This window comes from Halichoeres trimaculatus, unplaced genomic scaffold (assembly GCF_033239565.1).
Source record: "Halichoeres trimaculatus isolate MK-OKI-2021-1 unplaced genomic scaffold, fHalTri1.1 fHalTri1_scaffold_6, whole genome shotgun sequence".
NCBI lineage: Eukaryota > Metazoa > Chordata > Actinopteri > Labriformes > Labridae > Halichoeres > Halichoeres trimaculatus.
In genome coordinates, this window is record NW_027437184.1 from 6165399 (window position 1) to 6742114 (window position 576716).

At 39.4% G+C, this 576716-nt stretch overlaps 1 protein-coding gene across 2 annotated transcripts; it reads right to left on the minus strand.

The window, feature by feature from the left end:
* Positions 1–3226: 3226 nt before the first annotated feature.
* fstl4 (follistatin-like 4) lies at positions 3227–317325 on the minus strand. 2 transcript variants are annotated; one of them, XM_074672211.1, is made up of 16 exons: positions 317010–317325; positions 292251–292410; positions 275845–275878; positions 188242–188484; positions 105656–105846; positions 99840–99960; positions 54294–54460; positions 45421–45541; positions 37730–37891; positions 30183–30317; positions 28944–28970; positions 27664–27782; positions 23992–24141; positions 16429–16536; positions 8038–8147; positions 3227–7848 (listed from the first exon to the last, which is right to left on the minus strand). In XM_074672211.1, the coding sequence occupies exons 2-16, from the start codon at positions 292398–292400 to the stop codon at positions 7146–7148; spliced, it is 2541 nt and encodes an 846-aa protein (XP_074528312.1). In that variant the 5' UTR covers positions 292401–292410; positions 317010–317325; the 3' UTR covers positions 3227–7145. The 2 variants fall into 2 exon arrangements, with proteins under 2 accessions (XP_074528312.1, XP_074528313.1); XM_074672212.1 differs by lacking the exons at positions 292251–292410; positions 317010–317325 and adding an exon at positions 288610–288688.
* Between the last annotated feature and the right edge of the window lie 259391 nt (positions 317326–576716).

A 576716-nucleotide genomic window follows, 5' to 3' on the forward strand; every position in this document is an offset into this window, starting at 1 on the left:
AAAACACCTTGGTGCCATGGCATGCACAGACTTTTCAAAGGGCAGTGGCGACAAGAAGAAAAAACAGACACATATAGCGTGTGTTTTTGCCTCCCAATAGGGCAGTTTATAATATTTTAACCACACAAGCAGGCAGTTAAGTATGTTTTGCCAACCAGGAGGGCACTTTTGCACACGTTTCGACTCCCGAGAGGTCACTTCAGTACTTTTCAACCTTTGGGCCAGCGGGGTGACTGCCCCACCACTGCCTCAGAATTAACATCTTCTCAAAGTTTGCAAAATGAATTACTTGAAAAGTATAAATGTAGCCTAATTCTATCATTACAAAATACTACTTATCACATTGTAACAAAGTGTTAATATTAAGCTGTTAGGATGATGAGGGGATCCTTGGAAAAATGTCTCGTCTGAAATGGGTCCAAGGTTTTAAAAAGTTTGACAACCCCTGCTCTCGATCATCAAATGTAGAAAGAAAACTGTTTAAAAATGCATCAGTTTCTTCTAAATACTGGAATCTTCACTCCACCCAGATGCAACCCCAACAAGGCCTACTCTTATAAAGGTGAATTGTTTTAATGATCAATGAAAAAGTTTGAGGTCTACAGCCTGATGTTCATACAGGAAACTGAAGCAGATGTGAACACCATGTAAACTGTCTGATCAGATTCTCCATCCACGCTGATGTCAGGTTGTCGAGAACTCTTTTCTCTACTCCAGACTTCTTGACTCTCTGTCACTGATAGAGACGGTATCGACATGGCCTCTCAGTGGAGTGGTGTAGTAAGTAATGGTCATGGATTGTCAGGAACACAAAGACAATAGATTAGATGAGCTCGGTTCGATGCCGCTCATCAGCGGCAGAGTTGAGAGTGTGGATGATGGAGGCTGAGACATGGGCAGGGTGAGAAATGGCACTTGACATTTACTTGTGGTAAATATTCAGGAACTTTCCAGACACTGAAATGCTTACTCTGTTTAACCTCCTGTAACACATTCAAAGTGCAGTGATGAGGGAAAGGGAGGTATTTTTTGGAGATCTAGTCAAAGAGCTATAACTGAGACCATGGACATATTGAATCATTAAACCAGGGCTTCAGACGACAGATATATTTGCTCCCAATGTGTGGTACATGTTGTTTGCAGTTGCTGCTGGCTTCTTTGTAGATTGAAGATTTTTATTGTTGATCATTTTAGACCAAGCAAGAGCTGAGTTAGCTTTGGCAGCAATTTTTGATCCAGTCTTTTCTTAGTCTTTAGATGAAAATAGAATCACATTTTAGGCTGTTTTGACTTATTCAGTTTAAGTGGACAAAAACGGAAAACGTTGACGTCTAGTTTTAGCCAATGTACATTTCGTCTTTACTTATTGTCAAAACCTTTCTCTTTAAATTCATACAGGTAGCATCTCACAGATTAGTATAAAGGCTGTTACAAACATTTAAATCTGCGACATTTCTCTCTGTGAACACTTAAGCTTGTGTTATATCAAAGTCAAATAATTTAGCCTGAACTCTTTTCCCAATGTAAAGCTGCTGTGCTGTCCCTGCTGATGTTGTAGAACAACAAAAGATTATTACACACACAAAGTTGTAAACAAATGTTCATTAATCCAAGAAAACTCTTTCTGTGGCCACTTTGGATTTAGTTTAAGTCTCTAGCTTTAAATAAAAGTGATAAGGACTCAAAGTAAGGCATTTATGATGGTCCTTAAATGCAGTGACAGGCACACTTGACAGTCTTACTGAACAATAACAGACAAGAAAACGGGAAGAAACCTTGGTGGAGAATCAGAGCAATGATTGGTAACAGGAGCGAAAAACAGAAAATGTTAAATGATAAACAGAAGTCGCCCAGTAGCTGGTTGTGTGTTGTAAGTAACTAGGGATGGGAATTGATACAATTTTATCAATACCAATGCCTTTATCGATTCTGCTTATTGATCCATTTCTTTATCATTTCTCTTATCAATTCTTCTTGTGAACTTGTAGCTCTACAGGTTTTCTGTGTCAACAAAATTGAATTGAGTTTATAAGTTATTAAATGTCATTGGTCATTGATTTTGGATATCTCTGGGAGTAAATATACAGAAATAAGTAATAATTGCACATCATGTGGCATTGATGTACTGTTTTTTTTAAACATTTTATAGACTCAAGTAGGCCATCTTGTGTCTCAAAGTGGTTAAAGCATTATTCTAAGTTGTTTGGAACCTTGCCGTTGTTATGATGCCAGCCATGAGCCTGCACCTAACTTTTTTTCATTTTCCTGTGAGTATTTTGACATTTGGAGTTTTCAGTATTTTTACAAAGATTATTTGTGATGTGTCCCTGAGATGAAAGGTTGAATTCTGAAGCTGAAGTTTTACCGATGTATGCTAACTGCTAGCATATCAGTGGAATTTCCCTGATATGTTAGCATCAACCTAGAGTTATGTTATTTATATTGTTTTTGGTAAATAAGGAGATGTATACTGTGTTGAATGTGTTGAATAGGAATCTCCTGTGAGAGAGTAATGTATATTTCTTTGTGAGTTCAGCTCTTTGCTGACATTTCTAACTGAAAATCCTGAATCAGAGCTTCTTAGGAACTGCTAAGTTAAAATAGCTGCGTCAGACTAGTCGACGTAAGGTCCTGTAGCACCGGCATGGTATAGAGAGTTGATAATGGGATTTTTAAGCACAAAGGCTGATAGTATTGATGGATTAAAACATGTCTTATCAATTTTACATCAATTTCACATTAATTTTACTTTATATTCTATGTTATTCTTTTTTATTCTTAATTAAATTCTATTATGTTTTTTGGGTGCAGATTTGGTTTAAATGTGATTCTCCAATTTTTACGATTTTTAGTTCGCGTTTTCAACACCAGACCATGCACATCACGTAAGTCAGAGAGAAACATTTCACCCTCTGCTGGAGAAAAGTGGTGAGGTTTTTCTAATCACGTTTATAAACAATGACTAAAATGAAGAATTTGATTTAAAAAAAAAAAAAAAAAAAAATTTTTTTGGACAAAGTTTCATGATTCTGTTAATGTCAAATAAAAATCTTGATATATTGTATTTTGAGTTTTTCACCCACCCCTAGTCATTAACATACCAAAATAATTTTTGTAATCAACAGAGACCAAAACAATTAAGTATCATATAATCAAATACATAAAATGCTATTTCTAGTCAATGACTTACCACAACAGCTGATTTTTACAATATATTTAATTCGATTTTTTCTTACAAAACAATTCCCTCATAAACCAGAACACACAAAATGCATAAAGAAAACTGTACAGTCAGTAGTCATGTCTGAACATGTTCTAAACATGAACAATGTTATCTACAACAGTGGTTCTATCAATGTCTATCACACCAACCGGATCAGCTCTGCAGCCCCTTACTGTCAGGATTAAAGGAGAGGTATGGAGAGAAGGAGTGAGAGTCATGTGACACTGAAGTAAATCCAAACAAACATGAGTTAGCCAGTGATGTAGCTGTACCACCAGGTGCAGGTGCAGTCCCTTTTTCCTTTCCTCTCCTTGGCTCTAGTAGCAAAGTGATTCTGCTGAATCGACAAACGTGACAACGACAGGGCAGAAAAGTGACTTTTGTGAACCGTGTGTGAGCGTGAGAGATCACTGAGAGGTGGAGGGTAATCGTGTTGGGGATCTTTTCTCATCACATGCTTGTCTTGGATGGATCGATCACTTTTGGGGAGTGACTTAAGATGAGAGATCGACTTTAGGAAACATCAGAGCCTGATATCTGGCATTGATACAATGAGAAAACTGGGCTACCAAATTGCAAAAATCCATCCAATGAACATAAATACATTTATATTAGTATTATCTTTCTCTCCTCAGTGCAACAGTGGTCTAAGAAACATCATCTTCTCTGCCTGAAGAGATCTTCACAGCAAGTTAGCAGCAAATATCTAAATCACAAACAAGAACAACACTTCTGATTCACCTTTTCACTTTTTTCTTTTCTGACACAGCTTAATTCCTACCCTACACATCGCTTTGCATTGAGGAGTTACAGGCACAACCACATTTTAGAGGATGATTAATATTTCAATTTGGTTGTTTTTTTTGTTTCTTGGGGGGAAAACAATCACATGAGCAGATTTATCTCATTCACTAGGCTGCAGCTGGGTTCAGAGTGGTTCACTTTTCTCATGGGCTTCTTTACACGTTGACGCTGGATGTTGACATCGCACTCCTGGTTTGGTCCAGAAATAAACTCGAGCATAATTTGACATCAGCAGCTTTGGCACGGGGACAAAGGGTCAACAACTGCAACATCTTAAAAGCTGTGAGTATTTGTGCAGAAACCTTACATCACATGTCCAAAGATCTTTTCATGAGTCGGCCATTGCTGCTTGTGTGTCTGTTGTCCAGTTTTGGGGGGTAAAGGCTTTATTGCGCCATTTTTTGTCTGGGATTTTCCTCTGAATGTGTTTTCCTCCAAGATTTTTTGTGTGCTACAGAGAAAAGACAGTTTGAAATATTTATAATGTCCTTTATTGGAACTTTAAGGTCAAATTATCGTATACAACCCTGCTACAAAAATAGAGGCCAAACTTTGAAGATCGTTCTTATTCTGGTATTTATGCGAGTACTGACTAACAGGCCTATGATTTTCGACTGATGGACCCTCTAATTTTCTGATAAACAGGCCCTCTTATTTCCTAACTAACTCGCCCACTGATTTTCTAACAAACGGGCCCTCTGATTTTCTGACTAATAGGCCTTCTAATTTTCTGACAAACGGGCCTTTTTTGACTCACGGGCCCTCTGATTTTCTGACTAACTGGTTCTCTGATTTTTTGAGTAATGGGCTGTCTGATTTTCCAACCAACGTGCCCTCTGATTTCCTGACAAACTGGCCCTCTAATTTTCCAACTAATGTGCTCTCTGATTTTCTGACAAACTTGCCCTCTAATTTCCTGACTAATGTGCCCTCTAATTTCCTGACTAATGGGCCCTCTGACTTTCTGACTTATGGGCTCTCTAATTTCCTGACCAACGGGCCTCCTGATTTTCTGACTTATGGGCCCTCTGATTTTCCAACCAACGTACCCTCTGATTTCCTGACGAACTGGCCCTCTGATTTTCTGACTAACGTGCCCTCTGATTATCTGACTAATGGGCATTTTGTGTTTCTGACTAATGGGCGTTTTTACCAATGGTCCCTCTGATTTTCTCATTAATGGGCTATCTGATTTTTGACAAGTTGACCCTCTGATAAATTGGCCATCTGACTCAGTATATCATCACACTGCATCAGATTGTAAGCCAACAGAAATCTAACCAGGACATCAAAAGAAGTTGGTAAAATTATTGGTAAACTTCTTTAACTAACAATAGTTTGTTTACATATTCTAGGAGGATGCTAATTGTGTAGCTTCTAGAGCAGAAAGATAATGTTGATAATGAAAAGCTGAATGTCAGAGAATGTTCATTGTTAATGTGTTGTTTGGGACCTTGGGAACACGGCAGCTACTCGGCATTAAAAAGACAAAGAAAGGAAAGAAAGAAGGAGCCATTGACCCAAGACTGGCACTCATTCCAGCCCAATAACAAGGAGTCATTCAGGATGTTGTCCACGCTAAGTATCCATCTGCGGACATCTGGGTTATTATGTTTACAGGCTGAAATGTTTAAGATAGATTTTTGAAGCTTATTATTCTATCTGCAGAGAAGCAGCGGCATTGTTTCAGTGCTAATGGAACCGTTACGATGATGATTTGTACAAATGGTGAAAGAAAATTACTCAGACGACGATTTAACCTGAGTGAGAACACATCTGATAGTTTGATCGGGTAAGAGTTGCTGGTGTTTATCGGTAAATGTCTTCAGGAAGATTATACCTGGTGATTTTAAATGTAAGTACACTATTCCTCCTCTTGTTTAAGCTTGTTTTGGGGCTTTTATGCTTTTATTTATAGGATACAACAGGATATGAAGCAGGAAACTGCGACAGCGGGTTGTGTTGTGGACATGTGGCACGACAAACCTGTACATTTATGCTTGAATGATGAATTGTAATTCACATATTGCTACTAAATTATGAAACATGTTTCCTGTGGACATAAACCAAACAGGAGTTGTTAAAATAACTTTAGCTGATGAACAAAACTACAGTCTACCTGCCCCTGCCTTTGAGCTTGCAGCACGGCTCTCTGAGAGGAAGAACAAATGCTCACAGCCAGTCAGATTGCACAGTTGATGCCACTTTGGCGCGGCCTCAGCATGTGGGTCAGGCTGATTCAGAGTCATCACCCTGAGGGAATCTGCTAAGTGGTATTTTCAAGCTCCACAGCACAGAGTTGTGCTGCAGGTACCAAATAAATGTGAGAGACAGCGGGGGACTGATTTTACCTTTGCAAGAGGCCGAGAGATGTACTGCTCATTTCTGCTCAGGCCTGCTCCGCGAGCGCAACATCCATTGTCAGCGGCTAATGGACCAATCTGGCTCTTTGGATAGACAATGTAAATAGAGGGTATTACACATGTGCATAAAGCCAACCTCTGCTGGCATGAGGTGAACGAAAGCTTTCAGAGGGAGGATACAGTACAATACGGTGAAAGAGGCGAGGAGACAGATGGGTCTGTAGCTGTTAAAAGGACTCTGAACACACGTACACTAAAGGCAGACAGGACAGACAGACAGACAGTTTGTGGTGATTATATGCAGCACTGGTGAAAACGACAAACATCGTTGAGATAAACAAAAATCGGAAAGCTTTTTACTCTAAAAAAGTGAGCATTGTGCATAGTTCATAGTTCAGTAATTACCCTCTTCAGGTACCTATTTGCTGTGATAACATGGAAGGAAGTGCAATAATGTACAACTCTGTATAGTTAAGTGCACATAGATCACTGTTGCACTGAACGGCATTGACACTTTCTCCCAGTAGAAATATCACAACAGGGTTTCTTTTGTTTTTCTCAATTACTCTATTTTTAAGTGTACTTTTGTTACAGTAAAGCCAGACATTTATCCTGCTTGCTCAGTCCCAGGGTTGAGTCCACAACTTAGGTTCACATAAACTTTTATTATTGGTAATGTGGCCGGATCTTTCCTTTTCCTTTCTCATCATTTTCTTCCCTATTCCTACGTTTGTTTGTTTCTTTCTTTTTTTAACTCATACCTCGCCAACCCAGACAATTGTGTTTCCTCTCTTGATGTCTGACACCTCACAGTGCGGCGTTCTCTGTTTGCCGTTGAGGACAAAGAGGGACTCGGCTGACGGCGTCACTAGGTACTGTCCAAACAACCCGCTGGAGACCACCAATCTGTTGGGGCCTCCCCAAGGCCAAGCTTGAGGGCCCAGGGGCTCTTTGAGACTCTGAAGAACCTCAGTGCGGCCTGAGGACAGATCAGCAAAAAGCAGGTCTGTGCCGGAGCCTGATGTAGCCACAACCACGTGCTGGTTTGACTCCGTGAAGGAAGGCTGGAAAGCCAGATCTGAGACTGCTACAGGCTGCTCCAGTTCCTGGTTCAGACCCAGCTCCCCCTGGAAGGACACTGTCTGTACTACCAGCTTTGAGCTCTGGGGGTCAGGGGTCACGATGTAGCGGCCGTCCGGTGACACAAAAGGCTGCCCTGTGATGTTGAGGTTTGGACCGATCACTGCGTCTGTGACGCTGTCGATGAGGAGCTGGGGAGGTGCTTGCAGGTGACTCCTGCTCTGACACTGGACAAAGTAGAAGCCGCTCAGGTGTGTGTAGGCCATGCTGAGCGGGATGCAGCTGTAGTTCTTCAGGCTGATGGTTTTGACCCGGTGGAAGGTCTCCAGGTCGATCTTGTGCACCGCAGGTTCATTTTTGAGGAAGACGAAGGCGAACCTAAACGGACAAAGTTCAGAGGAGAGGTTAATGGCTTTCCTGGATTCTGAGGGGTGGCAGTGATTAACGCACTTTTCATTAACATTCTCATTTGCTCTTTTTGTGATTGCTTCATGAGGGCAGCTGTGATGAGCAGGTGATGAGGTCAGCCGGTTTTATGGTCAGAGGTTTTTGTGTGTGCTGCTTTACCTCACATGAGTGATGATGAGATTGGTCGGAGGAATAAAGAAGTCGTTGACCCTCTGAAAAGTCGTCCTGATGGCGTGATGAACTTCACCTACGCTGGCTTGAGGAATAACCTGTGGACACAGAAAAGCAGGATGAGCAATATTGAAAGCGTCTTCAAGACAGTGACAAGTAAAGCTGAGGGATATATTGAATATACTCGCTACATCGCAGGTTGTTGCACATGAGATGTATAAAATGACAATATCGCAACAATCAAGTACAAATAGTCATGTTAATCTTTTCAGACGTTGGGCTGTAAATCTCTTCAGTGATTTGCTCGTTTCACTCTCTGCTGCTCTGCTGGTGCTCCACTCACAGCGAGCAATGTATTCCCCTGCCCACCCAGAAAAATTTCTCCTGGGAATGCATGATTTTGTACAAGGAGAGGAGAAAAAAAGGTAATTGCGCATCCCATCAGTCACGGGTTGTGGGTTCTTGGGGCTTGTTTTCTTAAGTTATAGTAGCTTATTTGGACTTGCTTTGCTGCCTGTATGATCCCTGATTCTCTCCCAGCTCTCCACAACAACAAATGAATGCGACATGTTCTTAAGTTTCACTTTCGTTTCTCTGCTGTGCACTGCTAGATGCATGATGGTGGAGAAGAGTTTTGTGTTATTCTACAGCTGTGCAAGGTGTGATATTATCAGAAAACAAATAAGGTTCCATTGCAACACTACAAGTTTATACAAACGTGTAATAATAGTCCAAAAAAAGAACTCGGAGCTGCAAAGTCAACACAGGGAGGAGGTGAATCCAGTACAATACAACTAAAAAAAGTCCTTTTAGCAAGACCTCCCAGCATGATATCCAGGTAACTTATTTATGGAAATGAAAGTAATGTTAAATTATTTCCAACTTTAGTTCATGATGTTTTCAAAGTGTAATATAATATAATAATAGAAAAGCACCCAGAGAGCGCAGACCTCCGTCAAGCATATTGTGATTGTCACCAACACTTTAGTCCGACTTTAATGTTATACTCCCTTTCAGCAGACTGTCTGCTACAATTTGGTGTTAGTTGCAGGTTTGTATAATAATTTGTTTCCTGACAGTGTTGAAAATTATGAAGACCCAGTACATATTTCGTATTCCAGATCATAGTGTCCATAATTTTGCCAGTATCTGGGTCGAACTTTTACATCTGTCAGAAATGATGGTGACCTTGTCTTGTATTGTTTTGCAAAGCAATCCAGCCATTTATCATGGAGTTATATACACATATGGTGAAAACGGCCCTATCTCACAATGAGAAAGAATGGTTTGAAGAAGTCCTAGACCCAGACAGTAATCAGGATCACCTCCAAAATTAAATTACTTCTTCTTTATCTCATTTTTAACATCTCCTGAAAATTTCATCCAGATCTGTTGGCTAGTTTTTGAGTTATGTTGTTCATTGACGAATAGACAGACAAACTCATTGGCGGAGGTAAAAATATCATATAATATAATCAAAGGGTTAAATTTAACATTCATACAGTGATTCAGAGGAAAATCACCATATCAGGATGTATATCATATATTGTGATATAGCCTAAAAACATTGAGATATAGTTTTTTGGCCATATCGTGTAGCCCTGTTGACAAGTCAGGAAAATTTTGACTCTTATTTGCGCTGACTGAATACAGCAAGAACCTGCACTCAGTGAATTCCCTCATCCTTTTATTTGTTACCCATGTGCTGCAGCAACCTATTCTTTACTCTGTCAGTTGAAGCTAATCTAGAACAACAACAGTAATTTCACCATGAAAACCAGTAAATAAGTCGCCTTCAGAACGACTGTTAAAGGTTTGAAGATTACAGGGACCAGAGCAATTAGTCGGCCAGTCTGACATTTACCTGAGATGAATCAGTATTGGTGAATATGCCAATAAGTTGGAGGAAAATACAGCACAGAAATGTCAATTAAATGTTAACTTATTTCAGAGTACACAACAAAGCAACAAGAAGTTATCGATTAAAGAATAACAACTGTAAAACTGCATTGAGAGTTCTGCTCAAAGACACATTAAATGTTGTGAAAGTTAAACTTGCAACCTTTCAAACGAGGCGGCTTCGCATAAATGAAACAAAGGTTCATATCTCAGCCGGAGCTTGTCCTGGAGACATGTTCATATATCTTCAAAGGATAAACATCTACTGTGTATGACTTGAGCGGAGGAAGCGTTGCCCTCTCCTCGCTCCTCCTCTGATAAAGCATCTTATTCAGTGATGGTTGTCGTACCCGCCACGATAAAAGCCTCATTTCTCATGTCAAGCGGCGGCCACTGAATCAGCAGCTTTGCAAAGTGCAGCGCAGGGAGAGCACGCTCTCTGACGCCGCTTAGATGCAAAGTCTTGTCCGTGACACACGCTTCATCATACATGCTGCATGATCAGGTCACAGTCAAGGACGAGTGAGGGGGTTTATGGGATGTACAGTCTCAGACTGCGGGTCGTCAGCTCTGCTCCTATCGTATATCAGACTCTGCATGTTTGATTTTCTCTGGGAAACTTTCCTTACTGAAGAGCGTCTCGGTTTAGACAACTCTGCAAATGTTGCTCAAGAACGAATGGAATATTGTTTTAAAAAAAGGAAAGAGTCAAATAGATTTTGATGTCGACTGCTACGCCTCCAAAACTGAACCTCCTCTTTATGCCCAGTGGGGGGCCAGACTCCAAACTCCCCTCTCCGAGCTTTTCAAATGTAAAAAAATAAAAATAGCAGTTTAAGTTGCAGAGTTGTTACTTTCCTCAGCTGCTGCAGCGCTCCACAAAAGATCCTCCTCACTATCTCATCCATTTTTAAATAAGTAGATCCACTTTTCACACGGCGCACAAGACATGAAAAGAAGCCTCTTTAAAAAAAAGTCATTACAGCAGCAGCAGAATACAATGACAGCAGTTAATGAGGTTCAGTGTAGTATTGCTCATGTATTATTAGGCAGCCTCTGTGGTCTCCAGGGCTGCAGGTGCACTCAACTTAATGCCACTGGCTTTCTTTTGTCATCGCTCATCCCAGGATTTCATATCCACACACTCAGCAACAAGACCCAATTGAGTTTCATTCAGCCCCAGCCTCGCTGGCTGCCCTGGTACCTGAGGGGGATTTCTGACCAAGTAGCTTTGCTTTTCAACAACACTCACTCAACAGAAACCAGGAGCGGCTTTTTCTTTCCTCACTCTTTTCATTTTACACTCACATTTCTTTGTACAGTACATTTAAATGAGATGAAGTCCAACAAAAGCTGTGTGTATCGACACCAAGGAGGGAATTCAGTAAGTCTTTAGAGCATTTAAATATACCCTGAATGTCATGTTATTGAAGAAATAAGAGAAATAGAAATGATGCCTATATATGTGTGTTCACATTATGGATCCAGGAAAACGCAGCTCACATAAATACTTAATTTGCACTGTGTGTGTTTTATTCCCTGAGACATTTAATATGGATTTATGAATTTGTGCAAAAGAGAAGGTGGAGAGAAAGAGGAAAGAAATGTGTGCTGATGTTGTGCAGGGGGGGTGAAGTGAAGTTGCACAAATTTGCACACAGTGTCATCACTTTTCTGATTAAATAGACAAAAAAAGTTTCTGCTCATCATAGTAAGGTACTAAAAAACGTATACAGACATCTACAGTTACCTGTAGAGCAAAATCTTTTGGATTCATCTAGGGATGCACAATATGGCCAAAACCAATATCTCAATATTTTTAAGCTGTATCAGGATACACAATATACATCTTGATATTTGATTTCTACTATATAAATTTCAAATTCAACCCTTTGATACATAAAATGACACCAGTATAACAATTAGAGCTGAATAATTTTGGAAAATAATCTAATTCCGATTTTTTTTTTTTTTACCAATATTAGGATTGTGCTTTTTTCTGGAGGGGACTTTTGTCTTCTGCATTATTCTTTAAACGCAACTAATTAATCACTCTTTTGTATGACCAACACAACCATTAACATACAAACAATTCAGTCCTGTGGGTCTACGTGTAATGATTAAATGACATGAACTGATGCATTAATTGATACCAATAACATACCTTTATTTAACTAGTATAATCACAGTAGAAAATTAACATTACTTTAACATCAAGCCTAGAAGACGTGTCCTGCCAGAAAAAAAACAGCATTTTGACCTTTGCTGGTTTTAAGGAAGAACAAGTACAAGTTGTCATATTCTTTTCAGGTCTACGTACACAATCTATTTTTTTTCAGCTGCAGCCTTTATGATTTGAAAATTGCAGCCCTAATTGTTGAGCTCTAATAACAATTCAAGCAGACCTTTCAGTATTGTAATGTTGCAGTTGCAAACCCAAAACTTGCAACATTACAAAACATGCAAGCAACTTGCAACTTGCAACTTGCATGCAAAAGAAAAAAAACAAAACAAAACCTTTTTTGTCTTTAAAAAGAACACTAGAAGAGTTAAGATTCTCAGAAGACAAGATTAATCTAATCAGTAAAGTATGCAAACAACTTTTTTTCCCTCCTCTCCAAATACAAAAACACACATGCACAGGAGAGTTTTCTGAGTCCTTAAAGGAGTGTGAGGGAAGTGAAGGACGTGAAACTTGAAAGACGATTTCATACTGATGTCTTAAAACATTTCCATGACTATTTGCACTTGATGGTCGCAATACAAGAGACAAACAACCTTTTACGCACACACTCACACCTACAGACAATTTGTAGTGAGCACTTAACCTGATGAGCATGTTTTTGGACTCTGGAGGACCCACACAGGGGAGAACATGCAAACTCCACCAGGAACTGAACTGGTGACCTTCCTGATGTGAGACAGCAGAGCTAACTGTTGTGCCACAGTGCAGCCCGTTTTTAGGTTAAGGAATTAATAATAAAAAAAAAAAAAAAAAAAGTTTTCATTTGACCCCATCTAAAAAAAAAGAAAAAGATAAGACTAAAAATGAGAGGAAAGACAGACAGGACAGTAAAGGATAAAGAAAATTCTGCCTGGACTGAATGTGTTGACGTTGCAAATTGTTGTGGTAATGATGATTTAATTTTATAAAAATAATAATCAGTCTTAAACATCTATTTGGCAAACCTCAGAGAGAGATAAATGAGGAGAAAACAGATGGGGAGATCTGTGTATGTGCGTGTGTGTGTGTAGAAAAACAAAAGGCCTACAAGTTAAATGTCTTCTTGGCACGTAGACGCAGAGCGGACTGACAGCCTGAAAGGCCACATCTCTCTCTGCCCGCCAGAGATTCCTCCATTTGTCTTCTCTAATGAATTGACAATCACACTCCCTCTGATGTTTACACAGAGATATTGAACCATCCCAAAACTTGGCTGCTTTAAACCACACACACTCAGACACACACACACTCCTACACTCATCCCCCAAACGCACATTTACACGTCATGAGTGCACAAATTAGCATGCAAATACACCCCGACGCTCACTCATACACATGTATGATCTGCTGAAGCGAAGCGTTGCCTCCGGTGGTGACAGGCTGCTGCTGAACAGGTCAATTACTTTCAGTCCAAACGATAATGACATTATCAGACCATTTATTTGTGGTGTGATCCATGTGGGCTATAATCCATTATGCAGTTTCCCTGCAATTGCATTTTTGAGTGATTCATGCCCTGTTCTCTAATTATTCATTACTCTTCAACGGCTGCTGAAAGAGGAGGAAATGAATAAAATGAAAACCACAAAAATGTGTTTTCCGCGGTTCAGGCAGCAGGCACAAAGAGAGACATGTAACGCAAAGCTGCTCTCTGTACTCAGTTTAAAATTACATGAGCAGAGAGCTGTTTTGTCTGTGATGAAAAAACATCTTTTTTACTGAATTTTCTGCCTTTTTAAAAATGTTTAACATCTCATGGAGGTCTGAGAAGTAAGCCAGCGTTAACACAATGAGCGTGCACTTTTACTGACAAGTACACAAACACATATCCAACACTAGTACACCTACACTCTGCAAAGAAAAGCTGCAAAACAGAAGTAAAACAGGGGATTGTATGCATAAACACAGACAGGCCAACTTCTTCACTCTGCAGATTATAAAGTTATAAAAAGCTGTTAAAACCCACACAGAGAGGAAGTTCTACTTTCTATAGTTTTGTTTCCAGATCATAGCCACACATTTACTTTTCAAAGTCTTTATCATCCTGGTTGAATATGCTTGCTTTTGATTCCGATGTCGTGGAAAATTATGCTCCTTATTTTAACAAAACCCAACCTATTTCAGGCTCAAAATAAGAAAGTTTTTTAGAAAGCAATGACAGCATTTTACATTTGGATATCACTTATCTTATACCTGTGCTTACCGTACAGAGATACTAAAGTGGCTATCCATACGGTGCCCAAGCTTCAACCCTAAAGTTCAGCTCGTTTGGCCAGTGTGACTGCAAGTTTGCCGTGTCCAGGCACGGTACACTTTTTTGGCTTTGGCACGCTCTGGAGAGGTGTGCTACGATACGGTTCACTTCATGCACAAGCATGCATGTGTAACAAGGACATGATGTTTAGTCCATGACATATAATGACTGCAACTGCTCCTCTAAGCAACATTTTAAACAAGGGTAGGAGTGTTAGAGAGCCGTTTCTACGGATGGGTACCTTTCACTTGAAACGATGCGGTACAGATACCCAGTACCTGCAAACCGATATTTGTGTTCAACGATTCCAATTTTTGGATACTTTTCTGTGTTTATGTGGTAATGTTTTATAATAAAATATTTAAGTTTTTAAATTTAACCTCTTAAGACCCAAGCTTTTGTCTGGTGTGAAATTTTTAATTCACTATTAGTAAAAACCAAACTTGGTCTTTGTAAGAGAAGTTTGATTATTTATGAGTTCTCTATTAGTTGTTTGTTAGTAGTGTTATTGTACTTGAATATTTTGTTTTTTTCCCTAAACTGGGGGTAATTTTGTGATTTCACCAAAAGATGATGTGGGCAGTGTCCCTTAATGTGGCTAAAAGGGCAAAGTTTTAAAAAGTGAAGTATCATGGGTCTGACAAGTAGAAATATGTGGACGCTGGGTCTTTAAAGGTTAATGCTGGTGCAATGCTGTGTTCAAGTCCAGCATGGAAAATTGACCTACTCTTCCACTCCTTCACAGCCACAAGGATGTGTTTAAGTACCTAAACATGGTACCTTTTGATTTTACGTGAATCAGTACTCGGTACTACAGATGGAATTTTCAGTCTGTATCAATGAAAGTATCTAATTCAGCACTTATCCCTGGCTGTGTTGGACCAAAACGACTTATTATAAGCCAAAAAGTAACTAAGTCACAGTCATATTCTCTGTGTTCATCATTAAGTGGCCTTGTTAAACAAGGCTTCATGATGACGCAGACGGGCCATCTGTGTACCTTAAGTCTGGTTCATGTGGCGCCGTGGGGAACCAATGATGCTTGACTATGGCACAGAATGAATGGCCAGTGTGACCGCTCCCTGAATTACACTGTAGGATGACTACTAACTTTGGTTTCTGGTAAAAGTGTTTGAGTACTTGCTCTCCAAAGATCCTCTGAAGAAACAGACGTTTGAGAGCGTGCCGTCATCCAATCAGAGCAAAGAAAAAGCTCCACACGTCCCATCAGCGAGGAGTGAACACAACAGCTCACATGATTGTAAAGGGAGCCTCCCCTCCAATGGGGCGAGGCCGAACAATAAACATGTTTGTGTCTATTACAGAGATAACAGCTGGATCCCATGGTGGTGTTACTTATAGCTGCACACACACACACACACACACACACACACATGAATGCTGGCCCTTTAAAAACAGCATCGTACCCTCTCATGGGCACCAGCTCTGTTCCTCCTCTCCTCCCCTTCACCTCCTCAACCCTGCACCCTCCTCTCCCTTCCCTCTCCTCACCCAGTCCCCCGAGGTGGATTAAACACAACCACACCTGTGATCATTTCTCATTTGTGAAGCCTCCAACACCAGTGGTCCAAAGGGACGCCGGGCACAGGCTGACTGCGGCACAGCTGCGAATTGCTGTTTTGCTGGCTCGGTAAATGCTCCAAAGCATACATAGATTAGATGTTGTCACGCTAATACTTATCATGTAAAAAGGGAAGCAGGTACACTAAGGAGCTCAATTAGTTATGAGGCGTTTGTTCTGCTTTCTGCAGCTTATTTAAATCACTTTCTCCTAAGAAGATGGTCAGGAGTGTACATCTGTGTTGGGCAGTAAAAAAAAAAGGGAATAGTCAAAAAGCTTTCTATTTGGTCCTTTCATACCTACACCAGGGTTTAATTTAGATCATAAACAGGTTCAACCATTACTTTTTGGCTCGTCTCTGCAGAAAAAAAACACTGCACAAACTGCCATCACATCATTTAATGCTAGAAACACTCTTACCTGAAGTGTTGGATGTGTTCTTTCCATATCCCCCCACGTCAGGACCCACACCTGGTCATGGGACTTGTCATAAAGCATCTTCACTGGGAAAGGATCTGTTGCTACAGCCTGGAGAGGACAGGGATGGAGAGAGGAGAGCAGAGGATGAAAGTCTTCATATTAAAGCTCTGTCCATGGTGCTGAAATGTTTAGATAGCCTGCTTGTTATCTGTGGAAAGAGGAGAAAGCCCATGTTTCCTTAAAGGTACATGTCACATTTCACTCTATTCAAATAATGACCAGAGTCATTTCTTAAAAAAAAATACGTTTTTGGCTCTTTAACTCCCCTATGGGACAACAGCCCATGTCAAGAGGGTGACTTTGGCCATTTTACGTCATGAAACCCAGGAAAAACATAAAGGAGAAAGACCTGAATGCAGATGTAACTCAAATGCTTTATTTAACTAAACTAAAAAAAAAAAAAAGGGCAACGACAGCAACAACAAACCAACAGAAAACAAAGGAAACACAGAGACTTTGTACACAGGGGAGTGATCAACACAGGTGTGAAACAAGACACAGGTGAAACACATGAGAAGAAATCAACCAGAAGGGAAACACAAGGAGAACTAAACCAAACACAGGGAGCAACAAAGTGACTAGCAAACACGCAAACAAGAAATAACTAAGATTAACACGGGTGAAAGAGACACACGACAAGAACAGAACAATTAAAAAGAAACACAAGAAGACTAAAACACGAGGAAACCCAAACCATGACATTTTATTTCTAGCCTAAGTGAAAATTTTGGATTATTTAGGATAAAATGTGACTTGGGCATTTTAACAAGCTTTCATGATGGCGGCTGCTTCAAGAAGAAACCGAAACTTAAGTTCAGAAGAAGCTGTAAACATGATTCTCGAATCAGTTTCCATTGGTGAGTGATTAGGTTCACTACCACAAAGGCTTGGGTGTAATATTGTGTAGTACTTTAATCTAAATTTCACAAGTTAGAGTTTGACTGCAAATTTAGCTACATCTAGCTAGCTACCTATTCCTGGCTAACCCACTTATTTCTGTAACCAAATAGAAATTAGAACAAGTCAATAATACTCTGCAAAGTTTAAAAATTAAAGACATGTTTTTGCTTTTTGGTTTGAGATGCATGAGTATGCCCACTCAGCGTAGGACTGACCTGACATTTGTTCACTTCAGGTTGGAGTTATTTACGTTTTGAGTTTGCTTTGTGGGATTAAAGGACAGTTAATGGTCAGATTTCAAAAAGTTGTTCAAACTAGATGTTGGAAATGGGTGAAGTTCATTAAAAAACTCAGCAAAGAAGACCTGGAGAAGTGACACCTGACATTTGTTTAATTTAACTCTGGGTAATTTCAGTTTTGAGTTTGCGGTAAGGAATGAAAGGGCAGTTTAAGACAGGTTTAAAGTTGCCAAAGTCACTTTATTTTTTAATGTCACATGATTGACACACAATGTTCTCTGCATGTCAATAGTCATCCACTGTAAAGGCCTTTTTGATTGAATTATTTAACATCATATGCCCTGTATTTGGTAAAGTTTTTTGTGTTTTATCAAAAACTTGAAAAACTGATTTAGGGCATTATTTTAAGAGGCTGATGATATGAAAGCCATAGCGACATAGCCAGTTAGCCTATCCTGCCAGAGCTTTCATCCTTAATTTGACAACAAAAGAGTAAAGAGGCGTTTACATTAGATGTTTACAACCAGAATGATCAGGAGAAAACAAAACACCTGACGACAACACGACACTAGAAATAGCTGAATGCAAATAACAGCATACTCGCACCTTGTTAGCACCTGGCTTGTTTTAATTTGTAAAATGTGTCAAAATGAAGCCTGAGATACCATCCAACAACCCTTCACCAAACAATGAACTGTTTTCAAGAGGAACTTGTTATCACATGTCTCACAGAGCAGGTGTAAATCCCCCAAATAATAGAGGGATGGTGTACTGCTCCTGCTGCTGCTGCTGGAGATGTTTCACCAGGAGTATCTGACACCCGTCATGTGAGAGCGCATAAAGAACAGAGAATAACATGCTCATAACCTGACAGTGAAAGACAAAGGAGAAGAAAAGATCAGACCCAAAGTGAAAAGACAGAAACTAGGGTTGGGGTGTGCTCAGCCTCGGGCTTGCTGCAATGTCAACAACAAAGAATAACACAATCCATTACCCTGCTTCTGGCTGGGTGGACAGGGAGCTGCTGACACCCTCACCAGTGGAGCGAGACCACAGGCTCTGTGTTCAGTAATGGGAGGTCCAGCCCTCCGCTCTGCACCGGTCAGCTGAGTGCCAACTCAGCACGTGTGTGTGTACAGTGTGTGTGTACAGTGTGTGTGAGTTGGTCTCAGAGCGCGTTTAGCTTTCTATATGACGGGAGCAGAGGTGAGGCTGAGGTCGCGTCTCAGTGCAGCTGACGAAGACCCAACTGATTGGATTTCATGTCTAACTTTAAACCCTGAAGAGATAAAAATTACGATTTTTATGTTGTTTTTGTTTAAGGAGTGAGTGCCCTATCTAAATATTTTGCTAAGAGATGAACTATTCAGGGCTGTATATATATTTTTTTGTTACTTTAAAATCATTCACAAAGCTTTTCTTAAAGCAGTTCTCAAAAATACTGTTTTCCTGACTTTACACTCTTATTTTTATTTAAAAAGTAAATATTTTGGTTATATCTTTTTATTTAACGCTGGTGCTGACATACATTTGTTATCATGTAATATGACAAACATCTCTGGTGACAAACATAGGGCTAACTGATGCAGCAAAGCATTGACTAGAGCTTCTGATTAAAGTGCCTGTTGCAAGTTAGTACATGTCTGTATCAAAATGAAGTTACAACACTGACTAATTAAAGTTAAAAATCATTTGTTTACTCCGTATGCTTTAGACACAGTGTTAAAAAAATTAAGAATCAAAGTTGCAAAATTGCAAAAACAACAGCAACAAACTGACATAATGAAATGAAGCTAGACCAGGAGTCAACAGGTTGGAAGATTTACAGCCAAAACAATGAAAGTGACGATCATCCATTGATCTTTGAATAGATGCGAGTGAATATCGAATAGCTCTTTTGCTTGAAATGCCCGTCCATTATACTGTGGGTCATTATATTGTAGCATAATTTTGGCTAATGTTATGCCCCAACCACAAGTAGCCAAAACAACCAGATTTAATGCAAGTTTACTTGAATATCTTTGCTGTTCCTCGATCACAAAGCAGCAGTTTGCTGACTGCAGAGCTGTTTAGGATGAAATTAGGTCAAGTAAGTTTTGAAGAATATTTCCAAATTTTACCAATCTTAACTTCCTATGGTAAGAGTGTCTTTCCCTTTGGAACCCTGATCAATATCATCAATAAAAGATTTGTGAAAAACTCAAAGAAAAAGAGTCCAAATGTTGCTTAGGTGAAAATTATAGTTTGTTGTAATAAAAAAGAGGAAGTTACAAACACTTTTCCAGCCTCAGTAAACTGAAGGACTTGTTATGACTTCACAGATGAGCACCTCAAACCAGATCATGTCACAAAGATTGACATTCAGCAGTCGACCAGTCTATTGAGACTTAGCTTGGTTCAAGTCCCAGTATGATTGGACTATGATTGGACTTCTAAAATGCCTCAAGCAAGGCATGATATCCCTGACTGCTCAGGCGCAGCTGTATTTGTTGCAAGAAACTAAGGTAACGTGGATTGTTAGACTTTCAAACATTAGCCCCTGAAACAGATAAAACAAGCTTCAGCCTCAAAACAAGAAGTGAAAATTAAAAAATGATATGTTGCAGTTTTAAAAGCAGTGTTGTTTTTACAAGAGCAGAAACTTCTTCACAGTGAGAGTTATTACTAAAACTGTACTTTCAACAGAATCGAGTGAATTCCTCCCCAGAGGGAATGTAATATTTTTTGACTTCAAACAACAGTTTTAAAAGCACTGAGAAGCCAACTTGGCAAAAGAAACCAAAAATAAAAGCCAATCAGAAATCAGGATGACACCAGCACAACCTCAGCTTCACTGCAACCCAAAAGAGACCACCCTGGTTTTTCAAAGTGATGACACAATCTGAGGTTTTTTACCATCTGGTCTAGTTTTTAATTAGCTGATGTGCTGTTTGTCTTCTTACCCAGTGGGAGGCTGGGCTGGCACAGGTCTGACACAGCTGAGTCAAGGTTAGATCCCTTTGTAGAAGAGATTACAAAGGTGCAACTTCTCTGCTTGCAGCAGCATGAAAACCCACAAAGCTTTTATTTGTGCAGGGTTTTATTTTTTTTACTACACCTTTTTTTTTTTTTTTGCACCTTTTATCTTATTGTCCGCTGGGAATCATGGCTGATAGTGGAAACTGGAGGTGTCAGAAGTACGCCTTTAAAAAGTTGGACATGAAAACTCCAGCACTGTGAGGTAAAGCTTATAATGATTTGAAATCAGTAATTTATTTTTTTAGAAATAGAATTTTAGAAATATTTGATGATTCCTTTCATTGAGCATCACAGGGATTGTGTTGCAGGAAAATAAGTTGCAGTGTCTTAAAGACGTGTTAGCTCACAGCTGTCTGGAAATAGTAAATCTACTGTTTTGACTCCATTGTACTCAGTGCTCAGCCACCTCTGTAAGGACATCTAATTCAGCTTTCTGATTTCACCAGTAGAAAATTAAAGCTCTTTCTTTTTTTTCTCTATTTGTTCATTCCTTCTGCCAGGTGTAGAAGTGTATTCGCTGCAGCCTGCCAGCTTCTCTCTCTTCTCCTAAAGGCCATTGTTGAAAGGAAGCAACAAATGGGCTTTGAAAAACCGAGCTTTGAGCTAACAAAGGAGGAGAAGAAAAAGAGGAGAAAGGCAGGATGCATTAACCTCCTGCACCCAGAGGCATGTGAGGGTCTTCAAGAAGGAGAGACAGGAAAAGAAATGCAGGTTCATTGTGCTTCATGAGGAGACAGAGAGAACGCAGGAGTTGGTGGGCTGCATCACATTACCGGGACTTTAAAGGTTGGGAAAAAACACGAGTGGAGGAACACACCTCTGTTTCCTTCATTTTTTTTTACATCACATTTTTACCTGACTAGATATTTACTTTCTTACTTTCCAAAAAAACTTCATTTGTTAAAATCAAGATGTGTTGTTTATAAAATCTTCTGATCTGTCTCAGACTACATGTGTAAACTTATCTTTTATCTCTGAAACGACATGACCCTGGAGTTTAGTGTTTGACATTTCCTGCTGGCTCAGTCTCATTCCCATTCTATAGACTTTCACATACACCTTCCTCCTCCTCCTCTTCTTCACACCAGGCCTATTTCCTCTCATCCTGAGCCTCAGTATAAATGATGCTGACCCTGGGAAGAACCCCTGAGGGACTCAGTCCCTAAACAGCCGTTACAGCCAAGATGAATGGCGCGGCAGCCAGCACCCACCTGGGCACCATATTGTTTCCAGCGCTTGAGGTGTATTTGATTTATTTTACCTAGCATGTGGTCTTCTTACATAGCTGGTTCTTTTGATACAACTCACCATGCTGGTATAGAACAGCTAATTGTACCCAGCTCTTCTTATGTTGGTGATTCTCTTTGACCTGAAGCCAAATGTTGACTGTATACATTTCAGCTCATCTAAAGTTTTACTTCAAATGTCTCTAGCATTATTCTAAGTAAGGTAGGAGTACTTAAGTGAAGCTTCAGTAGCAAGATAGGTGCAACTAGGTGAGATTTTGCATAAAATTTATGTTTCAACCACTGCTGTCTGATGATTAAAAAAATTAATCTAATTAATTACAGGATTTGTAATTAATTAATCTAATTAATCACATTTTAATCTCATCTCTGCTTAAGGTCCCCAAATTAAGAATCTGAATTTCTTAATTTACAAAATTGTAGTGCATGACTAATCAAATTTATACACTAAGAAGAAGAAGAAATTTGCAAATCCACCTTTTTTTTTAACTGGCCAATATTAAAATGTCCGTGTCCGCTGCCATTGGCTTCTGTAGCTGCTTACTACGTCTAGACGTATGTTTTTTTTTTCAGCAGGGGGAGGTGGGGTGTAGCGGAGCTTGTCAATCAAAATCATGCTCGTACACTGCTGAGGGTGAGAGTGGTGCACTCTTTGGATGAGAGATCAGCATGGATATGAGGAGAAGATCACAGAGAGGATCGAGGGATGGAGCGCCCGAAACGAATGCGATAAAAAAAAAATGTTTTTTCTGTTTTTGGATCAAAAACAAGAAGAGAGTCCACTCATCTTAGGTAGTTTTGTGTTTTTATACTCATAGAAAACAAGATTATTTGGGTCTTAGTAGATCGTTCAAGCTGCTCTGAAAATGGCGCGCAGCTGATTAGTCAATATCGCGTTAATTTTCATGATGCATTATTTTGTGGTGTAATTAATTAATCTAATATGTTAAAGTGACAGCCCTAGCTTCAACATTATCAATAATTACTTGTCATCACTGTAAAACCATAAAATCTCACATAAAGTGCCATCTCAACATTAACTTTGCACAAAAAGTTAAGGAAATGTATGTTTGGTAGATTATTTCTTATATCTTTGGAAACAGCCAGCTTAGTCTGTGCTTGTTGTGGACTCTGTCGTTTTGTTTGTGCCTGATTCACACCTGATTAGCAGCAATCGTGAGCAGGTATCGTGAGCATGGGCCCTGCTATTGCCAAACAAGAGAGAGTGGTAGAATAAGCTGTTTGGCTTTGGCAGAGAAGATTTGGCAACTTTTTCCGAGGCAAAACCCACATACTCAACTCTGCTCCTCATCCCACAAATGTTGCTCCATTTATAAGAGAAATTAACAGGCTTTCCAATGGTCTACAACTTAATGCTGAGGAGCATTGTTACAGCAAAATATGAATCTACCAAACCCGACTTGGCTAACTTTTCTGTGCTGAGTTGACCAAAAGTTGGTATTGTAAATGTTAGAGGAGCGTTTAAAACATGTGATCTAATAAAATAACAGTTAGCTGATGAACCACTCAGGCTTTCTTTGATCCAGGTCCCAATCACAGAACTTAAATGTCAGGGGTCTGCTGACACACAGGTGTTACAATGCTGATATTTGGTTAGAGGTAATTTAAGAAGTTACCCTCCTAGAAAATAAAAAAGTTAATGAAAAGTGCAAATAATTCATTTTATAAATGTCAAATCTGTGAGAAAAAGTTTCCCAAAACCCAACTGGATCTGGAGTTTCGCCAATCAGGGCAATTCGCTGACCTGCTTCTAAACTCAGCAACATTTACCAAAATATTCCTCACTTACACTCTGATGAAAGTGAACTGCTGTTGCTGAGAAGAGGTTAAAGAGGAGAAGTTTAACAGCAGTGAACTCTGAAGAAAAAAAAAATGGCAGATCTCACCTCAAAACTTCTTAAACTCAACTTTTCTCCTTTGACTCTGTGAGTGATGAACTTCTGATAACATTCAAGCAAACTGCAAAGTTTCCAACAGAAGTCTTCTGCCAGTCACTAGCTGGCAGATGAAACCCGTCTGTGATATCCTGAAACTATTCTTTGATGTTTTCCAACAGGCCTGAGACCCTCTCCACCCACCTGCACCACCTTCTGCGCCTGGATATCCACAACCAGCAGTCGGCTCAGGAGGGGCTGCGTCACGTAGATGTACTTATCTCTGATGTTGACTGCTGAGGACCACACGCAGTGCTGAGGCGACACCCCCTCACCTTTAGGGCACATCTCTTCCTGCAAAAAGCAACAGAGAACAGAGAGGATGATGATGGGAGGAGGAGGAGGAGGAGGAGAGCTGCAGAGGTATGACTCCCTCGGTGTATCATAGACAAGCAGTTGGATGCTTTTACTCCATCACCTGGTGCTGAAAATGAGGTTTAACGCTTCAGTTTAAATTAGTATGATTCTTAATCAGTTGATTTAAGTCACAGGTAAATGTAAAGTTTGAGCCTTTATTTTGAAAGGATTAAGTAAATATATTATCAATACACAGTAGGTAGAGGTGTATTGAGCTTAAATGCTTTCCTTGACAAACACTCCTCCACAGCAGCCCGCTGTCTTTGCTGACAGGACATTTATGCACACATGAACATAAAGCTTGTGTTTCTAGACTTCCCACCTCCTCTGCACCTCAAAAAGTGCTGTTTACAGCAGGAACTGGCTAACACACGGCTTATTGAGTTTGTATTGATCTCTAATACGATTACAGGGTCCTGTAAAACCCCAATCCCTCAGTAGAACAAGCAACTTTTACCATCTAAAGCCCATTGCTCTGAGAGAGGGATGTTCTGCAGTGGATTAAAAGCCTCAGGGTCTCTCGTTGAAACCACAGACAGTCGACTGGTGGGAGAGCTGTTGACTAATGGACACGAATAATCCCATTATGTTTGGTGAGGTGAGAAGCCCACTGTGACGACAGGGTGGGAGGGATGGACACTATTTAGACGCCAGTTTGCTTTTAGAGTCAAACTCTGTAGAGAAACTAGTGTTTACATCCTGTCAGTGAGCTGAGCAGGGGTTTTCAACTTTAATCGTGCACACTTGCGTATACTATAAACACTATATTTGCTTTAAGAGCTAGTTTGACACAGAAACATTAATATGAAAAAGTGACTGTGAGAACGATGCTCTCAGCAGAGTCCCTGATGTGTCCTGGTCATGAAAGCTTTTCTTTTCTGCCATGAACATAATTTGGTTTTGTACGATATCAGCTCAGCAGTGACACACCCTCTATCTTACAAGCTACTAAACCAAAAATATGTGCTTTTTTGCTTCAAATTCTACATGATTGCAAATTATATACTTGGAATGTACTAAATTCATTAGTTGGCAAGCTTAAGCTCTAATGAATTCTAAAATATTTTGTCAACCGAGTCATAGACAAAAGTTGTGACTATTTTTAAACATATTTCCATATTATAATGAATTTAGTTATTCAAGATTTCTATGTAAAACCATGCTTCCTGGAAATGTCCCTCATCATTTATATCACAGTTGAGCCTAAATGTAAAAGAATTATGGCAAATTATGGCACAAAAATTACATTAAATGCAGTTGACAGGACAAACCTGTCTCTACGACAGTGGTTTTCAAAGTGGGAGCCACCAGGAGGCACCACAGGGGCAGAAAATCAGAGGCTGCAATTGGCAGATTCTCAAGTTTCCAATTGAACCTAGTCACACCTTGTGTGATGATGATGTCATCATAATGTCAAACTAAACTCTGAGGCTCTTCCCCTGTCTAACTACTGTCTACATGTAAGAAAGGAGCATCCCACCTTGGCTGACAGAGCTCTGAAATGCCTCCTCCCTTTTGCAACAACCTACTCGTGTGACTCTGGCTTTTGTTTGTTAAATAATTTCCTGCTTTAAACAAATGAAATAATTTTTGAAAAGTGAATTAAAGTTAGAAACAACATTTTTGAAGTTGACATGTCTTTACATATTTTGTCTGTTGGATTCCAAAGGTGGTCTCCAGCCAGAAACAAATGCTGTTTTGGAAGGCCTTAGCATAGTTAAGATTGGTAACCCCTGCTCTACAACGTTAAATTTTGTGATGGTAACACAGTTGACATTTCCTCCATTTTTTGGCCCTTGTGCTAACTGCAGACCTTGAACATGCCACCACCTGACCTCCATCCACTTGCGGCACTACTATTGGGCCCGGGTGGGCCTGGGGCCACTCATTTTGACCATGCAGTGACAGCCTCTCAGCCAGTCAGTGGATTGTACCCCCACATGTGGTCTCTTTGTCTCTGATCTAGTCACTAGCAAGTCATCCAATCAAATGCATGACATTCGCGCACCGGCTTTTCAAGCGTCAAGCTCCAAAACAGATGGGGGTGAAAACTTGGCTTTATCTTAAACACGTCAAAGCAGAGGAGCTTGTTGTCATTTAAATTTACAAAAAAATGCCCCGAAAAGCAGGACAATCCTGCCATTTTAAGTTAAATGACCTCCGATGACTGTGGAGAGACCCTTTTCAGCTGTAAATCGGATAAAAACCAGGGCAACGACGTAGACTGACAATGTCACCTCATTTTCCCTGCTTATATTTAAAAAGGATTTGACTGATTCACTGGAATTTCAAGAAATTTTTGCAGTATTCAGCATGAAACCCCACTTTCCCTGGCTGTAACAAGCCCCAATCCCATAAGAAATATTGAATTAGCCCAAATGTGTGATTAGTAAATCAAATATCTCAAATTTTTATGCTGTTGTTTCTATGGTAAGCCTATATTTTAAAAAGACTAATTTTTCATCGTTTTGATTGTGTTGCGGCTGTGTCGGATTCTGCTGTTATGTAATATAGTTTTCTGTCGTTCTGAATGTTAAAGAGAAAGTTAAATTAATGTATACAGTTCACTGCCTGCCGGGCTGGATAAATAAATGGAGAAACAAACCCTCCAAAGATCTAAATCAGTTTCGGTCTTTTAATGTAGGCTACTGAACATTTAAGAGAGATAAATTAAGTTAGGCTTACTGCCAAGGTGAGTGTTATTTCACTTCAGCACTCAGCTGAGAACAGCGACACAAGAGTCATGCAGGTTGACTACTGAGTCACTGTCCTCAAACCCGCGACAAAGAAAAGGGAACCTTTTTTCACATTTGAGCTTTTTTTAACTGGCCCACCCACAATCAAAATCCTGGCGCTGCTAGTGCCTCCATCACCTCATATTTCTGAACATTTTCTTCACAGTTTGGTCTTTGTTGTTGTTGGTAACACAGTTGATGAACACTTAAAGCGCCCCATGTACAGACAATCATTCTGATGAAATATTGATGGTTCCTACCAAAAAGGGTGTTACTTTAATTGATTTAAGTCATGTGACTTTGGAGCAAACCATTGCTGATTTGCAGAGTTTTTTTCAATGGGTAACACAGTTGATGCAGATTTCTTGGACTCACACAAAGTGAATTTTTTTATCAATATAAATTATTAAAATAGTTTTAAAATGTCTTTGTCATATTTTAATGATTATTTTAAACAAAACACACTAAAAATACAAAAAAATAATATTTACAAACATGTATTCCAACACACGATTTGCATATTTTGCTAAATTAATTATGGAAACTGTAAAATTTCTGTATTAAATGAAAGTGAAATATCAGCCATATGACCCAGTGTGAATTTGGTCATTGCTCGGAATTAGTATTTAGTAAAATTGATAAGAATATCCCATGGATGTGAAATGTACCATTAATTAGAGAATCACACACACAGAGAAAGACTGTTTTTCTTTTATTCACTCACATATGTCGCTACGATCCTCTCCGTCCGCTTCATGTGTCTGCGTATCTCACATTCACTGGGCTGCAGAACAGTGATGCCCTCATCAGAAAACACGTAGAACATGTTTCCCACACTCAACCCTGGAAGAGAAGACAGGAGCAGAGACACGTGTGACAGACGTGCTATGAAACAAGCAACAAACACAAATAAAAAATGTCAGAAATGCACCGCCCCCATCTAATCTGACACCTGTGATTGGCATTTCAATTTCCCCCGCCGGAGGAGACAGGGCAGCTGTTAGCATGCTATCCTGTTAGCAGGAATGGACAGCATGTAACTGCCAGGCGTTTCTGACAATGCGTACAAAGGGGCTCTGTCAGCAACATGTTCTCAGCGTACTGTAGGAAGAGACGTCAAATTAAGGCTTTGTCTCCGCGAGGAAACATTTCACATCCTGTCTGCTCGGTGTAAACAGCTGCTGATGAGTTAGCACCGATCACAGGCTGAGTTTTAAACATGAGCAACGAGCTGCAACTGCTGTTGGAAACACATCCCATGAGCAGAGGTGAGAGCCATCAGCTCGTGTAGATGCTCAAAGCATGAAAACACATCGAAAGATGCATCCATAGGCAAAAAACTCTGATGATGATTGAACTGTCAGGCTGACAAGACATTAGTTTACACTTAAACATGGTTAGATGAGACATGCTGCATGCAAACCAGCGAGTTGACAGATGTTTAAATACAGACGAGCAGTTGCTTACACACGTAACAGCACAATGTGTTAACGAGCGAATCAGCTCTTCAGTGGTGATGAACTTGAAAAATGTCTATTCCTTACGCTGCTCTCGTGTCTCTGTGGTTTCACTCGACAGTACGATGCAGATAAATCTGACTACATTTATACCAGCATCGTATGTCAGTGTGAATACAGGATTGATCGTCTCCTGCTGGAAACCACAGAGCTGTTTCCTCTCACCACCACAGCGGATGTCCTCTTATTTACAACATCCAAACAATCCCTGCTTGTGTGTAAATGTTTCCTCCCCAGGTGATCAGAAAAAAAACAGATAAAACCCACACCAGCTACCAGCTGAAACACCCGAGGCCTGCAGGAGAAAGTAGGTTTTGAAGTCAACTTTTTTTTTTCTGTGAGAGAAGAAAAACTCTCATTCTTCTGGGCAGCGCAGGAAAAGTCTTTGAGAATGAGAATGAGAATATCCTGCTGTGGGATCTGAAGAGCTGTAAAACATGCTCCACATATATTTACAAAAGCGTTTCAAAGAAGAGAAATACATTACCTTCTTCTCTCCACAGAATATTTGCAACTGCAGCCAGAGAGGGAGGAAAAAAAGAGAGAAAGGATTAAATCCCCTTCAAATATAAAAAAAAAGAAAAAGAAAGACAGATCAGGTGATTTCTCACATGCCGTAACAAAACAAAACACGTCTGACAGCTACAAAATGCTCCCCACTGTCTCTGACAGGATCATATTTCCTCTAAAATCAAGAGATCACCCCGGTCCTGAGAGGGAGGACAAGTCATCGATTATTCTTTTTCATATCCGCTGGCCTCATATTCTCTTTCTAGGTACAGATGGTTAACTCATCAAAATGACGCAATTTGGGGAAAGAGCGAATATCAAAGAGAGACTAAATATGTGATCAGATTGTTCAAACTTTGAAGTTTAATGAGATTACTGAGGAAAGTTGAGTGGGGTCTTTTTTCAAAGCGGGAGAATTAAAGGACTCATTCACTGATCTTTTACAGTATTAAGGTTTAGAAATGGATCCCTCCTCAGCCCTCTCTGAGTTAAATAATGTGTTTTTATTTATTTAACATTGTTATTCTCCCATTAGTGTGCATCAGTAACAGTTTGATCTAAGTCCTGGCTTGATTTGTAAGTGAAACAATCTTCACTGATGAGTTAAGGCTTGTGCTTCTGGGATCAGTTTGTCTGATACCCAAATGGAAGGGCGCCAAAAAGTGGGACAACTCATCTTGGTGTTTTGGGAATCTGTCCTGGGATTAGTCGGTGAAAACGCAACAAAATGTGAGTCGAACCAAGATGATCTGAAATGAACCGCTTGGTTGAAAAGGGGCTAAAATCACAGAAATTGCAGAATTACTTCAACTTGTAAAAACTTGAAAACAAAGCTGTTTGTATTGGCCGGTGTTAACCTGTTTGTTCAGCTCAGCTAGAAAGTGTTGTAGCATTCCCCTCCCATACCAAATCAAGTTTTCACAGAAACAGTAGTCCACTTTTAAAAGTAGTCCAGTAAAAGTACAACAGATGCAAGGCTGATGGTGAAAGTCCAGCTCCAAATAGCTCCAAACATCTGCTCCACTGTTGCTCTAACCCCAAAGTTCCTGAGATGTTCATTTTCTTTCATTTGTTTTGTTTTAGTCTTTCTGCTCCTAACTTGAGTTACCTTACAGTCAAAGTTTTTACCTTACCAAAGAAGAGAGGCCAGTGTTTTTGAGTATTATCACTGCAGACATGAAGTCAGAACTTTGAAAAGTGACGCTGTGTGACTTACGTGTCTTCTTGGCTGAATCTTCGACGAACAAAGAAGAGATATCCTCGTCCACTCCCACCTCGTTCTTGGCGATGCAGGTGTAAGCTCCGGTGTCCTCGTACCGCACGCTGCCGATAAACAGCTCACTGCCGTTTGCTACAAGAAGAAAGGACAAACCAGTGTTTCACCACCAACAATTTAATTGAATTTTATGGTGTAAAGCTTAAAGCAACCTTGACACTTTCCAACTTTCTCTAACTTCACACAATGCCTGAAAACTTTGTTGTTTGGCAAAATAGCGAAATATTTCTGCTTCCTTCAACATAAAACTGTCTTTTAGTAAGCGCATTGTCTGACAGAGAATCGTCTTCCTCACTCTCGTCTTCCTCACATGCTCTGTGAAGCTGTGTTGTTCCCCTCAGGTGTCAGTGTTGATGTTAGCGGCAGGTGACAGGTGACGTTTAGACACGGGAGTCATCTTCAGAAGCAGACTCTCTGATGTTTGCTGTAGCAGGGAGCTCTGTGATGTACAGCTGCTCTCTGATCCTTCATGTACTGTATGTAGCATGACTTTGAACACGCCACACACTTAGCAGCATGTGAGGAGCGCAGTGACGTGTAGTGCACTTACAGAGCGTGGTCTATAGGAACATGAAAGTATCCCTGTCCTCTTTGAACTTCACTTAACATCTACATCCTCCCTCTCGAGCCACGTCTTCACACTTCTTTCCAGATTTTCTTCCAGCTGATTCAAATGTTTACCAAATAGTAATAAATCACTAAACTGCAGAAAGCCCTTCTCATTTTCTCCTCTGGAAATTACCCCCACTGTCTGATTCACGCCCACTGGGTTGTGAAATAACACGACATTACAGAAGTTGATGCAAAGCTTTTCACATTAGTGAAATGTCTTCTTGGGTTCTGATAATAATTCCCTTTTATCAGGGAGAAGTGTGTAATGCTTTGAAGTGAAATCTGCCTTGAAGCAGGCCTTCATAGAATAATACACCACTTTAATTACGTCTAATTCATAATTATGTTCTGATCAATTCTTATTGAAAACCACTGAATCAACCACTCATTAAATTAGCTTTATATCTGTATTTTTCAGCCTTGTAGCGGCTTTGAATGGAGGAGGTTTTCTGTAGGAGTGGTTTTGTTTTAAATTATGACTTTCAGTCTTTGCAATAACTTTTGGGCGAACTGCGAGGTTAAATACTGTATCTAAGGAGGCTCAGAGGTCAGAGAAACCCTTTTTGTCAAGGAGCTACCACCAGTATTTTATGCTAATAAGGGCTACATCAAATAGCCCAAGTATAAAGTTATGTCATAACATTTAAAGCACTGTATACTATTGCATTGAGGTGTCTGCATTAATCTGTGGCCAATAGGAGTCAGACGATTTGCTAATTCAAGGATCCTAAAGCTTAAGGCAAGTTAAATCAAGGCTTTTTAAGGCCTTTTAAAATTAGATTTAAGACCAACCTCACAATAAACACAAATGGAAAAACATCACATAGATTTCATAGGATTAGGGTCAATTAAAAGAGTTCCAGCTGCGACCACATCAATGTTTGTTGGTTTCACTATCAGGATTGCGCGATGTTACTACGAGAGTCACTCAGTAAATTACATCAAAAATAAAAATAAATTAATGTTATCCTTTATTTTTAGATTTGAGACTATTTACAATCATGCAAACATGTGTAAAAATATATATATATATATTTTTAAAGATTAATTTACGACATTTTAAGGCAATCCGAGGCCTTGTTTTCAGTGTCATGAATTCAATGCCTTTTAAGACTTTTAAAGGATCTGTCGGGACTCTGTAATTAACCAACAAAAACACAAATGTCAACGCCACAACACAACACAATGGAAGTACAGTCACAGTGGAAGTTAAAAGAGGTCAACTTTAGCACTTTTTTCATGGACAGTTATTCCAACAGACGAAAAAAGATGTGAAAGTAAGTAAAACATTATTTTCTATTTTATTATCTATTATTATCTATTTTTAAATTGCAAATCATCTGACACCTGTCAGCCACTGTAGATCCGCAATACTTCAGCAAAATGCATGAGGGCGCTGTGTTCAGTACGGGTGTCAGACCCCCTGTTTCTGGTTCCCCTACATTTTGATTTTGAGTGTATGTCAAATTGTTGCAAACAAATGCAAAGCAAACATGGCCGCGTATAAATGTCCATGATCACATTCACATTCACCTGCCAGTGCCACAGCAGTATGCACAAGAAATTAAAAAAAATATAACAGAGGGCTTTTGGGTAGGCCTCTGTGTAGGTAGAGGATCTACACACTCATATGACACAGCAATATATCACTTTTTTGATTATGACCTAGGTTTAATTGTTCCCCGAGTCTTCAGTTCTCCTGAAGCGTCTCTCAAATTAATGGCCTAATTTTCTAACCAGCTTTCTAATGAAATGATTCAGTCTAGCTGCTGTAACAGCCTGCTGTCAGCAACAAAACAGCCCTAAAAACACACCGTAAACTACCTGCTTGAGATCCAAACTAGTGTTAAAAAACTTAAACATTAGCTGGTGACTTCTGTAGAGGATTTTGTCGTGAAAGTAGAGGAGAGAATATTCTCTAAATGACTCAGTGGATAGATATATCAAGCTATAAGGAGAGTAAACATAGAACATTCATCAGGTGGGTAAAACACAAATCCAATTACAGGATAGATCATTTTACAGCCTTGGAAATCTTAAAAATCTTGCACCTTAGTCCAATATTAAAGGTCTTTGCATACACAGTCTGTTTTTTTGATCTGCAATCAAAAATAAAAAAAAGTCAAGGAAAGACACCTTGCACACTGAATTTGATGCTTTTATTTTTCTTTTAATTGCAAAAATTGATTGAAATAACAAAAAATGTTTCCAAAAATGTTGAAAGTAGCATGTCTCTTGATGTTGGGTTTCTGCTAATAAAATGTTATTAACATAAATGGGTCTAGACCTGTTTATGTTTTTGGAAAGTGTCTTGAGGTGATGTTTGTTATGATTTGGCACTATATAAACAAAGACGGATTGATTGTTTGATTAATGATTGAATAGTCAAACTACCCAGAAAATGCTAGGATGCAAAAAATGCAAAAAAAACAAACAAAAAAAACCCCTAACCTGTTCTAAAAAAAAAATTATGAAAGACAAAAGTTTTGGCACGAGTGTGCAAACATGATGGACATAAGATGAAATCACATTTCTAATTCATCATGGGTCAATCTTGGAACGAAAAAAAACAGACTCATAGTGCAAAGACCTCAACTCTCCTTGAAGCCATGTTTTGGTCTCCACCACCTCCTCAAGAAAATAAATTACAAATAAGAAGTCAAATGACACACTGTGATGTATTCCGCTTTGAAAAGTATTTAACAAATTGCTAATGCAAGCTTTAAACTACTTTGATAAGCTTTTATCCTGTCAACATTTCTTGACCACTAGTCTATACCACAAAACAAAACAAAAACAGTGAGTGTGTTGTGTTGTCGTAATTTTTGTCCTCTGTGTCTCCTGAATTTGTAAAGTCCTCGTAAGTTGGCTGAGTGGTGAAAGTAAAAGCAGCCAAATTTATAACCTAGAGACCAGTTTTGATATTGTTGTGACTCTTTGGCTTCCTCTTACTACTAGGGAGTGTGTGACCCACCTCCATGATTTTCTAATACCGTGTGTGACGACTGCTGCTGAACACCTAGTTTTGACTGCCTCACTCCCACTGCGCTCATAGTCATAATAATCTGTCTGAGCTCGAACTAAAACACTGTCAGCAGCCTCCAGATGATTTTCTCTGCTGTCTCATAATTTCTGCTTAACAAGTCAACGGCATTTAGCACACTGTTTTAATTTATCAGACACAAACATAGCTGGCAGTCATCCATCTCTATGGGTTGGATCTGAATGGGACTGAACTGAAAAGTGCCAAACATCTGAGTCACAATAACACGCATGATGAGGCGAACCAGAAGCTGTCAAAAAATAGATAATAAAAAACAGAGTTGGATTGAGAAGAAAAGTTTTCATCCAGTCAGCAACTCAAAGCAGTTTCCCTCCTTACCGTCCGGCTGCGGCTCACGATCAATACTCCTCACCACAAACTGTCAGCGTGTGGTTCAAGTTTTACAAAAGCCAAATATGAGAATACAGAAGCTACACTTTCACTCTTTACTACGCGGCTGACATTAATGGGATGTGGATGGGAAAAAGTCAAATAGACCTCCTCTCTGCTTTGGAGCAGAAATAAAAAGCTACGTCAGTACAGTGCATCCTGTCTCCACAGCGCTTTACTTTTTCCTTATTTTTTTATTCCAAAATGAGATAAATTCATTTTTTCCTCAAAATTCTACACAAAACACCCCATAATGACAATTTGGAAAAAGGCCTGTTATTTATTTATAATTTTTGCCAATGTATTATAAATAAAAAAATTAAGACATCCCATGTACATAAGTATTCACAACCTTTGCCATGAAGCTCAACATTGATCTCAGGTTCATCCTGTTTCCACTGATTATCTTTGAGACGTTCCTACAGCTTTTCAGGAGTCCACCTGTGGTAAATTCATCTGATTGGACATGATTTGACTATATAAGGTCCCACAGGTGACAGTGCATCTCAGAGCACAAAGCAATAATGAAGGAAAGGTAGGACAGGAACTGTCTGTAGACCTCTGAGACAGGTTTGTCTCTGGGCACAAATCTGAGGAAGGGTCCAGAAAAGTTTCTGCTGCTTTGAAGGTCCCAATGAGCCCAGAGGCCTCCATCATCTGTAGATTAAAGAAGTTCAGAACCTTCTAGAGCTGGACGCCCATCTAAACTGAATGACCGTGGGAGAAGGGCCTCAGTCAGGGAGGTGACCAAGAAGCCTTTGGTCACTATGTCAGAGCGGTCCTGTATGGTAGAGTTGGAAGACGGAAGCCACTCCTTAGTAAAAGGCTCATGGCAGTCCGCCTGGAGTTTACCAAAAGTCACCTGAAGGACTCTCAGACCATGAGAAATAAAATCTTCTGCTCTGATGAGACAGAGATTGAACTCTTTGGTGTGAATGCCAGGCGTCATGTTTGGAGGAAAACCAGGCACTGCTCATCCCCTGGAAAACACCATCCTTACAGTGAAGCATGGCAGACGCAGCATCATGCTGTGGGGATGACTCTCAGCAGCAGGAACTGGGAGACCAGTCAGAATCGAGGGAAAGATGAATTTAACAATGTACAGAGACATCCTGGATGAAAACCTGCTCCACAGGACTTTAACCTCAGGCCCCGTTTACATCATGTTTCATTCAAAACTGCCAAAACGCAGCGAAAAAAAATCTATACAAGGTACTGAAAACACTGTACGAAGCATGCCAGGCCTGTAGATGGTGCTTTAACTGTCTTGTCCAGAAGTGGCTTTTAGTAGCTCTCCACCAAAGTAGAGTTGGGCCGATCATCTGGTGCATTGGTGAATACTAAGAGCAGAAGTGGAGCAATACATGCTTATTTTGTTGAAAGACAGTCTGCAGACACAACATGGTAGTCCGCGACAATTTTAACAACATTCCTGTTGTACTGTTGTATGCGCTTGCATGAAGCAGAGCATGGCATCAGCGTTTCCACTGAAAATGCCAGTTTTGCTGTTTACACGGCAACAGTGTCAGCAACGTTTCTGAAAAAATCCACTCTGGACGCTGTTTTCAAAAGTTAGCGTTTTAGTTCGACTGAAACGCTGTTTTCATGTAAATGCAAGGCTGAAACGCAACAAAACTTTTGCATTGCACCCCAAAGCCACTGTTAGGTAAACTGCCCCTCAGACTGGGGCGACGGTTCATCTTTCAGCAGGACAACGACCCTAAAGGGCTAGTTATACTTTCGCCTGGCTCCGTTCGCGGGTGGCGTGCGCACCTCAATAGAGCGCAGTGGCATTTATGCTTGCCGCATTCTCCGTTGTAATATTCACCCCAAAGACAGAGAGCAGTAGAGAGAATTTTTTTTCCGGAAAGCAGTAAAAGCAACCAAAAGACGAAGAAGTGAAGTCACGTGGACCAAACATAGGGACCAAAACAATGGCGGCACGAAAGTTATGAATGGAGGAGGAGGAGTTATTGTGTTTACTGTTGTTGAGCAGACAAAAGCAGCACCAAAGGTGGTCTGTCCGCCTCCTTGCATGCAGCGAGGCATCTGAATGGGGAACACACCCAGCTCGTAAAACCCATGCAGGCTGTAGATGAGGAGTTCAGTACCATTTGATGGTCTTTATGACGGCTTAATGATGGATTATATAAATGCTCATATGAGCGTACCAGCTCAGCAAGTCAACCCTCTATTTCGTCCATTTTGAAAATCTAGAAGCACCACTCAAGGCTCTTGCAACACGTTTGAAAATTTTGGAAGTACACGACCACGCAAAGCGCCAGCGCGCCCGACTGTCCCGAGATGTGCCTTGACGTCATTCGTGGTGCGCGAACCATGCGACCACGCAACTGCGTCAAGCATAAACTAGGCTGAAGACGACAGCCAAGATATCCAGGAAGTGGCTTCAGGACGACTCCATGAATGTCCTCGAGTGGCCCAGCCAGAGCCCAGACCAGAATCTGATCAAACATCTCTGGAGAGATCTAAAAGTAGCCTATCCCCATCCTGATCCAACCTGATGAAGCTTGAGAGATGCTGCAAAGAGGAGTAGATGAAACTGCCCAAAAACAGGTGTGCTATCACAAAAAGTACCATGCAAAGGCTGTGGAAACTCATATACATGTGATGTTTTAGTTATTTTCCTTTTAAGTATTCAGCAAAATAATAATAAATAACCTTAAAAGGTCATTATGGGTGTTGTGAGTAAAATTTTGAGGAAAAATCTATCTATCGTATTTCAGAATGAGGCTGTAACAGAATGTGGAAAAAGTGAAGACTTTCTGGATGCACTGTGTCTCTCCTGCTCCTTGCTATCACTCGCATTTGCTGCCGAATCTGTAACTGACGCCACTGCAGTGTTTATGTGCTGGTGAACCTTGCAGAACCTCCCATGTTTGAGTGTCTGAGGGTTGATAACAGGCTATTACCACAGGTAATGACCCACACACAGCCAATAAACTCTCCCTTAATGAGAACTGGGCCATAAAAAGGAAAGTAGTGCTCCATCCTGCTCCGTCTCTCAGATATTGAGAGTGTGTCTTTAAAAGCAGCCTTCCTGGCTGGATAAGTAGCTGCCAACTCTTGACACACACTTTATTTTCTCTTCCTTAATCTACCGTTTTATGCTCTGCTGAGGAATAAGGATGTATATTTGGGAGACAGTTGAAGAGGTTCAGCACAGGCTTGGTTTCATCACCTTGGTTTGGAGTGAAAATAATGATACGCACAACAAAAATATGACTGCTGACAAGTGACAGAGGAGCAGAGTTTTTGGATAAAGAGTTAGTTTGACAGAGTGTAGCCGGAGAGTATCACTGTTTTTCAGTGTCAGTGAGCATTCTCATCACTTATTAAGGTTTGTACAGTGTTAGCATACCGCAGCGCTGTTTGTTTGTGCACCAACTAGATGTGACACAGACTGCTCTGTCAGAGCCCTCACCTATCAGAGACAGCTGTTTGGAGGAGCGGGGCTGCAGGTCCATGCCGTTCTTCAGCCAGAGCAGTTTGGGGTTTGGGATGCCGTCGGCGTGGCAGTGCAGGCTGGCAGAAACGCCGGGCTCCTGGGCCTGCGTCTCTGGATAGACCAGGATCACCGGAGGGACTGGACGCACAAACACAAACAAAAGACACAAGCAGAGAGAGAAGAGAGGCGAGTTAAGAAAAAAAAAAAATACATAATTACACAGTGTTTCATGGTAGACAGTATCTCCTGGGGGAATATAGCACAAACACCCACACACGCAGTGGGCAGAGAGGAATTTGTCTCACCCCAGCATGGAATATATTCACACATAACAAGAATCCAAGAGCTCTGGGGCTGCTTTATTACAGCTCGAGTCCTGCATGAAATAGATGTAGGGATGTATCTACCACTTACCACCACCTCTGGGGAGAAGACAGCAAATGAATGTGGAGGAATCAAGAGGGAAAGTGAAACATGAGGTAATAGTTTACATGAACAGGTAAGATGTCCTGTTCTGCTTATGATTCTGGGCACTCGCTCAACCTTGAGGCTGCCGCTGATCCTCACTCGCTACCGTTCAACCTGCAACCTTTCCCTTTAACCTTTATGCAATATTCATGCTGCAGCTAGCTACTTCCTTATTTATGTTGTGTTCTACCTCTTACAGGATTTACCTTTAAAATATTCACGTCAGTTTAAGTTTTAGTTTATTCAAAGTGGTATTTTAATTAACATTCAGTCAGGAACTCTTGTTATACATTTGAACCATTTATGCAGCCTGCTAAAGCTTTCCAGGGAGTGCATCACAAATCCCCCAGCATGAGTAAATCCATACATACAGACGTGATAGGATACAAACATGGAGGTAAGGCCAATTAACAACCCCACTCTTGGTGAAAATCACATCTGAAGCCTTTAGTTGTATCATGTAAAACATCATAGGCCTTATCTTAAAGGTAAATCATTTTGCATGTGATCTCAGTTTTGCTAATCAACAAACTCGGCACTAAAGAACTTGGTGAAATTAGATAAAAAATAGCTAACTATCAACTGCTTGTTGGGAAATTGAATTATTTACTTAACATTTCAAAGGTAATTAGAGGAAAGAATGTACCTAACTTCTGTTTTCAAGAACTAAGCAGCTATTTATCACCTGCTTCTCTGGAAATAGCAGAAACGTTGAAATACTCCTAAAAACATTTTAGGGTGATTTAATTTCAAATAAATTATTTGCTAATCGTCACCTTCTTACCTTGCAATTTGGAGTAAAGTTCAAAGAAACCGGTAAAAAACAGTAACCTACCAATTGTGACTTGCGACAATAAATTTGGACATTACTTTAATGAAGTCATGTGCTAATTTCATAGAAATAAGAAAAAACTTTGTCAAATTATTACCTAAGTGTGATGAAATTTGCAGATCTCTAAAGTAAAGTGTTTTAGAAAGGTGTATTTGAAAATAATCCACTGAAAAGCAATTATGTTTTTCTCCAAATTTCCTGTTCACTCATTTAAATCAGCTAAAGCTAAATGGTATCGACCGCACGTCCTGCACACGGTGAATGTTGGGGGATTCACACCTGCTAATGAAAGGACTACTCCAAGAAACACCTGAACTATTTACCATCAGACATGACCATTTACCATTTAAAGAATGGCAATATTAATTTTAAGTAATAATTTATTTAAATTATTCATGAATTTCCCTTCGGGGATTAATAGAGTATTTTATCTATCTATCTATCTATCTATCTATCTATCTATCTATCTATCTATCTATCTATCTATCTATCTATCTATCTATCTATCTATCTATCTATCTATCTATCTATCTATCTAATTATAATATCTTTTTTATACATTAAAACATTTTTTTTTCAATGGGAAAGTACAAATAAAGTGTAATATGGCATGTTGGCCTGCAGCTCTTTTTAATTTCTTTACTTGTTGATTTGTAAATAATATTTTGTGACTTTATATAAGTGCTATTTTGTTGCACTATTTTTTTTTTTTTGTCAGAACAAAAATAAATCAGATCATATCAAATCAAAACACCTGATGCTTTATATCTATGTATGTAAGTTGAAACTTCAACAACAATAAAAGTAAATATATGTTAAAAAAAATAAAAACACAAAGTTAAAGCAACAACATAAGCACAGTAAAAAGTGAAAGTGTATGCTGACAGGAAGGTCTCAAACAGTCACTGCAGAATTTAGTTTCAAACCTCCATGACTTGTTTACAACTTGTGTAAAAAAATAACAAAGATAGTTTCATGTTAAAACTGTCAGAAAACCTTGGAGTTGTTTTGGATCTGGACTTTTGCTTTGAGCTGCAACTGAAGAAGTTTGTCCAGTCTTGTTTTATCAGCTCAGAAGTATTTCAAAGGTCAGGTCCATCATTTAAGAAAAGATTTGGGAAAAACTCTTTAATTTTTTTGTTCTCTTGCCTTGACTAATGTAATTCTCTTTACATCTGACTTAATCAAATCCACTGACCTATGAAGCAGTTTGACTTTAACTGGTACAAGAACATGTTCCTTCACCCTTATTTCAGAATTCTTACGTTTGTTACCTGTTTTGTTTTTTAGAGTTGATTTTAAGATATATATATATATATATTTATATATATATATATATATATATATATATATATATATATATATATATATATATATATATATATATATATATATATATATATATATATATATATATTTTTTTTTTTTTTTTTAACCACGTTATAGGTATCACATGGACTTGCCTCTGTCTCTGTTTTCAAGCTTTTATCTTCCAGTGATCCAGGACACAGTCTGAGACAAAGTGCTTTTCAGGAAATCTGACTTCCAAAGTCAGCTCTTTATTAAAACTTTCAACTCAAGTCACAAATTTATACCAATGTTCAGTTCTCTGTATTTTTTAAGTTTTTGCTTTTAGTGCCTTTCTGCTGTTATAATCTTGTTTAGATTGTTTTGTGGAGCACATTGTTACCTGTGTAGATAACTACAAAAGCAATTGAGTTATTAATAATATCTTTAGCAGGTTTTTTCAGAGCTGAATGGATAAAAGATTATATTTTTTGATTCACTTGCAACAATTGAAACAATTCTACAAGCTCAAAGTACAACTTCTGAATTAACAGGGTAACTAATCTGTTAATTGTGACTGTAACTTATTCAAAACCTAAAAAAAAAATTACAGCACAGAAATAGGTGCACAGCAAGAACAACTCTGATGCATTGATGTTGTTAACACTCATTTGCAATAAGTGCATAATAAAGAAGTCATATTAACTTACAGTTTCCATGGTGCATTTCAAAACCACTTGATTCTTATACAGTCTTCTGAGCCTGATCAATTTACTGCATGTTTTCATTTCTTCAAGAGAAGAATTAAACAAATTTACCCCGCAATGTGACAGACAATAAGATTCTACATTTGTTTGGTTTTTGTAAAATGAATGTTCTGCTTAGATGGTGTTGACTCTCATTATTAACAACTTCTGGATACTTTGAGGTAATTGTCCATTTCTAGCTTTATACACTGTTCGTTCAACAAAGTCTATAAATTAAAGTATACTAAGTTACAAAACTTGAGCATCAGTTGATTCATGATGTGTTTTATACTTTTTATTCCTATGGTTTTTACAGAAACAAGAGTTGAAGGAATTTCAGCATGTCATAAAAAAAAAGTGTAATACATGTTTATTTTATAATTGTTTCTCAAGACCTCTACACAGTACACAGCTGCCAAGGGCGTAATTAGTTTAAATACGAAAGTGACAGGAAAAAAAATACATTTCACAAGTGAAATGAAATAGAAAGTTAATTGCAAACATGTATCATGACCCCTGGTTTAGACACACATCCACACACTCTTACACACACACTCACACAATGTCAACTTGTTAAGATTAGCTCTGCTAATTCAATCAATCAGCCTCCAGCTGGGAAAATGCTACAACCACATCAATTAATCTGAATTAACAAGATGACATTGTTGCATGTTCTCATAGTAATTTACTGCCCCCTAACTTCACTTTTGGTCCCTCTAATATCTAACTTTGTTATGTTTGTAGCCTTGAAAGCTCATTTTAATGAAGCAGTGATGCTGAGGTTTTTAGTGTTGGTGCAGGAACTTCACGTGTGGTTTTTAGTACAAATGATTAAAAATCCTCAAAAACAAACTTCTCCTAAAAAGTTTTGTTTCCACCTTTGCCTTTCTAAAGTCCTCATGATGTACTCTAAGTTCTTGTTTTTCTCTTTTGCAGACTTTGAAAAAACGCCCCCTCTTTTCTTCCTGTTTTAGGTTATCACACACAAACCTGACTTTGCCAGCGTTTTTGACAACAGAATACTAATAAAAAGAGTAAAAGCTCAGTAGTGTGACTGCTTTGACACTGCTGTTTTTTCTTTCATCACACTAAGAAAAGGCAGTGTGTGTGATATTGCATTAACACAACACCATCCAGTCTTTCCACTTAGAGTAATGTGGCACTTGGCTTTTTTCCACACCACCTCATTTCACCTCGTCTCTTGAAATACCTTGAATCTCCGGCACAAACATTTGATAATTGTTCTCCGCTGTGAGCTCATCCCTCAGGGAGGTAGTCGGTCTCCATGACATCGCTCCTATCCCCGCTTTGGGTCAAGGTTTCGGATGCAGGTGCCTTTGTTAAATTTGCATTTCAGAGGAGAAACTCCAGATTAGAATACATCCCCCCTCCCTGTGTCACGCTGTGAAAGACGCAGAGGAATTAGGGCTGTATCTTTGATTTGTTATGTTACAGGTAGAGGAGCTTTTAAAGTTTTCCACCCTGGATTTCTTTGGAGAGACGCCAAGTAATAACTCTGGAGTCTAAAGGCTGGGGAGAGAGAAGACTGTTATGCAGATGATTAATATGAGCAAGACAGCGCTTTGATAAGTTCAGCCTGCCAAAATCAGCATGAGTGGAGACTGTCTGCGGGTTTTCAGATAGCTTAAGTAGCTTTTATCCACTGCATTGAATCAAGTGAATAAGCTGCAAGAACCCATTAGTTTTCCAACCTCTATGTGATGTCATTCTTAATGGAAAGAAATTCACTTTGAGGCAGTGCTCAGACTGGTGTTATCCTCACAGCTGCCTATATGAACAAAACATTTTTAGGGAAACTTTTACTCTGAAGATGTTTTGACACGAGAACTTCTTCACTCAGAGGAATAATTACCATAATAATGTTTTAAGGTCGTATGAGGTGTTCCTGAGCAGTGCAGGCCATTTGTACCATGAAATGTAGAAAGTTTAAGAAAGTCTGACCCAAACACTGAAGTCTGTGCAACAGTTTGCTTTATACAAAGTTGTTTGTAGACTTTGCACAATTTTATTTTCAACTTTTGAACACTTTATACATCTAAGGTGCTAGTTTTATGGTTAAATGGTTAAGTTGTGGGCCCCATGAGTTTATAGTCCAATGGCAGAGATTGCTGGTTTGACTTCTAGCTTTGATCCTTTGCCGAACATCTTCCCCATTTCTATTCCCAATGTTTCCTTTGGGGAATATCTATGATATGTTTTGTTTGTTATTTAATGTCAAAACCAATTATTTTTTTATGCACACTGTGGACATAAATAAATGTTTGATTTTTCTACTTCTTTACAAGTAACTAGTGATGGGAAGTTCAGCTCTTCCAAGAGAGCTGGTTCTTTTGGCTCTCGAATGGCTCCTAATTCAGGTTTACTTGTAGCCCTTATATTTTAGACAAAGATCCCCCCCTCATTTGTTTTTTAAAATAATTTCGCCCACACCTAACAGGCAAATCTGTCGATAAGTGCGTCCCAAGGCATGCCAAACCCATATTTACATTTACCACCAAGGAGGTTGTGTTTCTGGGAGAGTTTGTTTGTTTGTTTGTCTGTGAACAACATAACTCAAAAAGTAACTAACAGTTCTTAATGAAATTTTCAGGAAATCTTCAAAATGGGATAAGGAAGAAGTGATTAAATTTAGGAGGTGATCTGGATCAGCGTCTGGAACCAGGATTCTTTTAAAGTATTCTTTATCATTGTGAGATAGGGCCGTTTTCAGCATATGTGTCTATAACTCCACCATAAATGGTCAGATTGCTTTACAAAATAACACAAGACAAGGTCACCATAATTTTTGACAGATGCAAAAGTACGATCCAGATCCTGGCAATAATCTGGATACTAAGATCCAGAATATCAAGTATGTGCTGGGTCATCATAATGTTAAACACAAATTATCATACAAACCTGCAACTAACACCAAATTGTATCAGACAGTCTGATGAAAGGGAGTATAACAAAGTAGGACGAAAGTGTTGCATGACAATCACAGTATGTTTGGTGGAGGTCTGTGCTCTCTGAGTGCCTTTGTAGTTGGCAGTGTTTTCCAAACGTAAAACCTGTGCCATCCAATCAAAATGACCCCCCGTCATTCAGCTGTGACACTTTAGAACCGAAATCTCTGTTTAGCCGTATCCACAGGAAACCATGAAACCGGAGTTTTCTAAACTCTTCGCTTTGGCCGGAGTTTTCCGAAAATATTGTTTTTAACATCCTAAAAGTGTGGTTTTGTGTGGATGACAGGCATTAACATATAAAAAAATATGTGGTTTCCCAGATTCCCGGCTATGGGTGGACATGGCCTGTGTGAGAGCTGAGCAAAGAAAGGAAAGAAAGGAAAAAAGTCAGGAGCCAGCTCTTCTGATTCACTTCAAAGCACCAGCTCTTTTGCACATGGCACTTTAATAGCGTTAACTGTTAAAAAACTGGGCTTTTATTTTGAAGGCAGGGTTTGCTGCTTACATGCAGGAACAAGTATATTAACAATGCAACGTAACGAAACGTCCTTGATTAACTGTATGCTTAGGTGTTTATTTGATAACACTTTTTTCCACATTTTTTTTTACAGTTACTTTAATAAACCACTGGTTTACCATATAATTTATTTATTTATTTTAACTTGTCTCATGTTTAAACTGTAAATATCATAGCTTTGGTTTGCTTTGGTTTTTGGCAAGGGTTGTTTTTTTTTTGTCCCATTTTTTACAGCTTAAACATGAGACAAGTCAACTTTTCAAATACTGTTTCAGTAAATTATGCTCTTTTGCTGATTTGATCTGATTTTACTGAGAACTTTAGTAGTTTTCAGTTTTTTGATGGTTTAAAAAGTTGGTTACTTGCGTCTTATCGATGGCTCTGTAAACAAGTGTGTCTCCTGTGGTGCTATGTGCACTAGAGATCCCCCCCTGCTGTGGGAATACACCAGTAAGCCAGTCCAAAGATAGACAAAAACCAACAACAACAACACCAGAAAAAGACTTAAGAAACTTAATTTAACTGAGTTAGACTACTTATGTGCACATACTGCTGTGTTTTCTGCATTAATCTGCTGCAGCTGACACCATCATTATCCTGGTTCAGTCACCTCAGAGGTCTCCAACAAAGAAAAGTGGAAAACAGATCAAACGTGTTTAGATCCAATTCAACAACTATTTTTGTTTGTGTTTTTTTTTTAAATGAATGGATACATTTTTTTTTGTTGATTTTTGGCTTCACTTTACGACAATGGGAGTAAACATACAGCAGAGGCATCCACCATCTTTACACACAGCCAATGTTTCACACTTTCCACCACTGTAAATAAGAAATGAGCCACTACTGACCATTCACCTGCAGCACATGTGTCTGATAGAGGTCTTCATAGCCGTAGGCATGGCAACTGTAGTTCCCCATGTGGATGGTCGTCACCTTGGTGATGTAGAGGGAGCCATCGTCCCCAAAGTCCTGTAACACGGGAAGAGATAGAAGAGGAAAATTAAGTAAAGAAGGAAGAGGTGAAGGTGGTGGTGAAAAGCAGGAGACGGGAAGAACAGAGGGAATAGCGGTGAAGGATGGAGGGCAGGAAAGAGCCACAGGGAGCAAGGGAGAGGAGCAGGAAGCTTGATAGAATACATAAGGATGCTCCGAGAGGAGGCGCACAACAGCAGGGAGTGATGGGAAAAGACAAGGGGGAGAAGAGGAGTGATGTGAAAAGGAAGAGGGACCATGAATCAACAGTATCCCTGTTGAGCTGAAGCAGGCGTTGGGGAATTTGAGCCTCCTCTCTCCTCTCATCACGCTGCCTCAGCCTGATAAATGGCAAGGGTTAAAAATATAAAGCCCATTAGGTTGATGAATGGAGCGGGTTGTTGTTGGTGCAGCATGCCACAGTCACCAGGGGGTTCCAGCCACAGCTTAGGGCGGATTAAGGCATTAAATAGTTTGCTGTCCCACCAAGTGGCAGAGCAGATGTCCTGATGCGGCTCAGTCGTGACATGGAAACCACAAACGGCTGCTTTCTTCCTGACGGCTTAAGAAATGTTTGTGACCTGATACAGAGTGTCTTTGAGGCACGAGTGTGAGACTAACTTTCTGTTTAGTCCGTCCAAATTCAGAAAGCTCCAGACTTTAAAACTTCAGCTAATAGCTCAGCTTCCAGTTTGTCTCACAGCTTATAGGGAAAACATTTATGATAATTCACTTCTCAAATCATTTTGTCAATCAGTTCATCAAGCTCTTTAGGTTTGTAATGAATCTTCCTCCAAACAAAGTCTGACTAAAAAAAGAAAGATGTTAGGGTTTCATTTCTCCGACTGTGAGCTAAATCTGATCAGAGATGATAATCACAGGTAACTGATTAAACTTCAACGCATGGTATAAAGAGATTTTCAGGGTTCTCCCCCACGAAAGATTGAGTGCCGTACTGAAAGGTAATGAGAGGCGCTTTGCAGAACTGTGGTCTCCTCTGTTTAATTATTTGCCGAAGGATCTGTCAGAGTTGGTGTAGAGGGGTCAAAAAACTATAGATTGGCCAAACACTCTGAGGACAACTTAAAAGCTAATTTTAATAGTTTTACTCTTCTTTTATATGCATGGACATGTGTGTATGTAGGCAAAAGTATCCATATGTGCGTATATACATGTATTTATATGTAAGTCAATATGTTTATATGTTTGTACATGCAGGTGCATGTGTATTAGTCTGTACTTTGCTGAGAGATATTGCCAATTGCATAGATTGATGGCAGGGTTTTTTTTTTTTTTTTTTTTTTAATTCTATTTACCTAAATATTATTATTATTTTTATTATTATTATTTTTATTTTTATTATTATTATCATTATTTTTATTTTTCTCTATTCATTGTCACTATCATTATCATTATAATCATTTTTTTTTCTTCCATACAGGGCTCACTCTTTTTGATGGCATTCTTTGTGATTTGTTTGTAATGATTTAAAAATGTTCAATAAACTCTCTTACAAAAACAAAACAAAAACTTCACCGCAGCGCTTCACTGTAGCACGGCAGATGGCATGGCTTCATATAGAATGAATATATGCAGTGAATACATGAATGTTATAACATATCTCATGTCTATTAATGAGATAAACACAAAGAGCCTCCAGTCAAACCTTTTAGAAAATGTGAGATATGCTTCTACTGATATTGAAATGAATAGCGTTTGCTGTTACTTTCACATCTTTAGCATATTTTAGCTTTCAGTATTTGCCTCTGATGTAGTGGCACAAACTTTATGTTCAAAGAAACGATGAGGTGACTCTGCATTGTGTTCACTTGGTTGGTGTCGAAGTACACATGGTTCAAGAAGTGAACTCATGGTACAGAAACACACAGACACACCGACAGGTGGAAACACTGTCAGTGAAGAATTGTAGGCTTTTATTTTTATCCTAGTCAAATCATTTGATGGTTATATGCGACACTAGAAAACTAAATCTTAACTGAAGCTTTTCTGTGAATGAAATGACGTAAAAAGTAAAGTTTTAACCATTCATTTTAAATTTAAGTTGAGGTTGGTTTGACATTTTAAACGAGCCAGGGAGCCACCATAGACTGTATTAAATCTGGACGTCTTAACGTCACCCATCTGTTTCTGAAGTCAGTGTTTCCGAACAGGTGGGGTATTGGAAACAGGGACTTTGTTTAAAGTGGTGTGAGGAAATGAGGTGAGAATGAGGGAGGCTTTGAGCCTCTTTGCTAACAGCTGCACTGTTCACCTGATTTTTAATCTACGTAAAAATTCAAGTGGCCTGTTGTTGCAAATGTGTCTTGTCTTGATACAGCTGAAATGACCTTTGTATCTCATTATTACCTATTGATTCATACTGTACAAATAACAAAGATCATATCAGATCCACTAGTTCACCATATAGGGATAAACAGGGGAGGAACTTCTCATGTCTATATTTATAATATGACTTAGATATAACTGTACTAACACTCATTTACAATCTCTGCTTAATTTAACATCTGTAAGAATGCAAAAACACAGAAAAACAGTATATTTCTTAATTGTTTATTGATTCAGGCAGTAAAAAAAGGAAAGAAATAAAAAGGCTTTACTTTCAGAATCCCTTTTTTAACTTTAAGTTCTTTCAGTAGTTTGTGTTAAACTCTAAAATAACTTGGAGTACCAAGTAGACTGAGCGGTGTAACTAATTAAAGTTTTAGTACTTGTTCTAAATTGTTCTTAGCTCTGTTGTCTCACAGCAAGAAATTTCCTGGTTCGATTCCCTGTGAGTGTGAGAATAAATCATTTTCCATCTTTATGTAGTAGCCCAGTGGGGTCTTGATTAGGGCGGACCCTGCCCTAATCAAGACCCAGAGACAGCTGGGTTAGACTCCAGACCCCTGTGAGTCAGAGTGAGGAATGACTGGTTGTTTATTAAATAGTTTACTAGAAAGTCTCCTTTTAGTAGAATCATTTGTGAAATTAAGTCAGCACAAGATTCCATATTTCATGACTTCCTTTTTTTTTTATTTTATTTTTTATTTTTAGGAAGGATTTGTTTGTGGATTGCTTGAAGATTTGTTTTTAGATTCAACTTCTCTGGTAGCGTTAAGGGACTTGCCTGTGTTCAGATCAGCCTCTGACTGTGTGGTCGTCTTTTGTACCAGACAGTAAACATGTTTATTTTTCCTGCTTTTCTGTAATTTTCATTTCTTCCATAGGCAGCCTCAAGTGGGCACTCTTCAAACTGAAATTATTTAAACACTACTGCTGCTTTAGCTTCATCAGAGCTTACTGTACGTACCTGTCACTAAGATTGTTAACCCTTTATCACCTAATCATACAGACCACCTGGATTTTTGCTGTTGTTGTTGTTGTCCTTAAAAAGTCAGAAATCATGCCTGGATAGCTTGAGTTCTCTTCTTTCAGGAACTGTTTGAAATTTTTCTCTTGCCCAAACTTTTGAAGAGTTAAGGTAATGAGAACAGCTTGCATTGGTTTTTGCATGTGATTGGAACAGTGTTGCAACTTCCTAGACAGTAATGTACTACCCTGGATGTCACTGTAAAGCTTTTTTTGTCCTTCAAGGGGCCATTTGAATTTTCCCTCTGCCCCAAATGTCAAAAGAGTTACAATAATTTCAAGAGTCTTTAAAATGGGAGCATCCGCACTCCAATTGTTTCTTCAAGACAGGAGACCAATTCAGATCTGAGGATGTTAACACCCTATTTTTTTTTATTTTTATTTTTTAAGTTTGAGTGGCATTGTGGGCAGAGCAATACAGCTGGATATGACCGTCGGAAACAAAGTGGGGTTCAGCGTCTTGTCAAGGACATTTCAACATGTGGACTGCTGCAGCTGCAATCAGAGCACCAATCACAGAGAGGAAGCAAAGGCAGAATAATTTTTTTATCAAAAGAAAATATATGGATGACTCGTCTTCAGTGATAAGTCACGAGTCTCACTCAGGTAACAACAGGAGTAGTTTTGCCCGTTTCTTTCTTTTCACTCTGCTGCAATCAAACAAGTCTGAAGCCACCAGTACACAAAGTGCAGGTCCTTCTGGAGCAAACTAGTCCACTCAAAATGTAAAACACCCGGTCTGATTGAGAGTTAAAGACAGAGGGTGAAGGGAAGAGAAGGATAAAAGCAGTGCACGGGAGTAGGTGGTCAGAAAGAGGAGAAAAGGAGGAGACAGAGCAGACAAATGAGACTGATTGTAATGGAGGCTCAGCTGTCAGATTGAGAGGAGAAAAAGATGTTTCAGAGCGTTGAAAGATTTCAATTACCATGGAACAAAACTTCTGAAACAAGCCAGTTTTCAATCAACACAGTTCAACAGAGGAAAACTGTGTCTTGAAAGAGCTGTGACAGACTGATTGACTGACAACCTGTCCAAAGAATAAAGCCTGTCTCCAACTCAAGACCCCCACATCCCCCTGAAGGACAGAGGGTGGACTGATGGTCCCCTTCCTCCTCTTACCTCGTCTAATATTTGACCTTTACTGTTTGAAAGCAGTTTGTATAAGACGCCAAAGAGTAAAATCTCCAAAAGAGCAACAACACTAAACTTTTATTCTTCACTTTTCAGTCACTTTTCACTTTGTTGGTTGCAGTTTTGCTCTCTTTGAACTGTTTCTTTTTGATGCAAGAAGTATGAAGTCAGATCAGTGTCAGAATCCACAAATGCAAAATATGTGCGTGTAAATGCATCCACAAATGTGTAAACTGATCCACAAATGTTTGTGCAAATCCACAACTGCACACAGAAGGATTCACAAATGTAAAAAAAAAAAAAAAGTTTATTTGTAAACTTTGCTGCATTTGTGTGTGGATTTTTGAGACTCCCCTGACGTGCTTGAAACCACAAATGTTTTTTTTTCATCAAGAAAGTCTGTAGCCAATCAGATGTCTTTGTCCTTTTTTTAGCCAATCACAGTCGCCCAGATTCCATCCCTGATGGGAAAAATGCATTTGTGGATGTAAGCATGTCTGAGGAGTCTCAAAAAGTCCACATGCAAATGCAGCGGGGTTTACAAATGACCAACGATTTTCTATCTTTTTCTACTTTTGTGAATGTTTCTGTGTGCATTTGTGGATTTGCACACACATTTGTAGATATTTTACACATCTGCACATCTGTTTACACATTTGATACATCAGCACAAACACACAAATTTTTCATTTGTGAATTTTGACACTGATCTGGCGCCATAAAGTAGATCTTCTTTTTTAATCACGAGTTGTTACTTACGCATAAAAACTGGCAAAGTATTAACGTGACTGAATTTACACATTTCTAAAAGGAAAAACAACAAATCCAAGCCCGCTTTCATGTTTATTTTCTACCTTTGAAGACTTTATCTGATATTTCTATATCCAAGTTTGCATTATGAGGGGGACATTTGCAGCAAATCTCTAAATTCATGTAAGTCTGTGGCTGATAAAACAGTTTTGAACTGTACAATATTTGTACCAGCTGTTCAAACTGCCCAGGATGATGATAAGGCAACAACAAAAAGTTTAATTTTCTTTGGGATCCGATTTTCTTTTTTGTCCTTCTTCTTCAAATCCTGTTAAAGAGAAGCTCCAAACGTAACAAAGCACTGATGTAATTTCTTGTTTTCATCTTCAGCTCAGAACAAACTCTCACACAGATGGGGCTCCTCTTCCTCTCCTTTCTCGTCTCCTCTCTGTAGAAATCCATTATGCGCGGTCATGAGCCTGGGGGACCTGTGCTGCCACCGCCTCTCCTCCAGTCTCCCCCTCAACACTTGACATTGTTTATCGGCTTATCATCACAGCAGACCAACAAGGCCGCTCATTAACATGCAATTAGTGGATAGTGATCCGGCGGTGGGCAAAGCAAGGCCAGCGCTGCGCTGTCACCTGAGCAGATGTGAGCGAACAGGAGCAGGGCCACAGAGTTCATTAAGCGTGGAGCAAACTCTCACTCAGCTGTGAGCACATTTAGAGGAGGAAAACTTTTCCTTAAGCCCCATCTTTGATTTTTTTTTCTTTTCTAACTGCTGTCAGCTTTACTTTTTCTCTCCTGTCTCGCCTCGGGCAAATCATGGTTCCAGGTGTCTGTGTGGCCTTGAAGGGGAGATTTCCGCTAACTCGTCAGCTGCTGAGTTCCTCTAATGTCTGCATGGACCCTGGAGCATGGACGCACGCGAAAAGTTTGTTTTCTTTTTGTTTGAATCAGTAGGATTCCCCCACTCCTCTGAAATTCCCACATCTTAATGACATTTTATTAAAAAAATATATTTATCTTACAGCCTGTAACACTTTAGAAAAACAAAACTATTTCTGAATATTTATTTTTTAATCACTTGGATTCGTTTTGAATCAAAAGGAAGAGAAAAACACTGCGGCCCCTTGTTGCTGAAGTTATAAATAATGTCAGTGTGAATAAATCAGAAGGTCTGAATTTCTAAAAGGAGCACAATGAAAACAAACACACCCCGTGCACACCTCCAGCTGTGAGGTCTCTAATGTGCTCAACATGTTTTAAAAAGCAGTTTCACTCCCGATCATGGAATAAATCTGGAAATTTACATCCAGTTTTTTCTCTCCCAGTTCGAGTTGAAGAGGAAGTTTACCCAGTGACATAACTTTTATCATCTTCCAGCTGCAGCACCAACAATCAGCTGCTGCTGCAAACAACAAAATAAAATTTCATCACCTGTCCACCAGAAAACAATCCTGATAGAGAGATGGAAAGCTGGGGATGAGTTTTCTCAGGAAATACTTGAAAACTAGGGTGACGACGTGAAGAAAGTTTTTCAAAACTTTTATCAATTTATTGAAAATAAAAGACATCACATGTAGATAAGTATTCACAGCCTTTGCTCAATATTATTGATGAACCTTTGGCAGCAGCCAAAGCCTCGAGTCTTTTTGGATTTGACGCCAAAATCTTGGTACACTGATCCTTGGGAAGTTTGGCCCATCCATCCTTGCAGCATCCCTCAAGCTCCTTCAGGTTGGATGGGGAGATTGGTGCCCAGCTGTTTTCAGATCTCTCCAGAGATGTTCAATTGGATTCAGGCCCAAGCTCTGGCTGGGCCACTGAAGGACATTCACAGAGTCATCCTGAAGCCGCTCCTTTGATACCTTTGCTGGGGCCTGCTGAAAGATGAACCATTGCTCCAGTCTGAGGTCAAATTGCTCTGGAGCAGGTTTCATCCAGGATGTCTCATAAACTGTATATAGAGTTGACAGTGTGGCACCGCCTTTTATCATTGTACGTTTTTGAAGCCAAAATACCCCCATCACTGGCGCAGACACTGTGCAGCCAGAGTCTGCGCAGTAGAGACAATGGGGGATTCTGGGAGAATCTGAGTGGAGGCGGGTGACAGAAATAATAATAATTATTTTTTTCTTTCGAGAGTCTAATCACTTCTTGACTCTACCTCCCGCCATATTTTACAATCCCCGAAAAAAAACCCACAAGAACGGAAGCTGTCCATCATAGTTAAATGTTACGTAAAGCCTCATTTTTTAACCTCGTATAACTAATGGAAACGAAACTTTTCAGAAAAAAGAGGACTTGAATACAAGAGAGCCAAATGATATCTTCAAATCACCACAACAGTCGGACGTGAGAAACATTTCAACGAGGTGTATTAATTTTTTAAAGTTTGACCACAGCCCATCTGGAATGACTGGGGAGATGGATTTTTTGACCTATACTGCAGCCAGCCACCAGGGGGAGCAGTTTTTTGTGGGGACCTCACTTTGAGCCAAGCAAGAAGACATCCATTTTTTTACAGTGTATGGAATGTCTCTGTACATTACTGCATTCATCTTTCCCTCAATCCTGACTGGTCTCTGAGCTCCTACAGTTGAAAAACATTCCCACAGCATGATGCTGCGTCTGCCAAGCTTCACTGTAAGGATGGCATTTTCCAGGTGATGAGCTTTGCCTGGTTTCTGGCATTCACACCAAAGAGTTCAATCCATGTCTTATCAGAGCAGAGCGTTTTCTTCCTCATGGTCTGAGAGTCCTTCAGGTGACTTTTGGCGAACCCCAGGCAGGCTGTTGTGAGCCTTTTACTAAGAAGTGGAGTCTGACCACTCTACCATACAGACCTGATTGGTGGATTGTCTCCCTGACTAAGGCCCTTCTCCTCTGATCGCTCAGTTTAGACGGGCGTCCAGCTCTAGGAAGAGTCCTGATGGTTCTGGACTTCTTCAATCTACAGATGATGGAGGCCACTGGGCTCATTGGGACCTTCAAAGCAGCAGAAACTTTTCTGGACCTTTCCTCAGATTTGTGCCGATAGACAATCCTATCTCCAACGTCTACAATTTCTTTGACTTCATTCTTGGTTTGTGCTCTGACATGCTCTGTCACCTGTGAACTCCAATGAAGCTGTAGGAACATGAGCTCAATTTAGAGCTTTGTGGCAAAACCTATGTGAATACCTATCGACAAATGACGTCTTGTTTTTTTCCTTGATAAATTTGCAAAAATGTTAAAAAACATTTATTTTTTTTTACCCTGTGATTAAAGAGTGTTGTGTGTAGAAGTTTGAGGAAAGAGATAAACTTATTCCACATTGGAATGAGGTAACATATAAGAAAATGTGGAAAAAGTGAAACGCTATAAATATAAAGTTTGTGCAATGATATCACCTGGCTGTAGATAAGCTTAAACATCCAAGAAAATCAATAGAAGCTAAAAATTAATTCATTTCGTTTCACAAATTAAAAAGAAAACGCAGGAAGCACTCACATTTATATCCTCCAGATCCAGGAAGTTGAGTATGATGCCGTTCCTCTTCCAGATGATTGGTGGACGTAGCGTCCCCTGGATGGCACAGGTCAGCACAGCGCTGAGACCCACTGTTACTGTGGAGACGCTGATCTGCTGGTCCTCAGCCAGGCTCAGCTGCACAACCTCTGTTAGGATAAGAGGACGAAGGAAATGATTGGTTTGGGGGTTGAGACTGAACAGATTCCACAGAAGCAAATATCAGATATGAACAGAAGGAAAAAAAGAGGAGATGGAGCGAGAAGGAAAAGAGAAATCATGAATCAGAATGAGAGTGCTGATGTAGTGGAACTGTAGCCGGGCTTAATACATTTCTAAGCATCCATCTCATTACTAGTGGACCGTGGAGGATAAACAGCTGTCAACCAATGAGGGATACGCCGGATGAAAAAAGACCACGAGTCAGAGGACACACAGCTAGCCAAATATCATTTTTCTCATTAAGGCAAATTTATGATCATTGAAACGGCCATCCGATTCAATTCACCTTTACGGCAAATTAAGAATTATTCTTCACCGGCTCCCCTCTGCGCCATAAATACTTTCTGTAGTCAAGCCGTGTGGTCACGCCAAGAATCTACAGCCACAGAGAGGAAACTTTGTCATCAGCTGGATTTTTTTCTCATTGTCACTTTAAATCCAGCCCAGTGTTTTATCCAGCCATGAAACAAAGTTTATACTGCAAAGTGGACGTAATGTGGTGTTTCTGCCTTGTTTCCTCACTATTTAGTGCTTGTGTGAGCTTGCATTACATTTTAAACCACTTGTCTTTCTCTGCCTTGCTGTATTCCCTGTGCACTGTGTAGAAAAATGGATACAGGGCTGCGAGAGGAGCATTCGTTATCCTGATGCTCTGTGAATGTGGAGGTCACAACCTGTGCGCCGGTGTGATAAATGTCAGAGTGCGACCCTGGGTCAGAATCAGCTATATGTGGCGACTGGTTTTAAAAAGCTTTTATCTTCCACCAACACGTCTGTGCTGAGCTTCCAGATTTGCTTCCCGTCCTTTATCACCCACTCAGAGCCACTCCACTACCTATAAGGGCACAGACGCATTAAAGGACCTAAACAACAAACAGGCTCTCACCTGTAGACGAAGACTGAGCAGCAGCGATAAGGCCGGTATCACGACAAACTTTACCTCCAAACCCACAGAGAAGCAATATTGAAATGTCAGAACGGACTTGGAGTAGACGGCTAACGTACTTTGAAATGTTTGTGGGAGCCTTCTGTCCAGTCCCAGACTTTGACAAACACTGTTGTAAAGGACCCCTGGATATTAGCTGTCTGTTTGGCATAGCTCGCCAGGTGATAGATGTATCCGGGCTGACAGCTCAGTCTGTCAGTGATATTTCAGACTGCCTTGGGTACAGTACACTGCCAGATCCAACAAAGTTATAATTCAGCAGAGCGGTAATTTGGGTGGCAGAACGGCTTTGAGTGCCATGTGGACAGATGAGGGATGAAGGGCATTGATCTGACATGGCTTGGAGGGCTGGTTTCAGGGCGGTGCAGCGAATTTCAACCTCATGACTGCTCACACAAACTTTCCAGCAGTGCATGGGGAGAAGGGCTAACTGTGTGGGCTGCTTTTTCTCCACTTTTCAGATGAACATGTCGTGCAACTTAATACAGAGTTTTTTGGGGTGGAGATGTACAGATAAAGCTTTAATTAACTGCCATAAAGGATGTTTTTTTTTTTCAAGTTTTACAGGTAAACTCCAAAAATTTTCTGGATAATTTAAGAACAATCAGGAGCTGAAAGTTTAAGGAAGTGTCTTTAAGCAAATTTTGCACTCAGTCTCGGGCTGTTGTTTATATCAATGCAAAAGTTCCTCCAAGAACTCTTTGGTGCTGCAAGGTTGCCCACACCCCACTAAAGAAGGTGGTCCTATGGGACTAAAGACTGTATTAAAAATGGATGTCTTCTTGCTTGGCTCAAAGTGGGGTCCCCACAAAAACTGCTCCCCCTGGTGGCTGGCTGCAGTATAAGTCAAAAAAATCCATCTCCCCAGTCATTCCAGATGGGCTGTGGTCAAACTTTAAAAAATAAATACATCTCATAGAAATGTTTCTCGCGTCCAATTGTTGTAGTGATTTGAAGATATTATTTGGCTTCCTTGTATTTATGTCCTTTTTTTTCTGAAAAGTTTTGTTTTCATTAGTTAAAAGAGGTTAAAAATTAGGATTTATGTTCCGTTTATCGATGATTGACAGCTGCCGTTCCTGTGTATTTTTTGGGGGGGATTGTAAAATATGTCTGGAGGTAGAGTCAAGAAGAGATTAGACTCTCAAAAAAAAAATATATATATAAATTTTTGTCAATGGGACTATGAGGGAATCAAATTCTCTCTGAGTCCCTCATAGCCTCTACTGCACAGACTCTGGCTGCACGACAGTTGCCCATGGCTGCGCCTGTGACGGAGGAATTCAAAAGTACTTAAAAACACCTCAAAAAGTTACAAAAAGGGGTTTATTAATAAAACACAAGGAATTAAAGTATGCGAACAAATCTACAAAACAAAATCCCCAAGGAGAGCCAGCAGGGCAGCAGTCCCCGGCTCAAATGCCTCACTTCTGCCGCACGCAGCAGGGAGCTTTTAAGAGACTGAGGGGTTGTTCACACGACAACAGCTTCAGGATGAAATATACATGCACCAATTGATCAATGCCGATACACTTAATTTTGGGGGATCAGTGATTGGCCCATTTTTACATATGAAACTGATCTTATATTCCTCTGGAAAAGTCTGACAGCCAGCCATTGATGCTTTTTGCTCTAAGACCTAAAACTCAGGACACCTAACTGGTTGTCTAAGTATAGACATAAAGATTTTATTGTTACACAGGTATTGTTCAATGATTTTCAATAAAATAAGATTGGAACATTGAAGGTATATGCTGTCAGTTATAAAAAATAAAAAATAAAAAATAAAAATCATTATTGGCAGGTCAGGCTTTTTAAAAAACAGTGATTGGCCAGAAAATTGTGATCTGTGCACCTCTAGGATGAAACGCAAAAGTATGGTTGCGTTTTGACCCCTTGTCTACACAGGAACCGCATGGTAGAAGACCTAAAACGTACACTTTTAAAAATGGCCTCCACGGTGTAATTTTTCTTAAACGCCACAGCCACTGTTTTCGTGTAAACAGCAATCCAGAGTTTTCAGTGGAAACACTGACATCACGCTCTTCTATGCGCATACAGCAGTAAACCGTAAGGTTGCTACGATCGTTGTGGTCTGCAGTGTCGTGCTTGTGCTGCCCAATCTGCTGTATCTGCTGACTGTCTTTTAACAAAATGTGCATCTGTTGCTCCACTTCTGCTCTTAGCTTTCACCAATACACCAGATGATCAGCTCAACTCTACTTCAGTGGAGATCTACCAAAAGCCACTTCTGGACAAGACAGTTATAGCACCAACTACAGGCCTGGCATGCTTACTACAGCGTTTTCAGTCCCTCAGCGTTTCCGTGTTAACGCAGATTTTCCTTTTGTCGAAACGCGGCCTGACACCAGGTGAGCCTCATTGATCAGTAGCCTCACCTGGAAAATGAGCAGGGAAGAGACAGGAAACACCGAAGAACATACACAGCTGTAACAACTGGCATCAAGCACTGATGCTTTCTTATCATATTTTGCATGTTTTTTGTAATTACGGAAGTTTTGTCACTTAAAGGCAAAAAGATAACAGCTTTTAGATGCCCAAATCCAACTAAATTCAATATTCCAAAATCAGGACTCAAACTTATTTTAAAATATTGGTGATATTCAGCCACTGGTCCATGGTTCAGGAAGTTGTCTGAAAAAAGTTTGCACAGAGTCCTGATGAGCATGATGCCAGAAAGTTTCCAAAGAGGCAAAAGCAGAAGTAGGAGCTGTAGCCTGTCTTACAGTTTTGCTGATAAAAAAATGTTCACTGAGAGGGACTAGTGTACTTTTAACAGCTGCAGCAAGGCCACAAAAAAGACAGAAGTTTTGGTGCAAGACTGAGATATAATCCAGAGTAATTGGTTTAACACAAGCAGAAAAAGAAACCAGAGGTTTTTAATCAGAATTCTAAAGTTCAACATCTTTAAAAATGTGAATTAAAGGTTACTCTCAAAGTTATGAGTCATCTTAACACTTTGTGTTTCTGAATAAGTCACGTATGGTTCAGGATATAATGACCGCTGAGTTTAAGATGTTTTGTTTTTATCTGCTCTTAGAATGAATTTCTTCATTTCCCTGGGTTATAAAGCAGCGCTGACAGCAGTGTAAAGATAACCTTCAGCTTCAGCTCCCCCCAGTGCAGCTCTGTAACACCGCTTTCCACATACTAAATCAAACAGGAAATGCACAATCAATTTAAAACTGTTTAGATTTTTTTTTGCAGGAGCTCTGTGCCAACTTTTCATGAGAGGTCAGTCTAAACTTTGAGCTGATGTATTAGCCCTCACTTTTAATGTCTGGCAGGAAAGGCCAGGGTACAAAAAAAAAATCACCTCGCTTTGTGAAAGACAGAGCAGTAGTGAAATGAATCCTGACACCATGAAATTAATCCTGATGCCATCCAAACTCGACCCCCTGAGATTACAGTTAGGAGACCGAGCCAAAAGTAAAACACCCTCACTCTTTATGAGAGCGAAAACAGCTGTGAGAAATTAGAGGCTGTGTTTCCTGTTGCTGATTAACCTCATTTTAGAAAAACAGAAGACAAAAGTGTCATTAAGTATGGAAGCCCATTTCTGCCAATAAAAAACAAAACAAAACAAAACAAAACAAAAACAAAACAAAACAAAACAAAAAACGCTGAAATCAAGGGATAATAAAGTCATAATTCTAAGATAAAAGATTATGATAATGAGATTAAAAAAAGTCAACATTATGAAATAAAAAAAGAAATTGTGAGATAATAAGTCAACATGAGATAAAAGTTGAAATAATGAAAATAAAAAGTCAAAATAATGATAAAAAGTTAAAATTACTAGATGATAAAGTCATATTTATGAGACTAAGAAGTTGACATTAAGAAATAAAAAGTCATAATTGTGAGATAAGAAGTCAAAGTTTTAAGAAAAAAGTCAAAATTATGAGAAAAAAGTCATATTTATGAGATAAAGAGGAGTAAATCATAAGAAAAAAGTCATATTTATGAGATAAAGAGGAGTAAATCATAAGAAAAAAGTCATATTTATGAGATAAAGAGGAGTAAATTATAAGAAAAAAGTCATATTTATGAGATAAAGAGGAGTAAATTATTAAAAAAAAGTCATTAGTATGAGATAAAAAGTCAAAAATATGAGATAAAAAGTCATTATGGGTAAAAAATGAAAAAAATATGAGATAAAAAGTTATTATCATGAGATAAAGGGTCAAAAATATGAGATAATGATGAAAATATGAGATAAAAAGTCCAAATTAAGAGTTTAAAGCTTTAATTACTAGATGATAGTCTTAATAACAAGATAAAAAGTTAAATTAAGAGATGGTTAGTTAAAATGTTGAGATGATCAAGTCATAATTCTGAGAATAAAAAGTTGAAATTATGAGATAAAAAAGTCCTTATTATGAAATAAACAGTCAAAAAATATGAGATAAAAGTCAAAAATATGAGATAAAAAGTCAGAATTGTTAGCTTAAGATAAATTATGAAATAAAGTCAACATTCTGAGATGATAAAGTCATGAAAATAGTTGAATATTTGAGATGTTAAGTTAAGTTAATGATTAAGTCATAATTATGAGATTAAAAAGTTGAAATTATGAGATAAAAAGTCAAAACTATGGGTGAGTAGTGTGTTATACACTACGGGACAAGAACATGACCCCAACACGAGCATATGAATTTCATAATTTTGACTTTTCCTCCCGTTATTTTGACTTTCTCATCTCATTACAGTGATTTTTTTTTCTCTTCTTCCTTTTTTTGATTCACTGGCAGAATGGGCTTCCATAATTCAGGGAGGAAGAAGTGTTAAGATTCTAATATTTAAAACAGCCCTCACCGACAGCACTATGTTCCCTGGATTTTGAGCACAAACATTTATGAGCAACACATGAACGTAAACGATAACCACACACATAGATTTATGTCCACCTCCCAGAACTCCTCCTCTCGTCCTGAGCCAGTGTCAGCTGATCCAGACAAACCACATACCCATGAGCAGCTCCTGTTTGCCCCGGCTTGCTGGGACTGGTTGTCAGGACATTATCTAGCCAATGATTCCTGCAGCTTTCCCTGCGCTCTAAAAATAGCTCCATCGTGTAAGTTAGTAATTGACTTTCAGGGGAATTCAGGAGCTCGACTGATCGATCAACGCTGCTAACCGAGCTATGGGCGGGCTGTCAGGGCCAACAGGGAAGTTTCTGTAACCAACTCTGGAGGGAAACACACTGCAGACTGAGCAGAGAGAGGAGGAAAAGAGAGGGATCAGGGAGAAATATAAAAAAAAGAGACGAGAAGGGGAGTCAAAAATATAAATTATAATGGAAAAAAAGGCGATAGGACAGAAAAAACATCAGAAATATGAAAAACTGCTCTCACAAGTGGAAAAGGAGAATTGGATGGGCAAACAAAAGGAGAGAAGACATACCGAAAGATGGATGGAGAAGACACCGGGGAATAAGAACAGGGGTAAAAATGTGTGTGCGTGTTCGACAGGCAGGGAGACAAATTTGATGCAGAGCACGTAGCAGATCTCCCAGGGAATAACTAATGTGGCGAGCTGAAGACTGCGGCTCAGAGAGATGTCCCCTTCCACTTTTATAAGACCAGCCTCTCGTGAGCCCGAGTGAGACATCAAGCTACGAAGCCGAGGAGCAGAACCCCATGACTTTTTCAGAGGGTGAGACAGATAACATCCTGACTGTAGAGTACAACAGAAGAGGAGAAGAGAAAGGCTGTGAGGGTCTGCGAGGGTGAGGAGATAAAAACAGGAAAGGAAGGAGGAGTTACAGGTGGAGGATTCGGGCCTGGTAGAAGAAAACAAACTGAAAGCTAACTTGTAAAAATATCAGCTGAAGAAGATGCTGTTTAGCTGGCGAAATAAAGAGAAGCTGTCAAATGAAACCAGGCAGAGATGTATCGACTGAAAGAACGTCTCTTGCAGGACCTGTCCAAAGAGGGGCATCAAAACCGACATGACCCGCAACTACAGCTCTGATATTCAGGATTAAAGTAGGGCTGACAGGCTGAGCTCAGAGAAACTTTACCAGACTTCACTGATGAATGTCTTCAGACAAGAAGCTGTTACATGTGAGCGAAAAGACTGAAATATTTAACACATTTTGTCTTTCCATTCTCTGACTCGCTGGTTGCATAATTCCCAAAATATTGTGATAGAAGTTCGCTGTGTTCGGCTGAATATTTCATAGCTCCTCTTAGATCCATGTCTGTCTAAAGCTAATGTGTGTGTGTGATATATTTTCAGTCTGTCACATTACTAAAGAGGTAAAAGTGCCCTCAGCAGCAGGATTCTCTTTATAGACCAGTCCCAAAGGGCAAACAGCACTTTGCATGTCATGAAACATCCCGTCCTTGTCTCTCCTCGGATAACCCTGTGTCTCAGACCGACTCTTCAGCTGTTTTATGAGCAGTGCCCTTTAAAGACTCCGCCCTTTGGAGAAGTACGTCACAGTGATGTTAATCGACACTTGGACTGATAATAATTCTCTAACATGCCTACAGCCTGTGTAAAATAAAGTTATTATTTCTTTGGCCTGAAACAGATTGGAACAGAAACACAATAACCAAACAGGCAGCTTAAGATTAGACTTATAAAGTACATATTGAGGCCTCGTTAACTGACTGAAAACAAAACACAAAATCAAAATGACCACAAGCAGAGTTGCCAAATCCTTAGAAAAGAGTGGGGGGAGACAGAAAGCATGTAAAAAAATAAATAAATAAAAATGTTGCATTAATAGGCTGTGGTAAGCATGCCAAGCCTGTAGTTGGCGCTATAACCGTCTTTCCAGAAGCAGCTTAACGTAGATCTCCACCAAAGCAGAGCTGGGCCGATCATCTTTATCATCAGGGAATAAAACTGGAAGCCATTTAAAGCAAAACATATGCACACATCTATGTCTGAACTTTAAAGATCGTAGAGGAAGATGAAGGAGCACAGTAAATCTACACATTGATGTCAACTGTTGAAACGTGTTTATATCAGTGGCGATTGCTCTAAGACTGCAAGGGAAGCTCAGCTTCCCCTAAAATGTCCCCCAAAAAGTTGTGATATGTTCTGCTGTGTGTACATTTCATTGACTAAATCTGCGCTAGAATTCCTTCATCTTTTGTTCAGAATCAGCTCCTATCACAGGTAACTGGCTCAACCTCCTTCTCATTCATCCCCACAGCGTCTCAGCGCTTTAACACAGTCGGACACTGAGCGTCTTCTGTCTTCAGTGGGGAAGTGTAAAGTGGGTTGTTCCACTGTGGAAACAGGACGGTCATTGGATAAACGCTGGGCTTTGTCCCGCCCATCGGACGCTCAGCATCTCTCGGGGTCTATGAGGCAGTGGGCTGACCTGGACGCTGAGCTTCTGCATGATGATTGGATGATCTGTCTGAGGCTGAATCCCTTTTTGATTGACAGTGAAATGAGCCAGTCAGCGATCTTGAAGTATAACCCTCCACCGGAGCATCTTCTCAGTTTTACAGTCAGTTGTTCTGGACTGATCCGGAGGCTTTGTCGATCCCCAGTGAGTTTACCTTTCTTAAAAACAATGAGCGTTGTGTTTAAAAGATTCTCTCTCTTTTCACCAATAAGCAGCTACAGCTACAGCTGTGGAGCTTCTCCCCCTGTCACTCACACTTACAGCCTGTTGTAGTCTCACTTAGCAGCTCCAGCTGCTAACAACCTGACACGGAGGGTAGAATTTACTTTTAAATAAATAAACAAATTTATGATGTAGGCCGGAAAAAAAGTGAGCTTCCCCTCCTTGACTGACCAGCAGCCTCCACTGCTTTATATCCATGCAGAGAAAATTGTAATAATCTCCTATCAGCTTCAATGCATGTGTGTCAGTGCCTGTGTCTGCCTCGACCCCTTCTTCTGCCTGTGTGTTGATGTTTTGGTTGTATCAGGATGTTTCTGGGCAGAGGGTGAGTGTGGTTACATCAGCCAGTCATAGTGTGCTTAGAGCACAAGTGACTTTGCGTGGTGATGAACGCGAGTGGAAGCTAATCAGAGCAGCTACAATAGTAGAAGAAACGTCAAACATGAAGCTTTTAACTAACTGAAGGTGAAGCCTGGCTTGGCTTTCACTCGCTTTCAGGAACTTGGAGAGCAGCACGAGACAAAGAATGATACAAGTTAGCTTTCTGCTAACCAGGTTTCTATCAAATACCCATGATTAGCTTGTGCTAACATGCTAAGTCAGGAGCACAGCTTTTAAGTCTCTCCCATGTAGAAACACTATGCTACATGTGGTTGCTGGGCTAGTGAGTGTGTTCAAATAGTCACTGGCACTGATCCAAGGGGGAGGAGCCCAGTTTGAAAGTTGTGTTTACAAACAAGTAACAAAAATTCCTGCAGGCCCTAACTTTAACCCTTTATCACCGGATGTGTCGTCACAGACAACATCACACTTTGAATGACCGTTATTCCTAAACAGTACACACGATTGGAAAAATTCCAACGGTTTGTAAAAGCTGAGACTGTGTTCTTTTGGTCAATATGTAGATTTTACTGTAATTTCACCCAGGCATTTAAGGATGCCTGCGAATACACACAAGAGTACAGAGCAATTCAAGAAAACAAGACAAGAAAACTCAAGACCAACCTTTTTAATCTGGCTTTTAGCCGATTGTATTCATTATCATTTTATATTTTAATTTATTTTAACCCTTTTATTTTGTTTTATTTCTACATTTCAGTTCCAAATGTTTTAATTGGAATTTTAGTCTTTGTTTCATGCTTTTCCTTTTATTATCCTGTTATCACTGATTTTATTATGCACCTGATCTTACACTTTCTCATTTTACCAAATTATTTATCCACCTTTTCATTATATTGTTATTTTATTTTATTTATTCATGTATTTACACATTTACTAATCTTACCCTCTAGTATCTTTTTTTAAATTTTTTAATTAATTATTTATTATTTTAGTTGTAGTGCCTGTGTTTCCTCATTTTAATTCAAATAGTGTTTCCTCAGTCTTCTAATTCTATTTTCTGTCAGAATTTTCCTTTTATGTCTTTGAGTGTTTGAGTAAGTCAGTGTGTATATTGAATGGAGGAGGGTTGCAGGGGTCATATGTTTTCAATTTCTGCAATTATGCAATTCTCTGTTATTTCATTTTATTTATTATTACATTTTTTTCCATGTAAGCACTTTTTTTTATGACAAAGTCCTGTATGAACAGTGCTATAAAAATACAATTTGATTGATTGATTGAATTTTGTATGTGTTTTTCTTCCTTTTAAACTGTTTTAGTCTCATATCACCTGCAATAAACTTGAAATAACTCCAAATATTGAAAGTTTAAAGCACTCCAAAAAAATGGGCATAGCATTAACTCACAGGACATTTTTTGACTGTTTTATAGTCCAAATAAGCAAAATGGTCCAGGCAGGCATTTTGAGGCTGAAAGCTGAAATTAGACTACTAGGTATTAACTGAATAAACAGAGCTTTGCTGTTTACCTCTCATTTACTCAAACATGCTCACTGTTTTCCTCAAAGACATCAATACTGCTGGTAACCAGCTCCAACTTCTAGCATCTTAGCTGTTGTTAAAGCGTGCAGAGTGGGACTGTGTAGAGTGATGTCAATACAGAGAAAATACTGGAAATTCAATCGCAAACTGTATTGATGAAATGAGCACAAGGTTTTTGGCTGATCCAAGGAATTAAATACCTGAAAAATCAGGAAGTTTATCACATTGACAAAAGAAAATTCAATATACGGGTGAAGCAGACCTGCTCACTGATTTGCAACACTGCTCAAATCGACCCCAAACAGATACAGACACTTCCTCTCTGACAGATGTTTGAAATCCTACACTGATGCAGAAAATGATGCTCAGCTCAATTAGCATGAAGTTTCTCTTTCAAGTGGTCGACTCTAACTACCACTCATGCTGATGTCACAGTGAACGCAGTGACCCTGGTGGGTTTGTGCGGTACATGACGGCAGACAGGCCCCCCTGCTGGGAGCTCACAGTGTGTACAAACGATCCCGGAGTGTCACCATGCATTCAGTATGAGGGCTGCTCTCTGCAGGTGGGCTGCAGCCATTAGCAGATATATCACCCATGTTTCCGACACTCTGACACTGAATGAATGGCGTGTTGTGTATCATACTCTACATGAACCCTTTTTCAGTCAATCAATAACCGAGCACTCTGTGGCGATTCATGCACACAGTATATCAGCTCACTTCCACGTATTGTACACTCAGACTGTGCATTCACCCTCCCTCACACACACACACTTATCTCCTCTGTATACACAACTACTTATCCCCCCTTCCTCTCCTGTGCACACACTCTCACTCATCCAAAGCTCTGTCTTTGAGAGCTGGGCTGGTGATTATTCATGGGAGGGAGATGGGGATGAGCAATCAGCGGCCGGCTCATTAATCACCCTGGATGCAGACCCTTAATCTCTTCCACAGGTACAGAAAAATCCTCCGCTGCCGCTCATCATTGCCTCCTGCTCTCCTCCACCCACTGCCTCATTTTCTCTCATGCTTTGTTTGCATCCTTGGCTCTTTCGCTTCGTCATTGTCCTTCGCAGAGTCGCTCACACTCCTGATATCTCCCTGCCTCTCTCAGTCTAACTTTCTGGTGGTCCCTGGTCTTAATCTACATTTACTCCTCATTGTCTTTCTTCTCATAGCGTCTCCCGCCTTGGCTCTCTACCAACATGCAAGCAGAGGCATGATGGTGCTTCTTCTCCAGCAGGGACCCTTAACTAGGCAGTGAACAAGGCTTGTTAGGATCACAAAGAGACGACTGAGAGGAAGCCAGTGGAGGATGAGGGAAAAAAAAAGGAGAGTGAGTGTGGGATGGAGGTTTTCAAACAATCTGTTCCAGGCTGAATAACAAGCCAGGGGCAGCAATTTGGCAGGAGATCTTTCTCTGCTTCTGCACCTTCATAAGCATTTGAAAATAAAGCAACAGCAGCTGGACGCTGACTTTGTGATGCTTTTATTTCTACTGTTCTGCAACTAAACTGAATAATAAAACTCATAGGTGACTTTTTACTAAGATAATGGTGAAACCTTATATCAACTACACACTTTTTAGCATTAGTTAAGAATAAATTAATACTTAACTCATCATCTGTAAAGCACTGTTCATACAGTTATACTTATTTGTGCATCATGTACAAACACAGTTATAAATGTTTCATCACTAACTGATATGACCGTCTATAATCAGTTAACTCTTTGTTTTTACTTAATAAATGATGGATTTACCAGTTACAAATAAGCTACTATGTTATTATGAAGCAATTACTAACCTAAACATGTCTTAAATTTACAGTGTTTTACATATTGTGTCATTAACAAATGATTTTATACGATCAGTATTTAAATGTTAATGTGTCTTTTTATAGAATTGATATCTAAGATTTCATTGAGTCTTGCCACAATATTTCATTTCATTCCATTTATTTGTTTATTCAAACAGGTTAAAGACAAAACAAAACAAAACAGAGATAAATAAGATATACGATGTGTTAAAACTAGTGCTGGGCAAGTTAACCCGTCAATCTATTAACGCCGTTGAAAATTTTATCGCACATTAGTGCAAATTGCTCACATGCTTTTATTTTGTAAATGTCTGTTCCTGACCGAACCAGAAGTGAAATTGGCGGAAAAACACGACGAGTAACCAAAACAAGCATGGAGAAGACGCCACGGAACTTAAAGGCGCTCGCCACTTAGTGTATCAGTCCGTGCGCGGCGTGCCAGATATAAACAAACGCAGGTAGTCTGCCAGGACGAAGAGACACGATGAGAACTAGAGCCTTATTTAGCGGTGTTTTTGTGTGAAAGTAACACGCTGAAAATTCTCTAAATAAATCGTGAATGCAGACCGATATCAGATTTTTTCAGTGGGAGTCCGTTTATTTGTGTTTTTGGTCAAGTAAAATATGCCCCGTCTGAGTGCAGAGGAAACCAGCAGAGGAGCAGGGAGGGGGTGTTTGGTGCGAGCGCTCTGGGCTTCTGCTGCACAAAAACACTGCTGTAGGGGTAATTTCTGCCCTAAACCTTGTGATAGGACCCAACTTGTTCTATCCCGGAGTATCACTTTAAAGCCCTGACAGTGGCAATAAGCTTTAATTTTGTATTTACATTTTGTAAATTTGATTTGCACTAAATATGTGATTTAACTGTTACTGTATAACAAGTACTGATTTAGTGTTTGCATGACAGATGTTATGGCAATTTTACAATGCGATTAATTATGATTAATCAGGGAAATCATGCGATTAATTACAATTAAAAGTTTTAATCGTTGCCCAGCCCTAGTTAAAACAAAAAACCCAATGCAACTAATGAGACAGCTCTAAAAACATAGATCATTAAAACTTGTTCGAAAGGGAGTAGGATGAATCTGAAAACTTTTCCAGTCCTACCCCTTTGTTTTTGCACATTTATAGTTTAATCCGTCAGAGCATGTGTAGGGAAACAAAACAGACGAGAATAAGGTCCATCACAATAAAACTAACAAAAAGAAACCCAGAAACAACACATTTTTTATTGGTTTAAGTTTGCTTCTATCTCATTCTTGTGTCTACTTAGAGTAAGATTTTAAAAAATCTGTTTGAACTGTTTAAGTGATGTGCATTTTTACATTTTTTCACTGCATTTGTTCCACAAATTAACTCCTTTAACTGATACAATTTGTGTTTTGGTGGTAGTAAGAACTGGCTGTTTTTTGAAAAAGCATAATCCTCTCAGATTGTGTTTATCTCTTTTTCGAAACAACTTTTGGATACCGAGTGGTAGTTAATTCTGGTTTGCTTTGTGCATTATTAAAAGTGTTTTGAGGTTGACCAAGTCCATAAATTTTAGTGCTTTCAGTTTGATGAAGAGGGGGTTTGATGGTTTAATGGTTCCTATTGCTTTCATTCGGAGTTTGAATATTGTTTCTGTGTTTGTTTGATGAGTTTCCCTTCACTTCCATGCAGTCGGTGATGCACCTGGAGTTTGACTTTTTTTTTCTTAATTCAGTTGCAGTCTTTAAGTTCATTGAAAGTTTATTAAAGCACATGTGTATGTTTTTTTTTCTTTTCGCTTTTTCTGTTGAATTGAAGTCTTTGACTTCTATATTTGACGGTGCTGCTGGTCTTAAACCTCATCAATAAATACTTTTTAAAGTAAAATAGTCTTTACTTTAGACCAGCTCACAAAACAATGAAAAAACAGAGTCCTTGTGACTACCTTAATTAATCACTTTGTAATTAGGTGTTCACTAATTTTTAATACACATAAGAAATAAGAAGTGGTTAATAACTAATAAACATGTAATTGGTTAAAAGCTGGTCCATAATGACCATAATAGCTTGTTTGTAATTGGTAAATCCATCGTTTATCAATTGTAAACAAAGAGTTAGAGAACACATCATAGAAGGTCATTTCTATCAGTAATAAAACATTCATAACTGTGTCTGTACAGTATAAACCAATGAGAATTAATGTATGAACAATGCTTTGCAGATAAGGAGTTAAGTGTTGAGTGATGTTTAACTTAAAATAAGAAGTGTGTAGTCAATACAAAGTGTTACCAAAATAAATTCCTAAATTGCTACCTCTTGCTTTAAAAAATACTTCTCCTTGGGAAAGAACAAACATCGATGAACAGTTAAATTGCACTCTTGTCTTCTACTAAACCACAGGTTTGAAATGCCAAAGGGAATTAGAAAGCCTTTCCCCGTGTTTAATAAGATATTTCTGAAGTAGACTGTCGGAGTGGAGTGGAGTTGCTTACGAAAGAAAAAAAAAAACACTAAGAAACACTAAAAGTTACCCTGCCATTTTCAAGATATGTATCACCCAGAGATATCCTCCAGTCCTCCAGGAACAGCACATCTCCAGGGCCATTTAAAGGGAGCGACTGTCACCCCCGCATCACTTAATGACCAATTCTGCAGAGCAGCCCTGCTAACAACACAGCCCCTTTCCGGGGTGGGTGTTGCTGCTAAGCGTCTGCCTGCATTGCAAGGCGACAACAGATTTGCAGAGGCTCAGGCTCCGTAATGAAGCGCCATCAGTCGGGTAACGACAGGGCAGAGCTTCTTTTACTGTGTCATCCAGTCCCTGAGGGTGGGAGTCACCTGTTGGGGGGAAATGAACAGATTAATTGCCTGTCTGGAGGGTTCACGGAGTGTTTACTTTATTCATCGACCTCCAAACTCCACTTATACGGATTCTTATCTTATTACTGTACATCCAGAGTGATTTCACAGCTTATGGCTGTTTGAGAAGTCCTTCCAGTGCCGAGTCTGTGACCCGCTGGATGATAATACTGCTAAAAAGAAACCAGCACCTCATCGGCTTATGAGCCTGTCACAATGAAAGTCATTTCTTCAACGGCTTTCTCAACATTTCATGTGATCTGACTCCTGAAGGTCAAAGATAGGGTGACCCTCTGCCATTATCAAACTGCATTGACTGAGATAAAAGAGAGCTTGTAGCTCTCATGTTTTTTTTATAACCTTTTCCCTTATTACAGTGCAGCAACAAGCCCTGCTGTTAAGGCTTTTATTTTGAAAGAGCAAAGGTCGCAGTAAATCTTTAAAGTAATACTAATACTACGTCAGTGATCCAAAATTATAAATCAGAATCCAAAATCAGAATCATACAAGGAATTTGACCCTGGCTAATCACACTCTCTCTGTACATTTATTGTATATACACACTAAAGCCCTTTGGAAACCAGACGTATATTTTTCGCGTAGATATTTCGCACGTTATTTATTTTTTTCGAACCTACTGTTTTTCAATGCAAGCTTTCACACCAGCAATGTTCTTTCGCCGAGCAAAATTGTGGCTTTTATTTTTCTCATACCAAGGTCGATTTTTCCAAGATTTCACTTGCAACGAGTACACATTCGACCAATCAAATGCTCATTGGTGACAAGTCACATACCAAAACATTCAACACTGACTGTGTTTGTGTCCCAGCACCCGGTTTTTAGCGACAAGAGACATAAAAACTACAAAGACAATGATTACAAAGACATCATTTGGTGGAGGATAGCTGTAAAGATTGAATTTGACGCCTCCAAAATTTTTGCAATGACCTGGTGTTTATTCATGTCACCATCAGTGTGCAAAGACCTTGAGTATAACAAAAAGAAAAAAATAGATCTTGGGTAGTAGTAAGAAAAAAAAAAGATTGTAAGAGAAGATTGTAGAATTAGCATAATAATAATAATAATAATAATAATAATAATAATAATAATAATAATAATAATAATAGAGGATTTTGTATGGAAAAGAATAAAAAAATATATACACATTAAATTTAAAATTAAAATTAAAAATTAAATAGTGCACTGAAAGGATGTCAAAGAACTGTATAATTTGCAAAAGAAAAAAAAGACGATACATAAATATCATTAGTCCACTGTACTTTTTTTTCTTTTCACTTGCAAAATCGTGAAGTTGCATCTCTAACTTCCATGCACGCTATTGAGAGAAGATTCCTGGAAAGTTGGGAGGCACTTTAGGAAAATTCAACTTCAAGACCCAGATTAAAAAATATTATCTTCTCTCTCTTTGATTTTGTTAAAACCAACATTTTAAGTCTCGAAAGGCCAAAAAAAGTCTCCTGCTCCGAGAGGCTTAATGGAAACAAGCTGACAGTCTGGAGCTAATCTCCCATTCTTCATTTGGCCAGATGAGACCCAATTCATTACAGCCGCTCTCTCATCTGATAGCAGCATCAGATCTCTGACAATCTGGATAATCTTTCATCTTTATGGAAACAAAGGCAGACCCCCCTCACCCTCTCGGCTCTCCAGCCACAGCCCGAGCTTCCCATACTGTAAAGTGTGGAGGCTTCCCCTGACGGGCTCGGCTAAGTGGTCTGCCTCGTTTTAAAGCCCTCTCAGCCTTTAGGGAGGAGGAAAGTCGGAGAGATTAGAGGCCTGCAGCAGACCTCTGCACTGCAGGAGCAGCGTCTTGACCTGACCTCAGGGTGGGCCAAGAGACGGACTGAATGCACAATGAGGCTCACAGATCTGGATGTGTGCAGGGGGTGAATACATCTGTACAAAGCTGAATGCATCAGGAATGCTAGAGCATTGTAAAATCTGTGATTATCTGCTAATGCAAGAACAAAAGTCCCTCAAACTTCATTTTATGACCGCATGAAATGATACGGCCACCAGGAAAATATAATTATTTGTTTCAGCTTCATCGTCTGGGTGTGCTGATTATCCTAAAAAATGAAACCAGTTTGGAAACCACAGTTGTTATATCTGCTTTTAATTTGAAAATTTTGACAAATCTTAGTTTTAATCTGGAGAAATGATGACAAACAAACAAAAAATTACCCTAAAAAAATCCAGCCAGGCCAAAAGACTCTAAAAGAAGCTTTTTCAGCCTCATTACCTCCCACAATATCTACGCTGATGATGTGTTATCAAACAAAGGCATGCCGCACAGAGAAACAGAGGGACCAATATTACATTTTTACGAGGGTTTTCTTTCACTCCAGGATTAGAAGGTCAAAGCTGGACACGTTTTGAGAGGTCTAAATTTGATTCATTATTAAACCACTTAGAGAGGGTGTATTTCTTTCCTCTGGAGGCCAGAGGAAGGTCAGTGTTTGACGTGAGTAAATGTGGAGAGAAACACAAACTGATGAGACTATGTTCACAAAGACTAGAAAACAAACTGTTTCTCTGTTACTGAGGCTAAGATGAAGAGCTTAAATGAAGATAAATGCTCTGATTCTGTGAATACAACAGACTCACAGTCGTCTGTCAGAACTAATGAGAGCTGTTTTGAGTGAGACAAATGAAAAACAATGAGCACTCCTGTATTTGGAGTTTGATTTTTTCCTTTTTTTAAGATAAGACAAAGCAGCTGTTTCATATTCTGCTGTCCTTGTTTAAACAATTTATTTTATCAATGAGATTTCAAGTAGTTTCTGAAGTCTCTGCCCTCAAAAAATCCTCTCAGTTTAGTATCACTTCAAACTGGGATGATGACATGTCTTCTTTTGCCTGGACATGTCCTCCTTTTTGGTGGTAAAATAATATTACAGGAGATTTTATAAAATTCCCTAAAATGTTCAGGTTTTGCTCAGCTTGTTCTTTAGACCAGTGATATTTATAATGAAGCGCTGGGCTGCTGTTTTTACTCTGGTAAACCTTCTTGTCAAGATGTTGAGCATGCACACTCCATGTATGGCGCCACCAAAGATCCAGTCCACTTCTTCTCCCTCTCTTTAATTTTAAGTTTTTTTATTTATTTATTCGTCAATTTTTTTTTTTTAACATCAACCTGATTTAAAGAAGAAATTAATTTCCTTTATTTTTATTTATTTATTTCATTTATTTATTTATTTTTAAACATTAACCTGATTTAAAAAGAATTAATTGCCTTTATTTTTATTGATTGATTGATTGATTTATTTTTAAACATTAACCTGATTAAAAAAGAATTAATTGCCTTTATTTTGATTTATTTATTGATTGATTGATTTTTAAACATTAACCTATTTAAAAAAGAATTAATTGCCTTTATTTATTTATTTATTTTTATTTATTTTTAAACATTAACCTGTTTGAAAGATAGATTAATTGCCTTTATTTATATGTATTTATTTATTTATTTTTATACATTAACCTGATTGAAAAAAGAATTAGTCACCTTTATTTATATGTATTTTTTTATTTATTTATTTCTAAACATTAACCTGATTAAAAAAACAATAATGATTTCCTTTATATGTATTTATTTATTCTTTTATAATACATTTTTAATTTATATTTTTTTGCAAAAATAAACAAACAAACAATAAAGCTTGAGTAATATCTCTTTTTTTCTTTTTGTGTAACTCAACTCATTGAAGTATTATTTTTATTTTTTGCACCAGAGAAAAACATTTCTGAGAAATGGGCTACCTCTTTTTTTTATCCTGTTGAGAAACAGTATTTATGTTTACTTAAATTTTCACTTCAACAGATAAGGAATGTTTTAGATAAGTATATGGTTTATAAAGCTACTCAGTTGTCTGTTATTTGGGGTATTTTTGCAGTATCTACAAGACCAGAGGTCCTTTTTGGGGGTTTTCAGGAGACCAAGTAGAGTGAAATGTATAAATATTACTGACTATACCATCATTAAATATAAACTTAAAAAAGTCAGATAGGGCACCTCTGAGTGACAACTTAAACACCTTTGGGGCTTCCAATGATCTCAAAATCCAGCAGCACAGCTGCAACAAATTACAGCATGCAAAAGAAATAGAAGTGTTTTAATACAAACAGAGAAAAATTCAGGCCTAAAAATTATTTTGCAAAAGTTTTGGGTTGCACTAATGGAGGTGAAGCCTAATATTTTTTACGTGGATATATTAACTTAAACTACAGATAGTCTTAAATGTCTTATCATTAGTATCAGTCTGTTCAGTCTGATTCAGACTGGACCCAAACTACACTTGGACCAAATGTTGAGGAGAAGGTATGTGAAGAGTTGGCTTTAATAAACTGTATCATAGTAAATGACATCAGACAAGATTTCATCAGAGTAAAAAGGGTTTGGTTTTCAAAGCCCACTCATAACAAGCCTGAAGCACTTCATGAACTGTTTTGAATATAAATATACTCACTCTTAAAGTGGTTTATACTTTGTGTTTCTTCAAAGTTCCTGTAAAAGTCGTAGCTGGATCATACCCCTTTCATAACTTTTGACAGCAGATAAACTTTGGGAGTAAATGATGCATCGACACCTGTGCTGAGAATGCAGACAGAGGAGCAGATGATGCAATGTTTTATATTTTCTCTTTGAAGTTATTGATCCAAAGAAGGTTTGCTGAGCATACATGCTCTTTATCAGCAGCAGCAGCAAAGGCGGAGTTTATAGAGTTCAGCATTTTAACACCTGGGACGTGTCGGAGAGGAAACCAACACTTGGCTGAAAATATCAGCTGTGTTACTCTAAAGGCCAATTTATACTCCCTTTATGTGAGGAAATGTGTACGTCCTTTTCAAATGATGTTACTGCACTGATGGCATCATTTGTTAACCAATAGGGATAGATATTTAAAAGATTTTATTGATACCAATGCCCTTATTGATTCTTCTTATCGATCTGATTCCTTATCGATTCCTTTATCAATTCCTGTGAATTTTCTCTGTATAAAAAGTAGCTTTACAGGTTTTCTGTGTCAACAACATTCATTTGAGTTTATACATGAATTAATATATAAAAATGCCATGCCACGTGGCATTAATTTACTGTTTTATTATGTTTTATTGACTGAAGTAGGGCATCTAGTGTCTCGAAGAGGTTACAGCAATACTTTAAGCTGTTTGGAACCTTGCTGTTGTTACGCTGAAGTCATCAATGAGCCTGCACGCAACTTTTCGAGGGTAATTGCATACGTTTGTTGGATTAAAGTGGACATACTATAGTAAAACTGAAGTAATACTGATGTATGCTAACCACTAGCATATCAATGCAGTTCCCATTTACATTAGCATCAAGTTAGTGCTATTTTTCTTTATCACTTTTGGTCCATTAAGAAATGTATAACATGTTGAATGTGTTGAACAGGAATCTCATGTGAGAGAGCAATGAACATTTCTCGTTGAGTTCAGTTCTTCAGTAAAACATCAAGCAGAAAATCCTGAACCAGGGTTTTCTTGGGAAACTGTTTTCCATGTGCTAAGCTAAACTAGCTGGGGCAGAAAGTTGGTGTAATGTAAAGAATTAATAAGTGAACTGTTTGGAAAATAAGCCAACAATGTCTACGGATTGAACCATTTCTTATTGATTCTTAACAGGAACCATTTTTTGATACCCGTTACTGTTGACCATTACATCCACCAGGGGGAGAAGCCCAGAGTCAAAAGTTAATGACAACAACAAACGGAAAAACCAATATGGGGACTGTGGAGGAGGTATTGCTAATGTACCTCTAGCGTGACAGACAAAAACAGAGGCAGGGTTGTAAGAGGCGGTGATTGGGGAGGCTGTCAAACGCATCGCAAAAGTTCCGCCATTGTTATTTCTTCTTCTTGTCTCACTGAAGCTTTGGGTAGTAACAGCAGCAGTGCCCCCACGGTTTTCACTCCGTTTGGCCCGTATCTGTAGGTTTTATGGAAACGTGCAGAAATGTAGATTATATGAAAGCAGAGCATAGACAGAAGACTCTGTCTGTATCTGAATCGGTATTTATCGTAGTGTGTGTGATGTAACAAAGAGCCATACATCCCATGTGTCCTGCTGCATCTCAAATGTTTTCAGAGTTGAAGAACTGACAAATACGAAACAGTTATGGTGTGATAACACTTTGATAACGTTTTGGGCTGATGAATTAGCAAACAGGCATGGTAACATGACGCTATTAAAACCTCTAACAGGCTTTTTAAGAAGCTGCTGATGAGTTGATGAAGTTGATTAATTGCTCCATATTTTCCCCTGGAGTACTCTCTTCCTCTCACACACACTTCTCTGCAATGAATTATGGGAGAACAAAGTTTGTCTACACCATGCACGCACTGCACTGCTGAATTATTATGGATCCTCCAAGCATGACAGGAGTTTTGAAAATAATTATGAAAGTTGAGGCTAAATTCCTGCATGCTCCATGATTATAAACAAAACGTGGGCAGCACAGGACCTGGGGGGCGGAAGTGTTGGCTCACAGAGGGAAGAACGTGGGTTTGATTCTCAAACTGGACCTTTTCCACATGGATCTGACCTCTGGTAATAACTGACCTGTGTGTTTGCAGGAGATATTATGCTAATGTTGTCACATTAACATACAGAGTAGAGCGGTCTGAACAAAGGCAGGTTTACTGCCCGACAGCTCTACATGCTGAGAAAAGGTGTCAACATAAAAGTTCAGTGTGGATCATTCAGACCTTTTGTGATAGTGTGACACAGCTCAACCTGTCCAGTCGGTGATGTTCTTCTTTTCTGGCTTCTCTCCATGTTTTCAGGCATCTGTTGTTGTTTTTTTTTAACGCCTGAATGTGGTGGATTCACAAACTGTCAGGCAAAACTTTACCAAAGTCACAGTTCAGTTCAGTTCTGTCACAGGTTTCTTTTAAATAAACAATCAGGATCCTTTAAAGCCCCGTTTCCACCAAGCAGTTCAGTTCAGTTCACATGGCTCGCATTTTACAGCGTTTCCACTGACTAATCCTGGGACAGATCCTCGAATAACCGAGCTGAGACGTCCCAGTTTTTGGGACCCTTCCACAGGGGTGCCAGACTAAACTGATCAGATCCCAAAAGGTGGAGCTACAACACAGCAGACTGTTGATTGGTTGAAAATTTTGTCACTTCCTGTGTGACAGCAGCTGCATTTCTCCTTGGGGCACACGGACTTCTCTGAAACAAAGCTTGATCGCACTTTGTATCAAAGAGCCACATGGAAATCACAAAGAAGACGAATTGCTGGATGTCTCCCAAAGTTGCTCTTTGTTAACAGTGTTGCATTTTTTTTCTTCATTGGGTTTATTAGTGGGGTACACTGTGTCCACTGCTTTGCCATCACACTATTATTTAACTGATGTGGCAATCAGCATCTGGCTTACACGCCACCTACCACAAGGGGGCACGGTTGGCTGTGGGAACGCCAACAAGACCAGGCTTAAAACTGCTTTATTGCTAGGCGCCGCCCTGTTGGCTATGGCTGCCTTTTGCAGCAGCTCTCTCTTTTTGTCCATTTCTTGTAATTTTTTGTCTCTTTTTTATAATCTTTGTATTTGGAGTGGATCATTACTTTGTATGGCTCATTTGTTGGTCATGGACACCAAACTGGTTTTGTCTTCAATGATATTGTTACTATTTTTGCTCCGGTGTTTGTCTGGAGAGCCTACATGTAACCATGGCTGCATTGTTGACATGTGAACTCAGCTGTTAGCAGCCTGTAGCATATCAATGCTAACTGGTGTAAGGCCAGATGTTTCCCCACAAGGTGAGGAGAAGGAGGTGAGGACGACGTGCTGGTTCTCAGGTGTGAGCTAAGAAGTGACGACATGGACCTGTCCTTCCATCCATCGTTATTGGGAACGTAAGATCTATCTTCATTAAGATGGACGAGCTAGCCGTGCTAACCAAGCAACAGAGGGAATACCAGAAGGCAGAGTAGCATCATGCTATTCACAGACATGGCTAACAGAGCTAACACCAGACACCAATGCCACATTAGAGGAACTTCACCTGTGACTTCAGTTTCGTTTTACTTGTTACAATGACAATAAAGTTCTATTCTATTTATTTTATTCTAACCAAGCCAACCTGTACCAAACTGTACTGATCTAAACCGGACTGCTTGGTGGAAACTGGCTAAAAACGCTATCATTGTTTGGCCAGTGAGAAATAGATGCATCTCCATGAAGTCGTCAAGGAAATTTCCTCTGTTGAACTCACGAGCTGCTGAGTTTGCAAGAATTGCAAATTAAAGTGTCATGAAGAAGATCTTCTCAGAGTTAAGTCCATAAAAATGCCGAATCCACCTGCAACTTATACAACCAAATCAATGAGTGTTGTCTTAGGTTGTCTCAGCTAAAATAGGCTTCTAAATGTCTCAACTGTCCCTCACAGTAAAAAGTAGTTAGGCGAGACTTCAACAGCTGTTCAAACCCCCACACTTCTGTTGTTGGTGTAACATTTATACATTTTTTATTTCAGTTTTCTAAATTAATTTACTGCCAAACTGTGCCCTGCCTTGAGATACCTGGATAGTGCATACTAGCAGTTGCTACTAACCTGAGCATTAGCTGAAGCTAGTATGGAGTGGCTACTACAGAGCTGAGACACAACATGTGAGCAACAATCAAGACTTACAATAACTACAAAATGCAACATTAGTAATTTATATCTGAGTTAATAGGATGCTAATAACAAAGCCCTTCACAGGATTAACACCACATCACAAGAGTTCTGACGACCCAACCAGAGCCCCTTTCTCCTCGACTCTCACTGCACACTGATTGTCATAGCTGTTTTCACAACATCAAGCAGCAGCTGACTAAAAAAAACTGCTGAGTTCTCTGTGGACTTTATATGCATGGCACAACACCACATCAAGGTGCTCCACTTGTGTGCAGCTTGTAGCTGAGATTTAGCCTGGCAAGGCCAAAAAAAGAAGAGAAACACAGCATCATCTCAGCACAAAAAAATCCTTTGAGCTTTAACCCTGAAGCCGGCTCAGTGCATGTTGTTTCAGAAAACTGAACAGGAGCCTGTTGCCAAAGGAGATGTTGAGTACTAACAATCCACTACAAGCCTGAAATGTTGAGCTGAGCCGAGGAGTCAGACCACACTTCTGAGACTACGGAGATTTGGGATTCTTCTTCCTCAATCATCACCTCCTCTCACTTTTGCACAGTTGAACTTCAAAATGTTTGACTTTTCCAGCGTTCAAAAGCTGGCAAAGCTGCTCTCACAAGGTCTGCTGAAGAAAAAAATAAAAATAAAAAAAAGTTTGGCTGTGGAAACTCTTTGGAAGCCTCTAAATGGTTTTGGCTCCCAGCGAGTGCTCATGTAATTCTTTAAAAAAAACTCAGGAGAGCTCAAGGTGTTGTGAAAAAGCTTTAACGAACTAATTAAAACTTCTCTTAAAAACTATAAACTGATCATTCTGGTTTTATTTAGTTTTTCTTCCTTGAATAACCTTCAGTGAAGCTTTCAGGGATCTTACTCACAAATCTTTCACAACTGATTGGTCTCACTGAAATGAAATGATGTGTAAACTCAAACAGTTCAATACCCAAAGGAAAAAAGTTTCAAGTCCCATAGTTAACACTGTCTTCACTTCATTTACCCAAGCGGGTGTTTTTTAGCCTCATATTGCTCAACCTTTGCACCAACTAAACCTCCCCAAACGAGCCAAAAAGTTAAAATTCTCATTGTCTGATTTGCATATCCACCAAAAAAGAGCTGCAGAGCAAATAACATCACTGAGCGCTGGTGTTGGTACATATGTTAAAATGAGTCATGCATTCACCTGGGGTGGAGTGGGCTTCTTTCTTTGCCAATGAACCTCATTTAAACCAAAAAAATCCACAATGCAAACATTGAAATTAAGTTTTTACCATCTGCTGAGAGTTGGTGGGAACTGTGTTACAGTTTTCATGAAGAATATAACACCCAAACCTCGCAGTGATCAGGAGAATTCCACATCTGGCTCACCTGAAATGAATATGTCTGATAAAGCACTGAGACTGCGCCATGCTTGAGGACATTTTTTTTAATTGGCATTTCAGCATCAAGAGTGCAATATCCAGGGTGTCGATGAAGTGTCTTTACAATTCAAAAAATGTATAATCAAAATCATATGTACAGACAAATATTTGGAAATTGTTACGAAAGAGGAGTTAATTTTGAAGTTCTTTGATTTAATACACCTCTTTATGGGCTCCAGTAGTTGCATGAAGCATGTTAAGACCCTAGACTGTATAAAACATGGACGTAGCCTCCGCGACGTCACCCGTCTGTTCCTGAAACCGTGAAATGAAGACTGTACAGCCTGTGCTGATAGTGAAATCAGCATTTTAGACCCAAGCTGTTTTTTTAAACCAGGCTGTAAATATGCTTTTTAATGCTGTTAAAGTCTGTTTTATGGCTGGGTTTGTACGTGACTTCCTGTCTTTCTTCAGCCAGCCTCAAGCTCAAAGTGCAGCGACTTTTAGCACTTCCTCATAGACCGGATGTTGCCCCTTGGTTAAGACTGTACTCGATTTCTTGCCATGTTGGTTTTAGTGTAGCCCCATCAATGGCATCAGTCATCTTTAATTTGGATCAGTGATGTCCTTTATTTCTGTTATGTACAAGACATTTTAACATAACCCTGTAGTTTTTCTGAGTCTGTGTGTCTGATTTTGTCTCAATAATCCATGACACACATTTTTTATGTTTACATCCAATCATTAACTCTTTTATATTTAACCCTTAAAAAAAAAAAAAAATGGAATATGCTCAAATTCGATCTTTCAAGACCTAAAAAACTCCCATCAACAGGAACATTAATTTGTGTCTGTGCATGTTCTGTTCGCAAGAAATCTTGGTCTTTTGAGTTCAGGAAGTCCACTGTGCTGCTGTTACTACAAATACAGGAAGAGGAAATGGAAATGACAGGCATTGCATCATGACTTTTTCCGTGCATTGAGATGTTCTTCGCGCATCACTGTTTTGATTGGGAGACTATGTAAACAGCAATAACCCAATAACCTAATCTGATGAAGATATCCCATCAATTGCCTTTGTAATTTTTTTTTTTTTAATTGTAAAGAGACTTTATGGTCACCCTGCACTTTTGCTAGGCGCCACCCTGTTGGTTTTGGCTGCCTGGTGCAGTGGCCCTGTCTTTATTGCTTTGTACGGCTCATTTGTTGGTCATGGACACCAAACTGGTTTTGTTTTCTGTGATATGTTTGCTGTTTTTGCTCCTGTGTTTGTCTGGACATCCTACATGTAACATGGCTGTATTGTTTACATGTGAAATCAGCTGTTAGCATGTCAGTGCTAACTGGTGAAAGGCCTGATGTTTCCCCACAAGGTGAGGAGAAGGAGGTGAGGACGACGTGGTGGTTCTCAGGTGTGAACTAAGAAATGACAACATCGACCTGTCCTTCCATCCATCGTTATTGGGAACGTACGATCTATCTCCAATAAGATGGACAAGCTAGCTGTGCTAACTCATTATAACTCCAGTCTCTTGTGTCTAATTAGAATTATCAATGATTTCTGACCAATTATCAATGATTTTTTTGTGTTAGTAGACACTGAAGAAAGACTGGATAGAGAAAATGCTTGAGTTTTAAGCTTTAAATCTAGGCTAATGTTCGAGCATTGATCCCTCTAGCTACAAATGCTTTGTCAGATACCTGTAGTGTCCCACTGCAACCTTAGTCATCACAATAAACTGGTCCAAAGAGGCACCCTGGCGTTCTGTAATCACTAACTTCAACAATTTTACAAAAGCAAACAGCCCAAAGCTGCAGAAGTCTTGAACTGTGTCAGTGAGCGTTGGTGAATTACAAACTGACACTTCTCATTCAGGAGCCCCAGAGGGAGTGTGACTCATTCACCGTCTTCACTGCTGTGTTAAACCTGGAAGAAGGTGTTCATAAAGCTCTCTGTGCTCCTTTCTTCCTGTCTCACCTCTCCCCACTCCTCTCCCCATCCCTCCTTCAGCCTCCCCCTGTTGTCCTCCCACTTCCCTGAACTTGTCATGTCTAATCTCTCACACCCTCCACGTCCTCCCTCCTCAGTTTCACTGCTGCCCCAGACTCTAGTAAACACGTTATAGTGGTTTTTATTCTTGTATTTTTTAAGCCCTGTTTCCTTCTTTGGCTTTCTTGACCTTGACAAACACAGAAACTTTTCAGCATGAATCACCTGCTCCTCTTATTTCTTTTCCTCTCTTTGTCCTCCTGCTTCTGGCTTCTCCCCAAATCATTTTCTCTTCTCCTCGTCTAACTTTGTTATGTAAACAGCTCTTTTTGCAGCTGCTTTTATTTTGATGAAAACACAGAGATGCAAACCCTGTAAGATGTTTGTTTGGCTTTCAGCTGGGAGCTGTCACATCTGCAATTTAGTCCTACCTTTCCCTTTTCTTAACGTATTTGAGTCTTTCATTGCACTGTTACGAGAGTGTTTGTTGTTTTTTCTTTGAATGAGCTCAACGACGACAAGGCTGACCTCTCAGTTTCATCGTACCTTATCTCTGAAGCCATCTGGACGAAGGTACGTGGAACAGATGTTCGTCTAACGGAAACAGCGCTCTCCTTTAGTGTACATAGGAAATATGTCTTACTTTCCCACAACAACACGGTGTAACAGCAAAGCAGCAAAAAGCTGCATCCACCCAGCCGTGACGGATTACGTTGTTGTACTCTAACCTTGTTGGGATGTTTGTTGTTCCATGAATCGACTACTATTCATTTTTTTAACTCTGCAAGAAACCCCTCTCCCTTTCTCCTTCCTCTATCTGCTGTTTATCTTCTTTGTTCTGATTTCAAAGCTGATGAAGGAGGATGCTGGAGGGGATTTCGTTGAGGAGATAAGAGGAGGAAAAAGAGCAGCATTCCCATGCAGGCACACCATGCACCAATGTGGAGCCAAACACACAGCCACGGACTCACACACTTGTTTGAAATTGCAGAAGGCTTTAAAACAAGGAAAAGTGCGGAGGAAAAAAGGGGGGATTGTTCCTCCAAAGAGGCAAGAGAAAGAGCAAATCAATGGAGGCATGATAATGAATTATTTCCTCGCCAGAGCGGGAGTTAGAGGAGAGAGATAAAAGCAGACCACATGCTGCGCCACTAACTGCCCGGGGGCTGCTGCTTGTGAATTATAGCGCGTTGGAACACACTCGCCGCCCTCGGGACCCATCGGTTGCAAAGGAAAGTGAAACAGGGAAAAAATAGAAATAAGAAAGCCGCAAAGAGACGGGGAGGGACGGGGAGAGAAATGTCGGAGAGGGTAACAGGTCAACGCAAAGCCCCTGGAGTCCCTGCGAAGCATGGACTTACATCTCTATGGCTAATTAGAGTCTTAAAGACGGAATTAAAGTGGTGGTAATGGAAGGAGGATGGTGAGACGCGGGGAAACGAGACGCAGGGACAGAGGGAAAGTGCTGGATGGGATTATTCAGCATGTATAATTATCAAAGATATTAGATGTCTGGTAGAACAGCGAGTGTGTCACAAATGAGGAGTCATGTCCTAATGATCTTTATATGATGTTCCAGATGTACTGTGAGATAGTCCCACAGTGGTTTCATCCCATTACCACATGATCTGCTCTTCCAGGCCTCTTTGCTCAGCTTCAGAGAGTCGTAAAGTCAGATGAATTACAAGAACAATTTATACTTGACACACAAACCTAAGGCACACATTTCTCCCACTCCTTTATTTGTTCTTCTAAAGTTTCCTCCTGGGATGATCCTGATTTAGTGATCTGTTTTAGATTAAGCCTCCATGCTTCAAATAATCCAGGATGATCAGAATCTGGATTCATTTAGGAAGCGTGCCTCGTTCCTGTGGTGCTGCAGCGTGTGTGTCGCTGATTAACCGAATCTGACAAGCAGAATAATGTGATCCTTAACTGAACTTCTTATTTAATTTATAAACTTTTTTTAAAAATGTGTCTGCAACTCTTGCAGTTTTGTACATCATCTGACTGTGACGTTTCACTTTTTGCTTCATGCGCTGTTGTAGATTTGATTTTAGTGGTACTGACTTTCCTTCAACTTGCCTCATCCTCTTCTTTTATTAAATTACTGTGTCTCCTAAAATTAGTTTCAGTGTTCCTCAATATGATTCTGTACAAGATACACACAGATGTTGTTTTAAAGCATTGTATCTGGTTGGAGTGAGTTTATTATTTGTCGAAGAAACTCAAATTAGTCAAACAAATGAGAACCACAGAGAAGGAAGTTTTAATTAAGAAAGAAAGGAGTGTTGCCGAAAGCTGTTTATTTTGAACAAAGCTGAAGTGTGAGGATGTATTTTTAGTTTCAGCAGCACCTTCACTTTCTGTGTAATTAGTGAGTGGGTAAGAGAGCTGCTCTCCTTTTTTTCAAGGACACTTTACAAATTCATATTAGCCAAGTACAAACAAGTGTGTTTATGTTGACTGTGAGGTGATGGTTGGCGTCCAACCCCGTCCTCCAACTGGCATGGCTGATGTGTGGCTTTAAATCACTGCCAGGTTATATAAAGAATTATAATTAGAAGGTAAAGTGTAATGTGGTGGGTTTTGTTAATGTAGTGATTCTTGAGGTCTCCCAGTGTTTCTGGTTTCTTTTTGTGGTTGCGGTTTGTCCCTGTGCTGAGTGGCCCTCATGTGATTCACACTTGTGTCTTGAGTTTCCTGTGTCTTTATAGTCTCTGGGTTTCTCAGTTCTTTGTCTGGTCGGCTTGCCTCCAAAATGGTCTTGTCTTCCAGTATTTTCCCCCTCCTTTTTGGATTTTTGAGACTTGTGTTTCTGGACTTTTGAGTTTTGTTTAATTAATATCTTTTGAGTTCAAAATCTGCACTTAGGTCCTTTGCTCCCATTTCCTGCAACTGAGACAGGAAATGAGCTTAGTTTGAAATAAAATGTGTGCCCTATGGATGGTGACGACATTGATGATCAGAGAGAACTTCAGAGACTTTTACCCCTCGCTTTCTTTGATATCAGAAATTATCCTTGTTTCATCAGAAATGTTGTTATTGTTTAAGTTCAACGGGTAAGTTGCCTTTCGAGGTGTCATCAGCATATTTAGCCAGTGGTTCCCAAACTGGGGGGCGTGCCCCTTGGGGGGGCGCGGAGGTATTGCAGGGAGGGGCACAACAAGGCCTAGGCTAAATGTAGGCCTGGGGCGATAAATCGAGTTTTGCTTTGTAGAATATTTTAAAAAAGAAAAGTTCAAATTTTTCTTTGTGTTTGAAGTACCCACATTTCAACGATATGCAATGCCAAAACAATTACTACTTCTGGCAGATTTATTTTTATTTCAAATAATTTAATGCACATAACCTTTGGTGGTATTTAAAATGTAAAAATAAAATAAAATAAAATAAAAAACAACCATCTGGAAATAAAAATAAATAATAATAATAATAATAATATATATATATATATATATATATATATATATATATATATATATATATATATATATATATATATATATATATATATATATATAAATATATATATATATATATATATATATATATATATATATATATATATATATATATATATATATATATATAGTCTTATAATATAAATAAATCTCTATCTTAAAACAAAACATTAATGTATTTAGGGATGAAAAAAATATAAGATTAAATAAAAATGACAAAATAAAACACAAAAATAATGATTGACAAGTATTAAAAAAATTATATAAATAAAACAGGTGTCTGGGTGTTTAAAAAGGTTGTGCTGCTCAAAATCACAAAAAGTACACTCCCACAATGCTTCTTTTTTTCTCAGCCATGCTCCCTTTTCAGACACATGCAGCCACAGACTTCATTGTTGCTTACAGGCTAACAACAGCTTAAAGGAGTTGCCAGACATGGGTGGACTAGTTCAATAATTTGGGGGTTATTTACACTTATTTGTTAATATTGGTACTTAGACAAAGACAAGAATGAAAAAAAAAACATCCCAACTGAGTAAAAAAAATTGTTGCAACAAAGTCATTTTTTGCAAAGAAGTGGATGTAATATGTGATTCTTAACTCTAATCCAACAAGTGCTCTCCAAACATCCACAACTCACAGATGTTAACAAAACAAAGATGTCTGGACTCAGGGTTTACTGAAGAGTGCTCCATTGTGCCCTGATGCATTTCACACTAAGTGAGGTTGTAGAATCATGAAATAATTCGATGATTCTCTGCCTCCAGACATCCTCTGAGGGCAGCAATCATTGGGTTCATTTAGAAGCAGAAAATAATTTCTTCCTTCCTCTATTAAAGTCCTTAACCTACTGTCTGGAAGTCCTTATCCTATGTGTCTCTTCTGTTTCTGCTGTGACTCTGCCCTCCATCAGACCTTAAACCTGACTGCAGTGTAAAAACCAGGGAGATCATCAGCCCCATGTCACTGCACAAGTCACACCCTTAATTGTTCATTGTGTACAGGGTTTGCTCTGTATCATCCCCTCCTGACGGGGATTAGCTGCAGCAGCTAAGTGTTGTACTAAATAAATGATTTGGACATAAAACCACAGTTGCCATGGCGACTCAGTGGGCATCTCTTACAGTCGCCGCACAGACCGCTGGATGACCACCGGCTGTGGGCTGCAATGTGTGTTCATGTGATGCATATGCATGTGAACATTAATATCCACTTGAATGTGGTAAGTGCGCTCAAAAAGACTTTTGTATCATGAGGATTTGACCAGTTGGATGTCAGGTAATAAAAGCAATCACCTGACTTCCAGGAGGTTAAAATGTAGTGATTACATTACATTTTTAAGGCATTAAGTACATTTGCAGGATTATTATTATCTTTTTTATTTTTATTTTATTTTCTTTTCTTTTCTTTTCTTTTCTTTTCTTTTCTTTTCTTTTCTTTTCTTTTCTTTTCTTTCCTTGCTGATGGTTTAATGCTGCCCTGCATCAATGGATTCAAACAAATATTCAGATCTACAGGTCACTGAGTCCTGGATATTCCTGACGTGTCTTGATGGAAGTCATTACGAAGGGAAAAACTGGATGATAATGGGTTAGGTGTATCAATCAAACTCTTACTGGAAAGAGGAAGTCAAAGCAATGTGTGACCAAAAGTTAAAGTTAATTTAAAATATCAAACCAAACCAAAACCTTTTCTTTTTAATCTCTTGGCACTGCAATTAATTTGTGTGTCATGGTTCAGGTATTCAGTTGTACGTGTTTTTTGGGTTTTTGTGTATGTCTCGAGTTTCTTAGTTATTCTTTGTGTTTCTTGTGTTTATCTCAGTAATCCTTGTTGTGTGTGTGTCTTTTTGTGATTATCAGTATTTTTATGTTTTGGATTTATATAGTCTCTATTTGGGAATATATATTTTCATATATATTTTTTATACATATATTTTTACATGTTTATGCCTGTCATATGAAACAGCAGCTTTACATCGCCTAAAATGATTGTTTGTGAAAACTCCGGCCAGGGTGAAGATTTTGGAAAACTCTGGTTTCATGGTTGTAGAGTCTTCCAATAAAACTACATTTTTTCGGTGTGAAGGGAAGAACTTCACAGACACATGTTTAAGTAGTAACAGAAATAAAAAACAAGAAAAAACAATACCATTGTCCTTAGAGCTTTGGATGTGGTGACCCGTTTTTTATTCACCCCAAAGAATCAAATAATCAACGATAAAACAAATAACCAAAACGTTCCCGTTACAAAAAACCATGGTTGAAAACTGTATGCCCCCCATTCCACACACACCTGACTCATTAACTCAGGCTTCTTAAATCCATTTAAAACACCACCTACTGGCAGAACAAAAAATTGCATACAAAAGTGTTCTTGAACATACAAACAAACAAAAGAAACCAAGAAGAAAAAAAAACTAAATTATGGCTCCAACAATGGTTTTGTGTGGACGCCGGTAAACAGAGTATTCGGTTCTCAAACATCACAGCTGAACAACAGGGGCTCGTTCTGATTGGCTGGCAGAGGATTTACGCCTGAAATCACTGCCAAGTGCGGGTTTGACGTGCCTTGAGCTGCACTTATCGGCGGATCTGTCTGCTGAGTGTGGAAGAAAGTATTTCTAAAAACGAACAAGGGGGGATATTTGTTTTTGAAAATACGTGGCTACATGTGGACATGGCCTTAGTTTTCCTGTGTTGGGTTAGTTCTCTTTGTGTTTCCCTCTAGGTTGATTGTCTGTGCCGTGTTTCTCACCTGTGTTTGATTGTTCACCTCCCTATATAGTCTCTTTGGTGGTTCATTCTGTCAGGAACCACAGAGCAGGAAACAAAAAGAGGTGGACACAATGGCAGTTTAACACTTAAGTGAACTAAATTAAACTTAACTAAAACTCAACTTAAAATCAAAAACTTGTACACAACCACAAACACTAGAAAAACTCATTAGGGAATGGAGAAGACATAGCGGCACAGCAGGACAGCAAACGTAGACAATGGACCACCAAAGAATTCAAGACACACAAAAAGACAAACACCTGACAAGAACCACAAGGAACACCAACTAAAGACAAAAACCGGAAACACAGAACACACAAGAAGAAGAACTGAGACAAACACAAGAAACACAAGACAAAAACCCCGAACAACACAAACACAACTGAAAACCCAAACCATCACATAACGCCTGTGTCATAACACATCTCTCAATTTTTCAGCTAACTTCCTTCTTGTTTCTGCAAACATGTTCAGTTAATAATCAGTTAAGCTTCCTCTGGCTAACTGGTGGTTGCAGTTGGCTTGTGGTGAGCATTTCCGGTCAGTCACTGATAATGGTAACTGACTGTTAAATGGTATCTAAAATTCAAGCATTGCTGCACATTTGACCCCATGGGTCAGAAATGTCATCCCCTCCCTCATAGGTAAACCATTACAGCTCAATCAAGAGAATTAGGAAACTCGTAATGATCCAATCATAATAATTCTGAAACGACCTAACTAATTATTCACAACAAGCAATAATTCACCAGAAAAACAGCCCAGATAATGAAACAACCACACCGTGTGAGACGGGCACCATTTGGTTAAGAAAAAATTCAATCAGTGCAGCATGGAAGGAGTGTGACTAAGGTCTCAATAATCCCTTACCTGTAACTGCAGCTACCTGACTCTGGGTAATTACCCAGGACCAGAGCATACACTGGTGCCAGAAAGCCCCTAACACACACCGGCGATTAGGTGTAAAGGTCCATTGAGCTGTAATGAGGCATTAGACTCTAGCTAGGGAAGAGCGGAGGCGGAGGAAAGAAAGGAAGAGAAAAAGTAAAAGTTACAGAGAAAGAGATGCAGAACGGAAAGCACAAAAAAAGAAAGGTGGATCATAAAGGACGGTGGGTGAGACAGAGGATACACAAGTAGATTATAGTGATAACATGGATGGGAAACAACAGATAGCAGAAGAGAGGAGTCAGAGTTATTGTGTGGGTGCTGAGGGAACCTCTAAGACCTCCAGTTCAAAGTCACTTTGTTGTTAAGAGCTTAGCTGGAGGTCTCTCACCCACTTGGCTGTCAGAGAACAACAGGCTTCTGTTGTAAAACTGATATCTGATCTCGGCAAGATCATTTGTGCAGATTAAGGGGAAACTTGAGAAACGTGGAAGATCAAACCCTGACAGGAGCTGCCAGGCAGCAACAAAAGATATCATCTAGCTGCTGAGGCATCATGGCTCTCTGAGAGCTTCAATGGGTACGTACAGCGAGGAGGTGAAACACACGGTCCTATTACACCAGCAGTATGTCTGCGTGGACAACGACTGAACTCACACAGAATTTAAAGGAACTATTGAAATAATAAATCATATTTTTTGTGAATTAAAAAGTGAAACTAAACATCGTCATACACCCATGGAGGAAAACACCAGTAAGGATTACCCTTCATACCCACTCATATGCTGCTGAAATCAAACCAACATCATCACCCTGATTCCCAAAATGACACAGGACCCCGTCATCCCCTCAGCCGTTCACGCTCTGAGTTTTAACACGTGGTAAAATGAAAGCTTTGCCTTCAGGCTCAGCTTCCTCTACAACACAATGGTCTGCTACAACGCCGGCATTACTGCTGATGCTGCACCAACGCGTCTGTCAACATCACGATCTATTTTACCTCACTCATAAAACAAGACCCCGAGTTACTTCAAGCCCTCTACTCAGGGGAAGGACCGACTCCTTGCCTGGAGGGATTGCTGTTGTCCTGGGAGTAAACCATGGCTGCTTTTGAATAACTTGTGAATAAATTGAAAAAAAGTTTAAGCGCTCAAATGCATATTTAATGGTAACTGAGTTAAATCAATCACAAGATCAGAGTCAAAGATCCTGCACGTATTCTCATTTAGGGGTTAAAAATGGGGTTATAAAGGATTTATGACTTTAAAGCTTATTTATCAAAGGCACTGTGAAAACGTAATAAATGGTCAGGAAATAATGAGTAATCTATCAATCAAATCAATCAAATTAAACAAATCCATGAGTCTATGTATGGCATGTAACCTGGGAGTCTCTTAGATGTCAGGATGCTGGCCGGCAAAGTTGAGCAGTAAGAAGAGAGGAAAGTGAGAAGCAAGACCTGTCCTTTTTCAGGAAGATGTTGATTTCTTGGATTCATTTCTCAGTGATGAACACTGGCAGGCAGCCCACCCAGAGAGAGCTACTTACTCCTGGAATACTCCTCCAGCTCAGCTCAGGGAGCATGACACTTCCCTTTCTTTTAAAACAAACTTAAAATCATGGTGAAGAGATGGTCGAGTGTATGCCCATCTGGTCTGAAAGTTTCATTAAACTGAATTTTATTGAATGCTTGTAATATACACAATGTTTATCAGTGTGCATTGTCTCTGTATATTAACCTCTTCAGACTCAGCATCCACATATGTAGACATTACATTTCAGTCTCTCAGACCCATGATTCCTAATTTTTTAAAACTCTGACTGATTCACCACATTTAGGGACACTGCCTACATCACCTTTTGGTGAAATTAAAAAATTACACCCATTTTAGTGCAAAAAACAACATATTTAAGTACAACAAAACTACTAAAAAGCAACTAATAGAGAACTCATAACACAAGTAATCAAACTTCCTGTACAAAGACCAACTTTAGTTATAATACTGATTACGTCTTACTTATCCCAAGTAGCAAGGTGAATCAAAAAATGCACACCAGTAAAAAGCTTCCGTCTTAAAGGTCCCATATTCTGCTCCTTTTCTGCAGTTTAATATGGATCATTGATGTCTTCATGAAATGGTAGTAACATGTTTTGGTCCAAAAAGCCAATAAATCAAGAACAGCAGCATTGTTTCCAGGCTCTCATAGCCCCTCTGTTCAGAACGCTCTGATTTAGTGGGCGTGGCCTTCATATGTAAATGAGCCACCGCTGATACCGCCCCACTCTTCAGCGTCACTGAGAGCGGCGGCAGAAAACAGTGAAGCTCGTTTACCGTAACATTACAGGCTAAAACAACAGGCTAACAGCAGCTAAAGTTAGCATCCTGAAGCTAACACAGAGACAGGGGGGACACTGAGGAAAAGCTCTTACATCTGCTCCACAGCACACAACATTTAAAATACTCACATTTTCAGGGTCCGAGGTTTGTTGGCGGATGGTTGGTAATGCGCCTGGATTCAGGACCAGTCTATTGGCTAGCTCTCTGTTGGACTGTCCAAAGTTGGAAAAGCAGTCGGCCGTGAAGTGACTAGCACACACATGCACAGTTTTACTGAGTGTAGCTGGAACATTTCCTTGATACATGAACTCTAGACACTTAGTCTGTCTTCTTCCGAGATGGGAAGCTTGTGTATGGAACTATGTGGCTGTATACAGCCAAAAACAGAGCAGTGATGGCTCTTCAACTTTTCTCTCCAGCAGCGGGGAGCGGGTTCGGGTTCGGGGGTATCTGCTCCGGTGGTCTAATCAGGTCAGACTTACTCCTGATTGGTCAAAAAAGGGAATTGCTGATATCAGCAAATCCCCAAAATCCAAACAGCACTACTAAGTACAGGTTTGGTCATTAAATATCACATTTTGTGGGCTGGGAGGAAAGCCAAAGACCCACAAATTTCACCAAAAGACTTAATAAAGTGATTTTTGCATAATATGGGACCTTTAAGAGGTCTAACCAATAAACTAAACTCAACTCAACTGGCACTGGACTGGTAAAAAGAAAAAGGACGGAAAAACAGAGCTGAACACTAGAGCAAATGAGTAAACCTTGTCTTCAAACCCCAAAAAAACAATTCTTACCAAAAATGTCACTGCAATTAACAGATACTGGCCGGCAAAGATAGTTCGCTTTGTTCCTTTAAGCAAACACACACTGTCTGGAAGGCAAGTTACTCAGGGCTCCAAATGTGTTTTTGTACTGCCAAACCATTCACAAATCTCTATCAATACTGTTTTTTGTTTACTTTCAAAATTTTGTTAATTTTGCCAACTACAGAAATGGAAATAAAATGATTTGATTCTTCAAAAAGCAACTATTTTATTTGGAGTTAAAAAGAAAGAAAGAAACAATGAGCACAAAGGCAGAACATTTTGAATGCTGAGTTCAAACCACTAAGGTGAACGTTTGTATTCCCTCAGCTCTTCATTGGGACATAACACTGTTGTATTATTCTATTCAACACAAAATTAATTGATTCAGTAAGAATAGAACAATTCAGAGACAGAATAACTCACAGCCTTGGACGGCTGAAAAGACTTTTCTAATTCACTGAGAGAGATCACATGAATATTCTGTTGCAGTTTTATAAAAACATGTGTATTTCACATGCATACACAGGAAAAACACTTCATATATTCAACCTTGTGACCTTTTCCTGACACCAGCGGCTCATTCTCTCCTCCAGCTGGTCATTTCCTCCCCTCTATGTTTATGTTCCATCATTATTTTCCCATTTCTCAAGCCGGCCATTTCCCATCAGAGAGGATGCTCTTCACTTTTATCCTGCAACACACTTCTTCGTATTTCCACGACACTCTCTTTTTTCTTTCTCATTTTTCCCGCTTGTGCCTCCGCTCTTCATCTCTGCTACTTCACTCTTGATTAATTAGCCTGTCCTGCCGAGAGACCCTGCCAGGGCGGCCCGCATCTCCGTGTTATTACACTATTAACAAGAGCCATGGAAAACAAATAGACTCACGAAGGATAGAGGATGTTGATAAAAATAAAGAGTAGAGGCTTGAAGGGTGGGAGCTGCATGTGGAGGAAATATGGAGAAACAATGAGAACAAGAAGAAACATGCCTGGTGCTAATGAGGCGCTCACCAGCTGTTTATTTTAGGAAATGAAAACAGGACCACTGGCACTCTGCTGCTCCTTCACATCCAATGGGTTTTAGCTGTGCACACACTAAAAAGGTCTACAACCCTGGAGTTACGTGCTCAGGTAAATATAAGCCTTACAAACCAATGTGATAACAAAATTAGCTGCACTGACAGCAACTTTGCAGTATTTTAGAAGTAGTTTAAAACTGTAGAGGAAATAATCTACAATGCAAAGTATCAATCTGTGGTAGAGTGCCTACTTAAACAGGTCTATTTAAAGACTTCTCTCTACCAACTAACACACATACAAAAGGAAATTATCCTGGAAACCAGGGTTTGTCAGATAAATCTGAACCTAACATCTCTTAACCTCCTTTTGTTTTCTTCAAGTGCCAAGATCTGACCGGGCATCAACATTCAATGTCTTTAGTGTTGGTACATTGATGACAAACACCAAACTTCCCTTAGAGATGTACAGATAATGATAAAAACTTACTGTGGATCTTTTCCTTGGTCCCTCACATCTTACTCTAAACTTTTTTTGCAAATTTATATTCACAAGTTTTCTATTCTTTTTTTTTTTTATTCTAACTTAAATTATATTTTTTCCTATTGTGTTACTTTGTGCTATCTTGTTATTTGTGTTATTATCCTATATTTTGACATTTTGCACCTTCTGCTTTCTTTTTTTGCACTGTCTGCCAGAGCTGCTATTTTTTTTTTTTGTGCCTTTTGATATAATGAAAATAAAATAATTCTGATTCTCATTCTCATCATGTCCATTTGTTGTTGTAGTCAGGGTAAATATCTGGTTTTGACACAGTTTGTATTATTTTGAAAGCCAATGGCTGTATAAGCCATTTAACTTAGTTTAAGTTAAATGGCTTAGTCTTAGTTTTTATTTATTTTTTGGTCATGTATGGGATCACCACAGGGGGCACTTTAGGTAAACTGGCAGGTGAATACTATAAGTAGGGCACAGGTGAAGTAGTAAGTTGTCTATTTTTTTTTCCTGTAGATTAATAAATTGAAGAAACAAGGTAACTTTGGATTGTACATTGGTCTCTTCAAGAAGCGCACCCGTACCGAGACAGTGACTAAAATCCAACCAGAATAGTCTCTACACTGAGTGTTTTTAGGTAGTTTCCATCCACAACGTCCTGTCTCATTTGATTTCCCCTAAGGTGGATTGACACAGCTCTGGGATCCAATGAAATTAGATTGTTGTGCATATGTGGCCACCCCCAGAGTAGGGATGCAGTCAGACCATAATGAAGCAGATCAAGTGTGAGTTGACCATAGACTGTATAATTAATGGACACAGTCTCCCTGACATCACCTGTCTGTTTCCGAAACAGACTTTTGAAGCATATTGGCTATTGCTGCCATATTGGAAGTGACAGGGGCTTCGAGTACAGCTAAATGGCACTTGCCAGCCACGTGAGCTGAGCTGTGCCTCTGATTGGGCGAGCTCACGATCTTAATATCCTCTGAATTGCTGAGTTAGAAAAACATTTACCCAATGCACAGTGTGTGTTGATGGTAAAATTAGCGATTTAGACAGGAGATGTTTTTTGAACCAGGCTGTAAATAGGTTAATTTCTGCTTTGAAAACAGCTTTTTTGGCTTGTTGTGTATGTGACTTCCAGTACTTCTAGAAACGGCCTCAAGTGGACACTTGAGAAACAGCAGACTGCAGCACTTTCGCATTGTCTTATATTTTTACACTGGAGGAAGCCGCTTGGAGTTGACACATGACTTGAAACTGATTCAATACCATGAGGGAGCAGACATGGATTAGAGATCAATCTGGTGTATGTGGGTTTTTTTGATCAACACCAAGACACAACTCTGCTAAATAGCTAAAAAAAGACTGACGTGAAGTATTTCACCAACTTTTCTGGGTTTTTACCAGATAAAAGTATCTTGGGGCATTTGTTTGGTTAAGTTGTGCACCCCATGATCCGTGGCTGTAATCCTCAAGGTCACTTTTTTTTCCTGCATCTCACTCCCTGTTATCTCCCTGTTTCCTATTTCCTATTAACTATTATAAAAAAAGCCCAGAAACACAACTCTATAAATGATTGAATAACAGCATCTCTTCATCCTTTTTTCATCAGTGTCTCGCAGAAATAACTGTTTACAGTCTTTGAGTCATGTTTTCTGAAAGGTTGCGTTAACAGTTGGTGAACAGTATTGATTTCAAACTTTTACTTTTCTGCACAGTCTTCCCTTTTAAACTTTGCATTGCTTTCCATCGCTGTACAGCCATGAGGACACATGCTGTAGCATCACTTGTGTCCAGACTGAGCAGACCGGCGTGAACTGCAGAGGTTGTGAGAAAGCCAATATCATGAAGCGTTGCCCTGATGTCTCGCCCTGTACGTTTATGAAAGGTTAATCGTCATTCATAATGCACATGCAGTCCATGTATCACCACAGGGCAGCTTTATATACTACACATGTATCCACAAAGGAGGTGTGACCTTGTGTGACCGTATATATTACATCTGCAGGCTTCAGATGTCTCTCAATAAGCCTGCTCACGCAGCAGCCTCCGTGCTAATGCCCTGATGTCTCTCGCTGAACGGGAAATGTGAATCGTCTCAGCCCCAGCATTGGAGCAAACGTCCACAAGGCAAACTCCTGCACATTTATTATTGTTTAATTACACTGGTTCTAATTCGGATTCAAAGGGCATGTGTACCAGCCATCCACACCCACTCCATGTTGACACTGTAACAAATGGAAGGACAGAGGACCCTGTGAAACCAAACACCATTAGGAAAGCACAGGGCTGATTTAAAGCCATTATGCTGTTATCTCCATCCTGCAATATGCTCTACAGCAAAGAGAGGCTTAATTTTTCACTGCTGCAGCAGCACAGACCAAGAAGTCATCTTTTTCAGGCTTTAATTATCTAAAAGTTCTGCAGCATTAAGGGCGGGAACTCTAAAATACATCCGAATGTGGGAGCAAATAATTGCAGACGAATTACAGACAACAGTGGCTGGTAAACAGTATTCAACCATCACAAAAACTGCATCATAGGAAATGTTACAACCTTTGAAAGCAGAAAAGTATTTTTTTGCAAGTCCAAGTCAAGTCCCAAGTCTCTGAAAAATAAGTCTACTGAGCTTTTGTCATCTGCTGCTATCTGGTCTACTATGAATACTGCACAGCTGTATCTATGGAAAGCATTCAAAACATTTACTGTATTATTATCTCTCCTATCTGTTAGCATACAACATCAGTACTGATTAGTAGTTTGTTATATGATCACTTTAAACAGCTCACTGCTATGCAATATGAAGAAAACACACAATGAATGCTTTTCTTTATAAAGGAAACGGTATTCTTCCATGAGCATAGCTACAGTACAGGCTCAGTGGGACCATAATGAGAGTAAATATAGAAAATGTTACACCTCACTGATGGACTTTAAGTGGTCATCGATTAATTTTTTTCAGAGTTGTAAGCCATATAATTTTATCAGTTGAATCCCTCTGAATCATATTTATTTTTTCCATTTTGTTCTTTGTTTTGAGGAAAATAGCGTTTTTATGACTGGCAACAGTTGTTGCTGGTAGTCACACAGCTTGTCACTAGGTCACCTAATAGTTGAATAGAAACAATAATAGTTATAATAAAAATAAAGTTTTAACAAAATAATACTTTAGTCATAATACATTTCACAAAGGTGGTGTGTGTGTGAGTGGGTGTAAGGGGATGGTAGGTGTGGGCATTGGCTATGGTAAGTACTTGTGTGTCAAGAAAATTGCACTTAAAGGGACAGTTCAGATTTTTTGAAGTGGGGTTGTATGAGCTCTATGTGACCACTAAGGACATTAGATACAGTAGAAAGGTGTCTCCTCTCCCTCAGTAAGACACAAACTTTAATCGATGGTGACGAGGAAATAGGCGCTAACAGGGAGAGACCGTACCAGATTCAACGGCTATTTTCTCTGCCTACAAGAACTAAAATCAAAAAGTAATACCACAGTTTAAGAGCACGCTACATAAAATATTTTTAAGTGCATTAAGGCTTCGGAAATATAAACATTTATCCGGACCTAACTAACTGGTCATGTATCCTTCCACGCAGCGCTAGTACGCTCCGTCCCCCCTCCTCCTTTCAGCTGTAGGGAATGTAAACAAGCTATGCTTCGGGCGCCAGTTGTAGCCTCGTGTAAGTTTGATCAAGTATCGTAATTCTTTTGTTTGTACTCTAAGGATTGTGAGGCAGCGTAGGAAATTCAAAATGAGTGACTATGACAGCGACAATGAAGTTTCATTCACTTTGGAACCAAAAGGATACCTGTATGAACCGGAGCAAACAGAAGAGGAGCTGCTACAGATGGAGACTGAAAGGAATACAGAGGAAACATCCACGGACACTGGACATCAAGATGCTGAGTGTTACTGCTGCCACGACTGTTGTTGTTGTTGTTGCTGTCACAGGACACTCCAATCAGTATCTGTACTCAATGGTACCAATTTTCAATAACATATTTATTCTTCAATATATAACCTTGCAATGCTGCGTTCATGTTCAGCATGGAAAATCTCCTACTCTTCCACTCGTCACAGTCACAAGGATGCGTTTAGGTACCAAAACATGGTACCTTTTGGTTTCACATGAATCCGAACCTGGTACTTTTGACTGAATTTGGGGTACCTACAAAAATACCTAATTCGGTGCCTATCCCTAGTCCTGTTTGAAGTGGCACAGCAATCAATCCGATGTCTAAGTGAAATGCCCCCAATGCTTAAAGTGGTCACCATGAAAAAAGGAAGGAATCACAATAAGATAAAAAAAGAAAACGTGATGATTGTTCACGAGTCCCAAAACATGAATCAGAGTCAAGTCTGAAGTCTTCTCAACATGAGTTAGAGTCGCAAACTCGAGTCCCTATCTCTGTTTTAAAGTAAACATAAGTGCCTTTTCAAAAAAAAAAAAAAAAACTTCCAAGTAATTTTTAAAACTGCATCAGTAATTTAATCAAAGTTATTTTTAAAGTGTTGTAATAAATCTATAGACTTGGGAGACAAAAAAGTAGGCAGCATTGACACAACACAGGTGCCAAGGAGACAGCACAGACAAGTAAAATAATACAAGAAACAACCTGCTGGAATTGTAAAAGGCAGAATAAGTGAAGAAAAAAATCAATAAGAATGCAATCATCTCAGGAGTTCTCTCCTAGCATATTCCCTTCGATTCAATTTGCGGTAAAAATAGAATATAGATTTGGGAGGCAACAAAACGCAGCTTTGTGGGGTGGTGTACCTGTCAAGGTTTACTCTGTTTATTAAATAAAGCAAAGACAACAAAGGAGCCAAAACAACACAATTAGCGTTCCTCAACAGCTCAAGTGCAGCAACTGTGGGATAAACTATGAAAGTGGAGTGGTAGTCTCAGGAAACCGTCTCAGGGATTTTGGTATTTACCTCAAAGTTGCAGACAGAAAGTAGCACCAGAGGAGGGACATGAAGCACAGCAGTGGAAACTATAACAAAGAAACTTTCTACAGCTTTACTTTGATTTATAGAGTCTGCAGAGTTTGACTACAAATTATGTTTTCTGGAGATCAGACGATTGATGTGACAGAGAAATATCCATCATTGCTAAATACCCCCTCGTGTCATTTAGGTCTAATGTTCACAATCAATTTCCCAATCCTTTGACCGTTTTCTAAATTTCCACCCAACTAAACACACCTGTGAATCCTGGCTGCTCTGCATCCCAGGCAGCACATTAGGGAGAGGAAAATACACACACTCTCACCTACACATGTGACAACTTACACAATTCCACACCATCAACATTATCCAGGACACCAGATGCACCACTCAGATATAATCGCCCCCCCTTGGTGTTGCCTTCCTTCAGTCCAACAGTTAACCTTGAGCTTCATCTAATCAATAGCTTGTTTTATCGCTCCCAACTCATTCCTTCAACTGCTTGTCAAACATAAAAATGCAGCGACAATCACGGCCTGGAAACCTGCAGGCAGGCATGTAGGCAGGTAAACACCATGCAATGTGAGCTAACTGCCCATCTGGAGCGTTAGGAGACTGTCACCAAACAATAGGAGGATGCTTCCCACTAAAACCAGTCATTAAGACGCTGAATTAGTGGTGAGGTCTAATGCACCTGCTCAACCTGAGGGTCTAGGAAAGGCCACCTGCTACCGCTAACAGCTGGATGTTATCCGTTTTTATCCCCAATTTGGATTAAGATGAAGGTTTTTTCCCCAAGTTGAAAGAAAGAAAGAAATGCTGTAAGAGAGAAAAGATGGGAGAAAACTGCAGCAGGTTATCATGGCATCCTGCCATTTTGATGTTACAGCAGCATTAGCGGTGTAATTGTTATTATTGGTTCTGAAAAGGTGGAACCTGCCTCTCAGCTGCTGCTCAGCCTAAAGCCCAGAAGCTATTATGTCTGTACCAGATGCTATAATCATGGCGGGGTCCGGGCACATGGGCGAGTGTGCAATTATCAATTTATCTGTGGATGAAGCACTTTCAGCCTGATGGCTGCTGTGGAGAGGCCTCCGCTCGGAGGGTCACAGGGTCGTAAATAGTGATGACAGTAAGCTGTGAGTTTTTACTTTTTAATAGCAGGGGTTATAAATGTATTCCACTGTTTGCCATCTAAAGCAAACTGAGTTAAGCTAAAGGCATTAAGTGTAATAGCAGTATGGATTCAGCAGGGAGTGTATGTGATATAATAGTCTCTTCATGTGAAAAATAAAAGAGTGGTTTGAAAAGTGTTTATGCATTTCAGTGGAAGACAGCCTTTAAAATTAATGTTGTTTAATGTGAAGTAAACAAAAGAAAAAGAAAAGAGGAGAGATGAAAAACAGAAAGAAGAAAGGAGAGCTGCAGAAGCTGAATCTAAACTCACGGAAAGCCGTGTAGAACTCGTGCAGGCTGAGGTGTCCGTCGTTGTTGTAGTCGTCGTATCGCAGCAGGTCTTGCATGGTGCACTCCATCAGACTGTCCTCCAGGTGCTCCTTCATGGAGATCTGACACAAGACGTAAAAGTCATCTGTCATTCACGGCTTCTACATTTTTTAATCTCAAACAGCATTTTCATTTGTTGATGCATTACCATTTTAAACTAAGGTATGCAGCACCGGGTATTGAACCCTTTTATGCAAATTTGGTCGATATAAAACAGAGACTTTTAAATGTTAGATACCACATGCATTAATTTACCTTTCCAGAAAGTTTTTTTTTCTATTTTTATTTATAATTTTTTATTTTTTATTTAATTTTTTTTTCTTTTTATTATTATAATTATTTTTTAAACATATTTATTAAGTTTTCAACATTTTCTGAAACACGGGTCTACAATTAAATAAATTATGAGGACAATTAAATACCCCCCCCCCAAATAAATAAATAAATAAATAAATAAATAAATAAATGATTAAAATTAGAATAAAATAAATATAAAGATAAATAAATATAAAAATAAATAAATAAAAAATAAAGGTAATAAATAAATAAATAATAAAAAACAATAAATTAATAAATAAATTAATTAATCAATCAAAAAAATCCTTTAACTTTTTTTTTTCATTTTTTAAATACACTCAAACTTCACAAATAAAATCAAATGTCTGATTAACAAATTTAAATCAGACATTTAAATGGTAGATACCGTACATACATTAAACTTCACTATTCCCTTAAGTTTCCTTTTTCATTTTTAATAAAACAATATGTTTTCAATATTTTCTGAGACACACAATTACAATCAAGGAAATCTAATGTAAAATAAATTACAAACAAAACAACACAAACAACAAAAAACAAACACAATAACAATAATAATAATGACAATAAATCCTTTGAGCTTTTTTTCAATAAATACACTCAGGCTTCAAAGGTGTAAGGGGAAAAAACAATCACTGTTGATCCCTTATGTGAACAAAATAACACGTTTGTCTGCTTTCTAGGTTTGAAACTGTATTATTATCATTTTTCCAATTGGACTGTCTGTTTTTATCAAACGACTCAACAAATAATGGTTGAAGCTTCCTCACAGAGCCCTTTTAAAAGCTCACAGCTTCAAGTGTTAAACAAAGAGAGCATTTGTTTGCCAGCAGAAGCAATACAGACACGACATAAATTACCAGGCTGGAAACAGTTGCTGCAGTAAGTGTGTTTGAAAAGAGATTTTCCCTTCAACCAATAATTAGAATTTGATTTCCATCTGAAAGAAAGTGCCTCATGTACATAAACACCCGAATCACAGGAACAGAGTCACTCTGAGAGTAATTTCATTCTGCTTGAAATGGGTGACAGAAACATGTAATCTAACATGTGAGGCAGATGCTGATTCCTTGTTTACACCTGAGTTTCTACTCTCTCCATTATTTGTCATTTATGAGTCTTCACTTCTTTACAAAAGATGTGTCTTTCTCAGGAGAAGAGTCTTTAGAAATGTGTTGTTCAGCTGGCTGGAAGAGATAAACAGAGAGCTTGGCTTCTGTTCAATCACTACAGATGCACCATATTGTTGTGAGAGTAGTTTCTTCTTCTATGAATATCTATTTATAGCCACAGTGCAGGTATATCTCTGCACAGGGTTTTCTCATGTTGGAATTCTATCCTTATGGAGTAATTATCCAGGAATTTTCATCTAAATATATCATGAAGTAATTGATCTTATTACAGAAACACATACTTAAAATCATACATTCAGATTCGAGTCTGCAGAAACACAACAGTGTGAAGCTTGCAGTGAAGGAATTTCTGAAGATAAACCAGAAAACAACCATTTAGGGATTCATAGGTGGGCAAAAACAATGGAAGACAAAAAAGTGAGTTATATTATTAAATGATCACATTTTTCTTTCACTGTGTTAGAAAAAATCTTAAAAGTAGTGTACCGTTAATAGTGCTATTCATAGCCTGAATTAAAGTCCAACATATACACGCCTGACAATTAGTTTGACTAATTAGACCTTTAGTCAGGTTGGAGCAGGTTGGAGCTGTGAAGGGAATTACATGGCGAGTTGTAAGAAAAATGTAAATGATTGGATGTAAATTGCCATCACAAAACCAATTAAAAGAAGAGAGACCCGTCTGCTTCCCCCTCAATGAGGAAATCATTACACTGCACTGACTATTTGCTCTTCCTGTTAATATCACACATACTTCTGCTGTTATCATCGGTGTTGTAGCTGTAAATCTGTTGTTGTTGGTTGATTTGATTTGAATTGTGATTACTATAACTCGTGTTGCTGCTACAGTCATCTCCTTGATGTTTTGCACACTGCAAATAGAAAAGTGATGTTTAACAGAGGATCTTATCTCCATTTATTTGCTTTAACCCCATAACAAATTCACGTTTTAAAAACAATGGGTAACGTTTCTAAAGGGAGCTGAGGATGTCACACAGTAGATTAATGGTTGTGACAATCATGAGCTGTGTCCAGATTCAGGGTCTGCAGCCCACGAAGGCTGCAGCCTTTTGAGGACCCGGACTTCGTAGCCTGCGTAGACCACAAAGGCCACACTGAATTGAGACGGTCTGGTTTACGGAGCATTTCCTGTTTGTCACTCTCAGCCTTACCTTTACCTCTCAAAGGCAAAATCAAAACCTTACATTTAGACAGGATGTTTTTACTACTATTTTATTATTGTTTTTTAATTTTTTTACTATATTTTTAGTATTTTTAATTTTTTTTTAAGATAAAGTACAGAACCACGTTGTACGTGTAAGAGTTTAGCAACAATGTTCATTTTCAACATCTGAACAAGCGCTAGGGGGATGTTAGATCATATAAAAAAAAAAAAAGAAAAGGAAACTGTAATAGTTTTGATTGCTTTTTTCCTAGAGTACTGAATTGGTTGAATGTATTTTTTGAATTTCCTGTAAAAAAAAAAAAAAAAAAAAAAAAAAAAAAAAAAACAAGCCAAAAGAGAAAAGTAAAAAACAAAAAAAAAAAAAAAAAAACAAACAACCAAAAAAAAAACTGAAACAAAACATTTTTTTTTTTTCTGAATCCATCCTTCCTAGCACCCCAAAAAGAGGCCAGATTTGTCATCCGCATGAGCCGCATTTTGGAGGAGCCTCTGAAATGGGACAGCCTTTGATGCACCGCGGTTCAAATTCACCCTTAATTAGGACACAGCTATAGTCTTCACTGCTCATAGTGGTCGCCACAAAAAATGCTCCCCCTGGTGGCTGGCTGCAGCATAGGTCAGAAATTCCATCTCCCCAGTCCTTCCAGATGGGCTGTGGTCAAACTTTGAAAAATTAATACACTTCGTAGAAATGTTTCTCACATCCATATGCTGTGGTGATATGAAGATGGGCTGCATTGTGTTCAAGTCCTCTTATTTTCTGAAAAGTTTTGTTTTCATTAGTTATAAGAGGTTAAAAACAGGGTTTGATGTCCCGTTTGATGATGATTGATAGCTGCTGTTCTTGTGACGTTTTTTTCTGGGTTAGTAAAATATGTTAGAAGGGAGAGCCAAGAAGTGATTAGACTCTCCAAAGGAAAAAAATATACATATATATATATATATATATATATATATATAAATATATATATATATATATATATATATATATATATATATATATATATATTTTTTTTTTTTTTTTTGGCACAGCAGATGACGACCATGTGTTCAGCGACACTGATCTGAATTTAGGCGTTGGGGTAATGCATTCCAAACCCAGTGTACAGGACCTCTAAGAAACGTGACAAAAGATTTATCCTCAACTGGATAAAGTTTGGATGGATGACTGGAATTCATCTTTCATCCTTAAAACCATCCTTTCTGTGCAGCTGAGTTTATAAATTCCTGTTATCTACAGATTTCCGAGGAACATGTCTGCATCAGTAATTACCAGCTGTGATTGATCAAAATCTTTTTGTTGGATCTTTTCGTACAGCTCTGCCAGAAAAGGGAATTCATTCTGCTAGAAGTAGGCCAAACCTTACTCTATCTTTTTACATCATTAGAGGGGACAAAGCATGTTGCCACTTTAGAAAAAGATTAACCAGCGTTACATTTTGTGCTATATTTAGTTTCACTAATTTTCAGCTTCTCATTACGTTGTTTTTCTTTGCTTTTATATTTGAACTCTCCTCCACATCCAAAGAAAGAAAGAGAAGCAGCAGATTAGACATGTTAGGCTTTAAACTGTGAAGAAGCATCTGATTGTTTTTCTCCCCGCTGCAGCTCAACTTGGACATGGTCACTGCTTTCTGGCAAAAGTCCCTGACATCACAGCATTGCTTGGGAGGAGTCTAATTAACACTCATCTCTGATGCCCATTTCCTGATACCAGATGATGCCTGCAATAATTTCATTTCCTCACCCTGCAAATGCCAATGCCAATCTTTTATAAAGTCCCCCCCACTGTTTCCCATCAGACTCTCAAGGGGAGATAACCTTGGTAAACATTTTTCATTGTTAAACCAGATGATTAAATGTTCCAGCCACATGTCACTCACCCTGTAATAACTCCAGTGGAGAGACACACAAAGAAGACACAATCTAATGAACTGATGCCAAATATGAGCAGGGACAGACTCACATTGAAATTCAAGAGCAGGGGTCTGCAACCTTTACTTTCATAGGAGCAATTTTTGCCTCAGCTCACCTGGATTAAAGTCATTCTGGAGCCACAAAATCTATTCTATCTTCTCAATAAAGATTTTAACATGTTTAAAATTCTATGCATAGTCAAATTCTAATAAAAAGTTATGCAAACAAGAAGTTCTTTTGATTCATGAAATTGTACATATGATGTCTTGTTTTTTTGTTTTTCAAAAAAAATTCAAAATTGTCAGAAAAAACAACAAAAAACACATTTTCTTTTTTAATTATTGCACATTTTCTTAAATTTCAGAAATGTGCAATGAAAAATTAAAAATATTTAGGAAAATTTTAGAAAAGTTTTTCAATTTTAAAAAATTGCAAAAGTTCATGAAAGACACAAATTTTTAAGAATTTGCAAAAATTTAGGAAATATTCTAAAACTTCATAAATTTTGCCAAAATTCCAAGAACTTTTATTAGAAAATTGATTAAAAAAACAACAACATTTTTTTGTAAATTCAATATTAAAAAAAAAAAAAAAAAAAAAAAACAAGCAAACATAAAAAACAGGTTTTTGAAAAAAAATCTTATTTTTTCCCTTAATTTTGAAATTTAGGAATCTTCCAGAGTTGAAAGAAGTTTTTGGAAATTAAAAAGTAAAAACAAACAAATAAAAAAAAATAAAAAAAAATAAAAATAAATTGTAAAAAATCCCAAAATGTTGAGCAATTTCAAAAATCTTTTAAAATTGATTTAAATTTTGGGGATTTTAAATAATTGCGAAAGTTTCTAGTAAATTCAAAATTCCGAAAATTTTGCAAAAATTTCAAAGGCTTCATTGCAAGAGTTTATGAATATTGAGTCCAACAAAATGATAATGCATGTTTTTTTGGGTGTTTATGTCTTTAATCAGCTTTCTCTGTGGGAAAAATAAAAATTCTCTATTCTAAACATTTTTTTTTAAAGCTCCAGGGTGCCACTGCAAAGGAGTCAAAGAGCCGCATGAGGCTCCAGAACTGCAGGTTGAGGACCCGTGGTCTTGAGAAGGCTACGCCAACACTACAGATGCCTCTTTCATTGGATCTGTTGCGAGAGTGGATAGTTTACAGCCCTCAGTGTCTCCATAAAGCTCCCGTAGCTTGATACCAACCTTCTCCAGCTCATCACTGACCAGCCGGCCATCCTGATCCACATCCAGGTATTTGAACATTGTGTCCACAAGTGCCCTCTTCTCCTCCATGTCCCTCTGCTGGCTCTGCTCTCCTGTCTCCAGCACTTTGGGCTGCATATCCAGCAGCATGCTCTTCAGCTTGTTGTACTCTGACATGGTGCATGCGTTCCCTACAAGAGCAACAAAGAGAAGAGAAAGGACAGACATTTGATTAACCTCCATTACACAAACCGGAGCCTTTGAATTGTGGCTGTAAATTGGATTTGATGCACATTTGTGTTTCATAGAAGGAGGAGGAGGAGGTGATGTGTGTGTGTGAATGTGTGTCCTTAAGTATTTACTCATTCAAAAAGAACATTATTTTTCTGTTTGTTTAATTTGTCAGGCAGCTTTTTAACAGCAGGGGGTCTGATTAATTAAAAGTAATCCTTGAATCCGGATGAAACAAAAGGTAAACATCCTCATTTAGATGCTCTGAGCTTCTTGTCCTCCTTTGCTTTGGGATTAGAGCGGCTTCAAAACAGACTGGTCCTCTAGTCCCTGATTTTCCGCACCCCTCCGCCTGATGAGGATGTGCAGGGAAAATGAGAGACCACAAATTAATCACGGGCAGCACTCACGCTGCGTTATTTTTTTCTTCACACTTGAAATTAATAATTATGCGAAACACGTCCGTCTCACGCTGTGACAGACTGGAAACAAATGGAGAGCTGGTGAATGAGCGGCAGACGCAAAGAGAGACAGACAGGTTTTAATGTTCTCCTCTTCTGTCCCTGCTTTTGCTTTTCCCCCCAAAACCTCATGACAGCATGGAGCGCCAACTGGAGGGCGGGAGAAACATGGCGATGGCAGAACAACACATAAAAACCTCCTGATGAATAATCATTAGGTGACGTCCCTTTGGATCTTAACAGAGCTGAGCCCCCCCTCTGAGAGTACACAGGAATGATCTTATCCCCTCATCTCATCATAACTCCACGCTCATCAAACCAATGAAAGCAAAACGAAAAGACACAATGATCCTGAGAGAAACACTCTCGATGTTTAGTGCCAGCGCGTCTTTTTGGTTTCAGAGTTGTAGCAGTGGGGAGTCCTGTCGGAGAGTATCTACAGTTGTTAGCAAAACTGTCACTGCAGAGAAGTCAACAAGGGATCGGCCAAGTAAGAGCCGACAGTGAAAACCTCCCGCTGAGGCACTCTATGCTGAAGTGCTGATTAAAGATGCACATTTTAAGATCCTTTTGCATATGTTTGAATGCAAACAAAGGGTTTCCTGGTGTGCAAAATGTCCGCTCAGGTCAGGAAAGTTGAGGGTGACCCATGATGAAGTTCTTGACAACCCTTAAAACTTCCTGCTCATGTCATCCAAAGAGCTGAAGACGAGGATGGACGAAAAAAGAGAAGATCTATAAATATGCGTCATCGCTAAATGCAATCCTCTTGATGGTTTTGTGTTCGTCTTTGGTTTGGTTCTCTGTAAATTTATATTTTTAACACCTTTATTTTACCATATATCCTAATAATCCACCATTAACAGGTTATTTTTTAACCAATTCTGTCATGTATAGTCATGAGAAACCTGAAAGTTTCAACTATAGACTGAATAAAACATGGACGTAGTCTCCATGACATCACATGTCTGTTCCTGAAACCGTGAAATGAAGCCAATCCGCGGATGAAGCCACATTTGCAATGGCGCCGGCTGTGTGTTTTTCTTCGAGCAGCTACAGGGCACCTGCCGGTCACGTGACGTGAGCTGTGCCTCTGATTGGACAATCAAACGATCCCAACAACTAAACCGCAGAGATAGAAAAAAATTCACCCACCATACAGTGTGTGCTGGTAGAGAAATCAGCGTTTTAGACCCAAGCTGTTTTTTGAAACAGGCTGTAAATATGTTTTTTAAAGGTCCCATATTATGCAAAAATCACTTTATTAAGTCTTCTGGTTAAATTTGTGGGTCTTTGGCTTTCCTCCCAGCCCACAGAATGTGATATTTAAAGACAAAATCTGTACTTAGTAGTGCTTGTGAATGTAAAATCCTGAGCTTAAATGAGCTGTTTGGAATTTACGGGGTTTGCCAACGTCAGCGATTTCCTTTTTTGACCAATCAGGAGCAAGTCTGACCTGATTGGTCCACCGGAGCAGATACCCCCGAACCCTCTCCCCGCCCACTCCCCTGAAGAGCCATCACTGCTTTGTTTTTGGCTGTAAACAGCCACATAGTTCCATACACAAGCTTCCCATCTCAGAAGAAGACAAGTCTAGAGTTCATTTATGAGGGAAATGTGCCAGCTACACTCAGTAAAACTGTGCATGTGTGTGCTAGTCCCTTCACGGCCGACTGCTTTTCCAACTTTGGAAACAACAGAGGGCTAGCGAATAGACTGGTCCTGAATCCAGGCGCATTACCAACCATCCACCAACAAACCTGGGACCCTGGAAATGTGAGTATTTTAAATGCTGTGTGCTGTGGAGCAGATGTAAGAGCTTTTCCTCAGTGTCCCCCCTGTCTCTGTGTTAGCTTCAGGATGTTAACTTTAGCTGCGGTTAGCCTGTTGTTTTAGCCTGTAATGTTACGGTAAACAAGCTTCACTGTTTTCTGCCGCCGCTCTCAGTGGCGTGGAAGAGCGGGGCGGTATCAGTGGTGGCTCATTTACATATGAAGGCCACGCCCACTAAATCAGAGCGTTCTGAACAGAGGGGCTATGAGAGCCTGGAAACAATGCTGCTGTGCTTGATTTATTGGCTTTTTGGACCAAAACATGTTACTACCATTTCATGAAGACATCAATGATCCATATTAAACTGCAGAAAAGGAGCAGAATATGGGACCTTTAATGCCTTAAAAGTCCATTTTTATGGTTGGGTGTGTGCGTGACTGTCGGTCTTTCTGGAGCCAGCCTCAAGCGGATTCTCAATGATGATGCCCCTTGGTATCAAAATGCCAACTCTTCAGTTTGGAAAGTCACTGTTGGCTGTCTCAGAAGTCACTAAAGGCCACTAAATGAAGCTGCTGTTTAATTTTCATAAAAATCCCTTTGAATGTAATTGTCATGGACTCTGTGGGAGAGAGAAAGAACGTTTGAGAGACAGTAAGTAGGTAAAACACAACCTTATACATATGTTTACAACTACAAATGAACTTTCTTCTGTCCATTCTTGTTTTTTATGTCTAAATATCAACCCTCCTCCTTTATCTGGGCTGGGGACTGGCAGAAGTGACCATAATGAGACACACACTTGTGTGATTTCATCTGCTGTGAGTGAGGAGGACTGTCTGTGTTTTGGAAAGGGGAGGGGCTCACACACGCTGACCATTGAGGAGATCAAAACACTTTAACCTCAGATTCTCCAAACTCCAGAAAAGCCGCAAGAGTTGTGGTCTTTAAAAAAATCACCAGTGGAGTCTGAAAAGTCAGTTAATGTAGGGACTAAGTCTCTAAGTTGGCAACACTCAGTCGTGGTTTTATCCTCCACTTTCTTATCGCCGTCACCAGAGCTCACACTGAATCTAAAGTGCTTCCCCACAAAGTGTCCTGCTGAACTCCTTTGCCTCGATTTGCACATACTGGGGCTACATGCTGGCTTCAAACTGAGTAGTAAAATAAAGAAAAAGAAAAACATGGACCAAACGAAGCACACAGGCCCTGAACCAAGTGAGGGAAACCGAACAGTTTGGATTTTTCTCATAACCCGTTCCATGAGCAAAACCGAAGCCAAAGAAACATCCAATGACACCCAAACCCTCCACACCCACACACCCACACAGCAGAGACGGAGCACACACTTCTGAAGCCGACAGTTAAGTCAAGGTCTTGGCAGAATCCCTGTTCAATGTTATTCCTGCGAGGGGGAATGAGGCGTGAGCAGGATCCGACATGAGGGATCATCACCTAACTGTCATCTCTGCTCCTGCTCAGGAAGGACAGAAACAAATTAACCCCATGCTGATTTACATCTTGTCATATGCAGAGAACAACTCTCTTTGCTCGGACTCGCTGCTGCTCCCACAAGAATCCATCGATAGGGGAAACTATTATGAGAAGATATGCAGTAAGAGGAAGGAGAGGACAGCACATTTTAAGTTCTTTAAAAACTTGTTGAACAGGAAACACTTCCTGCCAGAGTTACAGATTTTGATTAAGGCCATAAATTACTCTGATGCCCTCCCGACCTCCTTATCTCTCCAGGTGCATCTTCCATCCTCAGACCGTGGTGGGAGTTAGAGCTTCAGCCTGACGCACAGTGAATCATGCTGCCTTTCTTTGTGGAGTGAATGTCCTTTGATTCCAGTTCTGCTGAGCGCAGCAGCTGCAGGGGTGGCAGAGAAATATCTGTCCTTATTACAGTGCATCCACCCCTGACTCTAACACTGTTTTATTGTTCTAGAGGGACTGGGACTCCCTTTATTGCCCGTTTGAAATGTTAGCTGCTTAAGTGAGTGATCCGAAGCTGCTCGCGCCACGGACGCTCAATGTCCCGGAGACGCAGCTTCTCTGCACTCGCTCAGAGCATCCTCGGAGCTCGCGCTCTATAAATGTCAGGCAGGGGAAAACAAACAGAAGGAGCAGAAAGCTGAGAAAAACTCTCCTGTCCTGTTGAAGGGAAATGAGTTGAATGAGGGAACAAAATGTCATGAGAGGACAAAGTACGGAAAATCTCTCAAAATTGAAAAAAGGGTGAGGTAAGGACGCGTGTGAGTGTGCAGCCAAGTATGTCAAAGTCACCTCTGTGTTGTATTCATCAACATAGATCAAAAATGTTGCAATCCTTCCAAAAAGCAAAGGCAGACTTTGATTAAATACTATGTTTTTTTTTTATTTTACATTTCATGTGAAAGCATGTTTTATATTTGTTTGTTTGTTTATTTAGTTTTTTTTTTTTTTTGTAATGATATTGCGCATAATTCATATTCTGTACTGGAGTTTGTAATAACAACAACAACAACAACAACAACAACAACAACAACGACAATAAAAAAATAAAATAATAATAACAATAATAATAATATTAATAATAATAATAATAATAATAAAAATAAAAATAATAAGAAAACTGCTACTAATAATAATCAAACTAATAATAATAAAAATAAACTTTATTCATATAGCACTTTTCTAAAGAAATGTTATAGTGTAAGTGTAACTGTATCTAAGAAATAAAAAAAGAAAAGAAAAAAAGAGAAGAAATAGAAGAAGAAATAAAAGAGAAGTAAAAAAAGAACTGTGAGAAACTAAAGAAAATGTATCATATAAAAGGCTAAAAACCACCACTAAATAAAGGAAAAGAAAACATCAGAAAAAATAAAAACAATTAAAAAAAAATTAAAACAGATTGAAAAAAACAAAAGATAAGACTTTAAGATCCTGTCCATTTACTGTGAAGCGGGGAAAAAAAAGTAAAAATAGGTAAAATAAAATAAATGCAGCATTTCAATTATTAAAACACACTAAGCTAGAATCTCCAATAAAAGAGCATCAATAATGTGTCTTGAAAAGAGATTTAAAAGACAAAAAGAGTCTCATCAGGCAGGTTGTTCCACAGGATGGGAGCTCTGACAGAAAGGGTCAAAGGTCACCTTTGGTCCTCAGCCCTGACTTTGGGGACAACAAGCAGAGCCTTGGATGAGGACCTCAGGTTAAGACCGGGCACATATGGACTGAGGAGATCAGAAATGTACTTAGGGGCAAGTCCAAAGCTAGCTAAAAAAATCAACAATTAAATCTTAAAATCAATTCTAAGAATTATGATGAGCCAGTGAAGAGAAGCTAAAATTAGAGTTATATTCTCTCTCTTCTTGGTTCCTGTGAGGAGTCGTGCTGCTGCATTTTGGACCAGCTGTAACCTCTGCACACTGTGTTGGTTTAAACACATGTACAGAGAGTTTACATAGTCCAAACAAGTAGAAATAAAAGCATAAATGATGACCTCAAGATTTTTTCTTGATAAAATGGTCTTGTTTTTTTATGATTTTCTTAGCTGCAAATTTGGGATAAATAAGACCTAATAAGTATAGTAACTAAACTTGGTCTTTGAATGGGAAGTTTGATTATTTGTGTTATGAGTTCTCTATTAGCTGTTTGTTATTGGTGTTATGGTACTTAAATACATAATTTTCTTTCCACAAAAATGGGTGTAACGTGATTTCACCAAAAGATGAAGTGGGCAGTGCCCTTATATGTTGTTAATTGGTCAAAGTTTTAAAAAAATGATTTATCATGGGTCTGAGAGGCAGAAATGTAATGTCAATGAAAGCCTTTTTAATAAAGATGTACCCGATGCTTCCCAGACACAATACAAACCCTTAAAGTTTGCTAACAATTACCATTAGAGATGCAAAAACACAAAACAGTTTGCATTTTCTCCATATCTCTTCCTTTTTCAGGTTCTTTTTTCTTTTGTTGTACAAAATCTGAACAGGAAATAAACTTTTTTGGACAGCCAGCTATTAGAGAGGATACATCCTGAGGTATGGAAGGAAAATAATCTGCATTTGGTACAAGTATACAGGTGAACTATGAAAAAAATCTGCAGCAAAGGCACTAAAACCATCTAATTCAACCAAAACATGAAGAATAACCCAGCCAGTTAATCTGGAGCGAGCACTGCCAAAAAAACAAAAAATTCTTCTTTTACTTCACACTTTGGTACAAACGTGGTAGACTGTAGGATTTTATCATCATCAGCAGAATATTGAAAACAACACTGATTAAATGTGATTTTTGGAATAAAACAACACAAGCTGTTATGAAAAAAAAAGAAGCTTGGGTTGTATTTTTTAAAACTCTAGAAAAATAGAGTAAATTCTGTGTGCAGTGGTGCAACCATCCTGGAAATGTGCCCTGGTCTGACCCAACCAAAAGTCCTCCCTTGATAACAAAGCATGACTGTGTGCTTGTGAGGCACCAAAACCTGATTGTTGCTGGTCTGCTGTCAAGTGTTGCTGCTGGAACAATTTGTTCAGAAATCCAGCGCAGAGCTTCAAAAGGTACAAAGCAGCCGTACATCGACAGCAATTCAGATGTGTATGAATCAAAGAAAGTAAAACTTGGTCCTGTGCTTCTTGGATGAAATCTCAGTGGAAAAAAAAAAGCAGCAGCAGAGAGAGGGAGAGGGAAATCCAAGACATCAATCCTTCAGAGGATAAAACCTCCCCACAATGCCCTCCAGGATGTAAAAGTGCTCTGTGTTAAATTTATGTCTGCCTGACCTCCTCTGGCTGGAATGATGGGATTATTTACTGCCATGGCGTCTCTGTGCTGCTAATATGCAGCAGTGATGGACCTACCTTCCAGATAATTATGAATATGATGGACACTCTTTGCTCCTGAGGGCAGAAAGGTCTGAGAGAGCCGAGCAAATCTTGGAAGGGCGACACAAGTTACAGGAGAGCCCCGTGTTGCATAATCGCTGTTGGCAGCTCTTTAAATCGGCTTACTGTGAGCTCCGGAGCTGCTGCAGCACTTTTTCTGTGACTGCTGTGACTCCAAACACTAAGTACCCTGACTTTCTCTACTTTAATAATCATCACTTTACATCGGTGATGATTTTATAAAACCAGGAGTCATTTTACAGAACTGTATAAACAGATTTTCATGGCTTGTGGTTACACAGCTCTTGTAACTTGAGCAGTGTGATTTCTTTTTTAGATTTACAAGATTTTCTCCAGTACAAAAACTCAGCTAACTGTGTCCCTGGTTCCACATTTTTTTGCACTTTCATCTATTTTTGGCTGGATTAAACAAACAGCCTTCGGTGATATATGATCGCCTTGCACAGAGAGTAGCCTTTGGGATGTTTTGTCACTCTGTTGTTAGCATGGCTACATAGCTAAGTGACAAACATCACTTATTTTGTTATTTTGTTGCATTTCACAGCAGCAGAGGGATTGTCTAACCAGTTCTCATCTTAACTCTCCATTTTCACAGAGTAGCTTGTTTATGTGTTGCCGAGGACACTACGACCTCATGTTTTGGTAAGTGTGGCAAGGCACCAAAGCAACTAGCTGAGCAAAAAAAAAAAAAAACAGGTGTGAGAGTTGCACCAGCATGTGATGCTGCTTACATTTAAAAATGTTTGTTCACTCATTGAAGATGTAAGATGTTCAAGCTGTCAGCCATCAGTGCACCCAAAGTCTTATGTGCATCTGCTAGCTTTCTTAGTTTTTTTGTCTTTGAAAACCAATATAATTCTGAATCTGATAACCTTTGGTTTTATAGATTCCTGGTCTCTTTGGTGGAACTTCAGAAAAAGATTGAGTATATGCATATAAATTACAAAAAAAAGATCATAGGTCAGTGCCCTTTTCACGTTACGTCTTGGTGCAAAATCATATTGTATATGTATATTTCTATTCCAGTCAATTTTTAACTCACACCGGATCTGATCTGTTGCAATCTTGCTGCATCTCTGCTCCAACAGGTCGCAGCAGATACCCAAGCCACATAAATTTGCCAGATGCCTGAACTGTGGCGCATCGATATACAAAAAACAGATTGGGTGGGACAGGAAGTCTTAAAAATGCCCAGGGACTTTCAAATTAAAACAAACCTTAAGGTTTTACAGCCCAGCATGAACAAAGAGAGACTCACCAATGGAGTGGGGAGTATGGGAACTCCTTAGTCTATGACTCCAGCTATCTGCCGGTGGAACAAGCAGCCTGTGTGAGTTGACAAACCCAGAAAACAAGCAACAGAGTGGAGCCAGACTGGAGACACGTCTGGTGTATTATGACTTGTTTGAGGATTGTCCGTCATTACAACATAGAAATTATCAACCTCTTGATATTTTATGTGAATTTAAAGTAGGTGTGTAATACAGTTGACTAAAATTTGGGGTTTGCAGCAATAACAATCAAATCAATTATAGACATTATTGGAGATACATTTAAAGTGATACTCCAGGATGGAACAAGTTGGGTCCTATCACAAGGTTTAGGGCAGAAATTACCCCTACAGCAGTGATTTTGTGCAGCAGAAGCCCAGGGCGCTCGCACCAAACACCCTCTCCCTGCTCCTCTGCTGGTTTCCTCTGCACTCAGACGGGGCCATATTTTACTTGACCAAAAACACAAATAAACGGACTCCCACCGAAAAAATCTGATATCGGTCTGCATTCACGCTTTATTCAGAGAATTTTCAGCGCGTTACTTTCACACAAAAACACAGCTATATAAGGCTCTAGGTCTCATCGTGTCTCTTCGTCCTGGCAGACTACCTGCGTTTGTTTATATCTGGCACGCCGCGCGCGTGGACTGATACACTAAGCGGCAAGCGCCTCGTAGCCAGCTGTGGCTCTGCAGCGGAGGTATTGCCGTTTTACGACACGATGCCCTAAACCTTGTGATAGGACCCAACTTGTTCCATCCCAGGGTATCACTTTAAAGGGTTAGTAAGAAAAATTGTTGCTAGTCCATAAAACGCATCATAAAGATAATTGAACAATAAATCAAAGATGACAACTGTGTATTTAAAATATCAAATTACATTGTATTTCTTTTTAACTTGGAAGTACTTCCAGGCTTGATATATGAAGTTATTTCTTTGCAACAATCTCACATTTATACATTGGTTATGCATGTGATGTGTAGATTACAGCTGTCGAAGAAGACGGGATAATAATGCGCTAACTCAAATTTCTCGCATGCATTTGGAATGCGTCTGCTGCAACTTTCAGGACTTTTTGACTGATGTTACGTTATTTTGGTTCGACACAGCCCTCTGACATCCCGCTATTACTTAAAATGGTTATCAAGAGGTGCGCTTGTGGCAATCATACATCATGGATTATACCCACTCTCCCTGTGCTTGTGCATGAAGTGATCTTTTTTTTTTTACCAACCAAAAGTACTTGTTGGACAATGCTGTTGTTGTGATGCATGAGATCTATCACTTTGTGTTAAGCTGCCTAAAAAACAAGCTGTTAAGTTTAAAATCTTGACAATTATCCCCTCAAAGTAGATTTGGAAAAGATAAAAAAATTTGCGATCAATATGAGATTAATCGCCAAGTGACTATGATGAATCTTACAATTAAAAGCGGTAAATATTTTAATCGATTAACAGCCCTAGCATAGATATTATCATATTCAATTGTTGGAAAGATTAATCTGGCTTTATTAGTTTCCTTGAGATCAATTTCATTCTGTCTTTTATCATTTTTTCTTTAATTGTACCCACAATCCAGTCTGAGATCTTGAAGAGAACGTATAGAAACTCATTTGTATTTGACAAAAAGCAACAAAAAGACAGTCCCTGGATGTATCCAAGGTAGGCGTAGCAATAAAACAGCCCTGCAGACATATATTTCCATAAATATGATAGCCCGGCACTAACAAACCATTATTTAGAAACAGCTTGCACAGCATCCATCTACAAAGAACAGCAAGAGGAGGCTGGTGGGGGATGGAAGGCATTCACAGCATCTTTGGTCAACAGTCGCTGCAGCGCACGAGCCGTCACTTTAAAGACACCTTACTGAGTATGATCGAGTATGGAGAGGCCAGCTGATAGGAAACAGCCCTTTCAGGATGATGGATTCAACATGATCATCAATGCTTTCTGAGTTATTAACCCATCCTGCACCATTCTTGGGATCCTGTGTTGGAAATAATTTCAGATTGTTAAATTGTTTTTAAGTGACTCAGCTTATAAACTGATTTAAAATGACACCTCCAGATCTCCTGAGCACGGGGGAGCTGTGTGCTAGTTTTCCTCCCCATACATTCAGCAGCTATGAGCTCAGGAGGAAGCCTTATCAGAGTCTGTGCAGCTTGGCACTGACTAAATGAGAAACCCGATGCAACACCGAAGTTATTGGCAGAGCAGTGAAGGAGAAATCGTCCAGTAGCATTCACTCAGCGCTCGCCTGTCTGTCTGCTCGCCTTTCTCAAACTGCACATCAGCAGTATACGCATCAGCCCTATATCTGCTCCTCTCGCTTACTGAATCAGACCCTCTTTTCCTGGAACATACTCACTCTCACACTGACTCCCATCAGTCAGCGGAGGAGTATAACTTACAGGAACATGCAGGGTTTAGTAACTGCACAGGCTGCAGAGACCGCTCTGTTAGCCAGTTAGCGCTATGAATAAATGCTGATTATAAACGAGGCTGCTGCTGGTGTTTGTGGGTTTGTGTTGTGGAAAATCCCACATTTTGTGTTTACACCCTTGTTATTCCTCTTACGATCAAGATGTTGGTGGCTCTTCATCACACTGCAGGTGAATTTCACAGCAGGTACAGCTCCTTTTTTTCTTTAATGATGCCTGAAAGTAAGTCGTTTTTCCAAATCACTTGTAATTAATTGTTGCGTCTCAAGTACACTGAGACTGTGTTGAATGAGCTGTTCAGTTTAAAGTATTTCATCGATTATTTCAGCTGAGGTGTTTTCATACATGCGGCAGATTTTCTTTCTCGCTGGTCTCATCTTTTTCGACTGGATGTGCTGCAGCTCATAAGTGAGGCTTCACACCAAGTGTTGTTTATTGCTCACAATGATAGTGGCCTCTTTAAGAGGTGACAGAGGCAGAGACAGAAGGAGCTGAGAGAGCTTGTTTTAAAGCAGCAGGCAGCAAAGAGCTGAATCATTAGGATTGAAACATTGGCGCTTCAGTTTATATACAACGTATTCAGTGTCCAAGTATTAGCATCTGTGCTTGTAACTACAAAAACACAACTCATGCCTGCACCTGCATAGTTCTAACTTAACAGTAGTGTTCAACTTTATATCTGTCTTTGTTTAACATTTATCACACAGGCACACACAACAACTATATTCATCAAGGGGCCAGAATTTTAGCAGACAGTCACTTTAGGAGCTGGACCCTCAAATGAATTTAAATAAAAATCAAATTTTGGCATAAAATCATTATTATTTGATTTTTATTGATACAATTTTTTGTATTTCATTTAGTGCTGTCAGGCGATTAAAAACAATAATCTAATTAATTACAGGATTTGTAATTAATTAATCTAATTAATCACATTTTTATATTAACTGCTCAAGGTCCCCAAATGAAGAACCAATTACAACCGTTACTGTGTCTATAGAATTAAATTATGTTTTTCAAAAAATCATGCCCTTCATGTGGGTGAGAGTGGTGTGCTCTTTGGATGAGAGCTCAGCATGGATATGAGGAGAAGATGTGAGATGACAGAGACATAGCGAGGCACTGCAAGTCAGAAAAGTTCAGGCAGCTCACACTCCAACTGAGGATGTGTCGCAGTAGTTCAGAGAGAAAGAGCGGCACCATCGTGAGAAAAGACAATGATGGAGATCATGGAGAGGATCAAAGGAAGGAGCACCGAAACGAACTGGAAAAAAAAAAAATCTGTTTTGTCTGTTTTTTGGATCAAAAATAGGAAGAGACATAAAAGAAGAGAGTCCACTCTTCTGAGATAGTTTTGGTGTTTACATAGTCAGAGAAAACAATATTATTTGGGTCCTGAAAGATCGTTCAAGATCCTCTAAAAATGGCCGGCAGCTAATGAGTAAATAGTGTTTATTTCTACAACGCATTAACTTGCTGTTTAATTAATTACTTTAATTAACACGGTAAAGTGACAGCCCTAATTTCATTACAAAACTGAATGCATTTTTTAGCCTTCATGAGTCAGGCTTCTAACACCTATACCACTGGAGTGACAGAGATATTTTGCCTCAACTCAATTCAAGACAACTTTATTAATAAAGCGCTCTGGGAAATAAAAAAGAAAACACAGCTCACCATGTTTGGTTTAACCTTCACCTGCGAGGCTGTGTTTTCCAAGATGAACTTGATAAAAACACACAAGAAGAACTGACTGTAAAAGTAGTCTCTGGAGGACTGTATGACAGCGACCAAGCCTAAAGGTTGGTGTCAGGGGGGAAATGTAACTTCAGTCTTTAAGCAGTGTGAGTAGACCATATCAGCGTTGTGATCTTAAAAGTAATAAACTATCACATCACATATAGAAATGCATAATTTAAAAAACTTCTTGTTTGTGGACTTTTTTAAAGGATTCTTTATCATTGTGAGATAGGGCTGTTTTCACCATATGTGTACATAACTCCACCATAAATAGTCGGATTGCAAAACAATACAAGACAAGGTCACCATAATTTCTGACAGATGTTAAAGTACAATCTAGATACTAAGATCAGGAATATGAAATATGTACTGGGTCATTATAATTTTCAACACTGTCAGGAACAAATTATCGTACAAACCTGCAACTAACACCAAATTGTAGCAGACAGTCTGCAGAAGGGGGGTATAACATTAAAGTCGGACTAAAATGTTGGTGACAATCACAATATGTTTGGCGGAGGTCTGCGCTCTCTGAGTGCTTTTCCAGTTGATTCTAGTAGATTGCAGACACCTGGTCTAAAGCATGTAAGCTCTGAGAGAATGCATGCATGTACAAAAAATGGAAAAATGAAAGGAGATCGGATTTTGTTTTTAAAGACTAATTTTCTTTTCTCATGACAATTTTTACCAGATACAAGGTGACGAGCTAAGGTATTTATCAACAGTTATGTAGCGCTGTTGTTTAACACATCACAACAAAGAAACGTTGTACGTTTGTACTGTAGTCTAGTAGGTGGCTACATTTAGCTCAACTCACTATTATTATGATAATAAAGCAACCAAACTTGACATAACAAAACGAGATATTAAAGCAGATAAATCCTCAGCTGTTGGTGTTTCTTCAGAGAGGATCTTCATTTACAGACTTTGGCATCTATAAGCTTAAATACTGACAGTAAAACACAGAAGATTCTTTGTGAACGATCTAAAGCACGTGATGCAGCAGTCTGTTCCTTTCTTTTTAATCAAGAGAGAAGTGCAATTTTATGCACAGGCTACATTAATAGTTATCAAAATCTTAAGACACGTCCACAGCGTCAGGCTGAATCTTGTGTTGTGCATAATTTCCAAGAAAAGAACGCCGTTAACTTTGTTGGTGCGTCTGTTTCTGCAGTGATCAGAGAGAGTGGAGCATATGGAGAGCTCAGTGTCAGTCTCAGAGCTGTAAAATGCTGAGTCTTTGGCCTCCGTAGGGCTGAGGGGAAGCTAACAGTGAGAAAGAAGAGGACAGAGTGTTTTCTCATTTTTTGACATCCTCAGAGTGACCTCAGACTGAAAGCAGTGACACAATGTGAGGAGACGGGCACCTCCTGTATCCTCAAGATAGCAAAAAACCCAAACCACATGTCATAATTTCAATTTCATTTTTCAAGTGCATGGTTTCTCTGAAATTGCGGTCTAGACCAATCAGCCTTTAATGTGAGTAATTTGTGCTGTATTGGCAACAAATGCTTGATTAATGTAGACTCAAGTGGCTTACATGATGAATTGTTGGTCCTAAAGAGTAAATAAAAACTAGCAGTTGGTCAACAAAGGGTCAACAATATCAGCACAGAGAATAACAAGGCTCTGAATGCTGCTGACAGAATATAAACACAGTTGCTCCTGTACCCCGGTGACCCAGATTTAGCAAAGGAAAATAATTACCAATCCCCAGCTCACACTAATAGATTGAGACCATGAACAAGCTCAGCTTTTGATTACATTTTTTAGCATCCACGGTCCTCTGTCCCCCACACCTGCAGTGTGAGTTACAGTAATCTCAGAGCCCCTGCTGAGGCCTGCAAGCTGCTGCCCCATTATCCCTTGAGTATACAGCTTTTAAATTGCCTGGATGTGGAGGCTGGAGGAGACGGCTGCCCGGGGCTGTATGTGGCCAAACTGAAACTCTCTGACGACGGAGAACCCTGGGCTAACATCAACATTAGCTCAGCCAAATACAGCAGTGACCTTGTGAGGGAAAGTTTCAGAGACAGGGAACGAATTGATGATCTGTCACCGAGGTAAAGCTTTGAATATTCTGTGAGAGTATTTCTTTAATATTTGTGCTTCTGTTTTAAAGAAGGAGTTAAAACTTTTGGCATTTTATTTATGTGCTTTTAATGAAAGCTTCACAGAAGTTTAATAGTCTGACCCTAGCAGTGTGACTGAGGGCTTTTAGATGTGTGTGATTGCAGCTCTAATCACACTTATCTAATCGAACGCTGTAATTGCAGATTGGAGAGACAAATTCACTAAGTTATCTCCTTTTTTTGGAACAACGTTCATCAAGATAACAGCAGTCAGGATTTGATTGGACAGAGGCAAACTTAGGATTACTGGGGTTTAATTACACCTGTACGTCTGTGGTACAAAGAAGTCATCAGGAATCTAAGAGGACAGTAGCTGTATGAAAAGACAAGAGTGTCACATAGTGCACCAGAAGTAAAAAAAAATAAATAAATAAATAAAGCACAACCAGGACAAAACAGAAGTACTTATCATTGATTCGAAGGCTCAGAGAGAAAAACTGGCCTTCACACTACTACTTGGACTTGACCCAAACCATGAGGCAAGAAACCTTGGTGCTTCATAGATTCAGATTTTAACTGCAAACCACAAAAACGCACAAAAAAGCATTTTATCATCTAAAGAACATTTCCAAGGTGAGGCCGTTTCTCTTTGAGCAGAACAGAGAGGCTAAATCATGCTTTAATAGACTACTGTAATGCTCTTCTTTATGTCTTCTTAGGAATACTGTTTATCAGCTGTAAGTAGTTCAAAATACGGCGACAAGAGTCTGTACAAAGACCAGGAGGAGAGCACAGCATCAGGCCTATTTTAAAACGTGGCTGTCTGTCAGCTTTGTAATTGATTTGAAAATTATTTTACTGGGTTTTAAAGCACCACATGGCCCGGTACCAGACTACATCTCTGAGATGCTTTGGTTAATGAACCAGGAAGGGCTCACAGATCTTTCCGCTCTTCTCTTTAGGCTGATCCACTGGGAAGAACTAAAAACTTTTGTTCATGCTGCTTTCAGCCACTATGCTTCAAGACCATGGAAGAGCTTGCTGGTGGATCTGACGGGAGCTACAAACCAGAGGTTTTTTGCAAGTCCAAGCAAAGTTCCAAGTCTTTGGTCACGAGTCTAGAGCTTTGTTTCCACCAAGCAGTCCAGTTCAGACTAGTACGGTTTAGAACAGGTTGGCAAGGTTAAGCTTGGTCTTGTTTGACAGCCAACCATTCCCCCTCGTGGTAGGCGATGTATAAGCCGGATGCCAACAGCCGCATATAGTGTGGCACCGAAGCAGTGCGACATAGTGTACCCCACTAATAAATCCAATGAAGAAGAAAAACGCAACATAGTAATCAAAGAGCAACGATGGGAGACATGCAGCATTTCATTCTCTGTGATTTCCATGTGGTGCTTTGATACAAAGTGCAATCAAGCATCGTTTCAGAGAAGTCTGTGTGCTGCTAGAAGAAATACAGCTGCTGTCGGGGTAAGTGACGATTCTTTCGAGCAATCAATGGTCTGCACTGTTGTAGGTCCACCTTCCGAGAGCGGATTGGTTTAGTCTGGCACCCATACGAAAGGGTCCCAAAAAGTGGGACGGCTCGTCTCAGTTATATGGGGATCTGTCTCAGGATATGTCAGTGGAAACGCTGTAAAATGCGCGCAGTACCAGGACGAACCGAACCGGACTGCTTGGTAGAAACGCGGCCTAAGTCAGGTTTCAAGTCTTCGTGGGATAAGAGCTGGCCAAGTCTTTAGTCTCAAAAAAATAATTCTTATGAGCTTTTGTCATCTGCTGTTGTCCAGCCTACTACAAATACTGCACAGCTTTATCTATGAAAACTATTCACAGCACTTACTGTATTATTATCACTCATATCTATGACCATACAGCATCAGTACAGATTAGTTGTTTGTTATATGATCACTTTAAACAGACACTTTCCACACACAATGAATGCATTCCTTTAAAGGAACCTGTATTCTTCTAACCTGAACATAGTTACACTACATCTTGCCCGCTATTGTGCAGGCTCAGCAGTTAGATGATGTGGATCCAGTATCTTTGATCCAGATCCTGGATCAAAGATACTGGATACTTTACAGCCAGTACTCCTTTTGTTGGAGTTTTTAACCAAATGTAATGATGAATAGTAAAGCAGCAGCTGCAGGTCCGCCGCCAGTCGCCATTGTCATAACCCGATGATAACAAGTAATAACCTGTGATGCTACAAGGCACACACCATATGCATCAAGTGGTTACCATGGTTACCATAAAAAAGGGAAAGACTCACATTAAGCTCGTCAGAGTTTCCTTAATCTTGATACACCAAAAAAGAAAACATAATTATTGTTTACAAGTCAGAGTCCAGTCTGAAGAGTCCGTATGCGCAACTTGAGTAAGAGTTGCAAACTCGAGTCCCTGTCTCTGTTACAAACATTGACAGACAGAAACTAAAAACTTATTTTTTCAGTCTGGATTTTATGTAGGGTTGTTATTACTTTATGATTTTAATGTTCTTTACTTTTTAATCTTTTAATATCAATTTATTTTATTCATTTCAGTATCTTGGCAACCTAGGATCGTTAGTGCTTTTAATCAATGTGAACACTTTGAATTGCAATTCCTTTATAAGAGATCTAAATGTGTTATACATATAAAAGTTGAAGTATTGATTTATGTGGGATTAATGACCAACTTGTGAAAGTTTTGCATGAATTCTTGATTCTAAAGATTTTAATGAGGAATAAAAATAAAACTGAAATAAACTCCCTCAAACACAAAAAGCCACGGTAAGATATAACCACACATTGCATGGAGGTGAGCAAGTGACGCATTGAGATAAAACTGAATAAAATGCACCACCTCCATAGAAACCTGAGAATAAATGAGGACCAAAAAGTTGCAGCACTCTTCAAAAGAAGATTACGAAGGGAGCAGTAATGAAAAGGTACGCTGTCCTTTTACTTTCATATAGTTCAAGTTTTTTCCTCGCATATGCTTCAGAGTACAGACACTTAAAAAACAAGAGAAGAAGAACAAGAGGAAGACAAGGATGTACACTCAGAACAAGGCTTTCATTCTCTCCTCTTGTCAGAGAGGGATCTCTTTTATCAAAGAGTTTTATCTTTCATCTGTATTCTGTCTCTGAACGTACATCCTTCAGAAGACTCTTCAGTTTTTCTTCGTTTTTTTTTTTTCTCATTTTTTCATCACGGGTCACATCTTTGCTTCAGTGGCAAAGGCTGAAGTGTTTTGTGTGGGAGTGTCTTTGACAGACTGTGCTATTTTTTTCCTTCCTCCCCTTTCTTTTGCATAAATGTTACAAGTTCAACACCTACGTTACGACACAAAAACTCATACTTCTGGTTCAGCAGAGTTCAACTTCTCAGAGAGGCTTTGTCAAAGTCGGGAAACTCATACTTTGCTGCTGCTTTGAAGTGCTTTCAGTGTATGAGCGTGTATGTGATGGCGGAGAATTCAGACCTGGTGTCATATAAAAAAGACTGCATGATTAATTGATTTTGGAAAGAGATGTATTTTATTTACACTTTGAGCTTTTAGAATAACAATGAAAAACACGATTAAACCAAATTAGGCTGATTTACTTGTGACTTCACTTAAATTTGACCAAACTGTAATTGTTTTACCCATCATTCTCTGTGTAAGCCAACTTAATAACAGGGAAATTAATTTACTCGGTGCTGTTTTCCCAAGAGGCAAGATGAATTGGTCGCCAATATTTGCGTCTTTGCAATCACACAAAAAAAGCAACAGTGCTTTCATTATCACCAGATGAAGAAAACATAGGGAGCTAATTTCAACTGTGATGACAACCTGCAATTATAATGAGTATGTTTCCCCCTGAGCTAATGAGAGACAACGCAATCAGATCATAATGTGGCCATTTATTTCCCTCCCAATAATTACAGCGCAGTCATTTGCTTGTTGGTACAAAAGGTTAAGATTCTGCGTCCTCTTGTTCCAGTTTTTAATGTACCATGAGGTCACAGGAGACAACTGATGGCGTCTTTAACCGAGGAGTGAATGTTTCAAGTTTTTAACCAGTTTCAAAGCGAGGTCTGCTTTTACAATCCTGTCTTTGAAAAAATAAATCTAATCCTGTTAAGCACGGCATGGCTTCTAGAAAATAACTTTGATAACATTATGAGGCTCAAAGAGCCGGGATGCTGTGAGCAACAGCTTGTGAAGCTTTTTGAAATACTGAAAAAGTCAAACACTTCAAGCAGGAGAGAGGACACACTCACTTTTAACACGTTACAGAAATTAGGATAATAAACTGCTGCTGTGTGATCTCTGCTGTGACTGAAGAACTATCAGTACAATAAACAAATTTGGCTTTTTTGGGAAGCAGAAAAAACATCTTCTCAAAGGATAAAAATCTGAAATCTTCACATATCTAAGTCTTATTGGTAAGGATGGGTATTGATTCCCTTATCGATTCTGTGAATTTTCTCTGCACAAAAAGAAACTTTCCAGATTTTCTGTGTCAATAACATTTTATTGAGTTCATAAATAAATATATATAACTTGACACTCTTGGTATTTAATGCGGTGTCAACAAATGTTTCAGCATGTTGATGGTGTTGCCACCCTTGCCTGATATTACAGCTAAACAGCGTTTAGTTTAGTTTATTTAGGACACATTAACCAAAATAGTAAAAGGAAAAAACAATAGAATAAAATAGAAAAATTAAAAGGAAAGAAGTTACTGAATAATCATTATCAAGTGGAAGACAACTAAAACTAAATAATCATTGTACAGCCAAAAAATTAGGAGACAAGATAATTACTGTGCAGAAAAGGATTGTCATCATGGACAAAAAGCATAGAAGAAGATATGAGGTAGAGGTCAGGAAGTGACCAGATGATTCATGAAAGTAAAAGATTTTTTGTAAGCTGCTTTTTGAGGAGTGAGTGGGAAGATATGGAACAGAATAGGAAAGTGTTGTGTGTGTGGATGGGTGAAAATTAGGGATGTTTGATACCACTTTTTTTCAGACCAATAACAGTAGGAGTACTCAATCTGCAGCAAGTAGCAGCAACTACTGGAGGGGAGGACTTGCTTGACATAAGATTTATTTGCCCTGAGTATCGAGGGGGAGAGACTTCTAACACTACTTTAATCGTCACTCTGCTCATTTTACCACGAGTACCGATACCTTCGGTACGGCTAGATACCCAATACCCAATACCAGTAGTAGCCCATCCCTAGTAAAAATAAACATGTTCACTTAGTTTATAACTCGTGAACCGTAATGTGAGCGTAATGAACTACTGCTCTAAAAAAGTTCACTTTTTGGATCATATAGTAAGTTTAACATTTTCAAAAATCAACTATAAACATGAACCGGTTCATTTTTATTGGTGTGATCTGGCACAACAATGGTGTTGCACAAACTGCATTTTGCATTGTCAGCATCTTTTTGGTAAAGTAAACCTAAGCTTTTCATTGCTTCTATCTCTCCACCATTGTCTTGGAAATTCTGCAGCTGGCTGACGAGCATGGTTAACGTGGTTGTGGGCCAGTGCTGATTCATCAACAGAGAAAGCAGTTACTATTTAAAAGGATTTGAAATATTTGCGAAACCAAGATTCAGAACCACACTCAAGCATTGCAGTATTACAGCTAAAGGTATCAACTTGTGGAATAACTTGGACTCTAAAGAAACCTAATCACTCAGTGTCATCAAAAAAATAAAAAAAAATAAAAAATAAATATAGATATAAAACAGAAAACAAACAAACAAAAAAATATATAGATATCAAACAGAAAAAAAATATATAGATATAAAATATAAAATAAAAAATAAAAGAAATAAAAAAAATATATAGATATAAAACAAAAAATAAAAAAAAATAAAAAAATAAAGCACAAAATATATTCTTAACATATATAATTAAGAATTGTTTAATTGTTTTTTTTTTCCTGTTTTAGAAAATTGCTCTTAAGTTGTGGATTGATTTTCTTGTTGTCTTTCTGTAAGAAAGCATTAATGCAAAGTTAAAAGGCATGCTGGCCAACACTACTTTTGTTTTGTACTGATCATGTATTTAACGGCTTGTGAGTGAAGGGGCAGATATGGTAAGACTTTTTCTTCTTTCTGCTCCTATTCATTTGTTTGAGATTTTTTTATTTTTATTTTGCACATAAAACTTTCATGCCAACATGAACAAAATAAAGACCAACTGAACTAAACTAATTTAAACATGTGGTATGTCATGTGGAAGTTAATGATGTCAATGGATCTTAACAGGAACTGGTTTTCGATACCCATCTTTACTTATTGGAGTGATTAAGTGCAGTGAGTGATTGCTGCCTTGTTGTTACCACATTGTTCCTCAGCCTTAAAGAGGAAGAAAAAGAAGTTGAATAAATGAAACGGCGAATCAATCTTTGAGAAGTCAGAGTGCATCTGACTGCACAGCACACTAAATTGTTTCCCCTCAGGTACACTGGCAGCAAAGGACTGATATTGACTCATTAGAGGTTTACAACTGGAGTCCCTCTCTGTGCCAGCAGGTAGAAACGGAGGCAGAGCAGGCCATTAACCAGAGAACAGAACTAATGAAGGGAGAAATTAACAAAACACAAACAAATAACACATGTTCACCTGAATTCCCTGCCTGGCTTCTGTTGATATGGCTTTTTCCTCTTTCATGTCGCCTCCTCAGTTCATTATGTGGAGCTATTTGGGTCACACACATCTGCTGCCTCTGGGAAAAGTCCTCAAACCAAAAGGGGAAAAACTACAAGAAATGTGTTTTGTCAAAGTTGTAATTTACCATTAAAAATGAGGTGACCTGGATGGATGTGGGTTATTCAGACCTGAGCATCTCCTGGCTATTTATAGAAATGACCACAGTGCAAACATGGAACAGGTAGATTTATCTTCGGGGCAGAGCTGTTAAAAACATACACCCCATTATAACTCTGTGTCCCTTCAGAGAATAGAGTCTTAAAAGAAATTACGACTTTAATTCTCTGTTTGTTTCTACTTTTTTGACCCTTTCTCTTCATGAATTCATAGCCTTTCCGCCATAACAATTTCATAAGAGCAGGAGCTACTCCTTCAGTCTGCCGCTTGTCAACCAGGATGACATGTTTCAAAGCCTGGGATCTACAACGATTCAGATATCCACGGGCTTCCTGGCCCCTCAGGATCCTTGAATATCCCTCCCCTTGTGCTATAGTCTGTCACTCAACACATGCAAATCCAGGAAGACCTGTCCGTACGCTTGCATGTGTTGATTTAATTCATAGTATGTCATGTCACGCAATTCTCAAGAAACTCCTCCTTCAGTCTGTTTTCCTGATACACTTCACAGAATACATGATGAGCACTTTGACACAAAGAAAGAGACCTGTTTCAAGTGTGTTCATAGAGGAGGCGGTGAGGTAATTGGTGTGATAGTGAATGAGTGACGTGCTCCAAATGGATACTGTTCAACTGACGGCTCATCCTGCTTTATTACAATGACTGAGTGTGAAGAAAAGGTGTGTGAGCGGTAAGTCCATACCTCACGTGTGTTTTGAATTCAAAGTTGAAGCAACTATAAAAGAAGCGTGATAATTAACTTGAAGAGTTATTAAAAAGGAGGGGAGCAGGGGAGCAGATTTAGGCCACTCGGTCACATGTACAGTACAGCGCCGTGTAACACGGCGTACCCCAGAGTCCTCCTGCTTGTAGCTGTGACTAATTTGAGAACATTAGGGAAACATAGTTCATCCTTGTACTTCTTTTAATTACCAAAGCCTGTGTGCTTGATGAGTTATAAAGTAGGTGAGCGTGTTTCTCCAATGATAATAAAACCACAGCATCGTTACAAATTCAGCTCTATTAAAGACACCTGCGATTTCTTGTTTGGATTCATTAGGACGGCCTGTTTACATTGCTTTTATGTTGATGTAGTCGAAGAGATGATTAAGAAACAAGACATTTTGCTACTTCCATAGAGTAGATGAACGGATGAGCCATCTTGATGCGTTAAAGCTTGTTTTAACACCCTTTTGGACACAGGGACTGTTGACCTTGTTTATTCATCTTTGAAGGAGCAAAGGAAATAAATCAACAACAATTTTTTTTTTAACAAAAAAAAAAAAAAAAAAAAAAAAAAAAAAGTCACTGAAAAAAAAGGTCGAACGTTTTTTTTGGAATTTTTTTTTTTTAATTCTATTTTTTTTTGAAAAGGTCATTATTCTGACCTGAAACTCAGAATTCTGATTTTTTTTTCTCAGAAAAAAATAGAAATAGAAAATACAAAAAACAAACAAAAAAAAAGATATGATTTTTTTTGGGTTTGTTTTTTTTTTGTTTAGTGGCCCTAATCCTCTTCTGTACTATACTGACCTAAATACATGACAATTTTCTTTTTCATTGAAAATAATGAAATGAATGAACAAGTGGAGTCATCTTTCATAACAGGGCCTGAACATTGACAAATACTGATAATCGTTTAAGGTCGCTACACAACCACAACAGTGGATGGCGCCAGCTTTTTTTCAAGACAGTGACCTCACTGTCTCTGTGATGATCTGTCAATCACAGCAGAGATGCAGTGACAGGAAACAAAAAAAATGGAGAAGGTCACAATGATTGTCCAGAGCAAAGTGGAGCGAAAGTTGGGGAAGTTCACAGACAACTGAGGCGGAGTTACGATGCTTATTCTAAGATAACGATGGTCAGTGCAGCAGATATGTTGAACAACTATCAAGGAGACAAATAATATGGATTGTAATGTCAAAAATGGCGGATCCAAAAGACTGTCTGAAAAATGTGAACTGTAAAAGAGAAATTTATCGTGGTCCTCAACGCAGCTGTTTCCAAGAGACTGACAGGAGTGTGTGTTTGTTCATTATTGAGAAACGTAACTAAGGCATGACCATTATCAGAGCTGCTCCATTCACACAGCGATCATTTGTATAGCCAAAAGTGAAAATAGACTCTAATCATTAATTCAATGATTTTTCTTAGAGTTTTTTTTTTTTTTAATTTCAAAGGTAGAGGCAGGATTCTTAAAATCATCACTTTTGGGCCTCTATACATGTGTGTCAGTGTCTTTGTTTGTCTCTACCCCCTCCTCTGCCTGTATGTTGATGTTCTGGTTGTGTTGGGATGTTGATGAAACTTTTAATTAAACGAGGGCATAGCTTGGATCAACTTTCACTTGCTTTTTGGCACTTGGATGAAGAGTAACGCGAGTTAGCTTTCTGCTAACCAGGTTTGTGTCAAATAACTGAATGATTAGCTTGTGCTAACATGCCAAGTCAGATGCAACGCCCTCGAGTCTCTCCTGCATAGAAATGCGATGCTGGTGGTTGCTGGGCTAGTGAGTGTGTTAATGTAGCTGCAGCCAGAGGCTGTAGGTGTGTGCTGCCGCTGGCACTGATCTAAGGAAGAGGAGGCCAGTTTGACGTTGAGTTTCTTCCCTATTATTTTCCTTTTCATCTGCCGTCTTTCTTAATGACACCTTAAATACTCAAACACCTACAACCAAACATTTCTTTATAATTGCAGATTTTTGTTTGCAATTCCCTTTTACTTTTCTCTAAACTTTAAAAGCAGGCCTTTTTCTTTTTATATTGTGGTATTTATGCCCAAGTAAAGCGTCTAGGTTCATCATCCACCACTGTGAGCAGGACTCTAAGAAAACAGTTATTACAGACTTTCTTTTAGATATGATACCACCAAACACACCAGGAGTAATTAAACCGTAAATTCAGCTCCCTCTCAGTTTACAGTACGACTACAAGAGGAGAGAAGCTTTGGAGAGAGGTCTCATTAAAAATGCTTAGTGGCATCCCGGCACTTACAGCGGCTCACACGCCAGCAGCAGCAGCAGGGAGCCGTCTTTGTTTTGGAGCCTGTTTGCTGTCCAAATACAGAGGCATGTTGTGTGTTTACAGCAAACAGTGTTCAGAGTGTCTCTGGAGCTTCTTCATCATCTGGAATAATTAATCGACAGGGAGCAATTAATGAAAAATGAAGTTGAGAATCAGAGTAATTACTTTGCCAAACAGTAGATTAGATGCTTTAATCTCTGGGGTTGGAAAAAAATAAACAGATTGATGATTTTAAGGTTAAATGTTTGGGACAAATTAGGACAAATCTGACCAGTTTCAGCATTTTTAACACAAAAAGATGGGTCTGGTTTTTATCCTGTCTTGATGCTGGGTTGTCTTACATTTTATAAAATAGAGTGTGGTCTAAACAAGTGGTTCCCAGAGTAGATGCCTACCACAATCAAAAACTATTTAGAGTTTCATTGTTCTAAAAATCAAATGAAAATTGAGTAAAAGTGCAAATCAATGCAAACAGAAAACTTTTGATTTGTTTTTCTTATTTCTTTTTTGCCAAAAGACGCCTGAGGAGACTGAGCCAGGACAACAGCAGCGTCAGAGGTGTCAGATTGATTTTAGAAACACATCAATACGTCCACAAAGGTGGTCTAATTCTCTACTGATCAGCTAAAGTATCTTAGACCATTATTTTGGTCTGTTTTTGGAAACCCCTGGTCTAGACCTGCCCCTTCGGCTAATCGTTGTGAATTGGCGCTTAATAAATGAGGATTGATTGAAACCCATGGGAGTGCTGGTGCTCCTATTAGAGTTCTATTAAGTACCATAAATTCTCAACCATTTGGGCCAGTGAGAAAATTTAGTTTTTTAAAGAAGAAAAAGCATGATTCACTGCGATATCAGGGGTATTGAAGAAGTAGGAAGGAGTCAACTTTCAACAAACTCCAACGAACAGACAATAGTGAATGCAAACTGTTCTTATTACCATGAATGTTTTGCTATTTTGGCTTACAAAATAAAGCTAGTGTTTCCTTAAAGAAGAAAAGATGAGCTTTCCGTACACAACCTTCAAATCTTTTAATGCCAAAATAAGTAAGAAGGACTGCACGACCTGTTTTAAACTTGAGATTATTGGAGGAAAGTGAAATGTTTTAGCTTACTGAATCACGATGGGAACACTGGGAACTGCAAGAGTATCCCGCTTTTAAACCTTTCTGCCCCCCATATCTGTAATTTCTTCTGATTTTCTCCCAAATTTTTATGTCGAAACTTTAAAGGAGTGGACGGGATAATGGGAATGTTAATGTTAAGATGAGTTATTTCGTGTTTGAGAATTACAACGTTCAGTGAAGGCATCACCCGCAATCAGCAGTTCATCAGCTAGCATCTCTGTGTTGTGTGTTTTCTGAGAGAGTTGTGGGACGTGCATGTCCAAGAAGTAAATAGAGCGCCGAGTGTTCCTGTTTTCTGTGGTTACAGCCAAAAGTATCTGGTATTAAGTGGTCAAATGAACGTCAGCATCAAAATGTGGATTAAAGATGCTATGAGGATGATCTGTTTTAACTGCATTCCCTTGCCACCTTGTGGCTGGGAGTCTGCACACTGTTATAAATTACTTTAAGTGAGGCGTGCATTTGTTTTGGAATTTAATAGAGATTGAATTAAAACAAATTTTCTTGCTCAAGATAACTTTTTACTGGATACAACATGCCAAAGTAAGGTATTTATCAGTACAGTTATGATTGTGTAACGTTGTAGCAGTTGGCTATATTTAGCGACATTGGCAGCCCGGTGCAGCCCGGACGTATCTATGGGCTAACGCTACAACAAGTAAACACTGTCAGTTTGTAAGTAGTTTAATAACTGTCAATTTAGCACATCTGGCAGATCAGTGCTCTAAGACATGTCTGTAATGTGTAACGTTAGTAAATCCTGGTTATGTCCTGCCAGTCATCTACCAATCAGAGCTAACGTAACCTCACTCTTCATTTTATTGATAGACTCTCAAGTGTGAACAGACCACTGCAGAATAACTGCTGACTGTGGGTTGGAATCAACATTAGCACAAACAGTTTAGCTCTTAGAGTTTGGGCTGTATCTCTCTCCTGTTTATCTTTCTTCTGCTCTTCTGTCCTTTTTCTGTCTGTTTTAAGCAGAGAAAAGCAGAGATCTCTCTTCTCCCTGCTATACTTCATCAGCTGGTGTGGTGTTGTCATCGAGACTTAGACGTGCCGTAACTCAATCCGGACCTGTTCAACCCGACCTGGAAGCTAAGAAGTGACAATTTAAAATAATCTGTAACCAGCAATATTGGTGCTGATAATCTCATCTCACAGTGTGGATTACGATGATTTATATCTTGTAGGGAAACTTTTTCAAGATCACTTTCAAACTCCTCACAGCTTCTTTAAGTCTCAGTTAAAGACTCATTCATGAACATTGTAAGTACTGAGCTACATGTCTTCAGACCTGGAAAGCCTTTTTGCTTTGTCAAAGTCTAATGTTGGCAAGTATGGAAGAGAGAGGAGAGTGCAGGGAATCAATCCGACAACCAGTCAGATGAAGACTACAGCCTGAGACACAGGGTGCCTCCGCGGAAACATAGTCATGTCTTATGTCAAGCCTCACAGCACGATCAGTCAATTTCTTTTGCATTTCTAAGAGTCTGTTTTTCATAAACGCGTCTGTATTTTTTTTTTGTTCTGTTCTTATCACTCTATATGTGCCTTTTCTTTCTCAGAAGCATCCATCTTAAAATCATCTTAATTAAGCACCAAAAATTGAATTAAGGCGCCGCTACAAATTTGATCCAATTTCCATCGTTTCCCTCGCAGACCGATATTCATAGATTATGTTAATCCAGCACTCACTGCTGATTCTTGGGTGTTCTCAGCAGCCCTAATCAAATTACAGTCTTAATCAGACAAGCTTTAGTTGCATGTGTCAATAAAAATTAAAAGCCTACTTCTCTCCGCGTCTCAGTGTTTATGCTGTTCTTCCTCCTGATTCATGCATTCAATCCAATCAAATGATGAACTTAATGATACCATTAAGAATTCATTTTCTGTTCTTTACCTCATCTTGTTTAATCATTCGAACATTATGTGAGTTCAGAAGTGTCTTTCATTTCCGTCCTTCGTTAAAAAACGCCTCCGCAGATGAGTGTCAGGTATTTGACTATGCAAGATGAATTAAAGCTGAGCGGTTCACAGTTGGACAGACTTAATATTTTAGAATTAGGAGTGAAGATGAGGCAAAAGATGATGTTAGATGAAGTAAAGGAAGTTAGGAGAAAAAAAAAGTTATAGAGTTCAACCAAGTCAGAGAATCCAATTTCCCAAGATTCAAAAAATCTTGCTGACACCAGTTAAAACCTAATTGGCACTACTCTGCCTCCTGAACCATGTTTTACTCGAGATGGGAAGTCAAATGAGAAATTTAGTTTTATATCAATTTAACTTCCTGTGGAGAGGCCCCTCAGCGTAACAAATGAGTGGATTTGGGAACAGTGGTAGCTGAGGTAAAGCTCTGTAACAACACGGACAGGACGATGTGCTCAAGTAATACTTCATCTGAAATGACAGACACTGGTGTTTTACATGTGCACACACACAAACAGACTTTGCTGGCATCAAGAGGAGATAATATTGTCAGTGCCAGAGAACAGGTGTTACAGAACTGGGACAGGAGACCACATGAGACTAATGTGAAACTGACCTCTTCAAATAACTGTCTGAGTAACATGTTAATGTCAACAAACATCCTGCCACTGTCTCTGGAGTGTAAGGGCAAAGCACAAATTATCATTGCTGCTGCTGCCCCTCAACACAAAACAAACCCAGCTGTCACATGTTTGGCATTTGTTTCTAGACACTGTGGATGACGTATCATCCACTAAAAGAAGTGATGACTCAGCATCTTCAGTTGGTTTGAAGTGTAGAAGCAGAGCGTGCAATTACGACAAAGATGAACAGTGAACAGTCTCACAAATGCAAACAGAATTTTTGTAATGCATGGAGCAACAAATCAACCAAACAAGTGATCTGAAGTGTTTAGGGCAACTTTTTTAAAATGCTAATTTACAGCACTATCAATGGTTGCAACTCCAACAATTTGAGCAATCCTTTTTTTTCACAAAAAGGAGGAAAAAACAATCTATGAAAGGGCTTTTCAAGCAAAAACACATTTATTCACTAATTAAATGAATAGTTCCCCACCTTCCGCCTGCAGACATATGGAGTTAAGACTCAGTAACTCATTTAATGGCTGTGCAAAGATTATATAGTCTAATTAAACATAATATACAATTATGAGCAACACATTTAGGGCCAATCCTAATTTTACCACTTAGCCCTTGGTTTTGCGCATGCCTATGTAGTGAAGGGTAGGCATGGGTACCTGTTATGCTTGAAACAATATGGTATGAAACATGGTACCTGGCAATTGTATTGGTACTCAACGGTACCAGTTTTGGCAGTTTTGTGTGTGCTTACGTGAAAACTTGTTAAATAATAAAATCTTAAAGTTTTTCAATTTAACATATTTATTTCTTATTACACAACTTTGCAATGTTGTGTTCATGTCCAGAATGGAAAATCGCCTACGCTCCCACTCCCTCACTGTCACAAGGATGTGTTTAGGTGCCTCAACATCGTACCTTTGATTTTACGTGAATTAGTGCTCAGTACTCCTGACGGAATTTGGTTAGTACCTATAAAAGTACCTAATTTGACCTATCCCTGGTCCCATTTCATCATAAGATCAAGTTGAAGGGCTACACAGCCCTTGAAACAAAGACAAACCTAGACCTCAGTTGAAACCAAGGGGTATGACATATTTCCCATGATATCTTTACTTTTAAACTGATATCCAATCCTTTGCTACTTCACGTTAACATTAGCCATGTTTTAACTGTTGGTTTCATTTTGAAATCACTCATTATAATGATCTACCTAACCACGCTACAGCTACAGCTACAGCTAATAAAAGCTACACTGATGTCAGACTGGGAGTGACGGGTGCAGCGGACAGACTTTCCTGCGATGGGCTGTGTTTCATGAGTAAATGGACAGATAAGCTGCTTTCAGGAGCTGCATCAGCTACATAAGCTATAAAAAGTGAATGTTAGGGTATTCAGAAGCTATATAATCTAGCTGCTGAATACGTAATGTTCACTTAACGTTTCCTTTTCATAATTTGTACCCTAATTTGACATCGGTTTATCCTCAGTTTGTAAAAATATGTTTTGTGTGGAAGTGAATAAACAGTCGCTCTGCCTATGACAGCAAGCGAGGGTCTCGGGGAGATGACGTAGCGGGGATCGAGTGGCGTTTCTATAAGATTTTTTTGTTTTTACCCCTTCCCCTTGGCCCCTTTAAAGAGAGGGCCAAGGGGAAGGGGTTAGAGAAAAGAGAAGGGGTAAGAATTAGGGGTGCACCAGTCACAATTTTCTAGCAAATCACCCATCTTTAAAAAGCCTGATGGGCCGATACCAGTTTTTATTCTTTCTTTTTTTTTTTTACAACTGACAGCATATACCTTCAACGTTCCAATCTTATTTAATTGAAAATCATTGAATAATACCTGTGAATCAATAAAATCTTTATGTTTTAACTTAAACAACCAATAAAGTGTACTGAGTTTTAGGTCTCAGAGCAAAAAGCAACAATGGCTGGCTGTCAGACCTTCCCGGAGGTATACAAGATCAGTTTCACATGTAAGGGTCGACCGATTGATAGGTGCGTGTCTGGTAAGAATGACAACTGGGATTGGCCCTTAGTCTTGTTTTACCAGGCAAATGTTGCAGATGACCTCAATTTTTGCTTACTTCTTTGTAGAAGTTCATCCCAGAATTCTTTGGTGGTAGGAATCTCTGTGTGAATATGTGAATGAATGTGAATGTTCAATTTTTAAGGGATAAAAGAAGACAGATAAGAAAAACAGAAGAAATGCATTCTTAAGATGAGATAAAAGTGAGGATTTTTTTTTTTTTTTTACACATCTTTTTGATTTGATTTTGAAAATTCAACCCTTAAACTTATTCTTGCTTTATACGTGTAACAAGGAGGCCTTATGGTGTACTGCTGCTGCGATGAGAATATTAGAGAACAAATAGGTTTCTATAAACAGACAGACCAGAGATGGTCAGAATAGCATAAAAGAGGAAACAGAAAGAGAATAAGATTGCAACAAGAAGCTTTTTCTCTGTGAACTCCCTGGACAGAGCAGGAAAAATTGGTTTGTTGCAGAACATAATGAGTAATACTCTCTGCTTTCTCCAACACATGCTGTCAAGGTGTCCTTGCACAAGGCGTTTAAACACCAACCTGTTTCACCAGAGCTGATCAGCCGTTTGCCTGAGAGTGTTGAAGCGCTTCCAGAGAGGGAGTGTGATGATGAATAAAGGTTAAAAAGAAAAATTGTTCTGGGCCAAAAAGTAAGAGATGGAGAGACGATGATGTTTCAAAATGTATTCCTGTTAAACCAATTTATCTCATGTGTGATGGTGAGGTTGGCTATAACATTATTCAGATTTTTGAATAATACAACAGGTATACATCAAGATTCAGTAACAAGCAGCAAAGTAAAAAATGTCCTTCAATGGCATCAAAGGAGCAGAGGAGTTTTAATAAATGTGTTGTCAAAATGGAAATATGCCGACGTGTTTCAATGAGGTAGATAATAAATCAGCTTCTGTTTGTTTGATTTTGATGGAGGGCCACTTTAACAGATGAGGCACTGAAGACGGTACAAATCAGGATTATGAAAGCACACATGCTGGAAAAAACCCACACTCATAAAGTCCCTTTATTTGTCTTTGACTCCCCTCGCTGTGATTCCCTTTCTCTCAGCACCCCAGCACGTGTCCGTGTTTAGCATATGCCTTCACCTTCTGGCTCTCTTGCAGCCACTTCAGGTCTCAATTAGGTTGAAAAACATTTGATTTCTTCTTTGTGGTCATCTCCTGCTGATTTCCTTCTCACTGACTCTTTTCTCCCTCTCTTCATTATTTCTTTATCCTGTTGTCTTATCGCCCCAACCTCCATCTGTACACCTCAAAAACAAAAACCTGCCAGCAAAGTCATTTTCAGCGACTTCATGTAAATATTGAAAGTTACCCACATACACACACTCCCAACACAGTGCTCCAACCCTTTGGGGAATCACACAGATGTCTGTGCACCTGCTGAGCCATTTGAAATGGTGCCAGTTGTCATGCCAAGGATCTAATTTACAGCCCAGGTAAACACTCCTCACTCCTGCTTTGTTTGAAAAACGGACATCAACCTGAGCCTAATTGTTTGCACCCTGCCACATGTTCACTGACCGCCTGTTTTATGGGCTCAAAACCAACTGTGTGACTGTCAAAGCCCGACTTATGACACAAATTACACGACAACCCCAATAACAGGATCTGTTGATTGTTGAAACCTCATGTAGATTAAGTTAAGAGAGTATAACATCGTCTGCATAATGTTTTTTGGTGGACATACGTGTTGAGAAAACCTTCAGTGTAAAATATTATTTTGCATATATGTTTTTCTAGCATAATATTCCATGTTAATATGACAGAAGGTTACTGAAGTTTTTTAGATAACTCTCAATAATAAGTCGGGATCGTCTCAACTACAAAATTTATTTTAACTTAAAAATCTACGTCCAAATGAATCAGTAATGCATCTCGATTCGACAATGAAAGAACTTAGGGGGACATGAGATTAAAAAGTTATTACCCAGAATGCTTTTGTGAATTGTGATCTAAAAGCTCAGTGGAAATGAGAGCCTCAGATTGTTTTGCAAAGTGACAGCCTTCAAGTTAATACCATAATGCCTTTGGGAATTATATTTTTTTTGTCACCGCAAGTTTACAATGTACAGCTTTACAGACAATGTCAGACTGTCTGAGCTAAACAGGTATTATATTGTCTGTCGTCCATGTTAAGGAATAGGTGTCTATGCCTCATGGAATAAACCAGACTTTTGTCCCCTATGGCAATTTTCAAAGTAAGGGCCGTGGCCCCCTGGGGGGCTGCCAGGGAGCACAAGGGGGGGCCTCAGAAAATTGGTGGGTTGGCAAAAAAATAGAATTTATTATCTATCTTATTTTCGTTAATATTAAGTCTTCTTCTTTTTTTGGTAACCATTTGTCCTGAACATACAAAACATAAAGTGCTGAGTTCACATGTTTCCGAGTGTACATAACCTCAGCTCGTGTGACAGCTGCAACTTCAATATGACGTCATCATCTCTTCCAACCTGGTGGTTTGCGCCTATGATGAAGCTTTCTAAAACAAACTGAACTGAACTTTGCGGCTCTTCCCCTGTCTAACTACTGACTATGTGTCAGAAAGGAGTATCCCATATTGGCTGACAGAGCCCTGAAAGCCTTCTCCTTCTCCAACAACCTGGTTGAGTGAGTCTGGCTTTCTTTTGTTAATAATTTCCTATTCTATACAAATATATTGATTATTAAAAAGTGAATATAGTTTTAGAAATATATTCTAAAAATTTATATTTCTTTACATATTCTGATGCATTGTCTGTTGGTTTCCAGAGGGGGTCCCCAGCCAGAAGCAAATGCTGTTTGGGGGGGCTTAGCATAGTAAAGTTTGGGAACCCCTGCTCTATGGTACAGACCATTTGTCTGTGAAATAGATTGATAATGTCAAACAAGATCAACATAACTGAAAAGTGTAGTTAAGTTGAAATATATTAATCATTTAAAACAACTACATGAAGAAGTTGAGTTAACTAACTAGTCTAAATCAACAAAACTAGGACAAGGGTTGACTCAAGACATCTTATTTAATTGAGATAATTTCTGTTGGTGTAAGAACTAAAAAATGTATTTTTTGACCTGACATAAATTTTAGAGGCAGCCCTTTTTGCATCATATTTTTACAGCGTTCCTCTTAAGAGCTGTCAGCATTTTCTACCCAATAAGAAATTAAATGTAATGTTTGAACCAGAAACCAAAAAATGGTGAAAAGCAAGATTAATACTTGTATTTGTTTTTGCTTAAGGCTAATTTAAAGGCTATATGGAGGAACTGAGCCCATATTCGTCAATAGACAGTTTCAGTAATTATAGGGAACAAATTGCCTGGCGGTCTAGGTCGTACCCCAAGCGGATAGCCTGGGTAGCCCTGGTGGCCCGAGTACAAATTCAGCAGTCTGTGGTCTGTTTCTCGCTTGTCATTCTCCACTCTCACTCCGTTTCTTACTCTATCCCATCCTCTCCTTTCTGATCAAAGACACGAAAAGCTAAAAAATAACTTTAGGGAAAAAAGCTTCAGTGATTGGATTAAAAAAGATGCACTGAAAAAAAAACTATGTAGTGCTGTAAAGTTACTCTTAAATTTAGAAAATGACAAGTTGCTGCAGGTGTCACAGATTGCAACTTATTTAAGATCAAATACTTTGAAAAAAGCACTGAGTTCTTCTGGAAAATCACAGACAATCAACCTGTTACTTCAAAACAATTTTGTTGTTCAAGACAGATTTCGTAGTTTTCTCTTTCCAAAGTAGCTTGCCATCACATGATTGCAAAATGATGCATCAAAGAGCTGCAGTGCACTTTTAAAAGCTACCTATTTGAAGCTCTTTGACTTTTTGAATTTGTGAAGAAAATGACTTTGATGATAGTACACGACTCCCCCCACCTGCAGAAACTGCCCCAAAAACGACAGTCAGGTTCTAAGCAAAGTAACTTTTCAGTTTTTTACTGAGATGGTGAAATTTCAGGGAAACAGAGACACACACTCGAGATACATCGTCAAACATTAAGCTGCAAATCTTAGCAGGAAAGACAGAAGAGGCAGCACATGTGATGAGTCAAAATCCCCAGCGGTAAATGAGTTCCTCTCTGAATAAACTCTGAATATCTTCCATGACTGAGCCAGCTCATTGCATGCCTCTGATGACAACAATGCACTTTGTAAGTAGGCCATACGCATCACATGTTCTTCTCCAGCGTGAAAATCTGAATTTTAAATGTGGCACTGTGATTGATGAGCAGTATTCATGAATGCAAGGCTTTTCTCTTAAATTACCATATAATTGCCATGAATAAATGCAGATTGATCTGTCCGAGAATCACAGATCTAACGTCTTGCGAGGCAGAATTAATACTAAATGTCATCAAATGGGGCTTTCAAGCTCATTCTCCATGCACAATCCAGGCTCAAGAGTGTCAGCTATTAAAGGAACGACTGTACCTTTTGGCCTGGGAGGAAAGCACAGATAGCTTTAACTCTTCAAAGATGGCAGAGGTAATGAGTTTTCTGACTCCCACATGAAGAATTTTGGAATAATTATGTTGACAGGTTGATGCTTTTCCAAAACAGCAATCTGCAAACATAATCAGTGTCAGCTCATGGTCACAGGCATAATTGATTCTGAGAAAGTAACTTTCAGAAACCAAGAAATAATCTTTTACACTGGGTAGGAAATTGAAAAGTTAAGTTGAGTTTGGATGCTGTTGCTCTGCTTGTTGTTTTTAACTTATCTTTAACTTTTCAGTAATGTGTGAAAGGTCCATCAGAGATAATGAGTTTTGTATTTTTGAGGCACAAAATTGAAGCAACCTTCAGTTTTTTTTTCTTCAATTATGTTTTTATTAAATAATAGTTTTCTTTGTTGGAATCTTTCATGTTTTTAACTGATACTTTTGAGTTCAGAATTAAAGTCAGTGGGTTGGTTTGTTCCATAGACTGTATATAGAGTGGACAGTGTGGCTCTACCATTAACCAGCCAGAGTCTGCGCAGTAGAGACTCTGAGGGATTCTGGGAGAATCTGAGTGGAGCCAGGTGACAAAAATAATCCTTTTTTTTCTTTCGAGAGTCTAATACCTTCTTGACTCTACCTCCTGTCATATTTTACAATCCCTGAAAAAAAAAATACAAAAGAACTTCAGCTGTCAATCATCGTTAAACGTGACGTTAAACCTTGTTTTTAACCTCTTAAAACTAATGAAAACGAAACTTTTCAGAAAAAAAGATAATTTGAATTCAAGGCAGCCAAATGATATCTTCAAATTCCAACAACAATCAGACGTGAGAAACATTTCTACGAGGTGTATTAATTTTTTAAAGTTTGACTACAGCTCATCTGGAATGACTGGGGAGATTGATTTTTTGACCTATTCTGCTACCAGCCACCAGGGGGAGCATTCTTTTGGCGACTGCATGCTCTGTGTTGTTTACACCTTTAGCAGGCGCCCGTATGTCAGTGGCGTAAACAGCTAAAAATTTTTAAGAGGAAGTGTTGTGAGCTGTTGAGATGCGATTAGAAGTAGTAGAAGTAGAAGGAGAGTCAGCGTTTTTTTATTTTGCTGCAAAGATACGGTGGCCATTGGGTGTCAGATGATTTGCAAAAGAAGTACAGCCACAACGGAAGTTAAGAGGTCAACAGACACAGAAAAGTTGCGAAGGAAGTAAATGATTTTCTTTTTTAACTTCACCTATGATAAATATAGCTTGGTAGGGGTGTAGGGTTTTTTTTATTTACTGGAAAAATATGTCATCTTATATTTAGCTTTATGAATCAATAATGTTAGCATTAAAGCTATACTTAAAAGGAGACAAACATTTACTTGCTTTCACAACGTTTTTGTGTCTTAACTTCCATTGTGGTTGCACTTCTGTCGTGTTGTAGCTTTTGCATGTTTTGTTTTTGCTATTGCAAACTGGCTGACACCTACCAGGCCACCATACAAAGGAGTTTTCACATCAAAGTTGATGTTTTTTTTACTTATGAATAGGAGCTAAAAGAAGTCCCCCAGTGTCTGCTTGTGTATCTGGCTGCAACAGATACATATATCGTTTATTTTCAGGGCAGCTTGCAGTTCTACCTCCAGGAATTGATGATCAATAGTTTTCATATTACACATAAGCATAAATGAGAACAATATTCTCATCGATTTGACAATTCAAATCCTGAGTACTTAGAATTCAGAGGACGAGAAAAAACTCAGACAACAGTCTTAAAAACTATGCTAATTCACTGAGACATGGATAAAGTTGGGAGTCTCCTGGTAAACAATGTCAGATTAGTTTGCAGACTGAGCTAGCTCCTCCAGCCTTTGGTCCTCCTGACAGATTAATGTCCACATGTCTGTGCTGGTTACACATTTTAACCAGACACAACCCACAAACAACTTTAACTCCATTTTCTAGGTCAAAACTCTGACAAACTGCACCAAGATACGAGCTGCCATCTGTCATCTTGTTTACATCTGAGCAGCAGAGCATCACGACATCATGGCAGAAAGCAGAGCCAAAGACGGGAGGAGGTGGCTGTTCTTCTTCTGCGCCTGACACAACATATCAAATCTGTTTTAAAACTATGAATAATTCGCTTAACAGGAGGGGTGGGCGATATGTACCAAAATTTATATCACGGTATTGTTCCTTCATATTGCGACAACGGTATCATATCGCGGTTTTCTGACATGTTAAAAGGTGAAGTCTTTTCAAAACATGATTCTGACTCTGTTCTGTTTTCTAAGTGTAAACATCCTACCTAGCAGGTGGAAAATGTCTAATACTGGGTTAGAAAAAGGCCTTTGCCCACAATGTGTGTTTGACAGAGAAGCTGGTCCCATTTCAAGCTTGAAATGAACTATACTGGTGAGCAAACTGGGTCTGAGGAATGAAGAATACTTACAGAAAAAAAAAAAAAAAAACTTTTTGCATTGTATTTAAAAAGGGTGAGCAATTAAATAACATTTTGGATGCCAATAAATTTGTTAAAAGTTAAATGTTATGTGTAATTTCTGAAGCCTGTAAGGTTGTCTAATGAATCACTAAAGATTTTTGAGCTTTTATTCCTCTGAACACTGCTGCTGGAATACAGACAGATGTGGCATGAGACTTTAAGTTTTGTTGACGTGTTTTTTCTGCCGCTATCGTGTTTTTTCGGACAACAGACAAACAGAGATAGTGACAGATCGGTGGCAGTGATTTTGACTGAAGAACAGAGGGCGAGAGTACTGGCACGTATTTTATTGAGAACAAAAATAATTGAGAAATTTCTACGTTTTAATGCTACTGTGATTTAGCCGCACCATTGTTTAAGCCGCAGGGTTCAAAGCGTGGGAAATATGTAGCGACTCATAGCCCACAAACTACGGTTTCAGTTTTCTTCAAAAATGTTGATTTTGATGCCACTACTTTTATTAAAAATTGGTTTTATCACATTTAAGGTTTTGAGGTTCGACCATAGACTATAGCGATGTACAGCCTGTGTCCAAAACATGGTAACCGTCATCATGCACACCGGCTGTTTCGCTTTCTGCACACGATAAATGTTTACTTCACGTCACTGACTCGGTGCTACTGGCCTTAAAGGTGTATTTTGTGGCAGAAAAGTGTCTTCTTACATCGGGAGAAATAAATCTCCCACATAGATTAACCACTACTTGGACTAAATTATGTATAACAATGCTTTACCGGGGTAATAACGGTATTGAAAAGTTCATTTTATGGCAACATATGATACCAGTGACGGTAATGAAACCGGTATACCGCCCACCCTTACTTAAAAGACAAGTTATTTTTTAGCGCTGCCCTAGTGGCTCCCTGGAGCTCTTTCAAAAATTTTTGAAAATGGATAAGATGGGGGAGGGAAATGTGTTTTTTGTTTTAATATGGTTTCTGTAGGAGGACAAACATGATACAAACATTCTTAACATTTTCCAATGCTGTAGAAATGTGTAGAATAAATATTAAATTTCAACATTTCTGTCAACAAAGATTTGCGTCATAGCCTGCGACACACGTTTCTATCAGTAGGGCGGGATGCCAGGCAGGTGGCTGTTGTAAACAAACCGGCGGCTGCGTGATGGGCCAAGGGAAAAAGAGAAAAATAACTGAGGAGAACAGAGGAGTTAAGAGCTTGCCCTGCATCAAGATTATTTTGTCAGTATATATTTGGAAAGACACTAAGGGATATTATTGTGTTTTGTTGCTCAGGTCCGAGGATAGCTGCGTTGTTTGCGTGTCAAAAGAGAAGAGGATGCTGCTGCGTTTTACCCTTGCACTGACTTGCTTGGCATTTGCACAGAATTCAAACTTAAGCTGTATTAATTTGATTTTATATACTATACCTTTTCAAATGGCTGCTGTTTTATTTTTATAAATGCAGGCTGAGTTTCATTGCACTGTTTGTTGCCCAGATAAGGGGCACGTTATGCACGTTCCATGTTGTTGTCGTTTTTTCGATTCCTCAAAATAAAAATGACATCAAAAATCAGATTACTTCATTGCATTTCTTTAATTTCATCAAAGCAATGAAACATAATTCATTAATACTGTAATGAAGTTAAACTTGAGGCGGCATCATACAACATAGTCACGGGGTGCGTCATTCTCTATAGGATGCACTGCAGGGAAAGTAAACATTTAATCATGAAGGCTCATGATGTATTTTGTAGCCAATTTAGTCATTTTGATAGTAGGCTAATATAGCTAATATAGATACATACAGCATGTGTTGCCTTCATTGTAAGGCTTATAAAAGGCTTTTAATTTTTTTGCGGCTCCAGACATATTTGTTTTTTGTTTTTTTTTGGTCCAATATGGCTCTTTCAACATTTTGGGTTGCCGACCCCTGATCTAGGGTTATGAAATGTCATCTGTCAGGGGACCAAATTCCTATTTGATCCATGGTTAATCAATCAAGGAGCCAAAAAGGGGTCTGAAAAAGGAAAACTTTATCTGACTACATGAAAAGGAGTATCGTTAAAAACACGAGTCAGCTTTGATCGCTTATGGCTTTTTAAGCTCCATTATGAAAAAATGTGAAGCTTTGATTGGGTTAATGTGTGAGATTACACTTACAAGGTCATTTCACCGTTGGAGTTTGCAAAGGCATGACAGCAGGTTGTTGTGCTGATGCGAGAGCTGAGATGCCAGTGGAAACAGCAGTATAATTTGAGGGTACCAACAAATTTCCAGTAAAAAGTACCAAGCAAGGGGATTTACTTTCACTGAGGGCTCATTTTATGGGCTATAAACTCCAAAATGCCTACCTCTTTATTCTGCTTCATTGAAGCAGGTGAAAACAATGGTTTTGAGCTTGGATGACACTAAATGGCTCTACTGAGTCAACAAAAACTGCAGGCTTTGGTGGTGTTCCAATCTGGACAAAATTCAGGGCACCATCTGATAGTCACACACCTAAAGAGCTTTAACTACGAAGTACAAAGTGGCTACAAAGTTTTAAATGAAATTATTCAAACATCATCACTTCTGTTTCTGAAAGTTACAGGTGTGGAATCAGAGTCGTGCCAGTTTTACAGTTTCCCTCCATTTCTTTCCCTGCAGCTGGGACAAAGATATTCAAGCTCTTTGAAAAAGACAAGGTGGATAAAACTTGTCACTGCTCCCATTTTCCGCTGAAGTCAGCCAACATTAGATGAGTAAGAATAAATTTGCCAAAGTGGCTATGCTTCTAAAATATAACACTTGAGATGAAATATGAGTCAAAAACTAACACTAAACCAACACTATTACTGAACCTGTCACTGCACAGTGTCTTTCCTCCAGCAGTAATTCTAACGGAAGTCTTTCAGATGTATACGGCTTCACTCTGGGAGAAGAAGTGGGTCTGGAAAGAAGATAACTGCACACTCAGGTTTGATGGAAATGCAGTTATGTGCAGTGAAAGTGATGCATGTGTGTTAATAAACGTCCATGGGATTAGTTTCAAGGAAAAAGCAGGCACAACAGGGACAAAGAAGCATGAGATGATTGCAACACACGCCCACACACACCTAAACAACACAAAGGCTGGGAACATCAAAGCCTAGTCTTAGTGTTTTCATCATGTGGAGAGCCAGCCGCTATCATCTCACACCACCACTGTTTGTTGTTCGCAGAACACAAAGTGCTGAGATGGCTGAGACTCAGTGAGGAATATTAAGACAACAATACCTCGCAAAATGTATCCGTCTGAATGAGTCCTTTGAATGTAAAGCCAAGAGGAAGTCAAGCAATTGTTTTGGCTTCAGGTCAAGATGAAGATTATGGTAATGTAATTTCTATACTTCAAAGTGATTGTTCATAATTGGTGACATGTTTAAACAGATTGGTGTCATTGGACATTCAAACTAATTCCTGCAGTTTTTGTTGGTGATGTCTTCACTAAAGCTAACATGTCCAAAAAAACAAAAACAAAAGCAGCTTTTTTTGCTGCTCTTTTTGAGGTTCTCCTTTACTTAGCAGATTGGACAAAACAGATTCAGATAACAAGATTTGTTATTATCAGAAGGCCCTTTTAATCAAAAGGCCCACTAGACAAAAGGGCTGATAGTAAGGCCCATTAATCTCAATATGAGAAGGCCCCTTAGTCAGATAATTTGTTAGGTTGTATTTTTTAATCATAAATATCTTTATGTCCAACAGGATTTCTTACTAACAGCCCCTGTGATTTTTCTAATTTTCTGACTAACAAGCCTTCTGATTTTCTGACTATCAGGTCTACTTCATCTGACTAACAAGCCTTCTGATTTTCTGACTAACAAGCCTTCTGTTTTCCTGACTAAAAAGCCTTCTGATTTTCTGACTAACAAGCCTTCTGATTTTCTGACTAACAAGCCTTCTGATTTTCTGACTAACAAGCCTTCCGATTTTCTGACTAACAAGCCTTCTGATTTTCTGTCTAAGGACGCGGTCACACTGGCCAATCGTTCCGTGCCTAAGCACACTTCAGCTGTAAAGCACATTTGGAATTGCCAGTGTGACCGCAACTGTACCATGCTCAAGCATGATTCCCTTCCGTGCTTCGGCACACTTCGAAGAGGTGGGCTTCGGCACGGTTTACTTCATGCACGAGCACAAGCACGCGGACAGCGCGTGCGATCCATTACGTATAATCACCGCGAGCGCATCTCTCCACAATCATTTTAAACAAAGCGGGGGTGTTAGAGGGCTGTGTCGGGCGAAAACGACTTAATATAAGTCCGAAAGTCTCTAAAGTTTTAGCAGTGCTCTCTGTGTCTCATCGTGCTGACTCTGATGAGATGCGCTTCTTGTAAACAAAGGCTTCACGATGACGTAGGCGGGCTGTGCACATGTCTGATACCCGCTAAAGTCTGGTTCATATTGAGGTAGTCTGACCGCCGGCCGTACTCTCCAGCTGGGGATCAGCGCTGCAGGGGGGCAATTGTGCTTAAGCACGGCACGTTTTGGATGGCCAGTGTGACCACGTCCTAACAGCACTTGTGATTTTCTGACTAACAAGCCTTCTTATTTTCTGACTATCAGGCCTCTGATTTTCTGACTAACAAGCCGCTGATGTTCTGACTAAAAGGCCTCTGATTTTTTGACTTACAGGCTTTCTTATTTTTTTTACTAACAAGCCTTCTGATTTTTTGACTATCAGGCCATCTGACCAATGGGCTTTCTGACATGAAGGTGGGCTCTGGGAAGTGGACTGTACATGAACACGCATATTGAGGACGGTATTTAATTTTTTGAAAATTGTTTTAACAAAAAATAAATCAATCTTTTTTAACTACTGTGGGCAAATAAATGCTGTCCAATTATAATGATTTTTTTATATAATTGACCGGCCCAAGTTAGAAGGTTTTGGGTGGTTTGCAACTTGTTACCTCAGAATTGTTCTTCCCTGCTGACTCCGAATGAAATTCTCCCATGGCACCAGCTTGTCCTGACTTCACAGCAAATAATAATCTAACTACAATTAAAAAAAAGACTTTTAAGGCCAAACTCAAGTGTAAAGAGGGCTCAAGGATAGGCTGATATACATAAAAGCAAATTCATACAAGAAAACTTATCCCAAAATGTAGGAGACAACACAATTCCCAATTTAATTCATTATGTTATTGGATTATTGTGGTTTCAAGTATTTACTGTGCTTCAAATGCAGACTGTGTTAATTTATCTCATATTATTTTGTAATAATATTGTTTCTGTGTTAATATCTTATCGTAACTTCTGTGTTAATTAACTTTGATCCGTAGGCTCAGTTGAATCAAATGTATATTTTCTTTTCTGTTTCTTAGGACTGTAATATTTTTCTCCTTTTTGCAGAAGTAACAAATGTTTTCATATTTTCTGAGCTGACTTGTTCTTCTTCCTTTATTAGCTTTAATAGTTCTTGGCTGACTCATCCTGGAAACACAGTACAGCAGCACACACAGAACAAAGTCTTACCAGAGAAAAGCCTGGATACAATTCAATAATGCAAACTAAAAGTCATAAAAATGTGTGCAAAATTAAGTTTTTTTTTTTTTTTTGTCTTTTTGTTTTGTTTCCAGGCTTTTTTGTTTTTATTGATAAGACAAAATGGGTAGAGAATGGGGGGAAACATGCAGCAAAGGACTGTGGTGAGTTGATCCGGACACCATAGCCTCCGTCCATTGGGCTCACACTCAAACTGCCAGGCCAGCAGCACCCGAAGGAGCATATTTCATCACACCTCCTACTATAAACCTGAAGTCTTGCTTAAAAATACTCTGAACAAAGAGGCTTTTCTTCACGAGAAGCTCTGCAGTTCACATGTAAACTATAAGCTGTCTATGATGTATCCAGACTTTATAGAAATGATGTTATTGCATCATGGTGTAAATACGCACACATACAGAGTGAGCTCTGAAGCACCACTGAAATAAATAAGGTAACAATGAATAATTTGTGCTGCATCTTCACTGAGCATAAGCTATCGACTTAACAGTAACACAAATCACACAAATGCACTCAGCAGGCCTCTGGAAAACAAGCGCAGAATTTGAAGCAGCCCTTTGGAAAGCATGCATACACACACATATTAAAAAAAGCTAACCTAGACTATCCAGAATAACACTTTCCAAATATTGTCCCAGCGCTCCGTTGGCTTGCCAGTGGGTGTATCATGATGAACAGTGTTTGCCTAGTTGGAGCCATCATCAGCTACCTGGGGAAGTGTTCAGAGCTGTGAGAGGCTGCGTCCTGAGTCCCACCTGCTCTTTGGGATGGAACATCCTCAGGCAGAAACAGAGACCGCTTCCTCTTCCACTGGAGCGGAAATCTATTCATCAGCGGCTGTAATGAGCCCCAACACCGCCAGGCCTACTGTAAAACTGGACCGGTACAAAGTCAGACACACACACACACACACTGCAGGAGGTAGGAGGGTATTCATTTACACAAAGACGCACGGGAGTACAGGAAGGACATGGCTACATGGATGGTTTGCATTTAAGCCAAGAGAAAGAGAGACTGTTTAATTTTTTGTTTTGTCTTAAACTTGTTTCACTTTATCTGACTTGTTTTCTTTTTTTTAAAGATGCTATGAGGAGGATTTTTGTAACTGCACTCCCTCGCCACCTTCTGGCCTGGAGTCTTATGGTGCGGCCACACCAAACGCGAATTTGCGGCGCGATTACATACAAAGTCAATGCAAAGACGCGTTTAGCCGCCGATTCGCCTCGGGCGGCGCGATTCGCGCGTTTGGCGCGGCGCGTTTGGAGCGTTCACGCGTTTGGGCGGTAGAAGCGAATTCGCTCGAGTTCAAAATATTCCCCCACGACGTCATTGTTTTGACGACGTTGGGGGGCAACTGCCGCCTGCTCCGGCTCCAACTCCGCCGGAGGAAGGAGGAGAAAACAATCTGTGCGGTGTGTCATCATCCAGAGTTATACGATACGACGTGTTTACTCTACAGAGACCGGGAAAAAAGGATCAGGCTTGGTTGAAAGTCTCCGAGGAGACAGGTTTTGAATGTAAGTTCTGAAAACATTCGTTCCCAGCTGGATCTGCCTGTACGGGCTATCACTGAGTCCGACTGTGTTTTCCTCAGCGGAGTTTTAAGCCTGATAGAGAGGAGGAAGGAGCGGGGCAGGGGCAGAGCCAGGGAAAAGATGAAAGTTCTCTGTGCTCCTCTCTTTCCTCCACCCCTTCATTATCCCCAGGGAGACCTCCGGGAACATGGGTCGGGGGTTCGGGTGGTCGGGGGTACGGGGTGTCGGAGGTTCGGGGGATCGGGGATGAGATCGCAGGGAACAGCCAAGCAGGGCTGATGGATTACCAGGGAGAGGCAGCAGGCATTAATTGTGATCTCCAAAGCTTTCACACACTCTCCTGTCATGCTTTGGAAACCACAGCTCATTGTTTTTCAGATGCTCTTTTGGACTTTCGGTCTTTAAATGAACGAGCTCTCTACTCCGCATGCGCAGTACCGCGCATTCGCGTGTTCGCGCCTCAGCTTGTCAAAAAAGTCCAGCGGCGAGACTCGGGCGTTCACGCGGCGCGTGACAGGCCATTCGCGCGAGTAAATTCGCGTGTTCGCGTTTGGTGTGGCCGCGGCATCATGCACACCGTCGTAAATTACTTTTAGCAAGGTGTGTGTTCGTTTTGGAATTCAATGGAGATCGGATCAAAACAAATTTTCTTCGTTCAAGACAACCTTTTACTGGATTAGGTATTTATCAGTACAGTTACATAGCGCTACTGTTTGAAACATGACAACAAACACTGTAGTAGCTGGCTAAATGTAGCGCTATCGGCAACCCGGTGCTCCTGCATCAGTAGGCTAACGTGACAACAAGTAAACACTGTCAGTTTGTAAGTTGTTTAGTAGCTGTTTATACTGAGCCATATTCCTGGTTATGTCCTGCCAGTCATCTACCAATCAGAGCTAACGTAACCTCACTCTTCATTTTATTGATAGACTCTCAAGTTTGAACAGACCACTGCAGAATAACTGCTGACTGTGGGTTAGAATGAACCTTAGCACAAACAGGTTTAGCCCCTGTGTTAGCCTTTAGCTCATGCTCTATCACTCTCCTGTTTATCTTTCTTCTGCTCTTCTGTCCTTTTTCTGTCTGACAGTTAGGCTCCTGTGTCCACCATCACTACAAAATTAATCACAGAAATCATTTTCAGCAGAGAAAAACACAGAGCTCCGTGTTTTGCCCATTATCACTACTAAACTTCATCAGCCGACGTTGTGCTGTCATAAACGTGCTCAACTCCACCCGAGCAGGAAGCTAAGAAGTAGAAATTTTAAATATCCTGTAACCAGCAATATTGGCGCTGATAATCTCATTTTAAGTGTGGATTACGGTCAGGGATATATCTAGAAAGAGATCACTTTCAAACTCCTTACAGCCTCTTAAAAGAAACAGTTCCTTTTTTTTAATATCAACTTTCCGGGATCTCTAGAACTCCTTATGTTGCATGACTTAAACATAATCTATTTGATCTAACGCAGCAGAATTAATTAGATTTCTTTAGCATGTCTTCAGTGCTCTGCACACTTACTCTCCTGCTCTTTCCCTCCCCTCCGTCTCTCCTCCTCTCTTCCCGGGGCCTTGATAAATCGGCATTTTTAATGCAATGTTTCATACAATAATTTGCCATTTCAGTGGGGAAATTAACATTCCTTACATAATGACAAGCTTGGCCTTTTGCGGTAATTGATGCTTTAGGGAGGGTAATGGAGGAGTGAAGAAATGTGAGCAAGTCCCTACAGACGTTCAGCGAGAGCACTTAGTGCTGTCTGATGTTTGAAAAAACGTGAGGGTGTAAATATACGTTGGTGTGAAATGGAAGTAATTTAGGAAAATGCAATTCTCGTAGCTTCACTATCTTCTAGCTCATCCTTGAGAGAAGTTGTGCCTTTATTCCCTGGATGTTAAGATTTTAAATGTACAGAAGACTCAGCTTTCAAATGTTTAAAAGAAAGAAAATGAGTCAAACTTGTTTCTTCAGGTCTCGAAAATGCACCGACTGTGATGTGGTGGATGACTCAACCTCTGATGTTCCCCTTTAATGCCCAGTTCACTAACTGGTTTATTGATTGAGTTAATGTTAAGTCTGAACTGGCACAGTCTGCTGATTCTAATCTTTCCATTTTTCCCTCTCGTGCTTCGAGTATACGTGGTACCCTTTAATGAAAATGCAAGGTTATGCTTTCTTTTTGTCATCTGCATCCGTTCCCATGGCAACAAAACCATAGTAGCAAAGGAGTGAGTTGGCTGTTTGGTATCTTGCCCAAGCAAGGAAGCATTTTATCATTTCCTTTAGAGTCTTTTAGATCTTTTATAAAACTAGTTTCACTTCGGCTGCTATTTCAGATTGATGTGTTTGTGGCACGGTGATCTATGATCAAACCTCATATAATAACACGATGACAGTGTCTCAGTTTCAGGCTCAATAATCCCTCAGTTCATCTGATTTGTATGGGGGGATGCTGGTGTGGCCTTGCGGTAAGGTCACACCTCTCACAAGGTTAACCTGGGTTTGAGACCAGCATGCAGCCCCTTTCCTGGATGTCATTTCCCACTCTCACCCTCCGTCCTCCTTGAACCACTGTCCTGTCCTCTCTGAATAAAAAGCACAACAAATAAATTAATAAATAAATAAATAAATATGAAATTACATTAAATTAAATAAAAAATAAATAAATATGAAACTACATCAAATTAAATAAATAAATAAATATGAAATTACATTAAATTAAATACAAAATAAATACATAAAAAATAAATAAATATTTAAATGAATAAATAGATAGACAGATAATTAAAAATAAATAACTCAATAAATTCAAATGCTTTTTTTCCTTGTGTATAACACTTATCAACAATGATAAAAAAGTTGGGAGAGTTGCTACCGAAGAAATAAGGGGAGTGACGTGCAATCAGAAAGCAGACACTGTGTGTAATAACATGTTTTAAAACATTAGCACAAGTTAAATTATCATAATTATTAGTCAAAGTTGTGGGAAGGTTACAATTACAGGCTTAAGTAGCCCAAACTGGTCCTGTTCATATCTGAGGCAAAAAAGGTTTTAATTAATGAATTTAGTTAAAGCATTGAGTCATGTATGTTTTAACAAAACATACTTTTAAAAATGTTTAAGTCATGCGTAAAAGTTGTTTTCAGTTCGTCATAACGTCATGCTGCTGGTAAGCATCTGTTCGTGAAGGTAAAGGCTGAAGAAAGCACAGAGTCCGACCTGTTTCAAATAGCCAGCATCTGATAATTAACTGTCGTCTTCGTTTGTGTGAGATCAAAGTATTTCACAAACTTGCAACTTGCATGGTACAGCTCCCTAAACAGAGAAATGTAACAATGATAAGCTGCTTTCATTAGCAAATTTAACCTGTGTGTCAGGACTCGTGTCCGCAGTGATATCCACCTTTATCCTGCGAGGTGAGAGTTCTAGATCTGCCAGCCAGCAGATCTAAGGTTCACACCAGCGGGGGAGCTGTTCCCTGAACCGCAGTCTCTCTGCGAGGGGGTCCAGAGGAAGTCAAAGGCAGGGCTTTAGGATGCTCTTGGCTTAGCGGATCAAAGATCTGGAGCAAAAGGGGCTCCGCGAGCCCTCTGCGGGGGAGGTGAAGGGTTACCAGATTGAATTTTGGGGAGGATTCAAGGTCTTAATAAGAGATGAATCATACTGTCTACAATCTGCAATAAAAGGCATGAGAAAGCTGTGCGAACTGTGCATCTAGGGAAAAAAAAGAAATTCTTTATGTGCCAGGAAACACAATATAGGTAAATGCATCTAAAGTTAACATTATAGTATTTGAGTTAACACAACCCACAGAGATCTATGGAACCCCAAAAGATAAATAATTAAATAAATAAAAACAATATTCTGAAAAAATAAAAAAATAATTTTTGATAAATTACAGACAAATATAGCATAAGCAAATCACTTAACTGGCTCCTCCTTATGTGCTTCGATCAACAGCCTAAGTCATTCTGATGAAAAACGACATTGTGAAAAAAAAAATTGACTATCTGAAAAAAAATTTTTTGTATGTTTTGTTTTGTTTCTTTTTTTTTTAAGTAAATAATTGATTTGTTTTTTATTTTTTACTTTATAAAAGCTTGGAAAATAAATTAAAAGCCATTTTAAAAAGTATGAAATTTTTTAAAAATATATTTTTAAAAAATATTTAATTATAATAATTAATATTAAAGAAAAAAATAATAAATGCAATGAATATTATAAACAAATAAAAATAATAATTCATAATTATAGTGCCTTATTTTACAATTTAATGACCATAAAATATATTTTTCTATTAATTATCAAAATGTATTTTATGTATTAAATTATGAATCTTTTGATGTTCCATAGATTTCAAGGGGACATTATTTTGTCAGCCCTAGCTTGCAAAATAAAAACTAAAATTAAAACTGAAACTCAACATAAAAAGCAAGACAACTTGTGTTTGGTGGATTATTATTTTTTTTACAAAAATGGAAATAAGGCGTACACCATTGGAAGCCTGTTACTTCCTCATTTGAACAGAGCCATTTGTGAGGAACAGGTGTTATGGAGTATGTGCCAAATCTTTTCTGCCAATGCCAAACAGCTGATTGTTAATTGTTGGGTTGGATGATTAACGTCTGAGGAAACATTATCATTATATGAAGTGCTCTCTTTCTCTCTAGGCTGCAATATACTCATCCAAATAACCCCATTAAAATGCATTTAGTTGTTTTACAAACAGTGACAGCAGTAGGTAATTACACAGTTCATTTTCATGTCATTAATACCCATGCACTCTGGCAAAGGGAACACAGAGATAACTGAGGAGTCACTGTGTATGTCTACAGTCTATCCTATAAAATGGTTACTAATGCGCAGTCTGGAGAGGGCTTAGCTTTACCCCTATTAGCTGTAAAGCCAAAGAAAGACTGACAGCAGGCTGTCAAGTAGAGCCAGACTTCCCACACACATAAATCTGACAAATGTCAGCAGCTGTTTATTCCAACCACGCTGCCATGTGGCCAGGCTTAACAGGGTTTGGTTTTATTTTGGAAAGAGATTTCATGGAGGAAAGGGTTGTTCAAAGGTTGCTTCTGTGTTTTATCTCTTCCCTGAGTAATTGGTTTAGAAAATGAGTTTGTCCACAGCCCAGGTTAATTGGAATTAAACAAAAATATATGGAACGGTGCAGCGCTCTTGCTGTTAGATTAACTGGGTCTATAAATGTCTGCCGAGGTAATCGCATTAGAAAAATGTGTGTATTAGAGCAAGTGTGTGCAAGCACTGATATGCTGATGTGTATGCATGTCTTCTGTGCTGGCTGCGAGTACCCGAGTGTGCATATCAGTTTAGTATAACCTACTCTGCACAAGGTCGGCGCAAACATGTAATTAGCTTCAGGACAGAGGACACCATCCTCTCATTTTTCTTGGTACTTGCTGATGTCTGCTCATGTCTATCATGTGTGCTCTCTCCAGAGAGCCATGAAATATATTACCTGTTAATGTGGTATGAATAGCTCATTTAAACCATGGACCAGGAAGAGTGTTCAAGTGTATAGAGTCATCATCCAGAGAACATGAGATAAATTAATCACACCAGATGCTCACATTTATTTCAGATGCCCCTACCTTCTTGTAAATCCCTAATTAACACTGTTGATCCCTGTGTGTTCCTAAATTAAATCAGAGGAGATCTAAGGGATGATTCACAGCCTGTTATTGACAATGGCTTCAATTAATTGAGTGCTCCAGGAGCATCAATCCTGCCTCAGCGGCAAGCACCTGTTTGAGTAATGGAGCATTGTGTGCGTTCAGTCAGTGGGACAGCTCACCTACTGACTGCATCCAAAATGAGGAACATACTGTCTGCAGTGGAAGTTAGGTTAGTGCCTTTGAGAACAGGATATAACACTAAAGAAACCAGACACTCAAATTAAAACTGAAAAACACAGCGAGATCCAGTGCTTATTTACAATTTGTCATGCATTGTTGGTCCAGTCAAGTTATAAACTTTCTAAAAAGAAAAAAAAAAACATCAAATGATGGCAATGAAAGAAATGGACCATTTTTTGTTCTGTCACTTTTGCAGCTACATTGCGAATTGTTTGTAAGAAAAAAATAAGTTCTTTTGTTACTACAAATCAAGCGGAAGTTAAACTTATTAACGTCAGCGGTTATGAGGAATGGAGCTAAGGAGGGCTCCTTTATAGCTTAGTGGCCCTTCACTTCTCAAAATACTGGTTGACAAAATCACCACCCCTCTAAGGCTGTAAACCTAAGGAAAACACTTACTATCCCATCACAGATCAGCTACATAGCAGCATTTCGAGAGCTAAAAGTATGAGATTTTCTTTTTAAAAAATAAACAAACGTAAATTTAAATATGTAAAATGCTTTTAAGCCTGAGCTCTTTGTAGAATCACAACATATTAGTCTTTTCTATCAGGATGTGCCCATTAAAGGTACCGCAAAGACCTGATAAGTGTTCTTGACGTAGTTAATTTGAAATATTTGCCTCTTAAAAATTGTCATTTAAAATTTATTTCTAAATGTACAGGAGGTCCTCGACTTATGTGGTTCTTGACTTAAGTCATTTCGACTTTACAACGCTAATAAATATATGTATGTAAGAAAATAGAGAAGGTTTCAAAGTTACGCCACTCTGTTTGTAAGCACCTATGACATGTACTAGTTTTTGACACAGTGCGTATAAATACACAGCTACGCAGTGCTACGCGGTCATTAGCATCGTCCACTTTGTCTTGAGTCATGTCATAGTGTAGATTGTTTATTTAAATTGAAATGTCTATTGTAATTGTCTGTACTGTTTTCCCATGAATATGAAGTATAATACATATATTTGGATAGTTATTTAGAGATTTGAGGGGTATTTATGGTAAAAATCCGACTTAAGTAGAATTTCAGGTTACAACAGGAACGGAACTTGCTTCTAACTCGAGGACCGCCTGTGTGTGTGATTGGTCAGATTTTCCTGGGAAGACAAGAATCCATTTTTATGGCACATAAACCAAAAGCCCATGGGCAACCAATAGAATGTTCGCACCAAGTAAGGAAGGTGCAAATGTCATATGTTTGGGGAACTTTACGGAAAACCCATATCCAACAAATTCAAACTGCATGAGTGCTCTGCATAAACAGCGGTAAATGACAATAAACGGTGATAAACATGAAAGATGTTCTGTCTGATAAATCTAATGTTGCTGTATATCATTTGAGCCTCATATATCCATTCTTTTTGCATATGACGTCGATATCACCCATATTTAAAATACCCTAACAGGTAAGGTAATTCTGCCATTCGGGCCTGCAGTGGCAGGGTCTACAGCCATCAAATTTAAGCTCTGTTGAGGCGTTTTCCTAGCTCATGAATATGGCTAATGCTTTCTTTTTTCACCATGAATACAAAAAGTCTGTTTTCATCCATAATAGCCAATGGCTAATGGCTAATTACAGATACTAGAGTTTTCCTGAAGAAAAGGGTTTCTTGGATTTATTTTGTAGTCATAGTAAACACTGGAGCTGAACTTGTCAAAACAAAAAGGATGTCAGAGCAGAAGAAAGCTAAACAGGAGAGTGATAAAGCACAAGCTAAAACACGAGATAAACTGTTTGTGCTAATTTTCATTCCAACCCACAGTCAGCAGTTATTCTGCAGTGGTCTGTTTAAACTTGAGAGTCAATCAATAAAATGAAGAGTGAGGTAGGACGTTACACGCTGGGATTATACCAGTTTGAAATTACTGCTGTCCACACGCCTAATGAAAAGGTAAAATAATGTGACTTTCCAAAGTCATATCTTTTCATTATACAGGAGAGCTTTTACCCATGTTCAGTTTTACTGAGAGATATTCGAGGTTAATGTCAGCACTCGATTCTGCAGCTGTGAAACATTTGCTGAGGCAACGCAGTGGCCTGAATCACCATCCTAAACCTCAGGAGACGAAAAGTGTCTCTTTCTGTTAGACAGATTATTGCAGGCTGGTTGGAGGACGGATTGGGATGTAACAGAGGGGACTGTCACATTAAGCAGGCTGGAATGTGAAGGAAGAAGGGAGCACTCGGAGACTACAGAGGGCTCGCCTCCGGGGTGTCAGAAGATGGAGTCAAAAAGGGAAGGTAAGGTCACAGGGAAAGAAGAAAGGAAGAGAAGAAGGAAAGTCATGAAAGTGTAGAGATGAAATACGGCAGAACAAGAGTAGAGATGAGAGTGAAAGGGCGACAGAGGTAGAAACCTTCGGGAGGGAGTGGATGCAAAAGAGGAGAAGGGAAAATCAAAGGAAGGGAAATTTCTCCAGGCAGATTGAAGTTTTAGTAATACAAACATTTCTTAGAGGCAGAGCCGCTCTGAAGCCAGAAACATTCTGTAAAGCTGCAGCAAGACTTTGGTTCTCTCTGGGTAAGTAATGTTAGACTGAGGCCTGATTAAAGAGGCACAGGAGGAAAACCCTGAACCTTGAATAAATGAAGGAACAAGTTGACCAGAGTTCCAACTACACAACCCAAGTTGTTAGCTAATTTGTGATCTGAGACAGCTCGGCGAGATTTACCTCACAAAAAAACACAGAGGAGACGGGAACATAGAAAGATGGAGGAGTAAAGAAGAGAATAGAAGAGGAGAGGAGCAGGATGGGGCCTCAGGGATGAAGAGTGAAGTGGATGAGTGAGTAACTTGTGAGGACAGAAGGAGGGCGGAGCGGGGAGGGAGGAGGATAAAGGAAAGGAGCAGAGAGGGAAGAGTGGAGAGCTGGGTTGGGGCTCCGGGGAGAGAGCAGGCTGAGAGAGAGACGGGTGTAGCTGCAGGGATGGCTGCTCCATTGCTCCGTTTGTGCTAGAAAGAAAGCAGACATGGAACTCAGGGGTCTGCACTCCAGCATGTGTGTGAGTGTGTGTGAGTGTGTGTTCTTTGTGTCATGCACGGGAGGAAGTGTGTGCCTGCCCTGTCATTGAAGCTCCCAGTCCAACCACAGGTGCAGCGTTCCATGGCAAATGACCCTGCAGGAGCGAGCGGCGTTTGGGATTTGTATTTCCAAGGGTGTTCAGTGTGTGTGTGTTCAGTGTGTGTGTGTGTTAGCACTCTTCCAAGTGTTTGCATTTTCTCCCAGACTTCTGTTGTAGCAGCTCTTCAAAAGCAATTACTGCAGCTAAAGTAGGCAGTGTTTGTTTACTATGAAAGTGACCTGCCACTCAGGATTTCAATTATCATCCTCTCAGCTTGTGAACCCTTGCTTGCACACAGAATGCAAGACAGACTGCAAGAAGAGTAACACCGTGCCGCTGGTACAGATAAGGAAGCAAACAGCGGCTCTGACCACGGTAGATATGACTACATCTGACCAGATAACAGGCGCATTAAAACTTCTGGAGCCACCAGGAGACGCTTTTATCACCTGCCATGGGAGTTGATACAATTGTCTGAGTTGCACAGACAAGAACACATAAAATTAAACAGAAGGTGATTAGAAAAAGTTGTTTGAAAGAAGACATCAGATAAATACTACAGCACTAAGGTCCCACTTCCATACATTTTAAATATAAAGTTTTTTTAATGTAGATGCTGAGACTTTCTGATGCTGCAGAAGCTGCCAAGTGAAGCTCGTACTTGCCAATGTTAAAAGCTTGGACCATTTTAAGCGATCAAATACTATTTATGCCAATAATATTTATAGTAAGCAGCAAAAAGAGCCTGAACACTATCTGGCAAACATAGCAGTCACACTTTAGTACACTTTTTTGAAAAATCTGCCTCATAAAAGTTGTTGAAAATGATCCATCTGTTTCTGTAAATCTTGGCTGTAACACAGTTGCTTCTGTTTGGTCCATATCTAGAGTTCAGCCCCTGCTTTATGTCTGTCTATACTAAAAGTGAGACCTCCTCTTTGTAGCTTTTGCTAAGGTTTTCCATTTTCTCCATTTGTCTTTCTCTTATAACTGTTTTCTCCCTGAGAGAAGTAAAGGTCTCAACTTAAATACAGCTGTATTTCAGTTTTTGGAGTTAAATTATTGAGCGGCCCTGACACAGGCATGTTTGATTTAGGAAGTTTGTGTATTCACTGATACTTTCTTTGTATCTCTGGTTTGTCTGTCTATTTGTTTGTCTGTGAACAACATAACTCAAAAACTGATGAACAGATCTTCATAAAATTTTCAGGAAATCTTTAAAATGGGATAAGAAAGAAGTGATTAAGTTTTGGAGGTGATCTGGATCATCGTCTGGATCCAGGACTTTTGTTAAAGGATTCTCTATCATTGTGAGATTGGGTCATTTTCACCATATGTGTTTATAACTCCACCATAAATGGTCGGATTGCTTTGCAAAATAATACAAGACAAGGCCACCATTATTTCTGACAGATGTTAAAGTACGATCAGATCCTGGCAATATTCTGGATACTAAGATCCAGAATATGAAATATGTACTGGGTCATCATCATTTTCAACACTGTCAGGAAACAAATTATCATACAAACCTGCAACTAACACCAAATTGTAGCAGACAGTCTGCTGAAAGGGAGTATAACATTAAAGTAGGACTAAAGTATTGGTGACAATCACAATATGCTTGATGGAGGTCTGCACTCTGAGTGCTTTTCTAGTTATTTTATCAATCAATTTATGCAATTCTCTACTCATCCGGTATTTTATTTGAGTCATTTTAACTCAGCTTCTTTCTATAGGTTTATAAATTTGTACTGTTTTACTTGCTCCAGCCTTTCTGTTCTTTGTACCATTGCAAGTTTTACTGATCATTGAGATTTCTTGTCTTTAACTCACTTTTTATCTGTTTGTGTCTTGTTTTGTTTCCTTTTTAGTTTCTTTCTCTGCTTCCTGGTGAACAGAGAAACTTTTTACCCCGAGTTTCAACAAAGGCATAAAATATAAAAGATGGATTCAACATAAAATGACAACAAATGAGGGAAAATAACAGAGGAAATGTTATTTTATTTCTTTTATTTCTTTTTTAAACTGCTGAGTAATATACTATAATGGATTGTAGAGGAAAGGCAGAAATAAGCCTCCAGCCTCAGCCTGTTTCTTTGTTGGTCAAATTTTTTACTTTGAGAAATCAACCAACCTGTGTTTGTCTCAGTTTAGACGATGGCTCACACAAACGTTTGACTTTTGTTTTTTTTAAATAATGAAAACAAAACCCAAAGTATATCAATTTGTCATTCATTGTAATTTGTAGATTTTATTCTATTCTGAAGACTAACCACGGACAAAGACTGCAAATTACCTGAAGCTAGACTTCTTATATGCATCAAATTTTCCCATTTCCTGTGTCAATGTTGTATGTATCGTCCCTGTTAAAATAACATTAAACAGATTAATAAATAAATAATTTGTCTCTGATACACAGCATGATGAACTGAACTGTGCAGTGATTGGATATTTCCACATGACACTGAAAGCATCACTTGACAGAAACAACACTAAGGGGTAAAAAAAACATGTTAGATGTAAGATATTGGGGAGGAAATCAGTGGATGACATGTCTTAATTTGAAATGAACACAACATCCTTTGGCGCTTATGAAAAAGATCTGGTAGTCAGTCAAGACCCATTCCCACAAATCATACCAATGCCTACTAATAAGTACCAACTATTCCAGTCCAATGGACCTTTATGGCCACTGCAGCCCAACCAACACAAAGAGCCAGGCTCAGTTTATGACAGCTGTAAGCTCTGACAACACTGACACCACTGATACCTCCATCTGGCCTCTTATCACCCTGACTGTGGGACTACACGGGCAGCAAGAGCCAGTACATCAACAGGACATCAAGTGGGCACCTCCCTTTCACCAGCGCTCTGTAAAGTTAGGCCAGCAACACCTCAGGGAGGTTCAACAGAAAGCCACGACGTCCTGCAAACCCTGGCTCTCACCACCCATCACACCCACACACAAAAAGATAAAAGAAGGCACTGTTGAGGGGGTGTTAGAAAGAGGACAGTGAAGCCAGACTGAGGGCTCACTCCATCCGGATCAGACTGTACAGTATCAGACAACCAGTACTGATAAAGACAAGCACTGAAGAAATGTGAATGAGTCGAAACAGAATCCTCCTCAGTCATCCTATTTCTGTTTGGTAATTACAACCCTCCATTAAGATTCTAAAAAAAGAGTAAATAGACAAAGTGAAGCAGCACCTGTAAAAGCATCTGCTGTGACTCTCAGATGTTTCTGGCCCACTAGAGTCGAGGGCAGAAAACCGTTTCCATTACATCAATTGTGAACACCAGGAACAGTCCTCATTAAAAGTGGGAATAACAACTGGCTGTCTTGTTGAACTAGAAGTAGGGCACATTTTCACAAAATGGTAATGATGCCAATTAGCAGTTTAGCTATTAATTACACACACACACGGATTAGTGTAGATCTGTGTCTCAAGTCGTAGCCAAGGGTCCCGAGCAAACAAATGATTGTGCAGCGAGATGTGTGGAGCAGGAGCAGTGGTTTGGTGATTAGACAGTCATTAGTCACAGTGAGGTCACGGGTTTGACCACTTGAGCAGACAAATGTTTTATAAAGGAGCTTTCTCTGAGACACAGAGCCTCTAATCACTTGCTCCGACGAATGCCTAAAAGTGTAGAAAATGAACGCAGATGAGTGAGCAGCAACAGGAGTGAAGTAAACAAACTGCAGCATTAGTATCATGAGTAATAAGCATCCCTCGCCTTCCACCCAGCTGTAAGTAATTCACTTGAAGTGCCGTGACTAATTCATATGAAACAGTATCCATCACTGGAAAGATCTCACATCGCCACGCAGCGCACTTGAATAATGCAACTGTTTTGCATGATAATGAGGAGGGCCAGGGATCCCACTTCATCCCCCACCCTCCCCTAAAAGTTAAATATCTAATGTTACATAAAGAATGTACAGGATCTGGACTGCACACCATGAATGTAATTACAGGAGTGAAGTCAAGCTTCAACAAAAGAGCATCTTTAAAACACAGTACTCTCATAGCGGTTATCATTGATTTTATTTGAATAGTAGATAATCTCAGCCTTTAACACTTTATAATGTTTAAGCATGATTTATTGAAAAACAATGTTATGTTTTTATTTTTTATGACCTTGTGGCTCATCACCAGTGAGTCACTTTAGAAAAATGAAGCACATGAATTTAGTCTAGAGCCACACAAGTGAATCCATTAGGCTTCACAGGAGACATGGTATGAATCAAGACTGTGCTCTTAATGTATCAGCAGTAAAGACAAATATTAACAAACAGATGGATAGATAGATGACAGAAGTTTGAGACAGGTGCTGTCTCTTTATAAACACTGTGTTATGAAATTCTCCATCTCTGTGTGTCTTTAATGAACATGATCAAACTAAAACGTGATTAATAACAGTTCGAGCACTGCTACAATGTTAAATTTAACATCCGTGCCATATGTATATTTTGTCACTGTTTTTTTTCCCTTGACCTGCTCAATTCCATTTTTCCCTGCAAAATCAGTGCAGGCATTTAATTCCTGAGACCTCCCTCGAACCAAATTTGTATGAGTTTTAAAATATATTTTTCTTCATATATGTGTGTATATGTGTATATATATATTCCTTCTTTCACATTAAACTTTTTATTATCTCCTCAAAGTCAAAGCAACACCTCAAAAACTATTGTTGCCAGTTGGATTACACAGGTTAAGTAGACAAATTGATGCATAAAAATACACCATCTTCTTTACCATCAATTTTTATTTATAAATAATTAAAAAATAAATTATAAATATTAAAAATTTCTTGAAAGACCCTTTTGAACTTAAGATTTTTTAATTTTTTCTCTTTACGACCACTTGAAGTGCTTTACACTGCTGGCCTCATTCACCCATCCACACCACATTCATGCACTGACGGTAGGGATGTCTATTGGAAACCATTAGGGATGGGTACCAAATCAGGTACTTTTATTGGTACCTACTGAATTCCATCTGTAGTATCGAGTATCAATTCATTTAAAATCAAATGGTACCATGTTTAGGTAACTTAACGCATCCTTGTGACTGTCAGGAAGTGGAAGAGTGGGTGATTTTCCATGCTGGACATGAACACAGCATCCATACCTACCAGAAATTGGAAGTTGAGTACCGATACCAATTACCAGGTACCGGGCATTGGTTTCAAATGTAAAAGGTAACCATCCCTAGAAACCATCAGTTTTTTTAACTAACACAGCCAAACCCATCCGTACTCCACTGACCAACAGTGACATGTGACTACAGGAGCTGGAATCAAAGCCCCGAAACTTACTTTGAGAGGCAAGGACTCTACCACTGTGCCAGAACCACCTCCGATTGAATGTTATAATCATCAGAAATCATATAGTACCCTGGTTTGTACACACAGTAAGAGGATATCACCTCAGCCTCATTTTGAGGCCTGGCATGAAAACTAAGATCTCCATCCATTATTAAGTTCTCTAAAACTCAAATGAAGCTGTCATCATTTTTAACTTTCAGTTTGTTCAGTTTTACAGTAAATGCCATCTTAGAACTCTGGTCATTAAAACAGATCAGATATCTAATAAAGCCTGACTAGTACCTGATGTCCAAAATGAGTATGTGTAATAAAAGGCTTTAAAGCCACAGCAATGTGCTCAAGCAGAAGTAATTTATCATCTACATCTTAAAAAGGAAAGAAAAACCTTTTGCGAAATGAAGAAATAAAACTAACAGCTCCTTCTCCAAAGTTATGAAACAGTAGATGTTGCTAATAAAAACAAGTGTTTATTTTATTCTTTTAAATTATTGCTAGGAACATAAAATATAAAGTGCCAATGAAATATTGTATCCAACAACAAAACACAATAAAACTTGGCCCTCAGGTACAAACACTGAATCTAATTAAAGGCTAAATTGTAAATCGCAGGAGCTGAATTGGCAGCATTGATGTGCATCATGCCAGCAGGCACAGGATGAACACTGGGACTGTGACCAGATGGAACGGCAACTCAAGAGGAAGCCACTGGCTCCCGCTTGCATCAGTGACACCTGTAACATAGGCGCTAAAACAGAAAGGTCAGCAGCATCCATCCATAATGCTCCAACTCTCTGAGGAGGCCATGTGGGATGAGCTTGAAAACAATAACACGCGCTGATAACTTCCCTGAGGCAGCTGTTGGGGTTGTAACTCCCTCTGGGTCCCAGAGTTACAGCTCTCTCCACCGTCAGCGACTTACGGTAGAACGGTGACTCGATGATGCAAATAGGCCCGGTGGTGCTGAGATGCTGGAGTTGCTAATAACGAGCACCAAGGGCACAATGTCACTCAATATATTGAAGCTATAAGCTTCCTGTGTTGATAGCATGAAGTGACAGTAAAAGAAAATGAATGTCCCTCCCTCAGAAAGTTATCATGTGAACGTCAGTCAGCTTTTCTTTGCAGTATTTATTTCACTATCGTTGTAAAACTCTGCTAAATTGTCCATACACACAAACAGCGTGTCGGCATATTGGCCCTGCTGTTTATTGGGCACTGCCAAGGCCACATAAAGGCCCTCCCATTACAGATGGTCCCTGATGTTTCTGCATGGTAGTGTGTTATCAGCCATTAAATCAACCATTCATATCAGAACACTGACCTTTGTCAGATGGAAAGGGAGACAGCATTTAGGGCCATGTTATATAGAGAACCAATAAAGGAACAGCATTAAATCTGAGCTGACTCAAGGTAACAGCTTGTTGTTTTGGAAAGTCAAGAGCAAGAAATGAGGTTTCCATGGTGATAGAGCTGCCAATTATACACATTAATGATACAAAAAAGTCATATAACAAGGAAAATGAATGTCTTTAAATGGCCAAAGTGATGATTTCTTTAGGGATGATTTTTTTTTGTTTCAAAATAAAGCCTTAAGCAAAGTAATGTTAAAAGAAATCAGTAAATAATAGTGTCATCTGCATAGAAACAATAGAGTTTATCTATAATTAGGGGTACATTTAAAGTCTGTGGGATATACTTATCAGTTTTACTAAATATTAATTTAAAGCAATGACCAATTTAATTTTTTTAAAATTATTATTATTTCACTTTCATTTAATACAGAAAACAGCCAGGTACCATCATTTGTTAAGCAAAGAAATGATGTAAATCATGTGTTGAAAGTTTTTGTGCTGTCTGATTTCTTAGCTGTCAAGTTTGCCCTTTAAAATTAACGCTAAAATACATGTTTGTGAATATTATTCACAGTATAATTTGTTTTAAATAATCATTAAACATGACAAAGGTGTTTTAAAAACTAGTAAAATAATTTATATGGATAAAATAATTCACTTTGTGTGTGTGTCCAAGAAATCTGCGTTAACTGTGTTACCCATTGAGAAAAAAACGTATAAATCAGCAATGGTTTGCTCCAAAGTCACACCCTTTTTGGTGGGAACTTTGAAGAAAGTGTGGCATGTTTCAACTCTTCCTTATCAATATTTCATCAGAATGATTGTCTATACATGGTGCACATTAACTTTTCACCAACTGTGTTACCAACACTTTCTGGTGTTTTTACTTTAGATGTTTAAAAAAGACCAAACTGTGAAGAAAATATGCAGAAATGTGAGCTGATGGAGGTCAGGTGGTGGCATGTTCAAGGTCTGCAGTTAGCACAAGAGACAAAAATGGAAGAAATGTCGCCTGTGTTACCATGTGATTTTTGTGCCATAATTCTTTTGAATGTTGTCTAAACTGTGATAAAAGTTATGACGGAAATTTTCAGGGAGCGTAGTCTTGCATAGAAAGGTTAAATAGCTCTAAACTCAGTATAATATGGATTTATGCTGAAAAATACTCACAACTTTTGTCCATAACACAAATTCATTAGAGCTTAAGCTTACCCACTAATGAATTAAGTACATTTCAGGTATATCATTTGCAGCAAAATAGAATTTGAAGCAAATAAAAGCACTATTTTATTCACTAGTTTGTATATCTGAAAGGTTCCCCTAATTATGGAGTCACTCAAAAGCGGAGTTTGGTTGTTTCAGTCCAAAGCAATAAATAAAAACAGTGAATGATACTGGGCCTGTTAAGTAGCACCTTTAAACTTTTAAGTCTTGGTTCTAGTAGTCAGGTAGTTAGCAAAACAACCAACTTGATACCAGTTATTTAAGACGTCATATTTCATGTTTCCTGTCCCCATATTTTAGAACCTCACAGTGAAAGTGGCTCAGTGCTTCGCTTGAATTCAAGGGTCTCTGAGAAACTCACCGTTCACTGAATTGATCATTCAGTCAGCTGGAGAGTTGGCAAATCAGAGGCTACAGCACATTGAGCTGCACTGGTTGTCAATCTGCACTCGTTCTCTGCCCTCTGGTTAAACTGTTGAGCTGCTAGAGAGAAAATATATGATCTGACAGCTTACATTACACAGGACAGTGGAGGGACTGTTCCAACTCACGATGAGGAGGCAGAAAGGGAGAAGCAGTAAAAATTGACTGAGCTAAGCAGGAAACATTAAGAATATTCCCCGATTCAGACACACTTTACGAGGTGGGTTGCGTATCGTTAAACTTGACTCACTGAGAGATAACCTCTGCCCCTGCACAAAGACGTGAAAGCAAATCTCTCAGGCTTTGATTTAAATGTGCAGACTGATTTGCTGCTATTAGAATCAGAATTTGCAAATGATTAGAGAGTGTGTGAGCTGTGAGGAAAGATGACGTTTTAAGATTTGTACTGATTAGAAAATTGATTTGCTGATTATCTAGATTATCTCTTTTATTATCGAAGCTTTCAGTGGCTTCCTTTTTAATTCTTTTGTTCCCACGCTCTGTGAAAAATGAAATGAGAATGACGTGTCTGGCTGTTGTATCAAATAAAACTTAGTGTAAAGATATATTACTTTGAGGTCTACTTTCAGGGTATAGTAACCATTTCTTAAAGTCCTTTATGTTGTAGGGTTAGGAAAGGAAATTCCTTTCACCTACTGCAATAGTCAAGTGGTTTTCGCCATTTATTATGTTCTGTCTCACTCAACTCCTAAAAAAATCCATTTCATTTTTGCATTTTTCTTAATTTACACTGCAAGTACTTCCATACCAGATGTTAAAAAAATCAAGTTTATTTACTAGTGGGGAAAAAGGGGCCAAAGTGCTCAGACATAGAGCATCTGAGACCATTTTACAGTCATGATACCTAAATATGTCCAGAATAGTTTTAGACTCAGTAAGTAAAAGTAGCTACCAATGAAAGTAGGTTTTGGTGCCCCCTGTTGGCAGAGAAGTACGTCTTAAATTTATATTTTGTTTTAGTTGTTTGTTTGCTTTTGTTGTTGTTTTTTAAATACTTTCTTTATTGATTTTACATATTAGCAACAGCCACCATCAAAAACATCAATATAGAATGTGTTACTGCTCTTTGAAAAAATGAAATTAAAAATAAAAATAAAAAATTAATAAATAAATAAATAAAAATGAAATCAAAACAAAACAGAAAAAAAAAATGAAAAAAAAATGTACAAAGTCAAAAAACTATACTCCCCATCCTTCCCCTGGCACATGTCACTTAAAAGAATAAATAAAACAGAGGTGAAAATAATTAAAAATCAGTGAGAGTGGCAAGATTTTTTAAAATTAGGTTCTAATTCTAAATTAAAATGACAGCCAGTGCTTTTGAAATATGAAAAAAAAAACAACAATCCTCTGTGTAGGTGGAGCTGAGAAATTTCTGATCTTGTCCCTAATAGTCTGATTGCTTTTGATCGAAACAGTCATCTGTATCAATTGCAGTCTGGTTTTTAATCAGTGAAAATCTCTTCACGGGAACTTTAAGCTTAAGTAATTTCTTTTGTTTGTTTTTCTTGTTCACTTATTCACCCTTGCTTGTATGTAAAATTGTATTATTTTTAACGACTATCATAATTATTTATTTCTTTGAGCAATTCTTATCATTACATGTTTGGTTTAGTATTTTATTGTCTGATAATTTATTCCACTTTTATTATTTGCTTAAATATTTTGATATAGTTCTTATCTTTTTACATTTCATTATCTTAGGTTTAATTTTAATCTTTAACATACTTTTACTGGCTTTAAATATATTTTTAGAGTCCTATTTAGATATCTCTTATGTTTATTGCTTTGCTTTTTCTTGTATCTGTTATAAATTTTATCCTTTTTATTGAGCTTCTGTGATGTGCATTAGTCTCCAAATCTTCTTGACATCCTACCAACCATTCATTATAATTACAGTGGCATACTACTTAGTAGTATTTTTATCATCATTTATGTATGTGTATATATATATGCACATGTGTGTATGTATATATTAATGTATATGAATGTATATATGCTTATATGTATGTACGTGTATTTACGTATATGTATATACATATACAAACATCATTTATCAATCATGTGTCTTTATGTCTTGCACTATGAGCTGCAAATAACTTTGTATGAAATGTGCTTTGATTGATTGATTGATTGTAAGAATAAATAAATAAATAAATTAATAAATAAATACAAACATTGGGCCAGGGCCACAGTCACACCTCGCTCTGCCCTAAATGGAAAATAATTCCCAAAGTTTGCATCAGCCCACATTGACTATGATAAATGAAGTAATCTCAAGTTTATAATGACTTATCCCGTATAATACAGCAAACTCCTCCTGTAGTTAATTTTATCAAGGCTTCAGTTGCATACGCTGCATAATTGTAAAGTTTGCCCCTGACATTTGGGTTTTTGTTGCAAAGAAAATAAAATCATTTGTATGCAGAACGTGGACAGAATACAGCGCATACAAAGCAGCACAACAGCAACACAAAAATAACCTAATTGGAAAAAAAAGTAGGAATTAACCATAGCGGGGTGTTAAAATAAGACTTTTAAACGCTGCAGTGGATTGGGAGGGAACACAGTCATGTGTTTTACAGCTTGTGCGATTCTTTGTTGGTGAATGTGAGTGTTTTGTCAGGGACATAAAGTGGAGTGTGTGTGTGTTTTTTTTCTCCACCCAGGGTCACTTTGCCTGGAGGTGATGTTTGTATTTTTTATTTTCTTCAGCTCACACTCAACTTAAGCTGTGAGCCAATTTAATACAGAGCGGGGAGTGTAGAAGGAAGCTTGACAGAGTCACTCAAATCCCCGTCCGCACCACATCGGGAGCTGAGTGAGAGGAGAAATGAGGGCGAAAGATAGAGGAGAGGAAAGTGGTCAATAAGAGGAGGGGAGGGAAGGGGGTTTGCAGAGAGAGTAGTGTGTCCCTTCGTGTAGAAATGACAATTTACTACAAAAAGGGAGCTGCCTGGAAAACATTAATGCACTACTTGATCAGTGTCCAGAACGTGTGCATTATTCACCTCACTTTTAAAAGTTGGATCCTGACTCTGAGAAAAAATCATTTGATGAACAAAGTTTTTAAAACCTGAGTCCAGAGGCCCTGGCGGCCATATGTATTCTCTTTTTACGCAGCCATTAAAATGATGAAAGAATTCTGAGAGGAAGTGGACGGGCCAAATGTGTGCATTTGTCACTTTATAATTTCTCAGTTGTTCAGAGACGCTTGCCAACAGCTTTCAAAAAGAGGTGTTATGAACAGTAATAAAAGCAAACCGTGTAGATGGAGAGCTCCAAAAATTATGCGGTGCCACCTGTTAATTCAACAAGAGACAAGACAGAATGCCAAAATGGCTTCTTCCAAACAAAGTTAACATCAGGGATCTTTTAATTACTTCAACAACGGAGAGGATGAAGGCACGAGATTGTGTGAGAAGAGGCAGAAAGACAGAAAGACTTCCAGCTCCGTATTTTCAATTTACACATCTCTCAATTCAACTCCTAAAGATGCTGTTTGTGTTTTTTCTTCCTTTTTTTTTAAAAGCTAAAGCTGCTCAACCGATCCAAAGGGCCTGTTGTGGTGCTAAGGAGTGCAGTCATGACTGAAAGGCAAAGCGATAAGTAATACCAATATTGTGACAAGCATGTCAAAATTTCTTAGGCATGAATGCACACTCTCTTTTAAAGGAGATTATTTGGTTTTTGTCATGACAGAATAGACATCCTCATTCCTGTGTGTGTGAGTAATTTGTCTTGTTTGAGTGTGTGTGTGCACAGACGTGCCACAGAATAATCACAGAAGAAATAAGGAAAGAGGATTCAGTGTGCGAGTATCACAACAAAACAAACTCAAAGCTTCTGCAAGTTTCAGTTATGAAAGATAAAACTGAAAAATATCTTTTGTGCGTTAAAAGAGTCCGCATATTAAAAGGGATTTACCAACAAAACTCCTCCTCAAATAGTCGGTTATAACAGGACTCCATAAAGTCTGCTGCATTGGTCAGAAAACACAGAAAGCTTTGGCTCCTCCGTCACTCTGAGATTAGAGATTGAATACTAATTGCAGTCATCAGTACAATGGCCAAGTTTGTGTAGCCAAGACATGACAAAGGATGCCAAATAAGATTTGTTTTCTGTTGCCATTTGGATTAATCATTATTATTATTCCGTGTGAATTGAATAGATACAAAAATATCACATTTGGTGGCAAGAAGCAGCGGGAAAATGGGGGACAAGTGTTAGATGTTGATGAGAGTGCAATGTTTTACCCTTAAAAGAAAAGAAATACACCAATAACCCATCTGGATTTGAGAATCACACATTTAAACTCAATCCTCAACAAAGCTTTTTGTCTGAAAAAGTGACAGTTTTGCTCTGAAAAGCAGGAAGTCTGTAGTGCTTAGTGTGTGAACCTGAATACGCCCCTGGAATATAATAAGGGAACGTAATCTTGTGCCAGAAATGCTGATCGCAGTGGGTTAGACTGCTTTCTTTCTCAGTCTTCCTCTCACCGAAGTCACAGAAGAGCCTTCAATGCTGAACACCCCACAAATAGCTCTACTTGTAGCTTGAACTTGTCAACTGAAGCTTTGTTTACAGTCATAGACTGCGTAATAAATGGACATAGTCTCTGTGACATCACCCATCTGTTTCTGAAACTGAGTTTTGAAGCAAATCATCAGAAGAAGCCATATTGGCAACTGCTGAGTAAGAAAGAAATCCATTGGAGCTATTCAGACTGAGTCATTTTTTTTGTACCAGGCTATGAATATACTTGTTTTGCTGTAAAAATCTTTTTTTTTTTTTTTATTGGGTTGATGCGTATATGGTTTCTAGCACTTCCAAAGCCACCTTCAGGGAGACTCTAAAGGAATCATATTTTTTAGACTGGAGGTTGCTGCTTGGTTTCAGTTTAGTATCTTTCTCAACAAATCACCTTAAAATATTTTGAGCTTTATTTGGTGCTTTTTAACCACAGGAACTTTTCTCCTGAACTGGGGACTTTACTGTGGAACAATGTGCTTTTCAACCAGAGGAACTAGGGTCCAGCTTTAGTTCCTGGGTGATAAACTTAACCTACCAGGGGGGTTGTACTTTCATCTTGGAACCAGTTGCAGAACAGTGGCGGCTGCTGGTCAGTCAAGGAACGGAAGCTCGTTTTTTTTTTCCAGCCTACATTATAAATTTGTTTATTTATTAAAACGTAAATTCTACCCTCCGCTCCTAGAAAATGATCTGTGGCCCTGTCGTGCCAACCAGGTTTTTTTCCAGGGATTTAACCAGTGTTCTCTCAACGCTTGTCGTTTTTAAGAAAGGTAAGCTTGCTGGGGATCGATAAAGCCTCCGGATCAGTCCAGAACAACTCAGAAGATACTTCAAGATGGCTGACTGGCTCATTTCACTGTCAATCAAAAAGGGATTCAGCCTCAGACAGATCATCCAATCATCATGCAGAAGCCCAGTGTCCAGGCCAGCCCACTGCCTCATAGACCCCCAGAGACGCACAGCGTCCGAGGGCAGGACAAAGCCCAACGTTTATCCAACGACCGTCCAGTTTCCACAGTGGAACAATCCACTCTATGCTCCCGCGCTGAAGTCAGAAGACGCTCAGCGTCCAACTGTGTTAAAGCGCTGAGACGCTGCAGGGATGAATGAGAAGGAGGTGGAGCCAGTTACCTGTGATAGGAGCTGATTCTGAACAAAAGATGAAGGAATTCTAGTGCAAATTTTGTCAATGAAAGGTACACACAGCAGTACATATCACCACTTTTTTAGGGGAACATTTTAGGGGAAGCTGAGCTAGAGGAGATTGGCAGTTTTAATGGCACAAACTTGAAAACACATCAGCTAGAATGGAAATGTTTTGCGGAAAAAAAAAATCAAATTTTATGAGAGAATAAAAAGGAAGAAATACTTAAATTAATCACCACAGCAGTTTAACGTTTGTGAGAAGCTTTAATTTCTGATTCCGTTTATTTTTAAATTTATTGCCCAGCTCTAAGCTGACCATCTCTGATTGGTTATTTCACCCTCTGTCTATAGTATGATCACACCCAGCTGTAACTGGGTGTGGTTTTTGAAGCCTTTACATCCCAACTGTTTCATAGAGGAGTGATCCGAAGACCTTTTCCTCAGTTGTTTTCATAGCTAGAGAAAGGTTTCTATGCAGCATTATTTGAGGCATTAATACAGAAACATTAAGGCCAAGGATTCTGAAGTAAAAAAACTTTTTTAAAAGAGATTAATGAAGCACTTTCAAAGGATTTATCTTAATTAGCCCCAATTGTTCCATACAAAGAGGAACCTTTCTGTAATTTTAAGTTTTCATGTCTTTAATTTCACTATGTACCATGCAATATGAGAATATCCAATTAAAATCCTAAAGAGACTCTTTATGGCTTAAGTATCACACCAGATGTAGACTGTGTCACCCAAAGCTGATGACACCATTCTTTTGGTGCAGTATCCTTGACAATGTCGCAAAACCACCACAACAGAGGAGGACGGCGCTGACCAAAGAGAGCTTTCTGTTTTCATAGGGGACACTGATGTTTATGAGGCAGGGGACCAAACTGGACCAGGGGACATCTCTATCTGGGACAGGGCATTCATTTCCAACGCTTCTACAGTAATGAATCTGGGGGGAGGATCTGAGCTTAATGAGCAGAGACCACGTGACCAATGAGGAGAAAGGTGTTGGAAAGAAAGATGAGGATAGTCGGACTGCTCGTTAATAAACCCACTGAAACAAATAAAGGCCTGTCAAGGGAGTCCTGGAGGGTGGAAGGTGTGTTTGTGTGTAAACGTGGACGTGTTACACCTGCTAGCAAGCTCGGTTTTAGTCCTTATTAACCTAACAAAGAGTTAGATGGCAACTTTCTATCAAATTTCCTGTCATGTGACCTGGATGGCTTCACACCCCTGATGAAACGCTCCTGTGCAAGTCGTGAGCGTTTATAAAATTTGTCACCGTGATGTAGCGCTGAATGGGGCCTCATTAAGGGGCAGAGCAGCAAATGAAGGTAATTTAACATGAATTGAAGAGTTCATTGAAGCATCCATCGTACAACAAAGTAACAAAAGGAAGAACAAGAGGGATCCTGGAGAGTTTCGCCCTCTGTGAAAGGAGCGCTGTGTCACCGCTGTTCACCTGACAGGTTCGCCGCAGAAAGAAAGAGAAAAATGTAATTCCCCCCTCAACTGGAGAGTAAAACAATTACTGTCTCACCATTGACTTCATGGTGACGGAGGGTTACTCCTTGTCAGTTTATCTGCCAGCAAATGACAAGGAAAGGCCTTGAAGCTCATGTGGGGCAGGATTACTAGATCACCCTCTTGAACCAAAGAAAATGACAAAGGGTGAAAATAATGGTCTTCAAGCTTCTAAGTATTAAAAAACACCACCAGACACGAATATTTAATTCTCACAAAAGACTTCTACCTGAAATGAACAGTCTAGTAACTTCAGGCATTAAAAGTGTATAAATATGCAATTTCTATGCCACAGTAAGCCAGGAGGCATGTCGACTGATGCTGCAAAACATTTTTTTATATCATTTGAGAGCAGAGATCCCACTCATGGTTGTAACGCACGTCTCGCTGCACTTCTGAGTACAAAGCTGCTGGACTCAGGGCCACAGCGAAGTTGACCCTTCTTACGAGAGCTGAGTGTCCGCGCGACCAAATCGATGGTCTCAGTCACAGCAGGGTATGAGGGTTAGCAACAATAAGATGGATGGAGGAGGCAGAGGGTGAGGAGATAGAGAGAAACAGAGACAGGGACAAGGAGGAGATTGGCAGTTTTAATGGCTGGTGTTTGAACTGGAGCAGCCACAGAAAGGAAAGGATGACTCTCAGTCCAAAGAAGGGTCCTGAAATTGTTATATCCGGCCACTGTGCTGATTATCTATCTATCTATATCTATCGTTTGATCTTTCAAGACCCAGGTAATATTGTTTTCTATGACTATGCAAATACCAAAACTACCTAAGAAGATTGAACTCTCTTCTTTTATGTCTCTCTTCCTGTTTTTGATCCAAAAAACAGTCAAACACCCTTTTTTTCAATCGCATTCGTCTTGGGCACTCCATCTTTTGATCCTCTCCATGATATCCGTCATCTTTCCTCACGATGGCGCCGCTCTTTCTTTCTGAACTACCGCGACACATCCTCAGTTGGAGCGTGAGCTGCCTGAACTTTTCTGACTTGCAGCGTCTCGCTATGTCTCTGTCATCTCTCATCTTCTCCTCATATCCATGCTGAGCTCTCATCCAAAGAGCGCACTGCTCTCACCCACTGTAGTTTAGGAGCAGGATTTTGATTGACAAGCTCCACCAGATCCTGCCTACCCACTGCTGAAAAACATAATTTACTTCTAAAGACGCACAAAACTGTTGCAAAATGTCAATGGTAGCAAACTTGGACATTTTCATATTGTCCAGTTGAAAAAAAATGTGAATTTAAAAATCTTCTCTTCTTCCTGTGTTCACTTGATTAGTCATGCACTAAAACAAAAGAATAAGGAATAAAATTCTATATTTACGGACCTGAAGAATATATGAGATTAAAATGAGATTAATCAGATTAATTAATTACAAATCCTGTAGTTAATTAGATTATTATTTTTTTGAATAGCCTGACAGCATTAATATACTTTTATATGCAAAACCTTTTTGTATTTGTAATCTTTTAAAAAAGAGACAGTGAATGGATTAAAGAAGGTGAGGAATGACAAAGTTTAATCAATAATCAAAGAATCGTCTGTTATCCTCTGCTTTAATAATTCATGAACAATATGTTGGCTTGTTCGATGCCATTCTTTCCACCTGGTACATCTGGACTCCTCACAAGGGACCAAACAACAAATATAAATAAAAGATGTTTGACGGCACAGATAGCATACCAAACAAACTTTAGTGAACTTGTGTTTTCTTTTGAGTAAGAAAAATGCTAAATAGATTGGAGAAAACACAAGGACAGATGGATGGAGGCCTGGGTCAGAGCCCTCTCAAATCTGAGCCACAGCTTACGAAGACCCAAGGGAGACTCATGACTAATTTCTGTCTGGCGGTCGGCGACTCATCGCCCCTCTGATCTGGGCGTCAACAACATTACGAGCGAGCGTCAGCAGCAAGGCCTCTTGTCCTTAATGAAGTTGCCATAGCAGGATGCATTAAAGACCCCCTGCTGAGATCCTTACATGACCCAATGGAAACAGATGTCTCTTTGGTCGGCCTTTGCTTGTAGCTTCCTCCTCATCGGGAAGATGAAAGCCATTAATCATTCCTGTTAGTTGGTTTTCCAACAGTGTCAGACAGATGGGGTCGTGATCAAAGCCAGGGTCAGAAGTGGGTCGAGGAGGGAAGGGAAAGGTCTCTGCTTGTGATTCTAATTTCACGTGTTTGAAGCGTGATTGGTTGGAGACTGAAATGACCTCTGATTTATGGCTGGTACAGCGAGTGTTAGCAGACTGTAACTGCATCTGTGAATGTTAGCATTTCAGAATGATACATCATTTCATATCTGTGTGATTTCACTGTATTTAGTGGACACTGAGGGCATTTCTTTCTTAAAAATTAACCATGAACAAACATTTGCTTGTTTGCTGTGCAGAACAACTTCCATTTGTCCTAGCTGTCACCCTGATGCTTTAGACCAAAGTGGCTCTGAAGCCTCATGTGACTCTTTGACTCCTTTGCAGTGGCTCCTTGTAGCTTTAAAAAAGTTTTTTTTATTGAAATACAGAGTTTTTATCTTTCTTACAGAGGGTATTGATGATAAGAGACATTGACACTAAATAGAATTATGTTTTAACATTTGAACAAAATATGCATCACATCTTGCCATTTAGCCTGCCGAAGCTCTACTTAATTTCCTATATCAACAGCTCACAAACTTTTTTTAATTTTTAAAATTTGACATTTTTTTTAATATCATTTTTTGAATATTTATTATTACTTTTTTTGTACAAATTTTTAACATTTTAAAAAGAGTACTTCTTGAAATTTTAAAAATTCTGAAAATGTAAAAAATGTCATTTTTTAGTTTTTGCAATTCTTTCTTAAGTCATATGTTTCTAATAAATTAGATTTTTTAAATGTCAAAATTTTTGAATTATTGGCCATATTTTTTATTTTTTATTTCAGCAAATTGAAAATTTCGCTATACAATTTTCCTAACAATTCAATTTTCAATTTGTTCAAAAAAAATTTTGCTGAATTTTTCTTAACATCAAAATAAAAAAGCAATTTTTAATTCCATATATGTATATATATATATATATATATATATATATATATATATATATATATATATATATATATATATATATATATATATATATATATATATATATATGCAAATATATAAAAAATAAAAAACTAGGGCATCACGTACATTTTTATGGATCCCAAAATTTTTTGTTTTAATATTTATTTTCTAGATTTTAACTATATATAGAGTTTTATACAATTTATTTTCTTTATTGTGAAAATAAAGTAGATTTTGTGACTCTGGAATATCTTTTATTCAGGTGAGCTTAGGCAAAATGACTCTTGGGAAAGTCGAAGTTGCAGACCCCTGCTTTAGAGACTAGATCTAGCTAAGGCACTTCTTGGTTGAGACGGAGAAATGGTTGCTGTAGCAAAGAATGCATCGATGTCAAACATACAACAATCTGACCACAGCAGCTCATCCAAGAACTGAATGTTAGTTTACAAATGACTGTTTCCTTCTCCATTAGTTTGTTAAGAAGATGTAAAAAGGTAAATAAAAGATGATAGAAGGTCACCAGGAGGCACTGCCCCTGTGTTAAAAAGTGTTATTGTTTAGATGTGATCAATTATCAGGTGAGGGTGAAGTGGTGTTGTCGTTCATCAAAGAGGCAGAAAAGCAGACGATATCCTCTAGGAAAACCCGTTTTATGACTTTTGGCAATTACGATCTAAATGGATAATTAAGGTTTGAGTGCAGCTGCCATATCCGTCTTTTTTATTGACAATGTGCCCCTTCCGAAACCATTTGAGGGTCAAATAACTTTTAACTTTGGAGGCGTTCATCAATTCACCATTTTTAAGGGGACATGATGACTTTCACTGGAGTGATTTATGAAAGTGCAGTTTCTAAGTTAAACTCTTTGCTGAGTCTTTGTTGAGTGGATCACTTCAGACAGATAATAATTGAATCACAAAAAGCCCAAATGAAAAGGAACTCAAGATACTAAAAGGAGCAATAATTCTTCTGTTTTGTCCGTTTTACTTGTTTGTATTCTTCTTAACTCACACGTGACTTTCTGTCATTGTAATTCTAATGTTATTCCTCCTATTTGCGCTCATTTTAAGGGCAATATGGATTAAAGTATCATCTAAAGACACTGTGCATGAATACAAAGAAACCCATGACAGGGCATGACAAGCGCCTCATTCACAGGTTTAAATTTATCCCTTTCAACATGTATGCAATCATCTCTCCTGTCTGTCACAGACCTCAAATCCACACACAAACCACCCACAGCCCACCTTAAGCCGCATTAATATCTGTGTCTAAAAATGGACGAGCGGTTAATTCCTTAGCCTGTGCAAATGTGTTTACTTCACTGGGTCTACACTTGTTTGAACCATTAAAGCCTCTCTCTTGTTTCTCTCCACTGCCCCAGGAAAAGGAAAAGTAAGGGTGTAATTAAAATCATAAAACTAAAGCAGAGCTGGATTTTCTCCAGTCCACCTATTCTCTTAAGCCTGTTTAAAAGCATATTATGTTACATGCTACGTATAGCAAACACAAAAAGTTGAAAGTTAATAGTAAATAATAAACAAACAAATCCAGAAGTTGAAACAAAATCAGTGCAGCAGCTGATGGTTCAGGAGTAATGCCTGTTAAGAAGCACGGTGTTGTGACACTAGTCAAAAGAAACTTCTTGAGTTTTACGGTCAGCACACATTACAGGATTCTCCAAACCTTCAGACATTCAGAAACCAAACACCTGATGATCACAAAAGTCAGATCAAAACATTTCCTTGTTTTCTGATCTTACATTATGTAGTTAGCTCCGGAGGACACCACACACTAACCAATTCTTCAGCAGAGTATCAGCTTCTTCACATTTGATATTACAAATCTTGGGTAGTAAAACATGACTTTGGTGTAAGCAAACATGACGGACGAATGGGAAGAAGCATTGATTGTTGTTTTGGGCCTCTCAAATTGAAAAAAACAACAACAAAAAAACACTCACAAATAAGAAAAATGATTCTTCAGTCAGTCAGCTGAGTCAGCTATCGTCCGGATTGGCTTTGCTCTGGTACACACAGTGAGTGCTCGGCTCCTCACAGAGCACCCCTCACATTACAGATTTTCTAGTAGCAAATATTAAACAGTCCATCACTTAAGGTGTACGCAAGGTATGTTCCAAAAACAGCACCGGTGACAATGGAGCTTCTTCCAGAAATTTGTGTTTGTTTCCTACCATCATTGTTGTGTAACTCATCTATTCATTTATTTTCTGAACCGCTTATCCTTTCAGGGTTGTGGGTGGCTGGAGCCTATCCCAGCTGTCATTGGGGGAGAGGCAGGGTACACCCTGGACTGGTCGCCAGCCAATCACAGGCTGACACAGACAGACAACCTTTCACACACACACTCACAGCTATGGACGCAGGGAGAACATGCAAACTCCACACAGAGAGGCCCACTGGCCAAGCTGGGAATCGAACCGGTGACCTCTTGTGAGGCTGCAGCGCTAATTGTTGCGCCACCGTGCAGCCTCTGTTCTGTAAATCATTAGTAATAATTGGGAAATAATTCACATTGACATGTGAGCAGTCTCTTCACACAGTATTACTACTTCTATTATTGTTATTAAAAAGTGAGCTGTGCAATTTTGCTCCAGAAGATTGTATCAGACAAGTAGCCCTTCGTACCACTCATTCCCCATGAGGTGGCCCTTGGTCTCCTGCCCGGACAAAGTCACGCTTAACACACGCCACACCACAAGAAAATCACACTCAATGTCATTTGTAGACATCAGACAATCAGGCCTTTGCTGGCTTTGACCATGAGGGGGAGATCAGGTCAAAAACAGTCTGATTGTCCTGTAGACTTTGGACACCTTGAGGGTTAGACATTTTTTCCGAGGACCCCCTCCTTATCCCAACAATGATAAGCATAATGAAAATACTATTTAATAATGTACTTTAAAATATGATGCAACAATAGATTTAGGCTGAATTTATTCTTTCCAAGTAATTCATTTTTGCAAACTTTGAGAAAACGTTGACTCTCAGGCAGTAGTGTGGCTCAATTGTTGAAAAGCACACGCTGAAGTGCCCTCTAGGGAGCCAAAACATGCACTAAAGTTCCCTTTTGGGTGGCAAAAATGCAATCTATATGTTCATTTTCTTCATTTTTTTAAACCTCAAATACTCTGTGCAGGCCACTGCACCAAAGTGTTTCTTGTTTTGAAGTTTTTAAAGATATTTTGTTGGGAACTATAAAGAGATAGATATGTCACGATCACAGGAGAATTAATCTTATGGCACGGAACGAAATTGGGGGTGAATAATGGAAAAATAGCTGATTTTATTTGTGCAAGAGATCCCAGTTTGTTGATTTGCTTTTTCGTTTATGTATCACACTTTTTCAGTCTTTTTTAATAAACTCTGGGGACCCCAAAGCTATGGTTTGGACCCCACTTTGAGAAACACTGCTGTAGTGTGTACCCACTTTAAGCCTGATAAAATATGTCACTGATACTCTAGGCTTTTGGCTAGAAATATATATTTTTTGTTTTTAATTTCAAAACAAAAAAATGAAATGAAATAAAATAAAAGGGGAAGGGACATGCCGTAGAGGGATATGGTGGCTGTGGTTTTCATACAAATATATATTTATGCTGGTGCTCCAAACATTAGAAATTGGAGGCATCAGTACCACACAGTAGAAAAGTTAGATTTGGTGCTGCTCTGTATTTGAGAGTTAAAAAGAAACTTTGAATGCACAAGATAAAAAATGTTTTGGGGGTTTTGAAAAGCCCAGCAGCCATAGAGCGCAGATAATCCCAAAGGGTAAAGTTTGACTGATGGATGTTTTTCAGCAGACTCCGGTTGGAACACTGAATTGTCCTCCATCAGATGTCCTCAGCAGCCCGTCGTTCAAACAGTGACTGAGGAGGTTGTGATTACGAGCCAGCTCATTCAAAGCTCGGTGAATAAACAAAACCTTGAATCAACTCAGAGACAGTGCAGAGAGACAGCACTGACGTGAAGCGTTCCTCCTTTCTTTCACCAAAGAGGAGAGTTTTGGTTTCGCTTTCCACTGTGGATCACAAGAGTCCAGAGACGATGAGACGGAAGCCAAATTCAGAACTGTGACTTTGGTCGTAGCCCTGAGCTGAGGGAAATTGGCTTTCACAGAGAGGTTTTAGGTTTATCTGGTTTAAAGAAATAACCAAAAATAAGACGCCCTAAAGATTTTTGCTGTGTGGTTTGATGCAGAGCTGAAGGGACTCAAGAGATAAATTTTCATCAGTGAGGGTCCCAATTTTGACTTGAGGACATATGTTTTCGCTATCGAGCATTTGAGAAGCTTCAAGGCATCCAAAAGTGGGCGACAAAATATATGATCAGACTCACTCTCTGCCTGTTTCATATCACACTATTACTAATTTGCGAAACTTAATGTTAAAGGGCATATTGCAGGTTAATGACAACTGTTAAGAAAGTGATAGAAAAAAAACTTAAAAACACTTTCCTGAAAAAAAATTCAAAATTAATAAACCACAGGGTCTCTTGGAGTACGGGATTTTGTACTTCAGCGTTAAAAAACAGCATTTGAACATGACGTCACAGTAGGGCAGTGGTTCCCAACCTTTTTTGAGCTGTGACCCCATTTTTACATCACAAGTTTCTGGCGACCCTTTAAACTTGTTTTTTTATTATTATTATTAACATAAAAGTTTTTATTATAAAGGAAAATGTGTGGTGTTTTAATTTAAATGGCATAAATGGGCCTATTCAATCATATATTAGTATTTCTTTATCCTGTTTTTTTTTTTTTTTTTTTTTTTTTTTAATCAATTGCTGGAAATTCCAGGCGACCCCATTTGAATTCCAGGAGACCCCACATGGGGTCGCGACCCCAAGGTTGATAAGACTGCAGTAGGGAGTCCCTCTGCTTCTGCCTCTGATTAACATTAACAAACAAGGATCACACTGTCACTCCTGTCAATGAAGAGGAGGAAAATCTCAATTACTATCCATATGATGGTCTTCAGGGTTATAATTATGAGTGTGTTAGGAAAGATGGAGAGCAGGAACAGGGCGGGATGAGGAGGAATAATGGCTGTAAGAGAGCAGTGGAGTTATGGTGTGAGGAGAACCAGAGGAGAACAGAGCAGGTGTCCCGGTGAGTGAGCGCTGTTGCCGACTGGTAAAAAACGGTACAACCAGATTCCTCCTATCTTTGCCTCTTTGCACCGGCTGTCTGTCTATTTTAGAGTTCATTTTAAAGTTTTAGTGATTGTTTTTAAGTGTTTGAATGGTCTGGCTCCACCTTATTTATCTTAGCTGTTAAAGATTCACATAACTACCAGGACACTTAGGTCATTGAACCAGTTGCTCCTGGCAGTGCCTTGGACAAGGCTCTCCACTCGTGAAGGTTAGAGCTGAAAAGTCAACTGAGCACTTTAAAAAACTGCTAAAAACCCATCTTTATTCTTATGGCGTTCAGTCCCAGCTAAAAGAGTAATCTTGGCTTTTATCTCTTTTATCTTTGTATCTTTTATCCCTAATATTCCATTCCTTATCCTCTCTTTTACTCTTCTTTTATTGTTTTATTCTTATTTCATTTCTGTTTTTATGCATACTGAATGTTTGGCTCATTCTTATTTTTTACTGTTTCTATTTCAATGACCTGTTTGTTATCATTACAAGGTTTTTAATATAAAGTGTATGAGAAAATTTATGTACCCCTGTACAGCACTTTGGTCAAACGAAGTTGTTTCTAAACGTGCTCTACAAATAAACTTTGACTTAACTTGACTTGAAATCAAGGTATTTCAAGTTTGAAATCAGATACACTGACTTAAAAAAACTAAGAGTATGTGTAAGAGCTGATTGGAAAGCAGCGTGCTTTGGGTCTTCATGATAATGCCCATAAAGAGACAGACAGAGAGGTCTATTGGAGGTCTATCCACTGATCTAGAGTCAGAAAACCAAGACGTAGCTACAGTGCTCAGCTCACGTTTCTGTTGGGTTGAATCTCAGGCTGAATCTCTGACAAATCCTTGCTTACGTCTGCCACCAGGAACTAGAGGCTGCTTCTACAGCAGCTGCATCAGTCTCACCTGGACCTAGCTCCGGTATCCCATCCCGAACTCAATACATAGACTTTTTAAAATAGACTCCATCATATTAATCTTCCTGTCAAAAAATTGGGCACCACGGACGACTGCATTTTTTTTGACCGATGCAGGAATAAAGTCCCGTCTCATCAGTTGCACAAAATGAATCCGAGCAAGAAAGCTAACTCACCGAGTCTGAAAAAAGTGGACTCAGTAGCCACGTTTACATGCAGACTTTTTTTCTCATTTGGATTATAATCTTTCCGATTGAAGCTCTCAGGCGACCTGTTTACATGTTAAGTGATCTATTCCGATCTGGTGTTTACATGTGCCATATTTTTGATAAACTTTTTTAAATAGTTCAGTATTTCTTGTTTTCCTTCTGTCGAAGCACGCGACAATGTCTAGTTCGTTGAGAGTTTGTGTTAAAAACAAACTTTCAGACGCAGACCAGTGCTGTGTGCTCTGTTTGGAAGCCGCCATGTTTCCATGTGAGTAAACGTCATACGTCGGAATCGGAAAAGGAAAATTCTACCCCTGTGCATCAGAATGAAATTCCATTCAGATTCGGCCTGCTTATTCCGAATGAGGTGTTTATATGGAGCATTTTCATTCCGTTTGGGCTTCTAACCCTATTCTGTTTGGAATATTTGGCTCCATGTAAACATGGCTAGTGTCCTGTCAAGCTACTATTCCTGCATCCAAACAAACACATCTTAATCATCTTAATGGATGGCCAAATTAAATAATTCTAATGAAGAAACACAAAAAACACAACCTGAAATTGCAGACCGAACACATGACTACCTGTTATTCACATTGGCTCAAAGTGGAATAAAGTAATGTGAGTCTCTTTTGTTATGTCAAATGATGCAATGCTAAAAAAAGAGCGTTTTAAACAGCTATACTGAAAACAGCCACTTCTTCACTTCATACGAAATCAATGATTGATTTATTCTCCTGTCATTATCAGACCATGTTCAGTGTTTATCTATTAAAAAAAACAAAAAACTTTAGACTGCAGATTTATGAAGTAGTGTTGGATATCAGCGTACAGACGAGGTACATGTGTTGTTCTTTAATGAGATTTGAGGATAGACACCGGCGGGTTAGCAAGGATTCAAGCACTTCCCAGAAACACACACACACACACACACACACACACACACACACAGTCTCCATGACTTTTGACTGATTGCCAACATTTCCATCTCCTGCTGGTTTTGCATTCAGACTTCTCGAGTTTAAGCCTAATGCGGCGACTGAACATCCCTAATGTGGATTAGCTATGCGCGGCGATGGCTGCCAGGAATCCTTCCCTTCATAGTGTGACAGGACTCAAAGTGCTGCCACGTTGTGTGTTTTGCACTGCGACTGACACGAAACCATGCACTCTAAATAAGCACGACCTCACTTCCTGTTTAAAAATCCATACTCTGAGGATTACAAAGGATGTGTGATACCAGTCTGACCTGAAAACAAACATGAGCAGAGGAGGAGGTGCTAACAGGTGGTACAGATGCACAGTATCTGCATTCTGGCGGTAAATGAATGCCACCAACTGTCAGACATTAAGGATAGTGTGTGTGTGTGTGTGAGTGTGTGTGTGTGAGTGTGTGTAGATGCCCTACCTGACCCTGTTACCTTTAAGTCAAAGTAATGATGAAGCAACTCTGCTGTTTCTGGATAAATCTGCTGACTCTTCCTGCTTGGAGTGCACTTTTACTAATGACTAATAGCCATGCTGAGAAGATTGTAATGATTTACTATAGAGACACGGTGATCCACTCTAACCTACTGGTGATTTGTGCGTGCTGGGATATTGATGTAGCAGAAGCAGTGGTGTGTGGGAGGATCTCAGAAGTTAGATGTTTCTGAATGCTCTAGATTAATCAGTTGGTTGAGCTTTCATAGCACTGTGCCCGAGTTTGATTTTCTCAAGGAGAAGGACAAATTTACCTCCTAACTTCTTCACATAGGGAAATTTTACTGGCTTGCTTAACCGTATAGTGATGAGTTTTCATTTAGTTAAGAAACAGTATAATAATACTGCTAATAATGGTACTTAATCTGATATTTTAATTCTTCTGCCTCTGGGTTGGTGTTTGAAGGTTTTCCGCACAAACAGGAGAGTCTTTGATTTGCAGTTTCACAGGAAAGAAAAACAAACAAAAAACCCCAATGCTGGATGTTTTTGTGATGTTTGTGTGCTCACTATGTCATTAAGTATCATATACAGTTGAAGACAAAATTATTAGCCCCCTCTATGAAAATGTTATTGTTTTAAAGGTACTTCCCAAGTGCTTTTAACCAGAGCGACACATTTTATCACAGCTTTTTTAAACATCCAAGTTATATTATTCTATTTTGTACACAGAAATGAAAGTATTCTACAAAACACAAAAACTTCCAGGGTCAAAATAATTAGCCCCCCACATTCTGATAGTCAATTGTGTTTCCTTTTTGCTGGATAACTATGGCCAAAGAGCTCAAGACACGCTTCCAGTATGAATAATCTTTCTCCAGGTTGTCCTGAGCTTACTTCAGTCTGGCTTGAAGGTGTCTTTTCCTCAAAAGTTGAGTTTTTTTGGTCTGCAACCCCGCAGTCCATTCCTGGGGAGCTCTAGTGATGGTCTTCTTAGAGACTATGATAGACACATCTTTTTTCTTTCCAGTGTCTTTGAAATCTTTCTCTTCCTACCTCTGCCAGGCTTGTTCTGCACTGTGTGGCTGTCTTTGAATTTCTTGATTATACCCCTCACTCCAGTTCTTGACACTCGGAAACGCTTGGGTATCTTTGTATATCCTTCTCCTGTTTTGTGTGCATCGATTATTCTTTTTTTCAGGTTCAAACTGATTTCCTTTGTTTTTGGCATGGTGCTTTCTTAACTGACAGCTCGCATGACACATGCTGAGGCCTTTATACCATGTTTTAAGTTAATTGTTGAGTGACATCACCTTAAAGGAGGCTAATAAAAATGTCCCTGATCATTTTTTTTCTTAAACAATTATGTTTTGGTGGTTAAATATAAATATTTTGTGCCGTCTAAAGAAAGCTATTATGTTCAGAAATGGTGTGTTAAAAATTCCTTGCTCTGTTAAAAAACACTTGGAAAAATCTTGAAGAAACTTAAAATTTCATGGGGGGGCTAATAATTTTGTCTTCAACTGTAAGTGGCATCATTATCTTTAGAAAAAGGCTAAAACACATTCTGCTGGCTTAAATAAGAGTGTAATAAAAAATACTAAAGCACATACTGTATGCTCCAATGTCATCGCTTAGTGATTATTTACCAGACAAACATGACCATGAGCTTCAGCCTTTAGCGCTGTGCTACAAAGCTCTACTTTTTGAACAGAAGACTGATATACACAGCACAGTTATTTACTGATCGACGATTCTGACAGCAGCCTCAAAAGTTTTTTCTTTGTTTAACTGTACATCTGTATTTCTGTTCAAATGTTTCAACATGGAACCAAAGCCAAACTCTCGCCACCGCCTTAAAAGTGCTTAAAGTGGTCTCTGTAGGTTTCAGAACCAAAGTAGAGGCAATTTCACTCACGACAAGCATCAAATGTGTAACATGAAGAGCACTCGGTGATGCAGTGGGACATCAAAAACAATCAGCAACTTATCTGTTGGTGTAGCAAGAGTTTCAACCTTAGGGCGCCATCACACTGGTCATCCAAACGGTGCTGACTCCACTACGCCTAACCTATGTGACTTAGTGCACACACAGGGCCCACCTACATCTTCGTGAAGCCTCTTGTCCACGTGCTTGTGCTTGACCAAGAAGTGTACCAAAGAGAAGTGAACTGTGCCTGAGCATGGCACACCTAGGGCCACACTGGTCAAACAAACCAGACCTGAGGGTTGAAGCATGCTCAGGCAGTGGGACTGCACTCTTAAACATGAATGCACACAGAGGTGTGCACAAAAAAAATAAACAGGGGGGGCCTACCCCCCCTTGTGGGTGGCCCAAATGTTTAAAACCACCCATTAAGATGCCCTCTTGGAAGCCCAAACACACGCCTAAGTGCCATCTTGGTTGGAAAAAACACACCAAACTGTCCTCTAGGGTGGAAAAAACACAGGCTAAAGTGACTTTTTTTTTGTCTCGTCGCCCCTGCCCTTCAAAAAGTCTGTGCACAGCACTGTAGACACATAATGTGGGGTATTTTAATAAACTTCATTTGCTATTCTGATTGTTTTTCTGTTGCAAGACAAAAAACGAACCACTCTCTGATATTGTTTGCTAATATAGATAACATTTTTTTTACAACTCTCAAAATCACTAAATTACCCCCACACTGATCCTCAAAGATTAGCATTTGTCCTGTGGAGAAGCTAACATAAAAACTTGAATTTGACTTTTTTTTTTCACTCAGTCAGACCTTTCAACCAAAACCATGTGTGCAATTTTTCCGTAAATACAAAGTGAGAGCAATGATTGTTGAAGTTTGGAAAAAAATGAAAGTTGGGCAGAAGAAAACAAACAGTGTGGAGTAACAGTTAAGTGGTACCTTTGAAGAAGCAGTCCTTGCTGTGCACCACGTAGATCCGTCTCCTCTCCAGGCAGGCGGTGCGGTACACCTCGCAGTGGTTCTCGTAGAACCTGCCGTCTGAGCCGCACACAGGCACGAATGAGGGCCGGCATTTTTCCTGGCAAACACACTCAGCACGACCGGTTTCTGCCATCAGCACACACTGTCGACCCCGTCCGCAGTAGGTCCTCCGACAGGGACCCCCATCTGGGTCAGAAAGGGCTGGAAGAGAGATCAGAGTCAATTTAGCAGACAAGTAAAGGGGAGAGAGTTCATTTTATCTCAAAAGCAAAAAGAAAGTTTGTATTAGTCATGATTTTATTTGTCTTTGTTAAAGCTGTGTTTTCCTTATTTTGAATGTATGAAACGACAAAGTGGCAGTATTTTTTCTTCTCTTTCTTTTTTATAAACGTGAACAGGCTCTATGAACAGATTGCTTCCGCATTGGCGTGTGGTGGCAAGGGCATTTCTGGTTCTCAAAAGAAGCAGTAGAAAGTGACAGTAGACGGTGATATGATGGCAGAGATTAAACAAATACGGTGTTTGCTGGAGTTGCTCAAAGTTTCTGTTAATGAGAGAGTAATCCAGGTATCTAGTACAACACCATGTAGCAAGTCATATAAAGGCTTTAAAATGTGCCTGTTTTTATTTGTTTGGAGCTTTGCAGGTAATTTGCTAACACCAGCTAGCCTGAGATAGAAGACCTACTTTTGTGTTTAAAGTGGTGGGTTTCAGGTCAATCATACTTTAAAGTAAGTTAAATCATGTGTATATACCTCTCACTTCATGTGTTTGTACTTTTACGAAAGCATAAAGTAAAACGGGGCTCTCCCTGAGAGCCCACTAATACATAACTCAAGATATATGCTAGCAGGTAGCATGCATTGATAAAGCTTCATTTTTCCAGCAAAAGAGTAACTATTTCAACACGTCATATAGCTCTTATTCTACCAAAAATGATGTAGAGCACTTGGCCTAGCGTGATGCTAATGTACACTGGGAATTCTATTAATATGCTAGCAGTTAGCTAACATCAATACGGTTTTGAGACAGCTGAAAAAGCTGTCATCCTGTCTTGAAAGCATACCTATGTACGATCACACATAATCTCCTTTAGCGCGTAAAAAATCAGACCACAATTAAACATGAATATAACTATTAATATTAACCATACAGCAATGGCAATAATGCATGGTTTTGGATAATTCGATGACAAACATCTAATGTTATCAATCGGTAGCATGGCGCTCTATGGTAACTGGAAGTTTGCATGCCGCGCAGTTTTTAACCGGATATACTACATACTTGATTGTGCATACGGCCCGTTGCATCATAGTTTTATACCTTTTACTGTTTTTTTATGTGGTGGTGTTCTGTCTTGTTTGTTTCTTTGTAAAAATATATAAATGTATAAAATTCTGCCTAAAAAAAAGTATGTTTCTTTACAAAAGTTTTGGGCTAAAGGAGGCAATGCCAGCACTGAATCTTTACAAATTCCCTGGAAACATGATCACTTTATTATGAAACATTATTATGTTTAAGACAGCACAGTCATTGGAGAGTGATCTGTGAAGAAAAAAATAAATGTCTCTGCACAGAAACCACAGACAGAGTTTAATATAAGACTGCCCCCACAACAGCTATCAGTCACCACCCTCACTTCCTCAAAGCCTCAGTGGAAAAGAAACTAAGCAGAATGTGGTTTTAAGAAAAACCTTTAAAAAAACAAACTGGGCTTTTTTTTTTTTTTACTTTGCTCCTCTCAAGCATTTAGTGAAACCTTCCATTAGTCTGAAACAAGAGGTATGATTATTAATAACATTAGGCCAATCAAATGAGGCCTCAGCTTTCCATCAGCCGGTGGGATAAGTAGACAAAGGCAAAAAATAACATGTCAATAACACAGTTACACAGTGATTCAAAAAATTAATCCTCTCCACTCCATAAATGGGAGTGTTTACTCAATCCAAGCATTTACAAGGTAACGCAGCGCTAACACAGCGCTAACAAGGAGAAACCTCTTTTTTCTAAACACAACCCTTTAAATCAACAGCCTGGTCTCCGTATTTACACCTCTCAGCACTCATTCACACATCCCTATACAAACATACCTGAATACTGCCTCCATCACTCACACATCCACGGATCACCATCTTCATAACAACTGCTCCTGCCAGCTACCTCTACACACACACATATATGCATACACACATGCACACACCAGCACCTCCATCAACAGCACTCACAGCCCGGGACACCTCGTCTCTCCTCTCTGATTTAATCTGTTTGCACTTAAAGTGAGGCAAAAAGTTGCTGATGCAGCCGGACTCTCAACCTTGGATTGATCTTTCCTGACTCCAAGAGCTTGACCAGAGCCCCCTCTGTCTTTTACTGTGATCCCAGGGTTGGATTTATAAGCCTTTAATCCTCTGGGATCCTTGGTAAAAACTTGGAGCTGAGCCAGGTATTTAAGCATTTCTCAAGCCAATCTACTAAATGTGGATGGTATTAAAATGAGACAAAAAAAATTAGCTGAAACCTGATTTTACACATTATTCATGCAGCCTTGGGGAGGCTCAATCAATATTAGCAAACATAAAGTCTCCTACGCTGGCACCCACAGTGTTGAAATCAATGGTAGATGAGCAACACTGGAGATTAAAAGTCTCTGAGCTACATACAAATATTTGCATATTAACTTGCAGATAAGTATATGAAGGGACAACAAGAAAACTTCATTTAGTATTTGGGGAGTACAATTACTACACTTTAACGCAAATGTTGTTAGTTGCTGACATTAACAACACCAAACCGCAGCCTTATTTGTTCTGCAAAAAGTAATTTTCTGACATCAAACAAAGAAATTTGTGTAAAAGCAGAGCTTTGGCCCTCACTGACCCAGTTTGGTTTTAGTCCTTTTTTTTCTCCCAAGCATTACGTGTCCCTTTTATTACCTTTGATGTTAACAAGCTCTTTTATTTGCCATGGAAACCAGGGCATGTATAAAGGAGACTGCTGTTGGCTGGAGCAATAAGAGAAACTAATTGCACCACATGAATAAACTTAATGTCAAAGTAGGGAGAAAGCAACAGGATAAAACGGCTCATCATAGTTCAGGAAGCTAAAGAAGTGACTCAGTCTGTAACTGTAAGGCTGAGCTCAACACTACGCTCAGTGATGGGACACTCTGAGGGGAATGAATGCGTATCCCAAAAAGGCGCTCGGCCGTCCTTTGTGTCGGCGCTGTTGTAAGAGGTTGAGTTGGTTAAGATGCTGAGAGAGGGTCACTTCTATTATCCCTCTGTGGGATAAGGCTAAAAACCATCCCAGCTTAGCTTTAAAGAGCCCCGTCGAGCCTTTCATAATCAAACTGCTGAAAACAGAAATTGAATTTGCCTGAAGTATAATCACATCTCAACTCTCAGCATATTCAATGATAGAGGTAATGTGCTGTTGTCGGAGGACAAAACTTCCATAATAGCATAAAGGCAATTCTGGGGCCGACGCTCAACGGCTCACTGGCACACACTCACACACACATGGGGGGAAAAACTACACGAGCAGCCTTCTTTTTCCTTTGTGGCGATATCTTCTGTTCATTCAGTATTGAATACTCTGTATTTATGAAAAAAGTTGAACAATTTTAAGAAGAAACAATTTCAAACATTTCTTATTCATTGATATATATATATATATATATATATATATATATATATATATATATATATATATATATATATATATATATATATATATATATATATATATAGACATTTTGACTCAGGCAACTTGTGAGTCTGCAGCCACCGAGCTGGGTCCTCTTTCTTCTCTGAGGAGTGGGAGTGTGTGTTGTTGTGAAATTAGACAGTGAGCCAGTATGAGCTTCACATGTCGATGCTTGGCTGTTCTCTGTCTGACAAAGTTGTTGACGTGCATCCTTATCATCCGATCTCACGCTGACTACTTCACTGTTTGATTTTTTAAGCTGCACGCAAAAGTGACAGAGCTTGTCTGAAAAGTCGGTGCACGGAGCGAAATTTGATATTACTCTGCCTACAAAGCCGACAATCGGGGCGGCTTCGTAAGCTAATAGACGTATCAAAGCCAGCCTATAAAGCTCACTACCCACACACATATGGAGGAAACACTTCAAACATGATGAAGCGCCTCACCGTTCAGCATCCTCACGTCCTTAAAGAACAAGAGTGATAGATTCAAACGACGTGCCCAAACACCAAAGTCAAGCGACTGTCAGTAACTTAGTGACGGCAAACTAGTTCACCACCTGCTTGTAGTTGATACGGTGAATAATCTGCGTTGTAAACACATGAGCTGTTGCGCACACACAGGCCCAAGTAACAGAGCTGTGTGGGGTCGAAACAGTTTGAATAAGTGACAAGTAGTTTTCTAACTTTAACGATGATAGAAACCTAGGAGACACAAATGTGTTACATATTTGGTGATTTCTGTAAAACTCAGCCTCTAAGTTTGCTCAGTCATCCTTCTTCTACTACTACAGACCGATGAAATCTAATCTCACCTGTCCCTCAGGTGTCTCTTGATATCAGATCGGTGGTCAGTTTTCTGAAGAGTTATGCACAGCGTAAACATCTGCATACTCTACTTTTGACCAAGGAAAATGTTCTCCATTAGGGGATGATATGGGGAAAATATGTCAGGGTTCTTTTTAAGGCAGGATCAGGATCTGGTCATGAGTGTTTTAAGACTATTCTGACCTGCAAACAACATTTTTCGCCCAAAATATTTTGTATCCTGCATTATGATTGCAAATTTTGAGTTGTTGTGTCTCTGCAGAATGTACTGAGCTTTAGCGAGCCCAAATATAGTTTAGTGAGATAGATATATGCTGGTTTCGTTTCATTACATCAATTAAATTAATTGGTGGGCAGTCTGAAACTGATTATTAGCCACAGCCTTACAGGTAAAGTGGACCAACACATGCAGATATGTGTAGTGAAGCATAATTCACTTCTTGTCAGTAATTAAGTATAAAAACCTGCCAGAGAGAGTCCTGAGGTTGAGGGTTGGCCAGGTAAATACTCCCAGGGGAGCGTGCAGTGGAGTTGAAGCAATGACAGACTCAACTCCTTTTTATCCAGTTTACTAATTGTTCTGCATGTCTCTGCAAAGCATCTGTGGGAAATGCAAAACAGCCCAGCTCCCCTGCAACCTTACTGTTCATGTCAAGGTCGGGGACGATTACAAGATCGTTTGTATTCTCCGAGCGTGGGAGATTAAACGCTTAGCAACAACCGTCCAGCAGCAGCAGCAACCCACCGGTGACTGTTCTTCCTCCATCCTCCTCTTGTTTCCTCCCTCCCTGCCTCCCTCATTCTCCCCGTCATCCTCCCCTTGCCCTTTCCCATTCTGCTCAGAGAAAGGAGTGAGCAAACAGCAGCCACTCAAACAACAGAGACAATAGCACACAAAGTTACTTTGACAATACAGAAGCTGTGTGACATTTAGTTAAGTCCCCGCTCTTGTGATCATCCTTGCTGTAAGTCCTTTGTTTTGCATTCTCTTGGACCGTGTTGGCCGCAATTGTGGCTTGCTTAAGAGGCTAAAAGTGGCGTTTGATAATCCTCCTTGTCTAAGCTGCAGGCACAGTTCTTATGAATGGCTCTTACAAGTTCAGAGGCTCTGAGGCACCGGGACAATGCCAGGCTGACCATCCAGAGCCGGGCTTTGCATCCTGTCAGTCTTTGTCTTTTACCCTGGGATCTCACTCTTCCCGTGCATGTTTATACTCTCTCTTTCCTCTGTCTTTTGAAAATTTCACTCTGGTATTGAGCTCTGATGGGCTCTGGGGAAACTGAGATCAGTATTGTCCTACATTATGAGAGATTTCAGACATGTTTTGCAAGTAACACCACTGATAATTGCATGAGAACATGGGGGATTTGTGCAAAGTGCTTCCAACATTTTGCTGTATCTTTCTGACATTTTTCGACAGAGGAAGATAGCTTCCCCTTTTCATTCGCTTTTTGTGGAAACCCTAAGTGGATGAGAGCGTAACTAGAGGCACAGCAGGGCAGTCTGCCTGAGTGGCTGTTCCCTCTTTTGTTTAGCAGAAGAAGCTACAATCTTGTCCGTCTCATTCTTCGCTGTATCATCATGATGAAGCCAGTGGTAATTTAAAACCAGAGGCGGACAATCTGTGGCATGCAATCACATGTGCATTGCCAGGCGTCGCCCTGTTGGTTGTGCTGCCTGTTGCAGCAGCTCTGTCTTCTTTGTCTGTTTCTTGTAATTTTTTTCATCTCTCTTTCATTACCTTGTTGGTACCTTGTATGGTTCATTTGTCAGTCATGGACACCAAATTGTTTTAGTCTTTAGTGATATTTTCACTACCTTTTCTTCAGTGTTTGTCTGGAGATCCTACATGTAACCATGGCCACATTGTTTACATGTCAAATCAGCTGTTAGCAGCCTGTAGCATGTCAATGCTAACTGGTGCAAGGCCGGATGTTTCCCACAAGGTGAGAAGAAGGAGGTGAGGACGAAGTGCTGGTTCTCAGGTGTGAGCTAAGAAGTGACGACATGGACCTGTCCCTCCATCCACCGTTATTGGGAACGTAAGATCCATCTCCAATAAGATGGACAAGCTAGCCATGCTAACCCAGCAACAGAAGGCATACCAGAAGACAGAGTTGCATCATGCTATTTACAAACATGTTTAACAGAGCGAACACCGGACACCAACATCACATTGGAAGAGCTTCACCTGCTGTGAGCAGACAGGATCCAGGAGACAGAGACTGAACAGACTGCTGAAGAAGCTCAGTCCTGGACCCTGTGGAGGTGGAGGCTGGCTGAACTGGACAATGATGGACAAGCTGTCAGCATCTATTTTCTTATGGACCTATTTGCACTTTCTATACACTTTCTTACTTTTGTTTTCTTGATTGCTGCTGTGTATTTAAGTATTTTCCGTTCTATTCTATTTTTTTCTATTCTATTCTATTCTATTCTATTCTATTCTATTCTAAAGTGTAACATATATATATATATATATATATAACATATATTTTTACCCATGAGGTTTACTCTTAGCATAAACATAAGGAGAAGGCAAATGAAATCAAAACTTCTTAACTTAAAAAGAGGACAATACAGTAGGTGGCGATACTTGTTAAAGCACAACAGACATTAAATGAGTGTTTCAAAAATATAGTTTGTATTTTATTGTAAAGGAAAATAAAATGAAGAGAAAATAAATACAAAAATGTATCAGCCAAATAGTTTTTTCCAGTGAGTCTACGTCACTCTTCTAAAGTTTATAATACCTAGAGAGTCCCGTTTCCACCTAGCAGTCCGGTTTGGATCAGTACGAGTTGGCTTGGTTAAGCCTGGTCCTGTTTTCTCTTCCACAGCCAACTGTGCCCCCTTGTGGTAGGCAGCGTGTAAGCCTGATGCCAATAGCCCCATCAGTAACAAAATAGTGTCTCAGTGTATCCCGCTAATAAATCCAACAAAGAAGCAAAATGCAGCACAGTAAACAAAGAGAAACAATGGAAGACATCAAGCAATTTGTCCTCTTTGTGATTGGTATGTAGCTCTTTGTTACAAAGAACAATCAAGCTTTGTTTTAGAGAAGTCTGTGTGCTGCAAGGAGAAATACAGCCGCTGTCGGGGTAGGTGACGATTCTTTTGACCAATCAACGGTCTGCAGTGTATTGCTCCACCTTCTGAGATTGGATCAGTATAGTCTGGCACCCATACGGAAGGGTCCCAAAATGTGGGACAGCTCGTCTTGGTTATTAGGAGATCAGTCTTGGGATTAGTCAGTGGAAACGCTGTACAATGCGTGCCGAGACAAACCAAACGGAACCACTTGGTGGAAACAGAGCTTGATACAGCACTTAATAACAAATAAATGAGAATCAAAGAAATGGCAAACTACCACAACTCAACTCCACCATGCACATTTATCGTTAAAATGAAAATAGCCTGGGTTACAAAGGCACTGCATAGCACAGAGCGAGATAAGCTGTGTTCCTGCACTCTTGGAGCACAGCTCTGTCTAAACTCTTGCTCTATTTGGCCTCTTAAATATTCCTTGATATATTTTCACCTGAGGCTAGACTATGAAGCTCTCCAAATCCCTTTGACATTTAAAGCTTTCACAACAAACTTTATTTATTCTGTATTTAATCCAGCTCCATAGAGGGCCAGTTGGTTGTTTTTGATACGTTCTCCTCGGAGATACAGAGGGACACTGCTGAGCTTCTTACTAATTAGAATGAAAGAACATTTAGCCTGCTGATACGGGACTCGCCGCCTGCAGCACCACCATGTTATAAACCCTCCTGATCCACGGAAACCCTGACGCTGGAGTCACAAACCCTGAAGGATATCAGCCTGTGACATTTAAGGAAATAAAGAGAGGATGTTGTTTTGCCAGTAGTCTGCTTTGGTTAATCGCAGTTCAGCCCCAGAAGTGTCCTTGTCTCGTCTTTTCATTTCACTCCTGTGTTTAAAGTTGTATGTGTACGCATATGTGCGGATGAAGTACTTGTGTTTATGTATATGTGTTCAGAAGCCAAAGACAAGCTCTGTCACATCTGCTGATCCCACAGTCAATTCTATTTGCTCTGAAGCAGCTGTAGATAATTAAATTCAGAGACGCGCCGTCAAACACTGTCTCCCCTGTGCCGCCAAGTTGGACAAAGCGCTTCTGACATGCACGCCGAGCTGGAATATCAATGGACAACAGCAGCACCGTGGAGCTAGGTGAGATATGCTGTGGCGTACACAGAGATAAGAACAAAGTGTCCTTTTTTTGACGCATTGTACCTAAAATGATGTTACTCCTCTGAGAAAACAAACTGGAATACAAACTTAAGAATAAATGTACTGCAGAGTTGTTTTTACCAAGATATGGGAGAATAAAATCTGCTGACTACTATTTCAAAAGAGATAAAAATAACTGGATAACTGGATGTACATTTTTGACATTATATAACCCAGTTATTAAATTACCTAAACATTGGTTTAGAATTATCTTTTTATTTAATCATTCCATTTCTTTAGATTTCAGGACAAACAACCCAAAGATCAAAAGATAATCAATCAGTCATCCTGTCTTTTTCTGACTTGATCAGAGCTCCAGAGACAACTACACCAGCCCCTGTACATGAAGTAACTTGAGAAGATAATTATATTTAATCTAAACTTTGTACTGCAGCCATTTTTCTCCATTAAGTGCTCCAAATTACCCATTACCTCCATGACCTCTTTTTTAATGGCCTAATAGCAGGTTAGCCAGTACCTTGGGTGTTCACTGCTGCAGACTGAAGTGACAGACACAGGAGCTTTTTCAGACAGCCAAGATATGGAGCTATTGGTGAGTACAAAGAATGTACAGTGAGAGACTGACCCCTGATTTTTCACTGTTAAAAAGAATAAAATATCTTCAGAGAGAAAAGTCTGTAAAGTTAAAGACACAGTATAAAACTGGTTGCCTTGAAGGCAGAGTAAATGTGAAGTGTACCGCCTCAAGCAAAGGAGTCTGGGTATCCACTGGGTTAAGTGGCTCATGAAATCAACAAATGGATCATTTCAGCTCCAGCAGCTAACAGCTCTGTTGTGGTAAAGACTGAATAAAAACAAAAAGACACAAATTGTAATTTGATGATCCATGGTTCAACTTCCAACTATGATCATGATCATTGCTGAGTCAGCACAGCTTAAAGAAGTAGATCTGGACAAAAACGTACATTGGGCTCATTAATTGTGAGGCTTTTGTTGTAACCTTGCACTAAACTAGCTGAAGATTCCCAGATAGGAATCCTGTTGGCATTACGCGGATGCTCTGGGTATGTCAGGCTGAGGACCATGATAATGGGACAGAGATTTCATGCAGAAAAAAACAATTTTCAGGCAAAAGTTGGATGGGCCATGAAAAAAGGGCTGAGACCTCTGATTGGACAAAGACCCTTACAAAAAGTCTGGGGTGGACGTAAATGGGTGGAAAAACGGAAAAACGGAAGAAAGGATGGATGGATGGATGGATGGAATCGAGAAAGGGTGAAAGGAAGGATAGATGGATGGAAGACAGAAAGCACAGAAAGCAGGAAAGCTGAAAGGAAGGATGGCTGGATGGATGGATGGATGGATGGACGGATGGATGGATAAACAAATAGATGGATGGATGGATGGAAGGATGGATGGATGATGGAATCGAGAAGGGGTGAAAGGAAGGATAGATGGATGGATGGCTGGATGGATGGATGGATGGATGGATGGATGGATGGATGGATGGATGGATGGATGGATGGATGGATGGATGGATGGATAAACGAATAGATTGATGGATGGAAGGAAGGAATACTGGAAGAAAAGATTGAATGATGGATAAAAAGATGGATGGATGGAAGGAAAGAATAATTGAAAGAAAGATAAATGAATGGATGGATGGTCCAATGGATGGATGGATGATGGATGAATGTATGGATTAAAGTAAGGTCAGATGGAAGAATGGATGGATTGACAGATGGATAAAATGATTGATGGAAGGCTGGAGGGTTTTGAGGAAGGATGGATGGAAGGATTTAAGGAAAGATGAAATGGTTGAATGATGGATGTATGGATGTATGCATGCATGAATGGAAGGAAGGAAGGTCAGAAGGAAGGATAGATGAATAGATGATAGAAGAATAGATGTAACAAATTTAGAAGGGTGGATGAATGCATAGATTTATAAAAAGATGTTGAACTTGTTTACTTGCCCATCTGAATCACTCACAAAGACAATTCAAACATTTTGGCTCACCAGATGAGTCAAACTCACAAACTGGGCCTTCAGTTGGGGTAATGCACCAATCATGATTATATATTTTCTGAGATTTTTTAATTTTACACAAACTAATACCTGGAAACAATCACATCTGTTCTTCACTTGTACATCTATTAAGTAAAACCTTCCAAAAGAGGCCTGGTCTGTTATAAGACCAAAGTCACAGCTGATTAAGGAGACATGTCAAGTCTATTATTAACACATGCTGACTCTGTTTTCTGCCCATGTCTTGACGTCTTCACCTCCATCCATCTGCCCCTCAGGATTATTGATCGTAAAGCATGCCAATGGAATAAGTAATCAAGTGAAACAAGGAGCTGATAGCTGCTTCTGTTTATGAGGTCTCGCTGTGTCCTGGGAAACATCTAATGCAGTTACTTCTTAAGTAATTAGACGAGTGAAAGAGGGAATTCACTTGGCGTGGTGTTTGGTACCATGACAACCCCACTGCTGGACTCTCATTCATTTGCTTAGCAGGGTTAAATGAACAAATAAATGTTAAATGAATGAGGGGGATGACCATGAGACAGACACATAAAAGGCAAATACAAATGGGCAGGTGGAAATTGAAAATTATTAAGAAAATTCAGTTTGAAAAGGTTGCCTTTAAATAGGACTGGAGCACAGCAGAGAGAAGGGTCGAGTTGTCCTCCAGAGAGCACTGATTTTTAAAGTGTGCCTGAGTCTAAATGTCACAGGGCTCATCTGGCTGCTTCAGCTGATAGGTCTGTATTGATCTCCTGATCTCCATGTATCTGAAGCCGTCTCACCAAGAGGCTAAGTCCTCTTGGAAGATCGACCTGGGAAAGTCCTGCTGACCTGGGAAAGTCCCGCTGCTGTTACTGTGACCTGAGGCTGCCACATGCCAGACAGTTCGGGTAGGGATTTCTTTAGGATTATGGGTTAGTGTTGTTGTTTTTGATTGGTTGGAAGCTAAGCACCAGAACAGGGTATGCTCAGAAGATAAAATGTAAGAAAAACATTGACATTGCCATGTCTGAACCATGATATCAACTCTTTACGTCTTCATTCCTGGTGATATTTTACAACTACAAGTTTCTACCAGAATGCTAATTTCTGTTTCTGGGTTGTTGTGAGGGCAAAAGCAAATCCACACACTCCCCATGCAAAATTTACAAAATAAAATCCAACTACCACAAACAGAGTTGTTACATTTATTAAACGTTGAAATGAAAAGTGTTGATGCACAAGAACAGCTGATTTTGATGTCAGGATGATGACACATGTTTTCTCTGGGTAACTTGCAGAGCGAATGCCCGCTGGGTATGAAAATGAGAGCACAAAATAAAGGCAAAGTAAAACAGAGAGAGGCATAAAAGGAAAAAAAAGAGGTAGCGAACCATGTGGGAGTACAAAGCCTTGACAGTGTAGAGAAACTACTTTGAGACCAAACTTAGCTGGAATTCACAGTAAGCAGTTGTCAGCCTCATGTTCACATTGGATTTGGTGCGACTGGTATCTGCCTCTCACTGTGGGCTGTTCTCCTGAGGGGGGCTTAAAATGATTCAGGAAGATGGCAGGGCCTCTGCAGTGAAATATTACAATACTGGTGCAGCTGCAGGGCTTTCTCTGATTATTAACCATAAATAAAAAGCTGGGATGATTATCTGGTAAAACAGTCTGACAAGCTGGATGAGTCCAAAATAAGCGTACTCTGCCAAGTTCCATTTTCAATCATTTCAGTTGTGACTCTACATACCACAGGGGGCTGTGCACACAGGTGTTTTTGTCTGTTTTACCAAAGCGAAACTTTACAGGGGGTGAATTTTTTTCTAACTCAGCAATTTAGAAGGTATAAAGATGATGAGTTCTCCTGCCCTTTTTCCAATATGGCCTCTGTCGATGATTTGCTTCAAAACACAAAACTAGCTGAGTGAAATCATCTATATCTGAACTGTCTTAAAAGTTAAAGGGCTGTGACAAGTTTGAAAGTGATCTAGAAAAAAGCCCCCCTTCTAGATATATACCTGATCATAATCCACACTTTAAAATGAGATTATCAGCACCAACACATGTTACATGTTGTTTTTAAAATGCTACTTCTTAGCTTCCAAGTTGGGCTAACCAGCACTGGATTGATTTATGGCACGTCTAGGTCTCTATGACAACACTATGCCGGCTTGCGACGTTTTTGTAATTTGTGATTGTGTAGCAAGGGTGGACACAGGAGCCAAACTGTCAGACAGAAAAAGGACAGAAGAGCAGAAGAAAGCTAAACGGTTAGCTCTGCTTGGTAGATGACTGGCAGGACATAGCTAACCAGGATTGACTCACTATACACATTACAGACATGTCTTAGAGCACCAGGCTGCCAGCTGGGCTAAATATAGATGACTACTTAACTACTTACAAACTGACAGTGTTTACTTGTTGTCACGTTAGCTTACAGATACCTCGGAGCACAGGGCTGCCGATAGCACTACATGTAGCCAGCTACTACAAGGTTTGTTTGATGTCACGTTTCAAACCGTAGCACTATGTAATTGTAGTGTTAACCTCGGTGCGTTGTATCGAGTAAAAACTTGTCTTGAACAAAGAAAATTTGCTTTGATCCAATCTCCATTTAGTTCCCAAACAAACACACACTTCAATTTACGACAGTGTACGTGAGACTCCGGGCCAGAAAGTGGCGAGGCGGTCCAAATAAAACAGATCCTACTCATACCATCTTTAAGTCAATATTTGAACAACCAATGAGGGGAATAAAAGATTAAAAAATGAAGCTACTCTCATTTTCAAAACAGAGGTAAAGTGAGCACTTCGAATTCTCTCTTGGTTGTCAGAAGTAGCAACAGAGTGAGAGCTCTTTAGGCTTTGCGCTTCTTGCAGGCTACGCGTCACGTTTTGCATAGACAGCACAGACAGAAACAAATTCATGATGTTGCAAATCGTTTTAAGGTACTCTTCTGCCTTGGATGTCATTGTTTTTTGTTTTTTGTTTTTGTTTTTTTTGCTGCACATACAGAAAATGAAATCTGAAATAAACAATAAATAATGATGGGGGGGAATGAAACTGAACAAAGTAACAAAATTACTTCTGGAGATGTACAGGAGGAGCCAAAGACACCTGTAAAAGCTAGTCATGTAGCCCTTCAATAGAAAAAAGCTAGAGAAAAAAAAAACATCTTCCAACAGTTCAAACTAATAAAATATGGTCAAAAAGAAACATATTGAAAACAGTGTTAGCAAAGGAAAGAAAGGAATGTAATGAATGAAAGAAGAGAAAGATTATGATGGTCCTTGTTACAATAAAAACTGAACGGTTTATTTCTTGAATGACTTTAAACTGTTGCTGGTTCTGATGTGATGTGGTAAATTGTTTTAATGGTGGGAACCTCGAAATCTAATTGAAAATTTGGAAAATGTTTTCCTGAAAAAGGCTAGAAGATTATTGGCTGACCTTGTGTTGTAATTATGGATTGAAGGTAAATTAAATAACTAGAAAATGAACAGACATAACTAAAGATGGTTAAATTCAATAAGGTGAATATTACGAGACATGATAACAAAGGAGAAGAGCTGCGAAATCTACAGGAGACTGGATCACTTTAAACAAAATGTTGGCCCAAATATGGTGGAGACTCAAGTAAATACAGAGAAAGCAAACCCTGGGTGGTTATTTTTAGACTAAGGGATGTTAACTGTCTAGCCGTGCCATTTTGTTTTTTGATGCTATACAGAAAATCTGATACGAGAGAATATTTTCCGAGGATTTAACTTTAAAAAACAAACGGCTGTCAGAGCCTGAACAAACGTAACAATGTTACGAAAAAAACCCAAACAAAACACACCAATATTCTGCTCACTAATAAGATGATGTTCTGTGTTTAATTTAAGTTCAACTACTCTTACAACAGTTGTTCACACCCACACAGAATACAGATTAACCAAAGTGTCGCACTTTGTTCATGAAAACTGACAATGTGACGCAGGTGCATGAAGTATACCATCTGCTCCCACTTCAGAGGGATCAGAGTTCTGGAGTACGCTGAGCTGTTTCTACCTGACTTTGTGTTGCTGTGTGTGAAAAAGTGTCTAAGTGTTAACACGCCTGCATATGTCTGTTGTTGAAAAACTCTTTTAAAAAAGGCACCAATAGCAGCTTGTGATTGATCTAGAAGAAACAGAGAAGCTGCTTCACACCGTCTGTTATATTATTCACTGCAGTTTTACCGCTGCTGCAGCTACAACTGAGGACACAGCAATATAGGGCTCGAGCATCAGTCCTCCCCAGCCGCTACGCTCATATTTTCACATTAATGCCAGCACGGCCGAGGATGAAATAAGCCCTCAAATGTATTTTTCTTGCAGTAGGTCTGGATGACTGTGTGAGTGTATGGAATATAATCTCTCCTGGAGGACAAAATCCTTCACAACTCGCGGGCTTGCTGTTTACAAATAAAAGTTGTTGGAGAAGAAGAAACATCTGTCTTTGGAGCCACATGAACCACATCTTGAAGACACAAGTTGTTATTTTTCTCAACTTTTATGTATTTAGAAGTTTTGATATTCTGTTTTTATTAGGGCTGTCACTTTAACATGTGAATAAGTTTAGTTAATTACCCAGCAAATTAATGCAGTATAAAAATTAACCCGATTAACTCATTGGCTGCCCACCAGGGTTTTTTTTTGGCCTGCAGTCCATGTTTGAATTTTATTTATTTAGGTAACCCTAACCTTAACCCTGACCACAAATTAACACTGTGTTACATTAGGAGTAGGGTGGCGCTAGTCCCGTCATTTCAAATCTGGAAGTCCATGACCACTAGGGATGGGTACCGAATCAGGTACTTTATTAGGTAGCAGCCGAATTCTGTCAAAAGTACCGAGTACCGATTCACGTAAAATCAAAAGGTACCATGTTTAGGTACATAAATGCATGCTTGTGACTGTGAGGGAGTGGAAGAGTAGGAGATGTTTTATGTTGGACATGAACACAGCATTGCAAGTTAATATATTGAAGAATAAATATGTTAAATTGAAAAGAATTTACATTTTATCATCTAACACATCAATATTTATTAACACATAAACACACACAAAAGTACCAAAAATTGGTACCATTGAGTACTGATACGATTACCAGGTACCAGGCATTGGTACCGTATCGTTTCAAATGTGAAAGGTACCCATCCCTAATGACCACAGAGTTAAGGATGAGGGTCAAGACTGGGATGCAGCGTATGAGACAGTGGCACTCTGACAAGAGAAAGTTTAAAAATAGCTGGAAACATGAATACTTTTTTGTCACAGAAATTGATTCCACCCTAGACAGCCCAATATGTAGGCAGAAAGTCGCTGTTTTAAAAGAGAATAATCTTTGTAAATTAATGTAAATACAGCAGTCATCTATAGGAAAAAAAAATCAGAAAGAAAAAATTCCACATCTTCTCCTCATATCCATGCTGAGCTCTCACCCAAAGAGCACACCGCTCTCAACCACAGTAGTTTACGAGCATGATTTTGTTTGATGGTTGCAATTGAATTAAAAAAATGTGGATTTACAAATTTTCTCTTCTTGGAGTCTTCATTTAATTAGTCATGCACTACAATTTTGTAATGTCTTAGAATCCAAAATCTTTATTTGAGGACCTGAAGCAGATATGAGATTAAAATGCGATTAATTAGATTAATTGATCATAAATCCTGTCATTAATTCAATTAATTTTTTAATAGCCTGAAAGCACTAGTTTTTACACAAATTGTAGTTTTCTGTAGCTGTTCATGCTCTCTCCATACACCACATCCCCGTCCAATATCAGCAGCATCTTAATCCCTTCGATCCATCTTTGCTTTCACCTCTCCCTGTTTATCTCTCCATTTATACACCTCTCTACAGTACACACTGTATTTCTGCTGACACCACACCCTCACCTCCCTCTCCACAGGGCTCTGGGAGAACAGAGACCAAGTGCCCCCAATGGCCTTTCTCCCACAGCTGAGATGACTAATAGCCCCCCCAGGGTGGGAGGCCACGGAGGTGAGGAGCAAAGGTAAAAAGAGAAAGAAAGGAGATCAAGGGACTACAGCCTCTCACACGGCTTAGAAAAGCTTCCTGTGCTGGGTGGGATATAGCTGCTTAATGCCCTCCTCACATAGAGATAGTGTTGTGAATTAAACCCTTTGTGTCCATTTAGAAGGGCACAACAGGATCCTTATCAAAGCACTGAGTCCTCTGATAAAGAAGGATGATGCTCTCCCCTCTGAGTTAAAAAGCAGTGCAGCCAGCGCTCCATACACGACCCTTTAGCTGTTACAAGAGGTGGAGTGATTGGGTTAAAAATGCATAATACAGTCGGCTTTGGAAAAAAAGGAGAGGAGGAGAAAATTACACTACAATACAGAACAGGGGGCTGATTATAGTGGAGTGAACTGTGTATTGGGGGGCTGTTCAGCAGCAGATAAATACACATTAGGTGCTCTTCAGAGTGTTTACAGCAGAGGACAGTGGAGCTGGAAAAACAACATGAACAAATACGATGTTAACAGTGATCACTATGTGCAACTGCGCAAAAATGTGGGTCACTGATGTGCTTTTTTCAACAACAATGTAGCTCTAAAGCACAACACAACGACCTCTGAAGAGCTTTTACTGCAGACAACACCTGTCTGTGGGATCAAAACAGTTACGAGTGTGGCGATTCTGTGTGTCTGTGTGCTGTTTGTTAAAATAAAACTTTGCAAATGTGTGTCACTGCATATTTGGTTGATTTGGATTTTTTCACTCTGCAATAGGAACTCCTCTTCCTGTAGGTGACAGGCTGACTTCTAAGAAGGGATTTTTAATCTGTCTGGTAAAAGTAATTACAAAAAAAACAGGGGTGATGAAACTTGCTGAAATCACAACACGATTTAATTATGCACACAAAGCTGATAATGTGGGACTTGGCAAACAGTTTTTTGTAATCTATTTATAAATAATCCTGCAAATTAATGCAGAAATGTGGCAAGACAACTACAACTACATGCTTAGTGGTAGATGATTTGGCTGGGATCATTTCTTTGTGAGAAGCAGTGGCTGTACAGCATCAAAAGTATAAGACAGGTGTCGGGTCAGTTTTTTTAGTATACTACTCTGGTTTTCAGTTTCAGAAGGCGGAGCTGCAGCTGATCTTTTTAGTCATTTTGTTTTTCATACCACAACAAAAAAATCCTATTTGATTTTGAATCTTACACATAAAGTTAGTTAATTATTTTAGAAATTTATTATTATTAAAAATTGATATCTTTTGCCACATAAACACACAAAAGTATCGAGAATTGGTACCGATACTGATTGCCAGGATTACGTTTCTGTGAGTTACACACACTAGGATGCTACCAAGGATAATTTCTTTGACGTTCTCAAATTACGGGGTCGCAGAGGTGTGGACTTGAATCTTGTGACTTAGACTCCAGTCAGAATCAAAGTTACAATTTTGATTACTTTGGACTCAATTTGACAGTATCAGCAAGGACTTGGAACTCGACTTAGACTTTGACATCATTGACTCGGGAATGGACTCAGACTTGCCTGTCTTTACTTGAGACTTGACTCAAGATTTGCAAAATAATGACTTGCTTTTACCTCTGGTAAAAGATGACACTTGCCTTCATGGGAGCCAAAAAGGGGGGGAATTGGAAGGATTCTAGGGGCCCATCATTGACAAGGGCCTAAAAGGCCCCAATTAAAATTATACGGAGGCCCAGCAAAATTTCTTTTCATGGGGCCCAAAATCCCTGGCAGCACTCCTGCCCGCCTTTGTTTGACATCACTTATATCCCTCCACTGAACCACCATTCTCTACTCTCGTGCCCTGTTTCTTGCCCTATCCGCTGCTCCATCTGATTAAAGGGATAAAAAGCCAGAAAAATAACTCTGAACAGAAAAAGTAAACCAAAAAAACATTCATCAACTAGACCTGATCCTTGTGTGATACTTCAAAGCAGTTCATTGACACGTGGTACTGAAAATGTATGGATTTGCCGTTAATCTTGGACTGCAGAATTGCAGAAGCTATTTTTCTTTCCCCGGGAACACTCACTTTAGAGGTTTTCAAAAGCTCCCGGGAGAGGAAAAAATGTCAAAATTTCCCATCTACAAGATGAAAAAAGATTAAGAAACTGGAGCTGAGAAATACATCACGCTGGAGAAAACCATTTGCATAAGATTAGAACTATCAAGAAGAAGAAGTCTGTCTTGGCAGACCTGGAAGATTCACACGAGATTAAAATCCCAGATGATGTGAGCTATTATTATAAATAAATGGATGTCCCAGAGGTAATATTAGTCCTGTGTGAATGCAGCTTTTCACTTCCTCTCATCCCCGCCTTGCACTTACAGAGATTGCCAAGGAAGAGGAGGAAACACAGAATTACACAGATGCATTACGCCTCCTTTTGATTTTGTGTCGCCTTTTTTTGTGATTGCATAAATATACAATGAATGCATCTACTGCTAGCGCTTTCTGAGGTCATATACATTGATTTGTGTGTGTATTTATTTCTCCGGAAATATGTTTGCAGGGAAAAACAAACACCGTTCTGTAGATTTTTGGGTGTTTTGTTATTGCGCTGATATGCACTGCAGTAAAACAAGACAATAATACGCAGAAGGAATGTCACTTTACTACACCGCTGTGATCAATGTGTTGATGCAGCTGCCTGCTTACACCATAGCGCCTCGTCTATACGCTAAACAGAGGTGATAAAAAACAGCAACACAGAGGACAGCTCAGGAAGCTGGCGAGAACTCGTACACAATTACTGCAGCAGTGTTATTCTGCTGGTAATGGCATTGGACTGTAGTCACTATAAACCTGACAATATAAAAACAAGTGGGACTCGCTTGTTTGCACTTACCTTGCAACTGTATTGTTGTAAATATGTTTACGGAGTTCAGATACAGAATATTCAATTGGCTGAGCCTTTCACTCCTAAGGACTCGAGCACTCTTTGGGTGAAGCTGTGTGTGTGTGTATGAGTGTGTGAGATATAAATCTCCATCAGCAACAATCTTGTAACCTTCGATTTTCCAATTGTGCCTTCCTGAAACACACAAACAGTATGAATAATGCTGAAAAGTGTCATAGTGCAGTGCTGACAGTAATGTGATAACTAAATATCTAACTGGAGGTTTCATATCTGTTCACTCCTGATTCCTGGTTAATGACACATGGAGAAGCAGCGACACCTCATAGGTGAGAACAGTAAGGACATTTCTGAGGGTTTGTGACTGACAGATGTCAGAATGTCAAATTAAAACATTCATGATGGTGAAATGTAGGGATTAGCTGATCCAACTTTGGTACCGGCTGACACCAGTACTAATCAGATCTGATATGAGTATTATTCTATCGTTCTCTATTTAATATGAGAATGAGACTGAATATTATGTTTTGCCAACTTGAGGCTTTTCTAACTTTGTGAACCAATATGGAATATATTTAAACTGAATTGATTACTGGTTTGAGTATAAATGTGTAAAGGTGTTGTGAGGAAACCTCCAATACTCACTGGAATAACAGTTTAACCGTGTGTTGCACAGCGTTTTACATTTGATAGATGAGTTTCAGAGACCTCTAACTCATCAACATGATAAAAAAGTTTCCTTAAAAGACTGTTAAATTAAAAAAAAAAATGTGTATTTCAACCCCTTGAAGAGTATCATTCCACTGCAGGCAGCTGAAGTTGTATTTTTCTCCTTTTCAAAGCAGCTGCTCTTGTGGAATTATCTGCAAACTTTTTTTTTAAATTCATAAATATCGTTGCCCATTCTATCAAATGTGTCAAAAAATATCATAAACATCATGAAAGAGCAATATATTTTTGAAAATTTTGTTATAAGAGTTAATATTAAACATTTCTGGCCTTTTTTAGATGGGTCCTGCTTTCCACGGTTAACTGTAAATTTCAGCTGTGAACTGAAAAATCTGTGTCAAGATTACTTTTCATTCTTATTAATGCAAAAATAAATAAATAAATAAATAAATAAATAAATAAAAAAAGATTTTTAATAAAGTTATAGACATGTCCACTCATGTGGATGACATGTCCCTAGGTATTCAGCAACAACAAAAAAACATTAGGGGTTATTTTAAAATAAATTAAAATGTTTTATTCAATGCTTTTATTTTTTTATCTGTTAATACCATGAACTATTTTTTCTGTGCTTGGAAAAGCGTTTTAAAATATTTTACACATTTCAACTTGGGGTTGAAAACTTTCTTGGCATTGCATGATGTCCACTTCAGCGGACACATGGTTAATCATTATTTTTCGCTAAACTGCAACAAAATTTTCAAGAATAATGATATAATACTATTACTTAGATGTTTCTATATACCACTTTTTATACCCCTTAGGTTTTTTTGGAATAGAAGGATTGACAGGATATACCAGCAGGAGTCCACAAGTGTGAGGTGTGTGTCGGCCATCTTTGAGTCAGAGAAAATTTAGTTGCAGTTACAATGACTGACCACTGAAAGAAGCTCAAAGGAGTGGGGCAGTAGAGAGCACTCTTGAGGCTGGTATGGGGTAAAAGAATTTTAAACAGCTGTCCACTGCAGTTACCACTACATGAGGGTTATACTTGCACGTGTTGCAAGTTAACATTAGTTTTGTGGGTGAAACAGGAGTAAAAATACCTCCAAACAGCCGCAGTTTTCTTCCTGTATGCTGTGCCAAGCAAAAGTGCACAGACCTACCATGTTGATGACCTCGTAAATGCACATGGTGGATGTAATCGGCCCCTTTTGACAATGTCTGAACTAACTTTTTGGGTCTGAAACCCAACACCTGGGCCGGATCGATGCATGCCAAGTAAAGCAATAGGACTCTCTATTATAAAATTTGAGAAGCCCAGAATCTGTTTGTGCTCCTGTGAAGAGAAAAATGAAACAATGGAATAACCCAAATGCTGACCCAGTCAAAACCACAATGAGAGCTTTTCAGACTGGTTTTAATTAAGCAGAGATGATTTTGGCTAAGGCGAGGGGGTCACACAGTGGTGTAAAAAGGCTACAGTGACCCCTTTTAGGGTAAGAAAGGAAAAAAACTCTCACCATTGCTTTTGCACAGTGCCAAACAAAGTGAAATATAAGGCTAGAAATGTAATAAATTCAGTTGGCTTATGAAAGACTTCAGGGAGAAAGTATTCTCAGAAATAAATAAGAGATGTGAGGTGTGCTTCATGGACCTGATGACACTGGAGAGGGTATACCGACTATTTCCAGTAAGACTAAGAGAAAGACGGTATAAAAGACAGATGAAGTGATACAGAGGCAGAGAGATGATAAGATAAAACCAAAGGATGAGACACAGAGTGAAGTTCCAACTTGGGAATAAAAGCCCTTCAGAAAGCTGGGGGGAATCTGCAGGGCTGCCTGGGCCCTGCCTTTAAAGACAGTCTATAAAACAGAAAATAAAGTTAAAAAACACACACACGCACACACTCACACACACACAGCGCCTGACTAAAACTGTCACATAGCTCTCGGTTTTAAAAGCAGGGTTGCTTGAGCCTTTCAACACAGAGAGCCGAAGGTCAAAGGTTTCTGGATCCTGCTGTTTGAGATGGAAAGGCTTTACGCAACCATAGGTTTTACCAGGATGGGTAACTGTAGTCAAATCAACAATGTATTACATTTCTGCCTGGTGTTTCCTGTGTATAAAGCATTATTCCTGACCAGACGACACCTGACTGAGGAAATGCTGAACCAGACAGGTGAAGACAAGGCCATGACCAGGGAGTAGAAATACTGAATAATACATTCACACTTTTTCCTCTTATACAACTGACAGATCTAATGTTTAAATGATGATTCCCCTCGAGGTACCCAAAAGGCATCATGGAGGAAACTCGTCTCAAATATTTTCATTTTGGTTTTATACCGTTAGGAGTAAGACAGAATGAGCCAAAATGGAGATAGGGACACATAAATAAACACAGGCTACACAACCACAACAAAAAAAGTGGCTAATGAATAAATAAAAGTGAACAACTGCCATCTGAAATAGCTCTGAGCGAGCGCTGCCCGGAGAGAGACGCTTTGTGAGAGATCTCATCAGTGCTGCTGTCGAGTCCGCTCAGTGGTCAGGGGAGCCAGCGTGGTGTTGACAGCTGGCTGTCATTACTCCAAAAGTGAGGGCTGACAGCAGGACAGGGGGAAGAAAGAGCAAACAAAGAAAGGGAACAAAGAGGTGGGACGAGGACAAGAAAACGGAAAAAAAGAGACAGAAGAAAGGTAGACGGTGAAAGTCAAGTACGGTGACATTTTGACCTTTATAGATCCGGGTCATGGTGTAGCTCCCTGAAGCTTGGGTCAAGATGGGTTTATTGTTTGCTACTTCAGCTTTTTGTTCTTCTCTGTCTTTATTTGGATTGCTTATATCTAATCCTTATGAAAAGCTCCATTACTATATATAATTTTGTCAATTAAGGAAGTGACGTGAAACTCCCTTTCAACAGTCTGCAGATGTCCTTTGTAAATGCCAAAGTAATAAAAAAAACAACAACAACAACGAAAAAAAAGAAAAACATAAATACATAATTATAATAATAATACTAATAATAATAATAATAATAATAATAATAAAAATAATAATAATTATTATTATTAATTTATTTTTATTATTATTAATAATCATATAATTATTTATAATTGAATTATGTTTATGATATGTTTAAATAATATATTATACTAATATAATATAGTATACTATACTTTACTGTAATATAATATATAATATAAGTATAAGTATAAGTAATATAATTTAATATAATATAATATAATATAATATAATATAATATAATATAATATAATATAATATAACATAATATAATATAATATAATACAATATTATGTAATATAATGTGATATATTATAATATAATATGATATAATATAATATAATATAATATAATATAATATAATATAATATAATATAATATAATATAATATAATATAATAAAATATAATGTAATAAAATATAATAAAATATAACATGTGATAATATATTCTTGAGACTGAGGGGACTTAGTAGTATGGGGGCTGTGATGGAGGGCAGAGCAGAGACACACACACAGAAGAAAGGAATTGGCTATAAACTGACCAAATCCACAATCTTTTTGCACATTTTTGCTGAGATAAGATCATGTTTCAGAGTTTGTTAGTGTAAATGTTGTAAAATGATTAGAAACTAGACCTCTTCGCTTTTTACTTGCCTCCTTGTCTGCACTTTATCTCTTTTTCAGTTGACAATTGCTTCTCTCTTATTTCATCTTTCTTTGCCCTTTATTCTCATCAGCTTTTGGTTGAAACATAAGGAGAAAATTGTGTTTTGTTTCCTTTTTTTAAGATAAGCCTTGGTGCTTCCTGATAATAAAGAATGTAGAGACAATGGTGAACTGCGTTGTTATTAAAAAGTGCCAAAATATCCAACATTTTGTAGACTTACGTAAAGGGTAGACTGATTCTGCTTTGGGAGTTAAAATTTATTGTTTTCAACAAATAACTTACACCAGTGATTCCCAAACGTGGTGCACGATCTGCCACTAGGGGGTGTGCAACGTAAGTGTAATGCTATTCATTTCTCTGCCAACATACTTGATTTTCAAATATTATAAGTCATTATTAAATTGTTACTCACTGTTATTCTCCTCACCGTTTCTAAAGTGAGAGATCATTAGGCCCACTATCGTACATTTTTTTCTGTTAACAGTCGCCTATTCTATAAAACTTGACACTGCAAATGTGGCTTACAAGAGTCTTTTCTTGTTTTACGTTTGGAGCATTGGAGGCGTGTCATCTAAGTCAGGAGGTAAAAGGGGGTGCATGGTCTGAAAAGTTTATGAAAAAGCTGACTTTAACTTAACATCTAATTGTCATACTACATGGATTAAGATGTTCTGATCAGCTCATCAGATCTGTAGAGACCACCATCCTGCAAGACTTTAAGCTTGATGGACGTGCTCTATTAAATTTAACGTAGTTTAGCAGCTGTCCAATAACTATTTTACTGTTTAAGCGATGCAATAAAACCTTTAAAGACAAATCTGCTCATAAAGATACTGGCCTCATCTCCTCTTTATTGCACACATCTTTTAATTTTCTGCACCCATTACTTCATTGATAACAAATAATTGAGCAACACTACGAGGAGATCGATCAGTGAAGGGATACTTCAGGATTACAGCATTAGAGCATTTTGCAACTTGTAGGTTGTAGGTTTGCATGTTTAACCTGAACACTCCAGGGGTCTATGAGGTGAAGCGCAAACATTTCATTTTTAGATGTCAGTTAGAACAAAAAACACCATGTTGAACCTGAGAAAAACACAACAAAGGATGAAACAAAGAGAGACGAGACAAGGCGGGGGTGAAAGTGGAGTGACACAGGTCAGAGGTGGGACAAAGGGGGATCAAACTCAGAGGCAGGGGGGAAGAGGGGATCAATCTTAAAACAGTGAGAGGAGTAAGGAACCGAAGACAACACAAAGAGGAGAAGATGGCTCGGGAGTTTGACTGACAGAAAGAGGGAAGGTTTGAAGGATGAGTGGAAGGGAAACCAGACAGGGAGAAAGTTGAAAAAGGGAGCAGCGTCTCCAGGGCAGCTGATAAAATGAATGAAGGCCAAGCATCTGAGGGACCACCACTGAGCGGGCAGTGTGTGTGTGTGTGTATGTGTGTGTTTTGACCATGCATGCTTCAGAGTATGAGGAATAATATTGTGACTGACAGAGTTGGTGAGTGAGAACCAAAGAGTTTGGAGTGAAGAGGAGAGAGATGGAGGTGAGTGTATGTGAGGCAGGTGGATTTCATCCAATGTGTTGAGGATTAGGGATTTAGGGTTTGCTGGAACAGACAGTGTGTGTGTGTGTTTGTGTGTGTATGTACATAAGGCCAGAATTATGCCTCCTGCCTGGAGACGTGAGTACTCTGTAAAACTCAAGCTGGACTTTGTTTCTCTGTTACTGTAGTCCCTCCATCAAATTTTATATCTAAATCAAAGTCTGAGGAGTTTGTCTTAATCAAATTCAGACCGCCTGTAAAATAAAATATACTTGTTTTTTTAGAAACTCTGTTCCAACTCAGACAGATGTTATCTCTTATTGAATGAAAACAGGCAGCAGGAAGCACAGAGCAAAATTTTAAATTAAAACTGAGGAAGGAATGTCCAGATCCAGATCTAAAAAATCAGTTTAGAGCAAATCTGGGTATCTTTCACTAGACCGATGATGAGCATTGCAGCCATCACAAGCACAATTTGCTGCTGAACTCAGATCAGAGTTTGCAAATCTTTGTAAACTTGGTGAGAAAATAGTAAAATAAAAAATAGGAGCATCCCCGCAGAACAGTGGCGGCTGCTGGTCAGTCAAGGAGGGGAAGCTCATTTTTTTCCGGCCTACATCATAAATTTGTTTATTTATTTAGACTTAAATTCTACACTCTGCGTCAGCTTGTTAGCAGCTGGAGCTGCTACGTGAGACTACGTCAGGCTGTAAGTGTGAGTGACAGGGGGAGAAGCTCCACAGCTGTAGCTGTAGCTGCTTATTGGTGAAAAGAGAGAGAATCTTTAAACACAACGCTCGTCGTTTTTAAGAAAAGTAAACTCACTGGGGATCCATTAAGCCTCCAGAACAACTAACTGTAAAACTCAGAAGATGCTCCGGTGGAGGGTTATACTTCATTATTGCTGACTGGCTCATTTCACTGTCAATCAAAAAGGGATTCGGCCTCAGACAGATCATCCAATCATCATGCAGAAGCCCAGCGTCCAGGCCAGCCCACTGCCTCATAGACCCCCAGAGATGCTCAGCGTCCGAGGACAGGACAAAGCCCAGCGTTTATCCAATGACCGTCCAGTTTCCACAGTGGAACAACCCACTCTACGCTTCCCCGCTTAAATCAGAAGACGCTCAGCATCCGACTGTGTTAAAGCGCTGAGACGCTGCAGGGATGAATGAGAAGGAGGTGGAGCCAGTTACCTGTGATAGGAGCTGATTCTGAGCAAAAGATGAAGGAATTCTAGCGCAGATTTTGTCAATGAAATGTACACACAGCAGAACATATAACAACACTTTTTTTTAGGGACATTTTAGGGGAAGCTGAGATTCCCTTGCAGTCTTAGACCAATCGCCACTGCCGCAGAACCTTTTCACTTCCAATAGGATACAGATAATGCAGCTTTGCACTGTAGCCTATATACTGATATTGATACAATATGATCTATTTATAGGTCTTTTAGGCTTGAATAAGCATTGTAGGACTTAAGAAGAAATGTAATAAACTTTCCAGGTTCTGTGCCACCATGGGGAAACTTGAGCATTTCACACACAGAGTGTAGTGGGCGAGAAGGAGCATAGACCTGGATAAGGGAACCCAGGTAGGCAGGAGCCGTTTTTGTCAATGTTTTGTAAGCCAGAAGAAGAGCTTTGAATTTGATTGGAGCTGCCACTGGAAGCCAGTGAAGAGAGACTAGTAGCAGGGTGATGTGTGCTATTTTGGGCTGGTTAAAGACCAGACGTGCTGCTGCATTCTGGATCATATGAAGATATGAAAAAGATTTGGGAAATTACAGTTTTGTGGTTTCGTGTAGACGTCAGAAAACAGAGTTTTTGGTTCTCAAACCTCACAGCTGAATGGTGGGGGCTCATTTGATCGGGTTTTACGTGTGTAAAACACTACGAAATATGGGATTGAAAAGCCTCGAGCCGCACTTATCTTCAGATTCGCCCGCTATGAGTGTGCAAGACCTAAAACATTGGATCAGGACTCAGTATCAGGAGGTATTACATACTAAAAAGTTGGATCAGGGTGAAAATGCTGATGGGATATCCCTAAAAGGAGGTTTAAAGCTCCACCACGCATGGTTTACCCTGCTTCTCCGTGTTTGTTTAGAGACCAAAATGAGGCTGAATCAGGTTCCTCTAAAACCCGGTGCTTGTGTGGTGAGTTCAAAGAAGGGCCAAGATGCAAACACTCAGCTTCAATCAGATCACAATCCATAATAGATGGCCATGTAAATATCTTATGAGGAGGAGCCATGGAGAAAATGACTCTGTACTCAGGGACACACACACATACACACTGACACAAGTATTTAAACACACACTTAGAACAACAAGCGCAGACAGCTGGACCACACACAGCAGACGCCCTTCACTGTCATGCAAAGACAGAGAAGTGTAATAGAGTGTATTTATCGAATATTTGTGCCTTATCTTAATGGATCTTTTGTGTGAATGCTTTCTGTCTGTTACAGCTGCTCAACAAAAACAGGAGGTTTTGAAAAGACCTGAGCGTGCTCGTAAAGGAGATTTTACTGTCGAAATAAAAAATACATAAAAGACAAATGTTGCATGGATCCCTTTTATCGGCGCATTTATTAAAGATGAAACAGTTCGCTACAAAGAAAAGGGCACTGGAGTAAAGTCATCAAAGATCGGTGAAGAAGAGTTTGGGGTATTACTGCTCTTTCCTTCATCGACTCATTCAAGGAAGACTTGAAAAGATGCTGAAGGCCTAAAGATGTACCTTTATATCCGACAGAGTTGTTTACAAAGAATTGTGCATCAGGAAGTATCCAGGATGATTGTGAGGCTGCTTTTGATCTGCTAACAGTTTTAAATCAGTCTGTGAATTAGACTGTGTTCTCTAAATCAATTACTTTCCTCTGAACAGTAGGAGTGTAATTTTCCCTAATTCTTCATAAGCAATTGTAGAGAAGTTTTGAAATGTGTGTCACACGAGAGCAGCTTTGAAAGCAGGTTCATACAATTACAAAATTGGCAAATTGGTTCAACTTCATGCTTAATTTCCTGTCAGCTACACTGTAAGCTTTTGTTCCCCTCTGCCCTGTTTGTATTTCATACTCTCATTAGGTCTTTCTGTTTCGCAAATCCTGAAGCTAAAGATCAGACGTAATTAGTGTACACTCAACGAGACAAAATGTTCACAAATTCAGACGATGTATGCACAGAGCAAATACTGATCAAGCATACACTCTTACACTCTCTTCATCCTCTTGTCACTTTCGAAAGCGTTACTTTAGAGCGCAGAAGTTTGGCGGCTTTGACCCCGTTCTGTGCCGTCTGGGTGCTGATGATATTATGAATCCAGATGCAGTGTGAAGCCCTGCAAGTCTCCACAGGGGACCACTAAAAGCAAACCCTGACCCTGTTGATCATCAATAATTCAGCATAAATCAGGGTTAGAATAAGTGCAGAGCCCAGCGACACATCATTTCTACAGCGCGCGGAAGAGACGACAGCCTTCCACATCATAAAGTTTGCATAAAGCCCAAGCCTCCCTGTTAGCTGTCCACCAGGCTGAGCATTAGCTCCATTACGGTGAAGAGAAAGGATGAAGGGGAGGAGGACAGGGGGAGGAAAGTGTCGGTGAGTCATCAACCATTTCTGGGTCTCTACTGAGATCTGCCTGGCTTGGAGAGAGCAGAGCTGGACACCACTGCTGTGGGTATGGGAGGGCAGTGGTGGCTGGGAGCCCAGCTGGCTGAGTGCAGCTAAAACAGTCGGCCATGTGAGTGTGAAGCCAAGTTTCAGACTCTGAGAGAAAGGGAGAGGGCTGGAGAGAGATGAGACTGGGAATTATGGAGGAATAAGAAGTGGATAAAAAAGTGACTGGAACAAGGTTGAAAGACGACAAAAAGTCTCAGAAATATCAATCAGTATATCACATGTACCTCAAAAGGAGTCTTTTTCACACTTTGGGCTTAGACTGTCGGAGGGACTAAAAGGTTTTTAGAGTTTAATCCCGGGGACTGACCTACTCTTTTAATGTTGATTTCCTAAATCAAATTAAACAGCAGCAGCAATGTTGGTGCCAGTAACTTTAATCCTTTAACGTAATCAACCCCAAGCAGCTTCATTCAACCCGAGTTGTTGAACTGAGGTTGGTACATTATCTGTGTCAGTGTCTGTGCTTTCAGGTGAAAGATGTCTTCCTATATGTTGATGTAACATCACTTTAAGGTTTTAGGAAGTAATCAACATTTTTACCTACAATTTTCATCTTTTGCATCAAATCTGAAATGCTTTTACTTAGGGGTGGGTACTGAGTTAAATACTTTTGTAGGTACCGACCATAGACTGTAAAAAAGAAAAAATAGATGTCATCTTGCTCAGCTCTAAGTGAGGTCGCCACTAAAACTGCTCCCCCTGGTGGCTGGCTGCAGTTTAGGCCAAAAGATCGGACCCTCCAGTCATTCCAGATGGGCTGTGGTCAAACTTAAAAAATTAATACACTTCGTAGAAATGTTTCTTACGTCTGATTGCTGTGGTGATTTGAAGATACCATTTGGCTGCCTTGTATTCAAGTCCTCTTTTTTCAGAAGAGTTTTGTTTTCAGTAGTTATAAGAGGTTAAAAACAAGGTTTTATGTCACTTTAACGATGAGCAGTTGTGCAGACTCTGGGTGCACAACTGCTACTAATGGCTGTGCCTGTGACGGGGGTATTTTGGCTTCAAAACCATATAATGGTAAATGGTGGAGCCATGCCGTCCACTGTAAATTCAGTAGGGATGGGTACCTTTCACATTTGAAACAATACAATACCAATGCCCGGTACCTGGCAATCGGTACCGGTACTCAACGGTACCAGTTTTCGGTACTTTTCTGTGTTTATGTGATAAAAATATCAATTTGTTTAGTAATAAAGTGTAAAAAAATGTCAATTTAACATATCTGTTCTTCAATATATAGCCTTGCATTGCTGTGTTCATGTCTGACATGGAAAATTGCCAACTCTTCCACTCCCTCACAGTCACAAGGATGCATTTAGATACCTAAACATGGTGCCTTTTGGTCTTACATGAATCGATACCAGGTATTTTTGCCAGTCGGTACCCTTTAAAAGTACCTAATTCGGTACCCATCCCTAAAATTCAGTCTGTGGTACTGACCAAATTCCATTGGTAGTACCGAGAACCGATTCATGTAAAATCAAACGGTACCATATTTCGGTACCTATTCCATTTCCATGCTGGACATGAACACAGCATTGCAAGTTTATATATTGATGAATAAATATGTTGAATTGAAAAACTTTGGCATTTTATTCTTGAACAAATTTGCATTTTTCACCACATAAACACACACAAAAATACAGAAAATTGGTAATGATGAGTACAGATCAAGAGCAGGGCCAGCTAAAGGCTAACACATGGGCTAAACTGTTTGTGATAATGCTGATTCCAACCCACAGTCAGCAGTTATTCTGCAGTGGTCTGTTCAAACTTGAGAGTCTATCAATAAAATGAAGAGAGGTTACGTCAGCTCTGCTTGGTGAGGTTTGAGTTGGTAGGTAAGCACTGGTAGGACATAACCAGGATTTATTAAAGTTACATGTTATGGACATATCCCAGAAAACCGGGCCGTCAGTAAAGTAAGATATAGCCCGCTATTAAACTATGCCACTAATAGAGTTTAGAAAGTTTGCTCATTGTTGAGTTTTAAGTTATAGCGCTACATAGTTATCACCAACCACATTACCTTGTTGCTTTGTATCTTGTTAAAAAAAAAGTTATTTTAAATAAAGAAAAGTAGTGTTAAAAAGATCTGCTCTCCAGAACAAACACACAGCTTGGTAAGAGTCATGTCCTTATGACAGTGGGTGTAAGAACACTTGCTTTTCCAGATAGTCCTCACAGCCTCTTTAAGTTATAGTTTCATATCAGGATGTTAATTTTGAAAATAAGGGGAAGGATTTTTCCAGTATCAGGATAATGCTGACACTTTCGTTGGAGAACATGTGACAGGGTCTGCAGCCATGAAAGACAGAGCACACGCAGATATCAGAGATGGTCATTTACATTAACACACCATCATTTTTCTCCATGAGGGTGACTAAATACCAAATTCAAAAAGCTTATTTGGATGTAGAAGTTTAGATGGAGCCAGATTAAAGTTGACCTCTGAGGCGATCAGCATGAAGCAGGTGACTATGATTTGCATTTTTATGGAGTTCCCATGGCCTTCTTTTGCCCTTAACTCTCTCTGAACAGACGAGGCAGGAGATAGGGATGTTAATTATGGACCGCCAGGACCACAATGGGAATGATCTCAATGGCTTCACTGTGTTATCCCAGATAGGTTTTAATTGAATTATGGGCATGATGGTGGGAACAGTGTGGAGGAGAATGCTGAACACAGTGTTCCCATTTTTACACAAATTAAAGCCATCAGTTATACTGACAAAGTCGGGTTCTTTGATGAACAATGCAACCCTTTTCAATTAAATATTTCTGATTGAATGTTTCATATTATAATTGTTTGGGGCTCAGATACACTGAAGTTGTTATTCAAGGTCATGGATGTCTGTTGGCAGAGTGAGGCAAATGCTTACAATGGATAAATATGTTTATTTAATTAAACACATTATAATCAATTATAAATTGTTCTTCATTTCAGGGAAAATAAACATTTGGAGAAGCAACTCATAAGCTCAGGGCTTCTGCTCCGTGTAAAGATCACACCACGGCAAAATGAAAGCCGCCATGCCCTCAGAGCTATAATCTTTTTTTTCCAGATGATTCAAATGTGAACTATACTGTACAGGGCTTGTACATGTGACCAAACTTGCCTAGACTAAAACTCACACTCATGAAAGGATCATATCATGGTCAAAACCAAAAAGGACAGAGTTTGGGTGGGCCTTTACAGTTTACAATTCTCAGCTTTCTTCAGAATTTGGCCCAGATGCGCAAATAAGACACACAGTTACTGGAGAAAATCAATTCCAAAAATCAAATCTGTGCTTACTTTGATCATCAATCAGTGTTTACAGATGTGTGCTATCATCTAGTTGTAACAGAAGTTACAGTTTTTCTATCTTTCCCTTCACTCTTTAAAAATTAGGGGTGGGTGAATACCGACACCAGGTATCGGTATCAGGCTAATACCATCCTTTTTTCAAGGTATCAGTACACGTGAACGCTTCTGATACTCTAGGCAAAAAAAAACCTTATGTGGAGCAAGTCCTCCTCGCCACTAGTTGGTGCTAATTGCTGCAGTTTAACACCACGGCAAATGTGTGCCAGGTCGTGGTCAGACAACATGAATGAACCAGGGAGAGTTAACTGTCAAACTGTTTTATTTTGCACTTCACTTTACCTTAAAAAATACTTAAACTCTGACAGTTGCTAGTTTTATTGTGCACTTTTAATATCATTTTTTAAAATATTTATCAAAAAAATATCTAAACTCAGAGTTGTTGTGGTTTATTTGGACTTAATGGCAGAGTGACCGCGCTGTCTTTGATCAAATAAATCTGTCACTGTTAATTGAAATTTTATGTAACTAAAGTACAAATAGTATCAGTACTCGGTATAAGTGAGTACTCAAGAGGTAGTACTCGTACTAATATTGGTCTGAAAAAAAGTGGTATCGAACAGCCCTATTAAAACCAACAGAGGAGTTTCCCCCTGCTTTTGATGAACAAACTTGAAAGCCTGTTAGCTTTCATACCACTATGACCAATGTGACCTCGGAGCAGGGGGCGTGTCCAGACCATCAGAATGGGGTGTAACAATGAGGGCAGTGACATACATAGGGGTGGCCAGATTGTGCATTGCTACAAATGATCACCATTTATCTTCTTTTACTTCCCTCTCTACTTAAACAACTATGGGTAACTATGATTAACTGTTATATTCTAGCGTATGATTTGTGTAGTATGTGCATCACAGAGCTTAATCATTTTTAAAAGGAAACTTAAAACTTACCTTTTTAGTCAGGCCTTTAACTAAGTTTTACTTTTACTTATTTATCTATTTATCTAATTACATTTGGATCTTCCTCTTTTTAAAGGCGTATAATCCTAACCTTTAGTTCAATATATATCTATCTTTTTTAATGTGTCTTAACCTAATTATCTATCTTCTTAGTGACTGCATTGTTATTTTTACCTTTTTAATTTTGTATCTTAAAGTTTTGGTTGTACATAATTTCTCTTTTTATGCTTTAATCTTTTAATATTTTATAATCTTATTTGTTTCTTTTAATTTGGTTGTTTTATTTTCTTATTGTGAGTTTAACATTTTACTTTACCTTCAGTGTTTCCTCAGTTCCCCAGGTGATCTGCAGGGATTTTAATCAACTGTGTTCACCTTGTGCACTGGGGTGTCGTTGGTTGGTTAGAGGTGGAGGGTTGCGAACTGATGTGTGTATTTTTTTTTGTTGTTGTTGTTTTTTTTTTTTGATTTGTCAAGCACTTTGTGTTGCCACAATTGTGCATTAAAGTACTTTATAAATTTTAATTGATTGATCAATCAGCCAGTCTAATAAATTTTTTTTTTTTCCTTTTTTTTTTTTTTTAAATAAAAGGACAGATCTTAGCATGGTTTCAAACTTTGACATTAGATAAGGCTAAATTATTATTATTATTATTTTGAATAAATAATTTATAAAAGTCTTAAGTTCTTTAATCTTTTGGGTTTTTGCTTCTTTTTCTTTTCCTGGTGTTGGGGAAAGGGGGTAAGGGGCGCAGAGGGGCTCCCCCACAGTTTCAAAAACTCCTGGAAGAAACCCTGTAAGCTGACGGTATGATAAGTCCAAACCAGGTTTCTTTATTGCCAACAAAGCACTGGCGCAGTTTCAAAAATAAAATATGAATGTATTGTTTTCTTTTTTTGGTGACTAGTCAAAATGTTTTAAGCTGAAAATTTCATTCCAATAACTTTAATTAATATTCATCAGTGCATCATCCCCAGAAAAGCTACAAAACTAAAACCAATAAATACATTTATTCCTCTGCTGCAGTTATGCTAGACGCTGTCATCTAACATTCCCGTCAATTTAAATAGGACAGTTTTTCTTTTCCTGCGCAAGAGTAAAAAAGGATCCTCTGAGGAAATCTGAGATAACAATGTAAATGAGTTAGAGGACAGTCTGAAGGCACCAAATTAGAAAAGCATTAATTTCCACAAACGCTGTCAGATGATCATTTCTGTTTTCTCCCACATGTGGAATATAGAGGACAAAAGGGAGCAAGAAGGGAAATTACTTTCAGTTACTGCTCTGTTTGCTGCTCTGTATGTAAAGCATTCATGGCCTGGGGAACAGACAAACATGACAACACACCATCATACATACAAACAGCGCATGCACACATAAATATTTAAAGATAGCAAAACAGTGACGCTTATTAAGACTACAAAATGTGCCAAAACAGTCACACAGCATACAGAGTGGAGCTACCCATATAGGAAATGCAAAGCAACTCATAGATTTTCATTTCTCACAGTCACAAAGTCCCTAATCTCCCTGGCCTAGACAGAGACTGGTCCCAGAGGAGGATGGGGTAGGAAAATGAGGATTACAGGGGTAAACAACAACAACTCAGTCATGTGACACTTTTAATAATGTCTCCACTGTGTCTGCAGCCCTCTTCTTTTCACATTCTCACACTGTACGTCGTGTTGTGTGCACCTTCCCTTCCTCGCCAGCTTTGCCCATTTGTTCTACGTCTTTAAGTCTTTTAATTGGCCTCACCGCGGACGCCGTGGATGCTACAGGAATAGAATGGAGAATACTGGGTATAACTCATGCATGCATAAAGACATTAATTGCTTCCCCTCTCTGCATCAGCAGTTGAAAACACTAACAGCGTGAGAGGGAGATAGCTCATGGAGTTGAGAAATGGCTCTGTACTTTAGATTAAATAATAGTGACGGGACACTCAATTGGAATTGGGAGGTCTGAGGATGATAGCTGTTAATTGATGGTGGCAGCTTTATTCACACACTTGCAAAGAGTGCAACAAATTAAAAAAAAGATTTCAGCACACCATGAATAAATTATTAATACCTGTGGACCAATCTATGGAGCTGCTGGTTGTATTTTAGGTTCAATTAAATCGACAGTGGGCTCTTCTTCTATCCCTGTCTAACAATAGAGACACTGATACCTTGATTAGAGATGCACTGAGCTGGGGTCTGCATACACAAACATGCAGATGCTTGTATTGCCTGTCTTGTTTTTATAATTCTGCATGTGTACTTTAATTTTTTTTTAGACAAAGGAAGAAAAATTCTCAACCTAGCCACCTAACAGGACACTGAAATTTCACAAAATGACACATTAAAAATAGATTACTAGATAAATAAATAAATAAATAAACAACTAATTAAATAAGAAAATATAAATAGCTAGATAAAAATAAATAAATAAATAAATAAATGTATAAACAAATAGATAGATAAATAGCTAGATAAAAATAAATAAATATATAAATAAATAAATGTATAAACAAATAGATAGATAAATCAAAATAAGTAAAAATAAATAAATAAAATAAATTAATGAATGCAGGTAGATAAATAAAACAAAAACAAACAAAAGCCTAATGGTGCGACTGTGTTGCTGTCAGCCCCCGGTGTAACGGTTTAGAGAGTGACCCTGTAAACTGGAGACCTTCAGCTGAACATGTCAGTAGGGTTGAGTATAGATAACCAGTTCCTATTAAGAAATGATTATATGTGCCACACGTCAGTCCCTGACCCTCATCAGGGAAAACAGAAATTTCCGAGACAATAGCGGAGCTGTCAAAGTGATCAAAAGCTTGGTTCCACTTTTCCACAAAGGATGCTAACAACACAAAATGCAATTTGTCTATCTGAAAATATTTTATCTGCACTCCTCTCTTTTAATTCAATTTACCATTTTTAATGTTGCATGGTATTTTTTTGTGCAATGATTTTATTTTTTCTATTGTGATTTAATTTATTTTAGCTCTAAAACACTTTGAATTGCCTTGTGTACCAATTGTGCTCTACATATAAACTTGCCTTGCCTTGTTTGTCATATCATGCAAGAGTGGACACACCACCAACACGTTAAAACATTTGTCAAAGCTCAGTGTTTAAGAGAGGAGTGTCATATTTATTTACAAACTCAATTAAAAGTTATTGACACAGGAAACCTGAGAGCCTACTTTTTGTACACAGAAAATTCACGTGGGGAATGATAAGGGAATTGATAAAGAATCTAATCGGTAAGTGGAATTTATAATATCATTAGTATAAAAAAAAATCAATCAATACACAACAGCTGTTAAAACATAAAAAAGCCCTCTGGACTGCATTCTTGTTTATTTTTTTATACGTATATATGTGTCAAAACATTCTCAGTAGATGAGTATTTGATGATACTCTGAAGTCACTTGCATCACATAGAAAACCATCAATTAACAGACTCAATTCCGTAGCTGAAACCCAGATCTCGTTCCAATCTCTGCTGTTGGAGGCTTGTTGAAACATCTTCAACATATGACAGTTATGTCACTAGCTCTTGTCCTCCTCCATGTGTCAACAAATCCATCTGTTGTGCAATAACCCGTCATGCTAACAGGCTAACTGTGGTGCTGCAAATAAAAGCCCTGTTCCCACCAAAAGGTTCAGTTTGGTTCGTCTCGGCACTAATTTTATGGCATTTCCACTGACCTATCCCGGGACAGATCCCCAAATAAGAGACTTCTTGTCACAGTTTATGGGACCCAGATTAACCGATCCAATCACAGAAGGTAGAGATACAACAGTGCAGACCATTGATTGGCCGAAAGAATCGTCACTAGCCATGCGACGGTGGCTGCTGAATTTCTCCTGGCGACACACAAACTTCTCTGAAACAAAGCTTGATTGTTCTGTCTGACAAGGAGCCACATGGAAATAACAAAGAAGGCAAATTGTTGGATGTCTCCCATAGTTGCTCTTTGTCTACCTTTGTCTTCTTTGTTGGATTTACTAGCTGGGTACACTTTGTCTTGATGCCATGGCGTCACACTACTATTTGATTGATTGATTGATACGCCAATTGGCATCTGGCTTACACGCCGCCTACCATGAGGGGCACGGTTGACTGTGGAAACACAACTCAGACCAGGTTTAATCAAGCCAACCTGTACCAAAACGTACTGATCTTAACCCGACTGCTTAGTGGAAATATGGCTAAAGATGGCAGCTTGTCCGTCTCCTTCCATGGTGTCTTCTTTGCTGAATGGCCTTTGTTGTTTTAACGCCCTCTACTGGTGTGGCAGTGTGCTGCAACTGCCTTTATTTTTTCACCTGCACATCACTGGCCTGGTTTGCATTATCTACCCTTCAGCAAGTGGTGAAAAATGCAGAATAACAATGGGCCACAAGAGTCATGTATTTTCACTGGGAACTATAAATTTGAAAAACACCCCAAGCGAAGGAGGATGCAGATTTAATGATAGACATTTTCCCTTTTTTCAAGAGGATTCATATGCTTTTAGCCTAAAGCAAAGTGAATGACATACATGTGTCTCCTTTGCTCTGCTGAGAATAGTTTATAATGTATATGATTTATGAGGCAAGCTGGATGTGTGCAGGAGGATTCATGCTGTGTGGCAAACAAGTTCACAAACTGGTGGGCAGGCTCCCCATGGGCGCACATCTCCAAGTGGAAATTATACAGCATGCATCGAAGGAGATGGAGTCTGAACCGTGGAGGAACAAGTTTGCAGATGTTTTTCTTTTTTTCTGGACAGCAGATGGACAGATCTTTCACTGTAATTGTTTCCCAATCTTGTAATGTGCTCTTTGATTTGATGCAGTGCCAGACAGTTGTTTCCTCTGCCACAAAAAAAAAAAAAACTTCACCAGTTCCGTCAGAAAAATTATTTCCTGGGACAAATATCACAAAATGTCAAAGTCTAGCTCTCAGATTCACCATCCCTCTATGCCTGCTTTAACAGGTTGGTCTGCAACTTTCTCACCTTTAAAAAATCTGACTCAGACTCAGACGAGGAAACAGGAGATGGCCTTTAGAATAATCATGACTCATTTGGGCTCCTCCCACGGGTGGGTTATTGAAACATTAATCAAAAAAGACAGATATATAAAGACAGACTTATCCCTTTCTGACAAACCTGCACAAATTAATTTTTGGAGATTAAATCACGTCCTTTTTGGAGAGTGACTTACAATGAGTGAGCAGGTTTTATCGTCCTGCTCAAGGACACATGGTCACTGATAGCTACTTTATGTTTTGGAAGGGGCGAATCCCGTAACCTCTAAGATATGGGACAATCTCTGCTCTGCTGCACAGTCAGTTATTAGAAATGAAACGCAGAGGAGGGAGATAGACAATCCTGAAACCTGAAACCACAGATACACACGTTTTGACTTATCAGAGTGAAAAGTACGATTCACAGACTCATTAGTGTAACAGAATTTAAACTGTATTATTCCACTTGCATACGATTTTTTTAATTTCTATATTTGTCTCAATGGCGCCCTCCCTCAGACAGAATAAATATAGTTTCATGGGCAATAGTAATGTTCTACCATTCTATAAAAAGATATTGATGTATTAATGTGGATATTTACACTTAATAGTCTCATGCGATGTGTGTGTAGACTCGTATGCGATTAATGAGCTAAAATTTTAACACATGAAAATATTGTAAACAAACAAGCTAGCTAACTAGCTCCTACCCTCTGTAGTATTGTATGGTAGTAATATTACTAACAGTGTTACTTTTTTCAGTGAAATTAATTACTGTTTTTAAAGTTGTAATGCTGTTACTGTTACTGACAGTGAAATGTGACGTGTTACTATTTATCCGACCTGGCTCGCTCAGCCAGGCACAGAGAGGAGCTTTAAATAAAATGTGGGAAAAAGCATCAGACACACAAGTAATGATGAGAACAATCATGTTGACACATCTTTAACAAAGAGCTGATGCTAAATTAAACTTTTCAGTAACAAATATCACACAGCTACCTGTGTGCGTCTATGTAACCTGCAGTCAGAGAGGATCTCATGCATGTTAAATCAAATGGTACCATGTTTAAGTACCTAACCGCATCCTTGTGATTGTGAGGGAGTGGAAGAGTAGGTGATTTTCCATGCTGGACATGAACACAGCATTGCAAGTTTATATATTGAGAAATTAATATGTTAAATTGGAAAACTTTGAGATTTCATTATTAAACAATTTGATGTTTAAATACACACAAAAGTACTGAAGATTGGCACCGTTGAGTATCGATACTGTTTGCCAGGTACCAGGCATAGGTACCGTATCATTTCAAATGTGAAAGGCACCAGAGTTAAGAAGTGGAAGAATCCCTCCTAAAACAGGAAAGTCAGCGGGACTATCCGACCCGGCTCGTTCAGCCACACACAGGACAGGAGGTGCAAATTTCATATGCATGAGATCAGAGTGGTCTATCGGGTTAAAACCACCGTTTTTAGGATAAAGGTACTGGCATTATATTCACGTCATTTTCTCAATGGAAATATATAGATGCTACTTCCACGACGCAAAAGGCAAGAATATACATGTTAATATTGTGCCCCAAAGCAAAACCTGCTAAAAAAATTTACTTCATTTGCAAAGTTGATGGTTCTTCAAAAAAGTAGCGCAAAAAATATTTTTCCAAGTAACTAATTACATTTATGAAGGAGTGATTACATTACTAATTCAGTTACTTGTTTTAAAGTGATTTACCTAACACTGTCAGAATTATTAGTCTTCTGTGCAATTGTATTTGTGTTGTGTTCATTAAAAACTGTAATGTTTTACCATTCTATGAGGAGATATGCCGTGTGTGGTGCCTGGGTGCTTTTGTTACAAACTGAACTGACCAGAATTTACTCTTTTCCTATTCAGATAATGAACAGCAGCACATACTGACAGAAAAGTCATTGTTCGTCTTTTTGAAACACAATGCAAAGTTTAGGGGTAGGCCTGGGATGATAGTCAGTAAGTCAATTATTCATAAGGTAAATGAAATTAACTCAATAATTTTGCTGGATTCAATATATTGACATGCGCATGCGTGTTTTTTTTCCTCATCTCTCACCTCCAAACAGGCGGGATAATGATTATACATTTCATTTCAACGGGCCTTTTAAGACACCCACTTTCACACAAAAACACCGCTAAATGAGGCTCTAGTTCTCATCGTATCTCTTCGTCCTGGCAGACTACCTGCGTTTGTTTATATCTTGCACGCCGCGAGCGCGGACTGATACAGTAGCAAGCCTCGTAGCCAGCCGTGGCTCTGCAGCGGAGGTAGTGCCGTTTTACACTGCGATGAGAACTAGAGCCTTATTTAGTGGTGTTTTTGTGTGAAAGTAACGCGCTGAAAATTTTCTAAATAAAGCGTGAATGCAGACCGATATCGGATTTTTTCGGTGGGAGTCTGTTTATTTGTGTTTTTGATCAAGTAAAATATGGCTTCTGCTGCACAAAAACACTGCTGTAGGGGTAATTTCTGCCCTAAACCTTGTGATAGGACCCAACTTGTTCCATCCCGGAGTATCACTTTAGGGGTGTATTGCATTATTATATTTTGATGATCATTTTATATTAGTGGTTAATTTGGTCTAAAAAAATATTGTCAATAATATTGTCTATTGTCAGCAATTGTGGGACAATATATCATCCTGCAAAACTTGTGATCGGCTCAGGCCGCCCAGCTGCTATGTAGTGCAACTGATTGTGGTTACATAAGAAACTTCAAAAGAAGTTACACTTGAATTAGAAAATTGTCTTCCTCAAGTAATATTGGAGTTGAATCAGCAAAACCTGAACAAATATACAGTTCAATAAGCATAACCTGAGAAGGAAACTCATTTACAACAACGCAGGCAACTCATAAATTCATAAACAATATATGCTCAGATTGCATATTTACAGCTTTCTCCTCTCTTCATCACCGTATACAGCTTCCCTTCATACAAAATGTCATTACCTAATTGCATCAAGACACCCACACATACATCATAAAGCGACAAATGTGCACTAACATATAATTAGAAAGTTCAATTATGGATGCACACACACACACACACCATTCATGAGTTCAGTCTCCAGCAGTATCATTTCTTCTGCGAGCTGACTCGTGTTTTGCAATACAACGGCCCTCACACCCATGGAGGGTAATTAAGTGACTCCCAGCACTTTTGCTCCTCATAATGGCTAATCTAAAGATCATTAGTAACAGTATACGCTTGACTTGTGTTATTTATTATGCTGTTCTGCTTCCTAATAAAAACTCTGGCTGGCCCGTGATTGATGTTGACGGTCTTCCACGCACCCGTGTGCTCACGTGGGCTAGCTGTGAACACTCGGTGTGTGATTTCAGCCAGACAATGATCTCACTGAGGAAATTGCTTTCAAGTCGAGGTTAGCCATCATCATGGGCGCATTATGAAACCTCAAGGTTGAGTTTCAGCCACGAGAAGGGAAACAACTCTTCTTCTCATGGTGGAGACATTTATTTTTAGTGCTGCAATAAATGTGCTTTGCTTTTTGTTGATACATTTATGGCTCTGTTTTCCTTCACTGTGAGCTTTTTTTTTCTGAGCACAAGGAGCAGAAAATAAAAGGCATAGAGAATTATTTCTAAACTTGAGCACTCACATAAAATAGTCATAGAGCTCTCAGTAGACAGTAAACTCTCCTCAGAGCTGGGCTGAGGAGAAGGTTCTGTCTGCTTTCACACAGAGTTTGTTTCAAAGAGAAAACTACAGTAGTAGAGAAGTAAATTCACAAAGTTAATTACCTGAATAAGCAACAATCTTTTCCAGTGAGCCTGCAGTTTTCTGTGAAACTGTTTGGAGTTAGTCTTGTACTGGTCTGATGGAGAAAAATCCATAAAACTTTCTTCTGATCTATCCAAAAAATCTTTGAAAACTCTTTTCCCACAACTACATTTTCCCCGAGTTTTCTCCTCCATGTTTTTGGGCCAAAAAAAACATCCCCTGTGTTTTTTTAACTGGTCCATTGGAGAGAAAAGAGAGAGAAACTACAATAACAGCAGCAATTCTGAAAAAGGTAAATGGCCAACCAAATCACCTTGACATTTCACGCTGCTTCTCTTTCCCCGATCCGAAGAGTCGCCTACTGTATGAAAGCCAATGGAGATGGATGGGTCTGCCTCTCCCTGAACAATACAGGATGCAGCCAACCATGCAACTAGTGATAAAAGCTGATGTTATCATCCTCCAGACTTTTCCCCTCAGGCAAGCTTTTCCAGTGCTGACTTCTCTTTTGGCACTCAAGATCACCTGAATGTGCTTCTACATACCCTGAAAACCCAAATGCTCTTCACAGCAATTCTGTCTTGAATGATAACGACATAAGCAAAATGTCAAAGGTAGTGGCAGCTCCACTTGCAGGTATAAAAAAGCCAGGGGCACAAGTCACTTTAGGTTTCTCAGAAATAAAGGAAACTTATGGCACAAACAGACCTCAGATTATTCTACTCTGACAAGTACATTGACTTTTCTGGGCTGCTTAGTTCAAACGCAGAGCTCAAAACATGTAAACATGTTTTCAAAATGACTAATAGCCAATGCTTTTAGTTCCTGTCAGGATTTCAACATCAGCGTTGACTACAGACTGTATGTATGCAGTCTCCCCGACCTCAACTGTCTGTTTATGAAACAGACTTTTGAAGCAAACTGACTATAGCGGCCATATTGGAGGTATTTTTGGCTTGGTGTGTATGTGACTTCTGGTACTTCCAGAGCCAGCCTCAAGCAGACACTAGAGTAGGGCTGCACCGATCCAATTTTTCTGGTTCCAATACCTATACTTATACCTGGGCTTTGGGTATCGACTATAGACTGTAAAAAAAAAAAAGTGAGGTTGCCACAAAAACCTATACTGGCTGCAGTATAGGTGAAAAATCCGTCTTTCCAGCCATTCCGGATGGGCTGTGGTCAAACTTTCAAAAATTATTACACTTTGTAGAAATGTTTCTCACGTCTGATTGTTGTGGTGATTTGAAGACATTCCGCTGTCTTGTATTCAAGTCCTTTTTTTCTGAAAAGTTTAGTTTTCATTAGTTATACGAGGTCAAAAACTAGGGTTTACATCACGTTTAACGATTGACAGCTGCTGTTCTCGTGAATTTTTTCTGGGGATTGTAAAATATGTCGGGAGGTAGAGTAAAGAAGTGATTAGACTCTCGAAAAAAAAAAAAAAAAAAATTGTCACCCAGCTCCGCTTAGATTCTCCCAGAATCCCTCACAGTCTTTACTGCGCAGACTCTGGCACCTGTGACAGGGGTATTTTGGCTTCAAAACCGTACAATGATAAATGGCGGAGCCACGCTGTCCACTCTATATACAGTGTATGGTATCGACCGATACTGATACCAATCTGATACCAGTGTTAAATAATAACCTGCATGCCCTACTGTGGGATAAGACTGGTAATGTTTTAGCTAAAAGGCAAAAAATGAGTGCTAGGTGTTACTGAAGTTAATATTTATTTATACAATAGAATATTTAAATGTTTACCATCCGTTTAGTTAAAAAAAAAACCTTGCTTCAGAATGTGCAAAAGTTAATATTTGTAATATTCGTAATATTTTTATTCCCTGTAGACTGGTAATTCAAGTTTGAGGGGCACCCATACACCAATACCTGATACCAGGATTGGACCACTCCCATATAGTCTCATACTCTTAGATCGGAGGTTGCTGCTTGGCTTTGATAGAATAGTAAGTCAATGAAAACACTATTTGACATCCTTCAAACAACTCAAAAACATGCTCTGTTTGACACACAGATCCAAAGAGGTTGAGCTCTTTTTAAATTTGACAACATTCAGATCTTCAAATGAGCAAACAGTTTGGTGCCATATGCTAGATAAATCCCCAGGATTCAGTGACTTAACTTCATAAAGATAACACCCAAAGACAAACTCTTCATAGAAGTGTGTTTGTGAGGTTTAAATTGCCATTGGTGTAATTTTCTTTTCTAGAGGATATATTGTTTCCAACCTGACAGGGGGTGCAGCCACATGATACTGCAGGGATAAAACAATGCAACCAGGAGCAGTAAGCCTGAGGCAGGGAGACTCAGTGTGCTGCTCAAGGACACCTTTATGAAAAAAATGGGAGCTACTTTTGGGCAGGAGTTTTCAGTCTTGTGCCGTAATCCTGTGCAAAATGTCAGAAGTAGTTAAAATTCAGACGGAATTATCACATTTTCAGTCATGGTTAAAAGGCCTTACATCTTGCATGGTTTCATCTTTTCTGAATGCCTTATCTCATGAAAACAAGCCTTTGCTTTCCAGCTGACATGTGGAATAAATCAAGATTGGATTCAGTAGATAGAGCTGTTGATTGGAAGGTTTTTGAAATAGAAATAACACACATAGTCCAGATATTTTTTTAAGAGAAAAGCACTAGTGGAGTAATACTGTCACCACTGAATGCGACAGCTAAACCTAGCATAAAGAATTAAAAAATATATATGTTTGGTAGATTATTTCTTGGTCATGACAACCTTACCAATATGGTTCCATTCAAAACAGGAATAAATATTATCTGCAACTGTGTCAGATTTATTTAAGAATCATTGTCCTAACATAGAAAATTATGGACAAACATTGTGGAAAAAGTGTCACGTGGATACAGTAATTCACGTATATATACTAAAGCAGTGAAACTAATGAGAACGAATGATACATTTAGCGTTGAAACACTCACAATGCTCTATCTTGTGAATCCATGATTAGCTTGCAGGATTCCCATCCCTTCCACAGCCATCGTTAAGGCCAATGGCAGCAAAGTCTCTTGAGCCCAGGCATCCAGGCTTCAGGTCAGTTTTAGTCCCTTAGGGGAGATCACATCTTTCCATACAATATCTACTGGCAGTTAATTAAGATGCACAGCACAACAGGGAGTGTATGTTTCCTATAAAAGCTGTCTGGGCCCTGCAGCTTTAACCCCACCACTGCTGGGAAATGGTTCTTAACTGGTGGTTATATATAAAACATTAAAGCTTGTACCACGGCACGGGGATGCGTCTTTGGTCTTTGGCTCTGAGGAATGAAAGGTCATCCTGTTGAATATCAATTATCGTGGCGGATCCGTCTGACATAAAAGGCCGAGCATTGTTTGAAAAAATAAAATATCAAACAGAAATACTGGAACAGAACAAAGCTTATCAATATATAATAGCATTAAATTCTTAATCTCTTTCACGTTCAACTGTAAAAATAATAATAAATGTTTTTTAAAGCACTTTTAATAACAGGCTCTTAAAGTACTAAAGAGTAAAACAAGATTAAAAACAAGTTAAATGCTTTCAAGGAAAGCTTTTTTTTTATTATTATTGGGGGTTTTTTTCGAAAAAAAAAGTCAGTTGTTTTTGGAGTCCCCAGGTGGTCAGGATGGTTATTCCACAGACAAAGAGCTGCAAATCTCCCATTGCTTGAAGCTCAGAGGGGACCGCGTTTTTGCTGTTGCAGCCCCAAAACTTTGGAACGGCTGCCTCAAAATATTAAACAGGCCTCGCCTCTGTCTGTTTTTAAATCCCTCCTCAAGACCCACCTTTTCTCCCTGGCCTTTGATGTTCAGTAGCTGGCAATTGTGTTATTATAATTATTATTTATTTTTATTTTATTTTATTTATTTTGATTGCTTCTTCTGCGTTTTTTTATTCATTTTAATTTGTTTTATGTCTTTTGAATTGTTTCTTGTCCTTGAAAATTTATTTAGCTTATGTTTTAAGTCCATTCTCTTATCTCGTATTTTGTTTATTCTCCTGTACAGCACTTTGTTTCAACTATGGTTGTTTTTAAAGTGCTTAACAAATAAAATTGGATTGGACTGGATTGGATTAGTTCTAGGGGGCTAAATGAGGTAGCTGCTTGTTTGTGGCGTGAGTAGTTCTTTGAGATAAGGGGGCGTTGACACGGATGCAGTGATGTGTTAGAAATAAAGGTGCAAAATTTATTGATACAGCAATATATCGAGATGCTTTGACCTGTGATAATATATCCATATTTCAACTCTTAATATTAATATATTCTAAAAATTAAAAATTCATATTTTAGGTGAGTTGGAAGGACAATACATCTTCTGCACCTCCACTGTGGTAGATGGCGCTGAAGAGCAACTCCACTGTACGTTGCCAATAATAAACTGTATAATAATTATAATCTCAAACATTTCATTTCTAAACTTTATGATGTGGGTTTTGATGCTGTAAACATCAATGTTTTCTCTCTATTCATGGGTCAGTTAGTTTAAAATCATTTAAAATTTAAAATTTACAGTGTCTTAGACTGTCTTTTGTCTACTGTCTTTTTCTCGTATATTGACTTCGAGTCTCCTCAATAAAGATGATGATGATGATGAAGATGATGAAGATGATGATGATGATGGTGATAAAATAATAATCACGGTCATGTTTTGCACAATATTAGATTGTAACATTGGTTACACCTAGTGCTGCACGATTTGGGGAAAAGGTGCGATTTGCGATTAGGTGGACAATATTGCGATTGCGATTGTGCTTGCGATTTAATAAAAAAAGTTGTGTCATGATGAGTCTACAGGCTTGCTTGGTTATCATGGAGAAAAATCTGAATTGCATGTGCTGACATTGCGATTGCGATTGCGATTGCGATAATCGTGCAGCCCTAGTTACACCAAGTGACATTTATCAGTTCACCAACCGACCAATAATTTTTTTGCAACATTAGTTTAATGTCACATTAGCTTAAGTGACAACTTGAAACACTTCATGTTTTTAAGCTAAGTGCAGAAGGACTCTTTCTGACTTCCATTAATTTAAAAACAATAAAATAGAAAAGTATCTTTCAATCAAATAATTAACTGTATAGAATATCGCAATATATCACAATGTTGTGATATAGTAACCCAAGTATTGTGATGTGTATTTTACAGTGAGGATTGCTCCAATCCACATTATACAAAGAATAATTTTATGTTAAATGCATGGTAAGAAGGATGAAAATCATGTCTCATTTTATTGGAACAGTTTTGCTACTACTTGAAACTGGCACTGATGTCCAACCCTAATCATTGCCATGTATACGCCTGAACCTCTCTGTAAAACATTTTCCTAATATCTATTCCACACCATACCTTTGGAGATAAACATATATAAAGATAAATTTTTTATAAATACTTTCTAATGTATTGCCTTTGACTCGAGCTGATATGGCTCTGCAAATGAGGATGGCACTCTTTTTAAATAATCGATACTCAGTGAGCCTGGGCATAATTCGTCGATAAAATGAGTGTTCTGAGTGTTCATTTCCAGTGTTTGTTTAAGCCCAACTCTCTCGTCTCATTCCCCGCCATGGCCTGCTGCACACCTGATAATGAAACCCAGCAATAAGTAATGCTGTGTAAGCAGATAGGGAAGAGCTGGAAATACAAATAGGATGAAATTGATTATAAATGGGGAACGGACCACTCTCAGGCGCCAGTGAAGCCAAACATTGCCAACATTATTAAGCTAAATTATTGACACAGTTAGAGACTGTAACTCGTGGGTGAAAGAAAAAGTAGGGCAGGAGAAAAATACAGTCTGTGTACAGTGAAAGTGAAAAAGCTCCAAATGTGGATATTGTGTTTTCATGAATGCTAAAAGAGCTTTGATTTGACAGGAAATGATTCGCGAAGTAAACAGCACTGATTTAGTATGCCAGTCAACACGTTTGTTGAAATTATTCATATATCGCCTGAGAGCGTAGCCGATAAATCAAAGAGATTCACACAAATTCCCTCAATTACTCTATTTTTCCCTTATGACCTGAGCTCTTGATGCCACTTCAACACACAGCTCTCTTTGAAAACCCCTCATTCTCCCCATATCTAAGTTCAATCTTCTTTCCAAAAACCAGTAGAAACATTTACAGCCGTTTGGTGCCTGCAGGTATTTCAGGAGATCAAAGGTGAGCCAAGAGTGCTGCCGCGCCACAGGAAACCCAGCCATTATCATTATTAGACCGTCTGTAATCAGGATTTGACCATCATCACAGCTGATCTATCATCCTCAATCATGACTTATGATTGCTGCTGATTAGGGGTGAAGTCAGCCAATCAGCTGCTCTTAGAAATCAAGGTAGCTGGATGGACTCTGGCTCCTGTGACCTCAAAAACTCAGCCTCTTCACCAAGATACCACACTGGAGCATATGTATTAAAAAAATCTTGGGAGATTTCAGACAACTGGAGTTAGCCGCACATTCGTCCTTCAAGCCTGAGAGTGGTTTGTTTGAGAGGAAGAGACTCTGCAACGATGAGTAAAAGAATCAGGCAGTGACGACAAAAGCAATTAATGAAAACAAAAGCCTTAATTCCCTGATGCCTTTGATTAGTCCACTTCCCTTTCCTTGCTATGCTATACGCATACTCTCCACAGCTGCCAACACAGCTATAAATATCACTTATCATACTAACTGACGTCTCTCTGGAGAGGGAAGAAAAAAGAGGGGACCAAAATACAGGCACAGGTATGATCGCTTGCCAAGACAAATGGCATCCATCAGATGTAGCTGAGCTCCATATTCATCTGCAGTTGGGATCCAGCCGTGCACATATAAGCAGAGAGAAGGAGGAGGAGCGAGAAGAGGGAGGAGGATGACTGCTAGACTGGGCAGCACACCTTGTCCACCATCTTTGATTCTACACATCAACATACACTGCCTGGCCAAAAGAAAAGTTGCCATCATAGACTATAAAAAATGGACATAATCTTGCTCAGCTTGAAGTAAGGTCGCCACAAAAACTGCTCCCCCTGGTGGCTGGCTGCAGTATAGGTAAAAAAAATCTGTCTCTCCAGTCATTCTAAATGGGCTGTGGTCAAACTTTAAAAAATATAAACACAACGCAGAAATGTTTCTCATGTCCGGTTGTTGTGGTGGTTTGAAGATACCATTTAGCTGCCTCTTTTTTCTGAAAAGTTTCATTTTTATTTGTCATAAGAGGTAAAAACGAGGTTTTACGCCATGTTTAACGGTGGTTGCCAGCTGCCATTCTTGCGTATTTTTTCAGGGATTGTAAAATATGTCGGAAAGTAGGGATGGGTACCGAGTTAGTTATTTAAATAGGAACTTACTGACCAAATTCTGTCAAAACTACTGGGCACCGATTCACGTAAAACAAAAAGGTACCATGGTTAGGTACCTTTTGGTTTTACGTGAATACAAAGGAGCGGAAAAGAAGGCGATTTCCAATACTGGACATAGACACAACATTGCAAGGTTATATATTAAAGAATAAATTTGTTAAATTGAATTTGTTTATATATTTTGTTATTAAACAAACCAATATTTTTTACCACAGAAAAACAAACAATTACAGAAAACTGGTACTGTACCGATTGCCAGGTACTGTGCATTGGTACTGTATCATTTCAAATGTGAAAGGTACTTATACAGAGGATCTATTCTTCTTCTATATGTTTCCAGCACACTGTCATTTAATTCAAAATTGTACACCGCTTACACTGGTCCAAAGATAAACTAGTGAAGTTTAAGAAAGATCTCGACCCAACCTGTGATCGCTGTAAACTGGCTCCTGCCACTTTATTACATACATTCTGGTCTTGTCCCAAGATTTATCGATTTTGGTGTTTTATTTTTGAGACTTTTTCCAGCATATGTGGGGCAAGAATTGATCCTTCTCCACTGATTTCATTGTTTGGTGTGATGCCAGTAAACAGTTCTGTTAACAGAAGTCAAGAAAATATGAATGCATTTTGCTCCCTTTAAGCCAAAAGACTCATGTCAAAATGGAAAGACTCTGTACCCCCATCATATGGTCAGTGGATAAGGGAGGTAATGTGTCTTGTACATTTAGAGAAAATAAGATATAGAATCAGAGGGTGCACCAGAACATTTCAGATAACTTAGCAACCATTTATAACATTTGTCGAAAACATGCCACCTGGCAATTTATGCATGTAATGTACATCTGTTTATGTGTCTGTTTTTTTTTTATTACATACATAATTTTTGTTGATCTATCTACCTGATTTATTGTATTTATTTTATTATTATTATTATTATTATTTATTTATTTTAATTTGAAGTTTTTTAAAAAATGTAATTTTTATTTTATTTTAATATATATATATCTATATATATTTATATCTGCAACACTGTCTGGCTGTTAATTCGAAGTTGGGGGTGTTTTTTGTTCTGTGAAAAAAAACAATAAAAAATACCTTGTTCAAAAAATGTGAAAGGTACCCATTCCTATCAGGAGGTAGAGCCAAGAACTGATCAGACTCTAGAAAGAAAAAAAATATATTATTCTTGTCACTCGCACCCACATTGGGTCCCCACTGACCTTCCAGTTTTTGATAATGTATTGGACATTTCTCAACCAAATTTTAGTCATTTCTACAATCTCCTCAGATGTTTTCTCTGCTTGATACATACCAATGATTTGACCCTTCTGAAATAGACTAACATCTTTTCCACGACCATAGGATGTGTCTTTCCACACAGTTGTTTAAGAAATGAGAAGCAACTCGTTGCACCAGTTGGGGTTAAATGACTTGCTGCCGGCTGAAAGATAATCACCCATGCAGTAATTATCCAATAGGAGGCTCCTACCTGTTTGCTTATTTAAATCCAGGCGGTGACTTTTTTTTGGCCAGGCAGTGTATATTCAATCATTACAGGAAAATTTTTCTCTAAGTGAAGATTTTGGATGTCATGATCACTTCCAGCTGATTGAAGTCACATTGAAAGATTTTCTCACTCATGAGAGTGACACGGCCCTGGGGCGGATGCTTTTCTCAAGCTTTGATACTTCAAAACGTTTAAAGAGCTCCAACTAACTTTGAATTGTATAAACACTGGCAGGGTGTTGATTTTTACTCTCAAACGTCAAATTAGAATTGATGATTCGGTTGTTTAGAGCAGCCCGTGCTGCGCCGATCAATGCAAGCGTTGACGCAGCCAGGGGGCATGTTGTGTGTGTGTCTGTGAACATATACTGTACATGATAATGAGTGTGAGGGAGGCTCTGCCCTTCAACACACACATGGAGGCAGCATGAGCATATCAACACAAATGTTCAGCAGGGGGTGACGTGCATCTTTTTGCCGCGTGTCACTCTATTAACTGTAGCCACGGAGCAGCGCCTGCTCTCAGGCTTGTTTCCCGGAGAGAACAAAGTCTGTCAGCAAAGACACCTACCCCGGTGCACCCAGCATGGCTCTGCGTGGCACAGCAGGACCTGGCAATGCTGCCGGGGCTCGGAGGTAAGCACGGCTCTGCACGAGTTGAGTAATACCCCCAGCTGTAAATCTGGGTTCAGCCTCTGCGTCACACGTGGTTATCAGCAGGGGATTGAGCGCCACCTGAAGTTCTGCGCTCACCCTTCTGTAGCTGACCACCTCACCTCTGCAGCATGGAAAATATATTCATCTGCTGTTGAGTTTTGCTTGGTTGTTCACTCCAGTGATCTTATGTCATCACTAATGCAGATGCATATGGAGATGTAAAGAAGATGGAAACGTTGCTCTTTAAATCGCTTCTTAAAACTCACATTTACGGTTTTTCTTTTTTAGTAAACACATTTTATTTGCAGCTCCTGTCCTGTACCTGGCTGAGCGAGTCGGATTACAGCTATGGATATCAGTCCATAATAATGCACCACATTTCCCTGTCAGTAACAGCACTGTTATATTTGAAATAAAGATGGGCATTGTAAGCAAAAGAGCTATGTGACATTCTCTCGTAACTATTCGAAGATTATTCCAGAATTGCCTCTCCAAGCTGCTGCTGCCGCCAACTCACATACACGTACCTGCCTACGTTCCTCTTTGACAAAGATGGAGAGGGCTGTTGTGCTCTGCACAATCATCAAACTTAATTTTTCGGGTGACAAAGAAGGTGACAAAATTTTAATTAGTTTGCAAATAAACATATATATATATATATATATATATATATATATATATATATATATATATATATATATATATATATATATATATATATATATATATATATATTTTTTTTAATTGTGATTTCATAAAATTTAATAAATATGCTGCAAAATGTTTTCAAAATTTCAAAAATCTGCAAAAATGTCCTGATAAATTAAAATTTCAAAAAATGATCAGTATTTTATAAATTTGCAAAAAAAATAATTAATTTCAAAAACTGCTTTATTTAAAAAAAATGTATAAGAATATGCTACATTTTTTTAAAAATATGGAATTTCAATAATTTGCAAAATTTTGCAGAAATAAAAAAAAAGAAATTTGCAAAATCTACAAAATTTAGATGTTTTTTTTAAGTAAAAAGAATAATTGAAATGTTTGCAAAAACTTTTTAAAAAATTGTAAAATTCACAAAAAAATTAAGTTCTATTGCAGTATGTGATGCTTATTAAGCTTAGCAAAATGTTTATGTTCAATGTGCATTTAACATTATGAATTTAATTATCAATAACTTAGTAAGAAAAATATCTTTATTTCAATATTTTTTGAAAACTATAAGGAGCCATTGCAAAGGTGTCCGAGACCCGCCCTAAGCTCCAGAGCAGCAGGTTACAAACCCTTGTGCTGGACTAATCTTGCAGAGTTTGCACTGTACCTTACTTTCTTTCATTTTTTTGAATGACTGTTCATTCTTGTTTTGGCTGTAAATCCACCAACCTGATGACCTCTGGTCTGGGTCCATTCACTATGTCAGTTTGTTGCCGTGGTCAAGTTAACTAAGATCTGGTTTTGGACAAAGTTTGTTTTATTTTGAAAGTCAATGGGCATGGACAATTTCCTGTCCTGACCTGTTTTTTGTGAAATTGACTCGTAACAGCTCCAGCATCCTGCATAAAACTGTGATCTGCGGTAGACAGGACAAAGGGATTGTCACATAAACTATTTGCTTTTTTTATATAATGACTTTTTGAGTACTAGAAAATCTCTGCCCATCCCTAATATTAAAGTGTAATTAATTAGATTACACTTTGGTGTTTAACAATGGTAGCGTTTGCAGTGCTGTTATTCCCAACACTGAACACAGCAAAGTGTACCCACCCAGTAACCCCTTAAACACGCCAGATACATCTGGAGTCTGGTTCTGCTCTGTTGCGTGTTGGTTTTGATACGGTTTGTTTTATATTTAAAGTCACTAGCTGTTTTTAAGTAGTTTCTGAGCCCAATCTTTCTTACACTGAATTTATGAGTCACAGCTACACTGCCCGACAAAAAAAAGGATGACTGCATATTACATGTGACCTGCTGGATCAGCCTTACAGCTGGACTGCAACAGAGCAATTCCAGTGATGGACTGACTTGGAATGAAAACCCATATGATGTGGTGTCGTTCACTCATATTTTAATCGCAAATTACTTTTTTTTGCCTACATAATTTTTTTTTTTTTTTTCAAATACCATACTGTGTTTGTTTAATATGTTTGGCTTTGTCTGCCCTCCCCTCACAGAAAACTTTTCATGAAGACTGATGGAAAAAGTGGGAGTCAGGACTATGGATGTACTGCGCTGTGATTTAGCGAGGCCAAAAGGAACCTCAGGGCACTGAATGAGCCTCACGTCATTTATTCTCCTTCCTGGGTAGAGTCACTATGAACTTCCAGGTGCCTTTAGGGGTTAACCTTAGAGTTAGGTGAGAGTATGTTATGGAGCAAATCCAATAGAGATCAATGCAGCCTGGCCAAAGAGCTGAAGCTAGCAGTGAGCTGGAGTCTTTTCTCATCTTTGGCCAGAAAGTGAACATCAATGGACCAGAGGAAGTTATTTTTCTTCTGTTTCTAGTGCAAATTATGTTCTAAAAAATGTGTCTGTTTTTAATAACCAACAGTGATATCTGGGGCAGTCTGTATTGTACTTCAATGATGTTTACGAGCGCTGTCTCTGATGTGTAATCAGTTTGGACCCCTTCATGTTAACATGGCTCTGCCAGAAATGGTTCATTTTGGAGCAAAATGACTTCATTGGCCTGGCAGGGCGCCCTGACCTGAACCTCATCCAACACTTTTGGGACGAATTAGAGCGCGGACTGTGAGCCAGAACTAATCATCCAACATCAGTGCCACTTCACTCTTCGGCTGTAAAATTCTAGTTTATTGTGGAGGCTTTAATGCTGAAACTCATGAAGTGTTGAGCAGAAAACTTACAGACCGACTCTGTTCCATGCTAACTATCACAGGGTGTTTCTTGCATAGTGATTTGAAAAAATATGAGAAAGTGATTCGGGCCGAAGAATACTAAGTATGAAGTCAATAAAGATTTGAATACAGACATATTTCATAATCCCTGATAAGAATAGCTTTGCTGGAACAAAAGAAGCTTTTCTTTCGCCTAAATGCAAATACAGGAAGATGACAAATGTTATTCTATTATCTCTGCAGCTCATGACATCACTATCTTCTTTCTCTAGGCAAATATTCAAATATGTTTAACTTTATTGAAAGATTACATCCGCAAGTTGAGAAATCTGTCAACGAAACACACAGTGTGGCCCCATTCTGTAATTCTTTGTTCATCTAAATAACACTGAGATACTCTTTAATGATACATGAATATAATTACATCTCTCTGAGCATTTTGCCTAATATGCCAAATGAATGAGAAAGGAGACTGATGAGAACACAGCAGGCGTTAATTAGCCTCATCCATGCGCAAAAGTGCTTCCGTTCAGAGCAGTGGTGATGTTACTGCTTCGAGTTAAAACAAGTTCAGACGGGTGCAAATAAATTACTTCAATTTCATTTCAGCTTCAGGATTTAATGGAGGTCAGAAATGAGTGTGTCTCTTGAATGCGGGAGATTTGGGATATGAGGTCATTTAGCTCTCTGTCACACTGCTTTAACACTCCACAGCGTGAGTGCAGAGCAGCCTCCTACCATTGATGTGAAGGGTCTCTGTGAGTCAGAGATGACAGCATGGGATGGTCATTGAATGTCATAATCCTTTCATGTGCTCAGCTTTTAACTTGTTAAGACTTGATTACAGACACAGAAGCTGGGGAACAGCCAAACAGTCACTCAGTAATGACTGCAGGGTGCTAGACTCAAATGCTCTACTTCAACCAAAGTCACCAAGAGCGACACACTGTAACACCAACAAGCAGGTGACCTAAAGATCTGCATGAAAGGGATGGTTTTCTGTGCTGCATGACACTTTTAAAGGTCCCATATTCTGCTCCTTTTCTGCAGTTTAATATGGATCATTGATGTCTTCATGAAATGGTAGTCACATGTTTTGGTCCAAAAAGCCAATAAATCAAGCACAGCAGCATTGTTTCCAGGCTCTCATAGCCCCTCAGCTCAGGTCAGGATTTTACATTCCCAAGCACTACTCAGTACAGGTTTTGTCATTAAATATCACATTTTGTTGGCTGGGGGGAAAGCCAAAGACCCACCCAACTAAAAGACTTAATAAAGTGATTTTTGCATAATATGGGCCCTTTAACCCGCTGACACATTTGTACAAGAGCACTTTGAATGACTGTTATTCCTAAACTGTTTGCACAATTGGAAGTTTCCAACAGTTTGTGAAAGCTAGGATGTTGCTTCTTCAGCCAACATGTGGTTATTACGGTAGTTTCGCTCTGGCTCATAAGGAAGCCTGCGAATACACATAGAGTGCAGAGCAGATGGATGAAAAAACAGCACAAAAATGGAGGCAAGTTTGTCAAAAAATGACAAAAAGAAGATTCGCCCAGGTTATGAGACCGAAGGAGCATTTGAAGAAGCAACTTCATGTGAAAAAACAGAATAGTGTCTTATTTGTACAATCCAATGTTTATAATATGTAGAAACCTTATTGGAACAGAGTACGATGCTGTGTTTGTACTTTGTATGAGTAAGTGTGTGCGTCATGCACTGCATAATACCATGCATGTAAATTTTGTGCTATTTTTGAATACTGTAGCAAGTCTTCTTTGTACTCTGTGAGCATAGTTTGAGGCTTGTATTGTGTGATAACCTTTGCAGAACAATGTGTCATGCCTTGTTTGTTCTGTAGAGTGTTTGTGACCAGCTGAATATTTTCTCCTCTACTTCTCTACTCTCAGTTTGTCTCATGATGAGGAGCAGACATCCTCAAGTGGCTTGTGTGCTAGAAGGGGGAGGAGTCGTCAAGATGCTGTCGGGGACTTTTTAATTTTTTCTTTTTTTAACAAAATAAGAGACAGCAACTTATAGTTGTCATTGTTCATGTTTCATTCTTTTTTTGTTTGTTTGTTTTTCTTCATTTTAAACTGTTTTACTCTCATATAACAGGAAATGGGAAATAACTCCCACATATTCTACAATTCTACAATTTCAAGCAGCAGTTACGTACAACACAAGCAAGAATTCAGACTAGAGGAAAACCTTAGTTGGACGTAGGTGCTGCCATTTAGTGCCAGAAGATTTTTTTTTTCCTTTCTTTTATCGAATCTAAACTAATGTAGCCACAGCTGATTGTGACTAAAAAGTTCCATGTATTTGTGAAAAATGGGCCAAGAGCTTACTCACAAGACATTTTCCTGACCGTATTAATAGTCAATATGCTAAAAGTCTATGTGCTAAAATCTGCTTTTTCAGCGTCTGCTTAAGGCTGGCTCTAGAAGTACTAGAAGTTGCAAATATGTCGAGCCAAAAACAACAGAAATTAACCTATTTACAGCCTGGTTCAAAAAATGTCTTCTGGCTAAATTGCTAATTTTACTATTGGCACACACTGTACAGAGGGTGAATTTTTTTTCTAACAGCAGTTCAGAGGATATTAAGATCGCGAGCTCCCCCAATCAGAAGCTGACTGACAGGCTCCCTATAATGGTACTTTAAGCCCCCGTCACTTCCAACACAGCCATAAATTGGCTTTAAAAGTCTGTTTCAGAACCAAAATGGTGACGTTGGTGAGACTACGTCTGTTAACTATACAGTCTATGGTCAAAATAAGCAAAAAAGTCAAGGAGACATTTTAAAAGTCAGGTTTTGAGGGGTTAACTTTATGTGATACTACCTTCTTCCTCACCAATAAAGGATTAAATTTCAACAACCAGTACAGTGGAAACTCGTTATCCAAATTTCAAACATCCTAATTGAAAGGCATCGTATATCAAACCGGCTGTAACAATGCACTGACAGAGAAGAACCATGTTGTATTAACTGTTATTATATTAATCATCAAGCTTTTCCTGTACATGTACCTGCACCAGTCCCCCATTTAAAAATAACCCAGTTCAAACCAAGGACAGGTCCTAAAAGTTCAGTAACATTGCTCAAATTTATCTACAAAGTCTACATTTTATAATCTGTGAGTACAGACTATTGAAATATAACACAACAGCTCAGTCTTCAACACCCCGTTCTGAACCTGTTTTCAATAATTCATAGGTTTAACAGGTTCTTGGATCATATCTGTTGTTTTTTTTCAATCCGACTGATCAACTCAAAATTCAGTGGATTGGAGCTACAGTAAAGTTACGCACACATATCTTTATGTATGTTAAAAATCTATGAGAATATATGTGAGAAAAACAGTGTGGACCCAGTTTTTCAGTAGTTCTGATTCAATGAGAAGTCCAGCGACATCAGTCTTGATCCAGCTCAGCAGACCTCAGGGGAGAGCTTACGAATGCTTCATATATTTTTCAGCAGCTCCACCGGCTGTCTTCATACGTACACACTCACTTGCACACACAAAGGCACACACTTAGAAACACACACAGTCATACGATGGCAACATCTCCACACATGAATAATTACACCACACACACACACAAAGACAGAGATATGATGACTGCATCTTCAAACCTTTTCAGACAGGATTATAAATACTTAATATTTTACCCCACAGCTCTTTAATGGCTCTGACCTGATAAAGAACCTGTTTACAGATTATCCCCTCACCTCGCAGCGAATGCAGGTAGAAAATGAGATGGAGATCAAAATTAATTAATTTGACTCATTTGATGTTACTATCTTTCTGTTCACCAGATTGTGCACATTTCTGAAGCTTGGCTTCATGTCATTTTAATTAGAGGGAAAGAGAAACCTTTACTTCAGTACAAGGCTGTTTGCTGAACCTAAGCCACTGTTTTCAGAGTCACGAGATCATCATTCAAAGGAGAAGTTCTGGTAAGCCTTAGCCAGAATCTTAGAAATCAATCTCAGTGAAACAAAATCTGGTCTTAATCTCTTATATCACTGAAAGACTTCTTCATCGAGAAGATGAAAACAGTGGCTAAAAACCATCGTATGCATTTCACGTTTTATCCATCTTTATGTGACTTTGAGCTTTTTGTTCAATTAGCATGAAACAATTCATCAGTGAGTAAAGGCTTTACAAGGAGTCGTTGCATCACAATCCCCTTCATATATTACACCATTATCTGTGGATAAAGTCTGAGTGCTCCCGGCATCCAGTAAACTCAGCAGATTTGGAGCATTTATTGGCAGCCGCGGAGCACGTTTTTATCGGCATTACATTTAATGGTCCTTTACAATATTCTATTGACTGTCAGTGAAAGGAGACTCTATATATGTTTGAGAAGGGGTGAGAGTAATGAAGTTGGGCCACTGACATTTGGTAAAATAAGATATTTTCTGACCATTTTTACCGGCAGTATTCATTTTCATTGCTTTTTGAAATTCTTATGTCCTTTGTCTGAAACTAGGGATGTCCGTTAACACTTTTTTTCAGACTGATACCAATACAAGTACTGGTACAGCAATATATCGTGATAGATTGACTTCTGATACAATATCAATATTTCAACTCATAATATCGATACTTTTAATATCCATAAAAATTCATATTTTAGCCAAGTTGGGAGTAAAATAAAACTTCCTTATTACCACTGCTGTAGATGGCGCCTAAGAGCTGCTACCAGCTACTGTATGTTGCCAATAGTTTGTATAATAATATAATCTCAAAGTAAATTCAAAATATTTAATTTCCTAACTTGATAATGTGGGTTTTTGTTGCACTTAGCAAGTCATTATGCCAGAGAGATCAATGTTTTCCTTGGCTGTTTTAATTTTGAGAAATATTTTGATTTTCAAAAAAATCATCTTTATTTTTTTCATAGTTAATTGTGAAGAATATCACAATATATCACAATATTGTGATATCGTGATGCATCATCATACTATTGTATCTTCACCTAAGTATCGTGATGCGTATGGTATCGAGAGGTTCTTGAAACAAATCACCCCTAGTACTCACCAATACTAAGTACAGATAATGGTACTAGTACTTTTGCTACGTATAGTTTTGATTACTAGTGACGGATCGTTTTGAACAAAGGGACCACAGTCACTCTGCAATTTAGTTCAAAAATAAAACACAAACGACTCTCTCTGAGTTTTTTTTTTTTTTAATAAATTAACAAAAGTGCAAAATAAAAACCCTAAAAACTGTCTGAAATTTAGCTTCTTTTTTTTAAAGCTGAAAATATAAAATAGTTAACCTCTTAACTCTCCCTCGTTCATTCATGTTGTCTGAACAGGGCCTAACACACATTTGCCATGGTGTCAAACTGCAGCAATGGAGCGCCACCTACTGGGGAGGAGGACTTGGTATCTGCAGCTTTCACGAGTAATGATACCTTAAATTAAGGCTGGTATCAGCCTGATACCGGTACCTGGTATCGGTACTCACCCATCCCTATCTGAAACGGTCACTGTATAAGTTAGTTTTGATGAACAATCCGATGTTTTTGGTTACACCCCCTGGTTCAATGTATGTACACTATAAAAAATGGGAATCTTAGCAAGTGTTTTTGTCTAATTTTCAGTGTAAAATTTCTTTTTAGACTTATAACAGGCCAAATTCACCTGACTAGTCCTGAAAAATGTCTTCTTTCAATTTTAAAGACTAGACAAGGTCTGAGTTGCTCAAAACAAGTATAAAAAATCTGCCAATGGAACAAGATTTTTTTTTTTAATTTACTTGAAACTAGAATAATGTCTTAATATAAGTAACTTTTCTCTTGTTCCATTGGTAGATTTTTTTTACTTGTCCCAAGCAATTCAGATCTCATTTTTGTCTTTAAACAACTTGAAATGAGACATTTTTCTGGACTAGCTTGTTTTAAGTTTAAAAAGACATTTTCTACTGAAAATAAGACAAAAACGATTTCCATTTTTCCAATGTACCAGTAACAAAAGATGTGGGAGATAGAAAGCCAAAGAGATAAAAAGGAAAACAGATAAGGAGCATAAGAATCAACAATGTCGCAGTAAGCACTGTACAGAAGTAACAATAGAAAACAGAGAGAGTGGATGAGACTGAGTCAGAGCAAAGCATAAGGTTGAATATCTATGCTTGCTGCTGCTACAGTGGATGCATATGTTATTATCAGAGAAATCTGAAAACGATGGTTAACTGCGATCAGGGTCAGAGCTCTGGAACAGTAACTCTGAATAATAAAGGCCTGAGTGATATGTTTTTCTTTTCATACCTACTGTGCCTTGTTTCTTTAGTGTGGGTACAAACGCTCAGTGAATTGTTTTCATTCCTTTAGCTGGTCATCATCCTATCAGTTTACATTAGATATAAATTACATTGTCTGCCAGTAGCAGCGTACCATTTATCATTAAATCAGAGAGTTAATGAACAGGAGCTGTGTCACATTACTGAGGGAGGGAAAAAAGGATGAACTGTATTAGCTAAAGGGTATAATTTAAAACTGCATACAGTAGACTCAACTTTTGGTGTGATCAAACTGTTTCTAATTGCTCTATAATGAGCAGGTTGGACAGGTGAGTAAATCGTGTTGTAAATTATGATCAAATCCACATTTCCTCTCAAGATCACAAACAAAACCATGATTATATGAAGCTAAAGCTCTGTACATTCAACAGAAACTCAACAACTCTTACAGCTGATGTCTTTAAATAAATTGATTTATAATGGGGGGGAAATTTAAGAACTGAAGAAACACATAAGAGGATACAACTAGGGCTGAAATGATAGCTGACTTTAAAAAATTAAGTTGACAATAAAAATCTGGAGATGTGGGAATTGACGTGTTAACAGGTTACTGTTTTATTTACTGGTAAAATGAGAAACTGGCTGGTAAAAACTCATCTTTACTTGAAGATCCCTACAGGAAGTGGTGTGGCCACCGTTTACATTGTACACAGAAATGGAGATGAAAAAGTTAAAATGAATTATGGCGGAGAGCAAGCAGGATGCTTGAAAAAGACGACCTTGGGAAAAATTTGTCAACGACAAACAGGAAAAACAGGTTAAGAGCAAACTGCGTGAAGTCAAACGCTCCTTCCACAGCAGCACTACAGCAATAAACGGACGCCTTAAACGCATAACAGGGATCCCAAAACATTACGCCAAATGATCATGATTAATCAGCTAATCAAAAGGAAATAATTAAAAAAAAGAGAAATTATAGTGATCAATAGATTAGTCAACATAGAAAACAACATTACACTGCAAAAGTTGAAATCTTATTGAGTGTTTTTGTCTTGTTTTAAGTAAAAATTGTCTTATTACACTTATTCTGAGGCACATTCAACTTATCAATGCAGAAAGTGTCTTGTTTTAAGTTATTTAAAGCCAAAAATGAGGTCTGAATTGCTTGTAACAAGTAAAGAAATCTGCTTAATGGAACAAGACAATTTGCTTGAAACAAGAACTTATTTCTTGTTCCATTGGCAGATTTTTTTTAACCTGGTCCAAGCAATTCAGACCTAATTTCTGTCTTCAAATAACTTTAAACAAGGCCATTTTTGGACTAGTCAGGTGGATTTGGCCAATATTAAGTCTAAAAAGACATTTTCTACTAAATTCACCTCATAAGATTTCAGTTTTTTTGGAGCTAAAGACAAAAGAGTAGATTTCAACCATGAAATGGAGCAGAAAAGGCAAATGTGGTGCATAATAAAAGTTCAAAATACAGGATAAGAAACAAATTGGTCTTGAAACATTGTCTGTGGGTCAAAATGGTCAAAAATGATCAAAAATGAATAATCGTAACCTTAAAAAACTTCTTATTTTTGTTGACCCCAAGCACACAGATCCCACAGAGTGATACGCTTTACTTCCTAATTAAATGCTTCACAGTGTATTTGAAAGAATAGGAGCTAAAAATTAAAACCATGTTAAGCAGATAGAGCTGTTTTTACTAGAAAGGATATTTTTCTGAACTTCTAAAAGAATCTGAATGAGCCACAGGTGTTTCTGGAAAGCTCACAGCAGTTGAGTCCATCATTATTTTTCTTCAATTATTGTGAAAGGAAAGCAAGGTTGGGTTGATTACTCTGATTCCTGTCCTCTCTCTGTCGTCAAAGAAATCTGTTATTTATCTCCTCTCCCTCAGACTGAAAGCTGAGTTATTATTCAGCCGCTGAGAGAGGGCTTATTCAGACATGTCAGGCTAACCATGCTAGCTCCATCTGACTTCACTGTACTCGCTGCTACTGCTTAGTATGGCAAGCAGCAATTATATTACGCATCCATCTCTCTTTCTCTCCACTGATGTCCTTAACCAATGACACCCTAATTCATTCACTGCCCTATTTCCACAGGCCCAGATTTAGCTGCTGATGCATTTAGGGTGAAGAGTCTCTCCTCCGAGGTCCGGCTGTCGCTCTCACACCTGGGAGTCCGCCCCACTATTACGCATGCCATTTGCACAAATTGCTCCATTTGTTTTTGAATATGAAATGCATTTCCTGAAAGTGACTGGGGCATAACTATCCCCAAAGAGAGCTATTAAGATGTGGGGGATGTTTTATTCCTCACCAATATTGGCTCTTTGGATCGTCTTTGTCAACACTATGAGGGAAGTTTGAGGAAACATAAAATTTAATTTCTGATGCAAGACTTTTATTTGTCAGCGGCAGTTGGATGGGTTGGCGAGTTTAATATGGAACAAATGAGATGTTCAAGCACTGAAAGTGAACGGTGTCTTTAAGATTTTCTCCTCTTGTATCTTTTTTTCAAGATAACTTATTGTAAATTGAGGATAAATATCACTCAGGCCTTCAGGCGTCGAAAACCAAGCAACTTATCATGGAAACACTGCTGAGAGTTTCAACATTTCACAAAAAGTCAACCGAAAACTTTCAAGAGCAACATGAAGAAGCAGATTCAGAAGCTTTGCTGTGTGATGCTATACCAGCCAACTCCACAGATATTTCATCTTTCTAGCGCGGGTCAATGTGATTTCACCTGCCTGCAGGCTCCTGTCTGACAAGAGGACCAAAGAACTTGTCAAACCTTTTCATTAGCAGAGAGGGTATGTAAAATATCCCACTGAACCCTACACTAACTCAAGCACCTTGAGCGCACACTTCAAAGAGTGAATAGTGCACTTGTGTGTTCAGGGATGTTGATTGGGATGTAAGAACACGTTCCTGTGAGCAGGTATCTTTAAGGACCACTTTTAAAACTCAAGGATTAGGATTTAAGGTACAAGAGCTGTAGGAGCTCACGGGAGATGTCTGATGGAACGGAAATATGTGGAAAGAGTAAAGAAGTGCGCTTGGTTTTAAAGTCATGGATGGGGGAGTGAACATTACACTGATATTAGTGTAAATCAGTGTTTTTCAATGTATCGCAGACCAAGGACTACGTATCTGCTCCAAAAGACCTCGTGGACCACCAAGCCAAAGAGCCTCAGAATAACAGCCCAGGTAGTACACTGATGTTTTATAAGCTCATATCTTAGATAGGTTGACCTACAATAGCACTAAACCCAGGGAGGTTTAGGATCCTCTTTGTTCCCAGTTCAAAAAAAATCAAATTGTAAATACTCATCATGGTATTTTTGTCTCTTTATAAGTGGAATTTTCATGTTAAGGTTGAGTTTCAAGGACTGGTTGAGGGTTATTGCTTAGTAACTAGCACTGGAACTCCCAGTGCTGGCACTAGCGTTAGCTTCCACAGTGTCCACAAAGCTCCCCATTTGATTTGCTTTTTACTGTCCCCACGGATACTTGATGATTTTGCTTGTAGGTATGTTAATGGAGTAAGGCTAGCTTGACCATTTTCTTAGGGAAGACTAGTGGGGGTTCAGGGAAATTTGTTTGAGTCCTAAGGAACTTGTCTCCTTATTGTTTGTTTTTTAAAATTTTCTATTTATAAAAACATACTCATGGTCGTGGGGGACCACAATTTAAGCATTACTGGTGTAAAAAATAAATAAATAAAACCAAGCAAGAACCTTCAGTCTGAAAATGTGAGACAATATTTAAGTGCTAAAACCTGCAGTGCACTAAGTGTCCACTAGAGGCTGACTCCAGCAGTACCAGAAACCACATACACACCAAGCCAAAAAAAGCAACTTTCACAGGACAAATAAACTTGTTCACAACCTGGTACAAAAATGATGAATGTTGACTAGATAATTTCTCTAGCGGCACACACTGTACAGGGGGTAGGGTTGGGTACCTTTCACATTTGAAACAATGTGGTACTGTTGGGTACCTTGGAATTGGTATCAGTATTGGTACCCAACAGTGCCAATTTTTGGTACTTTTGTGTATTTTTTTGTGCTAATAGATATTATTTTTTTGAAATAAAAATTAGAAGTTTTTCAATGTATCATATTTATTTCTCAGTATCTAAACTCGTAATGCTGTGCTCATGTCTAGCATTGAAAGTCACCTAATCTTCCACTTCCTCACAGTCACAAGGATGCATTTAGGTATCGAAACATGGTACAGTTTGATTTTATGTGAATCAGTAGTTGGTACTACAGACGGGATTTGGTACCTCTTAAAGTACCTAATTCGGTACCCGTCCCTATTAAGGGGTGAATTTTTTTCTGACTTAGCAGTTTAGAAAATATTTTGAATGGGACTTTGTCCAATCAGACACAGCTCAGCTCATGTGACTGAGGGGCGCCCTATCGCTGTTAGTGAGGAGGCTCAAAGTCTCTATCAATTACAGGCTGTCGAAAACACGTAAAAGACTCTGAATGAAGTTAGCTTGCTTATCACGAGGCTATCCAAGATGCTACTCAAAAGCAAATTCGACTAAATTGGCAATCCTTCCAACTTGGCTGATTAGTCATCCATTTCTTAGTGTTAGAAAGCTGAGGTGAAAAAAGAAATGATAGTGCAGATAAAAAGGGGGACAACTTTTGTTAGAAATAATCAACGTCTCACATTGACACGAGACAGCTATGAATCAGATTATTCAAAGTGTAGAGTAGATGGCTTTCTTTGCAAACCTCGACAATGGTGATGATGACACATCAGCACTGTAATACAGTGATGAATAAAAACGCAAATGACAAAGAAATTACAATTTTCTGTTGATTTCAGCTCCACTCTTTAACGACTTAATGTTAATTACATTCAAACAGACACATAACTCAGAGCGGCACTGTCACGCCAATGTGCTAAAAAGCGAGTTAGTTTTGTGTCCGAGTGAAACTGAAAGAGATGACTGTCCACTGAGAACCAACACTCTTTTAGAATTGAAATGAAGCCTCAGCCTAACCTGAAAACACAAGTGTTTCAGAGAAATCTTCATCAGGGCCAAAAAGAAGCCCTCAGGTTGTCTAATTATCTGCTTAATAATGCATTTGCTCATTACAGTACTTATCAGCGAAATAGAGGAACTTAAGCACGACCTTTGACAAAATATTCCACCCCTCCAGACTTGTGGAAATGAGGGAAACAGATAATACGAGTTGATATATTGATCTGACATGATAATTAATCCTTTGATATTGACAAATTGAAATGATCTGAGACCTCTGACCTGACTTGCTCTCCCTCAGAGCTCCTAACCTTCTCACATTTTCTATTCATGATTCTAGTTAACGTTTTAGACACTGGCTCTCTGGCTCATATGAGATTAAGACAGGTTATATTTGCTATTATTGCAGGTGCTGTACGGATCCCTCCCCCAGTGGCTCACTGCCCAAGAAATGTTGCATTCTGTTGAATAATAAATTATTCAGTGATTTGATTCCTAAGAAAGTGGCAAATATTTCTGAGAACAAGCAACCCACCTGCTTCGCCACGGGTGCCTATCCCTCGCTGGCCTGTTTTTAAATTACATTGGCAAAAGGATTCTCATTAATCTTCATGAAAGGCTTCAGGGATCACAACAAATGTAAAAATAGACTCCTGTATATATGCTATGACAGTGATCACACAATCCTGCCAGCGTATGAGGCTATTTCTGGAGACGTTTCTCCGTGGGATATGGGTATACAGTAGTTTGTTCAGATCACAATGTCTGAGACAGTCGCCGCGGTGCTTTTATGTGCCGTCTTGTCACTGACAGAAAAGCAGAGGATGTGGACAAAGAGCTTCTGAGAAATCTCAAATTGCATATTGAATTCTAAAAGCTCGCATTGAAAGGCAGAATCCTGGCAGAGCACGCTCACTCACGCTGCCAAAACCCAGACAATGGTAATTGCTTGTCATATTTAGGGAAATTATCTAGGAAATACAAATGCCATATTAAAACCTTTTTCAAATTATACTCAAAAGCCCATTCGATTCAGTGTCTTCTCACTCTATCTTGGCGAGGTGTGCTGGTGTGATAGTCGACTGGGTTACTCACTGACTCACTGCTTTTAGTGTCTCCTCATTTACTTAAACTAGGCCCCGGCTTTCCATCCACTGCCTGGGTGTCTGAAATTCAATTTTTGTCATTCAAGGAGCTTTTCGCCAAAACGATATATTATCCTTTTCAAAATAAGTGAAATACGCCTCATTGATGAACATAAGCCAACAGAAAGGCTACAGACAGCACTAAGATACATCTGTAATCAAAGCACAGCGAGACTGAGAGCGCAGTCACACTGGCCATCCAAAACGTACTGTGCTTAAGCACGATTGCCCCCCTGCAGCGCTATTCCCCAGCTGTAGAGTACGGCCGGCGATCACACTACCCCTACGTCAACCAGACTTTAGCAGGTATGACACACGCGCACGGCCCACCTACGTCATCTTGAAGCATTTGTTTACATGAAGGGCGATCTCATCAGAGTCAGCACAATGAGACACAGAGAGCACTGCTACAACTTTAGAGACTTTCGGACTTATATTAAGGCGTTTTCGCCTGACACAGCCCTCTAACATCCCCGCTTTGTTTAAAATGACTGTCAAGAGATGCGCTCGTGGTAATTATACATAATGGATCGCACAAGCTGTCCGTGTGCTTGTGCTCATGCATGAACTAAACCGTGCCGAAGCCCACCTCTTCGAAGCGTGCCGAAGCACGGAAGGGAATCGTGCATGAGCACGGTACAGTTGCGGTCACACTGGCCATTCCAAACGTGCTTTACGGCTGACGCGTGCTTAGGCACGGCACGATTGGCCAGTGTGACCGCGTCCTTAAGACCATGAACAATATCTTGTTAAGTTGATGGATTGCAAAGGTGGTTTTCAGACCTACTCTATCTAAAATTTTTGACCTGTTAATTGAGACGTGATTAAGATCCGAGACTAACAACCTCCTTGTTAGCATCCAGATATTCTGGCACCAGAATTTACATTTCTAAAGGAAGGGGACCCCATCCTAACAAAAAACGGGTTGTAGACACTTAATCAATACATTTAAAGTACTTAATCTTTTTATCTTTTTTTTTAACCGAGGCACAGAATGCCAGTCATATGTTGTATCAAAGCCTCTCACCACTAGTCAAGGCTGAAACCAATAGGACTGGAACATATGCTATTCTCATAATTCAAATTTGTTATGATTTTTGAGGTGCCGATTCAATTGAAATTGTGATTCTTTGATATTTATGATTTTTGTAATTTTTAGTTTGCTTTTTTAACACCAGACCGATTGAAAAAGATAAATGATGATAACAATGTCTACACACTACATCAGGAGCCATGTTTTCACATAGTCAGAGAGAAACATGTCACCCTCTACTGGAGGAGAGTGGTAATTTTTTTCCCAATCCAGTTTATAAACAAAAACTGTTATAAAAAAATTGAATTTGGAAAAAAAAAGATTTTTAACAAAGTATCCAGATTTTGATATTGCCAAACAAATATCCCGATATATCAATTTTCAATTTTTTTTTTTTTTAATCATCTACCACCAGGATGTAAACAAGCACAGAAAGCCAGGGGTGTCTGATTTTGCTCCAGAGAGTAGAGATCAAGCTGTATGTTGTTTATGTTTGATTAAAATGGCTTATAACCATTGAAATAGGAGCAATAGGTGACCAGCATGTGGGGGTAAATATGCAAGGAGGACAGAAGCCTGTCAGCTCTGCAAACGCTAGTACAAACCAATTTGACATACCTGTGTTTACCCATGTTTAATACATCATGTTAAATTTTGACAGTATGGTCTTCTAATCTTGGACTTTAAATCTAAACTTATTTCTCTGTTTTCAATCATTTTTTTAATAGCAGAGTTTAAATGATGGCAGGGACAGAGCCAGGATTTTAGTTTTGGGTTGGCCTGACAGATTTTGGCAAAAAATATACAAATTTAATTAGTAAAACTGACAATATACCAATGTTACAATGTGTGGTTTCAAAGGGGGTTTGGTCGCTTTTTTGACCTTTAATTGCATTTTTATAACCCTTTTCTGCAGATGGATCTACCTGCAATTGCTCTCCATGGTACTGACCAAAGAGTGGCGCGCACCAGTGCACCAGTGGGCTGCATTTTACAAAGACAGAGCATCTAATACTACCAAAACAAACATGAAGAGACAAAATTTTGCCATGCTCTTTTTAAACAAATGTAAACAAATTTAAATATATAAATATAAAAGTTGTAAGAAAAGTTTAGGGTGGGCCTGGGACTTTTGTGCCCACCTGTAACGCAGCCCCTGAATGATGGTAATTTAATGGTGATCTCGGTTCGCTAGCCCTTTCTCCAGCAGTGTGATGTCTTTTTCATAGACCATCTGTGTTTCTATCCAATCCATCCAAATCAAATTCAAGCAACCAAGTAACCGAAGCTCGTTATGCACATCAACCAGCCAATGAAATGCATGGATCACATCCAGATTACACTTAGGTCAAAACTAGGTCACTGCTTCAGACACTGAACAGTTTTCCAGATGGTCTAAGAGGGTGAAGACTGTGGAGAGGTGACATCTGAACAGAAAGAGGCTGCAACTGTGAACACGCCTGCACAAACAAGGGCAGCACCAGGAGTACAAGAGCGAGCCAAAGAGAGTCTGCATGGGAAAGCAAACACACATAGGAGTGAGTTTGGTGACCGTGCAGAGCAGTCTACAAACAGGCTTTCTGGTTTCTGTGAGGCTGTGTGAGCTGAGCATGCATTTCAGGAAAAAGTAGGGCACTTTGTATTTTTTTTCTATTGAGATTTTAAGATGCATAATGATAACAATAATTATACTTGTGAATTTTCAGGTAGAAAACATGATATATGTTGAAAAAAAAACAGAAAAAAGAAAAGAGAAAGGAAAACAGATACATAAAAAAAAAAAATATATAAATAACTAAATGACTTAAATTATATGCACAACCAATACACAAGTATCTTTGAAGAAAAATAAAAATAAAATAAGTATACATACATATGCATAGGGGTACAGCGGTTAACCGGTTATTCTATTAACTGCAGTTTTAAACGTCACGGTTATATAACCCCAGACGTTCGGCAACAACGGTTATTTCCACTCACAACAGTCCGTCAGTTTAAACTCCTGTGCGCCGCAAAATGCAGTCGAAACGGTCCCTTTGTCTCTCTCTCGTGCTTTGTTTCCACACGGCCTATTTAGAGTGCGTACCACAGCAGCACACAGACGAGAAACAACTAGGAGACAGACATAGGAGCTGAAGCCCACGAATCACAGGAGAAACAAGCTCAGCTAACCATGGTGGCTTCGTTAGCAAAGAGCTAATGGCAGACGTCGCTGAGCAGACAGATACAACTGAAACTCAACCACTGATAATGTGAACATGCTCACATTCCTGCAATATAATTTAAACTAAAAGTACTGTAAATTGTCATTTGGCCCTGATGTAGATAGAGGTTCTGCAGCGTTTAATTTTCAGAAGGGAAATGCATATCTGATGTGTTGTTTATTTTTATTTCTTTCACTATTAAGTGTATTATTTATGTTTCCAAAGGCAGCTACTTAAAATTTTATTTCACTGTTAAGTGTATTGTTTCAAAAGGCAGCTACTTTAAATTTTATTATTCAGTTATTTATTTTCATTTTGTTATTCAAAACTAAAGCCAATTAGACATCTTTATGTTTTTCAAGTTTGCAATTAAGAAATGTAAAAAAAAGACCACAATCTAGTGGGCCTACTATATTATAGTTTGTCTAGCAGCCTTTGAGTCTGTTCTTTTCAAAATAAATACAGTCAGTGCTGCCATGAATGTTTAAATCAACAAGGTAGCATATATTTAATTCCAGAGATATAAACTTTTTTTCACTTATTTGTGTGCTGTATTTGTTTCAAAAGGCAGCAACTGTGGGAAAATACAATTAAACATATTTTCAAAGAATGCCAATGTGATGATTTTATGTCTACAATAATAACCGTAAAACCGTGTTTTTTTCTCAGACTATAGCTGTATACCAAAATCTGAAACCGTTGCACCCCTACATATCCACAAATTCATATACATACACACACAGGGCACTTTGTATTTTAAATACTATCTGTAGTGCAGTTAACGATAAAAACAAGAGGCTACATGACTTATTGGCCATGACTGAACCGTGGAATATTTATTTTAAACATAAGGATGCATCATTACACCCATTAAATGCAGTGATCTCCTGATAAAGTAGAGATCTGACAGAAATCCGTAGCCAGAGTGCATACAGTACATGCATACTGAGGGATAAACAGTTCATTTGTAGCGTCTGTGCCCTTCCCCTGAGCATCCTGGTTTTAAAATCAATTGTTCATTTTCTTTCTGCCTGGTAGCAACTGTCTCCTCAGATAACCCGCTGCATGGAAACTTTACAGCCCATTTCATGATGTCCACAATGACATGCTGTACTCTCTGAGGCTATAATACCAGTCCTTTATTCAACAGAAGAGCAGAGCTGCTTCTTCTCTCATTTCTATTTCTTTACAACCCCAAAGAAATAAATGCACAATAGCCTCTTCATTACAAAACCCAAAAGCTTGTTGGGTTCTTTCTCTGGGTTTTGGGCTAATCCATCAAATTCAGCACCTTGGACTGTCTCAAAATTAAGATTCAGAGCCAGTTCTTCTGCTTTCCTTGCATCCTAATAATAATGTTCCTGTTTGCACACATTTGTAGCAGGCACTCTGAACAGCATGTGTTTGCTTTCCGACGTCACAAACATTTAAAAGGATCTGATTAATTAATAATACGAGGGCTGCTTGAAATCTTCACCAACAAAGGACTTTGAATCCAAACTCACAACAAGAATGTTTTAATTGATGCAACCTCATTAAGGGTGTTAATCAAACTGATGTGTATGAAAGATTTTAAGAGTGACTATGTTTACTCAGTTGCAGAAATATGACCTGACAGCAGCATATTAATATTTCCACTCCCCTGGGTGTATGCAAATCCACCTTGTCCTCTGCAAAGTGCTTCTGAGGACCTTGCCATTTGAGATTCAAATCACAATAACTTATTCTCTAACTCTCGCAGGCACATACTGTACGTACTGTATATAAATGTGTCTGTGTAGCTGTGTGTGGATGTCAGCGTGTTTCTTTATGTATACGTGTGTGTTGGAGGAGGGGGAGAGGCAGGAGCAGAGAAAGCCAGCTCGGGGAAAAGAACGAGCTGAGCGTGGAGGCATATAATCTAAATTCAAAAGCAATCATTTTTGTTCTCAGCTCATAAAGCCGTCTGCTGGTGATGGGTAAGGCAGTAAAAATCAGGAGGATGAAGGTAAAGAATGGATCTGAGAGTTTGTGGGATGCTTGCGCTAACACGGTAGCAGATGGTGTCATATGGGGGTTGACCTCCTCTGAGTTACATGTTACTTATCACATATTACATTTCACATTGTGCAATATGGTCAAAACAGATATGTTATTTTTTCCCCCAAAAGGATCTAAGGATGGAAAGATTCATAACATCCATGGTTCTCCTTGTTCTTAAACTTCAAGATAACGATATACCCTCATAATCCACCATTAAGAGATTATTTTTAAGCAATCGTGTAATGTATAGTCATGAAAAACCTGAAATAATGAGGCTGGTCTCATTTCCAACATCATTTAAGTTGAATGAAACATTGCTAGTTTCATTTCCTCAGTAAGGAAAGTCACTATTGGCTGCCCCAGAAGTCATTAAAAGCCACTAAATGACGCTGCTGTCTAATCTGTAGAATAATCCATTATTTGTCATGGACTTTCTAGGAGAGAGAAATAACGTGGGAGAAACAGAAAGCAGATAAAACACAACATCATAAATATGATTAGATCTACAAATTCACTTTCTTCTGTCCATTCTTGTTTTATTTCTGTCTAAATATCAACCCTCCTCCTTTATCTGGGCTGGGGACCGGAAGAAGTGATCATAATGAGACACACACTTGTGTGATTTTATCTGCTGTGAGTGAGGAGGACTGTCTGTCTGTGTTTTGGAAAGGGGAGGGACTCACACGCTGACCATTGAGGAGATTAAAACACACTTTAACCTCAGATTTTCCAAACTCTAGGGAAGTTGCAAGAATTGTTGTCTTTAAAAAAAACTCTCCAGAGGGCCTGAAAAGTCATTAAATGTAGCGACAAAGTCTCTAAGTTGGCAACACTCCGTCGCGGTTTTATCCTCCACTTTATTACCGCTGTCATCAAAGCTCACACTGAGGGGCTGTTTACACAACAACGGTTTTAGGGTGAAACGCAAAAGTTTTGTTGTGTTTCGGCCTTACATTTACTGTTAGCTGACCTAAAATGCAAACTTTTGAAGAAGGCCTACAAAGTTGTTTTTTGCCGAAATCCCTTTTTCCGCTGCTGACACCACTGCTGTGTAAACAGTAAGCCAGCGTTTTTTTGTGGAAACACTGATGTCATGCTTGCTTTGCGCAAGTGCATACAACAGTGCAACAGTATCATTGTTAAGACTGTCGCAGACGACCGTGTTGTGCTTGTTCTGCTCAACCTGCTGAATCTGCTGACTGTCTTTAACAAAATGTGCATCTGTTGCTCCACTTTTTATCTTAGTTTTCACTAATACATACTGTCACATTTAAATTGATGCGGTACCGATGCCCAGTACCTGACAATCGGTATCAGTATTCAACAGTACCAACTTTTGGTACATTTTTGTCTTACTGTGGTCATAGAAATTAAATTCTTAATAATAAAATCTCAGAGTTTCCCTTTAACATATTTAGGTTTCAGTATATAAACTTGCAATTAGGGCTGAACAATTTATCGTTTTCAGATCGAAATCGCAATTTTCGATAATGCAATTTTGAGATCGCCAAAGCAGCAATTTTTTGCAGCGCTCCTGACTGACTCAGGATCTGTTGTGTCAAGTATTATACACATTCTGTTTTACAAATTTGTAGACAATCTGTATGTTAAAAGTGCTGGTAAGCAGGTCAACAACACAAAGCCTTTGTTTAGGAGTAGAAGTTGATGAACAGATTATTTATCATCACTAGTGATGATTAAAAAATCGTGAATTGCAATATCTGCCAGAAAAATTAGATCTTTTCCTAAAATCATTCAGCCCTACATGTGAATATCCCAAAGCTTGGTTTGAAGAAAATTGTGAATCGAGTTGAAATCACAATATCTGCCAGAGAAATCGCAGTTCAATCTTTCCTTAAAATCGTTCAGCCCTACTTGCAATGCTGTGTTCATGTCCAGAACGGAAAATCGCCCACTCTTCCTCTGACTATCAGTCACAAGTATACATTTAGGTACCTAAACATGGTACCATTTGATTTTGACTGAATCGATATCTGGTAATATGGATGGAATTTAGTCGGTACCACAAAGGGTCTAATTCGGCTCTCATTCCTACCAATACACCAGATGATCAGCTTGACTCCACTTTGGTGAAGATCTCCCAAAAGCTGCTTCTGGACAAGACAGTTATAGGGCCACCTACAGGCCTGGCATGCTTACTACAGTGTTTTCAGTCCATCAGTGTTTCTGTGTAAACACAGATTTTATTTTTCACTGCGTTTTAGCGTTTTCAGATGGAACGTTGTCGTGTAAACGGGGCCTAAATCTAAAGTGCTCCCAGACAGCAGAACGACTCAACGCCACAGGCACAACCTCTAACTCTTCTTCTCTGCTCGTCATGAAAACAACACACGCTTCCCCACAACTGTTCCGCTGTATCCTTCACCTTGTGATGGGCATGTAATGACTGGAGCTACATACTAGCTTCACACTAAGTAGTAAAATGACGAAACCGGGTGAGGTCAACTGAACGGTTCAGATTTTTTCTCCCATGAATCGTTCCATCCCTAAGATGATCAGGCTGTAGCTGAAACTCTTATTACTGATCAGGACGCGGTTTTCAGCTCTCATAATATTGGTTCATTACTAATGGGAAATTAACCGGTGGAAAAACAAGCAGGTTATCTCAGGGAACTAAAAAGATAAATGTCTGATAAAGGATGAAATGATTAATCGATGACAAGAAAATTAATAAAAGCAGCCCTGACACAATCAGATATGGAATGTGGCAAGACCGGCGAGATCAGAGATGCCAGATACTGTAGAGGCACATGGAGACTAAATGAGATGAAGAAATAAACAGCAGTATGTCTTTCAGGACGCCACAAGCCAGGCTGATTAAAAGGTGTCCTCATCATTCAAAATGGATGTTTACTTCACCTGCAGCCTCTTCCTCAGTCCTTTCTCATGCCCTTTACTCAGGCATGTGTTTGTGTTTGTGTGTCCAAACAGGCCCACTGGTGCAGCCTGCTCCAGTCACAGTAAAGTGTTATTCAGAGTGCCACTGTCAGTCCCTCTCGGTCCCTTGAGAGGCTGTGTGCCCTCCTTAAGCCCTTCAGCGGTATCTGCAGACACGCTCAACATGGGGCTTACTCTGCCTCTACAATCCTCCTTTGTCTTTGACTTTCAGACTTTTGGCCAAAATTATCGCAGCATGAAACTCGGGCAGACTATGAATTAGATCAGAAAAGAAATGAGAAATAACTCCCAACCCGATCAAATTGAGTTTCACGATGATGAGGAAATAGTGTGATTTATGGTGCAAATAATAACTTTGCTTGAAGGTATTCTAATTTTGTAACCGGGTCTATAAAAAGGTGGGTCTGATTTCATTTGGCTCTTCTGATTAAGTCCTCAATGAACTTTTTGCTTGGTAATCTTTATTGCTCTGCAGCTTAATGAAATCACATTTCACCTGGATTTACGATGTGACTGAGAGAGTGGCTTCCAATTTGAGCAGTAAATTTATTCTTTTTGCACATTTTAATTATGCATGTTTTCTCTGAGAAAAGAATCTACACATGGCAGAGTTTCTCTCTGTACAGACATTACAGAACATGCTACTTAATATTCAGTTTACTCGTATCGAGTGACACTCTGAGAAAAAAGTGGACTGTAGGTGTAAATGAGGAAATCAAAGCTTACACGTCAACCTGCAAGAGTGTGTCATATATAATTATACTCCTCTGTTCTTGTAATTTACAATGCTCCTGTATGTGAGAGATCCATGGCTGAGAAACTGTGGGTGGTTTTGTTTCTCAGCTTATGATCCTTGTCTCAACCTTGAATACAGTTAGCAATGACAGCATTCCCTACCCTCTTTACATTATAAAGTAACGTCCCTTAAAGTCTGTCACCTCTACATCTTTACATCTGTTCTGTAATCTTGTTTCCTCATCACATCTCCCCCCTACACTCTCGACTGAGCCGCACAGCTTAGAATAAAAAGTCCCGGCTAGATTGTGTGATATGCAACTCCTCTTACTCCGCTCATATAACGCTCTATAAAGATTCCCAATGACTGTGCAGCTGCAGTGATGTATTCAGAAAGTAAATACAGATGCTAGAGTACACTTCAGTTAGGACTAATAATGACACAGTCTTTTATAACTGGACGATCGTCAAACAGGCAAGTGCATCTGTTAACTTTCTCAAAAAGAGCTGAAGAAAAAGGATCTAATGAGTTTCTTTTCAGCCAGTTTTTTTGACTTTTCAGTTGACTATAAAGTAGTTTTGGATGTACACAATGGAGAACTTCAGGTTAACCTTTCAAACAACTGGGGATGTACTGACCTGATCTGATCCTTATTGGTATAGACCATAGACTGTATATAGAGTGGACAGCGTGGCTCCGCCATTTACCATTGTACGGTTTTGAAGCCAAAATACCGCCGTCTCAGGCGCCACCATTGTAGCAGTTTGGAGCCAGAGTCTGCGCAGTAGAGACGATGAGGGATTCTGGGATAATCTGAGCGGAGCTGGGTGACAAAAATAATAATAGTTTTTTTCTTTCGAGAGTCTAATCACTTCTTAACTCTACTTCCCGACATATATTACGATCCCCGAAAAAAATACAATAGAACGGCAGCTGGCAATCATCGTTAAACGTTACGTAAAGCCTCGTTTTTAACCTCGTATAACTAATGAAAACAAAACTTTTCAGGAGAAAAGAGGACTTGGATACAATCGGACGTAAGAAAAATTTCTGCGAGGTGAATTAATTTTTTAAAGTTGACCACAGCCCATCTGGAATGACTGGAAAGCCAGATTTTTAAACCTATACTGCAGCCAGCCACCAGGGGGAGCAGTTTTTGTGGAGACCTCACTTCGAGCCAAGCAAGCGGACGTCCATTTTTTTTTACAGTCTATGGTATAGACTCAAAAAGTTAGATTCAGGAATCAGGAATACTTTATGAATCCCAGAGGAGGAATTTGGTTTTACCATTGCTCTTCATATAATATAGCAGTTGGAAAAAAGATGTAATAGGGTTATCAAAGATGCTATGAGGAGGATGTGTTTTAATTGTACTCCCTCGCCCCCTTGTGGCCTGGAGTCTCACACACACTGACCTCAATTACTTTTAGCAGGGTGTGTGTTTGTTTTGGAGTCAAATGGAGATCAGATTGTAACAACTCTTCTTTGTTCAAGACAACTTTTTACTGGAGACAGTGCGACAAGGTAAGGTATTTATCAGTACAGTTACGTAGCGCTATGGTTTGAAAAGTGGCAACAAGCAAATGTTTTAGCTTGTTTTAGTTGTATCACTCTCCTGTTTATCTTTCTTCTGCTCTTCTGTCCTTTTTCTGTCCGACAGTTAGGCTACTGTGTCCACCATCACTACCAATTTAATCACAGAAATCATTTTCAGAGGAGATATTACACAGATCTTTGCGTTTTATTTCTTCTTTCTACTAAACTTTGTCAGCTGGCTTGGTGTTGTCGTAGAGACCTAGATGTGCCGTAAATGAATCTGCTTTTGGTTTGCTTGTGCCAAAATATTTGACAACAACTTTTTAAGGGCTGCGATGATATGCTATTCAATTACGAATTTTGGGGAGCCAATTTGATTCTTTGATATTTCCAATTTTTGACTTTACTTTTTGAACACCAGACCATGTTAAAAAGTTAAATAATGAAATTAATGTCTTCAGACCATATCTGGACTATATCTTGAGCCATATTTTCCCCCAAAATGCACAACACGTGAGTCAGAGAGAAACATTTCGCCCTCTGCTGGAGAAAAGTTGTAATTTTTTCCCTATTCAGTTTATAAACAAAGACTGAAATGAAGGATTTAAATTTTAAACCAAAAAAATAACAAAGAACACAGATTTTAATATTGTAAAACAAAACATCCTGATAAATATGTGAATTAATTTTTCCTCTCACCTCTAGCAACTTTTAATATGTATAAATTAATTCCTCTCTTATCCACTGATAAGGTTTACAGCTCAACTGTAATTATTGTTAGTGTTGGAGATATACAGCTTTACACATTTAGAATCCCATTTAATTATAATAAAGTCAGTTAAAATATATTTCTATTTCATTTTGGTTTACAAAGTCTGAACGCCTGAAGTTGCCAAAGCATAATTCCTAGTCGTATCCTCAAATTTAGAAAAATTAAATGCTAAATTAATACTGGTATCAGATCGGTATGGATCAGACACCAAATCCAGGTAGCAGTATTAGTCATTGTTGAAAAAAGCAGGTAATATATGTATCAGGATGGCACCAAGAGCTTCATTATTTAGTAAAGAGCAATGGATAGAAGTGCGAAGGTCAAGTACTGCCACAGTCCTGGGAACCAAAGGGAGATGGAGTTTGACGACCATTGAAAAAGATACTGAAGCTGTACCTCCTCATGATCAGTGAGCACTTCTCTGACTCCTCTGTGGAGCACGTTTGTTTTCCATTATTGCAAAATTAAGCAAAATCTTTCCCAGCTGAACTGACTCTGTGCATCTTTCTCTGGTTTTGATAGAGATTTTTTTATCAACTAACAAACTAGCATTGTGACCTCTGATACACAAAGATGAAGACGCCACCGTTCTCCTTGTTGACTCTGAAGCAGAAAGACAAAACATGCCGAAGTCAGCATGCTGCAGGTCAAACAAAAGACAATGAAAGCATCTTAGTGAATGGAGTAATTAAAGCCAGGAGATGACTTCTAATCCGCCCCCCGTCTACTCCAGCTTCTCCCTGACTATCTCCTCTCCTCCCAGTTTCCTCCCCAGTCATTTACTGCTTATTAGAGTGTCTCTCTGTCAACCTTGTCCCATCTAATTCTCCCCCAATTACAATCTAAATGAACCACAGGACAGCTTAACTTGCTTTGCCTCCTCCTATTGTTTAATTTGTGACGGTAACAAACCCTGATTAGGCCTTTGTAAAGGTTCATAAATTAAGCACTTGAGGCTGAATTAATCGCCATTGGCCAGGAAGATAAACGGGCAATATTCAATTTTTCCATATGGATCCTGCTAACAACAACAACAATAACGCTCAGTGAAAAGGAGCAGGCTCAGGGAAAATAGCTGTTTGATTTTCAGCTGTTGCATTTTAAACAGCCAGTAAAATGTCACTTTTGTTTGTGGCTGAATAAGCGAAGAACCTTCATATGCAATGTTTGCACTTATGCAAACAGCATCTGCCTTCCAGAGGCAAAACTGGGCCACTTTGATTAATGTCACTGTCTGAACGTGAGGAGCACAGACGCAACAACACAAGGTGTGCCACAAAGGGAAAAGGTGAGTGGAAATAAGTCCTGAAATAAATGGAAGGAGTCATTTGAGAAAAACATAAATCTGAAATGAAGCATTTAATTAACAGAGGGAAAAGAGAGAAGAAGAGAAGAGGGGTAGGATGGAAATCAAAAGGGGGATAAGCAACCAGCAACTGGCAATGAGAAGACACAATCCTAAAGAGCTACACTGATCGTCGTCCAAGAGACGGCTGAGCAAAACGAGAATATGAAATGCAATCGCCTGATTTGATGGTGGATCTAGTTTAGTGTACAAACAGGCAGTGTATAATTAGTCTCAAGAGGTAAATCAGCACACACTAAGTGGGGAAATCTCACAATATGAGCGTGTCTGTCCTCAGATGACGGGCGGAAAGATTCCATGATCTGCTGGAAAAAAAAAAACTGTTCATATATCGTCACTCTTTCACAGCTCTCATCATCCACCATCAGTCAGATAAGATATTCACAACATTTAGAGACAAAAACTTTCAGCCACAGCTGCTGCCAACATCATGAAAACACCAGGTTATGTGATGAGATGGACCACAGAATATAAAGCTATTAAACGCCGCTGTTAGAGATATAGCTCTGCATTTTGCTGATTCCCCAGTTGTGTGTTTTTTCTTGTCAATAATGGAGCTCCTGCTGTCAGCAGTGCTGCAGAGCCTTCACACAAGCAATATTCCTTATCTTAGTACTTATGCTGCCTTTCAGGCTATAAGAGGAAAACATGATGGGCAGGAAGAAGACAAGCATTCTGTCACACAAGACAATCAATCAGGGCTTGTTTGCTGCATGGGACCACAAAAGATATAAAAACAGAAGGGTGCAATGGATAGAATGAGGCCATTTGTGTAAAAATTACTATCTTCTTTCTTACCATTATGGGTTTAAAAGCAAGTACAGTGTTAAAAGTTTGTTAGTACACATCCATGAATTCTTCTAAATGTGGAGCCTCATGTGGCTCTTTGACCCCTTTGCAGTGGGTTCTTGTTCATTGAAAAAATCCCATTGAAATAAAGATTTTTTTTTCTTACAGAGGGTAGTCATGATTAATGACATCAACACAAAAAAAATCATGCATTAACATTTTGTTGAACTAAATATGCATCACATCCTGCAGTAAAACTTGCCACCATGCTACTTCACCTCCTACAACATCAACAGCCCACCAACTTTCCATGCACATATGACTAACCTCAAGTTTTACAGCCCTGGGAGGATAACTAAATCTACAAGAAGGCAAATCTGGAAGAAAATACAGATTTTAATTCTGTTTGGATGGAATAATCTAACTGTCACAGCCAGATTAGTAAACATGCTTGACATGTGGTAAGACACTGGCAAACAACAACAAAAAAATTGGTGACTTGAGGGATATAAACATATAACATCATATTCAAGTATATTTTGCATTTTTTTTTATTTCATTTTTTTTTTTTACTTTTGTACATTGTAAAGTTGTTGTTTTTTTCAATTTTTGCTGTTTTTATGGATTTTTTTTTTTTGCAAATTTTTGAAATTTATTATTTTTTATTTGTTTGATTTAATTTATTTTTTTCATATTTTTGAAAATATCTAGAATTCACTCAAATTTACTTATAATATTAAACTTAGACATTACATGAACAATTTCATAAATCCAAAAATTTCTCGTTTCGATACTATTCACTTTTTTTTTTTAACTATATCTAGAATTTTACACACTAAAGTGCATTTTTTTTTGGGAAAGAAACAGTAGATTTTGTGGCTCCGGATTGACTTTAATCCAGGTGAGCTGAGGTGAAATGGCTCCCATGAAAGGTCTAGATAAAAGAAACTGTGCTCCTACTGTTGCAAACAGTCTTGCCTGTGGGCTCAGACCCGGACAAAGTAGATATCAATATTAAATTAAAAAAAAATTACCCCATAAAAGCTCACATATATTTGTCTATCACAGCACATGATGCCAGAGCTCCATCTTTTATTCTGCAAGTGTCTCCAAATCCATTCAAATCGTCTCAAAAACGCAGAAAGCCAAGAACAGCATCGGCTTCTCACTACTACCCTCTTCATTAAGAGAATCAAACCCAGTGCTGATGTTCAGAAGCCACTGTCAGTCACATTCACATCTCATTATCACCCTGTCCGTTGTAATGATTCACTCTGAGAAGTGAGTCATGGGAATGAGCTGGAAGTGTTCTAACACAGGGACGATGTGGGATGATTCTGGTTTGAGTCTGTATCATGGTCTAGATGGCGACAGAAGGTGAATCAGTGATGGGTGGGTGAAGGGAGTAGTACGTAAGCTCTCACTGTTATTGTTCAGTGGTTTAAAATGTATGATCTAGAACAGTGGGTGTCATTTTCAATGATTTCCCTCAAAGGGCCAGGTGTAACTCAGTGAGGGTATAAAATGTAGCTGTATATAACGACATGTAATGTAAAATAAATGCAACTACTGCTTCAAAAATGCACCCTCTGAAAACGACTTTGTAGCACGATGAAGCTAGCTTTCACTGCCGCGTTGTTTTTTTGTTGTGGCTTTCTTGAACACATCCTACTGTGATTGCAGTTTGCATTTTAAATCTTGTACTATTTATTTTTTTTCTTGAAGGCTCACTTTAGCATACTGAGCTTCGTGTTTGGTGTCAAAATGCCGCAAAGACATACCGGTTTTTCTCCTTGAAGCACAAACATATATTCACCTTCTCATCTTTCTTGAAACAGCCTTCATCTGCATCGACTTCTCTCTTCCTGGACATTTTGGGATCATTGTTTTATTTCTTAATTCCACTCATCTGGAAAATGACACTGATGTGGAAACTAGGGATAAAATATGGCTATTTTTGGAGAATCGGATAACATCGAGTTTCGTTACATGACCAGGACTGATCCAGTTTTCACGTGTTTTTAGCAGCGTCATGCTTCACGACTGCTGTAAATCAAACCCCATCAGCTGTGCTGGACTACTTTTCTTTGTAAGGCAATGATAGTAAAACAGCGTCTTGCAACATTTGCAAAGTGAGTGTTCCTCGAGGAGGTACCAACAGGGCTCAGTTTGATACAACAAATATGATTTGTCATTTAAAACAGAATCACCCAATGGAGCACGGGATTTATCAGAGAAAGGTATCAGTACCAAATCGTAGGGATGGGAAAAAAAAATTATAAATCAAAATATCAGGACTTTTTGTTTGACAATATCAAAATTCGGATTCTTCGTCAAAAATTCTTTTTTTTTTTTTTCAAATTCAAAATATTTATTTCAGCCTTGTTTATATACTGGATTAGAAAAAATTACCACTTTTCTCCAGCAGAGGGTGAAATGTTTCTCTCTGAAAAATTGTGACAGAATCAAGTTGCGAGATTAGCATATCTTCCTAGCCTTATCAGATCGGTATCGCAATTTAAAATGAATTGGCACCCCAAAAATCATAATAGAATCGAAATTGCAAGGTTAGCATATCGTCCCAGCCCAATCGGGTTGGATCAGAATTTGATTGGTATCGGCAAAACTATCAAGAAAAAATCGAATCGGATAGGAAGTAAAAAAAAATCTGTATTGGGACATCCTTAGTGAAAACACTACAATCTAGTGGCAGCATGCCCTTACTTCACGGGTAAACTAATCAGTAGGTATTATGGGAAATGTAGTTTATGGTCAATGCACCGTTTTGACTTATCCATTATAGGACAATCAGACCTTCAGAGCTCTTGCGTGCCACAATAAATGGCATGGCAGGTGACGTTTGGTTTGACATGTGATCTAGAAAGACAAACCTACAACTTCACAAGAAACAGGAACAATTGAAACCAAAAAAAAAAAAGTTTTAATGCAGAAAGACTCCAGTGACCACAGGGCTGGGACTGTGCACACGATAAAATGACTTTGTCACTTGTACCCAAAGCCTTGGACAAAATTATCAAAACTGCAAAGTGTATGCAAATTCAAAGCCATGACCTTTAATTTATTGTTTCTTCGTCTGGTGTTCCAATAAACTTCCTGTGACTGAATACTAAACAAGCCTCTGCCAACACCTCTTCTCAACACTTCGCTTCTTCAAAACGCTTCCAGCTTCAGAGATGCGTTTCTGCTTTGTGCTCCTGGGGCCGAGCTGCAACTTTCTCTGCGTTTGTTTTTATCAGCCAACCCCCCTTCAATGTTACTGTTCATTTTTCTTCCATGAGCAAAATAAACATCTGTGAGGAGGGGTTGGGCAGAGTGTGATGGAAATGCCTGCATCAGAAACACCTCCAAGCCTCTCTCCCAGCGGCTCATGTGATACTGCAGCATAATTGCAGAAAACAGGTGAGGAAAGCGCACATAACCAGAAAAGCAATTATCACCTGGAAAGCTCCCTTTCTGTTCAAAGTCCAGTGTTAGTAATCAGCTAGCACACATCCTGAGGTGGAAAAGAAACATACGCTGCTCTGGATGCTGAATAATAAACATGAGGAAAAGAAATCCTCTGGGTCATGTTGGGGTCTAATAGAAGCCAGCACCGCGAGTAAGGTAACGGCTCCGACTGTGGAGATGAAAACAACACATCATAATAGGGCCTAATGCTTACAGAGCTAGTCACTTGTCAAATAGGATGCAGTCAGCCTTGGAAATAATGCTGTTACAGTAACTTACACACATCCACTCAATCTCACTGTCATGCACTACAATGCAGCAAAAATACACAAAACAGAAGAAGAAGGAGAAGGAGACAGCGAGTACAAAGACTTCATCCCAATGAGAGGAGCAAAATGACTTTCACAACTTCTGAGCCAGAAATACTGACATTAAAAATTGAAATGCTTCATACTGCTGCTAAAAAACCTTACAATATTAAACACAGTCCTACAGTAAAACTATTATTTATGCCTTTATCAACCAAAGACAGAATCCTCATCCTCAGCCCATGATTAAAACCAGTATTTCAGGACCATGGAAACAATTTTAACTTGATTTTTTCTTCTTGCATCCCATGCAAATGATTTTTCTAAATGTAGGTGCTCATTAAACAGTGGTTCTCACAGTGAGGGTCAGAGTGAGTAGATGTTTTACCCATAATTGGAAAAACACAAACAAACTTAGTGGTTAAATTTTGTATAAAAGCATGAAAACAGAAAATGTATCATTTGTTTTTGTTTTTTTCACAGTGTTGAAGACACAAGATTTCTGAGCAGATATAAAGACAGTATCAGAAGTGGGAGATTAATGAGAGAAACACTGATATGTGCAGGTGAGGTAGTATAATTCCGTACAGATTAGCTAAATTTCATATCTGAGGCCTTTTTTTGTTTGATCTTATTGATCTGTTTTTGGCCCATCAGTGCATTCCTACAGCAGAGGGAAATCAATCTCTGGCCATGCTGTTTTGGGGGTCGGGGGCTTGAAAGATTGGTAACCAGTGCAACTTTAGGTCTTCTCATCATCTTGTGCAAACAAAAACCTAAAACATCTCTTCATTAAACTTGATGCTTCTGTTTAATATGCTTGTTAAATATGTAACAAGAACCCTAAATTGTATGAAAAAAATAATGTAATAAAACCCTGAATGTAACAAGTTGATACATTTGGATCATTCATAAATTCTGGTTGTTGTTAGATGCTGGACAAAGTCATTTGTGCTTTGCAGTGGTGGGTCTTATGTTTGAGATCAGATACTGCAACAAGTTGTTCTGGTAAACAAGACTTAAGTATGGTGGCCAGTTGGTGTCAGATGGCCTTTTAAAAGGAAATGTAAAACATGAAGGTTAACACAAAAGTCAGCTTTAGCAGTTTTCTAGCGGACAATTTTCCTAACGGACACCGAAGAGTTGTGAAAGTAAGTAACTTCAGTTATGATAAATATAATTTCATAGGAATCACACCTTGTGATATCCTTCATAGTACTTTTGGTTTAGTAGTGAGATAAGAGATCTGTGTTTTTTCTCTGGTGAAAAAGATTTCTGTGATTAATTTTGTAGTGATGGTGGACACAGGAGCCGAACTGTCAGACAGAAAAAGGACAGAAGAGCAGAAGAAAGAGAAACAGGTGAGAGATAGAGCATGAGCTAAAAGCTAAAAGGGCTAAACTGTTTGTGCTAATGTTGATTCCAATCCACAGTCAGCAGTTATTCTGCAGTAGTCTGTTCAAACTTGAGAGTCTATCAATAAAATGAAGAGTGAGGTTACGTTAGCTCTGATTGGTAGATGACTGGCAGGACATAACCAGGATTTACTAAAATTACAAATTGGACATGTCTTAGAGATTTCTAATTCCAATAGATCCCTCCTCACAGTCTCTTTAAGAATTGTTCATGCTTGATTAAATTCTATTTTTAATCACATCAAATTTTATCCTTACCTATAACTGTGATCATGTATACTTATGTATGCTGGATGTATGTAAGTGGAGGAAATGGGTGTGCAATTATGGAAGAAATGCTTGTATACTATCTTTAGGTACACATGTAACTCTCATACTTAGGTTTTTTGTTTGTTTGTTTTGTTTTTGTTTCTTTTATTTGGTTTATCATTTATTCATTAAACTAATTAAAGGGTCAGGACACCCTTGTCTACTAATACTTTGGCTCCATGTACACTGCCATTTGGGGTGGGATCGGGTGGTTGTTGGGGGTGGTCGATGGTTGAAAAGTATTACCATTGTGTCTATATTGCCAAAGCTGCTGGACAACAACTAATAGATAATTGATGACAAAAAAAGAATTGTTCATGCCATGACGTGGGCATTATAGCTGTGTTTATCATAACTAAAGTTAAAAAAGAAAACTGTTTTACTTACTATCACAACACGTTTGCATTCATGTTATTATTTGTTTTTGTTTTTTGTTCTTTTTTTGGTGTGGTAATATTTTTTCCTTGTGCAAATCTTTTTTAATTTGCAAAACATTCGACCCTTTACAGCCACTATACTTAGAAGACTTTTCTCTTTCTAGGGAACAAACATCTCACTAATGTTAGCAGCATGCACCAGGTGCACACTTTTCCTCCATCTAAAGTTGCTCTACTAAAAACTATGAAAGCAAAAGTAACCCAGGTAAATAAAAAAAATGTGTTTTTACCTTAAAATAATGGTCTAAAGCAGAAACTTGATTTTATTTAATGGATGGGATATAGCCTCAGCCTTGGGCCGTTTGTTTAAAATGAATCAAAAATTGAAAACTAAACATCCCCGAGTCTGAGCCAATGATTGTCTTGATTCTCTACCTTGAAAACATCAGAAGTGCTGAACTTTATACTCACTGAACTCCAAATCTGGTTACCCAATTGTGAATTATTTTCTCTTCTGAATGTCAACAGCCTCAGAAGTCACTGCAGTGGAAAACAAGCCATACCGCCCAGCCAAACAAACAATACTTAATCACTCCTGACAGGAGACTGAAGATGGTTGACAGCTGCATAATTATTCACCTGATGAATACATTTTTCAGATTATAGCAGACTTGTCACTTGGGATGAGTGATTTCAGATGCCTCTACTTTTTCTTTGAACTGCTCGGTGAGTTTTAAGAGGTGACAAGAAGTGATGGAGTCGAGTTGGAATAAACAAAAGTAATATCTCCTCTCAGGTAAGCATCAGGATAAGCAAACTGATGACATTTAGAGCCACACCTGGACGTGAAGATTATCTATTGGCGGCAACTCACAACCAAGATTATTTCACAATTTAATCTGACATGCTCCGAAACTACCTGTGAGCGATAAATGTGATGCAATAAGTGACTGTCTCTCTTGTTTCATCATCTGAGGTCTTTTCCATTACGGGCTGCACTGTCCGTTTTATAGGAACCATTTGAATTTGAATGACTTCCCAGCAGCAATCAGGAAAGCAAAGTGCATGCCAGAGTTACAGGAGGAAAAAAAAGAATTCATCATGGAGCACAACATGGCATATTTTGAAGAATGCTGTTTGGTTTGAACTCAGTGAGTGTACTCACATTGATCGATGTTGCCGTCTGCTTTCCCCTTCTCCTGCAAACACAGAGCACACACAAAAAGTGGTTATTACAGGCTTGGAAGAGTGAGACAAAAACAACGCGTTCTGTAGCTTTTTCACACGCCATCCATTACTTTGCCTTTTCCTCTTTTCAGGGTTCAGAGAAAGATGGAGACAAAAAAAAACAAAGGTGAGCAGACAGAGAGAAAGTGACAGAAAAGATGAGCGGGGAAGGAGTGTGGTGAATGACAGCACGGTAACAGGAAGACCTTTTCAAAGACGAACCCCAGAATCAATTCGATCAGCCTAATTGATAAACAAACAGGCTTGGATGGCAGGTGTCACGATGTTGTCAACAACGGCTGATATCACAGGGGTAAATACTGATTTGATTGTCAGCCCAAACAGCGGGTAAGATGTCAGGGTTTGAGTTTAAATCAATCATAATACATTTCACTTTCAGTTATGGCTTGATTATGGCTTTGGTGGTGTTTGGATTGCAGCAAAACTTCAGAGGAGAGGCCACAGCAGGGTGCACGGCTGCCCGGTCTGCGGTTTTCAAGAAAAATTAGGCTACTTTTGAAGTGATGCTGCCAGCTGAATATTTTGTCTGCGGCTGAGGTAGACCTGCATATTACATGAATAATGTGTATCGATAAAAATCCATATTTGAATAAATTCAAAACATGAACATGGGAGACATGGTTGCAGACACAAATGCTTCAAAAAGCAAAAAGTTCTCCCGTCTCCATCTTTCAGAAATGATTTAATTCACAACTACATGCCTGCTCTTTCTTAATCTACACCTGGAATAAAAACCCCATTTGGCCAAGACAAAGATTAACGAAACGGACACTAAATATAGGTATTATTTAAACGAGATGTGAAAATGTGATTCTTTCTTATTCTCTTTCAGGTTAAAACTGTTATCTCCTCCATCTGGCTGACACACCTGCAGATTGAAGTGAGGTACTGCAATCACATCAGCTGCATAATGACAATGACAGAGGAGAGGATGGATGAGGCTATAAGGCTGCTCATTGTTTATTGTTTATGTTAAAGCGCTCAGCTTTCTAAATAATAGAGTCAAAGGCTTTAGGCAAATATTAATTAGTCAAACTGAATTGTCTACAAACACTTGCCAAAGAAGAGATAAGGCCTGCTATTAATGAGACTGCATATTAAACAAAAGAAGCTGAGGTTATTAATTAAAAATAAGTTTCCAGAAGAGAAGTGTACGTATGTTTTTTTTTTGTTTGTTTTGTTTTTTAAAAATTTGAAACCTTTCTATCAGTTTTCATACTGTTTTCTTCAGAAGTTGAATTAACAGTGTCCTTTCTGTATCTGCCATAAATCTAGATCATCACCTTTCAGTGTTATCTAGCTTTTATTTTCAAAACTTTAATTTTTCAAAGTACTGTTGATGCTAAGTGTTTCTCCTATCATTGTATTAGGAGGGGCAACCCATGCCCCCCAACAAAGGCACCCCACCCCCCGGAAGTCAAGTTAATTTTATTTCTATATAGTGCCAGATCACAGCAGAAGTGATTTAGAGTTACCTTTCTCATAAATCCTGTCAATACTTTTTTTTTTTCTTTTTCATTTAACAGACTAAATACCCCTTATTCATCTGATTCTGTGACGAGGTGCCTTTTGTACTTTGTCACATTTACATTTCTCCTTATGTTGTTTCACCCCAACGCGTTTACAAACACAAACACGTGCGCACATTTACAAACATGAACAAGCTCATTCAGTATAGTGGACGGAGAGCTAGGAAAACCACCTAGGGAAAACACCGATGCTAGAATCAGCGACTTGCCGTGCAGCATCAAAAAGCAGTGAAAGGAGCAGAAACATCTAAATTAAGAAACATACCTGATCAACAATTTAAGACCAGTTGAAAAATTGCACAACTTTACATTTTGCACTGTTGGAACTTAAAAATGTGCAAAGTAGAACTTCAAAATGCAAAAAGAAGACACAGAAGTGAGACAAACTAAATAATGCGTGAGGAATTTAAAGGCAAAAGTTTAAGTGAAATAGTCCAATTGATCAAAAGTTTAAGACCACAGCCTTTAAAAGCCAAAATCTGCACTAAATGTTGATTCAATGTCATTTCCTGTCAGGTATTCACCCATCATGACCTCCAGGCAAAGGCTAAAAAGCTTTTTGCCTCTGAAAGGCCTTGAAAGGCCTTGTCTCCTTCAATGCCACAAACTTGCCTGTTTGGACTTTTCCAGAAAGCACCAAACATGGGACATTGAAAGGTTTTATCAATGAAAAGGAGACCTCACTGAAGATGTTTTCTCGGGGGCGCCATCATGATCTGGGGGCTTTTTCCTTCAATGGAACAAAGGAACTTCAGGTTTGTCAGGAGCATCCAACGGTGGCTGGTTATGTGGAGATGTTGCAGGGGGCCTCCTTCATGACTGAAGGCCCTGGTCTGTGTGGTAATGACTGGGTTTTTCAACAGGACGACGCTGCAGTTCGCAATGCCTGTCTTCTTGAGACCCAACAGTGCACAATGTAAATGTGTGCACTTTTCAACACTCATGCTTGTTACAGCAGCAGGCTTGTGGCTCTGCATAAATGCATCTGATCTTGAGATGCAGTTTAATGTACAGAATCAAAACAAGGGCTGGACAGGATGTTTTAAAATAGAACGCTGGAGAGCCTTCAGAAGAAGGAGCCAATATGTGGCAGCATTTGAAGTGTTATGACGCTCTGCATTCTTGTCCCTCTGAGTGGATGTCGCCAGTAATGAGGCTCAGTGATAAAACACGTGTGTGTCTGCGAGGCCCTCTCGGCTTCCCAGGAGAACGAAAGCTTCACGAAAACACAGCAGTTTTAGTGCCTCCTGTCACTACGCCCCCCTTTGTCTCTTCATCTCTATCCCTCTTTCTTTCTGCCATCTGTCCATCTTAATTACAGACGTGCTTCCTCATGATGGCAGGATAAAATTGAGTGTGCTCATCAGCACCGCCTTCCATCATCTCGAGTGCTGGTGTTTGATCAATTGATTAGAGAATCAAACCAAGCATGGAGGTGAAAGAGGGGCCATGTGCTACTTCTAAAAATACTGTCTTCTCCTACCCATGACTCTCTCCGGTCATTTTTATCACTTTTCTTTCTTCCGTACGACTCAGGTCTGGAAACTCTATAATGGAAGAGACAACAGAAGATTTTAAACATAACTACTTTGTCCCTTGACATGGTTTGTCTCTTACTTTAACAATCAAGTTACTGTTCATTGAGAATCTGCTTGAGGCTGGGTGCAGAAAGACTGCAAGTCACGTACACACCTAGCCAAAAAACAGACTTTTACGGCATTAAAAACATATTTACAGCCTGGCTCAAAAATGGCTTAGGTCTGAAACACTGATTCGCTACCGGCACACACTGTACGGTGAGTGTTTTTTTTTTTTTATTCTGTGGTTTTGAAGTTATCAAGATCATTTGATCGTCCAATCAGAGACACAACTAAGCTCACACGATGGACAGCCTGTAGCTGGTAGAAAGGAAGCTCAAAGCCGGCGTCACATCCAATGTGGCCGCGTCCGTGGATTGGCTTCATTTCACGGTATCAGGAGCAGACAGGTGACGTCGCGGCAGCTATGTCCATGTTTCATAGTCAATACATACAATGCAACACATTCAGTGGTTCGTAATGTGCGTAGCTTCTAGAACTTAGCACCAACAACCACAACTCTCCAAGTCCACCCTCTAATCCTACTGCTGAAATTTTACAGCATCAGGAAACAAAGGTAGTGCTAACCAAGATGTCAATTTGAAGGCTACAAATCAGCTGTCCATCTATTCCACTTCACAGGTGATAGACACAGTTTTTAAGAGGAGTTGTTGTGGCTTTAACTCACAGGTAGGCTAGATTCTTAAATTTCTTACGGTTCTACAGTTTCATTTAGCAGACGCTTTTGTCCAAAGCGACGTACAACACAAGAAAGAATTCTGATGGAAGGGAAAACCTTAGTTAGCACAAAAAAAGGGCTAAGTTATTTGGCTTTTGTTTTTGATTTTTCCCATGTAAAATAAAGTAGGGATAACTAAACACAATTAATCACTGCAACATTATAGTTCAGCCTTCAACAACATTCAATGATTAGTGCTAAATGTTCACTAAGAGCTGCGTCTGAGACCTTATGACTCATTCTACCCCTGAGGACAAAGAGGAGAAGGGTCAGATTAAGGGCCTAAGTGTTTCCTGAAAAGATGAGTCTTCAGACATCTCTCAAAGTAGAAAGGGAGCAGCCAAGTTAGCCACACATTTTTTTTTGTAGCATTGTAAACTGAGCTGGTGAAGACACGCAGAGAAAGGTAAAGCCTCGCCCACAGTTGGCTCTGCTCTGATCAGCTGGCAGTGGCAATGCCAGATCTGCTTTGCCGGCTAATTCATGGTTTTGATCGCGCTGGTCCAATTAAAAAAGCTGGGATTCAGATCGTAGACCATAGCTTTAAGTTGTTTAAAAAAATGATCATCACCCTCACTAGTCAACATCAAATATAGCTGTCGATAGTAGGGATGGAACGATTTATGAAAAAAATCTTAAGTATTTGGTTTACGACATGAGTGCATGTATCATTCAGATTATGAGTTTTTTTGTCTTTGTTTTATTATTCATTTTGAGGTGTGTGTGTAGTTCTGATCATATGCATGGACAGCGTGAGGCAAAGGTTTATAGCAGGACAGTTGTGGAGGAAGGCATGTGTGTTGTGTGAACATGGCAAGCAGATAAGACAAACAGTCAAAGTTAGAGGATGTGCCCGTGGCATTGTATCACTCAACAACTTGAAAAACAAATGTTGTTACTTTGGCATTTCCTTACTGGTTATTTGGTTATATGCTATTAAATAATACCAAAGCAATCAGTCAGCTAGGACTAGTAAATGAAGATATTTTACTTCTGTAACAGCCTGATAAATAGTTAAAACAAAAAGATTTTGCTGGCAGTGTGTTGCCATTGCTGTCACTGTGTTCAACTGTGAAATTCTTATTGGTTTTCACAGAAGCAATATAGTTAAACTGCATAAACGCAATCAGATTGTTAAAGCCTCTCAAACAGTCGTACAAACAAATGTCTGAGTGCTCCAACCCCCCATCTTGGCTGCCATTTAAACTCCCAGAAAAAACGAGAATCTGACATTGATGCCACAGAGACTGACATTTCATGGGAATGCAATTTAAACAGCAAGGCAATTCAAGCCAAGCTGTGACTGTTACTAAGTCAGCTTGACTATGCTCTTTCCTAACTCTTCATTCGAGGACCCACATGTTTATATATGCCCACTAACTCTGCCTCTGAATCTTAATGGCACTCAGAAACAAAAGTCTGTGCCTGTGTGCTAATACAGCGTTTGAATCCCTGTGAAGCAGTTGCTCTAGCTATCGTTTCACATGTGGCGCGTATTGACATTTTGACCCTTTGTTAAGATTCAGCAAGATTAGGATGACGAAGGAGCAAGAGGAGGAGTGGGAGTGAGAGCAGAATCTGTCAGCGTCTTTGTTTCACAGGAGTTCATCTATCCACATTCAATAGTTATTCCCTGCTGTCTGCTGCATAGAGAAAAGGGACCTGTCTTATGTAACAGTAATTCATCAGTGCACCAACAAGCTACTTAATGAGCTAAATGGAAAAGAGCCAGAAGGGGGGGAAACAGAGCTGGTGATGTACCTACTGTAAGTAGTAATACCTTCAAAAGGCACAACACCGATGAGTCTAAAAATAGAATGAAAGTCTTACAAATTCAAGCTTTTATCTCAGCATCATTAGCTGGAGTGGTTTCGTGTTTTCAGTGGTGCTCACTGCTGGCACAATCTGTCCTCTGAACATTTTCATTTTATTCAAATTTGTCCCTAGATTTAAGACCAGAGACAGTTAATAAACAACATATTGACTAAATTTAGCATTTCTTATTTCCAGATGGATATGGCACTAGATGATAAAATGTTTTCATCTATAAATTCCAAGAGACACACCAAGATTTCTATCTGGCTAACTACATACACTCATAATAATAATAATAATAATAATAATAATAATAATAATAATAATAATAATAATAATAATAATAATAATAAGCACTTTAAAAAACAATGTTACAAAAATGCTTTACATAAAAAAACAAACAATAAAAAGAAATAAAAGAGAGGAAATTAAAGAGATTTTTGAGACAGAGCTGATAAAATACAACAATGTCTAAAAGGCTAAAAACCACTGTTTTATAAAGGAAAGAAAAATATCAGAAAAAAAAAAGAAATATTAAAATGTAAAAAAAATAAAATAATAATAATAAAATAAAGATTAAGAAGTCAAGATTCTGCCCATAATATTGTCTGACTAAAATAAATTAAAAGCAGAATTTCAACAATAAAACATACCCAGCCAAAATCTCCAGTAATAACACATCTATAAAAGAGTCTAATCTCCTCAGACAGGTTGTTCCACAAGGTGAGAGCTCTGACAGAAAAGGTCAAAGGTCACCTTGGTCCTCAGCCTTGATTTTAGGACAGTGAGGAGAGTCTTGGCTGATGAACTCGGGTTACGACCAGGGACATATGGACCAAGGAGATCAGAAACAAACTTTGAAGCAAGATCAGATTTTAGGTGTAGATGGACTTCTTCTCTATTTTGGGGGGCATACAACAAATTTCTGTTTTGTTAAGTCATAAAACAGAAAACCAGCAGCAGTGTAGTAATATATTGACAGGACTGAGATCACTGGGTACGCCAGAACAGCAGCTGTCAATTAACGTTTATCATAAAGTAAAACCTTGTTTTTGACCCTTTTATAACTAATGACAACTAAACTTTTCAGAAAAAAGAGGACTTGAATACAAGGCAGCCAAATATCTTAAAATCACCACAACAACTTGACATGAGAAAAATTTCTACGAGGGGTATTAATTTTTTTTTAAATTTGACCACAGCCCATCTGGAATGACTGGAGAGACAGGTTTTTGGACCTATAATGCAGCCAGCCACGAGGGGGAGCAGTTTTTGTGGCGACCTAACTTCAAGCCAAGCAAGATGACGTCCCCTTTTTTACAGCCTATGGTGTGAATGGTTAACTGTCTGTAATATTCTCTATGTTTCTAAATTTTCATATATGGTCATACCAGAGTGTTGCTGATGTGCTCTGACTATGAAGGGTTACAGGCTGTTGCATAACTCGCACAATTTTCAAATAGGGCTGCAACTTAATTTCCCTGTTACCTGCTCACATGACACAGAGCTGACCAATCAGAGGCGAGAACCTAGTTCTAGGTCAATGCAGTAAAAGTGCAACACACAAGTTGAATTTTAAAGGTCTGCACATTTTAAAGTCCGAATTAAGTTGAACCACAAAATAACAGTGATTAATTCACTAATCAATAAAATTACTAATAGATTAGTCGACATCAAAAATAATTGTTAGTTGCAGCCCTACTTTCAACCATGTTCCCTCCTTTTCATGGTTAGAAATCTGAGTATAGCTTGCAAGCCATAGCTCTGCTAAACAGCTGAGAGGGACTAAGATGCTTGGTAATGAGTAAATAAAGTGATGATGATGATTCTGTGAAGATAAACGTGCACAGGAGAAGAAAGGAGAGGTGTCCTCTGTTTGTTTGGAAGTTTTTAAAACATCTGTTGTACGGTTTCAAAACGGTTAGATTCTGGATGTTTATCCACCGTGAGCACAGGTGAAACGGGCATTTGCTTGAGGAAACAAATGCCAAAAGGAAACAATTTTAAAATGTATTCTCATGCCGCCAGCACTATGTTATAGTTTTTCATAATTGTACTGAAAGGGAACATATATAGATCAAAAGGAGTGGGCCAAGGACCGATCCCTGTGGAACCCCAGATGTAACTTTTGATCCAATAGATTTAAAGTTGTTGATTAAAACATAACATTTTCTTTCTTTTAGGTACAATTCAGACCAATGAGTAGCAGAAATTAGGGATGCACAAATATCCAATATCCATACTGTTGTTATGGCCAGTAACCGATATTTACCAATATTGGTATTGGAAAAAAAAAAATTTAAGATGATGTGTTGAGGTAGTTCAGAGAGAAAGAGCTGCGCAATTGTGAGAAAAGACAACGGGGATCGTGGAGAGGATCAAAGGATGGCGCGCCCAGGATGAACTTGCTCAAAAAAAGTAGGTTTTGTCTGTTTTTTGGAATCAAAAACAGGAAGAGAGACATAAAAGAAGAGAGTCCACTCTTCTAAGGTAGTTTTGGTGTTTACATAGTCATAGAAAACAATATTATTTGGGTCTTGAAAGATCGTTCAAGATGCTTTAAGGTGTGGCTAGCAGCCACTGAGTAAATATATCGGCTGATACCGATATTGATACCGATATAATGTGCATCCCTAGCAGAAACATTGTCCTCTTCATCAGAATTTCATGGTCAACAGCGTCAAAGGAAGCTATAGCATGAAGCAGAACTGAAACTGTTATTTTTTGACAGTCAATGTTGATTTTAAGGTCATTCATTACTATTAATAGTTTGTATGACCTGAAAACTTCACACCTTTTGGCCCCTGACTGCCGCCACCAACAGCATTTGTTGTTTAGGACAGCAGGCAGAAAATTATACCCGAGGTTTGTGCAGGAAACAAAAGCTACCACCACAAATTTAATACAGAAGAATAAAATATTGCTCATTATACTGGTAACCATTGCACATGTTCTGCCTGCCTGAAAGAGTTTCCTCCGCAGTGAGTTCAAATCCTCAGAAGGTGTCTCACAAGGGGTGAACTAACCCTCGAGCAGTTCGACAGAGGAGGAAAGAAATAAAGCTTTATAGGAACAACTCCTAATGAAAATGTAAATGTAGCGGGGGCTTGTCCTGCTACAGAAAAATCAAAACACAGGAGAGCAGCCTGCTCTCATATTCATTCTCTTTGTTGGTGTTCCTCCAGTTTTTCTACATCCATTCTGTCTCAACCTCTTTTCTCTGTATCTAGTTAAAAATAAACCACTCCATTCCTCTTCTTTTACAAAAACATGCTGCGCTGTATTGTGTTTTGTTGCACTGGGTTCCAATGAGTTTTGGTTATTGTGCTATAACTCTGCAGATGACCTATTTATAGCATTAAAGTTAATAATTCCCTGATAGTAGGCCTTATGCACAAGCCAGTATGACGTATATCCAGTTACAAGATCCAATGGCATGTAAACTTCTGGTTACCGAAATGCGCTGTGCTACTGAATGATAATATTAAATGTTTATCATCAAATTATCCAAAAAGGTGCATTATCGTCATTGCTGTATGGTAACATTAATAGTTATACATGTTTTTAATTGTGGCCTGCTCTTTTTATGCGCAAAAGGAGATTACTTGTGATCGTACATAGGTGCCCTTTTTAAGATGGGATGCTAACTCTTTTAGCCATCTCTTAACCACTGCTGTGTGGTGTAGGAGAGATATAACACGTTGAATGGACTGAAAATGAATCTCTTGTGAGGAAGTTATGGACATTTTTTGGTGTGTTCAGAGATAAAAGTTGATATTCTGCGGGAAAAAGCTTTATCAATGTATGTCAACCGCTAGCATTTAAATGGAATTGCTGATGTACGTTAGCATCAAGCTAGTGCCAAGTGCTCTAAATCATTTTTGGAAGATTAAGAGCTATATAACATTTCGAATAGATTAAAAATGACTCTCTTGTGCAAGACTATTACACTTGTTTGTGTGTTCAGGGATGAAAGTTGACATTTTGCTGAAAAAATTAAAGTTTATCAATGTGTACTTACTGCTAGCATATCAATGCAATTTCCAAAGTTCTCTATAGCGATTTGGTAGATTTAGAGCTATATAACATGTTGAATGGATTAAAAATGACTTTTGTGCAAGATTATCACACTTGTTTGTGTGTTTATTTTGAAATTTGCTATTTTGTTGGGAAAATGAAGTTTTATCAATGTATGCTTCCTGCTAGCATATATCTTGTAAGAGAGTTAAGTATCAGTGGGCTCTCATAGCCCCATTTTTACATTAAGCTTTTTTAAAAGTACAAATATATGAAGTCAGAGGTTTATACACATGATTAAACTTACTTCAAAGTATGATTGACCTGAAGCTCTCAATTTTATACATGATAAGTCTTCTAGCTCAGGCTAGCTACTGTTGGAAAATTACCTTCAAAACTCCAAACAAATAAAAACATACATTTTAAAGCCTTTATACGACTTACTACATGGTGTTGTACTAGATACCTGGAAGATTCTCTGTATATCATTAACAGAAACTTTAGGCAACTTCAGCAAACACTGTATTTATTTAAGCTCTGCCACCATAACACGTCTACTGCCACTTTCTACCGCTTCTTTCGGTAACTGAGCCACAGTAACTTAATTATCGAAAGCTTTAAATATGCACTCTGCAGTATCATGTGGTTACACTGATCAATATGTTTTAATCCAGAGGTCACCTTTAACTTCCAGTGCCAGTTGTCAGCTGTTTGAGTTCTTTTCTGCCCGTATTGTCAGAAGGGGGAAGCCTGGGAATTTGTTTTCTGGTCCCTCGGGTCTTCAAAGGACTGCCAACTTGGCAAAGCCCCCGATGAGTCACACTCTGGAGAGACCAGGGTGTGTGCACGCTTCATTTGACAAAGAATTAGGATGACTGCAGGGCTGTGTTGGAGGTGTTTGTCTGTTTTTGCATAGGTCTTTTGACAGCGTGGTAGAGCTTTATGTTTTTTGTTATGCAGAGAACATTTGATAAAGGGTTCATTGTCACTGGCAAGTATTCTGTTTTTTCTTCACAGAGATAGCCTTTTATTCCATTCAGCATGTGAATCTCTTTTGTGCCGTCCTGATAGACGCTGCCAGATTCTATCATGTCCTCTCATTCAAAGAACATGACAATATTTTGCAGCGTTGGTCTAAAAAGTGTTGTGATTCAATGCAAAATAGTGAACTGACTTGTTTGTAGAGTCTGTAACCCTTAACAAAGTCATAATAAAATAGTAAAAGGCACAAAATACATCTTGGAGAACTCATGCCAAATTATTCACTCTGATTTATTCTGTATTTAAGCTTGATTTTCAAACTAAACTTTGCTGTTTGTTTTAATTTTGTAAATCAAATCTTGAGTTTTATGTGAAGAAACTTTCCAGACCATCTGTTAAAGATTTTGGAGGAGAGTTGCTCTGTGAAAAACAGTCATAGGATTTTAAAATCGTTGTACTCCATTCATTACTGATTACAGCGGTGGGCACAGTAGTAGAGCTGAAACGATTCCTTGAATGATTCAAGGTACTCGATTGCAAAAAATACTCAAGTAATTTTCTCCGCCTCGAGGAATCGTTTAATTTTAAAAAAGATCAAAGAGTGGTATTTCAAATAGAGCTGAGGCCATATTAAGAGAGTTTTCAGACCCCTCAAGCTACCTCTTATACAAAATAGCAACTAGCAACAAATCTAGCTTCTTTTCTGGAGTTTGGAGACGAATGGGTCATTCTACGAAACGGGTGCCATTTGGGTCCGCAACATTTGATGAGATGTACAAGGCACAAAAAATGTGTCAAAGTGTGTTCACAAATTTTGGAGCTACCAAAGTTAGTGCTCCTATTGACATGCTGTATCAGAAAATTCTATTTCTTAAAGAGAAAAATTTTCATTTGAAAAATAACTGCTCTTTAACTAAACAAAAATGTATTTTATCCGATTACTCAATTAATCGATGGGATTTTTAGAAGAATACTCGAATACTAAAATATTTGATAGCTGCAGCCCTACACAGTAGGAGCAGCAACCATAGACTGTAGAAAAACATGGACATAGCCTCTGCGACGTCATCCGTCAGTTCAATCCATGTACGCAGCCACATTTGCCATGACACCAGCTGTGAGTTTTTCTTCAAGCAGCTACAGGGCGGCCGCCGGTCACGTGACCTGAGCTGTGCCTCTGATTGGAAAATGAAACGATCCTAATAACTTCTAAACCGCAGAGACAGAAAAAATCCACTAGCCGTACAGTGTGTGCCAACAGTGAAATCAGCATTTCAAACCCAGGCGTGACTTCTGGTCTTTCTGCAGCCAGTCTCAAGCGGATTCTCAATGAACAGCAACTTTTAGCACTTCCGCAAAGTACCTTTATGGGAGCCAAAATGTGTGCTAAGGTACCCTTTTGGGTACCAGAATACATGCTAAAGTGCTCCACTGAGAGCCAGAATACATGCTAAAATACCTTCATGGGAACCAATGTGCCATAGTTCCCTCTTTGGTACCAGAACAGATGCCAAAGTGCCAATCAGACCATGTGATGGTGGGTGTTCTGTCATTTTCTGCTACCCATCAAAAACTGCTACTGTGTGGTTCTGCGCCTACGCTCTACATCATTACTGTTACGGCCATCATTTTTTGGCTCCCTGTGAGAGCTAGGAGCATTATTTGGGTTGTAATTGAATTATCAAAATACACTCCCACTCTTAATTACAGAGAAATACATCAAAACTAGCTGGGACCATTGAGGTGAATATTAATGATTTATTAATGCGTTGAGCACTGGGAGCATTATTTCATGGAGGGCAAGTTGACAATCAAAATATGCTACCCCACAATTTTCATTAAAATAGAAGAGCGCAATTAGATAGACTCAAGTATAACGGACGCAGCTAAAGGAAAAACAGCGTTAGCAAAAATCTGACAGCGCAGCAGTTCAGGCAGTGACAGTAGTTACTAAGCCCCAGGTCACGTTTTCAGCACGAGGACAACTCACGTGTCAAATATACGGCTATAAATGCCTCTTTTACCTGTGGGAAGTTGTGTCCTATCTTTGCCTGTATCTCCGTCTTTTTCAAGAGCTGAACCCTCCGTTAGCATAAATCCACCGTTAATGAGCAGAGAAACGTGACGTAGGATACCTGCAAGGAGGCACGTGCTGACTGGCAGGGGCGTGTCCGAACAGAGAACTGGGGATTATGTGAGCCCACACTCCAATATCATGTGTTTTTGCTTATTTGTATTACAGATACAGGATCGACAGGCTAAAAAAAATGAAACCGATTAAAATAAATAAATAAGATAAAACTAAACTCAAAAAATAGTTTAAATAAATAATAATTTAAAGCTAGAATTTAACTTACCAGTACTGTAATGCACCAAAGATAGAACAGTACAAGGTTTCTTGAGTTTTATTTTAAAATCCAAAATGTGTGGAATTAATATTTTTGTTTCTAATTGTGAATTACACATTTCACAACAATGGGGCACCAACTATAAAGTTGCACACACTCCAAAAAGCAATATTTCACCACATTTAGCCCTAAAACATCCCTTTTTATGCAGATTTAGAAATGTTTGTGAAATATATTATATATAAATGTTGAATGTTTTATCCAAATGTTCAATTTTATATCTAAATGTTAAAAGTTATATATAAATGTAATGTATGAATGTCATGATTCTAAATATTTAGCTACATTTCTAGATATTCAGTTTTCATTTTAAATACTAAGCTAAGATTTCTAATTATTTAGTCAAGAGTTCTAAATCTTGAGTCAAGATTTCTAAATATTTAGACAATTATTCAAGTTATCTATGACAACACTCATCAGGTCTGATTACATGTGATCCCTACGTCTCTGAATCTCTGAATGTCTACAGTGATGATAATGAACCCTATGTGCTCCAGATTCCAAACACCCACCGTTATCAAGTTCCAATGTGTACCCACACACAGTCTTTAAAGCACCCCTGACCTCCTTTTCCCTGGCTAAATCTTCGCTAGAGTAAGATAAAAGCATCTTAACACGAATGAAGCATGTGCTGTGTAATCAAGGTGAATGTATAGAGGACGCCTGCTTAAGACTGCTTAAAATGTGTTGGCTAAGGTTGAGATGAACCATAAGTAGACTTTGTTGTCTTCCATCGTTTAACTGGCAGTGAGGCCAGCCTTCAGATTGAGTACTTTTCATTTTCACTTTCAAAAAGTTGTTTTACGTCAGAGAGATGGGCAATTCAGGTAAAAGTACAATTCAACATGGTGAAATATTTGATAATCATTATAAGGCTAAACTGAAATGGCCTTTTTAATTTTTTAATTTGCATTTAATAAACGCAATGGACATCTGACCTTCTGCAAGCTCATTTCATCTATGTGTTAATTTGTTTGCGAAGAAAATTGGAGAGCTAAGGCAGAAAGCGCAGGACACAACACATTGAACATTTCTGCACCGAGGAATGGCAACATCTCAAGAAAAGTTAAGGCTGTTGGTTGTTCACTGAAGCAGCATCAACATCCAACAGATCTGCTGACACATTTGAGTTCAAGTGTGAAATGCAAGGGGTTTCAAATTCCTGGGACTTGATTTTTGGAGAAACACACAGCACTAAAAGGCACACCAACCAAAAAAACAACAACCTTCCAATAGCAGAATGCTTGTAAAAGAAGAGGAAAGCTTTAATTTCCCTGAAGGGCACTTTTAGATGAAAACGGCATGATGAAAGACGTTAATATCAAAAAAACAACATTTAATGAAAACCGCAAACCGTATTTAATCATGCAGCACCAAAACAAACACACCTTAGTGAGGAGGTAAATCTGCCTTCATCAAAGTCTCTGTAGGGTTATGTCATCAAAACCATCAGAGGAAGCAGATAGAAAATTTCAATTTGGAGGAAAGATAAAAGGCAGGGACTATTGAATCCTGTGCACAAATAGATTTTTTTCTTTCAGCTAGCATGACCAAACAATGTCCTTGTGACTTTCACAGAGTAATTGTTAACCTCTCACTCTGACAGTCGGCCCGTTTCTCCACCTGTCAATTTCCTCCTTTCTTCAGCAGTGAGAGGAGACAAAAAGGAAGTGATAAGGACTAAAGATTTCTGTATCACACTGCTAGGTAACTAGGCAACCCTCTTCTCTCAACTGCCTTACACACAGAGAGAGGTCCTTCCTCACACACAAAGGTGCAGCTCATATGGTTCACACAGCAGCCAGCCAGCAGCACCTTCAGGGGCACAGTAAGGTTGTTTCAGAGGGTGCTGCTTCAAAAGTTAAAATAACCAGAGTTAGTATCTTATATCTACACTGGTTTAATGTTTTGGGTTTTTTTTTGTATTTTAATAATGTATCTTCTCATTTGCGCTGCTTTAATCAGTTCAGCACTTTGGTCAACTAAGGTTGTTTTAAACGTGCTTTATAAATAAAGTTTGAGTCAAGTTGAGTCTTAAACTGTGCATGTGAATGGTGCATTTGATGACATCCAGTAATATAAAATGTTTTTAAGTAATTTTGAGTCAGATGTTAAGTTCACACTCCCACTAAGCGAAATATAACGTTACATCTGTACAACAGCTGTGAGATAGTTTTGAAAATATTCAACATGGGCTGTCAATTTTAACAATATATCACTGATGCATTTTGCATTCAACTGCACCAAGATACACTTTGCTTGTTCACATTAACGCAGACATTTACGATTATTTCTAAAATCAGCAATGCTTTCATCAGTAACCTGTTTTTTAGTTAGATTGCAATTCAAACCCCAAGATAATTCAGATGACATTAAATCTAAGTTAATATCCAGCACAAAATGGTTATTTAATTTAGAGATACAAAGAAAAGCAGGCCAATACTATGCCGTACAATTGAAACAAGAAAACAAGGAATAACTTTTTAACTGTGATATCTTTATGTTTATTTTTTTATATATTTATTACTTATTTTATTTAAATTAAATGTTTGTATTAATAGGACATGTGTAAATGTCGAAAATAAAGTAAACAGCATGAAAATCTGCTCAGAAATTAGCTTGTTATGAACCATTTTCAATGCACATGCCAAGGTGGCCACCAAGTCGGCTGCTACACTGCGCTGACATATCTAGTCTTCTGTATATAGCTCTGACTTTAACTGTCGCTAAATGCTTAAGTTTGAATGTTTAAATGATTGATAGGAGTGTGGACCAATGGCACTGAGCCTAAATGAGGTAAATGCCCAGCTTCAATCTATTGAACCAATCAGAGGAGCGTTTGTTCACCAGCGTGCCTCGAGTGCAGCACTGACAGCTGTAGTCAAACTGTTGCATTTCTGTTGTTTCATAAATACTCAAAGACTTTACAGATTACAGATTACTCAAGAGATACTCATTGGAGAATCAGTTTGATTTAAATAGTCAGGAGAATATACAGTGACTAGAACTTATTTTCACACTTTTGGGAGTGTTTTCATGTTGCTCAAGTACAGGATTGTAGGTCTACCTTTTTTTTTTTTTTTTCTTTTACAATAAATGAGATGTAATTGTTTAGTAAACAGCAGGATTTAGATAAAAAAAAAAACATGAAAATTCCAAGAGACAGTGGTGAGAGTGATGTAATGTATAGGAATATGAGGTGAAGCAGAAAAAGTTGATGGAAGTTTGTGAATGTGGAACCTGAAGGAGATATTTACCATGGAGTGATGTTCCTGTGAGGAGGTACGAGACATGCTGGCTGTATCCATGTTGCTCCACCTGCTGCTCTTGTGCCCTTCAGCCAGCAAGCACCCTGAGGTCCCCAGCAGAGCGGCTACAGCCAGAACCCAAACACCCAGGCTGCCCATGAGTGTCTACCTGAGGGGAAAAAATAACACACAATGAACATGTGAAAGTTCAAGGGTCACTTAGTTTTTTTTTTTTTTTTTTTTTTTTAGGAAAGAAAACATACAACATTCATTTCTACAGAATCGTCTTAGATTGCAGTGAGAGGAACACACTCACAGGTCAAAACCTAAACACTATCGAGACTGTATTTAATCTTCCTTTCATATATTTTTTCCTCAACTAATATTATTTGTGAATTTATTTTTCAATTATTGGAATGCATTTGTGCAAAATAAAAATAAATACATATAAATAAATATAAATAAATAAATAAATGAATATAAATGATAAAATAAAATAAACAAAAGTGTTTTCCACAGAGAACATAATATATATGAATGCTGGAATGAATAAATGGGACAGTGAAGAAAAAAATGAGTGTAATGCAGATCTGAAACCAGCTGCTGTTTCCACAAGAGAGAATGTCTTAAAAAAGGAAAAAACCTGACAGGCTCAATGGCGATAACACAAGCTAATGTAGATAATAGCATCTTTATCTGATATTGTTTCATGTTAAAGTCCTTTTGACAAGATTTAATAAATGCCTTGTTGTTTACAGACTTTATTGTCAAGAGCGTGCAGTACAAATACCTGAAATGATGTTCACATCTGCACACTGACAGACACAATGGAACAAACAGTGTACACTCATAATGGACACGTGCACAAACACACACAGAATAATACGGCTATGTAAACATCAAAGCCCACACTGATGGGGATAATTATCTGTATTACAAAGGACACAAAGAATCTTTTGATGCTAACAAAGAGACAAGCCTCTGAAGTCGCAAATGGTGGAGTGTGTCATGGGAGCTTAAAATATAAACGCAGAAGATCAATTTCACCGCTGTGACACATACAAACTCATTCACTGACACACAAATACATTCACACACCTCAACACACAATGAAACTCTCCTGAAACCCTTTCAAAAAACACACAAAGCATCATGACTACCTTTGGGTTTGATACTGGAGAGGAAAAAAAAACAATAACACCTGGAGAAGCTGCACCTTCACTTTTTTAAATCAAATAATTGCCTCCTTTGGGGATCATCATTTCAAGAATTACAAAGAAGGATGTGTTGAACGAAGGTAGTGTTACAAAACTGGCAAGATCCCCAGTGTTCATAGTGGGATATAACTGTGGGAACAGGATAAACTTAAGATTCAAGCAAATAAAGCCCAGTTTACACCAGGCAGTACAGTTTGGTACGTGTTTGAGTAAAGCCTGATCCTGTTCGCATTTCCACAGCCAACCGTGCCCTCTCTTGGTGGGCAGCTTGTAAGCTGGGCAATGATAGCTGTGTCAATTACGTAACAATGTGACACCATAGCAGCGTGTCCATAGACTGTATAAAACATGGACATGGTCTCCCTGACGTCACCGTCTGTTTCTGAAATGGAAATTGAAGCAGATCGGCTATCACAGCAACATTGGAAGTGGCAAGGGCTCCACGTACAGCTATAGGGCGCCTCTCAGTCACATGACCTAAGCTGTGCTTCTGGTTGGACGACCTTGCAATTTTAATATCTGCTAAACTGCCAAGTTACAAAAAAAAAAAAAAAAATCCTCGTACAGTGTGCCAATAGTGAAATTGGCTACTCAGACATGAGACGTTTTTTGAACCAGCCGATAAATAAGTTAATTTCAGCTTTGTAAAGTACTTTTTTTGGCTTGGTGTGCATGTGACTTCCTGTACTTCTGGAGCCAGACTCAAGCGGACACTTAATTGTAGTACTTCTGCATTGTCTCATATTCTTAGACCGGAAGTTGACACTTGAGCGTGACACAGTGTACGTTGCTGATAAATCCAACGAAGAAGAAAGACATAACATAGTAAACAAAGAGCAATGATGGAAGACATCCAGCGATCATCTTCTCTGTGGTTAGCATGCGGCTTTATTTCAGAGAAGACTGTGTGCCACCAGGAGAAATACAGCTAAGTGAAAATTCTTTCAACCAATCAACGGACTGTAGTGTTTCTAGCTCCACCTTCTGGGGTTAGATCGGTCTGTCTGGTGCCCAAATGGAAGGGTCCCAAAAAGTGGGGCACTACGGTTCAGTTATGTGGGGATCTGTCCTGGGATCAGTCAGTAAAAAGGCCACACAATGCCTGCTGTATCAAGGCGAACTGAACTGAACTGAACTGAACTGAACTGAACTGCTTGGTGGAAACAGGTCTTAACATAACCTAGTGATACATTAAACAACAAACTATGGAAGAAGCACTCTCCAACTTTATCCCCCCAAAAAAGAAACACAACTTTAAAATATGTTGGTGTATATTGCAGCATTTCACAGTTTGTTTTGTCCTCCAGTGTTTCAGTTTTTGTCTAAAATCCTTTTAATGTCTAACACCGTCCAATGTCCTCCACCCTCCAGCACTCAGCTCTTTGCACTGATAAGAAATATTTATTGGTGGCATCTGAGCTCTGACTTCTCGTCTAGTCTTCCTGGCTGATCCAGGTCTTTATGGCCGTACTGTGTGACACAGCAGTTTGTTAGACCTGTTTTTTTGTACTTTAAGGTAATGTGTTTATTGCTTTTACTACAGTCTTATACTTTATTATGTGGCTTTATTGTGTGTTTTACTGCAGAACCAGTCTGAGGACAAATTTCCCTCAGGGGGCCATAAAGTTTGCAATTGAACTGAAACAAGGGCACAAAAAACACATGATGCATCTCAAAGACTGAAGGTGTTTATGGCGTTCAATAAATGCAGCAGCTCTTTGTTAGAATATCAACAATCACCTTGACCTGACCTCCTCTAGTCATCTTAAACATCATTTGCTCCTATATCTCAAGCTGTTTTATCCATTGATTTTAATTTTTCAAAAACCTGCATGAATATTCAACAGCTTCTGCTGGTCACAAGATAAACTTTTAGTTTTTGTTTCAGCTTCAAGACGCAATCAAAGAATTTCAATTTTCATCTTTCTTCATTTCATCTACAGTCATTTTTGTTATAAACCCCGAGGTCCCCCACATGGGAGACTTTGAGGTCCCTTGCAGCAAAAGGCATCAAACAAAGCACTTATTATTCTCTGAGCCAATGACATCAACACCACTACTGACACCTCTGAACACATGTCACAAGTGTTTCCTTTATTATGACACCAGAAAGACTCAAATGTCTGTGTTCCCCCTGAGGTGCTTGTTTGTATTTCATTCCTGAAAGAATTAAGTAAAATTCTAAAAACTAAACTGATCTGTTGCATCTTCCTTCAGTTCTGACAGAGATTTTTCTGTCATGTTTTCACAAACAGCTTTTAATATGCCACCAGAGTTCATCTCTCATGGTCAGAGTTCCTCTTGCTAATGCTAACTATTGTTAGCTCACAAATGATTCACAGCACTTCTGCCTCCATGCAAGGAACCTGTGTCCCCGCAGCTTTATGAACCTGGAAATTGAACCTTTAAAAATAAATAAAAAATAAATAGAAAGAAAATCAAAACAAAACAAAAAAAGTTCAGCTTTCCAACCCCAGTTTTTGCTAATCAATCCGACGTTAAAAGTTTTCCTTTCTTGATTTTGATTGGTAAATGAAAGAGGTGACACTAGGAAATTGTGCTGTCAGGCCAAGCCCAATGAAACAATTGAAACGTCTGATTTTTTGATCAAAAGGAGAGAAAAGGGACAGCAAATGAGTATAAGATCTTTGCTGTGTTTATACATCGACAAGTGATGTAATCAAGATAAGACCCCAGCTGTGAATAGACACTCTTAAGCCCTGTTTCCACCAAGCAGTCCGGTTTGGTTTAGTACGGTTTGAAACAGGTTGGCTTGGTTAAGTCTGGTACTGTTTGCATTTCCACAGCCAACCGTGCCCCCTTGTGGTAGGGGGTGTGTAAGCTGAATGCTGATAGCTGCATCAGTAACATAATAGCATGACGCCGTAGCAGCGTGACACACTGTACCCCGCTAATGAATCCAACGAAGATGAAAAATGTGACACAGTAAGCAAAGAGTAACGATGGAAGACATCCTGCAATTCGTCTTCTTTGTGATTGGCATGTGGCTCTTTGTTACAAAGCGCAATCAAGCTAAATGAGAAGGCTGTGAGCCGCCAGGGGAAATGCAGCCACTGTAGCACAGTAAGTGACAATTCCTTTGACCAATTAACGATCTGCAGTGTTGTAGCTCCACCTTCTGGGATGAGATCAGTTTAGTTTGGTCCCAAAAAGTGAGATGGCTCGTCTCAGTTATTTGGGGATCTAGTCAGTGGAAATGCCATAAAATGCATGCCGTGCTGAGAAGAACTGAATGAACTGCTTGTAGGAAACGGGGCTAGAGATTTGCTCTAAGACCAACACCCAGTTAGCAGTCTGTAGTACATGGTTTTGTACAAGTTAATCTGTGACCTTTAAGACCCTCAAATCAAGTTTTTTTCTAAGTAAGAAACATATTCAGCAATGAGTACATCAAATATCCAACAAATATCAAACACAGATTTAACTAATGTTTTGGCTATTTCTTTATACCATCCAATATATGGACTATTAGTGGGCACAGGCCCTCATAGAGCAACACTCAGCATTAGCTTGGTGTTGTCTAAAGGAAATGTTGTGCTCACCTGGTAGACAGGGAGCTGTTAAACCGTGAGCACAGACTGTAAGCAAGAAGCAAACACGGTGAACCAAAGTCAGCTTAAAAACCCTGTTATACTGAGGTGATAAGTTTCAGGATCTGGCAAGAAGAGATCTCTTATAATCTGGCACCAGGACAAGTCAAGTTCAGCAAAAAGTAGATTGTAACATTTATAGGAACAGTTACTTTCAACCAATCCTTAACACACAGAGAAGCTTTAAGGTCTGTCATTGTGAGTATCACTCATGGAGGAACCACCAGCATCAGTTAGCCAGCCTCAGGCTAATGGGCCCTCACTGATGAGAGCTCACCCTTGTGAAATTAAACACCAAATGAGATCTGCCAGTCACTGTCTTAATGTGCTGCCTGGCCCTCTGGCACTGGCCCACACACAGCTCCACACAGTCATACATGAGTACACACACACATAGTCACACATAGTAACACAAACAGAGTGCTGGTGGTGGCGATTGAATGGTCCATTTTGAAATTCATCAGGAGGGAGAAAGTCTATGAGGGAGCTTTTATTTGACCAGCATGTTAAAAAGCTTAAAGGGACAGGCTTTCTCAAACCGGAGCACCTTCTGCAGCTTTGCTCACATCACACTCGTTCAGAAAGAGACTTGTGTTAAAAACCGACTCTACGTGCTAAAAGTTTAATACCCTCTACTGACACGCAAGCCCCTTCTACCTCATATCTCTCACTTTTCATGTCTTTTTCTCTGCAGCATAAATTGTCAGGACACAGAAAGTATTGTTAGAGACCTGCAGAGCCCTGTAGAGCTGCCTACAGCCAGTGTGTCTCATATTTCAGTCTCTTACGTTCAGGAAGGAAATATACTTCTATTTCTTAATAACGTTCATTTTGCAGAAATTGATTTGAAAGCCTTTTAAATTATGAACTGATCCAGTGGGTTATTATTTGAATCAGTAGCTTGCAATAATACATTCTTCAAAAATGAGAAATGGGGCGAATGAAACACAATGAAATACTAATCCATAACAGCTTCGTGATGCATTTTTATACAGATGAAGGAATACTCTTCTGCTGTCTTCCACTGCGGTCATATCAGGACCTTTCTGCTAGTACCCAGTGGGAATTGATTACAACAATCAATAGCTTCTTCAATGCACTTTTTAAAACATCATTAATAAGTGTCAAAGAAGTGTGCAATAAGTAACGATGATCATTTTACTGCTGAAGCCTGATTTATGATTCATTGGTTGTTTGTGATGCTTCCCTCTATACTGAGAATCTTCAGGAAACTACAGGATAAAAACCTTTAATGTGCACTGCTGTGGAAAAATAAAGAGCCATCTGGTAGCTATCACTTTTTAATTTAAGGCATTTCAGGGAAGATTGTATCTCATGAGGTGTTCAGATGCATCAGCTTTCTCCAGCCGGTCTTTGTATCTAGGTTGAGGTAAAATATTCATTTTCTCCCACTGCTTCAATTTAGTTAGCTGTTAACATTTCATAACGGATGCACAGATATATGAAGAACACACAAGAAGCTAAGCCTGGTATTATAAAAAAGAGGTCTCAGTCTGTTCAAGTCTTAACAGATGCCGGGGATGTGACCCCACACATGACAACAAGGGTCCAGGGTCCAGAAATGACACAAAACATTTTGCACATAAACGTTACTTCAGGCTAAATGTTGCTAGTTACTTAGCCACTCGTTACATCTATTGTAGTAGAGAAGTATGTTCATTTCTCATTGATAAATTTGATTGTAAAATGGTTCACAGACATGTTGTTGCCAAACCTAAACTGGTGCTTTTCTACTGCAGGAACTCTCCCCAGGAACTAGGAGTTACTTTCTCAGGAACTAAGTGTTATGTCTCGCTATTCAATCCAATCCAATCCAGCTAAAATAAAGTAAAATACATGGCTAACATAAGACAATAGATACAGTTCAAGTAAAACACACACACGCACACAAAACAAAACAAATCAAAACAATTAAAAAACATACAACATGATTAAAACACAATTGAAAGGTCTGGAGTGAAGCAATCAAATAAATTATTGAAAAAATATTAAATAATAAATATATAAATAAATAGAATTGAGGATTACTGTGTGTTCAAAGTCAGAGAAAAGAGATGGGTACCATAAAACCTCAGGTATCACCATTAAGCTTGTATTTGCTTCTTTAAGGAGCTGTTTTACATTTTCTGGCTAGCCCAAATGGTTGAGGAGTCACGGTAATTAAAGGAGCACTTTTAAAATCAAAACTAAAGGGTTCAACTCATATTCCACTAACTCGTTGAAAAGGACCCTAACTTTTTGCTCTGTGTTAACTATTTTCACAGTCGCTTTTTTCCCAGTTAGCTTGCGTCCTCATTGGCTCTTGTTTCGTTCCATGATAGGGCACACACAGTTGAATTCAGAGCATGTACAGACAGTGAAATGTATCATAACAACCTTGAAAATCTGGCAAAAAAAACTTTTGGTCATATCTTAAAAATCATGAGAAGGCCATTGCTGATCTTTTTCTAAAGGGGCAAAATTTTACTTTTCTAACTAGGAGGCCTGATGTTACATTTAACTCTGATTCTTCAGACATGCAGAGCCACATGACTGTAATATTCTAAAAAATAATCATAACATTTGGTACAAACTTGCAAATCAAACCTTTTAAGTGAGCACAGTATTATTCACAACACTGAACCGCTATGACTCAGCGAAAATCAAACTAAATTAGCCAAACCAAAAGAACATTTTTTATCAAGAGACTGAGTGTGCGAGTTAAACTGGCATGTAAATGAAGATTGCGTGCAGCCTTTCTTCAAAACAGCAGCAGGGGGACGGGCCTGTAGCTGGGCTTTGAGACAAACTCAAGCATTCAGAGCTCTCCTCTCTCTGCTCTCTGTCCCAGCTCTGAGGGTAGCTCAGGTAGCTTTCCTGTCACAGTTACAAATGACACATGCATTTCCAGGACGAAAATCAGTCCCCTCGGCACGCTTCCTCCCTGCAAGTTGCTGAGTGTTAAAAAAGATTACAGAAGACATAAAATAACATCTGCTAACATGCTGAGACTGTACGGTTTGCAGTTCAACACTTAAAGGAAACTCTTTTGCATACAGTGGGGGAAACTGGCTAACTGAGACTTATCTAATACTTAGTGGAGAAGCCTTTGTTTACAATGACAGCTTCCAGACGCTTCTTGTATGTTTGAACAAATCGCCCACACTGCTCAGGTGTGATTTTGGCCCATTCCTCTGCACAGTTTGTCTTTAAATCTGGAATATGCTTTGGTTCCCTCTGGTGAACCCTTTTCTTTACTTCTTTCCACAAATGCTCAATTGGATTGAAGTCAGGTGATTGACTAGGCCATTCTAACAGATTGATTTTCTTTCTTTGAAACCATTTGAGAGTCAACTTTGCCGTGTGCTTTGGATCGTTGTCCTGCTGGAAGGTCCAGCCACGTCTCATCTTCATCATCCTGGTAGACGGCACCAGACAACATTCTCCCAGGATTCTACAGGCTTGTCCAGATGCTGTTAAGCAAACTTTAAATGAGCTTCCACATGCCTTTTCTTGAGGAATGGAATCATTGTTGCCTATTGTTTTCTCTGTAACAATTGTACCTGCTGCCTCCAAGTCTTTCTGGAGCACTTTCAGGGTGTTCCTTGGCTCGTTGAGTACTCTTTTGACTATCTTTCTGACTCCCTGGTCAGAAATCTTCAAGGAGCTCCTGTGCGTGGCCTGTTGATGGTAAGGTGGTAATCAGGTTGTGAATGTCTTCAGAGAGCTCTTTGTCTTTACCCATCATGAGTTGTGTCGCATTTAACTGCTTGTTGAAAAAACAACCTTTTTTTATAGGACCATCAATTTGCTCTAGCCCAGTTGATGTTGGTTTGCACTAATTGGAAGTTTAACTAATAATTACTGACAGATTTCAGGTGGTATGGTGCATTTCCTTGCCAAAGTGTACAGCCTTTCCATGGTGTGTTGTGTCCATGGTGTTTTCCTGTGTTATCGTACTTAATTCCACATAATCATTATTTATGGACCTGAACGTTGTGATTTCTTTTCATGTGTGGATTATTTGAGTCAATACCAATGTCTGGTAGAAATTTTGTTTGAATTGCAGCTTTGGAAATAAATGTAATGAGAAAAAATTTGACATGTTCAATACTTATTTCCCCCACTGTATGAAGCACTGGATGGAGCTTCTTGGGTGATTTTTTTAACCCCTGCCAAGGTAGAAGTTTTTAAGACAGTCCAAGACAAAAGCACAAAAGAGAATTCTATATTCACAGCGGTTTATTCTAACAGTGATTCCTCATTTGCTGTGATCCACATTGTTCTTAAAGAGTTCAACATTTCCTCTGCTCACTAAGCTGCAACCCTTAAAAAGCAGAAAGTAAAGATTTGCAGCTGTCAGTCACTTTCCACAAGCAGGTGTCAGTTTTTTCCCCAAATGGTGCATGTCCCATTTTAGAACAAACCACTCCACATTCAGTTTCTCTGAGTGCTGCCCAAAAGTGATGCTCCTCTTCAGTGAAATCTCTGCTATCATCCCACGTCTGCCGGCCTATCAGCCTGCACTCAGGGTTCAAACAGCCTCTTCTGCAGACAGATGTCTATGTAGCATGAAATAAAGCCACCGAGGGGAATCGCCTTTGCCCAGAATGTTTTTCAAAACACTTGGATGCTGCGGCGTACATATTTCATTTTTGTTCCTGTGTGGTTAGGTAAGGTACTGAAGAAACCAGGGGTGTCAATCTGTCTGTCAGCCACGCATCAGGATCACACGCTCTAACCCTAGTTATCTCCCAGACACTCCAGGTGAACAGGGTACGCATCCTTTCAGGGTTCTTTCCCCCTTTATTTATTTATATCATGACAGGAAGTGTGATAAATCCCAGGATGCTCTGCAGTGGTGTTTCCTGAGGAGAATTTATACAGCACAGTAACCCAGAAAGATAAGGTTATGAACTGTCACTCTCTGTAATGTAAAAAGCTCATAAGCACTGCCCTTAAAAAGGAGACAAGGGGCTGACAGCCCACCACTCAGAGGCTGACGGGCCTTATCCAACCGCAATCCAGCAGCTCAGAGAGAAGAGGTTTTACTCTGACAGGTTGGAGCCAATTAAGAAAAGGACAGATCTAATTACTGATGACTGTGGCAGCAGAGACTACAAAGAGAAAATCAGAAGAGTTTTCAAACTTTATCAGTCTGATAGGTTTATTTCAGCAATGCGTCTGTTCAATTCCTGAAATTAGCCCACTGGTTTAAATCAGTGTCTCTATCACAGGCACATTTTAACACTCCAGCTACCTCAGACAAAATGTGAGACAACCAAAAAAAAAAACAAATAACTGAACCATTTCTTCATGTCTATAAGGACAAGGACTGGAGATTTTCATGCTTTGAATCTGAACTTTTGATTTGTGTCAACTTTGGCGCCCCCTGTGGACAAAGATGCTCATCTTATTACCGATCTAGACCTTCACAACACATCATCCAAACGGTGTGTGGTCTCGATATGCAATCATATTTTCAGGAAACGTTACTCAAACACTAGGATTTAATTATAATCTTTAGAGCTATATTATTCTAATACGTAAAAAAAATTGCAGCCCAAAAGTGCTTTTTTTTCAATTGAAAATTAAACATTACGACTGAACCGATTACTGCAAAGTAATCCGGCAGATAACAACAAAAGTTCCTGTTTGTCATTTGCACGTCACATGTGTAATACTTGAAGGAGAAACAAAAACAAAAACAAACAAACAACAAAAAAAACTTTCAAAATAAGAAACAATGTAAAGATTTTTTTTTTAAATTTGGTCCATATTGACATGATAGCATCACACAGTTGCTGCAGATTTGTCAGCTGAACATCAATGATGACAATCTCCCGTTCCACCACATCCCAAAGGTGCTCTATTGGATTGAGATCTGGGGACTGTGGAGGCCATTTGAGTACAGGGAACTCATTGTCATGTTGAAGAAACCAGTCTGAGATGATTCCAGCTTTATGACATGGAGCGTTATCCTGCTGGAAGTAGCCATCAGAAGATGGGTACACTGTGCTCATAAAGGGATGGACATGGTCAGCAACAATACTCAGGTAGGCTGTGGACTTTAAACCATGCTCAGTTGGTACTAAGGGGCCCAAAGTGAGCCAAGAAAATATCCCCCACACCATTACATCACCAGCAGCAGCCTGAACCGTTGATACAAGGCAGGATGGATCCATGCTTTCATGTTGTTGACGCCAAATTCTGACCCTACCATCTGAATGTGGAGCAGAAATCCAGACTCATCAGACCAGGCAACGTTTTTCCAATCTTCTATTGTCCAGTTTTGGTGTTGCTGTGTGAATTGTAGCCTCAGTTTCCTGTTCTTAGCTGACAGGAGGGTCACCCGGTGTGGTCTTCTGCTGCTGTAGCCCATCTGCCTCAAGGTTGGACGTGTTGTGCGTTCAGAGATGCTCTTCTGCAGACCTCGGTTGTAACCAGTGGTTATTTGAGTTACTGTTGTCTTTCTATCAGCTCCAACCAGTCTGTCCATTCTCCTCTGACCTCTGGCATCAACAAGGCATTTTGGCTCACAGAACTGCCGCTCACTGGATATTTTCTCTTTTTGGGACCATTCTCTGTAAACCCTAGAGATGGTTGTGGGTTAAAATCCCAGTAGATCAGCAGTTTCTGAAATACTCAGATCATCAACCATGCCACGTTCAAAGTCCCTTAAATCACCTTTCTTCCCCATTCTGATGCTCGGTTTGGACTGCAGCAGATCGTCTTGACCATGTCTACGTGTCTAAATGCATTGTGCTGCTGCCATGTGATTGGCTGATTAGAAATTTGCATTAACGAGCAGTTGGACATGTAAAAATGTTTAAATTATTGATTTCTTAAGGTGAGCGTAAATAAGTTGTCCTTGACTTTTTCAGCTCGCCAAATGTGAACACTTCATTTTTTAACTCTTATTTAACCCTGAGTTTGGTTTTGCCTTGAGAAGATTGGTAATCAATGGCTTCCTTGAATGAAATTATAGTACATCCAAAAAGGCACTGGGGTCTGCTAAATGGGCTGGTGCAATGCTAATTCTTTCTTTAGCAATGGGTCTCAACTATGCAAAACCAACGAAACAGCCCTGAAATAAAGGAGCGAAAACTTGTAGAAGCAATTTGTCGAGTAAAAGAGACGCAATTAAAACTCTAACAGAAGGCATAAGCCACAAGGACACACACAAAGAGCAAAAAGCAGGGAAATAATGTGAGCAACAACAAGGCTGCCATTAAAGCAATTAAAATATGGAAGAGAAAAACATATGGCAGCAGTGATAGAAAAGTTAATGGATTCATTTGGCAGAGGAAAAAAACACACATGTGCCTTTTCAGATTGTGTTTAAAATGTAACCTTAAAGAGAAGAGAATGAGTCTGCCTCCCAGAGAAAGGAGCAGGGACCTTGGAGGGAACACAATGTAGGTTTGTGGTGCTTTCGTACAACCAGATACTTATCAACGGTGTTCCCTCAGAATTAATTATGGTCTGACAGTCTCTCTTTGCTGCTTTCTGGCTCTGAGGAGACAGAGCTTCAGGCTCTCCACTGACACCATCTGAAGACTGGAAAGGGAAAATATAAAAAGATACCTCTCTTTCTATCTTTTAGCTCTGTGTCCTCTCTACTGCTCTTATTCAGCACTGATATTGACTTGTGGCTTTTTCTTCATGAGGTTTCCATGACCAGATCACGCGTCCCTCGGGTGTCAAAGCCCACATCCCGCTTATCAGACGCACAAAAGCCTGAGAATTATTCAATCCAGAAATCCCCTGCAGGCAGTGTGATACAGCAGAAAGGATACTGTGGAGATCTGCTGCAACACAACAGGGTGGTCCGTCTTGCTAACAGGGCTGCGTGTGCTAATTATAGAGCAGGGGTGAAGTGTGAGTGTTCGACGCTGAATTGGTCGCAAACAGAAAACGACCATCCAAAGCATAAATGGCTCTTCAGAGGAAAATTTGGTTGCATCAAATCACTCCTGCTTGAAGAACCACTACAGCTCATAAACAGTCGTGAGCTTCTGTTTGGAGCCTGATCTGTGGCGGCATTAGCCAGAAATCAAAACATGTGAAGAGGCAAATGACTCATGTGTAATCACACATTCTGAATGATATCTTGACGCACAGTTGTCAGATACTTTCTTTCCTTTGTTGAGGTTTGGTAGTGCCAGCTTATAAAGAAAAAAGCAAAATATCTTTAAAGAATTGCACCAATTATCCCCATAAAATGAAGACGTCTGCTGTCGTCTTTCACTTCCTGTGTTTGGACTTGTATAAGCTACCTGCAGAGGTTTGTTTACAGCAGCGTGTGCTTTGTTGACAGGCCCTTACACTTAGTCTTATCAGTTTTTATATTTGCTCTTCTGCAGCTTGAAAGCTTCACATCCTCACAGAAACGTGATTTTTTTTTGTTCAGTCAACCCAAAGTAATATTGCATGAGGTAAACCAAGATAAGTAAACCCACAGGTAACCTTCCACATCTTTCTACATCTTTCTACATCAGCCTCTGTGAACTGCGACATGTGGAAAGACTGATGACATGAGCTGCAAGTGGGAAGTCGCACTGGAAGTGAGGATGACGACAGGATGCATCCTCTATTCCAGTGATTCCCAAGCTGAGGTATTTGATTTGAAAACAGCCTGATTACTTTTCTTTTTACTTTTCTCTTTTCTTTTTATAAGATTTGATTTTTGTGTTATTTTTTATGTCATATGCTTGAATATGAAGCTACATGGCGGTGCAACAGTTAGTGCTTCAACATTACAGCAAGAAGGCCTTGGTTTTGCCTGTGCACGTGAAGTGAAGGGATGTCCCAATTATCTGTAGGATAAAGAGAAAAGGCTACACATCCCTCGAAACGAAGACAAACCGAGACCTCACTTAAAACCGAGGAGTATGACAAATTTCCCATGATATCCAATCCTTTGCTACTTCACGTTAACTTTGGCCATGTTTTGAATTGTTGGTTGTATTTTGAGATTGCTTGTTATAACGATCTACCTAGTGTTGCTATAGCAACAGCTACAGATATAGCTAGTAATAGCTACACCCATGTCAGACCGGGGTGACGGGTAGGGATGGGTACCAAATCAGGTACTTTTATAGGTACTGACCAAATTCTGTCAAAAGTATCGAGTACCGATTCATGTCAAATCAAAAGGTACCATGTTTAGGAACCTAGATGCATCTTTGTGGCTGTGAGGGGGAATTTTCCATGGTGGACATGAACACAACATTTTAAGGTTACATACTGAAGATAAGTATGTTAAGTTGATTTTTTTAATATCTTATTATTAAACAAATTGATATTTTTTTTTACAACATATAGGGTTATGGGTTAACCCTAACCCTAACCTAAGCACAAAAAAGTATCGAAAATTGGTACTGTTGGGTATCGATACTGATTGCCAGGTACCGGGCATTGGTGCCGTATCGTTTCAAATGTGAAAAGTACCCACCCCTAGTAACGGGTTTTCAGTGGACGGACTTCACTGTGGTGGGCTGTTTCACGAGTGATTGGACAGATAAGCTGCATTCAGGAGCTGCATCAGCAACACAAGCTATGATAAGCTAACATTATGGCATTCAGAAGCTACAAAATAACATTCACTTTTCATGGCTTGGCTGTGTTGTTAAAGAATCAACAGTTTGGGCAAAATAACAGAAAATATATTGTTGTGTCTTCGGATTAAGAAGTTAGTGGGCCAAAAGGCAAATAAATAAAAATGTGTCCTCAACCTTTTCACCTGCAGGTCAAACAGTACATCCCCTCTGCCCTACCACTATCTGTAGCAGCTAATGCTAATGCTAACCTTAGTTCAATGAACTCCTCAAATGGAGTTACGATTTAATAAAAAGACAAAATGAGTCCTAAAAGACAGACCATGAATTTCACAACATATAAAGGAGTGTATGTGAGATTTTGCAGTTTTTCACCTCGCTCTTGAGCTCCCTGCTCGTCATCAATGAGCCCAACATGTTTGCGTTTCAAGTGCTGGATCATTGCAGTTGTACTGCCGTGCCATCTGAGATAATGTTATCTGTTTATTTATTTTTTTAACCCAGTGTGAAATACTCTCGAACTGTTTTTTTTTTTTTTTTTTTTCAAAGAACGGCTTCTCCAACTGGCCCGGTTTCTCCTCCACCACACTGATCTGTTTACATGTGACGCATACAGCCCATAGACTGCACATAGAGTGGATAGCGTGGCTCCACCATTTACCATTGTACAGATTTGAAGCCAAAATACCCCCGTCACAGGTGCAGCCATTAATAGCCGTTGTGCAGCCAGAGTCTGCGCAGTAGAGACTGTGAGGGAGCCGGGGGTGACAAAATTAAAAAAAAAACAAAAACTAATGAAAACACAACTTTTCAGAAAAAAGAGGACTTGAATACAAGACAGCCAAATGGTATCTTCAAATTGCCACAACAATCGGCCTTGAGAAACGTTTCTACCGGGTGTATTAACTTTTTAGAGTTTGACCACAGCCCATCTGAAATGACTGGAGAGACAGATTTTTTGACCTATACTGCTGCCAGCCACCAGGGGGAGCAGTTTTTGTGGCGACCTCACTTCAAGCTGAGCAAGATGACGTCCATTTTTTTACAGTCTATGATACAGCCATGCAGTCCAGGTAATCTACACTCCTGTCAAGTAGGTGGCATCTGGTAATGCATCTTCAGCTAGTTGCTAACCACTAAACTATCAGACAAAAAGGAAGACAGAAAATAAACTGAAGACAAACTAATACAGTTATGGCGCCGCACAGTGCATTGATTATGGAAAATCATTGTTGACGCTTTTACTAAACACTGCACTGCATAAAATAAAGCATTACTGTTCAGTTTTGACCTTGAGAGTGGTACAAAACCATTAAACTCAAAGTCTTGTCCACACCAGAGCTGATTTCTTACATTTCATGGTTTATTCTTGAAAAGTTTCTCAGATTTCTTCTCTTCTCCTTTTGACCAAACAACAAAGCAATCTCATTTAAAGAGAAGGTAATCGCCAGCTTGAAATTATGCTTTGAGCTTGATATGCTGAATGTTTTCTGTGAAGAGGACAAATTAGCCAACGATGAGTGAAGTAACTTTACATCCTTGTATCACAGCCTCTCAAACAACTCATCTTGCACAAGCAGCAGCAGTGGAGAGAAGCGACGAATAAAAGGGACAGGCAGATGGCTGACTAAACTCACTGCAGAAAAACAGTTACACTGGGTGACCTTTCCGTAACCCCTCTACGCGTTTCTGCCTCTCTGCTGACTCTTTCGTCAGTTTCCTCCATTCAGGCAGAGCAGGAAGAGAGCAGTGTTTGCTCAGAGCCATGCTCCTGATGCCCCGCGCTCGGCTGCTGCGTTCATGTGGGATGCAGCCGTAAAGGTCATTTTCAGAAGTTCAACATTAGTGATCAGAATTTCAAGTGAAGCGTGTTGCCAACATTTTGTGGCCCGGCGCTCTGCGGGGAGTACAGAGGAGTTATCGGGTGAGGAGACAGGCGCGGTGATGTGTCACCAGAATAAAAAGGACTCAGATTCTAACGCTGCGATTTAGTGTTCCTCCTCAATTTCAGTGTCACTCATATTAAGTGCTTCACATCGTCAAAGGCCTGATGTTAATCATGTCACAAATCTTCAGGTATGAGTGTGTGTGTGTGTGTGCTGGCGTGCCCTCGCTGAAACCCATGAGAAAGACTTCCATCACTTCAATTTCAAACTAATCTCATCAGCCACATCAGACTGAGCGTGTGCGGCCCATAAGAGTGTGACTCACCATCTGTAATGCTGCTTTTTTTTTTTTTTTTTACCTTTGTTTTTCAAGCACCACTAATTATGTTTCTTTGGAAAATTGTTTGCAAAGCCAAACAAATCGAAGTCACAAGGCGTGAAAAAAAAAAAGAGGGGGTAAGGAAGTGGGCTTGGTTCACCCGAGGGGACGGCTTTGTTGTGTGGAAATAAATCTCGCTTCTGATTAGATGAGCTCTGCATGGGGTTCAGGCGGTGTGATGCCAAGGGTTGAAATTGTTCACGAGCGGGGTTTTGTAATTGATATGAAACATTTAATTTATTCTGCTTAAGCGTAAAACAGAATTGTCATCCGGGGCTCTTTAGAAATTTGTCATTCACAGCCTGCAGCGTCTACCTTGAATTTATAAAACAGGTCAGGTCTAGTCAAGAGTTTGTATTTGGCAGAAAAACAACCATTGATGCAGCATGTATGACCTGAATACCCTTTCTGAAACTTTAAATATCCACAGTACTCAGACTCAGAGGCAGAAACAAATACATTTTTTTACGGGGGGAACACTTTCTCAACCTAAAGTTTTTTCTGCTTTGGCCAGACAGTGGCATTGTGGCAGAGAAATCATTTTTCTCTCACTAAAAAGGGCAGTTCACCACAAAATAGAAAATAAAAACACACACAAAACAAAAGTGTAGTGCTTTGTGTTGATTTATTCCATTAAAAATGATTTATGCAATACAATGGAGAAAAGTTAAATCTTACCCAGTGTTTTTGTCTTATTTTCAGGAGAAAATGTCTTTTTTATACTTAATATGAGCCACGTCCACCTGACCAGTCCAGAGAAGTTTCTTATTTCAAGTAATTTAAAGACAAATATTAGGTCTGAATTGCTTGTAACAAGTAAAAAATCTACTTTTGGGGTAAGAAAAATGTACTTGTATTAAAACCTTATTCTTATCTTGACAAGCACATTTTTCATACCCCACTAGCAGTTTTTTTTTTTATTAAAATTCGCTTGAAACTAGAGTAATGTCTTAAAGCAAGTAAGTTTTCTCTTCAGACCTCATTTTTGTCTTTAAATAACTTGAAACAAGACAAATTTCTGGACTTGTCAGGTGAATGTGGCTCATATGAAGTCTAAAAGGACATTTTTCACTAAAATAAGAGAAAAACACTTGATAAGATTTCACTTTTTTGCAGTGTAAAGAATGTCAACAAGACCTGCAGAAAGCAATGACACACAACTTCACTTCTATCAGAAACACAAGCATCAAAGTCATCAGCGACACCGGACTAAACATTCATGCAAGGAGCGGCAGCTACAGCAGCTTGGGAGCAGACCAAAGCAGTGTAACACAATTTCACAAAAGAAAAATGACTAAAGGTTTCCTAAATTTCGGAGTCAAGACCCTCTCAAATGCCAACTGGATCAGATCAGCCTTGTGTTGATGAAGCATAGTTTCGTGATGCTCTGTGAGGACATTTTCAAGATTGGAAAAATAATTTTCAAAGTGCTCCCTAGCTACTGTAGCTGCCTCTCATAGCACACTGCAAAATAACTGAAATCTTATCAAGTGTTTTCATCCTTTTTTAAGTTAAAAAAAAAGTCTTTTTAGACTTAGTATGAGCCACATTCAACTTATCAGTCCAGAAAAAATGTCTCGTTTTAAGTTGTTTCAAGACAAAAATGAGGTCTGAATTGCCTGTAACAAGTAAAAAAAATCTGCCAATGGAATAAGAGAAATTTGCTTTAAACTAGGATAATGTCAAGTAACTTTTCTCTTGTTTCAATGGAAGATTTTTTTTTACTTGTTACAAGCATTTCAGACCTCATTTTTGTCTTTAGATAACTTGAAATAAGACATTTTTCTGGACTGGTTCGCATTTTTTTTTTTTTTTTTTTTTTTTTTTTTTTTTGCAGTGCATGAATGTTTACTCCACTGTAACTGTTGACATCATTGCATGTTTCCAAAACGTCTTCACTTGTCCTTCTTTGTTCTGTATTTCTCTGGAAATACTTACTATTATTTATGTTTACTTGTAACTACAAATAAAAACTTCATTAGAGTATAACCACACTGCAAAAACTGAAATCTTATCAAGTGTTTTTGTCTTGTTTTAAGTATTTTTTTTCTTGTTACACTTTATATGAGCCACATTTAACTGGTCAGTCCAAAAAAATGTCCTCTTTTAGGTTATTCAAAGACAAAAATGAGGTTCAATAATATATAACAACATTCTGCCAATGAGACATGGAAAAAATTAGCTAGAAAATTAGCTTGAAACTAGAATAATGTCTTGATACAAGTAACTTTTCTCTTTTTCCATTGCCTTTTTTTTTACTTGTTACAAGCAATTCAGACTTCATTTTTTTCTTAGGATAACTTGAAATAAGACATTTTTTCTGGACTGGTCAGGTGAATGTGGCTCATATTAAGTCTAAACAGGCGTTTTCTACTAAAAACAAAACAACAACACTTGATAAGATTTCAGCTTTTTGCAGTGCATGGACTGTAGACTGTGTAAAGTAGCGTATAGCTCGATACCACCGAGTATCCCGTCTGTGGTTGGCCTCTGTTTGCATGTTTCCTTCATTTGTTGGTTTGATTGATTGAATTGCAGAGTTGACAAATCAAGATAGTAATAACAGAAGATGGTTACACCAATGAGAAAAATGAAACCCAAATATTAACAGCTTTAGGAACTATAAAATCACTCAGAGAGCGCAGACCTCCTCCAAGCATATTATGATTGTCACCAACACTTTAGTCCTACTTTAATGTTTTACTCCCTTTCAGCAGACTGTCTGCTACAATTTGGTGTTAGTTGCAGGTTTGTACAATAATTTGTTTTCTGAAAGTGTTAAAAATTTTGATGACCCAGTACATATTTAATATTCTGGATCTTAGTATCCAGAATATTGCCAAGATCTGGATTGTACTCTTACATCCGTCAGAAATTATGGTGGAGTTATAAACACATATGGTGAAAACAGCCCTATCTCACAATGATAAATAATCCTTTAAAATAATCCTGGATCCAGTCGGTGATCCAGATCAACTCCAAAATTTAATAACTTCTTCTTTATCCCATTTTTAACATTTCCTGAAAACTTTAGCCATGCAGCTGGGTTTAGTACTTATAATCTATGTGATCTGGCTGTTGCTCTGTGCCTACTTGATGTAAAGACGAACACCAACAGCGCTATCAGAAGAACATCTTAAAATTGGCTCAGGAAATAGTGTTTGTGCAGAAACAACAGCTGGAAGCAGCTAAATCCCCCTTCATCCTGCAGCCGTCCCAGCCTCTAACAGACCTAGCTGTAAATGCTGTGAAAAATAAGAAGAGCTCTGTTATCTGATTGCTGGATCTCTGCTTGGAAAACTCTCGAAAAGGTTCATGGGACTTAGACCTGCAGGACTACAGGAGAGCTCTCACATGTGGGATATCTGAATAGCGTGAGTTTCTTACCCTCACTTTGTATTCAAGCTGGGAAAAGCAGGTGCTGAATATTTTCCACCATCTATCTCCAGCACTCAGGCTTCTCTGTATTTCAGTGTTTAGTATCGGTGAGCTGCAGCAAAGTCAAGTGTGCAAGTGGGTAGAGAGATTGTGCTTTTACCGAAACGACCTGTTTTCAGCCTCTCCTGTCAGCGAGCGCTCAGCTAAAACGTCCCAGAGCGAGACACCAAACTCCTGTCTGACCTCTGACCTCCCACATTAGATTCCTTTAAAGAGTCTCATGCACCAAATTGTTAAACTGATTTCATCCCAAATGGAGTGTCAACCACTTAACGTGTTTGGTTTGGTGACTAAAAGACACTTCAATGAAACATCAGAGAAACTAAAAGTCTGAAAACAACAGCTGCTCATTGGAGAGGGGAATCTGACTACAGCTTATGTTTCACCAGCGTCACTCAGAAAGTCGATTACATGCTCATGTTGATGTGTGTAAATCCTCGTCTGCAGACGTGGTTAAACAGATAGCCTCTCTAAGAGCAGCCAATCATGCAGGACTTGAGGAAGCATGTGGAAACTCTTCTCCCAGCCTGGTTACACAACACAGGATTTATCACGACCCTTGAAATTTTTTGCTTCTTTATTCAACTTACATGCATGACCAGCTGCACACATGCACCGCTCAAAGCCAGATCTGGCTGTTGCAAGGTTTAAGTGCTAAGCAGCGAGGAAGCTCTTCAGCAGCCCGACCCATCTCTAATGAGCAGGATGTTACAGTGCTGCTCATGTGTGTGTGCAGACTTCAATGTGCCCACAGTGTGTGTGTTCAGTGTCAATCTGTAAGTGTGTGACTCATCCCACTATTAGGCTGTCTCTGAAGCCCAACAAGCAGCCGTAATCTGCTGGACACTGCGCTGTAATGGCTGTCGGCTAGACAGCTAATAAGTTATACAGCAGATTGCAAAGTGCAATAAGCCCGGCTGAGTCACTATTCTGGGCTGCATCATTATTTCTCAACCCGCTGACTGTGACCCGGGGGTGCTCGGCAGAACTGCTCTGACATGATGGGGCAACCAGAAAACCTGCAGGAGTCATTTAAGACGGCCTGGAAACGACCCCTTTACTACAGTATTTGGGTGCAGAGGAAATGTTACAGTTAACAGTGTTACTGTCACTCTGTTTTATGCTCCATGGGGGTCGATGAAGTCAATCCAAACAGAGCTAATCCAACCTAATCTGAATTTTGTGCTTCTCTGCGTCTTCCGTAACGACTCAAGTTGACTTTATTTTCACCCTTTCTGTCAGAAACAATGTTGTATTTGGTGTTAAAATGCTTGTTTTGGTGTCTGTTCACTCAAACTCAGCACTGACTGCACTGCAAAAACTGAAATCTTATCTAGTGTTTTTTGTCTTATTTTCAGTAAGAATTGTCTTTTTATGCTTGATTCTAAACCACATTCAACTGTTCATTCAAAAAATGTCTTGTTTCAACTTATCTAAAGACAAAAATAAGGTCAGAATAGCTTTTAACCAGTAAAAAAAAATCTGCCAATGAACCATGAAAAATTTGCTTGAAACTGGAGTCATGTTTTAATGCAAGTAACTTTCCATTGGCAGATTTTTCTGTACTTGTTTCAAGTAATTCAGACCTCATTTTTGTCTTTAAATAACTTGAAACAAGACATTTTTCTGGGCTGATCAGGTGAATGTGGCTCAAATCAAGTCAAAAAAGACATTTTCTACTAAAAATAAGACAAAAACCAGACGGTATAAAAAAAGCTTTGTACCAGCAGCCATCAGTGCTATTAACAAATGAGAGAAATTGCAACTTTACCTCACTAATTTATTTATTCCTTGTACTGTTTGTCTCATATTGTTTTTATGAATGGCACATATCTATCTTTTAGCTTGGTTTGATATATTTTAAGCCTTCTTTCACCAACTGATGTTTTAACTTATGTTGCTTTTTATCTGTAACACTTGGTAAGATTTCAGTTTTTCCAGTGTGGGACAGTGACAAACAAGGGTTGGTGTCAGAAATATGCTTTAAACTTGTTCAGACTTCATTTTAAATGTTTGTTTCAATCTGTAGTTTGCATTTCTGTTGGTGTCATTGTATTTTATATCACATTTCTATCAGTTTTAACCAATTAAAGAATCAGTCCCATTAATCTATCATTTTTTTCATCACTTTCAGAGAAGTTATGCAGGTGTACTGAAGAAATAAGTTATCTTTTATGATGTATCCTCTCAAATCTTATTTTAAAATGTCATTTTGAAACTTGATAATATAGGTTTTGCTGTACTAAAGCAGTCAGAATGCTAAAGACGTTAATGTTTTTTGTCTATTTTTTGGTCAGTTGGTTAAAGATCACCAGTTTAAGATCTTTTTTTAACAGTGTAGTAGAGTGAACAATCATATCCATAGCAACTTTTTTGCACAATATCAGATTTTAATGAGAAACATTTGTTTTATTAAGGAACATTTATCAGTTTTACCAACTGACCACGTCATTCACCCGACTAGACTAGTGTTTAAAGCTTATAAAGGGTGCTCATAAAGTCTCTTTACAATTTAATAAAAAATATTACAAAAACAAATTGTCACAAAATGAGGAGTAGATGCTTCTCCATATGGGCTCCATTAGAAGCATGAATCAGATCAAGATGTTACTCGATTTCTTGCAGCGTTGGCTGCAGCGTAGCCTCATCAATGGAAACAATGACAGCAGTGATTTTTTGCTTTAGGTCAGTGCACTGAGAAAACTGAACTCTTATCAAGTGTTTTTGTCTTATTTTCAGTAGAAAATATCTTTTTAGACTTAATATGAGCCACATTCATCTGACTAGTCCAAAAAATGTTTTATTTCAAGTTATTTAAAGACTAAATGAGGTCTGAATTTCTTGTAACAAGTAAGAATATCTGCCAATAAAGCACGAGAAAAGTTACTTGGTTTAAGACGTTCTAGTTTTAAGCAAATTTTCAAGCAAATACCTCAAATTTTTCAAATGACAAGTATTTCAGACCTCATTTTTGTCTTTAAACAACCTAAAACAAGACATTTTTCTCGACTGACTTATCAAATGTTATACATATCAACTATAACAAGACTATTTTTACTTAAAATAAGACAAAAACACTTGATAAGATTTCAGTTTTTGCAGTGTGATGTCCTGCATCTTTGTTCCATACACAATATCTTGTCTGGGTCTGCATATCAGATTTTGTTTTGGTAAACAAAGACACACATTGTGCCATTTCTTGAAGAGAAACCATTTTTAGGGGGTTCATCAAACAGTTCCTCTGTCACAAATACACAAATGCATGTGGCTACAAACAACTGAGTACACAGAACTGATCTGATTATGGTATCTCACCAGTCGCCTTTGCAAAATATATGTTTTTAAGTTGTAAAGAGACTTTACGGACAGCCTGTATGATGCTGTAAATTAAGAGTTCAGATGAGATCCAACAGTTCAAACACACCCCGCTGAGATCTGCTGCCTTTAGTATTCCCATCCAGGAGTGAGGGCAGGGATATTGATCCGGCTCTCTACATGTGCTTACATTTGCTGTATGCATGTGCCTGTGTGTTTGTGTGAGCCTCTACGTGCTTGAGTTGAGAGTCTGGAGGGCTGTTGGCCCAGCATAGAGCTGAAGGACTGAAGATTTACAACCAGTTTTTCATAGATAGCAGAGTGATGAATGGCCATAATTCTGCTGCTGGATGTTTGCTCCATATCTGGTTCCAGGTTGGGAGGATATCCAACAAAAACAAAACCCCCAGAAAGAGGCGGGAGAGTGGAGAAGAAGGGAGGTGGACGAGGCTGGAGCGTTTTCAGCACCACGGAGAGCTCCGCTGCAATCTATAAACGCTACATCACGGAAGCGTGCGCGCAGACCAATCCTCATTTCCCACTCCGCTGGCCGTCACGGAGGCTTTGCTGCCGCTGTGCCAGCGTCTCCACTGACACTGAGAGGATTCTCCCATGAGGGCGCGCTGAAGCAGCTCATTAGATACAATCAGACAAGAGAATCTCGTCTTGTTTAGGAATTTCTCCTCCCCTCATTCTTGAGAGTTTCTTTGCTTGTCAGTGGAAGATGTTTCATGTGGCACTGGTCGTTAGTCCTTCCCTGGAATGGTCTGCTTGCCAAGGAGGACGGGAGTAGTTGGGACCCGGAATGCGTGCCAGAGATCCCGGAGAGGGATGTGCGTGTCTCACCGTGCTATTATTCCTGACCCTCTCTTACGCTTGAACAAACCTGGCAGAGGTTTCCTGCTTCCACCTTTAATCAAACCCAACCCTGCTGTTTTTGGAGCCCCTACACTGTTATATATGAGCTCACCAAAGCTGGTATCTTGTCATATTGAATGATTAATCACACCCAGACAATAGGCACACACATAGCAGGCAGTGTGGTTAAACACTGTCACACACTGACATCGCCCTGTGTGCACTACAACGCTGCACCTCACACAAATCTTCCAGGCTGTAAATTCTGGAGCCATCTCCTTCTATAATTAATGCATTTCTCCTCAGCTACTCACAAACTAATTCAAAATTGAAGCACGCAACTGCCACCCTCTTCACAGTTTCCATTCACTCTCACTACCAATGCAAATAGTCACGGATAAAAGCAGCGTCATGCATCCAAAACAACCAAACTTGTGCACAGAATATTCAGAAATAGCCTTCAAGCGACACTGAAGCCCTCATTGCGCACAGCTCACACCTTACCTGTGGTACTCCAAGGCAGGAGGACAGAAAAGAAAAGGAAATTCGTGCAAAATGTGCCACAGATTTCCTCGCAGCGACGCGTCCAAACTGCGCTCCTTTAGTTCCACTCCTCTCCTCCTCCGCTCGGCTGGAAGGGTTCAGATGAATTAAAAAGCCGGTGTGTCAGTAGTTGTAGGTAATAGCGAGTCCCAACTCTCAGCAGCAGCAGCAGCAGCGGCAGTAGCAGCAGCTGTGGTGGTTTGCCATCCTCCGGCTGGTCCGGCTGGTTTCCTCTCCGCGCTCTGCTCCTGCTCTGCCCTATTTCAACTCCTCTCACTCCGCTCCGCTCCTGACGTCAGCCGCTGCGCGCCGAATGCGGGGAGGCTGCATCTGCAGATTCATCGCGCTGGAAAACGACACCTGTGTTTGCGTGTGCATCCGTGCATGTCTGGTAGTGTGAGTTTCTGGACATGAGGAATACGCAGCTTCAGAAGTCAGAGAAACATTTGCTTCAGCTCAGTTTCTTAGATTGAAATTCTTTCAATCTTTAATCCTCAATTTCAATTGAAACATCATTTTGGCTGAAATTTACGCATGGGTTTCTCAAGGTTTACAAATGCAAGGTTGAACCAAAGAAGGTGAAAAATGTCATTTAGTGAGACTTTAAACACAGATATCGATATATACGACAGTTTTACCTCTAGTTCTCAAAAATCAGCAGGAAGGTCTGTAAATGTGGCTCAAAATCAAACAGGAAAACATGATGACAGATGTAACGATGGGTTCACTCAGAGTGCGCACAGTCAGTGTTGTCAAAAGTTACATGTGTAATTTACCGTTTTACTTCATATTCTCTAACCTGAAGGCTCCTGACAAACACTCCTCTCCCTAATCAGCGAGGCACCCAACATATTCTCTCCCACCCTCTTAGCATGACATTAAAGCAGGGAGAGGTTTAACTGCGCATGGCATAATTAAGCCGACATACTGTATCTCCTAAAAGACACGAGAATGGTGGCGTCCACATCAAAATTGCATGTGGCACTAAAACATTTATACTCGATGTAACATTTATCAAGACAATGGAGAGAGAAAAAAGGAAGAGTGGAACAAATAAGAAGCTGGGGAAAGAAGGAGGGGAATAAAGGGGAAGAGGAGAAAAGTAAAGAAAGGAACTTTAGTCATGAAGTTGCAATATTTGATTCCTTGCAATGTAGGCCTCAAGCAAAGGAGGAAATAAATAAAGAAAGAGAAGGAAAAATATGACTTACATAAGAATTCTTTATAGATTTCAGTCCTGCAGAGGAGAGGATGGCTGATGGAAAAGGATCATGTTGCACAATGCGGCACAGTCTGAAGTTATGATGTGCCTTTTACATTTAGATAAATCGAATCCTCCTCCATCTATGACATGATCCCCTTGAAATAAATTGAACATTTTTCTCTTTTCAAATGAGAGGTGAGGTGTTGATGTGGGCTAAAATGAAGAGCAGGTACACTGTACAGCTGGCAAATAAAAACCTTTAAATGAAAGTAAGATATTCTAATTAAAATGAAGCGCAAATGCATTACATTTACAGAAATACTATTATGGATGTAAGACCCTGCCTTACATTAAGATGTTGCATTGGGGTAACATGGTACATGGACCACACAATGTGGAGCACGGACAGTCAGTCTGCGCCCTGGAGCACAGACAGCCGGTCAGCGCCATGGAGCACAGACATGCTGTGCCCCTTGTAAAGCAGGGTGTCACATCCCCAGCGTTTTCCCCCTACCCACGGTTACAAGCCCTGTCACAACGAAAAACTGACTTTGTTGTGAAATAATAGGAAATTAGGAAATTTAGGACACAAACTGATGGAGGACAAAGTTACCAGTGACACATTAGAGCAAAATGTTTCCAGGAAAGGAGCAGTGTGTTCTGTTTGGAGGTTAACAAGCTAGACATTAAGTGACAGATTATACTTTTCATTTTACATAAATCTTACTGTAATTTAAGAGAGTAGAGACGATAAAACTGATTTTTTTTCCATTAAAAATGACAAACATAGTATGTCATTATTGACATAATACTATTAAGAAATCCAGGATGTTACTGTACAGATAATTTCTGTTATTTTATAAGTTTATTTTTTTTTTTACTTTTTTTGACACATAAATAAATAACTAAATAAATAAATAAATAAATAAAAACAGAAAAAATATTTTAACATTCAGGGCTATTAACTATGAAGCTAGGATTTATTTTACAGTGAAGCTGACTGAACATGTCCATGGTCAGGTTTGTAAAAGCCTCAAAATTTCTTGCTACAATAAAAGAGAAATTAACAAGTAAAACAAAATTTGCCAATGGAACAAGAGAGAAGTTACTTGTCTTGAGTCCATGATCCATTGACAGATTTTTTTCTTTTTTACCTGTTATAAGCAATTCAGACCTCATTTTTTTCTTCAAATAACTTGAAACAAGACATTTTTTTCTGGACTGATCAGTTAAATGTGGCTCATATTAAGTATAAATAGACAATTTTTACTTAAAACAAGACACAAACACTTGATAAGATTTCATTTTTTCCAGTGTAGCAACCTAAAGGAGACTGAAACAGAAAGCAGACACCTTTATTCCCTCCAAACTACTTGCATGATCTTTCACTAAAATGCACCTACCATAAGCTTAATCCTTAACTAAAGCAAACTGTTACCATTTCAATCAGAGGAGATCGGTTAAAGAATAAAATGTCGTTCATCACAGTAAACGTAATAACATGTGACAGGAGGTCTTTGGTGTTTGGGCTCTATGGAGAGATTTTCAGATTGTAGAAAGTCTGGTCTGAGCAGCAGCATTAAAATCCTCCCACAGAGTCTGGAAACTGGTGGCGGTGGCTCATGACTTGCCAAGACCTGATGGATGATGAATGAAGACTGATGATTCTGCATAGACCAGGCGTAAGATAGGGAGGTGGAGGGGTGGGCAGGAGCCGAGTGATAGGCTGACGATGAGGGTGTGTCTGTGTGCTATTGGATGAAGAAACTATAGATGCAACAGCTGATTGACCAATCGCTGCCCCAAACAATGACAGCTGGAAAAAGTCAGTGTTAACGCCATGCATTGTGGGAAACAGTATGCCAGGTAGACTGGTCCGTTGCATACTGAGAAATGTTTCTGGATCGGGAGGACATCCGGAGATTTTTGGCATTCTTCAGATTCTGCAAGTATTTCACACACTGACTACTACAGACTGAATTTCAGCCTAAATAGTAGGCACTAATGGTGAAGTAGGTGGTTTGGAAAACTCCGGCTAAAGTGAAGATTTTGGAAAACTCTGGTTTCATGGTTTCGTGTAGATGCTGGAAACAGAGTTTTTGGTTCTGAAACGTCACAGTTGAGTAACGAGGGTTCATCCTGATTGGATGGCACAGGTTTTGCGTCCAAACAACACCCCAAAATATGGGTTTGGCATGCTTCAAAACACACTTAGTGGCAGATTTTCCCGCTGCGTGACTGAAATCTGAAATCTTATCAAGTATTTTTGACTTGTTTTCAATAAAAATTGTCTTGTTATACTCAATATGAGTTACGTTCAGCTTTTCATTCCAGAAAAATGTCTTGTTTCAAGTTATTTAAAGACAAAAAATGAGGTCTAAATTGCTTGTAACAAGTGAAAAAATCTGCCAATAGAACAAGAAAAAAAATTCTCAAAATTTGCTAGAAACTAGAATAATATCTTAAAGGTCCCATATTCTGCTCCTTTTCTGCAGTTTAATATAGATCATTGATGTCTTCATGAAATGGTAGTAACATGTTTTGGTCCAAAAAGCCAATAAATCAAGCACAGCAGCATTGTTTCCAGGCTCTCATAGCCCCTCTGTTCAGAACGCTCTGATTTAGTGGGCGTGGCCGTCATATGTAAATGAGCCACCGCTGATACCGCCCCGCTCTTCAGCGTCACTGAAAGCAGCGCCACGAGGTCCGGTTGCACCATGTTTAGAAAACAGCGAAGCTGGTTTACCCGAACATTACAGGCTAAAACAACAGGCTAACTGCAGCTAAAGTTAGCATCCTGAAGCTAACACAGAGACAGGGGGGACACTGAGGAAAAGCTCCTACATCTGCTCCACAGCACACAGCATTTAAAAAAATCACATTTCCAGGGTCCCAGGTTTGTTGGTGGATGGTTGGTAATGCGCCTGGATTCAGGACCAGTCTATTCTCTAGCCCTCTGTTGTACTGTCCAAAGTTGGAAAAGCAGTCGGCTGTGAAGTGACTAGCACACACATGCACAGTTTTACTGAGTGTAGCTGGAACATTTCCTGATAAATGAACTCTAGACACTTAGACTTGTCTTCTTCTGAGATGGGAAGCTTGTGCATGGAACTATGTGGCTGTTTACAGCCAAAAACAGAGCAGTGATGGCTCTTCAGCTTTGGCCGGGGTGGGGGTTTGGGGTAGCTGCTCCGGTGGACCAATCAGGTCAGACTTCCTCCTGATTGGTCAAAAAAGGGAATCACTGACGTGGGCAAATCCCCAAAATCCAAACAGCTCGTTTTAGGTCAGGATTTTACATTCACAAGCTCTACTAAGTACAGGTTTTGTCATTAAATGTCACATTTTGTGGGCTGGGAGGAAAGCCAAAGACCCATAAATTTCACTAAAAGACTGAATAAAGTGATTTTTGCATAATATGGGACCTTTAATACAATTAACTTTTCTCTTGTTCCACTTCCAGATTTTTTTTTTACATGCTACAATCAATTCAGACCTGTTTTTTTGTCTTTAAATAACTTGAAATAAGAAATTTTTCTGGACTGATCAGTTAAATGTGGCTCATATTAAGTCTAAAAAGACATTTCCTACTGAAAATAAGACAAAAACACTTGTGAAGATTTCAGTTTTTTCCAGTGCATCAGCAGCTTGTCTGACATGATTACATTATGGACTTATTTAGTTGGAGAAACATGCAGGTGTTGAAGTTGCTACCCATACTCCTGCCTTAAAGACTTATCTGGAAAAAAAGACTCATAGCATTAACCTCATATATTTTTTCATCCATGTGGAGCTCTGTAATTTCACTCTGCGATGGATTGTTGAGCGGTACATCCACTGAGAACTTAATAAGGTCAATCAAATTCAAGAGATGAGCTCGTATCTCTCAGTGCACTGTACATATTTTCAAACCCATGTTAAATAACTGCCCCTGGTGCCTTGACAGAGCATATTCTTTAATGTTTCAGCAAGTCAGAGGTTGTTTGAATATTTCCTTACAATGGTGAGGACTGTTTGCTTATCAGCATCAGTCTCCTACTATTCAATGAAGCAATGAAAGGAATGATGTAGACATAATTCTGTTCATCCTGGAGTGTCGGTTTCTACAGTGCTGATAAATACAAGTCATGATAAGAGAGACCACTCAGAACAAGGTCAGGATTCATGTTTTCTCTCTTTCTTTTATGAATTAAAAAGAGGTTTGAGAATGTACATTACTTCCGTTGTGAGCCTTTTCAATAAACTATCAGATTGATTTTCCTCCTAAACTTCAGTGGGAGTGTTACAGAGCCATAAAAGAGGAATGTGTGTGTGGTTCATTTGGTTTTAAGTCTATCTTTTCACCACAGAAGAGTAACAAAAATGTAACAGAGATGAGGAATGAAATGGAGTTGAAGAATGCGAGATTCAGACTTTTGATGCCAAGAAAGAACAATGACAAGCTGGCAGTTTTAGAAACACTGAAGTTGATAAAGGAATGAGTAAAAAAACATTCAGCACATCCCCCCCCCCCCCCACACACACATATTATTACATAACATCATTATGTTGCTTTTTATGTGAATTTCACTGAAACTGTATGTATAAACCAATTTTAGCATGATCTGTGTCGTTGGTCAAAGATTGGGTTCACGCTGATCTTTTGGAGCATACTTTGGTCATAATGATAAAATGATCACTTCTCATACCTATTGGGTCAAGAGGATCCTTCTTTTCTGAGACACTTTCTGAGCTTTTTTCATTTTAATTGATAAGATAACCAAGAAGGGTGATGAACTATTGTGTTAAAACAGTGGAGGATGGTGTGCAGTGAGGAGATAAGATGAGAAAGTTTGCATCACAATTCTGGTGGAATATTTCATGGCCTTGATTTAACATCATTACCCAGCAGAGGTGGGAAACAGCAACTGGTTCCTTCTCAGAGCTGGTTTCAATGGATTATTTCCATTGGAATTCTACGCTCCCAATGTTATTAGTTTTTCTTAAGAATTCTTTCATTTCTCAGCACAATGTTGTGCAGACCTCCTTCAGCCACAGGGGCAACAAGGAGAGGAAGAAACAGTCTCATACTTGGCTCCATTTCACTAAAAGAGATGAAAATACCATGTGTAGTCAGTGCAACGCTGTCATCTTGTGTGATGGTGCAAATACCTCAGACGTGCTGAAGCATTTGTCCTCTTAGCACGGCATTAGATTCCAGGAGTGTTGAGTGTTCGACTATCTCCGTATGAGTGCTAACGTTGCTAGCCAAAGAAGCTCTACTGTTAGAGCTAACCTTTACCCCTTGGACACTTGTCGCCTGACTGCCGACTTGAGAAGACCAGGACTGATAGATTTAGTGCTTTCAGCCGTCAGGGGAATATAAGGCCGAGACCGAACGCTAATTTTTTGGTTTTGACCGTGTGCCATCATTGCGTCCAAGGTTATAATAGTTTTGGATTTGTCATTATAGTTTAGTTTAGTTTTAGTTAGTTTTGACATTTTTTTCCATTACAGTTTAGTTTTAATTAGTTTTAGAGCGGGCATTCTAGTTTTTATTTAGTTTTGATTTTTGCAACAAGGCTTAGTTTTAGTTTAGTTTTAGTTTTTCATGCCTTATTAACCAGGTGAAGGATTCAAAAAAGGTCAGAGTAAATATTTTGTCATACTGTTTATTTTCAAGTCCATCATAGTGCTCACTGCTCAGTCAATGCTGATACTGAACTGTTGGCTGCTGCCTTAAACACATGAAAATACTATAAACTTAGTATAAAAAATATAAGCATCAATTATATAAAATAATGTTGACATGAATTACATAAAAATAATATTAACATAAATTATCAAAAAAACAATATAATATGAGCTTCAGTAAATAAAGACTTGGACTCTGTAACAATTAAACTATTACAGATGCTCCAATTCATTGCTCCACTACGTTTCATCGCAGCACAGCGCACAGCCAGTCAGTACAGTAAACAAGCTCGTCCATATACGCAGCTATGATGGTGCCGTACGGCGCTGACAACTGCTGAAAACTGTCGCAAAAATTGGTTGGGAAAATGTGTCGGGTTAATTTAAATCCTAAAGGCTATTAATTTTGTCAAAAACTATAACTAAGGGAATTTTGTCTATCATTTTAGTCAGTTTCAGTTAGTTTTGTGAACACAAGATTCAGTTTTAGTTTACTTATCGTTTTTGTTTTCTTTTCTAGTTTTTATTAGTTTGAGTTAACTGCAATGTATTTTGCATTTTTGTTTTCGTTTTTAGTTTCGTTTTAGTTAACTATTACAACCTTGATTGCATCAACTTCATTTACTCACTTTGAATAAAGTGTTGGACTGAAGCTGCCGGATCTCTCCTCTCCTCATTGAACTCCATGTCTTCTTCAAGCCAGCACCAGGACTTTAGACTACAAAGTTAGAACGCAGTCAGTCAGGGAGACCCGACGTGATCCTCCTTGAAGAGAAGATATGTCACTGTGACCTCTGACAAAGACAGCAAAGTCCAAGCATTTGGCACACTGTCACCCTGTGAGAAGAACGCAGTTTTTGACTGATTAAGCTGAGCTACGCACAATAGTTTTCTTTTTCATGCATTTTAGATAATGGAGGTGTTGATGACACAGATTGCTCTCAGGCAGCAGTCTCCTCGACTTCAGCTTCAAGTCAATTTAAAGTTAGGTAAAGAATAAAATGGTAGCTTGTGGTGCAAAAACTGTGTAAAACCACTTCTTCCCCCCACTCAAAAAACTGCTCAGGAATCATTAGGAGAATTCATAAGGAATTGAATTGATAAACAGGATTGACAATGGCATTGATAAAATCTTATCAATTCCCATCCCTATCACTCAGGAACATACAGGCATTTTAATGAGTGGTAACATGTCCATCTTGTTGTATATTTGAGTCAAACATGACAGTAATTTGATCCAAGATTAAGGTGTGACGCTGCTTAAAAAGCTAACACATTTTATTTTTTAAACTGCTATTTTGTCCCTTTCAGGACACCATAGCTGAAACTCGGAGTCTTCCTGCTTCCAGCTGCAGTTACAATAGAAAATGAGAGCATCCCTGTGCTTTTTCACTTTAAGTTAGAATATATTTTTTGAATTTATTCACTTCAGAGCCACACAATTTCATTTTTTTCTGTATGGTACTCCCCTTTTTGTCTCAGAACTTAGACTCTTTGGTTTGGATGAGTCTGCCCTCCAAACAAGGGGCAACGTCTGGTTCCCTTGAGGCTGGCTCCAGAAAGACCAGAAACCATAAACACACCAAGTCACAACAACAGACTTGTATGGGGTTTGCTGCCTAGTCTGAATTTTTCATTTTTCACGCTGTACGGGGGGTGAATTTTTTTTCCACCTCAGTGCTTTTGAAGATATTAAGATCACAAGTTTGTCCAATCAGGGCGCAGTTCACATGACTGACGGATCTGGCAACTTGTAACTGTTAATTAGGAGGCTCAAAGCCCGATTCCAATATGGCCGCTGCCGACGTTTGCCTTCATAACTCTGTATCAAGAACAGATGGGTGATGTCACAGAAAACACGCACACTTCAGATAGTTTTTGTTTCTCAATCAAAACACTGGTTATGTAGACTTCATTTTGTTGATGTGGACTCAAAAACAGTTTCAAATGCAAAAAGAAAAAAAAAAAAAAAAAAAAGGAAAAATTTGGGGTACAAGTTTGGGCTCCTGAAAAATAGCTTTTTAAAAAATAAAAAGGATGCCAAAAATTTTAATAAGGTGATTGTGTATCAACATCCAGTGGTTTATTGCAAATCTAAACATAGTCATTGAATTACCCGAAGATGGCAACATTTGCAGAAATGCACAATTAAAAACTCAAGGGGTTGGTTGAGACAAGCAGCATCAGATCTTCTAGTTTGTACTTTTTATTTTGTAAAAATATATCTTTATTAAGCAATCCCACATTTGTATGTCTCCTCTGGTATATGTCTCTAATCTTTTTCAGAAAACCAACAACTTTTTCCTGACACTTTTATTCTGTCTCCTGAAGTAGCCGTGACAGTCCAAGCACAAGGGTCTGTTCTGTCCAGGCACTCAGCCTTTAAAGGCCTAAATGTTACTTTCCAATCAGCTTTCAGGGAGGGTTGTTTCCTTTTTTCACAAAAAGAACAGTTGGTAAAAGTGTTCAGAAAAGAGAAAGAAGTGACACTCTTCCATGTTTTCCCATAACGTCAGCTTTGGCTGAGAACTACATCACCTCTCATGAGAGGAAACACAGCAAGGCCGATGGTCCCAGACTAATGACAATATTAAAGTTTTCTAACCTAAATTACTGTTTGTTTGTTTTTCGTATTTTATGTGATGAAACATTGTAAATTCACAGCCCTAATGCACATATAAACTACCATACACATCTATATATGTGTGTAATCTGCAGGCAGACACATTCCTCCACCCACCTCTGTCTCACTGAGAAAACACTTCAATCCATGTTATTGACAAATGCATATCTGATCTATCCATAAAACCAACAGCTCTCTGGGTAGAGCAGATTCCATCCCAGAATGCTGCAGGTGTACCCTGAGCAGCGAATCAATCACACCTAAATGGAGCAAATATGAATCGACTCCAGAGGGGCTCATCTAGACGGCCTGTGCGTTGCATTTTAAGAAACAAACAATGTGCTTTTCAGCCTCACAGCTACTCTTAAAACTGGGCGGGCCTGAGTCCCAGACCAGAATACGGGGCTCAGGCAGCCACCATTATCTCCACTATCACTTGCTGTACGAGGAGTCCAGAAACATAACGCCTTCTCCCTGCAACCTTAAAGGCACTCAGGCATGTGTCAGCACTAAAAGGTCTCTCTTACGTAGCTGCTTCCTCAGACACCAGGAGATAGAGACATAACTCTTCTTTATGTCCTTTTCTTCCAGCTCACCACCATGAGTATTGATGTGATTCACACTCATACACGTCTGCATCGCTCACAGGCGAGAGGATTCTCCCGTCTGACCTTTCCTGAACTTAAAACCAATATTTTATAGAAGGTAATTGATTTTGAAAGGTATGAAGCTCATTTCTCAATGTTTCTTTAAAAAAGGTGTCTTACCACCAAAAACACAAACTCATCTGCAACACATCAATATATTTCACCATGGTCAGAGGCCCAGCGCTTAGAAACATGACGTCAGGTGTTCACAGCAGTATCAGTGAAGTCGAGGCAATCCTCAACATTCAAGATGGTTGATTAAGAATTTGTAAAACTCTGTTAGACTTAGTCTAGAGAGGAACAACAATCATTATTTAACCTATTTAAGTATGTTTGAAAACATTTTTAAATATTAAGATTTTACCCCTACCTAAACTACAATCCAGATCCAGTTGGTTTTTGTTACTTAATTTGCTAGACGCCTCATTTTAATGAGGTGAAAGTCAACATCACCCACTTCCTATGCTCTTTGGGTAAAAAAGGTTTTCAATAATTTAAAACTTGAAAAAGTGTGATATACATTAAAGGTCCCATATTATGCAAAAATCACTTTATTAAGTCTTTTGGTGAAATTTCTGTGTCTTTGGCTTTCCTCCCAGCCCACAAAATGTGATATTTAATGAGAAAATTTGTACTTAGTAGTGCTTGTGAATGTAAAATCCTGACCTAAAACCAGCTGTTAGATATTTCCGGGGTTTGCTGATGTCAGCGATTCCTTTTTTTGAATTATCAGGAGCAAGTCTGACCTGATTGGTCCACCGGAGCAAATACCCCTGAACCCCCTCCCTGCCCACTCTTCTCCCAGCATCTGGAGAGAAATCTCTCCAGCAGCGAGTGTGGCTGTTTTTGGCTGTAAACAGCCACATAGTTCCATGCACAAGCTTCCTATCTCAGAAGAAGACAGACTAAGCGTCTAGAGTTCTTTTATCAAGGAAATGTGCCAGCTACACTCAGTAAAACTGTGCATGTGTGTGCTAGCCACTTCACGGCCAACTGCTTTTTCAACTTTGGACAGTCCAACAGAGGGCTAGCGAATAGACTGGTCCTGAATCCAGGCTCATTACCAACCATCCGCCAACAAACCCCGGGCCCTGGAAATGTGAGTATTTTAAATGCTGTGTGCTGTGGAGCAGATGTAAGAGCTTTTCCTCAGTGTCCCCCCTGTCTCTGTGTTAGCTTCAGGATGCTAACTTTAGCTGCGGTTAGCCTGTTGTTTTAGCCTGTAATGTTACGGTAAACGAGCTTCCCTGTTTTCTAAACATTGTGCACTCGGAGCTCGTGGCGCCGCTCTCAGTAATGCTGAAGAGAGGGGTGGTATCAGTGGTGGCTCATTTACATATGACGGCCACGCCCACTTAATCAGAACATCAATGATCCATATTAAACTGCAGAAAAGGAGCAGAATATGGGACCTTTAAAAGGCTTCTTCCTTAAACTCAGAAAGGTGTGGAGCCCTTTTCTGTGTTTGCTGAAAAGATCAATTTCCCACTTGTTCCCGATAGCATCCTGCTCTTTTCTGCTGGAGGCTTCTGTTTGTAAGTTATACCTTGTAATTGTAACCGAATCGTAATTACTGATGTATTTATCTATTCATTTCTATCTTTTTTTTCTTTTCAGTAACTTCCCTCCTGTACTGTGCTTTAAGGACTGAAAATTATATACTTTCTTAAAGCCAACACTCAACACTCTCATTTATGAGTACTGTGACCATATTATTCTCTGTGTATAAAAATTGAATAAACAAAACTGTTGCAAAATAATAATAATAAAAAAAAAAAACATTTTAAAGAAGGGCCAGTATACTTCTTCTTCTTAAAAACATGGTTTTAAAGTAACATTGCTGGATACACATGCATAAAATGTGCAGATTTTATTTGTATTATTACAACAGATTCAGACATTCCGACATATTGTCCCTTTGTGATTAGACAACTGAGTGACTGGCTTTTTCACATTTTTTATAAATTTATGCAGTGGAAAAAAATCTAAGAGAAAAAAAATATATTAAAAAAAAAAAAAAATAGATAAATAAATAAGAGAAAATATAAGAAAAAAATTGAGAATAACAGAAATAAAACAGTATAAATCAAATAAAAGAAAAATTGTAAGACAATGGGTAATTTTTCACAATAAATAAAAAAAAACAAGGCAGGCAGGGTTTCATTGCTAAAATAGAACCTGATTTAAAAAAAAAAAAAAAAAAAAGAGGTGAGGTTTTCACTAGAAATTGCTATGGCAGAAACTCAGGTCCACACGATACTGGGATTTCACAAACTGCTCTAGATCAACACTCCAACCTTTACAAGCCTGGTTGTACGGCTACTAATCTCTCATACATGAACAAAATAATTTCCAATTTTAACCATCATCATATATTTTAGAAAAACAATCAAGTGAACAAGTACGTCCAACCAGTGCCTTGTGTTTCCTCATGCAGCAAGACAGAAGAAAGGCGCAGCTCGTTGATGTCGTCACCAGGCGACACCACAAAGACCCTGCTAAAGGAACATTCCACAAACTCCACTGATACAAAATCCCTGAATCTGTTTGTTAACTGCTCAAAATAGTCTGAACAAGATCTTTGTGAGATCTTGTTGAAATGATGGGGGCCTCAAACACCTGCAGCTCGGCCCCCGACAGGTCTCCATTGGAGCTAGCCAATCAGAGGGAAAGTAGGTTTATGGAACAGGGAGTCTTAAAGAGACAGCTAAAACAAAGTGCTTGATACTCCCTCTGTAAAACAAATAAAATCAAATCCAAAAAGTTTTGTGAAAGTGACAGAACTTAGTATTCTGTTTCCAAAAGAGGTACATTACTAAGCAGATGTGATGGTTAAATGCAACATTTATGACTGTGTTTTGAGTTTTTGAAAACCCACTAAGCTACAGTTTCCTTTTATTTGATGCAGAGGCAGGAACAAGCTGCGAATACTGATATGGTTTTTATGACACAATTGTTGTCATTGGATACAAAAGCCTGGTCTTAAGCTCTAACTTGAAGAAAATCCTATACTACATTAGCATCTGAAAGAAACAAGAGCAATCTCTCGGTAAAACTTCTTTCTTGTGTGTTAGGCACATTTTTAACTCAAAAAGCAGCTTCACACTTCTAAATAACTTTGTTGAGTCACTTCATGTCTGAAACCACGCAACCATATAAACAATCTGTGCTCACACACACTGCAACACTGGAACACATAAACAGGCACAAACAACAGAAATTCATCCTGTGAATAGAGCTGTCACAGCAGCCAGTGCTGTATCAGCTGCAGCACTGTTGTTCAAAGAAACAGCTGCCACCCAAGACTGAGGAGAGGCAGAGAGATACGCCAGCTCCGCTCTGTAGCCTCCAGCCACCGCGCTTCTCATGGACCAACCAGTGCTGCTCATTTGTTATGCAGAATCTTTCTCACCCATCCTCCCCCTTTGTTTTTTCCTTCCTTTCCCTTTCTCTCCCTCATCACTCTCTCCTCCCTTTCCTCTTGTGATGCACACTGGGTTACAGATACAAAATGCATCCTAGCTCCCAAAAGTGCATGCAAGAAATACACCCAGGCTCCTGCACAGTATGGGGCGCAGATAGTAAAGTTGCACACACAGCAAATAACAACAACATTCCTCCACATTTAGCTCTTAAACACCAGTTTTATGTATTTTTTTTGGTTTTGTCAAGTATAATATATAAATGTAGAATGTTGTTTGTACATGTTATAAATTCATGTCCTGATTCTAAATATTTAGTTTCATTCTGAACATTTAGCTAAGACTAAATATTCATCAAACATTTATAAATCTTTTGCAAAGATTTGTAAATATCAAGTTATGATTTATAAATCTTTTGGGTAACACTTTACTTTAGAGGTCTGCAATTTCATCACACTTAGGTAATGATTAGACAAAGTTTTTTCTTCTTTCTTTCTTTCTTTTTTTTTTTTTTTTCGTTGCTAGGCGCTGCCCAAGTAGCTGCCTGTTGCAGTAGCTCTGTCTTCTGTTGTTGTTTCTTGTAATGTTTTAATCTCTTTTTCGTAATCTTTGTATTTAGAGTGGATCATTACTTTGTATGGTTCATTGTTGGTCACGGACACCAAACTTTTTGTGGCTTCAGCAATATTTTCACTACTTTTCTCGTGTGTTTGTCTGGAGATCCTACATGTAACCATGGCTGCATTGTTTACATGTGAACTCAGCTGTTAGCAGCCTGTAGCATGTCAGTGCTAACTAGTGCAAGGCCTGATGCTTCCCACAAGGTGAGGAGAAGGAGGTGAGGACGACGTGCTGGTTCTCAGGTGTGAGCTAAGAAGTGACGACATGGACCTGTCCTTCCATTCATTGTTATTGGGAACGTAAGATCTATCTCCAATAAGATAGACGAGCTAGCCGTGCTAGCCCAGCGGCATCGTGCTGTTCAAGGACGTGGCTGACGGAGCTGACATCGGACGCCGGCGCCACATTGGAGGAGCTTCACCTGCTGTGAGCAGACAGGATCCAGGAGACAGAGACTGAACAGACTGCTGAAGAAGCTCAGTCCTGGACCCAGTGGAGGTGGAGACTGGCTGGGCTGGAGAGTGGTGGACAGGCTGTCGTCATCTATTTTCTTATGGACCTTTTTGCACTTTCTATACACTTCCTTACTTTTGTTTTCTTGATTGCTGCTGTGACTCTTGAATTTCCCCTTGGGGATAGATAAAGTATTTTCTATTCTATTCTATTCTATTCTATTCTATTCTATTCTATTCTATTCTATTCTATTTAAAATTAGCACACAACTTCTTTAAAATAATGTCCAAATTTATTGCCGCAAGTCACAATTGAGAGGTTACTGGTTTTCTTTTTCAGTTTCTATGAAATTTACTCCAAATTGCAAGGTGACGATTAACAAATATTATATAAACAATATATAAGAAGAAAACTTTGTCTAATTATTACCTAAGTGCAATGAAATTTGTTGACCATCTTTCGCAAAGATTTTAAGACATTTGCCAAGGAGTGTATATATTTTGTCAAGATTTCTAAATCTTAAGCAAAGATTTTAAAATATTTGCTTAGTTTCTGAATATGAAGTCAAGAGTTCTAAATCTTGAGGTGCAATTTCTAAATATTTAGCTAATGTGCAAATTCACACTCCTGCCTGCGGGAAGCACGAAAATAAAAGTTTGAGGCAGCGATCCAGCCAAGCGGATTTTGAGAAATTTTGACACAGTCGGCTAAATCAGCAGTTAGAAAATAAACGTACCAAGTGCTGTGATGAGACTTTTGAAGATGCTGTGGCCGACATCGAAGAAGCAGTGACTGACATGCTCAAAATTGCTTCCTCGTACTTTTATTTTGGTACTACCCAAAAGGTGGAAGTGTGAATTTGCATATTAGCTAAATATTCTGAAATTGTACCTCGAAATTGAGAAATCTGGACTTTGTATTTAGCAATTTTAGCAAATATCTTGAAAACTTTGCGAAAGATTTACAAATCTTGACTAGATATTTAGAAACGTTGGTAAATATTTAGAAATTTCTACTCAGGATTTATAAATCTTTGATAAATATTTAGACTTCACCAAATGAATGTTTAGAAACGTAGCTAAATATTTAATATCAGGACATTCATTTATAACATTTATAAATAACATTTATCTTTTAGATTAAAAAAAAAAAAATTGCATTTAATATTTGACAAATATATTTCACAAATATTTCTCTAAATCTGCAGAAAAAGTGATGTTTTAGAGCTAAATGTGGAGAAATGTTGTTATTTGTAGTAGGTGCAACTTTACAATCGGCACCCCATAGCACAGAGCTTCATTTCTTACCCCTGTTCCTCTGCACCCACCCACCCACACACACACACACACACACACACACACACACACACACACACACACACACACACACACACACACACACACACACACACACACACACCTTGTATAGCAGTCTTTGTTTCCTCCTGCCCAGCTCCAATTTGATGGCAGCGAGGCCGCCAGGTTCCCCAGATGACCATCGAGATAGAGCTAACAGATGAAAGCAGCAGTAAGACGCTGGCGGTAATGGTGCTACAGCTCCGGCTTACGGCCCATATTTCTCCCTGATGACTGTGCCGCCCGGCCTCCCTCTGACACCTGCAGGAGTGAGCTGCTGGGAGGAGCTGTTAGTGCCACAGAGGCAGGGATGCATACAGGGAGAGGAAGAGGAGCGGGGATGCAGCATGGATGCACACACAGCGTATACGCTTTCAAAAACATAAATTAGTTTCATAAGTTGATGCACTTTCAGCTCATACAGAGTCCCATTTTCATTATGTGATATAAGAAACAACTGTGCACGTAATAAAGCATAAGGAGGAGTGCAAACAAGGCCAAATATGCTCTTATAGATCTGGAAAAAGTGAATTACGGTAATGGAGGACTGAGTGCAGAAAGCAGACCATAACCAATCAGAAAGAGAGGAAAAAGATTATTAGTCTCTCTGCTAATGTTCATAATGGGCCTGAACAAAAGTTATTAGAATGAAAGGATTCCAAAAAGAGGGAGGATTACATAGTTTTTCTTTTGCTGATAAAAAGCGGTTTATTTTTTGAGGAGTGAGAGTCTGCAGAGGATCAGTTACGCTTTTTATAGTCCTGGATTTGTACTGCGAAATAAGTCAGAAGTGTATCCATTAGTGATTGACATGACTATAATTTTACCAGAGAGCACATAATTTTTCTTTGAACAACAGACGCTCTGTATTTCACTAACGAAAAAGCAGAATATTATGAAGCAAATTCACCGTCTGGCTTCTGCGTTATTAAATTTAATATGACAAGTTGACCAAAGCTGTGGTTTCCTTCAAAGCTCCTGTGAGAAGTTTTTTTAACTTGTTACGCTTGACTGTTGACTGAAAATAGGACGAGATTTGAAACAGTAATGTGCTTTGAAAAAATCCCCCACTGTGTGTGCTTTGTCCACAAGGGGGCGCCAAAATGTAAATTAAATTAAGGGACAATTTGTATAAGTGAACAATTTAGCATAACATCAGTGTAATGGTGCGTTCTATTTGGACTTGGTAGTCGGAATTTTTGAGTTTTGAGTGGGTACGCCCCCCAAAGTCGGAATTTCCAACTTGGAAGTCGGAGCACCCACACCATCCCAGAGCGTCAAATTCTGACGCCAGGGGTAAACAGTGGTTAAGTTCCTGTTTGTGTCTTTTAATTTTAGAATTTCTGACTTGTGTTTGTCGCAATAAATCAGCCGTATACATAGTAATATTTAATGTTCAACTTCCCAGTTCCGAGTACAAATGGGATGCAGCATAAAGGCCCATTTATGCTTAACGTTACGTATGGATACCGACACAGACGGAGCCTTCTGTCCACGCTCTGCTTTTATTTCGTCCGTATTTCTGCACGTTTTCATAAAGCTTACGAATACAGACCAAAGGGTGCAGTACCACAGGAAACCATGGGGGCAGTGTTGCTGTTACTACCTGATACAAAACTTCACTGAGACACGAAGACGAAAAAACAATGGCGGAACATTCGCAATGATTTACAGTGCTGCTCAAAAGTTTGTGAACCCCCTCAACATTTTGGAATTTTCTATTATTTCAACCTGATTTCCTAATTTAATCAGAACTGTTATTTTTTATATGAAATAACAGGTATAGCTTAATCAATTCAGTAGTTTTTTTTTTGTTTTTTTAACAGTTGTGTTGTCGAGACTAAATTAAAAAGAGTTTTTCATCAACTGATGTAGGTGCAAAAGTTAGTGAACCCTGAGCTGCATTGCTTAGAACAAGCAGCAGGTGGGACAAATTGGTGGCTAAATTAACCGCTGAAATGGACCAATGAAGTGAGAGATGTTTAGGGAAGAAATTGCGCATCACTGATTGAAACAGAGATAAAACCAGGTCACTTCAGTCTTACCAGGTGAACCCATACAGGTCAATCATGCCGAGAGGAAGAGAGATCTCAGAGGACCTCAAGAAGAGGGTAGTGACAGCACATTTGTCTGGGGAAAGCTATAAAGTCATCTCAAACAAACTTGAGCTTCATCGTTCCACCGTGAGGCAGATCATCTACAAATGGAGAGCCCTGAAAAAGACTACAACCCTGCCTAGAAGTGGACGACCGTCTAAAATATCAGAAAGAGCCATAAGAAAAATGAAGATTCAGGTAAAAGCCAACCCAAACATAACATCTCGGGATTTGCAAACCTCTCTTGCTGCATCTGGGACACATGTGCATGCTTCCACAATAAGAAGAAAACTCAATCAACATGGCTTTCATGGAAGGGTTGCTAGGAAGAAGCCTCTGCTCACAAAAAAGAACAAAGCTGCCCGTCTCAACTTTGCCAGAGAGCACCTAGAGAAACCTGAAGCTTTCTGGAAGTCCATTCTGTGGACAGATGAGTCCAAAATTGAACTGTTTGGTCACAACCAAAACCGCCATGTCTGGCGAAAAGTCAACACTGCATACCACCAAAAGAACCTTCTCCCAACAGTGAAGCATGGAGGTGGGAATGTAAAGATCTGGGCTTGCTTTTCATCCTCAGGACCTGGACAACTCCACATAGTCCAGGGAATCATGAATTCTGAGGAATATTGTCAAATCCTAGAACATAACCTGACGCCATCTGTTTTGAAGTTAAAGCTTGGCAGAAGGTGGATCATGCAACATGATAATGATCCAAAGCATTCCAGCAATACAACCAAGGAATGGCTGAAAAAGAAGAAGATTCGTGTTCTGGACTGGCCCAATCAAAGTCCTGACCTAAATCCCATTGAAATGCTGTGGCGGGACCTGAAGCGAGCAGTTCATGCCAGACGCCCATCAAACCTCTCTCAACTGACTGCGTTCTGCAAGGAAGAATGGGCAAAAATCCCCCAAAGTAGATGTGAGAGGCTGATTAGTCACTACAGAAACCGTTTGGTTGAGGTAATCTCTGCAAAAGGAGGCGTAATATCCTATTAACTGAAGGGGTTCACATACCTTTGCACACATGATATCTGAGTTTTTCTTAAATCAACCACTTTTGTTAAATAAAGAATGACAATATAACTATTTCTTTTGTTTCAGTCCATTATTTGGAATGTCAGTATTGTGGATTTGGGTATAACTTAACATTTAATAAGGTTATTTTAGTTTTTTTTACAAAAAATCTGACCATCGCTGTGGGGTTCACAAACTTTCGAGCAGCACTGTAACTGCCTCAATGACCACTGCCTGCTACAACGCTGCATCTGTTTTTGTCTTTAATGCAAGCTGGAAATTATTAATACCTCCACCACAGTCGCCATGCTTGTTTTTGAGTTTTGTTGTCATAACTTTTGACTCTTTTCTAAAAGCATGATTTTCATCCAATAGCTGAAAAAGGGCTATCACCACAACATGTGTCTGCTGTCAATCAATATAAATGTACATGTGGAGTTAAGAGATCACTGAATTGTCATCTGTGTCCTTCTAACTTTGCCCACTGACACGAAAACAAAGGTAAAAGCCTCAGACACCAAAATGCAATGGAAAAACATAGAGCTGGGAACAATTTTACTTAAACTCTAAACCAGTGCAGGGTGATTCACAGCAAGTGTTTCGGGAATTGATTTAGTCTTTCTCCACTGTGGAATGGAGGTGATGTGCAGAGACACACATCATTAGGGATGGGTACCGAATAAGGTACTTTAATAGGTACTGACCAAATTCTGTCAAAAGTACCAGGTACCGATTCATGTGAACCCAAAAGGTTCTATGTTTGGGTACCTAAATGCATCCTTGTGACTGTGACGGAGCAAAAAAGAAGGCGATTTTCCATACTGGTCATGAACATGGCATTGCAAGGTTATATATTGAAGAATACATTTGTTAATTTTTCATTTTTTAATTTTCATTATTAACAAAATTGATAATGCTCACCACATAAACACAAACAAGTACCAAAAATTGGTATCGTTGAGTACCGGTACCGATTGCCAGGTGCCAGGCATTGGTGCCATAACTTTTCAAATGTGAAAGGTACCCATCCCTACAAGAAATAACTTGCGCAGCAAGTTAAAATGTTGTCACTTGTGCCCTTGTATTTATTGTGCACAGATTAATCGACCTTTAAGAGCTGAGAACATACAATGAACGTTAATAATAGACGTTACTTTGTATGTGTGCAATCACAACATTTCATAAGCTCTGAGAAACTTCTGGTTTCTTTTTTGAACTATTAGAAGAAGATTTTAAAATAGATTTTATGAGTATAATTTTCCTGTGACAAATGCATTCCTTGTCTTTTGAGTTGGAAAAATTCCATTAAAGGGAGAAAAACAAAACAGAATACAAATCAAAATGCTATTTATTTAATTATAAGCTTGGTCTCATTAGAAATATTAATGTTTCAGGGTTAGATGGACATTATTTAAAATTTTAGCCTATGTTTCACCATCATATCCCACGTTGTCCCCGCACAAATACACTCCTTGTCCCACATGTAGCTTGTAAGCGCCTGGTCACCCTACCCTGAAGCTCAATGTAAAAAAATGAGTAAGCACATTTTTTCATCATGTTTTGGTTCAGTGACAGAAAAATGTGTGTCACTCGGTTTGTTTGTACCACTTAACGTTCTCCACAGGTCATAAGGAGATTAGGTTTAAATGCTCCTCTTCTCAGAATGAGTTTCTGTGTTTACCCACAAACACCTCAAATGCATCAACCAGAAAAAAAGGAAGTGAGTGGTTCCCTCTGTAAAGCATTATGGTGAGTTCAGGATGCTCATCGTCTCTTCTTTCATCGCAGAGCTTTCACTCTCTGAACATCACATTCTACACATTATCCCACTTTTGGTGTTTCAGCCCCCATTAACCCAGAAAAGCTGTAAATCCTCAACATCCCTCTTTTTCTCACAGTTCCAGGTTATTATCAGCCCGTCCAAAGTAACCACGGGGCAGTAATCACCTTGAAGCCAGTTGGACGAGTGAAACTCTCATTTCAGATGTCAAAGCTGATGCTAAATGCTCCATAAACTAGATTCTTCAGAGAGAAGTAAAATAGAGTCAGGGAAAATTTGAAGACCAGGTCCAGCTGTGTCAGGAAATGTTTCATAAAAATGACACACGGGGCACCGGAGGTGAGGAAAGTTTAACATCCCCTGATGTAAGAGTTTGTATGATGTGCCAAAATGGTTAATGTGTTTGTACTTATAGAGCACTCTTCCAGTCTTTTCAGACACTAAAAGTGCTTTTACATTACTCGTCACATAAAGAGCAGGTGATGCTTTTGTAAAGAACGAGTGTTAAAGACTTATTTCCATCACAACACACTAAAACTGATCATATCTCCAGGAGAGATTTGAAGTGTCATGTCCAAGGACGCTTCAGCATGCAATTGAGCTGGGATTGAAACGCCAACCTTCAAGATGATGGACGACCAACTCCACCACTGAGCCACAGCGGCATCAAATTCTAGTCCATGGGTTACCAAATATTAGCGCCTGTTTACAGCCAGAGAGTGTATATCACATGGGTGGTTTCAGTGATGTCACCCGTTGGTGTCAACTTCAACTTATTGTCCCCTGAGGGAAATTATCTTTGCAGTCAGCCAGGGGAAAAAAACACAAGAACACAAAAAAACGCAGTCACTGAAATGGACATGTGCACAGATACTCAGCATCATCATTACGATCATTGTGATATGAATGCATTTTTGGTTCTGTTGGATTTAGCTTTTAACAGTCCAAATATCCTGCTAGAGGGTAGGATCTCAAACTTCACATAGAGGGGATGATCAGGGCATTGCATGATGACGAGCCTTAAAAAGCATCCTCCTGTGGAAGACTGTGGACAGTTGTGCCCTAACTTGTTTTTGTCTCCTTTCAAGAGGTTGCCAGACCAGGAGATGAAGGCAAAGGTTCTTCTAAAATCTACACATGTCCTTGGTTTTTGTTACATTTAGATTTAAAAAAGAATCATCACACTAATGAATAAAAAACATCCACCACTGCTCCAGGAGAAGAGTCCTGCCCCTGTAGCAGACTCACTATAACTGTGTCGTCTGCCTGGATGTGAGCTTCTGCAGTCATTAGTGTACAGAACATATGCTCACCGGCCACTTTATTAAGTACACCTGTCCAACTGCTTATCAACACAGATTTCCAATCAGCCAATCACATGGCAGCAACTCAGTGCATTTAGGCATATAGACATGGTCAAGATGATCTGCTGCAGTTCAAAGCGAGCATCAGAATGGGGAAGAAAGGTGATTTAAGGGACTTTGAACATGGCATGGTTGTTGGTCTGAGTATTTCAGAAACTGCTGATCTACTGGGATTTTAACCCACAACCATCTCTAGGGTTTACAGAGAATGGCCCCAAAAAGAGAAAATATTCAGTGAGCAGCAGTTCTGCGGGACAAAATGCCTTGTTGATGCCAGAGGTCAGAGGAGAATGGACAGACTGGTTGGAGCTGATAGAAAGGCAACAGTAACTCAAATAACCACTGGTTACAACCGAGGTCTGCAGAAGAGCATCTCTGAACACACAACACGTCCAACCTTGAGGCAGATGGGCTACAGCAGCAGAAGACCACACCGGGTGACCCTCCTGTCAGCTAAGAACAGGAAACTGAGGCTACAATTCACACAGCAACACCAAAACTGGACAATAGAAGATTGGAAAAACGTTGCCTGGTCTGATGAGTCTGGATTTCTGCTCCACATTCAGATGGTAGGGTCAGAATTTGGCCTCAACAACATGAAAGCATGGATCCATCCTGCCTTGTATCAACGGTTCAGGCTGCTGCTGCTGGTGTAATGGTGTGGGGGATATTTTCTTGGCTCACTTTGGGCCCCTTAGTACCAACTGAGCATGGTTTAAAGTCCACAGCCTACCTGAGTATTGTTGTTGACCATGTCCATCCCTTTATGAGCACAGTGTACCCATCTTCTGATGGCTACTTCCAGCAGGATAACGCTCCATGTCATAAAGCTGGAATCATCTCAGACTGCTTTCTTCAACATGACAATGAGTTCCCTGTACTCAAATGTCCTCCACAGTCCCCAGATCTCAGTCCAATAGAGCACCTTTGGGATGTGGTGGAACGGGAGATTTTCATCATGGATGTTCAGACGACAAATCTGCAGCAACTGTGTGATGCTATCATGTCAATATGGACCAAACTCTCTGAGGAATGTTTTCAGTACCTTGTTGAATCTATACCACCAAGGATTAAGACAGTTCTGAAGGCTAAAAGGTCCAACCTGGTACTAGCAAGGTGTGCATAATAAAGTGGCTGGTGAGTGTATAAAATGGGTGAGAGGACACAGCCTGTGGAGAACCAGTGAAGGAGAGGACATCAAACAAAGCACTGTTCACTCTGACACATTGTGATCCGTCTGTTAAAAAATCTAAAATCCATCCAACAACATCAAGACACAAGTTAAAATTTGCAAATAATTTAGGGCTAAAATGTGGGGCTGTATTGTGTTAAAAGCAAATAAAGCGGCAGCCATATTGGAAATACTGACTGAATCTGATTTTTTGATGGCCTTAAATCAGTCAGAGGTGGAGCAGGAGCTGAGGCTGGGTTGATGAAGATCATATTGTTTACATGGAGCTTCTCATATGCAGGACAGCTGGAACAGTTTCATATGTATGAGACTCAGAGGAGCAAAGGGATTACATGGGTTATATATGAACTGTAGGGGCTTATTCTTCCATGGCACCAGGCCAAGAAACTGCAACGCATCACAATACAGTGCATAACATGTTTCCCCTCTTCTGATTTTTAAAACCTGAGCAATCAGCTGCTTGGTTTCTATGTTCAATCATCATCAGAGGACTCAAACAGGACCAGCGCTTCTTTCCATTGTCACTTTCTTCATCCTTATTTTTAGATTGGTTACAGACTCATGGCTTCATTTTTCAGTGTAAAAAGCAATGACATCCCTCCAGGAAACACTGGCAAATAAAATGGATTTCTCAGTGTAACATATATTTTTTAAGAAGCTCTGCAGTCCTCATGCACAGCTGCAATAACAGGGTCACACTTAAGATTATGAGTCCCAGTGGCTTCTTCCTGCACTCACGTCATTTAGCAGCATAATTCCCAGTCAGGGACGATCTACCCGGGGGGATTTGGTACATGAAAAAAGGTTAGATCATAATCCCAGACAGAGGGAGCAGAGCAGAGCGGAGGATGAAAACACTAATAACAGACGTATGGAGGAGAGAGTGGTGGTGTGAAGTGAAGGGGAAATCAATGCGTGCTGTAAGTGGGGGGTTTAGTGACAAGGATAATGGTCTGCATTTGTATTGTTTTAAGCTCCAGTCTGTTGTCTTTCAGTTTAATGTGCTGTATATTAAAAACTATAAATCACCTGTTTTCTTGTACAAACTGTTTAATAAATGTGCACGTTTTTGATTTTATAGCAGGATCACGATTCACTAAAACAACCTTTTTTAACCACCAGGACATGGATCCACTCACATGATATAGTAGTGGCCAAAATTATACGACAAGCTGAGGGATCTGAAGTGAGTCCTCCTGTTTTTATCTACTTTGAACTTTAATTTTTGGTTTCTCCATCTTTTGCAGCACTTACAGCAGCAGATGTCTGCGGCATGGTGTCAATATATTTGAAGAACTTTTCATTTCAACGTTTCATTCCTTTTAAGGATATTTTAACAGCCAATCCAACAAATAACACCTGAAGCCTCTTACACATGAATAATTTTGGCCACTGCTGTAGAAATGCACAATTAACAATGACCTCTTTTGGTCTCTAAGATTGGGTAGAGATTACTAGATGCCAGAGTTACCACAACAGGACAAAGGTTAATGAAAAGTGACCTAATGCAAGAGGAAGGTAAAACAATTCTCAGGTGCAGCTGGGGGTATTGATGGGTAATACCATAAACTGTATGGAAGTTATTGTTACTAGGTACTGCCCAAGTAGCTTTGTATGGGGATCCTACATGTAACATGTGAAATCAGCTGTTAGCAGCCTGTAGCATGTCAGTGCTAACTAGTGCAAGGCCTGATGTTTCCCCACAATGTGAGGTGAAGGATGTGAAGACGACATGCTGGTTCTCAGGTGTGAGCTAAGAAGTGACGACATGGACCTGTCCTTCCATCCATCGTTATTGGGAACGTAAGATCTATCTCCAATAAGATGGACAAGCTAACCATGCTAACCCAGCAACAGACTGAATACCAGAAGGTAGAGTAGCATCATGCTATTTACAGAAATGGCTTACAAAGCTAACACCAGACACCAACGCCACATTGGAAGAGCTTCACCTGCTGTGAGCAGACAGGATCCAGGAGACAGAGACTGAACAGACTGCTGAAGATGCTCAGTCCTGGACCCTGTGGAGGTGGAGGCTGGCTGACTGGACAATGATGGACAAGCTGTTAGCATCTATTTTCTTATGGACCTTTTTGCACTTTCTATAAACTTTCTTACTTTGGTTTTCTTGACTGCTGTGACTCCTCCCAAATTTCCCATCGAGGATAAAAAAAAGTATTTTCTATTCTATTCTATTCTATTCTATTCTATTCTATTCTATTCTACAAAGACACTTTGTGCCTGACATCAGCCTTTCTTTTGTTGTACGTTGCACTTTGATTCCTGTGTAGTAAAGTAATACCTCAGATAAAACTGTTGAGTCTTTTCTTCTTAGAGGAACTGTCTGAGTTTTTTATCGCTACCCCAATTTGGCGAGGAGTTACGGTAATTTATAGGGGACTTGTAAAACTTAGAGGACTGGAATTTTGATGGGTTTTAGAGTTAATGTCGTCAAATGAAACAGAGACAAATCTATGAAATTAAAATACACATTAAACAACCTTTTTTAAAACATGGTTCCTGTTTTCATTTTCGTCTTGCTGATTTAAGTTAAATTATATGCCCTTGTTTTTAATTGTGAGGGTTATTACATTTTTTCTTTACATTAGAACAAAGAGCTGGAGCTTTTTATTTCCACCTCACACAAGCCCACGAATGAATACAGGCATCTTTGTTGGTAGAATTACAAACAGAAACATCTCCCTCTTTGGTGAAGCACATCAAAAGCCGTCCCCAGTGGCCTCGCAGTCTGTCAATCTGTGACTTCCCAGGGTTTGTGTCAGCTCAAGATCAGTCCTAATGAGATCTGACCAGACCTCACAGCTCACTGCTGTTTCCTTCAAGTAAACAAAATACTCATAACGCTGTGAACAGACTGTAATCTATGATCTGTTAATTATTTCTCTTATCAGATCGGCTTCAATCAGAGAACAACTTTAGCAGCCGAGGGGAGAGGACACGGGAGGGTTTTAAGATAACTTATTCATAGACTGCGGGGAGTTCAGCCTTCAAAAGTAAGGAGTCAGCATGGGATACAAAACTGAACTGATGGTCAATACAGTGAAGGAGTTATGAAGGAGTAAATGAATAATCCCTGCCACAGGCTTAATAAATAGAAAGAAAAGCCGGGGGTACAACAAGGATTGGAATTAAGAAAGACTACGAGTCAACAGAGCCCAGTAGCTCATACAGGATCAAAAGTTCAGACAGATAACTAGAGGCCAGCCCTTAAAATGCTCTGAAAGAAATCAATAAAATGCTCAAATCAATTCTCCAGCTGGCAGGCAGCCAGTTTCTCCTGCTTTGGAGCAGCTTTGCAGCCTCTTTTTGTCTCATTTCCAATGTTTGGGGAGCTTATTGGAATGATGATAAACGATCCCAACTCTGGGCGTCTGTTCCTGAAATGATGAGATTTAATATAATGTTAATGTAATAGCTTATTCACTGTACTGAAGGAAGAGCCAGAGATCAGGGTCAGCCCAAAGCCAGAGTATTCCTGCCAACGTCAGGCTTAAAGCCAGGGGCTCCAGCTGCAGCAGAAACCAGCGTCAACATTGGCAGGAACACGTCTGGGAAATGAAACTAAACCCAGTTCATGATGAATGCTTTAAATTCTGCAAATATTTACACGTTTTAAACTCTGAAGTTTTCCTTGAAGGACTCAAGTTAAGACTGGAATCATCTTCAGTGGCAGATTGTGCAACAGCCGTGATCTTTTGCTGCGTAACTTCTGAAGTGTGAAACTAAAGTACAAGTTAATGTGAGAAAACTGGATATAAGCTTAAGATAATTCATCTTTGGACAGATCTGTAGTAAAAGAAAAAGGAAGAGTTTGAAAGACATAAAACTGAAGATCTGTCACCTGAACTGAAGTGCACACACACACACATACACACACACACAGAGTTAATAACAATACGTAATGAAAAAGTCCAAAAATAATTGGAGCAATACCACCAAATTCCCAAATCTCAGATCAGAGCAAATAAGTGATACACCAATCTCCCTCCCATGATCTGTGTTATAACTATCCTATAAAAATGGGACCTGTTGATGAAGGGATGTATTAAGCAGCATGAGAACATGCTGTCTTACAAGGTTTTTTTGCTGGAAAGAAAACTGGTAATAGTAGGGTGACCAGGTGTCCCGCTTGTGCAGGACTACACAGCATTTTAATCACTTTTCCCACATCCCGCAAATTGAGACGATGTCCCGCAATCAATAGGCTCTTGCTCTCTAAAGTGTGCCGGTCTCTTTTCTAAAAGCATGATTTTCATCCAACAGCTGAAAGAGGGATCTCACCATTACATTTGTCCACTGTCAATCAACATAAACGTACATGTGGCGTCAGGAGTTCATCGACCTGTCACCTGCATCCTCCTTAACTCCGTCCACTGACACAAAAAACAAAGGTAAAGCCTTAGACACCAAAATGCAGATTTTGAGTGGAAAAACATGATGTTCCTCTGAGAAAAAGGAGCTGGGAACATGCTTATTTAAGATTAAGAAGGAGTGCATGGCAACCTACAATACATGGCTCACGCAGAAAGTTCAAATGTTGTCACCCTTGCCTTTTTGTTTAATTGTGCACAGATTAGTCGACCTTTAAGAGCTGAGAAAATACAATGAACACAAAAGTAGCCAACACTCTAAATGTGTACAATATTCCATAATCTCTGAGAAACTTCAGTTTTCTTTTTTGAATTTTTACTAGTAGACTTTTCAATAGTTTTTATGAGTATTATTTCCCTGTGACAAATCCACGTTCTTGTCTTTTGACTTGGGAAAAATTCCATGAAAGGGACAAAAAAAAACAAAACACCAATGTGCATACTGTGTGCAACCAAATCAGATTGTTGTTATTCATATAACTATAAGCTTGGTCTCGATATAAATATTAATGTTAGGGTTAGGGACATTATTTAAAAATTGAGCCTACATTTCAGCATTGGGGTAACATGTCCCACATTGTCCCACAATGTCCCACACAAACACACTCCTTGTCCCACATGTGGCTTGTAAGCACGTGGTCACCCAATGTAACGGTATAGAGACGTGAGTGACTCTGACAGAGGCCAAATTCTGATGATGAGGTGTCAGAGCACCCCCAAAGTGCAGAGGGTTTTTGGTCTGGTAGGTAGGCCAATCTGAACTAGTCCGATGAAGGACTGGCAATGGGGTCAAGGGCAGCAAAGTCTTGGTGTGTGGGTGACGAAGGCTGGTCTATGTAATCTGATTAGACAGTAGAGTACTGGAGCTCAAAGTGCTGAAGAAAGTAAAGCTTATTCTAATTGCAAAGTGTCAAAACAGTGCATCATGATTTTTGTACATGGGGCTGTGAAGCCTCAGACTGCTTAGGGTGACCATGCTGACCCTTTGTTAAGTCCACTGGGACTAAATACTGGAAGAAGGAACAGGAAGGTAACCCAGAAGCTTCAAGAGTTCAAGATGTTGTTGCAAATTTCCTCAGATCTAAATCCAACATCTGTAGGAAGTGCTGGAAACCAAGACCGATCCTTGGATGGGGCCATGATTGAGAGCGATGATCGGGGCATTCGTATTAGGCTCCTAGATGTGACATATTTGGACTGGTGCAAGACGCACTGAGGTGAAAGATACCGTTGTAGTTTTAACCAGAAACGCAGCCAGTGTTTCCGAGGGGAATATGGCTGCAAAGCAGACTCTAAGGAACTGACAGAAAGGCGCCAACAAAGGTGGACCCTTTGGCCTAATTTGAGTCAAAATGGGAAAACCTCACGTGACCTGGACACAGAAAGGATTGACAGATTCAGAGACGTGCTGGAAACCAAAACTGATCTGTGGATGCCCAACCATACAACTTCCAGGAATTCCAGGATGTACTGCTGGTGTCTTGGAGCCGGATATCACAGAAAATCTTCAGAGGTCTAGAGGAGACCAGAGTCTCATAATGTGCCTATACAATATCAGGTAGTATTTATCAGGCGAAACCTCATAAAACTGATAAGACAGTTTTAAAATGTACTCAAGAAGTCTGGTCAAAATTAAAAGCCATCCATCACACAACGTGAAAGAATGATTTAACTGTCTGATTCATAGTTAGGTGTGAATTTTTGGTGTTGGTGGATGTTTTCCAAATAGCCAGGCAAGATTCTTTGACTACATTCAGCAGCTTGGAGAAATACTTTTTTGTTGTTAAACCTTAACTTTCCAACTTCAAATTGTTCTGATTCTCACGTCCAACTCCAGATTGTGAGAAAACTCAACTGAAAGTTGATGTTCTGTTCTTTCACTCCTACTCACATTAAGACTATTTAGTTTCCTGCTTTACAGCTCTGCTGAATGTTTAAACTTCACTACTTAATGTTTGCTTTGTAAAAGACATGCAAATAAACTCCTCTTAAGTGCAGCCACAGTGCATAAAGTCTTGACAGTATCAATAAACATCCTATTTTTTCTTGAGATTGAGGGGAGAGGCTGGAATGATTTCTCAGAGAGGAGGAAGGGAGGGAGGGATTACAAACGACTGTTGTCCCTGCCAAAGCCAGAGCCCGATCAATACTGTAGATGTGAATCTTCGTCATTATGGCTGACAGAGAGCCAGCTCTGCACAGAGGGAAGCACTGGGTCACTCCCTTGTTGTGATTAATACCTGAAAATCAAAAGCAACTGTTCCCTTTTAACTTGTTGTAATATCATTTACAAAAACCAATCAAGCACGCAAATTACATTAGATGCATTCAGTGTGATGCAGCAATGAAAAACCTCTGTTCTTCATCTGTGACGTGTTTTATTCAAACAAATCAACGTGATGGATTTGACGTTTGTGGTTTAGGAGTTTATAACTCAAAGGGAACTTTGGTTTTGGAGGTTCAAGGAGAGGTGAAAAGTGGAAAAAGGAACCCAATCTCAAAACTCACTTGCGACCGTTGTCTATCAGTCTATCTGACGATGCTATGTGAAATATGCAGCCTGTAATAGGTCCCAACTTTTCAGCATTTCTGGTGCAGCCATTGGTTAGCGTTACAGTATTACACAGAGGCTTCACTTTAGCTTTTACAACATAAGTAAAGGAATACACTACGGATAAAAACTATATTGAGAATACAGTCAGGGGGTAAAATACTTGGACTTTGCCTCTGTGATGTCATCCATCTGTTTCTGCAGCAGAGTTTTAAAGCCTATCACAGTCAGAAGCCATATTAGAAATGCTTACTCACACCAACTTTTTTTTCAAGCTAGTCTGAGGCAGGGAAGCAGACCTAACAGTAACAGCATGCTTGTCAATTGGTCAAGTCAGCTGTATCTTATTTTGCAAAACTCGTACTCTTGATATCTTCTAAACCAGTGTTTCTCGAAGTGGGGTCCCAGGACTCCCAGGGGTGCGCCGATTATAGTTTGGGGGTCCATAGAATAACTCGAAAATGATTGTAAAAGTGTGCTTGATAACTGAAAAAGCATATCAACAAACTTGGATCTCTTGCACCCAAAAATATCATTTTTATTTTTTTTTTCCAATACTACTGCCCAATTTAGTTTTGTCTCATGGCATCCATTCTCATATGAATGTGACACTTTTATCACTTCAAAGTGCGCAATAGTAATAATAATAATTAAAAAAACACCTTGGTACAGTGGAGTGCACAGACTTTTTTTGAGTTATTTCTTGGGGGCTTTTCCTGCCTTCAACTGGAGAGGAAAGGACAGTGGACTGAGATAGAAACAGGGTGAGAGTTGGGAAAAACATGTGGGAAACAGGCCCCAGTCCAGACCTGCTTGATGGCGAACCTCATGGGGCGTGACCTTGACCACTAGGCCATCTATCGGCGCCCCTCCAGGACACAGACTTTTAAAAGGGCAGGGACAAAGAGAAGAAAAAAAAGGCAAACATAACATTTTTGTCACCCTAAAGGGCAGTTTATCATATTTTAACCACCAAAGAGGGCAGTTTATTGGGTTTTGCCAAACATGAGGCTCTTGGGCACACATTTTCGCTCCTGAGAGGGCACTTTAGCTTTTGAAGCTTGGCTTCAAGAAGGGCACTTCTGCATGTGTTTTTCAACAACTGGACCACAATGGGGGCTGCATGGTAGCGCAACGGTTAGCGCTGCAGCCTCACAGCAAGGAGGTCACTGGTTTGATTCCCTGCTTGGCTGGTGGGTCTTTCTGTGTGGAGTTTGCATGTTCTCTCCGTGCATGAGTGGGTTCTCTCCGGGTACCCAAGCTTCCTCCCACAGTCCAAAAACATGCTCATTAGGTTAATTGAGCACTCTGCTGCAGAGGTAACATATTCTCAGTTTACAAAATGAATTATATGTAGCCTAATTCTACATTTGCAAAATACGATATAGTACATTATTAAATTGTATTACTATTATGGTATTATTTATTACGATAATGAGGGGGTCCTTGTGAAAATGTCTAACCTAAAAGGGGTCCATGATCTAAAAAAAATTGACAACCCCTGTTCTAAACAAATAATTTCTAATGAAAAAAAAAAGATCTTCCCCTTGTTTAATGTGTGCTTTTAGAGATGTTATAATGACTTTTAACAACTGTTTTCCAAAACAACTTTTTTGAATTGGTGTGTATGTGGTTTTTGGTACTTTTGAAGCCAGCCTCTAGTGGACACCAGAGGAACAACGGTTTTTGTTGGCACTTTTGAATCAGCTTTATTCTACAATTCAACAATTTCAATAAACAGATACTTTTGTCCAAAGCGAGGTGCAACACTAGCAAGAATTTAGACTGGAGGAAAAATCTTATCTAGTGTGACGAAGTACCCTGAGTTATTCAGCTTGCCATATAGTGCCTAGTGCTATTTACCCCCGTTTACCCCCCGTGACTAAAAAAAATCAATCAGCAATATGTTTCAACCTTCAGCAACATTCAATAATCACTAAGAGCTGGGTCTTAGACTCTTAGACCTTCTGATTCATTCTGAGGTTTCTCTGCCTGTACTCTGTGTCCTGAAGATCTGGCAGCTCAAGGTAGAGGACCCAGTTTTTTGAAGGCTAATATTTACAGACAGATCGTGATCTTCTTTAAAAAGGTAAATCGGTAAGATCCAAGGTGAAGTCTGCTCATTGAGAAGACTGGCTTCATATTCCAGAAAACATTTTGATAGGTCACTTTTTAAATCCAGTGTTTAAATAATATCAACGATGACAGCTAAGTATATTCATCCGACCAACTCTTTTCTCCTCTGCAAATTCACCATCACACACTCTAGGACACTTGAGCACAAAGAAGCTATTGTCCAGCCACCGTTTTTCATCACACCTGGGCTTTTAATGCTATAAAGAAGTCCAGTGTCTGCCTGGAAGAGAAAGACTTGTTGAAAGCCTCTGCCAGTGTTTGCTGAAATTGATTTCAGCTCTCATCCGCACTTCTGTATGCAGAGTATGAAGATGAAGAGGGGGGCATGTTTATCCTAGAGCTCCAGCTCTATATGTGAGAAATACAAATTGCCTTGTGTGAAGAAGAAGACACAAATAGAAAGTGACATTACGGCGAAGTGTAGGAGTAACATTGGCAGGCTCAAATAACAAGATAATTGGATGAGAAGTCATACAAAACAACTCTGATTTGATTTAATGTTTTAATTAGGAACACAAGTGGGAGATTTTCACTGTTCTGTTTCACTTCAGCTCCAAGTTTCACACCAGGCTGTTAAAGAAAAAGATCTCTGCTCCAAGGTGACATATCAAACCAATTTTCAGTTATTCACACACTCTCCTGATGTCTGAATAATACGTCTTCAACCAGGCTTCAGTTATAAGAATCAAAACATTGAGGAGGTTGCCAACGTGAACAGAGCATTGTGCTATAACACCAACCTGTGAGCTGCTTATACGGTGTATTTATTTACCCTTAAGAAACAAAAGTGTCAGGTTTTGCATTGAGATCACATAATGTGAACAAAACATCATAAAGAACATCCAGCTACATGTGAACAGACACCAGATCTGTGTCCAGTCACTCTACGCTCTGACACTTTCTGGCTGCGTGCTCACTCATCCGTCAACTCTCACTGGCTCACCACGTGGATTTACCACCCAAATGTTGAGTCTCTGCTTATTTATGTTGGACTGTAAAAACTCAAACCTGTTGATACTCCTGTCAGGAGATTTTTTTCACCTTTCTGTTATCAGACTGTGCACATTTCACACCTGTATATTGGTTCTTTGAACATTTCCTGTGGCTAAATAGTCTAAGGTAAAGGTCTTTGCACAGCGAGTCTGTTTTTTCTTTTTGTCCGAAATTGAGGAATGTTATAAAAGTAACTCAATCCCATGTTATGTCAATCACATTTTTACACTAGCCATGTATACATGGACCCAAATATTCCGCTTGCATTTGGTTTATTTGCTCAAACAAAAAGAATTTAACCTTTGTATACACCTCATTCTGAAAGAAAAGTGCCAATCCAAATGGACATTTAATCGGTTTCATAGCGGTGGAATATTCCTTTCCCCAAACCGATTGAGGTATTATGTATCCACTCAAACGGAGAGTTGTCAGGGTGCGTTCTTTCAGCACATGCTCAGATATGACATAAGACGCAACTAGAGATGCTCCTCAATTTTAAAAATGGGGGCGAGCTGTCAGCACTGGACTGCTGCGGAAAGTTTGTTTTTGATCCAAACTTTGAAAGAAATGAACATAACTTCAAGACTGGACAGATGAAAAAACTTTTCTGCGCATGCCCCATTGACTATTCTGTTTGATTATAGCGGCACATGTAGACTAGAAATCGGAATATTCCTTTGCGTGTATACTATAGTTTTCGGAAAAGTCATTCAGAAAGATTCCATTCGGAAAGAAGAAAAACTCCTCATGTAACCTTGGCTACTCACACTGAAACTTGTGTCTGCCATTATGTCTTTCCGGAACAGGTTTGATATTTTGTCTTTATTTGCATCCTCCTAGCTCATTTCCTGTGTAGTTTGACTATTCAGAGATGCTGTAGGCTACTTACAACATCACATTGTCACATTTTCTGGCTTATTTTCTCTACACATTTTGGGTGTTGTTTCGATAAAGAATGAAGATTCGCGTATGCCTGTGTGCATGTAACTCAAACATACTGATAGCAGCTGCACAGGATCACTGCTTGATGATTCCATTTTTCTCGTGCTGCAAATTTTAGAAAAGTAAACACATCAGATTCAGAGTGTCTGTGCGTGAAAATTTTATTATTATTATTATTATTTTTTTTTTCAGATTACAGATCCAGAAAAACACACCCCAAAAAAAACAGACTCAGCGTGCAAAGACCTTTACACTAATTATGTCATTTTATTTGATATGTTCTTATTGGAACATTTGCACTCAACACTTTCTTATTTGCAGCTATGTACACTGCAAAAACTGAAATCTTATCAAGTGTTTTTGTCTTACTTTAAGTAAAGATTGTCTTATTATACTTGATATGAGCCACATTCAACTTATCAGTAAAGAAAAGTGTCTTGTTTCCAGTTATTTTAAGACTAAAATGAGGTCTGAGTTGCTTGTAACAAGTAAAAAAAAAATCTGCCAATGGAACAAGAAAAATTGCTTGAAACTACAATAATGTCTAAATACAAGTAACTTTTCTCTTGTTCCATTGGCAGATTTTTTTTTAACTTGTTAAAAGCAATTTAGACCTCATTTTTGTCTTTAAATAACTTGAAACAAGAAACTTTTCTCGACTAGTCAGGTGAATGTGGCACAAATTAAGTCTAAAAAGACATTTTCTACTGAAAAAAAGACAAAAACACTTGACAAGGTTTCGATTTTTTTGCGGTATATCTGTAAATTTCCCTGTTGTGAGACCAACAAAGGATTATTAATGTGATGTCATGTTATGTTTTGTCATCTCATCTGTCCCTGGCTTGGCTCAGCCCATTGTGTCAGTCTGTTATTCTAATAAAGAGACATACAATCTGCCTGAACACAGTTCATTTTATTTTGGAAGTCAACCGGATGTTTTTATGTTGTTTTCAGTGCTCGACTACTTGTTTCGTCCTATCTGCTCTGTGCAAAATGATGCATAGTTTCTCAAAAGTTTCTAACCTGCAGGACAAAGTTGAGAGCCGGTTCCTCTAATTCAGCTCAAAGCATCAGCTCTTGGAGCTGTGTTTTTTGATCATGACTCATCATGAGCCCTAACAGCAAAAAACACACCAGATGCTTTGCTCCACTCTGGCTGTGACTCAGCTCCTGCAGATACGCAAGACTTTTATTTTTGCCGGATGTCGCATTAACCTGACACGCCAGGCGGACAGTTTCATATATCTGTCACAGATATATTTCACTAGCCCATCTGGGTAGCAGCTCTTCAGATTTGTTTTTAGAGGCGGACCTTTAAAAAATAAGCAAGTGGTGATTGGATGACCGTTCTGATTGACACACTCAACACAGACCAACCCACATCAAGCCACAATATGACGTAGCTTATGCGCATCGCTGCTGAGAAACAATAGAATAGAAATAGAATAGAAAATACTTTATTTATCCCCGAGGGGAAATTCAGGAGTCACAGCAGCAATCGAGACAACAAAAGTAAGAAAGTGTATAGAGAGTGCAAAAAGGTCCACAAGAAAATAGATGATGACAGCTTGTCCATCATTGTCCAGTTCAGCCAGCCTCCACCTCCACAGGGTCCAGGACTGAGCTTCTTCAGCAGTCTGTTCAGTCTCTGTCTCCTGGATCCTGTCTGCTTACAGCAGGTGAAGATCTTCCAATGAGGCGTTGGTGTCTGGTGTTAGCTCTGTTAGCCATGTCTGTGAATAGCATGATGCTGCTCTGCCTTCTGGTATTCCCTCTGTTGCTGGATTAGCACAGCTAGCTTGTCCATCTGATTGGAGATATATCTTACATTCCCTATAACAATGGATGGAAGGACAGGTCTATGTCGTCACTTCTTAGCTCACACTGAGATCCAGCACGTCGTCCTCACCTCCTTCTCCTCACCTTGTGGGAAGACATCAGGCCTTGCACCAGCTAGCATTGACATGCTACAGGCTGCTAACAGCTGAGTTCACATGTAAACAATGCAGCCATGGTTACATGTAGGATCTCCAGACAAACACAGGAGAAAAAGTAGTAAAAATATCACTGAAGCCACAAAAAGTTTGGTGTCCATGACCAACAAATGAACCATACAAGGTAATGATCCACCCCAAATACAAAGATGACGAAAAAGAGATGAAAAAATTACAAGAAACGGACAAAGAAGAGAGAGCTGCTGCAAAAGGCAGCCAGAGTCAACAGGGCGGCGCCAAGCAACCGAGTGTAGTTGTTGGTCAATGAAGCCTGGCAAGATGGACGTACAGGATTTCAGAATCTGAATCAGACAGGTCCATTTGCTCTGCAAGGTTATGTGCGCTGGGGCATAGGTGGGAAATAGACATCTTTAAAAAAAAAAAGAAAAGAAAAGAAAATAACGTAATTTGCCCCAGATTAAAATATGATGATATTTGTGTTAGTGAGAGGTTGGATGTGTCCCTCAGTCTTAGTCTGGACAGCTGCACAGCCTTATGGGAAAGTCTGATCAATAATATAATCTGAGGGAAAAGGCATGTATGTATGTCTGCTGGGGTTTGAATCACAGTCTATTGTTGCTTTCACAAAGGTCAGGAGGAAATCGACACAAACAGAAGGTTCCTCACAGGAGCCTTCAGACCTCACACCAAGGCTTCGAACATTTTGTGCTGCTTATATTCTGAGCTGTGTGCATCTGTGTGAGCGCTCCTCCATTATTACACACTAAATAATAGATAGTCTAGTTAGGGGGCCCTGCTGTTTGTGATAAGAACAGCAAGAGACACATAAACAACTCATTCTGAATATAACCTTAACAGACACAAGCTTTTATCCAGAATATTCTGTTCAGGTAAACAAGTCCCATGTCATCTCTGTCAGTTTCACAGAGTTTTGGTTGCACCACGCTGTCTGTTCTCAGTCTCTATTTCAGGAACAAAAACAGACCTCCGTGAAAGAAGCAGAAGAAGAGGAGTGAGTGACATGGAAAGAGAAACCAAGAGAGACACAGAGAGCGTGTGAACATGAGCATCACTCCCTGGTATCCCTGCTCGCACATGCTTGTGTTTGTGTTTCTCCTCTCGTCTGAATTTGTGAACAAGGTTATGTGTTAGTCATAACTTATGAGCCTCAAAAAAAAAAAAAAAAGGCCTTCAGCTCTCTCACCAATCACATTTGGGTATCACGTCACAGAGTCTGTCCCACTCCATCCATCACGCCTGCTGCTCGCCATGATACATCCCAAACAACCTCTGCACCAGAAAACTGTTTATGGTCATTTCGCTCTGACTTCTGATAAGCAATAATCTCAGGATTCACTTTATGTGCAACATTTCAGGAATCTCTCCGCAGGATTGATGGGCAGTTAAAATCCCTCCCATTAACTTTATGTTGACACGTTCAGGCCCTGCAGCAATCAGTAAATCTAACCTTACATATCCATCAGCAGCGGGCCTCTTGTCAAAAGTGTCCTTGAGCTTCTGGGACTCTGAATAAAAGTTCAGGAAAAAAAGAAATTCTGCAAATGTTAAAAGAAATAACTCACCATCTTTTGCAGGAACCCATTTCAGGCTCATTTCATGAATAAAAACCCTCCTTTAATCGATTCTACCTCTACTTCATTTATATCCCTCTCTTCATTAATGAAGCACGTTTAATAGGTTAATTTAATAAAGGATCAGCACTTTCTCATGATGGAAATGGTCAGACCATTACGAGGACGGAGCAGCTGTGCAGTCAGTGTGTTAGCCACTCGGCACTGGTTGGCCGCTCCTTTAAAATGACCCTTTCTTCCTCCATGGGTGGACCCGGTTTTTGTTCTCTAATGGACTTGAAAGTCTAATAACACCTTCCTCACATTCACACAAATCCATACATATATAGAAAATATTCCTTTGCTCCTCATGATTCAGATGGGCCAAAGATCTTCTGTATCAAAGACACAGAAATATACACACACATCTGCAACATGTTCCTTCTTATTCAGTACAAGAGTGAGGGTGGAATAAAATCTAAAAGGAAAAATCTCTCTTTCAGTACAACAAACAGGCTGAGCTTTGTATCCCTCAAAATGTCAGAAAGTGAAACATCCTCCAAGATACTTTACTGTGCTCCCTTTTGTTAATAAGAAACACATTTTGAAACTGGAAAAAATAACTGCAGACAGAAAATACTGATGGAAAGTAGAAAACAATTTCTCAAAAGATAGCAAATAAATGAAGCGGTTTAAGACAGAGCAGAGGTACAGTTTAGAAACAAGGCTTAGATTTAATAAATAAATCATGGGTTAGGGGTGTAGGAATGGAGGGTTTTGAAAAGCTGAGAAGCTGCCCTTACCAAGGTCATAAATGGCTCCAGATTCTGGTGATACCAATCTGATTATGCTCCTCGGCCCTGCACGTTCAGTCATTAAACAAACAAGACCATTAGTCCTAACCATAGACTGTAAAAAAAAATGGACGTCTGCTTGCTCGGCTCGAAGTGAGGTCTCCACAAAAACTGCTCCCCCTGGTGGCTGGCTGCGGTATAGGTTAGAAAATCTGGCTTTCCAGTCATTACAGATGGGCTGTGATCAAACTTTAAAAAACTAATACACCTCACAGAAATGTTCCTCACGTTCGATTTTTTGTGGTGATTGGAAGATATAATTTGGCCGTCTTGTATTCAAGTCCTCTTTTTTCTGGAGCATTTATGTAACGTTTAACGATGATTGACAGCTGCCGTTCTCGTGAATTTTTGGGGGGGATTGTAAAATTATTTTGGGAGGTAGAGCCAAGAAGTGATTAGGCTCTCGAAAGAAAAAAAAACAATTATAATTTTTGTCACCCAGCTCCACTCAGATTCTCCCAGAATCCCTCATCGTCTCTACTGCCCAGAATCTGGCTGCACAACTGCTACAACGGTGGAGGGGGGAATTTTGGCTTCAAAACTGTATAATACAATGTATATGTACAATGATAAATGGCGGAGCCACGCTGTCCACTCTATATACAGTCTATGGTCCCAATGTAGTGTTATGGAACGGCCCATTTGGCTGCAGCGTTCGCCGCATGTATGACTCCAAATAACCAGCCAGTTAACGAATTACAACATGAAAGCGACGCAGTTTCCGATTAATTCATAATTAAGGGGAACCTCCTGGTAGACCCCATCAATCAAATTCGAACTGCACATGTTTACCACTTATAAACAACAAATCTGTCAGAAGAAATGGAGATTCTATTAAAAGAAGACACAAACAGCTGTTAACAATGAGTGAATTAGGTAAACAAAGAGTAAGAGAAAGTCAGGTGCACAGCCTTTGGGTCTCTCCCAAGTAGAAACGCGATGCTTCAGGTGGTTGTTGGGTCAATGTGTGTGTTCATGTAGTCAGGGTCTGTATAGCCTGATCCCCTTCTCTGTTTACATGCATAGATCCAACTCTTTTCCAGCCATGACACTTCTATTCTGGTGAAAAGAAGGAAAATGAACCAAATTTAAATATTAAAGGGAAACACAGATGCAAAGTGCTAATTCTGCTAGTCTCATAGAACAGACATAATGTGATCAATTACTCTTGGTTGGTATTTCCAAATCATGTGTAATTGAACAGTTTTTTTTTTGTGTATATCTGTGTGTGTGTGTGTGTGTGTGTTCTATAATGTGTGAGAGCTGTAAACAAAATCTTCTCACGCAGTCTTTCTATATCAACACATTTTTCATTCATCGCTTTCATGTTTTTCATTTGAATATTATTCAAACCTTCAATTCATGAATGTATGTGTGCCAACAGTCATTCCCATCTGTTTACACACACACACACACACACACACACACACACACACACACACACACACACACACACACAGAAAACACACAGAAACACACCCCCTCCAAGCAGCGTCAGACTGCTATGTATTCACAGGCAGAGACAGATGAGAAGCCATCTATTGCATCGTGTTCCTCTCCATCATTGAACGAGTACAATCCCATCAAAGCAGAAGGAGGGGTTGTGGGGTTGACAGGGGACTGCAGGTTTGTAGTACACACACATACACTCACTCACACACACTCCCTCACAGTCAGCAGTGCCTGTATATCAGCCACATGTCTCACATCTCCTGTATCTGTGAAGTAAAGCAGAGCAGCTCTTTAAATCTCACACAGGTTCCTCAGGCTTTATTGGAGATCGGACTGCAGCCTGGGTGAGAGGTTTTTTTTTTCATCCTGTTTTTACCTCAGAGCTGAGTTATATCTGTATACCATGTGCTGCAGAGGGCTGTGCACCGTGTCATATGAAAGAAGGAAAGAGGCTTGAGATTATGTGACAAAAAGCAGGAGCTGTGGAGGAAAATGGTCTCTTGTAAGTAGGACTGAAATTTTCGCACATTTTGTGGAGGCAGTGATAAAAGTACGTGTTATCACTCTCACATTGTCCTGGGAGAAACAGGAAAAGAAGAAATGAGGGAGCACTTTCTTCTAAAGAAACCATAATGCACAACATTTCTGAGGACATTACATCACGGCAGGAAACAGGAGATGGTCTCGGTGTGTAAATGTCAACGTGAATGGAATAATTTAACACGGATTGAAATCTTACATAGCATGCTTAGCTATCAGCGTGTGGATGGTTGAGCTCAACATGTAGTGTAAAAAGTACATGGTGTTCATGAAATGTCTTCACAATTGAAAAAAAAAAAAATACTTCAAAAGGAAATGAACAGCACTTTAAATGGCCTTCAAACTAGCTGATGCAACCATTTTTTAATGTAAAAATGATTTTTTTTTCATCATTTTAGAATCTGTCAAACAGGACAGGAATACAGATACTTTTCCATTTATCATGTTTGAGAGAATCTCTGAAATTATTGTAAATCTGTTCTGATTGTATTAATTGTTTTTATTCATTTAGCCTCAGCATGTTGTGTTTTGCTAGCTAAAACATAACCTCTAGTTAGCTCAACTATTTGTTTCCATGTTTTAGCACTGGTGGCACTTTAACTTGAAGAGTGGGAAACTGTATGTGCTTCTGTTGTTATCAGATTGAAGGCATGGGGCAACATCTGGTTTAGAAAAACAAAGCCCAAACGGAAGTGCAAAAAGTTGCTGTTCATCGAGGATGACACAACAAAACAAAAATAAAAAAAAGACTTATGGCATTAAAAAACATATTTACAGCCTGGTTTAAAAAACAGATGGGTCTGAAACGCTAATTTTGCTATCTGCAACACTGCTGTTTAAAAGATATTAGCATAGTCCAATTGTCCAATCAGAGACACAGCCCGGCTCATATGGCTGATTAGCGCCCTGGAGCCGTTGGAAAGGAAGCTCAAAACCCACATCCATGGTGGCTGTATCATAAACTGTAAAATAAATAAAATGAATTTCATCTTGTTCTGCTTGAATTGAAGTCACCACAAAAACTGCTCCCCCTGGTGGCTGGCAGCAGTATAGGTCAAAAAATCCATCTCCCCAGTCATTCCAGATGGGCTGTGGTCAAACTTTAAAAAACTAATACACCTGGTAGAAATGTTTCTCACGTCCGCTTGTTGTGGTGATTTGAATAAATCATCTGGCTGCCTTGTATTCAAGTCCTTTTTTTCTGAAAAGTTTTGTTGTCATTAGTTGTAAGAGGTTAAAAACAAGCTTTTACATTACGTTTAATGATGATTGACAGCTGCTGTTCTTGTGTACTTTTTCGGGGATTGTAAAACACAAAGGGAGGGAGAGTCAAGAAGTGATCAGACTCTCGAAAGAAAAAAAAAATATTTCTGTCACCTGACTCCACTCAGATTCCCCCAGAGTCCCCCATAGTCTCTACTGCGCAGACTCAAAAGTGCTTGCCGAATCGTCATACAACGCTAGAAAGTTCACAAACGCTACATTAGCAGCAAATGCTGGAAATAGAAAGCATAATCTCATAAAGGCCAGTGATAATCAACTCAACCATCTCTTGATAGAGCAAAGTGGGGAAAGATCTTGTCCTGCAATTCAAGCCACAGCAGTTGATCAGTTGAGAGCATCTCCAAGTTTTTGAATGTTATAATCTGCTTTATTTAAAAGTGTGTCAGTTGCAAAGGCTGAAAAAAAAGGAGAAAAGCTAAATGAAGTCAAAAATATCAACAAGAATATTTCTGCAGAAGCTCTGCTCACCTTGTCAGATGTTATCTACTGTAGAAATGCTTAGTGTAGAGGGGTTTATAACCTCTGCGTAGTCTAATGTCTTGGTCAGGTCATGTTTGTAAATGAGACTTGGTTCATTTTTACCACGTAAAATAAAGGTCAAATAAATACATAAATAAATAAAATTGAAATTTTTGGTTTGACATCAATTTTTCCTGTGAGGCAGCTGATTAGAATCTGTTTAATGGTTGCTGACCTTTGAATCATAAGGACTTTTTCTCAGATCACCCCTAATTCACGCATAAAGCATAAGCACTGTGTTGCAGAAACACGTCAATGTCTGCAGAGCAGATCGTACCAAACAGGTAATCAGACATAAAAACAATCAGAGTATCCAGTCATTTCAAAATAAAGCATCATGTTATGGCTCCCGATTGCAAGTTTCTTCCTTGCTTATCAAAACTACGTCAGTGGCATATGGCCAGAAGTCATCAGCAGGTCAGATCCAGAGACACCTGAACTTTTTGGACAAGGAAAGTTAATCTTGGAGGTAAAAAGTTTAATGATTCTGAATGACACACATCATTTCTATAAGGACACCAACAGGAAGGAGAAGCATGGACTGAAGGAGCTGAAGTTTTGGGAGGGCCAGGTGAGTTTAACATGCTAATTAATTACCATGCAAGTATGTTATCATGGGTGGGATTCCTGAAGGAACATGTGGTTCACCTGTGATCTTGTGATCTCGGGTATCCAGAGATGCATCAAGTATAAATTGGTGTGCGCCCAAAAACTACTGCGCAGCGCAGTGCTCTCGCTGTATGTGTGAATTAGGGGTTAGACTCTCTTCAAGATGAGAATAGACCCCTCCACTCTGCTTCAGGCACTACTCACACTGTGGGGATTGCGATCCACATAACCACCTGTTCACTGTGCATTATCTGTTACATGCAGTTGCTGTTTGGATCATGAGATACGGTTGAACTTTACCTCAGAAATGACTAGCTTAATCTTAAAACGCTGATACTGAAACCAGAGGTGGAATTAGAAATTCAAGCGGTATTGCTGCTGCAAAATAATGCAACAGGTGGATAAATTAAAACTTTGTTGAAGTTTGGCTTTCTTCTAATAAAAAGCCTCACGGTGTAGTGCAGTGTTCACTAAAGATTGAAGAATGACTGTAAGTGCTCCTTAGACACTGTTTGTTTAAAGTCAAGAAAGGAAAAGAAAAGATCACTCAAACCATCTCTCTTTAAGACAGCCATAAATCATGATTGCTTTATACAAAATTATATGACAGCAATCACTGTCACTGTGCTGATGGATAACCAGCGTGAGAGAGGAAACTCTCATCTCCAGAAAGCAATAACATTAAAACTAAAGTCGTTAAGATGTGATAAATGACGACACAGCGTAGAGCTCAAGAAGCCTTTCACGTGCCAACTCTTCTTCCTCTCACTCCAAGTCCCCCGCTTTATTTGCAGAGTAAAGCAGCCAGCTGGCTCTCTTGATACGGCTCTAAACCTGTGTCAGCTGCACAGTGGACATAAATCTCTGCGGCCGCTCTTTGAGGTAATAGGAACCAGAGACGAGTCCCCCAGGTGAAACATCGCCAGTGAGAGACTGAGCCGTGGGGAGTCGTTTTTTTAGCTGGCAGTAAACATTGACACACAGGGGATGAGGGAAAAGAAGATAACAAAAGCACTCATGGCCTCTGGAGGGGAGGATGAGGAGGGATGGGCAAAGGAGGGGAGTGAGAGTGTGGGAGGGGACATGGAGGCTGGAGAGGCAGAGTAGGAGAGAGAAAGGTGTGTCTTTGTCAAGTTTGGACACTTGTCCAACTGCTCATTAACGCAAATTTCTTATCAGCCAATCACATGGCAGCAACTCAATCAGAATGGGGAAGAAAGGTTATTTAAGGACTTTGAAAGTGACATGGTTGTTCTGGTCTGAGTATTTCAGAAACTGCTGATCTACTGGTATTTTAACCCACAACCATCTCTAGGGTTTACAGAGAATGGTCCCAAAAAGAGAAAATATCCAGTGAGCAGCAGTTCTGTGGGCCAAAATGCCTTGTTGATGCCAGAGGTCAGAGGAGAATGGACAGACTGGTTGGAGCTGATAGAAAGGCAACAGTAACTCAAAGAACCACTGGTTACAACCGAGGTCTGCAGAAGAGCATCTCTGAACACACAACACGTCCAACCTTGAGGCAGATGGGCTACAGCAGCAGAAGAACACACTAGGTGACCCTCCTGTCAGCTAAGAACAGGAAACTGAGGCTACAATTCACACAGCAACACCAAAACTGGACAATGGAAGATTGGAAAAACGTTGCCTGGTCTGATGAGTCTGGATTTCTGCTCCACATTCAGATGGTAGGGTCAGAATTTGGCCTCAACAACATGAAAGCATGGATCCATCCTGCCTTGTATCAATGGTTCAGGCTGCTGCTGCTGGTGTAATGGTGTGGGGGATATTTTCTTGGCTCACTTTGGGCCCCTTAGTACCAACTGAGCATGGTTTAAAGTCCACAGCCTACCTGAGTATTGTTGCTGACCATGTCCATCCCTTTATGAGCACAGTGTACCCATCTTCTGATGGCTACTTCCAGCAGGATAACGCTCCATGTCATAAAGCTGGAATCATCTCAGACTGCTTTCTTCAACATGACAATGAGTTCCCTGTACTCAAATGTCCTCCACAGTCCCCAGATCTCAATCCAATAGAGCACCTTTGGGATGTGGTGGAACGGGAGATTCTCATCATGGATGTTCAGCCGACAAATCTGCAGCAACTGTGTGATGCTATCATGTCAATATGGAGCAAACTCTCTGAGGAATGTTTCCAGTACCTTGTTGAATCTATGCCACCAAGGATTAAGACAGTTCTGAAGGCTAAAGGGGTCCAAGCAAGGCGTACCTAAGAGCGTTAAAGAGAACAGGTGGTTCAGTTGTAGCCGACACAGGAAATGAAAGATCAGAAGGAAATCTCACAAAAAAAAAAGAGGAGGGAAAGCTGAGTACAAGAGACGCAAAACATCCTCTACGCCTGTTTCTATTCAGTGGGGAAGCACTCAAAAACACAGGAATCACAAAGGACTGACAGGGTCTGTGGTGTACTCTTCTCTTTCTGAGGCCGGACATCAAGGCTGGTGAGACAGACCCACTCTGTAGCTGGATTAGAGCTGGAAAGTCTGGAATCTGAGAGGAAAAAATTCAGACCATCTTGGATAAGCCCTCTCAACCCTCTCCAGGATGAGCTGCGGCAGATGGGCCACTCATCCAGCCAACGCGTCATCCCACCCAGGTGCAAAACTGAGCTTTTCAGGCGCTCCTCTGTGCCCCCTGCCATCAGAGGGTTCAACAGTCGTGGAAACGGACATCAAGCTGGACTTTGAGCATCTGGACTGTAATATACCATAATATTTCCAGGTGTTAGAAAAAACAACATATGACATCAAGACTGTTTTGTCAAAGCCACCATATACTGCTCACATTCAAGTGCTCCTCTGAAATCTTGTTTCTCATTTCCCCCTAATGCCACGCACATTAAATTCTCATCATATTTACATCCTTTAAGATCGACGGTAAACATCTTATTCTCAAGCTGCCAGCGTCTTCCAAATCCATACTTCATGCAATCCCGTTTGAGGAGTGAAATCCTGTCTCATCTACAGAGACAACTCAATGTTTACATCACTCCTTTATATGATTGGACACAGTCTTATCCTCTTTGTTGTGAAACTTGCTTGATGCATCACTGACCACCTCCAGATGATTGAATCTCAACTGCATCCTGACTGTGTTTGTACTTTGATTTTATGCATTTCCTAGCAGTGGAGAACAAACACGGACAGGCAGGCTCAAAGCCGTGTGGCCGTGATGGAGTGATTGGTGGTTCAGGCAGGAAGGAAAGACCCAAGCACTGAGGATTACAGTCAGACATGCAAATTATGTGATGATTTACCAGCAGGCCGATCAAATCAAGGATGCAGGCAGGTCCAGTATTGTGAGTTAATAAAGGAAGAAATAAAACAAAAGGATCTCATAAACGAACATAGTTGAAAGTGAGTCTGAGGACTTTTCATTCTTATGCCTTGGAAATCTGACGACGAAGTAAAAAGGGGACAATAAGTGACAGCTGCTGATTTTTAGACACCAACATCTTATCATGTCTAGAACTCATGATCTCAAAAGTGAATTAACATCCCACACATATATACAAACGAACACATACACTGCTGTGGAGTAGGAACAGTTAGAAGGATGTTTTTTTTGTGTCATAGTTAAGTTGTATCTGATCTGAAAACTCTGAATCTGAAACCCAAAAAGAAGATCTTAATGCAAAAAGGAAAAGAATAAAAGAATCTGAAAAAAATAAAATCGCACCTAGGAAAAATTTACACCTCAAATATTAAGCTTATGCTTGTTTTTTGTTTCGGTTTAGTGTTTAATTTTTTTTGTTTTAAATTCAAGATCAATCTATTAATTTTCGGTTTCAATTTTTTTTTCTTTTTCAAATTTTTTTTTTTTTTTTTTTTCATTTTTGAATTCCAAACTTTTGGCCTTGATTTAGCTCCATATATATCAAAAATAAGTAATTAATAAAAGGATAAAAAATATGAGATAGTAGGTTCGTGTGCTTTCAGAGCAGCCTCAGATTTTAATGTGCTCTATCAAAACTCTATACCGACACTATATCAGACTGCAAATAGATAGCTAGACTGAGTCTATGGATTACTAAACTTAAGACTTATTTTAGCATTTATTTTTATTGCTGTCAAAACACAAAACAAAAAAAGTGTGCAGCTTCACTTTTTTTTTTTTTTTTTTTTTTTTTACCTCATAAGCAAAGTTTATCACTGCAAACTCAAGTTTTGGATTAGGAATTGCTTTCTGCAGATTTTAAATACCAAAGAATCAAGTTTGTTTTGGGGAAATCAAATAGTAAATCCAGATATCCCTATTATAAACATACAATATTTAAAACTGAGGAATCTCCTCATAGGTCATCTTCCACTGTAAGGACTGTTCAGGCTTAAAAATTTTCCCAATTTCAAAATTATTTAGAGAATTTATAATTCTGGTCCAGAATTGTCCTTCAACTTTCAATTCACACAGTGAATGCTTACCCTGAAGGAGCCAAAAGCAATCAGGGAAAATATGTCCAATAAATCAAAGTGCAGTTTGACTAGAAACAGACACTTTTTTTTATATTTTTAGGTATCTTGTGGAACAAAAAGTTATTTGCTGATCATGTCATTTTTGGAAAGTTTTAAGTAACTTGCCTTGTTCTGTTAGAGTTTACCCTGCTGTGGTTATAAATTGGCTCTCTGGTTTATGACTTAGCCGCAAAACTGGAAAAATTAACTTCAAATTGGTGATAACAGAAAACCAGCAAAGGTATTTGGGAAAAACCCTTTAGGAACTGTGAATCTCAGAGTTTACAATCCATCCAGGAAAAAGATGGCTAAAGCTTAAAGTTTTTAAGGAAACATAGAAAAGCAATCATAGATCATACAGGGTTAATGCAGATACAGTGAGTCCGTCAGTGTGCAAAGAGGAGCAGTAACCTGTTTTTAGAGAAACATTAGCCTCGAGTGAGAGACTCAATTAGCAGAGAGTAAATGAAGGACAGGTTCTGGATCCAGGCTACTGACTCATCAGGTGAATTTGAATGAAAGTGACAAACCCTGATTGATTAATTGAAAGAGACATGTAACCAAGGGAAAGTTTAAAAGAGACTGAGGCGAGTAAAGTATGTACCGTGGCTGAAATAGCCAAACTCTGATAAAATATAGCAGCAAACTGGAGCTGAGTTCAGACAGAAAGTCATTTACGTGGAAAGTAATTTAACTCGTGATGAGTGATTTTGCAACGCCCAAACATATTACCGCTGATGACTTCCTTCAGCCAAGAAATGATGGAATTATAACCTCAGATGGCCACCGCTTGGCTCGGAAATCATCCAGCTCTCCATGCAGCAGGATATTTCAGATGCTGGAAACTGTTTGTGGGAATCACTGTAGCATGGGATGACCTTGGGATGGGGAGGCATCGCATCATTTCCTCGACTACAATGAGATGAGATGGTTCCCACCTAAGCTCAGCTGGTGTCCTTAAGCACCCTCTCCTCTCCCATGAGAAACTCCCTCAAACACTTGATGTTTGGCGGTGCAAAGTGACCTTCCACGCCGTTTGGCAGCACAATATTGCTGCGACTCCAAACACAATCAGTGTTTTTTTTTCAGGGCCAAGACTGCTATGTTAAAACTCCTTCACCTGAATATTTATGGGCTGGTGGTGAGGAAATGTACTGCTGAAATGTTAAGCGGGTCAAGACAAAGTGACCTCTCTTTGTGTCTTGTTGGAGGGTTTATTTTTTACGCTGATAAAAATACATTTTGTGAAACTCAGAGCTCAGAGCTGGCCCAGGCGGAGGCAGATGGTTCATGATGCTGTCTTAACATTTAAAGTACAGATTGGGTTTCAGCAAGTATAAAAAAAATGGAATATAGATAATGCTATGGCAATAAACTTTAACTCCATCCATTCATCTTTCACCTGGTCTGGATAGCAGGAAAAGAAATGTCATCAGCAAAGACCAATGACCTTTGTCCGTGGCCACTTCCACCAGCTCCTCTGAGGGGGATACTGAGGTGTTCCCAGGTCAGATGAGAGAAATAATCTATCCATAGTGTCCTGGGTCTACCCCAGGTCTCCTCCCAGATGGACATGACCAGAATACCTCCCCAGGGAGGCGTCCAGGAGGCATCCTCGCAAGATGCCCAAACAACCTCATCTGGCTCCTCACAATGCGAAAGTGCAGTGGCTCAACTTTGAGCCTGTCTTGGATCTCTAAAGATCCGTTTCCTTCAAGTGGTTCAGTTTGGTTCATCTCGGCACGGCACACATTTTACGGCGTTTCAATTGACTAATCCCGGGACAGATCTTCAAATAACCGAGACCATCCCACTTTTTGGGACCCTTCTGTTGGGGTGCCAGACTAAACCAATTTGATCCCAGAAGGTAGAGCTAGAAACACTGCAGTCCATTCATTGGTCGAAAGAATCGTCACTTACCATGTGACAGCGGCTGTAATTCTCCTTGCAGGGAAAAAGCTTGATTGCACTTTGTAACAAAAAGTCACATGGAAATAACAAAGAAGACAAATTGCTGGATGTCTTCCATTGTTGCTCTATATCTAGTGATTCGATCCTATTACGATTTCCTGGGGTGTCAATTGACTTTAAATTGTGATTCTTAAATATTTACAATTTTGTGATTTTTATTTTGCTTTTTTTTAAAAAAGTTTAACTATGATGATAATTTCTCCAGACTGTATCAGGAGCCATATTTTCCCATAAAATGCATATCACGTGAGTCGGAGAGAAACATTTCACCCTCCGCTGGAGAAAAGTGGTAACTTTTTCTAATCCAAGAGTTTCAATTTTAGAAAAAAACAACAACAACAAAGCATTTTTTCATTGACAAAGAATATCGATCCTGATAGTGCCAAACAAAAAATCCAGATTAATCGATTTGGATTTTTTTGTCCCACCCCTATTATCTACTGTGTCGAAAGTACTGCACATGCGCAGTACTCTCTGGGGGGCCGACTCCTTTCTTTGAGGGGCAAGCGTAAACAAAGTCTTCGTCAGTTCAGAGGTCATTACAGCCACACAGCGCTGTCTGGAGTGACACAGACTGCAGCAGAGGACGAACCTGGAGCGGACCATGATGGAATATTGGTGAAAAACATGAGTTTTTGGACGACTGATGCAGTTTTAGGAGCGGCGCTGTCTATGCCCCGATGGATCCCATTATACGGACGTCCGCTGCACGATTTTGGATCTAAATATCTCCCGAAGCACCGCTTGGATCAGGAAAGTCTTCTGGGTGAGTATTTTGTTCTACTTCATTCTATAAACAATGTAAAAGCTGTATAAACTGAACTTATCCTTTAAGGCTGAGCCCAGACACCCTGCGGTGAAAGCTCATTCCAAGCGCTACTTGCAATTGTTTTCTTTTGGTCACTACCCACAGCTCATGACCACAGGTGAGGGTTGAAACATAGCCTGACCGGTAGATTAAGGCCTTGCCTTCTGGCTCAACTCTCCCTCTTTACCACAACAGACCCATATAGTGGTCGCATCAGTGACAGCGCCGCCCTGATTCATCTGTCAATCACTCACTCCTTTTTCCCCTGTTTCCTGAGCAAGACCCCAAGATATTTAAACTTGTATGCTTCCAGCAAAGACTCTCTCTGGACCTGGAATGGACAGTCCACCCTTTTTGAACAGAGAAACATTGCCTCCAACTTGGAGGTGCTCATCTACATCCCAGCTGCTTCAGGGTCAGCTGCAAACCGCTCAGTGCGAGCTGGAGGTCAGTTTTCGATGAGGCCAATGGGACCACATCATCTGCAAAAAGCAGAGATAGGATCCCTGAATCTGACTCCCTCTGCTGCTGGCCTGAACCTAGAAATCTTGTCCATAAAAGTAACGGACAGAGTTGGAGACAAAGAGCAGCCCTGGCTGAGTCCAACCCTGACTGGAGCTTTAACTCTTGTGAGACAAAAGATGTTTATTGTTGGTTTCAAGAGTGTTAGAGTTTAAAACAACTTTTTGCATTTGCATCATTCTTCCTTGTGTAACCACCCATTACGAACGACTGTTATGTAAAGCATCTACCTTTCTACCTCTCTGCACTCAGTCTGAAGACAGAATCAAAACCTGTGTGTTTTCAAAGTCAGGATAAGTGCGTCAACATCACATCACAGCGTGTGAATGTTGTTACTGCTGTGAAGTGCCATCCAAGGCACTTTCATCATAACCTTGAGTCTTTCAGCTGAAGCGATGATTGCCTAATTAGAAGTGAGTTAAGAATAAACATGGACCATTCAGCAAATCTAAACCTGCCACGAATTCACTTAATTACCGAGCTACAGGAGAAGTATGTGTCAGAAAATGTGCTCAGCTCAGGGTCACTGCCTAAACTGCAGCTAGGAGCTCTGAAATGAAAAGAAGTTGTTGTAGTTTTGGAGTTAATACTCAATCTGTGATGCACTTTGTATCTGAAAGTAATGAAGAAGCAGGGACTAATTACCAGAGACAGATGATATCAGCTGGCACCATTACGAACTCTGTCACACCATCAGCTGGAAAATGTTGGGGAAATGTCAGTGAGGTGGACATATTTGAGGCCAGCGAGGAAATTTGAAGAGAGACAGAGGTCTCACTTCACTATGACTGCCAGATACCATATGACCCAGGACAGTCTGTGTTGACGCACTTGTTTCTTGTCCTGCTGTGTCTGCTTGCTTTTCCACAGCAACTTTGAGCATTTATTTTTACACCGATGCTAAAACATGTTGCCGTATCCTACAACGAATATTCCACGGAGGAGATAGACAGGGTATGTTGTAGGACAGTGTTTCTCAAATTGTGGTCCGTGGACCACTAGTGGTCCGCCAGTGCCCCCTAGTGGTCCGAAAAGACCGTGAGGAATTTTTTTTTTTTTTTTTTTTTTTTAACAGAACATTCAAGAAGAAAAAGGGGGTGGGTGTGCAAGTTGTTTGGCTACTACGCAAATTGATAAAATCTACAAAAATTGGTTCATAAAAGCATGGAGTTAATTAATTTAAATAAGTATTTAAAGACTGGAAATTTTGAGTATTTTGGAATAATATATCAGTAATGCAGGGTGCATTGCAATGCACAGGTGTGGAACTAAAAAGGCGGGAAACAGAACAATGGAGGGAAGTAAAACTTACTGAGATAACAACACACCAGAATATGAACAGGGGGTAAACACAAAAACACAACACATGGCACAAGATATTAAAAATCTCTTCTTGGCTCTCCCTTGCAATGTATTTTACAATCCCCGAAAAAACAAAAGATTGGCAGCTGTTAATTACAGTTAAACGTGACTTGAAGCCTCATTTTTGACCTCTAAACGAAACACTTCAGGGAAAAAAGAGGACATTTCTATGAGGTGTATACATTTTTTAAAGTTTGATCACAGCCCATCTGGAATGACTGGTGAGATGGATTTTTGACCTATACTGCATCCAGCCACCAGGGGGAGCAATTTTTGTGGTGACCTCACTTCGAGATGAGCAAGATGATGTCCTTTTTTTATTTTTTTTTGCAGTGTTTACCTCAAACAGGCAAAATTAAACAATCCTGATCCTGATTTCTAGGCAATGTTGCAAACATGTATGTGACATGAGGAAAGCTATTTTTGGTTCCTTCTTTTTAGCTTTTACGCTTATAAGTGGCTCCAGGTCCAGTCTGGTTACTTTACTACTTCATTTAATGACTGTGTTATTAAAGGAATAATGCTAACATACATTGAGGGGGGTCTCCAGGGGTATGAAGAGCTCTAAAAAAATAATCAGCCAAAAATATTTTTTTTTTGCTTTAATCCCTGTCCTCAGCACATGTGTGTTTCAGATCGAGCGTCTGCCCACTCTGCTGCTCTGAATCTCCTCCTCTAGTCTGAGTGCTGGCACTCAGCTGCACATTAGGTTGAGATGCGAGGGGGAACAGCGAGAGATGGGAGAAGGACAAGTGGAATGAAAAATCATCAAGTTTTAGAGTGAAAAATATGTTGAGGTTAATTCTCACATCATTATTTTTAAGGGGACTTTGGATCATCTAGCTTTGTTTTGGCTTGTATTTCTGTTTTAATCAAGACTGCTTTCTCAAAGTTGCTTAGCCTTGATGTATGAAACAAAGCAGGCACCACGTTAGCATGTTCACGGGGATAAAAGACTCCTGTAACAGTATCATGCTTCACCACAGACTGATCATTTACAGCCTTTAAGGAGCGCTGAATGGCTTTTGAATCTTTTTAATTTCAAGAGCACACTTTCATTCAAGACAGTTTCAAAGGCTGGATACAATTAAACAACTCTCAGGCTGATTTTAATGCAGGACTTTGAACAAAACAGCTACACTCGTAGCCCTCTCCAGTAGAGGATCGATATGTGAATCAGATGAGGAATCACTTTGTTCAAGGAGCGCGGGAGAGCAGGATGGATTTGTCTTTGTACAGCAAACGCAGAATACTCACCAGGGAAGATAAATACCTGCAGACAAGCCAGGTATGAGGAGCATATATTGAGTGCAAAGGTGTAGAAAATACATATAGAGTCCATCAACTATGTCCAACTATGAAAATACATCCCACATTCAATATTTCCCTGCAGTCTGCAGCATACGTCTGCAGGAGGGGAGGAAGGAGCATCAGTTCAGCGCTCTTACACTGAATCAAAACACTGAGTACACATGAAATTCCAAGCAGCACATCACACTCGTGCTGGTTTTTGAGAAGTGTCAGGATGAACGAAGCCTGAGGTCACGCAGACTCGCACAGACGTTGAGAGTCATGACTCTTCCCTGCAGTGAGCTTTCCTATTACTGCAGTCTGGTCTCAGGGCCACTTAGCTCTAATTACTGCACCCTAATGGCACGGCCAATCACCAGCAGGTTAATTGTTTGATCTCTGCCATATGTACAGGCTGCCGTCATGTTAATCCACCTCTCCTCACACGAGAAGAGCGTCCAACACGGCCAGAGAAGACGTCTATGTTGGTGTGGAGAGCGAAAGTATGCCAAGGTGAGTGAGGATGAACTAGTTTTTTGAAGGTCACATGGAAAATTAAAGAGAAGTACAAACTGTGGTGGGTTGATTTTCCTTTTTTAAAGATGCTATGAGGAGGATCTGTTTTAATTGCACTCCCTTGCCAACTTCTGGCCCGGAGTCTCATACTTACTGCTGTAAATTATTTCTAGTGAGGCGTGTGTTTGTTTTTGGAATTAAATGGAGACCAAATTGAAACAAATTTCTTTGTTCAAGACAACTTTTTATTGGATATTACGTGTCAAGGTAAGGTATTTATCAGTACAGTACATAGTGCTACGGTTTGAAACGCAACATCAAGCAAGCGTTGTAGTAGCTGGCTATATGTAGTGCTATCGGCAGCCCAGTGCTCGAACGTATCTGTAGGCTTACGTGAAAACAAGTAAACACTGTCAGTTTGTAAGTAGTTTAGTAGCTGTCTGTATTTAGCGCAGCTGGCAGTCTAAGACGTGTCTGTAATGTGTAACGTTAGTGAATTCGGGTTAGCTAACTTAACCTCACTCTTCATTTTATTGATAGACTCTCAAGTTTGAACAGACCACTGCAGAATAACTGCTGACTGTGGGTTGGAATGAGCATTAGCACAAACAGTTTAGCCCCTGTGTTAGCCTTTAGCTCGTGCCATATCTCTCTCCTGTTTATCTTTCTTCTGCTCTTCTGTCCTTTTTCTGTCTGACAGTTAGGCTCCAGTGTCCACCATCGCTACAAAATTAATCACAGAAATCATTTTTAGCAGAGAGAAACACAGATCTCTAGTCTCACAACTAAACTTTGTTAACCGGCGTGGTGTTGTCATACAGACCAAGATGTGCTGTACATCAATCCCGTACTACTCTACCCAACCTGGAAGCTAAGTAGCAGCAATTTAAAATAACCTGTGTGGATTACAATCAGGTTTATATCTAGAAGAGAGAAATTTTTCAAGATCACTTTCTAACTCCTCACAGCTCCTTTAAGTGGCTAGCAGTGGAAGCATCAACATTGTGCAAAACTTCCAGACTTCATTCAAAAGAAACACCCAGAAAAAGTTGCAAGTGGGCACAAGGCGGCACTATGTAATGAAACAGGCCCTACTCTTTTCAGAAACACTCTAAAAGGAAGGATGAAACAGAGCTCATTGGACTATTGTCTCATTGTATCTTTTCTAGTTTCTTTTCCTCTGTTTTATTAAGTTGCAGCACTTTGAGATCCTTGGATAAAAAGGGCCTTTTAAATAAAATGAATTATTATTATTTTGCTATTAAGTGAGGAAAGCGTGGTAAAAAGGGAAAAAAATCAACCAATCAGATTCATTTATTTTGTTCAGCTTTCTTCTTCTTCCTCCATTAGCATCTTCAAGTCCTCTGATTTCCAAGGTTGATGCTGATCATTATACTTTTATTATAGTTTATTGCAGTACATTTTACTGAATTGTTTTTTTTTTCATAAAACATTCCTTATCTATAAGTAAATTTTGATTATTCAATCACATGTAACAAGAAATATTGGGGTCTTTTTTGGGGCCCCGGGATGAATTAATGGCATTTCAATTCATTTCAATGGAAAAAATTGTCAAGACTAGTGTTGTGCGAATCATGAATGAATTGTTCAATACCCGAGAATCACTTTACTGACTTGAGAATCATGATTCTTCGCCCTAAATGACTCATTTACTGACTCAGTACAATGCTCACAGTAGCTCAGCCCCTCACTCACATCACGAGAGAATGGCTGGTACGTAGAATGGATCAACTCACAGTGTATACAGGTCACTAACTCACCAACAGTACATACGGATCACTAACTCACTCACAGTATGACTCAAAGCACATACCAGTCACTCGCCAGCTCGAACGTACGTAGCATTACTCGAGTCTTAGCACATACGGATCACTCTTTTTTTCACATTGGAGTGTATTAATTGTCCTTTTCAGTCATTTCGCTGATATGAATCTCTCTAAAATATAGATTTCAATTCACTTTCTGGGTAACTGAGTCAAATGACTCAAAAACCTGATTCACTTTGGTGAGTGACTCATTTAAACTCTATTTAGTAAAAAGAATCGTGCTTCCCATCACTAGTCAAGACACCACTGTACTCATAAAGCATTCACCATATTTTACGTTTCTTGCTGCCTCTGCACGGTTTTTTAGTCTTCTTTTTTACTTTTGTCTGGTGTTCAGTCAGCCATTAATGATGGACCTGAAGTTTTTTTTCTGCTGTTTTGCTGATCTTTGTTTGTTTGGCAGTGTTACTCACTGTTGTTTTGAGGTTTTGCCCAATCAGAACTGAGTATTTCATGCAGAAGTTTGTGCACTGTTTAAATCAGGGTTTGATTTTTAAGAGAAAATATTTGAAGATGATATAATTTTCTGTCCAGACTTGTTGGCTCTCTGGTGTTGAGGCTAAATCATCTTTAAACATGTGTCCTTCAGTTTTATTCCAATCACCCACTCAAGTGTAATTTTAATACATTAAGGCAGTATCACAGCTTTCACCTTCATATCTTCACAGATTATGATGCACTTGACTCTTTTACTTCAACATTAGAGAACCAGCGGCGCACATTAATTAACCCACCAACAAACCGAGGATCCTGTGCTCGGGCCTACGCTCAAAGACCCGTCCTTCGGTCCCAAGATGGTGGAGCTGTTAAAGGGTCATTCATATCATTTGAAAAATAGATCACACTCTCACACACACTCACGCACACTCACACAAATACACACAATATTCCAAATAGCCTTGCCTTGATGGAAAACAGCACATCCAGGGGGAAAGGACAGATATTACATGGATCATTAGCCTCAAATATAAAAGGGAGCATCACAGCAGCCTAATGACGCTTTGATAAGCTCTGTTCTGGAAGTAAACATAATCTGTTGACTTTCAATTCTTTTGTCACACCCCCAATGATAGCTGGAGCAGAATGAGGCATTCTGCTGTGAACGAACAGGCTGCTGGAGAGCGGAGCGAGGCAATGTGAAAGGAAATAAAAGCTGGTGTTAATGGAAACCTCAACATGTAAATACCTTTTTTTGGGTATTATTTTCCAAACGACGACGCCGGCCAAGTGTTTACAGCTGCTTCTCATCTGGTTTGACATAAACGCCTGCTGTCTTGCAGCCTTTCCATTACAGTTGATCACTGAGTCAGTCTGACTCATAACGCCTTCTGGCAGCACTGACAGTATTTACCGTGCAGGATTTACAGACACCTGTGAATTAATGCGGCATTACAGAGACGCTGACAGAAAGTCCCCTTTACCTATGAGGCAAAAAAGCACAGAGAGGCCCATTAAGAGTGAAGATGCAAAGTCCAAGTCAGGGCTTTCAAGTTGCATTAATCTGGGAATATTTCAGCACGGCAGAAAAAAAACAAGCTGCTCAACAGCGTCATCATCTCTGCTTAGAGCCTCTCTGTACGTTCAGGAAGGTGAAAAATAGGCCTAATGTGAAAACCTGAACCTGCAGCTGTTAATGTTCTCAATTGTTTAATGGAAGCAGGAAAAGAGGAGATGCACTCTGCCCGTTTAAAGTGCGCAACACCATTAAAGTTCACACAGGCACTGAGTGGAATTAATTAGTGTTTTCCATACATCGTGCATCTGTGTTTGACTTAAGAGCTGCTGAGAATCATAGTCTTTCTCTAATAACATGGTGCACACCAACACCAGCAGCTACAGCAGAAGATGGATCTCTCCAGATAAGACTCTCAGGAAGGGGAGAAAGGAGTGAAAACACCTGAAATGACTAAATCCTGAGAGACGGACAAGTTAAGAGATTGTCTCAGCTTTTCTCAAGCTTTAAAACAACACAAACAGGGCATCTAAGGCCGACATTCACCAATATTTATAATGAACTTTGCCTCAACTAAGGTCAACACCCACGCAAGTGTTTGACAAATCTGTGAATAATTATAAAGAAAAAAGAAATGTATCTCTACTGTTTTTTTTTTTAAATAAACTCTGCAGAATAACTGGACCTCAGAAAGGCCTTCCTACTGAGTTACTTTATCCTCTTAGCATTCTCTGTAGGCAGCATAGGTTGTCTCTTTGTATCTGATAGGGCTTCAACAGAGGCAGGACCAGGCTAGAGATCACTGGTTGATTCAAAAGCCGCGTTTCCACCAAGCAGGCCGGTTCATCTCGGTATGGTGTGCATTTTGTGGCGTTTCCACTGACTTATCCCGGGATAGATTCCTAAAAACCAAGCCTACTTTTATGGGACCCTTCCGTATGGGTGCCAGACTGAACCGATCCGCTCCCGGAAAGTGGAGCAACACACTGCAGACTGTTGATTGGTCAAAAGAATCGTCACTTACCCCGACAATGGCTACATTTCTCTTGGCTGCACACAGACTTTTTTGAATCAAAACTTGATTGTTCTTTGTATCAAAGAGCTACATGCCAATCACAGAGAGGACAAAATGCTGCATTTCTTCCATCTATGCTCTTTGTTTACTGTGTCACGTTTTTCTTCTTCGTTGGATTTAATAGAGGGGTAAGCTGCTACGGCATCACGCTATTGTTTAACAGCTGTGGCTTTCAGCATCCAGCCTACACGCGTCTGGTTTACCTGGAAATGGCATTTTAGCTGACCTACAATAGAAACTTTTGAATATGATCTCCAGAGTGGAATTTTTCAGGAACGCCACCTTTTCCGTGTGAAAAGCAAGCTGAAGTTTTCTTTGGAAACGCCAATGTCATGCCAAACACATTACAGTTTCATTGTGACAGCTTAAATAACTAGGGCTTGGATAATATGCTATTCTTGTGATTTGATTTTGTTACGATTTTTGGGGTACCGATTCGATTTAAATTGAGATTCTTCAATATTCACAATTTTTGCAATTTTTTTTTTTGTTTGTTTTTTTTAACACCAGACCATGTGAAAAAGTTAAATGATAATGTCTTCAGACTATATCAGAAGTCGTTTTTTCCAATGAAATTCACATCGCGTGAGTCAGAGAGAAACATTTCACCCTCTGCTGGAGAAAAGTGGAAACCTTTTCCAATCCAGTTTGTAAACTCAGACTGAAATGAAGAATTCGAATTGGAAAAGAAAATCTTTTTTTTTTTTTTTTTTTTTTTTTTACAAAAAATCCAGATTTATAAATGACCATGTAGAAACCAGACAACAACAGTAACAATGGCAGACTGTGTTGTGCTCATGCTGCTAAATCTTCTGGTTACAGACTTTTATCAAAAGTCCTGAATATTCCACTCAGCACTGTTGGAGCCATTATTCACAAGCGGAAGAAGCACCACCTTAACATCAACAGGCCACGCACAGGAGCTCCTTGAAGATTTCTGACCAGGGAGTCAGAAAGATAGTCAGAAGAGTACTCAACAAGCCAAGGACCACCCTGAAAGTGCTCCAGAAAGACTTGGAGGCAGCAGGTACGATTGTTACAGAGAAAACAATAGGCAGGGGAAGAACTGCTTCAGTGGTTCAGTTTCATTCAGGAGATGCTTTTGTCTAAAATGATCATCTGAGAAAAGAAATAACACAAGCAAGGACTCGAGTCAGTGCCACAGACTTCTTCAACACAGGCTTCACTTTCCAGACTCGACATCTTTATCAGCGTCTAATATGGAATTTATGTTTAAGACTTCTTTAATTGGTTCAATGCCCTTTGAAAGGAAAACTGCTCTGTGAAACACTTCTTTATGGTAATATAGTGCCCCTTTCTAATGAATTTGTGCCAAAAGAAGAGGAAACATGGGACGCAGTGCTCTCTCAGAGGGTGTAACTTCAGCCCGAATAAGAAGAATTAAGTTTGGTCACTGAGACAGAGGTCATGAAGTCCTGACCACGTCAGCTTCAGAGCAGATAGTTTCCATCTTTTATTCCACACTGCTATCAGATAGAAACTCCTTAATGGCTTCTCCACCGAAGCTAAACATTAATTGTTTTGCCCCTCAATCATCTTTAACTGGATCCCTGTTCAGCTCATTACTCAGAATGCAAATCATCCACAGAATCATTGAAATTCATCAGCAGAAACCTCCTTGTGTTGACACAATGCTTGCAACAATCCAGGGTCAGCTAAGGATCTGGTTAATTTCTCCTTTCTCTATATTCATTTTCTTTATCATCACTCAAATCCTCAACAGCATTGAGGGAGCAGTCCTCGCCCAGAGCGGTGTTGACATGGCACACAATGTGGAAAGTGTGGTGAGCAGAGAGGAGTCACAGGAGCACTGACACTCTCTGCTACATATTCAGATCTCTGTGCTGCCTGCGGAGAGGCCTTATGAATCCTAATAACGCAGAGAAAAGACCTCTGCACTGGGTGTGAGGCCAGTTGTTTAAGTATTGATCTGCTGAAATGCTAAGAAAGTCCACATGTCGTACGGAGGCCCAGTGAAGCTGCTTGTTGAGGGTTAACTCTCTGAAGTGAGGCATGAAATACAGCTGAGAATGTGTAAGGTCAAGAGCTACACATCAACGTGGTTTTCATCGTCACAGTAACTCAGAGTAATTCACAGCCATGCATACTCAAGTGCTTTTTTTTTCTTTTTGTAGAGGGAGGTTGTGCTTTCACTGAAACATTTCTCCTATTAGACAGAATTGTTTTGTTTTCCATTTTTATAGTGCTATAAAAATACACATCAAAATTTTATTGTGCAAGAATTTTCTTGTGTGTGTGTGTGTGTGCTTAAACACCGGTAAGGTGTGCAACTACATTGCTGTGATTTAAAATTCATAACTTCCTTTTTTAAGCTTGGTAATGTTACTACTGATGGAGAAGTAAAAGAGGTTGGGGAGCCTCACAAATACCTGAGCTTTTGGGAAAAACTGAGGCAAAAATTATGTTTTATGTTGGAAACAAATTGCGTAAAAAGAATCTTGTAGATGCAACTTTCTTTTGGTGATCACACTTCTGTCCACAGGTGCATCTCAAATTTCATCCTTCCTTCCTTCCTCCTCTTGCGTTGTCCACTTGAGTCTTAGCCCCTCCCACCAGAGATGATGGGGGAGGTGCAAGGAAATGAAGAGAGGAGAGAGGATGGAGGAGATTGGTTTTAGAGCAATGGGACATCCTCTCCTCTGGAGCGTCACAAGAAGCGACGTGTTTCAGTGATGACGGCATCAGCTGATCACCTCTGGATCATCTGTCAGTCAGCTTCAACAACATAAACACAGCTTTGCCTGTACCTTTGACCTGTTTAACAAACGAGTCAACGTGAAGAAAATCTGCTCTCTGTGTATTCTGTGTGCTGTTTAGAAGCTCATGGATCACTTTACCAGTAAAATACCTTATTTTTAGATCATATATGAATTATTTAGCCTTCATCTAGAGCACATCTGATCGTGAACTCTGAAATGTATTAATAAAACCCAGTTTTTTGTGTTTCAGGAAGATATTACAAATTAGATTTCAGTTTTCAGTATTAATCCTCCGTTATATTAATTTCACAATGGTTGTGTTCAGTTATTGAGCTTTTAACTCACAACAAACACGCTTTTTCCAGATTTATGATCAGTTTCTGAACGATCCTCTGTGCCTGTTTTCAGCTCGTCTTTTCTCATTAAACTCCGTTGTGTTTGTGAAGTTTCATGTAGAGAAGTCTGAGCTGCTGCAGCGTCCAATCAGAGAGTGATATTCCATATGGGGGCGTGTCTGTCAGTGAAAATACTTCCCCAGAGCCAGCTCTCATGTTTCCTTGGTCATAGCTCCTTCATCCTCTCTCCTCTGAGCACAATTATCACTTGGGAACAGTCTTCAAAATGGCAATTCAGAAAGTTCTTTTGTTGCCGCGGAGGAGAGAGGAGAGAGTAGGCATGAAACGCACCCTCTGACTCAATGCAGCTACAAGGGTGGGCTGAAAAATTCGTAGCCTGAAAATTCATAGCCTGACTGGAAAGGAGCTATGTCAAATTGATGTAACTTGGCGTGCATTAAATTCAACATTTTCTGACACTTACAGCATGTTTTATTTTCAGATTAACTGACATTGATGTCATATTTGAGGACTTTGAAAAGTATAACAGAGAAATTTTGTCAATATGGATAAAATCTGGCACATTGGTGTTTTTAAATATCTGCAGAAAAAACGGTTAACCCTCAAGGACATTCACGGCGACACGGTTGCTACATTAGGAGATGATGCTGCTGCTTTATTTACTGTGAAAAAGTGGGCAGCTGAATTCAAGTGGGGCAGGGAGAGCCTTGAAGATGACCCAAGGTCTGGACGTAGAGTCAGAAAATGTTGAATTGAATGCATGTCGAGTTTCATCACTGTGGGATTACTCCTTTTGTAGTCAGGCTATGAACTTTTCAGCCCACCCTCGTATATTTGTACATCTTCGTTTGTATGACCATTCCTGACCTGCCACCACACTATCTGAGAGTTTTTTAATTCACAGAAAAGTGCTGGACAGAAATATTTGTGCTACCATGATTTCTTAAAGCTGTGTCCTGAAAGCCTCAAACACAAATTAAGAAAAGGTCATTTGAGTACTTGGCGCCCTTACCCTGGAATTTATTGCAGAATAACTTAAAACTCAAGATGCTGGTGTTATTAAATGTTTTCACCTCTAAGATGAAAACACTGAGATTCCAGATTCTTTAAGATATTGGAGTTTGAAGCTCATCTGGTTGCACTATTGACTTCTAAATACTTTCTCTAACTGGAAAGTTTAACTTTGTCTCTCTGTGTGTTTGTGTCTGAAGATTGGTATTTCTGTTTTTGTTGACCAGGTCTTACTTGAAACAAGATTTTTGATTTATGATATAGTTTGAATAGGGTTAGAAAAAAATCAAAAAATACTATAAACTTCTTTTAAAAAGTCTGAATTAAATACTATTCACTCTGTATGTCCTTCAAAACATACAGCAACAATCCATCTTCAAAAACACTTTATCCTAAAGAAAATACTGTAAGTACACACAGAGAGTAAATGTCTTCTAATCATTTTGGAAAATTAATCTCATATTAAATTACAGAATTTCAGACAGGAAGTTGGTTAGGTTTTTTTTTTTTTCTTCGCCTACCTACCAATCTTTGTAAATATCTTGGTCCTATATAAATATGTAAAAAGTTATATTTTTTACTTATATTTCTTTATATTTCTTCAATTTTCTAATTTTATATTCTATTATCATTATTCTATTTTTATTGTTATTGCATCACTGCACTTTTTTGTGAGCTGCTGTGATAAAAAATTTCCTTCAAGGGGGATCAATAAAGAAAATTCTGTTGTATTCTATTTTATTTTATTCTCTACCTGCACCATTTTTTGTTTCAGCACCACGGACAGCACTCGTTATCATTCACACCAGCAGTGCACACATGATTGGGAGGAGGGCAGGGGGGTCATGGACACCAGTGCATGTTAAATCAGGGGTGGTGGCTCAAAAAGGTTGAGAACCACTGGGCTGGACTGTACCCCTTCATGCCAGAATGTATCCATCTTGGAAAGAAGGTTTTTTGTTTACAAAGTGTTTGATTCAAAGAAGAAGAATCACTGTGAATGCAACCAGGACATAAAAACACCATTTAATTGTAGAATGGTTGCAAAAAGGTGCATAATCAATCTGAATTAACCACAGCTCACTTTCTCGTCTAAGCTGAAAATATCCAAACTTGTTGGACAAAACTACTGAAGAGTAAATACTTAAACAGGAATGAATAAAAACCTAATTTTTCTTTGATTTGAACAAAACCAGTCAATCAGAACTGCCTCAGTTTCTACACTGCTACAGAACACAATCACTTCAGTGTTGTTACCAGTGTTTGATTTTGCTATTGTTGAATTTTTATGTTTGTAGATATTTATATATATAATGCACTCAATAAAATACTGAGACACATTTCTTGTATTGGTCACTCATCACTACTGACATAATGGAGGGTGTAATCTAGTCTAGGCCACTTTCACCTCTGGTATAGTCTGTACCAGTGGCGGCTGCTGGTCAGTCAAGGAGGGGAAGCTCAGTTTTTTTCTGGCCTACGTCATAAATTTGTTTATTTATTTAAACGTAAATTCTTCCCTCCATGTCAGCTTGTTAGCAGCTGGAGCTGCTACGTGAGACTACGACAGGCTGTAAGTGTGAGTGACAGGGGGACAAGCTCCACAGCTGTAGCTGTAGCTGCTTATTGGTGAAAAAAGAGAGAATCGTTAAACTCAACAATAAAGCCTCCGGATCAGTCCAGAACAACTAACTGTAAAACTCAGAAGATGCTCCGGTGGAGGGTTATACTTCATTATTGCTGACTGGCTCATTTCACTGTCAATCAAAAAGGGATTCGGCCTCAGACAGATCATCCAATCATCATGCAGAAGCCCAGCGTCCAGGCCAGCCCACTGCCTCATAGACCCCCAGAGACGCTGAGCGTCCGATGGGCGGGACAAGCCCAGCGTTTATCCAATGACCTCCCAGTTTCCACAGTGGAACAACCCACTCTACGCTTCCCCGCTTAAGTCAGAAGACGCTCAGCGTCCGACTGTGTTAAAGCGCTGAGACCCTGCGGGGATGAATGAGAAAGAGGTGGAGCCAGTTACCTGTGATAGGTAGCTGATTCTGAACAAAAGATGAAGGAATTATTGCGCAGATTTTGTCAATGAAATGTACACACAGCAGAACATATCACCACTTTTTGGGGAGAAGCTGAGCTTCGCAGTCTTAGAGCAATCGCCACTGGTCTGGACAGAGGGTTTCTTCTGGCCTAAACTTAATAATTTTGTATGTTAGCCAGTAAAAGAGAAAGAGTTACATTTTTCAAAAAGAAATCCAGCACACAGGTTTGGTTCAGGCAAAGATGACAGAAATTAGATAAAAATACAGATACTGAACTGACCCGAATATTACATATTTTTCTTCTCTTACCATCTCATAATCATCTGATCGATTCGTCCATAGCAAAATACAGCCCCACTTTTATTTGTTAAGCAAGTGAAGTGTTACCTTCATGACTGAGGCCAGCTGTCACTTCCTGGTCAACTAGCATCAGGGTAATGAAAGACAGAGACCTGACAAATGTAGCAAAAAGTAGGACAAGTTAACGGAAAACTGTGAGGTTATGTTGTTGATTTTAAGAAAATGTTTTTTAATTCAAAGGGGACAGGAAAGATGGTGCTAAAGAGTGTGATTTCTAAAGAAAGTGGGTCTTAAATGTGTACAGGCACTAGAAAAAACTGAAATCTTATCAAGTGTTTTTGTCTTATTTTCAGAAGAAAGTGTCTTTTCAGACTTAATATGAGCCACATTCACCTGATCAGTCAGGAAAAATGTCTTGTTTTGAGTTATTTAAAGACAAAAATAAGGTCTGAATTGCTGTGACAAATCAAGAAAAATCTGCCAAAAGAAAAATTTCTGTATTAAGACATTGCTCTAGTTTCTAGCACTTTTTTCCTGATCCATTGGCAGATTTTTTTTAATTTGTTACAGCAAGTATAACCTAAAACAAGACATTTTTCTACACCGACCAGTTGAATGAGGCTCATAATAATCCTAACGAAACTATTTTACTTAAAATAAGACAAAAACACTTAATAAGATTCCACTTTTTCCAGTGAGGGTGTGCTGAAAAGTTGGTCGCCTGACTAGGAAAGAGTTATGCCATAGTGATGAAACTCGGCATGCATTAAATTCAACATTTTCTAAAACTTTCAGTGTGGTTTATTTTTTCAACACGGTTGATGCTGTGGCAGGACATCCAGATTTTGGGTCATCTTCAAGGCTCTCCATACCCCTCTTGAATTGAATGTCCAATGTCCAATGTCCAATGTCCTTGGTGGTTAACCCCTTTTTCTGCAGATATTTGATAACACCATGGTGCCAGATTTTATCCATATTCACAAAATGTCTCTGGTTCTACTTTTCAAAGTCCCTTAGCTAATCTGAAAATAAACCAAGTGTCAGAAAATGTTGAATTTAATGCATGCCAACTTTCATCACCATGGTATAGCTCCGTCCTAGTCAGGCGACCAACTTTTCAGCCTTTCCTTGTATAAAAGGCTGAAAATATCAGAAAGTTTTATTTTATTTAAGTTTTTATGATTTTCAAATTAGAAGTAATTGTTTCTTGAAAGATTTTTGTCAATGTCAAAAACAAGAATTCTCAGAGACAGATGTCTCAACCACACTGATACATCAGAAATCAAAGCCTCTGTTGGACTCTACAGACCAGAGCTGCCATCACTTATAAAGAAGAATTCCAGTAAATTGTGAGTGTTAAGGTTGAGTTATCTGGTAAAGTAGGCCGCCTTTCACTCCCTGTATTTCTGTCCAAAGTCAAAGCAGCAGCCCTGGTCCACTTCACTGCTAGGCGTATGCCTCAGTTAACCTGGACTGTGTTGTACACGCCCTGAGGCATGCTGTCAAAAAACCTCGCCTGATGACAACCTGACAACTCCATCCATCTTATTTACCCGCTGGACAGCGCAGATCTGCTGTGGCAATCAATAATGCTCACAATTAGTTTCCCTCCTGGGGGGTGGAGGCAGAAAGAGGAACACGGAGGAGGGGCGCAGGGGTTGGCCAGCAGTCCCTGACACAGCTGGACTGAGTAAACGTGTGGCCCGGCTCCATACCAGCCACATGTCCTGACATTAGCCAACATCTCTTGGGAAGCGCTGACATTTCCATATGTCCAGTAGGAAAGAAGGAAGTGTGTGTGGCACGGTTTGTGAGTGTGTGTTTTTTCTCTGTTATGTGTGAGCGCACAAGTGCATTGTTTTGTTTTTCACCTTGGCTTGGTGACCTGGAAAATCTCCTCCAAAGGGCAGTGACGCCGAGGAGGACTCTCCAGAGGAAGCTGATGGATCTATATCAAGCCGTAAAAATAGATAACTGTCATTCGTCATCAGGGCGTCTGGAAGTTAACCCTGACCAACTGGGCTCAGCCACGCAGTGCAGCCCAGGAGCATACAAGTCCCAGCATGCTTCAGTGTCATTCGGATGCCCTCAGCTGCCTGGCATGAAAGCTGATGGCTGGCTGATTGATATCAGGTTTCCTCTTTGCTATTATCTCTGTATGTGATAAAAAAAAGAAAGAAAAGATTTGATCAGGAGCAGGATGAGGAGTAAAAATCAAATAAAAGCCACAGCTGGCCTCGATGAGTGATTCATTCATCTGATCCAGGATTATACGCTAACGAGGACCTGTCAGTCAGAGAGGATGGAAATAAAGTCAAACCAAAACTTAACATTTGACCCTTGAAGCTGTCCCAAGGGGTAGCCTGCAGCTTTGCAGCCTCCAGGAGCGAGTTCATCAGTTTATTCCTGTCGCTTTGATAGCTTAGCAGCTTTTTAAAAAAAAAAAAAATAATAATAATAATTTGCAATTATGGGACATACACCCTGATATGTAGTCACAAATACCAACAGACCACCCAGAAAAATCTATGCAAAAGCCTTTTCAAACTGTGAAAGTTGGGTATCGACCTTAACACCTAAACCTTTAAATTTCTTCTCTGACTTTTTTTCTTGTTTTGACCAAAAGGTCAGAAAATGCCCTGTGAGAAAATGCTTTGGCCAATTTCTCTGAATACTTTAAACTTTTAATATCTGGGAGTAATTTCCAATTTGCTGCATGTTATATGAGAGAAAAGAAGGCTTAAAATGAAGAAGAACACAAAAAATGAATTTGATTTTAGAGGTTAAGTGAAACGAAAACATTGCATTTGAAAAACTTTACAAGATAAACCTAAAATGTGAACATTAAATAATATACGTACAATAATCCTCATGAGTCTTTCTCTTTCTGTGTAAAGATTTAATAAAATATAATGAAAAATAAGCTCTCTGACAGCATCTTCCTCTCTGAGCACACAAGCTGCTTGAGGAGCTGCTCCTCATCATGAGACAAACTGAAGTAGAGGAGAAAAATATTCAGCTGGTCACGAACACTGTACAGTACAAACAAGGCACAATGTCCTACAAAGGTTAGCTCACTATTCAAGCCTCAAATCATGTTCATACAGTAAAATGTTACATGTTACAAAGGCTGGATTATATACATTAGTGGCTGATATTATTTTTTTTTGGAATGGAAGTCAACTTTACTATTAATCATGTGATTGGGACGGGACAGGATAGGAAGTCAACTGGAGCAGATGGAAGCAGGAACCAATCAGAAAGATAAAATAAAATATGTGACATGTGCCACCATTTTGTAGTTTATTTCCAATAAGCCTACACTGTAACGCAAGTGAAAAGAACTACACTTCCCTGAAGCCAACAGTAATCTATAAAAGAATGGGGAGATAATCAAATCAAATTCAATGCATTGCCTAAAATTGCCTAAAACTAAAAGAAGGGGGAAAAATGGGAGCAGTACAGGAGTGGGAGTCATTTTACCAGGAGTGGGACGGGACAGGAGTGAAAATCCACTACCCTGTCACCCTCCAATGCAAATACTGTAAAAATAAGACTTAGTTCACTATTCTGAAAAAGTCACCAAATAAGACAAGCGTCAGTCTACGCATAAGATCATTCATCCTGAAATCCAAATCAGCTAACGATACCTTTATTCATACGGAGCTCCTCCTTCAGTCTCAAAGTCATGTAGAAACTTCAATGGAGGTTTTATAACCTGTGAGGATCTTACTTGTTTTTGGCATTTTTGGATTAATTCAGCTTAGTTTCTCTTTTCTTTCCTTTTATCCACCTGTCCCACACAGGCTTCCTTAAATACCAGGGTGAAGTTACCGTTATAACCACATATTGACTGAAAGAGCAACATCTCAGCTTTCACAAACTCTTGGAAGTTTTGTGCAAACAGACATTCAAAGTGCTCTTGTACAAATGTGTTTGCACCGACCATTGACATGATGTAGTAAAACATGGACGTAGTCTCCCCTACATCACCCGTCTGTTTCTGAAACAGGTTTTTGAAGCAGATTGGCTAAAGCGGCCATATTGCCTCTATGCCTCTTATTGGGTGAGCGAGCAATCTTAATATCAGTGTGTGCAGATAGTAAAATTAGCGCTTCAGACAGAAGACGTTTTTTGAACCAGGCTGTAAATAGGTTAATTTCAGCTGTGAAAACTGTTTTTTTTTTTTTGTGACTTCTGGTACTATTGGAGCTAGCCCCAAGCAGACACTCGTGAAGCAGCAGATTTTAGCACTTCCATGTTGTCTCACATTCTTAGACCAGAGGTTGCCGCTTGACGCCGACACATCTGGAGATACACACTAAACTTCTTTCTTAAAAGTGACAATGAGATCAGATGGAGTGTAAATTCTTTCTCTTAGTCTAAATGAGTGATTAATTCCTTGTTAAGCTGTAGAACTACATAAAGCAGCCTAAGCACTGAGATATGCTTTTTTCAATACTGTTGAAACTTTTCAAGCTCTTTAGACACACACTAAGATGAATCAGAACGAAATCCTGAAAACTAGTTCAAATGGCTGCCTCTCTGAAACAAAGCATTGATAGATCTAATGGTCAACAAAAGTTTTACCTTTCTGGTGGTCAGAAATATTTCAAATCTCTTTGCTTTGCTTCCTGTACAGCTCAGTCACCCATTGAGACGCTCCACTCTTCTCCAGTTACCTCTCTTCAACCCCTTCCAGAGAGCACCCATGCTCTTGAACTCACCCAAATGCTTATCAGGCAGAAGTGCGACACATCAAAAAGCCACAATCCTTCTTTTATGTTTTTCAGAAATTATTAATGTTGCTAAACCCTTTTAAATTCCTGAGAGAATTGCAAATACATATTCGATTACCCTGGAGGGCTGAGAAGAAAGTCTACACAAGCAGGAACACTGCACTATGGTGGGAAATGTATGAACTCAGCATTACAAAAGCACTAAACAAATAAGAGATGTACCCTCCTTTTAATAAATGAGGCTTCAGCGCTGAGCAGCAGATCTGTTACATAAGGCGGAGGCAGCACTTCAGGCGGGGTGTGTGACTGCTGTTTTGTAGTATTAGAGAAAGAAAGTCGAAGTTTTCCCCTTCACTGCCAGAAAATGTATCTTGATTGTTGTTAAAAAGAACATTCTCCTTTCAGCGCCCCGTTAAAGAAGACTAAAACTCTAGGAAAGTAGAATAATGTATAAAAATAGACGAAGGATGTAACCCAAAAAACAGAAAGAGTGTCTGTTAAACTGTACAACTTGTAGATCTCATCAGCCTGCGTGTCCTTGAAGGTTAAAGACAGGGGTCCCAGCAGCCTGTGGGGCCATTAAATCACCGCGTGTCAGCGTTAAACTTTGATCATGACAAATAATGGTGTTTTCATGTGAGCCCACGCATCGGACATCAATAAAGGCTAATGGCGTGTCAGCTCTATTAATGGATTACTGCACAGAGCTCATAAAAACACAATATCCCATCAAGTCTAAAGGCCCTAATGATCCCACAGTGTCTAGTAAAGTCACTGTGGGTCCCGTCCCCTGATGAATATCAACTCTTAACCCATTTCATCTTACTGCTGTTTAACAGAAGAGAGGATGTAAAGGGAAGGAGAGCCAGCGTGATTACACACACTGCTGTGCAGGAGAGAAGGTGCTCAGTGCAGACTAAAGGGTAGTAAAAAAATGGGCTGAATATTTAGGTGGGAAAGGTGGAGAAAAATGTGTTGGTTTATGTGAAATGAAGGGAAAAATGAAGGTTTTAAAACCACAAATTTTTCAAATCATAGCTTTTACGGCTTCAAAGACAGATCTGAGAAAAAACACTTACTCAGTCTTACTGAGAGTGGTGTGGAAAGATTAACAACGCTGGCACGTCTATGAAATATGAAGCTAGGTGATTCTCTCAGATAAAGATTTACGCTGGAGGCAGTTTAGCTGTGTCCAAATTTTACAAAGTTTGACCACAAACTACTTTAAAGGTAGGGCCTGCAGGAGTTTTCGTAATTTGTTTGTAAACACAAATTCAAACTGAGCTTCTCCTCCTTGGATCAGTGCCAGCAGCAGCACACACCCACTGCCTCTGACCATGACTACCAGGACACACTTGATAGCCCAGCAATCACCTGTAGCATCGGGGTCCTACGTGGGAGAGACTCGAGAGCCATGTACCTGACTTGGCATGTTAGCACAAGCTAATCACTGATATTTCATTCACATCAGCTCTTGTCGCACTTCGTCCAGTGCTGCTCTCCAATTTCCTGGAAGAGAGTGAAAGTTGAGCCAAGCTTCACCCTCAGTTAGTGAAAAGATTCATGTGTTTGGCATTTTTCTTCCTCTATGCTATGTCCACTTTCCCAGCTGGGGCCTGTACTACGAAGCTGGATTAAGTCATCCAGGATAACTCTGCAACAACTCGCTGAACTTCACCAGATCATCCAGATCTGCTGTACTACGAAGCTCGTTATCAACTCGATAAGTGAATCCTGCTGGGATCTGTGCGCGCACACATAAAATGGGCGTGGATAGCGGCCCCGGAGCATTATCTACAATGGAGAAGAGAGCAGCCTACTTTACGGCGGAGGAGCAGCAAATAATCCTGCAAAAATACGAGGAGCACCGCAGTATTATCCAGGCCAGGAGCAACACGACTGCGGATGCGAGAAGCCATTGCTGGCAAAAAATCGCAGACTCTGTGAATGTGTTAATTTCCAAAATGCTGATATTAATAGACCTATCTCATCATGTGACGACACAGGCAGTTAGGTCCTTATCCATTCATGTTGTCAGTCAGTGTGTGTGTGATCAGCATCATATCCGACCTCATAATTAGAAAGAGTCCACTTTCCTACAAATCCCAAGGAAAACGCTCATTATAGGCAGTTTGTATTGTAGATGCAATAGCAGTGGGGGAAAAAGGACGTGGGAGCAAATAAAAATAAATACAAAAACATCCTTCAAAGTGCTCAGTATGAAAGATTCCATTTACACATATTTCTACTTTTCCCTGACAATGTCTCAGTTATGATGATCAGTAAGACATTGTTTGTTCACAGCCCATAAGAAAAAATGTTGGGCCAAAAAGACGGGGCGGTCCCGCGCCGGAGGACTTCACTCCGGCTGAGCAAATTGGTGACTGAGTGGTCTTTCATGCCTGCCCGAGAGAACCGATTGGTCAGAGGGTGGTCTGTCACACCCCGTGAGCTCTTATCCTGGCGCTTAACCTGCTCCGGACCAGGTTTGGCGTTCAGCATCAGTTACTGGGGCGTTTGGATAAAAAGAGATCCACATTCGTAGTACGGAAAACCTGAAACTTATCCTGGAAGTTATCTCTCTAAGAGCTAAATCTCTAAGAGTATAATTCTTGATGCTAATTCATTCAAAAAAATAAGTGCAATAGTTATATTGTAGTCTTCAACTCTGTACCTCAAAAAAGATTTTGTTTTAATTTTATCTTAAAGTGATAATTTTTTTGCACTTTATTTTCTTAAGATAAGAATTCCACACATAACAATGTCTTTGGGAAAGTTTGTTTTTTACTGTTGTATTGTTTCTGAACATAAATGTTTATCATGACACTAAAGTATTTTGTAGTCACCTTTAAACCTTGCCCAAATCCTGTCCTAGGTTTTAACAAAAAAATCAAAAGAAAAAAATCACAAAACACCTAAAGGTTGGCAGTTTGATGATACTACAACTTTAAATATAAAAAATATCGGTATCGGTATCGGTATTGGTATCCGTATCTGCAATACTGGCCCTGTATTTACTTGGTGTCGGATTGATACCTAAGTTCCCAGTATCACCCACGTCCAGGGCACTTTAGTGTGTGTTTTTCAACAATTTGGCCACGAGGTGGGGCAACCGCAACCAAGAGGAGGATATGATGCAAAACCAGAAAAGATTAAAACACAAAGAGTCAAATTTTATGCCAGATAGTGAAAATGTGTTGACATCATAACGCCTTTTCAGAAACTAGTTGATGATTTCCCTGAGACTACATCCACGCCTAAAAGCCTTTGTTTAGTCCAAGCTGAAACAGCTTTGATCATGTCTTCCACATCAGCAGGATCCAAAATCATCAGATGCTTCATAGAGTGAACCAAAGGAGCCCGAGTGGATGACTCAAAATCCTTAAGTCTCCTCATAGTGTCACATTTGAGGATGTACACAACTCTAAATCCTCCTTTTTGTGCCCTCCATGTGAAGCCTCCTGTCAGGTAGAAAACCTGAGTCTGACAGCGACATCAACGGGAAAAAAAGAAGAAGAAAAACCTTTTATGAGCCAGTTTTTTCATCTTCATGAATGTGTGTCAGTGCAGAGAGATGACTGGTACATGCATTAACAAACTTGTAGTTCTGCAGACATGCACTCTGAGAATGTGTAAATGTATGCGTTTGCATTTTTCCTGACACCAGCATGAATAAACAGTTTAAAGCCTCTTAGGCTGCCGAGCTTGATGCTCTTAGAACTCTGATCTGAATCCAGCTCGGATTGGGTAATCTCTATTTTGGGAAGAATCTGTTGCGGCTCAGTTTAAAGCTTCCTTAATATATCTATGGTGGTATCCTGTTTGTAACACTTTAATGTTAGAAAGCGTGAGAAATCAGAGACTAATCCTTATTATTGCATCCTGCAGGTCACAGTCACATTCTTCTGTTGGTCTTTGCAGAACAGAAACTTGATGAGGGTAACTGAAAGATCTGTTTCAGCCACTGTGCTGCACATATTAAACCCTACAGGCTCAAGATTGTTTCATTAAAGCCTTTTAATTTGACATATACGTGATGACCTTAATTTTTCACTTCAGTATCTGTGTTTTGGTTGTTTCCTGCCCTGACATGACTGTATTCGCACTGCCTTCCATTTCTGTGAACTGATCAAAAGGCCTTATCCTTTTCCTCTTGTGCATCTGCTGTCTCATCCCCTCACCCCGTGCCTGGCGATAGGGATGAGGAAGTCACCAAAGGCTTTGTTCAGACTGCAGGAAAGATCAGATTTGTTTCTCAAATCAGATCTTCATCTCACTCTGCCGCTCCGTGAGCTGCAGCACGGATTCTGCTCAGCTGCTCTGACGCGCTTCAGTCACTCTGGGCTTCACGTCATCATTGTGTGTCTGGCAGCCGCTGACGCATGAGACAGTCTGAAGATCCAGCTTGGATCTCGTGAGTGACTGGTCTCAGACACAACTGTTGGAATCTGTTTTGAATCCCATTTGCAGCACATCTAAATGTGCTGGTCTGTTAAAAAAAAATCTGAATCACTTGCACGTCGCTTTCGCCCTGGCCATGGAACACTGGACCAGCTCTATACCCTTGCAAGGGTGCTAAAGGGCTCATGGGAGTTTGACCAGCCAGTCCACTTGTGCTTTGTGGACTTGGAGAAGGCTTTCGACCGTGTCACCCCATGAGGTATCTTGTGGCGTGTGCTTCATGAATATGGAGTCGATGGCCCGTTGTTATGGGCTACTCAGTCTCTGTATTTCTGGAGTGAGAGCTTGGCCAACAGTAAGTCAAACTCATTCCCAGCCAGGGTTGGACTCCGCCAGCGCTGCCCTTTGTCCCCGATTTTGTTCCTTACTTTTATGGACAGGATGTCTAGGCGCAGTCAAGTAGCTGAGTAAGTCAGGTTCAGGGGTCTCAGGATCCTATTTCTGCTTTTTGCAGATGATGGGGTCCTGTTGGCCTCATCGAACACTGACCTCCAGCTCGCATTGGGGTGGTTTGCAGCCAGGATGAAGATCAGCTCCTCTAAGTTAGAGGCCATGGTTTTCAGTCGGAAAAGGATGGACTGCCCACTCCAGGTTGGGAGAGAGTCTTTGCCCCAAGTGGAGGAGTATCTCGTGGCCTTGTTCACGAGTGAGGGGAAAATGGAGTGAGAGATTGACAGACGGATTGGGGTGGCGTCAGCAGTGATGCGTACACTATACAGGTCCATTGTGGTGAGGAGAGAGCTGAGCCAGAAGGCAAGGCTCTCAATTTACCGTCAACCTACGTTCCAACCCTCACCTATGGCCACGAGCTTTGGGTAGTGACCGAAAGAACAAGATCACAGATATATGCGGCTGAAATGAGCTTCCTCCACAGGGTGTCTGGGCTCAGCTTTAGAGATAGGGTTCGTAGCTCGGACATCGGGGAGAGGCTCAGAGTAGAGCCGCTGCTCCTCCGCATCGAGAGGAGCCAGATGAGGTGGTTGGGGCATCTGGTGAGGATGCCACCTGGATGCCTACCTTGGGGGGTGTCATGTCAAACTGGGAGGAGACCCCGGGGTAGACCCAGGACATGGTGGAGTGATCATATCTGTCGAGTGGCCTGGGAACGCCTTGGTATCCCCACATAAGCGGTGGAAAATGAAATTTTTTCACTGTGTAAAACATGGACGTAGTCTCCCTGACGTCGTCACACGTCTGTTTCTAAAACAGAAAATGAAGCATATTGGCTATCCCAGCCATATTGGTAGTGGCAAAGGCTTTGCATACAGCCCCCTCCCCGGAAACTACCTGTTAGCCCAGGGGTGGGCAATCTTTTTGATTCGTGGGCCACAATGGGCTCTAACATTTGACAAAGGGGCCGGACCAGGGGCAGATGGATGGAGTGCTTTGGTAACTATCAGGGTATCATTCGTTCATTCCATATCCGTTTTAGAATCCAAAAATGGATGGAAAAATGGATGGAAAACGGATAACGACTTGTTATTCAATTTTGTTTTGAAATTAAAATTAGAATATGAGAGAATGGAATTATGATGGGATTTTTAATCCGTCTATGGTTCGTTCTTTCGTTATTCTGTTTCAACACAAAATAATAATTAAAAAAAAACGGAAAAACTGACTTGTTTTTTTGTTTTTCTGTTTTTTTTTTTTTTTTGTGGCAAAGTGACGGCTAATATTATACTCTTTAAAAACCGCCACAGTTTCTTGGCATATGAGGCAAACAGCAGATGCTCGGTGTTCAGTGAAAAAATATTTAGTTGTCCACTCCCAACACTCGACATTCTTGTCCACTTTCCTTTTCTTAGGTCCGTTCATCTTTACAGAAGGGCTGATGGGTCAGAGGGTAAAGTGCAAACATGGAGTAATAGGCCTACGCTTCACCTCAACAAAGCCAATGTATCTACAGTGCGCCATCTAGAGGGAAAACATCAAGATTGCAGGGAAAATAAAACATTAACAAGGTTTATTCATTTATTTTTTTCAAGTTCAGCGGGCCGGATTAAAACAGCACGCAGATACAGCACGTTCTCACCAGTACAGGACACTTAGGCCTTTGCACACTGAGTTCTTTAAGTTTTGGATGCATTTTTTCAGATTTTAGTTTACTTTAGTGCTGATAATCTTATTTCAAATACAAAGAGGTCCACTCAAGTGCTTTTCTAATGTATGGTTATCCCAACAAACACAGCTAAGTTTTTGAAGTAAACAAAACTTTTTTTCCTTTTTTATTGAAGAAAATGTATGGTCATTTTCATTCACAGAATTAATTTTTATTTCTAATTATTTAATTTTGTTATTATTATTATTATTATTATTATTATTATTATTATTATTATTATTATTATTATTTTGTTTGCAAATGCAATGTGTCTAGAAACGTAATCCTGTCACTTTAAAAGATGTAAATAATGGTGGGACACACGAACCGTCACCTTAAAAAAAGCTAACATTTGATGAAGATGTAATCACTGGCTGTGAAATAATAGTCGCTAAAGAAACCGTAACAGTGGATTAAAAGCTGGAGATCTAGATTTGATGTAGCATGTGATAAAATTGTATTAAAAAGCCTTTTCCCCTGTCTACCTGTGTGGATCTGTCTGCTCGCTGTAATCAGCATGCACAACTTCACTCACCAGCGGTCAAATCCTTTTATCACTCCCTATGATTACACACTTATCTGATCATTATTAATTTACCCAGAACACACCTCTCCTCTCCCCCCTGCCTGTTCCCGCCGGTCTCTCTGCCCCTGATGCTGCTGTTGTTGCGTCTAATGCAGAAAACTCGACCAGAGATGTGAGCTAATGCCTGTAAATGTTAGCCTAAATGACAATTAGCGGCAGGCTGATGTCGTGTATCGTCTCCATACACAGGAGCCTCAAGCCACTGTGGTAAACATGTGTTATGACAACCTCCCCGGCTTGTTTCTTTGGTAGCCGCAGAGGAGGCCGTTTCTTTCAGCCGCTGCTGTCGACTAATTATTTCTGGCCCCCTGTTGTTCAACACGTTCAGTCTCTCCCTGACCGGCCCTCCTGCTGCGCTACACTGCGAGTCTTCCCCGACACGTTCTCATTAGAGACGGTGGTTACGCGCCGCATCTTTGCATCTCCTCGACTCTGTCTCTCAGTTTCACCCAGTCCTTCTTTCCCTCCCCGTGTTTGTTTCTCTCTCAGCTTTCTTAGAGAGCCTCTCCAAACACTCTGTTAAATAAAGACTCCACTCCAGGCAGAACAAACCCAAAACTCAATCAGAGGTGTGTATACACAAGCCTGACTAATGCCTGCAACACCACACACTCCTCACTTTCAGAATATGGTTACAAAGACGATGCAGATGCACACACACATACATGCACACACACACGGTTTGAGTCTTGATGTAATTCACAGACATATTCCCCACTGTGTATTTATTAAAGGCAGAGCTGTTTACAGTGTTGTTTTTGTTAAATTATACAGCATTGCTGCATACTTTTATCCATAAATAATTCTGATTTAAAGAGCTAATTTGCATATTTGTAGCCGCAGTTAAATGTTGATCATTTCTCCTCACAAAGCTCATCAGCGCCATAAAACATTGTTTATCCATCAGTGACGACAGCGGATAATCAGGCAGCTCTTATTCTTTATTCTTAGACTCATCAGTGACGTGTGCGGCTCTTTGTAATGACGAGTTGATAATTAGCCTGTTTATTTATTATTGTGTTGCTGCCTATGAGAGTCTGGATCCCTGTTTAGTTCTCCTAAAGCTTTCCATCAAAGCCTCCATTTACATCTTATTCTTGTTTTGACTTTGTTTAGCATTCTGGTACGTAAGTGTTTAATCTTTATCTTCTTAAATGCTTCGTAACCAGACTGAGAAATGACTTTTGGACTGGGGTGGCTCCAAAACAGTCCAGTCTACTTAAACCTTTACCACAAAGGTTTATAGATGTTTTATTTCTGTGTACAACTTCTTAACCTTTATCACTCAAAAGCAACAAAGACTCTGTAGAAACAGAAAATGTTTTCCTATTAAAAATAAATGTGTTTTTTGACAAATGGTGCAGGAATTTGCTGTCCTGGTATTTAAAGGACTAACCTCTGCTCTGAATCTGGTCTTTATACACAAACAGCTTTTACCAGAACCAACAAGATGTTTTTGCACCACATATTTTTAAAGAAAGTTACAAAATCACGGCAGAAACAGTTCAAAAGCCCCATTAAGGCGGATACACACTACAGGATAATCAGGCTAATTTTGTTCAGATCTCCCCCTTATGATAAAAGCCAGCAAAGGCCCGTTTACCAATGACATCATGTGTGATTTTCCTGTGGTGTGGGGTGTATTAAGTGTGATTTTGTCTGGTCGGAGCCGCTCAGAAGGCCTCAGTGATCGTAGATAATGAACATGTTTAATAATTGTGACTTAAAATCCTGTAGTGTGTGGGGCCCTACAAGGGGAGCTGAGCAGGTCCCAAGTTTTTATTGTGTCTCTGTTCCCAAAATAACAAAGACATAATTTCCATGAAGTCTGATGTGGATATTTTGTTGAAACAACAACAACAAAAAAAACAGCAAAAAAGAGATGTCCAAAATTATTAGCCCCCTGGCCATCAATGGTCAATAGTGTACCCTTTCTGAGCCACAACTGACTGCAAGCTTTTAGAGCAGTTCTTTACCATGTTGGCACAAGTCTCCTGCAGTGGCAGTTGCTGGTCAGTCAAGGAGGGGAAGCCAATTTTTTTACTGGCCTAAATCATAAATTTGTTTATTTATATAAACATTAATTCTACCTTCTTCTATGTCTGTTTTGTGTCTATTAATGTCTTTTTATTGTATTTGTTGTTGTGTTTATGGACTTCGAGTCTGGCAATAAAGTATCTATCTATCTACCCTTCGTTCCTTTTCAAGAAAATGATCTGTGACCCTGTCGTACCAACCAGGTGTTTTTTCCAGGGATTTAACCAGTGTTCACTCGATGCTCGTTGTTTTTGAGAGAGGTAAACTCGCTGGGAATCCATAAAGCCTCCTGATCGGTCCAGAACAACTAAGAAGATGCTCCGGTGGAGGGTTATACTTCAAGATTGCTGACTGACTCATTTCACTAGACCCCCAGAGACGCTGAGCGTCTGAGGGCGGGACAAAGCCCAGCGTTTATCCAACGACCGTCCAGTTTCCACAGTGGAACAATCCACTCTACGCTTCCCCGCTGAAGTCTGAAGACGCTCAGCGTCTGACTGTGTTAAAGCGCTGAGACGCTGCGGGGATGAATGAGAAGGAGGTGGAGCCAGTTACCTGTGATAGGAGCTGATTCTGAACAAAAGATGAAGGAATTCTCATACTTTGTCAATGAAATGTACACACAGCAGTACATATCACCACCCTTTTTAAGGAAATTTTAGGGGAAGCTGAGCTTCCCATGCAGTCTTAGAGCAATCGCCACTGGTCTCCTGAGGGATTTTGGCCCATTCTTCCATTGCAAATTGCTCTAGCTGGTCCAAACTGTGTGGTTTCCAAAAATGAAAATTCACTTTGAGCACCTGTCACAGATTCTCTATAGGATTGGGATCCAGGCTGAGCCACTCCAGGACCTTGGTTTTGGTGTCCTTTAGGAACTGTTGGACTGATATTGATGTAAGCTTGGGGTCACTGTCTTTTTGTAAGACCCAGCCACAACCTAAGCCAAGACTACGAGCAGATCTCTTCATGTTATCCCTCAGAATCTCAACATAATTTTCTTTTTTCATGATGCCATGCAACTGAACAAGGCTCCTTGTACCTGAGGCTGCAAAACAGCCCCACAGCACGATGCTCCCACCACCATGTTTAACTGAGGGAACTATGTTCTTAGTGTTGATGGCCTCTCCTTTGGACATCTCATTTTTGCTCTTTTTTGATTCAACTCAGTGCATCAATAAAATGTCCTAAAAAACTTGGTGGAAATTACGTCTTTGTTATTTTGGAAACAGATACACAATAAACACTTGTTTTTATTTGCAGTTTCCAAGGAGAAATCAGGATTTTTTTCTGATTTCATAAGGGGGGCTAATAATTTTGGCCTCAATTGTACAGAGTGAAATGTCACATGTACCGGAGCAAAGATGCCAGCTGACTGACTGAAGAGGAAGTAAGAAATCTATCTGTGATATCTGTGACAACTTTACTCACCACCTACTTGCACTGTTCTGCATACAGCCCATATCCCTGCCATCTCCACAATTTTTTCTGCAATCGTTTTTCTTGATGCAGTGTTTTTATTTTTTTAATTGAAGAGGCAGAAAACAACCGCCATTGCTTCTTTCCATTTGTCTGTCCCATTTCCCTGCCATCTTGTGTGATCTATCTTTTGTTATCATCAAGTGTGTGCTCTCTAAATGTGTGAAGTTTTGGAGAATTTTGTAATGTGTGCCAGCCTTTAGTCGGAAGGCTTATTAGTCAGAAAATCAAAAGGCCTGTCAGTCAAAGGGCTTTTTATTCAGAAAATTATTTTGGATTTATTTGATTTTTTTTCTGACTAACGAGCCTCCTGATTTTCTGACTAATGAGCCTTCTGAGAATAGGGATAATCTTGATTTTTAACAAATCAACAGAAGTCAATCAGTTCAAGATTTAAGCGTTCTCTAACTCCAATTAACCCCACTTCTGGACACGCTTTGGCAAAACTGACAAACATCAAATCTAAAAACAAACAAACTGTTTTTAATGAAAGAAAAAGAAAAACAAAAGAACAACAATAATATATTGCTAAAGCAGACAGGAAGTTCGGCTCTTTCTCAAATAACAGTTGCTACTCAGGACTGTGTAACTTCACTGTTTTACCTCGTCTTGAGGTTGTCAGGGTTTCTGTTACTGCGCCCATCCAGGGATATCAGATCTTTCCTCACTAGCTTCCTGTTTTTTTTTTCTGTTAAAGCTGCAGATGCTACACATAAGTGTGTGTACTAAGCAGGTACACAGTTATTTGATTTTAACCACACACTGACGACAGTGCAGGTATAAATCTTTCTAAATGCAAAATAGCATGAATTTGAACATTTCCCACTGAAGTCTTGATATGCAAATATCAAAAAGTAATTACCCTTATTTCAATGACAAAAGGTCAGGACAGCAGCATGGGCTTTAATAGAATAAAAACAGATGAGGATGAAGTGAAAGGCAGATGACTTATTCAAAGCAGCAGCAGCTCCCGTAGGATGGATCAGCTGCTGCGACTTTGTCTTTGAACTCTGTGAGAGACGCAGCGTCTGAGGCGTCTTTATGCTTTTTCAGGGAGGTTTCAAACAACACAAAAGATATCTCCCCCTATCACCTGAGGTGAGCCTTTGAGGACAGTAGAGAGAAAACAGACGTTTTTGGAGCCATTCTAATGAGTGTTTTTTCTGAATCTGAAATATATTTTGTTACAATGAACTTTCACCAATTATTGGCTGAAAAGGCTGAATTTTTTAAATTAAATTCACTCATGAAACCTGACATTTCAAATCTTATCAGACTGTATGAAGCTTCTGACTGAACGCTTTGTGAGACATTTAAATGTCTACAACAGAAATCAAATCATTTGACTAAAAGGCTACACGTCAGTCTCCGACAGTTTCCTAGGAGATGGTCAAATATAAGGAACCATCGTGGCTTTGTATAAGAGCTGGAATGTAAACGGTCAGATGTAAATGTTAAACATGTTTGCATTTCATGTGGGAGGTATAAAAGAGATAACAATGTTCTGTATTCCATAAGCAGGGTGACTCACAAACATCTACGCTGAATTAGAAAGTTGAGCTCTTTAGATGACTATTTACAGAAAATCTGGTTTCATGATGTAACCTGTTTATTATTTTTTCATGTTGACCTAACCTTTGGGGTTAAAAGCCGCGTTTCCACCAAGCAGTACGTTTGGTTCAGTACGGTTTGGGACGGTTTGGTACAATTAAGCCTAATCCCGTTTGCGTTTCCACAGCAAACTGTGCCCTCTCGTGGTAGGCGGCGTGTAAGCCAGATACCGAAAGCCGAAGCTGTTAAACAATAGCGTGACGCCGTGAGAGCGCGATACAGTGTAACCCGCTAATAAATCCAAAGAAGAAGAAAAATGCAACACAGTTAACAAAGAGCAACAATGGAAGACATGCAGCATTTCGTCCTCTCTGTGATTGGCATGTAGCTCTTTGATACAAAGTGCAATCAAGCTTTGTTTCAGGGAAGTCTGTGTGCCGCCAGGAGAAATGTAGCCGCTGTCGGGGTAAGTGATGATTCTTCTGACCAATCAACGGTCTGCAGTGATGTTGCTCCACCTTTCTAGAGTGGATCGGTTCAGTCTGGCACCCGTATGAAAGGGTCCCAAAAAGTGGGACGGCTCGTCTCAGATATTGGGGGATCTATCCAGGGATAAGTCAGTGGAAACGTCACAAAAAGTGCGCCGTACCGGGACAAACGGAACTGATAACCGAGACGAGCCGTCCCACTTTTTGGGACCCTTTCGTATGGGTGCTAGACTGAACCGATCCACTATCGGAGGGTGGAGCTACAACACTGCAGACTGTTGATTGGTCAAAAGAATCGTCACTTACCCCAGCGGCTGCATTTCTCCTGGCGGCCCACAGACTTCCCTGAAACAAAGCTTGATTGTTCTTTGTATCAAAGAGCTACATGCCAATCACAGAGAGGACAAAATGCTGCATGTCTCCATTGTTGCTCTTTGTTTACTGTGTTGCGTTTTTCTTCTTCTTTGGATTTATTAGCCGGGTACACTTTGTCGCGCTGCCTACATGCCACTTACCACGAGAGGGCACAGTTTGCTGAGGAAAAGCAAACGGGATCAGGTTTAACTGTACCAAACCGTGCCAAACCGTACTGAACCAACCCGGACTGCTTGGTGGAAACGTGGCTATGGTGTGAGCCTCCAGGTCCCCAAAGCAGGCCATCTAACCCTAGAGTACATCTCACAATGATGAGTCAGAGGTTCAAAGTTCATTAAAAAACCTCAAGCTCTGAAATAAAAACCCATTTTTAGCCTCAGCTAAAACCCAGTTCAGCTAAACTGGCTCAAAACATAAACAAATGACTTCTATCAAAATTCTCTCAACCATATCTTATATTTCTATTGAGAAAAAGTTGTTTCAGGACGTATATCTTTATCGTTTTATCACCCAGGCCCACGGGGAAGTGAGGTTTATCAATATGGGACATAGAAATCAGTTGTGTAGTTGTAGATGGTGTTCTTCAAATATCTGACATAACCCAAATTCATTATACCTAAAAAAATAGCCTCTGAAGGTGATTGGACATGTCTGGAGAGATAAGATGATAAGTTTGTCCATTCAAAGCTTCAGACTATTACTTTTTTTTTTATTACTGCTACAATTAATTGTTTGTTTAAAGCTTAAGCATCTTGCTGTCTCATTGCTGACAGGCTAGCCTTCTCCTCCTGGATACTGCCCCGCGCCCTCTGCTTGATGCCCATTTCTGGGTTCAGTGTTTACATCAGCTCTGCATGGTGGGTCAGTTGGACTCAAAGCCTGTGATGCTAGAGCTTCCCTCTGGTGCAGTACTTCCTGTTCCTGTTTTTGCTGAGGAAGACTAAGATGAAGATGGCATATTTGATGATTTGGGATTTGGAATGAGGCAACCAATCTTTCAGTTGCTCAACCTTCAGGTCTTCTTGGATCAGGGCTTTAATGGCAACAAGTACATTAGATTTCCCTCCAGCCCTCATATGCCACACGGGAGATGTCGACCCCTTAGAGTGTCCTGATCCCGCCCTGAGGTCTCCCTTCCCCTGGTCATGCTTGAGTAGCTGACTTAGTTGGGACCTCTCGTGCAGTCTGAGGTGTCTGCTCAAAGTGAGGCGACCCTGCAGAGATATCTCATTTCAGATGCTCGTGTCCCCAAAGTCATTCTCTCCGTCATTACCAGGAGCTTGTTGCCCTGCTGCAGATGAGAAAAGTGCAGGATCGTGATTGACCTGCTCAGTATGAGCCCCTCTCTTTCTCACCGTGTGTGTCCTCATGAAGCTGCAGCTGCAGGCAGAAGGAGATTTGGTCTGATTACCTGTGCTTTTGTTCAAAGAGATTGCTCCAGGTATACAACACCTGTTATTCACAGACACACTCTCCCTCCCTTCCTCTTCTCTCTCTTCCTGTCTGTGTTATGAGAGCCATAGGGGTCTTTGCCATAATTCATGTGAATAAATGGAAAGTTTAAACCAGGCGATATTTGATTTAGTGTAGATGGGGGTTTCCTCGGCACAGATAACGCCGTCTTCAGGCGTTCCTTTGCCCTCATCATTCATCATTACATGGCTTTACATGACAGATCATATTCTGGGGGACAAAACAAGATGTGCACCCAGAGATTAGAAATTGCTTGCTGTTATCTGGAAAAAAAGACTGATTCTCCACAGAAAAAGTTCCTGAAATGTATCCGAAGGGGAATCGGCATTCCTTGAATATGTTTACAGCTCTGTACCTGGAACTGCAGATAAAGTATATGACAAGAATCTTAGAGGAGCTGTCCATGGAAGAGGTGTTAAGGTAAATAATGAGACTCAGTCCTTGATGGCTGACTGACCTATAATGCAAACACTTTTCTTTCTTATTGAAGCAACCAGGGGCGTAGCTACAATGAGGCAAACACAGGCAGTTGCCTGGGGCCCCAAGATTCCCAGGGGCCCCCAAAGCATCTCTTTAAAACTGATTTATGAAGTTCTCTTCAATTGAAGGCATTTTTTTTTTCTAAATCTTACTTCACATGCTTCAAAATCAAAAGGCTCAATCTTTAATGATGGTTTTGGGTACTCCCCCTTTCTTCTTTTTCAATGGGCTATTCCATGTTACAACACATCTGGCAATTTGATTCAGGAAGAAAGTGGTAAAAAACACTTTTTTCCCATTTTTTTTTATTTTCAACCAAGTCAGAAATAAAAACAATTTTGCTCTGAGATCTGAGATAAACATATGACTTTTAGGATTTTAAGGACTTTATCTAGCCCAGGAAACAGGATAATTTTCTCAAAATCAAACTTTTTGAGTTGGTGATAAACATTATTGTACAAAATCTCTTTTTTGGATACATAACTGACTGGACAGGGGGTCAAATAAAAATACATTAACTTTAAAATAATAGTACCAAAAAGTATGGCAACTGTAAATATCGCCTCTTTCAGTAGATTTTTTTTCCAGTTTTATGATGTGCTTGATATTTACATATTTTTTCTTTACTAAATTATTTTTTTTTCAATATTTACCTTTTTTAATGTTTTTCACTTCATACTTTCTTGTTTGTTACTGTTACTCTGTAAATTCCCCACTGTGGGACATATAAGCTGTCAATTGACCAAAAAAGATTTCAAATCCAGGACAAAGTGGACTAAATTATGTATTCACTTTTTTACAAAATCAAACTAAAGTACAGAACTTGAGGAAATGCATTTAGTTGCGTTAAGTTACCATGTACAAGATTAGCGCTGTCTCATGCCTTGATTCTCAGAAAGAGACAGTGGACCCAGGGAAGGCCAGTCTCGCTCTGAGGAAGATGAGTTACCAGGACATGGAGGACCCCATTGACTGGGTTTGCCTTGGGCCCCCAAACAACTAAATATGCCCCTGGAAGCAACACATTACATTTAAGACTGAAGGGAAACAGCAGGCTCATAATGAGAAATGTAAATTCCTCCCTGAACCAGAAGAAGATTACCAAACAGACAGCGGCGTTTTCTCCCGGAGGCCAAGGGAAGCCATGCTTCCTCTCTTTTTTTAGACTGTAGCTGTGATTTAATGAAAATATTCCTTTTTAACAGTTTCGATAATTCTTCTGTGTTTTGTCACTGTCATCTCTTCCTTATTCCTCTCCTCTATTTATTGAGCATTTTACAATGTGTAAAACAGCACCCTCGTAAATGTTCTGTGGCGAATGAGTGGTGAAAATACGATACTGCACGCTGTTGTCCGCGAGGAAGCCAAGCTGAGTTAGCATCCCTTGGTGAAAAAAAACAAGAATGATTAACCAATCAGATGAGGCCGTGGTCATGACACTGCTCATCTGTGATTGACCAAGACTGTGCCAAGGGAAGCCACCCCGTCTTTGGCCTCAAACCAATCAAATCACAGTATCGTCATCCTCGAGCCACTGAATGAAATCAGGGAGGTTAGCACATTAGCAGTGTGCATGAAGCGGCCGGTTGTGTGTTTAAGTGGGCGGTTGAATTAATTAATACTATGTTTAAGCTAAGTCAAGAGGACAATGTACGTGCGTGAATGAGTGAGTGGGGGTGGGAGAGCTAAAGGGCGTGTGTCGGTGTTCAAAGTAAGTAAAACGAGCGCTCTCTGGGCGCTCTAACAGGTCGTTCCGTTACATGAAATAGCGATACAAACTGCAACATAGCCTTTTATGTACCCCACTCCCTAAAAAAAAATACAGATAACAGGCTTTGTCTCACTTGGCTTCCTCAAAAAAAATCTCCACGCCACGCCACTGCAAACAGATACACAAGACTGTGGTAGCTCACTGAGATATTCCAGTGGTGGATAAAGCTCAAACTTTATCACTCGAGTCAAAATCTGGCCCAGTATAACAATCCCAAAACTTATGTTCACTGGGTGCAGTCAGGAATATTTGGGCGTATGTTTTTTTCTGCTTAATGTTCTAGTACAGTTGGTATGACCTAATTGACCCATGGTAAATGGAAATAGAAATATTTTTGGGATGAGTAGGTGAACATGTTATTGAAATCTACACCACCTCTCAGCATCCTGCTAATGTCCCACATTACACAAATTTCGTCTTGGTCCCACCTTTGGCTTGATGACACTATACTGGCCAGAGTTTACAAGAGAGAAGCAACTGGTCTGTACTTTTAATTTATCTTTTCAGAAGAATGGAAAACATCTCTTCATTTCACTCATTGTGAGGTTTGAAGCTGAAAGATTTATACAGGTATTTTAGATAGAAGAATAATAAGACCTTGGTTTATGTAAGCATTTAAAACTCTTTTACCCATGTGCTATTTTTTTTCTTTTGACATTATAGCCTGTTTTTTCAGTGTGTTAATTTTGGCTGTTTGTTAGCATTCTATGTTTATACTATCTAAGGTCAAGCCAACACTTTTTAGTTAAACACTTGAACAGTATTTACACAGATAAAATGGATTTTCAGGCAAATGTCTTCCCCCTGTAATTTTATGCCTGTTACGTCTGTAAGTAAATGCAACAAATCCAATCATGTTCCAGGAGACGTTTAACATTGCTCAGCATAGTGCAGCAAATCACGATGCAAATCAGAAATAGATGAGGCAGTTCAAGGAAAAATAGCTACAGATATTTCCCAGAGCTGCGAAATAAATTGTTGGACCCACTGAGCTCCACAGATTGATGATGTAACATTTGAACCACAGGGTGGAATTTTTCCCTAACAATGCCGTTGTAATATTTTAGAGAGTGTGCTCTGGAGAGCCAGAATCTTTAAGCACAGCACTGCTGCATAAAACATGTCAGAGAACACACAACATACATGCATTTTCATCTTTGCATGATAGAAAGTAGTATCACATAGATGCTGATGGTGTAGAACATGACGTGTGTGAGAAAGGATCTAAAAGCTTTTGAAAGTGAGGTGCATATAAAGCGCTAAAGTCTCGGATAGCATGCATCTTTTACTCTTTATTTTTCATTTCCTCCGAACGTGTTAAGAGTCTTTGTTCTGTAGAGTTAAAAACGCACACGACTTAAACAAATCACACACATGAACACACATAATGACTAAAGAACACACGCACATCGATGGAAAACCAGTCAGATACAGTCCTGATCAGGTTACACACACACTTAGCCACACAGTGTGGAGGTGCTAACCGGCTCAGACAGTGTGTGTAACAGCCTGCCTGCTTCCAGCCAGGGCTCATCTCGGCCGAGCTGCTTGCTCACCTCTAAACGAGGGCTGTCAAGCGAAGCCACAGTGACGCCTGCCACCTCTAATTGGCAGTGCATTAACGATCAAATCAGGCTAATTAGCCTGAGCATGGCGACGAGGAATAATATTCTCGCTGTGTGTGATTGCGGCACATGGCTATTCTGCCACTGATGTCCTATTTGCATATTCCAATTTCCCAGGGAACAATAAAAGCCAATCAGAGGTCTAGACAAGTAAGAGAAGAAGAGATCTGCTGGGGGAGAGATGGAGGGAGAGGAAGTGAGCTCAGCAAAGACTGACGATTACAACCAAGATATAAGATCAGTTCACTTTTAGTTTCCTCAGTGCTGCAGCTCGAAACAAAAAATACTTCTCTTTGAAACAGGTGAAAACAACAAACACTGTTGTTTCTGACACTGCAGACTGGCTTATATACCCATCCCATCATATGACACTCTGTAACAGAAAGCAAAAGAAATATCATTTCAACAAACTTTGAGACTACAGGTCATCATCACCATCATCAGCTGTTTTTCTAAAGGAACTTAAGTTACAGCAGCCAGCCTTACTGACCACAGTTACCCACTCTGGCTCAAGTTTCTTTGTTTAAAACTTGTTGACAGAAGGCTTTAGTATCTCCAGGATTCTCATAGCATATTGTAAGGTAAAAACAAGCAGATATTGACCAGGTTTTCGAAAAGAACAGGATCAAGCAAAGGTGATGGTTAAAGAAGCACAGTCGATGTGACTCGATTAGTCTACATTTGGGATTGAGTGTATCACCACCTGAAACCCAACCAGCTTTGACACAGTAGGAACCAAGACGACACCAAACCAACCATTTCAATTTTTGTGCCCTAGTCTGACAAAAGCTGCACTCTGAGTTTGCTTTGCTGTCTCATCCCCATTGTATTCCAGTCATAGCAGTCTGCAGTAAGCTAAAATAGACCACAGTCAGCACCCTCTGTTCACATTTTGTTACAAAGACTGAGTTCCCAGTTGTGTCTCATCAGACTCTTTCCGATATTTCCTCATGTACTTCTCAGTGGGCTAGGTCAGGTTGACCCTCAGACTGACTAGATGGAAAATTTGATTAACTTTCCTCCATCCTTGTACAATCAAAACTCATGACCCAAACTATCCATATGTTACACTTACAACAGAATCAGCACTTAACAAGACTGAGCCCAAAAGAAAATGGGTTCCCAATTTTTCTCAAAACAACTTTGGACAAGCTCATTCTCATAAGAAAAACTTATTTTTGCCATACATTTTTTGGCAATGAATCTAGGAGTGTTGGAAAGTATATTTCCCTTCAGTATGGAGCCACAGCCGTAAGGAACCTGCATTCGATGGGATTAGCAGCAGAGCTGAGCAAGTGGGTTGTATCAGATCCTCTCTGTCGATGTCAAACATCTGCTCAGCAGGATAAAATTTATTGCTAAAAAGCAGTGTTACAACAAAGAAATAATCCACCTTAACACAGATTTCCTTACTTTTCATGCCAAGTTAAGCTCAAAGTAAAGGGTCCACTCTATCCCTAGAAGGCCAGTTAGTCAGAAAATCAGAAAGACCTTGAGACAGTGAGCCTGTAATTCCAAAATTAAGAAGGCCCGTTGGTCCTTTGATCAGAAGACCCTCCAGTCAGAAAAAACAAAAGGCTCTTTCGTCAGAATGCCTCTTGGACAGAAAATCAGAAGACCCTTTAGTCAGAACATCAGTGAAAGCACTTTAGTCAGACAATCAGAAGGCCCTTTGGTCAGTGAGCCCTTTAGGACGGGGTCACACTGGCCAATCGTGCCGTGCCTAAGCACGCTTCAGCCCTAAAGCACGTTTGGAATGGCCAGTGTGAGCGCAACTGTGCCGTGCTCAAGCACGATATCCTTCCGTGTTTCGGCACGCTTTGAAGAGGTGGGCTTCGGCACGGTTTACTTCATGCACGAGCACAAGCACGCGGACAACGCGTGCGATCCATTACGTATAATCACCGCGAGCGCATCTCTCGACAGTCATTTTAAACAAAGCGGGGGTGTTAGAGGGCTGGTTCGGGCGAAAACGACTTAATATAAGTCCAAAAGTCTCTGAAGTTGTAGCAGTGCTCTCTGTGTCTCATTGTGCTGACTCTGATGAGATCGTGCTTCATGTAAAAAGATGCTTCACGATGACGTAGGCAGGCTGTGCGCGTCTGTGATACCCGCTAAAGTCTGGTTCATATTGGGGTAGTGTGACCGCCGGCCGTACTCTCCAGCTGGAGAACAGCGCTGCAGGGGGGCAATCGTGCTTAAGCACGGCACGGTTTGGATGGCCAGTGTGACCGCGTCCTTAGTAAAAAAATTTAGAAGGCTTTTTAGTCAGAAGGCATGTAGCCAGAAAATGTATAAGGTCCTTTAGTCAGTATGCCTCTTGGTCAGAAAATCAAAAAGTCCTTAAGTCATATGACCTTTAATCTGAAAACCAAAAGGTCCTTTAGCCAGAAGGCTTATTGGCCAGAAAATTTAAAAAGCCCTTTAGTCAGAACATCAGAGAAGGCCCTTTAGTCAGAAAAATAGAAGGCTCTTTAGTCAGTGGGCTCATCAGTTAGAAAATTTATAAGGCTCTTAAGACAGAAGGCCTTTTAGCCATAAAATTTAGAAGACCTTTTAGTGAGAGTGTCTATTGTTCAGAAAATCAAATGGCACTTCAGTCAGATGGCCCTTTAGTCAGTAGTCCCAAAAGTAAAGAGAACTTTTAGTCAGAAAATCAGAAGGCTTTGTTAGAGTCTGATTTGTAACATGACCCAAAATGTAACAATGACCTGAAATGTCATTTGGAAAAAAAAATGACAAAACCCTTCTGACATAAGGTGGGCTCCCATAGTGAAATACAGACTGCCCTTTGTTCTAAAAATAGGCATCCTTCAGCAGGCAAGATCGTTTGCATATTAAAGCATATCCATCTCTGGTCTCTGTTTTCCCAGAATGCATTTTATAATTGTAAAAAAAAGCAGGCCTTCCCGTAAACTTTAACAATGTTTTCGATACACACAAAGCCTCTTCCTCCTCTCAGCTCTGTGTTAAAACCACAGGCACACAGAGCATTAGCCAGTTGTGAGTGTCTTGCATAAACTATCCCTGATCACTTAGGAAGCACTAATTGTTCACATTAGAAACAAAGTCTGTCTTTAAACAGGCTCGGGGGAGCTGTAGCACCAGGTCCTATAAGAAGAAGCAGACTAGAGACAGTCCAGCAGAAAGCAGAGTGAGTGATGAACAGAAGGAGACATTAAAATGAGTGAGAGGAGAGACTACAGTGTCTGTGAGTGAGGGATGCAGATGTGTCGGCTATTAGTCAAAGCCATAACAGTGTGTGTTAGCATGTGTGTGTCTCTGTGCAAGTGAGTATGTAATGCAGAGATGTGTGGATCTTTGTAAAGACATTTATGTAAGTGCACCCCCCCCCAAACACACACACACACACACACACACACACACACACACACACACACACACACACTTAAACACTTAGACGTGGCAAGACAAATATATGCTTTCTGCGAAAACATACGTGCAAAACCCAACACGAACACTTCCTAATGGACACTGACACGTCCTCAATTGCTAATGTTTAATGTATACATCACACACACACACACACACACACACACACACACACACACACACACACACACACACAGACATTACTTATACCCGGCCTCTCACTGTGCCAGAGATGGATGAGGCGTTTAGGCTGATGGTATGCAGGACTTTTCCTGCCCCCCATTTTATTTGTGTTTGGCCTGTAAACTGTGAGCGGCGGAGCTTTAGAATGAATAATTAGAGAGCTGTAATGCACTGCTTTGTTTTATTTGTTTATCCCTAAACAGTCTAATAAAGAAGTGGAGAGAAACAGGCGATGGAGTGGAACACAGAGGAGACGGATGGAGGGATGGAGGGATGGAGGGATGGAGGGATGCATGGTACGAGGAGAGGAGGAACATTCTGGTGAATAGAAACACAGGTCTACTCATTTTGCCAAATCCTGTTTTTAGCAGGGCAACAGTTTTCACATACAGCAACAAACTGAAATATCATGAGTGAGTGAACCCACATTAATTCTGAAAATCAAGTAATCAACTGTTGCATTTGCACTTTTTTTTCTCAGTGAATGTTCAGTTGAAGTGCCATAAAAGCCAGGAGTGGGCATGTGGTTTCTGAACATGGATTAGACCAGACATGTGCGAAATGCATCCTTTGTGAAAACTGACTCGTGCAAAGTTTCGGGGTTATTTGAGTTTGAGGGGTTATACATGTGTTCATCAACTTTAACTATTTGGTTGATAACCTTTAACCAGTAAAGAGTTTCTAGATCATCTTAGAAAAAGTCTCCCTTCTAGATATATGCCGAAATGTAATCCGCACTCTAATTTGAGATTGAATAGTTTATAGTTTCTCAGTTTCTTAGCTTTAGGGCACATCAGGTAGTACAGGTAGTAGTTAAGAAAGTTAATAATAAACTAAAGGGTCTGAATATGTATTGCTTTAAAGGTTATTAATACCAATTTGAAAACCAAACCAAATTTGACAGGAAGCTGATGCAAATAGGCCCAGATTGGAGTTACTGGATTGATCTGTTTTTCTGTGAATTAGACTTAATGCTACTATTATATTTTGTTGAAATAGTCCTTTAAACAGAGTCATTGGGAGACCTATTCCATGGTTAACAAAGGGGGATAGAGAATGTTTGTAAAAACTGTGGAGATTAAGGTTCTTCATTAAAACATTTGTTTGGAGCATTTTATCAAATAATTAAAACAGAATTCAACAAAAACGCTAAACCAAAAGCAAGGCCGAGAACTAGAGAGCTACTTTTGCTTCACAGCTTTTCTGGCCAACACTGACTGCCTGCTGTGCCTTTCCACCAATGAGAGGCCAGGCCTGACAACAGTTTTAATTAAAGCTATGGTCTACCATTTGGAAGCTTGGTAGTTTTTAATAACACCATTTATGAGGCCATTAAAGTCCAATCTACGCAATATAAAAACCAAAAAGAATGAAAAAAAAAAAAAAAATTTAATAAATCAGCTGCAAAACGACTTAATAATTGACCAGTCCAGGAGCTGTTCTCCTCATTTTGGGTTTGTGTGTGAGTCCATCCAATCCCCTGTCTCCCTTGCTCCGCACTGTCCTGCCCATGGTCCCGACTCGTCCTTTCCCCACTACCCCTCTCACGTCAGCTAACTGCTCAGCTACTGAAGCGTCATGGAGCCGGAGAAGACCAAAACCAGGAAGCTGTTACTGTTACCCTCCACAGGGAAGGGAAGAAAACGAAAATAGTTTCAAGGAAAAGGCTGAAGCAAGGAAGAGAAATGTATGACCTATGGAAAAAGCTGCAGAGGGATTTGGGACTGAAAACTGAGGCTGAGACAGCTGAGTTTCCATTGAACAGGTTGAACTGAATGTTGCTGGTCGGAATGGGTAAACTCTGTCAATGGATTTTAGCATAAGCTAGCCACGCATCTTTGGTATTGTAAACTGATCTGGTGAAGACATGCCGAGAAAGGTAAAGCCTCGCCCTGGATGGTGTTACAAGGAGGATGACTGTCGTGTTTGTTACATTTTCTGCCGGCCGACTTCTTGCTCTGTTGGACGGGATGTGTTGTTAGGAGGCGAGGTAGGGCGATACAAGCTGGGGGGCAGGTTCTTGGAACACGGAGGGTAGGTGTGAGTGAGGCTGCATTTTTCAAATGTGTCTCATCAGATCGTAGGCCATAGTTTTAAAAACACACCGCACTGGCTTGATCATGTGAACCACAGAAGTAAAATATAACTTTCACAAATCAATATTTTCAACAATTATATGTATTTTTCTTAAAGTTAGATCTTTGCACATCTTAAAAGCTGCTTTGATCAGTTAGTCTGGAATTGCTCTCTGCTGCTAATTTTTCCCCAGCTTGGCTAAACAAACTCATTTGGGTTTGTTTTAACAAGCTTTTATTGTAGACACTGAATAAAAAGATGAGGAACCCTGAAGAATTGCTTTGGATGGATACACAGTTAAAGCAAAATCATGAATAAGTTATAAACAATCATTTTGAAACATCCCTCAAAGTACAAATTCCAAGTGGATAAAATAAAGTAAAAACTATCAAAGGGATATTGTGAGCGGTAAGGTCACAGAATTCTTACTGTCTCTTAAATTTCCATGCTCCACAAACTTCTGACAGGTGTAATATTTTCCCAGCTGGTGGAGTATCTGGTGCCAACAACCTTCTGGTCACTGATCTTCAATTTACACCACCCTATGCTGCAAAAGTACACCGTATATCTCCTGGTAGACAGATTATTATAATTATATAGTATGCTGCAGAAATTAATCGAATTGGCGTCAAAATATGATAAGTCTGTCCACTGAGGCACAGTAACTTGACAAGCTTGATTTACATATCACACACATTAACTGGATCTGGATGCACTCTGATGACACTGAAACTCTGCCCGATGACCTTCCATTGTTTCTCACTCTGGCTTGTCTCATATAGGGTACTCAAAGTTGATAAAGCACCGTATAAGTGGATAGACTATCGTTTGGCTGAATGTCAGCATCATCTGTGCTTTATTGTGCTTGCTCTTCTCTAAAGCGAGGCCTCCCTGCTTCAGCAGAAAGCACAGAGCGCCATAATTGTTTGTGTCACTTTATGCAATCAGTGCTCCATTCTCAGAGATGACAGCGTAAATTAAGCTGTCAAAACAGTTTCATGACTGTCCAATCAGTGCAGTCATGGCTGCTGCGATATGAATTACAATAATGAGTGGAGCCATTTGTATAAGAAGAAGGAAAAAGGAAGAAATATATATTAGTGGGAGAAGCGAGTAGTCAGATTCACGGATAAATACATTTGTGGCACTATGTGATTGTTAGAAACTGTGCAAATAGAAGTGTCCTTACTGGCTGATGTAGTTAGCAGATGGCACAACATATAAAAACAATTTCTTGGCTTAGAAGAGCCCTGACCTTTAAGTTGGACAATTAGTGATGTAACGACCAGGGGTGGGCGTATCGATCTAAATATCGATAGTATTGATGGCAAGATGAGTATTGGTATCGGATCAATGAGATCCTCACAAACTTTGACTTTCCTATTTGAGATTGTACAATTTATTTCAAAGTCAGCTGGACTATCCCAGGACACCTGACCTTCATTTGTTGGACATTTTGCAGTTTATGGTTTCTAGAGTCAGACCTGAGCTGGGAAATAAAGTATTTTAGGTATTCGGCACCATTTGCCTGGAACGATCTGCAGTCTGGTTTTAAATTGCAAAACTTTGTTAGCTTGAATGTTTTTAAATCCTTGGTGAAAAGTTTGGAATCCAGGCTTTCTGTATGCAAATTCTTTTGTTGGATTTCTGTCACTGAGCTTTTTCTTAGAGCTACCCTACAACTCTGATTGTTTTGTTGTTGAAACTTTAAGTTGCTGCTATACTCGGCTGGGTTTCCCTCGATAAAGGGATCACGGGTCTCAATGGGCCCAATGTGGCTGAACGAGGGTTAAATAAAATGTCAGAATCTGATATTAAATGTATTTTTCTCAATCATGTAAATGCAGGAAAAGCCCCTGAGGAAGATCACATAAGCTCAAGGAACAGACACAAACTGAAAGTGAGATGTTTCACAATCTCATTTTGTAACAGCATAAATAAGTTTTGTTGAAACTAAATTAATAAAACACGTATACTTTGGTTTTGGCATCATCAGGAACCTCGTTGAGCAGGTTTCACATCCAAAACAAAAGCTCTGACTGATCTTATTTTGTAACCAATTACTGTGACAAATCCCCTGCCTTCACACACACCAATGTACACACACACACACCTTACCCTTTCTAACTTGCACACATTCTTAACCCAACATACAAATTGAGAAATGTGTTTACCGTCATTACCGGCGCTTGCTTGCTCTGCGGTGAGCTCGTCAGCGCAATTAGCAACATGAGAGTAATCACAGCTCTGCGGCTCAGCCTGCACAGCTGTGAGCGGATAGAACGCTGAACACAATTAACAACGCCTAAATCCAATTAGCAGACAATGAAAGGTAACACAACCTGATGGTGCTAGTTAACCACAGAGGAGCTCAGAGCTGATAGCGTGTTAGCAGAAAGGGAGAGGTAGGAGGAGGAAGCAAGATTTTAAATTGCTCAAATAAGTTTTGACATTCTGATACAAAATGCATGGAAATAGACACATTAACCAAATTTGACATTAAACTAATCTAATTATTAATAATTAAATGAATTCAACTGGAAATTTTGGTTGTGCAAGTATTTTACAAACTCATAGCAAATTAATGGGTTATAAAAGTGAATGCAAGATCATCCAAAGAGCGCACTGCTCTCACCCAGAGAAGTTTAGGAGCATGATTTTGATTGACAAGCTCCACTAGACCCCGCCTCCCCCTGCTGAAAAACACAATCTACTTTTATAGATGCAGTAAACAGTTGCACAATATCAATGACAGCAAACACATTTTAATATTGGGCAGTTGAAAAAAATGCGGATATGTAAATCTTCTGTTCATTGTGTATTGATTTATTTAGTCATCACTACAATTTTGTAATGTCCTAGAATTCACATTCTTTATTTGGGGACTTTAAACAGATATGAGAGTAAAATGTGATTAATTAGATTAATTAATTACAAATCCTGTGATTAATCTGATTTTTTTTTTTTTATCGACTTTTAAAACCTAAGTAAATTTAATTGGAGCTACTTAAAAACTTTTGCTGTTTTCGAAACCGCCTACTACACTAGTAGTACCTACTATTTTGGCTGAAATTCAGTCTGTAGTAAGTAGTTTGCGAAAACTTGCAAAATCTGCAGTATACTAAAAAATCCCTGGATGTCCTACTGATCCAAAAAAAATTCTCAGTATGCAATGAACCAGTCTACCTGGCATACTGTTTCCCACAATGCATGGAGCTGACGCTGTTTGTCTATGCGGTGAAAGATTTTGGTGAATTACTGCCATCTACTGGAATTAATCAGCATTATAACTACAATACAACAACACTAATGTTACACCATCCATGAGATAGAAGTGAAGTGAAGTGAAGAAACACCAGTAGATATTGTCACTTCCAGTCGTTAAAGAGGTGTTTACTTCTACAAATTCATCCATTTATTTATTTATTATTTATTTTATATATTTATTTTGTCATTGTAATTATTCTCTGCGTACCAACATTAATAGCCTCACGTGCCAGCTTTGGCACCTGTGCCCCAGGTTCCCTACCCCTGCTGTAGACAATGCAGCTTACTATCCATCTGCAGATCTCCTAATGAAAATGTTCCTAGTGTTTTGGTAACGAGATCAACCCACCACTGACTGAAGAACTAGATATATGGTTTGAGGTAAACTGACAAGATCTCAAAAAGGAAAAAAATGGAGGTTGATATTGCAATAATATTATATATTGGATAATGAAGGGATGTAGGAGGTAATTTGGGAAAGAGGAGAGGGGACAGAGGTGGGAAAAGACAGTGGGGGAGAATAAGGGGGGATGTGCAGTAAGGAAAGGTGGACAGGTAATTAGCTAACAAGAGCGAGACTCAGAGCTCCTCGGATTGGTGGAGGAGGGGGAGGAGGAAGAGGAGGAAGAGAGGTGGAGGAGATTGTAGGAGGACTGAGCTAATGAGCAGCAGCCTGGAGGGAAGCTCTTTTATAATCACCATCCAGCGGAGAGAAATGGCTCTTTAAAGTGAATGATTTCATATCTTTAAAGGTTTATTTATAGAATAACTCATCACCTTAGTGAATCTGATTACATAACAAAAAAACTCTCAAGGTGTAGGACTTTAGAAGCATAGATTTAGATAATTGAGAGCAGGGGCAGCTCACCCTGGTGGCCAGGTAGTACATTTACAACCTTTAACACGGGATCTGTTTTTTTGATGAAACAATTTTAATCATGAAAAGATCAAAGGAGTTGAATCTCAAAATCCAGACAACAAATAAAATCTGACAGCTTCCCATGTAGAAATCTGCAGATATTTGGAGTCATGTCTATATAATACTGGAGGCTACAGAGGAGAAAACAAATCACTTTTTTTAAAAAAAAAGATAATTTATAAAAAAACGAAAAATCATATGATTATAGATTTTGCCAGAATCTGTGCTGCTTTAGGTTTTTCAAGTTTCTCATCTGAGTGTTTTGGTTTCAGCTGTGGCCGCATCCTGTGTGATTTTCCCAGACAGCAAACTGCTCGTATGTCACACTCTGCAGGGTCCTAACGAGGTCCAGCCCATCATGGAGCTAACATGAACAGCAGGCACCTTCCAGAGGGCACAATGACTTCCCTCAGGTCTTTAATGATGGTGAAAGACAAACTGGAGCTTTCATATAGAGATTACACAAGCCCAAAGATTAACACCATTTCATCCTTTTCAAACCTAAATCACAAGATACCTTTCTAATAATTACCCTGGTTTCTTATTAATTACTCAGCTGTGATAAATACTTGACTCTGATTGGTCAAAATATTTTGGAAATGGTGATTAAGTCTGCATAACTAGAATAAAACAAGAGAGAAGGAGTTCAAAAAGGGAGAAATGACAATATGACAATTAAATTAAAGATAAATTAAAAGGGCAAAACTACATAAAAGTCTTTAAAAGTGAGCATAAAGAGGAGATTTAAAAGGTGTTACTGACTCCTTCCAAAGTCAAGGTTAGCTGTAGGCAAAAGCCCAGTTATGGTTTGATTTGAGCCTCGACTTTGGAACGACCAGTAGAGTCTCACCCAAGGATCTAAGGTGGCAAGACAGATCGTAAGGTGTCACCATTTCTGAGTGAAAGCTTGGTGCAAGACCTAAACAAGCTATAAAAGGAATCAGAAAAATCTTAAAATCAATTCTAAAGTCACAGGTAGCCAGTTGCAAACACTACAAAAACCTTTTTTCCACATTTAGCTCTAAAACGTCATTTTTTTATGCAGATTTTGAAAAATGTTTTGAAATATATTTGTCAATTTTTTAAAATCTAAATACTATATATAAATGTTATAAATACATTCCCTGATTCTAAATATTTATCTAAGTTTCTAAACATTTATTTTTCATTCTGAATATTTAGTTAAGATTTTAAAATAGCTAGCTAGGAAAAAAACATTTTTCTAAGATCTCTAAATCTTAAGCAAAGATCTCTTAACATTTATTCAAGATTTCTGAATGTTTAGCTAATATGCAAATTCACACTCTTGCCTGCTGGGAGCACCAAAATCAAAGTTAGAGGAGGCGACCCAGCTGAGCAGGGTTTTGAGTATCTTAAGCTTTACTTCTCCGATGTTGGCCACAGGATCTTCAACAGTGTCATCACATCACTTGGTAAGTTTCTTTTCTAACAGCTGATTTGGCCGACTGTGTCTGACGTTCTCAAAATCCCACTTGGCTGAGTCGCTTCCTCCAACTTTTATTTTGCTACTTCCGGCGGAAGAGAGTGTAAATTTGCCCAATGTCATACCTCAAGATTTAGAAATCTTGACTAGAGATAGATCAATTATCAGTCAGGCTGATTATTGGGGCCAATATTTGGCATTTTGAGGCATATTGGCATCTCCCTTTTTTTTGATACGACGGCCGATAAGAAACAAATTTAAAACTGTGTTGTTGCGGTTCTGATGCAGCCGCTTCGCTGTCTGCAGTCACTGCTCAGTCCCCAGCACTGTCCCACCCACAGTACCATCTGATTGGTTACAAGCAGAGCCATGGCTTGGGAAACAGCCAATCAGCAGTGCAGTTATTACAGTTATTGCAGTTACATTGAAATTTTGGAAAACTTTTTTTAACTGTAGAGAACTTAGCTATTTATTTTTGTAAAGTTTTCATTTAACTTTATAAAACATGCTGCTGAGCCTGGGAGCTGTTTAATAAATTCATGCTTAAAGATATTTGAATGAAGTTAAGTGTTGGAATTTGTATTGTTCAAAATTTTGACACCAATATTTTCACTTTGACTGGAAATTAATATTAGTTTCAAATATTGGTTATCGGCCTCCTTGACTACAAATAATCAGTATCATATCGGCCCAGAAAAATCCATATCAGTCTCTAATCTCTAATCTTGACCAAATATTTGAAAATCTGAGCTAAATTGTTAGAAATCTTTGCTTAAGATTTGGGAATCCACAGACGCAGCCACATTAGATATGACTGTCGGACTTTAAGCTTCCTTTCCAACAACTAAAGGGTACCTGTCAGTCACGTGAACTGAGCTGTGTCTCTGATTGGACAATCAGACAATACTTGTATCTTCTAAATCGCCAAGTTAGAAAATAAATCTTCCCTGTACAGTGTGTGCAGATAGCTAAATTAGCATTTTAGACCCAAGCCATTTTTTTAACCAGGTTGTGAATTTTTTTTAGTGCTATAAAAGTCTGTTGTTGTTTTCTTTGTTTTTTATATTTTGTTTTGTTTTGGTTTTTTTTGGCTGGATGCGTATGTGACTATTGGTCTTTGAGCAGACAGCCTCCTGTGGATCCTTGATAAACACTAACTTTCCGCCTAGGCTTCATTCCTCTAAACTGGCTGTTGCCACTTGGTTAAAACCAGTAAGCCGAGTAATAACATATACATATAACGTTACATATGTATAGAAATAATCATAAACACATGTAATGTAACATAACAACAACATGAAAGTCAAAGATTGTGTTGCATCAATCTAATAAGCCACAAAAACTGTAATCACTCAGGCCATGCAGACTTTTAAATAGTTCTAATGAGTATCTTATATGCTTTATATTAGTAAGTCTATAGGCTAAATTTATTAACTTCATAAAAATAGAGCAGTAAATTCCCATGTGCTTAAAGTTTGGTACAGCTGAGGTATAAAACAGTGTGTCACGCCTCATAAAAGGTCCCTTCTCCTCCACACACAAACACAAAACAGCACTCTGGTGCTTCAGCTCTTCATGCCTTAATAGCATTGTTATGCTCCCTGCTGTGCATACACACAGCTTAATCTAATCCCTTTTATTTATTGGATATGGATATATCTGGTGAAGGAAACCCATACAGAAACGCTCGCTGTGGACACCAGAACACCGACATGTACACAGACCGGTTCCTCCATCCACAGCCTCCGGCTCCTCTCTTTAATCATATTTCCAGAGAAAGGAGGCTGGAAGGAGAGGAGCATTTATCTGCAGCAGGTGTCTGATTAATGCCTGTGTCTGTTCCTTGTTGTTTTGAAGTGAAGGGATCCGTGTTTGTGTGGGATGTCACATGTGAGGCATGCTCAGTCTGCCCGACTGGAAAGAGCAGAATCAGTTTTCTCTGGTGCTGAGTGCAATAAATCAAACTATGAAGTGTTATCCTTTAGTGAGGATGCAGGCGGATCCATGTTTTATCTGACATTAGAGGCAAAGGGCCACCCCTGCTGGAATCTACTGTCCTGTTCCAGGGTGAAAAGGGACTGAAAGCTGCATAAGTTTGGTCAAAGGACGACTGAACAGGCCTTCAAAGATGAAGCTCTTTCTTGGTGCTTGAATGTGTCTTTATCTGGTGACTTTATTTATTTCTTCTTAGAGATTAAGATCGCAAAACTGGTACAAAAAGATGCCAAATGACAGAAAAAGTGAGTAAAAAAAGATGGAAACAAACACAGATGTTCCAAATTTGTTACATTCGAGATGAGGGGGTAGAGCTCCAACTCATTCATGATAATGTCTGTTTTTTATTATTATTATTATTATTATTATTATTATTATTATTATTTTAATAAATAAATAAAATCTATTATTATTATTGTTATTATGCGTTATTTTTTTATTTTTTTATTTTTTTGTTAATTTTTATTTATTTATTTATTTGTTTATCTATTTATATATTTTTTGTGAGTCTGAGGCCCTTTTTTTTTTTCCTTCAAAGGCTTGCTGATTTGTTTTGAAGATTTTACAGAAATGAAAGATGATATAGTTGAGGTCAAAAGTATCAGCCCACACTTGAAGTTTCATTTGTCTTTCTTTTTTCCTCCAAAAGCCCAAATGCTATGAAACAGATCAGATCAATGCAGTTTTTCCAAACATCCCCGCTTCATATTGGATGCTTACATTGTTTTACTCTGCACACAGAAATAAAATGATTTCACAAAAGATGTAAACTACCAGGGTCAAAACCATCAGCCCCCTAAGACCCAACCTTTTTATTGAGCCAAAGCACAAACCACCCTTGTGCTTTAACTGTGTAATGCTCACAGCTTCTAATCAATAAACCCAGGTCAAACCGAGGTTGTTGCATTTTACACACAGGATAAAAACCTCAGCTCAGGCTTTGAGCTGTGACTGCAGCTGAAAGTATCTCACCAAAAACATGATAAGTATCATCAAGAAATTTAAAGAGAGAACCACACAATGCAGAACAAGGTAGGAAGACAAAGGTTTTAAACTTGATGAACTAGAAGGAAAACTAGATAGTCAGATGTGTGTAGCTCTAAAGGACCCAGAACAAAACCACACAGGTTATGACTTTGCTGGGTCAAAAATTGTTAAAGAGTCAAAGAAGACCGTCACAGAAACGGACTATTGTGGAGGACGCAGGCCAGGACAAAGTCCACTTCTACAGAGGAGAGACAGAGACATCTTCAAACCGGCAGACCGAAGGATGCTCAGGTACACATATAAATGCCTATAAGTGTGTTTGAATAAAAGGAAAAAAAGCCTGGATTTTTTTTTAACAAAAAAAGAAAGGTAATCCATTCTTGCTTTATTTTGGCAAATGAAAAACATTAAAATAATGGCTCAAAATTACAGGCAAGCAAATAAGAGCCCGCAATCAGAGCACGTTAGCTCCTTCACATCACGACACGTGGGTTGCATGGTGCTTTATAATAAATACTAAAAGTTTGTAGAATATGGTGGGGAATGGCATTCACCAAAAAGAATAATAATAAAAAAAAGTCCTACAGTTTTTACAACACAACTATTTCGTAAAAACAGAATTTTTTATTGATTTTTTTAATTTCCTGTTTTTAAAATCTGAAAATCTTTAATCCCAAACTCAATGAAGAAACATGGAACTGTTAACCAAACAACATTAAAAAGCCACCTTACCTGTACTGACCTCACACCTCTGATTATCGGCATAAACATGCAGCAATGAGTCATGCAGTGGAGCATCATGGGAAATCAAAAAATATATTTTCTGTTTTTAAGTGATAGTATCTCATAAAAGCATGAAATTCAAGAACAATTATTTCCTGTTTTTATGAGATGGTATCTTGTAAAACAGGAAATCCTAAAATAAATAAAATTTCTGTTTTTATGAGATAGTTATGTCATAAAACAGGAGGACTTTTTTTTTCAAGTGAATGCAATACACCACTTTAGTAGAACAAGCTGATCACAATTAAATTAAATTAAATTAAATTAAATTAAATTAAATTAAATTAAATTAAATTTAATTAAATTTAATTAAATTTAAAAAAGACTTAAAAGTAAGACCTCTCCAGGTAAAAAAAAGGACAAATTTCAATGTCACTGTCAATGTCAGCTTTATTTATATATCACATTTAAAACAGCCAGTGGCCCACCAAAGTGCTTTAGAAATGATAAAAACAATAAAACTGTGAAACAATAAAACTTAAAACATTAAAACATAAAATATATTAAGCATGAAACCACAATATTAATAGACATAAAAGATTCAATAATAATAATAAGTGGCTAACCTGGACCAAAGGCCAAAGTGAAAAAGTGAGTCTTTAAAAGAGTTTTAAAAGAGGAGAGGCTATTTGTAGTTCGTACAGTGAAAGGTAGAGCATTCAACAGAGTGGGAGTCACAACAGCGAAAGCTGGATCTCCTCTGGATTTTTTTTTTTAAAGAACAGGATTTAAAAACAAATAAAAAGATCTCAAAATCGATCCTGTATCTCTCTGGAAGCCAGTGCAGAGAAGAAAGTACAGGTGTAATGTGCTCACGTTACAATAGTCTCTGTTAGGAGACGAGCCGCAGCGTTCTGTACAAGCTGCAAGCGGTTGAGCTCAGACTGTTCAATGCCAACATACAAGGAGTTACAATAGTCAAGGCGAGATGTAACAAAAGCATGAATAACTTTCTCAAGACCTTTCTTCTTTGAATATGCTAGTCTGAACAACTGAGCTGACCTGTCGGACAAGTTTAAAAGCTCCATCAATAATTACACCAAGGTTCCTGGCACGGGGCTCTATGTAAGATGATAGAGATCCAAAGGAACTTTTGTGTTATTACCTCAAGAGTCAGTAAAAAGACATAGAGAGAAGTGAATGGCAGCCTTTGTCCTCTTTATATAAAATGTACTGTGCAGCTGACGCACCTATTGGAGCACCTGGCTTTAAAATGACATCGTGATTGCTGCAAACTGCCTCTACTGTTCACTTTAAGCCATTCACCATGTGACGTGGAAAACACACTGTTTCTTTTGTTCATGTTCAACATTTCTATACATACAATAAATTGAGAGCTCACTGCATAAAGATGAGCTTTAAGTGAATCATGTTAGACGTGATAGAGCCATCACCATGGCTTCTTCTAAATACATGAAAAGGTGGATCGATGTTCACACCAAGGAATGTTGTGAACACATAACTAGCATGACACTGACTCAGTAATTGTTTCTGCAGCATCACGGTCATGAAACGAATCAGTATGAGTGTGTATTCCTGTGTGTGTTTGTGGAAATAATCCTTATACAATAACAGGCTGCCACTCTGGAGTGTTCCTGCATTACTGAAGGAAGAACATTTGGCAGGAAACAAGAGATATAAGAGAGGAGAAAACAGAAATTGGAGAAGGGAAATATAGTCAGAGAAGAAAGAAAACACTGGAAACCAATAAAAGGAGCATGAGGGGGAAGTTCTAGTGAAAAGAGTGTAGCAGCGGGCGTCTAATGGCCCCGCATGTCTGTTCTGTGATATAATAGCCAGCCACAGAGACAGTGGGATAGAGCGAGAGGAGAGTCGGCTAACAGATGTTAGCTAAATCTAGCCCAGATGGGACCCAACACTTTACCTCCTCAGCACAACCCAGCATGAGGCCTGATGGGAGGTAAAGAAGATAACGACAGCTTTTAAAAAGGAATAGGCAGGGAACAGGAAGCAGGGGAATAAAAGGATGTGGTTAGGAAGACGGAGGAAAACGACAGCAGAGCGTAATGAGGCACTGCTGAGAGGGAAAGTGAGTCAAGTGGTGGACGTCCCTCTTCCCCATCAATGCCAAGTGAGGATTCAGCCGTGCCAGACTCTCAGGCTGTTCAGCAGGCTCTCTTCAGTCTGTTTTGGAGAACTGGGGTCAGTTCAGATTTCATTTACTCAACCAGGCCGTCCTGCTTGATGAACTTTAACTACCCTCTTGAGTTTCTGATTTGGGTGAGTCATCAAATTTATAATCAATATGGCTGCAATTTGAGCTCCAGTGTTTCCAGTCAAAGAGAAATTTGCTTGAGATTAGCCTAACCACATTCAACAATTCTGCAATTTCATTCAGCAGATGCTTTTGTCAAAAGCAACGTACAGCACAAGCAAGAATTTAAACAGAAAGGAAAACCTTATTTAGTGTGCCAAAGTACTTTTATGTTATACAACCACGGTTGCTGCCATCAACTGCATGAAGAAGGTTTTTTGTGCAACAACACAGTTCAACCTTCAACACAGTCAATAACCAGTGCTAAATATTCACTAAGAGCTGGGTCTGAGACCGTCTGACTCATTCTTCTCCTGAGGACAAAGAGGAGAAGGTTCAGACTAAGTGCCAAAGTGTTCCCTGAACAGATGAGTCTTCAGACATTTCTTAAAGTAGAAAGAGACTCTGTGAATCATATAGAGTTTGGCAAATCATTCCACCATTTTGGCACAACAGAGGAGAAGAGTCTGGCTAGAGATTTAGAGCCGCGCTAGGCTGGGAGTACTGGGGTAGGCTGGGGCACTTTTATGGGTAACGACCAAATTCTGTCAAAAGTTCCGGGTACCGATTCACGTAAAATCAAAAGGTACCATGGTTAGGTACCTAAATGCATCTTTGTGACTGTGAGTGAGTGGAAGAGTAGGCAATTTTGCATGCTGGACAAGAACCAAGCATTGCAAGGTTTTATATCCATGAATAAATATGTTCATTTAAAAAAAAAAAGTATATTTTTTAACCACATAAACAAAAAAAGTACCGGAAATTCGTACTATTGAGTACCGGTACTGATTTCCAGGGACTGAGCGTTGGTACTGTATTGTTACAAATGTAAAAGGTACCCATCCCATCAGGAAGTTTTGTCCCAAAAGGTTTATCTGACCTCTTAATCACAACACAATCTTTTTTCTATTGTAGCCACAGACTGTATAAAACATGGACGTAGTCTCGCCGACGTCACCCGTCTGTTTCTGAAACAGAAAATGAAGCACATTGGCTGTAGCGGCCATACTGGTAGTGGCAAGGGCTTCACCTACAGCCACAGGGCGCCTGTTGGTCACGTGACCCTCAGCTGTGCCTCTGATTGGGGGAGCTCGAAATCTTAATATCCTCCAAACGACCTAGTTAGAAAAAAAAAAAAACCCGTACAGTGGGTGCCGGTAGTAAAATTAGCAACTCAGACAATGGCTTTTAATGGCTTGGTGTGTATGTGACTTCCCGTACTTCTGGAGCCAGCCTCAACACGAGAAACAGAGGACTTTAGCACCTCCGCATCGTCTCATATTCTTAGACAGGAGGTTGCCGCTTAATTGTAGCATGGGTTTGTGACTTTTACTGCCACAAGTCAGCAGGGGGAGCTCTAAATCTTTTTGCTCCAAAGTTAGTGACCACTTATGGTGTTTACTTTATCATACAGTCAGTGGTGACACTGTTTCAGATTGTTTCTACCATCACTACTGCTTCCTAGAAACCAGGCACTTGGCAAGACAAGCGTGTTTTAACAAGATAAAGTTGTACTAACTATGTTGTACGCCAGGTTTTAAGTCTGTGCTTTGTGTCCAATCTGCACCTTTTCACACAGGTGCATCATGAGAATTACCCTACGATCCAACCCCACAGGCATACAAACCAGTTCAATTTTTTTTTTTTTTGCTTTTCTCTTTTTAACTAGTAGCCCTTTGAGATCTTTTGGTGTAAAGGGCAATACAAATAAAATTTATGATTATTATTATTATTATTATTATTATTATTATTATTATTATTATTATTATTATTATTATGCGCTAAATTAAAACTGGGAAATGCAGTTGGACCAAAACCTTTCTGATCTTTAATCTGGTTCACGAAGAGAAAGCCTGATGAATTCAAACACACGCAGCAATGACAGCCTTCAGGTGCGTAACAATCTGTTTTCAGTATGTGTGAAATTTGATTTAAGGATTTAATTGTTCCAAACTGAGGCAGGAAAGTCTGTAAGGAGAATGATACTAAATGAATTATGTATCAGGGATCATTTAGTATGCATGCTGTATAGGTCAAAAACAGGATAAAGACTTTAAGGTATGATTTATTTATGGATGCTGTGCCTGTGCCTCTGAGAGAAGGAGAACGGAAATAAAACAAAGATAATAAAACAGTTTTTCAAGCACTGTCTCACAAAACCACCTTTAAAATGATTATTAATGGTGGAAAAATTGTCATGTGAACAACAAAAGGACCAAGATTTTTATTTGATTTTTACAAAGGGTTAACAGGGTTTCCTAAATCAACTCTGCACTCTTCCCCTAATCATAACTCCTCAACAAAGAGGAGATTTTCTGTATTTGCTGGCTAGAACGGAGAATGCATTAGAAGAGCCAAAAGCCAGCCTGTCTATTTTCTGCCAGCACGTCAAAACCTTGAACACAATCTATAATTCATAATGCAGACACACGTCTGTGATGCTGTTTTTCTTTACGCACGCATTGTCTTTCATTTTCTTTCTTAGAACCAGAAAAGTGTTTACTCCCAGAAATCCCTCTGCAATTGTCCTACAGCGGAGAGAAAACAAAGATGATGCACAGGGAACATTTTGTCTCCTTTTCTTGGTGGAAAAGCTGCAAGACAGACACGCAGAGGAACACTTGTCACTGACTGCTTGTTTGCCTGTAATATTCCTGATTAAAAGTGTGTACGTGCCAGCTGAGACACACAGACAAGGAACACACCAGAGCCACAAACACGACCATGGAGCATAGATCACTTCTTGTCCAGGTACTGGACTGTGACGTGTGTAAAGCACAGCACGTTCAGTGTTGACTTCGTTAAGTACGTCTGAGCTCACAGGATGAACGTGAGAACACAAAGTCAGTTTGATTGCGCACATTGTGTTCTTGTTACACACTGGGATTCAAACACAAGGTACACGCTGGTGTGAAGTTTGATCAAAATGCAACAAAGGAAAACTGTATTTCTGACTGTCTGAGAATAATTGTTCTCTAGACACATCGTTAAAATATGTCAAGGTGGACTATTTGCACCTTACAGTAGGTCTTTCAGGTCTTTCGCTTGTGAGGAATCTCTTTGTTTGGGGTATATGGCTCCACAGGGTGCAAAAAAGAAGAAGAAAAAAAAAAAAGAAGTGATCTTGTCGTTTAATTTGTGTTTATAGTTGGGTAAAAATTTAAGAAAATTAAAATCAAGATTTTCTCTTTCACTTCCTTCATTGGTCTATAAGTTTACATCCTCCTTCCTTGTTTACAGTTTCGACCAAACCTCACTGCAAAATCTGCAGGAGCTAAAAGTTGAAATTTCTATTGTGTCTATCACATTTTTTTAATAGTTTTTGCAAGATCATGTGGAGTAAAACTAGTTAAGATGTGCTGATTAAATCAACAGTGCCTGTTGTACCATCTACTGGAGGACAATTGTTGCCTAAAGAGGCTGTGAGGAGTTTGAAAGTGGTCTTGAAAAGGTCTCCCTTCTACATATATGCCTCATCCTAATCCACACTTTAAAAATGAGATTATTGGCGGCATAATTGGTTACAGGTTATTTTGAATTGCTACTTCTTAGCTTCCCGAGCGGGTCGAGCAGGACCGAATTGATTTACATCATGTCTCGGTCTCTATGACAACACCACACTGGCTGGCGGAGTTTATTAGTGGGAAGAGAGATCTGTGTTTTTCTCTGCTGAAAACAATTTCTGTGATTAATTTTGTAGTGATGGTGGACACAGGAGCCTAACTGTCAGACAGAAAAAGGACAGAAGAGCAGAAGACAGCTAAACAGGAGGGTTAATCAAATGAAGAGGGAGGTTACGTTAGCTCTGATTGGTAGATGACTGGCAGGACATGACCAGGATTCACTAACGTTACACATTACAGACACGTCTTAGAGCACCAGGCTGCCAGCTGTGCTAAATATAAACATCTACTAAACTACTTACAAACTGACAGTGTTTACTTGTTGTCACGTTAGCCTACAGATGTGGCGGAGCACCAGGCTGCCGATAGCACTACATTTAGCCGGCTACTACAACGTTTGCTTGATGTCACATTTCAAACCGTAGGGCTACGTAACTCTACTGATAAGTCCCTTACCTCAGCGCATTGAATCCAGTAAAAAGTTGTCTTTGACAACAACAATCTGTTTCCATCCAATCTCTGTTTAATTCCAAAACAAACACACATGCCTATTAATGTAAGGTACACGTCAAGTAAATTACGACAGTGTCAGAAGACAGTCAACAAGGTGGCGAGGGAGTGCAATTAAAACAGATCCTCCTCATAGCATCTTTAAATCAAGATTTCAAGAATAAGAATATGAGACAATGCAGAAGTGCTAAAATCTGCTGTTTCTCCAGTGTCCACTTGAGGCTGGCTCCAGAAGTACCGGAAGTCACATTCACACCAAGCCAAAAAAAGCTGTTTTCAAAGCAGAAATTAACCTATTTACAGCCTGGTTCACAAAACGTCTCCTTTCTGAGTCGCTAATTTTACTATCGGCACCTCCTGTACGCGGGGTGAATTCTTTTTCTTACTCTGCAGTTCAGAGGATATTAAGATCACAACCTTGCCCAACCAGAGGCACAGCTCAGGGTCACGTGACTGACAGACGCCCTATAGCTGTATGTGAAGCCCTTGCCACTACCAATATGGCCGCTATAGCGGATGTGCTTCATTTTCAGAAACAGACGGGTGATGTCGGGAGACTACGTCCATGTTTTATAAAGTCTATGTTTTTGGCTTTCTTCACTGGTCTGCAAGTTCACATCCTTCTTCCTTGTTTACAGCTTCAATCAAACCTTGCTGAAAAGTCTGCAGCAGCTAAACCAGCCCGCACTAACAGTTGTAATGTCTAATGTGTCTTCACATTTTGTAATAGTCTTTGCTAAAACGTGGAGTAAAACTAGTTCTGATGTACTGATTGAAGCTACAGTGCCTGTTGTATCCAGCAACTTCAAGAGCAGCCAAGAGCTGTAAACATTCAAACTTTCTAAATAATGAATAACAAATAGGGACATTAGATAAGCAGAGGTCAAGAGTCAACATTCATTGTAACGCAGTAAACTTGTGTGTGACTAAAGTTTGCAGCAAAGGTGAAACTTTCTGTGAAAAACTGATTTTAATTCCTTTAAAGCGGTAAACCTGAGCCATGCTTCCTTCACACAATTTCATGGTCAGTGAATAACTCTCACAAACATCCCCATACCCTCTTAATATTTCATATTTTCAAATATATCTTTACCTTGACCTTTTTATTTGAAGTTTCTTCAAGCAGCCACAGAGCCTCAACTTGTCCACTTCACAAGAAAATAATTTTGGAAACTTTGGCAGCTGAGAGAAAAACAGCTTTCCATAAAGGTGGTGGTTAAACTTAGACATGATCTGCTGGCAGCAAGGCATGAAAAGCTGGAAAATATAGCATTAGAAACCATATGATACATATTTATTTGATATGCTTTGATTGATTTAAAATAAATCTGAGCATATGAATCCATGAGACGGATGTTTTAAAAGAAATTTTCATTTCCAATCTGTCGCTCCTACAGAGCCACTCCCTCCATGTCTACATCTCTGCTGATTGCAGACGACGCATCAAAGTTTCATGACAAGAAAATGTGTGGACGGTTTCTTCACTGAGACATAAACAATGGACAGACTGTGCAAGAAAAAAAATCTGGGTCATTTCTTAATCTTAATCCAAGTGGAATGAAAGACCTCATAAATGATGCAGATACTGTAGAGTCAGGCCTTACAGAGCACACACCCAGAGACAGACTGTAAATGTTTGTGTGTGTCTGGAGAGTCTCTTTTAGTATGAGGGCCCGTGCCTGAGTGTGTTTGTGTGTTTATGTATATGCAACATTTTCACACAATGTGCATGTTGTGTTTTATTCCTGAGGTGGATTTTACTCCCAGAATCTGAGTGTAAATGACTTAATCACAGCATCTGTCTTGATCGGGCAAGTTTATCTTCCTAAAGGATTCCATGATACAGAGGTATCCAATCTTAGGCTTTGTAAACACGTAGCTGGGTAATTTAAAAAATGATTATCCCCTCTCGTTTGTTTTTAAGATATACACTGTCTGGAAAAGGTCCCACACTTAAATATTTTGTTGGACCACTTTTAGCTTCGATTATGGCACGCATTCGCTGTGGCATTGTTTGTCACCAGATTTATTTTAATTTTTCACCAAGATCTTCAATGATGATGGTAGAGTCTGACCGCCGTGCAAAGCCTTCTCCAGCACATCCCACAGATTCTCAATTAGGTTAGGGTCTGGACTCTGTGGGGGCCAATCCATGAGTGAAAATGATGTCTCATGCTCCCTGAACCACTCTTTCCATTGATGGAATAATCTGGTCATTCAGTATATTCAGGTAGTCAGCTGACCTCATTCTTTGAGCACAGACTGTTGCTGAACCTAAACCTGACCAACTGCAGCAACCCCAGATCATAGACTGCCCCCACAGGCTTGGACAGTAGGCACTAGGCATGATGGGTGATCACTTCAGTTGCCTCTCTTCTTACCTTGATGGCCCAATCTGGACTCATCAGACCACATGACCTTCTTTCATTGCTCCAGAGTCCAATCTTTATGCTCCCTAGCAAATTAAAGCTTTTTTTTCCCAGTTAGCCATTGAATGACAGCAGTCAGACTCTACCATCATCAATGAAAGATCTTGGTGAAAAATCAATGCAACACTGGATGGAAATAAATCTGATGACATTGCAGGAGCTTATCGAAACACTGCCATAGTAAATGCATGCTGTATTCAAAGCTTAAGGCGGTCCAATAAAATACTAAGAGTGTGTGACCTTTTTTTTCTTCGGTGGCAACTTTTTTTGGCCAGGCATTGTATGTTCATACACACGCACCAGGCAAATCCACCGGCAAGTGCAGCTCGAAGCATGCCAAACCCGTTTTTTGCAGCGCAGCATTTTTCAGATGTAAAACCTGTGCCATACAATCAGCTGGGGCAGCTTAATGCACAGGCTCACCTTGGCTGCAGCTTAGGGGCCCCATGTGTGCAGGGGCCCTAGGCTCCAGGGGCTTGATTTGTATCCGATGTGATCCCTGCCTGATTCTCTCTAAGCTCTTCAAAACAGCAAGAAACACTTATCATTAGCTATTTAATGTAATTATTTTGAACTGACTGACTGAAAATAAAGGTTATTCAATGTTTTTATGTTGACTCTGTTTATTGCCAATTTACTGCAAACAAAAATAAATATTTATATACTGATATCAAGAGGTCTATTATCTACACAATGTGGCGAATCACTGATTGGGCTTGTTTTGGGCTTGTTTCCGTAGAGTTGTTAACTTATTTTTGTCTCAAGATCTGGCAGCATTGCCTGGAGCGTGTGCCTGTGGAATAGATTAAATATAAGAGGGGGGCCCCAGAAAAGGAATAACCTAGGGGCCCATGACTACCTTAATCCTCCTCTGCCAATCAGGATGAACCGCCGTCACTCATCTGTGACATCTGAGAACAAAAAACTCTGTTTCCCAGCATCTACATGAAACCATAAATCCATAGTTGTTCAAAATCTTCATTTTGGCCGGAGTTTTTAGAAAACATTGTTTTAGTGATTCAAACTGTTTTCGTGTGGTTGACAGGCTCAAATGTATAAAAATATGTGCGGTTTGTGCTGGCTATGTGTGGACATGACCTCAATCTTTACAGTAAATGTCATACCGGGACACTTTAAGCAGTTTGTCAAAATAAAGACACTAATAGAAAACACACATAACTACTGTACTGTGCTTCTTTAAAGAAGAATATTTTCTGACACTGGCAGGTAAACTCAATTTCTTTTAACAATTTTTTTTACTTTGTATACTTGCATCATGCACATTAGGGATGGGTAGCTTTCACATTTGAAATGATATCGTACCGATGCCTGGTACCTGGTAATCCATAATAGAATAGAATAGAATAGAATAGAATAGAATAGAATAGAATAGAAAATACTTTATTTATCCCCAAGGGGAAATTCAGGAGTCACCGCAGCATTTAAGAAAACAAAAGTAAGACAGAGTATAGAAAGTGCAAAAAGTTTCATAAGAAATTAGATGACGACATCCCGTCCACCACTCGTCCACCACTCTGGTCCAGTAATCTATAATGGTACCCAACAGTACCAATTTTTAGTACTTTTGTTTGTGTTTATGTGGTAATTTATATTCATTTGATAAATAACAAAATCTCAAAGTTTCTTAATTTAACATATACAACCTTGCAGTGCTGTGTTCATGTCCAGTCTGGAGAATCGCCCACTCTTCCACTCCCTCACAGTCAAATAGATGCATTTCAGTTTGGAAACATGGCACTATTTGATTTTACTACAGATGGAATTTGGTTGGGACCTATAAAAGTACCTGATTGGTACCCATCCCTAACGCTCATGGGCTTATTATGACCCTCATCCTCTGAATGCCTGAAGACAGGAAGCAGTGCAGCTAAAGCCCTCAGGGTCGACCTCTCCAGATGTCTAACAAGAAAGCCTCTGTCCTCACCTCACACTCCAATCTTTCCTGACACGGCGGGGATGCACTTTAATGCAAACAAGATTGACTGCATCTGTAGAGGTTAAACCTCCTCAGTCAGTGCTTTCTGTTATCTATCAGGCAATCCTGCAGGCTGGACCGATTCAGACAGAGTGAGACGAGGAGCAGGGGGGCTGCAGAGGTGTGACATATCAAAAAGATTAGGATCAAAGTTGCACTGGCTACTTCCATTTAAGCAGAAGAGAGAAAAACAATGTTGAATGAAACAGAGAGAGATTTAAATTTCACCTCCAAAGTGACTCTCTTTGATTCATTTGATCCCACGCACAGCAGAGATGGGATTAATGTGCAAAGCGGACTCTGATAATACAGTCTGTGAAGCATAAAGGAAACACTTAATTATCATCTTCTGAGGAATAAACAGAAAAACGGGAGCAGCAAAAACTGCTCTGATTTACAGACGACAGAATTCAAAATTCACTACAACCACATAGTGGAAAAAGACAAGGTCACTGAATTCACTCTTTTCAGGGTCAACCTAAAAAAATCTAATCTTATTCTCCGTGTTCTCGTACTATATCTCTGACTTTGGTCAAATCTGTAACGGTGGCCTTCACAGACTCCCCTGAAATAGCCGCAGCCTGCTCTCTGACTGCGACACAGACAAACTCCCTAACCTCCTCCTGTTTACTCGGCTCTGTGAGCCAACTGGCAGTGATAGTGACAGAGGGATTACAAACTAAAACATTGTTACAAACTCAATCAGGGACTGTTACAGAGTGTGTCTTACTTTCAGCTGTATAGAAATGCTGACTGACATGTTTTTCCCTCCAGGCTTGCTGTTGCTGTTTCAAGCTCTCAGCCTGTGCTATATATTCATTCTGCAGTTTGGCTTATAGGTTTACTCACACTAGACAAACAAAAAACATATTTGGGGATCCTCTCTGGAAAAATAATACTCAAGACAACCAAGCACAGACACTGTGATAAAAAATTCAGAAAAACTAAAACCAACACAACTATTCTGTATAAAAAAGTAGAGAAAGTCAGTGATCATAAAGCCTGAATACAACAGTTTATCTTCTGACATTGGGCCAGTTTTGGCAGAGTACAGTAAACATGTTTTTTCTTTGAAACAAGGGATTGTTAACTTGACTATCTACAGATCTACAGTTTCATCCAGCAGAGGCTTTTATCCAAGACGACGTACAACACAAGCAAGAATTTAGACAGAAGGAAAACCTAATCAGTGAAACAAAGTGTTATAAGTTATTTGGCTGCAGGTGCTGCCATTAAGTAAAATTTTGGGTTTTTTTTTTAGTTGTAGAATAATGTACCCTTAACTAACAATAATTAATCACTGTAAAAAAAAATATGGTTCAACCTTCAACAACATTCAAGGATCAGCGCTGAAAATTCACAAAGAGCTGGGTCTGAAACCTTCTAACTCATTCTACCCCTGAGGACAAAGAGGAGAAGGGTCAGAGTAAGTGTTTCCTGAACAAATTAGTCTTCAGACATCTCTTAAAGCAGAAAGGGACTCTGTGGATCGCGTAGTTAGGTAATTCATTCCACCATTTGGGCACAACAGAGGAGAAGAGTCTGGCTAGTGATTTGGAGCCGCGCTGGGCTGGGAGCACCAGGCGTCTTTCACAAGCAGAGGGTAGTGGGTGAGAGGGAGCGTAGACCTGGATGAGGGATCCCAGGTAGGCAGGAGCCGTTCTTGTCAGTGTTTTGTAAGCCAGAAGAAGAGCTTTGAATTTGATTGGAGCTGCCACTGGAAACCAGTGAAGAGAGATTAACAGCAGGATGACGTGTGCTGTTTTGGGCTGGTTAAAGACCAGGCGTGCAGCTGCATTCTGAGTCAGCATAAGAGAGTATTAAAGAGATCTGTATAAAAGAGAGGCAGCAGACAGGATGGCATTCTTCTATTTGGTTTTTGAATCCAGTGGTGGCCATTTTTGTACTTATGTAGGGTAATGCAATGCCACTATTTAAACCAAGAGGTTAAAATGGCAGAGACTGGACAAACAGAGGCTGACCATGCCTCAAAGCTTAATACGCATCATTGTCTTTTATTCTACATGAGTTTATGGATGCTATAAATCAGGGAGAATTCCACAACCAGGCATCTGCATCCTCACCCTCCTCTGATGAAAACAGACCACAGACACATTACTTTGTGTAGATTTATAGGCAATAGACAGAGCAGAAGAATGGGAAAGAAAACAAATGGAAATATCTGGAAAACTCCACAAATATTTGGCTGTTTTGTGATCCTAGCCAGAGCATATGAAATACTGTACTAACAGTGTTCAGGGCCTGTGTCCACTAATGGCATTGTTTGTGAAAGCAGCATTTTGCAATGTTCCTAAGCATTGTAACCATAGACTGTGTAATTCATGGATATAGTCTCCCCGACATCACCTGCCTGTTTCTTAAACAGACTTTTGAAGCAGATTGGCTATAGCGGCCATACTGGAAGTGACTGGGGCTTTGAGTACAGCTATAGGGCGCACGTCAGTCATGTGAGCCTCTGATTAGGAGAACTCAGGATCTTAATATCTTCTAAACTACTGAGTTAGAAAAAAAATCACACCACGTACAATGTGTGCCAATAGACCCCAGCTTGGGGTTGTGGGCGTTAGCAACACAGAGTATGCTGTGAGTGGAAACAGGCCCTAAATCGAGATTGTTTTTGTCCGACAACATCCACAAAGGAGCTCAAACACTGGAGAGGCTCAGACTGCAGCTGGCATATAAATGTATATTTACATTTCCACCTCTGAGCTGCTGCCTTTACTGGGACACATGTGCGTTCCGTTGTTTTTTATCCTTTTTTTTTAGGATTTTCCCTTGAATAAAAGAAATACTAAGCAAAGAGAAAAGTCACTGCAAAGGAAAGATAAGTGCCAGCATGGAGCACTCTGAAACCAAGGTCATGAGTAATGTCAGCGTGCATAAACCTGTAAATGTGCACAGACACAGGCCCTAAAAAGACCCACTATGGTTTTTAGAGCAACCATGAAGAAAATCAAGTAGTGGAACAGCTCAGAGCTGACCAAAAGTTTTTGACACGCCATGAATCTGAGCAACTGCCCTCAGAACCTTTTCTCTAACAACAACTGTTTCTAAATTTACCAGGGGGACACATTCTGTTGTTTTCTTTCCCTTTGTCTATCTCATGACTCAAAATGAAGAAAGAAACACAAAAAGACATTGGTACAGTTGCTCCATTAGGCAGGACGTTCCTTATAAAGTCAGGTTGCTTTTTATAGTGACTGAAAGGTCTTGAAGAGAGCTTGTTTTCCTGAGTCTGCACTTCGAACCACTCCCGTGTGACCTCTATCTCAGCCGTACAGTACAACAAGGCTGGTTCTCATTCATAATGGATAGGAGGACACAGAGTCTATCCTGCCCTCTGAAGACACACAAGCTGACTAATAAAAACTGATATTTGAAAAGTTCATTCCTGCTTTGAGGATTAATGAGCATCCTGGAGGTGGTAACTTAACAAGATAACAAGTGCAGGAAAGTCTTCCTTTGGAGAGAATTTAAATATGTTTGTGATGATATTTTGTATTTTTACATCCATCCTTTGGCTTTATTAATACAGTTTTTCCCAGTTACTAAAATACAAAAGCTAATTCTCTGAACCAAATGACCAGCCCTCTGAACACATTTGATAAAATTAACCCCCATTTGCCAAAAACCATCAACACATTAAACAAGAAGATAATTCACAAAACACAATCCGTTTTTTTCATGAATCTAAACACATTTTGTCTTGCTAAAACATAAGTTGCAAAAAAAAAAAAACTGCCTAAATTCTCAAATTAAAGCTCATGTGATGCCAAAATATGGCTCCTGATATAGTCTGTAGGCATCATCATCATCATTTAACTTTTTCATACAGTCTGGTGTGAAAAAAGCAAACTAAAAATGCAAAAATAGTAAATATTGAAGAAATGCAATTCAAATCAAATCAGACCCCAAAAATCATAATAGAATCGAATCGCAACAATAGCTTATCGTCCCAGCTCTACCGTTCATATTAAACACACATCTATAAATGCCCAATACTCTACTGTGATATATCTGAGAACAGATACTGTAAGTTTTCTAAAAATGTGCTTTGACAGTTGTGAAAAAAGGAACATTCTCTCACACTAGACATTGTGTTTTAAGTTGTTATGTTGTAGTGTGTAACAATGTGTTTACTGTTCACAGTTTCACAGGCTTTGAGCAGGTGCTTGGAGTGAAATGTTGAATTTTGAAGAAAAATTTGGTTTTGTTTATGTAGCTTTAGAAAAGTGTGCTGTGCTTAGAGTTTTGGGTAAATTGAGGAAAATTTTGTGAAATCTGTTTCAGCAATCAAGAAAAAAATGTCATCATCAATGTCTGCTGTTTTATGATGTGTTTTGTTGTTAGGATTTGTTTACCCTCACATGTTTTAAAAACAATGTACCTTCCATCAGGGGGATTCAACTTGCAGACCTTAGGAAAAGATTAATTACCTGTGGAAGTCCCCACGCCTCACCTGCTTTCATCTGCACACATCCAGTAAACCCTACAGAGAGGGAGCCTGGATCATTATCTAACTATCCATTCAGCTGTGTCACAGTCTTATTTAAAGAAATGGCCCTCGCTGAAACCTTTGGCTCTGCTCCAGCTCACTCGTCAAGAGTCAAACTCTGAGAGGAGAAAGCAGCTCTCAGCAGCTGTGTTTACGGCTGCAGCCGCAACACAAATCTGCTTTACAAATCTGCCTTCGAGTGGAGAGCTCTGACGAGGAGCTCAGCGGAGCAGAGAGTGTTTATACTCTGAAACAAGTTATGTGAGAAAAGCCTCCTAATACGACACATTTACTACTGCTGGGAATGTTGTGAAGTCATTATTCTGAAGTATACATCGTTTAAAGTGGGGTTGGAGTGGTTCACAGTGGAGAAAAAGAGAAATTAAGGCATAAACACAAACTCTGTCTGTCAGACATAGACTATCTCAAAGCAAAGCAGCACAATCCATGATGCGGTGTCCCCTAGTGGCAGTAGAGGGTACTTCATGTATAAGAATTTAATTTGATTATTAATTTTGGTTCAAAGTCATTCAGATTTCTCCTAAATTACTTTTAAATCAGGGTATCTGCAGGTTTCAGCAAGTCAAATATAAGACTTTTTAAGACTTTTTAATTCCAACTTGAATGAAGTTTAAGGCTGAAAACGCTTTAAATATAGACGGTGATCGGGGATCCTGCTGTATTCACAGGAAGTAAAGGATTTGAAAAAAAAGAGACTGAAAACTGTATTCCTGAAGAAAGAATATAACAGATTTTTTTCTTTTAAAGTTAGGAAATCAAACCGATGCAAAAAATATAAAAATATTTAAAAAATGTATTAAAATATAAAAATATATAAAAATAAAACAAATTAAAAAGATTGATAAAAATATTTAAAAAAATAAAAAAAATTGAAAAATAAAAATAAATGTAAAAATAAGTAAATATATATAAACATATCACAATATAAAAAATATATAAAAATATAAAAAATGTAAAAAAAAATATTTTTTTTAAAATATAAAAAAAATATTTAAAAATTTAAAAAATAAATATAAATATAAAAAAATATATAAATATTAAAAATGTAAAAAAAAATATTATAAATATGAAAAATGTAAAAAATAATTACTCTTCCTGCCTCCCTAAATTTAAGCCCCTTGGGTAATGTGTTTAAAATCTGCATATGGCATTTTTTAAAGAATTTAAGACATGTTAAGGCCTTAATTTTAAATACATGAATTTAAGCCTTTTGAAGACTTTGTAAGGATTAATGGACACCCTGTAAATGTTTTCCTTTTATGCGGATGTAAAACTGAAAACAACAGAAAATTTAAGATGTTGTTTGAAAAGTTTTTTTTAAATCATAATGTGCCCAAACTTTTTAGACTCCTTTTTTTCGCTTTAGTGTTTATGCACCTTTAACAGTATAACTCTGTTTAAAAGAGGGTGCATCAAAACCAGATTTGATTTATGCCAAACTAAAGCTGAGACTAAATGTTCTGCTTTTAGGAGCAACATTTATTCACTAAAAGTTTTCTTCGGACTAAAAAGTACAACCACATTGTTGAGTTTAAATCCTCCTGTTATAAACCAACTGACAGGGCAATGGCACATTTTGTAGTGTCAGAAAAAAGTCACATGGGGGGGACTGGAAAAATCAGAGGAGCGTGCTGCAGCTGCCAACTCGCTGTCACGTTGAGGCACAGCAAGGGCAGGCAAGTTTATTTCTTCTGCGCCCTTTAGCACCCTTCACAAGTATTAACATAAGGCGATATAAAACATCATGCAGAAAGGGGACTCATAATTGAATTCCAAAGAGTAAGAAAAAGAGTAGATGCTTGAATAAAAGCCAGGAGCCATACAGTGACAGGAAATAAAAATTAATTGTTTGATATGATATGAAAACAAAACCTCCTTGGCAGAGGTAACTATGGATTCTTAACCAAACTCTGCAGCCTTAATGTCTTTTGTAGAATGAGTTGTGAAAGTGAGGTAAAACGTTTTCAACATGTCAATTTCTGTTGCGAAAATGTTCATTTTCAGCATGGATGTTAATCTTGGGCTTTTTGCACCAGCCTCAAGTGGACACTTGGGGAACTGCAGCTTGAATCCTTTCACTTCTACTCCTTTTAACCCTTTAACTCTCACTTTTTGAATGCAAGGCATGTGGAGTCGATTTGATTTTTTAGCCTTTAACATTCTATCCAAGACAAAGCAAGGTTAAAAAAAATTCACCTTTTTTTGTTTTGTTTTATGTTGTTGGAGCACTAAGATTAGAATCCACAAAATTCAGAAAAAATATTTCAAGCTGAAGACAATCAGGTTTCACTCATTTCAAAAAGTAGAGCAAGGCATGTGTGCATATTTTTTTTAACTTCCTGCTCTACCAGTCGGAGCAGGGAGTGAAAAAATATGCACACATGCCTTGGCTCCATTTGTAAAAATTAGGAGGGTGCAGCTTGCTTGCACATTCAATTTTGTCTGCCGTTGAAGAGTTTTCACACAAATACCATGAAATTAAAATGAATATTTTTAACTCCTGCTCTGTTGTTTTTTATTGCATAATCCATTGCTTTTGTTGTTGTTGTTGTTTTTTTATCCTTAATCTTGTCTTTTATCTTTCATCTCTTTTATTTCTATCTTACATTGGTTTCACTGTCCTGTTTTTTTAATTATTATTTTTTTTCTTGTTGATTATTTTATCATCGCCATCATTATTATTTTATTGTTTTATTATTCTATTAACACTCTTGACATTGTCTTTTTATACCTACTGTCCTGCTCTCTGCTACCAACCCCATTTATTGCCTTTGATTTGTTTATTTTTTAATATTATAATTTTATTTTTCCTGTTAAATGATGTTTTTAGCTTTTATTTTGGTCCTCATGCTTTTATTTCGTATTGCATGGTTCTTGTATTGCCTCAGTTCATATGGGTCAAAGCCTGTGTTGTTTTATGTTCTGGCTGTCAAAGCACTTTATAGACTTCTGTTTTAAAAAAAAGCTATATAAATAAAGTTATTGTTATTGTTATTATTATTATGATTATTATTATTATTCAAAATTTTAACAGTTGTAATATTTTTGATTAAGAAACATGAGAGGCAGACTTTTTTTACCCACTATATTGGAATACTGACTAAAGATCTGAACTCCACTAACCAAAAATTGCTGAAAAGTAAAAACATTAGTGGAATTATTAAGTAGTTTTAAAAGACTTCTTTGTGCCAGAAAGAAAGCAGTTGATAAATAAGGATCTGAAGGTAAGATCAATAACAGAAACCATCGGATCTTAAATCCCTGTGATCTCACTGACCTTTTACCCACATTGACAGTTAGGGGACCTGTGAATAAAACCCACAGCGTTGAGCACTTTCACCAATGACCTCTTAATGTGAATTGGATCATAAAATGCACAAGTGTACAGTGTGTTCCTGAAGCAGCCTCGGTGTTCAAACACACACACAAGCCAAATCCTTATTCACCTCCAAAGTGACTCATTAACTTCCTATTGATTGGGCCCTGTTGGGACGACGGTGGGCCATGTTCTGGCTGTCAGAAACCAGCAAGATAAGGGAGAGATAAGAGGGAGAAGGAGACAAACGCACAGAGAGAGGAAGAGGGGGAGGAAATGAAATTGATACAGCAAATGAAACAGACGGAGGGAAGAAAGGACTACAAGAAAAGGGGTTTCAAATGCATAACAAAAGCAGACAGTGGTGTGTTTCTTTGTGTGTGTGTTTTCTCAAAGGCTTTCAGCTTCATATTTCAGACTAAAGTCCTGGTTCACTGAATAACTATTGTCTAATGGTTAGCAAATGATGAGCCCCTGATGAAAAGTGATGCTCTGGTCAGGGATTATCATACAGATTAGGCCCTATAAAGCTCATTTAATCCTAAATTTTGTGTTCATTTTTATACACATGTACAGTTTAGTTGCATGTTGTTGAGCTTTCTGAATTTAACTAAAAACCAAAACAGCAAACTCACTTTTAATGGCAGATTGCCAACCTCCCTGCAATTGCTTCAGAGAATCAAGCTAAGAAAAGAAGTGGGAATATTTTTTTTCTACAGCAAATGTCAAAATATTTGTCAAGCTGAGGCTTAACATTTTTTTTTTGTTTATTCAGCCTTGCCTGCTGCTGTACATGTTCGTCTGGCAGACACAACAGAGCGTGGAATCTCCAGTTACAAGACTCATAACTTTAGGTTATACCCACGCCTACATACAGCTGCCAGTGAAAAATTGAACTCCCTGTTTTATCTTTATGGGTTACAGGCAAAATCAAAATGGATGAAAAGTTTGAGAGATAGGCGATTTGATTGGCAAGGAAAGATGCAACAGATGCAAATTTTAAGCAGGTCAAGGGATGGTTACTGTTCCTACTGTCTGACTTTTCACAGGAGAAAGGCACTCTAAATTCATATTCCATTTTTCTCTGATATCAAGCCTAGAAATGGAAACTAAATCACAAACAGCGAAGTTAGGAATACTTTTTAAAAGTTATCATGACTTTATTTTTCTGTATTTATTTAATGTTTAAGGTAAAAGTAGATTTCCTACTTCAATTTACATGTTGTGTCAACATGGCTAACATTAACATTCATCAAACCTGTGTCATATATCACTATTAGGCAGCTACAAATAACTAAAAGACATACTAGCTAAGAAAAACACCTTTTTTATGAGCTAACCAGAATAAATGTTGTTAAGCTACCTGTAATTTTAGCTATTTAAAAGAAATGTTGGCCCGCTACCTGTAATGTTTGCTTGAAGAAATGTTGGCTAGGTACCTATCATGTGACCTAGCTAAAAGAAATGCAATGATAGCTAGCTAAAATAAGTGTAGGCTGGTTACTGGTAATGTTAGCTAGCTTAAAACCATTGACTATCTTCCTATAATGTCAGCAAACTAAAAGACATACTGGCTAGTCGCCCATCATGCTGGCTTGCTTGAATTGTTGGCTATTTACTTTTCACAAGGTAGATAAATTGCTAGATTTTTACAGTGCTAGATAAATTAAGTGTTGGCTAGGAACTGTTTATAAGGAGCAGCTAAATTAATGTTTTCAAGCTACCTGTGATGATAAAAAGCCAACCAAAAGAAGTGTTGGCCAGCTACCTGTAATATTAGCTAGCTAAAACAAATTTTCATACCAGTTATGATAGCTAGCTTAAAGACACGTCAGCTGGTCAAAATACATTTTGACAAGCTAGTTTTAATAAAAGCTAGTTTAACAAATTTGTTGGCTAGCTTACAGTATATAGCTGGTTAAAACAAATGTTGGCTGGCTAGCTAAATGTTTCCTATTTAAAATAGATATTGGCTCGCTATCGGTCCGCTAACTTAAAGAAGTGTTGTCCAGCTACCAGTTATTTTTAAGAAATATTGGTTAGCTAGCTGTAATGTCAGCTCGCCAAAAGAAATGTTGAACAGTTACATGTAATAGTAGCAGGCATATAAACATTTTAGCTAGCTCATATCAATATAAGTTTACATTGATAACTTTTAATTAAGGGAAATTTAGCCTTGAGTTCAGGCCTTGACTTTCAGGTCCTATAAACAAAGATAACAGTAGAGTTAGCTAAAAAAAAAAGGATTTTTAGTTTAAATTGATGTCATTGTTTAATTGTAGGTCTGTATCAGTAGCAGAAATGTGGTTTGGTAAAAACTGGTCTGAGCTCTTTCCATAAGCTTTTTATGATCTTTTTTTTAATGTTTTAGTGGCATAAGAACCTAGGTCATGGAAGTATTTTGGATGAATTAGCCCATTTATTTTATGGTTATACACTCTACACAGTACAAGACTGATAAAAGGAATAATGTCTCAGATTTTAATACTAACTGCTTTACGGCTGCATCTGCCACCACAGACTTGTAACAGTTTTTGTCAGGAATTATGCCTTGTTGTTTGTTTTTGGTATGAATCCCTACTTAGGATGCAGAGGTCATGGTGTGGATGCTCAACATTCCCTGTAAGCACAGTCTACAGACGAACAGATAAAACTTTATTAGTGTTGACACAACAAACAATATTTCTCTCTGACTCGAGAGTCCTCTTCTACATACTCACATCTACAAACATGCCTGCCGTTCTCTGCTCTCCCCCTGTCTCCTCTGTGTATCTAACAAGCACTCGTTCTTGCTCTCAATCACACACTCTCATAATGGGAAGGACAAATTTGTTTGTTTGCTCCTCCAGCTCCTTGGCACTCTTCATTATTTCAGACTTTTGCTTGAGTGGCTGTGCAGACACTCTGAATTGGCGCTGGCCCTAAACCTCACAAGCCCAATCTCCCCCACATGATTGAATAGGCTAAGCCTTATCTCCCCCTCGGTCAATATCATATACCCGCCGGTGCTAAGCGATTGCCTTTCTCCCCATGTAGATGCTTGTCAAATTGAACGAGGGCCCAGGTTTATTGATTGGGTGATAAGAGAGGTGGCAATTGAAGGATTGGTTGAATTTCGGCCGGTCTAGGTGATTCCTGAGGGAGGCCGCTGGATCCTTGAGCAGCTTAGTATGGTGTGTGCGTGTGTTAACATCTCTGTGTTTTTAATGTGACTCTGAGTGTATGCAAGGACAAATACTCCCCCTGTATGTCCACTGGTGCAGGCACTAGTATGTGCATTTGTTCTCGGGTCCATTTGTTTTCCATTACTACAGTTCATTCAGCTCTGCACCCTCTGATATGCCTGATCAAAATGTGCCAGCATCATCTTTTCTCCCCTGGTATTATGATTGAGTCTTCCTCCCATCTCTCTGTCTGACAGAGGTGCCTGCTGAGATGCCAGACAGTAATCATGGTGTGTTTTTGCAAAGAATATCTAATGTGGCTCTGTGATCTTCACAGACTTTTCCCAAAGATGACTGGAAAAGAAGTTTTACTGTTGCAGCGAGTCTCTTTTTGGTGAAGCCATCTTTGAAAGAGTGAAGCCCAGAGGACCCAGAAAGAGCTTTTCAATCACATGGCTAATGCATTATTCCATTTACTTTGCCATAATCACTTTTGGTAAGATAAAAACAACCCTTTCCTCCTTTTTGTGTGCAAGTTTGCGGTAACACTTTACTTTAGAGATCCGTAAACTTTTCATCACACTTGTTTTTTTCTAATTTCTTTGAAATTAGCTCATAACTTCTTTAAAATAATGACCAAATTTGTTGTCACAAGTCACAATTGGTAGGTTACTGTTTTGTTTTCCAGTTTCTTTGACAATTACTCCAAATTGCAAGGTAAGAAGGTGACGCGTAGCAAATTATTTGAAATTAAATCACAAACCACCACATTTTTTTTAGGAGTATCCCAACGTTTCTGCTTTTTCCAGAGAAGCAGGTGATAAATAACTGCTTAGTTCTTGAACACAGAAGTTAGGTTCATTGTTTCCTCTGATAATTACCTTTGAAATGTTAAGTGAATAATTCAATTTCCAAATAAGCAGTTGATAGTTAGCTATTTGTTATTTAATTTCACCAAGTTCTTTAGTACCCAGTTTGTTGACATGCAAAATTGAGATCACATGCAAAAGATCTACTTTTATGATTAGGCCTATAATGTTTTAAATGATACAACTGAAGGCTTCAGAATCAGAATCAGAATACTTAACTGATCCCGAGGGGAAATTTCATTTCAGTTACATCCCCTCCAAGAAGACAAACTCAGACATTGGAAAACAGACCGGATTGGGATGAACCATAGGAGCTTGACAGCTACCCAGCACTCTTGCAATAGGTATTAAACATTGGGAGAAGAGAGGGAAAAAAGTCAATTCCAGACTATTCCCCAGCAGGAGGCGTAGTTTGAGATCAAGAAAAAAACACCCTCCTCAACTCAAGGACTTGCACAAATGTCACTGCTCAGCCACAGGGGGGCGTACACAACCTTACTCGGGCACTTGTGGATCAACCCTCTGCAGCTGAACTGTAACAGAGCCAAAGAAGGCGTTGAGTCCAAGGTTGTGTGTGTGTCATGTGACTTCATGAGTGTGTATGTGTAAGCCCATGGACTTCATCCCCACCCAGACTCAACAATGTTTGTGCCGTCTGATGGTGGCCGTGGAGACGACCTTGAAGAGTTCTGATCCAGAGGCAAGTTCACAAGAGAAAGGTGGGGGATGCATCTGTTTGCATACCATCAAGGAGAGTAGAGCGTTATCAGCCTACCAAGACCGACACGGAGGAGCCGAAAGAGAGACAAGAGTTGTTTGGATCAGGCAGACTGTAAAATTTTCCATCTGCTTTAGAGTTTTACTGGTCATCTCTGTGGCGATCCAAATGACCTAATTTGGTGGCCCATTACAGCCGAGCTGAGCTGACAGCTTCTCCAAGTTGTTATCCATCCTATCCTGCTTGCGATTAAGTTTGCATATCACTTGAGGCTGAGTGTTGACAGCCCTGCCCAATCCTTTGATGACGGGCAGCTTGTCCAGCAGTAGCCTGCATCTTCTGAAGTTTGCGATAAATCAGGAAACCGCCAGCTTCAAACAGCAGAAAGCCTGTTATCATAAATCCAAATATGTAGACATCTGTAGAAAGGATCAACAGGCATACGGTCCTCCAGGTATCCCATGAGTCGATCGTATACTGGCTGCAACCATTCCGCCGGGGCAGGCGGACTCCCCTTTGCCCAGTTTCTTCATTGAGAAAATTTGACCAATTGCATTGAGAGACCAGTCGATCAAATCCATGGTTTAAGGTTTTGGATAGGATACAAAGAAAGGCTCTGATAGTTCAGACAGAGACAGACCAAGAGCAAGCAGGTCAGATAGGGAGGAGGGAGCCACAAGAAAAGCATCTTGGTTGAGAGCAGAAGAGAGAGGGATGATGTGATACTCACCAAGAGTGGGGTTGTAAATTGGCCTTACTGATTGTGATAGACACTGCGAGTACAGGTGCACTGCAAAACAGAATCTGACCACAAGTTATGTGCTAATTTTCACCAAATTCTCTTGAAATTTCAGGGGGTAATTCAAAAAAAAAAAAAAAAAAGAAAAAAACTTTGTCTAATGATTACCTAAGTGGGATGAAATTTGCGAACCTCTCAAGTAAAGCGTTACCAAGTTTGCTCATAAAAAGTAGAAAATCATCACACTATCTGAAGTACATTAAGCACTTTTTCCATCAGGTGTTATTTGGTTTCATGGCCCCACACCTATCCACTCTACCCTCTTACCCTATGGTACCCAAATCCATTCCTGGGTGTGAGCACTCCTGATTCAATTGCTTAAAAGGTAAAATTATATCCTGAATATCATTAGTTTTCTATAACTCTGAAGAGCAGATCAAAATGAAATTCCCCAAATGATCCGAAGTTTAAGTACTGAGGCTTCCACTTTCATATTCCAGCAGCACTTTAATAACATCACTTTGCAATCCACTGCTCAACAAAACAATACTTGAATTCCATTATTCCCCCCGTTCACCTCTAACTGTTCTGTTAGCGTCTCATTAGCTGACTCACCTGACACTTTTACCTCGGGGCAGAAAGGGATGCTCATCTTTAGAGGAATACCAAAGAGAAAAATCAGAGCAAAAGAAAAAAAATAGAAGTTTAAAAAGTGCCTGTTTCATTTGCATGCTCTTAAATATAACTGTTTCTGCAATTCTTCATTCAAATGTGGGGTCATGGTAAGGTTTACTTGCTGCTAGAAATCAATCATTTTTTTACTGCAGCAATTAGGAGACTTACTAAAGTTAAAGTACCACATTTTTACCTTGAGGTGACTTCATCTAAAACTTGAAATGTTTAAAAAAAAATACCTTGATAAAAGATATGATGGTTTCTCTAATACCCCCTTTTTTCACCAAGTCAGTTTCAGGGCTGGTCTGGAATCAGACTTTCATGTTTGACCGCCAGAAAGTGACCCTAATGTAACCTTAAAACATTGCTTCGACAGGAGTTGTTTAAGCATCTAAACATTTCACTTTATGTTTTATTTGTTGCCATAATGTGTTATAAAGTGAAGAATTTAGAAGTAACAGAGGAAGGATGTTCCTTCACCCTTGATTTTTCAGTGTTTCTCTCCATTAATCAAGCAGCAGAGTCCTCCTAATTCTTCCTGTAGCTTGACATTTCTCTAAACTCCATCCTGATCAGTTTTGGGGGAAATCGATTGGTGCCTTGCTCACAGACTTAATCTTCTTTAACCCTCACCCTTTCTCTTTCTTTCTTCTGAAATCAGTGAAGAAGTGTTTTCCTGCTTCTGATGATCACTACTGTGACATCTAGCATTTAGATAAAAGTAAAAAAAAAATCAGGTAAAGAGGGGAGACAATATTCATGTATTCAAAAAACAAAAAACTTTTTATCAAAGCAGTTCATAAAGTTGTATTTGTAAATTATGTCTGTGCATTTCCTGATATTTTGGGAACATTGAGAGACTTCTTCAGGGTTTGTTGTTATATTAAGCGATATTTCAATAAATCAAAAGTGACTACAAACAACATTAGCATTTTTTTGTGTTACTGAAGACTGTTGAGGATTGTGGTGTATTAACAAGCATCAGTTGCAGATTCAAGCTGTTCACATCACAAATCCGAGGACCATTTAAATTCATATAGTACCAAAGTGATGAGTTTTACAGGGTGGGCAGGATAGATTTACCCATCGTTTTTTCCGTACTATCCAAAAATGCTTGCAGACAAACATAACAAACATTGAACACAGTTTCCATACTTTATTCTCTGTCACTAAAAAGATTTACATCTCAATATGGCCACCCTTTGCCTTTATCATAGCCTGGAGACGACCTGGTACTGTCTCTGCATCAAGTTTTGACCATGACTTCATCAGAGCTGTCTTCAAAGTGGTGACACTGCTGTGAGATACTCTTGAGACCTCCCTCTCCAGGACAGACCAGATCGCAAAGTCCACTGGATTGATGTTCGGACTTGACGAAGGCCACATGTTGTTGTCCCAGAAGCCAGGAAAGTGCTGCTTGCACCATCTTGTGTGAAGACATACTGGTTTCCAAACGCATTGGTACACCAAGGCAACACTTCTTCCTCAAGCATTTGAAGGTACACCTGGCTGTTCACTTTCACACCCTCCTGAATGAAGACCAAAGGAGACTTTGAGCCATCAGATGCAACAGCAGCCCACACCATGACTCCAGCTGGCTTCTGACCACCATAATGAGTTTTGCAGCCTTCAGGTAGGTGCTGTGCACTATGTGCATAAACCCCGTCATTCTGGGAATCGACCACTGCCTGAACGGTGAAGATCTTCTCATCAGACCAAACCAGGACTTTGTCTGCGGCACTCTGGATCTCCTGCAGCATCATTTCCCTCCTGTCAAGCCGTTTTTTCTTAGAAGCGGCTGAAATCAGTTGTCTGTGTTGCATTTTTAGCACTTTCAGTCCGAGATCCTGTTTGACGATTCTTCTCAGTGAAGTTCTTGAGATGTTCACTTCCTTTGCTGTTGCCCTCATGCTCCTTCGAGGATTTCTTTGGATTCTCTTCCCCACCATCTCAACAACCCTTTTGGTCCGGACTGAACGTTTTCTTCCAGGGATTGGCTTGCTGGTGGTATTGCCAGTCTCTTTGTATTGTTTCATGACATTGTAGACAGTCTTACAACAAACATTCACCTTTTTCATGATTTGCATTGTTGTCAGTTCAGCCTCCTTCAAGGCCACAGTCTGGTCGCCCTTACCCTTCGATGCCATACTCGTCAATCATTAGGAGTAAACACATGAACTCAAGCACATCAAAAGCTATGCCTTTTAAGAGAAACTATCCAGAATTTTAGGTTTCTAGGACAAAAGCTAAGCAAACAAAATAGAGACATACAATGGGTAAATCTTTCTGGCCCATTCTGTATACTCTCTGTGAGTATGGTCCAGTAAACGTAGTTTCAAGCTTATTTTGAAAATCAGACAAAGCCATGTGGATCCTTTGTGCTTACTTTAATAAAACCTTTGTTATTTAACAGGCATAAAACATCTCTTTGTTGACTGAGATTGCAGGTTAGCATGCGGCTCCTTTTTTTAATACTGACTCCATGGGGGCCTCTGAAGTCCCTCAGCTGCTTCACTGCATGACTCTCAAAGCAATTAAAACCAGAAAAGACCAAAGCGTCTGGAAACAAATAAGGCGGAGAGATGGATTGATAGCTAATTTTTAAGCGACAGATGAGAAGTTGAGATGAGGAGGTGAAAGAGTACCAGCTATTTTGATGATTTCCCAAAAAGAGAGGGCAGTTTCATTAAAACCCTCTTCTGCATCCATCTATCATGTTCAAAGAGAAATCTATCAGATTGAGAGAAGAAATTAAAAGTTGCAAAATAAATCGATTGGGGTCAGAGAATTACTGGAATAACAAATGCTTTTAAATGCCACTCGTTGGGCGCTTTATTAAAATATGGGAGCAGTGTATTTTTTTTTTCTCTGATCTGTTTCTTATTTACATGAAAATAACATTATATAGATGTGTAGCACATTAGGTTTTTAAACTCATAGAAAACTGTCCTGGCTGTCCAGGATTGTTTGCCAACATGCTGTGCTACAATGTGCCAGAAAGCACAACACAAATGGACACCATTACTGCTAATTGTGTTCATTAAATGCATGACCAGGCCAGAGGTACAAGCTGCTCTGGACTGCTTCTGAAATTGATTCATCTTTCTGTAATAATTGTTTCACCTGAATGACCAAATGTGAAAATAATGTGCCCTGAGATCATTTATGCAACTGTTTCTAATGCATTGTTGAAAAATTGCACAGGACACTGGATGAGTGGTCACATAACAAAACTGTTCTGACCGAACATTTGGACATCCTACAACACTGCAGAATGCAGGGACATGATGCTTGCTGTCAGATTCTGGTGTTAAAGGTCCCATATTCTGCTCCTTTTCTGCAGTTTAATATGGATCATTGATGTCTTCATGAAATGGTAGTAACATGTTTTGGTCCAAAAAGCCAATAAATCAAGCACAGCAGCATTGTTTCCAGGCTCTCATAGCCCCTCTGTTCAGAACGCTCTGATTTAGTGGGCGTGGCCTTCATATGTAAATGAGCCACTGCTGATACTGCCCCGCTCTTCAGCGTCACTGAGAGCAGCGCCACAAGCTCCGAGTGCACAATGTTTAGAAAACAGCGAAGCTCATTTACCGTAACATTACAGGCTAAAACAACAGGCTAACCACAGCTAAAGTTAGCATCCTGAAGCTAACACAGAGACAGGGGGGACACTGAGGAAAAGCTCTTCCATCTGCTCCACAGCACACAGCATTTAAAATACTCACATTTCCAGGGTCCCAGGTTTGTTGGCGGATGGTTGGTATTGCGCCTGGATTCAGGACCAGTCTATTCGCTAGCCCTCTGTTGTACTGCCCAAAGTTGGGAAAGCAGTCGGCCGTGAAGTGACTAGCACACACATGCACAGTTTTACTGAGTGTAGCTGGAACATTTCTTTGATAAATGAACTCTAGTCTCTTAGTTTTGTCGTCTTTCGAGATGTGAGGCTTGTGCATGGAACTATGTGGCTGTTTACAGCCAAAAACAGAGCAGTGATTGCTCTTCAACTTTGGCATTCCCCTCCCCGTTGCTGAAGAGATTTCTCTCCAGCAGTGGGGAGGGGATAGGCAGGGAGGGAGTTAGAGGGCATCTGCTCTGGTGGACCAGTCAGGTCAGACTTGCTCCTGATTGGTCAAAAAAGGGAATCGCTGATGTCGGCAAGTCCCCAAAATCCAAACAGCTCGTTTTAGGTCAGGATTTTGCATTAACATACACTACTAAGTACAGGTTTTGTCATTAAATATCACATTTTGTGGGCTGGGAGGAAAGACAAAGACCCACACATTTCACTAAAAGACTTAATAAAGTGATTTTTGTATAATATGGGACCTTTAAAGTCTACCAGGTAAAAGTCGGATGCATGCCTTAGATAAAACATGCTTTGGACAGGAGCAGCTTATGGTGCTTCACTTCCCTGAGCGCTGCACTGCAGATACTTTTTATTACACAGAACAAAATGAGAAAAACAGATTTTGACATGTCATAACATCCAATCAAATTTTGGACTCAGCAGGACAGAAAGAAAGGTAAACTGCAAATAAAGGAACATCTGTGAGACTTTTTCTGATGCTTTCACCCGCTGAGAAACCAAAACGATTTAATCTCAGTGATGTTTTGCTCTGTGAGACAAAAAACTCTTCTTTCAATACCAATACTTCCACCTTAAACATCTTCTGCTGGAAGAACTTTTGGTAGTTTAACTCGAAAAACAGCTACTGAGCTGAAAGTTCTTCCAATAATGTCTTAATTGGGGTGAATTCAAGTAAAAGAAGCAGATAAGATTCGCTTACATGCCATGGGTTGCCCTTGAGCAAGGCACTTAATGCTGAGTAATTCTGCTCCTCTTTCTTGGGTGCCAGCTCCACGAGAGTCTGGTCAGATTACCGTCCCAGGTGTAGGGGGAATCAATGTAAAAAAGATGCTCGATCAGCAGAAAAGCTTCTACATTAAGGTTAAAAATAGTGCAGAGGGCAGCCAAACAAGTGAACTGGACGAGTGCCCAGCAACCCCAACATCAAACCCTGTTTCTCTTTAATGGTGGAGAAACAGAAAAGACAAAAGGTTTGATGGGAAGCAGCTTTCTCAGCATGGAAACTGATAAAGCTGTGTAGTCAAGGCTGGACTTCAATGACTGTTTAAGTCACATGACAAGTTCAAGTGAGGTGAGGATTGAGCATCTGTGATTACAGATTCCTCTCTGTGAACATACTAAATTATATGAGCTTAAATGAGAGTTTAGTTCAGCCATTCTCTGCTTCTATCTGCGACTGTAGGCCTCAGTGTATTCTGACAGACGGTATCTTTTCATCACACAGTCTAATAACATCCCTGCCATTACCCAGTCAAAATATTGGAGAACATTTACCGCCTGTCTGGAAACTACAATATCAGCATCGGCGGATCTGTGCGCATTGTCCTTTTATCAGTAAAAACTAATAACTCCTCTTCTGCTGCCGTATTATTCCTTGTTAAAAGTCCATTTCACTCCAAATCGAAACACTTCACCTGACTTTTCCTTTGTGGAGATACAAGCAGATATTAAAATGTTAATATCAGCGAGGGCAGATTGCCTAAACAATAGAAGTTCGGGGTTTTTCATTTCAGAGCCGAGCATTATCATGTTTTTATGAAGCAGTTAAATTCAGCTGTGACACCAACTGATTTTCTGCCCTGACTGAAATACTCACAAACAGAAAAACAGAAACACAGGAGCAGTTTGTGTTTTTACTCTTCCTCTTCAGCTTTTTCCTCTTTCCTGCCCCAATTGTTGTGCCCCCGAAAGTTGACTATCATATGACCCCTAGTTTCATCTTATAATATATTACATCTACTTCTATGAAGCTCTGTGCATTCTAGAGAAAGTCAGGAACTCTTAAAGCTGACTCTTAAACTCTTAAAGGGATTCTGAGGATTATCCATTTAAAGTGGATTGCAGCGACACCTTTGGCTGGAATTGTCACACTGTCATGATGACATGACTTTTATCTAGGTGTGTTTTTAATTTTTAAAAATGACTGGAGATCTGATCTTCTTTTGAGCATAACTCTTCTTTGTTCACGAAAACTTTTTGACTTATTAAACTTTTTCTACAACACAACAAGTTAATTATTTATCAACAGTTAAGTAGCGCTGCACTGCAAAAAATGGACATCTTATCAAGTGTTTTTGTCTTATTTTGAGCAGGAAATGTCTTTTTAGACTTAATATAAGCCACATTCAGCTGACTGGTCTAGAAAAATGTCTTGTTTCAAGTTGTTTAAAGACAAAAATTAGGTCTTAATTGCTTGAAACAAGTAAAAAAAAAAATCTGCCAATGACAAGAAAAATTTGCTAGAAAATTTGCTTAAAACTAGATTAACGTCTTGATACAAGTAACTTTTCTCTTGTTCCATTAGCAGATTTTTTTAAAATCAGACCTAATTTGTGTCTATAAATAACTTGAAACAAGACATTTTTCAGGAATACTCAGGTGAATTTGGCTCACTTTAGCTCTAAAAAGACATTTTCTACTGAACATAAGACAAAAACACATGACAAGGTTTTTATTGTTTCCAGTGTGTTGTTTGAAACATGACAACAAGCAAACTTCGTCAGTTTGTACCGTAGTTTAGTCGCCACCTATATAGCGTTACTCACAATCCAGTGCTGTATGACCCAATCAGGAAGCTGAGAATAAAATTTTCAAATAGCTTATAATGGTGCTTTTTAATCAGAGAATTAAAAAAAAAACACCTCAGAATTTGAGCTTTTCAGTGATAAATAGCTCGTTACGATAATCACAAGCATGTGATGTCACCCAGCAAACCAAAACAACATAAATATCACAAAAATGCCAAACACCTCTAACGCTTCAAGCTTTTTCCAATCCAAAAAATTCCATTACTGATGGAGAGCTGAGAAACCATGCTTCCCATCAATTACACTGCTCTGTCTAACTACACTCCTAGGGGAAAAAAAAAAAAAAAGTTTTGTGTTTGTGTTTTTCTTCTTTTACACTGTTAATATGTCCATACCATGTGCAATAATCATTTACCAGATGTTACAAATTCAAGTTTATGCACTCCTGGAAAAAGGGGGACAAAGCAATCAGACAGAGCATTTTCAGATCATGTCACAGCCATTATAAAAAAAACTTGTCCAGACTATTTTTTGCCTCAGTAAGTAAAGGGTTGAAGTAATGAAGTTATTCATAACATTTAATATTATTTATAGTCATTCAATAAAATGGTGCCTAAAAATTGTTGAAAACACAGGATAAGAAATATTTGGGGCTGAAAATGGTCAAATAGTCTTAAAAACATTGTAATAGACCAGCCTGTTAAAACCTTTAATCTACCATAAAAAAGAAAGATGCAGTGAGTAGGATCTGTTTTGATTGCATCCCTCCGCCACCTTGTGGCCCGGAGTCTCCACACACTGTCGTAAATTACTTTTAGTGAGGCAAGGGTTTGTTTTGGAATTAAATGGAGATCCGATTGAAACAACGTTCTTTGTTCAAGACAACTTTTTACCAGATACAACGCGCTGAGGTAAGGTATTTATCAGTACAGTTACGTAGCGCTACGGTATGAAACGTCACGTCAAGCAAATGTAGTAACTGGACATATGTTAGCCTGGTGCTCCCATGTACCTGTAGGCTAATGTGACGTGTAATGTGTAACGTCAGTAAATCCTGGTTATGTCCATCTAGTCATCTACCAATCAGAGCTAACATAACCTCACTCTTTACTTTGATAGACTCTCAAGTTTGAACAGTCCACTGCAGAATAACTGCTGACTGTGGGTTGGAATCAACATTAGCACAAACAGATTAGCCCCTGTGTTATGGAGTGATACAGGCTAATTAGCCTTTAGCTTGGGCAGTATCATTCTCCTGTTTAGCTTTCTTCTGCTCTTCTGTCCTTGTCCTAACGTATTTTCCCCATATCACCCCCTAATGGAGAACATTGTTCTTGGTCAGAAGCAGAGTTTGCTGATGTTTACGCATGTGATACAGAAGAAAACTGACCACTTATCATTTGGTATTAAGAGAAAACTGAGGGACATGTGAGGTTTGGTCCTTTTCACAAAATCACACATGGTCCTTTTTGAAAAAAGTTTGAACACGCCTGCCTTAAAGCCTCTTGTTGTTTTGCTGTTAGTCTTTTTCCTGATCTTAAATTACCAATAAGAGAGCAAAAAAGAAAAGAAAAGACAACACTTTTAGAGAAAATGCTTCAAGTTGCAGGTGGGGAGTAATGGCATCACAGATGTCTGAGTAGGACCGAGAGAGGAATAGAAAGGTAGGCAAAAAAAGAAAAGACTGAAAGGAAAGGCGTGTCAACAAATGAGGAAGGGCAATGGAAAGAAAGGAGACTCCTCCCAGGGTTAATAGAAAGTCTCCTGTGTAAATGAGAGCACAGTGCTGGGGCATCTACCTGAAAAGAGGAGAGGAGGAAGAAAGAATTGAAAAAAAGGAGGCAAATCAATGTAACAAACAGGATGAAAGAAGGAGCCATGCACTATTAATGAGAACCCATTTTGCCTGATGGGAGGGGAGACAGGATAGAAAGGTCAGTGAATTGCCAGGCTGAGGTGGTTTGCTGCAGAAACACACCAGAAACACTGATGAGTGTCGTATGAGCGGGAACATTGACCAGCGCAGCCTGCGGGCATATACCAGCGAGCGCTGTGCAGAAATTATGGCTTAGAGTGGAGACAGAGACAGGCGGGGAGGGGCGCAAGTGAGCAAGGACGTATGGGTCAGTGCAGCAGCAGACAGCAGACGCAGCGGGCTGTAGTCCGCCTTTATTCAGGCCTGTGATTGTCAGGTGAAGGTGCAGGGATGCTGAGAACTGCTGAGAGGGGAGGAACCGCCATCTTGAAGTTGCCATGTGCAGCATATTGAAACAGATGAAACTTCACCACATGGCTCTAATTAATATCTGGACTCTAAACTGTCTGACATGACAATGTGGAAACATTTAGAAAGTGCTGACAGAGATATCATTGCCTGAACCTGCAGCTCTGCTTCACAAAGCTCCACAGCAGGCTCAGAGTGTGACGCTTCGATAATCTGCTCCCATTCATTGTGCTTTATGTTGTATTTATTGGCCTGATGGATGCATGTTTTACTGCTGACTGTAAAAACAATCAGCTCCTCACAGGGAGGGAGCAGACAACCTTGAACCCTGTTTATGCAAACAGCTGGTTCAGTATGCTGGGTTAGCTGCTGTCTCAGACCAAGCTGGCTCTGCCTGTTTTTTAAGAGCTTTCCTACCTTTTTATGTCAAAATCATTGGAGAACATATGTAATCTGCTGTTAGGAACATCAACCATGTGGGTTTGGGGTGGATGCAGTCAGCTAAAGATCAGTTTTTGCTTTATAAACATAAACAGTCCAATACTTAAACTTGACAAACTCAATTTTCAATTGCAACCAATGGCAAGATTTTCCATAGTCACTTCGCAACTAATCACAACTGATTGAAGTTTCTTTCTTTTTGTATCTCTTCCAAATGTGCTTTGGAGGAATTTAGTTCAACTTTTTGGCACTCAGATCAACACCCGAGTAAAAAAAGTTTGCTTTCTTTGACCTTGTTTTTTATTTAAGTTTGAATATATCCATGATGCAAATCTTGGCTTTAGTGGTTCTGATTATGTATTTTGAGCTTTTTAGAGCTCATGATGGAAAGTTTGGCAAACAGATGTATCAGCACTATACTTAGGTATTGTATAAAGAATTTGAAAAATGTGCATCAATTAAGTTTTTCACCAAAATTTGAATTTGCACTTTCTTGACGTGACATTTGAACACATCTCCATGTTTTTTTCTTCATTTTTCTGACCTGATCTTGAACACATCCTTATATAACCATATTCTGGACGGGCAACTCCCGTTTGATTTGTTTATTGCAGCAGCAAATACATGTTATATGTTTGGCACCCAAGCTTAGACTTGCAAATAAGTTTACATGAGACAATGAGGAGTGATGGGCAAAACATACTGAACACAACCACCTCCTGGAGCCTGCAGGTGGTTGGCAGGGTGAAAGCATATGGGCCAATAACAATGTGGGGCATTAGAGGCATTGACGGGCAGAGGGAGAGATGGGAAATTTTAGTTTAAATAGACCCCTAAATTTGGAGGCAAAGGATGCTATTGGAAGATGGTTATAACAAGTGAGATGTGACGTGTATAGCAGCCTGGCTCGAGTTTTCTGCCTAAGCTAGCTCACATATGTGACACCTTGCTTTATTTGCTCATTAGTCTATATCTTGCTGAATTTAACACAGTTTTTTTATCCTATAATTGATTTTGGGGACGATAAAGTTTAAGATGAGATGAGATACTTGTTTACCCATCCCACAACAGCGAAATTTACAAAGTTACAGCAGCAAACAAGAAAGTGTACAGTGAAAAACATTGTAATAAGAACTAGCCTACAGAAACAACATCTTGGCCATAATTGTTCTATAAACTGTTTCTAGCTGGTCTTTTTAACCACTCTGTTCAGTCTCACTCTACTTTGTCCTGTCCGCTCACAGCTGGTGAAATCCTTCCAATGTGACGTTTGTGTCTGATGTTAGCTCTGTTAGCCATGTGAACAGCATGAGGTGCTGGATTAGCACAGCTAGCTTGTCCATCTTATTGGAGATATATCTTATATTCCACATAACTACAAATGGAAGGACAGGTCAATATCATGTCTTCTTAGCTCACACTGTAGCACCAGCACACTGTCCTTTTCTATCTTTTTCAGCTTGCAGTAAACACCAGCCCCAGCACCGGTTAGCATTAATATGCTTTGGGTGCTAACAGGTGAAGTTTGTACGTAAACAATGCAACCACAGTTACCGGGGGTCTCCAGACATACACAGATGCAAAAATAAGTAAAAACACCACAGCAAATGCAATTACTTTATCGATGGCCAACAAATGAGACATAAGAAGCAACGACAAGCTCCGTAGAACTTAAAAGAGACCTGCTTCAACAGGCGGCACCTAACAATGGATTTTGCCACATCTATGGACACTGAAACTGTCTTTAAAGGACTTATACAGTTTCTTTGTCATTTTACTGTTCACCAAATTTCAGAAAAATTCAGCAAAAACACCTTTTTGTCAAGATTTTAGTTCTGAAGCCGAGCCAAGCCTGCAATTGGTTCGGCTGTCCCAGCCTGTTATCACGCTCGCCAAAATGAAAGAAATCAAGGTTATCGAGCCAACAAGCACTGCTCAGGCATGCTGCACATTTACCAGCTGTTACACCAGTTTCCTCTGATTATTTACCTCAGCCTCAGCTCACAATGAGCGCCAAAAGTTGTTACTCTCCCTTTTGTTGTCTGCAGAGGAAACAGGAGTTTTCAGAGAAGAATTAGGAATCAGAAATGGTTTAATTTTGAAACAATACTCTACAGAGCAACTCTATCACCAGTGTTTATATTCATAAATTAATATGAAGAAAGTTCTTCATGTAGAAAAAAGAGTGCCTGTTTCTGGAGGAGTGATTTTTTTTCTGTTCACAGCAGGCCTTGAAGGAGTAGTTTCTTTGTCACACAGGTAGAGAAACTACAGGCCAACCTGAGCGAAATGTCCCTCTGTCTCTCAGTAGAGGTTTGAAGGTGCCTCATATCCTCTGGCTGTTTCTTTAATCATTCAAACCCTGATAGAAATATTGTCAATTAGGCACTTTTGTGGCTGCGTAAAAGTTTTATCTCTTTCCTTTACTCTGGTTCTCGTGTTCGCAGGAGGCAGTTTGAAATGAAGCTAATACCTGTACCGGGGGCTCGAGGCTCACATTTGAATAGATCCTGAAGAAAAGATCAGGCAAGGATAGAAAGGATTATCCGTCATTACCCAGATCTGTTTTTATCGATGGAAATGGAGAAGATAAAGTGACGTAGAAGACACCCGTTTGCCGTCTGAGTGTTTGAGCGCTGCTGCAGGTCTTCCTGAAAACGGAATAATGTGATCGTCTCATTGGTGAGGAGTTGAAGGACTCACGCTGAATGGGAAAATCCTGTTGTTGGAGCCAAGTGAAAAGGAAGCTTTTAAAAACATATTATCTCTCACAAAAGATCCACCCAGGGCCATGTGTGATACATGAGGGGGATTATACGAAGTTGAAAGTTATCACAGCCTTTCTCTGTTCAGGAACCATATTGCGATTCTCTCCAGCCAGTCCTCTCATATTCAATAAGCCCACTTCTGGCGAATGAGATGTGAAATTGCCTGCTATCAATATAAGGCCCCTTGGTAAAAGGCATTTGCAGATCCCTTTCAATTGGATTGTTCCACCATTCAGGTGCCTGAGCTAATGACCATTATGAATGCAGAGCTAGCTCTGCAGTGACCGTGACTCCAGGAAGGTGTTTAATAGGCGTGCAGGGAGAGCCAGGTAAAGTAATCCAGAACTATCCATGTGAGAGAAAGGACGATGTCTGATAATTTCCAAGGATTTTTACAGAGACAGAAAAGAGGAGCGAGAAGAGGAGGAATGGGGGAAGAACTGCTCATTAAAAAGTGGAATCCATTTTTTCCAATTAAAGTGAAAGAGCACGTCTCGGAAAGAAACGTGTCTGCTGGATTTGAATTATTGGGTGATTGAGGTGAGTTTTGAGATTTTGACAATAAGAAAAGATATTTTGAAAAGAGTTGGCCTGTGACATACAGAAGTGTTAAACAGAGAAGACTGAAGTCAGCATTAATTGATTAAGGAGACTCCTTTTTCATTACAGACAAAAACAACAAATCTGTTTCAGCAAAAGCTGTTAACTTTTAAAACTTGAACCTAGAGAACTCTTACAAGAAAATAGCATGCAGAGATTTCTTTCAGACACACACTGAGAGGCACACAGGGAGATGTGTTTGGTTTGTTCTTGTTTTTCCCCAGGCAGGTTTTGTGTTCCCCAACATGTTTCAGATTGCTAGGGTTTGTTTTTTGAACTTGCTGTGTGACTTTGAGCTGGAGACTTCTGGTAGTCCAGGTTTGCTTTCATTTTTTGAAGTTCAAAATGGGGGTACTTGGCACAACAATGCAATGTGAATCTGACCCAGCACCTTCCTGGGTTTAGTTCATTTGTGCCGGGGTCTCCAGTTCCTTGTGTTTTCCTTGTTTTTGTTTCTTTTTAACTCAAAGGGTCTGCAGGAATTTCCATCATTTGGGCTCAAGGGGCAACATCCAGTTAGTAAAAATGAAGCGGAAGTGCTAAAAGTTGCTGCTCATCAAGAATCTGCTTGAGGCTGTCTGCAGAAAGACCAGAAGTCACATACCCATCCCACCATAAAAACAGACTTTTACAGCATATTTATAGCGTGTTTCAAAACATGGCATGGGTCTGACACGCTAATTTCTTCTAACTCCGCAGTTTAGAAGTTATCAGGATCATGTGATTGTCCAATCAGAGACACAGCTTAGGTCACGTGACTGCCGGGCACCCTGTAGCTGTTCAAAAAGAAACTCACAGCAGGCGCCAAATCAAATGTGGCTGCGTCCGCGGATTGGCTTTATTTCACAATATCAGGAACAGATGGATGACGTAACGATGTCTACGTCCATGTTTTATACAGTCTGTGCTTGGGCTCCTCCTCCTCGGCTCAGTGCCAGCAGCAGCACACCCACTGCATCCAACCAAGACTACGTAAACGCACTCACTAGCCCTTCAACCACCTGTAGCATTGTATATGTACATGAGGGAGACTCGAGAACTGTGCACCTGACATGGCATGTTAGCACAAGCTAATCACTGGATTATTTGACACATACCTAGTTAGCAGAAAGCTAACTCGCGTCACTCTTTGTCCTGTGCTGCTCTCCAAGTTCCCTAAAGCGAGTGAAAGTCGAGCCAAGTTTTACAATTGTTTGGCATTTCATTTCACTTTGGTTGTGTCTTTGTTTCTCTGTGCTACATCCACTGTCGTAGCTGGTCTAATCAGCATCCACTTGCTATCATCAACACACAAAGTCACTTGCACACTAGGCATGCTGTGATTGGCTGATGTGACCATGCCCACTCTACACCCAGAAACATCCTGAAACATCAACTTACAAGCAGAGGAGGAGGTTGAGGCTGACACAGACACTGACACACATGTGTAGAAATCCCATAGGACACAACTAAGCAGGATTATGTCTGTAAAAGTTGACATCCTATTTACTTTTAGGAAAATCCTGCAGATCTTACCTTTAAAATTCCTGCATTAGGATCCACCCTTCTGTCAGGATTCAGTTGATATTCTTAAAACCAAAACTCATTTTCTTTTAGGCCGTCTGTCCATAAAAAGAGCTCTTTTACAGTGATGTAGCATCCTTTCTAATATGTTGTGGTCTCCACCTCTTGAACCGTAGCATTTTGGCTTTGTGTCTCTCATGTGTCAGTTGCGAGACCATGGAGTCCCCATACCAATTATAAACCTCCCCTCCTTCATGTTTGGCTGTAAAACCTCAAACCTGTTGACTCCTGGCTGGGCTCTGCCTGTTATGTCAGTTTGTTGTTGGAGTAAAAGTAAACACAATCTGGGGTCACACGCGATTCACTTTATTTTGAAAGTCAACCAGATGTTTTAATTTGGTTTCAGCGCCCAACTTCCTGTCCTACTGATGCATTGTTGCGTGGTATTCTGATGAAAACTGAAGGTTTTTGTATCTGACTGAGTCAGACTGGAAACTCGTCTGTTATGATTTCACCTGAAGGTTTTGTGAGAACATGAACTATGGTCAGGAAAAGGTGTGTTCATTAACACTCGTCACTCTTTAAACAACTCTTTTTCTCTCAGGTATCGGAGGGAGACAGCTTCATAAATTGGTCTTAATGAATAAATAATTGAGTCCGTGCTTTTAGAAAGAAATACAGATCCAATTTACTTTTCTCCCTAAATTCCATTTATCTCAGTCATCAAACCAACCTGCCACCTGAAATCTGTAACTAACTGCTTCTTCACCTATGTATTACTCATAATCAAGTTGAAATGACTTTAACTTTAAAGTACTGTCCTAATATGTGCACAATCAGAGGTAACTCGAGGTGGCTTCATTTGTTGCTGGTGGACATTAGTATCTTGTCCTGTCTCATTCTTTGAGTTACTTTTCCAATCTGTTTCTTGATTATCAGCTTTGTATGAGGAAAATACTGCATCGTCTCGGCTGCCTGTTGATTGAATTCCTCAGCAATTAAAAGCAATTAAACTTTCCTTCCGTCTTAAAAGACAATCTAGCCTCAACTGTCGTCACTGCAAAAGGTTCCTGCAAAAAAAAAACATAAACCTGTAATCATCAACCCTAGAGCGCGGAAGACGAGGGGAAACAGATAATGAATAAATTAAACTGAGGCAGCTGACAAATGAGCAACGGCAGAAAAACACCAGGGACTCAGATAAGAAAGAGTACATTTATAAGATGAAATTAATGAAATGTTTATGTGTGAAGGGCTTCATATGGACCGTGAGGGATGATAATTCACTGTGTCGCCCCAGGCTCACCCCCACACAAACAAGACAATAAAAAAAAGGATGGATATGAAAATGAAATTAGCTTGGGTCTTTTTTTTTTTTCTTTTTTTTTAAATGTTGGCTACATGAGCTTGAGATGAAAGCAGGTGGTTGGACCAACTCAGACGTGCTTTAGAGAGAAACACGTGCACAAGCACAAGTTCAGCTTTTAATTGAAAAAATGAAGAAAAGTCAATACTGCTACTGAAAAAAAGACAAGCCTGAACTCTTTCTTAAAAAGGCTGTGAGGAGTTTCTAAGTGGTCTTGAAAAGTCACTTTTCTAGATATAGAAATCTAGAAAATAAAAAAATAATAATCCACACTTTAAAACGAGATTATCAGCACCAATAAAGGCTTTTCCTAAATGCAACTTATTAGATTTCTGATCGGGTAGGACAGGTTTTTATTTGCTGAAAGTGCTTGGTAAATGAGCACTAGCCGGACAAAACAAGGATTCACTAAAATTACACATTACAGATGTCTCACAACAGTACTGCTAAATATAGCTGGCTACTAAACTACAGTACAAACTTACAATGTTCGCTTGTTGTCACAATTCAAACAACAGCGCTGTGTAACTGTTGATAGATACCTCATCACATTGTGTCTGGTAAAAAGTTGCCTTGAACAAAGAAAAGTAGTTTTCAAAAGAAGATACGGTCTTCATTAATATCCAAAACAAACATACGCCTTGTTCAAAGTCACGCCTCCACGACAGTCCGCATGAGACTTGGGGCCACTAGGTGGCACTACAGCCCAATTAAAACAAATCCTCCTCACAGTATGTTTGAGGAAACGGGACTTTTATATCATGATTGCATCAACTCTCTGACACATACGAAAGAAGTAGAAAAATACATATGAAAAAATTTGTTTTAGCATTTGAGGATCTTTAGAGTCATTTTTTTACGGATGTTTATACTTGCCTGTATCTGCCTAGGTGCAATGAAAGGATGAGCAGTTAGGATGCTTTTCTTGCATTGAGCAGCTTTGTGTCTATTTACCTGCTGAAGGTGAGCTGCATAAAACCAGCAACCTCCCACCGCAGTTCATCAAGCGTCCACTTGAAGCAGCAAAAGCTTAGGAAACTACATGCACGTGGCAGGGGCGGCATCATCGGTAGGCCCAATGGTCCCAGGCCCACCCACTTTTTGACAGGCCCACCTCAAAGTTTTCTTTGAAAAAAAAAATATTTTGTTCTTTTTTTTTTTTTTTTTTTTTTTGTACAAAAAATCTGTTTTAAAGCGGAATATCATAAAATTGTTTCACCTGAAACTAATTTTGTTACTGTTCGATGGCCTGTCTTTATAAAAATGAGCCTAGTTTGTTGGTAAAAATGTTATGGCTCATTCAGCCTCATGTCATAGCAGTTGGATAAGAAAATAATTTGGGAAGAACTGTAGATATTTGTCTTTTATTTAACTGTGGTTAATGTTGCTGCTCCTGCAGCCTATAACACATGGAAAATGAAGGCATTTAAAACATATATAGTAACAGTACTTTATCTATATCTAGATAGTCAAATAGTTATTTACCAACTTTTTTAATTTAAGGCCCACCCAAAATTAAAATCCTGGCTCCATCCCTGGAACACAGGCTCTTAAAAGCCAGCATGAAAATATCTTTACAGCAAAAATTAAAAATGTTAAGAGTCTGATACAAAGCTGTTGGCGTCTCATTGCAGCTTTGCTCCATTGAACAAACACAACAAGACTGTTCTCCATTGAGCCTACGCCCACCTTGTGTCAAGGTGGTCAAAGAAGAACGACCTGGACAGGAAGTCAGGTATGAGAGAGGCGTGACAACTGCTCACTTTCAAAATAAAGCACTATACACAGACATGTGACCATGTTCCAGATCATTTGGATAAAAAAAAAATACTTAAAGATTACAGATTTTAATGTTTAAGGCTTTAAAACTGACACATATCTATGATGCATATCAACCACATCAGAACTTCGAGCTAATAGCTTTGTCTGAAGGAAATAGCACAAAAACAATGAATAAAGCTATCACTATGATGTGTGCTGGCCGGCCATTTCTGGATACTGTTGTTGCCCTGCACCTGTGTGATTTGCATATACCTACCCTCCCTGTGTTAATACAATGTTTGCAATTCTGTTAAAAATGATGCACATGAGGGGATCATGTGCTGCTCTTGTGTAAGTCTCCTGCAGCACATTTCATTTCCACGAAACAATAACACTTTCTGTTCTTCTTTGCTAGGTGGTAACATCTTAATTAACTCTGAAGTCTTTATTACTTCTGTCTGTGAGAAAGGATAAAGACTGAAACTGTTTTTATGGGACCGTCTGTGCTCCTCTAAAGATGGAGCTGCAGTGGCACATGGGACGCTGCAGTCGTTTTGAGCTGTTTCTGAGTTCCAGTGAGTTAAATTCCTGCTGGAGGTGCTGGCATTTATCTGTCAGCGTGACCACACAGCGTGCTCCAGTATTCCACGCAGCTCGGCAGATTGATTCGCCTCAGCCCCGCTCGGCTTTGGCAGATCCTCAAACTGCATCGATTTGGACAAACAAATCCAGTTTTCTGCATTACTCAAAAGTTGATTCAGGTGCATCATTTAAATTCAACAGAGGGAGACTGCCATCTGGTCATATCTGCCACGTTATATAATCACTTTTTCTCTCCCTGAAGTTTTCAATCATTTCATGTGCCACTCTGCTGCTGGCATTTAGAGAGAAGAAGGGTAATGTCACAGCTTGTTTGCTCCTCTCTGTGCTTTGTGGCAGTGTCCTATATAACCTTAGAAACTAAGTTTCAAGCAAGTAGAAGTTGTCAGTCCAGGTCCTGTGATTTAACTTAAACTGTGGGGCTTTTTGCATTACACTGATGAAGGGGACTAAGACTTCTTTCTTGACAAAGACTCCCAAGCTTCTTACTCATTTTTGATAAAACGCTCGTAGTCTTTTCTGTCACGAGCATGTAGATGCACTCACATCATCTTAGATGCAGATATTGTACATGTGCTTCTAAATATATATAACAACAAAGCAGAAGTCCATCATGTTTGATTCATGAAAGAACAATTGGGATTCCTATTCTTAGGAATATCTGTCTAACATGAGTCTGGTTCTGTCCGAGGTTTCTGTCCATTAAAGGGAAGTTTTTCCTTGCCATTGTAACTTGCTAAATGCTGCAAAGTCCTGTACTAATGGTGGGTAAAGATGAGATAAGACTCCTTATCTCGTCTTGATGTTGGGTTTCTGCTAATAGAATTTTATTAACATTTACGGGTCTAGACCTGTAAATGTTTTTGTAAAGCGTCTTGAGATAACATTTAGTATGATTTGGCGCTATACAAATAAAGATTGATTGATTGATTGATTGATTGATTGATTGATTGATTGAATAAATCTTATACTGTTAGACAGCCTGTTTGTTACTTTTATAAAATGGAGCAATATCTGTAAGGAATATGGGATGAGAAGCAAAGCTAAGTATGTTGGTTGTGACCATGAAAAATTTGCCAAATCTTCTCTGCCAATACCAAACGTGTAAAAGTGAAATAAAAGGTGTTAGATTCACTGCCATTTTTGTGCTAAGTTTCAATAGAGGGGACTCAATTAAGACTTAACTGGGATTATTCTAGGTAACCTTGACATAGCCCCCACCCTCAGCAGCATGGTGGGACTTAAAGCAGGGAGTGACAGAGGCGAGCACTTCAGGTAGTGTGGAGTGTAAATACTCGCCCCTAAACTACGCTAACATGCTCTGGCTGCAAACAATAAGAAAGCAAAGACAGCTTCAGAATCAGAAATACTTTCTTGATCCCTGAGGGGAAACTACATTTCAGTTGTAGCTTGCGATACATAACAAACTTGCTGCTAGCTAGCACACGACCAGTGGCAGGGCAAAGCTGAATGAAACCAACAGTCAGGTGTCAAGTCAAGGACTGAGTTAGCTGAGGTGAAACATGGCATAGCAGACAGCTAGCATGACCATGAACAAGGTGAAAGCCCTGGAATTAAAACACACAGCTGCATAGAGGCAAAGTTTTTTTTTTTGTTTTTAATCTCTGGTGCAATTTCATTTTGTCTTTAGGGAACAGTTGATTTTATTAACATCAAGGAGCTAAAGCAGTAGGTCTTATCTTTTATCCCTTTGTGTAAACAGTGTTTTTAACATTCCGCTTTTGTTATCTTTTGTAATCTTCAAATTTATCACTCTCTTTGAATATTTGCTGCTGAAAATGTTGAAAAAAAAAGAAAAATATATTACACAAAGTTAGTGCTGTCAGGCGATGAAAAAATAAAATGAATTAATTCTTGGAATTGTAATTAATTAATCGCAATTTTATCTCGTATCTGCTCAAGGTCCCCAAATAAAGAATTCAAAATTACAAAACATTACAAAATTGTGGTGAATGACTAATTAAATGAATACACAAAGAAGAGAAGGTTTGTAAATTCACATTTTTTTTCAATGATTGCAACCGTTTACTGCGTCTATAGAAGTAAACCATGATTTTTAGTGGGGGGAGGCGGGGACTGACGGAGATTGTCCAACAATATCATGCTCGTAACCTACTGTGGGTGAGAGCGGTGCTCTCTTTGGATGAGAGCTCAGCATGGATATGAGGAGAAGATGTGAGATGACAGAGACATAGCGAGGCGCTGCAAGTCAGAAAAGTTCAGGCAGCAACTGAGGATGTGTTGTCGTAGTTTAGAGAGAAAGAACGGTGTGATCTTAGGAAGAAACGACAGAGATCATGGAGAGGATCAAAAGATGGAGCACCTGAGATGAACGCGATCAGCAGAGTATGTTTTGTCTGTTGTTTGGATCAAAACAGGAAGAGACACATAAAAAAGAGAGTCCACTCTTCTTAGGTAGTTTTGGTGTTTACACAGTTATAGAAAACAAGATTATTTGGGTCTTGAAAAACTTCTTACAGGAGCTTAAAAGTCATATCTGTATTCATTCCATGCACCAAAGATGCGTTCCTCTTTTTTTTGTGCCGACTTTTCAACCTCCAAGTTTAAAACTTCCCAATTATTCTGGAAATTGACGCTGTTTAAATGAAGTTTGTGTTCAGCTCTAAATAAATCTTCACAAGTAGCACTGAGCTCTCCCTTTAGTGGGATTCTGGATGCAATTTGTGTGTTTAAATTTGCCAACCAATCACCCAAAAGTAAAGGACGCCCCAGGGAAGGCGGCTAGCTTATTGACTCCAGCTCGGCTTCAGCAGACGGTCAGACTGGGTGTGCTGACTTCTTTGTGAAGAGGACTTGGACTCTGCTTTTGGAGCTTTAACTCAGAGATGAAATCAGCATCATTTTAATCCTAGAGCAACACTAACGGCTCATTAAGAAGTGAAGTAATTTAGCGACATCAATTGGAGTGTGGTCAGAAAGACAAAAAATGAGGAATAACAGACGAAGGTGTCAAGGAGAAAATGGTTGGCAGAAACAGAGGGAGGTTGCAGAGACTCACAGGATGATGAAGGGAGTGAGGTTGCAGGAGAGGATGCAGCAGATTTAGAGTGAAGGAGATAGGAGAGGAGACAGAGATGGAAAAGGGAGGAAGGAGATTGATAAAGGATGTGATAAAAGGAGACACCACAGGAGGACTGAGAGCGGGAAGGAAAGGTTGTGTGGAGACAGAGACCGAGAAGGCGAGTGTTAAAGTCTGGCAGGGAGTAAAATGAGAGCAGATCTGTGTTACACACACACACACACACACACACACACACACATAGAAGGAGAAAGTGGTGCTGGGGTCACCATCCCTCCCAGTTTGAGAGAACCATTAGCGGTGTGTCTGCCTCCGATTTCTGCCCATTCCTATTACCATCACAGCTGGACGCATCCAAGTGTGAGACCTCTGAGCAGACACTCTCCTCTCCTACTGTACACACACCCACACACACACACTTATGCACAGCATGTCCTAATGCATACCAACACCTTTAAGGTATAGAAATGCTCTGCAGGAAACTCTTTAATGCTTATGTGCAAGTTTATTTTTGCAGATGTGTCACATATTCCCTGAAACACGTCCACCCCTTTCCAAGCGCGCCCAGCACCCTCTGCCTCCACGCCGGGTTCAAACCCAGGTTAGCTGCTGACTCCAGCACTGCTCACGCTACACCTCCTGCTCCGTCAAGCACGATGTCTTATTGAGGAACAGGATGGAAAAACAAATAAAATATCGGCAACAACATTAAAAAAAGAAAGGGCAGGAGCGGAGCTTTTCCCCCTCAAAGCTGTGCTCCGCGCCGGTGGTGTGTTCCCCCGTAAGCAACGGCCTCATGAATGATTTGTGAGCGCTTAATTATTGACGAGGCTTCAGAGATCTGATGAGGTGCTCGCAGCCCCACGTTGGATGGTCAGCTAAGCTGCTGGGTTGGGTGATTTCCAGCCACCAGACGGGAACTTTAGTGCGTATGATTCCTGTAAACACAAATGTTTCCCCTTGGCGTGGCTGATGCATGGCGCCATCATAGCTGGTAATAGGATGTGATAAAAGTGTGTGTGTGAGAGGAGTGTGTGAGTGTAAACCTGTGACTCCAGGGTCTGGTGAACAGCTCAAGGCAGAGGGATTGTATCACTCCTCTAAATGTGATTAATTAAAGAAGTTCTTTGCATATGATTAGCATCAAGATGTGTGTTTGCACGAGCATCATTATAACCATGCTGCGCCTCTGCCGCTCTGCATAAAGTTGTCTAATTGGTTTACATCATCACCTGTGGGTTTAATCCTCATGCCCCATATATCTGTACAGTCTGAGCTCTATTCATAAATAATACAACGCGCCTGTGTTCAAGCCGTTCAGGGGGCTTTTATTACATTTGTGGACTTTGATGTTTCCACCGCCGTTCTGAAAAGTCTTTATTAGATCAACAGCCGTAACAAGAGCTCCAACAGATCCCCCCTCAGCTGTTTACGGAGTTTTCAACAACGGCATGAAAACGTAGAAGGGCAGAGAGACGGAGCTGGAGAGGAAGATTAAAGAAGAAGGGAGAAGAAAAGAAAAGTAAAAGCAGTAGAAAGAGAAGCTTAGAGCAGCTAAATGCTGGATAAATGAGGGAGACGAAGAAGTGGAGACAAGAGAACACCAGGAACGAAAAGAGGACACAGGAAAGAAGAACTGGTTTTGTCTTATTTGAAGTAAAAACTGCAAGAAAAATGTCTTGTTTCAAGTTATTTAACGACAAAAATGAAGTCTGAATTGCTTGTAACAAGTAAAAAAATAAAATCTGCTAATGTAACAAGAAAAATTTGCTCAAAATGTTACTAAACACTCAAATGTTTTAATACAAGTAACTTTTCTCTTGTTCCAATGGCAGATTATTTTTAAACTTGTTACAAGCAATTTAGACCTCATTTTTGTCTTAAAATAACTTGAAACGAGACATTTTCCTGGACAGACCAGTTTAATATGGCCCATATTAAGCCTAAAAAAAAACATTTTCTACTGAAAATATGCCAAAAACACTTGATAAGATTTCTTTGGGGTTTTTTTTCAGCAAACATCCTGTTTCTCATCTTTGCTCTTGATCTTTACACTGGAAAAAAAAGTGGTATCAGTAACAGCTGTCTAACTGCAGTGAATGGGTTCAGCCCAATTTTGAAGAATTTTTACTTCACTGCAACATTACGACATCTCAACTTTCTTCCAACCCAGCTTATAAACATTGACTTAAATTAAGGACTTGAATTGAAAAAAAAAGATAATAAAATAACATCATGATTTGAAATTGTTAAACAAAAAATCCCGATACTATGACACATTATTTTTTTCTCCCACCCAGTGGCGGACTGGGACTGAAAATCAGCCCTGGATTTGAAGTCGGCCCAGCCCGACGACAGCCAGTGCTGCACGTCTGTCTGTCAACGGATATTTCTGCCCGACGACGGCCACCGCTGTCCGGGGGGGGAAGGTCACCGGTCGTACCGGCCCACTGAGGGAGCGGCCCACCGGGAAACCTCCCGGTGCTCCCGATGGCCAGTCCGCCCTTGCTCCCACCCCTAGGAGTTTAGTAGTCAGCTATAGTTAGTGCTACCCACAGCCCAGTCCTCTGCTACATGTAGCATTAATGAATCCTGGCTGTGTCCAACCAGTGCTCATCTACCAACTCCAACGTCACCAAGCAGCGCTAACATAACCTCCCTCTTCATTTTATTGATAGACTCTCAAGTTTGAACAAACCACTGCAGAATAACACATCAGCACAAACAGCACAGCTCATGTTTTAAGCCTTTAGCTCATGCTCCATCAGTGTCCCGCTTAGCTTTCTCCTGCTCTTCTGTCCTTCTTCTGTCTGACAATTCAGCTCCAGTGTCCACCATCACTACAAAATTAATCACAGAAATCGTTTTCAGCAGCGAAGAACACAGATCTCTTCTTACTACTGAACTTCATCAGCCATCATCGTGTCGTCTCAAGCCGCGTTTCCGCCAAGCAGTCTGGTTTGGTTCAGTACGGTTTGGGAAGGTTTGGTACAGTTAAGTCTGATCCCGTTTTCGTTTCCACAGCAAAGTGTGCCCTCTTGTGGTAGGCGGCGTGTAAGCTGGATGCCGAAAGCCGCAGCTGTTAAACAGCAGCATGATGCCGTAACAGGGTGACACAGTTTACCCCACTAATAAATCCAGTGAAGAAGAAAAACGCGACACAATAAACAAAGAGCACAGATGGAAGACATAAAGCATTTTGTCCTCTCCGTGATTGGGATTTAGCTCTTTGTTACAAAGTGCAATCAAGCTTTGTTTAAGAGAAGTCACTGTAGGGGTAAGTGACGATTCTTTTGACCATTTAACAGTCTGCAATGTGTAGCTCCACCTCCCAAGAGCAGATCAGTTCAGTCTGGCACCTATACAAAAGGGTCCCAAAAAGTGGGACTGCTCGTCTCGGTTATTTGGGGATCTGTCCTGAGATAAGTCAGTGGAAACACCACAAAATGTGAGACTTTGATGTGTTGTAAACCAATCCAGTGCTGCCCAACCCAATTGGGAATCAGGACAAAAATCTCATTTAGAAATAACCTGTATTGGTGCTGATAATCTCATTTAAAGCGTGGGTTTAGAGGACCCGACTGCTGGAACAATTTCCCCACTCACATCAGAAACATCACCAGTTCAAAGTCTTTCAAGAAACAAACCACACAGTTTTTATCAGATCAATTAATCAATTCACCACCATAATCTTTTTCTTCTTTACCTATTTTTTCTTCCTATCCCTCTTTTTCTAACACAATACTGATTTTTCCCCCCTTTTTAAATGTTTATTATTTGTTAGAATTACTGTAATATATTTGTGCATTTGTGTGAGATCATAGGTAAATTTTTAGTTCTTGTCTCAAGGAGGGTCACTCGACAAGTCCCTACAGGTTTTATTGGCCTCTCCTGCACATTTCCTGATGTTACTATTTGTTGCTTTGTTCAGTTTTGTTTTGTTGTTTTGCGTAATCATTATGTATTGCTTATTTTGTGTCACATTTCTTATTTGTGCAGCAATTTTTTTTTTTTTTTAAAGATACTTTTTTTCAAGATAACATAGAAAGTCCTCACAGGGTCTTAACATATTTGGTATTGAGTGAGTTAAAGCAAAGTAAAAAGTCCCAGTTTGGATATTCTCCCTACTTTTCCAACATGAGTGTGAATAAAAAATTCTTTGGTAAGAGATTAATATAGTTTGGGAAACTAGATTTGCTTACTTTACATCTGACTACATAAAATGTGTCCGTGTTACTGATCAGTGGTGTCTGAGGCTTTGCAGACGACATGTTCATGAAAAAGACAGAGGAAGACTCAGTCCATTTGAAATGTTTTAAGTATTCTTGTTTTTGATGTTGAGGAGCATCACACCCTCAAATAAACTTTTCAGCAAACTTTGAGATGAGTCACAAAGGCGCAGAGAGGAATTCTGCACCCTTTGTTTAGTGACAGGCTGAAGTTGTAAAATGAGAGACACTGACAGAGCGAGGAACATTGAGACAGGACCGACTATGAGGAGGGAGACAGAAACAGCAAGGGGCTTTTCAGCTCGATACCAGAAGCAGCAGAGGCAGAAAAACAAAACAGAGAGAAAGTGACAGAAAGAGTCGTCTCAGTTTTCTCAACAAGACGACCAGGTCAGGGCAGAGCTGCTCTGCTAGATTAGCCGGCGCTGGAGTTCTCACCGCGTGCAGCAGGCCTGCAGAGAGCCAAGGAAAAACCGGTCCCAGCGCCTGGCTCCCTGCCCCTGACAAATAAACCTCATAATGGAACTCTATTGGGCTCCAAGTGGGAACATTCATTTTCATTACAGCAGGTTTATCTGTCCCCACATGCTCTGACGCTGCAGTGCAGAGTTGTGCTCAGGTGGAGGATCAGAGGGGGGAGGGAGGAAAAAAGGATAAAAATAAGAGTGAGAAAAAAGGAAAACAAAAGTGGGAGGACAGGCGAGAGGTGCCGGCTCATCCTTCACTGAGCTTTCCCTCTGTTTTTCTCTCTTAAAGCTGCTCTGCTCCCCACATGTGATATTCGTCTTAATCACAGGACGGGAAAGCATAATTTCATTTTTTGGGTCAGGCAGATGGTACCTTTGTTGAGGAGATTAATTACCAAGCAGCCCAACATTAATAAAAGCAAACATTTGAAGGGGAAATGCAATTTGCCCTGAGTGCAGGGCTAGTGTAAATAGGTGAGTCAGGGCCAGAGGAGGCAGATCGCCCGTGGGTGGAGCGTAATTTATTCTGTGTAGCGCCTGTTGAGCCTGAAGCTGGCAGAGCAGAGCAGACAGGTAGACTAATGGGCATTCAACCACCTGGCAGCAAACTGGGATCACAACACACTGGGCCAAGACAGGCTGCATACTGTGAGCTTCTTTTCTTTTTAAAGCTCCCTTTTAATTTATTCGTTTGTCTTTTGCCTTCCAGGAAACTTTTTGAAGTTTTTTTAACCTCGACTTCTGAACAAATATTCATCTTTTATTGCCTCAAAGCAGAAGATTGTATGTCTTTGGCAACAGATCCTTTAAGTCCCTGAAGATGCGATGTGAAGCCCCTATGAATGGGCTCTATGCACAGATTTTCTAAAGCATCTGCTAATGATATAGAATAGAATAGAAAAGAAAATACTTTGTGTATCCCCAAGAAGAAATGCCAATGTGGCATTGGTGTCTGGTGTTTGCTCTGTTAATCATGTCTGTGAATAGCATGATGCTGCTCTGCCTTCTAATATCCCCTCCGTTGATGGGTTAGCACGGCTAGCTTGTCCATCTTATTGGAGATAATCCTACATTCCCAATAACGACTTCTTAGCTCACACCTGAAAACCAGCACGTTGTCCTCACCTACTTCTCCTCACCTTGCGGGGAAACATCAGGTCTTGCACCAGTTAGCATTGACATGTGACAGGCTGCTAACATCTGATTTCACATGTAAACAATGCAGCCATGGTTACATGTAGGATCTCCGGACAAACACAGGGTAAACAATAGAAAAAATATCACTGAAGACAAAAACAGTTTGGTGTCCTCAGCCAACAAATGAACAATACAAAGTAATGACCGACTCCAAGTGCAAAAATGATGAAAAAGAGATGAAAAAACTACAAGACTCCAACAAGGAAGAGAGAGCTAGCAACAATTGTCCAGGTATCTAGTACAACACCATGTAGCAAGTTGTATTAAGGCTTTAAAATGTGTGTGTCTTTATTTCTTTGAAGCTTTGAACTCCCTTTGTTCCTGTGTTCCCTGGACTCTGTAGAGACTTTTAAAAAGCATTTAAAGACTTTCTTTTTTTAAGCAGGCTTTCAGAGCTAGTAATATTGATGTTAATTTTTATTGTATTTAAATCAAATGGTTTTTAATGTGAAGCACTTGTCTGTAAAAAGTACTATACAAATAAAGGTTACTTACTTACTTACTTGAAGGTAATTTGCGAACACTAGCTAGCCTGAGCTTAGAAGTTTTACTTTAGTGTTTACAGTTGAGAGCTTCTGGTCAATCATACTTTAAAATGAGTTTAATCATATGTATATACCTCTCACTTCATATGTTTGTACTTTTCTTAAAATATAAGGTAAAACAATCTCCCTGAAAGCCCACTGATACACAACTCTCTTACAAGATATATGCTAGCGGTTAGCATACAACGATAAAACTTTGGTTTTCAAGCACAATTTCAACTTTCATCCCTGAACACAAACAAGTGTAAAAGTCTCGCACAAGTGAGTCACTTAAAATCCATTCATCATGTTATATAGCTCTTAATCCTACCAAAACACTATAGAGCACCTGGCGCAAGCTTGACTCTAATGTACATTGATATGCTAGAGGTTTGTACACATTATGAAAATTCCCTTTTCCAGCAAAATATCAACTTTCATCACTGAACACAAAAACCAGTGTACCTCACTTCTTCACAAGAGATTCATTTTCTATCCATTCAACATGTTATATCTCTCCTACACCACACAGCAGTTGTTGGGGGACAGATAAAAGAGCTGTCATCCTGTCTTGGAAAAGACATCTATGTACAATCACACTTAATCTCCTTTAGTGCTTAAAAAATCAGGCAAAAACATCAACATAATTATTAACTACTAACTGTGAATACAAGCAGCACACCAGAGAACGTATATACAAATGTAATGAATTTATATTGTCATGTATTGTTATTAATATTACCATAATCAATGTAATCGTTATCATTCTGATGTTATGTAAATTTTTTTTTCTTTTTCAATTGCATTGTGTGTGTATGTATATATATATATATATATATATATATATATATATATATATATATATATATATATATATATATATATATATATATATATATATATATATATATATATATATATGATTATTATTTTTATTATTTGTATTAATCTGTACTATTGATCTGTGTATTTATTTTTTTCTTTGACTAACCTTATCTTTAAATCTTGAAAAATGCATTAAAATTTCAAAAAAAGGAAAAAATGTTTAAGAATGAATTATTATTGTTATTATTATTATTATTATTATTATTATTGTAATAACCATTAACATTAACCAAACAGCAACAACAAAAATGCACCGTTTTCGATGATTTGACGATAGACATTTAATATTATCCTTTGGTTGCTCTGCACTATATGGTAACCAGAAGTTTACATGCCACCTTATTTTCAAACCGATATATGTCATGCTCGCTTGTGCATAAGGCCTTTTGGATCTTGCGGTCCAACAAACGTACAATCAAGCAATTAAACTGAGATCTGGGGTTTATATGCTGATTTCCCATCAGCCATTGTTCGTGATGGATCTTCAAGTGAAATATGTGGAGCACTGATTGATATTCAAATATTAATGTGACACTACAAACATCTTCCAGATGCATCGAGCCAGCTGTCCTTTGTCTAAAAGATTGACAATAGGCTGCTCATTAAAAACACGCAAAAAGCTTCTAAATTATTTTCTATTTTTATTTCAAAGCTTGCAGAGAGATAGACACTGGAGCGTGAAATTCAAAATAGAAAAAGATGTGTGGGCTTCTTATCTTTTTTTGGTGCGTGGATCTTTTCAAACACACCACAAACACTTTGTTTTATTTTGCAGGGAGATGGGAGATCAGTGGCACAGCTTTTCATCAGGCTGACAAATACAAATGAATCTCACATCCTATCAAAAACGTAGCTCTACTGTCCCAGATCTGCAGTTTTCAACTCGCAAAAACAGAGAGCAGAGAAAGAGAGCTAGTCACTGGGTCATACTAATACAACCCACTAAAATGGGACGTTAATTTTGTCAGGGGAATAAGAAGAGCTCCTAAGCTGAACGCCAGAGACACAGAGGGACCATCACTTCGGAAACATGTCAAGCAGTTTTGAATCCTCTCTCAAAACAAGTAAAGACCCACGACCAACAGATGACCAAGTCAGCAAACGGATCCATGTGACAACCACTGGGATACTGACCACCATTCAAGGCTCATATTTTCCTGATCCATCACCCGTTGGCTAAGAGCTGAAGGAGGTAAAATGTCTTTAACAGATCTACAAGTCTAAATGTCTTTTGGATTAAGCTTTATGAGTGAGACTCTTCACAAATCTGGACATCAGAAGTTTTGCAATTTACATCCTCTTTTTATTTTTTATGCCAGCTATTTTACTACTTTTATCACACCAAAACACAAAATACCTTTCTCTTATCTGAAAATTTCTTGCGGTGACATTTTGATTCTTTGTTTGTTTGTTTGTTTGTTTGTTTTTGTTCTTGTTTTTTCTTTGTTTGGAAAAATGGCTTATTTTAACCAGAGAATCCTTTGCCTGATTTGGCTAAGGAGGCCTTTCCACATTAACCCCCCCCTCCCAAAACATCTAAGTAGAATAATTATAATGTGTCACACACAGTACTTATTTGTAGTCAAATTAAATTAAGACTTTAAAAAAAAAAAAAAAAAAAAGAATTATATGGATATTATTTATTTAAAAATTTACTAAAATACGTTCAAAAAATACATGAAAAAAAAGAATAAAAAACTTTTTTTATGAATCATAATGTTAATAAATATAATAGGAAAAAGAAGAAAAAAAAAGAAATAAAAATAAAAAATGCAACAGGGATGACTGCAGTAGGAAATAATATTGAGTATAATTTAGTGTTGTAGGTTTGTAAAGTCTAAATTAGTGATGTGTCAAGCTCTAAAGCTGATGCTTTGTAGTGAATCAGAAGAATCACATCCCAACTTTTTTCTTTTGAGATTAAAAACCTTATTTTCAAGGGAAACCTAATGGCACAGCAGCCATGCAGCCAATCACATGTGGGCATATAGGATCATACCATTATGTGCTAGCAAAGAGGCAGACACTCAGTCAGGTGTCTCACTGAGTGGGACAGCACACAGCTGTGAGATGAGTGTGCCTTGTCACAAAAACATTTCAATATGATTAACACCTGCAAATGAAGCAGCAGCTGGATCAGAATCTTTTGTTCATTTGTTTTTTGTTTAGAAAACAGAAAGTTTGATCAGAATGTTAAACTAAAGTAAGAATGCTTGCCTTGGTACTAGATCTAATACACAAAATGAAATTATTCTGAAGCTTCTAATAAAAAAAAAAAAAACTGAAGGCAAAAGGGTTTATTAATTCACAATTCATTCATATTTTCCAGGTTAGGCTAAAATATGAGGCTACAAATAAAAGCGAATTGGGGGCTGAAGGAGTCAGTTCTTCAGGAGCCGTGCCCAGAGATCCGGCTCTCAGAAGAACGCTGAACTTCCCATCTCTAGGATGGACACATGTGTTTTAAAAATTGAATGAACAACTTATGCAAACATTAAAATCATAATAGATAAGTATATGAGTAGGGAGAATTGTAAATATACTGGCTGTTCAATACAAAAGAATGAGGAGGACTCCTTTTTTCAGCTGTCTCTGTGATCATTTTTAAAAAGCTTTTAATGATGCTCTTTTTTAAGCATGTCTTTGACTCTCCCTGTGCAGATTAACGTTTGATTATTCTGTTGTTTCTTTTATTGTTTGCCAACATTTTTTTATGTCTTTTTTCCTTCTTTTCTCGTGCTTTCATGATCTTATACTTATAATTTCCTGTGCAGAACCGTGTGATTCTGTTCTATGAAAGGTGCCATATTAAATAAGGTTTACAAAGCATAAAACCTGACAACACTTACTTTGTTATTTCCGTTACCTGTAACCACTCTGAGCGTAACTATTGTTTAATGCTGTGAAGAAAACCTCTTTTAATCTTTTTTTTTTCTTTTTTTTAAATTCAAATTTAGATCATGTTTTTTTTCTCAGGGCATAAGTGTTTTTTAATGTGCCACTGCTTTTATCCAAGCCCCCACTCGGCTCCTGTAAGGTCACATAAACAACCGACACGCTGGAAAGAGGTAAAGCAGAATACAAAATGTAAAACGAACCTCTGAACCATTTACATAAAAAACACTGAGCGCTGCAGTCATTGTCTGCAACTTCGCCACCTGTGCTGCTCTCACAGATGCTGTTTACTTCATTTCAAGCCTGACAGCTCATCAAGATGAGTCACAAGATGCACCGCATACCTCCAGACAAAAACCGACACGCTGGTTTTCATTCAAACATCTGAAGCTGAGATCAAAGATTGCAAAACACTGCCGGTTTACTCAAAGTCTTTCATATCAGACGACAGGATACTTTGCCTTTTATGCCATCCAAGGATTGATTGTTCTTGTGCTTTGCATACTGACAGTATCTTCTATAGGCTATAATGAGGATTTGATTTCGTAGATCATGGTTGTGTCTTTGCATTGACGCTCTTTGTTCGAACTGTCATTCATGATAAGTGTTTTTTTTCTTCATCCAGTCCGAAAATAAACCAAAACAGATAGTATTTTGATGGATGTGAGAAGATTTTTCTTCCACAAGTCTGGAAAAGTGATTTTTTTACAATGATTGAAAGGTCCTGTGTGTCAAGCCACCACAACGGAAACAGATCTGAGGAGCATTTATTTCAAATAGCTGCCAGTAATGCACTTTTTCCGAAAGAAAAAAAAAAAGAGAGTGAAAAAATTTATCAGATCAGCTTCAGCTTGAATCAAAGCAAGAAAAAGAAAGATACTGAGACCGACGTATTTTGGGATATAAGTGGAAGTTCTTTGACAGCAGCCACTCAGGTTTCCTGAATCTGCTGATATAATGTCTGATGATTGCGGTTGTTGCAGCGAGAGGAAGATGAAAGGACAATGTGGTTAAATGAGTTCCCCAGAGTTCATGTGTTGAATCTTGAAGCTTTGGATTGCTCCAAAAAATACAACTACAGACTGAGGTGCAATTCTAGTCGTTGGCTTCTCTTTGTGGAGTCTTCAAAAGAAAAGCAACAAAACAGCTGAGTGAAGCTGGCCCCCACCCCATCCAAAATTTGGGGAAAATAGTCTGTTTTGTTTGTGCTCCATTTGTGCTGGTTTGAGCTGTAAACATTTTCGTTTGGGCTGCTACATTTTTAAGTTATTACATATGATTTTATAGGTCAACCAGAGTTCACCCAGACCCCCATTTGCTCCAAATGGACCTGAAATTGTGCCACTATGGTTTTATAGATGTTACTATAGATGCCCCATTGTGGCTGCCTGTTACAGCAGCTCTTTCTTCCTTGTCCGTTTCCAGTAATTTTTTCATCATTGTCATTTTTGCATTTGGAGAGGGTCGTTACTTTGTATGGTTCATTTGTTGGTCATGGACACCAAACTGGTTTTGTCTTCAATGATATTTTTACTACTTTTCTCCTGTGTTTGTCTGGAGATCCTACATATAACCATGGCTGCATTGTTTACATGTAAAATCAGCTGTTAGCAGCCTGTAGCATGTCAATGCTAACTGGTGCAAGGCCGGATGTTTCCCACAAAGTGAGGAGAAGGAGGTGAGGACGACGTGCTGGTTCAGGTGAGAGCTAAGAAGTGACAACATGGACCTGTCCTTCCATCCATTGTTATTGGGAACGTAAGATCTATCTCCAATAAGATGGACCAGCTAGCTGTGCTAACCCAGCAACAGAGGAAATATTAGAAGGCAAAGTAGCATCATGCTATTCACAGACATGGCTAATGGAGCTAACACTGGACACCAACGCCACATGGGAGGAACTTCACCTGCCGTGAGCAGACAGGATCCAGGAGACAGAGACTGAACAGACTGCTGAAGAAGCTCAGTCCTGGACCCTGTGGAGGTGGAGGCCTTTTTGCACCTTCTATACACTTTCTTACTTTTGTTTTCTTGATTGCTGCTGTGACTTCTCCTGGATTCCCCCTTAGGGATACATAAAGTATTTCTATTCTATTCTATTCTATTCTATTTACTCAAATGAAACAAACTTTGTCTGACCGCAGCCAAAACAAATGAATCAAATCAAATCAAATCAAGTTTATTTATAAAGCACTTTTCATACATTAAAAGAAATGCAGCACAAAGTGCTATACATGTTAAAAACAGTCCCCGCCCCCCCATTCAAACTCCACCCCAAAGCACCACCCACCCACCCACCCACACACATATAGACACACACACACACTCACACACACACACACACACACATACATATGCACACACAATACATGATTTTAAATGTGTAGATAAAAAATCGTGTGGCTGAGTACAGAGGAGCCAGGTCAGGAAACGAAGAAGAGCACCAGCACGAGAGCTTTTCCGGGGATGACGTCATCTCCAGAAAATAAAGAGTGTAATATCTATAAAACCGCAGCAGCACAAACCAGCACTAATGAAGCACAAACTAACAGTACCATTTCGGGCCAATTTGGAGACTATATCCCTGAAATTTTGCGTTGGGTGGGGGGCCAGCTTCACGCAGGTCAACCAAACTGCTCTGTGGAAACTTACAGCCAATCAGTGAGAAGATCCAATTAAATTAATGTGTGTGAACAGGCATGCTACGACTTTAAATTACTGGTTTAAATGGCTTATTTACAGAAGTGATTTTCAATGTACAGATCAGAAAAGTATTTCCATGAGCCTTTATCAGACTATGGAACTGTATTTTTCTATGAGCGAAGTGTTACAGGGTAAATTTTTGTAAGATTTGTTGTATTCACAAACAATATGCTGAAAATAAAACTGAGGAAAAAACAGAACTCATTTGTAGTGTAACAGACAGATAACTAGACCAGAGCGGAAGGGAAATATAAACTGAAATAATGAAGGGAGAATTAGAGCAGCTCAAGTCCTAGCAGCAGACATCCTTTATTTCATGTCCACCCTAACTATCTTCTTACCAATTTCCTACTCCATTTCCTGTGTTGTCTATAAATAAAAGTATAGAAGCAAAGAAAGATAATTTTTTAAAATGTAGGAAATGGGAGCTTTTCTCAGATGGTATTTCCACTCTCAGTTAAAGGGGCTGTGAGCAATAGGTGCAGATTCAATGGGGGCTTCGGGGCTCGAGGAACCATGGAGAGCGCCGAGCACCAGCGTTTGCCAATCATGCTAATGCAGGCCCATAAAACCCTCCTCCAAGCTTACGCACACTTTGCAAACCTGGTAGTTGGATTTCAAATTTGTTTTAGCCTGTACTGTACTTTTTCTGTCCACTAGAGCCTGTTGCATTGATTAAATAGCATTCAAAACAAAACAAAACAAAAAAAACTTGATGTGCATAAATTTGGTGAGATTACTTGACTTTGCATGTCAGTTACTGCTGTAGTGTCTGTGCATGGTGCACTGTGGGTATCTGTGTGTGCTTGCAATGCTTTTAACTAACAAAATATGCTCAAACATCCATTTTTCAGAATCAGAAATACTTTGCTGCTTTATTAAAGTGCCAGTCGTAACTTAGTTATAGCAGTCATAAAGGTATCAACAGTCAGCAGTGGAAAGAATTTGACTGGAAACTCTAAATCAGATTTTTTCATACTCCTTTGGTTATTTCAAACTTTGTTAGCAGTTTTATGCTGAAGTCAACACCGTAAAATAGGAGTTCATACTCTGGGACTGTTCAGTTATTTCTGAGTACTGGAAAAAATATTATGGACAAAACTGAGAAAATTATGAAAAGAGAAATACCTTCAAATGTACTGTTTTACTTATTTTGGTGTTATACCAGTTGACTTTTCCTCTGCTGACCAAATAAATATTTTGCATATCTATTATTGGTTGCCGAGAAAACTGTAACAGCATATTGGAAGGATGTTAAAAGTTAAAAGTGTTATAAGATATGTGTTTCTTATGCAAAGAATGACCACATCACTACAGTTGAGAATGGACATTTTTGATCGGAGGTGGAGCATGGTTGGAAATTTGGGTCGTTGAGGCTGCTCTCTTAGTAATGAAAACGAGCCCTGACATAATTATTTATTTTTTAATTTATTGTCTGTTTGTTACTTCTGTTTGCTATCTGTATTATCGCATAGTGTGTATTAGATGCACATTTGCATCATATGCAGTGATATTTATGTATGCAGTATGTTTTGTACTTTATTGTTTTACAATAGAGTACAAAAGAGATCTTGCTGGAAATCTCTCCAGCAAAGTGGGGGGGGATGCTGAAGTCGAAGGGCCATCACTGCTCTGTTTTTAGTTCCATGCACAAGCTTTCCATCTCGGAAGAAGACGAGACTAAGTGGCTAGAGTTTGTTTATGAAGGAAATGTTCCAGCTACACTCAGTAAAACTGTGCGTGTATGTGCTAGTCACTTCACGACCGACTGTTTTTCCAACTTTGGAGAGTCCAACAGAGGGCTAGCGAATAGACTGGTCCTGAATCCAGGCGCATTACCAACCATCCACCAACAAACCTGGGACCCTGAGAATGTGAGTATTTTAAATGCTGTGTGCTGTGGAGCAGATGGAAGAGCTTTTCCTCAGTGTCACCCCGTCTCTGTGTTACCTTCAGGATGCTAACTTTAGCTGTGGTTAGCCTGTTGTTTTAGCCTGTGATGTTACGGTAAACGAGCTTCCCTGTTTTCTCAACATTGTGCACTCGAAGCGTTCTGAACAGAGGGGCTATGAGAGCCAAAACAAATGAAGAAACAATGCTGCTGTGCTTGATTTATTGGCTTTTTGGACCAAAACATGTTACTGCCATTTCATGAAGACATCAGTGATCCATATTAAACTGCAGATAAGGAGCAGAATATGGGCCCTTTAACATTTTACTGTAACATTTGTGGTGTTCGGTGTGAGGTAGAGCTCCATATTTTCCAGAAATCAGCACAAAGATCACTACTCTCACCAAATCCCTCTCACCAAAAAAGTTCTTTATATGAATTTTAAGCCTCTTGTTGAGGTGAAAATGTGCTCACTACTGATCACATTCATGCCCCACAGAGGAAAACGCTTCAAGAGTTTGTTTCTAACTGAACAGCTAATTGCTATAATCTTATGATCAGTTTGACAAATTTATGTGTGTGTTTTTCTTGTTCATGCTCCCAAAGAGATAAACCCTGGATTGTTTCAGAGACATAAAATATATATTAAAAACAAAAAACACTCTTTACATTGCCACTTTACTCTGATGTATACCCCAATGAAATCAAACAGAGGTTACACCCTTGTTTTCCCTGTATGGTAATTACACCTTGTAATGGTTTGTGCATTCGGCTCAGTCTTCACATCTGCTGTAAACAGAACAGAAATGCCTTTAAACTTATCTTAAAAGAGTCGTGTATTCACTCAGTCTGACTCAGGACGTGCTGAACACAGCAGCGAGCCGCTCCTTTCAAAGTACCTCCAGACCACACACAGGTACTCCCCAACGGCACAGTATTGATCCCATCACCAGCCCAGACCATCCCCTGCCAGCCTGTCTGCCTTCATTTAAATGACCTCTATAAAGCATCTACATCTGATCTTAATTAGATATTGAAGTCCGTTAATTAAAACATTATCTCTGGCCAAACACAGCTGGCCACTCTGACGAGTTAATCAATGAGGATGAGAGGATGCTGTCTGCTGAGGGACGTGAGGTGAACAAATCCAAACACACACTCCAGGCTCAGGAGTGTTAAATTAAAATGTTTAAGAGGATTTGAGCTGCATGTGCTGCATTTCTGACTTTATGTTCAGCAGGACATCGATAAACTTTCAGGTGTCCTTTCTGTTCTTTCTTGTTGAGTGTCATCGGGAAAACAACTCACTAATCAAACATGAAGTGGTGTTGTTTATACGTGATTACACGTCACTTTTTATGGACTACATGGGATGAAGAGCACAGGCCAAAACAGGAGCTAAACTGCTTGTGCTAATGTTGATTCCAAACCACAGTCAGCAGTTATTCTGCAGTGGTCTGTTCAAACTTGAGAGTCTATCAATAAAATGAAGAGTGAGGTTACGTTAACTCTGCTTGGTGAAGTTGGAGTTGTAACATTCACTAACATTTTACGGGCACATTTCATAGCACCATAAAACAACTGTAAAAAGTCATCTTTGTTTTACCGGATTTCTAACTCTCTCTACTCCTGGACTAATTTTTTTTATCATTAATTGCTGTATTTGTCAGTGATTGCAGAAAAAGCTTTTCATATATGAACACAGTCTCATGCTTTGACAGTGACATTGTGTTGGTGCCATTTTTCAAGCTATTCCATGCTGCTCTCGCTAATTTATAACACAACTGACACCTCCTGCTATTGCTTACCACCTCGTTAGCATTTTGAGCAGCTTGATAAAAACGTCACCCTCACCTGCACACTCCCAGTAGATTTGCCTGAACTATCTGTCTGGTTCAGCTCATCGTAACTCCAAGAAGAAGTTTTATGAGAGGCTTATTTGTAATACATGCACAAAAAGTAGGCATTAAAATTTGGGCTGTCTATATATATATATATATATATATATATATATATATATATATATATATATATATATATATATTCTGGTTTGCTTTTGCAGCCCATAAAGAGGAATCCAGAATGATTTCCACTTGTTTTATAAGCAGCTACATAGACAAAGACTTCTATTATACAATGAGAAAGGACATTAATGGACATGAAACAGTCAGAGATACTGTGCTGATGCATTTAATGCTGATACTGATTCCATTTTGACCGCTTGTTAAACAGAGCAAGACCAAGTAAGATAAATGGAGATCATCGTGAACGGTGTTCATGAAATTCCAATACCTGATCCTGTTTCACCTCCAATAACGGCAGCACTAATCAATACAAAGCTATTCCTCCAGAAATCGTTGTATAATTCATCTATCACAAACCACCTAGTCAATAGTCAACAGAACTGTACACAGATTCTCCACCTTACTCAATAAACCAAACATTTTATCTGTTTTACTTGAGGATAATCCATTTTGAAAGCTAATGTATCTTGGTTTCCACTCGTCTTTGTGCTGTGTGATGTTTGGGGAGGGGTTCAGGTGAAGACCTCCACTCTCAGTGGGCTGCCTTGGAGGCTCCTCTCCTCCACTGTCAGAGGGAAGTGACTTCAAGATGTAAGTAAAAAACAAAACAAAACAGCATTTTATGAGATAACGAGTTTGAAATTAAATCAATAAGAAATTGGTCAATGGATCTGGATATAATTATATAGAAATTATTATAGAAAAATAAGTTAAAAAAAACACACATTACTTGACCTAGAAGTATTGTTTTGTTACATGTTATTGACTGAAGTAGGCCATCTAGTGTCTCTAAATGGTTATAGCAATGATTTGAGCCATTGCCATCAGAATTAGAAATACTTTATAGGGTCCCTTTAGGAAAACTGCTTTTCTGTTACAGCTACTTCCATTCAAAAGTGTTAAAAATAATAAAAAAGTACAAAAAACAAAATATGATATAAGATTAAAACAAGCATAATATATGTACATAACTGTCTTGTGAAAGCAAATAGAAGTATAAATGAAGTATAGTGTGTACATTTACTAAGAATACGGTGTAACAGTGATGACATAAATTATGGCTAATTGCAGAAATACTGACATAAGTTATGGTATTGCACAGTCATGAGTCTGCACGTAACTTTTCTTTTCTTTCTGTTGGAAAACATTTGCCCGTTAATATTTTGACATTTGGAGTTTTTACTATCGTTTACAGAGAATATGAAAGTTGAAATTCTGTTTTAGAATCAATGTTATACTGGTGTATGCTAACATTAGCATATACATTCAATTTCCCATATACGTTTGCATCAAGCTAGAAAGCTAATGAGAGAGTAATGAAGGTTTGTTTGTGTGTTCAGTGTTTATCAAAAAAAACTTTAATCAGAAAATCCTGAATCAAGTTTTCTTGGGAAACTGTTATCCATTTGCTAAGCTAAGCTAAGGTCCGGTCAGTACCCATCCCTACAATTACTTCAGAACTAGTGAAAGTACATCTTAATGGATTCACTGATATACATTATGATTCTAATATTAGAACAGTTGAGGAAATGAAAACAGACAGGATCATTACATCAAAAGGAGGGGCCCACTAGTTTTCTTTTTTCAACGTAACACCATCGAGAAATCATGTAAACCAAGGCAGAAAAAAACAGAAGTGTGTGCTTAATGTAACTTTGAAGGCAACTATTATTTTGATCTTTTTACTTAATAGCCTGATGTCACTTCCTTCTGACTTTGGAGGAGTGGGGCCTCCAAGAGAGTAGACTGAGAGTGGAGGTCATGCTGCTGGGCTGTACAGGGTGGCCGGTAAGTGAAGTCAATTTGCAACTGCAATAATGCGAATGCAAACACCACAATGTAAATGCAAAAGCCACAATAGAAGTTAAGAGGACAGTTTTCCAAACGGACACAGAGAAATTTTGAAAGTAACTAAATGATTGTTTTCTTTTATAACTTAAGCTATGATAGATATAGCTCTAATGCTAATGTAAATAAAGAAATATGAATACTATGAGGGATATCACAAGGTGGCACCCCTATGAAGCTAGGTTTTTTTATAGATGAAGTTAATCCTTAACTTCCTTTTACAACTTTTCTGCGTTCGATTGAATAAGTAGCCTCTTTCAACTTTTGTTGTAGCCATCTGACACCCACCAGCCACTGAAGGACTGTCTTGTTTGTGGAGAGTTTCTTGTGCATGACAGCTGTAACTCCACTGCCCTGTTTTGGGGGCATAGGCGGTAAAGATGGATGGATGTTTAAAGCAGCTGTGAGGAACTTTTGGTTTATGTTGAATTTGGTACCCCCTGTATTACTATTTTTTTCCTTAATTTACTTTGCTGAATTTTTAGTCTTTGTTATTTAATTTGACTGGGTTGTCTTTGTCATGAAAAATGTATTTAAAAAATTGTTTAGCTAAAAATGTAGAATTTCTGGCCGGCTACGTCCCCTGCAGCAATAATTTTAGCCTTTAAACGTTACAATACAAAACTTTTAAATCTTATCACTAATGGTCTCATTTGCTTTTATAAGTCATACAAAGACATCAGCATTTATTCTACTGTTTCATAACCAGGTGATAAATTCCTCACAGGAGCTTCAACTTTCTCAGCTTAAGGGAAAAATTACACTTGAAGAGAAACTTTTGTTCTTTTTAAAGCTAAATGAATGCAAAACATTGTCTGATTACCAAAGGCTCACACCTTGTAAAACAAATAGCTTTGCACCCTCACTGTCTTTGCCTTTTGGAGAGGCAGTCATTATTTGTGAGCCATAAAAGGTCACCAGTCAGGAAAACACACCTGAGTTCTCCTAAAACATTAGAACAAGCAGCCACTGTTGTCATTTTCACTTTCGAGCATGGTCTTCTTTTATAATTGTCCTTCCACACAATAACACCTGAAAGTAAGTTCCAGCTGGATCAAAAGCGACAGGTTTGAAAAGCCTAGTTCATTAAATTTTGGGGCATCAGGATAAATGTATCCAAGGGATGAGAGGTCAAAGGTCAGCATGTTCTCTTCTCTCAGCCTAATGAGCGGTCAGACCTCCACAAGGTGACTTTGATTCCTCACTGCATGACTTCTCTACACTTCATTCCTCTTTTACACCCTCCACTCCTCAGCCTCACAACACACAGAGACAAAGCTCTAATTAAAGCCAATGTGTAAAAACCTTCACTAATCCATGGACCATTGTAGTGTATTAAGACTCTCATCATTGATTGGACGGACGATTCAAAGGGGAAGGAAGGAAAACTCATTAGTGGAGATTTCAGAGATGCCCTCAGTAGAGAGAAGGAGAGGGAACTTTATTGCCTCTGTTTTCTTGTCTAAAAGTAGAGTTCTTTTTATTGCAGATAAATAAATAAAGGTAACAACAGAGAGGAGAGATCTTCAGACAAATGAGCATGAAATGCACGTCAGGCTCTTATTGCCAGGTAAAATACAAAGCAGGAGCTCCTCTTTTAAGGTAGTCAAATTCTGAAAACAAAGTCACAACAAAAAGGGAAACTATCATGAATACATGGATACACAGGCTTTGATCACAGACTCTGTGTTAAACAGACGTCTTTTTAACATCACAGACTATGGAGCCACACAGCTTAAAGCTCCCCCTTCTGACTTGCCACAGTGGATTTTTTTTTCAATCTAGCTTTCTGTTAGCACAGTTCTCATCACACTGATTTGAGTCAAAGTAATAGTTTTTCTAAAAAAATAAAAAAGTTTTAACCACCAGACAGCCCACTTGTAAACCCCTGCTGGCATATTACTATTATTAGTAGTATGTTTATTTGTAAAGGGACTATGCACAATAAAAGCATAAATGTTGCCATTTGATGCATTGTACCAGAGTTAGCTTAAAGCTAATTTTCATCCGCAGTCCCTAGGCAGGTCATAAGTTAAGACATTTGATTAAAAAGCATCAAAGAAAAAGTAAAAACAGACATAACAGAGAAATGACAATAAGGCAATGACACAATACTGTACAATTAAGTCACCCACTCATATATACAAAATCACATTCACGCACCCACTCAAAGATACAGACATACTTAGAATTGTTTAAGATAAAAAAAATCAGTGATTACAAAGTTAAGGATCATGTCTATCCTTCTATTCCAGAAGAACCACTCAACAATATGTTGATGTTAAGTAACACTTAAAACTTTGTTTCAAATTTTGAATTTTGAGGGCTGAACTTGTGTTTTTAATTTTTGAATTTAAGGATTAAAAAGGGCTGAATTTTCAAGTTTGTAAAATACAATTTCTAAACATTAATTTTAATTTCAGATCATGCTTTTCAGATATATTGATAATCCAAATTTAGTTTCTCATGGCACAAATCTAAAGCTATAAGTCAGTGAAGAAATACAAACTAACACAAGAGTCATGTTACTTATACTGGTCTTTGATGCAGGTTGAGCGTGTGTTTTTGATTGGTAGCCAGATATGTCTGCAGTCCGACTCTGTTCTATTGTGTGTCGACTGCGTTTGTCAACGTACACCAACTGTGTGTTCAGTCTGACAAGCTGCATGACTGACAGACAGCTGGAGTCACAGACCGAGGAGTTCCCGCAATTCCCACTCCATTGATAAGTCTCTCTTCATTCATGTTGGACTGTAAAACCTCAAACCTGTTGACTCCTGGTCTGGCTTCACTCATTTTGTCCGTTTGTTGTCATAGTCAAGCTAAATACAAACTGATTTTGGCAGTTTTTTTTTATTTTGAAAGTCACTGGGTGTTTTTAGGTAGTTTCTGGTCACTACTTCATGTTCTGTTGATCTTCCCTACGCTGGATTTATGTGTCACAGCTCCACGTCCAGCAAAAATAGAATGGCTGTGTATTACCTGCGACATGTTGGACCAACCATGCAGACGGACTGCTCCGGAATGGATCCAGTGTAAGTTGACAGATTGGTGGTGCTGTGACAGAGCAGAGATGGACTGCAGACGCATCGAGTGTATTTTAACCATCAGGGTGTAAATACCCAAACACATTGACTGGACCAGTTGTTAAACATTCTGCTGTAAAGAAATGGGCCTTTTTGGAGCAGCAACCTCTGGTCTGGGAATATGAGACAATGGGGAAGTGCTAAAATCTGCTGTTTCTCGAGCGTTCCCTTGAGGCTGGCTCCGGAAGTACCAGAAGTCACAGACACACCAAGCCAAAAAAAGCTGTTTTCAAAGCAGAAATCAACCTATTTACAGCCTGGTTCAAAAATAGTCTCCTGTCTGAGTCGCTAATTTTACTACCGGCACACACTGAACGGGGGGTGAATTTTTTTTCTAACTCGGCCATTCAGAGGATATTAAGATCACGAGCTCCCCCAATAAGACGCACAGCTGAGGGTCGCGACAGGTGCCCTATGGCTGTAGGCGGAGCCTTTGCCACTACCAATATGGCTGTTATAGCCAATGTGCTTCATTTTCCGTTTCAGAAATAGATGGGTGACGTCGGCGAGACTACGTCCATATTTTATACAGTCTATGGCCTTTTCACATGGGGCCAAGTGGAGATTCCTTGGCTTTAGCTCTCAGCCTCAAGTGGACAACTGAGGAACTGCAGATTCTTGCTCTGTTGCGCTGACTTGAGCTTTCAACGCAGGTTACTGCTCAGGGCTGTGATACACTAAAATGAGACGTGTGGAATCAGCACGAGAGAGAACATGTGTGGCTTTGCTGCTTTTTAACACTCCACACGGCGTCTGTTTCCAAACTGCAGGGGGCATTGTATCACAAACACACATCTACCACAGTAATTAACTAGAGCAGAATATGAGGACGTTGTTCACAATGTTTACTGCATTTTTTTTATTTTTTGGCAAATCCTCTTCTCTGACAAGTTTGGCTGGAACTTCAAGCCCAGGATTGATTATCACACGGTTATCACGGTGATCTGTGTTTGTTAAATCATATAAATGCCAGGATTTTTGTTCTTTAAACACTAGGAGCTCCTGTTCGTCTGCGCAACTCCGTGGGGAGGTTAGAAATTTTCAGATGTTCACAATATGGAAATTTTCCAAATGAAAAGGAACACATGAGGAGTCGAGGCTGCTAAAATAACATCATTCATCTTGGACCTTGTGGACATGTTAAGCAGGTAGGATTAGTTTTTGCAGAAACATCTGCTCTGCTGTGCACAAGCTACTGGGGAGTTCAGCAAAATGACTGTGGCAAAAGTACAACAACAACAAAAAATAATAAGAGAATGAGGAATGGACAAGATTTGTTTTTTCTACAAACTTAGAATTACACACAACAAACCCTGCAGTTTCTTTGGGGGTTTGTTTGCCCAGATTTTGAGATTTTTTCAGATTAATGCTTCCAAAAAAAATCAAAACATTTAAACTCAACTCATTTCATGCCAAAAAAGCACTGACACTCAAGTGAATTTAGATTTCATCAGCCTCACCACAAGTCCTTGAAATTCAGATTTCTTTTTCTGCTTTTAGCACATCAACAAAAAAATATGTCTGCTGAACACAAACGCACAAATTCAAGTTGGTTTCCCAATATTTGTCCCAACCGAATCTAAAGGGACTCTTTTATTATAAGTAAGGAGTCGGAAACAGTCTCCAAACATGCCTCAGGGAATATCTGGTTCAGCCAAGGAGAGAAGAGGACTTCTAACAGGACCCACCATTGTTCTGGTCCATCCATCAAATACCTGCCTGGCTGCAGACTACGAACACAGAGAAAAATGGAGTAACTACCGCCTCATGTGGAGAAAAGGCGGGAAAAATGTCCGCGCCTCCTATTCCCCTGTGTGGTCATTGATCTGCAGGCTCTGATTCAAGCTCTGTATTAAATCACCCTGGGGTCCGGAGCCAACCTGCTCTCCTTCCTTTTTGTTCAAACCAGCTCCAAAGATAATAGAAAGCATTGGGATCCGGCAGTGCCACGGGGCCCCAATCTCCCCTCTAGCTTTCTTCCTCTCAATTTCTCCACACCCTTTCCTTCACCTCTGCCTGTCGCTCTTTGGCTCTTTTTCCTCTTAAATTTCCTCGTCTTCCTCTTATAACACATTGTAAAAGGAGTCTTTTGTATGAGCGTGATGGAAAGACTACTTTCAAACAAAGACTGCTCACATTGTGGAACAGGGACAACAAATAGGATCTTTTGTGGGCAGTGTGAAGGTGCTCTTTCATCACAGATAGAAAAAGAGGGGCCAAAGGGAGAGAAAGGGGAGAGGAGGAAGAGCTTGGGTGTGATTTTTCAGCCAAACAAGGATTCTGTGACTAGGCATAAAGTAGCTTCATAATGAGACAAAACTTTTTTTTAAGGTTCTCATTCAGACTGAAATTTGTTCAAGTTTGACAATTCAGTATCAGAGTTTCTGTTGTGAATCATGACCTTTCTGTCTCAATGAAGCTTTTTTCCCCAGCTGATGACAAATCTGCACAAAACTGTTAGAATAATGGATTTAAAGTTACTATGAGCCAGGTGTGGTTCGAAATATTGACAGAGCAATATCATAGTGATTTTTGTTTTACAGTTCCTGATGCTAAATATCAATAATATAACAAAACAGTGCTGTGAGGGGATTAAAGAAAGTACAATTAATTACAGGATTTGTAATTAATTAATCCAATTAATCGCATTTTAATCTCATAATTGCTTAAGTTCCCCAAATAAAGAATTTGAATTCTAAGACATTACAAAATTTTAAGGATGGGCGAGTACCGATACCAGGGATCTATCCGGCTGCTACCAGCCTTATTTCAAGGTATCAGTACTCGTAAAAGGTGGCGATACCAGCATCCAATACTCAAAGTGAAAAAATCTTGCGTTGATGAGTCCTCCTCGCCAGTAGTTGGCGCTATATTACTGTGGTTTGACACAACTGCAGATGTGCGCCAGGTCCTGTTCAGACCACAGACTGTAAAAAAAACATGGACGTCATCTAGCATGGCTCCAAGTGAGGTCTCCACAAAAACTGCTCCCCCTGGTGGCTGGCTGTGGTATAGGTTAAAAAATCAGGCTTTCCAGCCATTCCAGATGGGCTGTGGTCAAACTTTAAAAAATTATTACTCCTCGTAGAAATGTTTCTCACGTCCAATTGTTGTGGTGACTTGAAGATATCATTTGGTCGTCTTGCATTCAAGTCCTCTTTTTTTCTAAAAGGTTTCGTTTTCATTAGTTATACAAGGTTAAAAACGAGGCTCTACGTAACTTTTTTCAATGATTGACAGCTGCTGTTCTTGTGTATTTTTTTTCAGGGGTTGTAAAATATGTCGGGAGGTAGAGTCAAGAAGTGATTAAACTCTCAAAAGAAAAAAATATATATTATTTTTGTCACCCAGCTCCACTCAGATTCTCCCAGAATCCCTCACTGTCTCTACTGCACAGACTCTGGCTGCACAACTGTTGCCAATGGCTGCGCCTGTGATGGGGGAATTTTGGCTTTAAAACCGTACAGTGATAAATGGCGGAGCCACGCTGTCCACTCTATATACAGTCTATGTTTCAGACAATATGAATGAACCAGGGGGAGTTACCAGTTAAACCATTTTATTTTGCTCTCTAATTTATTAAAATACTAAAATTCTGACAGTAGTTAGCTGTTTTTTTTCCTTGATTTTTTTGCACTTCTATTAATTTATTAAAAACAAATCATAAACTCAAAGATAATTTTTTTGTGTTTTATTTTGAACTTAATGGCAGAGTGACTGTGCTGTCTTTGCAAGAAATTATCTGTCACTGTAAATTGAAATTTTATATATCACAACAACTATTGGTATCGGTACTCGGTAACAGTGAGTACTCAAAAGGGAGTACTTGTACTGATATCTGTCTGAAAAAAAAAAGTGGTATCGAACATTCCTACAAGACTGTTGTGCATGTCTAATCAAAGGAATACACAAAGAAGAGAAGATTTATAAATCCATACTTTTTTCATTAAATTGAGGTCTATAGGTGTCAATTCGATTGCAACCATTTACTACATTGTTAGAATATTTAGCTTGTGTATATGTACTTTGCTTGAATATTATAAAAATGTGCTCATATGCGGTCATAAATTAACATGTTTCTTTATAGATGGTTTTAAGCTCCTGAGAGACTACAGATCACCCAGAACTAAAAAGAAATAAAAGTCTTAATATGAGGAATTTAGCTTAGAGCTGTGACAAAAAAGAAATCTTGTGTGTGTGTGTGTTTTTCAGATAAATTATGTGCTTTCAGTTTTAACATGAGTGAGCGTGGTTTGCAGATGTAGATAAATGACAGGAAGTTCAACTGCGTAAGTGAAACTGTGGTTTCAAGGAAAACAGACAGAATAGAGGAACTTAAAGGTCTGTCTTTACAAAGGTCATGAGTGTATGCGTCTGCAAGTGTCTGTATGTGTATGAAATAATTCCTTTTTAGGTAACCTATCGATGTCGCTGTGTCCTGTAAGAAGAATAACAATGTGAACGAGCACAGAGGCGGTGATGTGACGCATACCAGAAGACAACCTCTCAGACTAAGATATGACATGTCTAAATTAGGAGGAGCTACAAAATATATATTGGTCCAAGGGACAGTTAGGTTGTTCTTTTAACTGAGTCGTTCTTCGTCACCTCTTATCATCATAAACTAACACCAGGAAACAAGGTGAGGGTAAAACACCTAGTTTTCTAACAGCGTCTATAGAAGTAAATTGTGTTTGTCAGCAGGGGAGGCAGGGCCTGGCGGAGCTTGTCAATCAAAATCCTGCTCGTAAACTACTGTGGGTGAGAGTGGTGCGCTCTTTGGATGAGAGCTCAGTATGGATACGAGGAGAAGATGTGAGATGACAGAGACATAGAGAGACGCTGCAAGTCAGAAAAGTTCAAGCAGCTCACGCTCCAACTGTGTCACGGTAGTTCAGAGAGAAGAAGAGAAAAGAAGAGAGTCCACTCTTCCAAGGTAGTTTTGGTGTTAACATAGTCATAGAAAAAAAGATTATTTGGGTCTTAAAAGATCGTTCCAGATGCTCTGAAAATGGCTGGCAGCCAAAAAGTTAATCTTCCGTTAACGATGTAAACTATGTCTTGCTATCTTATTCAATGAAAGTTGTGATATAAATATACAATACATGTTTTCAAATATTCACAAGCCGTTCCCAGATGTGTCTCCTATCTTTGCTGTTTTGGTTTGGAAAAAGTTTCAAAAGATAAGAAAGAACAAAGAAAAAAGTTAAGGAGAGTAATAACCTTTCTGGCTTTCAGCTCGTGATGTACGATCACTGAACAGAGTGTGTTTCTGAACATAGGTTTTACTTATTCATCACACTGAACTGAGAAAAATCTGCCCGTGTCTGAAACTCAACAGACATCTACTCCCAATGCTCTCGCCATAACTTTTTTTTTAATTTAAGACTCATCATTGATCAGGTCAAAGTTGCTGGTGAAAAACAGACTTCACCAGATCTTTCTAAACCCGTCACTCCTCCTCTCTTTACACCCTCTGTTTGGCTCATCCTGGCTACTGTACCTTGACTTTTCCTTCTTTTTAGGTGAAAGCATATTTTTTCCTGTGGTCTTGTAGCTGTCACAGCAGATGAGGAGGAAGCCATGTCTGAGGTTTAAAAATATCTCGACCTGTACAAGCTGGTTTTCTGGTGAGCTTTAGCCGGTGACATTTACTCCATGAGCGGGGAATCGAGTGAAAAATATTTCTTAAAAAAGGGCCTCAAATTCAGACATCCAGAAAAACCTTGTGACTCCATCTGTGTTGTCAAATTGTCTTTAAGTCGGACAGATTTGCCAACCAATCTGAGTTTTGATCTTTAAGAGGAAGAACTGCATTGTGAAGTGAGGATTTTTTTTGTCAATGATTGTCTTTTGGGGTTGAGCAAAGAAGAATTGGTCTTTGGGGCTCAGCATGTGCAGCTTAGTACTATTTTTTTAATGTTACTTTGTTTCTTCGTTCAAAGGGCAGAAAAAGCCTCAGTCCAAGAGTTCAGAACTAAACTCTTTAATGAGCAGCGTGGCGTAATTGTTGTCAGCAGGTTTCTTGTTGATGCTCACACCTCTCCTCCACTCTCCCATGCTGTGTGTGAACTTGCAGCTCCTCCTGATGCTGTTCCATGTGAGAAATGTACCTGAGAACTTTTGTGTGAAATTACAGCTATACAAAGACCACAGGCACACATTATTTACCATGAAATATCTCGATCAAGGTGAGGATGACACTGAATGTTATTTTATTTTTTTTCAGGAAATGTATCTTCTATGTTTCACAGCAACTTTCTGTTTAGTATCAAAGCCCTGAATTACTACTGGAAGTCTCTTGGAGATAAAGAATAGGTTTGTTAATTCAGATCAGACAGCAGCTGTTATACTTAACACAGGGTAAAGAAAGACACACTGGGTCGGGAAGAGCTTCAAACTTGCAAGCATGTTATTCATTCATTGATTCATTTTTCACCCCTTTAAATGTTGTGGTATATAGGATGAAAGATGTGTTATTTATGTCAATTGATGTAACTGATCTTTCTTATTAAGAATCTGTTATTGTGTGAAAAGCTATTATGAATATAGTTTTATCAGTCTGCTACACTGTAAAAAAAAAAAAAAAAAAAAAAAAAAAAGATGTTTAAAATGATTTTAAACCAACTGACCCGAAAATTCAGAGAAAACATTTATGTCTACAGCATACTAATTTGCTCAGTACAACAACATCAACAACAACAACAAAAGAGTTTAGAAATGAAATAATTAAAAAAGTTGATGATAATATTTTACAATAATTGACTTGTTTCATCAGTACACCGTCCTAACTTCTGGGAAGATGAATTATTGAATACTTTTTTGTGGTCACAGCGTTTGACAGTTTCGTGTGACTGATTCTTCAATTGGTTAAAAACGGTAGAAATTTCATTAAAAAAATACTATGACACTAACTGAAGAAGAAACTACTCCTTTAAACATTTAACATGTTGTTTGAACAATTTTAAAGCTGATTTTTTTTATACCAACCATTGTTTGTCAGTGTCCCATTACTTTCCTGATCTGGCTTGTTTTTTTTGGTTTGTTTGTTTGGCTTGTTTTGTTCGACTATCTGTCCTGATACTTCACAATATGTTGAAACAAGATAAGAAAAATAATCATAAGGGAATTGTTACCCGGTTCAAAATTTTTCAAGGTGTTTCCTTTGAATAAAGCCCAAAAGTTTGCTTTGCTTTCTGCGCGAACAAGACACGCTTCACCTTATTCTTACGCTTTTATGCTTTTTAACACCTCAAACACCCCAAACTGCAGGGGGCGATGTATCACAATCGTACGTCTACCAGAGAATTTTCCCAGGTTCTTTTAACCGATTCCTCTTCTTTGCCAAGAGTGGCCACAATTTCTCGCAATAAATTATTTACCACTCAGTTATCACGGTGACTTCTCTGTAAAGAGCTAAACAGTTGCCTGAATGTTTGCACTTCTACCACTAGGACAGGGATCTCCAACTCCTACCCTGGTGGGCCGAGAGGTTTCAGGTTTTCTTTCCAACCAAGAACTCCACCAGCTGATTTCACTGATTAGTCCCTGCTCTCTGCTTGAAGGTGATGTAATCAGTGAAATCAGCTGGTGGAGTTTTTGGTTGGAAAGAAAACCTGCAGCCTCCCAGCCCTCCAGGTTAGGAGTTGGAGATCCCTGCACTAGGAGACCCTGCTCTTCCCCACTATCTTGTCCATGCATCCCTGTACAGGAGGTTAGAAGTTTTTGAGTGTGTCAGTGTAGAAATTTTCCACCTTAAAAGGACCAGGCGAGGGGGCGTAGTTGTGAAATTGACGTCATTCTTACAGACGCTTCCTGCATTAATCAGACTTTACAACATGAGCTAAGTGAGAAGTAGTGAGAAGCAGAAAGCCAACAGTATCTTGAAAAACTTGTTAGTTGGGACACTCGTATGTCAAGCTATCACTGTATTGTTGATAAATGTATTTGCACACCTGAACAAAATCTTTAGATCCTGAGAAAACTACAATAATTAATAATCGTCTCTTTTTCGTAATCTTTGTATTTGGAGTGGATCATCACTTTGTATGGTTCATTGTTGGTCACGGACACCAAACTTTTTGTGGCTTCGGCGATATTTTTATAACTTTTTCTCCTGTGTTTGTCTGGAGATCCTACATGTAACCATGGCTGCATTGTTTACATGTGAAATTAGCTGTTAGCAGCCTGTAGCATGTCAATGCTAACTAGTGTAGGGCCTGATGATTTCCCTTGAGCTGAGGAGGAGGAGGTGAGGACGACGTGCTGGTTCTCGGATGTGAGCTGGGAGGTGACGACGTGGACCTGCCCTTCCATCCATCGTTGTTGGGAACGTGGGATCTCGCTCCAGGGGATGGACGAGCTAGCTGTGCTAACCCAGCGGCATCATGCTGTTCACGGACGTGGCTGACGGAGCTGACATCAGACGCCAGCCCCACATTGGAGGAGCTTCGCCTGCTGTGAGCAGACAGGATCCAGGAGACAGAGACTGAACAGACTGCTGAAGAAGCTCAGTCCTGGACCCTGTGGAGGTGGAGACTGGCTGGGCTGGAGAGTGGTGGACGAGTGGTGGACGGGATGTCGTCATCTAATTTCTTATGGACCTTTTTGCACTTTCTATACTCTTTCTTACTATTGTTTTCGTAAATGCTGCGGTAACTCCTGAATTTCCCCTCGGGGATAAATAAAGTATTTTCTATTTCTATTTCTATTTCTTTTTTTTTCTTTTTTTTTTAAACAGGATTAATTATGAACTACATTAAACTCTATTCGAAACACAAATTCTTGTAATTTTTCCCCAATATCAATAGTTGTAATCAAAGCTTACATTTTGTGCAGTTTGGATTTATTTAACTTGAGGAGAATTGAATAATTCCTTCTTGATGAGAAATCAACAGGAGAATTAAAAGACACATAAATGTAAGCCATAGTTAAGTCATTATGTTAGATATTTATGGCTTCTTAACTGTTAAGTGCCCTTAATGTTTGAGCCTTTGTTCATTTTAAAAATAGAGATCATAAGGACATAGATGAGGGTACATGTCAAGTTTATTCCACAAAAACTGGAAATCACAAATAGATATATTATCAAGGTGTGGTGGTATCCTCTGATCCCAAAGAAGTTTTTCTTCAGTAAAGATCCAAATGTTTAAATTTTTGATTTACATGATGAAAAGAAGCATTATTCATTGAATCAGTGAGAGCATAAGAGTCAGGCCCATATATTCAGTGATCTCTTTGAATGATTTTACGATACATACGAAAGTTAAACTGATCACACATCACGTTAGAGGCTGTGTGAGAGTGTGTGTTGGTGTATCATTTGCTGGTGTGTGTCTCTTCCCCTTTTTTTCTCCCTGACAGGCTCCAGATAACAGTTTTTAAACCAATAGCTTTTTTTTTTTTCAAAAACATTGCACAACAGGAGCTGATTCCTGATAGCTCCATATCACTGAAACAGTCCAGGAACATGCGAGCAAAGATGCTTGTCTCTGTGTCTTTCTGTGCACGAGATCACATGTTGGTGTGTCAGGGTGACGGAGCTCTGCGCTGAAACGTGAAGGTCACGCGTTGCTGTGACCTGTGGAAACACAATCTCAGTGACAGTGGTGGTAAATATCCGTCCATCACAGAGGGGCTGGAGGAGCTTTTTTTTTTTTTTTGCTTTTTCCGATTCTGAGGCTGGGGGCTCACGGCACGGCAGGGCAGAGATAAGAACACGGTTATTATCCACCTCCAACCCCAACACAAACCGTTTTCACCCTTCACTTTTCTTCCATTTTCTTCCCCTTTCTGCCGGTCTCCATCCGTCTTTGTGTTTCTCATCCTGCTGCACTGTCACACAAACAACGCGCAGCCGAAAACACATACAGGTGCACGGCGTGATCAGATAACTATCATGTCTCTCTGCTGAACACACGTGATGCTTTATGAACAGATGCTTTTATCCTGCTTGGATGCGCCTGCATTTCTCTAGCGTAGACACACACATACTGCACAGCGCTTACCTTCATAAACAAGAAGCATGTGTGCAAAGTGTGTGTGAATATTCTTCTCAAATATCAGATCAAGACTGACAGAAGCAGACGGCTCAATTCGTAGCATGTGGGTTTGTGGTTTGACTCCGTGACTGATGTGAGACACTCGCTGTTCAAAACGCATCAGTCCTTAAATTTGTAAGAATCAGGTGAAGTTACAGCAGACAGATTTTTTCAAGTCAGAAAGACTCACAATGGGAGACATGTTAACATACATGCTACAAATCTGCAAGTTCATCGAAAAAATGCAAAATGCAGCAACAGAAAAGTTCTTAAAGAAACTGGTAAAACTGCTTTAAAGTGATACTCCGGGATGGAACAAGTTGGGTCCTATCACAAGGTTTAGGGCAGAAATAACCCCTACAGCAGTGATTTTCTGCAGCAGAAGCCCAGAGCGCACGCACCAAACACCCCCTCCCTGCTCCTCTGCACTGAGGCCCCGTTTACACGACGCCGAAAACGGTCGATTCCGCAAACATTTCGTTGCATTTCGGCCTTCCGTTTAGACGAGACCACGTTGCGTTTTCAGTGAAAACGCAAACTTTTGAAAACGCTCCCCAGAGTGGAAAGATCTGAATCCGCTCCTCCATCCAGCTTTGTGTAAACACAGAGCGGAGCGTCTCAGGGTGAAACGCTGATGTCACCGCATGTGCACTCGCAGTTTTAGGTGAAGGCTCCGCGCTCAGCCACATTTCCAGTTGAGCCAGTAGGTGGCGGTAATGCGCGTTATGGTTGGATTGCCGACCGTCTCACACAAAACTGCCAACAAAACGGCAGAAAAAGAAAGAACAGAAGAGGAGACTTCTCCTCCTGGAGTCGTATGAACGCGGATCGTTTTCACGCCATCCTCATGTAATCGCGGGTGGCTTTTGAAAACGCAAAAGAAGAATCGTTGCGGGAGTCTCCGTGTAAACGGGGCCTCAGACTGGGCCATATTTTACTTGACCAAAAACACAAATGAACGGACTCCCACCAAAAAATCTGATATCGGTCTGCATTCACGCTTTATTTAGAGAATTTTCAGCGCGTTACTTTCACACAAAAACACCGCTAAATAAGGCTCTAGTTCTCATCGTGTCTCTTCGTCCTGGCAGACTACCTGTGTTTGTTTATAAATGGCACCCCGCGCGGGCGGACTGATACACTAAGTGGCGAGCGCCTCGTAGCCAGCTGTGGCTCTGCAGCAGAGGTAGCGCCGGTTCACGACACAATGACACGACACAATGACACGACATTTAAACATTTTCTATTGAAAATAAGACATAAACATTTGATAAGATTTCAGTTTTTTGTGGTGCAGCCTAGCATTTTCAAAAACATTGACTTTTAAAAATACTTCCGTCCACATGCAGCAGGCAAGTCTGCGACTCGAAGCATGCCAATCCCATATTTGGCAGTGTTTTCTTGACGTACAACCCGTGCCAGCCAATCAGATAGAGCCCTGTCATTCAGCTGTGAGGTTTGAGAACCAAAAACTCCATTTACTGGTGTCAACGCAAAACCATGAAACCAGAGATTGTCAAAATATTCACTTTGGCCAGAGTTTTTTTTACAAAACATCATTTTAAGAGACGTAAAGCTGCAGTTTCGTGTGGATGACAGGTGTAAACGTATAGGAATATAGGCGGTTTTCCAGATACCTGGCTACGCATTGACTCCTAAGAGGAAAAAATAAAACTTCAGGGTGGAGCTGCTGTTCCCTGTGTTTATGCGTGTGTTTTACAGTGATCTTCAAAGTCTTCCAAGCATCGACTGTAAAAAAAAAAAAGGATGTCCAAATAAGGTCACCACTACAACTGCTCCCCCTGGTGGCTAATTGCAGTATAGGTAAAAAAAATAAATAAAAAAAATTCAGCTCTCATGTCATTTCAGATGGGCTGTGGACAAACTTTTACAAACTAATTCTCACGTCTGATTGTTGTGGTGATTTGAAGATATCATTTGGCTGTCTTGTATTAAATTCCTCTTTTTTTCAGGAAAGTTTCATTTTTATTAGTTATTAGAGGTCAAAATTAAGGAGTTAAGTGACATTTAACGATGATTGACAGCTGCCTTTTTTGTGGGGTTTTTTTTGGAGGGGGATTGTAAAATATGTCCAGAGGGAGAGCCAAGAAGAGATTAGACTCTCGAAAGAAAAAATATCTATTTTTGTCCCCAGCTCCACTCCGATTCTCCCAGAATCCCTCACAGTCTCTACTGCACAGACTGTGGCTCCACAACAGCTGCCAATGGCTGAGCCTGTGACGGGGGTACTTTGTACGGTGGCCCTGAAGTGCAATAGGAATGAATATATCAAAAGCGCAAAACAAATTTCAGAAGCACTGAAACATTTACGAACCATTACTTTCTAATATATTTCAAAAAAGACAAATACATTTCACAGAATGCAAATAATTTTGTTGTCCACTGTATATACAGTCATTGGTTCAAAGGCTGATTAAATCCCTACAGCTTGATTCTGTGAAACATACGAAGTAGACAATCTCAAGCTAGCAAGTGTTATAAGTGAGCTAGCAGCAGCACACCTCGCCCTGAGGCTCTGGTTTGAGAGAAATCTAACACAAAGCGAAACTCAATAAAACTCAGGACTAGAAAGCTTTTCCTGCTCTAAGGACCCGGCTCCTGTAAGTTTTGTAACAGCAGGTGAAATGCGTGGTCAGCTCTGGTTTTGCAGCGGGTGATAATGATGAACCTACACCCCCTCTTGTCTCCAGCTGCTGGCCTCACAGTTGTGGCGTGTCTGGTGGTGAAGAGCTAAATTGGCCCCATAGAGAGACGGAGAGCCAGTGTGAGAGATTGGATGAGCAGCTTAAGCCTTTTATATTACAGAGGTCACTTGAGACAATATGTTGTTGAGATGACCACCAGAGCTGAGTGTCAGTCACACCGGACCCCCGGGGCGCTGGGGTAGGACCAAAGTGGGGCAGAAGGAATGAGGGAGCAGTGGAGAAAAAGAGAGACTGAGGGGTGTGATGAGACAGGATGGAGTGAGCCAAGTGTGAGTGTGTCTGAGCAGAGAGGTGAGGATGAGGAGGACAGAATCTAGACGGTGTGAGGATGTGTGAGAGGGAAAGTGAGAGATTGAGACAGCGTGATAAAACAGGAGAATTAATGAGCGGCTGGGGCGGAGTGTGTGCGTGGGGGGGAGACGCAGAGGAAGAGAGAGGTGGGAGACAGGGAAAGGAAAAGGTCAGTGTGTGGATTGTGTCCTCTGAAGAATTTATGAGCAGTGTTAAGACTTATCTCCAGCATCATACAGTCTCCAAAAGGCTGTGAGTGTTGACGGAAAGCGTGAGAGTGGGAGGTGAGCTAAGTTTACAAAAAAAAACTTGTGTGTCCTTTCCCTCTGCTCATCCTTTATGCATTTTATCTGCCCTGTTTTACTACTTGGAACTCAGTATGTGCTTTATTTAATGAGACACCTGTCAGTGTGAGACCTTTTTTAGAGAGCCTGAATAATCTTAAAAAAACAATCCTGAGCAATTAAGGTGAAAAGTTAGATACAGACAGCCACAGAAGCAAAGGAGAGGCTGTGCCAGACGATCCAAACATTGCTGTAATGAAATTGCAAGAGCTTGAAGTGCAGCACATATGTTTCTCCAATAAATGTGTGAGAGAAAAGTGGTCAAAGCAAATTAAAAAACAAAACAAACGGAAAGAATTTGCCATAACTGACAGTATTTAATCCTTGAGGGTACGACAGCATATGTTCGGATAAAGATTAAAAAAAGTGTAAAAGCTTTCTCTGGCTTTGGAGGGAGCTGTGCAGAAATCAAATCAATGTTCTCAACTGATATCATTGAGTCAGCACCGCTCCCAGGCAACAAGTCAGGAAGTTAAAAAAAAAAAACAGAATCAGAGCAGATATCAGCTGTTGAGTTGCATCATGGGAAGGGGTCTGCAACCGTTACTATCAAAGGAGTCGTTTTATCTCATGTCACCTGGATTAGAATTATTCAAGAGTCACAAAATCTGCTTTACCTTCACAATTAAGACAATACTATGTAGAAAATTTCAGAATAAACAAGTTTTTTTGAATTTATGAAATTATTAGGGCTGGGACTTTAACGCGTTAATTAGATTAATTAATGACACCGCACATTAACGCGTTATAAAAATCAACGCAAGATTAACTCATTGGCTGCCAGACATTTTCAGAGCATCTTGAATGATCTTTTAAGACCCAAATAATCTTGTTTTCTCTGACTTTGTAAACACCAAAGTTACTTAAGAAGAGTGGACTCTCTTCTTTCATGTCTCTCTTCCTGTTTTTGGTCCAAAAAATAGAAATATCAAACTTTTTTGATCGTATTCATCTCGGGTGCTCCATCCTATGATCTCACGATGGCGCCGCTCTTTCTCTCTGAGCTACCGTGACACATCTTCGTGTCAGCATGAGCTGCCTGAACTTTCCTGACTTGCAGCGTCTCTCTATGCTTCTGTCATCTCACATTTCTCCTCATATCCATGCTGAGCTCTCATCCAGAGAGCACACCACCCACAGTAGTTGACAAGCAGGATTTTGATAGACAAGCTCCACCAGACCCTGCCTCCCTCCGCTGAAAAATATAATTTACTTCTATAGATGCAGTAAACAGTAATCGAATGTCAATGGCAGGGAACACGGACATTTTAATTAATATTGACCAGTTGAAAAAAAAAAAAGGATTTACAAATCTTCTCTTTTTCGTGAATTCATTTGATTAGTCATGCGCTATAATTTTGTAATGCCCTACAGTTTAAATTCTTTATGTGGGGACCTTAAGCAGATATAAGATTAAAATGTGATTAATTAAATCAATTAAAAACAAATCCTGTAAATAATTTGATTATTTTTTTAATCTCCTGACAGCACTATTTACCACATTATGGCTGATGAATGTACTTGAAAGTAGTGTCCTCAAAGAAACATCTTCTAACCAAAATAAACAGGATTTTGTGGTTTAAACTTGTGTATGAGAATATTCAATGATTTAGTCTTCTACCAAAATCTGTTTGAATTGAAAAGTGTTGCTTCTGATTTTGAATATTGATGTGATTAAAATGCGATTAATTACGATTAACTAATTACAAATGGCATAATTAATTCGATTTATTTTTTTAATCAAGTCCCACCACTAGAAATTATGTAACCACAAAAAGAATACTTGATTTTAACATATATTTATAATGTAACTCATCATTTTTTTTTGTTCTGTATATCAAGCTGGCACGTTGGCAGTTAAATGAATCCATCCACACCAGGGATGCAAACAATTAATCGATTATTGACCTCGACCATTGCAGTTCTTCGAGATTCCACAAGAGGCTGGCAGCAGAGAGACAGAAAACTGATTCAGACCAAGACAAAAAAAAAAGCAGATTCTCACAAGTACTAGTGCACATGTTCACAGCCTGGTTCAAAACACAACTTAGGTCCAAAAAGCTAATTTCTTTAGCAGCACAGACTGTTTAGGGGTGATATTGTTTTTATCATTTTCTGCATTTCATCATATTTATATGTTTTGCCCATATAAGAGGATCATGGCTGACCTGGCTTACAGGTGGACACCCTGTAATTGTTTGCAAAGAGGCAAAAGACCAGCCTCTTTGCCTTCTTCTAACTTGAACAAATCCAGGTTGAGTTTAGTGTTTCCAAAGTGACAGAACATTCACTTTGCAGAACATTCAGCGACTACATCCATATATTACCACTGACAGTAAAAAAAAAATGGATGTCATCTTGCTTGGCATCAAAGTGAGGTCACCACCAAAACTGCTCCACCTGGTGTCTGGCTGCAGTAAACGTCAAAAAATTCATCTCCCCAGTCATTCCAGATGGGCTGTGGTCAAACTTTAAATAACTAATACACCTCGTAGAAATGTTCCTCACTTCCAATTGTTGTAGTGATTTGAAAATATTATTTAGCTACCTTCTAAAATATGTCAGGAGGTTGAGCCAAGAAGTGATTAGACACCCGAAAGAAAAAAATATATATATATTTTTGTCACCCAACTCCACTCAGATTCTCCCAGAATCCCTCACAGTCTGTACTACGCAGACTCTGGCTGCACAACTACTACAGTGGCTGCACCTGGGACGGGGGATTTTGGCTTCGAAACCGTACAATAATAAATGGTGGAGCCACACTGTCTACTCTATATACATTCTATGTATTACACAGTTTATGAGTTAATGAGCACACTCACATTCTCACAGTTTCAGAGTCTGAATCCACAGGTTATCAAAAAAAAAAAGGGACTCAATACTTAAAGGGTGTCCCCTTTAAGTATTGAGTCCCTTTTTTTTATTATCATGCTGATCCCTGATTTAATACTTACATATAATATAATAAATTTGAAAACAAGACCTTACACCCCCTGAATTTTCAAAAAATTAGATATTGTATTTTTTCTGATATCCTAGAACGAGATTTGACGCCTCTGAAAATAGGTCATTGCCATTTGGCTGCGAGATTTCAAACGTCGTGACGACACGAGGATCCTTTCTTGTTATTGGAGTAATCTGATAAAGCAGCTCCTCCTCTGTGATGTCAGTTAGTCACACAACCGCCACCGAGGGATACACCTACCAAGAGCTGAGTATAAACGTATAAACTATACACGTTACAGTACCGGTTTGACTCACCACACTGAAGCGTCCTGAGATGATCTGTGTCGAGGTGGATTTTCTTCCTCCTGAGCTGCAGAACCGTTCAGGTCTGACTCGGGGTCCAATACAAAAGGACGTATCCTACACTCTGCCATTTTATTAGTGCTATCAATGCCTTACGGTGAAGTTTTGGCAAACAGCAAACTCGCTCAGTCTGCTCGATTCAATATGGTGATTTTGTAAATACTGCCATGCTGCAAAAACCGCCCTCCGCCCCTCTGATAGAACCGACCAATCAGAGCACAAAGGGCTGTGACGTTGCGAAGTTACTGGAGGTCATTCTCCAAACGGAGCGTTTCAACGAGATCTTCAGAATGGCCTAAAATGAGGATATTGAGAACGCTATTGTGGGGCAATGAAGGAACTAAATGACTTGTACTGAGGGCAGAAATGCTTTACAGGCATCCTAGTCTGGCATAGCGAAAAGGAGAAAAAGCATGATATGTCCCCTTTAAAAAAGAAGACAACTGAAGAAATCCTTAAATGATAAAACAAATAACTATAAACGCAATTCTGTGGCCCAGAAAATAAACAATTAACTTTTTTTTCGCTGCTTTTCAATCGTGCACAATTTTACAGAGAAAAGACAAATTGAGTAAGCCCATAAATTGAGTTTAGTGTTAAAACTGGAGATTTTCTGTCTTAGTCTTTGTGTGTGGCAGATCATGTGGGGTGGATAGATAGCAGCAGTGCTGACAGTATTGTATGCTTGAAAACATGTAATCACAGTATTTCAAATCACAAGCATCATAGTTGAATTTGGCACATGACAAAAAAAAAAAAAAAAATCATATCTGTGCACATTGTTGAAAATATGGCAATAAAAATCTTGTAAGAGTCATGAAACGGTTTCTATCTTAGAGCACACAAAACAGAGGAAATGTCAAAATCATGCATCATAAATCATGTGCAAAAACACCAGATAGGTTTTGCAACATGTGACACGCTCTGCAGCACAGTCAGTCGAAATGCTCCCTCTCAAACGTGACATATGGACAGAAATCCCAGAGCAGGTGAAGGCCATTAAGTCTTCAGAGAGCCGCGTGTAAAAGCTAAAAGGGAGCAGTTTGATGTCGAACTGTTAACTAAAAGCTTGTTCCAATCAACCAAAGGCACATCAAGGCTGCTGCCGGAGTCTCCCGCAGCAATTAACACATCGCTGCCATTAGGCGGGCTGCGCCTCGGTCTGGCTGTGCTCCAGACGGGAACATCATGAGCATGTCCAAAAGTGAAACCAGTAAAGGATGGGACTGCACATTTGTTGGAAGTCACAGTAATAAAAGCAAACAAAAACTGTCTCTTCTGCTGAAGAAGAAACTCTTTATTACGCTCAGGTCTACAATAATAGAGAAACTGTGCATCATAAAAAGTGTGGGGAAGACTTTCTTCACATCTTTGGTGAAAATGGAGAGACTAAATCAGACTTGTACCTGACAGAAAAACAACCTTGGATTTTAAAGTAACTGATATTGAAGCTGCAGATTTTGTCTGTACACATGCAGATCAGGTGATATTTCATCCTCAGGAGAACTAAATTATTTCAGCACACACACTGTGGATTAGTTTTACTCTAATGTTGCCTGAAAGCTTGACTCTCTGATTGATGGAGTTCTCCTTCATATTTTAGGGCGCTTGTGTCTCTGAGGTTTTATCGGCAGAATTGGACTCGATCAAACTCCCCAGAGAGCGTTCAGTCAACTTATCGACTCAGATAACCAAAGACTTTGGATAAGGCTCAGTGTTGATTCCACTCTAACCATTAAAGGAGCAACGAGGCAGCTCATTTGATTTTCATATTGACAGATGGAGACATGGACCACAATCCTAAAGATGAAAGCTACACCTTGACATTGAAGTGCTTAAAGAAATTATGCACAGGAAGCTGAAAGTCAGCCAGAGTGTGAAAGGCAGGCAGGTACTGGCAGACAGACAAGACAGGTGAGACTTTGTTGTGAATTTCAGAACAACTTAGGACTTTAAAATGTGATAATTTTTGGAAAAAGAAGTCAGTTTTGGCACAGATTTCAAACAAACGCTGCAGAACGGCAGAGTTTAAGGAATGAAAGGCAACAACATTCAACATCAATGTGAAAGTTGTTTGTTGGACGATTTAACAGACTCTTTAGTCAAAGTCAAGTACTGATAAAAAGGTTACTTCAGTTATGTGTTCACAAGCAAAAAAAACCCAACAGCCTTTTTTCCTGTGGAGGACACTCAACTTTACCCTCAGTTTTTTTTTTGTTAGACTCTTGACGCAGTGACTAAAAAGAGATTTTCATCCAGGAGAACACCAGTGGTATTTACAAGTTAAGATAAAATGCACCTCACCTTGCTCTGCTCTAAGGTCCCATTCACACAATGACGTTTCGCCTCAAAATGCAGAGAAAAAAAAATCAGTGTTTACTTGGAAATAGTGACTGACAATGCAACTAGTAAGCATGTCAGACCTTAAGTTGGCGCGTGTTTAGTAGATCTCCACCAAAGTAGAGTTGAGTAGGAGCAACAGATGCACATTTTGTTGAAAGACAGTCAGCCACTGAAAACTCCAGCTTGCTGTTTACATGAAAACAGTGGCAGAGTTTCAGAAAAACTCCACTCTAGAGGCTGTTTTCAAAAGTTTGCATTTTAAGTTGGCTAAAACACTGTTTCTGGTTAATGAGCGGCCAAAATGCAACAATACTTTTGCATTACATCCCAAAACCATTGTCTTGTAAACAGCCCCAAAGTGAGGTTACCACAACCCCCCGCTGGCTGGCTGCAGTGCAGGTCAAAAACTCTGTCTCCTCGGTCATTTCAGATGGGCTGTGGTCAAACTTTAAAAAATAAATAAATAAATAAAAACACTTGTTAGAAATGTTTCTCCCATTTACATCCTGTGGTGATATAAAGATATTATTGAGCTGCACTGTGTTTAAGTCCTCTTTCTTTCTAAAAAGTTTCTTTTTCATTAGTTATTAGAGGTTGAAAACAGGGTTTTATTTCATATTTCACAGTGGTTGACAGCTGCTGTTCATGTGTTGTTTCTGTAGCTGTCGCACAGAGATGGTGTCTGTATGTATATATGTTTCTATTTTTGTATCAATATTTGTTTTAGGATGTGTGCACCTTGTCTTGTTCTTTGCTGGCACCTGCTGGTGAAACACTGTATTGCGATGGGTAGTGTCATGCAGTGTTCACATGACTAATTAGAAGAGGTGCATGGGCTGCTCTGGTCCGTAAATTACTTGTGGGATGCAGACAGCGGCAGTCCAATCGAAAGGAGATATTTTGTTTTTGGAATATTGAGACAAAGAAAGGACTTTAACAACTCATAAATTTCTGGACAGAAGGCGCACACGGTATGTTATTGTATTTTGTTTGAATATGTACGTTTTGTTAAGGTTTGTTTTTAAGTATGTTTCTTACGTTGCTATGTTATTTTGCTCTAGTTTTTCACGGTGCTTGACGGTCAAGGGAGAGTTTGCTGTGGCAAAGAAAAGAATAAAACCCTGTCAAACATCAGTTGGAGCGTGGCTGATCTGTTCAAGAAGAAAACTTTGGGAGCGGTTACAGTTTCACTTCAGGGGAGAGACAAAGAGAGAAAAATATATATATCTATGCATTTGTCACCTGGCTCAACAAAGGTTCTCTACTGCACAGACTGACGGCAGCGCCAAAACCGTACAATGATAGAAGGCAGAGCTACACTGTCCATTTTATACACCAGAGGCAGCGTTGTGGGTGGTCCAAGGCCTACCCACTTTCTGGCAGGCCCACCACAAACTTTTCTATGAATTTTTTTTATTTTTTGTTTTTTTTAATTGGTTTTAAAGAGGAATAATAAAATATTTCATCACTTATGCTCGTTTTGGTATTGTTCAATGCCCTGTTTTAATAAAATGAGCCAAGTTTTGCAAATTTTTAGCCTCTTGGTAAAAAGTTATAAATCACACAGCCTCATATGATTCGGGTAGGAATAGAGAATGATTTTGGGAAAGATTGTAGATTTTTGTCTTTTATTAAACTGTGGTTAATGTTGCTGTTCTTACAGCCTATGATACATGAAAACTTGAGGGGGTGCAGCCCATTGGTGCATTAGGGTCTGATGCACTCAAAATATTGAAGGATCAAAAAGCAACCGAGTCTGCTTTAAAACATGCGTAGTGACATATAAAGAGATATCTATACAGTAAAAGTTATTTACCAACTTTTGTAATATGAGGCCCACCCATAACTTGTTTTGCCCACCCAAAATTGAAATCCTGGCTCCGCCCCTGCTATACACAGCCTATGGTGGAGGAACATTCAATCTCCTCATTATAAATCCGACGTTCACCTCTCACTGCCGTCATAAACCTAGAGAAGTCCATCATCTTGATGGAATTTGGAACCAGCCTTAGTTCACATACATCCTTTCAGACGGCATTAAAAAGTGGCTGATAGGTAACTGAGGAGTACAAAACGCTGCCGTCCACATAGAAGTGAAACTATTTCTTCTTGGACATTTTTAATGAATTATGAAACATGCATTCATGATCAAAATATTTTCCAGAGCCTGTCCTGCTGTCCTCTCACCAGCAGGTGAGATGTCACCATTTACAAGGAGCAAACACAACCCTCAGCATGCTTCAGAAACAACATCTTAACCCGTGCGTCCAACAGCAAAGACACTGAGACAAGAAGCTCCACCTGCTGCCTGCAGGGACGGACCTCAGCGAGGTTATCTTCCATACAGGAGCTATAGATTTCCCCTCACTCTGCACAGGTTGGATTTATTGCTTTTTCTATTTCCACTCCCACATCCGAACCATTTCTTCCTCTGCCCACAGGGAGTTCATGCTGGAAATGTTGTGATAGCGCACTGATGCATGTTTTCATGCTCTATACCAGTTTCTGCTCAGGTAAGAGAAGAAAGGCGTGCGTCGAGCGTCTCCATATCACTTCCTTTCTCACGAGGCACGCACACCTTCATGAACACTCAATTACACAGCAGCTCAGGCAGACACACAGCTTTGATGAACAAGGATGGATTCTGACAGATGTATTTTATATATAGTCTTTCACTCATGGTGGGACAAAAGAGAAACGTATACATCTCCGCAAAGTCAGAGTCTTCTCATGTCTCTTTCTTACACAGATAGGAGCTCTCAGAGAAGCTCAAAGCAGCAAACAGAGGAGACAAACTCTAGAAAACAAACTTTAAAACTAAGTATTCATCTTCACCAAGCAGGGCTGCACAAATCTCTCACAATCACACATTCAGGAAAGTCAATAATCGTAACATTTTAAGCTGTTTTAGCTCATTTCGCTGCAACAGTGGCTGCCAATTCGGAAAAATAGTGAAGTTTTTAAATCAGAGTGTGTGTAAATGTTCTGAAATGAGCAAAAACTGCAAAGTGCATCAAGAATATGATGTAAAGTAGGCAATGTGTACACATAGTAAAATATTTAAAGGCCAAATTGGGGCAAAGAGAATTAGAAATGGCTGCATACTAATTTGCAGTAAGTGTGGGGGAAAGCTGCTTTAACGTACCACAGGAGACATACAGTGTTTCACAAGCTGTTCATAAAAAACAGCTACCTGTAGAGAAGCTCTAACTCTGACTCCAGAGTCAGTTCTTCAAGTGAAATGTGGTGAATTTACAGCACAAGAGATTTATCGTTTGACTGACCTTTGTCGTCACGGGCAACGTTGGAGTTATCCTCAGTGTGTTCCCCTTAAATCCAACACAATCCAGGAATGTACTCCTTTGGAAACATATTTGTTCTTACAGGTTAAGTCCTGAAATGTTTGTAGCCATGTGTGCAAGCATGCAGACTTGTGCTCTTGCTCTTTGCTGCACAAACTGGTGCATTACCGCCCCCTATAGCTCAGAGTAATAACAGGAAGAGGTCAAGGAGTCCACAGGCTTCTGAATATGCTCATGCCCTAGATCAGTGTTTCCCAACCCTGGTCCTGGAGGACCCCCTGCCCTGCATGTTTTAGATTTTACCCCACTCCAACACACCTGATTCAAATGAATGGCTCGTTATCAGGCTCAAGCAGAGCTTGATGACGAGCTGATCATTTGAGTCAGGTGTGTCGGAAACATGAAAAACATGCAGGGCAGGGGGTCCCCAGGACCAGGATTAGGAAACACTGCCCTAGATCAGGGATCTGCAACCTTTACTGTCATAGGAGCCATTTTTCCTCAGCTCACCTGGATTAAAGTCATTCAGGAGCCACAAAATCTGCTTTATCTGCACAACATAATAAAAATCTAGTGAAAAATTTTCTCAACAAAAAGCTTTTTCGGTTTATAAAATTGTTGTGTTTAAGAAATAGTTTTTTAATTTTTAATTAATTTGCCAATATTACAAAAAATGAAAAATGTGTCATGTAATAAATTATATAAATTTAATTTAAGACATTTCAACATTATACGAAATATTTCAAATGTATTAAAATTAAAAAGATAGCATACATTTATTTAAAAAAGAATAAATAAATAAAAAAATGTGTAATTTCAAAAATTTGCTACATATTAAAAACATAAAAATTTTAAAAATTTGCTTCATTAAAAAAGATTGAATTTAAATAATTTGCAAAAATTTGCAGAAATCTAGAAAATGTTTGAAATAAGCAAAAAGGTCAAAAAATTGCAAAATCTTAGAAAATATATTTTTTCTTTATAAATTTGAAAAAAAATTAAAATAAAAAAAATTGCAAACAGGAAAAAAAAGCAGAATTTTATTTTATTTTTTATTTGAAAGCTTTACTGCACAAAAAAGTACCGAAAATTGGTACCGTGTTGTATCATATATGAAAGGTACCCATCCCTGCTCACCGTGCAGTGTGTGCTTTTAGTGAAATCAACATTTCAGACCCAAGCTCTTTTTTGAACCAGGCTGTAATTTTTTTTTTTTAATGCCATAAAAGTCTGTTTTTGTGGCTGGGTGTGAACGTGACTTCCAGTCTTTCTACAGCCAGCCTCAAGCGAGGTCTCAATGAACAGCATTTTTTAGCGCTTTCGCATAGGCTTCATTTTTACTGATCGGATGTTGCCCCTTGGCTGTCACCTTGTGAATCCCTTTCTGATACTTATGTTTCTTTAATATTTACCAGTAATGTGTCTTATGTCTTATATTTAGCTTTTTGAATCAGTCATGCCACAACGTTAGCTTTATACTTATATTTATCATAGCTAAAGTAAAACAAGAAAACATTGTTTTTCTTACCATCATTTGGGCTAACAAAAGATAATAATAATAATAATAATAATAATAATAATAATAATAATAATAATAATAATAATAATAATAATAACTGTAATTCTTATAAATATAAAACTTTATTCTCATATTTGTCATATAACTTTTTTTTAATTGTAAATTACAACTTATTCTTAAAATCTTAAATTTTTGCTCGACATGGCCCTAATACTTAATAAAAAAAATACTAATTTCATTCCACGAGAAGCTTCTCAACACCAAAATATTTCATAAGCTGAACAGGCTCTTTCACTGTGAACTCATTTTCTTTTGAGTGATTTTTAAACTTGAGTGTTAATTTTTTGGGGGAATAGAAACAACCTCCTGTGATTATCCTTGGAAGACAATTAAAACAGCTCCAACCCTCTGAACATAACAACATATCAACCACATTTACAGACTGTGTGAAGGTGGAGTTGCTGTTTTGGTTGTAGAGGGAAATAAAAGATGCAGATTTTATGAAGGACAAGAACAATTATGCTTATTTTTCACATGGTTTTAGGAGACATTGGCAGGAATATTTCACTCAAAGCGGTTGTAATCATCACAGTGACTGAATCCCATCTTCTTTGTTATATAGAGAACTTCCACACAGGAACATGTGACTGAACTATGTAATGTGGGTTTGATGATAATGAAAATTCTCTTGAAGGCCAACAGACAATACCTCTATTTCCTGTCTCTGCTCACACACACATGTACGTATGTAGACTCTCACACACACACACACACACACACAATGTGCTGTATCAATCAAGCTGTTCCAGGAAGCCAGAGAACGGAGAGGAGATGAGCGGCTCTGTTCAGAGATGCCGGTCTGCCAAAGGAAAGCTGTTGGCTGCTGCCAAGGTTGAGTGAGCATATTGCCTCGTAATGGAAAAAGAATGGAGAAGCAGACAGTGCACATTGTCTGAAACTCTATCAAATGATTCCTCCGTCTCTCCGCGCACGGCGACTGTGACACACCGCCTGATAACGCAGGTTTGTGAGTCTGTGTGCACCTGTGTGTGCTTGTCATCAGGTGTGTGGCAGAATCGACGTGTGACGTGTTTGTGTGTGTAGGATATCAAAGAGATGTCAGAGCTGCTGTTGATCACTGATAAAGAAATTTGTTCGATGGTTGAACACAAACACAACATATGGGCTCTGAAAACACTTTTACAGTATCTATACATCCTTCTATAGCTGCATTTATCTGTCTGAGAGGAAGACAGAAACCATTTCTTTTAAATAACATCTGCTGCATTTTTAAAAAGGTAAATAAAACATCCTGGTGTCCTTCTTTGTTCGTCATACATCAATCCGTGGTATTGCAGACACCACAGATTGACGTATATTTATCTTACAGCTGGTCAATATCCCCAGCAGGTCAAAAGGTCAAATTATAGGAGCGATTGGCTATGTGTCACCTGTGTTTGATGCAGTATTCATTGATCTGATTTATAAACCACCTGTCTTTGTCACGGGGGAGCAGATATCCCTGCAGGCACTCAGCTGGAAAGACAGTATTTCTTTTTTTTCTTACAGGTCTCAGCTGATAAGCCCTGGAATCAACGTATCAATCAATATGTGATAAATTGTTTATTGGTGTCAACATGGTGAGCCTGGTTTACGCTCTGTAATAAAATGTTTTCCCTATATTTTTGTTTCCTTGGAGAGGTTTTCTTTTTCAACTTGTAAAATATTTTATATTTTGATTCAAATTTAGTTGTTATTAGTATCAGGTAGTTTGTCATGGACGATTGTTTACAATTATGGTTTTACACACTTTGGAAGAGTTTGATCCATATTGACATGATAGCATCACACAGTTGCTGCAGATTTGTCGGCTGAACATCCATGATGAGAATCTCCCGTTCCACCACATCCCAAAGGTGCTCTATTGGATTGAGATCTGGGGACTGTGGAGGACATTTGAGTACAGGGAACTCATTGTCATGTTGAAGAAACCAGTCTGAGATGATTCCAGCTTTATGACATGGAGCGTTATCCTGCTGGAAGTAGCCATCAGAAGATGGGTACACTGTGCTCATAAAGGGATGGACATGGTCAGCAACAATACTCAGGTAGGCTGTGGACTTAAAACCATGCTCAGTTGGTGCTAAGGGGCCCAAAGTGAGCCAAGAAAATATCCCCCACACCATTACACCAGCAGCAGCAGCCTGAACCGTTGATACAAGGCAGGATGGATCCATGCTTTCATGTTGTTGACGCCAAATTCTGACCCTACCATCTGAATGTGGAGCAGAAATCCAGACTCATCAGACCAGGCAACGTTTTTCCAATCTTCTATTGTCCAGTTTTGGTGTTGCTGTGTGAATTGTAGCCTCAGTTTCCTGTTCTTAGCTGACAGGAGGGTCACCCGGTGTGGTCTTCTGCTGCTGTAGCCCATCTGCCTCAAGGTTGGACGTGTTGTGTGTTCAGAGATGCTCTTCTGCAGACCTCGGTTGTAACCAGTGGTTCTTTGAGTTACTGTTGCCTTTCTACCAGCTCCAACCAGTCTGTCCATTCTCCTCTGACCTCTGACATCAACAAGGCATTTTGGCCCACAGAACTGCTGCTCACTGGATATTTTCTCTTTTTGGGACCATTCTCTGTAAACCCTAGAGATGGTTGTGGGTTAAAATCCCAGTAGATCAGCAGTTTCTGAAATACTCCGACCAACAACCACGCCACTTTCAGGGTCCCTTAAATCACTTTTCTTCCCCATTCTAATGCTGCCATGTGATTGGCTGATTATAAATTTGCGTTCACGAGCAGTTAGACAGGTGTGCCTAATAAAGTGGCTGGTGAGTGTATATCTACAGATGAATTCATTCGAATAAAGATCTTTAGTGGACTCATTGTTCCATTTTTAGTGAAGTCAACCCAGGAATGCAAACTCCTAGATTACTTTTCTTCAAGGCAACCAGTTTACTTACTTTGAGTTGTCAATGATGTCCTAGTGGAAAACAAAGAAAAAGACATAAAAAACACAGGAGAACATGTGTCAATGCTCCTTTTGGCTTGTTTTTCTTCTACTTTTCCTTTGATTCTATTCTGCTTTCAGTCATATTCTCTTATTTTCCAAACTCCTTCTTTATATTTGAATATGCATGTACTCAGTTTAATAAACTTTGATATGAAAAGCAATTAATTTGAACCGCCTACAGATACAATCCATGAGAATTTGGGGTTTTTTTAAACGAGTTTCTTGTTTGAAGCTGAGATTTTGTTTTGAAAGGTCATAAATGTCACACACACACACACACACACACACACACAACCCCTCCTTCCTGATTTCACATTTGTTTCTCGACTGATGGCTCTAAAGATTGAAGGTCTCACCCTTTCATTCAGCAGAAATGTTTCACTGGGGGTTTTGGAAAAATAACTCAGAAACAGCAGACGAGGAAAGGCAAGAGACGGAAGTTTGTGTTTTATTGTGAAAATGTGTGTCATCTGAAACATGAGTTTTACACTTTAGTGAAACGAAGACTTATGGGATGATGCAGATGTGCACATGATGAAAGTGTAACGGTTCTGGGATGATGTGAATGTCAGCATTAAAGCATTGTCAGTGTTGTGAGTGTGTTTTTGTGTGTTTTTTCTGTGTGTGTGTACCCAGTAAGGAGGAGAAACATAATAAACTGATGCTGTCATCCTCTTCCTCAACTCTCTTCCTCTGCCAACAAACAAAAACCCACCTGTGCCAGTCGCTATCACTCACTGTCTCCTCGTCTCAGTGCAGAAAAACAGCAGGAGAGACGAACGATAAAAGGGACGGGGAGGAAGACAGAACACACTCTGAGCCCCAAAACACACACACACACAGGTCTGAAACATGCCAGGACATTTTATTAGGAGAGACAGTCAACACAATTTCCAAATTCCCAAATGTCAACACTTGTGCATCTTGCTATGTTCTGTCCAACATTTTGTTTCTGTTTTTAATATCATGCTAATTTGTCAGCACTCCATTAACAGTGAAAACAGCAGCTTATTCTTATCAGATTGTCAAGTTGAGTTGTCATGTGTTGTCCATCAGAAGAGTAAACATCTTTTCACCTGCAGTTTCATCGCAGAGCAACCAATAAGACCTGTATCAAAACTTCATGTTGCTGGAATATGATGCCTTTCTGGAGATTGGTTCATCCATGTTCATTAGCAGCAAATCAGATCGTGTTGTTTTGCAAGAAAATCAAAGCATCAGTATTTTTCTGTGCAGGCAAAAGCATTCTCAAGAACGATGTCACAAACAGGCCTAGCGGTGCACCAGTTCCTAAATCCAACCAGAGGCCAGGGCTTCAGGTGTCTGGGGAAAAGCAAAATTTGAGGACAACATTCCTACAGCTGTTATTACGAGACTTAAAGCTTAGCAAAAACATAAAAGTGGATAATTTTTAAAAGTATTTTTTCAGTGACTCAAATGTGTCTTCATAAAGAATATTTGTTCTGGTCGTGAAGTTTTGGTATTTCAGAGGGAACTGGCTTGCTCAAGACTGCTGTTGTATTTCAGTCGATTTCACTAGTTCACAAAGAGCATGTAGTTATTCAACTGATGTTAACCTCTCTATAACTTGTTTAACCTCTTGAGACCCAAACTTTTGTCTGGTGTGTATTTTTTAATTTACCTTGATATTTGGGATAAGTAAGACCTTATAAGTATAAAAACTAAACTTGGTCATTGTATGGGAAGTTTGATTATTTGTGTTATGGGTTCTCTGTTGTTTGTTGTTAGTGTTATTGTGCTTAAATATGTAGTTTTGTGTTGTTGTTTTTTTCAGTAAAATGGGTGTAATGTTGTGATTTAACCAAAAGATGATGTGGGTAGTGTCCTTAAATGTGGCTAAAAGGTCAAAGTTTAAAAAAATGAAGTATCATGAGTCTGAAAGGCAGAAATGTAATGTCCACACATGTGGACGCTGGATCTTTACCATAGACTGTATAAAACAAAGATGTAGTCCCCGACGTCACCCGTCTGTTTCTGAAACAGAAAATGAAGCACATCAGCTACAGCAGCCATAATGGTAGTGGCAAAGGCTTTGCGTACAGCTATAGGGCACCTGTTGGTCACATGACCCTGAGCTGTGCCTCTGATTGGGCAGGCTTGTGATCTTTATATCCTCTGAACTGCAAAATTAGAAAAAAATTCACCCCCTCGAATAGTGTGTGCTAATAGTAAAATTTGCGACTAAGACATTTTTTGAACCAGGCTGTAAATAGGTTAGTTTCTGCTTTGAAAACAGTTTTTTGGCTTGGTGTGTATGTGACTTCCTGTACTTCCGGAGCCAGCCTCAAACAGACACTAGAGAGAGCAGGTATTAGTACTTCCACATTCTGTCATATTCTTGGGCCGGAGGTTGTCCCTTGGTCTTTGGAGGTTCAAAGGACTTTGAGGAGTTTCAAAGTGTTCTGGAAAAAGTTTCCCCTTGAGATATATGTCTGATTGTAATCCTCTCAGTAAAATCAGATTGTCAGAGCTAATACAGGTTATTGCTAAATGCAACTTAAAAGTTTCTCCATCGGGTCAATTTTGTAGTGATGGTGGACACAGGAGCGTAACTGTCGGACAGAAAAAGGACAGAAGAGCAGAAGAAAGCTTAATGGGAGAGTTATACAGCCCGAGCTAAAGGCTAAAAGGGCTAAACTGTTTGTTGTGCTAATGTTCATTCCAACCCACAGTCAGCAGTTATTCTGCAGTGGTCTGTTTAAACTTGAGAGTCTATCAATAAAATGAAGAGTGAGGTTACGTTAGCTCTGCTTGGTAGATGACTGGCAGGACATAACGAGGATTTATTAACATTACACGTTACAGACATGTCTCAGAACACCGGGGCTGTCAATTGAGCTAAATGTAGACAGCTACTAGACTACGGTACAAGCTGACAACCTTCGCTTGTTCTCACATTACAAACTACTGAAAAATACCTAACCACATCGCATTGTAAATAGATTTAAGAGGCACTGATTTCACATTCAAACAACACATAAATTTGTATTTTTGGATTTTCTGCTCTGTATATTATTGGTTGTGGTTAAGTTTGGTTGTTGGTGTTTTTCTGGGTACATATTTTCACTCCTCTGTCCTTTGAGTTTTCTTCACTGCCAGGTGGACTGACTGACGTTCACTTCTTATCTTTCTGTCCCTCCATCTCCTTCTGTGTCCCACGCTCTCAACAAGCCGAGTTAACTGTAGCCACCCAGCAAAGAGAGAAGGAGAAGGAGCTGAAAGAAACCACTCAGCCAGTCTAAAGGCAGAGTTGAGCTGATTCCCTAAAGGAAAGGGGGCATGTGTACCTGCAAAAACCTGAGAGCCCCTCTGTCTGCACTGCTGCTCCTAAAAGTGGACATTTCTATCAATCAGAGCGCCCACTCACTGAGACAGAGAAGGGAAAGCTGAGACAGCCTTCACCTCCTGTAACTGCCTCCGACTCTTTTATGTGCGAGCTGAGACGAGAAAGAGTCACTTCAGTTTGATAAACTCTGGTTATTTCTGTCGAGTGTGTTGATATAACGCACCTTAAGGGGAAGCAGAATGAAGTGTGAATTACAGAGAAACAGGGCTACAGCTCTGAGTGATTAAATTATGGTTGGGAATGAGAGGCTGTTTGGTGTAATCCTGATAAAACTGGATTGCCTGGTGGCTTACAGCTGCTAACGATGACCTTGAGGGTTGCGTGTTGAAAGTACGCACCCGCTGTGCTCCTGAAAGTGTGAAGCCGGTGTGTGTAAAGTAAGATAGACAGGAGTCCTTGACTTTCTGTTGTGACTCTGAAGCTGCTGTGTATGGCTTTTCTTTATTTCCCTAAAAAAAGTGTAAATACATTTTGAATTGTTTTTAATTTACACTGCATAAACACAGTCAACAACACAGCAGCTCAAACTTCACACAAGTTCACTCTGCATTCACTTATAGACCAATCCTGATAAACTCCCAAAGTTGATGTTGATGAGATAAACTGGAAGTAGTAGCTGGTTAGCATGCACAGGCTCACAGCACTGAATATGTAACTTCAGCTGATGGAAGCAACAACAAAGGGACAGTGGTTAACTATCAACAAACGGGGGACAACGCTTAACTTTGATTACCTTTTTTTTCTTTCTATGGCGAGGAAAGCATGATGGCTAGATGTTAAAGTTGAAGGTGAATAGCGGTTGCAGCAAGATTCATCAGTTTACGAGGACAAAAGTCGAGTCTCTTGTTGGTGTTTTGTGTTATAGAAAAGTGGCTAAGAGCTGCTCATTATAGCTAATGCAATAGGGTAACTGGGAGTTTACTTGAAGTACTGGTTGTTTAATGTGTGAAATGCAATAAGAGGGAGCAAGTCATACGTTATGAGCTTTTCAATCCAACTTTCAAGCAAATAGGCGGCATAAGACTTGTTCAAGTCATTTTTAAGATCAGGTTGTGTAATCTGCGTTAAAGACAGGCTGTAATAACAAGATCGTCAGCTCAAGCAGAGGTTGGGTTTTTATTGTCTTTAACGCAGGTGGAGTTTTGTACTTTAATATGTGGCTCCAGCTTTGCACTTGTGAGACATGATACCGGATCAGCGTTTGTGTTTTTGGCTGTTTTGTTCCTGCCAGACACTGGTAATAACTGTAAGTGGTATGAGTGAATTCTGGAGGTTGTTTGGTAACTAGAAACTAGCGTGAACTCTGGACCTAATTTTACATTTTTTAAATGCTATTTTGTGAATAGATATTTAATGTGGGTAAAATACTTTATCCGTGAACTTGAGGCTGTATTCAGACCAGAAAAGTCCTTTGGTCCACTTGTTTGGTCCGGACCAAAAGCGGACTTTGTTTTTTTCGTTTGGTGCGGTTCGTAGTCAGATTGTACTTTTTGCAAGCAGACTATATTCTGTAAACACATCCACATGTGTGACGATCGGTGCTCACATTGGACAGCACTGACAAAGGCGGCACACAGAATACAGACCCAGAAATGGAGGTAAACGTGTGTTTGTGCTTTTATTAGAGCTGCAAAATCATTTTAAGTTTCAAGAGCAGCTCCTTTAAAGCAGGCTTAACAACACCGTTTCAAATTTTGGAGCAGCAAAGATGAATGAGTGCAGCAAGGAGACGCTATGCTCTGTGTGTCCTGACCCACAACATGCCAGCAACAGCGTGGCTAAACAGAAGACGGAGGATCAGGTATGAACCAAAGACGGTTAGGTTACGGTGGCTTTACAGGCCCAAAAGGCGCATGTATCCTGTAGTTAGTTGGGATGGACCTTGGTTTGTATTCAGACCTGCACCGGAGAACCACGAACCGCACCAGAGTTCGTTTGGGAGCGGACCGAGACCACCTCAAAAAGTGGGTCTCGGTCCGGTTGTTTGGTCCGCACCAGGGTGGTTTGTGTCTATTCACACCTGCATGGAAAGTCCGCACCAGCGTGGGAAACGAACCCTGGTCTGTTTAAAGTGGACTACACAGTCCAGGTCTGAATACGCCCTAATTCTTACAGCCCTCTGATTACAGTACTCTTGTGGTTCTGTAACATTTTTATTACAAACATCTCTACCGCTCTCACAGCCAGCGGGTGGTGGTAGACACCGCTGTTCCTCCGCAGTAATGGCTTCAATCCAGGCAACCCATAACTCGGAAATTTCCTAGTTTACATTTTCAAGTTCTGACTTGAAAGCGTTCCAGGCAAATTACAACTTCAGTTTGAGCGCAAGGAATTCTGGTATGCCAACAAACCAACATAGCAGACATTATTAGTAGAATTCTTAATAATTTCAATCACCAAAGGAGCCTGCAACTTGCTCATTTGAGTGAAATGGAGGATGGGAAATGGTGTACGAGATAACAGAAGCTTATACTTTATATTTTACAGTATTTGTTGTTATATTATATTGATTCATGTACTTAAAACAAGTCAACGCCATAGTAGCTGCCAATGATGTGTTGGCATTAGCAGACGTGAAGCGTTAGAGCAATGCCTTGCTATGATAGACTATAAAAATAAGTGACTTGACATCACAAGTCGTACCTTGAAGTACATCGATCTGTTACGAGTTCAACTGCCGTTCCTGTAAACTCTCACGAGTTGCAGGTTGGAAAAGCACATGTTATGGGTTGCCTGGAACACAACATGTCAGAGGAAGACTGCCTCTATTACTGAAGGGTCCCTGCTCTGTCTCTCCATCAGTTAGGGCGTCTTTGGTCTAAAAATGTTGAAGACCTCTGCTGTAGGACAATCCCTGTTCAAAAACCTGCACTGCTTCATTTCCTGCAATTATCTACTCTTCAACTTCCCTCAGCAGTGAAGGAAACATTTAGCAGATACTTTCAGAATATTTCCCGCAGATTAAACAGAACTTTGTTATTCTTGTTCACCTCCAGACGCTGAGTGTTCACCTGCCTCTGAGCACAGTCCTCATTCAGGTAAATGTGTTGTTGAAATATTTAGGATATTAAACAGCACACAGTATAATGAGGAGGAGCTGAGTGCATATTACTGCAGAGGAAATAAACTGTTGTCTTTTATAGAGCCTTCTGACAATTACAAGAAGTGAATAATTCAACTCGTGCATCACTTCTGATTAATGCACCCAACTGATCCTCACTAAAGTAGGTTAGTGAGGTAATTAGACTAATGAGATCCAACCCTGGAGAAAGATAAATACATGAGCCAAAAGAAAGTTATTGTGACTTTTTCTGCATTGTTTCAGTCTGAAAACTCTAGAAAACTAAAGTTACTAAAAACACAGAAACCACTTTGCTATTTTCCAAGTATTACGATGACGGCTGATGTCAAGGAGGCTCATTCTGGAGAAAGATGAGACGTGATTGAAACATCAACAAAAGGTAACCAAAGACACCCAGGATGCTAATCATTCGATGCTTGACTGTATAAAATATTCACACCTGTAATTATCTGTACTGAGGGTGAAACAGAGGCATGTATTGGGTTTAAAAAGCCTGAAGGCAGAACTGGAGATAAATGATGACTGTCTGAAAATGTATCAGAGCCCCAGGATTGAATTTTTAGCACTTAGTGATCAGCAAATAACCAACAAGTCGATGACTTCAAGAGAAAAACAACAGGAGAGAGAAGCACGGCGAAGCCTCAGGAATCAATACCTCTGCTGTAATTGGCTGTTTGCTAACAATGGCACACTCAGCGCTCCAAATTCTGAATCGTTTATGACACCATGATCCTGTGATTTCTCACAGAAGAAGACAAAGCAGCTCTTATTTAAAACCAATGACTGTCAGCTGTGACAGCTAACAACTGTTGCTGTTTATATTTATAGTTGTGAGTAGCTCGTCTTTGTAAAGTTCAGTCCTTGAGTTACTGTTAATTCTCAAACTTCATCTCCAGCTGACTTTGTAGTGTCAAAGAAGTGATGTGTGTGTAAATCAGAAACACGAGCTTCATTTCATGCTGGCATAGAGCATAATTTTGTTATTTCTATTCTAAATCTGTTTTCTTTTTTTGTCGAAGGTTGGGAATAATTCTGATGAACAGTTATTAAGGCAGGAAAAGCACCAATCAAAGCTTCTGTTTACCTCTGTGACCCCGCTATGAGTGGGATATGTTTAGACAGAGGAACAAATGAAAGGAAACGGAAAAAAAATCTTTCGGCAAAATTATTTAACTCAAATTTAGATTGAAGTTTTGAGATTTAGTTGTTTTAAACAATGTCATGTTTGCGGTCTTGTGAACTTATCTTGTGTTTCTCAGTACCTTTTTTTTGTCTTATTCTTAGTGATCCCAGTCATGTGTAATTTTCCTTGTGTTTCTTATTTAATTTTGTGTTTCTTACTCTCAGGGATTTAGTTTTTCCTCATGTCCTAGAGTGTTGCGCCCCTCATGAGTTTTACCTGTGTCTCATCTCACGCCTATGTTGATCCACCCATTAGTTTGGGTAAGTTAGTGACATGCAGGAAAGAGGCCACAGGCTGGATTCAAATCAGAGCCACCTGTTTAAGGGCGAACCATAAAGTGTAAAAAAAAATAAAAATGGACGTCATCTTGCTCAGCTTAAAGTGAGGTCTCCACAAAAACTGCTCCCCCTGGTGGCTGGCTGCAGTTTAGGTAAAAAAAATCTGGCTTTCCAGTCATTCCAGATGGGCTGTGGTCAAACTTTAAAAAACTAATACACCTCGTAGAAATGTTTCTTATGTCTAACTGTTGTGGTGATTTGAATATATCATTTGGATGCCTTGTATTCAAGTCCTTTTTTTCTGAAAAGTTTCGTTTTCATTAGTTAAATGAAGTTAAAAATGAGGTTTTATGTCACGTTTAACAATGATTGACAGCTGCCGTTCTTCTGTATTCTTTGTAAAATATGTCAGGAGGCAGAGTCAAGGAGTGATAAGACTTGCGAAAGACAAAAATATATATTATTATTATAATTTGATGTCACAGCGGAATTGCATGCTGCATGTGGATGAAAGTATTTTCAAAAACAAACGAGAGGGGGGCACTTGTTTCTGAAAATACCAGGCTACATGTGGACATGGCCTAAAGGGTAAAACAACACAGGTGTGAGACAAGACACAGGTGTGTACAAATCAAAGAGAAGGGAAACACACAAGGGCAGGATGTTTAACTAAACCAGACACACAGGGAACAAGCACAACAAAATAAAACAGGAAGCACAAGCGAAAATGTTACAAAAATGAGATAATATTTGATGAATAAGTGATTAGTGGGTTTCACCATTTCTGAAAGCATGGTCAACTGTGGATGTGATAAAAACGACAGCACTTCATGTGGTCACTTCATAAACAGAGTAACACTAATCAATTTCAAAGCCCTGTGACTTAAAATGTGAAACTAGCTGAGCTGGTGAAGAAAACAAAAAGATATGCTGTTTGCAGCTTGTTGAGAGGTGAATCAGTTCATTTTGACTTTTATTTTACACAAGTAAAAAGTTTTCAAACTTCTCTACATTCACACTCTGAGCCACCTCGACAGAAATAGCACCAGCCTTAAACATGTCAGCTATTGTTTCTTAGCTTTCCTTGATACTTGCCAAAGTTGGCTTTTGAAGTCAAAGAACGAATGTATGCACATTTCCGACGTAATATACGGGATGTAATTCTATTAAAAGAGATATGAGGAGAATCGTTTGGCAATAAGGGCCTGGAAAGCTGTCAGACTTGAGATACTTCCCTCCACATGACCACTGACAAGAAATATCTTTTTATATTGGACTATTTTTGCTATCAGATGAAAAAGAAATCTTGGCAGCACCGGTGATTAAATTTTAATAATCCCAACTAAATATCAGACGGAGCAGCAAGCGTTTGATTTAAATGCCACATCCAACGCTGGCCGCTGACTCTGGGGATTTAAACTATCTTTATCAAATATAAATAATAGTACGCCGCCATTAAGCCACATGTATGATTTAGACGGATGTGCCCATTAAACAGTAGCTTAATGAAGTGTCTTTTTTCCACCCTCCAAAAGGTCCGGCAATAAAGGAAAATGAGGATCCATTTCTTTTGCTTTATTACGGTAAATTATTCATTCAATTTCTCCCTCTTTCTTCTTCAAGGATCAAATGAGCTTTGGCGGATCATTAAGACAATGAGACGTCTGTAAGGAGTGTGGGTCAGATTCACCGCAGGGACCGCACAGACCGAGGAAGAGAGTTTTATTGGCTTTTTTATTAAGATTGTTGCTGACTTGTTTATATCAGCCCTCCCAGAGATGAGTCATTAGTGTCTCTGCAGCTGTCTGTAGCTGTGTTGAACAAATTTCATCCGACTGTCGATTTAACCGTCTGTTCCTCTCGTTCCTGTCATTAGATGAGAGTTTGTTTACCCTAATGTGTTCTTACATTAGTATTCAGCCTGCCACCGACTTGATTCGACTCCTGGGGAGATTAAATTCAAAAGCAGATGATTACCCAACATCTACCTTTTACTCGAATCAATATTAGATCAGCGCTTATTTAAACCACCCAAATGACTTCTTAGAAAAATAACTCTAATGAGTCTTCTCTCTGGATGAGCTTTGTTTGTGTCTCGTAATACCAATCGAACATGTTAAGAGACACTGCTTTATGACTAAAAAGAAACCTTCATTGAGAAACTCGACCAAAACTGGACACCACTCATGAGTCATACTGAACCATCTCCATCTGTGCTCCCACATGATGCCCAGTCTATTGGCTCTGTCTGTAGTCTGGGTCCAGTCTGGTCTACAGGCTTTGGGTGACAAAGAGACCAACAAAGTTAAAGTGGCAGACACATGGGTCAAATGTGTAGTTTCCATTGGGGGGTTGGTTTATGACTGGGTTACACTTATTTTTTAAATTAATTAAAATTCATAAGTATATTGGTTTCCATTACCATTTTTTATGCCCAGATGAACCTTTTACCAGTTTTGCACAATTCATACCTATATTCACCTACAAAAACCAGTACACTGCCAAAGGTAGTAAACTTCACAGTCATTATCTTTAAAACATACAGAGGGGAATATTTGGACATAAAAATTAGTGCTGTCAAGTGACTAAAAAAGATAATCTAATTAATCACAGGATTTGTATTTAATTAATCTAATCACATTTTAATCTCATATCTGCTCAAGGTCCTCAAATAAAGAATTTGAATTCTAGGATATTACAAAATTGTAGTGTATGACTAATCACATAAATACACAAAGAAGAGGAGATTTGGAAATCTATAAAATATAATATTTTTTCACTGGCCAGGATTAAAATTTCTGTGTTCGCCTCTATTGGCGTCTATAGAAATCAGTTTGATTACAACCATTTACTGTGTTTAGAAGTAAATTGAGTTGAAGGTTGGACGAAGCATCACCCGTATGTTTCTGAAACCGTGAAATGAGGCCAATCTGAGGACGCAGCCACATTCGCTCTGACGCCAGCTGTTAGTTTTTCTTCGAGCGGCTACAGGGCGCCCGGAGGTCACCTGACCTGAGCTGTGTCTCTGATTTGGCAATCAAATGATCCTAATAACTTTTAAAACCACCAAGTTTGAAAAAATTCACTCGCAGTACAGTGTGAACAAGGCTGTAAAGATGCTTTTTAAAGCCGCAAAAGTCTGTTTTTATGGCTGGGTGACTTCCAGTCTTTATGCGGCCAGCCTCAAGCAGATTCTCGATGAACAGAAACTTTTGACACTTCCGCATAGGATTCATTTTTACTAACCAGATGCTGCCCCTTGGTTGAACTACTGTGGGTGAGAGCGGTGCGCTCTTTGGATGAGAGCGCAGCATGGATATGAGGAGAAGATGTGAGATGACAGAGACATAGCGAGGCACTGCAAGTCAAAAGTTCAGGCAGCTCACGCTCCAACTGAGGATGTGTCACAGTAGTTCAGAGAGAAAGAGTGGCTTGATCGTGAGAAAAGACAACGGAAACCATAGAGAGGATCAAAGGATGGAGCGCCAAGATGAACGCGATCAAAAAAAAGTAAGCTTTGTCTGTTTTTGGATCAAAATCAGAAAGAGAGACATAAAAGAAGAGAGTCCACTTTTCCTAGGTAGTTTTGGTGTTTACATAGTCAAAGAAAACAATATTATTTGGGTCTTGAAATATATATATAAAAAAAAAATATATATATATATATATATATATATATATATATATATATATATATATATATATATATATATATATATATATACACACACACATACATACTGGTACTCGTAAAGGCTGCCAGTACCTGTAGCCAATACTCGGGGCATAAAAATATTACATCAAGTAAGTCCTCCTCGCCAGCAGTTGGTGCTTGCTGTGGCAAATATGAGTCAGCTCCTGTTCTGTCATCATGAATGACCCAGGGAGGGTTAACAGTTGAACTGTTTTTAATTTTTCACATTAGCCCATTCTTAAAACTACATAAACTCTGACCGCTTTTAGTTTTAATTCGTACTTTTGTTTATTTTTTATTTTTTCTAAATCACTAACTCAGAGCGCTGTTTGTGTTTTATTTTGGACCTAATGGCAGAGTTTCTGAGCTGCTTTTGTAAAAATTTTGTGTCACTGTTAATTGAAATTTTAGAAGTACTAGCAGTATGGGTATTCGGTATTGGTGAGTACACAAGTAGCTTTACAAGTAGCTTTTATTGTTTTCCCAAAGCAGCCACCTCTGTTTCAGATACAAACATAAGAAAGACATCTGTCTGCACCCTGCGTGCTCCGAGTCTGTGAGCGAAGGATGGCAGAGTGCAGACTTCAGAGTTCATTGTTTGTTTTTAGTGGGGTTATTCTAGAGGTCAACATCCCACTGCTACCAACCAGTCTGACACTGAAATGCACAGTTTTCTGATTTTCATCCCTGCAGTTCTTTCCGTGCTGTAACAGATTACAGCATCTCCGCCAAGAGATGACAGCAGGAGGTCGCCTGTCAGCTGAACCTGAACACAGAGTGTGAGAAACATTTAATGCTGTCATATTTCTGGCCTCTGCTGCTGTACGTGCTCAAGCTCTCCCTTATAGAAACCACTGTAAATGCATGACATCCCCCCTCTGAAAGCATAGTGAACTTGACAAACAGGATCTCGCTTTACACATAAAAAGAAACCTTAACCTTATCAAGCTGGAGTCTCATTTCACAGACGAGGATTAAGACTAATCCTTAAACGCAGAGACCCCCTTAAGTAATATTTACCATAATCCACATGTGACTTCATACTAACCTCATGCTTATGTCAGTATGTATGTATTTTTTCAGATTATTTCCCTCTGAGGGAGGTCAGTTTAAGGTTATGGGCTGGGAGAAGTGTTATAAACTTCACACTTGGTCTGCTCTGACCCACATGCTCACCACACTGAACAGACACATCCACAGAGTTTTAAAGTGCTTATTCCTATACTCTGCTAGCTGTACTGCTCTTAAAGTTCTTCTCAGCTTAATGCAGGATCTTCTGCTACTACAAGATCTTGTGTGTCAGACTTAAATTGAGGAAGAGCCTGAGGATATGTGCTGTTCCTGAGGCAAAATGTCCAACACTTAAAACTGTGGGGCTCTTACCCGAGGGGAAATACGATATAGGATATATAGACACAGTCGATGAGATTTTAGCCCAGGGCCTGTATTTTGGAGGGCAAGCGTCCATCCTTAAGAATAACTCTGAAAGTACAGAGAAAGAAGTGGATTTTAATAATTGCACCGTGACAGCACAAGTTTTAAATGTTGTTCGATAGTTTTTGGACTGAAAATGGAATTTAAGGTGTAGGTAGCAGAGAACAGGAAAGAATGTAACGTCATGAATAGAGTGATGCTACACTCTCCTCTGCTATCCCCTTTGGTGCTGGGTTAGCATGGCTAGCTCGTCCATCTTATAAGTGATAGATCTTACATTCCCCTTTAACATGGATGGAAGGACAGGTCAATGTCATCTCTTCCTCGTTCACACCTCAGCACCAGCACGTCATCCTCACCGTCCTCTCCTCAGCTCGCGGGGAACACCAGCCCCAGCACCGGTTAGCATCGACATGTCACAGGCTGCTAACAGGTGAAATCTTATGTGTAAACTATACGACCATGGCTACACATAGGAGATACAGACACACACAGTGGCAAAAACACCACTGCAAACACAATTTGTTTGGTTAATGACCAACAAATGAGACATAAAAAGTAATAAACTGCTCCAATTACAAAGACGGTGAAAAAAACAGAAACTACCCAAAAACACTCAGTGACTTTCAAAATGAAACAAACCGTCAAAACCAGATTTTTATTTATCTCGACTACATCAACAAATGGACATAATGTGTGGAGCCAGATCAGGAGTCAACAAGTTTGAGGTTTTACAGCCCAAAATTAATGATGGGGGCCTTTCAATGGAGTGGGAAGCGTGGGAACTCCTCCGTCTCCAGCTCTTTGTCAGTCATGCGACTTACTGGACAGAACACGGGGCTGATGTGAGCTGACGAATGCAGTCCACACACGCCAGCAGAGACCTTGGACGTAAAGGTGGAGGAGGTCTGTGAAATGGGAAAGGGCCTGGTGGTAGTGGAGGACTTTCTGGGTGAGGAGCAAGAATTCAAATTGAATGTGGGAGGGGACAGGAAGCCAGTGAAAATGCTGAAGGACAGAGATGACGTAGACAAGGTGAGGGGGACTGGATGAATGTGGGCTTTTTTTGTGAGGTTAAAGAAGGTCGTCGTTGTGAGCTGGATGACATGGTGTTGGAAAAAAAAGGTTTCATGAGGACAAATGATTGAAATTAGTCATAATAAATACATAAATGCATTTAAGGATAGAAAGTTGGTAAATTTCTATTTCATTGAGGAAGTTGATTATTTTAGAGTAGTTTTCTGGGGTGATGAAATATAAAGCTGGATGTCATCTGCATAGCAGTGAAAATGGAGACCATATAGACAGATGATGACACCAAAGTCTAGATCAAAATTCTGCAAAACTGTACTGCCACGCAAGATGCTATTCATCATCTATGCTGCTTGTTAACTTTATAGTATTTAGGGCCAATCCCAATTCTACCCCTAGCCTTTGGTTTTGCTCGTGTAGTGAATGGTTTCCCAATTCTTCAGAAGACCAAAGGGAAGGGCTACACAGCCCTTGAAACAGAGACAAACTGAGACCTCGCTTGAAACTAAGGGGTACGACAAATTGATATCCATATTTTTATATCAGATATCCATTCCTTTGCTACTTCTTGTTAATATTAGCCATGTTTTGAACTGTTGGTTATATTTTGACGATCTACTTAATGCTGCTATAGGGACGGCGACAGCTAATAATAGCAACACCGATGTCAGACTGTAGTGACAGTGGGCTGCATTTCATGAGTGATTGGACAGATACGCTGCATTCAGAAGCTGCTTCAGCTTCATAAGCTATGAAAGGCGCTGGGTGCTCAGAAGCTAGCGTTCCCTTTTCATAGTTTAGCTATCTCGTTACTCATGTCATGAATTACAGTTTATCATCAGTTTGTAAAAATGTATTTTGTTTGGAAGTGAATAAACAGATACTCTGCCTACGACAGCCAGCCAGCATCTAGAGGTAATGACGCAGCAGGGATCGAGTGGTGTCTTGTTTCAAAGAGATGGGTTTTTTTTAATCCCTTCCCCTTGGCCCTTAACATAGGGGGCCAAGGGGAAGGGGTGGACAAAGGGTAAAGAAAGATGATTGGTATTGGCCCTAAGTCAGTAGTGATAAACTGGAGTTGGAGCTATTGGTGGGTGAAGCCGGTACAGCTAAGACAGCGACTAGCTTTTTCTGGTTGACCTCGCCATCCTCACTTCTGCTGTTTGTTGTTCTTAGGCTGTATTCAGACCAGAAAAGTCCTTTGGTCCACTTGTTTGGTCCGGACCAAAAGCGAACTTGATCATTTTCGTTTGGTGCGGTTCGTATTCAGATTGTACTTTTTGCAAGTGGACTATATTCTGTAAACACATCCACGTGTGTGACGATCAGTGCTCTCATTGGACAGCACTGACAAAGGGCGGCACTTAGAATACAGACCCAGAAATGGAGGTAAACATGTGTGTTTGTGCTCTTATTAGAGCTGCTAAATCATTTTCAGTTTCAAGAGCAGCTCCTTCAAAGAAGGCTTAAAAACACCATTTCAAATTTTGGAACAGCGAAGACGAATGCGCGCAGCAAGGAGGCGCTATGCTCTGCGTGTCCTGACCAACAACATGTGAGCAACAGCGTGGCTAAACAGAAGACGGAGGATCAGGTACGAACTAAAGACGGTTGGGTTATGGTGGCTTTTTATGCCCAAAAGGCGCATGTATCCTGTAGTTAGTTTGGATGGACCTTGGTTTGTATTCAGACCTGCACCGGAGAACCACGAACCGCACCAGAGTTCGTTTGGAAGCAGACCGAGACCACCTCAAAAAGTGGGTCTTGGTCCGGTTGTTTGGTCCGCACCACGGTTCGTTTGTGTCTATTCACACCTGCACGAAAAGTCTGCACCAGCGTGGGAAACGAACCCTGGTCCGTTTAAAGTGGACCTAACAGTCCAGGTCTGAATACGCCCTTATATAATTGATTGTTCTTATTTTTATACTTCTTATGCCCGAAAATAAAATGTCTTATTTTTATTATTACAACATATGATCAATATTTTACACCTATAAATATATACTTTCAAATCACTAATTAGTTACCTCATTGATTGTCTTGCCAGCTAAATCCCTTAAATTCCCAATTTCAGTTAAAGTACAAAACAGTGTGTTGATCAAATTTGTGAGGTGAAAAATGAATCATGTTAAAAAAAAATTGAACAGCAGAGGGCGCTATCTTTCTTTGACTTATTACTGTTTTAACTCCTCAACATTATGGTCTGATGGGATTAACTTCTAAATAAAGCAGAACAAAAACATTACCAGTAACAGTTACGTGAGTTAATCGCTTCTCAAAACACTGGAAAAGAACCAAGCGGCGACTTGCGTTCTTGGATGAATTAAAAGATGGATAGTATCCCAAACCCAACATAATAAAACCTTTTGTATTACAGTCTCAGTGATATTCAGGGTACAAAAATCATTTCTTTGAAAATATCACAACAAAATTCAGATTTTCTGTTTTTCGTTGTGACTTTGCAGCCTCAAAATCTGATTCCAACTCATATCTGAGTCTTTTAAAAGGTTGAGGACAAACTTACTTTGATTTCTGGCTTCATGACCTCTGTGGCATTGTTGGTACTCCTGGATTTCTGTGTCTGGTCACTGACAGTGAAAAACAAGAGAAATAAAACAAAAAAATATATTTAATACCTCTGTCAGATGGAAATTGATGCTACAACTGTGCTTTGTTTTACAAACTGCAGCATTGTTTGAGTAGAGGCACTTGCATGTGGAGCACAGGAGGATTTAAATCCTAGAAAAGGGAATATTTTGCACAGAAGGCTCTTCATGGAGTGTATCTAAAGGTGCTGAGTTTATTTCCAAAGCATAAAGTCGACAACAAAATAAGATGAAGGCCATTGTTGGCACACAATCGGCCACAGAGTAAGTTATCTCTGTGTCTTTTACTGACTGTAACCTCCTTTGCTGCCATGTGAAGCACTTCTTTGGCGTGTCAAGGTTTTCCCGAGTAAAAGGACATAAAAGAAAATGAGCACTTTGCTCCTGAAGAGCAGAGTGGTTAACTACATCTGTCAGAAACATACGACTGAGGGGAAGAGGAGAGTTTGATGTCGGACTAATGCGGAAACGGAGAAGCGTTTTTCTGTCTGATGAAAGGGAATGCTTTAATACCTGATGCTGCTAACTCTCTGTAATTGACCCCTCATGGCAGCCCTTCGTAAGAGGATGATCTCCAGTGAATAGTAAGCGCTGACTTCTCTGGGGCGATATGTGGATTGGCAGAACTCAAAGTGAAGGGAAATTGAGTGTAAGAGAGTATGAGAGGGGGAGAGGAAAGGGGGAATATGAGCGTTTGCTGCGACTACAGCCCTGAAGAACATTTGCTGTGTACACCTGCATATGTGTACAAGTTTTTAAGTCAAAACAAGTACACAAGCTTTTCACTCAAAGGAGAATCTTCATAGCGACACCAATATATATTTTTTATACATTTACAGCCTGGTACAAAACCATTCTGGTTGATTTTTTTGTAGATCTGTAGTTTGGAAGACTGGGAGTCTCAAAGCTTGTCTCAACTCCAGCTTCGTCTTGTTTTGCCTCACATTAGCTGGACAGAAGTTGGGTCGAATTGAGCATTTCCAAAATGGGCTTCAGAACTCTTCTTCAAAAACAGATGTGCAACGCCACAAAGACTTCATACCCGCTACAGTCTGTGTTTAGACCCAAAAACCTGAATAATATTAAGCATAAAGATTTCACTGTTAAGTGATATGTCATTGTCAGAAGGCCTGTAACTCAAAAGTTAGTTTGGATTTAAGATTATCAACTTATCCATCGTACTTTTCTGTCTAACAGGCCTTCTTATTTTGTGACTTACGGGCCTTCTTATTTTCTTACTAATGGGCTTTCTAACTTTCTGACTGATGGGCTTTTTAACTTTCTAACTGATGGGCCTTCTGATTTTCTGACTAATGGGCTTTCAGATTTCCTGACTGACAGGCCTTCTGATTTTCTGACTTTCTGACTAATGGGCCTTCTGACTTTTTGACCAACTGGCTGTTTAACTAAAGGGCCTTCTTGAAGCTAGGCTAAAGTTTGAGAATACCGAAATGTCTGAGGTCACATAGGAGGAAACTTGAAGCGCATTTTGAACAATGCAGTTGTTTTTGCTTCTTGTAAGCATGTTTCATCATTTGCTGGATACTGTTTCATTTGCGGGTGTCACTTAAATTTATGCACTCTTCTCCTCATTGTTGTCTGCTCACTCACTGAGTGGGGACAAGATGCCATACCTGATTGGTGATCCCTCCCTGCCATCACATAAGCCCCGTTTCCAACGAGTGGTTCAGTTTGTTTATGTCTCAGCATGACATGCATTTTGTGGCATTTCCACTGACTAATCAGGAGGCAGATCTCCAAATAGCCAAGACAAATCATCACACTTTTTTCGACCCTTTCATTGGAGTGCCAAACTAAACCGATCTAATCCCAGAAGGTAGAGCTACAACACTGCGGACTGTTGATTGGTTGAAAGATTTATTATTTGGGTAAACTGTGTGCAATAGCATAACACTAAGGGGGCACTGTCGGCTGTGGAAATGCAAACAGGATCAGGCTTCACCCATCCAACCCATACCAAACTGTACTTACCGAAACTGGACAAGTTAGTGGAAACAGGGCTTAAATGGTATGATCCTATATCCTTACATGTGATTGGCTGTCATGCTGTCGATCAAAACAAAGTTCTGCTGTGAGCAGAGCTGAGCGACTGAGCAAGAGCTGAGCAACAAAGAAAAAGTTGCAAGCCGGGGCCGACTTGATGGTAGTCAATTCTCCTAATTCGTTACAAAGCTTTGGCTTGTAGAGTCACATCTTTTGGGTAAGACACATCATTAGTTGCTGTGCTTCCTAAGCCAATGATGAACCTCTACTCATTCATGATGAGCAACAAAATCTGAAACTTGTTTACTTCTGCCCATCTGATGTTTCAACAGGGTTTCACACCAATGCACAACTTCCTGTCCCACTCCATCTGCTCTGTGCAAAGTGATGTATTATTAATAAAAAAGGTGTGTAGAGAATCTGATCCAGTCGTCGACCTTCAGCTTTCTTTGTCCTTCCTCGACTCAAGATCTGGTCTTATGAGCTTTGATACACACTGGTACGAAAGTCTTCAAACATCCTTACCAACTTTTATTCAACAAAAGCATCCATGAAACTATCAGTGAGGTCAGAGTCCACAGTTTTTCTCTCCCATATTGTTTTCCAGATGTCCTAATTGACATCAGCAGTAAAATAAATACCCACTTTAAAAAACATCAAACAAGCTTTTCAGGACTCATGAAGTTTCAGATGTAAATGTCACCCCGATCCCTCCTTGTTACCACTCCAGCCAGAGTTGAAAATGAGGTGAGAAGGTCTCTCTGTGGGTTATCGAAATGTGGCAGAGAGGCCCGAAATAGAACAACTGTAAATGAGTCGCCTCATTAAAACAAAGGCAGATGAAAAAAATAATAACTTCTCATAATTTCAGCCTCTGCGAGCAACATGTTTGTTCTTAATCAGCACCGGTCTCTGTCGGCGTGTGATCATCGAGGGAGCTCTGCGTTGGTTTATCTGCAATTACTTAGTTGGCATTCAATAAGGCAGTGAAGCAATAAACTGGCTTTGTGTTAATCCAAGATTAATTCTCATGAATATTAGATCAAGGAGGGGATTTCATATTGGGAAGATGTAAAATACTCACAGGAGATTCATCATGAAGAGGCTGAGCGGCTCATTTTCTCTGTGGGTGTTGTTTGGAAGCTCAGGATGCTGTGAAAACTGTTGCATCCCTGCTAGTCATCCAGTTTAAGTGGGTTTTAAAGATCTGAGTTTGTAGATTAAAACGTTGTTTTGACCCTGACAGGCAAATTCATCCACGAAGACTCCAAAAAATGTGCCCTGGTTAGGATGGGAGTGATAAGAGAGGAGGGGAAGGACACGCAGAGGACGAGATGAAAGAGAAGAGGAGAAGTGGATTGCAAAATGTGAGCTCTCTCTTTGACTGTTTGGTGATTTATCCCGCTCCCTCCACTCCGCCGACCAAACACATCACACTCACAGCCTCTCGAGCGAGATCATCATCATATAATTGGTTTTAAATCAAGAGGAAGAAGCAGTCGCCCAGCAGGGATCAATCATAGGAATCGATGACAAAACACTGAGATAATACGTCTAAAATCGCATCTCTGAGCCCGGAGGGGCCCCGAACAGCTCACCCCTCTGGGGAAAGTGGAGTTTTTCTTTTTCTGTCACACACTTTAACTTGTTTGTTTGTGATTTATTGCACTCACAATGTTTTCCTGTACGTGAGCAAAAGGAAAGTGTGTGGTGGTACATGAAGTCATTTTGTCATTTTAGAGCAGAGTGATGTTGGAGGGTGTAATAAAAACAGACTGTGAGGCAGAGTTCATACCACAGTACGTGCAGCCTCTGTGGAAACATGCTCTCCATACAAAAACCAGCTCACTTCTCCTCAACCAGAACCAAACATCTGCTCCGGTGATCACAGTGGACTTAATCTCTTGTTATAGATTCCACCTCAAAACATCGAATCAGGTGGCGCCAGTTTGGCTTCCTTTGGAGCAGGCGCCTCAGGTGCAGGTGGAACAGAGTCCGTAGGGTGATTGTAGCATAGAGTCTAAAAAACAAACAAACAAAAATCTGTATGAAAAACACTGACAAAACTCAGCAGGCTTCTGTGCATGAAGAAAAAAAAGTCCATAAGGAAGGCAAAAGCAGGCAGACAACAGCTTTACGATATGTACTGGCTCTTGTCGATGGTGATCTGATACCCCTGCATGTAAGTTCAGCTAACAATCCTATCTGGATCAAAGAATGTTAAATTAAAAAAAAAAAAAAAATGACATCATCTTGCTAGACTCTAAATAAGGTTGCCACAAAAAACTGCTCCCCCTGGTGGCTGGTTGCAGTGTTGGTCAAAAAATCTGTCTCAAAAAAATGTATACACCTTGTAGAAATGTTGCTCACATCTGATTGTTGTGGTGATTTGAAGATATTATTGGGCTACCTTGTATTTAAGTCCTCTCCTTTTCTGAAAAGTTTCATTTTCATTAGTTATAAGAGGTAAAAAATAAAAAAAAACGAGTCTTTTCGCCACATTTTATGATGATTGACAGCTGCTGGTCTTTTGTAATTTTATCGGGGATTGTAAAAATATGTTGGGAGGGTGAGTCAAGAAGAAATTAGACCCTCAAAGAAAAAAAGGACTCTGGCTGCATGATGGCTGCGCCTGTGAGGGGGGTACTTTGGCCTTGAAACTGTAAAAATGGTTGATGGTGGGTGGCGGTTGATGTCCACTCTATATATAGTCGATGGTCTGGATCAGAAGCTGCTTTTGTCTGTAAATTGTTCAAACTGATCACACCAGGAATACACCAGATGCGTCTCCAGACAGATTGCGTTACTGAGGAGTTGCTGTTCTGTCACCTTTATTCCACAAACTGCTAAATTTCTTTTTCCACTCTTCATCCATATTTGGTTTTAAAACCTCAAACCTGTCGACTCCTGGCCTGGCTCTGCCCATTATGTCTGTTTGCTGTACAATTTCTGGTTTTGACCATCTACTGTAAAAAAAAAAAAAAAAAAAAAAAAAAAAAAAAAAAAAAAATTGGACGTCATCTTGCTTGGCTTGAAGTGAGGTTGCCACAAAAACTGCTCCCCCTGGTGGCTGGTTGCTGTATTGATCAAAAAATCTATCTCACCAGCCATTCCAGATGGGCTATGGCCAAACTTTAACAACTTAATATACCTCATAGAAACGTTTCTCACACCTGATTGTTGTGGTGATTTGAAGATATTATTTGGCTGCCTTGTATTCAAGTCCCCTTCTTTTCTGAAAAGCTTTGTTGTCATTAGTTATTAGAGGTTAAAAGTATGTATTTTTTTATTAGGGATTGCAAAATATGTCGGGAGGTAGAGTCAAGAAGAGATTAGTCCCAGAATGAAAAAATGATTATTATTTTTGTCACCTGGCTCCACTCAGATTCTCTCTGAGTCCCTTATACCCTCCGCTGCGCAGGCTCTGGCTGCCAATGGCTGCGCCTGGAACCGGGGTATTGTGGCTTCAAAACTGTATAATGGTAAATGGCAGAACCACATTAGCCATTTTGTATACGGTCTATGGTTTTGACATGGTTTGTTTTATTTTGTTATCTTTAGGTTTCCATGCACAACTTCTTGTCCCTCTCATCTGCTTTCAGTAATTGACGCGTCACAGCTCTAGCATCCATCAAAATAAATGTGAGGCCACTGCTTACTCATTCATTAAAACTGTTGAAAATTTGTACATATATGTTATGTTAACAGAAAACTCTTTAAAAAAAAACTTTTAATATTTTCAAAGGACCTTGAGGTTTTCCTCAAGTGCCATCAAGCTCAGTTATGCCAGTTATAACTCGAGTCACGGTAGTTGAAAACCAAAGTCTTAAACTCTGCAAAACTGGAGATAGTTTGTAACTTCAGAGTTGGTTCAAGGACATTCAATGAGTTTAAAGCATCAGTGGAAAAATTGTTGATTTACAGAGTACAGTTTAAATTCCAGGGGCCTTCAGAACAAGACGTGTAGAGGAGTGAGTCCTGAAGGACCAAGACTGTTACTCCAACAAGGTTGGAGCATAGAATGAAGGCTCACCAAACATGCTTTAAAAATATACAGGTGTATTTCACACCTCCGTAAATAAAGGGCAACCAGCCTCTTCAAATTAAACCCAGAACTGAGACCAAAGTATGCTGCAGTATTTACATTTCAAAGCTCTATTTGATTTCAAATCACTATTTCCAGTGAATCAGCTGATGCAACACAACCCTACACCAGCACTTCTCTTCACCATTATGTATATTTGACACTGAAACAAAGGTTTTCTCTGATAAAACAGGACAATTACAATACATCATGGTGTTTGTCTTCTTTGTACAATCTTGCAAACAAGCACAACAAGCTTCTCCTGCTCCGGCACAATTTAAGTTATTCATGGTGACCTTTGAAAAGAGCAAAACACCTGCAGAAAACAAAGAAACAAGCAGAAGAAACCTTCTCCGGTGTCTGCTTTTGACACGAGGTGACATTAATTTTGTCCTTTAAATGGGTCAAAAACAAACTTTAGGTCTTAGATCACCAAACTAAATAGAAAAGAATAAAAAAACAGGTGAAGAACCCAGGTGTGCGATTTCATCCGTCCTTGTTCTGTCAGTGGTCCCACCTGAGGCTGGACTGGTCAGCGTGTCCTGTCCTAATTACCGTGCTAGCAGGGAGGACCACAGGCCCAGAGGCAGACTCTCTGAGCGCTGAGGGGAAGGTCTCAGGCTGTGGTCTGCAGAGAGAAACACCAAGACATGAGACACATACACAAACAGCCAATAACCTGAGCGAGGCGTGGATTCAACAAGGTAAGAGCCAGAGAAAGTGAACGCATTCGTACACGGAGCAGAGGCTCACACAGGCGTTCGTGCCCATATGTAGAGGGACCGTGTTTCCTTCCAGGTCATTAGCCCCTGACTGTCAGGGCGAGCTGAGGAGGAGGAGGTGACATGTTGTTGCCAGCTCAACCAGATGTGCTGCTGACACTGCAGACAGACCGAGACACTTTACAAGCCAAACATATTACTGAGGGATGGAATCAGGTCTTACTTTGGAGAGTGTTTCAAGATGGAAACTTATAAAAATAACTTTGAGGTTTACAAGACTACTGCCGTTAAAAAGTAACCTGTCTCATTCCTGCGGTACCTAGAAAGTTACATGTTTGGAAAACTCTTGTAAAACCACAAAATAGACTTAGTGCACATATTGGTTATTGTGTCCAGACAGGTTTGAGAAGCATCCTCAAGCTACACTTCCACCAGATCTGTCTTTGGTCCATCTCCTCTTCTTTGCAGTTTGGCTCCTGGCTCCCTTACACAGCAACACTCAGCAGCTGTATTTTCAGAAGTATATGTCGACATTTGCTATTGTTTCCGATCAGAGTTGGGTATATAACTACACGTAACGAACGTTACAAGTAGTTAAATTACTTTTGATAGGAACGAGTAGTGTAACGGCACTCCACCTCCTAGATTAGTAGTTAAACTAGAGTTACAAATGAAACGCCACGATCGTTACTTTTACAATGACTGCAAATAGAGCAACCAAAATATTACTATTTAAGCGGAGTTCTTTTTATTACCACCAGTAGATGGAACGGTGGCCATACGAGCAACTACTCGCTATCTCTTCCGGGTCAGGGCTGATGGAACTGTCACAGTAAAATTGGTTGCCTTATATAAATCTGTGCCCCACTGACAACACTGCACTCCCTCCTACGGTAAATGCCCCTTTTAAAGGATAAGTTCGGTTTATACAGCTTTAACATTGTTTATAGCATGAAGTAGAACAAAATACTCACTCAGAAAGCTTTCCTGATCCAAGCAGTGCTTCGGGAGATATTTAGATCCAAAATCGTGCAGGGGACGATTCAATTTTCTCCTCAAAGAAAGGAGTACTGCGCATGCGCAGTACTTTCTGGAGAGCTGACTTTCTTTGAGGAGCAAACATTAACAAAGTCTTGTTGCTTGTGACTGCTTGTAACAAGTAAAAAAAAAATTCTGCCAATGGAAAAAAGAGAAATTTGCTAGAAAATTTTCCTTAAACTAGAATAATTTCTTAATAAAAGTAACTTTTAACTTGTTCCATCTGCAGTTTTTTTTAACTTGTTATAAGCAATTCAGACCTCATGAAGACCTCTGTCTTTATCTAACTTGAAACAAGACATTTTTCTGAACTGATCAGATGAATGTGGCTCATATTAGGTCTAAAAAGACATTTTCTACTGAAAAAAGGCAAACAATCTTGAAAAAATTGGTTGGTACAGCTTGGACTGCAAACATGCTCCAAATAGAAACATAACACTTCCCATCTTTACAATCCAAATCCTGAGTTCATTATAAACATTAACATAGATTAGATTCAACAGAACCTCTTTGAATTATCACTCCGTCCCATGGAAGTTTCCAGTGCCTCAATGATCATACCCAAAAGTGAAGAGCTCCCCTCAAAAGGACTGAAGTGAAAACCTGTCGTCTTTCATTTAAGTTTTAACAATTTTTCACTTCAAAAGGAAGCTTCAGCCTTTCGTTGCCAGATCTGGAGAAGAAAGTATCTGTGAGCGGTTTGAGTTTTCACTTGGTTGGTATATCCTGAAAACTCACAGTCCGTTATTCCAACCTGCAAAGTTTCTGACACCAAACCAGTGCTGCAGAAAAAGATAGACGTATGTGCCTGAAAAGTTGGCCTGCTCCCGGTGCAGGACAGTGGAGGAAATGAGAGGAGGCAGCATTGGGGGAGAAAACAGAGCTACTGGTGGAGGAAATTTGGCAAAGTTATCTGCTGGGCCTCATGCTGCTGCCTCTGCTCTGGAGCGAAGTTGGCTGGGTGTGAAAGGAAGGACAGCCAAACCCCCCCTAACCCAGATCAAACATGTCCAGCTCACCGCAGCACACTGCAAAAAGTGTCCGAGTCTGTGGCTAATTTCAACCCAGGTGACGGCTTAAAGCGAGGAGAACTTTGTGACTCAACTTTATAAGCTGAAAACTTCACGGCCTCACGAGGATTTAGGAATTTCCATATTTTTTCCCACAGCTCTTAAAGTATGAAGAAAAAAACCCGAAAATATTCTTAGTGGTGCCTTCTTTCACATGATGGAGTCATGTTGTGAAGTTAGGATCATCAAGGATCTCTGTCTGAAGAGTTTTTATTTTTACATGAACATCTTGAACTGTTTGCAGCATCTTATGCTTCAGCTTTTTAACGAGGTGGTGTTTGTAGTGCGAAAATACCTCAAGGTTGGAAATATTTTGAGTACCTCATGTGTTGATGATCTGACGGGAAGAGTTTATCGGCAAAGTAAAATCTTCTTCTTCTTCTTCTTCTTGCTTTTTATTCCACTTTTATTTTCTGCACAGCTGACAGACTCTGAAACCTCTCGGGGGAAGCAACATAAATCCTATTTAAAAGAAAAAACGTGCATCAAAACTTAACAACACTGCCCTCTCTTCTTCTCTTTCGTGTGATCTGTTTCACTTTTGCTCCATTCCTTCTCTTCTTATTTGTATCTCTCTTGTCTAATCATAAGTGTGTGTTTTTAAGGAAACCTTGAGGGAAATCAGCAGGTTTGCAACTGTTTTTTAAGTAACTTGAGAGAACAGTAAAGCTCCAAAGACCTCTGCCAAGTCCAACAGACTGTTCCTCTCTGTTGTGCAAACTTACGAATAAATGTACAATGAAATTCTGGACAAATTTGAAGTCATAATCTTAGATGTGCATCCCCACACTTGATAAAAAAAAAGGCAAAGGACTCTTTTTACAATGATCACAGGCACATGAGCAGACTGCCCACCTGAGACACTAAATAGCAAACACACACACATGCACACACACAAAGAAACATCAGGGAGGTGTAGTTGGGGATAAACTCAGTCTCTCAGTCTCACACACACCTGTGAGGCTCTACACAAACTGTTGAGGTGTGCGTCTCTCCCTGTGGTTCCTGAGGTCTAATTAAAGAGTGAGGTGCTCACCAGAGGGGCTGGTGACACATAAGGGTGTTTAATTAATATCTGAAAGAAGCCACACACCGTGGAAGTGTGTCTGGACGGTGTGGGCAGCTGGACAACCAGAAGAGGAGAGAAAAAGATTAAAACAAGTTATCTGAGGACATTTAGCCCAGACTTTTTCTACATGTAGGCCATATATGAGCCACTCCACTTAAATTGCTACATTTGCCGTTACATCTCAGTTGAAATGCATTGATTGCAGACTTGATCTTGACTAATGCTCGAAGCGGAGGTATTACGCTTGTTTCAGGCTTTGTTGTCCCTCTTAGTCTTTAAAACCTTTATTTCCAACTCCATCTGAAAGGCTTCATGTAGTACTCTGCTACTCTCCCACTAATTTCTGATTGGCTCTCATGAAGCCTCCTCCACTGTTGCCATGCCACAAAGTGATCATTCTAATGACAAAAACAGACCCCCAGCTGCTCTTATGTTATACCTTTAGTGTCAAGCTCCCTGATAAGTGGGCAAATCAGGCAGGAGCTCTACAATCAGCGCCACCTCAACTCAGGTGGGCTCACTGAAACTAAGGCCACACGTAACCAGGTATCTGGGAAACTTCATATATTTTTATACATCCAGACCTGTCATCCTCACCAAACTACAATTTTACATTACTAAAAATGCAGTTTAAAGTTTTTGTGTAGATGCCGGGAAACTAGGTTTTTGTTCTTAAACAACAGCTGAATAACCAGGGCTCATTCTGATTGGATAGTACGGGGTTTCAGATCAGAAAACCACTACCAAATATGGGTTTGGCATGCTTCGAGTCACACTTTTTGATGGATTTGCCCGCTGCATGTGGACAAAATGTTTTATAAAAACAAATAGGGGGTATTTGTTTTTTTAAGTATGCAGCCACGAGTGTGCAAGGCCTAAAGGCCCATTTATGCCCAACTTTACATACAGATACACATGGAGCCTTCTGTCTGTGCTCTGCGTTCATTTTGTCCATATTTCTGCATGTTACCATCATAGACTGTATCAAACATCAAGGTCGTCTCCCCGACGCCACCCGTCTGTTTCTGACATGGTAAATGAAGCACATCGGCTATAGCGGCCATATTGGTAGTAGCAAGGGCTTCACGTACAGCTATAGGGCATCTGTCGGTCACGTGACCCTGAGCTGTGCCTCTGATTGGGCGAGCTCGGGATCTTAATATCCTCTGAACTGCCGAGTTAGAAAAAAATTCACCCCCCATATAGTGTGAGCCGATGGTAAAATTAGCGACACCGAAATGAGACGTTTTTTTGAACCAGGCTGTAAATAGGTTAATTTCTGCCTCAAAAACATCTTTTTTTTTGGCTCGGTGTAAATGTGACTGGAGCCAACCTCAAGCAGACACTCGAGAAACAGCAGATTTTAGCACTTCCGCATTCTCTCATCTTCTTAGACTGGAGGCTGCTGCTTGGTTACCATGAAGCTCACGAACCAAACAGGAACAGTACCACTGGAAACCGTGGGGGCAGTGTTGCTGTTACTATCCGATACAAGGCTTTAGTGAGACACCAAGAAGAATAAACAATGACGAAACTTTCACGATGCATTTAACAGCCTTACCGACCACCGCTTCCAACAACCGTGCCACCAATTTTTGTCTTTTATGCAAGTGGTACATTAGTAAAACCTCCTCCACAGTGGCCATGCTTGTTTTTGAGTTTGTTGTCATAAACTTTTGACTCTGGGCTGCTCCCCCTGGTGGATGTATCGGTTAACTGCAATGCCAACATTAAAGACGTATATGGGCAGTGACGGTAACATCGTTTGAAACAGACGGATACATTTTCATACATAAAGGCAGGAGAAATGAGCCTTAAGGCTGTTTTCAAAACCTCTTCCTTATTAGCAGTGTGTACTTTTTTGGCCAAAATACAGTATGTAGCACGAGAAAAAAAGCAAAATCTGTAGTATATCGTTTCTCACATTGCACGTCAGTGGTGTTGTTCTTTTTTTTTTTTTTTTTTCTTAATGTTGTTATTCTAGCTAGTGTTATCTGTTCATGCAGATGACACTTAACCTGACACGCCAGAAAAACAGTTTCATATATCGGCCACAGAAATATTTCGCTAGTCCATCTGGGTAGCAGCTCTTCAGATTTGTTTTCAAGGGCATGACCTTCAAAGAAAATCATGGACGACCGTTCTGATTGACACACTTGCCACAGACCAATCCACATCAAGCCACGGTATGACGTAGCTTATGTGCATCGCTGCTGAGAAACAATAAATGAACAATTACAGGAACATGAGAAACGGCTGTGATAATGGCGTTAGACGACTGCTGCTGTTTTTGTAAAGTTAACTTAAGAATCAAAGGAACGCTGACAAGTACAAAAGTCTGCTGACGTCACGTCTGCTTGTGAGATCTTCCCTGATTGGGTCGGTCAGAATTTAACCGAGTGAATTCTTGGTCAATGAAGCCTGGTAAGATGGATCTCCCGGATTTCTGAAACTGAATCAGGCAGGTCCATTTGCTCTGTAAGGTTAGATGAGGCTCTGAAGTATGACTTAGAGACACTGACTGACTTAAGGTTGTGAGATCAGGTTTATCACACAACACAAGACACTTTCTGCATTTCCACTGAAGGTCAAGAGTCATTCTCAGAGCTCATTTTGTTCTGCAAGAAATTTCCAGCAACACTGAACACGACTGAAGTACAAAAACATGGAGTGAGAAAAACAGAATATGAGATGCAGGGAGAGCAAGCAGAGCAATTGAATTAATTGAAAAGCATGCAGAGCAACGGACAGAAAGAGGACACAGAGTGAAAGTGGAATAACATGTGAAAGCTCTCGTGACCAGCAGTGAAGGAAAGGAAAGTGTGTGGAGAGCAAAATGAATTTTTCTGCAGGAAGTATTTTCATTTGTGAGTGCAGAGAATACAGAGCTACAGGAGGGGAGCTGCTCGCTGTTTCTTTGTGTGTCTTCATGTTTGTATGGGTAAACATGCTGGTGTGTGAGTACTTTGTGTGTGTGTGTGTGCTGAAGTTGAAAATAAGGATGGGAGGCTGAGCTAACATTTCATGTACCAGTCTTCAAAAACGGACAAATACAGAACTCACAAAATCATGAGTTTATTTATCGCTTCAAGAATTACATTTCCTTCCAAACAGAGAAGAAAATCAGAATTTAGTGAACTAATTTTAAGGAAAATATGACAACCAACACACCAAGTTAGAAAAATGTCAGCTTGTTAGTTGTTTTATCCATTTGGCTCAAATACCTCAGCATGTATTTAATGGATTTTAGTCAAATCTGACAGAAATTCACAGTCTCCAAAAGGTGAATCCTACCAACTCTGGTGTTTCTCTATCGTTTCTTCTCATCCCAGTGTCTTCAACCTTTAGGGTTTCTTTCCAAAACTCCTAACTGATAGTTACTGAAGCTCCCATTCAGTGTTTTTTGGCATCTTTAGGATTTTGCACATTACTTGGTTTGATTTTCTTTGATTAACCACATTGGAAGAAACCAGCAGGAAGCTGAGCAGCACTCAGTAAACTGCGAGTAAACATCACTCAACTGGGACGACAAGGAATATAAAGATAGGTGTGCTGGGTTAGCATGGCTAGCTTGTCCATCTTATTGAAGATAGATCGTACGTTCCCAGTAACGATGGATGGAAGGACAGGTCCATGTCGTCACTTCTTAGCTCACACCTGAGAACCAGCACGTCGTCCTCACCTCCTTCTCCTCACCTTGTGGGGAAACATCAGGCCTTGCACCAGTTAGCATTGACATGCTACAGGCTGCTAACAGCTGATTTCACATGTAAACAATGCAGCCATGGTTACATGTAGGATCTCCAGACAAACACAGGAGAAAAAGTAGTAAAAATATCACTGAAAACACAAACAGTTTGGTGTCCACGACCAGCAAATGAGCTGGCAGCCACAACCAACAGGGTGGCGCTTAGCAACTTATATAATGCGGAAAAGTTAATCGCATATTGCGATCAAGATTTTTATTTCAAAATGCAGTGCTATTACATAATGAAGTGACAATGTATTACAGTTGTACATATTGGGGCGTTACAAGGTGATGTGTAAGCCATATGCTGATAACCGCGTCAGTTACATAATAGTGCGACACCATAGCAGCACGCCACAGTGTACCCCGCTAATACATCCAACAAAGAAGAAAAACAGGACACAGTAAACAAAGAGCAATGATGGAAGACATCCAGCAATTAGTCTTCTTTGTGATTTTCATGTGGCTCTCTGGTACAAAGCGTAATCAAACTTTGTTTCAGAGAAGACTGTGCCACCAGGAGAAATGCAGCTGCTGCTGTCGGACTGTAAGTGACGATTCTTTCGGCCAATCAATGGTCTGCAGTGTTGTAGCTCTACCTTCTGGGGTCTGATGGGGTGGTTCGTCTCTGTTATTTGGTGATCTGTCCCAGGATTAGTCAGTGGAAACACCACAAAATGTTTGCCATATGGAGATGAATTGAACTGAACCACTTGGTTGAAATGTGCCACACCCTTCTCTCAAAGAGGAGCAATGGTAACAGGCTGCATGCACGGTTAACACATGCTCACTTCCATGGATAAGGTTGAAATTTCAACTACTCGTGAATTCAAAAAGTATTAATTTCAACCAAACTAGACACAGTCCTCTTTCACTCAGGCAGTAAGGTGATAGTTTTTTTCTTTTCCTCTGTCATCACATGAAGAGTATCTTGAGGTTTAAATATATCCAAACCTCATCAAGCCACATTCTGGGTTTTGTGCTAATTGCAACAACTCTTGGGGTGAGAAATGATACCTCATTAAGTGGAGAAATAATGAGAATAAAGAGCCACTCCAGGTTGACTTTAAGATTACATATACACATATATAAACACACATAACTCTGTAAATGTTCTGTGCTCCTGCTGAAGTGCTTTGTTGTTTCCCAGGCAGTTAATTAACACTTTAAAAAACAATCTTAGATCACTGTGGAGAGGTTGAGTGGGAACATACAAGCAGAGAACAAGTGTTTTCATGCAGCGCTGTTATCCTTGTCCCCAGCAGCCCTCTGGTCTTCAACGCTTCTCAGCCAACAATACAGAGCTGATGAGTAAATGCAGAGAGGATGCTTCGATCCACTTTGAATTTAAGCTCCTGCCCCTTTTTTTCTGTTTTACTTGATGATAATCAGTATCTTCAGGGAAATCTGCTAACAGCTAATGATAGATGTCAAGATAAAAACTGATACAGCCTCTTGATCTCAGAGGAGCAATCAATGCAGGAGTGTTTTAGACTCTCTCATGGCCAGCAGCAGGTAGCAGGAAGAAGTCTGGTACTCAGTGTTATATCATTTATCAAGCCTATTTAGTTTTTTCCCTCAGTCTCAACCCTAAAGCCAACTTTGATACAACCAGATAATCATCTGATAAAAGATGGTCCTATTCTGAGCAAAATCAACAATAATTTGGGGTGTGTTTTAAAAACTGCATAGTCTGTTGGCTAAGACAAAGACTTCACAACACAAATACACTATGTTAAAAAGGTTATTTATTCAAAACGAAGATGACAACTTTGAAACCCTCAACGTCAAGGCTTAAAAGGAACTTCCTGCAGACTATATCTTTAATGTTTTTGTGATTACATTTTATGTTCCAAGCAGGAGACGGAAAAGACTTTGCGGTCTGTGGCTTAAGTATAGGTCTGAAATAGGGATGGGAATTGATAAGATTTTGTCAATACCGATGCCCTTGTCGATTCTGCTTATCGATCTGATTCTTTGCAGGTTTTCTGTGTCAACAACATTTAATTGAGTTTATACTGTAAGTAAATAAAATGTAATTGATGTTAGTAAGTGATGAAAGTTGAAAATTCTATTCTGAAGCTGAAGTTATACTGATGTATGCTAACTGCTTGCATATCAATGCAGTTTCCCATATACGTTAGCATCAAGCTTGCGCTATTTTGTTATTTTGGTAAATAAGGTGATTTATACCATTTCAATTGTACTGAAAATGAATCTCCTGAGAGAGAGTAATGTGCATTTCTTTATGAAGTCAGTTCTTTAGTAAAACTTCAAGCTGAAAATCCTGAATCAGAGTTTTCTTGGGAAACGTTATCTAACTGCTAAGCTAAGATAGCTGCAGCAGACTAGTCGATGTAAGGCCCGGCAGCTCTGGCACAATGTAGAGAATTGATAAGGGAATCGTTAAGCACAAAGGCTAACGATATCGATGGATTGAAACTAGTGGTGGGACTTGATTAAAAAAATTAATCGAATTAATTATGCCATTTGTAATTAATCGTAAATAATTGCATTTTAATTAGATCAATATTCAACATCAGAAGCAACACTTTTTAAGCTAAACAGATTTTGGTAGAAGACTAAATCATTGAATATTCTCATACACAAGTTTAAACAACAAAATCCTGTTTATTTTGGTTAGAAGATGTTTTTTTTTTGAGGACACTACTTTCAAGTACATTCATCAGCCATAATGTGGTAAATAGTGCTGTCAGGAGATTAAAAAAATAATCAAATTATTTACAGGATTTGTTATTAATTAATCTAATTAATCACATTTTAATCTTATATCTGCTTAAGGTCCCCACATAAAGAATTTGAACTGTAGGGCATTACAAAATTATAGTGCATGACTATATCAAATGAATTCACGAAAAAGAGAAGATTTGTAAATCCTTTTTTTTTTCAACTGGTCAATATTAATTAAAATGTCGGTGTTCCCTGCCATTGACATTGGATTACTGTTTACTGCGTCTATAGAAGTAAATTATATTTTTCAGCGAAGGGAGGCGGGGTCTGGTGGAGCTTGTCAATCAAAATCCTGCTCGTAAACTACTGTGGGTGGTGTGCTCTTTGGATGAGAGCTCAGCATGGATATGAGGAGAAATGTGAGATGACAGAGGCATAGAGAGACGCTGCAAGTCAGGAAAGTTCAGGCAGCTCACGCTGACACGAAGATGTGTCACAGTAGTTCAGAGAGAAAGAGCGGCGCCATCGTGAGAAAAGACGACGAAGATCATCGAGAGGATCAAAGGATGGAGCGCCCGAGATGAACACGATCGATTCTCAACAGGAACCAGTTTTCGATTCCCATCCCTAGTCTGAAAGGCAGTTTAAAAATAAAATACACATCAAATGATTGTTTCCAAACAAGGTTTCTACTATTAGAGTTACACTGATATCTTGACTTATGAATGTCCCAAATAGCAAGTTTTTTGAGATACGCGCCCTCTCTCGGACGATTTCACTGCTTTGAAACTAAAGTTTGGGTTGTGAGCCCCCTACTAGTTTGCCCACCGAACTAGGGATGGCCGTCAATTTCACACAAAAAAAACTGGAACAAAAAGTTTTGCACGGAAAACCGTCTAAAATGCCCCATGACTAGCAAAATAAAGCAAACTGTGTCCAAACCAGATCATATTTAACTTGACTACGGCAAATGTGGCTGCACTGGATAGATCATCCGTTACCAAAGATGGGATCACGAAACGACAATTAAATAGTTCAACTCACCCAAGTGGCCAGTAGGAGTTGAGGTGTTACCCACCACAGCTAACATTCACCCATATTTGGCGGGTTGGCGGGTGTTAACGTGAAGCCCTGGTCGCCGCCATTGTGCAACCAGAGTCAGCACTGCAGAAAAAAAAAACATGAACATTTGTGTTTGTTGCAAATAATGTCCCCTTTTGTCATTTTTATGATGCACTTATTGTTCAACATTACACTCAATGAGTACAGATACAGACTTTGCATTACAAATACACAAAAATGCATCAAAGTTTCTCTTACAACAACAGTCTCACACACACACACACACACACACACACACACACACACACACACACACACACACACACACTTTAGCAGCTCTGCCAGGAGGCTTCGAGTCGCTCCATCCTCCTGTATAGCTTTATTTGTTTTGTCATGAAAGCAAATTTTTGAAAACTGACACTTGCCGTAACGAGCATCTGTTTTCGCCATCTGTGGGCTATGCAAATGAAGCCGATGAATATTCAGACAGGACTCAGTTTAGAGGCACCAGTCCTCGGGCTCGCTTACAGTTGGTGGAGGAGAATCATGTGGACCAGCGAGACGACGGGGTGAGGGAAAAAAAGGAAGTAAATCTCCGTCCCCCCTGTGCTCTCCACCTCCCCATCCTTTCTTTCGCAGTTTAAACGGGCATATGCTAAATGAAAGCTCTGCTAATTTGGAACAATTTACGAGCTAACAGACGTGTCGGCTTCGTTCATCCACTCCCGGGGACATCTGATATACCTGTCCTGCGTGCAGAAAGCTGTTTTCCTGTTTCCTGTCCCTGTGGTCTGTCACTCTCTTCTCTCTGTCGTCTCCGTCATCTCCCTACAACCTCTTTTTCTTCCTCTTTTCTTTCCCTTCTTTGACTCTCTACCTGAGTTTTACCTCCCTCTGCGATCTGATGTTTCACTTGTTTTTATCCGATCTTTATTCCAAGTCTTAATTCTCTTTCCCTCCCACATAATTTCCATTTTTCCACCTCTCCCCACTTTACCTTCTCCCTACAGTGAGGGCATCGCATGAATTATTCAAAAGCATTGCAGGACGATAATGGGAAATTAGAGGTGAGCCTGTGCGTAGCTTGTGTGTGTATGTGTGTAAAGGCTGGTCTGATTCATATGAGCCAGGAGGCGACTGTAAGAGGCTCTTTATCCCTATAAATTATGTCAATAAAGTGACGCTTCTGTTTAAAGTTGCAGAGTGAAGACGTGTGACAGCCGATTTAGTCGTCTCAGGATGACGGAGTAATGATCGCCGCTCAGTTGTTGTGTCAACATTACCGCTGGCTGCCATTAGGGCGATCAGTCAGAGCTGCTTTCTGAGGAGAATCAGCTAAAAGAGAAAAATTATTCGCTGTGTGGTGCCAGCAGAGTCTCCTCCTTGAAGGGTGAAGTTTGCATGGGGCTGTAGACTTGGGCCAGCTTTCACTACCATTTTAGCCCCTTTGATGTTTGTTTTTAATGATGCTGGGCTGTTAATGGGTGTCATACTTCTCTAATGCTTGACTGGTTTAACATTGATTTGAAATGATGCTGCTCTTTTTTTACTGTTTAGAACTGAGTTCTCTTCATTTCAGTGTTTGCTTTTTAAGTGGCTTTTATGTCAGATCTTGTTACATCTTACCTGGTTTTTTTATCTACACGTTTAAAAATATTTGTTTACCTGATTAAAAAGTAGCAAAAATCACTGGCATTAACTTTATTGGAAGTTAGGACTTACAAATCCAAACGTGACTACCAACCGATAACAAGCTAGCATCACTGCAAGTAAAACTTCTAAATAACATTATGCCCAAACTTCTGTCTTTTTAGCATTTCTCCTCCTCCTCTCTTCTTCTCTTTCACCCCTGAGCTCCTGAAGGCTTTGGCTTTTTTGACATACCCGTTATTTAGCGTACTGTCGGTCAGTACCATTTAAGCAGCATACTGCCAGTCCATCTCGTCCACAAATGAGCAGGTGAGGAGGAGTGGTGTTCATGTTGTGATCATGCGCCCTTCAGGGTCAAGCTGAGTGCAGGAAAATAGGGCCCTTTTTGAGGTTACTCTCATGTTTTTCAGGATTCTTTTGTAACATTACTGAATTTAAGTCTGGAAATTCTTTACTACAAAATGAAAAAATAGCCGCTTTGGCTATGGGTGAAAGGGCCTTCTGTGCTGCTGCCCTACATCCCTGGAATGCGCTCCCTGACACCTGAAGCAATAAAATGTACTGACTGATGCTTTTAAAATTGCCTGTTCCAATCAGTTTTTTGTTTGCTTTTGATTGTTCTTTCTTTAAATGTATTATTGCCTCCGTTTTATTTTTTATCTTTTCTAATTTTTTTTTGTTCCTTGCCAGGCGCTAACCAAGTAGCTGCCTGTTGCAGCAGCTCTCTCTTCTTTGTCCGTTTCTTGTAATTTTTTCGTCTCTTTTTCTTAATCTTTGTATTTGGAGTGGATCATTACTTTGTATGGCTCATTTGTTGGTCATGGACACCAAACCTTTTGTGGATTCAGTGATATTTTTACTACTTTTCCTCCTGTGTTTGTCTGGAGATCCTACATGTAACCATGGCTGCATTGTTTACATGTGAACTCAGCTGTTAGCAGCCTGTAGCATGTCAATGCTAACTGGTGTAAGGCCTGATGTCTTCCCACAAGGTGAGAAGAAGGACGTGAGTACGACGTGCTGGTTCTCAGGTGTGAGCTAAGAAGTGATGACATGGACCTGTCCTTCCATCCATCGTTATTGGAAACGTAAGATCTATCTCCAATAAGATGGACAAGCTAGCCGTGCTAACCCAGCAACAGAGGGAATACCAGAAGGCAGAGTAGCATCATGCTACTTACAGACATGGCTAACAGAGCTAATGTCAGACACCAAGGCCACATTGGAAGAGCTTCACCTGCTGTGAGCAGACAGGATCCAGGAGACAGAGACTGAACAGACTGCTGAAGAAGCTCAGTCCTGGACCCTGTGGAGGTGGAGACTGGCTGACTGGACAATGATGGACAAGCTGTCATCATCTATTTTCTTATGGACCTTTTTGAACTCTCTATACACTTTCTTATCTTTTGTTTTCTTGATTGCTGCTGTGACTTCAATTTTGTTGTACTTGTTACAATGACAATAAAGTTCTATTCTACTCTTTTCTATTCTAATTTCTTATTCTCTGTTTTTATGAAGTTCCAGCATTTTGAGATTCTTGGATGACTACTTTATAAATAAAATGTATTATTATCCATTTATTGTCCAGATCCCGACCCCTGGTGTTGGATCGGGCCAAATTTTGCATTTTTCAGAGCATCGGTGATCTGGAATTCTAGCCAATCCTCTCAACCCCTCATTAACGCTAACCATCATAAAGCCAAAACTGCAACGCATCACTAAAACTAAGCGCTATAAGTGTGCTTAACCTCCTAAAGTTGATGAGAGAATGATAAAATAAGGTATAGTACAGTAATTTAGAACAGCAGCCACACGTAGCTTTATTACAGAACTCGTAAACAAACTGACACGTTACAGCAATAACATCTGCTTTACAGCATCCAACGGTAACTATGGGGACAAACCGCTAAAAGGGCTCGAACGAAGAAACGCGGTGTAGTCCGCTAGCTTAGCACTAACAACTCCGTGGCCTCTGTGTCAGCGGTGTGGAAAAACATCAAACTAGAAAGTGAAGACAGTCTAACAGCCACATCTATGCTCTGTGATTTTTTCAAGAGGTTTTCAGCTCTACCAGAACATCTTAAAATAACACGCAACGTCGTTCACTTACCGAGAAAAGGCTGCTCCGCTGTTTCTGGGCTTTAACAGAACGGATAAATATCCACAGAGAGAGGAGGACAGCGCCCAAAAAGCTCTGAGAAGAAGGTGGGACACAGGTTTATGCCATCTCAGCTGTCCACGGTATGTCCTTCCGTTCAGACACTTGGTTTAACAGCCTGCTTCACTGAAGCTGTACAGCACAGTCCGTAGCAACAAGCGAGGATGTGACGATGGTGAGATCAGTTTGACAACAGAAGTTTGCACACGAAATTGATCCCTTGCCATGGTGGTTCAGGTCAGTTAAAGTTATAATCCAGTTCGTAGCAAAATAAATATTTCCAAGAAAGGGGAAAAACATGTAATAGTCCCGTTGGTGTCTAATATGTACGTTTGAAGTCTCTCACGGTCTTCGGAGAGTTGCGTTCAGGGCAGCCTCTGTTTTTAGCCACAAGTTGTCCACCAGTCGGTGTTTGCTGAAAGCCGTAAGAAGCATAGACTTTGAAAAAAAAAAAAAACTAAATTTAACGAGCAAACCGGTCATTTTCTGCAAATATTCTGGGAAGACATGAAATTCAAAGCGACGTTGACGAAATACTCCCGTCTTCTGCGTCATGTTAAGACATGTTTCCAGCTGCACGTGTGATGCATTCAATTACCCTCGGAAACTTGAGAATCTGACGATTACCCAGTGTTTTCAGTTTTTGGATTGGACAAATGGCTTGTAAATGCTAGTCATTTGAATATAAGTGGTATTTTGATCCCGCCGACGGGTTTGGGATCCAGAGGGTTTTAACTTCAAGACCAAGTGGACTTAGTTTAATAGACATAATTAGCTTTAACTATTATTTTACCATTCAGTTTTGTCAACACACAAAACAAAAAGACAGTGCTGCTTCATATTCTCACTTCTTCTGCAAAGTTTATCTTCAAACCCAAAAATTGGATCGGGACTCAGTATCGCCCGATTCTCAAAATTAAATAATCGGGATTAGGGGTGAAAAATGCTGATCGGGACATGACATCCCAAATTATTATTATTATTATTATTATTATTATTATTATTATTATTATCAGTATTATTATTACTGTTGAATATTTTATTATGACTATGATCTTAAACTTTTAAGGCATGCAACCAATCAATCCCTACCTTTATTGTGCCAGCTTTGCCGCAGTAATGACGCAAGTCCAACATATCCCTGACAAATTTTCCTGAACGTGATTTTTCCTGATATAAGGAATGGCAACTTTAAGACTGATAATCTGTCTGTCTCCTACACGTTCTGGAAATGTAAACTCCTCTTTTTCTTAAAATCAAACTTTTCAATCTGCAGCTATGCTTCATGTCAACCCTGAATTTTTTTTTTATTTTATTTTAAAAGCAAACAAGAAGCTCATGGTAGAAAAAGTGACTTTTGGAGCTTTGCAACCATCAGTTCAGCCCCCTGAGGTGCCCAGATCACAGCGAAACAGCTGCTGTCCAGGGAGTAGACAAAGCCAGAGCCTCTGGTTGGTCCAGTGTGTCAGCTTTGTGAAAGTTTCTTGTCTCTGATTACATTCAGGGTTTTAAACTTTGGAGGTTTTTTCCTCATATTCTATTTTAACTTTGATTTGAATCTGTTGTTCGACTTCCATTCAAATATTTAAGTGGAGATGCTTGATTGTCTCCCCCATTTGAAACACACTCTGCTCATCAACTTAATCCCAACATTGATAAGAGGAATCCGCTGGAATTTCAAGTCTCTATAAATGGCCTTTCTGAAGTTAAGTTGTGAAAAATATCAAGTGTCATTCTGCAAACAGGTCTCGTCTCTGTATGTTTTATCCCTCAGCCCAGAGGTGACAGCAGAAAGTATCTCTATCTGTTTACACCCTCTGAAAGGAAGATAAGTTTCCTCCATAGGCTGCTCTGAGTGCTGCTGCAGGGGAGCTCATTTCCACTCCTTCAGGGCTTCATTTAACTAACAGTCTGAGCCGAGCAAATCCATCCAGCTGGAGGTGAACGGCAGAGCAAGCAGCTGTCAGCGGGAAACTGGCCTCCAATCCTGAATCCCAAAGCAGCAGCAGCAGCAGACGGGGACCGTGACCGAGAAACTGACCAAAGCAGCGGTGAGGGATGGAGGAACTGGAAGGCATCTTTCCCCTGTTCTCTTCTTGTTTGGATGGAGAAATTTTCATTTATAACTTTTTTTAAATTCTCAGCCAGTAGTGGGGAAAGTTTGAGTGTTGACACAACCCTTTCCTCGTGGTGAATTTACGGGAATATTTCCTGTTTTTTGGAGTTTGGTCCAGATGTGAATACAGCCTCTGTCTTTCTCACTCCTCATGTCTATTTCTCCTGATCAGGAGCATCGTTCACTCTTTAAGTCATAAACCAACCAGCCATGACCTCAATCAACCAATCATCCTACAGCTGCCAAGTTTTATCCGTTATCCTCTCTGCTCCATCAGTTTGTCATTTCAGTGAGGATCACAGTGACACCCCCTTCTCCACCCCAGTCACCTCCAGTCTCGTCTCATCAGTGTGAGGGTTCAGTTCATCCGATGTCCTCTCATCACATCCTGAAGCCTTTAACACCACCACTTTAGACTCTTTAAGGGGAGTGTCCTAGCTTGCACTCAGCCTCACAACCACTTTGGGAGACTTTTAAGAGGGGGTATTCTGCTTCTCCATTTTTTAAACATGGTCATGAAGTAACAATGCTGTTTGTTGTTCAGACTTTTAAACCGCTACATGTTCATACATTATGTCTGCGATCTGCCTCTCACAGGTCTCCAGAGGGCTTGTCAATCAGAAGGAAGCGGGTTTTCGGAGCAGGGAGCCTTAACCCTTTATCTATCTCTTCTTTTTGCACTTTAACTTTCACTTTTCAAATGCACGGGATATGAAATCAAGTGTTGAAGTCTTGCGAGAGCAAGAATGTATTAGTCTGATGCGACCACATGTGCCAAACTTAGTAACTTTGTCATCAAGACGAGCTGTTGGATGTAAAAGAAACTACAAATGAAGAGGATGAAATGGGTAAGGCATGATGTAAAAGAAAATACAATTTTTCCTGCAAATTAACCGTCCAAGTTTATGAATTGTTTGTCCTTATAAAAAAGCGCCAAATTATTTAAATAATAGTATACTGCAATGCCATTTACCGTAATGACCTGAATATATATATTCTCTGCTGTGATTGACAGATCAACAGAGCCACCAAAAGGTCACTGTCCTGAAAAAAAGCTGGCGCCCTCTGCTGTTCCAGTCATGTAGCGACCCTTGACAACTACCAGCATGTGTCAATGGTTAGACCCCGATTATAAGACAACCCCCCCTACTGTTCACATTATTTTCAACAACAAAAAAAAACTTGTCTCATATTAGGGTTAATAAGGTAACTTAACCAGTAAAAGTTTTGGTCTATATCCTCTCAGGAGCAATAGTTACACAAGAGGAGGACTTTAAAGAGTTTGCAGGATGTTTTCACAATAGTTAGGTTATTTACATCAGGGGTACCCAAATTCTTTTCTGTGAAGGGCCAAAAATGAATCAGGGTGGAAGGTCATGGGCCAAAACTAAACATTCATGTTGCAGTGCATGATATCAGATATGCCTATAGCATAATTATGCAAAAGAAACACTCATACAAGTAATCCATGTGGCACAAATACTAGGTCTGTGTCTTCAGAGACATTTAGCGCAATATAACCTCAACAACATCAGACACAACATGGTACTATAAAACAAATCTAGTGCATTTCCCATTCTTTTAAAATTAGGAATAGTAATAAAACTGGACACCTGCTTTAGACTTGTTTTCCCTATAGATGACAACTATATCTATATTAATTCAAATTATATATGTAATAAAATTGGACAGCCCTGGTTTACATTATGATTGACTAAAATCTGCTAATATTTGGTCGACTGAAACTAAACAAAGACTACAAGGTTACGGGTGACTAAAATGTGAGTAAAACTAAATGATGTGTTATTTAAAAGACAAAGAATAAATCAGAATTTGTTGTCAAAATTAATACTGTTTAAAACACCTGTGTGAGGAGAGGGGAGGATTTTTTTTTAAAGCTGTTAATCATGTAAAGCTACTTTGGTGCACCACAGGGAAAATATAAATTGCAAAGGGACTGTGAAGACTTTCTAAGTGATCTAGAAAAAGTCTCCCTTCTAGATATATGACTGATCATAATCTACACTTTAAAACAAGATTGTAGGGGCGCCAAAATTACAGGTTACAGTTTTTTTTATTTTAGTTGCTACTTCTTAGCTTCCTGATCAGGTTGAGAAAGACTGGATTGATCTACAGCATGTACGTCTAGGTCTCTTTGACAACAGCACACTAGCTGACAAAGTTTCGTAGTGAGAAGAGATGTCTGTGTTGTTCTCCCTGCTGAAAACGATTTCTGTGATTAATTTTGTAGTGATGGTGGACACTGGAGCCTAACTGTCAGACAGAAAAAGGATAAACAGGAGAGTGATACAGCCTGAGCTAGATGCTAATTAGCCTTTAGCACAGGGGCTGTTTGTGATATTGTCCATTCCAACCCACAGTCAGCAGTTATTCTGCAGTGGTCTGTTCAAACTTGAGAGTCTATCAATAAAATCAAGAGTGAGGTTACGTTAGCTCTGATTGGTAGATGACTGAAAGGACATAACCAGGATTCACTAACTTTATACATTACAGACTTGTCTTAAAGCACTGGGCTGTCAGCTGTGCTAAATATAAACAGCTACTAAACTACTTACAAACTGACAGTGTTTACTTGTTGTCACGTTAGCCTACAGATATGTCGCAGCACCGGGCTGCCGATAGCACTACATATAGCCAGCTACTACAACTTTTGTTGTTGTCACATTTCAAACCATATCGCTACCTAACTGTACTGATAAATAACTTACCTCTTAATTTAAAAAAACCTGTCAACTCATAATAGTCTTTCATATTCCGTATTCATATTTCATATTCAAGTGATGATGAAGAATTAAATAGAACAGAATAACACAGAGGAGTTTGAGAGCAACTGGAGCAAAGGAGCTCAAATCACCCAGGTGTGCCATACACAGCAGTTTGTGACGCTGTATTTTTATCTGACTTCTATCTGACTTTTTTGAGCGTGCTGAAATATAAACAAAATCTAAGACAAAAACAAACAAAACAACACCAACAGCAAGCTGACATTTCTCATCCACCTCAAAGAACATTCCCTATTTTAGACAGACACAAACCCAGCTCCTCTTATTCGCTTCAGACAACATTTGCTGACATTTGATGCAACCGCAACACTGACAGGAGAAGCAGTTCATGATTTCATCCCCAAAATCTGTGAGTTCAGATGTGTCATATACTCCTGAGCTGACATACCTTCACCGCACTGAGATGATACACCTCGGGAAATGCAACATATATTCTTCAATATACTCAACACTGCACCGACAAATGCACGTCTGCAGATGTTCATGAATGATAAACGTGAACTGTCAACACACGAGACAATGATTTCTGACACACCACTCACATCTATCGTGGAGCTCCTTCCTGCTCCACACATCCTCCGTCTCCCCAGATCGCTCTCCTTCCGTTTTGATGCCTCCGCAAACCTCAGAGAGGGTCACACCGAGACTCAACAGCTGTCTCAGGATGACGACATCACACTGAAGTAAGTGAGACAGAGACATCTGTCAGGATACCAGGCTTTAGCTTCAGGGCAGGAACACACACACGCACACAGACACACACACGCTTGTCCTCAAAGGTTCAGGCCTCAGGTGATGGAGCGAGAAAGGGAGAGCATTACTTTCTACTCAGCCAGAGCATCATCCATTCTGGCATGAAGACTCAGGCACACACATTTCTCTTCTTCTGTTTCACACTAACCTATTCTCCCTCCACCGATGTGTCCGTAGGGGTAAAGAGTTCATATACGCTGTCCATAAAGACTCCTGGATGAGGCTCCAAGGCTTTCATATCTACCTCTGTGGAGTGAAGATGTGGTGAGGGTTGACAGAGCTGGGAGTCACCGCAGGCCCTGCTGGCTGCACTCAGAAAGAAACCTGGCAGAGCTGCTTCTTCACAGGACAAGTCACAAAACTTCACATGAAACCAACATTTGAAATCATAGCAGCCATGTTAAAAAATAGAGGAGATACCGAGGTGAACATCAGAAGCAGATTAAAAACCACACCCAACAACTCCAGGTATTGTACTTTTTTATCAGTTTATTTGCTTTGTTTTAATTTTTTGAAATAACTTTGTAAGGTGTTTTGTTTAGTTTCAAATAAGTTTGTCAGTATATTATGTTTGTTCCTCCCATTATTATTTTATTGTTGTCACTGATAACTATATATTGTTATAGTCATTTTCTCACTTCTCTTTTGTTGAGCTGTTTTTCCCCTTCAAGATCTTTGTAAGTCATCTTGAAAAATTCTCACTTCTATATGATCGCCTGATTAAAAGCCACAGTTTATAATAAGATTATCAGCGCCAACATGGGTTATTTCTAAATGCTATTTCTCAGTTTACCAGTTGAGATGGACTGGATTGATTTAAGACATCCCCATGACAACACCATGCTGGTTTGTTTAGCAGTGAGAAGAGAGATCTGATTGTTAGTTGGCTTTCTGCTAACCAGGTATGTGTCCAATACCAGTGATTAGCTTGTGCAAACAAGCCAAGTCTGGCTCTCCTTTTCTTCAATTTTGAGCCATTATTTATGTTTTTGCATTAGCCCAAGTTGAAAAAGAATAGATAACCTCTAATTTAATTCTTTGAATATCTTTTGGTATTCTTGCAGTATCTTCAAGAGGCCGGGTAGGGTGTCCCCTTTTTAGGTTTCGCGGGTATGGTCACCCTGTCATCATTGTTGATTATATGGTTGGTGTTTCAGATGTAACTGTTCTTGTTTTTGACATTATAGTTGTTTCTTATCTTTGCTGGTGTTGTTTTAATATCATTTCATTTTGTTGGTATTGTTAATGCAGCTCTTGCTGTTGTTTGTTATTGGGGTTGATATCACTGCTGTTTTTGCTGTTTCCATAGTTACTTTTCTGTTTTTTTAATTTCTGTTGTTTGTGTAGCTTTTTATGTTACTCTGGTTGGTACTTTTACTGTATTGCATTGGTTTTTTGCATTTTTCAATGTTAATGTTGTTATTTATTTATTTTCTATTTACTTTCTATGTATTTATTTATTCATTTTTATTTACTTTTTATTTATTTATTTTATTATTAATTCATTTTTATTATTATTTTTTATTTTTGTATAGCTTTATTCTATTATCTATTTTCTTTTTATTTACTTTTATTTATTTATTTATTTATTTTTATTTTCTTTTTATTAATTTTTTATTTACTTTTCATTTGGTGTTTGTTTATTTATTTATTTATTTATTTATTTATTTTATTATTAATTAATTGATTTACTTGTTTACTTATTCATTTAGTATTGCTGTTGCAGTCATGGGCAAAAATAACCAAGCAGTAGTTTTGTTGTTTCCATATTTCATGTCTTTTAAAATTAAGTTTTAGTAGTTAAAGGTTTGCGGATGTTGTGACCCAGTTTATCCATACAATTTAGAAAAACTTCATTTAGTTGCTTTTATCAATTATCAATGAAACTAGTGAAGAAATCTCTCATTAAGTGAAGGATTTACTTGCAGAGGCACATATCACTTCCTGTCTGTCAGAGAGGAGAGACAAGCAGCTGCACATCCCTTGTTAAATATTCCACTGAAACACAAACTACACTGATGATGAGGTCTGTACTCTTAGACTGACGGCTCATATTAAAACCACAAAGAGATGATATCACTTCTCTGGTAGTAAAATCATTGTTATTCAGAGTTACATGATCCTCCTCCTTGTCGGCGTCATGTCCTGAAGCGTCTGAGTGTAACCACTCTGACCTCTAATCTCGCCTCAGGGGTTGGTGACAGAGAAAAGCTGGATAGACTCAGTCATATTACTCCCTCTTTCATCATAATTACTTAAACATAAAGACACCATATGAGGATATCAGAAAGAGATGAATATTCATGCATACTTGGCCCTGCTTACGGAGCATAGCTCATCAAAATGTGTCTCTAATTGATTTAATAATCTAAAACATGATTTCACTGGACAGTACATTAAGTCTTTGCTCATCTTTTTTCAAACTGTGTGAAGCAGTGGCACGGGGCCTGCTAATTATCATTCAGAGGGATATTATTCATCATTTTAAATCTTTAAAGCTTGTAGATGAATATTGATGAGGAGACCCCTGCGAAACTGCAGTCAAATGCTGCAGGTCCTGACGGCGATGCAATGCACTGTAAAAAAAATACAAATGTCCTACTCAACAGCTGATACTTCCTGTTCTTACAGCAGTTTAAAAAGTTGGCTTAGCATGACCTGTTCTGTTTCAAAAAAAAAAAAAACTCAGGTCACAAGTTTTTCCCTGAGCAAATACTGATAATTTAAGTCTTTCTGTTTTAAAATTTTATTAACATCCTGTATTTGGAATTAGTTCATTTTCTGCTGTTTTAACATTATTTTATTCAGTTTTACTTTTTTGTAGTGTAAGTTCATTTCCTCTGCTGCTGAAACAGAGGTGGCTGCCCGTGTCATGCTTCTTCTTCTTAATGATGCAAATATCATTAGCACTTAGAGGTGTTTAAATAGAAAGCTTTGCCTCCAGCATCAAATGAAATTAGACAAATATCCACAGTCAGGCCCTGAAGCTGTTCTTTCTCTTCTTTCTAATTAATAATTCAACATTTTTTTCCCCCCGTCAATGCTCATTTTCCTCTTTTTCCTCACTCCTCTCTGTTCACTGTAGAATAGTCATTAGAAATGAAAGAAATTAGACACTGTTATCTTTAATTCAGTGTTTTAAGCTTAGCTGTTTGTTTCATGAAAAACATGAACAATAAAAGCTTCTCTACCAGAGACGTCCACTAGTGCCATTTATTTATTACTAAAATGCAAACTAGAGCACAGACTATATCAGCACTGCTGAATATGGCCCTGAAAATTATGTTTTTTTACCAAGTCCAGGATAAAAAAAAAGAAAAAAAAAAAAAAAAGATGATAAATGAAAAGCTCTCAATGATGGATGACAACCTCAGTCATTATATGTTTTTATATTTTTTCAGAGTTTTAGTTGTTTATTAAAGGTTCTGAAATTAAAAGAAATGCTTCTTAATAAGCTTGAAAAAATACTATTAGAAAAAAAAATGACTTTCAATATATATATATTTTTTGTTTGTTTGTTTTGTCTTGTTGTTTTTTTTAACACATACTTTTATTTCTTTGGTCTGAAGCTTCTCTTCAGTTCGGCTGAAACATTGTAATGTAAACACGAAAGAATGAGGGAAAGATAAGTGGCACCACTTTTTCCACAGAGGGCACCAAATCAAAAGTTTCTCACAGGAGCTGAAAGGAAAAATTTTGACCTGGTTTTGTGAAAAATCCTGGGAAATGTTTCTTTATTGGTTGGAAAGTTTCAAAGTGACTTGATTTTGATCAATTTCTTATCACTATTTCTTCTAATGTTAAAGCTCTTTATGGAACTTCCTGTTCGTACTGTTTTTTGTGCCCCCTTGTGGACAGAGTAATATTTCTGGTTTCTTCCTTTGAGTGGTAAATTGTCCTTTTTTTATTTTTTTTAAGATTGTTCATTACTGTTTCTGTGCATATTATGGTCACAGTGGTGTGTTATTATTATTATTATTATTATTATTATTATTATTATTATTGGCCTTTAGAAAAATCATTGTTTGTTTGTTTGTTTGTTTGTTTGTTTTTGTTTTTTGTTTTAGATAAAAACATTTGGCCTCATTTTATATTGACAGGACTAGAGAATGATTTTGGGAAAGAGTTTAGATTTTTTTTTATCATTTATTTTTACTGTGGTTAATGTCACCAATCTCATAGCCCAGGGGTGGCCAACCTGTGTCTTGCAAGCCGCATGTGGCTCTTTGCCTTTAGGTTGCGGCTCTTTGATCCTTTCATCAATAGATATATACACAGTTATGAGAAGGGGTGTGCCAATCAATCCAAAATATTGATATATTATTGCCAATCTTAGGATTTGTATTGATCAGTACTTGGGAGATTATATTGATACTTAAGTTTCATTTTCTCTTCTCTACATGTGCTCCTCTCAATCGCTCATGTGCAAATAGCTATCTAAATAGATAGATAGATAGATAGATAGATAGATAGATAGATAGATAGATAGATAGATAGATAGATAGATAGATAGATAGATAGATAGATAGATAGAACAGCTCCAAGTACGAATCTGAACACACAAACACAGTAAATCTCGCTTTGAAAATTGGAAATGTTTTGATTTTCATTTCATGTCATTTTGTGTATGTGTGAGAGAAAGTGCATGTGTAAGACCACATGTATAATGTGGCTCTTTGTAGTACCATGGTCATTTTTCTGGCTCTTGGTCTCTGACTGGTTGGCCACCCCTGTCGTAGCCGTTAATAAATGGAAAGCCATAACACTGGTGCAGCACTGCAACTCTTTGGTCAATGCCAAGGAGAGTGATCGCAGGTAGATCCAAATGATGCACGAAAACTTTGTAAAACTGCAATCAAATATTGAAGGAGCAATAAAGTACATTTTACAAGCACAAATGGTAGTTATTTCTATTAATTTAGATAATGACCTACTAACTTTTGTAATTTAAGGCCCATCCAAAACTGAAATCCTGGCTTAGTTCTTGGTGTAAATACAAAAAACTAATTCCAGACATAGGGGAACGTATAGAACATATAGAAAAAAAGCCTTCAACTTGGGAAAAAAAAATGTTTTACAGTATAAATCCTTTCCTACTACCCAAGTCTCCTGTTTATGTTTACCATGGGCCTCCAGCAGCTCCATTACCACGGGTCAGGGGACTGTGCAGGGAAACAGAGATTAACTCTGGGCAATTAGAGGAGTGAAATTCTCTGCCAATGTTTATTATCCCGCCCTCAGTCTTGTTACAGGCCCTCCTACTGAAATATGGATGTACATTCAATATTAAACATGGGGACATCAAAGTGGGCCACAGTGCCGGGGAAAAGGGAGGAAAAATGAGGCAACTTTTTACGGTGGTGTGGGCAGATGTTGCTCATGGCAGCGATGGAAAACTGCAATTTCCCAGAAATTTCCTATTTTATTTTTTTCAGGGTTGATGTTAGTAAGAGGTCAGAATTGGAGGGTTTATACACTTTTGCGTTGATTTTGTGTTTTCCAGAAGGAAAATTCAAAAGCGGCAGTTGAGTATGAAAACATCGACATCGAAACATCAACGTTTTTGAGTGACAATCGACAGATTCAGCAGTAGTGATGATAAAATAGTGCTGAACAGCCAGAACCTAAAGGAGGCAACGAGTTCAAGTTCCTCCATGTTTATGTTTTCTGACGTAACCTGGCCCTGCAGTAGTTAAATTTCACCATTCCCACAAACTGTGGAGGTTTTCCATTTCTCTTCAGCTTGCCCAAGGCCTGAAGTGTCAGGAGCCACTGCTGTTAATTTCCTTTTATGTAAGTGTGTGTGAGTCTGTGTGTGTGCATATGTCAGGTTAGCACATCCAGTCCCTTCTACAGGACACCAGCAGCACAACCTTAAACCAATTTTCCTGATTATTTCTGTGTTCCTGAAGCTTTTCTGCTCCGTCTTCTTCCTTCCTTACAGTGAGAGGCATTTTGAGAGCAAACAGCCTGCGGTGAGCTGTAACAATCAGGAGCAATGTCATGCTAGTGTCAAGTCCCCGGTTATGCCTCTGTGTATCGCTTCATTTCTCATGCATGGAGGCACATAACGGCCACTTAAACAGGGATCTATTTTAAAAAAACTGATGAAAGAAAAAGAATCTGAAGCCTTAACCTTAGACATTTTTTCTTGTTGTTGTTTTGGTTATGTTTAACACCCATCAGTACATTAACTTTACCTTCTTTGTTCAAAGTGGTGTCAGTTTCTCATCTCTCTTTTGTTGAGCTGTTTTTCCCCTTCAGGATCTTTTGAAGTCATCTTGAAAAAGTCTCACTTCTATATGATTGCCTGATTAAAAGCCACAGGTAATAATAAGATCATCAGCACCAATATAGGTTATTTCTTATTTCACCACATGGCATGTAAAAGTCCCCATGACAACACCACACTGGCTTTTTTTTTGCACTAGGAGGAGAGATCTGTGATTGGAGCTGGACTTTCAAAAAGTAAAAGGAAATCAGAGCAGAAAAAAGCTAAACAGGAGTGTGATAGAGAATGAGCTAAAGGCTAAAATGCGGGTTAACTGTTTATGAAAATGTTGCCTCCAACCCTCAGTCAGCAGTTATTCTGCAGTGGTCTGTTCAAACTTGAGAGTCTATCAATAAAATGAAGAGTGAGGTTACATTAGCTCTGATTGGTAGATGACTGGCAGGACATAACCAGGATTCACTGACGTCACATTACAGACATGTCTCAGAGCAGCGGGTTGTTAGTAAAGCTAAATATAGCCGGCTACTAAACTACGGTACAAACTGAGTTTACAAAGTTTGATTTTTGTAACGTTTCATACAATATATAAAGAACAATAGCTGCATCTTCTCATCACTTTACATCCAATACAAAGGTCAATCTCAAGGAATAGGTGTGGTGGAACAAGAGGCTTTAAAGAGACAGGAGCCACAACAAAATAAGGGTTTCAGTCGTTACCAGGGCAAGGGAAAAAAAAAAGTTTGTTTTTTTGTTTGTTTTGTTTTGTTTTTTGTTTGTTTGATTGATTTTTAGGGTTTTTTCTCTTTAGGGTTTTTTGTTTGTTTTCTTTTGTTTTGTTTTTAGCTAAAAATCTAAGTGAGCTGGTAAGGAGGTACCAAAGAGTAAAAAACCTTAAAAAAAAAAAAAGAAAAAGTCCCTTTTCAAAACCAAAAAGAAAAAAACATGTGTTCTCCTTAGCATACGGTAAACATGCAGCAACAGAAGCTAATAAGTCATAAATGTTGTGATCTTACCGTTACACCAAGATAGCCAAACTTTGCTCTGTTTTGGTCTCCACCACACATCTGGGGCTCAACTAAATGCTCCACTGCTTTTGTTGATCAGTAAAAAATTCATAAACTTGATGTTTTCTGTTGTTTCATGCAGGGCAAAGGGTTTGTTTGTTTGTTTGTTGTTTGATTTGTGTATTTTTGTTTCTGTTTGAACAACAAAAGAAAGCACAATATATCGGTATCAGCCAATGTGTAAAAGTGGGCTGATATTTATTTATTAGCTAACGGACATTTTCAAAGCATCTTGACGATCTTTCAAGACCCAAATAATATTGTTTTCTTTGAGTATGTAAACACCAAAACTACTTAAGAAGAGTGGACTCTCTTCTTTTATGCCTCTCTTCCTGTTTTTGGTCCCAAAAATAGACAAAACATATGTTTTTGATCGCATTCAATGTGGGCGCTCCAGCCTTAGCTCTTCTCCATGGCGCTGCTCTTTCTCTCTGAACTACCTCGACACATCATCTCAGATTGTTTTGTTGCTTTTTTCCCAATATTGACATTGGTAAATATCACTTATCGTCCAAAACATCAATATTTCTTTAAGATTTTGGTATCGGCCAAAATTTTCCTACCGGTGAATCCCTGGAAACAATGTTTATAATGCCAGGCCCTTTTGAATTTCTGTGCCCGTTGAAACTTAATTGAGAAACGTAAAATTTTGTGCCTTGACTGACCTTTGTTTTTCTAAAAATGTAACACAACAACTTATAAACAATAATAAACAATAATAAAACAGTCCATTACTGATAAAACCTTGCTGGTTGCTGATTTCTTCAGACAGTTGTAAAGATAAGCTATGCTTTGGATAATCTCCAAATATAACCTGTAAGAATCTGGACAGAGTTTCAGAGCAGAAAGTGCAGCTGATTGATTTCAAGGACAAACTCTTTCCTGTCTTTCTGCTCTGCACCAGCTCTGCTCTGAGTGGGTAACCAGTTTCACATCAGTATCCAGCTCAGGTGACACATCAGAACCTGACGCTATTACCGTACAGTCATGAACTGCACTCTGTCCCACCCGTGTGTAACATGTTCCTTTCCTTCCTGACGCTCTAATCCTGTTTGCTCCGCGAGCTCCTCACTCACTGAAACAGATCCTTTTCTTGCCCCCAACATGAAGGCATCACGCAGCAGCGCCCTATCTGCTCACAGCCGTGCAAGCTCGCACAAAGTCATCCATGGCAGGTACCCCACACTGTTTGGCCCCAGCAGATGGAATTACCCAGACAGCCATGGAGCGCTCCAAATGGGGAAAGAGGTGAATTGTAATGCTGTTTACATCAACGCCACACTGCCGCTGCCGCTTCGCCACGCCACACCAAAGATTAACTTAATCTCGTGTCACAACTGCAGCGGAAATGTTGCTTCCAGAAAGCTTATTCCTACAAAGGATTCTTCAAGAAGAAAGACGGAAAAAAGAAAAAGGAGCAGAGACTTTTTGCAGTAGACTGTATCCAAGCGTGAAGTAAATTTCTTCCCAAAATAAAAGCATGTAGATAGGAGTGCTCCAAGGGGCGTTGGGTGCATGCTGGGTAAGTACACAGTGTGTCTTTGCATACACCTGTCTCTGTCTTCTGCATCTCTTTTGTTCAGTTGAGATGTAGACTTCTGTTTCCTGGATTTGCATTTAAATTCCTACATCCCAGAATCACAAATCTGAAGCCATTGCCCCGTCGAGGGCACCATACATTCAGACAGTGAATAATTTATGTACTGCTGTGTAAGTACAGCATTTATTCACTGTTTGCTCCGACCAGAAGTATTCCTCTTTTTTAGCTTCTCATGAAATCCTCTCAGCTGCAAAACTCTTTTCTTCAATCGTCCAACTTTGCACCATTCCTGCTTCAGAATTGCATATTTTCCTTTTTCTCCATATGCCTTCCACCGTTTATTTTCCTCTCAATTTTCCAGCCATTTCAACCACCACCTCCTCTCCCTCCTTGCCGTCACCTTGCCTTTCAGCTACCCCACAGAAACAGATGTAAACAGTCCTCCCCAGCGTCCTCTCCCACCCCTGATTCCTGCTTGCCTTTCACTGAACTCCAGGACACGGGAAGGCAGTCATTCATCACGGTTGTGGAGCTAAACCACATGGACCGAAAGTGTAGAGCCAGTCATAAATCGTGAACGCAAGAGGGGGGCATGTTTCAGAGTGCAGGACAGAGTCAGGAAACATTCAGCACTGACAGGGCTGCAGATGGTAAACACAGTCTGGCTCAAACCCAGGGATAATTAGAGAGATGTGGTTCCCACTAAAGCATGAGCAGAGGTCTGATCTTCATCTGAAAAGCCTGGATCTTCTACATTTTAAAGGTGACTCTGGGTTCATAGCCCTCATTTGGTTTAGGAAGCCATCAGCTGTTGTTTACAATCCTGCCAACAACTTGAGGAGCGAGGATGAATTTTAAACAACTTTTTGCAGAGTTTCTGCAGCACTTGCATGCAGAGGTGTGTTTAAGATAAGAGGTAAAGCTAAATTGTCATCAGATTACAGCTGATGGATTCTGGGATTGTGTCACGGCAGAATGAGCACCACTTTATTTTCTCTTCCTACAGGATGTTTGGCTGTGTAGCCACATCAGTGATTGATATCATACATTTACTTATATTTCCCTCAGGATCAGTAAAGTATCTATCTATCTATCTATCTATCTATCTATCTATCTATCTATCTATCTATCTATCTATCTATCTATCTATCTGAATTCTGCATTAAGAACCACTCTAGGGTCTTCAAGTGTAGTTTCTCTTGTAACAGTCAGAATCAAAATACTACAGATTTAATACTTACGTTATCTATTCATAAAGCTAAATAGAAGATGATGTATTTTAAGTAAAAACATGTGAGTACAATGAAGGATGTTACGGGTTGAGATCCCCATAAAGCTATATTTATCATAGTAATTAACTTACTTTTCCAACTTTTCTGATTTCTGCTGGGATAACTCACCTTTTAAACTTCCACTGTGGCTGTACTTACGTTGTGGGACCATTGCATTCGAGTTTAGCACTTGCATTCATGTTGTGGCTTTTGCATTTGCTTCTTTGCTCTTGCATTTATGTTGTAGGTTTTGCATTCATGTTGTGGGTTTTTTCATTTGTGCTGCAAGTTTTGCATTTATGTTGCAGCTTTTGCTTTTGTGTTGTGGCTTTTGCCTTTGCGTTTTTGCCCTTGCATTAATGTTGTAGCTTTTGTATTTATGTCACAGTTTTTGCATTTGTGTTGTGGCTTTTGCATTTGCTTTTTTTGCTCCTGTATTTGTGTTGCAGCATTTGCATTCATGTTGCAGCTTTTGCATTCATGTTACGGCTTTTGCATCATTTGTGTTGTGGGGGGGGGGGGGGGGGGGGGGGGGGGGGGGGGTTCTTTTGTGTTGTGGCTTTTGCATTTGTGTGTTTGCTTTTGCTGTATTTTTTTGCATTTGTGTTACAGATTTTGCATTTTGTTGTAGCTTTTGCATTTGTCCTAAGGCTTTTGCATTTGTTTTAGGGCTTTTGCTTTCATGTTCTAGCTTTTGCTATCATGTAGTAGCTTTTACATTTATGTTGAGCTTTTGCATTTATGTTGGGCTGTTTGTGGGTTTTGCTTCTATTTTGTATTTTGCATTTGTTTTAGGGCTTTTGCTTTCATGTTCTAGCTTTTGCTATCATGTTGTAGCTTTTGCATTTGTGGCTGTAGCTTTTGCATTTGTGTTGTGGATTTTGCATTTGTGTTTGTTTGTTTTTTGCTCTTACATTTGTGCTCTAGCTTTTGCAACCGTGCTAGTCTTTTGCATTTGTGTTGTGGATTTTGTGGCTTTTGCATTCATGTTGAGACTTTTGAAAATAGCCTGACTCCTATCGGCCACCATATTTAGTACCAGTGATCAACTAATGGAGGATGTTACTCTAATTTAAAGACATTTTTTGTTGCCATGTTTCATGTCTATGTCTAAAGCCAGCACATTTGAAATTTCTTCAAAGACAAAAAAGGCAAAAACAAGGAAGCTAACACAGGAAACACACCTGAAGATACAAATTCTCAGCCAGGAAGGCAACAGCTGGAAGACAAACCAAGATCTGAGCATTTAAGAGTTTTTTCAGCAAGAAATGGCCACATCCTGATCCACATGAGCAGGGAAACCAAACTGGTGTCCAGGGTTCCACCCCCATTGTACATGGCTAACTTCTAGATCATAACTTAAGATCCTACAAGGCTTCCAAGTAGCTCCTGATCACTGAAAAACAGAGGTTAGCTCCATGTTACTGGGCCCAAGCACACAAGAGGGAAGGTTTATTTATTTATATCAATGCTACTCTGGCGCAGACGCCGGTACATACTTTTTTGCTGTTCTCACCTTAAAAAAAGATTATCATTCCTCGACTTATTGTTTTTATTTATTTCTTTCGCATGCCAACCTGGCAGGTTTGCACAGACTGCATAGTAAAAAACATTTGCTAGTTGCATTAATAAAGCTCACACCGTTCTCACATCAGCTCATCCTGACTTTGCTCTGATATTTCATGACAAAAGGTTCAGATTTTGACAATTTTGTCTATTTTTTCTTGCTGCAGGTCAAGGTGGTGAAGTATGTCTGTATGCCAAGTTACACACACACATTGGGGTCAACTGTGTGATATTAAGACATTTGAGCTTTGCAGCTGTGGAGACGTCATCGTCCATCAACCGACTCTATGTCACTGAAATCCATTTTGCCGATGTGTCCTTGACTGTAAATCCCGAGTCCCTGCTCGCTGCTGAGCTGCTGCTCTGGAGCTGACTGTGACCTTTGACCTCTGCTGAGGGAATGAATCAGAGAGAGGTGAAGCAGTGAACAGTGACCACAGAAAACTCAACACAATGAGGAGAAAAGGCTCCAGGATTACTCTAAATGGTGCTGAAGGTCTCTCATCGCTTCTTTTTAAAGGCTTCTGAGGCACATTTTCATCTCCAGAGCTCAGTCGTGATGAGGGATTTTTACTACAACCCTGTGTCATCTGATCTAAGAGAGGTCTGTAAAGTCTATAGTTGTAACATCTTCCCAATTTAAATTCACTTTATTGTTTACATTACAACAGAAATTAAATGTAAATTGGCAGTAATCTTCAGAACTCTGTAAAAATGAAATGTTTGTCCTCTAGGAGAAACACTTTTCTGATATAAAGTCTCTGTTTCCCCTTTATTGCATTTCTTTGCAAACTGAGCAGAGAGTTTTTTTGGTCTCCTTAAAGGATAAAAACCCCAAATTCAACAAAACAGGAAATAAAGTAACCTTGGCATGAGGAAGTTATAAAAAGAAATTTAAAAGCCTCACACTTAAAAAAAAAAAAAAAAAAAAACTGTAAATGCCAAACCAACCCTGATCCAAATCTCTGATTTAGTGGGCGTGGCCTTCATATGTAAATGAGCCACCGCTGATACCGCCCCGCTCTTCCACGTCACTGAGAGCTGCGCCACGAGCTCCGAGTGCACAATGTTTAGAAAACAGCAAAGCTTGTTTACCGTAACATTACAGGCTAAAACAACAGGCTAACTGCAGCTAAAGTTAGCATCCTGAAGCTAACACAGAGACAGGGGGGACACTGAGGAAAAGCTCTTCTATCTGCTCCACAGCTCACAGCATTTAAAATACTCACATTTCCAGGGTCCCAGGTTTGTTGGTGGATGGTTGGTAATGCGCCTGGATTCAGGACCAGTCTATTCGCTAGCCCTCTGTTGGACTGTCCAAAGTTGGAAAAGCAGTCGGCCGTGAAGTGACTAGCACACACATGCACAGTTTTACTGAGTGTAGCTGGCACATTTCCCTCATAAATGAACTCTAGACACTTAGTCTTGTCTTCTTCTGAGATGGGAAGCTTGTGCATGGAACTATGTGGCTGTTTACAGCCAAAAACAAAGCAGTGATGGCTCTTCAACTGAGAGATTTATCTCCAGTGGACCAATCAGGTCAGACTTGCTCCTGATTGGTCAGAAAAGGGAATCACTGTGACGTCGGCAAATCCCCAAAAACCAAACAGCTCATTTTAGGGCAGGATTTTACATTCATAAGCACTACTAAGTACAGGTTTTGTCATTAAATGTAACATTTTGTGGGCTGGGGGGAAAGCCAAAGACCCACAAATTTCACTAAAAGACTTAATTAAGTGATTTTTGCATAATATGGGACCTTTATATATATGTCTCAATGCGTAGTGGGTAGCCTCTTCTGCGCAGACTCTGGCTGCACAACTGCTACCAATTGCTGTGCCTGTGACGGGGGTATTTTGGCTTCAAAACTGTACAATGGTAAATGGTGAAGCCTTACTGTCCACTCTATGTACAGGCTATGGTTGCAACAAAAACAAGTACACAACCTTTCCACATTAAAGCATTGAAAACCATTTGAAGCTTAAAGGAAAGGTCATTATGCACATACAAACACCAATCCTGGCGCAGGCTTCTGCTTGAGGGCTCAAAGGTTAACTCATTTTAGGTTTTTTGTCTGTTTCATCCTGAAAAAATTAGAAATACCATTCAGTGTGCACAATTTAACACACACACACACACACACGAAACCCACATGCAGACACTAATAAGCACCAGGCTGCTGTCATAACAGCAGTCAAGAGCTGAATAATGGAAGGGAACAAATAGAGACAATTACTTAACAGCTTGTCAATTCAATTAGCCGACTGTTTTAATGGCTTAATCACAGTCATCCCACCCTCTCTCCTTCTCTTTTTCTCCGTCTCATCCCCCCTGCCTCTCCTCCTTTCATTTCTATCCGGAGGAGAAGGCAGGAGCCGGGAGGATGGAGGAGAAATTAAGCAGCTTTAAATAAAAGAGGAGGGAGGAAGACAGAAGAAAGGAGGAAAGGAATGAGATCATACAAACATGTAAGGGAAGAGATGAGTGAAGAGAAGAAGAGTGAATGGAAAGTGATTTACAGAGGGGAGTAGGTTAAGGTGAGGGGTAAATAAGAGAAGGAAGTTTACAGAAATGTTAGTAAGACTGGGAAGGACAAAAGATGATGAAAGAGGGTCATAAAAGATGGATGAAAACAGACAAACGAAGGAGGAACAAGAAAATAAAGTGATGAAATAAAGGCAGGAGTGAAGCTGCCGAAAGAGACTGGAGGTCATTAAGAAAAATAAAAGAGATATATGAAAAGGGTTTCAGCACAGCGAGGAGATCCGCTGGACGAGGAGGAGTAGATGAAGAGAGGAAGGCAGGTTGAGGAAATGAGAGAGAAAATGAGACAAAGTGTGGAAAAGTGTGTGGCGTGAAGCAGCTGTTCGCGAGCAGTCAGGAAGGCAGACAGCCAAACAGATGATGCTTTGAGGACGGCTGTTAACACCCTGCTAGTCGGCACTGCCTGGCTGAGCCACTGAGGGGACACGGTTGTCTCTTCTCTACTTCTGTCAATCCGCAAACACTCACAGGAACACACACTGTGTGAGGGGAAAACTGGAAAACACCTGGAGCCAATCAAATGTGTCACAAGTATAGGTGTACTGATGTATGTCGAATCTATCAAAGTAAACATCACCTGTCTGCTCTGTGTTTGTTCCCTGCTGTGCTGCACTATATGAGACTCACTGAAAACACAGGTACACATCGAACTTTAAGGAACATGAACACATGAAGACACTGAAACAGCAGAGCACTTCCTGCTGGCCCTGACTCTAGGTAGGTTACAGGAGAGGTCCTGTAGCTATAAGTTAGAATACTCTCCAGTGGATAATTATCACAATAAAAGTACATATGGTAACTACTTATTTGACCCAAGCTGATGCAGTGAGTAACTTCTCACAACCATGTTGGAAGAAAAGTCCTGTGGTTTCTTGTGCGAAGGGTATCAGCCTTTTTTTCTTGAGGTAGACCGATAATTTGACTCTTCTGAAACAGGTTAAGGATCCCCAAATGCAATAAGAAAACCTGAGGACAGTGGTGAACCCATAGACTGTTTAATAAATGATATAGTCTTTGTGACATCACTCAACGGCCACTTTATTAGACACACCTCTTCAACTGCTCGTTAGCCCAAATTTCTAATCAGCCAATCACATGGCAGCAACTCAATGCATTTAGGCATGTAGACATGGTGAAGACGACCTTGAGGCAGATGGGCTACAGCAGCAGAAGACCACACCGGGTGACCCTCCTGTCAGCTAAGAACAGGAAACTGAGGCTACAATTCACACAGCAACACCAAAACTGGACAATAGAAGATTGAAAAAACGTTGCCTGGTCTGATGAGTCTGGATTTCTGCTCCACATTCAGATGGTAGGGTCAGAATTTGGCCTCAACAACATGAAAGCATGGATCCATCCTGCCTTGTGTCAACGGTTCAGGCTGCTGCTGCTGGTGTAATGGTGTGGGGGATATTTTCTTGGCTCACTTTGGGCCCCTTAGTACCAACTGAGCATGGTTTAAAGTCCACAGCCTACCTGAGTATTGTTGCTGACCATGTCCATCCCTTTATGAGCACAGTGTACCCATCTTCTGATGGCTACTTCCAGCAGGATAACGCTCCACGTCATAAAGCTGGAATCATCTCAGACTGCTTTCTTCAACATGACAATGAGTTCCCTGTACTCAAATGTCCTCCACAGTCCCCAGATCTCAATCCAATAGAGCACCTTTGGGATGTGGTGGAACGGGAGATTCTCATCATGGATGTTCAGCCGACAAATCTGCAGCAACTGTGTGATGCTATCATGTCAATATGGACCAAACTCTCTGAGGAATGTTTTCAGTACCTTGTTGAATCTATGCCACCAAGGATTAAGGCAGTTTTGAAAGGCAAAAGGGGGTCCAGCAAGGTGTAGCTAATAAAGTGGTCGGTGAGTGTATGTATATATATATATGTTCCTCTCTGATGTTGATACCAGAGAGCTCCGTCCTTTCTTGATTTTGAGTGTTTAATGGAAATACTCCATCTTTATTTAATGAATGAATTATTGACAGGAGGGAGGAACACTGTTACAAGGAATTGACTACAACCCAACACGCCAACACTGAAGGACTGGCAAGAAGGTATCAATGAAATCTATATTATGGAAAGACTGACTTTCCCTTTAAAACTACAATCTGAAAAATTTAAGATGTTGTGGTTGAAATGGATAAGATATATGGGACATCTGTTGTTTAGTTTGCCTTTCTTTGTAGGTTGTAAAATTAAAAGCAGTCTAATAGGTATGAGGATATATATTGATAAAATTTCACAAATGGTATATATACCACAAGTTTTATCCTACATGTTTTTGCAGCTAACCGTGTTGAAATGACTTTGTATGCACCTCCCTGGAAAAAATAACATTATATATAGATATATGAAAAAAAATACTCAGACTATCTTTAACTAAGGGTGTTGTAGGGGTTTAGAACACAGGACAATGAGTACTGAAAAAACTGAGCTGTTGTAGTAAATACAAGCTGTCAGAAAACACTGTTAGTGGACACAGGCCCTAAGACTTAGACCAGTCTGGACAGTGTGTTTAACTTAGATACGTGTTTTACCTGGGAATGTTGTGATGTAACCATATTATCTCACAGCCTAAATTACCTATGCTGTAGCATGAATATGGTTGTATAAAAGGATAACACACATACTCACACACACAAAGCATACAGGGTTGTCTACAGCTGCTCTCCCATGCCTTTCTCAGTCAGCGGCCCCAGCAGGATTTGTCAACTGAAGGCTGGAACACAGAAACATGACATTGCCTGGTGTTTCAAATACTGCAGAGAGCTCACACACACACACAAGCACACACACACACTTGTGCATACTCACACTTCATCATCACGAACCATCTTTCCATCTTGTTCCTTCCCCTCCCCTTCTTTTCTCACGGTAACATCTTTATAGCAGTCTGACAGTTCCTTCCTCTGCTTCCTCTTTTCCTGCTCCTCTCTTCTTCTTCTCCTTCTCGCCTTCGCTGCCTTCAAGACAGAAAGCCGTGCTCGTTACCTCAGGGTTGCCCGTGGCAGAGAACAATATAATTCATACTCTTTTAACACAGAAATCCATATATACTATTATTTGCAAACATCCAATTCTTCTCCTTCTTTGCCACCAGCTGCTGAGCTTGTCAGGGAGTTTCGGTATTTATATTTATTTTCACACGAGGATAATTATCAGACCTTTAAGCAAACCAAGGATGCAGCTGTGATCAATAATAACAGTTAAACCTCAGAGTGAGCAAAATGGACCCAGCTCAAGCTGTGACAGTAAAAACCTATTTTCACCAATTATCATCTTAAAGGAAGAAGAAGGTAGTGTTATATTGTGTTTGCCTTTTTCAATTCAACAGGCTGCTCAGTGGTCTAATTATCTAAAGTGTGATGTACGTATGTTGCAGCAGGTGTCGAGGGGCTGTCTGTTTGTTAGCACACTGGTATCACACGAGAAGAGAGGAGGAGAGGAGGATGTTGCAATCATAACACCGTGATCTGCTGTCAGGACCTTTTGCACAGGCGTTCAAACTCACGTAACAAAAATAACTGCTGTGGCATCACTTACGTAGAACTACAGGGAATGTGAATGTGCAGCAAGTCGGTGGGAACTTTGGAAAGTTGACAGACAGAGAGTATAAAGTAGGAAGTTTTTATGCTGAGACATCCTTTGGAAAGTCTTAGAAAGACTCAACCAGGATGGATTCACTGGCAAGTGGATGAAAAAACAATCCATTGAGTTAGCTGAACAAATGTGGTACTGAGCTCAGTTGTTTCGGTAAATTCATGTTATTTTTAAGTCAGAATTCACGCACTCCCTTGACTCAGGGGGAAAAGTTCACAAATAAATTTTAAAGAACCTTCCGAATGTGGATGAACCTTATCAAAGCACAGCGGGTTGTTTGAAGTAGATTGCTTCATATTAAAGCAGAGGACACTCAAAAGGTTCTTGACAACCCTCATGTCTTTCATATTCTATTAAGATATCAATAAACTAATGTTTGTGTGTTCGTGATAAAAATGGAGAACAGCATCAACCTGAGCTGTCCTGAAAAGAGACTGAGATCAAAGCATCGAAAAAGCTCTGTGTTCATTTTCCTTTTTCTTAGTTGGTATAGTAACTTACATAAATACAGCTCCATGCAGACTTTGAACTAAGTAGT

What these genes read in the sequence shown, in the direction of transcription:
- fstl4 (XM_074672211.1), bottom strand. Translation starts at nt 292,400, where the DNA reads ATGGGCAGCCTGGGTGTTTGGGTTCTGGCTGTAGCCGCTCTGCTGGGG. An exon ending in TCAGTGATGAGCTGGAGAAG is followed by an intron (nt 99,961 to 105,655) that starts GTTGGTATCAAG and finishes GTCTTGTGTCAG; the next exon opens with ATCTCCATGAAGGAGCACCT. An exon ending in GAACACATCCAACACTTCAG is followed by an intron (nt 8,148 to 16,428) that starts GTAAGAGTGTTT and finishes CTGTGTCCACAG; the next exon opens with GTTATTCCTCAAGCCAGCGT.